The sequence below is a fragment of the Schistocerca gregaria genome, chromosome 1, assembly GCF_023897955.1.
Source record: "Schistocerca gregaria isolate iqSchGreg1 chromosome 1, iqSchGreg1.2, whole genome shotgun sequence".
NCBI classification, from domain to species: domain Eukaryota; kingdom Metazoa; phylum Arthropoda; class Insecta; order Orthoptera; family Acrididae; genus Schistocerca; species Schistocerca gregaria.
Window position 1 is genome coordinate 1,034,447,426 of NC_064920.1, and position 553,350 is coordinate 1,035,000,775.

General features: G+C 41.6%; 3 protein-coding genes and 1 non-coding gene across 7 annotated transcripts; 2 read left to right on the plus strand and 2 right to left on the minus strand.

Annotated features, from left to right (window-relative positions):
* Positions 1-706: 706 nt before the first annotated feature.
* Positions 707-278,375, plus strand: LOC126279406 (SEC14-like protein 2). Its single transcript, XM_049979675.1, has 10 exons — positions 707-863; positions 153,172-153,241; positions 220,143-220,186; positions 240,305-240,422; positions 250,074-250,283; positions 253,407-253,487; positions 259,316-259,515; positions 262,794-262,942; positions 276,192-276,343; positions 278,126-278,375. The coding sequence occupies exons 1-10, from the start codon at positions 810-812 to the stop codon at positions 278,236-278,238; spliced, it is 1,191 nt and encodes a 396-aa protein (XP_049835632.1). The 5' UTR covers positions 707-809; the 3' UTR covers positions 278,239-278,375.
* Positions 25,756-25,859, plus strand: LOC126286542 (U6 spliceosomal RNA). The gene has a single exon (XR_007551705.1). It is a non-coding gene; the product is annotated as a U6 spliceosomal RNA (small nuclear RNA).
* A 32,363-nt stretch (positions 278,376-310,738) lies between the features above and the next one.
* On the minus strand, positions 310,739-315,181 carry LOC126279422 (thioredoxin domain-containing protein 17-like). The gene is made up of 3 exons (XM_049979676.1): positions 314,897-315,181; positions 313,900-313,981; positions 310,739-311,138 (listed from the first exon to the last, which is right to left on the minus strand). The coding sequence occupies exons 1-3, from the start codon at positions 315,039-315,041 to the stop codon at positions 310,994-310,996; spliced, it is 372 nt and encodes a 123-aa protein (XP_049835633.1). The 5' UTR covers positions 315,042-315,181; the 3' UTR covers positions 310,739-310,993.
* A 52,762-nt stretch (positions 315,182-367,943) lies between these two features.
* Positions 367,944-466,397, minus strand: LOC126279438 (trafficking protein particle complex subunit 11). Of its 4 annotated transcripts, none has more exons than XM_049979679.1 (20): positions 466,360-466,397; positions 463,422-463,631; positions 444,728-444,897; positions 442,238-442,423; positions 439,093-439,266; positions 438,741-438,971; positions 438,346-438,487; positions 433,401-433,574; positions 428,869-428,947; positions 428,743-428,797; positions 425,861-426,068; positions 425,565-425,767; positions 413,198-413,491; positions 404,558-404,793; positions 393,785-393,927; positions 393,356-393,589; positions 382,930-383,087; positions 379,579-379,798; positions 369,525-369,710; positions 367,944-368,122 (listed from the first exon to the last, which is right to left on the minus strand). In XM_049979679.1, the coding sequence occupies exons 1-20, from the start codon at positions 466,366-466,368 to the stop codon at positions 368,078-368,080; spliced, it is 3,357 nt and encodes a 1,118-aa protein (XP_049835636.1). In that variant the 5' UTR covers positions 466,369-466,397; the 3' UTR covers positions 367,944-368,077. The 4 variants fall into 4 exon arrangements, with proteins under 4 accessions (XP_049835636.1, XP_049835635.1, XP_049835634.1 ...); XM_049979678.1 differs by lacking the exon at positions 466,360-466,397 and adding an exon at positions 465,713-466,059; XM_049979677.1 differs by lacking the exon at positions 466,360-466,397 and adding an exon at positions 465,713-465,969 and having other exon boundaries at positions 463,422-463,634.
* Positions 466,398-553,350: the final 86,953 nt, after the last annotated feature.

Here is a 553,350-nt window from a genome sequence, read left to right on the forward strand (position 1 = left end):
TTGAAGGTGTGTGGCTGCAGCTATACCTCGTATTTTACATCAAGGTGCACAATTTTCCATTGCGGCAACTGTTATTTGGGCAAGCGTTTGAAAGCATGGAGAGCTACTCACAACAATACATTATGAGGAACGGAACTGCAATGAGAATTCCACTGTCGGCGCCTACAAAGAACCGTTACTCTAAAACATGTTGTGTGGCACGTGGTTAAAAGTCCAGATACGTTTGCTCTCGATGCACCTGGAGAAGACGACTAACGAAGCCATCGCAATAATACGTAAAATAACAGAAACTAGAAAATCGAGAGAGTAATTTTGTATACATTCACACTGACATTCCTTGTGTGCTTTCGAGACCACCTTTTAGTTAAACCGCGTCGTACAATTTAGCAGTATTTTAGTGTAGCACATAAAACCGTTATAGGATCAACGTTTTGCATGCACCAGTTGCAGTTTTCCCACTTACTATGGTTTCGAAGACTTGCCTTCCTGTTCCCTACAACATGGTGTATACGATCTTTCGCATCAGCTGATCTCGAGTTTGACTATTCTGCTCCTGCAACCTGTTACCTTTGTTTCATTACGATCGTGTCTGCAGTGCGCATTGAATGGAAACGGACGGGAGCCTGGGAAGTCGCAGGCGCTTTCTGCGCATGCGCGTCGATCATACTTTCGCACGCCGCAACGCGGCGCTGCCGTCTCCCACGGCATGTGGATGGCTGAGCCCCGCCGCTTCGCCAGTCAGCTTACGGCTGTGACAGAACACGGCCGTAGACTCTCTCTGAATTCGACGTCCTGCTGACCGCGGCATCATGGCACCCGACGCGCTCGACCTCACTGACGACCAGCGCTTCTCTCTGATGAAGGTACGTATTTGCAATGAATACTGTTTGCATCTGCATGGTCCTAATTTCGATTTATCTCACTAACTGTTGGAAAGGCAGTCCTTCACTGACAAGCGTGTCTCAGGCATGCTTCTTTACGTATTTTGTGCTTCGGCGAATAACACGGAGCTGCATCCTCAGTATAGAAGAAAAGATACTCAAACTTTACATCGTATATCAGTGTTTTGTTTGATGTCCTAACAACTGTTGTACTTGCGGACTGAATTATGGGAATTCATATCTGCCTATTATGCAAACAGAGCACCTGTTTATAGTCTAAATTTGTTCATTCATTAAAAAATATTACCCATGTCTAATTTTATTGGGACTGTCAAGTTTTGTACGACCTTCTTTACATTATTACGTAGCTTCCTACTCTTCTCTTAGTACGTGTCCTCTTTTGGATGCTAATCTGTCCTAACTCGGCAGTATTCGTACTAAAAACATGTACCGCTCCTGTGTGTATATTTCAGCGACAGATGAGCATCCAGATGTTGACAGGCCCCAAGGAAAGAGCTATGGAAAATTAGATAATAATGTAAAGAAAATCCTACAGAACCTAGCATTCTAAAGAATAAAACTTGAATAAAAGTACCCACTTATGACGATCCAAAGGCGCCTACACGTCTTTGCGGTCTATAAAGATGTACTGTCTACGTAGTCATGGACCTGAATTTTCATGATAAATCAGATCTTTACCAAATTGTGGACTGGCTGAGTATGTAGTTTTCTTTGCCTATAATATTTATGTCCAACAGTTGGAGTAGGTTGCTCCATACAAATAGCTGCTGCCATTGACGAATCATGTAAGTATGAAACTGAACAGTTATATAGACTGATGGTAACTCAGGTGCTAGGCTACAGCCCGTTAGTAGAATACTGAGGAACCGTTAAAAGCGTAGAGATCCAACTCAAAAAGTTTGCTCAGCTTTAAACTGGATTACTGTTCCATTGAGTGGGGAGCATGTCTGGTTTGACCTGACAGAGGACGCTGAGCAATTAAGAGAAGCCTTATACAGAGAACGTCATATCGAAACGTTACGAGTCTGCATTATTCGCGGGAGCGTGTTACTAACGGACGAGAGTTGGAGAAAGAATGCAACTTGAAGGTGCTGGAAAATGTAGAGTATATATTTTTTTTAATCTACGAATATAGATTTCTAAGTGTAAGGAAGTCCTCTCTGAAAGTATCTGTATGCAGCGCAGCCATGTATGGGAGAAAAACATGAACGATAAACAGTTTAGACAAGAAGAGAACAGAAGCTTTTCAAATGTGGTGCTATAAAGAAGAATAATGGAGACTGAATGCTTAGATCAATACTCGTCCAATCTGTTACTTTATCAAGCGGCAAAGATTTCTTTGGCCAAATATACGTTACAAAACGATATGAGTTTTGACCAGTATACCTCCTCCACGGAACCCTGGTTGAAACAAAACCTTAACAACTAAAACGCCCTAGTTTGTTACTAACACACAATTTAACCTTCCGCATATTACCTTGTTCCTCAAAAGACTTTTTGTTTGCACTGTTATCAAATGTTAGCCTCTTAACCCTGACATTTATGCGATACACATATGTCTTCACCTTGTTAATAATTAGCTGGTAATGAACAGAACTGGGGGGAAGTGAAATTTGTGGTACAACCTGACTAGAAGAAGAGATCGGTTGGTAGGACATATTCTGAGGCGTCAAGAGATCAACAATTCAGTAGGGAGGGAATCGTAAAGGGAAACCAAGAGATGAATACAGTAAGCAGATGCAGAAGGATGTAGGCTGCAGTAGTTACTCGGAGATGAAGAGGCTTCCACAGGATAGACCAGAATGGAGAGCTGGAGCAAACCAGTCTTTAGACTGAAAATTACAACAACAACTAAGTGTCCTGCCAATAAAACGCAGTCTTTGGTTAGCTTTCTCCACAACATTTTCTGTGTTTCATCCAATGTAAGTTGTTCGTAATTGTAATACCTAGGCATTGAGTTGAGTCACGAACCGAGTGACCGCTACGTTCGCAGGTTCGAATCCTGCCTCGGGCATGGATGTGTGTGATGTCCTTAGGTTAGTTAGGTTTAATTAGCTCTCAGTTCTAGGCGACTAATGACCTCAGAAGTTAAGTCGCATAGTGCTCAGAGCCATTTGAGCCATTGAGTTGAATTTACTGCTTTTAGATTAGACTGATTTATCGTGTAACCGAAGTTTTACGAATTCCTTTTAGCGCTCGTGTGGATGACTTCACACTTTTCGTTATTTAGGATCAACTGCCAATTTTTGCACCATTCAGCTATCTTTTCTAAATCGTTTTGTAATTTGTTTTGATCTTCTGATGACTTTATTAGTCGATAAACGGCAGCGTCATCTGCAAACAGCCTAAGACGGCTGCTCAGACTGTCTCCTTGATCTGGCACTGGGACGGAATTCACGTCCGAGCTGATCTCACATGTGCTCTGAGACGGACTTGGGGATCTTGCTCGCCATACCATCGAGCAGACAGCTCATAGAGACACCTTCCTTACGCGAACGAGCATTGTCGTGTCGAAAAATGTCGCATAAGAGGTAACACAAGAAGACGTAGGATGTCCGTGACATACCGTTGTGCCCACAGAGTTTCCTCAGTCGCTGTCAGCCGTGACTTGAATGCGTGCCCGAAGTCTCCCCACACCATGACACAAGAAATAACACCGCCATGCCCCTCTAAAACACGGGATCGATGGCACCTTTCCCCAGCTCGCCACCATAATAAGCCATTATGGTCATCCGGGGTAGCGCAGACGTGCGATATGCCGCTGAACACTATTGTATTATCGCGACATATGTGAGAGAGTGTCACAGAAATAATACAGGATTTGGGATGGACATCATTAAAAGAAAGGCGTCTTTCGTTGCGATTGAATCTTCTCACGAAATTCCAATCACCAACTTTCTCCTCCGAATGCGAAAATATTTTGTTGACACCGACTTACATAGGGAGGAACGATCACCAAGATAAAATAAGGGAAATCGGAGCTCGAACGCAAAGATATAGATGCTCACTCTTTCCGCGCGCTATACGAGATTGGAATGATAGAGAACTGTGAAGGTGGTTCGATGAACCCTCTGCCAGGCACTTAAATATGATTTTCAGAGTATCAATGTAGATGTAGTTGCAGATGCAACCCCGTTCATCAGCAGTCCATGCTTCCCACTAACGACTCCACTCCAAACGCAGCCGTTTGTCTTGTGGTGCTATCAGTAGCCTACGCATGGGACGCTAATTCTCGAGCCCGGTTGCTGCTAGTCTCCGACCAATTGGCTCAAACGACACTCCACGTTGCAGAGAGTCCACTACGTGTTCTCGGAAGGGAAGCCCAGATGTGAAGGGGTTACGATGCGCTTGGTGCAGACTACGGCAATCCTTCCTTGCGGTGGTCGACCGCATACTTGACAAGTATGCCTGTGCTCACGTTCCCATGCAGTCCAACGTCGGGACACAAATCTGGGTACTGCACGATTCGACCGGCCAGCCAAATTGAGACCCACAGTGAGTCCTCTCTCAAAGTCTATTAGCTACTGATAAGGTTGTCTCATTCGAGCACGCGGCGTCTCCGTCTCCTCCATAGTGATCACTCAATTTCTAAAGCAGTTCAGGTCCCTGATGTACCCTTCCACGCCTGAAATAAGAAAAATATTAATGTGGTCTGGTGGCCATTCTACTTGTCACAGATGATAGATGCTCTTACCACTTACCAGTTCATATGATTTGCCAAAGAACTGGTGATTTCTCAAACTGGGGAACAATCAAGAATGGCGTGGCGCATGGTTCGGTCTTGGGTCCCCTGCTGTTCTTAATATGTATTAATGACTTGCCATTCTATATTCACGAAGATGCAAAGCTGGTACTTTTTGCCGATGATACAAGTGTAGCTATCCCACACAACAGACATGAATTAACTGATGAAATTGTAAACGATGTTTTTCAGAAAATCATTAAATGGCTCTCTGCAAATGGGCTCTGATTAAACTTTGACAAAATACAGTATATAGAATTCCACACAGTAAATGCAATGACACCATTAATAAATATAGACTTCGATCAGAAATCGGTAGCTAAGGTAGAATGTTCAAAATTTCTAGGTGTATGCACTGAAGAGGGGTTGAAATGGAAAAAACACACTGAACATCTGCTGAAACGTTTTAGTTCAGCTACTTGTGCTATTAGGGTTATTGCAAATTTTGGCGATATACGTTTCAGTAAATTAGCTTACCACGCCTATTTTCATTGTCTGCTTTCGTATGGCATCATATCCTGCGGTAACTCATAATTGAGTAAAAACCATGTAATCAAAATAATTGCTGGAGCTGATCCAAGATCACCTTGCACACACTTATTTAAAGAGCTAGGGATCTTCACTGTAGCCTCACAATATAGATATCCACTTATGAAATTTGTTATTAACAATCCGAACGAATTCAAAAGTAATAGCAGTGTACATGGCTACAACACTAGGAGAAAGGATGATCTTCACTACTCAAGGTTAAATCTAACTTTGGCTCAGAAGGGGGTAAATTATGCTGCCACAAAAGTCTTTGGTTCAAATGGCTCTGAGCACTATGGGACTTAACATCTGTGGTCATCAGTCCCCTAGACATAGAACTACTTAAACCTAACTAACCTAAGGACATCACACACATCCATGCCCGAGGCAGGATTCGAACCTGCGACCGTAGTCGTCACGCGGTTCCAGACTGAAGAGCCTAGAACCGCACGGCAAAGTCTTTGGTCACTTAAGCAATAGCATCCAAAGTCTGACAGATAGCCATATAGCATTTAAAAGGAAATTTAAAGAATTTCTGAATGGCAACTCTTTCTACTCATTAGATGAATTTTTGGATATAATAAGTGGGTAATTTCCCCACCCCCCACCCAAAAAAGTAAGTGTCATGTAATATACAGCTTTTATTAACCTGACACGTTCCACATCATTACGAAGTGTCGTATTCATGATCTATGGTACAAGAACTAATCTAATTTAATCTAATCTAATCTTTACATACTTATCAATGATGTGCACGTGCACAAAGTTACATTCGACTATGTCTTCTAGGTGTTACGCGTTTTCTTGTCAGTCTCTGTACATCCACAATCATCCTGATTATAAAAAAATGAGACGTGAATAAAAGTACTCATTGATGGCGCTACAAAGGAGACGAAAATATTTTTGGGCAATAAAAATGTGTTGCTTGCGTAACAGGTGGACCTGAATTAAATTAGATCTTTACGAGACTCACGACCGGCTCAGAATGTAGTTCTTTCAGTTTCTCGCGGCGTAGCTGATAGTAAATTAACTGGAGGCAAATGTCGGGTAGCGTGCTCGACAACCGCTGCTATTTCGAAAACAGAAGCTAAAATTTCATCCAGTTAACGACTGTAGTATCGGATCTCAGAGCCCAATGTGCAGAAATTTCAGTTATTAATGATTATGTCAAGAGTAGGCGTACACCAGTGAACCAATTTGTTTAATAAACTTTTGCTATTTTCTTGGACCATTTAAGTCGAATGCCAGATTGATTTATTTCAACAAAGACTATTACATCCTTTCCTACTGAAATAGCGCACCGTCTTCACTCACTGTTTTTCCTCCCGATTATTAGCGACTGAAATAGTCACTCATTGTAGAAACAACTCTAATAGATATAAAGTAAGAGATGAAATTATATAGGTTGAATCACCTAAAACTTGCACCGCAAATATCGCGGAAATGGAAAGTGCTATTGATGTACGCTTTTTAGAGAACGGGTTGGTAGTCAGGGGCTGGCATTGTTCGACAATCAACCGACTTAATAGCCCTTAGTGTTTTTTTTCTGCAAATGCACACTTTTTGAAATGGAACAATGCCTATTGACATCGACAAACTATCGTTTACGAGATATCGTGTTTTGAAAAGCTTTCACACCGACACTTGTTTGCACCATTCAGCCTGCATAGTTGCTACGTACGATGTTGCTATGTTTGCTTACAATGTGCTTGCGTATTTGTTGAGTGCATTGCGACTTGTCAGTTGGTTACTGTGCCACAGTCCAGACAGTAGATAGTGAGTAGACAATGAGATTTACCAATACAGAAAAACTCGAGTTGCTCATGATGTATGTGGGGAATAGGAAGAATGCAGTTCATTCTGGTACAGTATATGCGGCAAAATATCCCAATAGACGTCAACCATCTCAGCAGTTGTCTACCAACCTCTACAACCAGTTACGTGAAAGTGGTAGTGTAAAACCTGGAAAACGTAACAGAACGAAACAAGGGACGACAGAAACAGTTGTTGCAGTTGATGCGCACGTTACCTCCAGCGCAATCGCACGAGGAAGTGGCGTGAGTCAGCCAAGTGTCCTACGCATTACCCTTCGCAATAGGTTCCACCCTTATCACATCTCTCTCGAACAAGAGCTGTGTGGAAACGATTACGAAAATCGTGTTGACGTCTATACGTGGACATCAAGACTGGATACTCCTGATGTCTCATACATTTTATTTAGTGATGAAGCCACATTTACCAATCATGGCTAGATAAACCGCCGAAACATGCACTATTGACCTGTTGACAATCCCCGTTGCCTTCGTCAGCTGAAACGTCGGTGCCTATCGAGTGTACACAAATGATGTTTGACAGTGAACCATCAGTTCATAGACCCGTTTTTCATAGCTGGAATACAGAATGCGGACAAGTATCGCAGCCTCCTAACAGACCATCTTCCACGGATGCTAGAAGATGTTCCTCTTCAGACTAGGAGAAACCTGTGGTACCAACGTGATGGGTGTCCAGTCCATAGCACACGAAGTACTAAAACATGTCTTAACAAACTGTTTCCCAGTCGCTGGATTGGACGCAGAGGACGTGTGCCACAGCTGACCCGTTCCTCTGTACGGCTGTAGACTCTTTTCTGTGGGGAGAGCTGAAAGACGCTGTCTACAAGGACATATCAACAGAACCCGATGATACGCAGCGACATAGTACTGCATCCTGCTTGGACATTTCCCCTGAAATGCTAGCACTTGAGCAGTCGTTCCATACCAGACTGGAAGCGTATTGCCGTTGCCGATAGTTAGTTTGAACACAACCTGTGATGGTCAGCTGTCTCGTTACTGGTCAGAACCCTCACATCTAGTGTATCTACCTGCTGTTCTTTAGTGTGCTGACATAGGTATTTCACATGTGTCGGTGTTGGAACTTTACAAAATACGATATCTCGCAAACGACTCGCATTAGAATCCTGCAACAAACACCACTTACATTTCGATTTACCCTACTTTTAGTTTCTTAATGTCAATAGGCTCTACTCCAACTTAAAAGTGTACGTTTGCACAAAAATACAATTTCTTTGTATTACACACATCAAAAAACGTTTACATCACTCAGGTTCCCGGATTTTCTGATGACAGACGTTGACTGTGGATTTTGTATCACAGACACAGTCCCTTTGACTGTTCAGAGATGTCACTAAACACGCCCAAAGATGTAAACAACCATGCTTGAGCAGCGCCTATTAGACGGAGGGGGTCGACAGCCGATTAGTTCCAGTCATTCCACCAAGAAGGAGGTACCCGGCTCGTGTTGTCTGTAGTTCAACCATGCCTAGACGGTAAATACCGTACTTCGATCACATCCACATTGTTACTTTGTCCCAGGAAGGGCTCTCGACAAGGGAAGTCTCCAGGCGTCTCGGAGTGGACCAAAGCGATGTTGGTTCGACATGGAGGAGATACAGAGAGACATGCCTCGCTCAGGCCGCTCAAGGGCCACTACTGCAATGGATGACCGCTACCTAAGGATTATATAGTTCGGAGGAACCCTGACAGCAACGCCACCATGTTGAATAACGCTTTTCGTGCAGCCACAGGACGTCATGTTAGTGGACCGCTCCGGATTGGCATCACGTTGTCTTCACCGATGACTGTCTTATATGCCTTCAACCAGACAATTGTCGGAGACGTGTTTGGAGGCAACCCAGTCTGGTTGAACGCCTTAGACACACTGTCCAGCGAGTGCAGCAAGGTGGAGGTTCCCTGCTATTTTGGGGTGGTCATGGGAGGCGCCGTAACGGCTGTACATACGTGAATGCCATCCTCCGAGCGATAGTACAACCATATCGGCAGCATATTGGTGAGGCATTCGTCTTCATGGACGACAATTCATGCCCCCATCGAGCACATCTTATGAATAACTTCCTTCAGGATAACGACATCGCTCGACTAGAGTGGCCAGCACGTTCTCCACACATGAACCCTACCGAACATGCCTCAGGTAGACTGAAAAGGACTGTTTATGGACGACGTGACCCACTAACCACTCTGAGTGATCTACGCCGAATCGCCGTTGAGGAGTGGGTCAATCTGGACCAACAGTGCCTTGATGAACTTGTGGATAGTATGCCACAACGAGCACAGGAATGCATCAGTGCAAGAGGACATACTACTCGATATTAGAGGTACCGGTGTGTACGGCAATCTGGATCACCACCTCGGAAGGTCGCGCTGTATGGTGGTACAACATGCAATGTTTGGTTCTCATGAGCAATAAAAAGAGCGGAAATAATGTTTATGTTGATCTCTATTCCAATTTTCTGTACAGGTTCCGGAACTCTCAGAACTGAGGTGCTGCAAAACGTTTTTTGGTGTGTGTATTATCATCTATTGACCTTCTAACAGTACGAGACCCTGACAACCAACCCTAGGAGCCGCTGTCAATCATCCCATTCTGTGAAAATCGTACATCAATAGCATTTTCCATTTCCGCAATATTTGCAGCGCAAGTTTTAGGTGATTCACCCTGTACAATCATCCGTAGCATCGTACACTAGAGACGAATGAGGTCACAAAACACTTTTGCATCATGTGAAAATTTCTCATAAAAAACAAAAGTCAGTGTTTTTCACATGTGATTGAATCTAGACCAGATCACCAGCCATAGAGAAATTGTATCTGGTTTAGAGAATCATTATACTCATGGTACATTTCCCTTATCTCGGTAACTCCAGAACTTAAAAGATCGGGATTTCCTCCCAAGTAGTTCCTGATTACGCCCGTTGACTGGCTGTCTCTTCTCGTTTGTAGAGACGTCAGTTTACGCCGATAGAAGTGACACTGTGATTACGGCGCTGGACGTGCATTTGGAAGGAGCAGGAATCAAATACTCGTCGTGCATTCTGATTCAGATTCGTCTGAAGTATTTGCCCGAGCGGTTCAAGGCACTACAGTCTGGAACCGCGTGATCGGTACGGTTGCAGGTTCGAATCCTGCCTCGGGCATGGATGTGTGTGATGTCCTTAGGTTAGTTAGGTTTACGTAGTTCTAAGTTCTGGGGGACTGATGACCTCAGAAGTTAAGTCCCTTAGTGCTCAGAGCCATTTGAACCATTTTTTGTCTGCAGTATTGCCGGGATTGTTGTCTCAACAAGGCGATGCCTGACTGCATACCACGTCCTTGTCCAACTGAACTAATGTTCAGACTAAGCGTTTTTGTCTCATAGAAAAACCAAACGGCTTTCCTTGTCATCATTACCAATAAACAGCAAAGGACAAAGAAACTTGACGTCAGTACCTACGTCTCCTACACTAGTAGTAAAGCAACCCTAAGGTCGAAGGTCTACAGTGTTGACAAAACATGGCCATAAGACTGACGTTACGTTCCTATATTCGTACACATAAGAACCAGTCTTCAAGTCTTTTACGAGCAGACTCAACAACACACCGCGGTGTCTACACGTCGATGACGCTAACCCATTTTTCAAATATACAAATTTATTTGATGTATAACGATCGCGTTTATTTGCAAACAAAAACTGTAACGTTTGTACATTTTATTTTTAATCTATCTTTTATGTGCGCCAAGACAAGAAAAGACGCCCGAGTAGAAGGCGGTGTTCATCTTCTACTTTAGTGGTTGAAGACCACCCGCATGACTTTGTAATAAAACTAGCTGACAAACCCGGTAATCCAGTGCCTGGGTATTCGTTTTGGCTATTTTCTATTAAAAACTAAAGTAAAACATGAACTGTGTTTGTAGTGGAATATAAAAAAAAAGTTCATTTGCATGTACTCGTAAAAACATCTGTGAAATTATGAAACACAGTACGAAGAAAGATCCATAACGTACAAATAAGTAAATCATCCAAATCACGAACCATTGTATGCAAAATACAAATTCTCTGTAATGTTTATTTAACTCAGAACTTGATTATAAATAGTGTTTCTAGTTCAATGACCAGTAAGCTGGACGCAGCTGCTTCGCGAGTCTACAACACGATTTCGTAAACGTGTTTATGGCAACGCCTCTTCATAGCTACATCTACGTAGATACTCCGCAGATCGCCCTTAAGTGCCTGGCAGAGCATTCATCGAACCACCATCACAATAATTCTCTATTATTCAAATCTCTAACAGCGCGCGAAAAAACGAATATCTATATCTTTCAGTGCAGGCTCTGATTTCCCTTATTATATTATGATGATCGTTTCTCCCTACGTAGGTCGGCGTCAACAAAATATTTTCGCATTCGGTGGAGAAAACTGGTGATTGAAATTTCAGAGAAGATACCGCCGCAACGAAAAAGCATTTGTTTTAATGATGTCCACCCCAAATCCTGTATCATGTCAGAGATACTCTCTTCCTTACTTCTCGATAAAACAAAACCTGCTGGTCTTCTCTGAGCTTACTCGATGTACTCTATTAAAACTATCTGGTAAGGATCCCACACTGCGTAGTAGTACTCCGAAAGAGGACGGACAAGAGTGCTGTAGGCAGTCTCTCTACAAGATCCGTTGCGTCTTCTGAAGTGTTCTGCCAACAAATCGGTCTTTGGTTCGCCTTCTCCACAACATTTTCTAGGTGTTCTTTTCAATTTAAGTTGTTTGTAATTGTAATTGTAATTCCGTGGCAATTAAGGCCTTTAGATTGGGTTGATTCATTGTGTAACCGAAGTTCAATGGATTCCTTTTAGCAGTTATGTGGATGACCTTGCAATTTTCGTTATTTGCGGCCAATTGCTTATAGGAATGCTATTGTTTTCGTCTACAGGTGTTTGCGTTTCGCAGTAGACCTTGCACTTTTCATTATTTGCGGCCAATAGCTTATAGGAGGCTATTATTTTCGTCTACAGGTGTTTGCGTTTCGTAGTTGACAGCTGTCAGAAACGCTGCCAGGTGTCAGGCATTTCCTTAAGTTGAGTCCACTGGAGGAGTGTATTACTAGTAGAGAATGAAGTACTGAAATCTCATGCATGATGCGGCATTTTGTCACACATCTCAGAGTTTGACTTCATATCTCTTGAACAATGTGACATACAACGATATAATTTTGCATGCATATTCAGTGGCATATTTTAATACTGTCTGCGAAATATTTTGCGAATAGAGTGAGTAGCAAAGGAATAATAAAGTTAAATGTCATTCACAATGCGGTAGTTTTTCACACATCTCAGTGCTTATGTCGTCATATCTCTTGAATTATGTGTGCTACCATGATATACTTTTGTTGGTGTATTTAGCCGCCGCGTATGTGGATACTGCCAGCGAAATCTATTTGGAATAAAATCGGAAACACAGAAGTAAGAGGTTAAATTTAAACATCATGCGGGATGCAGCAGTTTTTCACGCTCTTTATTGTTTACGGAGTCATATCTCCTGAACTATGATAAGTAGATTGTTCTTACTCCCCAGTAAGGGGCAGGTGTCCCAAGTTTAATTGAAATCGGTCCAATGGTTTAGGAGGAGATGTGGAACATACGCGCACACACACAAATACATACTTCGATTTTTATAATACATGGATTATTCCTTCAAGAAGAGAACACTCATTTACAAATGGTAAGAATGAAAATAATTCATATAAAACAAAGTACAGTACAGCGAATTATTACGTACCTGTTACCTCTACATATAAAGTTAACAGTTCTCCCTAGGTTTCGCCATTAAGATACACAGATTATAATCGATACTGAATTATCACGGCAAAAAAATATTTCATATAACGAGCAAATTTATTGGGTGTTAAGGTACAACCGGAAGCTGAAAGGTTCTTTTGTGAAACGTCTCCACCTGTCGAATTTATTCAGAAGAAAATTAGTGGGCCAATGACGGGGGGGGGGGGGGGGGGGGGGGAGAATCTGTGGTGTGCAGCGGGGATGGGAGGGGTTGTAACAGGATCCTGATCGTATGAGCTTCGGAGCCGTACATTGTATAGTACACACGTACCTGTCGGAACGGTTGTAGTGTCCTGAAATCTTGCACTAATCTCGCACGCCGAGAGGACACTCGGCGTTGGCCATCGCGAGACAGTGTGGGAGTTTGGACCGATATTGACTCTTTTCGGCTTGCTAGCGATCTTAGCCAAGAATGCAGTGCAGTGTACACTGGCACTGTCATCGTTCTGTTATGTCTTTGCTGGACTGTATTGAGATTAGTTTCGGGCGTAGTTATCTCAGCGAGTAACGTCTCCTTCGTATGCAAAAGTAGACGATATGCTAAGCTCAGTGCTGCCTGACAACGACCTGGGGCTAGTTTGGCAGCTGCCAGTGCCTGACGAGTACATTCGATGTGTGACGTCTCCCCAAAAGTAGATCGCTTCCAATGTCTGCAACATTGGGACGTACACGCAAGTGATTTCTAAATCCGAAATGCTTGCTGAGTATTATGTGATGGATCTCATGATAGGATTTTAACCATCTACTTGTTTCTCCTTCAACTGGAGCCAATGAGCACGAACACAATCAATCTGAAAAATTAGGAATTTTACGTCGCCGAATTCTAAGGAAAGTCTTGAGTGACCTTGCTGTAACACGATCGAGTGCTTACACGCTTTTTCTATCGTGCTTGTCAAATGACAGTTGATGTTACTGGCAGGAGGGGAGAATAATACTGGAAAGAGGAGATGTAAGTGACAGTCAAATGAAGAAGAGACAAATGGAAAAAATAAGTGTAGTTGTTTATTATTTCAAAATTTATCGCCAAAACTGTTAATACTTTTGTCTCACTGTGAGACAGGTCGGTAAGTGCCTTCTTGGAAAAATGTGTGCGGTTGGCTACGGAAACAAACAGGCATGACAGCTCCACGAAAGTTACGATGACGCTTTTCCTTGACTGCAAGGGCCCACTGCGCATTGGCTTTTTGGAACACGGCGCCACAATTAACACACAGCAGTACGGTGACATATTGCGAAAACTGAAGAGCGCCATCAACTCTAAAAACTCAGGAATGTAGACAGACGGCATCATTCTGTTGCAGGCTAATGGCCGCCCACTTGTTGCCAAGGTTGTTTTGAGTATGCTGCAGAAGTTTCGCTGAGAGACCCTTGTACATCTTCTGTAATGTCACGATGTCTCCCCACGCCGTGTTTCTATATCTGCAACCCTGGAAAAAGACGTACGTGGCCGTCGATTTGCTTCGGATGAAGAGGCGTACGTCTGGGAACAATCTCTATTCCATAGCCAACCGAAAATATTTTTCAATGAAGGCACTTGTCTCACAGTCGAATAAATGTATTAACAGTTACGGCGATTTCTTTTGATGTTAACAGTTGTTGCGACTACTTTTGAAACAATTAACAGTTTACTTACTTTTTCCCATTAGTCTCGTTTTCATTTGGCCGTCCCTTACACATCATGACAATACTTATGATTGATGTACTGAACCTTGAGAGAAAAGAGAGCTGGGAAATGGAAGAAGTATACAGAATTAGACCCAAATCGCTTGCGTCCCTCTGTTGCAGAGTCTTACAGCTTATTATGAACTTAAACAACATGTTGTTCTTGTATAAAAAGTAGTTCCTCAGGAAAGCATCACTCATAAGAAACAGCTCCTTTACACACGTGATACCCTGCAAAAGCAGATTCCGTGTTGCTCTGTATCAAAAATAAGTTCGACACCTGTCACACACTGTCTTTTGTTGCAGAATATTTTCAGACACGTTACTGGTTCGAAGAAATTTTTGTTATAGCTTGGCCCTTTGAGATAATCTCAAAACACTAAATCTCACAAAACGTAATTACACTGATGAAAACATCGCTACACCAGAAAGTAATTAGAGTAACGAAATTTTAGGAATACAGTACGTTAGGTAACATATTTAAGCAATTAATATTGCAAGATCAAAAGTAAACGTACGTGCTAGATAAGCCATTGAAAATATGAAATACTGATACACTAATAACCAGTGCAACCGCCAGTTTGTCGAATGCAAACTTGCGAACATGGATACATTGTTTTGTACAGGTGCCGGATTTCAGTTTTGTGGGATGGAGTTCCCTGTCTCAAATGTGCTCGATTTGTAGGCAGACCTGGTGATTGTGCAGGCCAAGGCAGCGTGTCGACACTCGTAGAGCGGTATGTGGCCGAGCGTAATCCTATTGGAAAACATCCCCTCGAAGGTTTTTCAGGAATGGTAGCACAACAGGCCGAATCACCAGACTGACGTACGATTTTGCTGTCAGGGTGCGTGGGATAAACTCGAAAGTGCTCCTGATATACGAAATTGCACCCCGGACCATAACTCCGGCTGTAGTTCTAGGGTGTCTAGCAAGCAGATAGTTGAAAATGGTTCAAATGGCTCTGAGCACTATGGGACTCAATTTCTGAGGTCATCAGTCCCCTAGAACTTAGAACTTCTTGAACCTAACTAACCTAAGGACATCACATACATCAATGCCCGAGGCAGGATTCGAATCTGCGACCGTAGCGGTCGCACGGTTCCAGACTGTAGCGCCTAGAACCGCTCGGCCACTCCGGCCTGTGTTATGCATAGCTTGGGGGTAAGTATTTCTAGAAAGGAAAAAAAGAAGGCAAAGACCAAAGTGAAGGTGTCATGTGGAATGTTGAATGTTTTATTATCATTATTATTATTTATTTGTATAGCATTTTTTATCACACCCCTACTCTGTGTTATTTAAGTAATCCTTCAATGTATAAAATGTATTGCATGACAGGTACTTTTTAGGTCCCTATTAAAATAAGGGTTTTTTCAATTTCTTTAATCTCTTTTGGTAATTTATTGTACAGTTTTATTCCTTGGTCGGAAATGCTGTTCTGACTTTTATGTTTATTTTTTCTTGGTAAATGTAAGTTGAGTCTATCTCTTGTTGCATGGTCATGGAGAGCTGTTTGTGCAGTAATTACCAATGTTATTTTTGTTGTGTACAAATAACTGTTAAATGTATTCTCATGGAGCAGTTAAAATCCCGAGTGTTTTGAACAGATCTTTACAATGAGCTGGTCTAGTATTTTTGGTTATTATTCTTATGGCTCTTTTCTGGAGTTTGAGAACTGTGTTCGTATTTTGTGCGTTTGTTCCCCAATAAGGAATGCCATAGCCAAGAAGTGAGTGTACATATGAATAATATGTAACTAAAAGACATTGCATTTTACGCGTTGATGATGGGATTCTAAGGGCATAACATGCTGATGACATTCAGTTTGCAAGTACCTTTGTGTGTTCACACCACTTCAACTGAGAATCAATATTCAGTCTATAGAGGCGCCATCTACATTCAATTTAACTTCTCATTTTCCTCTTCAAACTGAAATTCATGGTATTAGTTTTCTTTATGTTCAAAGTCACTTTATTGCTTATTGACCAGTCATAAACATCCTTGAGAGTTACATTTGCTTTCTTGGCAAGGAGTTCTCTTGTTTTCTCAGTGACTATAATATTGCTGTCAGCAGCGAAGAGAATTTTTTCACCACGAGTAACAATACTCGGAATCTCATTGATGGAGATAAGGAATAGTAATGGTCCTAATATCCTACCTTGCGGAACCCCTATATTGGTTGTAAGCCCCCAACCGGCTTCCTTCTGATCAACACAAGGCCATCACTGAAACCGAGGCAAAATCAGCTTTCATCAAAAAACAAAACAAACCCCACCCTGCCCTCCAGTGAGCTCGCTTGACACCACAGAAGTCGCAAATGGCAGTGATTTTGGGACAGTAGAATGCGCGCCACAGGGCATCTGGCTCGGAGCTGCCGTTGAAGTGAACGTTTTGTAACAGTTCGTTGTGTTACTGTGGGGCCAACCGCTGCTCAGACTGCTGCTGCAGATGCAGTGCGATGCGCCAGAACCATAAGCCGACCACGATGGCCTTCCCCCTCGGTAGTGCCACGTGGCCGTCTGGAGTCCGGTCTTCTTGCGAACGTACATTCTCGTTGACTCCACTGCCAGCAGTCATGTATAGTAGCTACACTACTGCCTAGTCTTCCTGCATTAACACAGGACATCCATCTTCTCGTTGCACTATTACACGACCTCGTCCAAACTCGGTTAGGTGTTGATAACGGCGTCTTTTTCGCCTTAAAGGCATTCTTAACTAATATCAACTCATCCCGTCCAGTCTCAAAGCTAACTAACGCTCACGACCGTTACAGCGTGTATTCAAAGCAAACCCGATTCGCGTCCTAATAGTGGCACTAATAGCGCCACCCTTTAGCGACTGCCGCAAGACTTGAATAGACATCATCATTCAGATATAGAAACACGCCTACCAATTTTCGTTTATATCGCACAACTCCTTCTTGATATTGCGATTTTTTTCCTCAGTGAGGAGACCCCGTCTGGGGTAGTTCGGCGATCTAGTACAAACCTTTCCACTTGACGCCAATTCGGCACTTGCGCGTCGATGAAAATGAGACGAATTGAAGAGTACAGTACGAGGGGGTCGCAAATGAAACCGGACTCCGAGGGCGCTGCCACTCGTAATACGTAGTGCAGGGTTCTCACGCTAGATGGTGATAGTAGAGACCTTCCTGAAACAGCTGTGCAGACGGCGTCAGTGTAGAGCTGAACGTGCAAGTATGGTATTGTGTTTCTCTGACTGTTGGCGGGTTACCTCTACGAAGTCGTTATGGCAACTTTAAAAGAACAAAGAGTGTGTGTGAAATTTTGTTTCCTGCTTTAAAAAAAACTGCAACGGAGACACACCAAATGCTTCAGGAAGCTTTCCGGGAGGACGCTATGAGCCGCAGAAATGTTTTCGAGTCGTTTGGACGCTTTAAACTTGGTGAGATGTGTGTTGAAGACCAAGCTCGTTCTGGACGCCTTTCAACATCGCGAAATGAGGAGAACATTGAAAATGTCTGCCAAAAGATCAACGAGGATCGTCGCCAAACGATCGACCGAATTTCAGCAGAGGCAGGAATCAGTTGGAGCTTGTGCCAGCGGATTTTGAGTGAGGATTTGCACATGAGACGTGTTGCTGCTAAATTTGTTCCGCGCCTTCTCACACAGGAGCAAAAAACCATCCGCATGAATGTGTGTCAGGACTTGAAAACACAGATTGCACGTGATCCAAACTTCTTTAACAAAGTCATTACAGGGGATGAGAGTTGGTGTTACGGGTATGATCGAGAAACCAAGCAAGCGTCAAGCCCGTGGAGGACTCCCAACTCTCCCAGACCAAAAAAAGCAAGGCAAGTGACGTCAAATGTGAAGACAATGAGCATTATCTTTTTTGATGTTCGTGGAATTGTGCATCGGGAATTCGTACGCCCTGGCCAGACTGTTAACCAGCACTTTTACTTGGATGTTTTAAGACGTCTGCGAGAGGATGTGAGGAGGAAACGCCCGGAACTTTGGCGATCAGGTGACTGGTTTCTGCATCGCGACAACGCTCCAGCACACACGGCCTTACGAGTGACCCAGTATTTGGCATCTCAGAGGTGGTCTGTCGTCCCCCACGCTCCGTATTCGCCGGACCTAGCCCCGTGCGACTTTTTCCTATTTCCACAAATGAAATAAACGCTAAAAGGGGAGCGTTATGACGATGCGGAGGCGGTAAAAACAGCTTCGCAAAGGGCACTGGGCACTATAAAACTTGACGAGTTCCAAACATGCTTCCAGCAGTGGGAAAAGAGACTTGACAAGTCCATCGCATGTAATGGAGAGTATTTTGAAGGTGACTGAAGTAATTTTGTAAAAAGGTTCACCAGTAAATGTTTTATGACAACAATCCGGTTTCTTTTGGGTCCCCCCCTCGTATACTAATCTAGTCCCCGAGCAAAGAAAATCTCCCACCTGGCTGGGAATCGAAACGGAGACCCCCAGGAGCTAGAGGCAGCAACGCTACCACTACACCACGAGCTATTGCCGCAAGATATTGAAATCTTCTGATATGCGGGACGAAAACAGTGAGCCAAAATGAGCTGCATTCTTCGGAGACGGTAACTCGAGGTCAGTCACTACAAAAAAAAAGGAGAAAAAGAACGCAATCTTCCTGAGAGTAAAGTGTTCCTCTCCAAGTCACAGCCTTGAACTGCAAACAGAACAGCAAGTAGATAATTTGCTGTCGTTACACTTGAAGTGTCCCGACCTTGATTACAGACAGAAGATGACAAAGAGGAGTGACCGCCGCCTATAAGTTTCCGTCGAGAGGTGAAAAAGAAAGCAACAAGTATTGGAACCCTCACGGAAAAACCTTTCAGCTTCTCGACAGGCAGCTTCACTCGAAACAGAAAAAAACAGCCCTGCTATTACTCAACGTAAGTACTCGTCAAGCAATGTGCAAAAAATATTGCGGGAGTTTTACAGTCCGTGCTGCTGATTACCATTAGACTTGCATCGATAATTTGAAAACCACTGTGAAGTTCGGGGAAGAGGGTACTTTCCTACGTGGTTTCTTCCCGTTCTATTCGTTTATGGCGAGCGGGAATAATGAGTAATGTGCGCTGTTGAATATACACAGGGTTAGTTTGATTCTTGTCTTCCATATCCCTACGGAAGAGACACGTAAGGGATTTGTCGGTTACTAAATTCTTTAATAATGGTTCTTGAAAAATTCGTATGTAAGCTTTCACGAGATAGTTGGCGAATTTCTTCAAGAGTCCGCCAGTTCAAATTCTTCAAAATTTATGTAACGCTCTCCAGTGAGTCAAATAAACTCACGACCTTTCGTGCTGCCCTAATAAGTATATGTTCAGCCCAATAAGGTGAGAAATCCAGCTTATGGACCACTGCGGGGCAGATTGCACAACTGTATTACTGAGTAGCAATGGAGCAAACGCGCCGGTTGAACTGTTATTTTAAATGCCTCGGCTGGTCTTCGTGTCACGACGATAGGCAGGTAGCCACTGGAGAAGTGGCCTTGAGGGCCGAAACCGGTCGTGCCATTTCAAGGAAATATAAAACTGCAACAGGTGGGTTCGTTCACATGCAAACTCTAGGACGGGTCACACGGGAGTTTTGTAAGAAATCGCTTTTGTTCACTGATCCCATTTCCCCAGTATTCCACCAATGAGTCGGTGTGCCACCTGCTTTATCAGTTCTAAAAAAATGTGTGTGAAATCTTATGTGACTTAACTGCTTAGGTCATCAGTCCCTAAGCTTACACACTGCTTAACCTAAATTATTCTAAGGAAACTCACACACCCATGCTCGAGGGAGGACTCGAACCTCCGCCGGGACCAGCCGTTACCAGCTCTACATTCCTAAACATTTAAGTAAGGTTCCACTCTTTCCACCACTTTAAAGTCAAGATATGATTTGACATTTGTGCAGTTTCCTTCAGATAGTGCTTCATCACGGTTAAGTCATCTGCAAAACTTAAACAGTAAGAGTCTTAACACTCTTCCATGGGGCACACCCGAAACGACAAACACCGCCTTTCGAGCATCAACTTCATCTTTTTAATTGGTTCGAGGTAAATTCACAATTATGTATACTCGGAAAAAGTACGAAATTCTACACAAAGCTATGCCTCGCCTATCAACGTTGGGGGCGTGTGTGTTGCGAGATATCGCGCATCCTCGAAGCACTGCAGAGGTTTCTGCTAGCGGGCGCACCAGCTTAGAGCTTGCGTTTCCCATATTTCCCCGAAATCCCGAAGTTCAAACATTGCCAATAGTGCCAGAAATTCACAAATACTTAATTCCTTTTTAAAAAGCAAAACGTATGTTGCAAGCATAATATCCTCTTCCAAATTGTATTTTCACTCTGGAATAGTGTGCGCCGGTATGAAACTTCGTGGCAAACAGTAGTGCTACACTTTTCACAGGCTGATCACGTAGTACCGCTTGTGGAAATGGTGGTGGACCTTGGTTACTCTATACTTGCTGGATACTAATGATTAAGCATCAACCTGAAAATCGGACTGGATAACTACAGGTGAATCAGTGTCAAAAATATGTGAAAAATATGTAACTGCCTATAACATCGGAATATAAGACCGGCACCAGCTGTTTGAATATCTAATATTTCTCAAAACTGATTCAACATTAAGAAAGAGTGAACGTTTATTTCTCAAAGAAATTCGTGTTCAAAACACAGATTCCAGTATTTCCACCACTTTGAAAACTGTTAAACTGAAATAGATTATTTCACTAGCCATTCATGATTGCTCCGGCACAGTAATGCTAAAAATCATGACTCCTGTGCTTGAGTATGATAATGTCTGATAGAAACTGGTATCAACGCCAAACGATTTCAAAAATTGTTCCAATGGCTCTGAACACTATGGGACTTAACATCAGGGGTCATCAGTCCCCTAGAACGTAGCTAACTAACCTAAGGACACCACACACATCCATGCCCCAGGCAGGATTCGAACCTGCGATCATAGAGGTCGCGCATTTCGAGATTGAAGCGCCTAGAATCGCTCGGCCACGCCGACCAGCCAAAACGATTTACGTCGGCAGCTGTAGGTCTTTTCAATGTGACTATCTTCAAGTTTGCAACAGCTGTGGAAAACCGCTTGTCAAAATTAATTTGTTTCTTATATTTCGGTAAGCGCCTGGCTAACTGAAAGACAAGAAGAACTCGAGCTAATACCTGTTAATCACAGACTTAGCTAAATGGTTGCATATCTTGGGACTTGTTTACACGTAAAAGCGGTAGATCTGTGTTCAAAACGTGGTAGAAAACGAAAACAGTTGTGTCACATCCAACCAGTTTTTCCGAGGGTGCTTTATTGCATAGAAAAAAATTACAAGTCATGGTTTCCTTTCCTACGACCACTTTAATTAAAATATGGAACATTGCTTGCAGAGCAGTAAAACATAGTGAGCTCAGAGTCAAAAACACTGTAGCTATAATGCTACCAATTCTGCTTTGGAACGGAAGTAAATATCTCGTTTTACAGGATCGGTTATTGGTGCATAGAAAACAACTTCGACAAGTACTTCGTAAGTAGTCTCTAGTTCTTTAGCAGTATTTGGCATTGAACAGTTTAACCTTAGTTATCCGTAGTAAAAGTGCTTGTCTAATGAAAGAGTGTTGCCCATTCATCATTATACCGCCTTTTGGTTGCAGACCAGCGTAATCACCCCGACTGCCTCAAGACGAGGCATCACTTGCCCTTATTTTAGCCATATGAGCTGAATATCGTCACAATTATATATTCGACTAGCATGTAATCAGAAGCAATACATATGCTGTTAAGAAAGTACTTCTGCTCTTGCATTTCATGTTAACTGAACTTATTATCTCTCAATTAGATTTAGATGCCGGCCGGAGTGGCCGAGCGGTTCTAGGCGCTACAGTCTGGAACCGCGAGACCGCTACGGTCGCAGGTTCGAATCCTGCCTCGGGCACGGATGTGTGTGATGTCCTTAGGTTAGTTAGGTTTAAGTAGTTCTAGGTTCTAGGGGACTGATAACCTCAGCAATTAAGTCCCATAGTGCTCGGAGCCATCTGAACCATTTTTTTTTTAAATTTAGAATGCGATCTAATACGTATTGTCCAGCACAGAACGGTACCTCCGAATAACACATCTAAAAAAAAGTACCTGCATATACGCAAAATTGTCTGCGACATTTTCACCAAGCAGTTAAATAATGTTAGCTGTACGTGGTCAGAAGCATGCATTATAAAATGTTAACAACAAATTCCCGTTATAATTAAAACAACATTCTTAATATTAACAAAATCAACCAACTGAAGCTCTTGTAATTACTATCAGGGAGGACAGTATTATTATAAAAGAGGACAATAAACGACATTGTGGAGCGGAACTTCCGAACTGAAATATTGTGTCAAGGGCATTGGAATGCATATTTTCATTCTGGTGCAAATTAAACCAATTACAAATTTTCGAAAGTGTTTCTTCCCATTGGCGATGAGGCTCATCGTAGAGCGATGGCCGGCCGCGGTGGCCGAGTGGTTCTAGGCGCTTCAGTCTGGAACCGCGCGACTGCTACGGACGCAGGTTCGAATCCTGCCTCGGGCATGGGTGTGTGTGATGTCCTTAGGTTAGTTAGGTTTAAGTAGTTGTAAGGTCTAAGGGACTGATGACCTCAGATGTTAAGTCCTTTAGTGCTCAGAGCCATTTGAACCAATTTTTTGAAGAGCGATGCAGAACACCATCGAGAAGAGCCAATTACTTTTGGATTCACTGAAAGTAGTGACGGTCTTAACATGCTGCTTGTTACTTTCATGCCTCCGCGGTCGGGATAAGTAAATCGTGATGAATCCTTACGCTCATGCTCCCAGGTTCCTGGTTGCAGCTTCGTTTGCGGTTGACCTACTAATCTACGAAGTCGTGTGGCAAGAGGCAACGTGGCCACGGCGAAGCAGCTCTGCCTACCAGATAGTTTCAAAGCCCTTGTATGCCATCCTGGAGGAACGTATGTGTCAGTGAAATTTTTGTTGTTTTTCTAGAATCCGCAATATACAGAACGCTGTGAGGGGTTATCTATACATCCTACGGATATCCAAACACTCTACATAATCACCCATTCGTCACATTCACTAATTTGGTGTCACAGTCTATATAAACCGTACTGTCAACCGTAGGTAGCTAGATGTTTCACCTTCTTCCAAGCGCGGATTCACTTATGTGTTTGTTACTGCACTGTTTGTACGTACATATGGTGTAGACATTTACATTTTCTCTCTTCCAACACTTGTTGGCAATGGACGCCTACTACTCGACAAGTGAAATGGCGGATATGATATTCTGCTATGGTTTAGCAAATGGACGTAGCTTGCGAGCCCGTGGGACATGTGTGTCACTCCGAAATAGGCTGTTTACAACGTCTATACCGTACGTTCACATACAAATAGAACATACTCTCATCACTGAAGAGACAGACCGCCACTCCATCCTCCAATTAACCCTTTCACAACGCCAGACTAGCCACGCTTGGTGGTGTCGTGATGTTGGTGGTTGCCAGACCATAGGAACCCGTGATTTTAGCCTTACTGCAAGCATACGGTTTCCAATAGTTCTCGGTGACACAGAAAATGCAACATGTGCTCTAATTTCCCTCATGGATGATGGTCGGCAGGCCCCGGTGATCTAACGCTGCATCGATCTTGACCTGCGCCTATACAACGGAGACGTTCAGAGCCTGGACTACTGCTGAAAGCACCGATACACCACCCATACGTTGTGCCCATCATTTGCAGCAATCCATCAATGCTTCCATTCACCTTCCCACAGACTCATAATGCTACCCCGTTGAAACGGCTGCAATTGTTCCCCAGGAGTACAATCTTGTTGGTGGAGCATGGTTGTACTCTAGAATGAATGTTGCAAACACTGTTCACCTCTAAACTCAGAACAGTTGCTGCGTGCAGAGAAAAAACGGAGAGCGCTCTGAAAAGCCTTCTGATCGCCGACAGCCGTGGCAAATGAATCACGACCATTACGACCCCTCAGTGTGAACAAATTACACCTCAACCTGGTGCCACTGAGCACAACCCTTGAGAGTGCAGCATTTTTTTTTCCTGCAGTGAACACAAATAATCTAGAGGACAACGTCGCTGTTATCTATGTGAAGTTTGCAGCGCCAGATGACTGTAGGGAAATGCAGGAAGACCTTCGGACAGCTCGTAATTGGTACACTAATGGGTCTGTAAAAATGTGAGATTCGTTGGAAGAATATTAAGTATATGTAATTCATCCACGAAAGAAGTTATATACAAAAGGCTTGTAAGACCAATTCGTGAGTTTTCCTCATCAGTCTGGGGCCCTTATCAAGTAGATTTAACGAGAGATAGAGAAGGTGTAACGAAGAGCGGCATATTTCATCATGGGACTGAAAATTAAGCGCCGGCCGCGGTGGTCGTGCGGCTCTAGGCGCTTCAGTCCCGAACCGCGGGACTGCTACAGTCGCAGGTTCGAATCCTGCCTCGGGCATGGATGTGTGTGATGTCCTTAGGTTAGTTAGGTTTAATTAGTTCTAATTTCTAAGGGACTGATGACCTAAGATGTTAAGTCCCATAGTAGTCAGAGCCACTTGAATCTTTTTTTTTTTTTTAATTAAGAGCAAGACTCTTACGGAAATGCTCGATTAACTCCACTGGCAGACGCTACTATAAAGATAATGCGTATCACGGAGAAATTATTTGGTAAGATTCCGAGAGCGTACGTTCCAAGAAGAGACAGAAAGGCAGTACATCATTCCACGAAAAATACACATGAAAATCAGAGATATTAAACCTGATACGGAGCTTTAACCACAATCATTCCGCCCTCGCGCCATTCGCGAAAGGTATAGGGAAGAGGGGAAAAGATCAGGAGTGCGTTCTCCACAACCGTAAGGTGCGTCGCTGGGCACGGATACAGACGTAGATATACCTGACAAGCTAAAATTTCTCGCTAGTCATACACATGCTTGTAACCCTTAACAGGAGAATTATTTTGCAACTTAAGCCACCACCCGTCCGTTTTTTCAGCAATCGCCACTACACCGTGAAGAGTAGAGAGCGTTCGCACGAGTACGAATATACGTTTTCTGTCCAGCAGAGATCCGACAAGTCGGAATTTTCCACAAATGCCGCTCTCACAGACCGTGGGACTGGCTCACCCACTTAGGTTGATTTCTCAAGGCCCCTGCTGCACCTGCTAAGCCTTGAATACTTACTGCAGCATGGCTAATCGTATTTCGAATTTTATTCATACGTGTACAATTCGCGCGCGGCTGTACTCAGTTCGGCGGTACATATACTTAAATTGGAACGATACAGAGAAAATTAGAATGGCCGCTGCGCAAGTATGACAAGCAAAAGAGAGAGTGCGACATTCTTCCATTACCAAAAGGGGACGGACGACAGGACCTTAACGTGGACGACAGAGCCGAGGGGCTGGCACGTGGAATAACAAGGGCGACTAAGGCGGCCGTACCAACCAGGAGGAGGGCCGTGGCGGCCACACCGGCACTGTGGTCAGCCGAGCTACAAGGTCTGCGTCAGTCTGTCAGGAGGCTGAGAAAGCACTACCAGCGCAGTGTCGTCTGGTGGGAAAAGCAAAGATGGCTGCAGTTATACCGGGAGGCAAAAGATAACTTTCAAAAAGAGCTACAGAAGACCAGAATAAAAAGTTGCGAAAATTTTGTAACCAATCAGCTGGCCCTTGACCCTTGGGTGTGCCATATACACTCCTGGAAATTGAAATAAGAACACCGTGAATTCATTGTCCCAGGAAGGGGAAACTTTATTGACACATTCCTGGGGTCAGATACATCACATGATCACACTGACAGAACCACAGGCACATAGACACAGGCAACAGAGCATGCACAATGTCGGCACTAGTACAGTGTATATCCACCTTTCGCAGCAATGCAGGCTGCTATTCTCCCATGGAGATGATCGTAGAGATGCTGGATGTAGTCCTATGGAACGGCTTGCCATGCCATTTCCACTTGGCGCCTCAGTTGGACCAGCGTTCGTGCTGGACGTACAGACCGCGTGAGACGACGCTTCATCCAGTCCCAAACATGCTCAATGGGGGACAGATCCGGAGATCTTGCTGGCCAGGGTAGTTGACTTACACCTTCTAGAGCACGTTGGGTGGCACGGGATACATGCGGACGTGCATTGTCCTGTTGGAACAGCAAGTTCCCTTGCCGGTCTAGGAATGGTAGAACGATGGGTTCGATGACGGTTTGGATGTACCGTGCACTATTCAGTGTCCCCTCGACGATCACCAGAGGTGTACGGCCAGTGTAGGAGATCGCTCCCCACACCATGATGCCGGTTGTTGGCCCTGTGTGCCTCGGTCGTATGCAGTCCTGATTGTGGCGCTCACCTGCACGGCGCCAAACACGCATACGACCATCATTGGCACTAAGGCAGAAGCGACTCTCATCGCTGAAGACGACACGTCTCCATTCGTCCCTCCATTCACGCCCTGTCGCGACACCACTGGAGGCGGGCTGCACGATATTGGGGCGTGAGCGGAAGACGGCCTAACGGTGTGCGGGACCGTAGCCCAGCTTCATGGAGACGGTTGCGAATGGTCTTCGCCGATACCCCAGGAGCAACAGTGTCCCTAATTTGCTGTGAAGTGGCGGTGCGGTCCCCTACGGCACTGCGTAGGATCCTACGGTCTTGGCGTGCATCCGTGCGTCGCTGCGGTCCGGTCCCAGGTCGACGGGCACGTGCACCTTCCGCCGACCACTGGCGACAACATCGATGTACTGTGGAGACCTCAAGCCCCATGTGTTGAGCAATTCGGCGGTACGTCCACCCGGCCTCCCGCATGCCCACTATACGCCGTCGCTCAAAGTCCGTCAACTGCACATACGGTTCACGTCCACGCTGTCGCGGCATGCTACCAGTGTTAAAGACTGCGATGGAGCTCCGTATGCCACGGAAAACTGGCTGACACTGACGGCGGCGGTGCACAAATGCTGCGCAGCTAGCGCCATTCGACGGCCAACACCGCGGTTCCTGGTGTGTCCGCTGTGCCGTGCGTTTGATCATTGCTTGTACAGCCCTCTCGCAGTGTCCGGAGCAAGTATGGTGGGTCTGACACACCGGTGTCAATGTGTTCTTTTTTCCATTTCCAGGAGTGTAGATTGGTGAGGGAGAAGATCCGCTCCCCAACGATGATATCAACGCTCAGGCACGGGGACAGGTTCTTCGGAGACGAGAAACGCTCTACTTGGGGATCATCATCGATGAAAGGTGGAACTTTGCAAGGCACATTGAAACCGTAACCCAGAAAGCGCTGCAACTACTAAGTAACCTGATTTCCATAGGACATAAGAGATTCCACCTTCCGCCTCATCTAATTAAGCTCTATCATAATAGTAACTGACATCAATAGTGGGTTACGGCTCGGGAGTCTGGGCACACAGGCTCACGAGGGTGGTGCCTGCCGTGACGGTGAGTAGAGTACAAAGGAACATGGTACTAAGGTCCGTGGGAGCATATAGAACATCTTCGTGGGGTGCCCTGTTAATTATAATGGGGCTCTGTCCCCTGGATATAAAGATAAGGGAACAGGCTGCATGCTACTGCGCCAAAAAAGGTAACTACACCAAAGTAGAGGAAATTATGGGGGCACAAGTCAGGGAAAAAGGGGAGATACGGGGAAGGGGTGAAGACCTATGGCAGGAGATATGGGACTCAGATGAAACTGGTAGAAGTACCTTTCAGCTCCTACCAGATGTTAAGGAAAGATTGAAAATGAAATACTTTGAGCCAACTCGGGGATTGTTCCACTTTCTCACAGGTCACGGCCCCTATCCGAATCATCTATGTCGGTTTGGCAAAAGGGCGACGCCTGCGTGCGACTGTGGCGCACCGGAGGGTACTCTTGACCATGTGGTTTACGAGTGTCCCCTTTTCGATGATGTAGCCGAGACATTGAGACGAACATTACCAAGTACAAACACCTATGACCTTCTAAGACAAGAGGAGCCCTTTCAGATACTGAACACGCTAGCCAACGAGGTATCTCAAAAAGTATTAAAAACCTTTTTGAGAGACCTTCATGACTAGGTAAATAAAAATCACCGATAGCGACCACCACCCCAATCCCGTACCGGCTGTTCGTGGATAGGTCGACTTTACAGTTGGAATCCGCCACGTGCAGGACCAGGGGGATTGGGGTGATCCTGAAATGAGACAAAGCTCCTATTATGACGTAGAATAGGAAGTAGATTTTAGGCAATTAGAATAGGATAGTAAGTTAGGAACCTGCAGCGATAGATACTTTTTACCTGCCCTGTGCCAGGGGCATGCTCATAGGAATTAGCTCTATGAGCAAGGCACCCAAGTAGGTTTATATTGACACTGGCACAACTGTAACGCTGCAGGCAGTTAATACTAACCTTTCGTAGAAACTAGAAATAATTCTAACACTAATTAAATTAGAAGTAGTCTGCCTAGTAATAAATAGCACTGTCTGTAGTCAAGTAGAATGTAGAAGCTGCAAATATAAAACTAGAAACATAGGACCCACTAATCATTAAGGTGGTGGGTCATTTTGTATAATTATTATTATTATGTTATGAAATAAAGAATTTAAAAAAAAGCCAAATGGTTAAACATAGTATAGATGTAGTCTTTGACTAGCGGTCAAAATGCCCTGGGTTTCGGGTTCGACCAAGCCACTGCTTAAATTTTTGCTAAAAATCACCAGCAGTGGCGGCCGAAGATTCTACGAAACGCTTTGTCAAAAAGGGCGCAGGACCGGGCAGAGTTCAGGCCAACCTCTGGCCCTTGGTGTGCGAAACTGCCCCCAAAAGGCGGAACAATCAGCTGTGATCAACGGCATGACGATGTAAAAGTCAATGGAAGCCATTGCATCAAAGATGGACAATATGTATCCACAGGACATGTGGCCTGTACTGCAAAGAAAGTGTCATGATGATCACTACTTTGGAGAGAGATTCCAGATTAGTCTCCATTTGGATCTCCGGAAAGTGACTATCAAGGGGAAGGCAATCATGAGAAAAAGACTCAATAACCAACGAAAGGATAACATATTACGAATCAGAGCAGGGGATGTCAGAATTTTTAACGTGGCAGTGAAGCTAGAAAATGTGAAAAGGGAAATGCAGAGGTTCGGTGTAGATGTACTGGGGGTCGGTGAAGCGAAATGGGAAGAACATAACGGTTTTTGTTCAGGCGAATATAAGATAATGTTAATACAGCAGAAAGCTGTATAGTGAGAGTAGGAAAGTAGGACAGATCGAACACTTCAGTGATAGCGTTATATTCCTCAGAATCGACAGCAAACCATCACCAACATTAATAGTTCATATAAACATATCGACGCCACAAACAGAATTTGAAGAGATAGAGAAAGCTTATGAGGACAGTGGACGGGTAACATAGTATGTAAGTAGAAATGAAAATGTAATTTAGCAATAATAAATACACTGTACAAAAAGCCGGCCGGAGTGGCCGAGCGGTTCTAGGCGCTCCAGTCTGGAGCCGCGCGACCGCTACGGTCGCAGGTTCGAATCCTGCCTCGGGCACGGATGTGTGTGATGCCCTTAGGTTAGCTCGGTTTAAGTAGTTCTAAGTTCTAGGGGACTGATGACCTCAGCAGTTAAGTCCCATAGTGCTCAGAGACAGTTTTGAACACTGTACAAAAATCACAAAAGGAGCTGGTATATTTGGAAAAGGCGCGGAAATACGTGAAGATTCCTACTGGACTACATCACGTTCAGACAGATATTCCGGAAACAGATATTGTATTATGAGGCGTGCTCAGGAGCTGAATGTAATTTCCGATCAAACTTTAGTAATGACGAAGATTGTGCTGGATCTTAAGATTCGTCTGCAAGAATCAGTGTTCGAAGAAATGGGACACTAAGGTACTGAGAAATGAGGAGATGCCTTTCATGTCATCTGAGGCTAGATATACTGCCGTAACGAGTACAATAATAGGCAGTTCAGATGAAGAGGAATGGACATCTCTAAAAATGGCAGCCATAGAAGCTGGACGGACAAACATACACTCCTGGAAATTGAAATAAGAACACCGTGAATTCATTGTCCCAGGAAAGGGAAACTTTATTGACACATTCCTGGGGTCAGATACATCACATGATCACACTGACAGAACTATAGACACATAGACACAGGCAACAGAGCATGCACAATGTCGGCACTAGTACAGTGTATATCCACCTTTCGCAGCAATGCAGGCTGCTATTCTCCCATGGAGACGATCGTAGAGATGCTGGATGTAGTCCTGTGGAACGGCTTGCCATGCTATTTCCACCTGGCGCCTTAGTTGGACCAGCGTTCGTGCTGGACGTGCAGACCGCGTGAGACGACGCTTCATCCAGTCCCAAACATGCTCAATGGGGGACAGATCCGGAGATCTTGCTGGCCAGGGTAGTTGACTTACACCTTCTAGAGCATGTTGGGTGGCACGGGATACATGCGGACGTGCATTGTCCTGTTGGAACAGCAAGTTCCCTTGCCGGTCTAGGAATGGTAGAACGATGGGTTCGATGACGGTTTGGATGTACCGTGCACTATTCAGTGTCCCCTCGACGATCACCAGAGGTGTACGGCCAGTGTAGGAGATCGCTCCCCACACTATGATGCCTGGTGTTGGCCCTGTGTGCCTCGGTCGTATGCAGTCCTGATTGTGGCGCTCACCTGCACGGCGCCAAACACGCATACGACCATCATTGGCACCAAGGCAGAAGCGACTCTCATCGCTGAAGACGACACGTCTCCATTCGTCCCTCCATTCACGCCTGTCGCGACACCTCTGGAGGCGGGCTGCACGATGTTTTGGCGTGAGCGGAAGACGGCCTAACAGTGTGCGGGACCGTAGCCCAGCTTCATGGAGACTGTTGCGAATGGTCCTCGCCGATACCCCAGGAACAACAGTGTCCCTAATTTGCTGTGAAGTGGCGGTGCGGTCCCCTACGCAACTTCGTAGGATCCTACGGTCTTGGTGTGCATCCGTGCGTCGCTGCGGTCCGGTCCCAGGTCGACGGGCACATGCACCTTCCGCCGACCACTGGCGACAACATCGATGTACTGTGGAGACCTCACGCCCCACGTGTTGAGCAATTCGGCGGTACGTCCACCCGGCCTCCCGCATGCGCACTATACGCCCTCGCTCAAAGTCCGCCAACTGCACATACGGTTCACGTCCACGCTGTCGCGGCATGCTACCAGTGTTAAAGACTGCGATGGAGCTCCGTATGCCACGGGAAACTGGCTGACACTGACGGCGGCGGTACACAAATGCTGCGCAGCTAGCGCCATTCGACGGCCAACACCGCGGTTCCTGGTGTGTCCGCTGAGCCGTGCGTGTGATCATTGCTTGTACAGCCCTCTCGCAGTGTCCGGAGCAAGTATGGTGGGTCTGACACACCGGTGTCAATGTGTTCTTTTTTCCATTTCCAAGAGTGTAGATACATGGAAGGTAACTGCGCGGTAACCTTGGTGACAGATGAAATATTTCAATTGATCGACGAAAGGTGGTACAAAAACGTTCAGGGACATTCTGCAATAGAGAAATATTTCACATAAGAATATAATAAGTACCAAGTGTAGGGAAGGTAAGGGAGAATGGCTTTAGCAAAAATGTGAAAAAATCTAAAAATAAATGATTCGGCTTATAGTCAAAACCAATTGCAGTAATGCAGTTTATATGTGCCAACTAGTTGCAAAAATAAAGAGATTCATAGAATTTATGGTGAGGTAAAGGCAATTATTTAGATGGCTAAGGGAACGGTAAATTTAAATGTGATGTGTGACTGGGATTCGGTAGTAGTAAAATGAAGAGTAAGAAACATATTTGGAGAATATGGCCGTGGAGAAGAGAAGTAAAAGAGGAAGACACCTGGCAGAATTGCTAACTCTTGGTTAAGAATCACGAAAGTAGTTCATATATAGTTAGAAGAGAACTGGGGATACTGGATGGTTTCAGACTGATTACACGATAAGGGAGAGCTTTCGATACCACATTTTTAACCGTAAGACATTTCCAGAGGCAGATGTGGATTCTGAAGTAATTTATTGTTTATGAACTGTAAATAATAAGGGCACAAATTTCAAAAAAGAAGGAAATCAAAGGGATGTGCTCTGGATAATGCGACTTAGTCGCATCTTCGTTCGTGCTTCCTTCAGATAGATTTAACGTAGTTGCTACTGAATGAGCTGGACTCTTGCTGCGTTATTTGCAATGAGTCTTCGTACGCTTGGGGAAATACAAGTTAAGTAAATCTTTTATTTGCTGTGTTAACTTGTTCACTAATCATTTCTGATCCACTCCAGCCTTCGTACAACAGTTGTTGCACCACTCTGTAGCCCAGCTCCCCTTACCATTGCGTACAAAGTCGTACACAACAGAAGAAATTATGGAGGGGGGAATGGGGGGGTAAAAGCTATAGGAGAAGACCTAGGCTTGATTACAGTAAGCAGGTACAAACAGATGTAGAATGCAGAGCTGAAGAGGCTTGCACAGTATACACCAGTCTTTGGTTCCAAGACCACATCTGCATTACAAACCAGGTTCCACAAACCATCCGCTTTGGTCTTCTTACATAATTGCGACTGTTACTTGCAGCTCTTATCACATCATCTTATTCCCAAAGCTTTATTATAAATTGACTAAAAGGATTTTAACGATTTTTAGTAGATTGTGACAGGTGTAGGAGAACGACAGAAACTAGGAACGAACAAAGACATTGAACAAAAAGGTTGGAGTGTATATCGTCTCGTCGACATTGAGGCTATTAGAAACTGTGATGAAAGGGGAAGCAATCTACTATGGCTTTATAATGGGATCGTCCCAACATTAGTCTTACATGATGAGAAACCACACAAAACTGAAATCTGAGGGATTACTTCACTTCTTCACCTGTCTCTCTACTCGTGACACCAATCTCCAGATTTTTTTTTAATAGATTGGCTGGAGATGTCCTAAATCTTTTGTATTGAAGCTTCTATACCATCTGCATAATGTAGGTACCAATGGTTCCCAGACTGGTTTAGCTTTCTCTCTCTTTTTTCCTGACTTTGGCGGTTTACAGCAAACGCTGATAGATACATGACGTCTAATTCCACTTCCATGTAAAATCGTATACGTATCCACACAGATATTTCTCGTAACTGATGCTCATTTCTGACAAGTGAAACTAACAATAGTAAGGTTTTCCAAAGCTCTGATGGCGGCATGTGATTTTCGACAATTATTTGCAAACAGAAATAAGATCAGTGACAAATTTAACGTCAGAATTGGTGATCTCGAGGTATACGAAGCTGACGAATTCTGCTAGCTAGGAAGTAAAATAACGCATGACCAACGAAGCAACGACAACGTAAAGAGCAGAGTAACACAGGAAAAGTAGATATTCCTGGCCAAAAGAAATGTACCAGTATCAAACATAGGTCGTAATTTGAGGAAAACTGGAAGAGAAGAGAAAAGAGAATCCGCAAGGCGTTTAATACAGTTCCCCATAGTCGTTTAATGAACAAAGTAAGAGCATATGGACTATCAGACCAATTGTGTGATTGGACTGAAGAGTTCCTAGGTAACAGAACACAGCATGTCATTCTCAATGGAGAGAAGTCTTCCGAAGTAAGAACGATTTCAGGTGTGCCGCCGGGGAGTGTCGTAGCACCGTTAATATTCACAATATATATAAATGACCTTGTGGATTACATCGGAAGTTCACTGAGGCTTTGCGGATGATGCTGTAGTATATCGAGAGGTTGTAATAATGGAAAATTGTGAAATGCAGGAGGATCTGCAACGAATTGACGCATGGTGCAGGGAATGGCAATTGAATCTCAATGTAGACAAGTGTAAGTTGCTGCGAATACGTAGAAAGAAAGATCCTTCATCATTTAGCTACAGTATAGCAGGTCAGCAACTGGAAGCAGTTAATTCCATAAATTATCTGGGAGTAGGTATTACGAGTGATTTAAAATGGAATGACCATATAAAATTACTGGTCGGTAAAGCTGATGCCAGACTGAGATTCATTGGAAGAATTCTAAAAGAATGCAGTCTGAAAACAAAGGAAGTAGGCTACAGTACACTTGTTCGCCCACTGCTTGAGTACTGCTCACTGGTGTGGGATCCGTACCAGATAGGGTTGATAGAAGAGATAGAGAAGATCCAACGGAGAGCAGCGCGCTTCGTTACAGGATCATTTAGTAATCGCGAAAGCGTTAGGGAGATGATAGATAAACTCCAGTGGAAGACTCTGCAAGAGAGACGCTCAGTAGCTCGGTGTGGGCTTTTGTTGAAGTTTCGAGAACATACCTTCACTGAGGAGTCAAGCAGTATATTGCTCCCTCCTACATATATCTCGCGAAAAGACCATGAGGATAAAATCAGAGAGAGTAGAGCTCACACAGAGGCATAACGACAGTCTTTCGATCTGTGTTACCCTGTAGTAACGTAGAGGGCAACCCATCTCGGCCCTTGCTTGGTGGAGAGAGAAAAATCCACGCTCATATACACCCGCGCACACAGTAACGGCCGTTAATCCAGAGTTGGATATCGATTCCTGTCTGGCTCTTCTCGTGCCTCAGAATTAGCAGGTCAACTGTTCTCATGGGGTTAAGTTATCGATTTCCGTCGCGGCCTTTCTCACTTCTGAGCGAGAGAATAAATATCAGTAACATTAACGAGGACACAACGTTCCCAGACACGAAGTCCAACAGTAGCGTAGCTTCTTTATTATGCGATAAAGGCCGAACGATCTCGATTGGAGTAGCTCGCAGCCGTTGAAGCGGTGATAAAAAATTGCTGACAAGCGCCTAAACAAAGAGACACCGTCAAAGAAAATACGTTGCGTACTCGTGATATTTCAAAACCTAGTATGTAATTGTGAGCAGTATAATAACAGTTCTATTTTGTCAATGTTGTTCAGTAGACTTAAGCCGATCACGCTTCCACAAAGCCGTACATTCGCAAACTGCTGCCACGCAGCTGAACTCTGACCCTATGCAGTACATCATTCATTTCAACTTTGAGAGCCGATTACTGCAATAATAAGTCTGCTCCAGAAAGAGCTGTGTTATACAAACAGATAAGACTAAAGAGGAGCAGAAATTTAAAATGATGAAGCTTCGTTCTGCATATACACATACATCGCAGAAGTCGCCATATACAGGGTGTTACAAAAAGGTACGGCCAAACATTCAGGAAACATTCCTCACACACAAATAAAGAAAAGATGTTATGTGGACATGTGTCCGGAAACGCTTAATTTCCATGTTAGAGCTCATTTTAGTTTCGTCAGTATGTACTGTACTTCCTCGATTCACCGCCAGTTGCCCCAATTGAAGGAAGGTAATGTTGACTTCAGTACTTGTGTTCACATGCGACTCATTGTTTGGGCAGGCATTGTTGGTGATGTCTTGATTGGGCCCCAAGTTCTTCCACCTACGCTCAATGGAGCATGTTATCATGATTTCATACGGGATACTCTACCTGTGCTGCTAGAACATGTGCCTTTACAAGTACGACACAACATGTGGTTCATGCACGATGGAGCTCCTGCATATTTCAGTCGAAGTGTTCGTACGCTTCTCAACAACAGATTCGGTGACCGATGGATTGGTAGAGGCGAACCAATTCCATGGCCTCCACGCTCTCCTGACCTCAACCCTCTTGACTTACATTAATGGGGGCGTTTGAAAGCTTTTGTCTACGCAACCCCGGTACCAAATGTAGAGACTCTTCGTGCTCGTATTGTGGACGGCTGTGATACAATACGCCATTCTCCAGAGCTGCATCGGCGCATCAGGGATTCCACGCGACGGAGGGAGGATGCATGTATCCTCGCTAACTGAGGACATTTTGAACATTACCTGTAACAAAGTGTTTGAAGTCACGCGGGTATGTTCTGTTGCAGTGTGTTTCCATTCCATGATTGATGTGATCTGAAGAGAAGTAATAATATGAGCTCTAACATGGAAAGTAAGCATTTCCGGACACATGTCCACATAACATATTTTCTTCCTTTGTGTGTGAGGAATGTTTCCTGAAAGTTTGGCCGTACCTTTTTGTAACACCCTGTAGTGCATGGCGCAAAAACTTCCAACCAATATTACAGATACCAGTTTTATGGATTTTCTGTCCTATTCCTTTCACATATTGAGTGACAGATCACGTATTTGAACGGCTTTGTCCACGAGTAACCCACAACATTGCTACAGTACTAGTGGTGTTAATACAAAGCAGAGCAGAGGCAACGATAAAAAAAGCAAACATTGCGCATTATATCTACAACAACAGTTCCCGTGGCTGGCAGTTCCTCAGGAAGGGACCCAAGGAACTTCGTAGAGTGAGAAAGAAGCGGGAGATGAAATCTTAGCGTATCTGTTAGATGTTCGACGGAATGTGTGGCGTCGTATACGCTCGAATGTGCAGTCAATGTACATGAGTACAATGATAGTGATATGTGCTTGACGAGTGAACGTGATTGAAACAGGCGAGGAGCAATTTAGTTCATCACCCCTGTCGGACAGTGAGCCACAAATCCCATCACCTATGAAATTTGGTAAAGAACAATCGTTGACCAAGAAGAGGGTAGTAGACATAATTAAGTTCATGGAAAATCATCCCCAGCATACTAAAAAAAAATTATGAATAGATTTTGAACAAATCCGCAACAGTATAACCCTGTAGGGCATAGTGAGTAAGAAAAACTACGGACATTCAAGGGAGGACAAAGCGAAGTTGTTACAAAACTGGTGTTCGCCCGTTTCAAGGATGCTCGATACAATTTACAGGATGTGCATGATACTGACTTACTACGTTATGCACATCAAATTGCACGCAACATAGATTACAGTGATTTCAAGGGAAGCAGCGGATGTTTGCATAACTTCAAACAGTGCTACTGAATTGGAAGACGTAAGATAAGGAAACTGCAATCAAAGCGTCAACTCGACGACGCGCAGCAAACTGCGGAACGGCCCGAAAATTTGTTGATGAGATAAACAGATTATATCCTATTGTTCAGTTGAATCGGGACTTGAGGAAGAATTGCATCTGAAAGGAACTCTGGAAATTAGAGGTACGAAGAGAGTTGTATCAAGACCAAGTAACATCCATGCCTTAACGCATTCGTATACAATTACTTCGACCATCAATCTACAGCCGGCCGGTGTGGCCGAGCGGTTCTAGGCGCTACAGTCTGGAACCGCGTGACCGCTACGGTCGCAGGTTATAACATTTCAGCTTCTCAACACCAAATTAAAACGTTGCATTAGGAGATGTCTGCTTCGTGCAAAAGGTCTTGAGTTCATATTGACGACAACAAGTAATTCTTCATTACAGACGTTTATTTACAAACAGAACTGACAGACTTCACAGACTCAACAACTGACTCTCCGAGCTAACCGCACTGCATATCCGAACTGGCAACTGACAACTCCTAGGTGTATTAATATCTTTCCAAACAATGAGAGTCTTTGACAATGTTTTGTTTACAATACGATAGCAATTCACGACTTTAAACTAAATTAGACATTACAGAATTTTAGTACAGATTAAAGTAAGTAAAAGGATCAGTGCTTATAAATTCTTACAAGCATAATTTCCAAATAGATTTTATAACATTTTTCTACCAGCTTCTAGATAACCTTCACCAGATTTGTACCGATGTTTCCAGAAATATCTTGACATTTGATTCTGGATATTTCTTGAGTGATTTAGAACAACTATTTATATGTAAAATGATTTAAACCGTGTTTCGAAACGTAAATAAATTTTTTTAGCAATATTTCTTGATACAAATCGTCTTTCGAAATTAGGTTATGAAACAGTTTTCACAAGTTTTCGTATTTTTGCGATCATAATATAGAATTTCTCCATAGAAAGTTCCAGAAGTGTGCATTAAACGTTCATTTACAGACTTTCTCTTTAGCTGGTGAGTTTTTAAAAGTATCTTGTCCATATTATACGAAATAATTTAGCTCAAAACTGATAATTTATACAATTAATCAGAGCTACAGCAAACAGTGAGTCTTTCTTTTACAAAATGAAATATAATTACAAAATTGAATGAAAATAGGTTACTAACACTAATATATATTTACATTAATTCTATTTTTGTTCTTTCTGTGCAAAATGTCCTAATATTGACACAGTACAATATTTAAACATCACCAAAGTTTCCCTTTACATTTTGCATATCTGTATCGACATCCCCTAAAAGTCTACAGTATCGAATACTTCAATATGTCCCAATATGTCCTGTAATGTTACACAACCCCCCCATCGGCACTTCCACGTGAAACACGGAAGGGTTGATGTCCTTACATTACAAAACAGAAAAGTTTTACACATATCTTTGGTGTCTTCTTTCTTGAAGACCAGTGATCTTCTTTCTTGAAGGTTGGTGATCTTCTTCCTTAAAGGTCGGTATACCTCAATGCCACACACTGTATTTCAGTCTCATCTTCACAGTCCGTATGGTTTCCATATACAGTGCAGGCTATCACAGGCTGCAATAGCACAGTCCGCTATGAATATACAGCATACAGTGGTCAAACCCAGTTAAACATTAGCAAAAGCATTTAATAGTCGGTGGACCGGTTTTTAAGGACACAGAAATTTGAATTCTCTAAAGTCTAATTACTCAAGAAAATTTACTCTAAATAATTTCTTAAAGCTAGGAGAGGATAGACTGACAGATGGAGAAAATTGGTTATACAGGATCACAAAATAAGTGTAAGATGCAATCCCAGAATACGAAAATGAAATATGACAATTGCATAGCTAGGGGACCTAGTGCTCGCCAAACACTTAGCACACAAAGAATGTATGCTCCCCTGAGGAATCAGATAAATACAACATAACAAAGTATACAAAAATATCCTGGTAAGATTAGATATAAAAGTCTATAAACATCTATTATCTAAAATACTTTTTTACATTTTTTATACAATTTCAGTTCGGTCACGTTTCGTAGGCCAAACAGTCTGCCAGAATTTGGGTAGACTAGACGGTAAGCATTCGGATGAGGATTGTCCTGAATCTTGAAAGGTCCAATGTATATGTCAAAAAATTTTTTTAATTCACCACTGATGGCTTTAGACTTCTCTTGTGTTTTAACAAGGACCAAGTCTTCAATTTTAAATTGAGTAGGCTTCAATATTTTGTCATGTCTACGTTTCCTCTTATCACCTTGAGATTTCATGGTCTTTCTCACTATTTCCTCTCTCTCTTGAGTACTTAATGGTTTGCAGACCGGAAAATCAATGAAATCACTAATTGGATGTGGTGGTTTGCTATTATACTGTATTTCATAAGGCGAAAACCCTGTTGAGGAATGCTGTAGGCTGTTCACAACATCTTCGAATTTCTCAACATAGTCAATCCAACTAGCATGATCAGTATTGCAGTAGGTTCTAAAGAATCGCCCAATTTCCCTCATGTATCTCTCCGAAGGGTTTCCTGACGGATGATAAGCTGAAATAAGAATGTGACTTATATTTTCATCTTCAACAAAAGCTTTCCATACTCCAGAAGTAAATTGAGTCCCATTGTCTGATAAGATTTTCTGAGGTTTTCCATCCCTGCCAAAATAGTCTCCTCTGATTTTTGAAATAATGCTCTTACTGTTTGCCTTGCGAAGAGGGTATAATTTAATGAATTTTGAAAAAACATCAACCATAACAAAAATGTAGCAATAGCCTCCTCTGGTCTTCGGTAATGGTCCATATAAGTCGACAGCGACTAACTCGTGTTGTTCTTTTGGTAAGATGTTTTGCATCAATCCTCGACAAGTTTGGTTGGATACTTTTACTCTTTGGCACCTGTCACAACCCGTCAAAATTTTTCTAACCCTCCTGGCTATGTTGTTAAAGTACACATTTTCTTGGATTTTCTGGATACACTTTTGAATCCCACAATGACCAAAACTTTCATGAATGTACTTGATGAGTACATTGATGTACTGTTCAGGCCAACATAATTTCCATACATCGCTATCTACACTGTTTCTCTTGAATAAAATCCCCTTGTAGATTTTGTAATAATCTCCCACTTTTTCATGTCCCTTTTTCCCTAAATAACTTTTGACCAGTTTACAGTTCTCATCGTGGTTCTGATTCCATCGGATGTCATTACAAATGTCTCTGATTTCTTGTTCATTGTCCACCCCTCTTAAATACATAATATTGAATTCTTTTTCACATTCCCCACTGTCATCTTCAAAGTCACCCCCCACAGGTAGTCTAGATAAAGCATCAGCAACTACATTATCGGGTCCTCTAAGATATTTTATTGAGTAATTAAATTGTTGTAACAAGAGTGCCCACCTGGTAATCCTTCCATGATGCAACCTACATTCTTGAATATAAATTAATGCCTTATGGTCTGTGTAGACAACTACCTGGTTTCCCAATAAATAATTTCTGAATTTAGAAAATGCCCAGTAAATGGCCAAAAGCTCTTTCTCGGTAACAGTGTATTGCCTCTCATGTTTTTTCAAGGTTCGACTAGCAAAAGCAATAGACCTGTGTTCTATTTTCCCATTTATATTTACTTCTTGGAAAAGGTGAGCACCTAGGCCATAATCACTACTATCTGCCATAATGCAAAAAGGTAATCTTAAATCAGGACGGTACAAAATTTGACTGTTACATAACTGTGTTTTTATTTCTTCAAAAGCAGCTTCACATTCCTGATCCCAAACCCACATTGCGTTTTTCTTCAGCAATCTGTTAAGACTTGGAGCATTTAGAGCTTGGGTACTAATGAACTTTCTGTAGTAACCGCACATCCCGAAAAATGACTTTAGTTGTTTCTTGGTTTTTGGAATTGGGAATTTTGCAATTGCCTCGAGTTTTTCAGGATCTGGCAAAATACCTTCCTCAGAAATACTGTGCCCCAAAAACTTCAATTTTTTCATACCAAACTTACATTTAGATAATTTAAGTGACATTCCCCCTTTCCTTAATCTATTGCAAACCTCCCTCAAAGTATTAACATGTTCTTCCCAAGTTTCTCCAGTGATCAAAATGTCATCTACATACACAGTTAATTTTGATAGAAGATCTTTTCCCAAAACAAAGTCAAGTGCTCTAATGAATTCGGCTACTGAGACATTCAGCCCAAATGGTACCACACAATACTGGTAACATCTTCCCCCATACAAAAAGGCAGTATACTTTCTGGAATCATTTTCTAATTCTACTTAGTGAAATCCTGATGTGAGATCTAAACTGGTCATGTATTTCATTCTTTCAAATTTATGAAGTAATTCGTCTATATTCTCGGGATGATCGGTCTCTCTTTCCAGATACTTATTTAGGTGTCTTGAATCTAGTACAAGCCTGACACTGCCATCACATTTTGCAACCACTACCAAAGGATTATTGTATTGGCTCTTACTTCTCTCAATGATGCCCCACTCTTCCATCTTTTGAAGTTCCTTTTCTACATCTTTTCTCATTGCAATGGGTACACTAAAGGTTTTATAAAGAATGGCTCATGTGGTTTTAATCTGAGTTTACATTGATAATTCTTTACTCTGACAGGTCTATCATCAGAAACTTCACAGTAATTCCACAATAATCTTTCTAACTCTACCTTCTGTTCTTGGTTCAAATTATCTGATTCCCGTAATTTTTCTTGAACTATATCCCCATATTCTCCATCATCATAATCCTCAGTAATTTCCTCTACACAATAACCACTGTCTTTAGAGAATGTAACGTCCCTAATTTCAATTCCCTTATCAGCACAGTTTTGAACCGACATGTCAGTACTGGAACATACTCTCGTCTTAGGATCAATAAAGGTAAACAAACTCTTTTCCCAATCAAATGCTGCATTAGCTTTTAATATCCAGTCCATACCCAACAGTACATTCTCATTTAGGTCACTTATTACAAGACATCCTTGAGTAAACTGTACATCATTTATACTGAAGGACAACAACACCTGTCTATTAACAATTTTGCTCAGTTTGCCGGTAATGCCTCTAATTTTTATTCCAACAACTGGTAATTCAACAAAGTCAGGATCATGCTTAATTATATCTCTTAATTTGCTTGAAATGACACTAACTGGACTCCCTGTGTCAATCAAACAATACCCTTCCCAACCTGCAGCTTTAATTTTTATGTATGGACTACCAGTAGTGGTGTTTTCCATTTCTTCCTGTTCTTCATACAAAAGATCTTCTGCTATCTCATCATACCTCTGTTCCATATTTAGGTTTTCTTTATTAGGCAATACTTTCTTCAAACTTCTAGGTCTACTGGAATTTACTGGAATGTCTGGATTACTATTTACCTCACACACATCCTGACTAGTACCCTGTTTGATGATTTCATTAGGCTTAAAAGCAGAAACTGGTTCACAAATTTCCCTTAATTTGATCTTAACATCATTGTCATCACTGTAATCTTTAAATTTGTCCCAAACAGATTTCAAAATAATCTCAGATGCATCAGCACAATCAACCCCCCTGTCTCCTGATGTATTACTAAGCTGAACTGGCACAATCTGATTCTCATGTGGAAAGTAGTTAGAGTTCCTGGCACAACTATTCTCAACACTATTGCTTATAACATCCTCCTTAACTTCAACATAAACTATTCCATCCAATTCACCATCAAAATCTTCTAGTACATAATCACCATTAGCCTTAACATCAACATTATCATCATCATTGCCTGAGCTTACACTACAAACACTACTAGTATCACCAACATTACTCACAACACCATCTTCACCAACCACATCCACATGAATATCAGACTTTCCAGAAACTTCAGTACGAACATCATTATGACAACTTACATCTAAAACATCACCACACATAAGTTTGTACAATCCAAAATTATCCAAGTTATCCTTACCTTTCATTTCAGCATTAGGTGCTTCTTCTTGATCATATAAATTTGCAATTATGTCATCTTCTAAGCCTACTTCATCAAAGGTAGCCTGGTTCCTATTACAGTTGTTTCTAGTTTTTCTCTGATGACATTCCAAAATTTCCTGTCAAATTTAATTTTTTCATTACCTCTATCTACAGATCGATCATAAGCATACTGTCTATACTGGTTAGGTCTCTGATTATAGTGCTGTCTGTTCCGGGTGAAATTAGCCTGATTTTGAAAATTCCTTGCCCCAAACTGACAGACTCCCAGTGGAGCATTTAGTCGTTTAAAGGCCTATGTCTGTCGTTTCCCTGCCTCGGGTTACCTTCTCTCATGTCATTACCCCAGGACCTGTTTCGATTTTCCCATTCTCTGTTTGAATTAAAGTGCTGATCATCCCTACCAAAATTTCTTCTGTCATTGCTATTATAATTATCCCTGTTGTTGTTAAAGTTTCTTCGTTCACTATTATTGTTATTATTTCCACGGTTCGGTTCCCACCCTCTGTGTGATGAACCTACAAAGTCATTAAATCTATTGTTTTGTTCAAAGGCTCTATCAAGTTTGTCCACATATTTCAAGAATTGTTCTATGGACTCATCTGGACCATATACTAAACCCCATTGTACTCTTTTCGGAAGTCTCCGTTTTAGTGCATCAATTTGAGTTAGCTCATCAAATAGCTTATCCAGATGCACTAATTTTTGCAACTGTTTCTCACAATAGGCTTTCATTGACCCATCAGATTCTCTGTAACTAGGACCATTCAAGAATTCACTTTTGATTCGAGCTTGCTCAGTTTCAGACCAAAATTTGGTTAGAAAACATTTTTCGAAATCTTCAAAGGACATTTCCGCGGAACAATTCTGATTGGCCCACGAAAGCGCCTCACCATCAAGTAATTTCTTTACAAGTTTTATCTTAACACTATCTGTCATTATGAACGTGAACTGCTCCTTGCTGAATTGCATGAAGTCTTTTGGGTGTATATTCTTGTCACCGGGATAAGTTTTAATGGGAAAATTTCCCCATACCCCATTACAACTATTACTAAAACCTTTTTGCAACATAGTTTCTTGTATTTCTACAAATTTTCTGTCTACAGTTTTTTCGACATTACCTACTCTACTACAAATTTCTGACCTTTTTGTCAGAATCAGATTTGAAAGATTCAATTTCACTTTCAAAAAATCGTTTTGTCTGGTCAAATTCATTTCTCAATTGAGAATTTTCCTCATTTACAAAATCAACAACTTTTTTAAGTTTTGACTGGTTATTTGAAATTTCGTTACTTAAATCAGTTTCAAGGACAGAAATTTTGCTCTCAACCGTGTCCACACGACAACTAAGTTCTTTTTGGTTTGACTCAAAAGTAATTCGCCATTCTTCGAGAACCTGATTAGTGTGAGCAATCTGTTCTGTATTTGAATTTATTTCTGATTTTAAATCACACACAGCCTTCGAAATCGACCTGTCCATCTGTTGTTGTGTCTGTTCAATTTGTTGACGTAATTCGGCACGAGAATCGTCCATCTTCGAGTTTGTGTTATCCAACTTCGAGTTTAACTCTGAAAACATTTGTTTTAACATTTCCAACATTCCTACACTGTCAGAAGCACTTTCCCTAATAGGTGTACTCGCTACACCGCTGTCAATACTGAAATCTGCGTCTTTTTCCATTATTTTAGGAAGCAGGTACTTATCTTAGTGTCCGTCGGCGGTCGTTGGTGTCCGTGTTTTGCGAAATTTCTTCAATTCCAGGATGGTTTCGCTCGGTTAATTCACTCCTCTTCTTGTGACCCCAAAATCGACGTATTTACTTCTGAATAATGACTGGTCCGTCGTATATCCTCTTCTTGTGGTCCCAAAACAGACGTATTTTCTTCTTGTCATCCCAGAAGAGACGTATTTTATTTTGAAGAATCACTGGGTGGTCGTCATATCCTCTGCTTCCTCCACCAAATTATAACATTTCAGCTCCTCAACACCAAATTAAAACGTTGCATTAGGAGATGTCTGCTTCGTGCAAAAGGTCTTGAGTTCATATTGACGACAACAAGTAATTCTTCATTACAGACGTTTATTTACAAACAGAACTGATAGACTTCACAGACTCAACAACTGACTCTCCGAGCTAACCGCACTGCATATCCGAACTGGCAACTGACAACTCCTGGGTGTATTAATATCTTTCCAAACAATGAGAGTCTTTGACAATGTTTTGTTTACAATACGATAGCAATTCACGACTTTAAACTAAATAAGACATTACAGAATTTTAGTACAGATTAAAGTAAGTAAAAGGATCAGTACATATAAATTCTTACAAGCATAATTTCCAAATAGATTTTATAACATTTTTCTACCAGCTTCTAGATAACCTTCACCAGATTTGTACCGATGTTTCCAGAAATATCTTGACATTTGATTCTGGATATTTCTTGAGTGATTTAGAACAACTATTTATATGTAAAATGATGTAAATCGTGTTTCAAAACGTAAATAAATTTTTTTTAGCAATATTTCTTGATACAAATCGTCTTTCGAAATTAGGTTATGAAACAGTTTTCACAAGTTTTCGTATTTTTGCGATCATAATATAGAATTTCTCCATAGAAAGTTCCAGAAGTGTGCATTAAACGTTCATTTACAGACTTTCTCTTTAGCTGGTGAGTTTTTAAAAGTATCTTGTCCACATTATACGAAATAATTTAGCTCAAAACTGATAATTTATACAATTAATCAGAGCTACAGCAAACAGTGAGTCTTTCTTTTACAAAATGAAATATAATTACAAAATTGAATGAAAATAGGTTACTAACACTAATATATATTTACATTAATTCTATTTTTGTTCTTTCTGTGCAAAATGTCCTAATATTGACACAGTACAATATTTAAACATCACCAAAGTTTCCCTTTACATTTTGCATATCTGTATCGACATCCCCTAAAAGTCTACAGTATCGAATACTTCAATATGTCCCAATATGTCCTGTAATGTTACAAGGTTCAAATCCTGCCTCGAGCATGGATGAGTGTGATGTCCTTAGGTTAGTTAGGTTTAAGTAGTTCTAAGTGTAGAGGACTGATGACCTCAGATGTTAAGTCCCATAGTGCTCAGAGCCATTTGAACCATCAATCTACATGGTAAATTGGTTCCAAAGTTATTTATTGTGCTGCGAGAAGTTAGAGGTACTCTGCCCCCTACGATATTTTCTCGTGTGCGTGATTTTTCAAGGTCAGTAGAGAATATTTGTCATAGCAACCAAGAGTGGGAAAAAGGGCGCAAGAGAACAACTATAACCATGGCATGAGCAGTGCTTTTGGCCCATAGCTGGTGAAAATCACTTGCTCTTGCTTGACTCCTGATCTGCGTACAAAAATCACAATCCTCCTGGTAAGTACGTGGCATTGCAGTTCATACCACCTGGAACCAATGGACAAATTGAGGCTATGGATGTTTGTTTTTTCCGTGCATATAAAACATATTATCACACCATCTGGAGCCACACCTTAAAGGATAGCCAGTTCCACGGTAATCTCCACGACAGACTATTTCCCATTCGGTTGCATGCCATCACATTCCATCAGTTCTCATCGCCCCGATACACCAAAATGAGTCTATGTACATTCTTTAAGTGTGGATCCTGGCTGAACGTCCTGTACTGTCTATAACTCCGGAGTTCGCCTTAGATCTTGATGGTGCGAACCATTGTGTTCACTGTGGTGTGCCATATATCATTCTATGTTCATGGTGCAAGTTAACGGTTTGTTTCGAACATTTTTAATGTCGACCATGTCCATTTTGTGACATGTAATACATACATCCCATAGAACCTAAATCTCTGCATTTCCCGGGCACTCATTTTCTGTCGTCCTCCTGATGCACATGTTGAGTGATTAGCAGCAAATATTTTTCCTGTCAAAATTGTCAACACAACACTTTCAAATAAACCGTACAACAGACCTCGCACTCATGGTTCCCTGTCAGTGAAAGCACCTAATCCTGGGTTACCGAGAGTCCGGCCAGCCACCGCGATTGATGAACTTGTCAAATTCAAATTGCTCTGAGCACTATGGGACTTAACTGCCTAGGTCATCAGTCCCCTATAACTTACAACTACTTAAACCCAACTAACCTAAGGACATCACACACATCCATGCCCGAGGCAGGATTCGAGCCTGCGACCGTAGCGGTCTCGCGATTCCAGACTGTAGCGCCTAGAACCGCTCGGCCACAAGGCGCGGCTGAACCTGCCATCCAATCTCAATTCAACGATAGCGTAATGTAACAGTGGCGATACCTTGTCTGTGAGAGCGGCGCTTCAAAGGGCCAGTAAGTGAAACTGTTGAGATCGGCAGCATCTTGGAAAATCTAAAGCGAATTGCAATTCCTTATATTGGTTTGAGGAATACTTTTTACAAACGGGTGCGCCTGTAACGCAAAACATTGCAGCAACTATAAGGAGAAGACACATCTGTCTTTCTCTGGGTTTCCTAAGTCCCCTGACAAGTATATAACCTCGTATAAGTAAACTGCATCATCCGGATACGATTCGACCCTAGAGCATATGTGTATTAAAGAATAACCTTCTTTTCTATGAGTAGAAAGTGGTTAGTGAATAGCAGAACAGAAGACGTGATGAAGAACGACTCTGTTTTCCTGTAGAATGCAATGAGCTGACAAGTCATGGGACAGTGATATACACATATATAGAGGCGGAAGTATCGCACACACGAAGTATAAAAGGGCAATTCAATGGCCAAGCTGTCATTTGTACGCAGGTGACTCATGTGAAAAGATTTCTGTCGTTTATGGCCTCACGACGGGAACTAACAAACTCTGAATGCAGAATGTTAGTTGGAGCTAGAAGCAATGGTCATTCCATTTCGGGAATCTTTGAGGAATAGAGTATTCCAAGGTCCACAGTGTCGTTAGTGTGCCGAGAATACCACATTTCCGGCATTACCTCTCACTACGGACGTCGCAGTGGCCAACGGCCTTCACTTAACGACCGACAGCAGCGGCGTTGGGGTAGAATTATCAGTGCTGAGACGAAGAACACTGCTTGGACCAACCGCACAAATCAATGTGGGACGTACGACGAACGTATCTGTTAGGACAGTGCGGCGAAATTTGGCGTCAATATGCTATGGCAACAGACGACCCATGCGAGTACCTTTGCTAACAGCACGACATCGCCTGCAGCGCATGTCCTGCGCTCACGACCACATCAGTACCCTAGACGACTGGAAGACCATGGCCTGGTCAGATGACTCTCAGTTTCAGTTGGTAAGGGCTGATGGTAGGGTTCGAGTGAAGTGCAGGCCACACTAAGCCATGGACCCAAGTTGTCAACAAGGCATTGTCCAATATGGTGGTGCGTGGCTCCATAATGGTGTAGGCTGTGTTTTTACGTTGCATGAACTGGGTCTTCTGGTCCAGCTGAACCGATCATTGACTGGAAATGGTTGTGTTCGATTACTTGGAGACCATTTTCAGCCATTCATGGACTTATATTTCCATACAACGACGGAATTTTAATGGATGGTAATCCCCAATGTCACTGGGGCACGGTTGTAGGCGACTTATTTGAAGAACATTCTGCACAATTCGAGCGAATGATTTGGCCACATAGATCGCCCAACGTGAATCCCATTGAACAATTATGAGACACAGTGCACAAAATTGTGCACCGACAGCACTTTCGCAATTATGGACGGCTATGGAGGCAGCATGGCTCAGTAATTCTGCAGGAGACTTTCAACAACTTGTTGCTCAACTGAGCCAGGCAAAATTAGGTCCGACACGATATTAGGATGTATCCAGTGACTTTTGTCACCTCAGTGTAATGGGAAATTTAGTTCGCTATACTTCGAAGCAAACCAGTTTATGAATACAGAAAATAATAAACTCGTATGGATTGCAGTATTCTCATTATTTGACATTCCAAATAAGTCATCCCTGTTGTCGATAATGTTTTAATCTGTCAACAGCAGTAAAATTGTCCAGGACACAGACGCAGTCACAGCCTCAATTCTCCATGTATCGGAATTTGCAAAACAGACCTGCTCTGAAGATGAAGTGGTTAATTTAAGTGAAATTATTCGTATAAGAATGTACCAATCATTAGACCTCGTGCAAAATTATTATGTGACAAAGAACGTGCGTATCGTTATAAGAACAGATAGCAAAGGAAAATATACCAGAAGGACCAAATGAAGAACATTATTCTAATATTTCCTTTAAACTGCATCTACATCGACATGGATAATCTGCAAATCACATTTAAGTGCCTGAAAGAGGGTCCATCGAATCACCTTCACAATTCTCTATTATTCCAATCTCGGATAGCCCGCGGAAAGAACGAACACCTATATCTTTCCGTACGAGCTCTGATTTCCCTTATTTTATCGTGGTGATCGTTTCTCCCTATGTAGGTCGATGTCAACAAAATATTTTCGCATTCGTAGGAGAATGTTCGTGATTCGAATTTCGTGAGAAGATTCCGTCGCAACGAAAAACGCCTTTCTTTTAATGATGCTCAGCCAAAATCCTGTATATTTCTGTGACACTCTCTCCCATATTTCGCGATAATACAAAACGTGCTGCCTTTCTTTGAACTTTTTCGATGTACTCCTTCAGTCCTCTCTGGTAAGGATCCCAGACCGCGGAGCAGTATTCTAAAAGAGGACGGACAAGCATAGTGTAGGCAGTCTCCTTAGTAGGCCTGTTACGTTTTCCAAGTGCCCTGCCAATAAAACGCAGTCTTTGGTTAGCCTTCCCCACAACATTTTCTGTTTTTATATTAGACTGATTTATCGTGTAACCGAAGTTTAACGAATTCCTTTTAGCACTCATGTGGATTATCTCACACTTTTCGTTATTTACGGTCAACTGCCAATTTTCGCAATATTCAGATATCTTGTCTAAATCGTTTTCCAATTTGTTTTAATCTTTTGATGACTTTATTAGTCGATAAACAACATCGTCATGTGATAAACTGAACTGTAATCTGATAAATTACTTATATTTTCAAAATATTTCTACCAATATTTGGCAGTCGCTCGTCCATCACAGAATAACATAAAGATGAAGATCGTACTTGTAGCAATAGACGCCAATGACTAAAAGACATAAATGGGGCATCGATCCCCTTTGCATGCGGAGCTACATACCCCTGCTTCTTATGTGTGGCTTTATACAGGTAAGCTTTTCGTATCAACGAGGTGGGCTGAATTTCTGTCCAACGTCACATGTATTTCTTAGCGAATAGTAGTTGCTTGTCACTAGGTTCGTGTGGTTTTAGTTCTACCAGCGCTTATTATAGAAGGGCACGGCCCATTTCCTTCCTTATCCTTCCCTAATACTGTGCGACCATTGACCTCGCTGTTTGATCCCCTCCCCAGATCAACCAATCAACCATTCATGTCCTGGAATATTACACAAACGCTTGAAGGCAAAAAATCTAAGTATTTCGTAAATCACGTACAAAAGCGGTGATAAACAAACGTTATGCTATGTAAATTGGAGGTGGGGGGGGGGAGAGGTGGGGGGAAGGGAAGGGATTACTGATGTCAGCTGCATCGGGACATTACGTGGAATCAGAAGCGACGAATGAAAATGTGTACAGGTCCGGGATTCGAGCGCGGGATCTCCTGCTTATCAGGCAGGTGCGTTATCAATTGCGTCATCCGGGATACACCTGCGTGGACTATCTAGGCACGCCTCACTCCTACCGAGTGCCACCTATCCGTAGTCCCTGTCCATTTCCTCTATGCTCGCTACTCTGGATTTCCCGCAAGAGGTTGGACTATTGGTGCATCTGCACTGAAGAAGGTGAATCCATTGCCCTAAAAAGAATTTGGACATGTCCAAAAGGAGAGACACCACGCATTCATATACACACAATGTTGACAACGCACGTACCTGCTTTCTCAGCACTTGGAACGCTAGTGTAGCTCAAGCTGCCATACTGTGACAATGTTTGCAGCAGAAAGTGTCGCTATTGGGGTTCGTCTTCTTGTCCAGCGGAGTCTGAGTCATTCTTCCTGGCAGAAGCATATTACATTCCACACAACAGATACCCATATCATCTACAAATAAACTCTATACATATCTATGATAATGAATACGTATTTGGAACAAATAATTTATGTGGTCGATGTATACCATACGTAAAATTCTATTTGTTATCATTCCTAGTATTGCAGTTTTAATACCCAATGCTGTAGCTTAATAGTACTTCCCCAAATATTCAAATGACGAGAGGTGCTGCAGAAATTAAGGTACTAATCTCACACCTGTGTGCTACAGTATTCCTTCTTTTCGCTGTTGGTACATGATGGTGTGGTACGAGTGCACAGAAAAGTATGTTATGTGATACACCCCGTTTGCCAATAGAGTACCGTGGAGAAAACAGGTGGCTTTGAGGTATCCTCCTGTATTTGTGAGCCATACTCTTTGACCAGCATCGTTCACGTAGCAGATGGGTCTGCTTAGTCGTTTGTGCCTGGCGTAACAAACAAAAAGAAATTTACAAATTACAAGTTAAATTATAGTCGGTAAATTGTTTCTCAATTCTCGACGTAATTACCTTCACATGATTGATGTTTACGGTAGCAGCGCCGCAAACTTCTCACGTACCCAACTACACAGACGATAATAACATGCTGTAGAAAGAATGACAGTCTGATGCTGAATAAAAACTGGAATCACGACATATCAGCGTAATAAATTTTTATGGCCTAAACTGTTTTTGTGCATTTGTTTTACACTACTGGCCATCAAAATTGCTGCACCACCAAGATGACGTGCTATAGACGCGAAATTTAATCGACAGGAAGAAGATGCTGTGATATGCAAATGATTAGCTTTTCAGAGCATTCACACACACAATGTTGGCGCCGGTAGCGACACCTACATCGTGCTGACATGAGGAAAGTCTCCAACCAATTTCTCATACACAAACAGCAGTTGACGGGCGTTGCCTGGTCAAACGTTGTTGTGATGCCTCGTGTAAGGAGGAGAAATGGGTTCGATCGCGGTTCCGACTTTGGCAAAGGTCGGATTGTAGCCTATCGCGATTGCGGTATATCGTATCGCGACATTGCTGCTCGCGTTGGTCGAGATCCAATGACTGTTAGCAGAATGTGGAATCAGTGGGTTCAGGATCCCAACGGCCTCGTACCACTAGCAGTCGAGATGACAGGCATCTTATCCGCATGCCTGTAGCGGATCGTGCAGCCACGTCTCGATCCCTGAGTCAACAGATGGGAACGTTAGCAAGACAACAACCATCTGCACGAACAGTTCGACGACGTTTGCAGCACCATGGACTATCAGCTCGGACACCATGGCTGCGGTTACCCTCGATGCTGCATCACAGACAGGAGCGCCTGCATTGGTGTACTCAACGACGAACCTGGGTGAACGAATGGCAAAACGTCGTTTTTTCGGATGAATCCAGGTTCCGTTTATAGCATCATGATGGTCGTATCCGTGTTTGGCGACATCGCGGTGAACGCACATTGGAAGCGTGCATTCGTCATCGCCATACTGGCTTATCATCCGGCGTCATGGTATGGGGTGTCATTAGTTACACGTCTCGGTCACCTCTTGTTCTCATTGACGGCACTTTGAACAGCGGACGTTACATTTCAGATGTGTTACGACCCGTGTCTCTACACTTCAGTCGATCCCTGCGTAACTCTACATTTCAGCAGGATAATGCACGACCGCATGTTACAGGTCCTGCACGAGCCTTTCTGGATCTGCTGTTCGACTGCTGCCCTGGCCAGCACATTCTCCAAATCTTTCACCAACTGAAAACGTCTGGTCGATGGTGGCCGAGCAACTGGCTCGTCACAATACGCCAGTCACTGCTCTTGATGAACTGTGGTATCGTGTTGAAGCTACATGGGGAGCTGTAACTGTACGCGCCATCCAAGCTCTGTTTGACTCAATGCCCAGGCGCATGAAGGCCGTTATTACGGCTAGAGGCGGTTGTTCTGGGTACTGATTTCTCAGGATCTATGCACCCAAATTGCGTGAAAACGTAATCACATGTCAGTTCTAGCATAATATATTTGTCCAATGAATACCCGTTTATCATCTGCATTTCTTCTTGGTGTAGCAATTTTAATGGCCAGTAGTGTATGACTAAAACAGGATAGTACAGCTGTAAGAGCCGTTTTGCAGTTATTTCTGTTGAAAAAGTATTTGTAAGTAAGTTCAACTTTGTTTTTGGAAAGTTCTACTTTTATCTAAAATATTTGTTTGACCTGCTCTTAATTTACCTTCCTTTCAACAATCAGTTATTACCAGATGATGACCTAAGGTATGACCCAAGGAAAGTATTGTTGAACTTCAGGGAAAGTTTTCCGGTTATTTCCAAGTTCCGGCAAGTAATAACATAAAACTGTATTAAAGTTAAAATGGTTGCATTTGAATGCAGCTGCACAAGAAATATGCAGTCGTGTGGCTCATTCATACTGCTCATCCAAAACTTCGTATCGTCTGCAACATTCATTTCTAACCTTCGGTCCGCTATCGCAAAACCCTGTGTCATCTGTATAATTTTGACCCTAATAGTTTCAGATATTTTGTATATAGAGCACTTGCCTGCGAAAGTCAAAGGTCGCGAGTTCGAGTCTCGTCCGGCACACAGTTTTAATCTTCCAGGAAATTTCATCTTGTATGAATAAATGTTCCGTAAATTATTCCAATTGCATTTCACGGGAGGGTGAGGCATTTTTAGTGTTGTTATTGTGTTTAGTAGGAACTGCATATTATTATGGCAATTAAGTTCAATAGAATGTTATCTGTAAATGATACTTCAAGAACGATGTTGGATAGATGCAAATGAGAACGGTACTAGCTTGCTTATTATCGAAAGAACGATACTATGCAGTGTTGAACATAATTTGTGTATGGACTGAGGATTTCTTGGTAAGAAGGAAGCAGACGTATTTTGAATGGAGAATCATCGACAGAAGTAGAAGTAACTTCACGCGTGTCCTAGGGAGGTGCCATTGGCCATACCATGTTAGCCGGCCGCGGTGGTCTCGCGGTTCTAGGCGCGCAGTCCGCAACCGTGCGACTGCTACGGTCGCAGGTTCGAATCCTGCCTCGGGCATGGATGTGTGTGATGTCCTTAGGTTAGTTAGGTTTAAGTAGTTCTAAGTTCTAGGGGACTGATGACGACAGCAGTTGAGTCCCATAGTACTCAGAGCCATTTGAACCATTTTTTTCCTAGGGAGGCGTGTTGGGACCCTCGCTGTTCGTTTTGTATGTAAGGACTTGGCAGATGAAGCTGTTACCTGTGATGTGGTATTATCTAAAAAAAAGTTGCACAAACATTGTCAGATATTCATAAGATGCGAAGATTGGCCACTTGCTTTAAATGTTCAGAAATTTAAAATTGTGCTCTTCACAAAACACAAAGCCAGAGTATCTTATGATTACAATATCAGTCACAATTGGAATTAGACAATTTATAAGGGCCAACAAAAAAAATGGTTCAAATATGTTGTGTACATAGTTCCGCGTAGTCAGCGCCCCGCTAAGCACGTATTAATATGTAACGCAGCCAATGAGATTGCTGCTAACGTTGAACCTTTTCTCCTCGCGGATCACACTGGCGCAGTGATACCTGAACGCGCGAGGTATTATAACGAGTGTACAGACCTCCGATTAGTCAGTCTGCATTTATCTGCACCAGTCTGTACCAGTCTGCATTAGTCTGTAGTCAAGTTTCAGTCTGCGCCCAATAACATTATTATATTCCTGTATATAGCCATGAAGAGAAATGTATAGACACTTTGTCAAGCATCAGAGATATGTGAGAATAATATTAACGTACCAAGACCAAAGGAACTTCAGATTGTCAATTGTAAACAGCATCCAGAATCAAGTTAAGTAAGGTTTATAATTGTTATTATTGTAATAAATGTGTGTGAAAATTAATCAAGTTCTCTTTAAAGTTGGTCGCCGTCAATCTGTTACTCTAAGCGTGCAAGTGGCATTTCTATCGTCTGACCTAACGGCAGAAGATAAACACGCCACGATAAGACCACGAGACATATTGCTGACACTCGCCTACTTCGTTAGAGCGACAAGTCAAATAATCTGATGGTGTGTGTACCGAAGGTCTTACACTATGCACACCACAAAATGGCTCTGAGCACTATCGGACTTAACTGCTGAGGTCATCAGTCCCCTAGAACTTAGAACTACTTAAACCTGACTAACCTAAGGACATCACACATATCCATGCCCCGAGGCAGGATTCGAACCTGCGACCGTAACGGTCGCGCGATTCCAGACTGTAGCGCCTAGAACCGCTCGGCCAAAAGGACCGGCCAGGGTCAACATTAACAAAACCGACAAACTGCAGGGACGGGTTGCTCACTGGAAATGGAGAAACATAAGATCCCATGAAAATGTGTTCGGAGTGCATCCTTGTCAAGGTGGATGGTATTGACGAATGTCCGCCCCGGTAGCTGAATGGTTATCGTGACGGACTGCCGTCCTAAGGGGCCGGGGTTCGATTCCCGGCTGGGTCGGGGATTTTCTCCGCACAGGGACTGGGTGTTATGTTGTCTCCATCATCATTTCATCCCCATCCGGCCCGCAGGTCGCCCATTGTGGCGTCGAATGTAATAAGAGCTGCGCCAAGGCGGCCTGACCTGCCCCATAAGGAGCCTCTCGGCCAATGACGCCAAACGCTCATTTCCATTCCACTGACGAATGTAAGTTCCTCGGACCACGTGACCTGTATTCCTTGTGTGTTGCAAGCTGTGTGATTCACGCAGCGCACTGTAAGCGGCAAGATGGTACGGTAAATATATCGGGAACAAGCCAAGATTGTGTTTGTGTACGGCCAAGCAGATGGAAACGACCGAGAGTCAGCACGGCTGTACCAAAACAAGTTCACTCACAGTCACGTCACACAACATTTCAAGCCCTTTCTGTGCGTTCATGGGTCCTACCAGAATGACTATGCGTACACCAGATTTGGAGGATCAAGTTCTACAGGATGCTGAGAAACTGAGATGCACTCTAGTACAAGCTGCAGGCAAGTGGACCACCAACATGGTGTAAGTCAAAGTGCGACAGTGCCAACCGACGTGTGAAAGTGTGCATTTCATCCCATGGAGGGCGCTCTGAATATCTATTGTGACGTGTTCCGGGACGGTTTGTTGTCGATGCACGTACAAGTACATCTTCCATTTCCGGACACATTTTCATAGTACTTTTTTTCCTCTATTTCCAACCAGGAATCAGTCCCTGCAGCTTGTCGGTTTTATTAATGTTCACACTATATAAATTCATGGGTGTAACAATCTGACAGGTATGAAATGGAATGATCACATAGGATCAGTCGCAGGCAAGGCAAGTAGCAAGCAGCATCATTGGTAGGATACTGAGAAAACAGTCTACAACTGAATTGCTTAAATAATACTTGTTCGGCCCACATTAGAATATTGCTCAAGTGTGTGGAATCTGTACCATATAGCACTAATTGAGAGTATTTAAGGTGTACTAAGAACGGCAGCATGAATGATCCAAGTTTGTATGACTCGCGAGAGATCGACACGAATGTTATGAAAAACCAGAAGTGTCGGACGCTTGAAAATAGACGCCACCTACTCCGAAAAAGCATACTTCCGAAAAAGCATACTTCCAGTATCTCAAAGTACAGTATTGAGGACTATGAAAATATTACACAGTCTCCAGTGCGTCGTTCTCTCAGGCACCTCGAAGGGAAGATTATACTATGTACTGTGGCGCGCAGAGCAGTTAAAGCGTTCATTTCCTCCTACGCTGGCCGGCCGATGTGGCAGAGCGGCTCTAGGCGCTTCAGTCTGGAACCGCGCGACCGCTACGGTCGCAGGTTCGAATCCTGCCTCGGGCATGGATGTGTGTGATGTCTTTAGGTTAGTTAGGTTTAAGTAGTTCTAAGTTCTAGGGGACTGATTACCTCAATTCCCATAGTGCTCAGAGCCATTTGAGCCAACCTCCTACTATCCATATGCGTTTGGATTGGGTGATTCCATGGGAAGTCTCTCTCCTGTGTACTTCAACCTGCAGATGTAGACGCTCTGGGAAACTACATTTCCTTATCCCTACAATACCGTTGATATCCTAGCTAGTGTATTCGTACTAACATGCTGACTTGGTGCACGAATTTCAGCAATAGTTTCCGTGAGCAGCATAATATGTCAGTGTTACTGGGACATTTGTAGGAAATAAACATATTCCTTTCTCGTCAAGGGCTAACATGTTTCATTTGTGACTTTTAAAATTCTCAGTGTTTCCCTCGAATTCGTCGCTGTCTTTTGTTGCGTGTTTGATTGAGCAGCTTAAGAGTATTGTAATCACTTTCCGCAATTTTTAAAATCACCAGGCCAGTTTATGACTGCATGATTGAGTATGTCCAGTAATAGCCTACCAGTTTTCTGCTTACAGATTAGAAAGGTTTGCTGTCGCAAATTCCATTCTGTAATTGAGTCTGAGGGCGCTAGCAACTCGCTTTCCTTCCCTAATATTTGTTGCTCTTACTGCTAGCAGGGAGTGCGTTGGCCGGTCATTCCACAGCTTTCGCCTTCCTGCACGTCGGCGCGCCATTTGCTGTGAGGTTGGCTGAGAATGTCGCAGCAAGCTCTACGTGGTAGCTAGCATCCACAACTAGCTGAGGCGCTCCACGTTAAACATTCGTTAACTAAGTTTTAGATGTAAATGCAATCAGTATAAAGCGCCAATTTTATGTTTCTGAAAATGAAACGGTAACAAGGTTTAATAATGGTGCCAGATGTCGAATATTAACAAAAATATTAATTAACTCTTAAACTGTTCCTATGAAATATCTAAATTTGAACAAAAAATAGTTACGGCGAAGTGTAGGTTGCAGAGGTCTCATTTCTTCAAGAAGTTTATAATTTCCCTGAACACATCCAAGAAAACTACAGGCTGGCATGATACCAGTACAGTTTCGACAAGGATATATGCTGTGCCGAAAAGAAATGTAAAGGTAACTATTGGCCACTAAACGGTGAGAATGAAGCCTGTCCTAACACTTTTGAAGGTTTCAAGCAATAAGTAAGCACAAAACTGATAAATAAAACTAATGTAAAATTTGTTATTCAATCAAAATTAATAAGTATAGGTCACGAGACTTCAAAAACAGAAAATTAAAAATTAAAATGAGTTGAGGATTATATCGGTAATTCAGAATAAAAACTGGCGTAGGATAGAAAATTGACCTTTTTTGTTTCACTAAACAAGTTAGGAATCGAAATTCGGAATTTAGAAAGAACGATTTCAAATCTACGATAGTTAAGCGATTCGAATTAAGGTAAATTTCAGGTAGTTGCAGATGATATACCGCTATAACAGCAGCGGTTAACCAAATAAAATTCGTAACCGACGTAAAAAGTCATCGAAAGGCATGAGAGAGGAAAAAATATATATTAAAAAAGTTACACATTAAATGTACTGTAGTAACAATATTACAAAACATATTAGAATGATTTTTTAAACAAATGGAATTAATGTAGCCTGAGAAAATGCTTCCGGCTGTGGTTGTCTCTACTGTACACAGCATGCCACTTCGAATGCACGTAACTTCTCTCCATGCTTCCGACAAGCGGTCGGCAAAATATGTATATGATCATTTCCAGGTTTTGCCTCTTGCGCTCCATAAGTCAATTATACCTCTTCAGTCATGATAGTGACTCTGCTCGGAAACCTAGGGATGCTTTAATGAACAAAACAATAAATGTTTATCAATACAGCTGTAGTAGTTCTCATTAATATTCTTTGTAGATGTAATCTGATTTTGCCTAGTGATGCAGTTTCTCGGCTACTTAGGGCAGCCTAGTATACCATCATGGAAAACCCTTGCACTTACCTAATGTCAGACTACCGCCGAAAGCCAAGGGGCGTGCAGCAGTTCACAACAGCTGAAATTACCCCAAACGCACACGCAGAAATACTTGCTTAAACACTGACAAAAAAAATCGCAACACCAAGAAAGAGTTGTGCGATATAAACGAAAGTGGTAGGCGTGTTTCTACACCAGAAAAATGATGTACGAGACTGAGTCAAATGAAAACCTTAAATATTATTTATTGTGCAGAAGTGGTACAAAGCTGTTTCACGTTTCAACATAATCTCCCACAAGCTCAATGCAAGTCCTCCAGCGCTTGCAAAGTGCATAAATTCCTTCAGAAAAAAATTCTTTTGGTAGTGCGCGCAACCACTCATGCACCGCGTGGCGCACCTCTTCATCAGAACGGAACTTCTTTCCTCCCATTGCGTCTTTGAGTGGTCCAGACATATGGAAATCACTTGGGGCAAGGTCTCGTGAGTATGGTGGATGAGGAAGACACTCAAAATGCAGGTCTGTGGTTGTCGCAACTGTTGTACGGACAGTGTGGGGCCTTGCATTGTCATGTTGCAAAAGGACACCTGCTGACAGCAATCCACGTCGCTTTGGTTTGATTGCAGGTCGCAGATGATTTTTTAGGAGATCTGTGTATGATGCACTGGTGACAGTGGTCCCTCTAGGCATGTAATGCTTCAAAATGGCGCCTTTTTCGTCCCAAAAGAGAGTCAGCATAACCTTCCCTGCTGATGGTTCTGTTAGAAACTTCTTCGGTTTTGGTCATGAGGAATGACTCCATTCCTTGCTCGCTCTCTTCTTTTTCGGTTGGTGGAAGTGAACCCTGGTTTCGTCCCCAGTAACGATTCTTGCAAGGAAGCCATCACCTTCTCGTTCAGAGCACCGAAGAAGTTCTTCACAAGCATCAACACGTCATTCTATCATTTCACGAGTCAGCTGCCGTGGCACTCAACTTGCAGACACTTTGTTAACCTGGACCTCATCATGCATAGTGTGGTAAGCTGACCCAAGACTAATCTGTAAACATGCTGCAATGTCATTCAGTGTCACTCGGTGGTTTTCCTTCACTATGGCTGCAACTGCTGCAATGTTCTGTGGAGTCACAACTCGTTGTGCCTCACCTGGACGAGGAGTATCTTCCACTGAAGTCACGCCATTTGCGAACTTCCTACTCCATTCGTAGACTTACTGCTGTGACAAACATGTATCACCGCACTGAACCTTCATTCTTCGATGAATTTCAATGGGTTTCACACCTTCACTACGCAAAAACCGAGTAACAGAACGCTGTTCTTCCCTGGCGCAAGTCGCAAGTGGGGCGGCCATCTTTATACTGTTACTGCGACGGTATGTGTCCATCTGCACTATGCTGCCACCTACAGGCCATTCTGCACACTGTTTGTAGCACACTTGCCAACTTACAGGATAACGGCGTGAAATTTCGATTTGTTATTACAAATTTAAGGTTTTCACTTGACTCACCCTCATATATTCAAATTTCATACCAGTCAGATAAGAGTGGCACTAGTAGCGCCATTATGTGTGTGAAAACCAGGTTTGGTTGAAATACACGCCGTAACGGCCGTGAGTATTGGTTACCTTTGAGACTGGACCTGTAGTTGATGTTACTCAAGAATTCCTTGAAGTTGGGAAAGACGCCATTGTCAACGCCTCACTAAGTTTGAACGCGGTTGTGTAATAGGACTACAAGACTTCTGCGATATTCCAGGAAGTCTTGGCTGGAATACAGCCACTGTACAGGTCCTCTGGCAGCGGCGGTCACGAGAATGCACGGTCTCAAGAAGACAGAGCTTCGGACGGCCATGTACCACTGCCGAGATGGAAGACCGTTGTGTTCGGCGTACGCTCTGGAGCATCGTATTGCAACTGTAGCAGCAATTTGTTGTCACCACAGTGACGCAACGAGCTGTTACAAATCGGTTACTTCAACGACAGTTCAGAGCCAGACGCCCTATAGCGTGCATTCCGCTGTGACTTCAGTGGTGTCAAGCGAGAGCTCATTGGAGGGCAGGGTGGTGGTCTGTTATGTTTTCTGATGTCAGCTGGTTCTGACTCGGTGCCAGCGATGGCCATATGTTGGTTAGGAGGAGGCTACTTGAGGGCCTGCAATCAGCCAGTCTGCGTGCTAGACACACTGTACCTACACTTACACCTGCAGCTGTGGTCTGGGTTGCGATTTCGTATGACAGCAGGAGCACTCCCGTGGTTATCCCACGCACCCCGAATGCAAATTTGTACTTCATTTTGGTTATTCGACGCGCTGTGGTGCGAATTATGAACAGCGTTCCAGAGTCTGTTTTCCAACAAGATAACGCTCGCCCACATCTTGCTGTTGTAGCCCAACATGCTCCACAGAGTGTCGACATGTTGCCTTGGTCTGCACAATCACCAGGGTTCCTATTCTGTATTTTCCCGCCATTGTGCCGATCGTTTCGGTACTCAAGAGCACCGAACGGTCTAGTAGTCCCTGTATTATTCAGTATGGATTTCGGTAGCGATACCGTTCGGGTCTAGAGAACCGAAGCGCTGCTGTCGGTTCGCAACGAGCAAGCCAATCAAAAGCAAGCGGCAGCAGATCCGCGCATGCGCACTGCAGCGCGCACAGCGCCACGAACACAAAGCGGCTAGAAGAAGACACAGGCGCGCTACTCTTCCAAGTACCGAAAATTGCGTTTACGTTGCCATAACGCATGACGCCGCATTCCATCAAGCTGACGTGCCCGCCTTCATTGTCCTTGCCTCCTCCTTAACAGCAGCAGGCGTAGTATATCCATTTCCATGATAATCAGCTGAAATGCATAAAACTTTTTACAGTTTCTCTGACGGCATTTTTCCATGCATGCATAATAACGATAGCGTATTTGACTGTGTTCTGCAGATTGTCGTAAATGCCGCATTATGTCTTCTTATTCTCATTCACACTGACAACGTGCTTTGGATTTTACGTTTTGGAAAACGAGTCAGGAATAGTGTGTAGTACCACATTGTACTAATACATCAATGAAAACACCCGAAAAATTTATTCTGAGAGTTTCGAAGAATAAGAAGATAAACAGAATACGGTTATAACCCGCTCCTAGAGATCCAAATGATTAAGTAGCCCACTTCCCTATACGATACGTCAACGATTTGGGTCTTAAAAACAAAATTGAAAAAAAGAAAACGCATTTTCGAGAGCTCCTGCAGTTCGTCGAAGTTTATAACATGCATCTCATGAATGAAAATGTTTCGTATATGGTGCTACAGTCTATAAAAATATTACGCCAGAGATCTTTCATCTCGGTCTACTGTGGTTGAGGATTCGATCGCAAATAAATACTTGTGGCAAGCAAGATTATGAAGATGACTGCCGCTACTTACATTCACAGTAATTTAAGTTGTGCTCTTAGATGCCTGTCTAACTGCGTACTCAGAAATCACTACATATTCGGAAAAAATGGTAAATTATTTCTGACAAGAAAAAATATAAAGGTCACTGTCGGTTGTTTCACTTACAGCAATTTCATCTCCAACAATTTCATATTTCGTATTTCAAACAACAGAAATCACGAAATCATTACTGGGGAAGTGCGCTCTTACATGTAAGTAATAACGAATATTGCAGAAAAATCTTAACTTACACGAATAACAATGTCCCAGCAAGTGTTGCATATATGAAGAGGAAAAACTTTTTTTGCATTCACCCATGCACGAACCCGCGTCTTTTCGTATCGCATACCCGCGCGCTTACCACTTGGCCCGCGCCAGACAACAGACACACACACTCCTCAATTCTTGTAGTATTGTGTAGAGGAACATTGGCCGACTTTGTTGCCAAACGGTGCTGTGCAAGTCATAAATGCGTGATAGTTTGGAAGGTTTCCAATATCAGGCTTCACATAATTGCTTTCCATTGTCACTTGAAAGTTTCGATAGTTACTACTAACTCATTTGTGAGAAAAAGTACACAAAAGCACTAGTAACGTCAGTTCACACTCATGTAATATATGTAAGCAGAGCCGATGTCTTGATATTTAATGATCTTTAAACTCTTATTTGCATAAAAATAACATGTATTTTGAGAGAATATTGACCCAAAACTTTTTTTTGTGTAGCCATTTACAGTAACAACCTAACCTAACCATTATTCTAACAAAGGAAAATAGTCTACTATGAACTCACTTTCCAACCGGATGCGTCCTCTGGTGATTCTTTAGTAACACAATCACTAAATCCAGTGCTATAACCGCTAAATATGTTTAAAATAAGAAATTATAAGTGTACATAAGCCACAGCTTACCGATCGACAGGGCCAGACCGAAATCCAAAACCTCTCGGTGCAATTGTCGTAAAATCGGTGGGAGGACCGTTCGGAAACACGTCTCAGAAGCTTACTGAATAAGATATTTCGATAAAAAAACAGAAAATGACGTCACTACCGAGACTAACCTACTACACCGATCGGTATGAGTGATACAGAATAGGGACCCAGGTCCATCACTGATCGAGCACATCTGAGACACCTTCGGACGACGACTCTAGTGTCTTTCACAAACAGTTCTACCATCCCTGTATTGACTGACCAAAGCGCAACAGGAATGGAATTCCATTCCACAAACTCACATTCATCACTTGTACAACACAATGCAGGCTCGTTTGCATGCTTGCATTCAACATTCTGATGGTTAAACCGATTATTAATGTACCAACATGTCATATTTGTACAGATTTATCTTGCGCTTAGGTTAACCTGTGATCTTGCAATGTTTATCACTTAAACATGTCACCTAGACAAATGTATTCCCGAAATTTCGTTACTCTACATTAATTATTTTTGACGCTGCGATTTTTTTCGTCAGTGTAGAACAATTAGGTAGTTAGAAACAAAAATATGTGAGAAACAGAAATATCTACAAAGCTACAGAATATATTGTAGCTGATAAAAATATCTGCTATCAGCTTGTCAAAGTGTGCACATATTCTTTCGGGTGCAAGAATAAGGTCATTGACTCTTTATGTTTGGCGAGAGGTTGTCTGGACAGTTGAGTGGTGTAGCATGTTGCTCGTGCTTCGAGAACAACGTAAAGCGTATAAGCCATATTACTTGCGTTGTACGGCCTATGTTGGTCAATCTTATAGGGAATGCGATTGTTGGACCTCAAGGGAGCATCTTGTCTTATAGACATGCTGCACAGAAACCCTTAGCAACATTAAACACCTCACGTAGTTTGGCTGCAGCATGCGCATTTGTTACCTTATTATTCAACTAGAAGCAGACGATCTTATCGCTTTCGCACCTCAGCGAAGCGATTAGGTGAACACTCCACGTGGCTGAGAGCTTTGTGGTCCCCCGGAGTTATCTGATGTCATTATCATTGTGCACTCCTGGGATGCTGTTGACAGGAATGTGCATGGCTACGTCCTGTCCCAAAAAAATGTGCTAGCTGTTAATCGATTGTGGTTTTCAAGTGGTCATGTTGTCTTACTGAGCCCAGATTTTGCATGATCGCGAGGTTGCAACGACGTGATACACCGTGCTATGGAGTTGTCTGAGTCAGCTGCTCGTTAGCGTACCCTACTGAACTCAAGGTGGTCTGGTCAGTGCCCTCCCCATTAAAAGCCTTTGCATTTTGAAGGATCACAGTCACACACTTTCTCTTCTGCTTAGCAACGTTTCACGGTCTAACAATCTCGTGTAAAAGTTAACTAATCCACGATGTATCATTGCATGTTATACCAACATTTCCATTCTTACAGTTCTTGAGTAATTCAATCTTAATTTAATGATTTTATATAATTTCCTATAATACCTGTCGAAATAGAGGATGGTTGTAAAGAAAGAACAGATATCAATTGTTTATAACAGAGAAACTATGAAAGATGGAAATACATTACAAATGTCACTGGATAGAAAGGTTCAAAGTTTCATGTTCGCACAGACACTACACCATACACTCAACGTGGGCACCATGCGCTGCTCGAGGAACTTCGGAACAGTAGTCCATTCATTCCAAACACGAATCAAGAGGTCTCTGCTTATTGAATCGATAGCTTCAACAATTCGATTTCTCAGCTCTTGAAGGGTAGCTGCCATAGATGTGACAAAGATTATCTCTTATGTACCCCACAGAAAAAAATCACAAGGTGTGACGCCTGGTGACCACAGCAAACAAAATTTTGCATTCAAGACCACGCCACACCTCAACGTGAAAGTAAGGTGGGGTACCGTCATGTACCGGGTGATCAAAAAGTCAGTATAAATTTGAAAACTTAATAAACCACGGAATAATGTAGATACAGAGGTAAAAATTGACACTTATGCTTGGAATGTAATGGGGTTTAATTAGGACAAAAAAAAGTATTGCTAGACGCGTGAAGATCCCTTGCGCGCGTCGTTTGGCGATGATCGTGTGCTCAGCCGCCACTTTCATCATGCTTGGCCTCCCAGGTCCGCAGACCTCAGTCCGTGCGATTATTGGCTTTGGGGTTACCTGAATTCGCAACTGTATCGGGATCGACCGACATCTCTAGGAATGCAGAAAGACAATATCCGACGCCAATGCCTCACCATAACTCGGACATGCTTTACAGTGTTGTTGACAACATTATTCCTCGACTACAGCTATTGTTGAGGAATGATGGTGGACATATTGAGCATTTCCTGTAAAGATCATCATCTTTGGTTTGTCTTACTTTGTTATGCTTATTATTGCTATTCTGATCAGTTGAAACGCCATCTGTCGGACATTTTTTGAACGTTTGTATTTTTTTAGTTCTAATAAAACCCCATGTCATTCCAAGCATGTGTGCCTCTCTGTCTACATTATTCCGTGATTTATTCAGTTTTCTTATTTATACTGACTTTTTGGTCACCCAGTATAAAAATGTAACCATTGGAATCTTCGTGAATTTAAGGAAACAACCAATTTTGCAGCGTGTTCATTTATGAAATACCTGTCAAATTTTCAGTCGCAAAAAAATAAAGTTCCATGAACTTTGTGAACAGAAACGGCATAAAACACGTTCAGTTTCGATGAATCTCTTCGACGATGACGGCAGGATTTTGTGACACCCAAATTCTTACACTATGTCGGTTTACTTTACCCTATGAAACGTAGGTTCGTCCTAGAAGATGAGTCTTCCGGAAATGGGGAACTGAAACGCAAAATTCGTATCCATGCCGGAATTCATATGAGGGTGTCATTTCAGAACACGCCACACCGTTGTCTAATGAAATTGAAGTCCCTGGTCTGGCTGTCTTTTGGATTTTCGAGGGCTCCGTGTGAACGCATCTCGGTTACGCTCGACATGTTCATCACACGTACGTGGCCGACCAGTGTTCTTCCCTTAGCACGTGAAACCAACTTCCAAGAATCTTGTATGCCAGTCGTAACTCTACTTGTGCAGAGAGAGCTTCTTGCTCAATCGACGGTGGAATGGATGTTGCACTTGAAACGTGGATTGACTTCCCGCAAATTCCAACACACAACATGATTTCTCTCGTGGCGTAGTCGCCGTGTTGCTACAAATAAACAACAGCGCAGCTCTGTCAAAAGTTTGAACCTTCCTCTGTCCAGTAACATGCGCGATGTCTTTTATAGTTTGTCTGTAGTAAACAACTGAAATCTGTTCATTAGCGAGTCTCCCGGTATATTTGTACTGAAGTTACCATATGTGCGCTGTCGAGAATACAGCGACCTTTGTATGCGAACAAGGTCGTCTCGATGGCCGCATCTACGTAACCTGTGCTGAGGCAAGCGGACCTTCTCAGAAGCCGTAATCAGCCACAATGGCCGCACGTGTCTTCGACAGCGTGCAGCTCTGTTGCTGTTTGTTGACACTTCCGTGCTCGACCATCGGACGTGTCTCAGTTAAGACAAGCGCAGTCTCGCCCCGTAAACATCGGTTCCTCCCACGGGAGACCGTGTACTTGTCTTGAGACGTTCCCTTCGTCCGTTCTACGGAGCTTCCGTGGCGTCGCGCGATTCACACTCGCGGCCACAGTCTTGAATCATTAAGCGACGTATTGTTCCGCGTACCTAATCGGAAACATTTATTGGCAGCCCCGAATCAATTATCTGCCCCATCAAATCAACGCATGGTGTTCCAAGAGGAATAGTCAATATTCTGGGACCTCAAAGGAATGCTCATTTGAAGCAAAAAACTTATGGACGCATGCTACATTCCGAATAGTTTCCGAGACAGAAAATATTTAAAGTACATTTATTTTTGGGCTAGTGACGTGCGTGTATGAGTCTTACCCACACAACCTATCTGACGTTTTATTTATTTGTTTATGCATTTATTTTACCTAACCAGGCATACTCAGATTGAACGAGTTACAGTTTCTACAGATCATTAAGGACATATAACGTATTATGCAGTATTGATGTTTAAGAAAAAATTACCACGTTTCTTTCAACATCTTTGCTCGGCATATCTTTCTCCCACTAAACAAGCCCGTTGAACGTACAGTTGTACATGGTGTGTTGTGAGTGAAGTAGTGCAAGGGATTGAGAGTGTACCAGAAAGAAGCATCGGTTTACTGTTTTTGTACCCGTGGCGAAAATGTCACATATCTACACTAACGAAGAATATACAGAGATCGTGTATGTTTACGGGTTCTGCGATGGTACTGCTCCCGCAGCTGACGGCGAATACCTTCAGTGCTTTGCGACACGTGGATTTTCTGGTCGTAGAGTGCCTACCAGAGTTTATAGCACATTACGTGAAACATGTATTCTTCCAAGTTACCATTTTTCTTCAGAACGTGATGCTGAACAACCTGTGCAGGAACAGTGGTGCTACGTAACTCTACTACCAGCACACGGCGAATTTCTGCATGCATCAATGGCCCACAAACAGGTGGATGGCAGAAAACTTGTATCCCTTTCAAATACAGCATGTCCACAATCTTCACATTGGCAACAATACCGCAGGATTTGAGTTCTGTCACTGGTTAAACGGTGATCGTCATCTGCTTCCATTAATATTATTCACTGATGAAGCCACGTTTACACGCAATGGAATCAACAACACAAGTAATAATCATCGATGGCTGCAAGAAAATCCACACGCATGCAGTGGAAAATAATTTCTTAGTTTTTCGATCAATGTTTGGTGCGGCATGATCGGTCACGATTTGACTGGTCCAGTTATTTTAAAAGAGCGAAAGGCGGAAAAGAATTACTTACATATTTTGGAAAATTTGTTGATTGATCACCTTGGGGGCGTTCCTTTGGTAACGCGGAAGTACACTAATGGTCATTAAAATTGCTACACCATGAAGATGACGTGCTACAAACGCGAAATTTAACCGACAGGAAGAAGATGCTGTGATATGCAAATGATTAGCTTTTCAGAGCGTTCACACACACAAGTTTGGCGCCGGTAGCGACACCTACATCGTGCTGACATGAGGAAAGTCTCCAACCAATTTCTCATACACAAACAGCAGTTGACGGGCGTTGCCTGGTCAAACGTTGTTGTGATGCCTCGTGTAACAAGGAGAAATGCGTACGATCGCGGTTCCAACTTTGGCAAAGGTCGGATTGTAGCCTATCGCGATTGCGGTATATCGTATCGCGACATTTCTGCTGGCGTTGGTCGAGATCCAATGACTGTTAGCAGAATATGGAATCAATGGGTTCAGGAGGGTAATACGGAACGCCGTGCTGGATCCCAACGGCCTCGTACCACTAGCAGTCGAGATGACAGGCATCTTATCCGCATGGCTGTAACGGATCGTGCAGCACCGTCTCGATCCCTGAGTCAGCAGATGAGAACGTTAGCAAGACAACAACCATCTGCACGAACAGTTCGACGACGTTTGCAGCACCATGGACTATCAGCTCGGACACCATGGCTGCGGTTACCCTTGACGCTGCATCACAGACAGGAGCGCCTGCGATGGTGTACTCAACGACGAACCTGGGTGCACGAATGGCAAAACGTCATTTATTCGGATGAATCTAGGTTCTGTTTACAGCATCATGATGGTCGCATCCGTGTTTGGCGACTTCGCGAAGAACGCACATTGGAATCGTGTATTCATCATCGCCATACTGGCGTATCGCCCGGTGTGATGGTATGGGGTGCCATTGGTTACACGTCTCGGCCACCTCTTGTTCGCATTGACGGCACTTTGAACACTGGACGTTACTTTTCAGATGTGTTACGACCCGTGGATCTACCCTTCATTCGATCCCATTCAGCAGTATAATGCACGACCGCATGTTGCATGTCATGTTTGGGCCTTTCTGTATACATAAAGTGTTCGACTGTTGCCCTGGCCAGCACATTCTCCAGATCTCTCACCAACTGAAAACGTCTGATCAATGGTGGTCGAGGAACTGGCTCGCCACAATACGCCAGTCACTACTCTTGATGAACTGTAGTATCGTGTTGCAGCTGCATGGGCAGTTGTACATGTACACGCCATCCAAACTCTGTTTGACTCAATGCCGAGGCGTATCAAGGCCGTTATTACGGCCAGAGGTGGTTGTTCGGGGTACTGATTTCTCAGGATCTTTGCACCCAAATTGCGTGAAAATGTAATCACATGTCATTTCTAGTATAATAGATTTGTCCAATGCATACCAGTTTATCATCTGCATTTCTTCTTGGTGTAGCCATTTTAAAGGCCAGTAGTGTAAATTGTTTATTTTATTTGCCTTTACGTTTACAGTTTGAAACTTCTGCATTCACTCGTATCGGAAAAAACATAGTGGTCTGTGCGTAGAACATCCTTTCTGACGTACCTAGTTTCATCACACTGTCTTCCATCCTTCTTTTTGAACAATTGGCATCACACATGGCATTAGCTAGTAATTAAAATCTGCTTTGCATTTAGTAATAAGAAGTAAGATACTAATTATGTTTTAATTGCTTATTTCTAACAATACTCTGCTTGCATTTCTTTAGTTTTCTACATAAATTCCATGTGTTTAGACAATGTTTTGTTAGTACGAGACATCGAAGCAGCTACATTCGCTCGATGTGGCGAGAACTGCGATGTTTGGACGCGGAAGCGTTTAAGACAAACGTACTGGAATGGCGCATTTAGAGACGGCCTTTGAAACTGTTTGTCACGATTCATACGGAAACAGCAAGGAGAGACAGATGATGTAGTATATGTAGGAATCGAGTAGCGACAGACGTACTGAAGAGCTTCTGTAACGGGGAAAGTGTTGTTTACCGATGATCAACTGCAGGTGCACTAAGGTGGAAAATGCGTGTGAATCCTAAGGGACCAAACTGTTGAGGGCATCTGTCCCTAGACTTTCACACTACTTCTCCGCCCGGCACTACGGTGGAAATTTTACCTTGAGTGGCAAGAGTTGACTATAAAAGAAAAACTGTGCTTCCAGTGCAATATCAACTCACTGATTTTGTACAGAGAAGTTTCTTAACAGTCGAGAACGAGAAAGAGCAATTATTTGTAACTAGAAAACGTTGCAAAAAGAGAGATGTTTGTGGTGAAACTTGTGGTTTCATCTTTACGGCGTGTTACGGAACTACCTCTCATGAAACTCTAAAGAATCGATAGATTCACTGTATGTTTAAAGAGTCACAATGTACGTGACGGAACGCGAGTTCTTCAAACGCATACCGTAGTGCGTTATTACGCGCTTTTTTTCACAGCTTGTACTTTCTTTAGCCATCTGTCTCTTGTTTACATTGTATACTTAATAGTACAAAGAAACAGGTATTGCGATCTCCTCCTTCTCCATTTTTTTCCTTTGATACTTGAGATTTTGTAAGGCAACTCTCCTCACTTACCGAATGCCGTATGTATGCAGTTCGAAAACGACCAGAGCCACCTTATGTTACCACTGAGCAGCTGACATCAGCCAACTGGGTCTGAAAGAAGATGGTACTGCTCAGCGTTGAGATTTTTTTACCCAATTCGATTGCTTAAAGCTCGTATTTGGCGTTGTTATTTCGAACTTAAAACCGCGTGATAGATTATCTGAACCAGGGGAAGCCTAAAGTATCTGGAGAAGAAATGCAAAGAAAAAACGAAAGATGAAACTTCCTGGCAGATTAAAACTGTGTCCGGACCGAGACTCGAGCTCGGGACCTTTGCTTTACCTTTCGCGGGCAAGTGCTCTACCAACTGAGCAACCCAAGCACGACTCACGCCCCGTCCTCACATGTTTACTTCTGCCAGTACCTTGTCTCCTACCTTCCAAACTTTACAGAAGCTCTCCTGCGAACCTTGCGGAACTCCTGAAAGAACGGATAGCCACAGCCTGGGGGATGTTTCCAGAATGAGATTTTTCACTCTTCATATCAGCGCACACTCCGCTGCAGAGTGAAAATCTCATTCTGGGAAAAAGAAAGATCGTTAGGGTTTAGTGCTCCGTCGACGACGGAGATCATTACCGTCTGAGCAAAAGCTCAGACTGAGGAAGGAATACGGCACTGTTCTTTGAGCTCTTTCCTATATAGTTCGTACAGATGACTTCTTTATATACTAGCGTAGGAAATGAAGCAACTCTGTTTTCTTTGAATGAAACCTTGTAATTTCTTTTAAAGACGTTGGATAGCTCTTAGAGCAAGAAGTACTTTGCCATACAAAGCAAAACTTCGTCGACATAGAGCTTGTAAACATAGGATAAAACAGTCAAACCTACTCTTACCTGCACACATAGATCTCACATATAACACATTCAGCGGATATTTCTGCGAAAAGTTTCAGTGGAAATGAAATTACAGCATATTACAGTAATACTCTTTTCAGTAACAGTTGAACACATCTCAAGGCAAGTTCGATGTTCCGCTGATAAAACACAAGACGGTTTGGAGACAAAAGGTTCAAAATGGTTCAAATGGTTCTGAGCACTATGGGACTTAACTTCTGAGGTCATCAGTCCCTTAGAACTTAGAACTACTTAAACCTAACTAACCTAAGGACATCACACACATCCATGCCCGAGGCAGGATTCGAGCCTGCGTCCGTAGCGGTCGTGCGGTTCCAGACTGTAGCGCCTAGAACCACTCGGCCACCCCGGCCGGCTGAGACAAAAGGATTCTACGTTTGCAAAAGTTAACATGTAAACTAATGATTCCTACTTTTTCGCGTCTTTTCGTTATAGAGCTATAGTAATTTACTTATACTACGTAATTGTTAAATTTGTAACCAGTTAATTAGTTTGATATTAATAGCCGCCGATAACTGCTCTTTTAGCACTGTGGATCATCAATAGTAGAATTATAATGTGAAATGTCAATAGGACTGCTATATATTTGGTGTTAAATGGTAATCACTAGAGTCACAGTAATCCTTCGACGAGAAGACGCAGTTTCATGTCTTAAAATAACATCACATGGTGTGCTAATCAGAATAAGTATTGTGTGAGTGGTTGAAGCAAAGAACACTGTGCCATTACTGATACCATTCCTACTTTTTCAATCTTTCCACAATTTCTTACAAAAAAGAAAACTGTTAAAGACTCACTCTGACCTTGTCTTTCGGCAGAGACGTATTACATGATTATAACCATTATCAGCCAAATGGCTCAAACTTAGTCGCTGTACTTGCACGCTTAATATTGACGTGCTGGTATCTACTATTGACTGAATATTATTACAATAAAAGGTAGTGATGTTTGTGCAAAACAATAGAAAACACTCTTCTGGGTGTACTCAGCTTTATTATGACAGCTCACCATTGTGGTTTGACTCTTAAAGCGGACAGCTTCCCGAATGCTGGAACTCCGTGATTGTCCATCTACTTTATGAAAATATAACCATTATAAACATGAATATGCGTCTACACTGAAGCGAAACCGTCACTTGCGAATACAGCACCTTCATATAGCTATGCGGCTTTTGGAAACAACTCATCGTTCTTCACTTTTTAATTGTTGCAATTTTTATGTTATTTAGTTGGTTATTGAGTGTTTTCTATTGTTAGTTATAACGTCCCTAAGCTGTGGTGGCCTCCCCAGTAAGTGGTGAGTTTTGTACCGCTTAATTTTTTTTAAGTTAATCAACCTGTATATTAGCCCCTTTCCCGTTAGCTGAGATGACTTGTGTAATGTGGTGTATTTACCGTCTAATGGAGCCGGCACGGTAGCTCAGCGTGTTCGGTCAGAGCGCTGGCTGCTCTGTGACGTCAGCTCGCACGAAATGCCTAGAACAATGACGAGCAAAAGGAAAAAGAAGTGGTGAAGCGAATTAAGGCCTGAAGCGTCGGAATGTTTTTTTTCTACTACTAAGAATGAAAAAAATTACTGCTAACCATTAGCTGTGCGACTGTATACCCACTGCAGCGAAGGTGATACTTCACCAGCCACCAAACAAAATAATAATGACTGACATTACTATCTTTTATTTAATTTGAAGTTGAGGGAGATAGCTTTGTTCTTTCAAAAAAAAAAAAAAAAAAAAAACAATTGGTCTGTGGTCTTGGGTTTCTGTTCAAATTACGTAACAAATGTAAACTATGGCGACATTTTTGGAAGGTTTCTCTTGATGAACATCTTACGATCGTCACTTGTCTTGAACACCAGCGCCGTGTGCGTTCGCTGCAGCGGATGTGTGTCAGATCACGTGCTTGGCCTCGATGAACTCGGTTCGTGCCTGTCATGAAAGCGAAACCGATCTCTCATCTGCGGCTGGTTCGCGTTGCAGCCACTATTCTCAGCGGCCTCTTTGTCAACTGTAGCATATTAAAGGCTGCATTTTCATTTTAGATTATCATACTGATTTTAATCTTAGTACAGTGAATAAATACAAAGAATAAGCAAGTGTAAAACGTGACAACTACTCGTCCACTGTGGTCTAAAGACGCGAAGATCACTCGACAGAGTGAATCATTAAGGCCACCGACAAAATTACAGCCGCTGTTCACGGGTATCTTTTGAGTAGTTTGATATAAGGGAACGTGGATTCCTGTGTTTCGTTACAGGGTAATGATGTAATAATAAATTAGACTGACAGAAAAAACCGGGACGCCAAAAAATAATAAATGTAGAGTAGTGAAATTTCGTGAATAGATTTGTCTCGGAAGGTAACATACTTAAGTGATAATCAGTGCAAGATCACAGGTTAACATAAGCGTGAGGTACGCCATTGCAAATGTGAAGTGCTGTTACATTAATAACCGGTGTAACCGCAACAATGTTGATGCAAGGTGGAACTTGCATGCATTGCGTTGTACAGAGGCTGGATATCAGCTTGTGGGATGGAGTTAGATGCCTGTTGCGCTTGCTCGGTCGCTACATTGACGGTTATTATTGGTTATGGATGACGCTGGAGCTGTCACCGGTGTCCCATAATTACTCGACAGGCCGAAGCAACTTGTCGATATTCAGCAAAATTTGGAAATTTGTGGTAAATTCTATGGGACTGTGGTCTTGCGATAGTGTTCTCGCTTCCCGCGCACGGAGTCTCGGGTTCGATTCGCGGCGGGGTCAGGGATTTTCCCTGCCTCCAGGTGACTGGGTGTTGTTGTGTTGTCTTCATCATCATTCATCCCCATTACGGTCGGAGGAAGGCAATGGCAAACCACCTCCGCTACGACCTTGCGTAGTCGGCTGTGCGGGTCTCCTGCATCGCTCCCTTCGCTCCTCGGAGTATGGGACCTCATCGTGATCATCATCATCATCATCTATGGGACCAAACCGCTGAGGTCATCGGTCCCTAGTCCTACATACTGCTTAATCTAACTTTAACTTACACTGAGGACAACACATAGACCCATGCCCGAGGGAGGACTCGAAGCTCCAACGGGGGCAGGCGCGCGAACCGTGTCAAGGCGCCCAAGACTGCACGGCTACCTCGCGCGGCAACACTCAGCGGAGTATGTCGGGTTACAACAGCGTTATGCGAGCAAGCGTTATCCTCTTGGAAAGGACGCCCTGGAATGCTTTTTATAAATGGCAGCACAACAGACTGACGTACAATTTTGCAGTCAGCGTGCGAGGGATAACCACGAGAGTACTCCTGCTCTCATACGAAATCGCGCCTGTGACAATAACTCCCGGTGCTGGTCTAGTGCATCTAGCTCACAGATATGTTGGTTGCAGACCCTCAACTGGCCTCCTTGTAACCAACACATGGCCATTTATGGCAACAGGGCAGAACCTGCTTCCATCAGAAAACACCCTGACATCTAATAACCTAACGCTTGACGCTACAGAAGTCGCAGACGGCGATGGTTTAGTATCAGTGGAACGCACGATATAGGCCGTCTGGCTCGGAGCTGTCCTTCACGCAAGTGATTTTTAATAGTTCGGTTTGTCACTGTGGGTGCCATTTTCTGCTCAGATAACTGCTGCAGATGCATTACGATGCGCCAGAGCCATACGCACATGGTCTTCCGAATCGGTAGTGCCACGTGGCCGTCCGGAGCGCGATCTCCTTGCGACCGTTTATCTTTGTGACCAACTCTGCCAGCGAACATAACTCACAACGTCCAGTTTCAAAGCTAACTAACATACACGACCGTTTCTAACAACCCTACCACAACAAAGGTCAAAATTTAATAATGATTGCGGTGTTGCTCACGCTGCTAAATACTGCATTTTCGGGCAACAACAACAGGTGTCATTAGAGCACAGTTAATAAAGTCATTTCATGTAATAATAAATAAACTAGGCACTCATCTTTTCGTGTTTCCCACGCTGGTCTCATTGTAAAATCATGGCTCAATCGTCAAAAATCTAGATGGTGATGATTCCAAGCTCCGATGCAAAGAAGCCTAGTTTTTATTCTGCTATATTCGAAAGTTTTATAGACGTGTTTCACAAACCATTCTTGAAGATTACACTTTTTCAGGACAATGGTGATATAAAAAAGTAATCAGCACTCTGAATTTAAGTTACACTTCTTTTTTATTACTTTTGCTGCAATATCACGTAACACACAAAACATCACTTCACAATACAAAACATAATTGAAAACATCTTCCTCACTGTTAAAAGTTCACATTTTATAAGCTGACTACAATATGCGTCTTTCCAACATAACGTCCAAGACTTGACTTTCTTAAGGTCCGACTCTCTAACAACTAACTAATAACCGCTTACGCGCCTAAAAATAAGAGTTACAAGAACGTCAAAGACCATAGTGACAAAGAAAGAAAACCCATAAGAATAATATCATTGCAACATAAACATATACATGTATCAAAGTACCTCTACATTAATGAAATCCAATCTGAATGTTGTCTCAGAAATATGTCAACTACTTTACAGAAACACAGTAGAATATTGCTGGTATCGAGAGGTTGAGTTGAGGTGCCGTAATGGTTACGCAATTCAAGTACCATTACACGTTGCAGCGTGTATTTAAAGCAAACCTAATTTTCATTCTGATAGAGGCACTACTAACGTCACTCTTACGCGACTAGCGCGAAATTTGAATAGACATCACCTTTCTGATGTAGAAACACGCCTACCAACTTTCGTTTACGTCGCACAACTCCTAACTGCGTTTTTTTTTCCGTCCGTGTACTTTATTTGTTACTCCAATTGCTTTTACTTCTGTGAAAATACATTCACAACAATGAAAAAGTCTGCAATATGCAATAGTACTACCTCCGAAGGATCTGGTCATTCGTAGGCGCCTCTAAATTGACGCTAAAGTACAGTGACGTGGTTGCCGTCGTCGCAGCATAGCGTCGTTGGGATGCTGCATCCAGCAAACCCATGCACGAGTTGTGTATCGGCCAACTCTTACTCCAGTAAACCTATACATACTGCTGTGTTTTACTGTTAGGGTACAACTGAAACTGCATAAAACCAACACGAGGCAAAACCTTCCAGTATTTAATGAAAGCTTGAGGGGAAAAACTAATCTGGGCAGAACTGTTGTCAACAGAAACTATCGTAACTGAGCGGAGTAAGTTAGTTGCCAAACAAGGTACTCAGCCCAGACTGCCAACTTTTACACTGTTCTGCAATTATTTTACTGTAGTACATATACAGAGATAACTGCAGGTAGGAAATTAAACGGACTGCAGTTAGGCTCTAACGAGCCACCGGGAACCACGCGCCCCGTAGCACACTCAGAAAATCCCCAAATTACCTCCAAAATTTTGTTGTGATTTAGGTTTACTCTGTTGCTGTGCAGTGCATGTAAGGAAAATTTCAGACATTATAGATAATTTATTCAGAGTTATGACTATCACTAATGACCATCACTAATCCCTGCCTAAAGAACTTAATTACTATTAGCCTCTAGCAGCAGTTTAACGTAGGTCGCTAAAGCGACGAAAGACACCATGCGATTGGTCACTGTTGAAGAAGACTTTCCGCACAGACGAACATGACTGTAGAGCTGCAAGACTTGGACAAAAATTTGGAGTAAGTATCCACTTACCATCTCACATCAGACCGTAATGATGAAGAACAGTGAAAGTAGTAATTTCCACTAAAACGTTTCTCTGTACTTGACTTACACATCCCTCTATCTCCTTAAACCAATATTTCACATCGGATTACAACATTTCGAAAAAAAATACTTTTATTACATGAAGGATATATTACTATTTTGTGGAAGCATAATACAAATGTTGCCGAGTTAATTTTTTTTGTTTTATTATTCGCTAACGAAACTTACTATTTGTAGGTGCTAACTGTAAAACATCTCGGATGAGAATCCATTGGATATTGACAAACTCCCTCTTATGGAGTTCAAATTGTGCGTGGTTTTCCTTTAGATAACAAGTACTTTGCAACAGTCAGGCCAATTTAAGCAGAGATTTTATAAAGATGATAGAAAATAAACGGCGAATGCTGACAGAAATTTGTGTAAACGTATCAGAGGTGATTGGCAAAAAAAGACAGTTTGTGTGTGATAAGAATTTCGATCGACGTTCCTTTGTAGAACAGTGGCTGTTTCCAAATTAGATCGATCCGGAATCAATCCGCTCATAAAAATCCACTGTCACTACAAGAGCACAAAGTAAGCCATATGCATAACATTTTCATTTGATGTAAAACTATATTTCCAACATGATCCGCTCAAAATTTTACGACCGAACTCGCTGTAAAAAGTAAACAAGTAAAAAAAAATGAATGTCCATTGGCAAAGCTACTTAAACGTTTTGACTGAAATGAGATCACTTTCTTTCTTAAAAACAAGAGAGAACTGATAGTTGAAAACTAATTGTGATGTTAGTGTTACTGTTCGCAACCACTTCTCGTCAGTTGCTACTTCAACTCTGTTTTATAATACAAACAAAAAATGCCATCGTTGTCAGCTGCATGTTTTATCTTATCCGTGTTTATTTATGTTACAAACATAATCGTTGTAATATTTCATAATTCATAGCTTTAACCATAAATGGTTTTCAGTTCAAACCTTATGGTGACATATCGATCCGTGACGGTTATAAATTAATAATATCTGTTCAGGCATTTAATACTGCAGTATAACTGCTGAAATCGAAGGAGGCATATTGTAAAGCACTGTACTTGACACCGCCTATGTATTACCATTACCTGATCGCAAAATTCTGACAATCAAAACTAATTTTACGAAGGTGATTTATTGCCAGATGTACGAGTAAATTGCTTTTATTAAGAGGGCGAAAAATAAGAAAAAAATCATTTAAATGCCCATCATATTTCTGGGCAGTAAACAACAGTTAGTTTGAAGGTGGCACTGTCAGATTTATTAGGCGCTCTTTTTCGATAAGCCAGGAGATGTCACTGGGCAATATCAGTCACAATACATTGTTATCGCAACACCGAAGGCCGTACACGAGATAGTATTCTTAGATTAGGAGAGCCTACAGACTATGTCAAAGTCCGCGCTTCTTGGTTTCTGCCCCCATTGTTTTATCTGTCATGATTTTATAGCAGAAAGTTCAAATCAGTGCTTAACAAAGATAACCTACAAGCTTGCCTGCTTCTTCAATTCTCTCGACATCAGTCTCAGACGGTGACTTATTACTTTTGTAAAGCACGTGGTAAAAAGTAATGCCTATGTATTCTAAATGCAAGAGATGGCTTTCTTAGATCTCACAACCGTCCTGCAAGACAGATACAAAGGGCGCACCACGTAGCAAGCACCATTTAACACTAGAATTGAAAGCGCACTGGTCCCAGTTGGTACACAGGCAGCTGAGTACAAGCTCATGCATTCAGAAAGAACCATAATTTCTGCATTCAGAAAAAGATTGTGGACTCGCACTTAATAGGACCTCCTTAACGTTACGCACGTTGACGACACGTTAATCGTAACTTTCATTCCATCTTTAGCTCAGCTCAATACATTCTCGTCGTTCAGCGACTGTGAAGTTTTCTGGCTGGACACTGAAAATGCTAAAATAGGCCTCTTGGCGCAGTATGCATATTCCCTGCTCGTTTCGTATTTTTTGGAATTGCTACGGAGAGGACAAGAGGAGTACGACATAACTTATTTTGTGTTGTATTCCTTCTTTATTTTTAGAGTGGAAATAGCTCAGACCGTTTCCTTCCAAAGCACAATATGACAGTTGTCCTAACACCAAACACACTCGCTTGGTCGAATTGTAACTGTTATTGAATAGAGAGCTAAAGGACTATTTAAAAAAAAAAAAACCATCGGCGGATTGTTCATGACAAGCCGGCCGGTGTGGCCAAGTGGTTCTAGCACTATGGGATTAACATCTGTGGTCATCAGTCCCCTATAACTTAGAACTACTTAAACCTAACTAACCTAAGGACATCACATCCATGCCCGAGGCAGGATGGGAACCTGCGACCGTAGCGGTCGCGCGGTTCCAGACTGAAGCGCCTAGAGCCGCTCGGCCACCCGGCCGGCGAACTTCGGTTACGGCGTACACAGGCTTTGTTGTTGGTTCTAGAACATCCTCTGCAAAACGCAAGACTCGATATTATCAGTTATTTCACAATACTTACTTGCATCAATGTCGCTTGCCCTTACAAATCTTTCTTTTTACTCAAAAGACAGTTTAAAAGATCAACATAATACTAGGACTAAAATCGGCCACTACAATGTACAGAAATGGGAGCACTTGCGTTCAGCAAGTTGCCAAAGCATGTATAAAATTTCTTGTGGATATCTGTTGGAGCTGAAGAATGAATTAAAGGACGTTCTGTTGGCAACTCCAATTTTCATTGAAGACCTCTCAAATATTTATACAATGTTAGCACGATAATAATATAACCTTCCGAAAAGACATTTAACTGAATTGCATATAAATAAAATACACTTTCATAACTTCATTCCACGGCGCAGGGACCGCTTCTGGGAGACCCATGTGATACGTTTAACCTAATGTCAACCACTATTATGCGAAACAGAATCAATGGAGCGTATTGAGAAAATGTTGGTATGCGCTATTAACGTTATCAGGAACTTCGGTTATGAAGAGGGGCAGCAGCCTTTTCAGTAGTTGCAGGGGCAACAGTCTGGATGATTGACTGATCTGGCCTTGCTGTGCTGGTACTGCGAACGGCTGAAAGCAAGGGGAAACTACAGCCGTAATTTTTCCCGAGGACATGCAGCTTTACTGTATGATTAAATGATGATGGCATCCTCTCGGGTAAAATATACCGGAGGTAAAATAGTCCCCCATTCGGATCTCCGGGCGGGGACTACTCAGGAGGATGTCGTTATCAGGAGAAAGAAAACTGGCGTTCTACGGATCGGAGCGTGGAATGTCAGATCCCTTAATCGGGCAGGTAGGTTAGAAAATTTAAAAAGGGAAATGGATAGGTTAAAGTTAGATATAGTGGGAATTAGTGAAGTTCGGTGGCAGGAGGAACAAGACTTCTGGTCAGGTGACTACAGGGTTATAAACACAAAATCAAATAGGGGTAATGCAGGAGTAGGTTTAATAATGAATAGGAAAATAGGAATGCGGGTAAGCTACTACAAACAGCATAGTGAACGCATTATTGTGGCCAAGATAGATACGAAGCCCACACCTACTACAGTAGTACAAGTTTATATGCCAACTAGCTCTGCAGATGATGAAGAAATTGAAGAAATGTACGATGAAATAAAAGAAATTATTCAGATAGTGAAGGGAGACGAAAATTTAACAGTAATGGGTGACTGGAATTCGAGTGTAGGAAAAGGGAGAGAAGGAAACATAGTAGGTGAATATGGATTGGGGCTAAGAAATGAAAGAGGAAGCCGCCTAGTAGAATTTTGCACAGAGCACAACTTAATCATAGCTAACACTTGGTTTAAGAATCATGAAAGAAGGTTGTATACGTGGAAGAACCCTGGAGATACTAAAAGGTATCAGATAGATTATATAATGGTAAGACAGAGATTTAGGAACCAGGTTTTAAGTTGTAAGACATTTCCAGGGGCAGATGTGGACTCTGACCACAATCTATTGGTTATGACCTGTAGATTAAAACTGAAGAAACTGCAAAAATGTGGGAAATTAAGGAGATGGAACCTGGATAAACTGAAAGAACCAGAGGTTGTACAGAGTTTCAGGGAGAGCATAAGGGAACAATTGACAGGAATAAGGGAAAAAAATAGAGTAGAAGAAGAATGGGTAGCTCTGAGGGAAGTAGTAGTGAAGGCAGCAGAGGATAAAGTAGGTACAAAGACGAGGGCTGCTAGAAATCCTTGGGTAACAGAAGAAATATTGAATTTAATTGATGAAAGGAGAAAATATAAAAATGCAGTAAATGAAGCAGGCAAAAAGGAATACAAACGTCTCAAAAATGAGATCGACAGGATGTGCAAAATGGCTAAACAGGGATGGCTAGAGGACAAATGTAAGGATGTAGAAGCTTATCTCACTAGGGGTAAGATAGATACTGCCTACAGGAAAATTAAAGAGACCTTTGGAGAGAAGAGAACCACGTGTATGAATATCAAGAGCTCAGATGGCAGCCCAGTTCTAAGCAAAGAAGGGAAGGCAGAAAGGTGGGAGGAGTATATAGAAGGTTTATACAAGGGCGATGTACTTGAGGACAATATTATGGAAATGGAAGAGGATGTAGATGAAGACGAAATGGGAGATACGATACTGCGTGAAGAGTTTGACAGAGGACTGAAAGATCTGAGTCGAAACAAGGCCCCCGGAGTAGACAACATTCCATTAGAACTACTGACGGCCTTGGGCCAACCAGTCCTGACAAAACTCTACCAGCTGGTGAGCAAGATGTATGAGACAGGCGAAATACCCTCATACTTCAAGAAGAATATAATAATTCCAATCCCAAAGAAAGCAGGTGCTGACAGATGTGAAAATTACCGAACTATCAGTTTAATAAGCCACGGCTGCAAAATACTAACGCGAATTCTTTACAGACGAATGGAAAAACTGGTAGATGCAAACCTCGGGGAGGATCAGTTTGGATTCCGTCGAAATGTTGGAACACGTGAGGCAATACTGACCTTACGACTTATCTTAGAAGAAAGATTAAGAAAAGGCAAACCTATGTTTCTAGCATTTGTAGACTTAGAGAAAGCTTTTGACAATGTTGACTGGAATACTCTTTTTCAGATTCTAAAGGTGGCAGGGGTAAAATACAGGGAGCGAAAGGCTATTTATAATTTGTACAGAAACCAGATGGCAGTCATAAGAGTCGAGGGGCATGAAAGGGAAGCAGTGGTTGGGAAAGGAGTGAGACAGGGTTTTAGCCTCTCCCCGATGTTATTCAATCTGTATATTGAGCAAGCAGTAAAGGAAACAAAAGAAAAATTTGGAGTAGGTATTAAAATTCATGGAGACGAAGTAAAAACTTTGGGCGCCGATGACATTGTAATTCTGTCAGAGACGGCAAAGGACTTGGAAGAGCAGTTGAACGGAATGGACAGTGTCTTGAAAGGAGGATATAAGATGAACATTAACAAAAGCAAAACGAGGATAATGGAATGTAGTCAAATTAAATCGGGTGATGCTGAGGGAATTAGATTAGGAAATGAGACACTTAAAGTAGTAAAGGAGTTTTGCTATTTATGAAGTAAAATAACTGATGATGGTCGAAGTAGAGAGGATATAAAATGTAGACTGGCAATGGCAAGGAAAGCGTTTCTGAAGAAGAGAAATTTGTTAACATCGAATATAGATTTATGTATCAGGAAGTCGTTTCTGAAAGTATTTGTTTGGAGTGTAGCCATGTATGGAAGTGAAACATGGACGATAACTAGTTTGGACAAGAAGAGAATAGAAGCTTTCGAAATGTGGTGCTACAGAAGAAGGTGGATAAAGCACGTAACTAATGAGGAGGTATTGAATAGGATTGGGGAGAAGAGAAGTTTGTGGCACAACTTGACTAGAAGAAGGGATCGGTTGGTAGGACATGTTTTGAGGCATCAAGGAATCACAAATTTAGCATTGGAGGGCAGCGTGGAGGGTAAAAATCGTAGAGGTAGACCGAGAGATGAGTACACTAAGCAGATTCAGAAGGATGTAGGTTGCAGTAGGTACTGGGAGATGAAGCAGCTTGCACAGGATAGAGTAGCATGGAGAGCTGCATCAAACCAGTCTCAGGACTGAAGACAACAACAACAACAACAAGAGAAATGTCGCAAGATTTCTATAGGCAACCAGGACGCAAATCATAAAATATTCAAGGAGAGAAATGGCATTCCGAAACAAAGATATCCACTTCGAGTAACGGAACGATCCGTTGTCGTTAAGTGGGCCTTCAATCATATCACAGTAATTAACCAGGGCTAGAAAGAGCGAGTCGCAAGTTTCCATCGCCTTGTGATATGCAAAGAAAATATTCCTGTGACAAACAGCTGTCAGCGGCCTTTAATTGCTTCCGTAAACACGCTATTACTGGCTATGACGATCGTAATACATATTTGAGAGAGCTATCGGTTTGCGTCTACTTTCATTACGCCAGTACGATAGGGATATATGCGGTTGAAGGAAAACAATGAGAATGGAGATTCCTGCTACGAAAGCATTAAGAAAATTTCTAATTCAGTGACTATTGTTGTTGTTGTTGTCTTCAGTCCTTGCTACTCTATCTTGTGCAAGCTTCTTCATCTCCCAGTACTTACTGCAACCTACATCCTTCTGAATCTGCTAAGATTATTCATCTCTTGGTCTCCCTCTACGATTTTTACCCTCCACGATGCCCTCCAATGCTAAATTTGTGATCCCTGGATGCCTCAGAACATGTCCTACCTTTCCTGCAAAAATCCGGCTTTCAAGAAAGGGAGAAATGAATTTGAAGCGGAATGTAAGATATGTGGATCTGGAACGTATTTCTCAGTGGCCAATAAAGGTAAGAAATAACTCGACAGATTGTCATCGTTTTATCTCATTGTTTCATAGTCATTGAATTTATTTGTATTCGGAAGGTTCAAGTGCACTTTACACGTTGTCAACTGATGCTTGAATTGTAGATGTTGGTAGCGGTGCGTCGAATGGAGGTGAATGGTCTTAACGTTTTTCGCTTTGTAAACAATTCCGTGTTGTGGACATAACAAAACAATTGACGCCACACTGTCACCACAATCAATGTTTTTAATTCTTTTTATATTGCTCAGTTAACCATCACCTGATCATCAGTAACAATCAACCACTAGTTTCACCGGTAATTTCCGGCAGTCACGTGACTTGTCCGAAGCTGACGAGTCGTATCCTCATCTGCAGTGAACCCGTTTGATGTGTCCTCTTTTTTCTTCCTTTGTCCTCCTTTTTAAACAATTGTATCTGGTCACCCTAGTTATAATAAGAAGCTGGTGCGGCTTACTGATAAGGTCTCGTAGAGCTACCAAAATGGTGAGCGGAGTGGGGAAGGAGAGGGGGGAGTGTTTATTGCTACTTTTCACCAGCTGTTCCAAATAGTTTCAGACAATGTGAGAGCAAGATAAAATAATTTAGAGGCCTACTCTAGGCATACGCCAGACCACAAAAGAGTTCGCGCAGCCCCGGGAATACGGCTGTTGTCATCCTGGAAGACGGGAGTGTACACAACCTACATCACGATTATCTGTAGCCCCATTACAATTGCTTGATAGCTGACGTCTGCCACTTGCCGCAGCGGTGTTGCCACATCGGCTGCCGGCTACCGCTCGGTTGTGCGTGACACACAAACACGGCGGGTCACTTCATAAGTACTGTTAATGTGTAACGCGCAGCAATGTTGGAAACGGCCCGCAGCGAAGTATGACTGAAATACTTGATGCTCTGTCGACAGCTGGTTTTAAGTGGCGAACTAGTGAATTGCGGCAGACGACGCGTTTTGTAGCCCTGAATTTAAACTCGGGTCCTAACCTAGCCACAGCTTCGTGATGTGCATTGTATGCGAGAAAACGGTGGTCAACAATAAGGGTCACAACTAAAATCACGATCACTTTTTTCGCGGAAATCAAGCCAAACTCTACGAGCAAACTCAAAAAAGAAAAATTTCTGCGCTAAAAAATGCTTTCACTTTCTTTCATTGCTTGGTCACCAATGAGCAATCCTGTATGGCGTTTGGTTGCAGATTACAGGCGATACAGGCAGAAAAAAAAGAACAAATGAAAAAGTCAATTCAGTTGTGAAATTGGCGTGGCAACGTACTAGAAAAAAAAATTACATTCAAATCAGTTTATTGAATAACAATAATAAATATACAGTAGAAGCAGCTAGAGAAGCAATAGAAAATTGTAGTTTACACAGACAAACGTGCAACAAAACACCTTTCGAGTTTCTAAACAAAACATAATCATTATGTTAAATGAGATAAACTGAGCGCCATGTATCACTATCGAAAATTAAAAAGTCAAAATGTGTTTTTACAAATGGGTTAGCCACACCACAAAATAATTTGAAAGTCAGAGAATTCGGGCATATCTCACTAGAGGGATAAAATGTAGTACCACTTCATTGTTCGGATAAAACAAATAGTAGTGACAGTATACATAAAGAGTGAATACTTCCAACACATATATGTAAAAGAGAATTGCATATAACTGCCTGTTGAGTGCGGTGCTTCAGTAACTGACCCGGAAATATTCAAGGTAGCCATTCTGACAACAGGAAACAGTTCAAGAGAGGAATAGTAACGTTTTTGTAATAAGGGATGGAAACCCATAATATGTGGTGATTTCAATATAATTTTCACCAGAAACAGTAGTGATAAACGATATCGAAAGTTACTAACTTTCCTCACAGTAGCGTTGCCAATAGGAACAGGTCATAGCGCAGTAGCTCTTAACAATTCACTAGTAACTATACCACCTGTTAAGAAATGTGCAGCAACCAGAAAACATGGTTGTATGTGAATGTAACTTCGAACATGTGCACCATCGGCGGGAATGTAAATGATTAGAGTTTCAGTTCACTCTGGCAGATATAACGGCCAGAGTGCGTAAGTGTTCTCCGTTTTTCGTATTGTTACCAAATCTGCTAGGGTATACAAGGGGGCGAGAATAGCGGCAGATGTTGAGTAACCACTGTGAAGAACACGGAGACGTCGCACATTCGTGTGAGGTAGCGTTACCAACATCTGGCAGAGATTGAAAGTGGCTTATAGTGGGCCTCCACTTGACTGGTTTGTCGGGCAGGGTGACGTCTAAATTTGTGGGACATTCGGATGTGACAGCGGCCCGATGTTCGAATGAGGTTAGGCCTGCTCGTCGTCAGGATTGTGATCGACCACGTCTGATCATCATAAAGGATGATTGCCGCACAAAGCACGTCATAGCCCCTTCACATTTGCGCCTGCCATCCGAGAACAAATGAGTCCCTGCAACGTTCTGTCATACCGCGGAGTTGGTCGGAGACAAGTTCCGTTCTTTTATCTTGGCGGTTCGCGCATGCCCGCACAGAGATTGCTGCGTTGCCAGTTGTACGCGCCAAGAGAAGCGTATACTTTCCGTATGGTCGATTTTAGTTGCCACTAGAAATTTCAAAAAATTACATTCAAACGAATAAAATTCATGAAGTAAGACACTGCGATATTGTTCTTAAATAAATGAAATGTTAAGCATCGATCAAGGTTTGAACTCAGAACCTTTCGCATAGTACCCAGTCACTTTAACCAATACGCTAACGCAGCTCATCGTTTAATGTATCTCCCGGAGGACTTTAAATATCACGCAAAATACTGACAAACACTGTTGGTTCAATTATGAATTACTCACGTTTCGTCGAAGTACAATAGGAAATAAACAATTTCCGCTGTTCTTTATTGCGAAAAAGCGGTTAGTGAGAATGATGCAAACACCTTTCGTTGCTATCGCCTGAATTAGGAGGCTTATTGCTTGTTTGGTTTAATTAATAAATAGAATATGAAGTAATTGGTATAAAGAATGTTTTTTTCCAAACTTTCTATAAAAGAAAGTCTGCTATCAAGACATTGATTTTGTTCAATTACTTTATTTATGACTGAACGTTTCTAAAACTGAAGATACTCGTCCGTGCTCTGCACTGCAGTCGAGCTCTGGCAACGTCGTTCTCTGTTCATTGGCTGACTGTATTTTGTGACGTCAGAACGAACCTAAACTGGGCCGCCGTCGTAAATGACGCGCACTTTAGTAGGAGCTGGACTAAAAATAGAGATGGGGTCCCCCCACGCCCGCACCAGCGTGGTGACCAAGCCAAAAGTTCTACTCTCACCTCCGTCAACATGTTAGTTGTCTAATAGGTGGATCACAGGATGCTGGGCTGTGATGTTATCCGTGCGTCTGGGTAAGACTACGCACTAACACGGTCCATCAGGTGACAGATAGTGGACGAAACGCGAATGAGAGTAGCGATTTGAAGAGCAGAGGGGAAAAAAGTGCCAAGGCTCGTGCCGAGGGAAAAAAAACCTCTGCGACAGTGGGATGCGGAGTAAGAGCAGTGTAGTGGCTTACTAGCTGCGATAGTTCATGCAAGGTTGGGTTTGTTAGTGTGGGTATCATTACCGTGGCAGGCGATGGCGATGTATCCCGGCTTGCTGCAGCCGCTGCATTCCTGGAACAATCAGGATCGTTGTATATTTGTGGGAGATCGGCCATAGATCATCTCACTGTGTGTGTGTGTGTGTGGGGGGGGGGGGGGGGTATAGCTTGTGTGCATGTAGTATACGGTACGGCTTCCCTGCGTGGTGCCAGTTTTTCGACAAGTGTGTTCCAACTACATATCCAGTAATGGTGGCTGATTAACAGGGATTCGCCTGTACCGTTGTGTTTGCGTGTACTTGACCATAGATGTTAGGTCCTTGCAAGCATGTTTTTTGGTCTGTTATGTTTCCATCTGTGGTTGTGGTCGTAGTTCCCCAGATTCAGAATAAACGGGTTCTCCGAATGTCTGGATTTTCTGTATAGTCTCGTGGTGAGTTTGAGGATTACCTCCATGAGAGTCTCAAGTCGGTGTTCCCGGTGAAGATCCGCGATGAGTGTGTATCGTGCAGCATTGCTTATGATTTTGAGTACTTGTTTTGTATGATCTACAGACGGCGCAGGCGTGTGGGCGCAGCGTATCCCCAGACAGGGGCTGCGTACGTCATCAGAGGTCGAATGAGTGTCATGTATGTGGTGTCACCGCCAGACACCACACTTGCTAGGTGGTAGCTTTTAAATCGGCCGCGGACCGGTAGTATACGTCGGACCCGCGTGTCGCCACTATCAGTGATTGCAGACCGAGCGCCGCCACACGGCAGGTCTAGAGAGACTTCCTAGCACTCGTCCCAGTTGTACAGCCGACTTTGCTAGCGATGGTTCACTGACTTCTACGCTCTCATTTGCCGAGACGATAGTTAGCATAGCCTTCAGCTACGTTATTTGCTACGACCTAGCAAGGCGCCAGTATCCGTACTATTGATATTGTGAATCATGTACCATAAAGAGCGACGTTCTCCATGAATGGATTAAAGTTAAGTATTCCACCAGCTACGTCCGTTTTTCTCAATTCTAATTCCCTTGTCATGTTCCAGACCTCACGCCAGCCTGCGTGAGCTAAAACGCGTGCATATCGGCCTCCTTTAATCATACGGTTGGCTCTCCTGCCAACCACAACAATGTACATGGACCTCGACACCCGTCTGTTGAGTGGGCTATGCCTGTTGAGCATAGGGTAGAGCTGTTTGAGCCTCGCGTTTGCTCTGTTGGTCATGTGTTGTCCCCCCAGAGTAATTTTCGGTCCAGCCAGACACCAAGATATTTGAATTTCTCGCGGAAACATATTGTACTACGGAAGCACCGTCCCATGCGTAGGCTGCTGTTAATACCGCAACACAAATGGCTGTGTTTGGAGTCGTTCCGTGGCAGGGAAGCAAAGACTGCCGCACCGTGTTCAGCGATGAATCGCTGTTCTGCGCTACCCCGCATGCTCGGCGTCCTGGGGAGAGATCCTATTCTCCCATTGCTTTGGAGAGGCACAGATGTCTTATTCCTGACGCCATGATGTGGGGGACCATGCTGTATGACTTCAAGTTATGTCTGGTTTTCACTGATTAAAGTCTGATAGCTCAAAGGTACGCCACGTACATTCCGCGTCCTCATGTATTACTTCTAAGGTGACAGCATCGCGGTGCCATTTTTCATCAGGACAATGCTCGCCCACACACGGCACGTGTGTGTATGAACTGTCCGCGTGATGTTGAGGTACACCGTGGCGAGCAAAATCCCCTGATCTGTCACCCTGCCACCGTTAGAACATTGGTGCTTTATGACACCCTGTAACACCCCTCCCCCTTCCTCTCCTGGTGGTAGACCAAAGAATTACCGTGTTGCTAATGGTTTGATTTTAATTTGGAAGAGGGCACCGAATCCGAAGTGAACATATTACCTCCAAATTGATCCTCATTGGGCTATATCGATCGGCAGAAATAAAAAATGCACAAAATAATACGGGAACTAGCTAGTGAAATTTTGGTCCGAAACGATGAATTAATTTTGACTGTTTGGAAATTACTGAAAATGAACTGTCGCCAGCTCACTTAGTGTGAGTGAGATCAATTAAAGCTCTTGACTTTGAAACTAAATCACATTACTACTGTAGCATGTTGGCAGGCGTGGACAGTCGAAAAGGCACTGATTCGCGCTAAGTATCAAAACATAATGATCTCCCGGAAAAAATTTCAGCCATGGACAAAAGCAAACTTGCAACAACTTCACGAAATTAATTAATAGTTCTTCACACTACCAGTTACGTAACAACTGAACTGCATTTCTCATTGTATTGCTAACTGCTGTGAAACTGTTTTGCAATAGGTAAACGTTTCGAAAAGAATAATTTTAGTATTTAAATTGACTGTTCTACAATAAGTGGTTTTTAAAATGATTACGGAGTTCGCTACTTTGACGTATTGTGACGAATATTTATTATTATTTGAGGTTTTTCTCATTACACAGGCTTATCTCCAACATAATAATTTACTCGGAAATTACAATACAAAGAATAAACGTTCTTAAACTATATTTTCAAAATATTCCTCCAGGTGTTTCGATCTTGTGTGTCCTCTTCCTCTGCGCCCATTCTCCTCATTGCGTGCTGTAAATTTTGGAGCCAGGTGGTCATAGGTCGTCCTCTTCTTCCTCTCCCCTCCGATTCCAGTATCAATTTTGGTATTCTGGCTTTCTCCATTCGTCGTACATGCCCGTACCACTGTAATTTCTTCCTATCCATTACGTCATATATTCCTTCTTTTATTTCTATTCTCCTTATTATTTCGGTGTTCCTTATCTTTTCTTTCCTGGAGATTCTTGCCGATCTTCTCCAGAAGTCCATCTCTAGAGCTTGTAATTTTTTAATGTGCTTCAGGTTGGTCTCCGTTCCATACAGAACCACAGTCTCCAATATGGATTTGTATATTGATTTTTTAGTTCTGTTCATTACATTCCTGCTCCATATGACTGAGTTAAACATCCCAATGACCTTCCATCCGCTACTAATTCATTTATTGATTTCTGAATCTGATTTTTCTACGTAAATTACATCTCATACAAAATTGTCTGAACATGACTTATTGTTAAACATAATGCTTTGTAAAAATTATTTATCAATAACCAGCACTTAATTAGCAAGACCAAATATGCTGACTTGTTGTTCACTTTCATTTAAATTATTAAGCAATTCGATAAACTTCACTCTCTTTATCATTTGCTTTCAGTTCATTAATGACACATTCGGTTGGTTATGAATACGGAGAGGGTCCTGGCAGGTGGTTGTTATTGAGGTTTACACCCTTTAACACACACACAAGTTGCTAAAGTATTTGTTATTGGACGATTCGTAACTAACATTGGCAAGCCTTTTACAATTCCTAAATGGTGAACTGGTCGGGTCCTACTTTATAGCGGTGCAGTCGGTGCGCCGAGGTCCGTGACACCACGATAACGTACGGCCACAGGCTCTTCACCACAATTAGCTTTGTGCCTCTTCTTAAGCACTGGTTAACCTTGATGCTTTGCGCTACATTATGCCTGGCCATACCCTATGTGGGATCTTTCAGCGAGACAAGTCTTGCGTCCTCTCGCAGCAGAATTCCTCCTCTGCGTCCGAACCACTCGCACGCTACTAAGCGACTCTCGTTGCTACCTGACAGACACTGCACCACGGCTCTTGCGCCCAGCTGCAGTTCGACAATAACGACAACCTCCTCGGCTTAGCGTGGAGTGGCCGCGTGGTTAGAGGCGCTATGTCACTGATCGTGTGGCCCCTCCTGCCGAAGGTTCGAGTCCTCCCTCGGGCATGGGTGTGTGTGTTGTCCTTAGCCATTAATTTGGCAAATAGTGAAAATAAAAACAAAAAAAATAGTTTCAGTGCTTATATTTATTTATTATGCTTAAAGAAATACAATAATTCAGTTAGTTTTAGAAATTTCTGACAAAAATTATGAAAATTATGAAATGTTGCTTACAAGCAACGTTGCCAGCAGTAGACCACATTTATACATATTATAGAAAAAAAGTGTTTGCCAATAACCTCAAGCAAAAGGTTTCCTGTACGTGAATAATTTAATTTATAAACACATTTATGCATTCCTGCTGTGTAATAGAACTGTTTCATTTTCCCTTCTTGTTCTTCTTGGAATTGAATTTTTGGAAACAGTTCCTCTTTGGAACGAAGCACAATACTAGATTGCATTTTGAACACATAACTGTAGAAAGTCCAGATGGGCAATAATGACAACGACCTTTGGGACCGTATACAGGCCAATGCTCCATATTACCAAATCGGACATTTTGCGTAACAGTCTTAGCTGTTGGCTTCCTCCTTTTGTGGTGGTGTTATGTCTATTGAGGGTCTTCCTACTTTCCTTTTCCCTGAGAACACCAAACCATTGGCAATATCTGCCCTGAATGACTTCAGTGAGGTCTTCTTGTCCAGAGGCTCTCTTCGAAATATCAGCCAGGCATTTACAACACTCAGATCTAGCACAAATCCAAACAATCTCATGTACCAACACCTAGTTTTCATTGGTACTCTGTAGAGCTCTATCAGCGTACCAGAAAGATCACTCCTCCCACATGCTTGTTGTACTGACACAATACTGGGACAGGGCACATTAATTCTTCTTTTTCCAACCGAGCGAGGTGGCGCAGTGGTTAGCACACTGGACTCGCATTCGGGAGGACGACGGTTCAATCCCGTCTCCGGCCATCCTGACTTAGGTTTTCCGTGATTTCCCTAAATCGTTTCAGGCAAATGCCGGGATGGTTACTTTGAAAGGGCACGGCCAATTTCCTTCCCAATCCTTCCCTAACCCGAGCTTGCGCTCCGTCTCTAATGACCTCGTTGTCGACGGGACGTTAAACACTAACTACCACCACTTCTTTTTCCATTGCTGTCCCACTATTTTACTGTTGAGAGTGGTTGGACACCACAAAATGAGCTTGCAAGTGTCACGATTTTATTGTTTTGAATATCCGCCGTAAGCATATGTAATATACTAATGGCACATGTCCCAACTATGGGCAATGTTGCTCACAGGCAACAGAAAAGTTTTATACTATTTACGTAATTCAAAACAATATTAGATTGAAATATTTCTGCTGTAAACTCACCACTGGGTATTTCTTGAAGAAAATCTGCTAAGATTACTGCCAATTTATTGAAATCCACTCTTTCAGAACCAAAATAAGACACCCCTGTTGCTCTTACGAAGAGATTTGTAACACCACTGCACAAACTGCCATTTCGTGTGGAAAACCTTGAAGTATCACAAGAACCTCGTCTCCTACCTTTCAGATCAGCGCACACTCCGTTGGAGACTGAAAATTTCATTCTTGAAACATCCTCCAGTCTGTGGCAAACTCATGTCTCCGCAATATCCTTTCTTCCAGGAGTGATAGTTCTGCGAGGTTCGGAGGAGAGCTTCTGTGAAGTTTGGAAGGTACGACACAAGGTACTGGCTGAATTAAAGCTCGAGGACGGCTGGTGAGTTGTGCTTGGGTAGCTCAGTTCGTACAGCACTTGCCCACGAAAGGCAAAGGTCCCGAGTTCGAGTCTCGGTCCGGCACACAGTTTTAATCTGCCAGGAAGTGTCATACCAGCGCACACTCCGCTGCCAGAGTGAAAATTTGATTCTGGAAACAGCAGTTGTTATTCAGTTAAGAATAGCTGATGGAGAACGAAAGTGCAGTAATACAAGTGCGGCCATCTGGAGATGGGCAAACGCCCGGAAACGATACAGTAAAAAGTAAACCATTGTAAAAGTACTTTACTTTGTCTTGGAATAACTGGGGATTTCGAATTGCCTGGCTGGCAACTTGTTATGCTGCATGCTTCTCTAGAATAGACTTTTTTTTACTTTAGCTGCAGTTAACTGAAATATTAGACTGAAAGTATGGAAGGTATGTTAGTGGTCCTCCCTGCGGCTGTAAAAAGTAGGGACTACAAGTGGTAAAACTAGTAAATATTAGACATACTGATTTTAAAATGCTTGTAACTGTAAAAGCATTTTCCTGTTTCTTAGAACATTATGATTTGCTACTTTACAGCAGACTGTGTGTGGAATGAGGTGCCGGTGTACGCTGTATGATTTATCGACTAATGATATGAGAGATTTTTTTATCGGTGTAAGATTCCAGCTGAGTGCAGTAGACGTTCAAGAGATCTAAAATACAGACAAAATCCTTCCGATGTCTACAGAGGCTGGTGTGTGAGAGCCAGAAAATCTTTGAAAGGGAAAGGGGGGAGGGGCAGTGGCAGAAGATAATTTCACGTATCCCTAGTTGTTAACTGTTTTGCAGATCTGTGAGACCAGTTTGTTTCGTGGTGTTCACATTTTCAACCTTCACAACCTGTTTCACAAGTACCAGTGTACAAAAAAAGTCTGTAGTGTGCAATTTACTGTTCGTACCTGCGTGTTTGTTGCCCCGCTCGTACATATCCGTCAGTACTATTAATTAGTAGTTGTTTGACCGTAACATTCGCATTTAGCTCTGTTTTTTATGGGTTTTTCATTAATTTAATGGAAAACACCATACTTTAAGAATGTGTTACGTCAAATAGTCATTTGCTAGAAATCTCATTCGACGAGGAAATCCGAAATTCATTATAGTAATAAACTATTATAATAATAAAAAACTGTATTCTTGTGTGATGAAATGTGTCAAAGTATCGTTATATTCCATACTGCAATAATATAAATTTGCTTACTATTGAAAAAGAATAATTTTGAAACTGCTACGGAAAATAAATATTATAACAAATGCTTTGCGACTAAATGATCATACACAGGCGACTGTGCTAGAGAGAAATACTCTACGATAAAAAGGGTCACATTACCAAAATAATAATTCAACAGTATTCAGATAAAAAATGCCAGTAAATCTGAAGAAAGCAGTATTTGATCAATGCATTCTTCCTCTGATGACGTATGGTTGCGAGACATGGACACTGAACTCATTTACAAAAGGGAAACTTAGGACAGCACAGAGAGCAATGCAGAGATCAATGCTGGACTATACAACAAAGGATAGGAAAAGGGCAGATGACATCCGGTCTGTAACGAAGGTTAATGACATCTTAGAGACAGTAGGTTCCTTGAAACGGCAGTGGGCTGGCCACGTCGCAAGAAGAAAAGACAACAGATGGACGAAGCTAGTACTGGAGTGGAGTCCGAGAGAGCACCGCAGGCCTAGAGGAAGACCACCAGACAGGTGGGACAAAGACATCAAGAAGATCGCTGGTAACACCTGGCAGAGAACTGCCCAAGACCGTCCCACTTGGAGAAGACTGCTGAAAGCCTACCTGAACCCACGGCTCGAAGAGGCCACATAATGTAATGATTGAATTGGCTGATGATGATGAATCAAATTTCGGGAATATATTTGTCTATGTAACATATTTAAGTGATTAACATTGCAAGATCACATTTTAGTGTAAGCGTGAGATAAGCCATTGCAAATGTGAAATACTGGTACATTAATAACAGGTGTAACCGCCACACTGTTGACTGCAAGCATGCAAACGTGCTTGCATTGTGGTGTACAGGTACCGGATGTCAGTTTGTGGGATGGAGTTCTACACCGGTTGCACTTGTCCTGTCAATACATGGGCGATTGATGCCATTTGTGGATGACGCTGAAGCTGTCGCACAATGATGTCCCATATATGTTCCATTGGAGACAGATCTTGTGATCGAACAGTCAAAGGCAATATGCCAGCTCATGTAGAGCATGTTGGGTTATCTGGGCTTGCGTTATCCCGTTGCGAAACACCCCCTAGGGTGCTGTTCATGAATGGCATCACAACAGCTGGAAACAGAAACACCGGACTAACGTACCGTTTTGCAGCCAGGGTGCGTGTGATAACAGGGAGAGTGCTCCTGCCGTCGTTAGAAATCGCAACCCAGATCATAACTCCAGATGTAGTGTTCAAATGGCTTTGAGCACTATGGGACTTAACATCTGAGGTCATCAGTCCCCTAGAACTTAGAACTACTTAAACCTAACGAACCTAAGGACATCACACACATCCTTGCCCGAGGCAGGATTCGAACCTGCGACCGTGGCGGTCGCGCGGTAATGGAAATTAGCGTTTGGCGTCATTGGCCGGGAGGCCCCTTGCAGATCAGGTCCGGCCGCCTTGGTGCAGGTTCGACGCCACATTGGGCGACCAGCGCGCCGTATGAGGATGAATTGATGATGAAGACAACACAACACCCAGTCCCTGGGCGGAGAAAATCCCCGACCCAGCCGGGATTCGAACCCGGGCTCGTAGGACGGCAAATCCGTCACGCTGACCACTCAACTATCGGGGCGGACCGAAACACTCCTACGAACTTTCGTTAATGTCGCACAACCCCTTCTTGGTGTTGCGATTTTTTTCCCGTCAGTGTATGTCGGTAGACCTTTAAGGAACGTAGGATTAAGAATACTTTTTTGCGATAAGTCCCTTTATCACTTAAATTATTGATACCTGGACCCTAATCTAAGACTTATTGTCTCATATGGGAAGCGTTAATACTACAGTATTGACGAGAGAATGCTGCGCACTGAAAACTTAGTCGCTGGTCTATAGACCGTAACTGAAATAACAGGAGATTGCTACAGTCTTGCAGCTGGCATAGGTCTGACCTAACGTTCCCACGGACCATTGATGTTCACGTGATAACCGATGACAGCGTACAGTCGGTAAATGGCTATTTTGAATACATCTCCAGCGCTCAATTAGAGGGGTATCCAACTGAAGCAGATAACTGAAAACCTATAAATGTTCTCGAAAAGAGCAGAGTTGAAATGCCTGTCTCAGGATCATTACTTAGGTTGTCCGTAATTTGCCGGCCGTTGTGGCCGAGCCGCTCTAGGCGCTTCAATCTGGACCCGCGCGACCGCTACGGTAACGGGTTCGAATCTTGCATCGGGAATGATGTGTGATGTCTTTAGGAAAGTTAGGTTTAAGTAGTTCTAAGTTCTAGGGGACTGATGACCTCAGATGTGGAACGTACGACGAACGTATCTGTTAGGACAGTGAGGCGAAATTTGGCGTTAATAGGCTATGGCAGCAGACGACCGATACGAGTACCTTTGCTAACAACACGACATCGCCTGCAGCGTCTTTCCTGGGCTCACGGCCACACCAGTTGGACCCTTGACGACTGGAAGACCATGGCCTGGTCAGATGAGTTCCAGTTTCAGCTGGTAAGGGCTGATGGTAGGGTTCCAGTGAGGCGCAGGCCACACGAAGCCATCTACCCAAGTTGTCAACAAGGCACTGTCCAATAGGTTGGTGCGCGGCTCCATAACGGTGTAGGCTGCGCTTTTAGGTTGCATGAACTGGGTCTTCGGGTCCAACTGAACCGATCATTGACTGGAACTGGTTGTGTTCGGTCACTTGGAGACCATTTGCAGCTATTCATGAACTTCATATTTCCAAACAACGACGGAATTTTAATGGATGACAATCTCCCATAGTGCTCAGAGCCATTTGAACCTTTTGGCCGTGATTTCCCTAAATCGTCTGAGGCAAGTTTAATGCTGATTACTTCGAAGAAGCCACAACATATTCTCTTTACTATTCTCCAACCTAGCTAGTGATACGTGCCTTAGATAACCTTGCTGTCGATAGGACGTCAAAGATTCTTCTTTCTTGCGATAAACTTTCTCTGCTCTTTAGTCAGTCTACGCTGCGATTAGCATGCGTCATAAGTTAAAAAAATGTGTGATCGACCGTGTTCCGCACTGCCAGTCATTGCGAATGGGAGTGGCCTCACGTACCTTGTAAAATGATCTCCCTAATGTGTCCATCTTTCACGATGGGCAAAACAGTCAGTCTTTGAAAACTGATTCCAGTTCAAGGAATTTTCAGATGGTTGTTCTCAGCTAGTGACCTACTCTGGCTTCCCGTGTGCAGCACTATTTTGGCCGCGCGACATGCCTCCTGAGTCAGTATGTCTATTAGTGAAAACCGTGTCAAAATCCCTAATCCCTGAGATTAGCCTTTACATACAGCCACAAAAACACAGTCAGAGATTTTAATTTACACTGGGGTGGCAAAAGGCATAGGATACCTCCTAGTATCGTGTCGGACTTCCTATCGCCCGAGGTAATGCAGCAACTCGGAAGTGACATGAGCTCAACAAATCTTTGTAAGTATCCTGCATAACTATAGAGTCACGTTTTCCCTATAGCCGTCCACAACAGTGAAAGTGTTGCCGGTGCAGAATTTTGTGCACCAACTGACCTCTGAATTGCCCCATAAATGTTTGATGGGTGCCCAAATCGGTCTCTCGAATTCTCCAGAATGTTCTTCAAACCAACCGCGAAAATTATCGCCCTTAGACATGGAGCATGGCCATCAATAAAAATACCATCGTTGTTTGACTGGAAACGGTCTCCAGGTTACCAGTCAATGATAGCTTCAGTTGGACCAGGAGACCGAGTCCTTTCCAAGTACTGTAAACACAGCCCATATCATTATGGAGCCACCATCAGCTTGCACAGTGCCTTCTTGATAACCTAGGTCCATGGCTTAGTCGGTGGTGGTGCGCCACACTCAGACCCTACTATCAGCTCTTGCCAACTGAAATCGGGACTAATTTGACCAGGCCACAATTTTCCAGTCGTCCGGGGCCCAACCGATATGGTCACGAGCCTAGTAGAGGCGCTGCAGGCGATGTCGTGCTGTTAGCAAAGGCACTCGCGTCGGTCGTTTGGTGCTATAGCCCATTGACACCAAATTTCGCCTCACTGTCCCAAGGGATACGTTCGTCGTACGTCCCACATTGATTGTTGCTGCTATTTCACGCATTGTAGCTTGTGAGTTATCACTGACAACCGTGCGCCAACGCTGCTGCCGTCAGTCGTTAAGTGAAGGCCGTCGGCCACTGCGTTGTCCGGCAATGCCCGAAATTTGGTATTCTCGGCACACTCTTGACACTGTGGATCTCGGAATACTGAATTCCCTAACGATCTCCGAAATGGAATGTCCGATGCGTCTAGCTCCAACTACCATTCCGCGTTCAAAGTCTGTTAATTAGTATTGTGCGGCCATAATCAGGTCGGAAACCTTGTCAAATGAATCACCTGAGTACAAATGACAGACCCGCCAAGGTAGCCGAGAGCGCTAATGCGCTGCTTCCTGGACCCGGGTAGGCGCGGATTAACGACGAGGGCCGGTATGCCGGCCAGCCTGGATATGTTTTTTAGGCGGTTTTCCACATCCCGCAAGGTGAATACCGGGTTGGTCCCCACGTTCCGCCTCTGTTACACGACTCGCAGACATTTGAAAAACGTTCGCACTATTTCAAGACTTACACTAGACACAGACAGCTGGGGGTGCACTACTTCCATCCCGAGGGTTTCGGGGTGGCGGCAGGAAGGGCATCCGGCTACCCTCTGCCACTAACATTGCCAAATCCGTCATAACACGGCCGACCCAGCGTTCCTGCGGAATAAAGGCCAACAGGAAAGACAGGCCTGAGTACAAATGACAGCTCCGCCAATGCGCTGCCCTCTTGTACCTTATGTATGTGCATATCGTTATCCTACGATTTTTGTCACCTCAGAATACAGTTTGTGTAGGTTCTGATTAAGCGTCACTGTTCTCTGGAGTTGAGGTGACTGTTCACTCTTTTCCCTGCCAGATACCGCCTCCCTTGTAGTTGACAATCTTGTAGCTTTCTTTCTCATCATTGCCACGAGATGTCACTTCCCAAACACCAGTTAAATATGGAACAGATAATACATATTTTACACACCGATCTTTACTATAATTATAAAATGTGTACATAAATCTTAGTCGTGAACCGCATCAAAATCCATACAGCAGTTTCTGAGATCAGCATTTTTATAGACAGAAGAACGAGGTGGGGGGCCTAAGTTAATAACATGGATAGATACTTATGTACTAGGGAGCATCGCTTTTGCTTCACTTTTCGCGTCAGATACAAATGAGGCCACTGCATACTCTCTTTTGCTTGAACCTTGTAATGACGTAACCAGCTTTACTGCTTCAAAAATAATGTGCTCCACTTCAGTATCTCCAATGAGGGCTCAAAGGAATGGTTTTCCCTTGAAATTTTTTATGTTCTGTAAGTAACTCACTGACTCAAACCGCATAAACTTTTAGAACGATGACCGTAAAATTATATCCAACGCTGCATTGTGTTCAGTTGACAGAAGTGCAACAAATCCTTTCACACTTAGTCACAATCACAATCTTCCATAAGGTTTGCCTTGTTTTTGTAAGTGAAGGCTACCCGAGAATTGTTGTTAAAGGTTTCCTGCTTTCCCGTCTTGGCAATGTCTCACCCGGTGACCTTGCATACAACTCCAACATGTCCGTCTTCAGTTTTAATAACGATGGCTCCTCTTTTAATAATGTATTCAGTGGTAGCTTTTTGACAAACAAAATAACTCCTGCAGGAAATTTGGTTTACGTTTTGAAAAAGATCAATTCTCACATAAAACAGAAAGAAATGAGAAACACTTATTGTTCATTAAGTGCTGTGTGCCGTCATAAAATGAACTTATATATCAATTCAAAACTGCCAGTCGTTCTTTGTGTGATACCTGATATTGGAAAAATGCTAATCTTGCAAATTACGTATCTTGCATGGTACCGACGTCGTTTATTGGTATAATTATCTACTTATCACACAACTTTCATCTCGAACAAGCTATCGGGTTTCTGTCTTTCAACCTTATGTAAGCTACATATGCTTGTTGAGTCTCTCGCATAAACACAACTTCTTATTTATTTTTGTCATGTATTTTAGTGAGGGAGAATTTCTTAGCTTTATGGATGAAAATTACCTGTCTCACATTCGTATTCTAATAAAAATGCAGTTAATGCAGTCCGGGTTTGCAGGCTACGCTCAAGGTGGACTTGGTCATAGGCGCCAGATGGTTCGTGGGTTCGCTAAAAGACCGTAGGTTCATTCATACGTCATGTTGTAGACGAACATAATTGAATGTCGATTTTCAAATTATCGTGAGGGTGACATCCGTACTCGATCTCGTAAAGTGCCGAATACTATTTTCTAGCAGCGAGATTGATTAAAGGAATAAATGAGTTTGGTCACATGTAAGAATTTCAAACCTTCGTTTTGTATTGACTTATATTTTTTTATATTATAATAAATTACCATTATCACAAAATATATATAATTATTGCTAACTCCACTTGAAATCAAAAACTATTTTCTCCCGTGTCTTTTCGACCGGGCAAGGTAACTGTTGTATTATGTTTTCTCTGAAAGGGACGGTAAGTATAAGCTTCGGGCAGTTCATTATTTTTAGATCAAGTAGGTATGTGAATTTCGATCAGGTCTACTAATAATACGCACTGAGGTTTCTCGATGTATCCTCATTCGTTTATGACCACAGTAAACAGGGAAAATAAACAGACACCTGTAATACTCGAGTATCATACTTGACGCACTGCGGATGTACCTCAGTAGTCATGCTAAAAGCATTTGAGCGCCACAGTGAAACTGTAAGCAGTTCATTTAAAGAACCAGATAAGCGATCAGTAAAAACTATGGATAATTTAAGAAAATTAGGGTTCCCGTTATATATTCGAAAGAACCAGGATTCAGTAACGAGACAGCTATCTTAAATGAGGTTTCCCAAGTTTTCTCTTAATCGCTTCTGTTGAATGCCGAGATGTTTCCCTCAACAAGACCGCATGTGGTTCCTTCTCCCATCCATATCTAATCCGAGCTAACGCTCTGCTCGAACGATCTCGATGTGCTGCGAATACATAGAAAGAAAGATCCCTTATCACTTAGATACAATATAGCACGTCAGCAACTGGAAGCAGTTAATTCCATAATTATCTGGGAGTACGCATTAGGAGTGATTGAAAATGGAATGATCATATAAAGTTAGTCGTCGGTAAAGCAGATGCCAGACTGAGATTCATTGGAAAAATCCTAAGGAAATGCAATCCGAAAACAAAGGAAGTAGGTTACAGTACAGTACACTTGTTCGCCCACTGCTTGAGTACTGCTCAGCAGTGTGGGATACGTACCAGATAGGGTTGATGGAAGAGATACAGAAGATCCAACGGAGAGCAGCGCGCTTCGTTACAGGATCATTAGGTAATCGCGAAAGCGTTACGGAGATGATAGATAAACTCCAGTGGAAAACTCTGCAGGAGAGACGCTCATTAGCTCGGTACGGGCTTTCGTTAAAGCTTCGAGAACATATCATCACCGAGGAGTCAAGCAGTATATTGGTCCCTCCTACGTATATCTCGCGAAGAGACCATGAGGATAAAATCAGAGAGATTAGAGCACACACATAGGCATACCGACAATCCTTCTTTCCACGAACAATACGAGACTGGAATAGAAGGGAGAACCGATAGAGGTACTCAAGGTAACCTCCGCCACACACCATCAGGTGGCTTGTGGAGTATGGATGTAGATGTAGATGCCGACGAAACGTTAAACTTTAACGTTTCCTTTTTCATTCCTTTCTTTCTTTTATGTATACTGGAAATTTGAACTACAGTAATTACGGCACTGTCCATCCCCGAGAGAGGAAAACCGGCCCCCCAGACCTTGTAGGGCTAATGCTCCAACTTATGTCGCGGTACACTTTAAAGCAGAGCAGGGAGTTTTTTGCTAAATTATAGCTCGACTAAGCACTTTGGACGTAACTGCTACTTTGCAACAAATAAATTAGCACATGATAGGAATTCGTTGCGGGCCCCATCAAACCATCGAGTTTTTAAAAAGTGAAAAAAAGCTATAGGACATCTTTCTACCTAGATTTATGCTTTACATGTCGCAGTATGGTGTATAGCTTGAAGGTATCTGGAATTGCTTTGATTTGTCCCATTCCTTATTTTCCATTCACAAGTGGCAGTATGGTGTATAGCTTGAAGGTATCTGGAATTGCTTTGATTTGTCCCATTCCTTATTTTCCATTCAGAGTGCAGCGCCGCTTCGCTCTGTAACAGAGTAAGAGACAATCGCAGTAAGATGGCAGATATAAGGCGGTACTCACGAACTTTGAAGATTACTGAGCCGAACAGTTTCTAGCTTGGCGGTTCTGGCATTTAAAGTAAACTACTCGGCCTAATGTCACCACTAACCTTCGCCGCCTAATAGATCCGTTATCACTGCATGCTCTTCCTACAGTTCTTAATATGAAAAGCAGGAGCACGGAAAAAAGAACAGAGCTAAACTGATCTGTAAATAGCCCAACACTCTCACAAATGTAGACATTGCACCTCATTAAGTAAAAATGTTTTACTTATAACACATATTTCGTATCAACAGCTTAGTTCGCAACATAAACGTAAACGACAATTATGACAATGTCTGCAGTTTCTCTTAATCACTTCAGTTAAATGCCGAGATGTTTCCCTCAACAAGACCGCAAGTGATTCCTTCTCCCGTCCATACCTAACCCGACCTTCCGTAGGCTCTTACTTTGTTTATCAGGCGACAGTGTGGAACTGTATAGAACGCCTTCCGGAAGTCAATGAAAATAGCGTCTACCTGGGAGCCTGTATCTATTATTTTCTGGGTCTCATGAACAAATAAAGCGAGTTGGGTATCACACGATCGCTGTTTCCGGAATCCATGTTGATTCCTACAGAGTCGATTCTGGGTTTCCAGAGACGACATGATACGTGAGCAAAAACATGATCTAAAATTCTATAACAGATCGACGTCAGAGATATAGGTCTATAGTTTTGCGCATCTGCTCGACGACTGAAGACTGGGACTACCTGTGCTCTTTTCCAATCATTTGGAACCTTCCGTTCCTCTAGAGACTTACGGTACACGGCTGTTAGAAGGGGGGCAAGTTCTTTCGCGTACTCTGTGTAGAATCAAACTGGTATCCCGTCAGGTCCAGTGGAATTCTTTTGTTGAGTGATTCCAGTTGCTTTTCTATTCCTTGGACACTTATTTCGATGTCGGCCTTTTTTTCGTTTGTGTAAGGATTTAGAGAAAGAACTGCAGTGCAGTCTTCCTCTGTGAAACAGCTTTTGGAAAACGGTGTTTAGTATTTCAGCTTTACGCGTGTCAACATCTGTTTCAATGCCATCATCGTGCCGGAGTGTCTGGATATGCTGTTTCGAGCCACTTACTGATTTAACGTAAGACCAGAACTTCCTAGGAATTTCTGTCAAGTTGGTACATAGAATTTTACTTCCGAATTCACTGGACGCTTCACGCATAGCCCTCCTTACGCTAACTTTGACATCGTTTAGCTTCTGTTTGTCTGAGAGGTTTTGGCTGCATTTAAACTTGCAGTGAAGCTCTCTTTGCTTTCGCAGTAGTTTCCTAACTTTGTAGTTGAACCACGGGGGTTTTTCCCGTCCCTCACAGTTTTACTTGGCACGTACCTGTCTAAAACTCGTTTTACGATTGCCTTGAACTTTTTCCATAAACAGTCAACATTGTCAGTGTCGGAACAGAAATTTTCGTTTTGATCTGTTAGGTAGTCTGAAATCTGCCTTCTATTACTCTTGCTAAACAGATAAACCTTCCTCCCTTTTTTATATTCCTATATACTTCCATATTCAGGGATGCTGCAACGGCCTTATGATCACTGCTTCCCTGTTCTGCGCTTACAGAGTCGAAAAGTTCGGATCTGTTTGTTATCAGTAGGTCCAAGATGTTATCTCCACGAGTCGGTTCTCTGTTTAATTGCTCGAGGTAATTTTCGGATAGTACACTCAGTATAATGTCACTCGATGCTCTTTCCCTACCATCCGTCGTAAACATCTGAGTGCCCCAGTCTATATCTGGTAAATTGAAATCTCTTACCTAAGACTATAACATGCTGGGAAAATTTATGTGAAATGTATTCCAGATTTTCTCTCAGTTGTTCTGCCACTAATGCTGCTGAGTCGGGAGGTCGGTAAAAGGAGCCAATTATTAACCTAGCTCCGTTGTTGGCTGTAACCTCCACCCATAACAATTCACATGAACAATCCACTTCTACTTCACTACAGGATAAATTACTAATAACAGCGACCAACACGCCACCACCGGTTGCATGCAATCTATCCTTTTAAAACACCGTTTGTGCCTTTGTAAAAATTTTGGCAGAATTTATCTCTGGCTTCAGCCAACTTTCCGTACCTATAATGATTTCATCTTCGGTGTTTTCTATCAGCGCTTGAAGTTCCGGTGCTTTACCGATGCAGCTTCGACAGTTTACAATTACAATACCGACTGCTGCTTGGTCCCCGCATGTCCTGAGTTTGCCCCGCACCCTTTGAGACTGTTGCCTTTCTGTACTTGTCCGAGGCCATCTAACCTAAAAAACCGCCCAGTCCACACCACACAACTCCTGCTAGCCGTGTAGCCGCCTGCTGCGTGTAGTGGACTCCTGACCTATCCAGCGGAACCCGAAACCCCACCACCCTATGGCGCAAGTCGATGAATCTGCAGCCCACACGGTCACAGAACCGTCTCAGCCTCTGATTCAGACCCTCCACTCGGCTCTGTACCAAAGGCCCGCAGTCAGTCCTGTCGACGATGCTGCAGATGGTGAGCTCTGCTTTCATCCCACTAGCGAGACAGGCAGTCTTCATCAAATCAGATAGCCGCCGGAAGCCGGAGAGGATTTCCTCCGATCCATAGCGACACACATCATTGGTGCCGACATGAGCGACCACCTGCAGATGGGTGCAACCTGTACCCTTCATGGCATCCGGAAGGACCCTTTCCACATCTGGAATGACTCCCCCCGATATGCACACGGAGTGCACATTGGTTTTCTTCTCCTCTCTTGCTACCATATCCCTAAGGGGCCCCATTACGTGCCTGACATTGGAGCTCCCAACTAGCAGTAAGCCCACCCTCTGCGACTGCCCGGATCTTGCAGACTGAGGGGCAACCTCTGGAACAGGACAAGCACCCATGTCCAGCCGAAGATCAGTATCAGCCGGAGACAGAGCCTGAAACCGGTTCGTCAGACAAACTGGAGAGGCCAGAGGCCTTCCGTTCAGCCCTCTGGAATGTCTTTCGCCCCCTGCCACACCTCGAGAAGACCTCCCACTCTACCACAGGTGGGGTGTCAGCCTCAATGTGAGCAGTATCCCGGGCAGCTACAGCCGTAGTCCGATCGGGGGATGCCTGGGACGAGCTGTCCGTCCCCGACAAAAGCCCATCTGGGCCCCACAACGACTACCGCAGTGCACTTCACCCCCCCCCCCCCCCCCCGCTCGCCAGCCCACACTGAACCCAGCGTTATTGTGCGGTTCGGCCCCCAGTGGATCCCCAGCGAACGTCTCACACCAGATGAGTGTAACCCCTATGTTCGCATGGTAGAGTAATGGTGGTGAAGAACTTGTTTGTGCAGCAATCGAAGACATAGTGTAACTGAGGCGGAATAAGGGGAACCAGCCCGCATTCGCCGAGGCAGATGGAAAACCGCCCAAGAACCATCCACAGACTGGCCGGTTCACCGGACATCGACACAAATCCGCCGGGCGGATTCGTGCCGGGGACCAGGCGCTCCTTCCCGCCCGGAAAGCCGTGCGTTAGACCTCACGGCCAACCGGGCGGGCTTGGTGACATGATAGTGAAGTGGAAACGCGAAGGAACAACCACGGCTAAACCAAGACCAGATATACCTCACGTACTGACGGACAGAGACCCTCGAGTATTGCGGAGAGCGGTTGTAAAAAATAGGAGGAAAGAATCCTTCGTGGGCTCCAAAAGTTTACCAGCTGTCCAGCTAGCACAACTAATGCGCCTACGATTTTAAAAAGAATGGGATACAATGGTCCAACAGCTCCTCAAAAACCACGTATTTGTGTAGCCAATGCTTAAGCACGCCTTGAGATGATGTACAGATCGACGCTAGTGGACAGTGAATGGCCGTAAACTATTCAGGGTGAAAAACGACGACTTCTCAGCCAAGATAGCAATTGTAAAATCTTTATTCAGGATGACCGGTTTCGGCAGACAGAGTAACCGTCATCTGGTCTCAGTACAGGTAAAGGGAGGAGCCCAGTTTGAGCTATAAATGTACTCCGTATCTCAGCTGGACAGTTTATGTAAGATACATTGACATGTCAAAGTTAAAATCCGTATATACAATACTAGGACTGGGTGTTGTGTGTTGTCCTTAGGTTAGTTAGGTTTAAGTAGTTCTAAGTTCTAGGGGACCGATGACCATAGATGTTAAGTCCCATAGTGCTCAGAGCCATTTATTTTACAATACTAGGGGCGTTTGAAAAGTCCGTGCAAAGTCCGAGAGATGGCACCATTGTCGCGTATCGAGGTCATGTTTAGTTAGTAGCATCTTTGCAAAGAACGCACATCAAGTTTCAGTCATATTGGTCTATTTCTTTATGTTTGGCATTCGTGTGAATCAAGGAAGTCGAGTGATTGCCAAAAAATGAACGAAGAAGAATTTCGTGTGGTGATTAAAAATTACTTTATGAAAGGCAAAATGCCTCAGGAGACTAAAGAGAAGTTTGATAAAGAATACGGTGACTCTGCGCCTTCGATTAGAACAGTTTATAAGTGGTTAAAGTTTCGGAGTGGCCATGTGGGCACAACTGATGCTGAACGTTCTGGATGCCCTGTGGAGGTTACGACTCCAAAACTCATTGATAAAATCCATGATATGGTTATGGATGAAAGAAGAGTTAAGGTGCGTGTGATTGCTAGTGCTGTAGGCATCTCGAACGAACGGGTACATAATATTTTGTATAAACATTTGGACATGAGAAAGCTATCCGCAAGATGGGTTCCGCGATTGCTCGCGCTTGACCAAAAACGGAATCGTGTGAAGTGTTGCAAGGATGGTTTGCAGCTGTTCAGGAAGAATCCGCAGGACTTTAAGCGTCGTTTCGTCACTGTGGATGAAACGTGGATACATTACTATACTCCTGAGACCAAACAACAATCTAAACAATGGATTACGAAGGCAGAATCTGCACCAAAAAAGGCGAAGACCATTCCTTCGGCCGGAAAGATTATGGCGACTGTCTTTTGGGATTCGCAAGGGATAATCCTCATCGACTATCTGGAAAACGGTAAAACTATTACAGGTGAATATTATTCATCGTTATTTGATCGTTTTTAAAACTGAGCTGCAAGAAAAACGTCGGCGATTGGTCGCAAAAAAGTCCTTTTCCATTACGACAACGCGCCAGCTCACACCTTAGCAGGAAATTAATGGAAATAGGATTGCAACTCGTTTCACATCCTCCCCCCCCCCCCCCTCCTATTCACCAGACTTGGCTCCCTCGGACTACTATTTGTTCCCCAATTTGAAGAAATGGCTGGCAGGACAAAGATTTTATTCAAATGAGGAGGTGATTGCAGCAACTAATAGCTATTTTCCAGACTTTGACAATTCCCATTATTCGGAAGGGATCAAGAAATTAGAACAGCGTCGGATGAAGTGTATAAGTCAAAAAGGAGACTATGTTGAAAAATAAGAAACGTTGACCCCAAACGCGTCTGTAGTTTTTATTTTTGCGCAGACTTTTCAAACGCCCCTCGTATGTTCAGAGTTTAAACCAGTATTTACAAAATGCGCTAGGAAAAAAAAACATTTTGTAAATCCTGACTAGAAGCTTAAATCATTTACACCACCAAGGGCATGGAGACACTAATATTTGACATAAATTTCCACTTTATGACACTATCCGATGTTGAGAAGAAAGGTCTGCTGATCGTGTAAGAGTTCCACTTTTACCGATTGACATTCGGAATCTTAAAAATATACCATTTCCACAATCACTGCGTTTAGATTTATTTTTAAAGGTCTACCAAGAGCGAAGGAAACGCAAAGGCGACGAGTGCGGCAGGGGTAAATACACTCCTGGAAATTGAAATAAGAACACCATGAATTCATTGTCCCAGGAAGGGGAACTTTATTGCCACATTCCTGGGGTCAGATACATCACATTATCACACTGACAGAACCACAGGCACATAGACACAGGCAACAGAGCATGCACAATGTCGGCACTAGTACAGTGTATATCCACCTTTCGCAGCAATGCAGGCTGCTATTCTCCCATGGAGACGATCGTAGAGATGCTGGATGTAGTCCTGTGGAACGGCTTGCCATGCCATTTCCATCTGGCGCCTCAGTTGGACCAGCGTTCGTGCTGGACTTGCAGACCGCGTCAGACGACGCTTCGTCCAGTCCCAAACATGCTCAATGGGGGACAGATCCGGAGATCTTGCTGGCCAGGGTAGTTGACTTACACCTTCTAGAACACGTTGGGTGGCACGGGATACATGGGGACGTGCATTGTCCTGTTGGAACAGCAAGTTCCCTTGCCGGTCTAGGAATGGTAGAACGATGGGTTCGATGACGGTTTGGATGTACCGTGCACTATTCAGTGTCCCCTCGACGATCACCAGAGGTGTACGGCCAGTGTAGGAGATCGCTCCCCACACCATGATGTCGGGTGTTGGCCCTGTGTGCCTCGGTCGTATGCAGTCCTGATTGTGGCGCTCACCTGCACGGCGCCAAACACGCATACGACCATCATTGGCACCAAGGCAGAAGCGACTCTCATCGCTGAAGACGACACGTCTCCATTCGTCCCTCCATTCACGCCTGTCGCGACACCACTGGAGGCGGGCTGCGCGATGTTGGGGTGTGAGCGGAAGACGGCCTAACGGTGTGCGGGACCGTAGCCCAGCTTCATGGAGACGGTTGCGAATGGTCCTCGCCGATACCCCAGGAGCAACAGTGTCCCTAATTTGCTGGGAAGTGGCGGTGCGGTCCCCTACGGCACTGCGTAGGATCCTACGGTCTTGGCGTGCATCCGTGCGTCGCTGCGGACCGGTCCCAGGTCGACGGGCACGTGCACCTTCCGCCGACCACTGGCGACAACATCGATGTACTGTGGAGACCTCACGCCCCACGTGTTGAGCAATTCGGCGGTACGTCCACCCGGCCTCCCGCATGCCCACTATACGCCATCGCTCAAAGTCCGTCAACTGCACATACGGTTCACGTCCACGCTGTCGCGGCATGCTACCAGTGTTAAAGACTGCGATGGAGCTCCGTATGCCACGGCAAACTGGCTGATACTGACGGCGGCGGTGCACAAATGCTGCGCAGCTAGCGCCATTCGACGGCCAACACCGCGGTTCCTGGTGTGTCCGCTGTGCCGTGCGTGTGATCATTGCTTGTAGAGCCCTCTCGCAGTGTCCGGAGCAAGTATGGTGGGTCGGACACACCGGCGTCAATGTGTTCTTTTTCCCATTTCCAGGAGTGTAGTATATAGCTTTTATTGAAAAAAAATTCTCGAACCAGCCCTGCAACGAAAACTCCCAGGCTCAACACTTTAGTATCTGGACTACGTGTTGGCTGAAAAGCTGTTAGCACGTCCGACTCATCTGGTACCCGCAAACTGACTCCTTTGTTACTACTGCGCAGGGCGGGTTTTTCTGTAACAATACTGACGCCCGCATTCGCACAATACCAACGCCCTACTCCCATCCCGCAATGCAACATACTAATAGCGTTTAGAATTTAATTCTACTGCTAATTAATGCTATTGTTCATAAAGTTGTGCACTGAATTTAAACTGAAACGTTTCATAACCAAATAACGTTTGTGTCGTCTTTATAAAATCGTCTTTCTACACCTGGCTTTCATCTTTCTCCACTCTGGCGTAAACCTTTTCACCGCCAGCCAGCTACTACAACGAACATCCACGGCAAGACGCTTAGCAGCCAGGTGTGGTATTAACATAAATTAATCTCCTCATGTAATCCTCGAAGGAAGTGTCCGTCAGCATGTCATCAAATTACGTAACGAGTCTTGCAACGGGACGATCTCCATAAAGCGCCTTTGGTTTTCGGGACTGGGCTCATCGGCAATTAGTCAAATGCTACCGTACAGCGTAAACACAAGCAAATTTGGCTCAGTTCGGAAAAAAAAATCCTTGTAATTGTGCAACGAAGTAGGTGACTCTTAATGAAAGTAAAGACGTTATTACTGCTGATGTTCATTCATCATACGCTAATGAATTTGTGGAATTTTACTATGAAGTCACAGCTCTCTGCGTGTGAAGTTCTCTCATTGTACTTTGATTTGCTACAACATGTTTCGTAATAATCTTCAACAGAAGCTGAGGGTAGCATCTAGGAGACACTTTTGTCTCACGAAGCCACTTTTAGGCAACAATTGGTGTTCAGTGCCGTACTAAAAAACATTAAAAAATTCTCAAAAAGATTTCGGGCTTGCAGCCGGTCGTCGTCAGTTTCCATCCACGATATTTCGACTGGACAACTGCCAGCCATCCTCAGGTGAGCCATCGAAGACTGACGAAGACGCCCTCCGTTCCGTAATATATAGCGTGCAACATCCTTTTGGAACTCCGTCATAAAAGAATCAGTCGACATTCGCATGACAGACAATCTTATCAACCGTGACAATGGCTACCAGCTAGATAATGAGTGGAACCCCGTCACCTCTAAGATCTGCTCCAGACGAAGACGTCAGAGTACTCCGAAGGCCGCGGCAATTGACAACGCCGAAAACAGCTGAGTTCTGCAGTTCCCCCAGCGAGGGCGCTGCCGGCGGGCGGTGTGGTTCGTCTGTCCATATGATTTTGACGCATGCGCGGAATACTCGCTGCACGCTATATATTACGGAACGGAGGGCGTCTTCGTCAGTCTTCGATGGCTCACCTGAGGATGGCTGGCAGGAGTATTTAGTTCGCCGGGAAAATTTTAAATTTCACATTAAAAAATTTGTTTGCTCTGCAAGTGTTCTATTGTGTAGAGGTCCTGCTGTCGCAACTTGTGCAATTGAAATTTACTGAACGCGTTCAGCTTTTCATATTTCCACCATAAAATCTCAATAAACCATGTGAAGCCCGATTTATATCTCAACAACGTTAAAAATTCGTAGTAACCTGCTTTTTGCAGAGGCAGCTAGAGGCCACACACTTGGGGCGAAGGTCAATTTACCTTTTGCCAGCGGCGATACCGGTTTGAATGAAGGTGACCCGCAAAGAACACGCTGACCAGACGCCTATGTTGTGTACGAACGATGGAAGTAGTGTTGATAGAAAATGTATCGATATTGCTAGAAAGATGGTATGTGGTTTGTGGGGCGCTCAACTGCGCGGTTATCAGTGCCCGTAAAAATTCCCAATCTTTTCACTGCTCAGTCTCGCCACTTTAACCGAATGAAGAGGACGACACAAACACGCCGTCCCCGGCCGGAGAAAATCCCCGACCCGGCTCGGAAGCAACCCTGGACTCCGTGGTCGAGAGGCGGAACGCTAGCCACTAGAACACGAGCGGCGAACTATACTGCGAGGAACTCCTACAGGGCAACTGTTTCTGATCTGGAAAGTTCTTCAAACAGTAGGAGAAGATACAGTCCTAGGCAAAACCAGCAGCTTTGAATCTTATCATCTGTGCTTGGTAATACTTACGAGGCGCCCTCAGATCTGACGCTGCTCTCTGCACTCGCGAGACCAAAGAACTGTAGGGTCTCATCGTTAGATGACTCTGTGTAGCGAAAACTTTACTGTAACCTGAAAGAGGGAATCGCAGTCATCCAACGAGGGAAATTAAAAGTATGGAGAATAACCGATCCCATAATGTACGAGGGTCGGTCAAAAAGTAATGCCTCCCATTTTTTTTCTACTTAAAAAAATTAAGTTAAGTGAAAAATTTGAATTTGGCGCCATTCCTCAAACCTTCTTCTGCAATCCACTGCAGTAGTAACTTTCAGTGTCAACAGGTGGCAGCACAGCAGAAGTTTGTAAGATGGCCGACATCGATGTTCGTCTGAGACAGCGTTGTGTGATTGAATTCTTGAATGCAGAAGGTGAAACGCCCATACGCATTCATGAAAGACTGAAGAAGGTGTATGGTGTTGTGACAGTGGATGTCAGCACTGTTAGACGATGGGTTCGTCGTTGTAAGGAAGCTGAAGGGCAAACACCGTTGACTGACGAAAAGCGGAGCGGCAGGCCGGTGAGTGCAGTGACTCCACACAACATTCAGCAAGTTGATGACATCATTCGTGGTGACCGTCGGGTGACTGCAGATGAAGTGTGTCGCATTATTTCTCTTAGTAAAGGCAGTGTGATCACGATTATTAAACAATTGGGGTACTCAAAAGTTTGTGCACGGTGGGTTCCAAGAATGTTAACCGATCAGAATAAAGAGGCAAGGAAAACAATAGCCTCCCAACACTTGCAGCGCTTCCGTTTGGAGGGAGATGAGTTTCTGAAAAAAATTGTGACCGGGGACGAAACATGGGTGCATTTTTTTGAACCCGAATCAAAGAGGCAGTCAATGGAGTGGCGTCACACAAGCTCGCCGAGGAAGAAAAAATTCAAAACTGTGCGATCGGCAGGGAAAGTTATGGCAACAGTTTTCTGGGATACAGAGGGTGTGATTCTGGTTGATTTTTTGGAGCAGGGATGCACAATAAATTCTGTTCAATACGTCACAACCCTCAAAAAACTGAAAGCACGTCTTCAGCGAGTTCGCCCAACAAAATCAATGGCAGATGTTCTTCTTTTGCATGACAATGCAAGACCACACACCAGTCGTCACACCTCTGACGAGATTGTCAAAATTGGACGGGAAGTTTTGCCTCATCCCCCGTACAGCCCTGACCTGGCACCATCAGACTTCCATCTGTTCGGGCCACTAAAAGAAGCTCATCGTGGGATTCATTTTGAAGATGAGGAGGCCGTCAAAACATCCGTGCGTCAATGGCTTAGGAAGCAGAGCTGTGATTTTTACCGTGCTGGGATACATGCCCTTTTTCAAAGATGGACCAAAACTGTAGAGATGGGCGGAGATTACATTGAAAAATGACAAAATGATCCTCAATGTTGTGGTTTTCAACCTATGTAATTGCATTTAAATTTCCTGACAATTAAATGTAGAAAAAAAAAGGAGGCATTACTTTTTGACTGACCCTCGTAGTATCTAACAATTTCTCATATCGTATTATGAATCTAATACGACATTAGTACTCGAATTTCTGAGTTTGTGATCAAGTTGCCCTATATATATAACAAGATCTTACTTTTCTTCTACCGTTACAATGGGTCTACATCAAGATATGAAAACGAAGGTGACAGAAGTCATGGAACAGCGATATGTACATATACAGATACTGTTAGTGTCGCGAACATAAGGTATATATTGAGGTGACAAAATAAAGAGGATACCTCATAACATCGTTCAAAGTGGTTCAAATGGCTCTGAGCACTATGGGACTTAACAGCGGAGGTCAAAAGTCCTCTAGAACTTAGAACTACTTAAACCTAACTAACCTAAGGACATCACACACATCCATGCCCGAGGCAGGATTCGAACCTCCAACAGCAGCAGTCTAACGGTACCAGACTGATGCGCCTAGAACTACTCGGCCACACCGGCCGGCTCCTAATATCGTGTCGGACCACCTTTAGCCCCATGTAAGGAATCAACTTGACGTGGCATCGACTCAACAAGTCGAAGTCTCCTGCAGGAATACCGAGCCACGCAGTCTCCATAGTCGTCGATTATTGCGAAAGTGTTGCCAGTGCAGGATGTTGTGCACGAACTGACCTCATGTCCCATAAATGTTCGAAGGAATTCAGGTCAGAAGGTCTTGATGGCCAAATTATTTGCTCAAATTATCCAGAATGTTCTTCAAACTAATCGCGAACGGTTGTTGCCCAGTGATATGTCATCGTTGTTTAGGAACATAAAGTCCATGAATGGCTTCAATTGCTCTCAAAGTGATCGAACATAACCATTTCCAGTCAACGGTCGGTTCAGTTGGACCAGACGACCCAGACCATTCCATGTAAACGCAGACCACACCATTGTGGAGTCACCACCAACCAGCACAGTGCCTTGTTGACAACTTGGGTCCATGGTTGAGGTCTGCGCCATACTCGAGCCCTACCATCAGTTCTTACCAATTGAAATCGGGACTCATTGGACTAGGCACGGTTTTCCAGTAGTCTATCGTCCAACCGATATGGTCACGAACCCAGTGAAACGTCCCCTTTGAAAAATTTTACATGACTGTGCTTAAACTGACACACAATAGTTTTTAGCGCAACGCAATCTGACTTTCAAAAATCCCTACAAGAGAATGGCCCTGACTAACATTAACCTATATGTTTGACAAATCACTTACCTCACAAAAATCTTCGTTACTCGAACTACTGCAATACAGCAAGCGCCACTACTGCCAGCTAACTAAAAGATTCAAACTACGGAAGTCAGTAACTACTGATAGGCACAGTTAGCAAATGAAAGATTTTAATAGAGAACAAACAATGTATTTACCTTTATAGTCATTATATATATATCAGTTCATGACACCAATTCTTACAAATTTCAAAACTCCGCCATCTCTCTATCCACGTCCACCACTGCTGGCGGCTCACCTCCAACTGCGCAACGCTACACGCTGTTAGCATCCAGCTGCCGCTGCCCAACACTACAATGGCAGACAACAATGCAAACTATACACAGACTGCGCACGGCACAGCCAGTGATTTTTATACAGAGCGCTACGTGGCGGCGGCGTTACCAATAAAAAAACCTAAACAGCTTACTTACATTTACTACTCAGACCTTGAGAAAAACACTGCAATTTTACTTTGATGAATGATCAGGACTGTCTTTATGGACTGTGAGAAAATTTTAGCTCTTGACCAACATTGTATCGATAAGTGTGTGCATTTCATTTCTTTGTTATTGTAATTATGAAAAAATTTTTCAAATCTGTATTGTCCACTGCCCAAAACAATTCGTAAATTTTTTTGTGGGGAGCATGGGGGCTATGTAAGTAAAATCTTTCATTTGCTAACTGTGCCTATCAGTAGTTAGTGACTTCCGTAGTTTGAATCTTTTAGTTAGCTGGCAGTAGTGGCGCTCGCTGTATTGCAGTAGTTCGAGTAACGAAGATTTTTGTGAGGTAAGTGATTTGTCAAACATATAGGTTAATGTTAGTCAGGGCCATTCTCTTGTAGGGATTTTTGAAAGTCAGATTGCGTTGCGCTAAAAACTATTGTGTGTCAGTTTAAGCACAGTCGTGTAAAATTTTTCATATGGGACGTTTCACCAGGAGAGGGGCTGCAGGCGATGTCGTGCTGTTAGCAAAGGCACTCGCGTCGGTCATCTGCGCCATTGTCCATTAACGCCGAATCCATCTACATCTACAACTACATCTACATGGACACTCTGAAAATCACATTTAAGTGCCTGGCAGAGGGTTCATCGACCCACCTTCACAATTCTCTATTATTCCAATCTCGTATAGCGCGCGGGAAGAATAAACACCTATATCTCTCCGTAAGAGCTCTGATTTCCCTTCCTTTATCTTTGTGATCGTTCCTCCCTATGTAAGTCGGTGTCAACAAATATTTTCGCATTCGGAGGAAAAAGTTGGTGATTGGAATTTAGTGAGAAGATTCCGTCGCAACGAAAACCGCCTTTCTTTTAATGATGTCCATCCCAAATCCTGTATCTTTTCTGTGACATTCTCTCCCATATTTCGCGATAATACAAAACGTGCTGCCTTTATTTTAACCGCCGGCCGCGGTGGTCTCGCGGTTCTAGGCGCGCAGTCCGGAACCTTGCGACTGCTCCGGTCGCAGGTTCGAATCCTGCCTCGGGCATGGATGTGTGTGATGTCCTTAGGTTAGTTAGGTTTAAGTAGTTCTAAGTTCTAGGGGACTAATGACCACCGCAGTTGAGTCCCATAGTGCTCAGAGCCATATGAACCATTTTATTTGAACTTTTTCAATGTACTCAGTCAGTCCTAACTGGTAAGGATCCCACACCGCGCAACAGTATTCTAAAAGAGGACGGACAAGCGTAGTGTAGGCAGCCTCCTTAGTAGGTCTGTTACATTTTCTAAGTGTCCAGCCAATGAAACGCAACCTTTGGTTAGCCTACCCCACAACATTTTCTATGTGTTCCTTCCAATTAAGTTGTTCGTAATTGTAATTCCTAGGTATTTAGTTAGACTGATTTATCGTGTAACCGAAGTTTAACGCGTTCTTTTTAGCACTCATGTGGATGACCTCACACTTTTCGTTATTGAAGGTCAACTGCCACTTACGCACCATTTCGATATTTCTTCTAAATCGTTTTGCAGTTTGTTTTGATCTTCTAATGACTTTATTAGTCGATAAACGACAGCGTCATCTGCAAACAACCGAAGACGGCTGCTCAGATTGTCTCCCAAATCGTTTATATAGATAAGGAACAGCAAAGAACCTATAACACTGCCTTGGGGAACGCCTAAAATCACTTCTGTTTTACTCGATGACGAACTGTGACTTGTCTGCCAAGAAATCACAGATCCAGTCGTATAACTGAGACGATATTCCATAAGCACGCAATTTCACTACGAGCCACTTGTGTGGTACAGTGTCAAAAGCCTTCCGGAAATCCAGAAATAAGGAATCGATCTGAAATCCCTTGTCAATAACACTCAGCACTTCATGTGAATAAAGAGCTACTTGTGTTTCGCAAGAACGATGTTTTCTAAACGCATGTTAACTGTGTGTCAATAGACCGTTTTCTTCGAGGTAATTCATAATGTTCGAACACAATATATGTTCTAAAATCCTGCTGCATATCGACGTTAACGATATGGGCCTGTAATTTAGTGGATTACTCCTACTACCTTTCTTGAAATTTCGCCATATTGTGTTAAAGGATACTTTCGCCGTGCGTCCCGCATTGATTTGTGCGGTTATTTCAGGCAGTGTTGCTTGTCTGTTAGCACTGACTTCTCTACGCAAACGCCGCTGCTCTCAGTCGTTAAGTGAAGATCGTCGACCATTACGCTGTCAGTGGTGAGAAGTTATGCCCGACATGTGGTATTCTCAGCACACTCTTCACACTGTAGATCTCGTAATATACGATTTCCGAACTGGAATGTCAGATGCGCCTAGCTCCAACTACTATTCCGCATTCATAGTCTGTTAATAACTGTTGTACGGCAATAAACACGTCGGAGACCTCTTCACATGAGTCACCTTAGTACAAATGACGGCTCTGCCAATACACTGTCCTTTTATACCTTGCGTATGCGACATTACCGCCATCTGTGTATGTGCATATTGCTATTCCATGACTTTTCTCACCTCAAATTGTCTTCTCCGTAGTCAAGAGGTCTCTAAACTTTCCCAAAAGGAGCTTCCACCCCTCCTTATTGTTTCCCTACTTCCGAAGGCAGCTGCTGTCCATGCAGAAGGACTGCTCCATGAGAAAATCACTCGATTATTCGTGTCGCTGTGAGGCATAGACGCATGGCTGCAACTGAAATCCGGGCAGAGATGACAGGAACTGTCAAATCAAACCATGGGCAGCAGGTGTCTAGAGGGTGGGTTGAGATCTCGAGTTCTCATGGGCAGAAATAAGGTATCTGCATAATATAGAGCCAGAATCGCCCGAGGCATTGAGTGTCACGCTGTGGTGTTCAGCAACGAATCATGCTTCTGTTTGTGGCAGTTAGACGGACGTCAACGTGTCTACAGACGATCAAGAGAAAGACCACAGGGAGCACCGGTTTCTGAGACCCAAACCTCTCCAAAAACTGGAGTCACGCTGGGATATGAAAACAGGACAGATTTGGTAATTGTTGAAGGGAGGCTGGCTGCTGATCAGTATGTGGCAAGAATGGTAAGTCCTGTTGTCATATCCTTCATGACCAGGATACCAAATGACATATACCAGTAGGAAATTCAAGATCCCACACTCCAGATCACACCACAAACGCCTTGAGGATTGTATGGGTTCTTGACTGGCCTGCCTACTTCTCTGATTTGCCACTCATACACTGAATTGCGATGAGAAGTGTTATACTTTCATACCAACCTCCAGCTAGTAATCTCCACGAACTGACACAGAATATGTTCCAGGCATAATAAGAAATACGTCAATTGCCATACGGAGGCAGTTTTCTCCCACACCACAATGAATTGTAGTATAGTGTCACATAAAGTGCCCTCCGCCACACACCGTTGGGTGGCTTGCGGAGTATAAATGTAGATGTAGATGTAGATATCTGTGCCCCTGCTGATGACAACTCATACAGATGCTGAAGACGGTCATCCGATCCGAATATAATTAAAGTTTATTCATTTAAGATCCGGTATGTATGTAGAGTATGAGACGACATAGCATCAGACTTTCGGGAATTCATCATCCACATAATTCCCGAAATTGCAAGAACGGAAAAGTGCGAGAATCATCGTACAATTGACTCAACAGTCTACGGAACCAAGTTTCTGACAAGAATACTATTCAGAAGAATGTAAAAGAAAGTTGGGGAGCTGTTAGAGTATCATTAGTTTGGGTTCAGGAAAGGTAAGGCACAGGAGATACAGTTCAGACGTTGCTATTGACAGTGGAAGGAAGGCGGAGCAAAAACCGAGACTCGTCCATAGGCTTTGTTGACCTGGAAACAGCGTTACACAACGTAAAATGGCGCAAGATGTTCTAAATTCTAAGAAAAATAGTGGTAAGCTATAGGGAAAGATGGGTAATATACAATATACATAAGGACAAAAAGTGAACAACAAGACCGGAAGACCAAAAACGAGGAGCTCGGATTCAAAAGGTTTTAAGGCAGGGGAGTATTCTTTTGCCCCTACTGTTCAATTTATACACTGAAGAACCAATGACGAGAACAAAAGAAATTTTCAAGAATGGGATTAAAATTCAGGGCGACAGGATATGAATGATAACATTCGCTGATGACACCACTATATTCAGTGATGGTGGAGACGAATTACAGGATGCGTTGACTGGAATGAACAGTCTAGTGGGTACAGAATATGGACTGAGAGTAAATGGAAGAAAGACGAAAGTAATGAGAAGTAGCAGAAACGAGAACAGCGCGAAACTTATCATAAGCAGGAATCACGAAGCAGATGAAGTGAAGGAATTCTGTTACCTAGGCAGCAAAATAACCCGTGACTGACGAAGCAAGGACATAAAAACCAGACCAGCAATGGCAAAAAGGGCATTCCTGACCAAGAGAAGTTTGGTAGTATCAAACATACGACTTAAGTTGAGGAAGAAATGTCTGAGACTGTACGTTTGGAGCACAGCATTGTGAGGTAGTGAGACACGGAATGTGGGAGAACCGGAACAGAAGAAACGCCTTTGAAATGTGATGCTACAGGAGAATGCTGAAAATTAGATGGACTGATAAGGTAAGGGATGAAGAGGATGTTTGTAGAATCGATGAAGAAAACACTGACAACAAGAAGGGATAGAATGATAGGTTACCTGTTACGACTTCAGGGAATAACTTCCACTGTATTGGACTGAAGAGTTCCTAAATAACAGAACGCAGCATGTCATTCTCAATGGAGAGAAGTCTTCCGAAGTAAAAGTGATTTCAGGTGTGCCGCAGGGGAGTGTCGTAGGACCGTTGCTATTCACAATATACAAAAATGACTGTTTGGATGACATCGGAAGTTCACTGAGGCTTTTTGCGGATGATGCTGTGGTATATCGAGAGGTTGTAACAATGGAAAATTGTACTGAAATGCAGGAGGATCTGCAGCGAATTCACACATGGTGAAGGGAATGGCAATTGAATCTCAATGTAGACAAGTGTAATGTGCTGCGAATACATAGAAAGAAAGATCCTTTATCATTTAGCTACAATATAACAGGTTAGCAACTGGAAGCAGTTAATTCCATAAATTATCTGGGAGTACGCATTAGGAGTGATTTAAAATGGAATGACCATATAAAGTTAGTCGTCGGTAAAGCAAATGCCAGACTGAGATTCATTGGAAGAATCCTAAGGAAACGCAATCCGAAAACAAAGGAAGTAGGTTACAGTACGCTTGTTCGCCCACTGCTTGAATACTGCTCAGCAGTGTAGGATCCGTACCAGATAGGGTTGATAGAAGAGATAGAGAAGATCCAACGGAGAGCAGCGCGCTTCGTTACAGGATCATTTAGTAATCGCGAAAGCGTTAGGGAGATAATAGATAAACTCCAGTGGAAGACTCTGCAGGAGAGACGCTCAGTACCTCGGTACGGGCTTTCGTTGAAGCTTCGAGAACATACCATCACCGAGGAGTCAAGCAGTATATTGCTCCCTCCTACATGTCAGCATTTGCCTTAAGCGATTTAGGGAAATGATTGGAAACCTAAATAGGGGTGACCTGAATGGTACCTGAAACCCGATTTTCACTAATGCGAATTTAGTGTCTTATCATTGTATCGTGTTTTGCCAGAGTAGATTATGCTTAAAAATAGAAAAAATCGTGGAATCAATTTCGTTGTATCACTCGCCTAATAGAACACACACACACATAATATTCTCCTCCTCCATACCGGGTTAGGGAAGAGGCGGCCAACACGTACCCCGTTCTGTGAAACACCTTTGGTGCTTGGTTTTCGTTCACCCCGTAAGCTGCAGGCACGTGGATACATGCGTGAGACACGTCCACGTGAACTTCCTCCTTGACAAGTTCATCGAGAACAGGCTTTTCTGGTCCTAAACGGGGTAAGGAGAACGAGTTCCGCAGACGTTAAGCAAGGCTATACAAGTTCGCAACTTTCGCTTTTATTATGGAAGGTGCAACGGAACTGTTGGCTTTAAGGGCGTCAGACGAGGGATTTTGTACTGCTGCTTCCAACGCAGTAACGGATTTGGAAGCACGTATTGAAGACATGACAAATAAAATTCTTATACTATCTCGATTAACGGCAGAAACGCCAGCTCTTACTGAAAAGCTTACTTTGAATTAAAAGCGAAAAGCACCGCAACTCCCCTAGGAAAACGAACTAAAATAATTCATATGCTGAGAACCATAACGCCCTGAAACTCGCCGTCATCATTTTTGAGTTTTGCTCCTGATATCTGTACATCTTATGGTGAACCACTTTTATCTATGTCTGACCAAACACGTTTCATCTGTCTAATTTCCAAACTGTTATTTTAGTGGGCTACCAGTTTCGGCGACTTACTATATCATTTTCAGTATTCCGGACAGTCGTTTGGGAAGATTCCAACCTCGGTTCTTGTCAAAATATGGGCCAGCATTCAAAGATCGGTATCTGTAGATTTCTGCTTCATACAGCGATCACTTCAAACATCATCTGCCGACTTTGCCTTGGTTGGCAGGTGATGTTTGAAGTGATCACTGCATCAAGTAGAAATCCACAGACACCAGTCCCTGTATGCGAGCGCCTGTTTTGGTCAGAACCTAGGTTGGAAACTCCCAAACGTCGGTCAGGGGGAGTGAAGATGGCGTAGTAAATCGCCGGAACTAGTAGCCCAATAAAATAACAGTTTGGAAATTAGACGGCTGAAGGTTTTTGATTTGACATTCCGTACTAAACAGCCGAGTCCCGCAACCATCTCTGAAGAGATATAAATACAGAGACTTTTATTTATATTATAGCCCCACACTATGAATATGAACGTTTACAAAAAGCTTTCACACTGAATCCTCGGATATTCCTCTCCATTTGGGCGTAAAGAGCAAGGCATAATTTTGTTGCTGTGCGCTGCTCATTTGTTACCTAGGGTTGACAACATAATTTAGTATCCACATCATACACATGGCAGTAACACTTCATAATCCTAGGTTTATCTTCAGTTTTACCAGAACCACAGAACGTGCCTTATGAAAATAATAACGTCGACCATTAGGTGTTTCAATAGGTCTTAAATGCGTGTGTGGTGCATTTAGTATCTGTTATTCATGTTCTTGTTCTAGTTTCATATTAATTCCAAACTTTATAGTTGCCCTGTTTTCACCATCCTATATGTGGAAATATTGTGAATTGACATTAATAATAAATAAAATCTTAAATATTAATAGGTATTTCATAAAAAAAGTGGATACATAATTTTTCACAGGAAGTATAGCACGTTGAGACTTGGTTGAAAAACAATTCAGGCATGGTATTTGTAGTCTGGCTATAAATTTGGTTTTTACAAACACGTCTTTTTCTCAAAACTTGGTTCCTGTGCTTTGGACCCTCATGATTCTCATTGTGTCAACTGTTGTCGTCGGATACGCTGACGATAGGTTTGACCTGCATCATTATGTGCGTGACCTGTCTTAAACTAACGTAAGCAACACATCGTAATTCAAACAATATAGAACGCGAACGAAATTCAGTACGCCATCTTTAGAGGTTGATGTACTGCAAAAAGAAAAATATGTGTACAAGTGCAGTAAACATAGATTGCTAAGACAGTGAAGCATGCAGTATACTGCATAATACGCCTGGTCAGATGTAAAACGTGACTTCAGTTCCACGATTCTCCTCTTGAGTAAGTACCTAACTTGACAACGTTCTAGGAGATGCCACGTACAGCCTACAGGAATTGTCCTTTTTTAGTGTTCCTTCAGTCGTTTTGTTTTTCGTGTGAGACTTGATGTATTGATCAATGAGCCATTTTCAGTCATCATCATCTCAAGCAGATTTTAGTAATGTTTTTTTCGGCGACTTCATAGCTGCTCTGTAGCCCACGCAGTCGTGTGATTCTGATGGAGATTTTTACTACGCATTTCAGTCACTGGACGGGTCCCTAGAAAGAAGCATAAAGAAGTCCGCAAATTCAAGCAAAGGTTTAACGACTACCAACAGACATGGAAGGTAAATTAAGAAAAAAGTACGGAATAACTAGCACTAAGTTGTTTGATTTTATCTATCTGCAATCTAAATGCACAGCAGATAGTTATAATGTGAAGACAATAATAAGGAAACATTGAACGATTGCTGAGACAAAAACGCCAGCACACCGCGCCTCTTCTCAGTTAATTGACATTGTGAGATTCATCAGGAGGTTACAATAATCGTCTCGTTCAGCATTTATACTCTTCGCCTCTGTTTCACTCCTCTAAAATAGCGTTATACGACAGTACAGTACAGTTCTTAAAGCGCATTATCTTGGTTTGGGAACTTGTCATTCGACTTTGTACCTTATTCGCAAAATTCCTTCAGTGTTCCAGTTGGTTGTTCCACAGATCTGAGTTGTCTTTTTCTATGATCCACCACTTCCTCCTACGTATTAGCAATCGTATATCAAAACGCTGACAAACTTTGGCCTAGTACCAAGACAAATGCTTTTTGGATGTGCAGAAATACTGCATCCACATGACTGGTTTGGTCCATGTTGTGCGAGAAAGGATACGTTGAGCTGCGATTAGCATTTGGAAGCGTGTCATTCGCCGAGAGGTGGTTACAACGGTGCAAAATATAGTAGTACTGAAGAATGTCATATGCACTGAAAATTCATATCTAGCGTTGTGATTGAGCTATGGACGTGTGTGTGCTTGGAGATTCTCAGCTGAGTGTTCCTCCCGTAGTACATTTTTATGAATTATGCAGTTCACAGTATGCATAAAAATAGTATCGTATGTCTACAATATCAGTGAGCTAGAACTCTAATCAGGCATCTCATATAAATATTTGGGTCTAATAATTTTTATAGATGTGAAATGGAATGATCACATAGAGCGTAAGTAATATTGGTGGACAACTTACTTTCTGAACGCAGGTTTCTAGGAAAATGCAATGCCAATAAAAAGGAAACTACTAACAAAACACATGTTCGTCACAACTGAGGATATTGCACAAGGGTATGGGTCTCATACCAAATAGGATTAACAGGGAACATTCGATGTAGACAAAGAAAGACAGCACGAATGGCCACAGACTTCTTTTAGTCACGACAGAGCATCATGGGAAGGCTCAAAAACCTACACTGGTAGACACTTTAAGATAGACGTCAATTATCCCACGAAAGCCTACTTAAAAAGTTTCAAGAACCAGTCCGAAATGAAGAATCCAGAAATATGTTACACTCCTCAACATATCGCTTCCGTAGGGAACGCGAAGATATGGTTACATTAATTAAGCATTCTTCCAGCGCTCCATACGCGACTGTAACCGGAAGAAGCCCTAACATATGGTACAATTCTAAGTACTCTATGCCATGCGCTTATCATTGATTTGCAAAATGTGTATGTAGAGGTGGATAAATGCCAGAAGCCAGTTTTTACCCAGCCTCGTCAGTTTGACTTCGTCGCACCTAGAATGGCTTATGGCCATTGCCCGTTAATATCTCTATATTACCACATAAAGGAACGGCCGTTTAGCTGCGTCTTCTTTCCGCCACTGCATAACTGCCATTTGAGAGCGCGCAACGTAAATTTGCCTGAAGCCTGAGGAACCGAGGGTCCGGATCAATGGACAGCATCAGTAATGGCACCTCCAAGGTTTCCCACAGTAATTGACGGGTGGTTTGTACATAAAAAACGTAATTGTCACTCAGGCTGGACCCTTCAAAGTACAGCATCGATAGCCATGCGTCTTTCGACGATACTGCAGACATCAAACATCATTCCGATTCCTGTAGCCAGTAAACATTTATAATGAGCACCCAACGCTTAGTTTCATGTAACGTGTATGGTCAATCTACTTTGCTCTCCGGAGCCAACCTTATCGTCAAAGGCAAACTAACAGAAAAGTATTAGTCCCCGCATCTATAGCAAAGATCGCCTGCGCTTGGTGCAGTGAACAAAAATAACCAGTTCAGCAACTGAAAGCAAATAATTCCATAAATTATCTGGGAGTACGCATTAGGAGTGATTTAAAATGGAATGGTCATATAAAGTTGATCGTCGGTAAAGCAGATGCCAGACTGAGATTCATTGGAAAAATCCTAAGGGAATGCAGTCCGAAAACAAAGGAAGTAGGTTACAGTACATTTGCTCACCCACTGCTTGAATATTGCTCACCAGTGTGGGATCCGTACCAGATAGGGTTGATAGAAGAGAGAGAGAAGATCCAACGGAGAGCAGCGCGCTTTGTTATAGGATCATTTAGTAATCCCTAAAGCGTTACGGAGATGGTAGATAAACTCCAGTGGAAGACACTGCAGGAGAGACGCTCAGTAGCTCGGTACGGGCTTTTGTTGAAGTTTCGAGAACATACCTTCACCGAAGAGTCAAGCAGTATATTGCTCCCTCCTACGTATATCTCGCGAAGAGACCATGAGGATAAAATCAGAGAGATTAGAGCCCACACAGAGGCATACCGACAATCTTTCTTTCCACGAACAATACGAGACTGGAATAGAAAGGAGAACCGATAGAGGTACTCAAAGTACCCTCCGGCACACACTGTCAGGTGGCTTGCGGAGTATGGATGTAGGTGTAGATGTAGATGTAGAATTCGTGATGTTAAAATCGATAATTTTCTACAGTATTCGGTCGCCAAGAGATGAAGTAGTAATGACATACATTTGACCGTACCGTACTGTGCGACAGTGACGTTTGTTAAACCCCATATGCCTGTGTCTTGTCGAAAAGACATGCTATAAATGTCTGCTTCAGTTAGTTGTGCTCCGACAGCAATTGGCTTCCAGCAGCAAATTCTTTGTTCGCTCCCACTGAATTGACAGTTTTTGATGAAAATTGTAACAATGCAAGAGTACCGTTCAAGTTCTAAAAATAATAATTCCTTAAAAATGCGAGAGTTCTCTTTAGTTTTGTGTCAATGGCCACTGCCCAGTTTTCATTATACAGGGCTACCCTAAATGATTCATCGGATTTCAAAGCACTGTCTATTTGTAAGTGTACGATGTGTAAAGACAGGTGTTACATGAAAGATACACTCACCAAGTTTCTGGGACATTTTGGAAGTGTCCAATATGTACGTCCTTGGTTACAGGCACACATCTAAACCGTAATCCAGTTCTGTGCATACGTTCACTAGCATGTTTCCATCAATGTCCGTCACAGCAGTAGTGCTGCACTGCTACGGTGCCTACAGGGTTGTTGGTATTGGAGGGTGACACAAGTTTGACCTTAACATAAACCTACAGGAAGAAATCACATGGCATGAGATCTGGCGACCTGTGGTCCATGGCAATATCCAGCGACGTCGCAGTTCTCAGCTGAAAAAGGCGAGGGCAATTGTGCTCGAGTGAGGTGGAGCCCTGTCCTGTTAAAAGATGAAAGTCGAGTAGTCAACAGTCAGTTGTGACAAGAACTACAGCTGCAACCTACCCCAGTACAATGTACTTATTCCCATCTGTTCGATGAAGAAAAAGAAACCCTGAACCTTTGTCTTGGAACTGCACAAAAGACATTCACCGTTACCAGAACCCTTTCCAACTCCACACAGACATGCAGCAATTCAGTAGCCCACACTCTCACACTGTGACGATTCACCTTTCCCGACATGTAGAAAGTCACCTTGTCGCTGAATATCAATGTCACTGCGAAGTCATCATCTTTTATAGATTGCTGCTTTCGGGTACTAAACCCCAGTCAGAGAGCTAATCATCTAGAGTCAGCTGTTGTAACAGCTGCAAACGGTAGGATTTGAAATGCAAACGCCGCCCCAAAATATTCCACACTGTTTCTGCGGAATGCGCAGTTCGCAGCTTGCACGAATCGTTGATTTTTGTGGGCTGCACACGAAGCTCTCCATCCCATACGCTCCACGATTTCCTCTGAGAAATGCTGTTACCCCATGCTTTTCCCTTTACACAGACAACCAGTATCAGTAAACTGACGAAAGCAATGAAAAACGCTTCGGTGACTAGGTGCAGCTTTTTCGTATTTGCGTCTGAATGCACAGAGAACGCTCGTAACCGAGGAACACTTCGCATATTTTAAGATACAAAAACTCGTCTCACGCATTGCCGCCATCTTGTACAGTGCCGCCACAGACCTGCTATCTAGCGTAGACGCAAGACACGAGGCAGGATTTTTAATCTTGCTGAGTGTATCTATGAGGGGCGTTCAGTAAGTAACGTAATATAATTATTTTCCTGAATGCAGGTCGATTTTTTTAGCATTCCAACAGAGTATATAATTCCCCACTTTCTTGGCTACAACACTCTATTTTTCAACATATTTCCGTTTAATGCGAAGACGTTACACCACCTTACTGGGAAGGTCTGTATGCCCACATGGTACCACTCTACAGGTCGACGTCAGAGCCGTCTTGCTGCAGCAGAACCTCCCAATCAACCACACAATGCTTCCTGCATTGGGCCCAAAAGTGGAAGTAGGAAGATGCGAGATCTGGGCCGAAGGGTCGATGAGGATGAACTGTCCAATGAAGTTTTGTGAGCTGCTCTGAGGCGCGTTGACGTGTATGAGGCCTTCCGTTGTTATGAAGGTCGTTCGCATTTTTGTGGCGGACACGCTGAAGTCGTTTCTGTGCGGCCGGCCGACATGGGTGATCTTGTTGCGATGACGACAGACGCCTCTCCCAACGACTCACCGTGCCTTTGTTCACTGCCAGGTCTTCGCAGACATTCTGCAAACGTCTATGAATGTCTGCAATGCTCTGGTTTTCCCCCAAAAGAAACTCAATGACAGCTCTCTGCTTGAACACAACTCCTTTAGGCCAGTATTACACTATCAAATTTCTTTGTCAAAGATTTGATCAAAGATGTGATCAAATATTTGTCAAATATATTTGTCAAATATATTTGACAGAGTGACGTGGCGCTAAAAAGGGGTATTACACTGTCATCATATTTTTCGTCAACGTTCAAGATGGTTAAAACAACAACTTGTTGTCAACAGGTGCAAGTACCACAATAGTACTGTGTGGACATGCAGAACAGAAGCACGGGAAGAAAAGGAAACGTACCTGGGTGAAGCCATGGGTTTTACGACGGCACGATAAAAGCATTCAACAAAACTTGTTATGTGAGCTTATCGTGGAAGACGTCAGGTCGTACATCAATTACTTAAGAATGGATGAGCATACATTTCTCTATGTGCTCAGTGAAGTTTATCCTCATATCACAAAGCACAATAGTCACTTAAGAACTGCTATATCTGCAGAAGACAGGCTCACTCTAATACTCCGATTCCTTGCTATAGGACAGAGGGTTAGGTTAGGTTAGGTCTCCAATCTTCTTAATCTATTTTTGTATTCAGGGTGCCTCAAGTTGTAAATCGCCTCATCAGCTTCATACATCTCTATTAATTTTGTAGTTGTCGGTACACACCAATTGTATTTACCGGCAACGTTTATAAAAACATTATCGATGACAGAACGCTGCAGCGATGCTAGCGCTCCAAATGGTAACACGTCACATTGCAGTGAACAGGAGACAGGCGACTTTTTGATCAAATCTACTTCGAGTCCCTAGATTTGATCAAATATTTGACGATATTTGACTAAGTTCCCTAATACACCACCTAATTTATTTGACAAAGATACTTGATAGTGTAATACTGGCCTTACAGACACCATTTTGAAGATTACGTATAGCGCTGCCTTCCATTGGAACTTCATGAATTTATAGTGACTGAAGCAGGAATATTCCGCGATGTCCCACAGCAAATTCTGCATTTTTCAGCCAAAATTTTGCGAGAAAAAATGTGGTACATTAATTATTGAACGCCCCTCGTATCTTTGAATGTATCTCCCGTCTTTGTACGTCTTATGCTTGTCACTAAGTAGTGCTTTGAAACCCGACGAATCGCTTACGCTAACCCTTTTGCCTCATGCAGAAGAGGCATCGGCTACATTGCCCTCCATGTTTAATAGCACAAGGTATTTACGATTGTGCTACTCTGTTGCTTTTCATTCCATTGTTTCTGCGACATCTATATCTACATGGTTACTCTGCAATTCGTACTTAAGTGCGTGGCAGAGGGTTCATCGACCCACTTTCATACTACTTCTCTACCATTCCACTCTCGAATGGCGCGTGGGAAAAAGGAACACCTAAATCTTCCCGTTCGAGCTCTGATTTCTCTTATTTATTTTCTCCCTAATTTTTCCCTACGTAGGTGGGTATTAACAAAACACTTTCGCACTCGGAAGAGAAAGATGGTGTTTTAAACTTCGTAAATAGATCTCACCACAAAGAAAACGGCCGTTGTTTCAGTGACTGCCACTCCAACTCACGTATCATATCAGTGACACTCTTACCGCTATTGCGCGATAACACGAAACGAGCTGTTGCACTTTTTCGATGTCGTCCGTCAGTCCTACCTGGTAAGGAGCCCATACCGCGCAGCAATATTCCAGCAGATGACGGCCAAGTGTAAAGTAGGCTGTCTCTTTAGTGGGTTTGTCGCATCATCTAAGTGTTCTGCCTTCTTTATCCAGTCTCAGTATGGAGCATTGATTTCTCTTTGCTGTATTGTGGCTCTTGCTTGAACGCTTGTCGTTTCTGCTCGATCGTTACTAGGCCTTTGCAGTTCATTTTTCTTGCACGCAATGAGTTTTTAGCTCCATACGATAATTTCCTCGTTCCTGGCGCAGAGCGACACGTTTACCCGATATCGGGCTGATATTAACGACTTCCTCCTGTGATCGCTCTCTCAGAGGACGCGGAAATCTGTGCCTTCACGTTGTGGCTTCGGCGGTTGTGACCGGTACAGACCGGAAGACGTCGCCGCGGCGCCTTGACTGGACTTGTTCTGCTCGGCACGCTTACGGAAACAGGCCGCGCCAGCTCTGCCAAGGTCGTCAGAAACCTGCAGTCGGAGCTGGAAACTCATTTCTTGTTCCAAGGGCGTGCTTTCATGATTCTGCAAGCGGTTGAGTGTACAAGCTCTTCACGAAAGAAAAGCACATGTTAGAATGAAAGCTATGAAATGCTCATATTTGACCTTCAAATGTTACCCCGAAAATTCAGTAACATTGTCAAGGTTAAAGTACTCCTCTCTCCTCCCCTACCCCGTCCACCCTCTGTGTAAAATTACTGTGCTATTCACAATTACAGTTAAATGTCTCCATTAATAACCGGTTTTCCCCCCCTTTAGGACATAATGTTCGGTCAGTACTGTGTCAGAAGCGAATTGCTGGCTTCTCCGATATCGTAAATCTACAGGGTTTTACAAAAACGTACGGCCAAACTTTCAGGAAACATTCCTCACATACAAATAAAGACAAGATTTTATGTGGACATGTGTCCGGAAACGCTTAATTTCCATGTTAGAGCTCATTTTAGTTTCGTTCTTCCACCTACGCTCAATGGAGCACGTTATAATGATTCCATACGGGATACTCTACCTGTGCTGCTAGAACATGTGCCAAGTACGACACAACATGTGGTTCGTGCACGAGGGAGCTCCTGCACATTTCAGTCGAAGTGTTCGTACGCTTCTCAACAACAGATTCGGTGAGCGATGGATTGGTAGAGACGGACCAATTCCATGGCCTCCACGCTCTCCTGACCTCAACCCTCTTGACTTTCATTTATGGGGGCATTTGAAAGCTCTTGTCTACGCAACCACGGTACCAAATGTAGAGACTCTTCGTCCTCGTATTGTGGACGGCTATGATACAATACGCCATTCTCCAGGGCTGCATCATCGCATCAGGGATTCCATGCGACGGAGGATGGATGCATGTATCCTCGCTAACGAAGGACATTGTGAACATTACCTGTAACAAAGTGTTTGAAGCCACGCTGGTACGTTCTGTTGCTGTGTGTTTCCATTCCATGATTAATGTGATTTGAAGAGAAGTAATAACATGAGCTCTAACATGGGAAGTAAGCGTTTCCAGACACATGTCCACAAAACATATTTTCTTTCTTTGTGTGTGAGGAACGTTTCCTGAAAGTTTGGCCGTACCTTTTCGTAACACCCTGTATACAACCCTCACCCTCATAGTATCGCACGTTTCCGACAGACGCCGATAGCGGTCTGCATCTACATCCAGACTCCGCCAAGCCACCTCACGGTGTGTGGCGGAGGGTACTTTGAGTACCTTTATCTTTTCTCCCTGCTATTCCAGCCTCGTATAGTTCGTGGAAACAAAGATTGTTGGTATGCCTCTGTGTGGGCTCTAATCTCTCTGATTTCACCCTCGTGGTCTCTTCGCGAGATATACGTAGGAGAGAGCAATATACTGCTTGACTACTCGGTGGGCCGGCCGTTGTGGCCGAGCGGTTCTAGGCGCTTCAGTCTGGAGCAGCGCGACCGCTACTGTCGCAGGTTCGAATCCTGCCGCGGGCATGGATGAGTGTGATGTCCATAGGTTAGTTAGGTTTAAATAGTTCTAAGTTCTAGGAGACTGATAACCTCAGATGTTAAGTCCCATAGTGCTCAGAGCCATTTGAACCATTTGACTACTCGGTATGTTCTCGAAACTTCAACGAAAGCACGTACTGAGGTGCTGAGCGTCTCTCTTGCAGAGTCTTCCATTGGAGTTTATCTATCATCTCCTTTACGCTTTCGCGATTACTGAATGATCCTGTAACGAAGCGCGGTGCTCTCCGTTAGATCTTCTCTATTTCTTCTATCGACCCTATCTGGTACGGATCCCACACTGCTGAGCAGTATTTAAGCAGTGGGCGAACAAGCGTACTGTAACCTATTTCCTTTGTTTCCGGATTACATTTCCTTAGGATTCTTCCAATGAATCTCAGTCTGGCATCTGCTTTACCGACGACTAACTTTATATGATCATTCCATTTTAAATCACTCCTAATGCGTACTCCCAGATAATTTATGGAATTAACTGCTTCCAGTTGCTGACCTGCTATATTGTAGCTAAATGATAAAGGATCTTTCTTTCTATGTATTCGCAGCACATTACACTTGTCTACAATGAGATTCATTTGCCATTCCTTGCACAATGCGTCAATTCGTAGCAGTTCCTCCTGCATTTCAGTACAATTTTCCATTGTTACAACCTCTCGATATACTACAGCATCATCCGCAAAAAGCCTCAGTGAACTTCCGATGTTATCCACAAGGTCATTTGTGTATATTGTGAATATCAACGGTCCTATGACTCTCCCCTGCGGCACACCTGAAATCACTCTTACTTCGAAGACTTCTCTCCATTGAGAATGACGTGCTGCGTTATGCGGGGACCCGACGGATCCAATGATGAGTTCCCACAGCGCCACTCTCACTACGAACGCCCTCTTCCGCTTCAATCTAAGACGGCCGGCGGCAGCTATATAGGCCAGTCTCAGTTGCAGTCTTCAGTGTTAGTCAGCCTTCGACAATTCGCTAGTGCGTTAGTAGCATGAGCCTGACTCTGCACGACAATCTTTACTTCTTGTAATAGCTGGACTTTATTGTTGTTCGTCCTTTCTTTGCAACCGCTTAGAGAAGGCTACAAGTTAAGTAAATCTTCTGCTTATTTTATTTACGTGTTCGCTAATCATTTCTGCTACGGCCCAGCTTCCCTAAGACGACAGCTGCAGCACCATTTTGTAGCCCATCTCTCTATACGGTCGTGTACGAAGTAGTACTAAACAGTTTCTCGCATTCGACAGCAAGATTCCGACGGTCGGTAAGAAATCGTTACGACACAAGCACACTTAAAAACTTTGATATTCGAATCGATAAAGGCAGATTCATCGAAACACATACCTATGTCCTGTCTCCCAAGCGACAGATCAGAAACAAAAAGACAGATGTGTGTCAAAGGAAAAGAATCACTACATGTATACCACGTTCAGATATATTCGAATAGGCAAAAGTGCGCGAATTCTCTTGTAGTGCAGTACTTGCAAATAGTGCACACATTACTTCTCTCGCCCTCTTCATAATAAACCACTGGCCATTAAAATTGCTAGACCACAAAGATCTCGTGCTACAGACGCGAAATTTAACCGACAGGAAGCAGATGCTGTGATATGCAAATGATTAGCTTTTCAGAGCATTTACACAAGGTTGGCGCCGGTGGCGACACCTACTACATGCTGACATGAGGAAAGTTTCCAACCGATTTCTCATACACAAACAGCAGTTGAACGGCGTTGCCTGGTGAAACATTGTTGTGATGCCTCATGTAAGGAGGAGAAATGCGTACCATTACGTTTCCGACTTTGATAAAGGTCAGATTGTAGCCTATCGCCATTGGGGTTTATCGTATCGCGACATTGCTGCTCGCGTTGGTCGAGATCCAATGACTGTTAGCAGAATGTGGAATCGGTGGGTTCAGAAGGGTAATACGGAACGCCGTGCTGGATCCCAAGCAGTCGAGATAACAGGCATCTTATCCGCATGGCTGTAACGGATCGTGTAGCCACGTCTCTATCCCTGAGTTAACAGATGGGGACGTTTGCAGGAACAGTTCGACGACGTTTGCAGCAGCATGAACTATCATTTCGGAGACCATGGCTGCGGTTACCCTTACCGCTGCACCACAGACAGGAGCGCCTGCGATGTTGTATTCAACGACGAACCTGGGTGCACGAATGGCAAAACGTCATTTTTTTCAGATGAATCTAGGTTCCGTTTACAGCATCACGATGGTCGCATACATGTTTGGCGACATCGCGGTGAACGGAGATTGGAAGCGCGCATTCGTCGCACATTGGAAGCGCGTATTCGTCATCGCCATAATGGCGTATCACCCGGCGTTATGGTATGGGGTGCCATCGGTTACACGTCTCGGCCACCTCTTGTTCGCATTGGCGGCACTTTGAACAGTGGACGTTACATTTTAGATGTGTTACAACCCGTGGCTCTACCAGGATAATGCACGACCGAATGTTGCAGGTCCTGTACGGGGCTTTCTGGATACAGAAAATGTTCGACTGCTGCCCTGGCCAGCACATTCTCCAGATCTTCCATCAATTGAAAACGTCTGGTCAATGGTGGCCGAGCAACTGGCTCGTCACAATACGCCAGTCACTACTCTTGATGAACTGTGGTATCGTGTTGAAGCTGCATGGGCAGCTGTACATGTACACGCCATCCAAGGTCTGTTTCACTCAATGACCAGGAGTATCAAGGCCGTTATTACGGCCAGAGGTAGTTGTTCTGGGTACTGATTTCTCAGGATCTATGCACCCAAATTGCGTGACAATGTAATCACATATCAGTTCTAGTATAATGTATTTGTCCAATGAATACCCGTTTATCATCTGCATTTCTTCTTGGTGTAGCATTTTTAATGGCCAGTACTGTAAATTAATATTGCAGCAGATAATGGTCTGCTTCACTTCGTAGCTGAAGGTGGCATATCCAACTGGTTCATTTTCCATTTTCTATTCTTTTCTGGAGTTTATCAATTTTCCAAAATTGGTGACTTTCTTCTACATTGACGTATAAGAGCGCTGTAGGACTGCTTTTTCAGACAGCAATTTGGCACAAGAAAACTACCATCCTGTGTGCGCTTGCAGTTTTCACCAGATGCTGTGGATTCAGCAAGCCTATAGAAAATCTCAGTACATATTATACGTTCATTCAGCTATGATAGCAACAAACCGATGCATCTTACTGGAATATTCAGTATCTGGGCTAGATAAAACAACCCAATATTTTCTCATGAAGTAGTGAACTAGAATCACCGTTCTTGGACCACGTAGCAATCCTTTTCCCTGAGGGGATGCCTCGTTGTATGGACTCCACGAGAGAATTATAGCTATAGAGAGCCAGTCTTGTCCATGACCATTTAACCACCGCCCCCACCTCAAGGAGACTGACGGGAATTGAGTCCAAAACGCGCAGTTCTCGCTCGACGATGTCAAAGATGTTCTCAATAGTATTGAGATCAGATGTCGTGGGTGTCAACACATGAACTCCTATTTCTAAACAATGCGTCCACAAACCGCTATAACATTGGCATTTCTGGAGCGATTGGGTGATGCACTGTCTTGCTGAAGGTCAACAAAGTGACACACGCCATCGGACTGTATGTACCTGTATCTCTGCCACTGAGAGGTTCAAAAATGGCTCTGAGCACTATGGGACTTAACATCTGGGGTCATCAGTCCCCTAGAACTTAGAAATACTTAAACCTAACTAACCTAAAGACATCACACACATCCATGCCCGAGGCAGGATTCGAACCTGCGACCGTAGTGGTTGCGCGGTTCCCGACTTAAGAGCCTAGAACCGCTCGGCCACACCTGCCAGCCATTGAGAGGGATTGGAAGGCTACCAGCGGCTCTATTTCATCCTATGACACAAAAGAACACCCTCACCATCTAAACAGTCCTCTGTTGGCAAGTGGAGTGCGTTAATGCGTTCGTCACCAGCATTCGGCATGAAGTAATAAGTACCGCGAATTATGGGGAGAGCTTTCTACACGCTTCGAGCGTTCAATGGCAATGTTCGTGCATCCATGCCAATCTTTGATCCTTGTGATATTCGGTTAACAGGGGCTTCTATAGCGTGATAGTGCCTCTGAAAGGCAAGACTCTTTGTCCTTAGTCGTTGGCTAACAGCAAACTGGCGAGTGATTTGCTGCTCTAGGGCTCGTCCATACCCTGTTACGACCCGTTATAAGAGGAGGAGGAGATTAGTGTTTAACGTCTCGTCGACAACGAGGTCATTAAAGACGGAACACAAGCACGGATTAGGGAAGGATGGGGAAGGAAATCGGCCGCGCCCTTTCGAAGGAACCATCCCGGCATTTGCCTGAAGTGAACTAGGGAAATCACGGAAAACCTAAATCAGGATGGCCGGACGCGGGATTGAACCGCCGTCCTCCCGAATGCGAGTCCAGTGTGCTAACCACTGCGCCACCTCGCTCGGTGACCCGTTATAGTTGGCGGGGCCCATATCATCAACTCTTTTTTGTCTCTGGTAATTCTCTTTGACGGAAGGGATCCTATACAAGCCGAGATACTCGCGCTATACTTTTAATATGCTTGCACTGAGGAAGTTCAGCGTCTGCACAATCTTAGAAATGAAGATTCCCTTGTGTTGCGCTCCCACGAGGTGGCCGTGATCAAAAGCGGTGATACGCGTCTTGTATCCTTCCTGCATCCGACGGCTACCCCACAGCCAACACGGCGCTTGACTAAGTCTGTGTTATGTGATTCCCCAAGCCCTTCCAGTCGTACCGAGTGCGATCGCGAACTGTGTAAGGTATTGGACTCGCTTTCGGGAGGAGCCGGCTTCAAATACCCACCTGGTCACTCATATTTAAATTTATCGTAGTATTCCTAAACCGATTTCAGCGGATGCCTGGATGGTCTCTTTGCAGAATAAAGGTCCGATTTTTCCCAGTACTTGTCCTATCCCAGCCTTTGCCGTGCCTGTAATGATATTGTCGCTCTCTGTACAATGTTAAACCTCAATCTTCCGTTTTTCCTTCGCTGTGGCGAATGTTTTCGTAACGTGCAGGCTTCATGTTTCATTAGTGCTACTCCTCCCTCCCTCCCCCCTTCTACTGTATAGTATATTTTCGAAATGCATTGCAAACTTAGCAACCGGTGGAACCTGCAAACAAGGACTATGGAAACTACGAGAATTTGACTTACGAGAACCTGCATTGCGCAAGTGGCTTCATACCTCTAGGACAGAACCTTTACGTTTGCAATGAAGACTCAGTAACTACAATCAGAGGAATCGAAGCCAGGATGCCGCAGTGTTCAGCTGTCAGGACGCACTGTAACTGATTTATGCATCAAGCCTCTGAAAACTCTAAGGGTCGAACGAACTATGTATGTACTTGCAACCGCCATCATCATGCGGAGCATACAAGATTACAGAAGGCATGTCAGGAATTTGAAACCTGATCATCCAAATGGAAAGTGGCTTTCTACGCCATGAAGAGCAAAGTAGTCATTTTCACCGGAAGAGGAGCACCGCATATCCGCCATTTGGTATTATTTGGCACAGCAATCAAGTAGAGAATCTACGCCATATATCTATGAATTACAGTGGACAGCAAATTGACGCAAAGGCAACCAACGATTGGATTCGCTGTATCCAATGATTAACAGAAATTCAGAATTCTCTCGCTCTTCCTCTGGGGTAACAATAGACGAAAAGCTAAACTGGGCTGAGTACATAGCTGCAGTGTGAAAGAAGGCATCAGCATATCTCCATGTCATACAAAAATATAAAAAGCTATTCCCTTTTAGCGTGAAAAAGAAACTTGAACAATCGCCTTTTACTTAGGACTGTTGATTACAGCAACTTTACGAGCAAGGTCGTTCTGAAGAACTCTCACGGAACTGTTGATCTCGCGTGTGTTCAATATATCTGCGCCATTCGACTCTTTGATCGTGTTTCAGCACGTTACTCACAGCTATTTTGGCTACGCGCAGACAAGCGCAGAGATTTCCACTCTCTGTATCCTCTGCCGTACTCTGTCCCTCGTATCTCCGTCTCTTCTGCTCTTGTCTGAAGAAAATAAGAGGGTGGTTTGACGAGTCTAGTAAAAAGCAATAAAAATGTTTGTTTCGCAAACAGCTAATCTTACCTCTCAACATGGTGAGATATACACTTGATCCAGTCATCCTCCAGCTTTTTCATCCCATGGGTAAAATAGGTTCTGTCAAACTCCGCAAAATACTCGTTGACTGCAGCTATGACTTCCTCATTTGATGATAGTTTCTTCCCAGCAAGCTAAAGCTTTAAGCTGGTGAACAGGAAGAAGTCACTGGGGGCTAAGTCTGGTGAGTAGGCTAGATGAGGAACCAGTACGAAGACCACTTTATGCACTTCCTCCATTGTTACGCTTACGTGTGGTGTATTATCTTTTTTTGGGACCAACTTTGGTCTTTTTTTTTTTTAGCCAAAGCAAGTTTCAAGCGATCCAGTAATGGAACATAATAGGAGCCATTTACGGTTCTGCTTTTTTCCAAATAATCTACGAAGGGCGGACGGTGTGGCCGAGCGGTTCTAGGCGCTACAGTCTGGAACCGCGTGACCGCTACGGTCGCAGGTTCGACTCCTGCCTCGGGCATGGATTGTGTGATGTCCTTAGGTTAATTAGGTTTAAGTAGTTCTAAGTTCTAGGGGACTGATGGCCTCAGAAGTTAAGTCCCATAGTGCTCAGAGCCAATCTACGAAAATTATTTCCATGGGAATCCCAAAAAACAATGGTCATCATCTTACCAGCTGACAAAACCGTCATTGCCTTTTTCGGTACATTTTGACCAGCCTTCGTCCATTGTTCTGACCTCTTGACTCTGGTGTGTAATGATAGATCAAGGTTTGATCAACAGTCACAGATCGGCGCAAAGTCTTTCGGATTGCTATAAAACATCGGCAGACATTGTGCTGAAATGTTGTGCCGGACGCGCTTTTGGTCGACTGTGAGTAGTCACGGCACCCAACTCGCGTATCGTTTCTTGAGAGCCAATTTTCCTTGCAGGATACTATGCACTCGTTCACTTGAGGTGTCTACAGTCTCAGCAGTTTGACGAATTTTTATTCGGCGATTTTGCATTGCCATATAGTAGGTTTTGTCAATGATTTCCTTTATGATGACCTCAATTGAATGGCTGGAGTGCGCTTCGTCTTCGATGCTTGTCCGACCATGTTTAAATTACGAAATCCAGAAGGAAATGGTCTTCAGTGATTGTGCAGAGTCAGTGCGAACTTCATACAATTGTTTTGATTTGTGCAGCATTCCAACCCTTCAAATGAAAATGTTCTTCATTTCCAGTTGCAGTGTACCCACTGACCAATTCAGACGGCTGTCAGCAATGAATTTTTAAGGAGTACTTTGTTGATATTCTTTACACGATCCCTTGAATAATCCATTTTATCAACCATGAAGGAGCAACAAAAATCTTCTGTACTTTCATGGAAATTTACCAGACTTATTAAACCACCCTCGTAGCAGAAACAATCGCTCTTATCAGAAACAAACTCTCCCTGACCCACTCCACCACTTAGCCGCATTCTCGTTGTCCCTTATCGACAACGGCAGTGCAGCGTGGTGCAGTGCAGCAGCGACGACGTACCTGCAGACTCTGACGAATATGACACTGAGAAGGCTCTTCCATGTACGGGCAAACTTCCCTGCGAAACACTTCCACAAGGCAATAGAGCAACAACAAATCATAAATAAATTCAAGGAGACAGTGGGAATGTTATATCGAAAAGAAGCAGCTTCATACAAACCCGCTTGTAAGGAATCTTGGATTGCTTCGCGACGACCGAGACTGCTGCAGGCGACCAGTAGCTTAACTCAGTATACATCACAGTTACGCGGAGGTAACTTCTGTTAAATGTTTCACTGCAATAAGTCACAAAACAACGCGCAGTCACAAATGCTCTTATATCAGATGAAGTAAATGCTTAACGGTAAACGCTACACAATAACTCATAGAATACGAAGAATGCAGCACGTTATGTTGCACTCACTGCGTTAGTCTTACTGGAATTTCAAGCGCATCACGAGTCTTTCGGACTTAAGGTGCGCTTCATACATTATGCGATACGACATGTTGCACTAAAGGTCGCGCGACGCGACGCTTGTCGGCGCGACACTCCTGTTCAATGGAATGCAGCATGCATTATGACAAACCACAAGACAGCACAAATCACGTTCCTGTCTCAGCCGCAATCATGAGATATTCTGAAGAGGAGTTATTTTGACACACCATTATTTAAAGCTGAAAGACTGAAAAAGGAAGTTCTGGGTACAACTGTACTATGCTGTTAATATGAAACACAGTTCGGCTGTGCTGTTTTGCCAGTTCTCTCAACGGGAACACAGATTCCACCAATTCTACAAAGTGAGTCCAGAGAGTTTCCAATTTTTCAAGCTAATGGTATCCATTATCCTGACTAGCAGGTCACAAATTTTCCAACTTGATGTTTCTCTTGTTGCGAAGGTAAGATGGTGAAAGAGAGCGAGTGACGTTAAAAACACCACCATCAAAAGTTTATTTTTAGTAAGACGACATACTGTGGCACTTTATTTACTGAAGTACATATACAAATAATGGTTCAAAGTTAAAAAGCTACAACTGTTCTGTATCGTAAGGTAGAACGTGATGCAGCCTCAGATGTAATCACAAGAAATGCCGCATCTGAAGTTAGATCAGTCGCCATTGTTGTTGTTGTTGTAGTGGCTGGTGAATTCTGTGTGCAAATAATATGGTTTATCGACTGTAGACAAACGTTATTCCAAGCTGCATGTTTAAATGTACTGAAACTGGGTTTTGCTCAATTTGTATGCCAGCAGTTGACGCTTTCCGAATCTCAGATAGGGGCTCCTCCCATGAGGTAATTAGTATAATACAGGGTGTTTCAAAAATGACCGGTATATATGAAACGGCAATAAAAACTAAACGAGCAGCGATAGAAATACACCGTTTGTTGCAATATGCTTGGGACAACAGTACATTTTCAGGCGGACAAACTTTCGAAATTACAGTAGTTACAATTTTCAACAACAGATGGCGCTGCAAGTGATGTGAAAGATATAGAAGACAACGCAGTCTGTGGGTGCGCCATTCTGTACGTCGTCTTTCTGCTGTAAGCGTGTGCTGTTCACAACGTGCAAGTGTGCTGTGGACAACATGGTTTATTCCTTGGAACAGAGGATTTTTCTGGTGTTGGAATTCCACCGCCTAGAACACAGTGTTGTTGCAACAAGACGAAGTTTTCAACAGAGGTTTAATGTAACCAAAGGACCTAAAAGCGACACAATAAAGGATCTGTTTGAAAAATTTCAACGTACTGGGAACGTGACGGATGAACGTGCTAGAAAGGTAGGGCGACCACGTACGGCAACCACAGAGGGCAACGCGCAGCTAGTGCAGCAGGTGATCCAACAGCGGCCTCGGGTTTCCGTTCGCTGTGTTGCAGCTGCGGTCCAAATCACGCCAACGTCCACGTATCGTCTCATGCGCCAGAGTTTACACCTCTATCCATACAAAATTCAAACGCGGCAACCCCTCAGCGCCGCTACCATTGCTGCACGAGAGACATTCGCTAACGATATAGTGCACAGGATTGATGACGGCGATATGCATGTGGGCAGCATTTGGTTTACTGACGAAGCTTATTTTTACCTGGACGTCTTCGTCAATAAACAGAACTGGCGCATATGGGGAACCGAAAAGACCCATGTTGCAGTCCCATCGTCCCTGCATCCTCAAAAAGTACTGGTCTGGGCCGCCATTTCTTCCAAAGGAATCATTGGCCCATTTTTCAAATTCGAAACGATTACTGCATCACGCTATCTGGACATTCTTCGTGAATTTGTGGCGGTACAAACTGCCTTAGACGACACTGCGAACACCTCGTGGTTTATGCAAGATGGTGCCCGGCCACATCGCACGGCCGACGTCTTTAATTTCCTGAATGAATATTTCGATGATCGTGTGATTGCTTTGGACTATCCGAAACATACAGGAGGCGGCGTGGATTGGCCTCCCTATTCGCCAGACATGAACCCCTGTGACTTCTTTCTGTGGGGACACTTGAAAGACCAGGTGTACCGCCAGAATCCAGAAACAATTGAACAGCTGAAGCAGTACATCTCATCTGCATGTGAGGCCATTCCGCCAGACATGTTGTCAAAGGTTTCGGGTAATTTCATTCAGAGACTACGCCATATTATTGCTACGCATGGTGGATATGCGGAAAATATCGTACTATAGAGTTTCCCAGACCGCAGCGCCATCTGTTGTTGACAATTGTAACTACTGTAATGATTCCATAGCAAGTCCTTGACTCGTTCTCTGATTTCCGTTACTATCTTCCTCCACGCCCAAGATGGTCTCATCTACCATTGACTACGATTTCATTGCGTAATCTCATAGATAAGGGCTTTTCCAACTATCTGTAGGAAAAAAATTATCTTCTAACAGTTCTCCCGTGTGAAGATATCTTTCAAACTTGAAAGCACGCGTACGAATGAATGCTTCGGCTTGTATCGGCAGCACAGGAAAAAGAGAAACGCAAGGCAGCCCCACACACTGCGACACGCGACCACGGCTTAGAGAGTGGCGTCATAACCCGTCTCGGCGAAACATCAAAACGTACTATCAGGCTGTGATATCAGACTACAAGATGGGAAAAGATAATTTTTTACCGAACAGGTACCTCAAAACCGAATGAGAGAGACTCACGCATGGAACCCAAAACAGTAAATTTTAATTTTTTACGCGGAAAGTAAAATTTTAGTGAGAAACTGACTACAGATATGGATGTAGTTCATTTTCATTTCTTTCACAAAACACTTTTAAGCACATCAGTTGGCTGGAAATTTCCCTTTCCGCACATCGGACAGTACGAGTTGCGTGGAGCGACCAGCACTCCGTGTTGCGCCGTGCGAAGCTGTGGAGATACGTATCGCTGTCGTCCCACTGTGAACCAGTTAAGTAGCTTCCACTGTTTTCTTGCGCTCTGTCGATGCGAGTTGCTTCTGCGTCTTACCGCTTGTTGGGTCGCATGTCGCATTGCCTAAGTGGGAGCCACGCCTAAGAGTAACCGCTCAGGGAGATAAAGCACACACTATGCACTAGAGAAGCAAAGCCAAACTCTTAGTAGGTCCTTTAAGAAAAAGTCAGCAGGTTGGAGGAAAGGAAGGAAGATTAGGATATAACGTTCCGACTATTATGAGATCATTAGAGACAGAGCACTTCATACTTTATGGACTATAAGACGCTACGGGCTATAAACGCCATTTAAGCATTTTTCTTTAATTTTTACCATTTTTATTATTACACTGCAATGCCAGACTAGAAAAAATTCTTAGTTTATAAAACTCAATTGACCTTTAAAATCCCTGAAACTCGTCATCTGAACTTTCTTCTTCTTCTTCTTCGTCGTCGTCGTCATCGTTGGCCATATATAAGATGGTCCTCACTGCCATCGAGAGCGTCACTTACACCGCTCTTTTTGGAAGATTTAACAATAATTTCTTCTCTCACTAACACCATGACTGTTTTATCCTCTGACTCGTTTGATTGTACGTCGTTTTAAAGCTCCATTCGGCGTAAATTCATGTTGGGTTTCTTCCATTGTCCATTTGTTCCATTCCTCTCTCATATACAATTTAAATTGTTTATTTATCTAGACGTCATGAGTTTACAGTTACGAAGACATGTCTTCCCAGAATAACAGCAAGCTCTGTACTTCCCTGACTCAGCGCCTTTTTCAAAAAAATTTCAAATGGTTGCTAAGTTGATATAGCACAAGAACAGAACTCTTCTTCAATAAACCACCTTTCCTTCTCTACCACACTCTGTTAATCCGTAATTTCATACCAGCCTCGTCCATTGAACCCTTGTGATGTACGTCAACACCACCTTCTGGTGATATTTTAGGAGGTTTTGGCATTATTTTGCACTTGAAAATTATCATTGCATTAAGTTTAGTACCGTCAGCTCTACATGAAAGGACAACAATGTAGCGCATTTCTTCATGTCCACTTGTTTTTATAGTAAGTTTTAGTATCTTTCATAGCAACAGCTCTGTTATTTTCGCCCATATTCGCTATTTGACTTAGTTCCACACTGGTTTTCTTTCGATGTTGAATAGCAAAACGATGAAAAAATGTTTTTCCTTCATACTGTTGCGGCATTTTCTGAGATATTTTGGTTTTGGTTCGCATGCTAAGTTCATGAACACGGAAATGTAGCGCCAGCAGCTAACATAGCGCTGCAGCGGATGATAATGGCCTCTCCTCAGGAGATAAAGCGAAGCGTTTACGGGGAGAAGCTTCCGCGGAGGAAATTTTGGGAAAACGAGTTCTTGGAGCTGGCTGATTATTAAGATTACTGCCACCTAAATGTTTTTGATGGCTTGTTGCTTTTATACTGCGGTATTACTTTTACTGTGTTACCTGGTTTTCGACTTACAAGACCATCTTCAGACATTTACTATTGTCGCCAAAGAAGTTACAATGTTTATAAATAACATTGGAAAAGAAGTTTCACATCTAGATTGAAGCAGAAACGTACAGTAAATAACATCTTTGATAGATGAATAGCAAAAAAATATAAAGGGAATAAACAGGGAGAACTTCAACACAAAACTGGAACAGCAAGCCTACATAACAGTTTGTTATTCAACAAAACCAATAAAATAAAATTTGTACTTTCAATGTTATTTCAGGAAGTATAAAACATGAAGAGTGACACGCAAACCAAATAATTATCAATGTAACTGTAGAATAGGCCTATATGACGAACTTAAACAATATCAATAAGATAAACAGAAGTGAACAAATGCAGGAAAATGGAGGAGTGTGGAGGAAACACAGAGCAAGTGCCATCTTTGAGAATGTGGTGGTACTGACTTTTGAAAATTCATTTTTATAAAAAAATAACCAGCAAAAAAAACAATTCGCGATTGGCGGACTAGTAAAGAACTGAAAAATGAGGAAGGCTAAATGTACAAATACAGGATTGAATGCAAAATAGTAAAAACTAGAAGGAAACCTATTGAAATGGATTCCAGGACACCGTCAAAATGGCATTGGAATTAATACAAAAATTATTCAAATAAACGCTCGTAAGCTATCGCTACAGTGGAACTTACCAGACTTTAAGTGTGCAGTTGGTTGATGCAACAGTTTTATGAGTTGAACAATATACAAGTGTACACGGAGCAAACAGGGAAAACAATAACATTATTCTCAAAATTGTGCCTATGTAACAATTTGCATCAAATAAATGATACAAGTAAAAGAAAAACAGTACTTGATGAGACAATTTCTAGACATTAAATATGGAAAGTAATAAAAGTATCCGTTAACGGAAGAGTTAACTATTGTAACTACAATCTATATGATTACACAGACAATTTCAATAAAATAAAAGAAGTCAATGAATACAGGAAAATGGAGGAATATGTAGGAATAGACAGTGTGCGAAGTGCCGCGCGGGATTAACCGAGCGGTCTAGGGCGCTGCAGTCATGGACTGTACGGCTGGCCCCGGCGGAGGTTCGAGTTCTCCCTCGGTCATCGATGTGTGTGTTTATCCTTAGGATAATTTAGGTTAAGTAGTGTGTAAGCTTAGGGACTGATGACCTACATGAGACGAATAGATTTGTAATAGTTACACAAAAGAAGAAACGAAAATCGGAGTAAAAAATTACGAAAAAGTATTATGATTTAACCCGTGCGAATATGGGATTCTTGAAATGTCTATCATCTTACGTTAGGGGATTTTCTTTTACATAAAGTTTCTTCGGTAGGTATTACACTACGCACAACACCGGAATTTAAAATAATAAGGCAAAAACCAAAAAACTCTACGTTTTATTTCTCTTTTGGATGTCTATTAACAAATTAAATTTAAAGTTTCTGTCACAGCTGAAGACATCTTAAAAGACATAAGAAATTTTATTTTTTCCATCATTCTGAGGAGACACTTATTTGTTTTATTATTTCTCTGTTAATTTCGATCCTTGTTTTACCATATATAAGGAGTAGACTACCGTTTGCAGTTTTATTCTGTCACAAGGTTCTCTTCAGATATACCCCGTCGTCGCAACAATAGGCGTTGCCGTTTATCTCTGCATAAATCGAGATGCTTCATGAACTACTCTCCTGCCTTGTTTCAGAGGAAACCTGTGACCCTGCGTATGCGAAAAGCTATATGAATGCTCTGACAGAAATACTAGTCTGTAAAAACGATATATCTTACTTGTCCTGTTACGGTCTATGGCAGGATAATGGCGACATACTGTCCCTACTGGTTCTAAGCAATGTCTAGATAATATCTGTGCTAAGCAACATTATTTTGGCTCTAAAACTGTATTGATTAAAATATAGCAGTTAATCAGGGAAGTGAAAAGTTGTCAGAAAGCTAGAAGACTCGTTCTTGTCATGAATGTTGTAGGCATGATTAATTATTGTACACGATGTTCCGTGTAAGGTCGGAACGTCTAACGACGAAGCGAGAATAGTTTCTAGCAAGCAGACGATAGCACTTCTTTCTCAACGAAGAGAAATCTTCAGACTTAAAAGTAACCTCAAGCATATCCCTAGGAATGTTGTAGGACCATTACTTTTCACAGTATGTATAAATTAACTAGTGAATAATGTCGAAAGTTCCATGAGGCTTTTCGCGGATGGTAGCGTTGTATGTAGAACAGTTTGTAGGGAAATGAAGGAAGACCTGGAGAGTCTCGGCGCTTGGTGAAGGATTGACAAAGTGTCTCTCATTATAAACAAAGGTAAAAACTGCTCATAAATAGGGGGAAATATCCATTATTGTATGGTTGCACGATTGCAGAATAAAACTGGAAGCATTTACATCCTCAAAATATCCAGGAACTTGCAGTACAGAGCAATTTGCAGAGGAGCGACCACGTAGAACTTAGCGCAGGCAAGGAAGATATCAGACAGATATTCATTGGAAGAATCCTCAGGAAATGCAGTCCACCCAAAAAGGAAGTGTCTTACAAAACCGTCGTTCGACCAATATTTTAGTATTGCTCGCCAGTATGGGATCCGTATCAAATAGGACTGATAAAAGAAATAGATGCGATCAAAAGAAGAGTGGCATGTTTTATTGCAGATTTACGTAGTAAGCACAAAAGCATCACGAACATGCTCAACCAACCCCATTGGCAGACAATGGAAGAGAGGCGTTCTGCACCAGGCTGTGGTTTACTGTTGAAGTTTAGAGGGCGCTCGTTCGTAGAAGGACCAGTCATTATAGCGCTCCCCCTGATTCCTGCTACTTAGCTCTCGGGAAGAGATTATGAAGATAAAATTAGGCAGATTCGAACTCACTCGGGGGCTTATGGAGAATCATTCTTCGTGCGAACCACTCGCGTCTGGGCCAGGAAAAGAGAGAAGTGATAGTATTACACAAAGACCCTTCGCCACACACCATAAAGACGCTTGCGAAGCAAAGATGTATATACAGGGTGATTCAAAAAGAATACCACAACTTTAAAAATGTGTATTTAATGAAAGAAACATAACATAACCTTCTGTTATACATCATTACAAAGAGTATTTAAAAAGGTTTTTTTTCACTCAGAAACAAGTTCAGAGATGTTCAATATGGCCCCCTCCAGACACTCGAGCAATATCAACCCGATACTCCAACTCGTTCCACACTCTCTGTAGCATATCAGGCGTAACAGTTTGGATAGCTGCTCTTATTTTTGTTTCAAATCATCAATGGTGGCTGGGAGAGGTGGCCGAAACACCATATCCTTAACATACCCCCATAAGAAAAAATCGCAGGGGGTAAGATCAGGGCTTCTTGGAGGCCAGTGATGAAGTGCTCTGTCACGGGCTGCCTGGCGGCCGATCCATCGCCTCGGGTAGTTGACGTTCACGTAGTTACAGACAGATAAGTGCCAATGTGGTGGCGCTCCATCCTGCTGAAATATGAATTGTTGTGCTTCTTGTTCGAGCTGAGGGAACAGCCAATTCTCTAACATCTCCAGATACTGTAGTCCAGTTACAGTAGCACCTTCGAAGAAAAAGGGACCAAAAACTTTATTGGTCAACAGTGCCTCAAGTGAACAAATGTACAACTAAATGAAACTTTATAGCTCCCTTAATTCGCCGACAGATAGTGCTTAACTCTGCCTTTTGTCGTTGCAGAAATTTAAATTCCTAAAGTTGTGAATCACCCTGTATAAAAGGCTATCGATCTGTGATAGTATATACACGGACGAGCATGTGTGATAATGGTTGTAACTTTTTTCCAACCGAGACGGTCTTTTAAAAAGTTGATTATTTTATTTACATTTGCGAATCTTGAAAAGAGGAATGCACTGAAATATAGCACTTGCGAAATTATATAGTCAAATTTTCCGAAAAGGTGGAAAAAGAGCGACATCTGAAATCAAAATCAGCCAGCACAGTGCAGTTACAGCCTCGTTATGCAATGTTGACGTATCAGTGGAAGTCAAACTACAGTGCCTTGGCACAGTTTGGCTTCGCATTTATCACTTTTTCCAGCTATTTTAAGCAAAGTTGCATTGCGCACATTGAGATTCCTTCTGTATGACATGTTTCACACAGAGTTTGAGAAAACTTCGTACTCAATTGCAAAAAAAGTATGTATTAACAGCTCTTGAGAAACAATGCATTTATTAGCTTTGTATTAATGTACTCAAGAATATACTCATTAATGTTGCAGCTTCCACCATACTTCTTCAGACTGATTGCAAATTCAGAATTGAAAGAATATTGAGACAACGAGGATCCATGGCACAAAGCTATTCAGTTCACCCTTAGAGAAAGTTTCCAGATTCCTGAACTGGTAAAAGGAAGTATACCTATACCTAAACTATCTTTGCTTTTCTGGTGAGGTTGTACGGCTTGCGTCTAGGGGTGAGAAGTTTTAATAATGAATGCAAGACTCTCAAGCAACAAACGGGTCTGAAAACCAATTACACTAGTATAAGGATAACATATATATCGAAACCACCGAAACTAAAATTTACAAATTAACAATGGAGTCACAGTCAACCAATTGATGAAGTTGCATAATTAGGGGGGCTGGGGACAATGAGGGGATGGACAGTAAAAAATAAGTAACAAGAACACCTAAAACAGCCAGGAGCGTTTTTGGTAAGGTAAATAGGCCTCAAAGGAAATCTTCCTCATCTTTCTGAAAATGAAAGTTTAAAATCAGTGTGTATTATCAGTGGATCAAAAATTGTTCAAATAGCTCTAAGCACTATCGGACTTAACATCAGAGGTCATCAGTCCTCTTGACTTAGAACTACTTAAACCTACCTAACGTAAGGACATCACACACATCCATGCCCGAGGCAGCATTCGAACCTGCTACCGTAGCAGCAGCGCCTAGAACCGCTCGGTTACAGCGGCCGGCTATCACTTGTTACTCACAGCAGCGAGACACGGTCATATGTGAGAAAGACGGGAAAACAAATCTATCAATTGGCACTCTGAAATGAAAAACGTAATTATCTACGTCTACATACATACCCCGCAAGCCTGCATAACGTAATGGATGAGAATATTTTGTACCAATGCTGCTCTTTCTCTATCCTGTTCCACCAGCAAATGGAGCAACAGAACAACGGCTATCTAAGCGGCTATCTACACGTCTTTAATACCCCTAATGTCTGTTATCTGCTCTTCGCTGCTCTTATGCCAAATGCACGTTGGTGGCAGTAGAATCGTTCTGCAGTCACCCTCAAATGACGGTTCCCTAAATTTTCTCAACAGCATTCTGCGAAAAGAGCGTAGATTTCTCTCCAGGCGTTCCTATCTGAGTTCACGAAGCATCTCAGTAACACTCGCGTGTCGTTCGAACCTACCGGTAATAAATCTGATTTCACGTTTTAGAATTTCTTCGGTACCTCCTTCTAATCCAACCTGGTGACGATCCCAAACACTCGAGTAATACTACAGAAAGGGTCGTATTTTTGTTCTACGAGAGGTCTCCTTCATACAGTATGTGATCACAAAAGTATCCGGACACCCTAAAATCATAAGTTTTTCACATTAGGTGCATTGTGCTCCCACCTACTGTCAGGTACTCCATATCAGCGACCTCAGTAGTCATTAGACATCGTGAGAGAGAAGAATGAGACACTCCGCGGAACTCACGGACTTCGAACGTGGTCAGGTGATTGGGTGTCACTTGTGTCGTACGTCTGTACGTGAGATTTCCACACACCTAAACATCCCTACGTCCACTGTTCCCGATGTAATAGTGAAATAGAAACGTGAAGGGACACGTACAGCACAAAAGCGTACAGGCCGAACTCGTCCGTTGACTGGCAGATGGCGCCGAGAGTTGAAGAGGGTCGTGATGTGTAGTAGGCAGATATCTACCCAGACCATCACACAGGAATTCCAAACTGCATCATAATCCACTGCAACTACTATGACGGTTAGGCGGGAGGTGAAAAAACTTGGATTTCATGGTTGAGTGGCTGCTCATAAGCCACCCATCACGTCGGTAAATGCCGAACGACGCCTCGCTTGGTGTAAGGAGCGTAAACATTGGACGATTGAACAGTGGAAAAATGTTGTATGGCGTGACGAATCACGGTACTCAATGTGGCGATCCAATGGCAGGGTGTGGGTATGGCGAATGCCCGGTAAACGTCATCTATCAGCGTGTGTAGTGCCAACAGTAAATTTCTGAGGCGGTGGTGTTATGGTGTGGTCGTGTTTTTCATGGAGGGGCTTGCACCCCCTGTTGTTTTGCGTGGCACTAACGCAACACAGGCCTACATTGGTGTTTTAAGCACCTTGTTGCTCTCCACTGTTGAAGAGCGATTCGGGGATGGCGATTGCATCTTTGAACACGATCGAGCACCTGTGCATAATGCACAGCCAGTGGCGGAGTGGTTACACGACGATAACATCCCTGTAATTGGACTGGCCTGCACAGTGTCCTGACCTGAATCCTATAGAACACCTTTGGGGTGTTTTGGAACGCCGACTTCGCGTCCGGCCTCACCGACCGACATCGATACCTCTCCTGAGTGCAGCACTCCGTGAAGAATGGGCTGTCATTCCCCAAAAAAACCTTTCGGCACCTGATTGAACGTATGCCTGCGAGAGAGGGAGCTGTCATCAAAGCTAAGGGTTGGCCAACACCATATTGAATTCCGGCATTAGCGATAGAGGGCGCCACGAAGTTGTAAGTCGTTTTCAGCCAGGTGTCCGGATACTTTTGATCACACAGTGTAGATGAGCTACACTTTCCTAAAATTATCCCAGAGAACATAGTCGACCAGTCGCCTTTCCATTTCATATCGCTTTGCAACGTTACGCCTAGACATCCAATCGATGTGACTATGTCAAGCAGCACACTATTAATACGGCATTCTAGCGTCACAGGATTGATTTTCCTTCTCATCTGCATTAACGTACATTTTTCTACATGTAGAACAAGCTGCCACTCATCACACTGAAGATAAATTCCGCCTAAGTCATTCTGTATCTTCCAACAGCCATTTAACGACGACACCAAAGCGACATCGGCTGCTCACGCCGTCAGATCGTCGATGTATATAGGTAGAGAATGTCCTGTTACACTTCCCTGGGGCATCCATGAAGACACCCTTGTCTCTGAGAATTCATCGTGAGGGGTTCTATTACTTAAGGATTACGAGCCATTGACAACCAATTCTGTAGGCTGGAAGCTTCGTTAATAGCCTGCACAGGCGCAGTGAGACTCCGCGTCCGGAAATTTAGTCCGCAGCTCGTGGTCGTGCGGTATCGTTCTCGCTTCCCGCTCCCGGGTTCCCGGGTTCGATTCCCGGCGGGGTCAGGGATCTTCTCTGCCCGTGATGACTGGGTGTTGTGTGATGTCCTTAGGCTAGTTAGGTTTAAGTAGTTCTGAGTTCTAGGGGACTGATGACCATAGATGTCCCATAGTGCTCAGAGCCATTTGAACCGGAAATTTAGGACTAGGGAGTGTCCTTGTAGCCCTTTATCCATGGCTGGCAGACTATCGTGCGAGAAAAGGGCAATATGCAATGAAAATGAGATGGGGTGAATAGGGTATGAAGCCAAGTGAAAGATGGTAGACGCAGCAAGGGAGAAACTCTTTGCAGTGTTCCAAGATATAAGGACAGAACGAGACGATGACCTAATAGAAGATGGGCCAGTGGGATTAGTAAACATTCGGGAGCAACATGTGTAAGTAGGCTGTTTAGGTTTTCTTATTGGTAACGCCACATAGCGCTCTGTATGAAAAATCACTGGCTGTGCTGTGCGCAGTCTGTGGCTAGTTTGCATTGTTGTCTGCCATTGTAGAGTTGGGCAGCGGCAGCTGGATGCTAACAGCGCGTAGCGTTGTGCAGTTGGAGGTGAGCCGCCAGCAGTGGTGGACGTGGGGAGAGAGATGGCGGAGTTTTGAAATTTGTAAGAATTGGTGTCATGAAGTGATATATATATATTATGACTACTAAGGTAAATACATTGTTTGTTCTCTATTAAAATCTTTCATTTGCTAACTATACCTATCAGTAGTTAGTGCCTTCCGTAGTTTGAATTTTTTATTTAGCTGGCAGTAGTGGCGCTCGCTGTATTGCAGTAGTTCGAGTAACGAAGATTTTTTTGTGAGGTAAGTGATTTGTGAAAGGTATAGGTTAATGTTAGTCAGGGCCATTCTTTTGTAGGGATTATTGAAAGTCAGATTGCGTTGCGCTAAAAATATTGTGTGTCAGTTTAAGCACAGTCGTGTATAATTGTTCAAAGGGGACGTTTCACATGGATCCGTAATGGATGGAAAATTGGAGAAGAGTTCTTTGTCTAACAGTGGGTGGCAGATCGCTGATAGTGATGATTGTGATGCAAAGTGTTCCTACTTGCACACAAACGGGTGAGTGCGAGTGTGTATGTGTGTGGTTGAGTGTGCGAGCGGGGATGAGGGGGGGGGGGGGGGGAGAGAGAGAGAGAGAGAGAGAGAGAGAGAGAGAGATGACAGGAAAGATTCCACGGAAAAGTGTTGAGAGTTGTCAGGCGAGGTACAGTTGCCTTGAACTGCCCAATTAACGCATTTTCTTGTTTCTCTTCGCAGCTGCGGCGTAACATCGCGGACGTCAGACAACCACATCACGATGACCATTACCTGCTAAGGTGGCTCAGAGGTAAGTCAGCGTACACTATCAGAATGGCAGTACAGAAGAAATTAAACTTTTGTCTTCATAACTAATAGCCTAAAATAGCGCGAGTACCTCGGACAGGATCAGCGACACACTATGCCATCAGTGCTCTGGGCAAGAAATACAAAAATAAGTTATCGAAGGAAAAGAAACTGCTCCCAAGGTGCTGAAATTTATCGGTACCTCAGCAATTTTGTACCAAATTATCAAATAGAATCAACTTAGGCAGTCTATGGCGTAATCAGACTGGAGCACAGTCGCCTCATATCCCTCACCATTACTAGCAGATCTATTCAACATCATGTCGTTTATAGCATGAAAAACTCGAACAGGAATTCGGCAGTATTTGTTTGGTATGCGATGCTGAACGATAGCTCCGCTACCCTTCCTCCCGTCCTACTCTCTCTCTCTCTCTCTCTCTCTCTCTCTCTCTCTCTGTATGTATCTATCTATCTGTCTTTTTACGCCTTGCTGATCACACACACAAACACACACACACACACACACACACACATACACACACCGGCGCGCGCCCGCGTGGAGTGTTTGGGCCGACTCGGCTGCTGACAGGTTTCCTGTGCGTAACTAACACACGGTGATGCATGGACGGCAGACGGAAACGTGTACGGGATGTTTGCGTGTTATCATATTTCTAGCAACACAGTGTTACAAACAGTTTCCAAGAAATATAGCTAGTCATTCTGAATCATACAGGAGGTATGAAGCGCGTACCTACCAACTGACAGACGGAACTGAGCATTTTCTGTTTTAGAACTGCTCTGAAATTTACTGTTGGGTACCGTCGACCAGATTTTTCAGTTATCTCGACAGACTGACTTTACATATTTTGAAAAACTGACCTGGCCTGTATGGATAAGTTCACTTGTTGCCATTCTCAGGAGGTTCTAAAATCACACTTCTCTTTGACAATCGTACCTTTTCTTTTGCTGTTCAACCGTTTGACCGACTACAACCACGGTAGCTGACGAAGCGCACAGGCTGATTTCTTGCCAGCCATCTGATTTGATCTCTCTGGTGCAGTATTTTTAAGTAATAAAATGTATTTAGTATCTGTAGGGCTTAAGTTGCTTAATTGTGTCATGGAGGTCAGTTAGTTCTACAAACGACGAATAAAAAAAAGTATTCTAATATTCAGAAGTTCGTAGCGGTGTATAATTAATAACCAGCTGAAATTATGTGGATGAAAAGGTAACACAGTATATCAGTACAAGGAAAAACGAGCCAAAGTTACAAATGCTGGAAGTTCGTAAACAGAGTATACTATTTGTATTGATAATCATCTAGAATCATTCCCGCGAACAAAATCAGCAACACTTCAATTAAAGTCATTAAAATTCAAACTGCATGATTTAAGGACAGGAAGAAACGGAAAGTGACATTGATAGTGTCAGTGATAGAGCAACTTTATGTTGAAACTGAAGCTTAAAATGAAATGTTTAGTTCTTCCAACACAATGGACGCACCTCCTGCTAATAGAGTTCCAGGAACTGGTAGGTGCAGAGGCGTAAACCACAAGTGGAAAATATTTCTCACTGAATTGAGTAATTTACTCTTGATCTATTTCAGGCAGCCAACAAGCCTTTGTAACAGTGTCTAGCTACTTCTGTTTGGCTACTGTGATGGTAATTTAGCTGTGATAATAATCGGGGAGAAAATATTACTGTATTCTGTGTGGGATGATTAAACATGAACTCCTTTCGACGGCAGCATCCGTTTTGTTATGTCTTTGAACTGCATCGGCGCGGGGTTGGCATGGTTATTAAGGGACGTGGCATAGTGATGGCGGTTCTCGCTGAACGACAGGTTTTCGGTTATATCGATTGTAATCCATGGCAGCGTACCCTGTTAAAACCGCTGAAAATAACCGTTTTCTGGAATAATCAGTTTTCGGTTTTTTCCTTTTATTTCCTGTAATCAACGTAGCAATTAAAAAAATCATTGAAAATTTTTAACTGTCTCAGTTTCAAGACAAATGAATTCAAAATAGGGAAAAAGAAAACTTAGTCCGTCCAGCTTTCGCTGCTTTTCTCGTAAAGTGATAATTGGCTGAATACTACAAAAAATCAGCAGTATTCTGCTGTGGGTTCTAATTTTTCGAAATGAGGTCTATAATTGATGTGATCGGGGGGGGGGGGGGGGGGGGGAATGATGTTACTATTTGGCCATTACTAATAGTCAGTGCTAAAGGGTGAAAACTGAGGTTGAAGAAATCTGCTTTTTGGGTTAATTTCTCCGTTTTCAAAGGCTGCAAGCAGATAAAGGCTTACTCTACAGAGACAGACAGCAGATCATCTACTTCCTGTTTCTATCGTATAGCCTACTGTGAATGAACTGTTGTTATATTCTTAAATTATTACTGTTACCATAAGTTCTTTTCTCTTTTAATGTTTCATAAATATGACAGACAAGTCTTTAATCTTTTAAAGCAAATGAAGTATTGTACTTCACTGCTACGTTCCTTCGTAAAAATATTTACAGACTAGTGTTGGTGCCACTCCGCAATACAACGGGTGGTCGGCGACGACAGCGAGAAACTACCGTACCGGTATACAGCAGGTGGGGTGGGGGCTGGCACACGCGGACCTTAAGCCACGACACACAGAATCATTATATCATTATTGTTTCAGCAGTACTGTACCATTTCTTATACCATGTATTCGTTGCTCGCTTCTCTCGGCTTTGTTGTTAAAATGGCACTGATAGCTTTCCCCATTTTACATATGAACGCAATATTTCAAACCAATGCTAATTTTACGAATAAAAATGACTCCTTTTTAGGAAAGGTTTATTTAAAAAGGAAAAGTTTTAGCACTGCTGCTATGGCTGATTGATATTTCGGTTTTTTACTCGGTTATTAGAGAAAAATAAAAAAATAACGCCTGTTATAACGGAGACCAACTACATACCGAAATGCCGGCTATCCAGAACTAGAATACCGGTATCGGTTTTAACCGATCTATTTTTTTCCATCCCAGATATGGCATGGATTGTTTAAGGAGTGGCAGGATGCACTTCGTGTCACCACCCCGTTACCCCATAGGACGGAATATATGTGCCCCCAACTGTCTGCGACTACTGTTATTCATGTCAAAGTGAGCGAAACTTTTCTACACTTTTATAAAATGTATTTTAACCAACAGCTGTTTATTTGTCCCAGATCTCTTCTCCGCGTACAGGTGAGAATAATGGGTAAAGTATGCATTCCTTATGTCTGTCTGCGTGACGTGACGGACGCGATCTTCTGTCGTCACCTCGTGGATCAATGTCCTGTGTCTGCGCTTTCTTTCCATTGCTATGTGGCATATGCAGGGCCGTTCGTCGACGATTCCGACCGTTTGACGTGCACGAATATTCCAGGTGTTGACGTGCCAAAGTTAAAATCTTCGCTTTTGCTCCGTTGTCAGTCATCTGGCCGTCCGTTGATGGGGGCATAACGGAACACACCCTGAGGGTGGCGTAGTAGAACTTTGTAGTGCTGAACCTCCATGCCGCAGCTTCCCTGCTAAACGTCTTCAAGGTACGTCGAAGGCTTGGCTGGGCACAGTCCAGCACCACCGTAAAGCAGAGAATACGCTCCACGTCGCCGTAGGCACAGTCTCCACATGTCTCCCACCGCCGCTTGACATTCCGGTGAGGTCACGTGAGCGGTGTTAAACTTCCACGGGCTGCGGCTGCGCCATACTTGATCGCGTCAAAGCATGATGGTACAGGTTGTAACGGGACATCCCTCTCCTGTATTACCTTTCGTCAACTGTAGTTGTCGATACCAGTATTTTTTTTCGAGTTTTTGGACGGGTCAATATTATCTCAGTTGCTTTTCTGAAAACTTTCATATAATTTTATACACAGTATGTTATATTTCAAGCTAAATTTTATGAAAAGGAATTACTTTATAAAATGTTTTAGTCTCGATGTTACAACCGATAATTATTAGTTCGTAATTTCAAATGTTTCTAAAAAATAATTTTAACTGTACATTCAGAACTGTTGGCAAACTTAAAACTTCTATTGTTAATTACGCAATCCTGCACTGTTTACTATGTTTATTTCTGGATTCATTTATGAAATAATAATCGAAATTAATAATGTAACACAAACTAGTAGGAATTCACTTGTTAAGAAAAATTGTAAACCCTTTGGAATATGGTTATTTCCCCAGAGTGTAGGTTCACTTGGCTCTGACCACTATGGGGCTTAACAGCTATGGTCATCAGTCCCCTAGAACTTAGAACTACTTAAACCTAACCAGCCTAAGGACATCACACAACACCCAGTCATCACGAGGCAGAGAAAATCCCTGACCCCGCCGGGAATCGAACCCAGGAACCCGGGCGTGGGAGATAGGTTACAAGATGTAAGTGTTTTGGTCAGTAAGTGCTGCTGCCCACAACTCGGCTGGCATATATCCTGTCAGTTCTGTTCGACGAATGTTGCGTAAAGTACGTGAAACCCTGTCTATCACCATAGATGACGTCCCAAGTGTCTATCAAACTGAGTTCGCGAATGACAGCGCCGAGTGCTGGGCATGGTGAATATTGAGGAATTTGGTCCGGGGAGCCTGTGTACAATTAAAATCGTCCCCTATCACCATATTATCTATTCTGCCTTGGCATAACTGTGTTAAATCCTCAGTAAAGAATAGCGAATATTCACGACTCTTGCTGGTACCGGACGGCGCGTAAACATTTATGAGGTTGGACCGTAAGCGCCATGCCCCTGGCATTCGGTAGGTAACGTACATTGGTAGCTATTAAACCTTTTTTGAGAAGTATTACAACGCCACTGCCCGTATCCGACGCGTGTGATATGCATCTCGCGTGTGCGGAGATGTTCTGGAAGCCAAGAACGTATACCTCCTGCAGTAAGGCCACGTCAATGTCGGCCGCATAAAGTGTGTCGCTTAATGGGGGTAGGACGTCAAACGGGCCGACTTGGAGCAGGAGAGGCTCCACAGGACATTTTAATTTCCACTGTCTATACTTTTACAAGTAAATTCATAAAACTTTGTCAGCACGACGAGGAAGGGTTCAGAATTTACACTCATAGCAGTGAAAGTTCTAAAACATAACGAAGTAATTTTTTTACGTGTGAAATTTCATCATTTTTTTCACTTATTAATGGCAGCATTTGTTGATATAGGTACAGATTTCTTCATAAGTAAGAGAGATCCTTGGATGAATTTTGCACAGCATACAAACCATAATGAAAGATGTACGAAACTCTAGAATTTTCGAAATATATTAAAAAGTGTGGTAAAAATTGAGCTAATTAACAATAAAATTTGTGTTGTTTCTAAACATGAAGTTTAAAATATAACAGTTCATTCTTTTTTCATAAATTAAATAAATTCTAGAGTTTCATACACCTGTGAGTATGGTATGTATGCTGTGCAAAATTCATCGAAGAATCTCTCTAACTTATGAAGAAAAGTGTACCTATAGCAACAAATGCAGCCATTAGTAAGTGAAAAAATGATTAAATTTCGCACGTAAAAAAATTAATTTTGTTATGTTTTCGAACTTCCTCTGCAATGAGTGTAAATCCTGAATCCTTCCTGGTGATGCTGACAAAGTTTTATGAATTTATTTGTAAAAGTATAGGCACTAGAAATTAAAATGTCCTGAGATGCCCCTTCTGCTCCAAGTCGGCCAGTTTGGAGCCTCCTTACAATGATAGCCTCTCGCACGATCGGATGGTATTGATGTCGATAGTCGCGAATCGATATGACTGACAGCCCTTGAAGGGAGCGGCAATCAGCTGTGCACGCACTGGCGACAGGTTTGGTCGCCTCAGCGCCACCCTGTCGTCTCTATTATCATGCTGTACGCAGGAGACGAGGATGATTGTGTAACTCCCCCTCATCTGCGAGTGATGTGCTCGCCCAAGAGTCACTGGAGAGAGGCTGTCGGTGTGGTACATCGGCTACCAAAAAGGTCCTTGTCATGCTTCCTCGCGGCTACGACGGTGTTTCATCGCCCCCTCCACCTCCGAACAGGTGTCCAGGAGATGAATAATCTATCGTCTCAGTTCCTAAAGAGGAAGCAGGGTCGGTCGACGCTTCCCAAGCAAGAGCGTTCTCGCCGGCCGGAATGGTCGAGCGGTTCTAGGCTATAGTCTGGAGCTGCGCGACCGCTACGGTCGCAGGTTCGATCCTGCCTCGGGCATGGAAGTGTGTGATGTCCTTAGGTTAGTTTGGTTTAAATAGTTCTAAGTTCTAGGGGACTGATGACCTCAGAAGTTAAGTCCCATAGTGCTCAGAGCCATTTGAACCAAGAGCGTTCTCGACACTATCGAAATCAGTACGGTCGTGTGTATCTGTCGGTAGCAAGATGTTTTGTGCTTGCGGGGCGAACGCTGCTTCCGGACGTGCGTGTCCTTGTCAGGACGTGCGTGTCCTTGTCAGGACGTGCGTTTCTGTGTCAGGATGTGAGTGTAGATCCGAGTCCTCTGCGGCTTCCGAGAGGAAAGCTTGGGTTGGCACGAGTCGTAGATCAACATCCATCTGTTCGTTGCGGTTCTGTTTTCTCTGGCGACTCCTTCTGCAGCGAGCGGGCGATATGTGACTATCAATGTCTGCGGTGGTAACCTATCGCGATCCCCACCTCCAGACGTCGTAGGTGTCGTCACTTGTGCTGCAGACGTCATAGGTGTCATCACTTATGCATAACAATTGGTAGACTCGAAGGAGGAACATGTTATACCGCTTCTCCTGATGCAATCTGGGTTGTTCGCCGCTGTAAACAGTCAGAGCGAAGGTGACCCTCCTGTCCACACACTGAGCAGGTGCGCGGTTGTCCATTGTACATGGCCGGCCGCTGTGGCCGAGAGGCTTTTTTAGGCGCTTCTGTCCGGAACCGCGCTGCTGCTACTGTCGCAGGTTCGAATCCTGCCTCGGGCATGGAAGTGTGTGATGTCCTTAGGTTAGTTAGGTTGAAGTAGTTCAAAGTCTAGGGGACTGATGACCTCAGAAGTTAAGTCACATAGTGCTTAGACCCATTTGAACCATTTGAACCATCTTACATGATAATTGCACAACAACGTCTACAGACGTTAAAGTAACCTCTGGCGTGCCATAGGGGAGTGTTATGGGACCATTGCTTTTCACAATATATATAGAAATGACCTAGTAGATATTGTCGGAAGTTCCATGCGGCTTTTCGCGGATGATGCTGTAGTATACAGAGAAGTTGCAGCATTAGAAAATTGCAGCGAAATGCAAGGAGATCTGCAGCGGATAGGCACTTCGTGCAGGGAGTGGCAACTGACTCTTAACATAGACAAATGTAATGTATTGCGAATACATAGAAAGAAGGATCCTTTATTGTATGATTATATGATAGCGCAACAAACACTGGTAGCAGTTACTTCTGTAAAATATCTGGGAGTATGCGTACGGAACGATTTGAAGTGGAATGACCATATAAAATTAATTGTTTGTAAGGAGGGGGCCAGGTTGGGATTCATTGGGAGAGTCCTTAGAAAATGTAGTCCATCAACAAAGGAGGTGGCTTAAAAAACACCTATACTTGAGGATTGCTCATCAGTGTGGGATCCGTACCAGGTCGGGTTGACAGAGGAGTAACAGGGGATCCAAAGAAGAGCGGCGCGTTTCTTCACAGGGTTATTTGGTAAGCGTGATATCGTTGCGGAGATGTTTAGCAAACTCAAGTGGCAGACTCTGCAAGAGAGGCGTTCTGCATCGCGGTGTAGCTTGCTGTCCAGGTTTCGAGAGGGTGCGGTTCTGGATGAGGTATCGAATATATTGCTTTCCGCTACTCATACCTCCCGAGGAGATCCCGAATGTAAAATTAGAGAGATTCGAGGGCGCACGGAGGCTTTCCGGCATTCGTTCGTGGAACAGGAAAGGGAGGCGATGACAGTGGCACGTAAAGTGCCCTCCGCCACACACCGTTGGGTGGCTTGCGGAGTGTAAATATAAATGTAGAACATGCAATGTTAAGTATGAAGCAACGTGCTTCATGAATTCGGTTTTGACCTGTCTTACTCCACTGAGTACGGAATACGTTGCAAAAGCCTGCCACTTCTCAGCCACGTGGCTAATGACAGTTCCGTACGGTTTCAGAGCGGAGATAACGGACTTGGCGGGTGCCTCAAGGAGTATCTCGGAATATCCGGAGGGTCCTTATGCCTAGTCCTGCGTGTTCAAGAGTAACAGCGCAGATATGTCCATCTGAGTACCTAAACTGGAGTTTTCCGGCAGCACCGGTAACCACCTTCGTACACGCTTCTTCGTTAATCGTCTTAACGTTGACTACACTGGCCATGATTGAAAAGTTAATACTAATGATGTCCTTTGGATCTACACGTAGTTCATCACGCAAGAAGTTTTCTACTTCATATGCTCGCGGTCGTGGGTACTCGGCTTGGAACGCGATCTTGTTAGTGATCTTCCTACAGGAGTTCGCCATGTTACCTCAATGCATTTGTAGTAAGCGACTCGTGTTCGCGAGAAGTAAACAAACACGCGTACGTCACTAGACCAGCTGGACGGTAAGCACACGTCCTCGCCGCTTCGTCATGAGGGGTCAACTGCCACTTGACCTCCAAGACTTCTTATGGCCGCAACCTTCACACACATACATCAGTTACGTAACAGACGCGTAAAACTCCTCTTGGGATTTTCTCGTAACTGCCAGGTAGTGCACCTTACTATTGGCACATTATGTTGTTTCACTGGTCTACGAAAGGTGTACAAAATTTGAAGTCAATCCGTAATCCCAACGTCGTGACCTCCCCTTGTAAGTTCAGTCGAATCGATTGACAGCCTTAAAAAATTCCTCTTCAAACAATATCATTTGAAGTCTAATATTATACAATTTCTGTGATTATAATAATTATAAATACGGCTGAATCGCGTCTTGTGCGGAAAGATCCACTAGTGTTTGGTTAATGCTGTGTAAGAAGCGTGTTTAATTCGTTGGTATCGTTGTGTGTGTGTGTTTTGTTTTCGGTGTGGTTATCGTGTGTGATAAAATACGAAATACCAGTGCGAGACCCAGAATTCAGGATCCAAACACATCAAGAAAGAAAGCCGGACAAGGAATTAGAAGTGAACTAACTCTTGTAGCAGTTTGGCAACGGTGAATGGTTCGGGCGTGACTTTGAGCGCTCTGATTGGAGGAAACCATCTACAACGCGTGAAGTGTCAACTATCAAGTAATTTCAATCCGATTATAGGATAATTCTGAAGGTGGCAGGGTTGAAATACAGGGAGCGAAAGGCTATTTACAATTTGTACAGAAACCAGATAGCAGTTATAGGAGTCGAGGGACATGAAAGGGAAGCCGTGATTGGGAAGGGAGGGTTGTAGCCTCTCCCCTATGTTATTCAATCTGTATATTGAGCAAGCAGTAAAGGAAAGAAAAGAAAAATTCGGAGTAGGTATTAAAATCCATGGAGAAGAAATAAAAACTTTGAGGTTCGCCGATGACATTGTAATTCTGTCAGAGACAGCAAAGGACTTGGAAGAGCAGTTGAACGGAATAGACAGTGTCTTGAAAGGAGCGTATAAGATGAACATCAACAAAAGGAAAACGAGGATAATGGAATGTAGTCGAATTAAATCGGGTGATGCTGAGGGAATTAGATTAGGAAGTGAGACACTTAAAGTAGTAAATGAGTTTTGCTGTTTGGAGAGCAAAATAATTGATGATGGTCGAAGTAGAGAGGATATAAAATGTAGACTGGAAATGGCAAGAAAAGCGTTTCTGAAGAAGAGAAATTTGTTAACATCGAGTATAGATTTAAATGTCAGGAAGTCTTTTCTGAAAGTATTTGTATGGTGTGTATGGAAGTGAAACATGGACGATAAATAGTTTGGACAAGAAGAGAATAGAAGCTTTCGAAATGTGGTGCTACAGAAGAATGCTGAAGATTAGATGGGTAGATCACATAACTAGTGAGGAAGTATTGAATAGAATTGGGGAGAAGAGGAGTTTGTGGCACAACTTGAGAAGAAGAAGAAGAAGGGACCGGTTGGTAGGACATGCTCTGAGGCATCAAGGGATCACAAATTTAGCATTGGAGGGCAGCGTGGATGGTAAAAATCGTAGAGGGAGACCAAGAGATGAATACACTAAGCAGATTCAGAAGAATGTAGGCTGCAGCACGTACTGGGAGATGAAGAATCTTGCACAGGATAGAGAAGTCATTTTTCTGATAACAGAAAAAATAAAGAAATTGAAGAAAACGGAACAACATTGCAAGTATTTTGAATGACGTTATTTGATGTAATGAAATCGATGTAGAAAAATTCTAATTCGATATTCAAGGACGAGGAAGTGTTTAAAGTCAAGGAGATGTTTACACGAGAAGTTCCGTTTTTACGAACTTAACGCAGCGATCTAAGCAATTCGGAAGAGAAAGGTGGGCGATCGAGGCGTGAAGCGAATTCGGTTTTTGCGGTCGGAGAGAAAGTCCCTGAAACAGCACCGCAACGTGGAATGTAATTGCCAGAAGATCTCTGCGCGCTGCTATTCCTACCTCCAGACACAACAGCGAGCAGAAGCCGTTCGTTGAGTTCCCAGAAGAGATAGTGTCCGGCGCGATCTTATACTGTGTGATTAGTCAGGTTTCCGCGTCATGTGTGTCTGCGTTATGTAGCACACACATACCTTATGTCAGTGAGTTGTTTTTGTCAGTTGAGCGTACTCCAAAGCCCTTTGCACATACACTCTTTACAGGGTGCGGCGATTAAATCCTGACAAATTATACTTCTTTTAAAAATAAATTGCAAGAGTAAGATTACTCGACATAATCCCCTCCAGCCTCAATGACCGCCTCCAATCTTTTCCTGAAGTGATCGCACGCACTTTCCAAAACAACGCTGCTTTGACAGCAGTGCGTAGAGATGCGACATTAGGGTGCCTCGTCTTATTGGTAACTCTTTCGACCACGCTCCAAGCTTAGTAGTCGAGGGGGTTCAAATACGGGCTATTCGGGGAACAGAACTCCTTTTACCAGACTATGCAACGTAACCCGAGAGCCAGTTTTGGACTAAATGGCTCGTATGAGGTTCTCTGCCACACGACGCATTGTTCGCTCGCTGGCATTCAATATTGACGCCAATTTCCTCCGTGATTGCCCCGGGTCCTCCGAAATCGGTGCTTGAGCCTTTTCGATGACTGTTGCAGTTCGTGACACCCTTTCGCTGGAACGAACTTTCCTTTCTGGGTTAGCGGAACCTTCCCCAGATTCATTATATTTGGCCGAAATATGATAGACAGATGATCTCGGGTACCCGAACGATCGAACTATTTCAGTGGGCGAACGCCCAGCGCGAAACTTTCGATAATAGCGGCTCTTCGGTTGTACTCCGCACTTGTCCGTAACATTTTGGCCATTTTGAGGTTGTGACTGTTTACTAGATACCTATGGCTTTCGAGAAAGCCAGTTGCGACCTCCGGTGGAACTACGACATGGAGAGAAATTCAAACTGAAATTTGTCCTGATTTAAGCGCAGCATCCTGTAGATACCGGATACGTATGCTTCTGATAGAATCTGAATGTTCTGGAAATTAGAATGACGGTTTACCAATGCTTCATATACTCCAATCTGTACAAGTTGTACTTTGACTTCAATATTTATTTTAAATTACTATTCATTAGCCATTTTTAAATACAGTCGTACATTAATGACAAGATTGCCTCCATATTTGCCGGTCGGGGTGGCCGAGCGGTTCTAGGTGCTACAGTCTGGAACCGCGCATCCGCTACGGTCGCAGGTTCGAGTCCTGCCTCGGGCATGGATGTGTGTGATGTCCATAGGTTAGTTAGGTTTAAGTAGTTCTAAGTTCTAGGGTACTGATGACCTTAGAAGTTAAGTGCCATTGTGCTGAGAGCCATTTGAACCAAGCCTCCATATTTAAAAACGAATATGTGTTGTGAGGGAGCTTGAATTTTATTTCCACGCCAAGTCAAATTTTCATCTATAAAAATACAGTAACAATCAGGTAACATCAGTCGATTTTTAATACACTGACGGAAAAAGATAGCAGCGCCAAGGAGGAGTCGTGCGACACAAAAACTGATAGGAGTGTTTCGACATCTGAAAGATGACGTCTACTCAAATTTCGCGCCTTTCGTATGAGAGTGATGCTAGTAGCGCCACTGTGAGGGTGTAAATCAAGTTTGCTTTAAATATAAGCTGTGACGGTTGTGAGCTTTAGTTATCTTTGGGACTGGGCGTCATGAGTTGATGTTAGTCAAGATTACCTCTAGGAGGACAAGGACACATTGTCACCACCTCGCTGCGTTTGAACAGGTCATGTCATAGGGCTACAGGAAGGAGGATGTTACTTTTGCGACACTGCAGGAAGACTTGGCAGGAATGTAGCCACTGTACATGACTGCTGGCAGCGGTGGTCACGAGAAAATACGGTCGCAAGAACACCGGACTCCGGACGGTTACGTGGCATTACCGAGAGAGAACACCTCCCTGTACGGCGTGTGGCTCTGGTGCGTCTTACTATATCTGCATCAGCAGTTTGAGTAAGAGTTGGCACCACAGTGACACAACAAACTGATACAAATCGATTATTTCAAGGACAGCTCTTAGCCACACGCCCTGAAGCACGCATTCCACTGACCCCAAACCACAACCATTTGAGACTTCAGTGGTGTTAAGCGAGAGCTCATTAGAGGGCGAGATGGAGGTCTGTTATGTTTTCTGATGAAAGTTTATTCTTCTTCGTTGCCACTTGTGGTAGGGTGTGGTTAGGAGGAGGCCTGCACCCCACCTGTCTACTTGCTAGACAAATTGGATCTAAGTCTTGAGTTAAAGTCTGGGGTGCGATTTCGTATGATAGCAGCAGCACTCTCGTGGTTATCCCATGAACCTTGACTGCCATTCCATGATTCGATCTATTGTGCTGCCATTCATGAAGAGCATTCCAAGGGGTGTTTTCCAACAGGATAACACTCGCCCATATAGCGCTGTTTAACGCAACATGCTCTACACAGTGTCGACTTGTTGTTTTGGCCTTTGGCCTGCTCGATTGTCAGATCTGTCTCCAATCGAACACATATGGGACATCACCGCACGACACCTCCAGCGTCATCCACAAACAGCTGTATTGACCAGCGAAATAAAACAGGGATGGAAATCCACCACACAAACTGTGCAACACAATGCTTGCACGTTTGCGTGCTTGCATTCAACATTATGATGGTTATACAGTTATTAATGTATCAGAATTTCACATTTGCAGTGGCTTATCTCTCGCTTACATTAACGCTTGATCTTGCAAGGTTAATCATTTAAATATGTTACCTACACAAATATAGTCCCGAAAATTCATAACTCTACAGTAATCTTTTTATTCTTTTATTTGGTGCTGCGGTTTTTTCCGTAAGTCTATGATGACATAATCGTCTTCCCTGTACACTGCATTTTAAAATAGCCACCGGCCGAAACTAGCCAATAATACATAATAAATGTTGAAGCACAAGTTACTCTTCTTCAAATGAATGAAACGTTCCCTCGCTGACAAATCTGTTTTGACCATCAGAAAATTCTCTCGCGGACCCAAATAAATTGAACAAATGAAAAAATTAATTGAACAGTTTTGTTCTCAAGCGCTTTCGCCCTGTAGTGGTACGTTATTTGATAACAACTGTTTTATACATACTTCTTGGTTTGGTTACTTTTGATGTCCACGGTTTTTCTAGAATTCAGCACTGTTTTGAAGAAATGCTTCATGCTCGCTTTGATAGGCTGTAGAGATTCTGATTAATATAGGTGCAAGAATATATAAAATTGCAAATTTGTGGTAAGATCTTATGGAACAAAACTGCTTAGGTCATCGGTCCCTAAGCTTACACACTACTTAATCTAACTTAAAAGTAGCTTACACTATGGACAACACACTAACCCATCCCCGAGGGAGGACTCGAACCTCAAACGGGGGCGTTAGGACCGTGACAAGACGCCTCAGACCACGAGGCTACCCGGCGGGGCAAAATATCTATACATGGCTACACTCCATACAAATACGTTCAGAAAGGACTTCCTAACGCTTAAATCTATACTCGATGTTAACAAATTTCTCTTCTTCGGAAAAGCTTTCCTTGCCATAGCCAATCTACATTTTATATCCTCTCTACTTCGACCATCATCAGTTATTTTGCTCCTCAAATAGCAAAATTCATTTACTACTTTAAGTGTCTCGTTTCCTAATCTAATTCCCTCAGCGTCACCTTATTTAATTATACTACATTCCATTATCCTCATTTTGCTTTTGTTGACGTTCATATTATATCCTCCTTTCAAGATACTGTCCATTCCGTTCAACTGCTCTTCCAGGTCCTTTGCCGTCTCTGCCAAAATTACAATGTCATCCGCAAACCTCAAAGTTTTCATTTCTTCTTCGTGGATTTTAATTTCTACTCCGAATTTTTTTTTGTTTCCTTTACTGCTTGCTCAATATACAGATTGAGTAACGTCGGGGATAGGCTACAACCGTGTCTCACTCTCTTCCCAACCACTGCTTTCCTTTCATGCCCCTCGACTCCTCAACTGCCATCTGGTTTCTGTACAAATTGTAAATAGCTTTTCGCTCCCTGTAGTTCACACCTGCAACCTTCAGAATTTGAAAGAGAGTATTGCAGTCTACATTGTCAAAAACTTACTCCAAGTCTGCAATTGCTGTAAATGTAGGTTTGCCTTTCCTTCATCTGTCTTCTAAGATATGTCGTAGAGTCAGTATTGCCTCACGTGTTCCAACTTTTCTACGGAATCCAAACTGATCTTCCCCGAGGTCGACTTTTTCCATTCGTTTGTAAAGAATTGGTGTTAGTGTTTTGCAGCTGTGACTTATTAAACCGATAGTTCGGTCATTTTCACACCTATCAACACCTGCTTTCTTTGGGATTTGAATTATTCTTCTTGAGGTCTGAGGACATTTCGCCTGTCTCATACATCTCGCTCACCAGTTTTTTCATGGCTGGTTCTCCTAAGGCTATCAGTAGTTCTAATTTTATCTTCATAACAGAAAACAGAGGCAGCATTGACAGACTGTCAGCCTCGTAATGCAGGTATAACATGTGGTGTCACACAAGGTTTGGTACTGTATGCACTCTTTCTAGACACGCTATTTGATCAGAAGTATCCGGACCCCATTAGTGGACATTTATGTGAACGCGTCCACCATTCGCCTTTATCATTGTTTGAATAGTGCAGAGGACTCTTTCATTGATGTCTGAGTAATGACAGCCGATTATTCCTCAAGAGGCGAAATCCGAGAAGATAGTGATGTTGGACTCTTGGGTTTGGGGTGCTGTCGCGTTCCATCTCATCTCAGTAGTGTTCCATTGGGTGCATGTCGGGACTCTGGGCAATGCAGTCCACTTCAAGAATGTTATTGTCCGCAAAGCACTGCCTCACATATGCTGCTTTATGACAGAGTGCAGCCGGCCGCGGTGGCCGAGCGGTTCAAGGCGCTTCAGTCCGGAACCGTGCTGCTGCTACGGTCGCAGGTTCGAATCTTGCCTCGGGCATGGATGTGTGTGATGTCCTTAGGTTAGTTAGGTTTAAGCAGTTCTGAGTTCTAGGGGACTGATGACCTTAGATGTCAAGTCCCATAGTGTTCAGAACCATTTTAACCATTCTGACAGAGTGCATTGTCTAGCTAACACAGTCATCGTCTCGGACTGTTCCTCTGCTGTACGCAATTCACCATCGTGTAATATGTGTTCATATCCTTCCGCATTTAGTGTTTTCTTAAGAGCAATAAAGGGACCATAGCGTGACAACGAAAACAGACTCTACCGTGACACGACTTCCTTCGTGCTCCGCTGTTGATGCCAGGTAATGTTCTCCTGGCAATCGCCAAACCCAAATCCTTTCATCGGATTGCTACAGGTACAGCGGGATTCATCACTCCATGTTACTCGTTTCCAGTCATCCGCTGTCCAGTGGCTTTGCTCTTTAAAACACCTGAAGTTTCGCTAAGCGTTGACTACAGAAATGTGTGGCTTACGAGAAGCCGTTCGACCATTGTACCCTATCCTTTTTAACTCTTTATGCACGGTCATTCTGCTAACTAGACTGCTGGCAGCACTTTTGGAACTCACGATTTATTTCTTCCCCGATTTCATGCAATGTCTTACAGCCACCCTCCGCAATGCTCGACTGTTCAAATGGCTCCAAGCACTATGGGACTTAACATCTGAGGTCATCAGTCCCCTATACTTAGAACTACTTAAACATAACTAACCTAAGGACATCACACACAACCATGACCGAGGCAGGATGCGAACCTTCGGCCGTAGCAGCCGCGTGGTTCCGGAATGAAGCGCCTAGAACCGCTCGATGCTCGAATGTCCTTGACTGTCAGTAGGTAAGCTTGGTTTAGCTGTGGTTGTTCCTTCGCATTTTCACTTCACAACCACATGACCAGCAGTCGACTTAGGTGGTTTTAGAAGAGATGTAATGTCTCTGATGGATTTTTTACTCCGGTGAAATCTAATGACTACTCTACCATCAAAGTCACTTTGCTTTCCTGTTCTAGCCATTCTGCTGTTACTGCTTCTCTGCCGACAACACAATACTTCTAGCGTCCTTTACAGTATCAAACCGGCATCTCGTGACACCTAGTCGTCAATTCGCATTACATACGACTGCCGGGGAACTTTTACCAGTGTACATATTCATTTCCGCCATTTCTTCATTATCTCGAAGTATTATGTTTAAGAAGCTCTGTCCCCTGTATAATTTTGACCCTAAAGGTTTGGAACACCCATAATTGTTTCACACCTGAGCACACGTGGTGACGTCGGGACTGCCATCGACAGGGCGGTGTAGTGCAGTCGAGCCAGCTCACGTTCGTTATATTATCAACTTTATCAGCAAACTTCGAGGGGCGTTTGAAAAGTCGGTGCAAAAATAAAAGCTACTTACGTGTTTGGGGTAAGCCTTTTTTATTTTTCGGCATAGTCTCTTTTTAGACTTATACACTTTGTCCAACGCTGCTCTAATTTGATTGATCCCTTCCGAATAATAGGAATTGTCCAAGTCTGCAAAATAGCTGTTAGTTGCCGCAATCACCTCCTCGTTTGAATAAAATCTTTGTCCTGCCAGCTATTTCTTCAAATTGGGGAACAAATAGTACTCTGAGGGACCCAAGTCTGCAGAATAGCGAGGATGTGAAATGAGTTGGAATCTTATTTCCATTAATTTTGCGACGACACCTGCTGAGGTGTGTGCTGGTGCATTGTTGTGATGGAAAAAAACTTTTTGCGGTCCAATCGCCGGCGTTTTTCTTGCAGCACGGTTTTCAAACGGTCCAATAACAATGAATAATATGCACCTGTAATAGTTTTACCCTTTTCCAGACAGTCGATGAGGATTATCCCTTGCGAATCCAAAAAGACAGTCGCCATAACCCTTCCGGCCGAAGGAATGGTCTTCGCCTTTTTAGGCGCAGATTCTCCCTTGGTAACCCATTGTTTAGATTCTTCTTCGGTCTCAGGAGTGTAGTAATGTATACATGTTTTATCCACAGTGACGCAACGACGCTTAAAGTCCTACGGATTATTCCTGAACAGGTGCAAACAATCCTTGGAACACTTCACATGATTCCGTTTTTTGTCAAGTGTGAGCAATCGCGGAACCCATCTTGCAGATAGCTTTCTCATGTTCAAATGTTTATGCAAAATTTTCTGTACCCGTTCATTCGAGATGCCCACAGCACTAGCAATCTCATGCACCTTAACTCTTCTGTCATCCATCACCATATCATAGATTTTATCAATGATTTCTGGAGTCATAACATCCACAGGGCGTCCAGAACGTTCAGCATCACTTGCGCCTATATGGCCACTCTGAAAATCCTTAAACCATTTATAAACTATTCTAATCGAATGTGCAGAGTCACCGTAATGTTTATCAAGCTTCACTTTAGTCTCCTGAGGCATATTGCCTTTCCTAAAGTAATGTTTAATCACCACACGAAATTCTTTTTCGGCCATTTTTTGACAATCACTCGATTTCCTTGATTCACACGAATGCCAAACACAAAGAAATAGACCAATATGGCTGAAACTTGGTGTGCGTTCTTTCCAACGATGCTACTAACTAAACATGACCTTGATACGCCCCGGTGTTGCCATCTCTCGGACTCCGCACGGACCTTTCAAACGGCCTTCGTACACCCATCTTCGATGAAAGCAGAGACAACAGTTACGATGCCCTGGTTTCATACTTGAGTTTATCGTGGTATTCGTTCTGACACCAGCCTGAAGTAATTTGGCAAATCGGAGGAAACTTTAATCAGCATGGTTGGACAGTGACTTCAGTTCACCAGCTCTAGAAGAGAAGAGTCCTCTGCCGTGTTTTGTTGTTTCACCCACATTCGCACAGAATGCAGTGGCGAACATATGCAAGGAGGCCACGCACGTGAAAGGAGCGACGCTTTCCCCGGCTTGCCTGCGCAATAATAGATAGACCCGCTTCCGCCTAAGTCGGGAGCTTTGTGGAGATGCTAGACTGTAGCGCCCGACAAGAGCACTGCTCGCGTTTGAAAATAACGTCATCTGTTATAGGCGATGGTGAAAAGTATGTGATGAATGATCACCGGGATTACTAAGTCTATCATGTATTCAGTTAGGTTCAGAAAGTGATAATTATTCTGAGGATGCCACGCATTTTATGTGTTGCGTTTGTCTCTTGTCCCGACTACATCAAAACCATTATTAAAGTTTTGCTGGCGGACACAGTATTCCATTATTTTTTGAGCATGCATATGACGAACAACCTCTTTGCGAAGTCGCAAGTACAGACTTTAATAAGGTTCATTTGAAAGTTTACAGGAAAAATATTAGCCGCTAATGACTCACCATGTGCACAAGGAGGGCGACAGCAAATGTATGTCCAGGATGTGCAGACATCAACCTTCTACGGGATGTATGTACACTCCTGGAAATTGAAATAAGAACACCGTGAATTCATTGTCCCAGGAAGGGGAAACTTTATTGACACATTCCTGGGGTCAGATACATCACATGATCACACTGACAGAACCACAGGCATATAGACACAGGCAACAGAGCATGTACAATGTCGGCACTAGTACAGTGTATATCCACCTTTCGCAGCAATGCAGGCTGCTATTCTCCCATGGAGACGATCATAGAGATGCTGGATGTAGTCCTGTGGAACGGCTTGCCATGCCATTTCCACCTGGCGCCTCAGTTGGACCAGCGTTCGTGCTGGGCTTGCAGACCGCGTGAGACGACGCTTTATCCAGTCCCAAACATGCTCAATGGGGGACAGATCCGGAGATCTTGCTGGCCAGGGTAGTTGACTTACACCTTCTAGAGCACGTTGGGTGGCACGGGATACATGCGGACGTGCATTGTCCTGTTGGAACAGCAAGTTCCCTTGCCGGTCTAGGAATGGTAGAACGATGGGTTCGATGACGGTTTGGATGTACCGTGCACTATTCAGTGTCCCCTCGACGATCACCAGAGGTGTACGGCCAGTGCAGGAGATCGCTCCCCACACCATGATGCCGGGTGTTGGCCCTGTGTGCCTCGGGTCGTATGCAGTCCTGATTGTGGCGCTCACCTGCACGGCGCCAAACACGCATACGACCATCATTGGCACCAAGGAAGAAGCGACTCTCATCGCTGATGACGACACGTCTCCATTCGTCCCTCCATTCACGCCTGTCGCGACACCACTGGAGGCGGGCTGCACGATGTTGGGGCGTGAGCGGAAGACGGCCTAACGGTGTGCGGGACCGTAGCCCAGCTTCATGGAGACGGTTGCGAAGGGTCGTCGCCGATACCCCAGGAGCAACAGCGTCCCTAATTTGCTGGGAAGTGGCGGTGCGGTCCCCTACGGCACTGCGTAGGATCCTACGGGTTTGGCGTGCATCCGTGCGTCGCTGCGGTCCGGTCCCAGGTCGACGGGCACGTGCACCTTCCGCCGACCACTGGCGACAACATCGATGTACTGTGGAGACCTCACGCTCCACGTGTTGAGCAATTCGGCGGTACGTCCACCCGGCCTCCCGCATGCCCACTATACGCCCTCGCTCAAAGTCCGTCAACTGCACATACGGTTCACCTCCACGCTGTCGCGGCATGCTACCAGTGTTAAAGACTGCGATGGAGCTCCGTATGACACGGCAAACTGGCTGACACTAACGGCGGCGGTGCACAAATGCTGCGCAGCTAGCGCCATTCGACGGCCAACATCGCGGTTCCTGGTGTGTCCGCTGTGCCGTGCGTGTGATCATTGCTTGTACAGCCCTCTCGCAGTGTCCGTTGCAAGTATGGTGGGTCTGACACACCAGTGTCAATGTGTTCTTTTTTCCATTTCCAGGAGTGTATTTCACAAAATGGACATCGTCGATATTCAATAAGCAGTAACTTGCACCATGAACACCAAATGAAAAATGGAGCGCAACAGTAATCACTGAAGTTCGCACCATCAAAATCGAAGGCGATCCCCTTGGGAGTTACAAACCATGCAGGACGTTCAGCTAGGTATCCACTCTTCAGCAATGCATATGGAATCATAGGCGTAACGGGATGATAATTGATGGAATATGATGCCATGCAAGCGAATCTGCAGTCTCATAAGATTTCACACACATTTGAACTTTTTTTTTGTTTCAACAGAATGCGAAACTGTCTGTCGTGGAGCTAATCGTGAAACTCGCTGTCCTTTAAGGCGTAGCCGCAGACAGTACGATAATATGTTTTATAGGCACGGAAAAAAACAACCATGCAGACGACGAGTTTGTGTAAACTGCAACGTCACACACTTTTCAGGAGGGACAGTTTGCCCTAAAGAAGTATGATTTCCACACGCAGAATAGGAATCGAGCAGAAACAAGTTACTTTGAAAATTTGTGGTAAGTTCTTATGGGACGAAACTGCTGAGGTCATCGGTCCCTGAGCTTACACAATAATTAATCTAACTTAAAGTGACTTGTGCTAAGCACGACACACACCCTTTCTCGAAGGAGGACCCGAACCTCCGATGAGTGGAGCCGCGCGGACCGCGGCAAGAGGCCTTTGACCGCGCGGTGCAAGTTGTTTTGGCCAGCTATTGGCCAAGAACAGTGCTCACACCGTACTTGTAGTTCTTTTACGCCCATTTTCCCATTCTTGCTTTCTGTGACATAAATATTCAATACTGCCCTTGTAAAATCACTCACACGAGACCGAATCGTAGGGGGGCAGAGCACCTTCAACTTCCCTCAGCACAATAAATAACTTTCCAGCCAATTTAGTATCCAGATTAGTAGTCGGCATAATGGTTTACGATTGCGTTAAGGCTTTGATGTTAGGTGATCTTGTTACAATTCTATCGGTACCTTTCATTTCCAGGATTTCTTTCATATGCATTACCTCTTCAAATTCCGATTGATCGGTGTTGAGAACAAATTCCTTACTGAGCGATGGGATAAGTTTGTTTATCTCATCTACAAATTTTCGTGCCGATCCCGCAGTTTCCTCTGCATCGTTAAGTTAACGCTTTGTTCGAAATGTTATTATCTTTCGTCTTCAAATTCTGTAGCACTGTTTGAAGTTATGCAACCATCAGCTGCTTCTATTGAAATCAGTGTAATCTATGTCACCTGCAGTTTGATGTGCATAACGTGGTAGGTCACTACACACCCTGTAAACTGTGTGAGCATCCTTGAAACGCAATAAGAACTGTTTTTGTAAAAAGTGCGCCTTGTCCTTCCTTGAAAAATCCGTTAGTTTTTCTTATGTTCTACTCGGTCATACTGCTGCAGATTTATTCTAAATCTGTTCATATTTTTTTTTTATACTACGCTGCGGATGGTCTTCCGCAGTACCCGTTCCATGGACAACGATTGTGCTTTACAAGGTTTAACTGGAGACAGGATTTGTGGCTTACTGTCCGAGAAGCTTGGTGGACAACATGGCTCGACGAATGTTTCAATATCAGTTGAAACGTCCCCTTAGAAAAATTAGTGAATAACTGTGCTGATAAACCTCTTACGTTATTTGATTTTCAAACAGCTGAGCAGAACTGAACGTACTCAGACATTTCGCCCTTTACTTATTCTGATCTAAACTGACACACAATATTTTTAGCGCAACGCAATCTCACTTTCAATAATCTATACAAAAGAATGGCCCTGACTAACAGTAATGTATACCTTTCATGAATTACTTACCTCACAAAAATCTTCGTTACACGAACTACTGCAATCAAGCGAGCGCCACTACTGCCAGCTAAATAAAAGATTCTAACTACTAAAGTCACTCACTACTGATAGGCATTGTTAGCAAATGAAAGATTTTGTTGGAAACAAACAATGTATTTACCTTAATAGTGTTCAAAAGTCATAACATATATATCAGTTCATGACATCCAGTCTTATAAATTTACTGTCTCTGATGGACACACGTCCAGATCACCCGCTCTCAAAACTCTGCCATCTCTCTCCCCACATCCACCACTGCCAGCCGGTCATCTCAAACTGCCCAACGCTACGCGCTGTTCACATCCAACTGCTTCACACTACAATAGCGAATATACCAACAATGCCAACCAGCCACAGACTGCACACAGCACAGCCAGTGATTTTCATACAGAGCCAGATTGAGACGGATACTGGCAGAAGTAAAGCTGTGAGTACCGGACGTGAGTTGTGCTTCGGTAGCTCAGTTGGTAGAGCACTTGCCCGCGAAAGGCAAAGGTCCCGAGTTCGAGTCTCGGTCGGGCACACAGTTTTAATCTGCCAGGAAGTTTCATTTCATACAGAGCGTTACCAGCATAAAAACCTAAACAGCCTACCTACACACTTTCACTTGTTAAACAAGCGTCGTCGTCATTGTACTCACTTTCATTGTCAGCACAGTCGAACGTATACGGCACCACACATTCCACTGACTCAACCTGCAGAAACGCTAATACTTCATCTGCCATTTCTTTCTCACTATGCGAAATTTCTTAGGTTCCTTTCTGATGAAATGTCAACTTCGGCAACTGTTGTTGCAGACATAATGCAATGTTTGCTTTCAGAAGGACATTTTCAATCTGAAGCACTCCTGGCAGGTAGAGACTGTGTGCCGGACCGAGACTCGAACACGGGACCTTTGCCTTTCGTGAGCAAGTGCTCTGCCAGCTGCGCACACTCCGCTGCAGGGTGAAAATCTCATTCTGGAAACATTCTCCAGGTTGTGCCTAAGCCATGTCTCCGCGGTATCCTTTCTTCCAGGGCTGCTACTTCTGCAGGGTTCGCAGGAGAACTTCTTTGAAGTTTGGAAGGAGGTGTCGAGATACTGGCGGAATTAAAGCTGCGAGGGCGGGGCGCGAGTCGTGCTTGGGTAGCTTAGTTGGTAGGGCACTTTCCCACGACGGGCAAAAGTTCCGAGTTCGAGTCTGGGTACGGCACACAGTTTTGTTCTGTCAGGAAGTTTCAATGTTTGCTTTGTTTACTGTTGCCACTGCTCTGCTTCATATCAACACCACAAGCACTGTAGTAGCACTGTTGTTACTCGTTGATTAGGCAGTTCAACTACACTCCGTAGCTTCATGCTGCGCTCACTATTGGATACCTCCAGGCCCACCGGTATTGCAATCAGTAGCCAAGCCAATATTGTGGTTGCATGGTAGACAATACGTGGTACGTCGAATGCCGTGAACACATTGGCCTTTTGCGACCTCGCACTGAAGGGCTTCCTTGTGAGACATTATTTTCTGCTCTATGATTTGGTTGTTGAATTTCCAACCGATGTCAAGTCCTGTTGGCTATATTTTTCTCATATTTCAATGACGATAGGTCGGGCCGTGATAAAACATTTTTGTTTTCAACCAAATCCCAGATAGCTTGCACTGCGCCAGAGGGTTACCCAGTTGGAAATATTTTGGAGGACATCATCAATTCCGGCACCTCCCAGAAACCTAGGTCGGAACTATATTTCATTAATTTCTGTTATCGTATTATCCATTCACCCAAACAAAAAATATATGCAGTTCTGCTGTACGGATTAATGAAACAGCAAGAAAAGCATTTCTGAAAAAAAGATTTTTTAACATACAATATAAACTTATTTCTCGGTAATTATTTTCTGAAGATCTTTGTCTGGTTGTGACGATAAAGGTGGGTGATAAAGATTTCATACAAGAAGAGAATAAAATCTACATAATGGAAATTCGTGGTAATGTCTTATGGGACCGAACTAAAAATGGTTCAAGTGGCTCTGAGCACTATCGGACTTCACTTCTGAGGTCATCAGCCCCCTAGAACTTAGAACTACTTAAACCTAACTGACCTAAGGACATCACACACATCCATCCCCGAGGCAGGATTCGAACCTGCGACCGTAGCGGTTGCGCGGTTCCAGAATGTAGCGCCTAGAACCGCTCCGCCACCCTGGCCGGCGGGACCGAACTGCTGAGGTCATCGGTCCCTAAGCTTACGCATTACTTAATATGTTGTGTTTTGTTGTGCTCTTCAGTCCTGAGACTGGTTTGATGCAGCTCTCCATGCTACTCTATCCTGTGCAAGCTTCATCATCTTCCAATACGTACTGCAGCCTACATCCTTCTGAATCTGTTTAGTGTATTCATCTCTTGGTCTCCCTCTACGATTTTTACCCTCCACGCTGCCCTCCAATACTAAATTGGTGATCCCTTGATGCATCAGAACATGTCCTATCTGCCGATCCCTTCTTCTTGTCAAGTTGTGCCAGAAACTCCTCTTCTCCCCAATCCTATTCAATCCTCATTAGTTACGTGATCCACCCATCTAATCTTCAGCATTCTCCTGTAGCACCACATTTCCCATAAGACATTCTCTTTTTGTCCAAACTATGTATCGTCCATGTTTCACTTCCATACATGGCTACACTCCATACAAATACTTTCAGAAACGACTTCCTGACATTTAAACCTATACTCGATGTTAACAAATTTCTTTTCTTCAGAAACGCTTTCCTTGCCATTGCCAGTCTACATTTTATATCCTCTCTACTTCGACCATCATCAGTTATTTTGGTCCCCAAATAGCAAAACTCCTTTACTACTTTGAGTGTCTCATTTCCTAATCTAATTCCCGCAGCATCACCCGACTTAATTCGACTACATTCCATTATCCTCGTTTTGCTTTTGTTGATGTTCCTCTTACATCCTCCTTTCAAGACACTGTCCATTCCGTTCAACTGCTCTTCTAAGTCCTTTGCTGTCTCTGCCAGAATTACAATGTCATCGGCGAACCTCAAAGTTTATATTTCTTCTCCATGGATTTTAATACCTACTCCGAATTTTTCTTTTGTTTCCTTTACTGCTTGCTCAATATACAAATCGAACAACATCGGGGAGAGGCTACAATCCTGTCTCACTCCCTTCCCAACCACTTCTTCCGTTTCATGTCCCTAGACTCTTGTAACTGCCATCTATTTTCTGTACAGATTGTAAATAGCCTTTCGCTCCCTGTATTTTACCCCTGCCACCTTCAGAATTAGAAAGAGATTATTCCAGTCAACAGTGTCAAAAGCTTCCTCCAAGTCTACAAATGCTAGAAACGTAGGTTTGCCTTTTCTTAATGTAGCTTCTAAGATAGGTCGTAGGGTCAGTATTGCCTCAGGTGTTCCCATATTTCTACGGAATCCAAATTGATCTTCCCCGAGGTCGGCATCTACCAGTTTTTCCATACGTCTGTACCGAATTCGCGTTAGTATTTTGCAGCCGTGACTTATTAAACTGATAGTTCGGTAATTTTCACATCTGTCAACGCCTGCTTTCTTTGGGATTGGAATTAGTATATTCTTCTTGAAGTCTGAGAGTATTTCGCCTGTCTCATACATTTTCTCACCAGATGGTAGAGTTTTGTCAGGACTGGCTCTCCCAAGGCCTTCAGTAGTTCTAATGGAATGTTGTCTACTCCCGGGGCCTTGTTTCGACTTAGGTCTTTCAGTGCTCTATCAAATTCTTCACGCAGTATCATATCTCCCATTTCATCTTCATCTACATCCTCTTCCATTTCCATAATATTGTCCTTAAGAACATCGCCCTTGTATAGTTCCTGTATATACTCCTTCCACCTTTCTGCTTTACCTTCTTTGCTTAGAACTGAGCCCTTTATATTCATACAAGTGGTTCTCTTTTCTCCAAAGGTCTCTTTAACTTTCCTGTAGGCAGTATCTATCTCACCCCTACTGAGGTAAGCCTCTACATCCTTTCATTTGTCCTCTAGCCATGCCTGCTTAGCCATTTTGCACTTCCTGTCGGTCTCATTTTTGAGACGTTTGTATTCATTTTTGACTGCTTCGTTTACTGCATTTTTATATTTTCTCCTTTCATCAATTATATTCAGTATTTCCTATGTCACCCAAGGATTTCTACTAGCCCTCGTCTTTTTACCTACTAGATCCTCTGCTGCCTTCACCACTTCATCGGCCGGCCGGAGTGGCCGTGCGGTTCTGCGTGCTACAGTCTGGAACCGAGCGACCGCTACGGTCGCAGGTTCGAATCCTGCCTCGGGCATGGACGTGTGTGATGTCCTTAGGTTAGTTAGGTTTAATTAGTTCTAAGTTCTAGGCGACTGATGACCTCAGAAGTTAAGTCGCATAGTGCTCAGAGCCATTTGAACCATTTGAACCACTTCATCCCTCAAAGCTAACCATTCTACCATTCTTCTTCTACTGTATTCTTTCCCCCATTCTTGTCAATTGTTCCTTTATGCTCTTCCTGAAACTCTCTACAACCTCTGGTTCTTTCAGTTTATCCAGGTCCCATCTCCTCAAATTCCCACCTTTTTGTAGTTTCTTCAGTTTTAATCTAATTTAAACTAACTTACGCTAAAGACAACAGACACACCCATGCCCGAGGGAGGACTCGAACCTCCGACGGGGCGAGTCTACATAATGATGATGACTAAATTGGTAGATCGTATATCTAACGAAGCACTGCGTCGTATTTGGGAGGAATTAAATTTATGGCACAGCTTGATTAAAAGAAGGGATCGGTTGGTAAGACACATACTCCTTAAACATAAACTAAACGTCATTTTAGCAATAGAGGAAAGTGCGTATGTTAGCAGGCAGGTGGTGGGGTAGAATAAATAGTTGAGACAGATCAAGACTTGAATACAATAAGCAGGTTCAAATGAATTTCTGGGCAGTAGTTATGTAGAGATTAATAAAATTGCACAGGACAGACTAGCGTCCAGAGCTACATCAAGGTATCCAGAATGAGATTTTCACTCTGCAGCGGAGTGTGCGCTGATATGAAACTTCCTGGCAGATTAAAACTGTGTGCCGGACCGAGACTCGAACTCAGGACCTTTGCCTTTCTCGGGCAAGTGCTCTACCACCTGTTTTTTATTTTTTATCTCATTTTCTTCGTTGTATCTGCTCTGGGCGGACGTCGAAAGACACCCGTTTCAGTTCGTTGGTGATCCATTAACTCAGTTCTTTTTATATACACAGGGCAGCTAGCCCTCTGACCGAACACGCTGAGCTACCGTGCCGGTGACCAGCTGAGCTACCCAAGCACGACTCACGCCCTGTCCTCACAGCTTTACTTCTGCCAGTACCTCGCCTCCTACCTTCCAATCTTTGCAGAAGCTCTCGGGCGAACCTCACATCAAGGTAGTCTTCAGACTTACGTCCGATTCGGCACGTCCTTGGTAGGTTTCCGCAGGTATGTGGCACTCGATGTCCACGCACAGGTCACTCACTTCGCCAATGTTTTGTTGACGTGGAGCTGGCTTCCCATAGCGTCCCAGATGTCTTCCATCAGCTTCAGATCTGTGCCCAATACATCAACATATCATGCTCCTCTAACCACCGTAGCACACAAAAAATCCTGTTGGAGGAACATCCGCAACTGAGCATTATCCCAGAGGTTGAAAATACCGCTACAGTTGTAAAGTTCTTTTATTATCACAAGACAGGTTTCAGGCTCTTATACGCCCATCTTCAGATGCCGTAACGTGGTGCTTTGGCCCCCGAACGCCTCGGACGTGTACGAGGCGCATTATGCTACCTGCGAGAGCAGAGCATCAATAATGCCTTCGATTACTACTACAGGTCCCCTGGAGGCTCCAATGAATGGCTACCATAGTACAGTATAATGCCGCCTCTCCCGCCTGTGTCCATGGCACAGAGCATGTTTGAGCACCCGTTCGCCTGGATGATGGTGTCGCTGTTAAAACAAGGAACGTAATTCACTGACCAAATGACACACTTCCTTTTATGATTTCGATTACCCTGTGCCCGCTGCCGTCGTAATTGTTGATGTCGTTTGGTCGACATGCAGCACATGGGCGTCGTCCATATGCACTGAATGGGGGACTCCGAAAGAATTGTACTTGCACCAGGAGTGTAATCTGTCGTCATATTTGCTACTGATCGCGGCCTATCCTGCTGTACAGAGCTGTATTTTTCCCATCTCCACTCTTGGCGATGAGAATTGGACGTCTATATCTACATCTACGAGGACTATTCGGAAAGTAGGTCCGATATCTCGCGAAATAGAAAACACAGTGAATATCAAAAATGTTTTATTTGCAACAGTTGGCGACACCTTTCAGGTTCCAGCTACTTCTCTACATCGTTGCCGCTCCGTCTTAGACATTTGTAGTAGCGTTGCACCAACTTTCCAATATCCTCGTCATACTGTAGAAGGCAGCCGCCTGTTCTTTTCGCCACTTCACTACGCTGGTTTTCAATTTGTTGTCTGTGCCAAAATGTTGTCTTCATAGTCAGCGGTTCATGTGAACAGAAATGAACATCAGAGGGAGCCAAATCCGGGCTGTATGGTGGGTGATCAAACACTTCCCATCGAAAGCGCTGCAGGAGCCTCCTCATTGCCCCTGCAGTGTGCACCCGAGAACTGTCTGAAGAAGGAAATGCGTGACAGTTCCGTTATGTGGGGTTGCATGGAATCAATCGAAACTTCTCAGCGGGCACCCACACTTGAAAGGAGGCACTGTTGTTCTGGACATTTTTATGTGCCCACTGTGTGCTGAGAACTGAAAAGAGCGACGCGACGCGAACGACAGGCATACTAGAAACACTGCCTAACACATCTGTACAAATCTTCAGCGGATTTTCACTGTGATTTCCATTTCGCGATGTATCGGGCCTTACCTTCCGAATAGCCCTCGTATACACATACGCCGCAAGCCACCTTACGGTGCATGGCGGAAAGTACTTTGTACCAATGCAAGTGCCGGCCACGGTGGCCGAGCGGTTCTAGGCGCTTCAGTCTGTAACCGCGCGACTGCTACGGTCGCACCTTCGAATCCTGCCTCGGGTATGGATGTGTGTGATGTCCTTAGGTTAGTTAGGTTTAAGTAGTTCTAAGTTCTAGGGGACTGATGGCCTCAGATGTTAAGTCCCACAGTGCTCAGAACCATTTGAACCATTTTGAACCAATGCAAGCAAGTTATTCCATTTAATGTTCTACTCGCAAACGGAGCGGGCGAAAGAACAGCTGTCTGTACGATTCCGAACGAGCTCAGATTTCTCTTCTCCTGTCTTCGCAGTCCTCACGCGAGATGTGTGTGGAAGCAGTGCACTCGTTCTGCAGTCAGCCGCAAATGCCGGTTTTCTCAACTTTCTCAACAGTACCGGGTGATCAAAAAGTCAGTATAAATTTGAAAGCTTAATAAACCACGGAATAATGTAGATAGAGAGGTAAAAATTGACACACATGCTTGGAGTGTCATGGGGTTTTATTAGAACCAAAATAAACCACCCCATATTGCTAGACGCGTGAAAGATCTCTTGCGCGCGTCGTTTGGAGATGATCGTGTGCTCAGCCGCCACTTTCGTCATGCTTGGCCTCCCAGGTCCCCAGACCTCAGTCCGTGCGAATATTGGCTTTGGGGTTACCTGAAGTCGCAACTGTATCGTGATCGACCGACGTCTCTAGGGATGCTGAAAGACAACATCCGACGCCAATGCCTCCGGACATGCTTTACAGTGCTATTCACAACATTATTCCTCGACTACAGCTATTGTTGAGGAATGATGGTGGACATATTGAGCATTTCCTGTAAAGAACATCATCTTCGCTTTGTCTTACTTTGTTATGCTAACTATTGCTATTCTGATCAGATGAAGCGCTATCTGTCGGACTTTTTTTGAACGTTTGTATTTTTTTGTTCTAATAAAACCCCATGTCATTCCAAGCATGTGTGTCAATTTGTACCTCTCTATCTACATTATTCCTTGATTTATTCAGTTTTCAAATTTATACTGACTTTTTGATCTCCCGGTATATCGCTAAAATGGCGTCTTCCACCTTCCCGCGGTCACATCCCAGTTGCGGAATACGGAGCAATTGCGTACAGCGTGTTCATCGGACCTGCCGGTAACAATATTAGCAGCACGCCTATGATTCACTTTTTCTGGTCCGACCTAGTAGGGATCCCAGACACTTGAGGGTAAGGCGACCGCTCGTGATAAGCGGGAAACCCGCAATACAGTCCCGGTCCGACACAAACTTTCACCATTGTCATTCCTTTTTTCTGCCGATGGTTGTCCCTAATCGCAAATGCGAATACATTTCACGTGTTTCATAACGGCTGTATTCGTCGCAGTGCCTGTTCCTTCGAACATGAGGGCATGTCTATAGGAAGTTTGCAACTGCTTCTGAACAACAAAGGCACTACAATATCGCACGATATTAAAACCCGATGGGTCTCTTCCAACCTTAATCCACTTACGCGGCACATAATTCAACACCTCTTCGCCTAAAAGTGGTCTCACCGACCTCCAACCACTTTCTATAGATGCTGACGACAGTTGCACTCGAACAGCCGACCAAGTTCGCCGTTTCCAAGGAGCTCGTTCCCAGTCACCGCCAATAATATTCTGCCGTTTATGAAAGTCTCTTATTTCAGTGGATTTCCACAATGGAGGCCCGTATTGTCGCTAGAATGATTTCTCATTCGTGGGGGATAGTTCTTTGAAAACGCCATCCACGAATCGTTGTTTCCATCTACACCTCTACTCCACAACTCACTTTACGGTGTTTGGCCGAAGAACTAGTATCATTATCATTTCCCTCAGCCCTGTACCAACAGCGGAAAGCACATGCGTAGAACGACTTTCGATATACGTCTGTATGAACTCTAATTTCTCTGATTTTCTCCTCATGGTCAGTTTGCGAAACAGGTGGGAGGAAGTAATGCGTTACCCAACTTTTTTCTAAGAACGTACGCTTTCGGAATTGCAAAAGTTAACTTCTACTTGGTGCAAAATGCCGCTCTTGTAGCGCCTGCTTCTTCCGCATACTTACACACACCAACGAAAGTTTTGCGTCACCCTTTTATTTCGATACTCATGTCACAGAAAACAAAAATTGGCCCTGAGGCATACGTACATTAATTTTCAATATGTCTACAAGGCCAAGAAAAGAATGCAACGCCGGCCGCGGTGGTCTAGCGGTTCTAGGCGCTCAGTCCGGAGCCTCGAGACTGCTACGGTCGCAGGTTAGAATCCTGCCTCGGGCATGGATGTGTGTGACGTCCTTAGGTTAGTTAGGTTTAAGTAGTTCTAAGTTCTAGGGGACTTATGGCCTCAGATGCTAAGTCCCATAGTGCTCAGAGCCATTTTTTTTGAAAGAATGCAACGACAAAATTTTGTTTCCCAAGTAGGGTTTTTCACAACACTCCTCAATACGTAGTGGAACGTCTTCTTCCACGGAGGCAGGCTTAAATCCGCCTTGGTATACCGTCGGTGAGACCATCGAACTGTATAACTCTTAAACGGCGATTCTGCGTAAGTAGCGCACAGTACGCGGTCGTAATCGACTTCCAAAAATAGATTCATTCGACTGGGTTCAAGTCTGAAGAGCAGGAAAGCGACTCCACTCTGGTGATGCTGAAGAAACGTATTCACGACCACAGCCGACGAGCAGACAACTTGCTGTCCATTACGACGACTATTGGCTGCATAATCTTGTCCGTGTACCGTAGAGCAGTGAGATTGCCATTAATAACTATGACTCGTGAACGATGGTACTAAGCAATACCACTCCAGAACATCACTCCTCCTCCACCACCACCAGCTTGTTGCCCATGTGGAACACAGTGTTGGGGGCGTTCGATTTTAATGAGTTTTCTCCAAACACGTCTGCGCTTATCAGGGTACAAAACAGATACGTGTATCGTCTATAAACAAACGACGCCAATTCTGGGGCTTCCATTCTGCATGATTACTTGCCCGTCTGTAACAGAGTCCATTGTGTTGTGTCGACCATGGCCATCGAGAATGGAGATTCGCATCATGCAATAGTCTCCTAACAATTTGAAGCGATACATGAGGCCCTGTAGCCTCTTCGAATGTAGAATTCAGTTCTGGAGCACTCAGCCCACGGTTCCTTTGACTCATAAGCGGTAGACATCGATCATTTTGGACGACCTTTACGGTGTTAAGTCCTCAACACTGTCTATTGGAACCCATTCTATGTCCGCACCACATCATTTCGAATCAGGAGCGCACGTCGAGCATATTCCCTGACTGACAAGCCTTCTGCACGTAACGTCATGAGGTGGATCCGATCATTCGCCGCGATTGTCCTTCGTGGTATGATGGACGTTCACTCTACTGTTCCACTGACGTCTCTAATGCGTCCTTACTTATACTTTGTTGTCAACTGAACTGCTGCAATCCATTCGAGTGTGGCGTTGTAACAGTAGGTAGCGCTCATGGTAACTGAGCGAATGTTTACAAACAACATCAGAAGTGACCTTCCGATCAGTACATCAACAGTCACAATAGCAACACACTTGCACGTCGTATCAGGCTGATGCAGAATTTTTGTTCATGTATGTTTTGTGATTAATACAGATTCTTCCAATGAACCTCAATCGGCATTTGTTACAGGCCCAGCCAGACGGTTCCTCCTGAGTATTTCCTGACGGTTACTGTTTGCAAAGATTTGTTGCTAGTGTTATCAAACAGCAATGTACGAGGGTCAGTCAAAAAGTAATGCCTCCTATTTTTTTTCTACGTTTAATTGTCAGGAAATTTAAACGCAATTACATAGGTTGAAAACCACAACATTGAGGATCATTTTGTCATTTTTCAATGTACTCTCCGCCCATCTCTACAGTTTTGGTCCATCTTTGAACAAGGGCATGTAACCCAGCACGGTAAAAATCACAGCTCTGCTTCCTAAGCCATTGACGCACGGATGTTTTGACGGCCTCCTCATCTTCAAAATGAATCCCACGATGAGCTTCTTTTAGTGGCCCGAACAGATGGAAGTCTGATGGTGCCAGGTCAGGGCTGTATGGGGGATGAGGCAAAACTTCCCATCCAATTTTGACAATCTCGTCAGAGGTGTGACGACTGGTGTGTGGTCTTGCATTGTCATGCAAAAGAAGAACATCTGCCATTGATTTTGTTGGGCGAACTCGCTGAAGACGTGCTTTAAGTTTTTTGAGGGTTGTGACGTATTGAACAGAATTTATTGTGCATCCCTGCTCCAAAAAATCAACCAGAATCACACCCTCTGTATCCCAGAAAACTGTTGCCATAACTTTCCCTGCCGATCGCACAGTTTTGAATTTTTTCTTCCTCGGCGAGCTTGTGTGACGCCACTCCATTGACTGCCTCTTTGATTCGGGTTCAAAAAAATGCACCCATGTTTCGTCCCCGGTCACAGTTTTTTTCAGAAACTCATCTCCCTCCAAACGGAAGCGCTGCAAGTGTTGGGAGGCTATTGTTTTCCTTGCCTCTTTATTCTGATCGGTTAACATTCTTGGAACCCACTGTGCACAAACTTTTGAGTACCCCAATTGTTTAATAATCGTGATCACACTGCCTTTACTAAGAGAAATAATGCGACACACTTCATCTGCAGTCACCCGACGGTCACCACGAATGATGTCATCAACTTGCTGAATGTTGTGTGGAGTCACTGCACTCACCGGCCTGCCGCTCCGCTTTTCGTCAGTCAACGGTGTTTGCCCTTCAGCTTCCTTACAACGACGAACCCATCGTCTAACAGTGCTGACATCCACTGTCACAACACCATACACCTTATTCAGTCTTTCATGAATGCGTATGGGCGTTTCACCTTCTGCATTCAAGAATTCAATCACACAACGCTGTCTCAAACGAACATCGATGTCGGCCATCTTACAAACTTCTGCTGTGCTGCCACCTGTTGACACAGAAAGTTACTACTGCAGTGGATTGCAGAAGAAGGTTTGAGGAATGGCGCCAAATTCAAATTTTTCACTTAACTTAATTTTTTTAAGTAGAAAAAAATGGGAGGCATTACTTTTTGACCGACCCTCGTATCTCCTGGACTACTTATATACAATACTTGACATTTACTTACATTCACATCAATTGCCAATATATACGCAAATCATCGATCCTCTGCAAGGTCTTCCAGGATTTCGTTACAGTCTTGTGGCGTTGCAGCCTTTCTACAAACAACACAATCTCCCACGGAGAGCCTCATGGAGCTCCCGAAGTCTGCTTGAGATCGGTAAACAGCACAACTGTAACATACTGTTGGCGCACTTCCGAAATTTCTTTTCCATTTGCCGATGTCGCACTGTTAAGAATGACGTTGTAAGTTCTCTCTGCTTAAAAGTCCTGAATTCAGTGGTACTTCTGATACTACCCTCAAAGTTCGTATTTTGTTCCGTGAACGCGGTGGTGGTGGTGGCAAGTTCCTATGGGACCAAACTGCTTAGGTCATTGGTCCCTAGCCTTAAACACTACTAACTTAAACTAACTTACGCTAAGGACACAAGGACACAGACCCATGCCCGAGGGAGGAACCGTGACAAGGCGCAGAGACCGTGCGGCTACACCGCACGGCTTCTGTGAACAACAGTGTTGAAGAGCATCGAATCCATTCCGAAAATCAAGGAACACAGAATCTGCCTGGACGTTGTTGCCTAAGGCGCTGTGGATTTCATGGACAGAGCGAATCGAGTTTTGTGCGATCTCTGTTTACGGAATCGATGTCGATTTTTATAGACAGGATTTTCGTTGTTGGTTAAGGTCATAATATGTGGGCGTAAAACACGTTCCATAACTCTACAATTGATCGGCGTTAGCAATACAGTTCTATAATTATGTGTGTCTGTTCAACGACCGTTCTTGGAAACGGGAAGGATGTGTGCAGACTTTCACGGCCACTTTTTGACGTATTTCCCAAAGGCGTCTGTTTCGGATATTTGCATGTAGCATCCGCGAGATCGACTTCATTTAGTCCTGAGCAATGAAGGATTTTTCTTTGAGAATGCTACTCGTGCAGGAGATACGTCGGATAGTTAATCAAAGAGCCGTCTACCAAAGATACCGAAACGGAGGCCTCATTTAATGTGTCATTGTGTAAATAATTTCGTAAGCTGCTTTTACATTAATAAATACGATCAGTCTTGGATCTGCACCAGATAGGTTTGATAGAAAAGATACAAAGAAGAGAAGCACTTTTCGTTACAGGTACATTCAACAAGCGCGAGCATTCGGGAGGACGACGGTTCAATCCCACGTCCGGCCATCCTGATTTAGGTTTTCCGCGATTTTCCTAAATCGTTTCCGGCAAATGCCGGGATGGTCCCTTTGAAAGGGCACGGCCGAGTTCCTTCCCCGTCCTTCCCTAATCCAATGAGACCGATGACCTTGCTGTTTGGTGTCTTCCCCCAAAAACAACCCCAGCAACAACAAGCGCGAAAATGTCACGTAGCTGCTCAGCCGCCGCGGGGAGTGGCCGCGCGATTAGGGGCGCCGTGTCACGGATTGCACGATTCGAGTCCTCCCTCGGGCATGGGTGTGTGTGTTGTTTTTGTTGTTGTTGCGGTGGTCTTCAATCCTGAGACTGGTTTGATGCAGCTCTCCATGCTACTCTATCCTGTGCAAGCTTCTTCATCTCCCAGTACCTACAGCAACCTACATCCTTCTGAATCTGTTTAGTGTATTCATCTCTTGGTCTCCCTCTACGATTTTTACCCTCCACGCTGCCCTCCAGTACTAAATTGGTGACCCCTTGATGCCTCAGAACATGTCCTACCAACCGATCCCTTCTTCTTGTCAAGTTGTGCCACAAAGTCAAAAAATGGTTCAAATGGCTCTGAGCACTATGGGACTTAACATCTGTGGTGGTCATCAGTCCCCTAGAACTTAGAACTACTTAAACCTAACTACGCTAAGGACATCACACACATCCATGCCCGAGGCAGGATTCGAACCTACGACCGTAGCAGTCGCGCGCTTCCGGACTAAGCGCCTAGAACCGCTAGACCACCGCGGCCGGCCCACAAACTCCTCCCCAATCCTATTCAATACCTCCTCATTACTTATGTGATCTACCCATCTAATCTTCAGCATTCTTCTGTAGAACCACATTTCGAAAGCTTCTATTCTCTTCTTGTATAAACTATTTATCGTCCATGTTTCACTTCAATACATGGCTACACTCCATACAAATACTTTCAGAAACGACTTCCTGACACTTAAATCAATACTCGTTGTTAACAAATTTCTCTTCTTCAGAAACGCTTTCCTTGCCATTGACAATCTACATTTTATATCCTTTGTACTTCGACCATCATGAGTTATTTTGCTCCCCAAATAGCAAAACTCCTTTACTGCTTTAAGCGTCTCATTTACTAATCTAATTCACGCAGCATCACCCGACTTAATTCGACTTCATTCCATTATCGTAGTTTTGCTTTTGTTGGTGTTCATCTTATACCCTCCTTTCAAGACACTGTCCATTCCTTTCAACTGTTGTTCTTAGCATAATTTAGTTCAAGTAGTGTGTAAGCCTAGGGACCAATGACCCCAGCAGTTTGAGCCCTTAGGAACTCAAACACATTTGAACATTTTTTATGCTCTGCCGACTCCAGTGCAGACGCAACAAGAGGGGCGTTGTGAATCACTGTGTGCTTTACTGTTGAAATTTCGAGAGTGTAATTTCCTAAAAGAGTCTATCAACGTAAGTTTTCGTACGTATATCTCGAGAAACGATCGTGAAGGTAAAATAAGACATAACATAGTTCACGCTGAGGCTTACGAACAATCATGCTTCCTGCGGAACATTGGGGACTGGAACAGGAAAAGTGGGAAGTGGCAGCAGTACACGAAGTTCCCTCCGCTACACACCACGTCTCGGACCAGGACACCTCTCCGTCAAAGCTCCAGGACCTGAAAGCCCCCAGTAAGAGGGCACGAATATGCTGGCATCGCTTTCGCAACTAAGAGGACCGTAGAGAGATGAAGAGTCTCTCCAAGAACTACATCGGCGAAGTGTTGAATATAGAGAGGATGGCCTTCTTGTATTCCATTTGCGATACCATTGGAATTTAGTCAGAAATTTGCGAAATCCAAAGTCACCTAAGGGAGAGATTCATGGTCCGGCGGGTTTGATTTATGACCTGCTGGGCAAGGCAGAAACTTTTGTGATCACCTCTGGCGTCCAAAATACGATCGAAGAATTGACAAACAACTTAGAGGCTGAACGAGTCCGCTGCAGGGCACAGAAAATTAGAGAATCGTGCTACATACCGAACTGGTACTGACTACACCAGCAGAGGTCAAGAAGGTAACCAGAAACGTGGGAACTCACTCTGCCGCTGATCCGCAGAGTATCACAAACGTGCAAATCAGACACATTCCTCGCAAAGCTCTTGTTCTCTCCCAATTATTTACAATAGTTGCCTGAGGCTAGACCATGGAAGGTCGCCAGCGTGATCCTCTTCCAAAACCTGGCAAAGACAAATGGTTCAAATGGCTCTGAGCACTATGGGACTTAACTTCTGAGGTCATCACTCCCCTAGAACTTAGAACTACTTAAACCTACCTAACTTAATGACATCACATACATCCATGCCCGAGGCAGGATTCGAACTTGCGACCGTAGTGGTCGCGCGGTTCCAGACTGTAGCGCCTAGAACCGTTCGGCCAATCCGGCCCGCCCTGGCAATGACAGGTCAACCAGTTAACTACAGACCAATCAGCCTTTTGCCAACACTGCAAAAATCCTGGAACGGAGTATCCTGCACCTATTACGACCTTTCGTCACTGATTGCGACATAATCGGACCTGATCCGCCTTCCAGTCTTCGCTGTCTGCAGAACAACTCTTGTGCGTAACGGAATACACCGCCTACAATCTCCGTGTGTCTAACTATACTGCAGCGTCATCTTTAGTCATCGGAAAGGCATACGACATGTTGTGGCGAGATAAGCTGCTTCTCAGACTCGATCTCCAGACCATTCCAGACTACTGCCTTGGACTGATTACCAGCGTTTGACAAAACCGATGGATCATGGTCAAGATTGATCGACAGCGCTCAATCTAAACACTACTCCAGGATGTCCTCCGATCGGTCTTACGGCCGAAACTCTTGGTCGTTTATGTAAACTATTTACGAGTGCTACCCCAAGCCGTCCTCGCCCAGTTTGTGGACGGCACCAGCCTACTAGCACACGAATTACTGCTGTCATAGGGCGATTACAACGTCGGCTCACCTTAACTGGAGAACAGGCAGCAACGAATCATATTACACTCAACGCTGAAAAAAGGCAGAGCGATCGTGTTCACTCGCTTACATCCCGGTCTGCGTGACATATTCTTCGCAACCGAGAAACCGCCTGGACCAATACATCTCCTACACCAACTGCTGGCCAGCGTGCAAATAAATGTAAAGTCACAGCTTAAACTATATGAGACAACAGTCCTACCTGCATTACTCTGTGGCTGCTCAACGTAAAAGATCTCAAGCCACTACAGGTGATCCGGAACAGATGTTTAACATTCGTCCTTGGTGCCCCGAGATGGGTCCGAATCAAAGACTTACACCAAGAACTCCACTTGCTACCGACCTGCAACCAAATCAGGATTAACGCCCAAACTCGACTGGACAACCACCAGACACATACAGGCTCTGTCGCCTCAGAATAATGGCATCGGGTAAAAATGCCTCTCGTAGTTTTGGAGATGCCCTAATAAAACTGCAAACTAATCGCAGAAACCACCACTGTAATATAGCCTACGGACCACGATGAAAACCTTTTCTCATGTTTAAATAAAGCCAAAATTGAATCATAAACTTCCCGCACCCAAGAAGTCCAGCAGGTAACGCTTTGGAAGCAACACACACACACACACACACACACAGGAGTGTAGATATAGAACAAGTTCTTATTACATCCACAAGCAAGCAGTTATCTCATTAATAAAATACGAGATTTAATAATATCCAGAAATGGAATAAATGCTATTTATTTTCGTATGCTTTACCGAGCGGCATATGGTGAGTGAATAGAAATAAGGTTTTTTGGTTGAGGAACAAGTTTGTCGAGGAACAAGTGAAACCCATAGATATAAATGAAAAGTCATTTGCGGCAGGAATTGAGTCCGTACAGTGCATCGTAAAGGGAACGTGAGGCTTGTGCCTTATGTTAACAGTGCAGGTGGAAAGCCAGACCGGCTGCTGGCGGCGCGGCGCGGTGGCAGAAGCGCGTCGCCACTTTCTCCGCGGCTCCTCGCGTGTCACGCCTCACTTGTCTAACACTGGATTCCAGCGGCACCTCGGGCGTGCCGCTTACGTCACTGTTTGTTGTCATCAGGTCGAGCGTTCCGCTAGCTGCATGGGAGGCTTGCTCACCGGCTGGGCATTGCCGCCGCTGTTGACCGAAGTGACGAAGATAGGACTTAATAAGACACATGCCGGCTGCATGCCATGACACACTTTGGTGCCTGCCCACCTACACCTGTATCACATTCCACAAGTCCCCTAACGGTGTGTTATGGAGGATACTTCTGGTACCGCTAACTGATCCGCCCACTCCTGGCGCGTGGGAAGATGACTATCGCTATGCCACTGTATTAGGTTTAATTTCTCGAATTTTGTCGTCATGATCATTTCCTGAGGTGGAAATGGAAATGAGCGATTGGCGTCATTGGCCGGGAGGTCCCTTGCCACATTCGACGCGACACTGGGCGACCTGCACGCCGGAGGGGGATGAAATGATGATGAAGACAGCACAACACCCAGTCCCTGAGCGGAGAAAATACCCGACCCAGCCGGGAATCTAACCCGGGCTTGTAGGACGGCAATCCGTCACGCTGACCACTCAGTTGTCGGGCCAGACATTTCCTTAGGTGTATATCCCTAAGCTACAATCCCTTGGAGACCAGAGCTTTCCACGCTAAGGCGAGGGGTAACATCAAGAAGAAAACTTACCAACGTGCTTTTAGGGCAGTCAGAACTCACTGTGAGGCCCCATGAATACAGAGCAGTTAAGATGCGCAGCAAAACATTGCTTCAGAAAACTAAAAGAATACACTGGGAGAAGTTTGTACGAAGGCAACTGCAATTTGACTTGTGGCGAAAGCTGTATAAGTCATTGACTGAAACCACCGTCATGTTCACAGTTTGTAAAGAGGATGGCTCAATGACGACGGGATGGAAGAAGTCAGCAGAATATCTACTAACTTCCCTACTTTCTGATGATAACAGTAAACATATACTCAAATACGCGCTTAACTTAGAGGTTAATTAGACAAAGAAGACGACAATCAGATGTTGGTGATACCTTCCGCTGAAGAAGAAGCTGCTATCGCAATTTCCAAGCTCAAAACTGGAAAGGCACCTGGTCCGGATGGCGTTAATCCTGAAGTCGTGCTGATAGTAGGTCCACTAATGGTGCCATATTTGAGAGAATTACTAAATGGGGCGTTGTGACGTGGAAGACAGAGAGAGCGGCATGACTGATAAAGGACAGCCTCAGGAACAGGCTCAAACTTCGTGATATTGCCCTTACTCGGGGTATGGCGTACCAATTAACAGGTCACGGTCCATATACCAAACATTTGCATCGATTGGATGTAATAACTATGAATGTGGAGGGGGAGGTGCCGCTGATCATACCGTTTTCAGTTGCCCTCTTTTTCAGGTAGAGAGAGGCTGCAGGCAATTTGACTGCGAGCTGCAAACAATTGTAAGTGACCAAAACTTGTCGACTACAGTTAATATGATTGCACATAAAACATGTAAAGGGCAACTTTCAGTCTATAAGATGACGCCGACAATTTGAACATCAAAATGTCATCAGATCACAAGAAGCATTTCCTCCACTATATACAACGACAGGCATATATAAATTTAATTTAAATAAGATAAATTTAAAAAAAGGAAAGAAACAATGCTATGCCCACTCACACAAGTATGCGTAGTGTCGAGGATTGCCGAGGCACATACCAGTGTCGACAATGTACAGCACTGTGTCTACAATAGAATTAGAAGTAAGTATAGCAGTATTTAAATCGGCAAACCTCTAGTTATTGCGAGGCTGCCCGTAACATATCAAGTAGTACGCCGAAGAGCCAAAGAAACTGGTACACCGGTCTAATATCGTGTAGGGGTCCCGTGAGCACGTAGAAGTGCTGCAACACGACGTGACGTGGACTCGACTAATATCTGAAGTAGTGCTGGAGGGAACTGACACCATGAATCCTGCAGGGCTCTGAACAGCACGTTGCTAGGCACCCCAGATATGCTCCAAAATATTCATGTCTGCTGCGTTTGGCGGCCAGCGGAAGTGTTTAAACTCGTAAGAGTGCTCCTGGAGCCACTCTGTAGCGATTCTGGACATGTGGGGTATCGCATTGTCCTACTGGAATGCACAATGGGCATGAATGGATGCAGGTGATTAGACAGGGTGCTTACGTACGAGTCACATCAGAGTCGTATCTATAAGTATCAGGGGTCCCATATCACTCCAACTACACACGCCTCCCACCATTACAGAGCCTCCACCAGCTTGAACAGTCCCCTGATGACATGCAGGGTCTATAGATTCATGAGGTTATCTCCATACCCGTACACTTCCATCCTACGATACAGTTTGAAACGAGACTCGTCCTACCAGGCACCATGTACCCAGTCATCAACAGTCCAATGTCGTTGCTGACGGTCCCAGGAGAGGAAAAAAGCTTAGTGTCGTGCAGGCATCAAGGGTACAAGAATGGGCCTTCGGATCCGAAAGCCCATATCGGTTATGTTTCGTTGAATTGTTTGCACGCTGACACTTGGTTTCCAGCACTGAAATCTACATCAATTTGCGGAAGAGTTGTGCTTCTGTCACCGTGAACGATTCTTTTCAGTCACCGTTGGTCCCATTCTTGCAGCATCCTTTTCCGGCCGCAGCGCGATGTCGGAGATTTGATGTTTTACCGGATTCCTGAGGTTCACGGTACACTCCTGGAATGGTCGTACGGGAAAATCCCCACTTCATCGCTACCTAGGACATCCTGTGACCCATCGCTCGTACGCTGACTATAAAACCACGTTCAAACTCACTTGATAAGCTGCCGTTGTAGCAGCAGTAATCGATCTAACAACTGCGCCATACTCTTGTCTTATATAGGCTTTGCCTACCGCAGCGCCGTATTCTGACTGTTTACATATCTATTTGAATGCGCATACCTGTACCAATTTCTTTCGCGCTTCAGTGGATAATTTGGAAGTTATTCACTTGGAACTTAAGATAATTCCTTTTTTTTTAAATTTGTCTAAGCCGTGCCAGTTTTCGTCCTATTGATTCTCCTCCGGTAATTGTACCCTTTCGGTGGCACGCACGACAGAGGTAATCGACCGTACGAACGTTCCGATTGAGGCGCAGCTAGTAACAGCTTGTGGTTGGCAGTGGACACGAGAGGTAACCTTGGCGGCGAATACTGTCGCGATTAAAACATCCGTTCGGGTCGACGCTGGCTGTGTTGGACGCGTTTTGGGATGGACTGCGTAGCAAATAAGTGTTCGGTGTTCCGATGCTGTTGGACACGGACTTCGACTGATGTAATAAGGTGATATCATTATGTTAATGTCATTAGTTGGAGACACATTTTCTGTCCTCCATGTCGCAAATGTGGTGATCTTGAGACATATTACTTCTCAATCACGAAATTCAGTGTACAATTTATGTTGTGATTCTCAAAACAATAGTTCAAATGGCTCTGGGCACTATGGGACTTAGCATCTGAGGTCATCAGTCCCCTAGAACTTAGAACTACTTAAACCTAACTAACCTAAGGACATCACACACATCCATGACCGAGGCAGGATTCGAACCTGCGACCGTAGCGGTCACGCGGTTCCAGACTGAAGCGCCTAGAACCGCTCGACCACAATGGCGGGCTTGTGATTCTCCACTGCGAAACTTGTTATACCATTCTGACTATAGTAATTTGTGTTGGCGTCTGATGGTGTTGATATTCTGGTTTACTATTTAAAACTTGGGGCTTACCGAGCATTATTTCTTAATCTTAATGTATAGTCTGTTTCAGAAAGCACTGTGTATCACTAAACAGATAGATGCACCAATGCATGCTCATTCCCACAGATCTTTTTGCTGAGTCTTGAATGTTTGGTTCCATCAAGGACATGTAATTATTGTGAGGCTAATTTATCATTTTATGACTTCCCTTGAGGTAATATTATGTTAGTGTAATTCGAATTAGTTGTTTTAAATACGTGGGTTTGAGTGTGATTCGGTAACTGTTTGGAGGCAGTGACAATTTTTAGCGTGTTTTGGTGCTAATTTGATGTTTTATCTAATATTTTCTAAGTGCACTGCCTTGAGTTCATTAGGGTAGGATTATTTATTTAAGGAGTTTAAGTTATGGCGTGTTCGTTAATTGAATCTCAATGTAGACAAGTGTAATGTGCTGCGAATACATAGAAAGATAGATCCCTTATCATTTAGCTACAAAATAGCAGGTCAGCAACTGGAAGCATTAATTCCATAAATTATCTGGGAGTACGCATTATGAGTGATTTAAAATGGAATGATCGTATAAAGTTGGTCGTCGGTAAAGCAGATGTCAGACTGAGATTCATTGGAAGAATCCTAAGGAAATGCAATCGGAAAACAAAGGAAGTAGGTTACAGTACGCTTGTTCGCCCACTGCTTGAATACTGGTCAGCAGTGTGGGATCCGTACCAGATAGGGTTGATAGAAGAGATAGAGAAGATCCAACGGAGAGCAGCGCGCTTCGTTACAGGATCATTTAGTAATCGCGAAAGCGTTACGGAGATGATAGATAAGCTCCAGTGGAAGACTCTGCAGGAGAGACGCTCAGTAGCTCGGTACGGGCTTTTGTTAAAGTTTCGAGAACATACCTTCACCGAAGAGTCAAGCAGTATATTGCTCCCTCCTACGTATATCTCGCGAAGAGACCATCAGAGAGTTTAGAGCCCACACAGAAGCATACCGACAATCCTTCTTTCCACGAACAATACGAGACTGGAATAGAAGGGAGAACAGATAGAGGTACTCCTTCCGCCACACACCGTCAGGTGGCTTGCGGAGTATGGATGTAGTAGATGTAGATGTAGATGTTGAGAAGCGCAATTTATTGGACCATTATTTCTTACGAGTTGTTGTATCTCTGAGCTTGGATTGTGGATTTGACCTACGCCTTAGGGCCCTTGCGTGTCTTTCTTATTTAGTAGATTCTAACGTTCCGTTTTTCCGTTTATGCTCCAGTGCACTCAGTAACAGTTACCTGTTTTGAAGTTTATACTGTTTTGGGGGAGTATATGTGAGATAAAGTCGGTCTGAGACTTGCACACCTTCCACTACATTTCGGGCCGAGAATTTGTGGTCGAGCAGGACGAATGGCCGTTGCCCACGCTGCCTGTTGGGTAGAGCGTTCGTGTCCGTACCTGGTTGGCGCCTGGAGCTCAGATAGGCCTATATTTATTAGATACGTATCGTCTACTGGTCCGAGGTTCACAAACTTAAAAGTTATTTCTGTATATGTAATTAGATACGTATCGTCTACTGGTCCGAGGTTCACAAACTTAAAAGTTATCTCTGTATATGTAATTAGATACGTATCGTCTACTGGTCCGAGGTTCACAAACTTAAAAGTTATTTCTGTATATGTAATTAGATACGTATCGTCTACTGGTCCGAGGTTCACAAACTTAAAAGTTATCTCTGTATATGTAATTAGAGACGTATCGTCTACTGGTCCGAGGTTCACAAACTTAAAAGTTATCTCTGTAAATGTAATTACTGCCCGGCCATTCCAGGCGTTACCTATGTTGTGTTTCAGATGAGAGACTTGCATGTTTAAAGTTGCTTATTCTAGTTATTCAGTTACGAATGCATTTGACAAATGTCATTTATTGTCTGTAAGTCAATTTTGTCACTGTTTAGTTTGTCTTCAGTTAGTTCTCGAGAAGCTTAACATCGAAAGTATTTTATTGTAATCGCATTACTATAATGCCATAAAAGTTGCATTAACGTAAATTGGGTTCTGGCGTTTGATCCGCAACGACTGATTCGCATCATTATATTGTTAATCGTGGTACAATAATCCAATGAAAGCTGCATTAGCGTAAATCGGCTTCTGCCGTCTTATGTGTAACTAGTAATCATTATAACGACGAGCTGTTCAGAGAGTTGTTATTTCATCCTAGTTTGTTGCTGTTACTGATGGTATCAGAGTTACAGTGTCAAGGGCAAACTTGTACCTGTTTAGATACCTGGTAACCACTCATTTGACAATTTTTTTATTATCATTGTCATTTGATTTAATTGTTAACATGATTAAAACTTTTTGTGTAATAAACGGTGAATGAAGTTCTCTCTCCCACCAAGATCCAGTCCTTCCACTTAGTCCTTTGTGGGTGTTTTATGAGGCGCCGATGTATCCGTTATCATGAGTCTTACTTTCAATTTTCTGTTTTATTTCCACAATAATGTTACCAATGGCTGCTGGTAAGGTAATTTATTACTATATACAAAATAATATTAATCATTGTATGTTACTTTGGTTATTGAATATGTAAGACCTGTTTAAGATTTCCAGATAACATGTCATATATTCGTGGCAATAAATCGAAACTGAAATTAAAATGTGGGACGAAGCAATATGTTATCCGACACTTCCCGGAAAATGCTCATAGTAAACCTCTCCGTGATGCACAACGCCTCTCTTGTAACGTGTGCTACTGGATTTTGTCGAGAATCTTTGTAATGCTCTCGCGTCGACTAAGCGAACCCGTGAGGAAATGTGCCGCAGCTCTTCGTTGGGTCTTCTCTAGCTCATCTATCAGTCCTACCTGGTAAGGGTACCACACTGATGAACAATACTGAAGAATCGGTAGAATAAGCGCCTTGTGTGTCACTTCCTTTGTGTATGAATTATATTTCCTTAAGATTCTTCCCCTGAATCTCTCTGGCGTCTGCTTGTCCTACCATTTGTTTCATGTGATCATTCCACTGAAGGTCGCTCTAGATAATTACTCCTATATATTTGACGGTAGACACTGTTTCCAGCAATTTGTCATCAATAATGTGGTTGTACAGTAGTCCATTTCTTTTCCTGTGTACGCACAATATGTAATATTTATTTACATGTTCATTATCAACCGCCGGAGCGTGCATCATTCAGCAATCTTCTGCAGGTCTTTCTGAAAATTGATACGGTCTTCTGACGTTGCTACTTTCTTATAGACAATTGCGTCATCTGCGACCAGTGTGAAAGAGCTTCCGACGCATACTATTAGAACATTCGTATACACGGTAAGCAGTAACGGTCCTATCACACTCCCTTTGGGTGCTAGGGAAATTACCTTTACATCTATTGATGTTGTTTCGTTAAGAGTGGCGTGCTGAGTTCTGTCTGCAAGGAAGTCTTGAATCCAGTCGCAGATCTGGTCTGATACTACTTGAGCTAGTTATTTTTCTTTTTTTTCACTAACCGGCAGTGCGGGATGGTGTCACATGCCTTTCTAAAGTCAAGGAAAACGGCGCCAACCTGAGCGACCTGAGTTTCGAAAGATCTCTCTTTGCTGAATACTGCTAATTTTTGTAGTGGAGATTTTTGTTCTCCAAAAACATAATTCTTGAGCATAAAACATATTCCATAACTCTACAACAGATTGACGTCAACGATATAGGCCTGTGTATCAGTCCTGTACCCATTCTTGAAAACGGGAATGTCCTGCGCGTTTTTCAAGTCGCCAGGTACCCTTCGTTCGTCCAGCGATCTAGGATAAACTGCTGCTAGAAGGGAGCAAGTTCTTTCCTGTAATCTTTGTAGGATCTTACAGTATCTCATCTGGTCCTCATGCCTTTTCACTAATAAGCTATTGTAGTTGTTTTTCTGTTTCTCGATCGGCTATCTCAGCATCTGCCATTTCGACGTTAGTACTACCATTGAAAGCGGGGACCGTATTAGGATATTCAGCGGTGAAACAATTTCGGAAGACCGAATTCAGTATTTGGGCCTTTGTTACCTTCCGTTTCGGTGCCATTACGGTCAATGGGTCAATGAATATGGCTCACTGGCTTTATATAAGATCAAAACATCTTAGGGTTTTTGGACAGGTCGTTTGACAAAATTTTACTTCCAAAGTCATTTAATGCTTCTCTCATTGCTCTTTGGACTCTCATTTTCGCTTCATTTTGCTTTCGTTTGTCAGCTAGCTTTTGACTCGTCTTGAATCTATGGTTCAAATGGCTCTGAGCACTATGGGACTTAACATCTATGGTCATCAGTCCCCTAGAACTTAAAACTACTTAAACCTAACTAACCTAAGGACATCACACGACACCCAGTCATCACGAGACAGAGAAAATCCTTGACCCCGCCGGGCGTCGAACCCGGGAACCCGGGCGCGGGAAGCGAGAGCGATACCGCACAACCACGAGCTGCGGACTTGAATCTATGATGAAGCTCTCTTTTTTTCACGTAGCAGTTTTCCAAACGTCTATTAAACGTCGGTGGGTCTTTCCCATCCCTTAAGACATTGCTTGGAACATACTTGTCTAAGATATATTGAACAACGCTTTTGAGTTTTTTTCCATTTTTGCTACACAGCTTGGTCCTCAGCACTGAATATTTGATGCCGACTGCTCAGATACTCTGAAATTAGTATCCTGCTAAACTTTCTAAGAAAAATATTTTCCTGTCTCTCTTAACATACCTTGTAATACCCGTAATCGTAGTTGCTATCACAGACTTTTGGTCGCCGCGTGGGGTAGCGGGATGGTCAGGGAAGCCTTGCCATAGTTCGCGCGTCACCCCCCCCCCTCCCTTCCTCCCCCCTTCGGAGGTTCGTATCCTCCCTCGGGTATATATATATATATATATGTGTGTGTGTGTGTGTGTGTGTGTGTGTGTGTGTGTTGTCCTTAGCATAAGTTAGTTTAAGTTAAATTAAATAGTGTGTAAGCCTAAGCACCGATGACCTCAGCAGTTTGGTCACATAGGAACTTACCACCACAGCCTTTTGATACCTTCAGTAGTTCGATCGAGAACCCTGTGACGCAATTACACGCAAGGCTTTTGTAAACAGTCACCCCAAGAGATGTCACACTAATAGAGTGTAACACCACCTATAGCTTCGATAATGCCTTCAGTTCAGAGAGAAAGAGTTGTTAGGGTACAGAAATAGATCCTCTTCCGGACATATCGAATTTACACTTACGCACATCTGCTCGAGCGAGTTAGCGTCGCTGATGGAGAAGCACTATTGTACTAGAAGCATGCCTTTTGGCGCCCGCAATTTGTTTTTGTGCAAAGTGAGCCAATACACCCCTCCCCCCCCCCCCCCCCCCCACATCCCACCCCACCTTCTCCTTCGTAACGAGAGCTCCGGGAGTTTAAGAGTTGTTTGCTATCGTGTACCAAAGCTATTAATTTCTACAACTGAGGTCATTTAGAAATGAGAATGGCTATTAAGTTAGAGGCGACTATAAAAAATGTACTAGCAATGACAAGCTCAATTCAAACATTGTTAAGTGAAGGAATGCGGTTGCAGAGCGAGTCTGTGACTAGGCTCGTGGAGACGACCTTGTTTTTGTTTAATTTATAGGATACTGAGGTGAGAAAAGTCGAGGGATAGCGATATGAAAATGTGCAGATGGCGTCAGTATCCCATACACAACGTTTAAATGGACAGTACTTTGGCGGACCTATCATTTGTACTCAAGTGATTCATATGATAAGATTTCTGACGTGGTTGTTGGCTAGCTACGGGAACTAACAGACTTTGAACACAGAATGACGGTTTGAATTAGGCGCATGAGACAATCCACTTTAAAATTCAATAGGGGAATCACTATTCAGAGAATACTGTCTTTTCTGGAGACTACAAATCTACTCTGTAGGAATCAGCATGGGTTTCGAAAAAGACGGTCGTGTGAAACCCAGCCGGCGCTATTCGTCCACGAGACTCAGAGGGCCTTAGACACGGGTTCACAGGTAGATGCCGTGTTTCTTGACTTCCGCAAGGCGTTTGACACAGTTCCCCACAGTCGTTTAATGAACAAAGTAAGAGCATACGGACTATCAGATCAATTGTGTGATTGGATTGAGGAGTTCCTAGATAACAGAACGCAGCATGTTATTCTCAATGGAGAGAAGTCTTCCGAAGTAAGAGTGATTTCAGGTGTGCCGCAGGGGAGTCTCATAGGACCGTTGCTATTCACAATATACATAAATGACCTTGTGGATGACATCGGAAGTTCACTGAGGCTTTTTGCAGATGATGCTGTGGTGTATCGAGAGGTTGCAACAATGGAAAATTGTACTGAAATGCAGGAGGATCTGCAGCGAATTGACGCATGGTGCACGGAATGGCAATTGAATCTCAATGTAGACAAGTGTAATGTGCTGCGAATACATAGAAAGATAGGTCCCTTATCATTTAGCTATAAAATAGCAGGTCAGCAACTGGAAGCAGTTAATTCCATAAATTATCTGGGAGTGCGCATTAGGAGTGATTTAAAATGGAATGATCATATAAAGTTGATCGTCGGTAAAGCAGATGCCAGACTGAGGTTCATTGGAAGAATCCTGGTGAAGTGCAATCCGACAACAAAGGAAGTAGGTTACAGTACGCTTGTTCGCCCACTGCTTGAATACTGCTCAGCAGTGTGGGATCCGCACGAGATAGGGTTGATAGAAGAGATAGAGAAGATCCAACGGAGAGCAGCGCGCTTCGTTACAGGATCATTTAGTAATCGCGAAAGCGTTACGGAGATGATAGATAAACTCCAGTGGAAGACTCTGCAGGAGAGACGCTCAGTAGCTCGGTACGGGCTTTTGTTAAAGCTCCGAGAACATACCTTCACCGAAGAGTCAAGCAGTATATTGCTCCCTCTTACGTATATCTCGCGAAGAGACCATGAGGATAAAATCAGAGAGATTAGAGCCCACACAGAAGCATACCGACAATCCTTCTTTCCACGAACAATACGAGACTGGAATAGAAGGGAGAACCGATAGAGGTACTCAGGGTACCCTCCGCCACACACCGTCAGGTGGCTTGCGGAGTATGGATGCAGATGTAGATAGAAGAGATTACCGACGGCCTTCACTTAACGACGGAGTGCAGCGACGTTTGCAAAATGTGTGTGAAACCTTATGGGACTTAACTGATAAGGTCATCAGTCCCTAAGCTTACACACTACTTAACCTAAATTGTCCTAAGGACAAACACACACACCCGTGCGCGAGGGAGGACTCGAACCTCTGCCCGGACCAGCCGCAGCGACGCTTGCGTAGAGTTGTCAGTGTTAACAGACAAGCAACAATGCGTGACATATCCGCAGAAATCAATGTGGGACGCATGACGAACGTATTCGTCAGGACAGCGCGGCAAAATCTGGCGTCAATAGCCTATGGCAGCAGACGACCGACGCGAGCGCCTGTGCTGACAGCACGACATCGCCTGCAGAGCCTCACCTTGGCTCGTGACCGTATCGGTTGGACGCTAGACTACTGGAAAACCGCAGCCTGGTCAGATGAGTTCCGATTGCAGTTGCTAATAGCTGATGGTAGGGTTGGAGCCGAGTGTGGCGCAAACACCCCCCGAAGCCATGGACGCAAGTTGTCAACAAGGCACTGTGAAAGCTGGTGGTGGCTCCATAAACGTGTCGGCTGCATTTACATGGAATGGACTAGGTCCTCTGGTCCAACTTAAACTATCATTGACTAGAAATTTTATGTTCGTCTACTTGGAGACCATTTGCAGCCATTCAGCCGTGGAATTTTTATGGATGACAATGCGCCACGTAACCAGTCCTCAGCTGTTCGCGTTTCGTTTGAAAAACATTCTGGACAATTCTAGCGGATGATTTGGCCCTCCAGATCCCCCGACATGATTCCCATCGAAGATTTACTGCAAATAATCGAGAGATCAGTTCGTTGCATAGCATCCTGCACCGGCATCAGTTTCGCAATTATGGGCGGCTGTAGAGGCAGCTCAGTATATCTGCAGATAACTTTCAAAGGATTGTTGAATCCATTCCACGTAGAGCTGCTGCACTATGGCCGGTAATAGGAGGTCTGACACGATATGAGGAGGTATCCCATGACTTTTACTACCTCAGGGTAAATCAGAGTGCTGTTAAACCAGTGTGAACTTCATTTAACCTCATCATATTAATGACAGCAGTTTGGTGGGAATTACATGATTGGAGTTACTGGAGTTGTAGATATGGCGGCATCTGTGGCCGAGCGGTCCTAGGCGCTTCAGTCCAGAACGGCGCTGATGCTACGGTCGCAAGTTCTAATCCTGCCTCGAGCATGGATGTGTGTGATGTCCTTAGGTTGGTAAGGTGTAAGTAGTTCTAAGTCTAGGGAACTGATGACCTCAGATGTTAAGCCCCATAGTGCTTAGACCCATTTGAACCCTTTGTAGATACGGCACGTGTCAGCGGGCACACGGTACGGAACTTCCTCGAACTGGAACATGTACCACGAATGTAATTTCGGCCTCCATGCTGTCGTAACCGTAAAGTCCGATAGCCAGCTAAAACTCAGACAGCCGAAAATATGTGAATTGGCTCAAAAGAAAGAAGAAGCGACTTATAAAGACTCCATGATTTCTTAAGTTTGCCATATCTAGATGAAGCTATTCGATGTTGGGCAGATCTCGTAGGACCAGCTAGTTATGGAGTTGTTGACTGTTACGTTTCAGCTGGTTACAACTCGGGCGACATGGCGGGTCAGGAACGTATACATTCAGCCCTGTGTATACGGCTACTGGCTTCTTGGAGTGTCCACAGTACACTCACCATGAAAATGTAGAACGAAGGACAATGCTTAATCCCCAGATTGTTGAGATAATCATCCTGGTTCATGTTCAGGCATACCTGAATCAACATGAAACTGCGAAATACACTGCAGAACGTCACAGATCCACCTCCGTCCTGAACTACAACCTCTACACACTGCAGATTAGACACCTATTGGGCCATCGCTGCACTCGACACCTTGAATCATTTGAAAAGAGACAAAATCGTGACTTGGGGGACCACACTACACGTCTCCAGTGAGCTACTGTCCAGTTTCTGCGTTGTTTGGACCCATTGTAGGCATACAGCTTTGTGTGCTACTGTGGACATCGACATTTTACAACGTACCCGACTGCAAATATCTACTACTTGCGGTTCACTTCGCAACTTTCCCCTCGGACACAGGTTGAGATAAACCTGTATTCACTGACGGCAGCAATTCCTGGCGGATTTAAAACTGGTCGGCCTTCAAAACTGTGAAGCTCATCTCCGGTTTCCGTCGGTTAGGATCTTTTTACGGCCCCAGTTCTTACACCGGTCAACGGCCTTCCGGCAGAGGTCACATCGGTTCCCGTCAGATCAGCGATGTCAAGCGCTGTTGGGCTTGCGTAGCACTTCAATAGGTCACCGTCCGGTTCTGTCCAGCGCTGTTGGCAGGGGGCGGGGGGGGGGGGGGGGGGGGGAGGATGGAGAAGGGCGCACTCAGCCTTTAACACTAACGTGCCGTGAGAGGATTTCGAAGTTCGACCGGGCGTGTGTCTGATGGAAAAGGGTATCGGACTATAATTTCGAATTTCGTTGACAGTAAAACCAAACGGGCCTTAACCTTGAGGGTTAACAGAAGCAGTAAAATTACAAGTAAATGGAAAAAATGAACGGTCGCCAGCCTAATTACGCACATTAATTTGGAAATATGTATATTTTAGAAAACTGAATATTACTTACTGAAGTTAATTTTGTCGAGATTTCCCTTTGAATAGCAAACGGGATACAAACTGACACAGTGCACTCTACGCTGTGTATAGTGGCAGTTACTAATAACACAAACACACACAGGTAAATTACGGGGATCGCCGGCCAGTGTGGCCGAGCAGTTCTAGGCGCTTCAGTCTAGAACCGCGTGATCGCTACGGTAGCAGGTTCGAATCCTGCCTCGGGCATGGCTGTGTGTGATGTCCTTAGGTTAGTTAGGTTTAAGTAGTTCTAAGTTCTAGGGGACTGATGACCTCAGATGTTAATTCCCATAGTGCTCAGAGCCATTTGAACCAAATAATGGGTAGCAAATCTGCACCGAGCTCATACTAATAACGTCTACAATCATTAGCATTACTTAATCAAAATACTGAATCAACACTACATGAAGTGCAGAACTAATTTTGGACATGAGGGGGTCCTATCTTGGCTGACATGAATAACACAAATAAAGATGATTAATATCTTATATTCACTGTTTAAGTTCCTCTGCATATAGCAGTTTTCCTTAGTAACAGTAAGAGTTCTTTTTTTTTCTTAATAGGAGGACGATATGATGGGAATCCATAAACTGGTGTAGTTTCACTAGTCAACGTTCTTTGATTTTCGCAAAAGTAAAAACTCTCTCTAAAAGCTAATCATTCACTTAAATTACTTTGCAAAGTAATAAGATGCAACACTGGGCTTATTTAGCTTAAAAAGGAACCATTCATGATGGGTACCAAAATACACTATCTAATAATACTACCTAATAGTACTACCGCAAATCGGTTCATCAAAGATTTATATGTACTTCTTCTTTAATCACCCGTGAAGCAGGTTTTCTTGGTAATAATATTTACACAATGTTGCACTGTAATCCTGCAAAACTATATTTTATAATAAACTAAGGATACCCTAGCAAAAGCCTATCCAACTTCGCTTTTATGGTTTTAACTTTTAAATAATTAAGGTTGAAATGAAACTGCTACGCAAAAACAAAAATTATTAATTAATTAACTAGCTTGCTCTCTGTCTTCTGTCTTTGACAAAGATAAGACAGGTACTGCATTAAAAACAACTCTCTTTTGAATTTTTTTGCCTAGATGCATACATTATAAAGTTTTTACCTGTCTAATACTAACAAAAAATTTGACTATAGATAAATGTGTTTTTTCGAAGCTGTTATAAAGAGAGAACGGGTTAGGTACAGGATGAGTTGGCGGTCGGAGGTTTCTGCTTCTCCGGTTCTCAGAGACAGTTCAATTAACTCCATCTGCACCGGGTTCAAATTCAACAGTAGAAACTACTTTATACACGGGTAAACTCTCTTTTGATTTTTTTTGCCTAGATTCATACATTATAAAGTTTTTACCTGTCTAATACTAACAAAAAATTTGACTATAGATAAATGTGTTTTTTCGAAGCTGTTATAAAGAGAGAACGGGTTAGGTACAGGATGAGTTGGCGGTCGGAGGTTTCTGCTTCTCCGGTTCTCAGAGGCAGTTCAATTAACTCCATCTGCATCGGGTTTAAATTCAACAGTAGAAACTGCTTTATACACGAGCCTAAGAGAGACGCTCGTTTACCCGTGTACAAAGCAGTTTCTACTGTTGAATTTAAACCCGGAGCAGATGGAGTTAATTGAACTGCCAAGCAGGATGTTCTACATGCTCCGATTACTTTTGTGGGGGCCAGATTTGATTTTAGTATCAAGACTACCGAAGTATTTGGTGGTTCTGGTTGGCTGACAGTTGCTTTTGTTCGTACTGTTGATGTCTCGTTGGGTGGCCTTGAAGCCTTTCCCGAGAGAGACTTTATTGCATACAGGACATGAAGTATTGGTGAGGTACCTAATAGAGATTATGGTACATTTTACCTCGTCAGTGATGCCCCACAACCAAAGATGACCACCGTCATAAGTTATTGTTAGTGAACGCCGTAAGGGACTGTCAAACAAAAACGAGACATGTCGAAAAAAGTAAGTCAAGTTGTTGTTGTTGTTGTGGTGGTCTTCAGTTCTGTGACTGGTTTGATGCAGGTCTCCATGCTACTCTATCCTGTTCAAGCTTCTTCATCTCCCAGTACCTACTGCAACCTACATCCTTCTGAATCTGCTTATTGTATTCATCTCTTGGTCTCCCTATATGATTTTTACCCTCCACGCTGCCCTCCAATACTAAATTGGTGATCCCTTGATGCTTCAGAACATGTCCTACCAACCGATCCCTTCTTCTACTCAAGTTGTGCCACGAACTCCTCTTCTCCCCAATCCTATTCAATACCTCCTCATTAGTTATGTGATCTACCCATCTAATCTTCAGCATTCTTCTGTAGCACCACATTTCGAAAGCTTCTATTCTCTTCTTGTCCAAACTATTTATCGTCCATGTTTCACTTCCATATATGGCTACACTCCATACAAATACTTTCAGAAACGACTTCCTGACACTTAAATCTATACTCGTTGTTAACGAATTTCTCTTCAGAAAAGCTTTCGTTGCCATTACCAGTCTTCATTTCATATCTTGTCTACTTCGACCATCATCAGTTATTTTGCTCCCCAAATAGCAAAACTCCTTTACTACTTTAAGTGTCTCATTTCCTAATCTAATTCCGTCAGCATCACCTGACTCAATTCAACTACATTCCATTATCCTCGTTTTGCTTTTGTTGATGTTCATCTTATATCCTCCTCTCAAGACACTGTCCATTCCGTTCAACTGCTCTTCCAAGTCCTTTGCTCTCTCTGACAGTAAAGTGGTTATTGTTTCAAAAGTAACCGCCATAACTGTTAATATGTTTATCCCACTGTGAGACTAGAAGATCACTGCTTTCATGGAAAACTTTTTGCAATTATCTACGGGCCCATGATTGTACACAGCCGTGCGCCTCTTCATCCGAAACCAAGACGGCCTCGTATGTTTTTCTTCAAGGCTCCAGAAATATGGAAATCGCAAGGGGAGTGATCGTGACTGTATAGAGGATGTACAAGGGCTTCCCTTGTACAACTCCTGTATTGTAGTCGAAACAACGTTATCAGTATGTGGGCGGGCATTATCCTGCAACAAAATGTTGCCCACCGTCAACATCCCTGGGCTTTTGGACTTGATGACGCGCTTCAGTTTTTCCAAAGTGTCCAGTTACTGCTGTGGCACCGTGTTCCAGAAAATGATTGAGCAGCGGGTCCTTGCACCCAAGGAAAAGGTCACGACTTTTCCGGAGCTAGTGTGCCTGTTGTTTCGACTACGCTGTGGAAATGTCGCTTGGAAGCCCTTACACATCCTCCATACAGTCCAGATCTCTCCCCATGCGAGGTCAATATTTTTGGAGCCCTAAAGACAGACATTCGTGACTGTCTATTTGTTTCTGACGAAGAGGCGCACACCTGTGTACAATCATCGTTCCGCACACAACCGCAAACATTTTCCATGAAGGCACTGACTGTCTTGTCTCACAGTGGGATAAATGAATTAAAAGATATAGTGATTACTTTTGAAATAATAAACACTTTACCCCCTTTTTAGTATCTGTCTCGCTTTCTTTCGATTGGCCCTTTTGATTACCAACGGATGAGCTATTAACATTAACTGTGCCTCTCTCTTGTTTGGCCAAGGAGAGAGCAGGATCCCAAGCATAATTTAGACCAACAACTCCGTCTCTATTTATACAGTATCTTGCTAATATCAACTGCTCCTTAAAAAAAACTGTCCCAGCAACTGGAGATGCACGCGAGAATCTCTGTTTTATTCCATTAAGATGACCAGTATTAAGGCAGTGTTCTGCACTATTAATTTGCTCGGCTCTTGTAATTACGTCTAATGCTCGTGTTCTGTACACCATTCCTTTATGGTCCTGATTGTCTGATCAATGTAAGACATCCCACGGCTGCAAGATATACGGTAGACACTCGCAGTATGCAAACCAAGATCATACTTTACAGAAATTTATTCTTCATAAATCAAATTTATGCGGCAAGCAATATAAAACAGAAATTAAATTTATAATATTCCTACTTAATCTCATAAAAAACACCATAACCGCCTAACGTTAGTAAAACACCAGGAAGCATCATTCTACCAGAAATGCCCTAACAGGGCTCTAATCTTCGATGATCGAAAAACATTTCACATCGTGTTTCCACAGAATACGACCAATACTACTGGAAACGCTACCTGCAGAAAGGTTGTAAATTTATATGTTAATTCCTTATTTCCACTCACCCGATTCAAAATTGGTTATTATCGTGACGCTCGTTTGATCTTTCTTCCACTATAACCATTCTCCGAGAAGGTGTCTTCGAGGTGGGCTAACTCAGCTGAAAAACTTTCAGAGTCTGAGAAGACGCGGTCTATATGAGTCAAGGTACAAGGTACAGCTTTCACGCTTAGCCCGATGATGGGAACTATCAGCCTGAAGATTCTAATCAGTGTGAGTAAGCTTCCTGTGAAGGGCATGTCCGAACGTAATATCCACTATCATTCTGACCGACACATCAGTTCAGAGAAGGTGGCCATCCTGTTCCACTCCATAGTGGAACAAATATTTGGGTGGATTGAACCCAGGTGTTCTAAAAAGATGGCTAAATTCTCACTGCCATGAGGCCAAACAACATAAGTATCATCTACATATCTAGAAAAAAAAAAAAGGATGCTGCTGTCGACCCCAGGACATGTTCTCGAAATCGCCCATAAACAGATTGTTAATAAAAGGCGAAAAACGGCTCCGAACCGCAACTTTCTCTGTCTGTTCATAGAGCGGATCACGAATAAAAAGTGGAAGTCAACACACGACGAAATAAGTTTTCTGCAACAACAAATCCTATTTTAATTAACCATAACGAATCAGACAGAGGAATGGAAGTGAAGAGAGAGACCACATTGAAACTTACTAAAATTCAAACGCAATCGTTCTAATCGATTTAAGAAATCCCCTGAGTTCTTAATGCAATGTACAACCAACACGTTAGTGGGTATCACAGAGAAGCAAGGTGGTTGGGCGCACCGTATCTCGGACCACCAGTATTACTGACAACAGGTCTCAGAGGAACCTCTTCTTGTGGTTCTTCGGAATACCATATGATCTAGGAGAGACAGCACACGAACACCCTTGATATTCTCTTCCAATAAGGAACTGTTCATCAAAAGAATTTTAGTCTTCCTCCCAACAATATTTGTCGGGTCAAGACTGTGTCAGCGAATATGCTGGATCAGATAACGTTCAGTACAGGGGCGGGGCTAGGGCACGCAGGAGGACTAATGTTTTTGAAAACTCTCGTCGCCAGTTTTGTAAAGGCCTCGTCGCTACTGCTGTGGAGGCCTAGTTGTTCCGGTAGGCCGAGTTCTTGAAACGGCTTCTGGTACAATACACCGCTAAGACAATTTCTCCCTGCCACTATGATACAGCTGTACCCCAACGTCAAGTAACAGGATAGAAGAACAAAGGTTCTACAACACTGCAACAAATTAATAACAAAGTCACACAAATGAGTTAAAAGGTTAACTTATCTTTGTGACTTGTTGAATAATGAAGTCTGCAACAACACTGCATGTAATACATAATACAGAAAAGTCCTTCAATGGCTAAGTGCAAATAATCGTAGATAAACTTCACAGCACATAGCAAACGCAATTTACAACAACTTTTAATGGGGGTAGGACGTCAAACGGGCCGACTTGGAGCAAGAGAGGCACCACAGGACATTTTAATTTCCACTGTCTATACTTTTACAAGTAAATTCATATAACTTTAACAGCATGACCAGGAAGGATTCAGGATTCATACTCATATCAGTAGAAGCTTAAAAGCGTAACAATATACTTTTTTTACATATGAAATTTCATCATATTTTCACTTACTACTGGCTGCATTTGTTGCTATAGGTACACTTTTCTTCCTAAGTAAGAGAGATTCTTCGATGACTTTTGCACAGTATACAAACCATAGTTACAGGTGTATGAAACTCTAGACGTTATTTAATTATAGAAAAAATGAATGAACTGTTACATTTTAAACTTCATGTTTAGAAAAAACTCAAGTTTTATAGTTAATTATCTCAATTTTTCCACAGTTTTTGATAGATTTGGGAAATTCTAGAGTTTCATACAGCTGTAACTATTGTTTGTACGCTATGAAAAATTCATCGAAGAATCTCTCTTACTTCGGAAGAAAAGTGTACCTATAGCAACAAATGCAGCCAGTAATAAGTGAAAAATGTAAAGAAAAGGTATTTTGCTAAGTTTGTGAACTTACACTGCGATAAGTGTGAGTCCTCAATCCTTCCTGGTCACGGTGACGAAGTTTTATGAATTTACTTGAAAAAGTATAGACAATAGAAATTAAAATGTCCTGTGGTGACTCTCCGGCTCCAAGTCGGCCCGTTTGACGTCCTACCCCCCTTAAGAGTTCGCTAAACGACGTTCCCTGTCTAAGTCAGCCCTGGGCGATGATCTATAACCAAGTGGGCGAAAGCTGCTCTCCTACCTTCAGAGTAGGCTTCTGTCCGTTGTCCGGTCATTGGCGGATTGTACTCGGCCGTCAACTGCCCGAGGCGAAGTCGATATCTTCATTCTGAGCGCCACCCATCTGGCTTGTGGAACTCCCTCAAGTGGCGAGTCTGTATGGCACTGGCACCATCTCGTTTCTTCGCGCCTGTGGTGCTTTTCCCCTAGCTGTGTCTTGTTTGGAACACACAGCAAATATAACTGGCTAGTATTTTCAGGCCAGTGAGATAAAAATGGCCGCCGCGCGGGGTTAGCCGAGAGGTCTCAGGCGCTGCAGTCATGCACTGTGCTGCTGGTCCCGGCAGAGGTTCTAGCCTTCCCTCGCGCATGGGTGTGTGTGTTTGTCCTTAGGATAATTTAGGTTAAGTAGTGTGTAAGCTTAGGGACTGATGACCTTAGCAGTTAAGTCCCATAATATTTCACACACTTTTGCACATTTTTGATAAAAATGGCCGAAAATAGTTTCAGAGTTCCTTTTCAGCAGCGCACTTCAGCTGACGTCATAATATTCGCCAATGCACAACGGAAGATCATTTTTGTCTATCCATATCTCGTGAGGCATTGCTGGGGAAAATATAACAATAAAGCAAAAAATTGTTCAAATGGCTCTGAGCACTATGGGACTTAACATCTGAGGTCATCAGTCCCCTAGAACTTGGAATTACTTAAACCTAACTAACCTAAGGACATCACACACATCCATGCCAAGGGCAGGATTCGAACCTGCGACCGTAGCTGTCGCGTGGTTCCGGACTGAAGCGCCTAGGACCGCTCGGCCACCGCGGCCGGCTAACAAAGCAAAGGCGAGTTCGAATCGTCCACGCACCTATTTTAATGTAAACAGCTGGTATTCTGATTCATCATGACTACAAATGAGATATTTTCATAATTTATTTCTTTTGGATTATTACAATTGTAGCAGCTGTTTTGGTTAGTCTCAACAGAAGCTCATCGCTGAACTCTTCCGCGCCATCTTGGTGAATGCGCCAAGGTTACACTCCAGGGTCTGGCAAGAATGTCAGCGCAAAGCCGTCATGCCAGCCCGTAATTACTCAGCTGTTTCAGAACTACTGGTTGCTGACGTCCTTCAACTTCCATCACGCAACGAACTTTCAACATCTCCGCTGCTAAGGCTCCGACCTTAGTTTGTAGATTATTGCTCCTCAATCTAACACTGATAGTATGTAATATAGGAGTAGTCGTCGCTATTCGTTCCATTGCCTTGATAACGATATTGCGTCTTCTTTTCTTGTTCCAACTTAGTTTTCAGTCTCATAATAAGTCAGTAGCCTTTCTACCTTTCTCTTAATTTCTTAATATATTGCACATCTTCACAGTTAGAGGCAACGCTGGAAAAATCTTCACGCAGGGAAACCATTTACCGAGAGTCTTCCTGCTTCTGCCAATTAAAATATGGAGAAGGCTAAAACAGGCAGATTAGGCCAGGCACGTTGATCGAGGTCTTATAAATGTGAACAGTGCCGGTCCATCAGTTTAACAGGTTATGCTCGCAAAATATGGACTTGAATCATTTGCGAAATAATGGAAGAACTTTGGAATACGTTCTAAGGGCAGAGCTGATTAAGTTCCGGATAATATTGTCGGGAAGGCGAGCCAAAGGTTGCGTTTCATTGGCAGGACACTTAGAAGATGCAACAAGTCCACTAAAGAGACAGCTTACACTACACTCGTTCGTCCTCTGTTAGAATATTGCTGCGCGGTGTGGGATCCTTACCAGGTGGGATTGACGGAGGCCATCGAAAGGGTGCAAAGAAGGGCAGCTCGTTTTGTATTATCGCGTTATAGGGGAGAGAGTGTGGCAGATATGATACACGAGTTGGGATGGAAGTCATTACAGCATAGACGTTTTTCGTCGCGGCGAGAGCTTTTTACGAAATTTCAGTCACCAACTTTCTCTTCCGAATGCGAAAATATTTTGTTGAGCCCAACCTACATAGGTAGGAATGATCATCAAAATAAAATAAGAGAAATCAGAGCTCGAACAGAAAGGTTTAGGTGTTCGTTTTTCCCGCTCGCTGTTCGGGAGTGGAATAGTAGAGAGATAGTATGATTGTGGTTCGATGAACACTCTGCCAAGCACTTAAATGTGAATTGCAGAGTAGTCATGTAGATAACAGTATAAACAGGCAAGGCAATACTGACCCTACGACTTACCTTAGAAGATAGGTTAAATAAAAGCTAATCCATGTTTATATGGTTTGCAGATTTAGAGAAATCTGACAATGTCGACTGGAATACACTCTTTGAATTCTGAAAGTAGCAAGGATAGATACAGGATGTGAAGGGCCATCTACAACTTGCAGGGAAATCAGGCTGCAGTTATAAGCATCGAAGGGCATGAAAGGGAAACAGTACTTGAGAAGGGAGTGAGACAGCGTTCTAGCCCATCCCCAATGCTATTGAATCTGCACACTGTGTAAGCAATAAAGGAATCGAGGGATAAATTAAAGGTCAAGAAGAAAAAATAAATACTTTGAGGTTTGCTGATGAAATTGTAAATGTGTCACAGACAGCAGAGGATCTGGAAGAGCAGTTTAATACAATTACTAGTGTCTTGGAAAGTGGTTGTAAGTTGAGTATCGACAAAATAAAACAAGGGTAATGGAATGTAGTCTAATTAAATAAGTGATGTTGACGAAATGAGATAAGTTAATGAGACGCTAAAAGAGTAGATAAGATTTTGGCATTTGGGAAGAAAAATAAGCGACCATGGCCGAAGCAGAGAGGGTCTACAACGGAGACTGGAAAAACCAAGAAAAGCGTTCCTGAAAAAGAGAAATTTCTTAACATCCAATACAAATTTAGAATAAGTAAGTCTTTTCTGAAGGTATTTCATCAGAGTGCACCCTTGTATGGAAGTGAAACGTGGAAGAGAAGCTGTTCAGAAAAAGAAAGAATAGAAACTTTCGAAATGTGATACTACACAGGAACGTTTGAAGATTAGACGAACAGATTACCTAACTAATGAAGACTGAGGAAAAATGAAATTTATGGCATATCTTGACTAGAAGAAGGAATCGATTGATAGGACTGATCTTGAGGCACGAAGGAAATGTCAATTTGGTAACTGAGGGAGATGTTAGGGATAAAAATTGTAGAGGGAGACCAAGAGATGAATGAACTAACAAAGGTCAAATGGATGTACGTTGCAGTAATTATTCGGAGATGAAAAGGCTTGCACAGGATGGACTAGCTTGAAGAGCTGCATCAAAACAGTCTTCGGACTTAGAACCATAATAACAGACAAACAAAAAATCATGACATGTTGATTCAATGGTTTCCGAAACTTTGTATTTATCCTCATTTCCCTGCTTATTGGACAAAAAACTGTTGTCACGTAATAAGGAAATTAAAAGTTCTATCCGTCTACATGCAGGTTAGCTTAAGTGATCCACATCTTCCTGCTAATCTTACTGACGTCCAGTTGTTGTAGAATATTATAACATATTCCACCGAGCGGTCTAACGCACGGGTTTCCGGAATGGGAAGAAGTGTCTGGTCCGTGGCACGAATCCACCCGGCGGACTTCTGTCGAGGTCCGGTGAGCTGTGGATGGTTTTTAGGCGGGTTTCCATCTGCCTCGGCGAATGCGGGCTGGTTCCCCTTATTCCGCCTCAGATACACTATGTCGGCGATTGCTGCGCAAACAAGTTCTCCACGTACGTGTACACCACCATTACTCTACCACGCAAACGTAGGGGTTACACTCGTCTGGTGTGAGATGTTCCCTGGGAGGGTCCACCGGGGGCTGAACCGCACGGTGATCCTAGATACGGTGTGGGGCGGCGGAGAGGTGAAGTGGACTGCGGTAGTCGTCGTGGGGTTGTGGACCACTGCGGCTGCAGCGGGGACAGAGCCTCTCCGTCGTTTCTAGGTCCCCAGTTAACATACAACATATTCAGACCACGAATATAATGATGTATCTCTAACAGAATGACCTCTTCTGCGTCATTCAGCGCGGATTCCGAAAATATCGGCCATGTGGAACACAACTCGCACTGTACTAACATGACACGTCATCAAAGGCACAGATAAAGGTAGCCTGGACGGGGGGAAGGGTACTCTATTCCATGCCTACTGGACTGACGATTTTTATGTAGAATTGACGCAGGAAGTTGTCTTGGGTTGAGAGCTACCGACAGATGAAGTAAATGAGGGGTGCAGGAGGGAAATGTACTGTGACCGTTGCTCCTAATTTTGTATGAATGACCTGACAAACAATGTTAGTAGTAAGCTAAGACTTTTTGCCGACGATGCAGTTATCTACACACTGAGGTGACAAAAATCATGGGATCAATATGCATGTAAATAGACGGCGGCAGTATCGCGTACATAATGTATGAAAGGGCAATGCTTTGGCGGAGCTGTCATCTGTACCGAGGCGATTGATGTGATGGTTTCCGACATGAATTTGGCTGAGCGACGGAGATTAAGACTCTAAACGCGGAAAGGTAGTTGTAGCTAGACGCATGGGAAAGTCCATTTCGAAAATCGTCAGGGAATTCAATATCCAGAGCTCCACAGTGTCAAGAGTGTGCCGAGAATATCACAATTCAGGCATAACCTCTCACCAAGGACCACGCAGTGTCTAGCGGTTCTAGGCGCTCAGTCCGGAACCGCGCGACTGCTACGGTCGCAGGTTCTAATCCTGCCTCGGGCATGGATGTGTGTGATGTCCTTAGGTTAGTTAGGTTTAAGTAGTTCTAAGTTCTAGGGGACTGATGACCACAGATGTTAAGTCCCATAGTGCTCAGAGCCATTTGAACCATTTTTTGAACCACGCAGTGGCCTAGAGCAGCGGCATATACGTAGAGTTGTCACTGCTAACAGAATGAGTGAAGAAGCGTAGAAGCCAATGAGGAACGACGAACGTAGCCGTTAGAACAGTGCGGCGAAATCTGGCATTAACAAACTATGGCAGCAAACGACCCATGTGCGTGCCTTTGCTAACTGCACGACATCGCCTGCAAAGCCTCTCCTGGGCTCGTGACCATATTGGTTGAACCCTAGACGACTGGTAAACCCTGGCCTGGACAGATGAGTCCCGGTTGCAGTTGGCAAGAGCTGATGGTAGGATTCGAGTGTGGTGCAGACCCCACCAAGCTAAGGACCCAAGTTGTCAACAAGGCACTGCACAAGCTGGCAGTGGCTCCAAAATGGGCTGGGCTATGTTTACGTAGAATGGACTGGGTCCTCTGGTCCAACTGAACTGATCATTGACTGGAAATGGTTATGTTCGGCTACTTGGAGACCATTTTCAGCCATTTACAGGCTTCATCTTCCCAAAAAACGATGGAATTTTTACGGATGACAATGCGCCATGTAACCAGGCCACAATTTTTCCGAATTGATTTGAATAACATTCTGGACAGTTCGAGCGAACGATTTTGCCGCCCAGATCGCCCATGTGATTCATATTGAACATTTATGTGACATAATCGAGAGGACTGTTGTGCACAAAACCCTGCTCCTAAAACACTTCCACGATCATGGATGGCTATAGAGGCAGCATGGGTTAATATTTCTGCAAGGGACTTCCAACGACATGTTGCGTCAATGCCACGTCGCGCTACCGCAGTACGCCGACTACGACGGACAAAAGGAGGTCCGACACCATATTAGGAGGCATCCAATGACTTGTCACCTCAATTTAATGACGTACTATCTGAAAAAAACGCTACACAAATGTCCACGCACGGCTTGGTAAGATTCCAAAGCGGTGCAATATTGGCTTTAAATTTTTCTAAAATGTAAAAGTGTACGCTTCACAAAACACAGAAATGTAATATCCCATGATTGCGTCACCTGCTTTAATTCGACTACTCTCCGTCACTCTTGTTTTGCTTTTTTTTATGTTCTCTCTTCAATGCCATACGGTTGGGGTGATCTTCCAAGGATTTGGTGTCCTCGATAAACGTGCCAAATGTCGTACCTGCGACGAGCGCCTTTCACCTAGTTGTGGTGCAGAGAACGTTTCTTCTGGCTCGGTTCCGAGATGACGGGTGCAGTATGCCATTGTTTGTGGTAGGCACTTTCGCAGCTGTTGCGAGCAACTTTCTCCAGAACCGTCAGACCAACCGTAGCTTCTAACACTACAGCATTAGTTAGCATTTACGCTGCATCGACAACAGACGCCAGCTACTTACTCCGGACAAACTGTTATCCCTCACTGCCACAATATACCTCTGAGACTGAATCACATCATGTTTATTCGGCAACCAATGTGGCTAGTGAGATAACTGACTTGTGTCCTTTTTCCGGAGTTGGAGAAGCGTCACGAAATGTCAAGTGAAACATTCCAGTCATCTTTGCAGTTCTCCCTGTCCCATGCTGTTGACCTGTTGAACTCATATATTTCTAGAATTATATAACATATCTGAACAAGATTTGCAACAAGTGATACTACGCCGAGGGTGCAGATTTCGCTGTAGCGGCAACTTATTTAGCACAGCTATAGCCACACCAAGTGTACATGTACTGTTTATGGCAACGAAGATCCTTTCAAAAAAGCATTTGTTGATACTACTGTTATGATTTATGGGTAATTCTTTCATCGGCAAAGATGCGCTTGGATGAGTTACACGTAAAAACCATAACTAAATTTAATAAAGCTTACTAAGTCGTATTAATTATGTTCTTCCGTGGGATTTCACTATGATCAATTTGCAGTACCCTGACGGAAAAATTCACATACAGTATCCAGAAGGAAATACACATTAATATAGTCAGCTGTAATAATACGTCATTCTACGTGGTACTTCTATCGCATATTACACGTCACTCCCGATTTCAACTACAAAAAGCAGCCTGGAATTGCCAAAGAGCTTTTACGTTCAAGTGGAATATTATCTTGAAAATTTCTCGGGTCCAGACACCAAGAACGCCTGAAGATGGCAAGAAGTCGGCTTGCTGAAATATCGCGCCTTTAGGACTATGCTAGCCGGCTGAATACCCGAGATATTTTCAAGATTTCTGTACGCCGGGAAAACTTCAGATCACACATGGAATATTATCTTTACAATGTCATGTTAATTATCAGATGAAAGAGTTAAACAAAGACAAAAATGAACAAATTCTACATAATTCAATGTGGTGGTAGTGTTCAATATTTATCTCCGTTAAGAGCCAGTGGAAGATATTAGTAATGACTTAGTGATAGAGAGATTCCTTAGGATAAAGCCGTGAAAGAGAACGAACAGAAAAGAATAGATTTCAATTTTCCCTTAACAACACACAACATTTAAAGTAGTCGTTCTGTTTTATTCTTTCTCGCTTTAGCAGCTACACTGTCAAATTTCGTAATAGTCAACTCTATTTGACGTCTCTTTCTTTCTTTTTTTTCAGCGCGAGATTTCGATGCTGATGCTGCGGAGAAAATGCTGCGAGATGTAAGTACGAAATGTTATTCTGCTAAAATGTATATCATAGGATGAAGAAATCATAAAAGTCTTAACTTATAATGTTTCACAGTCTGTTTTCAACACACTTTCCGGGACTTTAAGATCATGGTGGCGTAGATAATTATCGCTGCAGTAATTTGGCCGGACAGAGGAAAACAGGCGTACAGTTCCACTAAACCGATTATTCGTCAGTATCTTGAATCAAATTTCTAAGTTTTCCGCAGAGTCTCGTGGCGTGGGGGATAGAAGACGCTGCAGATGGTGATCAGATAATTGTATGGAAGAGTTAAGTAAACGATTCCCCTTAGAGCTGTCCGCTAGTCATGGTGGTGGTGGTGGTGTTATTGCTGGAAAAAATGGGCTCAATACTACATTACGATGAGCGTACCAATGCCCCATAGTAACTATTTGAATTGTAATTCGTACTTAGCTTATTTTCTTTACAGAATAAAGTACCATTTGCCATCTTGTATCTTGTTGCTATCGGCGGATCGTATGAATTCTACGGTGATAAAATTGCTCGTACTGAAGGTGCATCATTTTATATAGTTATCTAACTTGAAATACAAGAGAAGGAAATATACAAGGGCGTGCTGAAAAGTAAGGCTCCGAATTTTGTATGTGAAAATTCTTAGAGATTTTTAACTAAAATGAAATTATTAAGGTAATGTATTCTTAATGTCTACATATTTATTTCTCAACATAGTACCCCAGGCGCCGAACACGTTTTGCCCAATGAGAGACCAGCTTGTTGATACGTCACTGTAGAATGCTTCACTCTGTTGATGAAGCCACAACCTCACATGTCCTTGCACCGCTTCATCACTATCAGAGTGAAATCCCCAAAAGTATTTGGAAACAGATGAAAATCGAATGCGGCCAAGTCGTGAGTGAATGGAGGATGGCCGATGACAGTGAACCCAAGGTGTCGGATTATTGCTGATGTCGCAGCGCTCTTGTGTGGCATGGCACTGTCATACTAGAGAAGATGGTTCTCTGTGTGTTCATAAACTTTTCGAATTCGAAAATCGACTACAGCTCACTGTTTTTCACGCATCGATATAGTTACGTTGCACGCCATCTTGTTACATGCTAAAATTCAGAGCCCTCTAGCGGCAGAGGACTGCAAATATGTAGACATGGAGAATAAAGACGTAAAATGTTAATAACGTTAGTTCTATGTAAAGGTTTTTCACATACTGAATCGCAGGCATTAGTTTTCAGCTCGCCCTCGTACAAAGTACCGAAAGCTGAAGATCGACCGCCAGCTTGCACACTGCCTTGTTGCAACTTGAGTCCGTCGCATCATGGAGTCTGTGCCACACTGCGCCATGCCCTACCATCAGCTCTTGCCAACTGAAAACAAGGCCTCGGTTTTCCATTCCTTTAAAGTTCAACTCTGAAGAGGCGCTGCAGGTGATGTGTTGTTAGCAAAGGCCTCAGTCATCTGCGACACAGTCCATTAACTCCAAATTTCGCCGCTCTGTCCTGACGGATGCGTTCGTCGTACGTCCCATAATGATTTCCGCTAGTGCTTGAGATTTAGTATTCTCGGCACACTCTTGGTACTACGGATCTCGAAGTATTGAGTTCCCTGACGCTTTCCGAAATGGAATGTCCCATGCGTCTAATTCCAAATACCATTCCACATTCAAAGTTGTTCGTTCCTGTCGTGTGGCCATTACCTGTATAATTTACTATGCGATTTTTACAGTTGGCCCAGCGTGACTGATAGACAAAATGAAATCGTCTATGTGGGTGGATCCCTACAATTATTATTCTATACTCCACCAGTTCACAGCTGTAATTCGCCTGGCCAGGTTTACTTTCTACAACGAAATTGCATTTAGGATTCAACACAGGGCACAGCGCTTGTAATATAATCTGAATACTGTCTTTATATAACCAATAACAAGAATAAGAATTCTTGCAGGTTTTGCAAACTGAATTCTTTTTTGGACGCTGTTCTTGTCGTGGTATTCAGTTCGAAGACTGGTTTGATGAATCTCTCCATTCCCGTCTGTCCTGTGCTGGGCTCTTCATCTCCACTGTAACCAACATCCAAATGAACCGACTTACTGTACTCAAACCTTGGTCTACCTCTCTAATAATTACTGATACACTACCAGAAACAAAGTAATACATACCTTTGAAGGTTACCAATTCACTCAAAAGTTTTATTCTTATTCCTTTGTTAGTTACCCTTTTGTCCCCACCATGCCCACACCCCACTATAATAGCTTCTTATTCATTTCATTAGTCATTTTATAACCACCCCCATCCATCCATCCTTCTACACCCCCCCCCCTTACACTTACACTCCACATGTTTTTTACAGTCTTCAGTGAATGATTTAAGGTATTCTAGACCTTATGTTTCTTCTCAATTGTTTACTACCTCTCAATAATGCTACATTTATCTTTCTTGTTAAGAAATAGGAATTAACCCGCCTGGGGCTTTCATATGTGGTACCTGATTGAGTTGCTAACATTACTATGTCATTTTTACGACATGTAAATAAGGTGTCGCTACTATAACATGTAAATAAGATTTATAGCACCAAGATTACAGCCATATGTATCAATACCACGGTGCACTCACGTTTGTAATTGTATCTCATCAACCATTAACAAATACTAGGATATCCCTACCCTTTTTATTATGTTAAAATTAAATGTGTTGTTTAACACGAAATCTTTTGATTCTTTTATTTGCTTAAATGTTTTTATGTACATGACATGTTTCACATACCTGCGTTCTTTGCACTTATTCCTAAGTAATGTTCCACCACATACAACAGGATTTACACGCCTGATGACACGTACATCATAAATATCGCTACAAACCTCACTGGTTAATTAACGAGTGAGTAGAATAAGTAATTCCACTGTATTGTATTAATCCTAAATTGAGGCTAAATTACGCAACTTAAGAGTTGGCCATGTGTTAATTTCACGTACAATGCTGTGTATTTACCTACTAAAATGTACTTTAAACAACGTCAGCGACTAGCTGGAATGCTATATTTATAGATGCAGCGAATATTATTGCGAGGTTTGTTACTGTTTATGTTTATGCAGGCAACTTCATTGTATACCCAAGATAAACAGGTACTGCAAAGATGTAACAACTACCAAAGAAAATAAATTGCTCATAGCCTTTCCTATCCTACCGGACACTGCGTCCACAGACTAAAAAAAGGCCACCTGCTTGTAACAGAAATTTCTTTGACCATGACAATTTGACACTTAGCCAGCTGTCATTCAGTCAAGATGGTGTAGTCAGTAATGAAACAAAGCAGTAGGCTCTGCCAGAAATATCGACTCTTAGAGAATGTGTCTAATAGTGTATTTTAATACGACAGTATGCCGTCTTAGGAAATTTATAACACTTTAAGTAAGCATTACAAATATGTATTCTTATACTGTTATATCACATGTTATGTATTTCATTGTTATTGTCTAAACTGCTTTCAGAAAACACTTAATAATGGCACTTTCAAGCCGAAATCATGATTGAGTAAGTGTAAATGTGTTGTTGTTGTTGTTGTTGTTGTGGTCCTCAGTCCTGAGACTGGTTTGATGCAGCTCTCCATGCTACTCTATCCTGTGCAAGCTTCTTCATCTCCCAGTACCTACTGCAACCTACACCCTTCTTAATCTGTTTAGTGTATTCATCTCTTGGCCTCCCTCCAATACTAAATTGGTGATCCCTTGATGCCTCAGAACATGTCCTACCAACCGATCCCTTCTTCTAGTCAAGTTGTGCCACAAACTTCTCTTCTCCCCAATCCTATTCAATACCTCCTCATTAGTTATATGATCTATCCATCTGATCTTCAGTATTCTTCTGTAGCACCACATTTCGAAAGCTTCTATTCTCTTCTTGTCTGAACTATTTATCGTCCATGTTTCACTTCCATACATGGCTACGCTCCATACAAATACTTTCAGAAACGACTTCCTGACACTTAAATCTATACTCGATGTTAACAAATTTCTCTTCTTCAGAAACGCATTCCTTGCCATTGCCAGTCTACATTTTATATCCTCTCTACTTCGACCATCATCAGTTATTTTGCTCCCCAAATAGCAAAACTCCTTTACTACTTTAAGTGTCTCATTTCCTAATCTAATTCCCTCAACATCACCCAACTTAATTTGAGTACATTCCATTACCCTAGTTTTGCTTTTGTTGATGTTCATCTTGTACCCTCCTTTCATGACACTGTCCATTCCGTTCAACTGCTCTTCCTAGTCCTTTGCTATCTCCGACAGAATTACAATGTCATCGGTGAACCTCAAAGTTTTTATTTCTTCTCCATGGACTTTAATACCTACTCCGAATTTTTCTTTTGTTTCCTTTATTGCTTGCTCAATATACAGATTGAATAACATCGGGGATAGGCTACAACCCTGTCTCACTCCCTTCCCAACCACTGCTTCCCTTTCATACCCCTCGACTCTTGTAACTGCCATCTGCTTTCTGTACAAATTGTAAATAGCCTTTCGCTCTCTGTATTTTACCCCTGCCACCTTCAGAATTTGAAAAAGAGTATTCCAATCAACATTGTCAAAAAATACACACCATTGCAACAATAAATGTTGATTTCTTTAAAGTCGGTACCGCCATTAGACTGTTGTTTATTTACAGTGTTACATTTACACTCTTCCCCCCTTGAACTATGGACCTTGCCGTTGGTGTGGAGGCTTGCGTGCCTCAACGATACAGATAGCCGTACCGTAGGTGCAACCACAACGGAGGGGTATCTGTTGAGAGGCCAGACAAACGTGTGGTTCCTAAAGAGGGGCAGCAGCATTTTCAGTAGTTGCAGGTGCAACAGTCTGGATGATTGACTGATCTAGCCTTGTAACATTAACCAAAATGGGTTTGCTGTTCTGGTACTGCGAACGGCTGAAAGCAAGGGGAAACTACAGCCGTAATTTTTCCCGAGGGCATGCAGCTTTACTGTATGATTAAATGATGATGGCGTTCCGGAGGTAAAATAGTCCCCCATTCGGATCTCTGGGCGGGGACTACTCAAGAGGTCGTTGTTATCAGGAGAAAGAAAACTGGCGTTCTACGGATCGGAGCGTGGAATGTCGGATCCCTTAATCGGGGAGGTAGATTAGAAAATTTAAGAAGGGAAATGGATAGGTTAAATTAAGATATAGTGGGAATTAGTGAAGTTCGGTGACAGGTCTATATCACTATCGTCGATTTGCAGCAGTGTTTTAGAACATATACTGTATTCAAACGTTGTAAAGTGCCTCTAAGGCAACGATTTATTGACATATAGTCAGCACGGGTTCAGAAAATATCGCTCTTGTGAAACACAACTAGCTCTTTATACTCATGAAGTAATTAGTGATATCGACAGGGGATGCCAAATTGATTCCATATTTTTAGTTTTCCAGAAGGCTTTCGACACCGTCCCTCACAAGCGTCTTCTAACCAAACTGCGTGCCTACGGAGTATTGCCTCAGTTGTGCGACTGGATTCGTGGTTTCCTGTCAGAAAGGTCACAGTTCGTAGTAATAGAGGGAAAGTCATCGAGTAAAGCAGAAGGTATATCCGGTGTTCCCCAAGGAAGTGTTACAGGCCCTCTATTGTTCCTGATCTGTATTAACGACAGAGGAGACAATCTGAGTAGCCGTCTTATAATGTTTGCAGATGATGCTGTCGTTTACCGTCTTGTAATGTCATCAGATGATCAAAACAAATTGCAAAATGATTTTGATAAGATATCTGTATGGTTCGAAAAGTGTCAGTTGACCCTGATTAAGGAAAAATGTGAAGTTATTCACGTGAGCACTAAAAGAAATCAGCTAAATTTGGATTACGCGATAAATCACATAAATCTGAAGGCTGTAAATTCAACTAAATACTTATGGATTACATTTACAAATAACCTAAACTGGAACGATCACATAGATAATATTGTAGGTAGAGAAAACCAAAGACTGCGATTCGTTGGCAGAACACTTAGAAGGTGCAACAGGTCTACTAAAGACTCTGCTTACACCACGCTTGTCCGCCCTATTCTGGAATACTGCTGTGCGGTGTGGGATCCGCATCAGGTGGGACTGACGGATGACATCGAAAAAGTACAAAGAAGGGCAGCTCGTTTTGTATTATCGTGAAATAGGGGAGGTAGTGTCACATACATGATACGTGAATTGGAGTGGCAATGATTAAAACAAATGGGTTTTTTCTTTGCGACGGGATCTTCTCATCAAATTTCAATCACCAGTTTTCTCCTCCGATTGCGAAAACATTCTGTTGGTGCCCACCTACATAGAGAGAAATGATCATCACGATAAAATAAGAGAAATCAGAGCTCGCACAGAAAAATTGAAGTGCTCGTTTTTCCCGTGAGCCTTTCGTGAGTGGTACGTTAGAGAGACAGCTTGAAGGTGGTTCATTGAACCCTCTGCCAGGCACTGTATTGTGAATAGCAGAGTAATCACGTAGATGTGAGATGTGGTGTGGACTCATAAGCCCTCTTATCTATGCTGTTGTAGCTGTGTGATCTGCCATTGCTGCCCTCACAATACGATGATCGAGGTGGGCTTTTTTGCTGCGTGGTCGGCCAGAACCTCGTCTACGGGTGTGGGAATGTTCACGTGACCACTGACACCAGCGTCGTTCCAGTGCTGACGCAGCACGTCCAATTTGTGAGGCAATTCTCGGAAAGGACCATCCCGCCACTCACAAGGGTACAATTTGACCCCTTTCAAACTCCGCTCATTTGGCTGTTGGAAGCACGAATGCGTCACCGTAGCATAGTTTCCTGCCTGTTTCACGCGTTTGCGTCACAATGCGCCTTCTGGCTGTGGGCATTCTCTGTTGGGGGAGTAGGACGTCAAACAGGCCGACTTGGAGCAGAAGAGACGCCACAGGACATTTTCTTTTCCACTGTCTATATTTTTACAAATTAATTCATAAAACTTTGTCAGCATGACCGGGAAGGATTCAGCATTCACATTTGTAGCAGTGGAAGTTCATGTGAAATTTCATCATTTTTTCACTTATAGTTGGCTGCATTTGTTGCTATAGGCGCACTTTTCTTAATAAGTAAGACAGATTCTTCGATGAATTTTTGCACGCACAGCATACAAACCAAACTTACAGGTGTATGAAACTCTATAATTTATTTAGTTTATGAAAAAATGAATGAGCTGTTACATTTTAAACTTCATGTTTAGAAGAAACTCAAATTTAATAGTTAATTACCTGAATTTTGACCATAGTTTTTAATAGATTTGGAAAGTTCTAGAGTTTCATACACCTGTAAGTATGGTTTGTACACCGTGGAAAAGTCATCGAAGAATCTCTCTTACTTAGGAAGAAAAGTGTACCTATAGCAACAAAGGCAGCCAATAGTAAGTGAAAAAAATGATGAAATTTCACATGTAAAAAAAATTATTTTGTTATGTTTCCTAACTTCCACTGCCACGAATATGAATCCTGAATCCTTCCTGGTCATGCTGACAAAGCTTTATAAATTTATTTGTAAAAGAATAGACAGTGGAAATTAAAATGTCTTGTGGGGCCTGTCCTGTTCCAAGTCGGCCCGTTTGACGTCCTACCCTGTTAAAGGATAGCGGTAGACGCAGATGATCGGTACATCAACTATCCTATGCCGTCATCGGATCAACGTCGTCTTTCCATGTTTTCTTCGGCAGTGTATTTGCTTTAATGTGCGTAATGAATTAATCGAAGTACTCAGTTATAATCCCCGATTTTAAATACATTTTTACAATGAGTTCGAGTATTTATGGTCCTCAGTTACTGTTACGGATCTATTCCTTCGGATGAAAACTGTGTCAATATCGTGAGCAATCTGATACTCGAAAAAGATTCCAAGGCTAAGAAATGCCCGAACTTGCGCCATTTATTGCATTTAATCTCAGGATCTGGAAACTTTTTACTGACGGTGGCGGTGACACTGGGACATCCAAGTTCTGCTACATATAGCAGATAAAGGGTCGTATGTGTAACTGTATCGCGTGGCTGACTTTGATGAGCGCTTACGCAACGAATTTAGAATGAGACCAGGCGATAAACTGAAACGCGCTAACTGCACACCCTACTGCTATCTACACTTGTGTTCAAAGCGTACATACGGAAGTAGCTTGTATATGATGTGTCACTGCCAAGCGAAATAGCTCGATGAAACTATTATCATACGTAGAAAGGACTGCTACAGTATAGAACAGAAGGCAAACGAAAGAAACGCCATTGAGACTAACATAAATAGCACTCTTACTCAAAGACATTATAATTACACTTAAGTCACCGCTATTGATGATTGTTTCTTGAACATTACAAAAGGCCTTGGACTTGGTTTGTGATCGCCGCGGATGACACTGCATCCCTTGCAATGTGTTTCAATATTGGCCATACGTCTGGTAAAGTATTCCATCCCCCCCCCCCCCCCCCCCCAAGAACCTCGGTCGTGCTCGATGAGATTTAAGTCGGTGGAAGGGGAAGGCCACTCCATTCGTCGAATGTCCTTTTTTTCCAACGGCTCCTCCACCGGCGCTTCTCGATGCGTTCGCCCATTGCCATCCTTAAAAATGTAGTCAGGGCCGAATGCACCACAGAAAAAACTCGCATGAGGACGGAGTGAAGTGTCAGAACAACGTTGATTTAGACATCAGTACGTCGGAGAAACGTTACACCTCCCGACACCACAACGCCTGATCCACCAAAACCATCATGTTCCACAATACTGACTTGTCCTCATATAGCGAGAGATTCGGAACGCGAAATGTACCCATAAACATTGTCGAACATGATCGTTTTGGTTGTCCAGGTGCCATGCAGTGAAGAGAGACAATTTGAGTGGTAAACTGACCACCAGATTTTTGAACATGGTACACTCACCAGTCATCATTATTTTGACACTGTTCTCCTTCCCCAATGGTCTTTCCAGGAGTGGATTCAGTCCTGACTTCATTTTAAAGGATGGCAATGTGCGACCGTATCGAACTGCGCAGGGGGAGACGAGCTCTTGGAACGAGAGGACATTCGGGAATGGACTGGCCTTCCCGTTCCCCCGACTTAAATTTCACCGACCACGTCTATATGCACCAAAGACCATTCAGTAGTTGTCAAACGGGTCGGTGGAGAAAGAACTCTTTACCAACCTTGTGGCCAGTATGACAACATGTTGCAGAGCATGCGTTGCCAACCGTGGTTTAAATTTTTGTTTTTTTGTTTTGTTTTTACAAATCTAGATCCGTAACACCAAATTGAGGAGCAAATTTCCATGGCCGTGGAATGTATCAGTACAAGAAATTACCACAGAAAAGCAATAATAGATAAAATAAAGTGTAAAACTTCCTGACACATTAAAACTGTGTGCCGGACCGTGGCTCGAACTCGAGACATTCGTCTTTCGCAGGCAAGTGCTCTACCATCTGAGCTACCCAAACACGACTCACGACCCTTCCTCAAGGCTTCAATTCTGCCAGTACCTCGTCTCCTACCTTCCAAACTTCACAGAAGCTCTTCTGCGAACCTTGCAGAACTAGCACTCCTGGAATGAAGGATATTGCGGAGACATGGCTTAGCCACAGCCTGGGGGATGTTTCCAGAATGAGATTTTCATTCTTCTGTGAAGTTTGGATGGTAGGAGACGAGGTACTGGCAGAAATGACGCTGTGGGGACGGGTCGTGAGTCGTGCTTGGATAGCTCAGATGATAGAGCACTTGCCCGCGAAAGGCAAAGCTCCCGAGTTCGAGTCTCGGTCCGGCACACGGTTTTAATCTGTCAGGAAGTTTCATATCAGCGCACACTCCGCTGCAGAGTGAAAATCTCATTCTGGGAAATAAAATGTCTATGAATACTAAAAAACCATAAGTTTATATAATCGCAATGAACAATGTAACACAGTACTTGGCTTAATTTCTCATTAATTTCTCAAGAAATTCTTTGACAGGATAGGCGTGACCCAGAAGGAAATTCTTCAGTTTAGATTTGAAAGCGCGTGATTTTTGAAGTCTTGTTGTAGGTTATTGAAAACGAATGTAGCAGAATACTGCAGGCCTTTCTGCACAAGAGACAAAGAGATGCGACCTAAATGCACACTGGATTTATGCCTAATATTCACTGAGTAAAGGCTGCTAATTCATGGGAATAAGCTGATATTGTTAATAAGAAATGATGTTAAGGAATGTATCTATTGAGAGGCCAGTGTAGGAATACCCAGACTAATGAACAGGGGTCGACGAGAGGTACGCGAACTTATACCACTTTTATCCCGAAAAGCCCATTTATGAGCCAAAAATACCCTTTGGGCATGGGGAAAGTTACTTCGAATTATAATACCATACCTCATAAGTGAATGAAAATACGCTAAGTAGTTTACTTTTAGTGTCGAACTATCTCTTACTTTAAGTACTATTCCAGTAGTAAAAGTGGCAGCATTATGTCTTTGAAAAACATCCTCGACGTGGGCTTTCACGGCAGTTTACTATGTATCTGAACACCAAGAAGTTTGAATTGTTCAGTCTCACTAATCATATGTCCATTCTGTGTAATTATGAAGTCAGTTTTGTTGAACTGTGTGCTAGAAACTATAAAAACAGAGTCTTAATGTTATTTAGTGTAAGTTTATTCTCTACAAGCCAAGAGCTTATGTCTTGAACTGCACTACTGGAAACAGTGCCAAAGTTGCACACAACATCGTTAACTAGCAAGCTAGTGTTATAAGCAAACAGAAATATTTTAAAATCATCTGCAATACTAGAAGGTATAACATTTCTATAAATAAGGAACGGAAGTGCTGCCAGCACTGTCCCTGGGACATCCCCCCCCCCCCCCCCCCCCCTCTCCATTTAACCGTGCTCCACTCGGAACCTAAATCATAGCCATTCTCAGTAGTGTGGAGAATGGCCTGTCTGTTCTTAAATTAAGAGGTGAACCACTTGTGAGCTACCTACCATATTCCATAATGGTCCACCTTTGGGAACAATATTTTGTGATCAACACAAGCCAATGCCTTAGATATACAAAAAAGAGCCTAGCTTTCGAAACCCTTTGTTTAATCCATCCAGTGCCTAACAGAGAATAGAGAATATAGCATTTTCAGTTGTTAAATCACTTCTAAAACAAAACTGACATTTGACAGCAAATTACGTGCAATGAAATGATCAATTATCCTTACATAAACAGTCTTTTCAATAACTTTAAATTTTAACATACATTGAAGGCGTAGATGCCACAGATGTTATGGTGATCACTCACCCTACTAAAAACCACGTTCAGTCTACCATAATGTCCAGGCGACCATCTTAAATTTCCATGACTTCAGTGTAACTATTGCCTTTGAATAAAAGTGTGTGTTCGTCCGTCTCACTGCGTACTTGTTTTTCCTGCCTTCTGTATTATACTGTAGCAGTTCTTTCTATGTGTGGTCCACATTTAATCGAGATGTGTTACTTAGCAGCGACATTTCATGCAAAAGTTACTTTGGTCTTTATGTTTAGCATACCAGTGTACATTCTGGCCATTGAAACTGGAACTCCATGACTGCAGATGTCAAACTGCCGTGAACTGTACTACATACTTGGATACGCTAACAATTAGCATTTTTGCGCAACTGTGCAAAGTAAGTAGGATTACGCCATCTACGTACTGTGTATAAGAAAGACTACAATGATCGCATTTGAATGTTGGTTGTTTCTGTTCACATAATATGCAAAAAACTGGTGATTTCTCAAACTGGGGATCAATCAAGAATGGGGTGCCGCAAGGTTCGGTCTTGGGTCCTCTGCTGTTCTTAATATATATTAATGACTTGCCATTCTATATTCACGAAGATGCAAAGCTAGTACTTTTTGCCGATGATACAAGTATAGCTATCACAGTCAACAGACAAGAATTAACTGGTGAAATTGTAAACGATGTCATTAACTGGTTCTCTGCAAATGGGCTCTCATTAAACTTCGACAAAACACAGTATATACAGTTCCACACAGTAAATGGAATGACCCTATTAATAAATATAGACTTCGATCAGAAATCGGTAGCTAAGGTAGAAAATTCAAAATTTCTAGGTGTATGCATTGATGAGGGATTGAACTAGAAAAAACACATTTTCTTTCTCTGCTTTCGTATGGCATCATATTCTGGGGTAACTCATCATTGAGTAAAAGAGTGTTCATTGCACAAAAGCGTGTAATCAGAATAATTGCTGGAGCTCATCCAAGATCATCCTGCAGACACTTATTTAAAGGTCTAGAGATCTTCACTGTAGCCTCACAATATATATATATATATATATATATATATATATATATATATATATATATATATATTCACTTATGACATTTGTTATTAACTGTCTGAACGAATTCAAAAGTAATAGTAGTGTACATGTCTACAACACTAGGAGAAAGGATGATCTTCATTACTCAAGGTTAAATCTAACTTTGGCTCAGAAGGGGGTAAATTATGCTGCCACAAAAGTCTTTGGTCACTTATCGAATAGCATCAAACGTCTGACAGATAGCCACATAGCATTTAAAAGGAAATTAAAAGAATTTCTTAATGACAACTCCTTCTACTCATTAGATGAATTTTTTGATATAGTAAGTGCGTAATTTCCCCTACCCCCCACCAAAAAAAATTAAAAACATTAAGTGTCACGTAATATTTTGTGTAATTGAATACCTTGTATTGCCCCTTTTTTTAACCTGACATGTTCCACATCATTACGAAGTGCCGTATTCATGATCTATGGAACAAGTACTAATCTAATCTGAGAAAATCGTCTTATGCCTCGCCTAAGGCAAAAAAAGGTCTACCATCACGTGTTGGACTTAGACAACGGCAGGGTAGTCTGTAATGAGATTGCGGTTTTTCGCATAATTATTATGATCTCCCGACTGTCACACAGGAATGGAATCAATGAGTTCAGTATAGGGTTCCCCATTTCTACAACACTCCAAAGAACATTAATGAGTTTAGAGTAAAATACTGTATTAATAACTTTAAATGTAAAAAACTACGGAGTTTGCTTAAACGCTTGGAAAATATTGAAAACTGAACACTGACACATAGCTTTCCACCACGAGGATAATTTCCGACAAAATCGAATTTACCCTTTTATTTTACTTTAGGCAACTGCTCTCTGTCACTTGCCAAAAAAAAAGTCCTGAGAACTGTAACGAGGACTATCCAGAAAGCAGCAAACGTTTTCGTATTTCGCGGTGGTGGGTGGCGCTACAGCCGCCATCTTGGTGCCGTAACGTTCCTAAACTCAGCATGCATCCGGCGGTGGTAGAGTGTGGTCTATATCTCTGTTGCTTAGCTTTCTGTGACGTGTTAAAATGTGCGCTGCAATAGAAAATCCCGCCACTATTGAGGTGCGTTCTTTAATTTTTTTTTGGCAAAAAATCTGCAATCCACCTGAAATTTATCGCGACCTTTGTGATGTGTATGGAAAAGGAATAATGAGTGAAAGAGGAGTGAGGCAATGGCGCACTGTTTTCAAATGTTTATTATGAGAACCATAGTAGTTTGACAAACTGGTAATGAACATCAACGGCGAAATTCGTGAAAATCGTCGTTTCACAATTACGGAACTTTCGCAACATTTTTTTTCAAATTTTACGGAGTTTGGAGCTTGAAATTGTGGTGGAGGAGCATGGTTACCACATGTTTTGTGGTAGATGGGTTCCCAATATCCCAAAGCAAAGCCGCGCGGGGTAGCCGCCTGTGTCTGTGACGTCATTCCACGGTTCGCGCGGCTCCTCCCGTCGGAGGTTCGAGTCCTCCTTCGGGCATGGGTGTGTTTGTTGTCCTTGACGTAAGTTAGTTTAAGTAGTGTGTAAGCTTAGGGACCGATGACGCCAGCAGTTTGGTCCCATAAGACCTTACCAAAAATTTCCAATTTTTTTTCCCTAAAGCTAAATCACAAAAACAGGGACTGGATACACCACTGACTTTCCTCTAGGATTACGAGAAAAGTGTTAACAAAGTTGTCGATCGCATCGTAACTTGGGGGGAGACTTAGGTGAAGTATATCAGTTGTGAAACAAAAAGGATGTCGATGGAATGGGGATACACAAATTTTCTCAATAAAGTGTTTGCAAACGCTGTCAGGAAGAAAAATTGTGGCTACTGTGTTTTGGGACACCGAGAGAGTGCATCTCGTTGATTTTCTTGAACGTGGCACAGTTATTAAGTCAGAGAGGTATATGTTGAACAGTGACAAAATTAGGTAAGGCGCTACAAAACAAGCGTCGGGAAAAACTTAGCGCAAAATTTGTGTCTTTTCATGACAACGCACGTCCACACACGGTCAGTCGTACCCAAGAGTTCCTACGGTGTTTTGAATTGGAGGTGTCTGATCATTTATCATATAGCCCGGATATGGCGTCGAGCTACTGACATCTCCTCCTCCCAGCAATGAAAACATGGCTCGCTACACAACGACAAATTTCTACAGAGATGGTATTGAAAAATTTGTGATACGGAATGATAAGTACCTCATTTTCAATGGCGATTATCTAGAAAAACAGCTTAAGAGTACACCTTTAAAATGTGTATAATAAAATTTGTTTTTTTTCCATATTGTTAATTTTTTATTTCAAAACATCTGTTGCTTTCCGGATAGCCCTCTTATAAATTCAACGTTACATCAGCTTCTGATGACACGATCGTGTCTTTCATCACGTCATTTCTTTTCCATAGTTGAAAATATTCTCTCAGCAAAGGCGTTTTATACCGGTACAATTAGTACAAATGAAACGAACATATACATATTTGGTAGTTCTGACTTAGTAGACTTGCTGACAGGATAAACTCATTCACTTGCTATGCTTTTAAAATTGAGGTCACACGTTTCACTGAGAGTGAATTTACATTTACAGAATTCTTCATGAAAATGATAAAGATTGAAATTTTCAAAAATCCGAGAAGAGGTAAGAGACTTGCTGGTTTTCCATTCATGAGTAAGTTTCACTACATGCAAATGCTCAAGAATATTACCATAACTGAAATCAATTTATTTTTCCATATATTTCAAAACGCTTCATAAAAATAGCTAATTACTACTCATTCTTCTCTGTGTCCCACGTAAAAGTTTTTCAAGCAGCAGTTTTGTTTCCATACCTACTAAATTATCTATAACTCTGTTAAGAATTATTTCCCTTAAGTTACTCATAGTTTCAGATGTTTCGGCTGCTGTTGAGTGAGTTTCCTCTAATTACAGATTTGTTGCGTGAAACAACTGACACACATTACAGAAAACGTGGATCTTGAAATATCTCCTTCTGTTGAAAAATCAATTTAAAAAAATTTTAAGATAACCTGGATACTCTTCAATGTTTTGTAAATATCTTGAACATGTATGAAAATTTCTAAGTCTATCTACAGCTTTGCCCAAAGGCTGGAAGTACATGACGGTGTTGAACGACTTTGCATGCTATTCACCATCTGATCAAAAGTACTTGTAGACATTAATGTGGAGTGTTCCACTCTTGTTCCTCATGACGGCTTGACCTCTGCTTAGGTCAGTTTCAAGGTTCCTGTATGTCTAGAGGAATGGCAGCCCTTTCTTCCTCGAGAGCTGAAACCGGAGAAGATATAGTCCGATCCACGAACGATGGCAGTTCGCGCAGGCCGAGAAACGGACTGCAATTGCACTGTTGCCGGTTCCAAGCGACAGTTGCGGTACGCGCATACCTGTGCTTTGCATTTCATATAAACGCGTATCACGCAAATTACGTGTCTCACTTTCTTGTGTAGAATTTGTTGCTTACCACCATCATCAGCCACGACAGCCTGCAACAAATGGAATAAAAATTCACTAAATAACTCGCTACGATCGCGTATGATGCTTTCATTGGGTACGACATTGGCTGTCGGAGAGTGCAGAACAAGCCTAAACTCGCCCGCCATAGTTTGTGACTATAGCAAGTACATAGACAAAGAATGGGTTCGGGGGCGTCCAGACCACCTCACAGCATCCCCTCCCAATTACGTAACGAAGCTACACACGACCTAGCTGCCCTGTAGAAAGATATTTTGATTTGCAATCAGACGTCGAAAAATTGTTACGCACTATCGATAGTCAAGAAAGCTATCGATAAATTTAAACTAGCCAAGACCAGTTACTGTATATTCTTGGTCGTTCTTTAGCTCAGTTGTTGTTTTGTTACTTAGTTCCGTTCTTACTTGCAGTTGAATTTAATGTAAGTGCTGCCGTTTATTGCTTTTTTTTTTTGCTGTGGTGATAGTTTCTAATTATGGATAAGTTTGTAACAAGAAAAAAGATGAAAACCGCTTTTGAATAGTTCGCTAGCGTTTTGGTAAGTTAAAGTATGTGCACACAACTGTAATAGCCTAATTACCAATCTTCAGTAGTTTAATGTTAGCACTTGAGTCGTTATTTGTGCCTAGTCCACTTTCGAAATCACTGACCTACCCGTTCTGCTGTTACTGGTTCTGTATTGAAACATAGCACTCCCCGCGGTCTTGCATACTAGCGGGTCCGCCTCTCGTGACATCTAGTAGTCAGTTCTGCATTACTTAGGGGTGCGCTGATACTTTAGATCAGATTGTGTGCACTGAGGTGACAAAGTCATCGGGTAGCGATATGCACACTACAGATGGCGGTAGCATCACGTAACAAGATGGCCGTGCACCGGTGAAGTTGTCATTTGTGCTGAGGTAACTCTTGAGAAAAGGTTTCCGGTGTAGTTATGGCCGCACGATGGGAATTAAGACTTTGAACGTGGAATGCTAGTTTGAGCTAGTTGGAGCATCCCATTTCGGAAATCGTTAGGGAATTCAGTATTCCGAGATCCACCAGTGTCAAGAGTGCGCCGACAATACAATATTTCAGACATTGGCAGCAGCATTTGAATAGAGTTTTCAGTGCTAACAGAGAAGCAACGCTGCATGAAATAACTGCAGAAATCAATGTGAGACCTATGACGAACATATCTGGTAGGACAGTGCGCCGACATTTGGCGTTAATAAGCTATGGCAGCAGATGACCGACCAGAGTCGGAGCACAACATTGCATGCAGCCCCTCTTCTGTGGTCGTGTCCATATCATTTGGCCCCTAGACGACTGGAAACAGTGGCCTGGTCAGATGAGTACAGATTTCAGTTGGTAAGAGCTGATGGTAGGGTTAGAGTGTGGCGCAGCTCCAATGAAGCCATGGGCCCAAGTTGTCAATAAGGCCCTGTGCAAGGTGGTGTGGGCTATGTCTGCATGGAATTGACTGGGTCCTTCTAGTCCAAATGAACCGATCATTGACTAGAAATGGCTATGTAAAGATGGAATTTTTATAGATAACAATTCGTCATGTCACCAGGCCGCAGTTGTTCGTAACTGGTTTGAAGAACATTGCGTAGAATTCAAGCGAATGATTTGGTCTTCGATCACACACTTGTAGAACATCATCGAGAGGTCAGTTCGTGCACAAAATCCTGCACATGCAACACAGTTATGGCAGCATGGCTCAATATTTCAGTAGGGGACTTCCAGCGACTTGTTGGGTCAATGCCATGGTAAGCTGCTGAACTACGCAGGCCAAAAGGAGGTCCGACACGAGACTAGGAGGTATCCCATTACTTTTGTCACCTCAGGGCACGTCTTTTCTGGATAGTAGTCGCGAGGAGCCGTTCAGATATTGTATGAAGTTGAGTATGGCACTTCTGAATCCTTCGATTCCATATTCACGTGACAGTCACAGGATCCCGACCAACGCAAAGGAAAAATCGCAGAAGGATAAACCGCAGTCTGGGCGGGGCACGAGCATACCGCTGCCGAATTCTGACAAGTATTCCTGCTCCCTATACAGGGTGTTACAGAAAAATACGGCCATACTTTCAGGAAACATTCCTCACACACAAAGAAAGAAAATGTGTTATGTGGGCATGTGTCCGGAAACGCTTACTTTCCATGTTAGAGCTCATTTTATTACTTCTCTTCAAATCACATTAGTCATGGAATGGAAACACACAGCAACAGAACATACCCGCGTGACTTCAAACACTTTGTTACAGGAAATGTTCAAAATGTCCTCCGTTAGCGAGGATACATGCATCCTCCCTCCGTCGCATGGAATCCCTGATGCGCTGATGCAGCCCTGGAGAATGGCGTATTGTATCACAGCCGTCCACAATACGAGGACAGGAGCTTTCAAATGCCCCCATAGATGATAGTCAAGAGGGTTGAGGTCAGGAGAGCGTGGAGGCCATGGAATTGGCCCGCCTCTACCAATCCATCGGTCACCGAATCTGTTGTTGAGAAGAGTACGAAAACTTCGACTGAAATGTGCAGGAGCTCCATCGTGCATGAACCACATATTGTGTCGTACTTGTAAAGGCACATGTTCTAGCTACACAGGTAGAGTATCCCGTATGAAATCATGATAACGTGCTCCAATGAGCGTCGGTGGAAGAACATGGGGCCCAATCAAGACATCACCAACAATGCCTGCCCAAACGTTCACAGAAAATCTGTGTTGATGACGTGATTGCACAATCGCGTGAGGATTCTCGTCAAGCCCACACATGTTAATTGTGAAAATGTACAATTTGATCACGTTGGAATGAAGCCTCATCCGTAAAGAGGACATTTGCACTGAAATGAACATCGACACATTGTTGGATGAACCATTCGCAGAAGTGTACCCGTGGAGGCCAATCAGTTGCTGATAGTGCCTGCACACGCTGTACATGGTACGGAAACAACTGGTTCTCCCGTAGCACTCTCCATACAGTGACGTGGTCCACGTTACCTTGCACAGCAGCAACTTCTCTGACGCTGACATTAGGGTTATCGTCAACTGCACGAAGAATTGCCTCGTCCATTGCAGGTGTCCTCGTCGTTCTAGGTCTTCCCCAGTCGCGAGTCATAGGCTGGAATGTTCCGTGCTCCCTAAGACGCCGATCAATTGCTTCGAACGTCTTCCTGTCGGGACACCTTCGTTCTGGAAATCTGTCTCGATCAAACGTACCGCGTCACGGCTATTGCCCCGTGCTAATCCATACATCACAAGGGCATCTGCCAACTACGCGTTTGTAAACATTGCACTGACTGCAAAACCACGTTCGTGGTGAACACTAACCTGTTGATGCTACGTACTGATGTGCTTGATGCTAGTACTGTAGAGCAATGAGTCGCATGTCAACACAAGCACCGAAGTCAACATTAGCTTTCTGCAATTGGGACAACTGGCGGTGAATCGAGGAAGTACAAGACATACTGACGAAACTAAAATGAGCTCTAACATGGAAATTAAGCGTTTCTGGACCCATGTCCACTTAACATCTTTTCTTTATTTGTGTGTGAGGAAAGTTTCCTGAAAGTTTGGCCGTACCTTTTTTAACACCCTGTATAGACATAACACTATTTTGTCACAAACAACCAGTACTGAAACGTCATTTCTGAATAACCTGCTGAGCAGTTTTTCTTTATGTACAGAACGCATATGGCGTTACTACCGTCTGCTTTGTGTAGTTGTGCTAAACTGCTAATCCTTTGCACCACAAAACATTTGGTGCACTTCACGCCAGTTTGCTGTTTGTTGCATGTCACCATCATATTGTTGCAATTTCTATGTCCAGTAGTGTAACAGCACGAAGGAGACGTCAATATTAGTATCGCCATTCAAGGGATTCATTATCATCAGTGTTGCCATATTCCTTCTCTTCATGAGTGCAGAGACGTTAACGATTTAACCAGAATGCTGGCGAGCAATCTCGTATGCACAGTAGGCCCAACACTGGTAATGCACATTTCTTGCGTCTCTAGAATTCGAGCCAGTTAACTCCAGGTTCAGCATAACAACACCAACATGCAGTCGCTGTGGCCGAGCGGTTGTAGGCGCTTCAGGCCGGAACCGCGCGACTTCTATAGCCACAGGTACGAATCCTGCCTTGGGCATGAATGTGTGTGATGTCCTTAGGTTAGTTTGGTTTAAGTAGTTCTAAGTTCTAGGGAACTGATGACCTCAGCTGTTAAGTCCCATGGTGCTCAGAGCAGTAAACAACGTCTGCTACGTAGGCAGGCAGTTAGTTACATTATACTCGATGTATAGTGCTCTTACCTTCTTTACTGTTTGTTACAGTCGCTGCAATGGAGGCAACGCTGGGACGCGGATAACATTCAGTCGTGGGAGCCACCGGAGGTGCTGAAAAAATACTACCCGTCTGGGATATCGGGTTTCGACAAGGACGGAGCTCCAGGTGAGAACACATTCTCTTCCCTGTATTTGTCGAAACTGGCGAGGATTGAAATGCACAGATTCATGTAATAAGCTATCATGATTTTCTCTCATTTAGATATATATCGTAATATTTTAGTGTAACCTTTTACGACGCAAATACCTTCACATATCCCAACGAGGTCGTGAATCATTGTCAACGTCACTACGGTTTCGATTGACTTCCACTGTTTCCTGTTTATATTTCTTTTGTCATTTCGCTGACAAGGTACTATCACTTGATAATAGGATTATATACACTGCCAGAAAAAAGTTAGTACTCCCTTTTAGAGATTTCCAATTTACTCAAGATTTATTGTTGCAACAATGCAAATGGAGTACATGAAATGATTACAATTACAGATGAACAGCACAAGCGGTTCTGAGGAACCGGGTATCGACCCACGCTGAAACACCGACAGCAGTACGTGGTGTAGCCACCAGAGGCGGCAATGCAGGCGCTGACTGTGGCACCCAGTCGATCGCATAGATGGCGAATACTCTGCTGCTTGACCTGTTCGCGTAGTTCCGTAAAAATTTTAGTTGACAAGTTCCACTAGTCACTTATTGTCCCATCATACACTGCACTAGCTCAACTGGAGGCAAGTCCGGAGATCCCGCTGGCCAGGGAAGTTACTTCTAGTCTTGCAGAGCGTTGAGTTTCACGGGCAGTGTGTGGGCGAGCGTTATCCTGTTGGAACAACACATCACCTTCCTGTTGCAATAGCGGAAAAGAACTACTGTAACAACATTCTACAAGTATCTAGCGCTGGTTAGCGTCCCCTCCAAAAACAAACATGAAGGTCTGGGGTGGAACCAGTGTGTCTTAGGCGAAAGCACTCTTTGTCGTACGCACAAGCAACCATCGCTTGCGTGCAGACAGAATCTGCTTTCTTCGCTGAAGATCACGGCGGGCCGTTCCATCTTCATCTACTTCTACATCTACATACACATACATACTCCGCAATCCACCATACGGTACGTGACGGAGGGTACCTCGTACCACAACTAGCACCTTCTCTCCCTGTTCCACTCCCAAACAGAACGAGGGAAAAATGACTGCCAATATGCCTCTGTACGAGCCCTAATCTCTCTTATCTTATCTTTGTGGTCTTTCCGCGAAATGTAAGTTGGCGGCAGTAAAATTGTACTGCAGTCAGCCTCAAATGCTGGTTCTCTAAACTTCCTCAGTAGCGATTCACGAAAAGAACGCCTCCTTTCCTCTAGAGACTCCCACCCGAGTTCCTGAAGCATTTCCGTAACACTCGCGTGATGATCAAACCTACCAGTAACAAGTCTAGCAGCCCGCCTCTGAATTGCTTCTATGTCCTCCCTCAATCCGACCTGATAGGGATCCCAAACGCTCGAGAGTACTCAAGAATAGGTCGTATTAGTGTTTTATAAGCGCTCTCCTTTAGAGATGAACCACATCTTCCCAAAATTCTAGCAATGAACCGAAGACGACTATCCGCCTTCCCCACAACTGCCATTACATGCTTGTCCCACGTCACATCGCTCTGGAATGTTACGCCCAAATATTTAATCGACATGACTGTATCAAGCGCTACACTACTGATGGAGTATTCCAACACTAAAGGATTCTTTTTCCTATTCATCTGCATTAATTTACATTTATCCATATTTAGAGTTAGCTGCCATTCTTTACACCAATCACAAATCCTGTCCAAGTCATCTTGTATCCTCCTACAGTCACTCAACGACGACACCTTCCGGTACACCACAGCATCATCAGCAAACAACCGCACATTGCTATCCACCCCATCCAAAAGATCATCTAGGTAGATAGAAAACAACTGCGGACCTACCACACCTCCCTGGGGCACTCCTGATGATATCCTCACCTCCGATGAACAGCGTACTGGGTTCTATTACTTAAGAAGTCTTCGGGCCACTCACATATTTGGTAACCAATCGCATATGCTCGTACCTTAGTTAGGAGTTTGCAGTGGGGCACCGAGTCAAACGCTTTCCGGAAGTCAAGGAATATGGCATCCGTCTGATACCCTTCATCCATGGTTCGCAAGATATCATGTGAAAAAAGGGCGAGTTGCGTTTCGCAGGAGCGATGCTTTCTAAAGCCGTGCTGATGCACGGATAGCAACTTCTCTGTCTCAAGGAAATTCATTATATTCCAAATGAGAATATGTTAGAGAATTCTGCAACAAACCGATGTTAAGGATATTGGTCTTTAATTTTGAGGATCCGTCCTTCTACCCTTCTTACATACAGGCGTCACCTGCGCTTTTTTCCAGTCGCTCGGGACTTTACGTTGAGCAAGAGATTCGCGATAAATGCAAGCTAAGTAAGGAGCCAATGCAGTAGAGTACTCTCTGTGAAACCTAATTGGAATCCCATCAGGACCTGGCGATTTATTTATTTTCAACCCATTCAGCTGCTTCACAACCCCAGGGATGTCTATCACTATGCCCTCCATACGGGAATCTGTACGAGACTCAAACGGCGGTATGTTTGTACTATCCTCCTGCCTGAAAGATTTCTCAAATGCTAAATTTAAAATTTCAGCTTTCGTTTTGCTGTCTTCCGCTGCCAGGCCAGACTGATCAGTGAGTGACTGGATGGAAGCCTTCGACCCGCTTACCGATTTTACGTAAGACGAGAATTTCCTTGGGTTTTCAGTAAGATCTTTTGCTAAGGTATGACGGTGGTAGTGGTTGAATGCTTCGCGCATCGCTCTTTTTAGAGCAGCACGAATCTCTATTAACTTTTGCCTGTCCTCATTCTCCCGATCTTTCTTGTACCGCGAGTGCAACTGCCTTTGCTTCCTGAGCATTCTCCGAATTGCGCTGTTAAACCACGGTCTTTTCCGTCCGTAACCCGCTTTTTTGGCACATACTTGTCTAATGCATGATTTACAATGTGTTTCAAATTTGCCCATAATTCTTCCATGTCCATCGTACCGGAAGTAAATGAAGTCGCTTCATTTACTAAGTGGGACGCTAACAACTGCTTGTCTGCTCTTTCTAGTAAGAATACTCTCCCAGCCTTCTTGACCGACTTTTTGACTTTCGCAACCATAGTCGTAATGACAACCTCATGATCACTAATCCCTGTCTCAACACTGACGCCGTCGATGAGGTCTGGTCTGTTCGTGGCTACCAGATCTGAAATATTTCCATTACGCGTTGGCTGTCGATTTAGCTGCTCGAGACAGTTGATCCTCTGATGGCACCTGTCGCGCCGTGCATGACACAGCTGTGGCGTGAGTGGAAGACGGGTTAGAGGTGTGCTTGCCCGTAGTCCCACTGCTAATAACAAGTTCGCAGTAGTTTGTGTTGACGTGTGTGGGTTTACAGCCCTCTTAACTGAGCCATAGTAGCTGTATGATCTGCCACATCTGCCCTTACAGTACGACGATTCAGGTGGGTTTCTGTGCGGCATGGTGCCCAAAACCTCGTCACGTGACCAATGATACCAGCATCGTTGCACAACTGAAACAGTACGTCCAACCTGCGTGGCATTTATCGGAAAGAACCGTTCCACCACTCGGAAGGCCACAATTTGACAGCTTTCAAACTCGACTGTTGGCTGAAGGAAGCACGAGTGCATTGTTACGCACCACATTGACTCTTCTGGCTGTGAGCATTCCCTATTAAAGGGTAGACACATGTGAGGCCCTGGTAACTATGCCACTGCGCTGCCTGTTGGCAGAATATGCTGAAACTATTATCAGTACATCTTTCTTTCTTTCGTGTACACCAAGGTCTTGCAGCGATCGCAGGGTAAGTGTGGTTATAACAGATTTGGCAATGGTAATGTTAGGGACGCCAGGTGCCCTTCCTGCCGCCACTCCATACGTCGACCGTCGTTCCCGATTTTCATTCTTGAGAGTGGTGGTTTTACTTCTTAAAGTGTAGACTGAGAATTGTAGACCTGAAACTCGTTCTCTTAAATTTGTTATTTCGACGTTAGAATTCTAGCAAACTCCCTTTTTTAGCACATAACTGTAACTTTTTCTCGTATTAGAGTTACACACTTCTACACTCGCGGCCATCTTGTAATCTCCAGGTGACCTGTAATCTGAACACAGTTCAACACAGTCATCAGCTGGCTTGGGTGTCCTTCCAAAGTCTTAAAAAGATGACAGTGTCAATCGGACAGAAAAGACAAGACATCCATTTAAGGTGTCGAAGCAGATCGTCCATCATACATTCAAAGGTGGCTAGGAGCATTACACAGTCCAAATGGCATAACATTAAACTCTTTGAAATCATCAGGAGCTATGAAAACAGTCTTTTCTTGGACAGCCTTGCCAACACTGATTTGCCAGCAGCCTGTCTTGCATTCCATAGTTGAGAAACACTTTGCTCCTTTCAAGCAATCTGTGGTGTCAACCAATTTGTTGCAACAAAATTTCTTCATGAGTTTCTTTAGTCATTAGTGGTCAATGTGAAAATGTCATGTGCCATCCTTTATCTTAACAAGAACCACAGGAGGGGACCAAGGACTCTCTGAATGTTCAGTGATGGGATCTTGAAGCATCTTCTCCAGTTTCACTGGATTATCCACCATTCAAGAGGTGACACTCTGTACAAGTACTGGCTATTTGGTGGATGATCCCCGTAGTTGATATAGTGTTTTACTATGGACTACTTGGTCTGTCTTTTCTCCACTCCTCTTTTCAAAGCATCCAAAAATTGATGCAGAACAGCTCTCACTCACTGACATTGTTCTTCAGTCATACTAGATCCTATTGGAAGTTTGATAGTAGCTTTCTCCTAGCATTGGCTGCTGTGGTGGTAGAGCATGAATGTTCATTGGTGACATTAAGCTGCCCTTGTTCAGCTGTCCCTATACATGTACCTTTAAAGATGAGTTGTGGCTGCTCATGATAATTAGAAGGCCTAATCCAAAGTTCTCCTTGACCATCTACAACATTTATGATCATCATTGGCATGCATATTTACATTGTGAGCCTGAGTAGCTTTCTGCACTCTACATAAGCTTAACAGTTTCACAGAGTATCTTAACTAATGACTGGAGCTCATCTCATTGATGATGGCACCATAATAATGTCTTCAGTGGCAAACAGCCACGCAGAGTAGTCTTTGTTATGTGCGCTTGTTGGAATACCTTTGTTAATCTGGAGCTCTGATCTTCCACACCCTATGATCTACTGTAATGCAGCAAGAAGTTCCATCTGAGAATAATATCATGACTACATACTGTTAGAATGACAAATCTGAAGGGCTGTCTGTGTCCTGTCATTGATAGTTATTCTTGCAATATGTGTTCCTGTCAGGTGGTTGTATTTTCCATTTGCGACCTTCAGCACAGTCACTTTTGTATCATGGAACATAGTCTTCTTTTGCTGGCCATAAGCATTCAACATTACAGGAAAAGAAGCCCCTAAATTGACTAGTGCCTGGACAAGATGACCATTGATTATGATGTCTGTGGCATTTTTTGATATCTTGGTGGCTGACATCGATGGAGGATTTTCATCTATGGCAGCCTCACCTCCATAGATGATAAACTTGTTTAGTTTGCCTGAACTTGGTGGCTAGACGACTGGCTGGTACCTCTCTATAGTGAGGGTGAATGGCTACAGCATTTTGGGGAGCGACCTCTTACAGGATACGGCAATGGGTTTCATTCTGCAGGTTGACTATAACTGTCTGCAGTCAACTGACGAGAACAGGACTGTTGTGGTGGTTGACACCTTGTGGCTTAGCAGTCATTTTACTCTGTATTACCTCCTGATGCACAGGGTTGAATTCATGGCTGCTATCGTGTATGTACTTGGTCTGACAGTCCTAGCAGTCATAAAAAGCTGTCTCTGTTCTCTTATAACCTGACATATGAGAGAATCAAGGTCATCATGGTTTTCCACAACTTTCATAGGGACCACATTCAGGAGAAAATTATACCTCTTTCATCTGACTTTTTATGTAGCATTTCCTTGATGTGCTGGCACCACTTTACGAAGTCATCCTTTGTTGCGACATCATTTACCAGGAGACCCTGGTACACATATTCTGTGACTCCTTTCATCATGTGTGAAATTTTGTCTGCTTCTGTCACATTCAGGTTCACAGTGTTGCAAAGGGCCAGAATAGTCTGTATGTATGAGTGTTTGTTTCATCATGATGTTGGGCCCTACTCTCAATTGTCCTTCTGCAAAGTGTACTTGCTGTTCTTGAACTATTGTGGGCTGTGTCATTCAAGAAAAAGAATACATCTGCCACATATGTCATGCTATCCCACCTGTTGTATTTGGCAACTTGTTTGAAACCTTTCAGCCATTTGATTGATTCCTAACCAGCATCTCCTGATGACACTGATGGATGCATGATGTGCTGCTGACATACTACTGGCTTAGAATCCATAGTTCTCTTGAATATACAGACCTTTGGAACTGTGTACTGCTTGTATCCCCATTCCTGTCCATGTAGACAGTTGCGTAATTGGAGGCATGATGATGTAGTAGTTTTGAAATGCCCATTGATGCCACCAAATACTGTCACAACGAAACCACAGTCAAGTCCAGACCCAAAGGCAGGATCATCAGTGAAGCACAATACTTAGGGCTAAAAGTACATTTGTAGCTGACACTATTGTACAGGTGGAACATAACTTAACTCCAGGACGGAGAATGCAGCTATTTATACAATCAACGATTATTCCAGAATGCTTGTGTTTATGCAAACATCAAATAGTCCAGAATGCAGAAACTGTACAAATATCAGATATTTAAAGAACATTCTAGAATAGATAAATGCTAAATAACAAGTAACTGTGGATGGCAAGATTTGAACTGCAACCCACAGTGTGCTGACCAGCAGTGCTATCCCCTATGCTACCTCGTGAACACCACAGTTTGGTAATACATCACCATATTTGGACTCAGGGATGAAAATTCCAGGCAACATCAATATTGACATTAAAGTTTTCAACATTTCAGTACACAGATCACTGATAACAATGTTTGAAATAAATTAAAGTTGGGTTCATGTGCAGAGGATCTGGTTGGAATGAAATTGAAAAGTTACATTTGTCATCATCGTATGGGTCCAGCACTTGGCACCAAATGTTTTGTTCAGTTCAGCCTGGAATTTACCACAGCTACTCAGTGTCTCTTCATTGTTCTTGAACCATTGATGATATAGGATGTCATTGGGTACAGCACGCGATCACCTCTTATTGCACAGCCCTTAATTTGGGTAACAGCTGGTACATTTCTGACCACCAGTGACTGTGCCCTATATTCAGCATCTCTGTGATGTTACCATTCGGTAAAGTAACACAAAACCACATTTCCCTTGCTGTCCTAACCTACTTCTGTATTGACACCCTTCAACTGTTGCCTTGGATAGCATATTCTCCCAATTGCTCACCCACTGAAAACATCTGATCACAGTTGCCAAGAGAGTTGCGTGCCACCAATCACCAATCACTACAACTGGTGAGCCCTGACACACAGTTGAAGCCGATAGTTGTGCTGTCATTCAAGCTGTGTTCTGTTCAACACCCAGCAGGGTTAGAGCAGTTGTTGGTGCTAGAGAAGGCAGTTCTCTGACCTAAATTTCATACCCTTTATACCTGAAAGTTACCTACCAGTACAAATGTAATCATATATTCTTCTTACTGCACTGTACATGCATAGTCAATAAAATTTTATTATTTTCTATCCTTGCCAGAGTTGCAATTTTAATGGCCAGCACTGTAGCAGATAAAGACAACACAGAAGAGAAGTTGCTTTTCTTAAAATAGCTAACTTTATATTAATAATATAACTGTAATAGAGTAATCCAAAACTAACTCTCTCAGAAACACACTAACAATGTAAATATATTGGCACTAGGTGTATGTGGTTGTCAGTACACTTCATAAAAGTAACCTGCAGTTGCTGATTCTGCCCATGAATGTGTAATTTGATTTGTTCCATACCCATAAAAGCTCTGCTTCATTATGTTACTTACAGAGCATAATGTGCACATGAATGTACACTGTAACAGGAGACCATAATAGCAATCACTCCTCTGTAAGTTTCCCCAGACAATGAAGGTATCATCAAACTACAGGCCTTCAATTCAAATATGTCATGGCAATAACAGTGAGAATATTTATGCGATAATAATGGCATGTGACGAGGGTGTCCCATCGGATAGACCGCTCGCCTGGTGCAAGTCTCGATTTGACACCACTTCGGCAACTTGCGCATTGATGGGGATAAAATGATGATGATTACGACAACACAACACCCAGTCCCTGAGCAGAGAAAATCTCTGACCCAGCCAGGAATCAAACCCGGGCCCTTAGGATTGACAGTCTGTCGCGCTGACCACTCAGCTACCGGGGGCAATGGTGTCATAGGACATCTTTGCCTCTTATCTTCATTTGTTGATACCAGTACTTATTTTGACCATTCAAGTCAGTGACATGTTATTATTGAGGTTCCTCTGTAACAGTCTTTCAACATCTTTATTATATTGTAAGTCGAATCACCCTCCCACCCAAAAAATAAAAAAAAAAGAACAGAAAGCTTCTTTAGAATCAAAGTAGGCAATGTGACTTTAGTCTGGGGGTTCTGTGTTCAAAAAATTTGTTGTCCTGTTTGTTTACGGGCACTAATTCCTGGGTCACATTTCTTCTTCCAGCAAGTGATTCAGCTATTATGTAAGTTTTTAATTCTTGCATCTCACTGCTAGTGTGGGGATGCAGAATCACTGGCTCTAACCCCTCCCCCCCCCCCCTCAATAATATTGCTGCCCTAGTGGAACAAGAACAACTGTATCTTTGCCAGACCAGTTCTCCAAAGTCTGTGCTCTATGCTACACGCATTGTGTATATGCTGCGAGGATAAAAGCATTCTCAGTAAGTGAGGGGATTGGGAGTGATTATTTATCATTATAATTACCATGCCCACTCCCCACTACCAACAATAGTTTGTCACTTCCCATTACTCACTTTGTTCCAACCACAGATACGTAAAAGGAAGTAATCTCCCCTGTAATATCATTTTGCCATATATTTGATGTTATTCGTTGTTTTGCGATTTCATTTGCTTCAGCTTCTTGTGTAGCTGCTTTTCCACTCACTTGTCTGTACATACGTAAAGTAATGTACAAGTAATGAATATGTTGTAACAATTGAAAATGTTTCCTGAAAAGTAGAAAATCCAGGTTCACATCCCATTATGAGGCAAATTTTCAACTGTGACAACATATTAATTACATTGTATATTTAACAACTCTGACTGGTTTTCACTTGTATCGTTGCATACCTTTGCATCTTCATTGGTATCATCCCAATTCACTCCATATCCATTTTACTTCAGAGTTACTTCAGTTCATGACCTTATAGTTAGGAGAACAATTGTTTACATACTTTTAAGGGTTGCCTGCAGCGGCTGCTTCTCCCTGTTAATATGTAACCTGACTCATTTCACATGCCTGAAGACCCTCTTTCCTGATGGTATTTATGGAACACAATGTTTGAATGAATGAATAAATAAATAAATTAACGAATGGCAAAATAAGTAAGGATATTGCAGCTTACACAATATCAGCCGAGTTATAAGGCTAAAAATGACTGACTGTACTTGTATGACAATTCCATGAAATGTAATAAGCCTTCTTTTGATCTTTTTCAGTGGTTGTAGTTCCATTTGCTGGCCTCGACATATGGGGAATGCTGCACTCAGTCTCAAAGAGTGACTTTATTCGTAACACTATAAAATACATTGAAACGTTTACTGGGATAGCACGGAAGCAAGCAGCTGTACATGGCCAAGTAGCATCCCAAGTGACTGTTGTATTTGACATGGATAATTTTAACTTGCGCCAGTATGCTTGGAGACCAGGTAATAAGAAAAACAGCTGAAACTTCATAACTTTTGAAATCTTTTCTTTTATATTATAGTTACTATAAAGTGAAAGAATGTTTGTAACATGGAGAAACACATACGAGGGTAATCGTCATCAGAGCTGAATTGCTGGGATCACAATTAACACTGACAGGTACTGTGAGAAGCTGAAAAAGCTCACACGGGCAATTCAGAACCAGAGATGAGGAATATTGAGCAAGGGGGCACACATTCTCCATGTCAACACTCGCCCACACATCACTCGGCAAACCGTTGCTCTCTTGCAGCAGTTTCAGTGGAACAGAATCACCCACCCACCCTATAGTCCTGACTTGGCGCCAAGTGATTGTCACCTGTCCCCTAGGTTAAAATAACATTTGGTCGGAAAGCAATTCAGCTCTGACGACATGGTGAAAGAAGAGGTTCATAACTTTCTGAACAGCATAGCGGTGAGCTGGTATGACATGAGCATACACAAACTGCCACAGTGTCTACAAAAATGCATTGACAAAAATAGTGATATTGTCAAAAAATAGCTAAATGTTCAAGCTGTAACCTAATGTAAACCATTATAGAAATAAACAGGTCTACATACTTATAAAAAAACAGGAGACCTTACTTTTGGTATTACCCTTGTATATTGAGTTTTGTTGGTTGTTTGTCACCCATGTCACTTAAGGTGAAGGCTTGCATGGTTCCTTAAACAAGGGCAAAGGGCAGAGCAACTTCCCTTTTTTCATCTCATTCAACTGAGGTGGTATGCAGATCATTCTGAGTAGCACACAGGTGGAAAGAAAGACAGAGAGAGAACAGATGTTTGACAGGTACTGTGAAATGTTGTAAGTAAAGAAACGATGTCCAAAGTCACAAAATGACTTCATCCTTAAGAGACCTTCCACTTTTCTGTGATGAAAGAGGAAGCATGATGTAGCTTTATTCCGTGCACTTGTTCATGCTTCATGTAATGGTTTGAAATATCTAATAATGTCTTCTACATACATTCTCACTGTCTGTTGTTAAACAGTAACAGAGTAAATGTTTCTTGGATGCAAAAGATATCTCAGTTACTTAATAGACCGTTCACCTGGTGCAGGTCTTTTCAGTTAACGCCATTTCGGCGACCTGCACGTCGAAGTGACTTAATATTATAACCATATACTGAATATATTTTCCCCCATCAGCAGACTGTGTGTGTAATGTTTTGAAATTTTGTGGTAGATTAAAACTGTGTGCCTCATAAGGATTTTAATCTGGAACCTTCCCTTTCATAGGAAATGCTTTTATCAACACAACTATCCAAACATAGCTTTAATTCTTCCAGTATCTTCTCTTTATTTATAAAATGTTACAATACAACTGCACTGGGTCACATCATAAGTACTACACACAAACATTTCTAACTTTAAAATGATCTTTACATTTCCCTGAGAGATATTAAACCTTCTGAAACCACCTGAAACTTCATAAGTTTTGAAATCTTTTCTTTTATATTATGTTTGTAACATGGAGTAACACATAAGAGGGTAATCTTCATCGGAGCTGAATTGCTGGGACCACAATTTTGTTGCTAAAACCACATTTGACTCATGTTTGTAGTATCATTCCACTTTTTGAATGTGTCAGAATCCCAATCTTGAAATGAGCTGTTTATTTATTTATATGGTTTTCCAGAAGTCAGAAATGAAAGTCCTGTAATACTTACCCTATCAAAATATGTTTCACACAACAACTGTTGCATCTGACATCTATTTTACACATTTCCTTAACTGTAGGTTTTGTGAAGAAGTCTTTCAATAGCTTTACTGTGGTCTCCTTATTTATCATAACAGAGCCATCTGATTTCTCGACTAATGTTAATGAATGTCTGCCCTCTATTAAGTGGCTGTTTTTCTTTCTTGCTACTTTGGTAGTCTATGATTGTCTCCCCTATAATCTTCTCATTATATTTTCTGACATCTGCTCATAAATTTTCAAAATAGTTTCTTTAGTTCAGTTAATTTTGACTTCTGTAATTTTTTACAAAAATCTTTTATTTTCTTCATCAATTGTTTTATGTCTGCAGAAAAAGTTTTTTGTCTTCTTTATTCTTGCAAACATCTGCAGCAGTCTCCAGTACAATACTTATTAAAGCACAATTTCTCATATTTAAGTCCACATTTTCTTCATTCTCTAGAGCCTGAAAGCCATATGTTAATTTTAATTTGTAATCTTTCTCTTTGTATACAGCTATTCACTTGCTTGTCTCTAGTTCCTGAATCTGTATACTTAAGTTCTTAGTGTACAGTGTGAGAGGGCTCACTGCCCTCCTCATGTTTCTATTCAAGTGATAAAACAGAACACAAGTTCCAGAATGAGATTTTCACTCTGCAGCGGAGTGTGCGCTGATATGAAACTTCCTGGCAGATTAAAACTGTGTGCCGGGCCAAGACTCGAACACAGGACCTTTGCCTTTCGCGGGCATGTGCTCTACCAACTGAGCTACCAAAGCACGACTCACGCCCCGTCCTCACAGCTTTATTTCTGCCAGTACCTCGTCTCCTACCATCCAAACTTTACAGAAGTTCTCCTGCGAACCTTGCAGAACTAGCACTCCTGAAAGTAAGGAGAAACTATGAGTAAGCAACATCACATTGGACCTCCATGCCTCATCGCAGAACAAGGTCGGAGGCTTGCTCGTTCTTTAAAGCTTGACAGGTAGATGATCTAAGGCAGATGTGCCAATAGACTACCGTGCTGGTGCTGGCACAAGTGTTTCATAGCACACAGTTCAGTTCACATAGTTGAACATGGGGTTCTGATGGAACACATCTGGGATGCTAACAATGGCCAGATCTGCACCCACAACCCATCAGCCCAAAATTTACAGAAACCATGTGATGCCACTTGCCTCTGAAAACCTACCAGGTGATGTTGTACTATGATCCAAAGATGGACCAAAATGCTACCAGGTGTTCATCATATTTTGGTTATCAATGTATGTTCATTTGTAAAATTTAACAAAATTTGGTTACTTTTCCTTTTCTTCTTTTAGTAGTTTCTTAACCATATTTTGATAAAAGAAAGAGTCAACAAAATCAAACTTTTAATGTTAATCAAATGTATTTTTGGCTTTTCTTTCAGCGGGAGAAGTAGTGATTGCACTTATTCAGATGTACGAAGCAAATTACCCAGAAATATTGAAAATTTGTTATATCATCAATGGTAAGTGTAAATATAGCATTTAAAAATATTTCATTCATATGTTTACTGTTTGCCAATCATTTCAGTGTTAGTATGGTGACATAAGGAGAAACTAGCTAAAATTAGTAGCATGCACTGTGTCTGATGAAACTAATGTAGAATAAAAACTTTTATAAGAATAAGTGCTGCTATATTGCAGTTTACAGTTAATCTATAGAAATTATCTTCTTGTATATAAATGTTGATATTATGAAAGTAATCTTTTCTTGTAAATTACTTTCCACAATATTTACTCCACATGCAAGCTACATTATTTTGATCTTATGTTGGTATGCAAAATTAAATGTAGAACAAATGAAAACAAAGGAGTCAGTGACTCACTATCGCATTGTCATTGTTTGTTTGTTGCTGTTGCTTCATCTCTGCATAATTACTGCAACCTACATCAACTTGAAGCCACCTGCTGTAGTCCAGCCTCTAAAATTTTCCCCTACCCTAAACTGCATAAGCAAACTGACTACTCCTTGATGCCTCAGATTGTATCCTATCAACCGATTCCTTCTTTTAGTCAAATTTTGCCAGAAAGCTCTTTTTCCCCCCAATTCAAATTCAGTACTGTAATCAACCCCTCCTTCCTAGTTGTTGCTCTTGTTCACCAATGTGAAAGGATTTTTTTTTTTTTTTTTAAAAATTTGCCTCGAGTAAGATTACAATAAACTTTTTAGTGTACTTATCTTTTCTTGCAGAGTTGGCTCGAATTCTTCATGTCTAGGGTTCTGATTCTTGAAGCTAAAATTCTCACATTTTAGGTTCCCATGGCCCAATTGATCTTAATAATTTTGAAGAATGTCGTTACAGAATTTTTTGTGTTAGTTTATTTGTCACATTTTACTATATCACACAATCTTTTGAATTTTCACATTACCAAAGCTGAAATTACATTGTTTGTCCAAAATACAAAAATAAATCTTATCACATCAGAGGCATGCTTACTTCTCCTTCACTCTGCAGTAGTAACAATATTCCAAAGGGTTTTAAATAATTTTTTTTACAAATGAATTTCTATTAGGTTTGATTATTATGTTATAAATGAATTCTGAAAGAAACATAATAAACTGTACTAGATTATGTAAGTATAAGAGAAATTTTAAGTGTGCCAAATAATTCATAATTTCAAATGTTTCTAAAGCAAAAAAAAAAATTTAATTGTACATTCAGAGCTAGTAGATATCGATTGTAACAACGAAAATAAAGTAATTCCTTTTCATAAATTTTAGCTTGAAATATAATATATTGTGTATAAAATTACATGAAATTTTTCAGATAAAAACAGCTGAGATAATATTGACCTTTCTGAATTCCGAAAAATGTTACTGGTATCTACTACTACTCTTGAGGAAAAGCAACACTAGAGAAAGATGTTGCTTTAAAATATCCCCCTCACAAAATACAGAAACAATTTGTTTACAATATTTTGTGACTTTCTATAAGGTTTTCCAAACAGTGTACAAAATTATGCCAAAAGTTAGAGTACAGGTGTATAGAAGTATCTGTTGAATAACATATTACAGAAAACATCTACTGTACAAGTCCTAATCTAAACATATATGAGGACGTGGCATTCAGATTTTCAGATCTGTGGAACATTCTGTCACAAGACAAATGATAGGAAGTCAAAACCATGTTACAACATTAAACTATAGGAAGACAATGTAAATTACTGGAATTACAAATTTCAAGTTTACATCTATAAACACACTTTCAAAATTATCAAAAGAGAAGAAAAACAAGATTCAGAGCCTAAGGATACAACGAGTGAGCTGACTCAAAAAAAACAATGACGGGCACAGACCAGAAGAATATAATCAGTTACAAGTAGGAGTATAGCACAAAGTCAATCAGCCACATAAACCAGAGTATGTAAGGATATGTTCACTCATAGAAGGAGAAAATAATGAAAATGATGCGGGACTGACCCATGAATCCAAACCACACTGGGTATATATCAACAGAAATGTTTTGACACAATAAAATGAATAAACTTCATAACCATATATCAGTAAGTTCAATCATACGTAAATAATAATTATCAGAAGCACCTAGCCTCAATCAATAGATGCACACTCTCCTCAAGTACACACACACACACACACACACACACACACACACAGAGAGAGAGAGAGAGAGAGAGAGAGAGAGAGAGAGAGAGAGAGAGAGAGAGAGAGAGAGTTGTGATGACCAAGGATACCCAAAACAGAGTTAAGCATGAGTTTGCACACAACTCAAGTTCCAATGAGATACAATAATGCAGTACTCAGGATAAATACAGGTAATCAGAGTTGTAAATAGCTTTGAATGATAACGCACTCGACTAGCTTGAGGACCAAAATCAGTGTGTGAAATCAGAAATGTATAAATTCTGTTATACAGTCTATACTTGTAAATGTCTTCCACACTATTTGCTAATTGTTCATACAAACTAACCTATGTACATAGAAGCCTAGAAGATTCATCTACAATTGATAAAAAAATATATACATACTGAGTGTCAAGATAAGAAAATTCATTGAAATGTATGACTACTAACCTAACAGTGCTTAATTCTATTAGATTCTGATAATTATTTACAACATGGTTCATAGAATGCACTCAACCTACTTGAAAAAAAAAAAAAAACATACATTTATGTGGAGTAACATTGTTCATATCAGTGACTGCTTCTCCAAACAAATAGTTCCACAAATTCTTCATATAGAATAATTTCTTGGCTAACAATTTACAAATCTCAGTCACAGCAGTGATGTAGTTGATAAACACTTGACTACATTACACAGCATCTATGATCTCTTGTAAGTCAAGTGGACCAGCAAGGATGCAGTCATATAGGAGTGTAGGAGTGGATCCATCCATATCTTTGTTTCACCTTGATTTCTCATTGCTTGCTCCAATGGATAAGTAACTTCCCGTCTACCTTTCACATCAAACCCTGAAACACTGTTTTGTGTGCGAAGCATGCTGTTCAATCCTTCCCTCACATACCATGGCATATGTTTTGACTATTTACTTTAAAAAAATAAGTGTCAGAATGGATTAAAAAGTGTTCACATATGAAACTTTAAGATACTATCCCTAATATTTGTGGTACATGTGAATAAAATGAGTCTTCACTCAATTTACCAAAACATCAATGACTTTGCCCAAAAGAATTTGTGACAATTAAATTTATTTATTTTCTGCAGAGTGCATAGGAATAATAACAAATTTTAACACTAATAGCATTCTTAGACAAGAAATTTTTTGCTGGATATTTAATGGCATTGTCCCATTTCAAAACTGTAAAAAGATCTTCTCATTTAGTCACATAGTATATATGTAATAAATTCTAAAGCACAAATCTATTACAAAACAGAAGTATGTAGATGAATGAATTTGCAAAGACAGTGTGGCATAGATTTAAACTCAGTCAACAGATAAGACAGAACTTCAGAAATCACAAGATCTTACATACTACATTCCTGACATACAAAACAGAATTATCCAGTTGTATGAATCTGCAAATATAGTGTATATTTTCTTTCAGGCTAGGGATCACTAAGCATACATGTTCAAATATCTTGTCTTCTGCACTAAAAGTTAACAGTACCTGAGATTTTACCATTTTGCTTTGCTTACCTGTAGCTCCTCTTATCTTTACACCTACAGTGGACATTTCCATAAATTCTTACTTTACATGACCTTACCCCTAAATTGCTCAGATATACCAAAATTGGGCTACCTATATCAAAAATTACCTCCCACTGATCAATCTTAACTTTCATTTAACGACACACAAATTCTGAATCATCCCCCTATTGTCAGACACTTCATGCAAAAGATCACTTTCAATTTCATCAAATGCTAGATCCACACAAGGTTTTATCAACTTTACAGATATCATAACATTACTTCGGTTACTCATGTTGTGAGGTAAAGATTGAACACAATGAATAGATTCCATGGCACTACTAACGTCACTTATTACAGTAGGAACACACAACACAATACTGTCAAAATTACACTTTTTGCTTAGTTCCTCTTTCACTTCATTCCACCAATTGGGACTAACCACAGCTTACTTATTCCAGAATGCACCTTTATCTGTGTTATCATCAATCTTGTCCCAAATAATCTTCAAAATTTTTCACTTTTATTCTCCAGGCTCACGGTTACCTCACCTTCACTGTTAGGACCTTTACTGTGAATAACATTAATGAAAAACTGCTTTGATTGTACATGTATTCAATGACCCTCACTGACATCACTTACCTTACATGTGTCATTATCATCATTTACAAATGGCTCCAAACCTTCATCATTCTTAAACTTCACAAATACCTGATATCATCATCATCAGCAGCAGCAGCATATTCCCCCAAAAGTACTTCACCAATAACATCTCTAACAATACAAGTCTCATCTTCATCAAAGTCACTTACCTCATCTACATTCATTTGCAATAAGCCACCAGTCAAAGACTTACCAACCTCAGTTATTTCACAGCTCTCATTCACATCTACATCAAAAATACCACCTGGTTCAGGTCCAATACAGTCATCACCTCATTTAAATACATCAACAACAGTGTTTTCCACCCAAAAGAAGAAATCATTAGTATATACTACATGAAAATTCCCACTACTCTCACATTCTGGTTTGTGATTAGCACCTACATACCATAATTAAACATAGTATCCGAAAACTTTTGATCAAAATATAAATGAGAAATCTGATATTCCTTCTCTTCAATTTCAGATACTTGTGCCATATAATTAACACTGTTGTTATTGTCTAACTGCAAGTGCAACTTGGGGGTCCTGTGTGTTTCCTCGCCCCAAAACTGTGGACCTCCATTGAGGCAAACTGCTGTTTCTCAGGTTGCTACTTCTATGATTGTGTCTTCTATTAAAGTGCCCATAGTTATCCCCATTATTCCTATCCTGCTGATATCCAAAATTTTCTCTCTATTGACCCTTTGGTCCTGATAGAAGTTACAATTATCTCCGATTATGTGATTACTCCCATTGTGATTTCTATCATTCCAATTATTATGGTACATACATGGTGTGACTAAAAAGTTTGGTGAATGCTATCAGACAATAAAAAAAAACAAAATATACAAACAAATGTTCTTTATTGCCCTTCAAAATAGTTGCCATCTGCTACAAAACACTTTTGACAATGTTCGTATAGCTTCTTGAAACTATCAGCAAAGACCTTCTGTGAAATCAGTCACAGAACAGCTGCCATGTGATCTTTGATGGCATTGATGTCAGCACAACATTCACCTTTCATGGCCACCTTCAAGTGGGGAAATGCGAAGAAATCCGCATGAGCCATATCAGCGGAATATGGAAGGTGTTCAAGAACAGTTTCCATCTTCTGCACTGGGAATTGGCGCACACAAATCACGCTGCGTCAGGCGCATTGCCATGGGGCAGCATCCATTTTCCAGCCCTGTACAACTCTGGCCAAACCCACTGGATATGCTGTAGCAATTGGTTCAAAACAGATTGGTAAAAGGCAATGTTAATGGCATGACCTCCAGGAACAAATGTGGATGATACCATTGTTGTCAAAGAAGGCAATCAACAGTGTTTTCACCTTGGATTTTTTCAGACAGCCTTTTTTTTTTCTTTTTTTTGGGTCATGGGGAAGATGTTGAACACCATGACATTGTTTAAGCATAGGATATGTGGCAGACAGTGAGCAGCTGTGTTCGTAAAACATTGCCACTACAGTTAACATGTATTTACTGTTGCATTGTATTTCTTAAAAACAAAAGTAGTTCAAACAATCATTGTTTTTTTCAGCACCAAAGGTTTTTGCAATTGCTTTCTCAGTCGTAAAAAATTTTCTGAAGGAGTACACATTAAGTAAAATACAGATTATAAAAAATGATCCAGTTAAGTGGAAGGCTGCAATACTCAGTACAATACCAGCAGATCAGCTGCCAGCATATTATGGAGGAACTCTAACAGATCCTGATGGTGATCCAAAATGTCCATCCAAAGTAAGAGCTTAGCAATAATTTGTACATATTATTAGAAATATTTCTGTAACTGTGAAGAAAAGTGTAAAAGATTATACAAAAGAATATCACATTAGTCAACTTGAGAAAACATTTATGACTGAAAAGTTCCTTACTTTCATTGCCAGACGTATGGGACTGCAACTGGTAGTAACCAAAACACATACTTACGTAGTGCTCTATTAATCTCTGGTTCTTACTTGGAATTGGTCAGTTTGAAATTTTGACATGGTTTGTTGAAACAGACATCTGCAAAGTACATCCATAGGTGGCAGAAAACTGTGCCCTGCAAAAAAATTAAATAAATAAATAAAAAAAAGTAGCAAGTAGTAGTTTGAAATGGAAGTGTAGACAATATAAGCTGGAATAATTTCCTCTGGACAAGTTGTGTCATGAATGACTGTAAGAGATTTTTTTAATGTTAAAGGTTTTCTCAATTTTACAAAGTGATGGTTTCTTACACGATAATTAAATCTCACAATTTTTTATGAATTTAAGAAAATGCATAACTCTGTGAAATTAATATTAATATTATCAATAACGTGAGTAAGTGAAATCAATCAATGGAAAATCCTGCATGAAATAATGACAGTATTAGATTGCTCTTCACTAAATAGTGCACATGTTGAGACAGGCACAATAAAAGAAGCCAGATTGGCCTTGGCAGCTAGAGACAGTGGTCACCTGTGTATGAGCTGCATTTGTGTGAATGAATGTATGTATGTACGTATGTTGTCTAATACAGGAGAAGGCCTTTTGGCTGAAAACTTACTTGTTTAGGGTCTTTTTATTGTGCCTGTCTTTGACACAGCATCTCCAATATATGGTAAGTAGCAATCTATCCTTTTCGTGATATTGACATGAATAAGTGAAATGTAATTTTGTTTGTTTGTTTTGTTTTTGTGTGTGTGTGTGTGTGTGTGTGTGTGTGTGTGTGTGTGTGTGTGTGTGTGCGCACACACACACACATAATGCTGACTGAAGTTTAATAATGTTTCAGTTGACTACATGACAGTTTTCAGAGTTTATACATCCATGTGTCAAGGATGTCATGGAGCTGGGTATATGGTAAAAATATTGCTGGTCCACATCAGTAACACGTTCCACTTCTTAGATCTGGATGCATCAGTTCCTTGCAAAAATAAGTCATGCAGTTTTGTATGCTCACCTTAGGCAGGTTGCAACTGGTCCATAGCACATGCTGATCAACACTGGGTCAAACCCCTGAAGTCATTTATATCCTACAGGAGAGGTTTTTGTATGTCATCCTTGTGATCAATGGTCAGTGGGACTTTGGCTGTACAGTTATGTAATAAAATGAAACGCCCACATCCATTGTTTTGATGTTATTTTATTACATTGCAACCAGCTTCAGTAACTCAGTACACCATCTTCAGGCTGTAACTGGTAATGAGGGGGTGACCTCCCATCATATACATGATCCCATAATTGGTGTACATCTTTAAACTGGCTTCCGTAGAATAGTATAATAGCAATGTTGTATCTGCAACCATCAGCTACCAACTCACACACAACATCACTGTTACAGTATTCTACGGAAGCCAGTTCATAGATGTTCGCCACAGATGGAATAATGAATATGATTGGAGTTCATCTTCTCAGTGTCAGTTACGCCAGAAGATGGTATATTGAGTCACTGAAACTGGTTGCAATATAATAAAACAACATCGAAATGATGACTGCAGATGTTTCATTTTATTACATAAGTTATTAAAAACTTGTACTACCTGTTAGAATACCTTGATATGATGATGTCAGTTCATGCACATATGTTATGTGGCCCAGACCTATCTTGTTGAAAGGCAGAATGCTAACACAATCTCATGAGATGTAAAGACTGTAGATTCAGGTTATAAGTGGTACTTTTTTGTTGTTATTGTTCCACTAGAAGAACTCCGTTTCCCCTCTATTACTACTACAAGGAACTTGAGTCAATACCAAATGGATCTTCAAACCATAATGCTAGTTATGGTCAAGATCAGTTACTCCACAGGACTTGCAGAATTTGCCCCCTCTAGTTGATATTACTGTGCCACACATAATAGACATCCTTGACAATGCCAAATCAGAACTCATCAAGGAATATAAAGTAATGTTGTTTATCAGCTGTTAAAATCTCTCAGCTGACTTACAGTCTGAAAGTAGTCATATCTGCCCTAATGTTACTACAGACTATACATGATGTAATGAGGCTACTGTGAAACTGCTACCAGTTACTAGTAACTCACATTAAAATAAAGAAGCCACCACATGTGTTCATTTGGTAGCAGTTTGAGTCTTTTGGTTGTATACTGCACAGTGTGAAATAGAGTGTTCTGTTACTGGTGTGAGATGCACATGGCTGATTAGATGCACATTGTATCAAAAATTTCTAAGACATGTAATTCTGCCCAGATGTAACTCACTGATTTGAGTGGTTCTTTGTTACTGATGATTGAGCTCCAGTTAGACAAACAGTTTTATCACAAAGGCTTCAGCATATTATTGCAATAAAGACAGTGTTACTTCAAGTTCACTCTCATGTTCTTACAAACACTATGAAAAGTTTTATGTACTCACTGGCATTTGCATTATTGGTCCCGTTAATAAAGCACATTGGTAATTTAAATCTATTGTTGACAGGAAAACATTGTGTTCTTAAGTGTATAAACAATTATAAACTGGCTCATCAACTTTCATTCACTTATTGATCAACTGCCACCTTCTTATTACCTGACCTGAAAAAACGGAACTTCCGTAAGTGCACTGCTGAAATTTTACTGTAATGCTAAAACCAACTGTTTATCATCAGGAAGCGATTACAAATTGTGCTCATTAACTGCAGTCTATTTATTCATTTCATTGACCTCTCGCATCAGGCTCTATATTATGAGTTTTGTACCACCTGCGGCAGCAGTCAAGTGGTTGCCATTTCTCATATTTAAGTTTGACTACTCATTCCAAGAACACTGTATTATTCGCACTGTGGTATTAAAATTTCACACTAGATCAACATTAATTGTTGTCGTCCAGCTATGACAAAATTTAAGTTCAATGACAAAATTTAAGTTCAAACCATACAGAGGGAGAAAAATGAGGTAGTGTATACAAAGAATTAGGCAAAAAGTGGGTTTTGTCAATATAAGAAACATAATAATATATAAGATACCACATTTTTCATTGTCATACTATAAGAGTGATGATGAATACAATGATAAATTCATTGTGTTTAAATTGATTAGACATATTTTTGATTTCAGATCAACCAAGGAGGTAAAATTCCAAAATCATACTACTATAAAAACAGTGAAAAACTTGCAGAAAATGAAAATTACACTTCTGCTGTAGTAAAGAAGGGAGACAAATTAAAACTTCCATTTGTTGTTGCACAAGATGGCTCTTTCCTGAAGTGAGTAAACTTTTCTCAGATAATAATTTTATCAATGAGATTATCAAAATTCATTGGCCTTGTATCTTAAGTTTCTGTTCTGGCAATTACTCACATTACCATACTTACTAGCTGTATTAAAATCTTTTAATAAGTCTTTGCACTCTTCAGTTTATAGGCTTTACTCATCTTTATGGTAGATTAATTTCTTACTTACTTCCATCTAAATTCGTGACAAAAATCTTACATTTCGCACTACTGTGTCCATAAAGTGAGCTAATCCTTGAGTTTTCTTTTATATTACTATAAAATTGGTCAAAATTGTATACCATTGGAAAAATATTTGTGGCCTCAAAATATTTTTAAGACACTCAGAACAACTCACAGTATTAATTAAAAGCATACCCAACAAATGCCAACCATAAGCAGATAAACTTATAAAACCACCCAAAAATTAAGAGTTAATATATAACTGACCTGCCTACACTGTGAAGCTTTCTATGTGGGAATGGACGATGGTACAGTGCTGAATACTTCAGAAATGGCTATGTTATAATAACCTCTTAGCAACTTCAAAAGAAAAGCACTGTAACAATGTATAACATTGTATATAATCACGTGGGTCCTTTCACACGTGGCTCTGCCTTTGATCGTGCACACCTTCCGGGTTACAGGACTGGAGTAGGTGGTGGTGGTGGTACAGGTTTTACACCGGGGGCAGTTACAGGGTAGGAGCCAGAGGGTAGGGAAGGTGGTTTGGGGATTTCATAGGGATGAACTAGACACTCTTGGTGGAGTGGGGAGGATTTCATGAAGGATGGATCTCATTTCCACCGTCCACCTAACCTTCGTAACCTCTTAGTTCATCCCTATGAAATCCCCAAACCACCTTCCCTGCCCTCTGGCTCCTGCCCTTGTAACCGCCCCCGGTGTAAAACCTGTCCCACCACCACCACCTACTCCAGTCCTGTAACCCGGAAGGTGTGCACGATCAAAGGCAGAGCCACGTGTGAAAGCACCCACGTGATTTACCAACTGACCTGCCTACACTGTGAAGCTTTCTATGTGGGAATGACCAGCAACAAACTGTCCATTCACATGAATGGACACAGGCAGACAGTGTTTGTTGGTAATGAGGATCACCCTGTGGCTAAACATTACTTGGTGCACTGCCAGCACATTTTGGCACAGTGTTATACCGTCCGGGTTATCTGGATACTTCCCACTAACACCAACCTGTCAGAACTCTGGAGATGGGAACTTGCCCTTCAGTATATCCTCTCTTCTCGTTATCCGCCAGGCCTCAACCTCCACTAATTTCAAGTTGCCACCGCTCATACCTCACCTGTCTTTCAACAACATCTTTGCCTCTGTATTTCTGCCTCGACTGACATCTCTGCCCAAACTCTTTGCCTTTACAAATGTCTGCTTGTGTCTGTGTATGTGCGGATGGATATGAGTGTGCGTGCGAGTGTACACCTGTCCTTTTTTCCCCCTAAGGTAAGTCTTTCCGGTCCCGGGATTGGAATGACTCCTTACCCTCTCCCTTAAAACCCACATCCTTTTGTCTTTCCCTCTCCTTCTCTCTTTCCTGAAGAAGCAACCGCTGGTTGCGAAAGCTTGAATTCTTTGTGTATGTTTCTGTTTCTTTGTGTGTCTATCGACCTGCCAGCGCTTTTGTTTTGTAAGTCACATCATCTTTGTTTTTAGATATATGAATGTAATAATGTTTTCTGTGCTCCGCATTTATTGTATATATAAAATTGTATGATGCACCCTTTACTCTCAGCTGAAAATTATCAGCTGGAGTCCATGAGCAAAGGATAAGTAAGTAAATACATGTATATACAGATAGATAGATAAACAAACTATGATATCACAGAGTGCAATATCAGCATGAGAAGGAGTTCTGTGGTGTGCATACTGTAAGACCTTTGGTACACACACCATCAGATTATTTGACTTGTCGCTCTAACAAAGTAAACGAGTGTCAGCAATATGTCTTGTGGTCTTATTGTGGCGTGCTTATCTTCTGCCGTTAGGTCAGACAATAGAAATGCCACTTGCACGCTTAGAGTAGCAGATTGATGGTGACCAACTTTAAACAGAACTTGATTAATTTTCACACACATTTATTAAAATAACATTACGTAACTTGATTCTGGATGCCATTGACAATTGACAATCTGAAGTTCCTTTGGTCTTGGTATGTTAATCTTATTCTCACATATCTCTGATACTTTACAAAGTGTCTATGCATTTCTCTTCGTGACTATGTACAGGAATATGATAATCTTATTAGGTGCAAACTGAAACTTGACTATAGACTGGTACAGCCTAATGTAGACTGGTACAGACAGGTGCAGATACATGCAGACTGGTATAGACTAATGCAGACAAATGCAAACTGACTAATTGGAGGTCTGTACACTCATTATAACACCTCGCACGTTCAGGTATCACTGCGCGAGTGTGACCCGCGAGGAGAAAAGGTTCTACGTCAGCAGCAATCTCATTGGCTGAGTTACATATTAATACGCGGATTGGCAGAAGCAGAATTTGGTCTGTCTCAAAGGCAGCGCCATCTCGTAGTGCGGAGACGGACAAGCGCTGCACCTGTGCTGTTGTGCTTAGCAAGGCGTGCTCTAGTGGGAAAGTTGTGTATGCGCTGACTACGCGGAACTATGTACACAAGAAGTTCAAACAGGCAGAACGTCTGGTCTCTGGGAGGCAGGTCTGTCATCCCGTGACACTGTGGCTTATACAGGGCTTGCTGCTTAAATAGTGAGGGGAATGTGGAACCAGTGGAGAGGAGGAGGACATACACAGTGCCAACAGGGTATTGAATGAAACAATGTGGCCACAGTGGGAGAGGACCACTATTTTGTCTACTTTGCCGTAACGGACTGAAGAGCTTTGTCCACAGCGTTGGCATGATGCTGGAACACTGCAACAGGTGTGAACATATTTACAGCTCAGTGCCATCTTCTGCCGGCTGGACTGATGACACACATGCCATTGATTTGGTTTTCATTGGCCAGAACCCACCAATACTGCAGACTGCAATGCTTACATCAATGCCAACATTAGAAAGCTGAGTGACAATATGTAGTGTTTTCATACAAATCCGACTTCAGATGCCTGACAGTGATAGCCACATTAACATTTGACACTGCTGTAGAGAATGCAATTGTACAGACTGTATTGTTGAGTGGCATAGCAGACAAAAGCCAAGTATGACGGTTTTGAGTCCCTTTGCATGTAACACATGATTTTTCCTCCTTCATATTGAGAGCAATCTGAACAACTACTGCTACATCAGGGCAGTTTTACAGCCAGAGATACTGCCTCTCCTGCAGGCCATTCCACATGCCATATTTCGACAGGACAATTCCTAACCTCAAGTGGTGAGGAATGTGCAAGCTTTCTTTGAAGAATGATGGATATTACTGCTTCATTGGCCTGCCCGTTTGCCTGATGTCACCCATTAAATATGTCTGGTATGTGGTCAGTCAGCAACTTGTTTGTTCAGCTCCTCCTGCAGCCACAGTTGATGCTTTGTGGACTCACCTACAAACTGTGAGGTGGAGTATTCCCCAGGAGCATATTTAGGTGCTCTGCTATTCCATACCATGATGTCAACAGGTCTGATTGTAGCACATGGTTGTACTACTCTGTACTGAATCTGCACTGTCGCAGTGCATGTACAGACCAGTAATGCAAATCATTTGTGTAGATTCATGCCCATAATTGGTGGAAGAAATTTCATTGTGATCACATCTCTTGGTCTAGGTGCTTCACTTTTTCCAAACAACAGTGTACTTAAACAACATGTCTGTGTCAAGTGGGACACTAATAATGCTGAACCCACATTGCAGATTTGTTTCTCCTACCCATCCGCATTAACTTACATTTTTCTACCTTTTCTATATAGCTAGTTACCATTCATCACATCAACTAGCAAAATTTGTCTAAATCATCTTGTGTCCTCCTATAGTCACTCAAATTTAGTATCTTACCATGCACCAAAGCATCAACAGCATCTGCCCACCCTATCTGCCAGACCATTTATGTATATAGTAAATAATACCAGTCCTACCACACTTTCCTGGGGCACTCCTCACAATACTCTCGTCACTGATGAATAGCTGCCATAAACGACAAGATATTGGGTTCTCTTACTTAAGAAGTCTTCAGGCCAAGCAAATATCTGGGAATATATTCCATATGTTCATGGCTTCATTAACAGCCTACAGAGGGGCACTGTATCAAATGCTTTCCAGAAGTGTAGAGATATGGAATCTGCCTGTTATCCTTTTTTCCATAGTTCACAGCATATCATGTGAGAAAAGGGCAAGCTGAGTTTTGTATGAGCAATGCTTTCTGAAACCATGCTGATTAATGAACATAGCTTATTGGTTTCTAGGTCTCTACAAAATTTAGAATATGTTCAAAAACAGAGAATATGTGAAAGAATTCTGCAGCAAACCAGTGTTAAGGGTATTCGTCTTTAATTTTTCGGGGTCCATTCTTCTAACTTCTTGTATATAGGAGTCACATGCACTTTTTCCATTTGTTTGGGACTTTGCACTGGGCAAGAGATTTGCAATACATGAAAGTTAAGTAAGGGGCCAATGCCATAGAGTGCTCTTTGTAAAATTTAGTTGGTATTTCATCTGGACCTGGCATTTGCTTTCAGTTGTTTCTCTACACCAGGGGTATTTATTAGTATGTCATCCATACAGGACTTTGTGCATAGTCAAACAGTGGTACATTTGCATTCCGCTACCAGCTGCTAAAATTATTGTTTATTGAAACACAGCAGTTTCACAGCCTAAAGCCACACTATAAGATGCAACCTACATGGAAAAGAGCAATGTACAGTGTCACCACTTAGTGGACATTAAAATTAATAAAGGAATAAATATACTGACAATATTCAAATGTCATAGGTATTCCTATCACTCCTACTCAGAATTTTTCTATTCAGTGAATATTGCCAATACTACGTCAAAAGAGAGATAACAAAGGCATGCTCCATTCATTTAGGACAAATTGCTATTAGACGAAACTTGCAGTTACACAGTCATGTTTAAAATTTGCCTTCATTTAAAAAGAAAAGAGAGATATTTTATAGTCAGATGATCTTAATTTTTTTTTAGAGGGGCTAGATTTTCAATAAAAATTTATTGCTGCTGACAGTCACAACACCATGCAAATTACTGTGTGGAATGTATCAGGTGGCAGTGTCTTACCTGCCATCTTAAAAAAAAGAAGGGGGGGGGGGGAGAGAGAGAGAGAGAGAGAGAGAGAGAGAGAGAGAGAGAGAAGAGAACCAACTGTGCTACAGACTGAATGAATTTACACTTACACTTGCAAAATGTGAGACTGAACCTGTGAAATAGAAAAACATGCATAAAATTTAAGAAATATAGTACTGTGAAAACACAGGGAAAGCCTAGTACTTAACTTACCACACTGGAGATGTGTAGCAGGTAATAATATTAGCCGCTGTTTGTGGACTGCTTATGCAAAACAGTCTGACCCACAATGAATTGGACAAGAAAAAGATCGTAGATTTTTCTTTAATACAAGTAAATATGTGAGTACCTGAAGACAATGATAAAAAGTCTCAGACAGCAGACAAAACACTGAAATTTATGTGCAAAAGAAGATAAGAAATGCACAAGATCTGAATGGTGGAAGACAAATGTTAATATTAGGGACTTAGATACAAAATTGGAGAGACTGGTGTGAATTGACTGATGAGAGCAAGGCACATGCTGAGCTGCAATTAAAGTAAACCAGAAGAGCTAAGTACAGATTATAATTAATTGATTGGATAGATAAAAAATCTACTCAGAAAATACACACTTAAGACTGTTGTAATTGGCCAGCTTTTGGAGCCAGTGGCTCCTTCTTCAGGCAGAAGGGTTGAAGGGGAAGGAAGAAAGGTGAAGGAAGAGGACTGAAGATGTCTAGGAAAAGTGGTAAATTTTGGGAAAGTCACCTGTGACTGTGGCTCAGGGGAGAGATGAGAAAAAAAGACTGACGGGGGCTGCGTCAGACAAGATTTGAAAACCTGAGAGTTTGAAGGTGGAAGACAGGACATTATGAAAGACAGAGATTACTACTAAAACATCACGCATGAGTTAATAGGAGTGAGAAGCTAAGTACATTGTATGTAAAAGAGGTGGGAGGCAGTGGTGAAAGATAGACAGGAAAGACAATGAAAGATGTAGGAAATTAAAACAAAGTAAACCAAAGAGTAGTTACAGTGAAGAAAAGCTGAGACAGAAGAAATTAATTTAAATTAAAGCCAGGTCGGTGGGAGAAGCAAGGGCATGTTGTGGTGCAACACGCGATCTAGTGTATTCTGAGAAACTGGTGTCTAGGGGAAGAATCCAGATGGCACGTGTGGTGAAACAGGCACCGAGGTCACAAATGTCATGTTGTAGAACATGCTCTGAAACAGGATACTGCGAGTTGCCAGTATATACCCTCTGTCTATGCCCATTCATCCTAATTGATAATTTGGTGGTAGTCATGCTGATATAGAAGGCTGAACAGTGTTTACATAATAGCTGGTATATGACGTGTGTCATTTTGCAAGTGGCTCTCCCTTTGATAGTACATATTTTTCTGGTTACAGGGCTATTATAGGTGGTGGTAGGAGGGTGCGTAGGGCAAGTCTTGCAGCAGGGACGGTCACAGGTGTCGTCACAGGTGTAGGAGCCATAGGGTAGGGAGATGGTACAGAAGGACCATAGGGTCTGACAAGAATATTGCGGAGACTGGGAGGGTGACAGAAAGCTATTCTACGTGTGGTGGGCAAAATTTCATTCAGAATGGATCTCATTTCAGGGCATGATTTTAGGAAATTATGGCCCTGTTGAAGTAGCTGATTAACACATTCCAGGCCAGGATAATACTGAGTCACCCATGGTGTGTTCCAAAGCTGTTTTGTGGAGGGATCAGCAGTACCAGGATTGGATGTGATGGTGCAGGAAATCTGCTTTTTAACTAAGCTGGTGGGGTAATTACATGCAGTGAAGGGTGAGATGAGAATGGTGGTGTATTGCTGTAAAGAGTCTGCATTCGAACAAATACATTTCCCATGGATGCCAAGGCTGCATGGGAAGAAATGTTTGACATGGAAAGGATGGCAACTGTCAAGATGTAAGTACTGCTGTTTGTTGGTACGTTTAATGTGGACAGAAGTGTGTAGCTGGCCTTCAGTGAGGATGAGATCAGCATCAAGGAAAGTGGCATGGGATTCAGAATAGGACCATGTTGTAGGCGAGGAGTGATGGTTGATGGTGTAGCTGTTTAGGGAGCTGCATAAGAACAGGAAGGGAAATACTGCTGTTCAGGCAGTTTAGGACTAGATGGAATAGCTTTTTGAGGTGACGTCTGGCATGTTGTTGCAGTCTCAACTTGACTTGGTGGATGATACCATTCAAGGAAACATGAGGGGCAGATAACTGCAGGATTTTGTAGGAGGAGAGAAGTCTGGTAGAGTGAAAATTTGCTGATGAGGCATATAGGTCACAGATTAGCTGGGTAAGAGCAAGAGATTGCTGTATTTGAAACTGTAAAAGAGCCTGGTGTAGAGTATGATTGCGTCCAGAAATGGGGACTTACAGTGTTAGGCCTTTTGGAGTAACTCCAAGGGACTTAAATAATGTCAAACAGAGGCACCAAAAAGTAAATTCAGTTGCTGAAACAGAGTGATGGAGAAACACAGGAAACCCAGTGTTGGAAGCAACTTCAACACAAGAGCACAAGCAACAATGAAGTAATATGTACCTTACCCACGGGGAAGACCAGATGGCAATAGAAAATGAACAGCATTCCAATGCTCATATCAGCAACTATGCTTCTTCATGCAGGGTAAATTGGCTGTGTCAATCTTAGGTCCAAATATTTACTACCAAAGAGATAGAGGGGCTGGCCAGGCTTCCCTCTGACAACCATGCCTCCATCCTTGCTACCTTCCCTGTTTTCCTTTCCCTGTTGCTTCATAACCTGGGTTGGGAGTAACTAAATCCACTTTCCCTTCTTCCCTTTCTTTCCCCTCTCTCCTCCCTGATGAAGGAACATTTATTCCGAAAGCTAGGAACTTAAATTTTCGGTTGTTTTTTGTGTTTCTATCGGCTGTACTGAGCTGAGGTAAGTACTGGCCAGCCCCTCTATCTCTTTGGTAGTAATTGTTTCACATCTTTATATGAGATTTTCCATTAATTAGTTAGGTCCAAATATTGCTGACCAACATGATTTTAGTGACAACCAGCTGCTTAGACAACTGTGCACACATAATCTCTGTACACAGCCCACCATACATCAAATGTGCCTCTCTCTCTCTCTCTCTCTCTCTCTCTCTCTCTCTCTCTCTCTCTCTCTCTCTCTTTCTCTCTCTCTTTTTCCCTGACTGTGGCCGACTGACTGCCAAGATCATTGACAAGCTGCCGAAGGATACAACCAAAGACTCTACTAAGGGGGCCACCAAGGCACCAAGGTGCCACCTGGTGACTAGATGAAGGTGGACCATGCTAGTGGGCAAGGATGTAAAACATAGAACAAGCCAACACAGCTAAAGTGGAACAGGAAGGGCTAAGATATTGTGTAGGTTGGGTGTGCAGTGGAACGCCACTTTAGGAGGGATGGGAAGAACCTTTTGTAGGAAATCTCCCATTTCAGGGCATGATGAGAGATAATCAAAGTCCAGAGCAGCATATGGTTCAGTGTTCCAGTCCAAAGTGATATTGGGTAATGAGAGAGGGTCTTTCTTTGCAGTTGATTCTTGAGGGTGGTTTGTGGTTTGAGGATTGGAAGAGTGTGAGGATACGGCATATGAAATATGTTTGTTGACTAGGTCTATGGGAGGGGGGGGGGGGGGGGGCAGGGTGGGAGCATGAGGGAGGGTGTAGTGCCTGTATGTAAAGACTTCATGAGATCTTCAACATATGGGGCGAGGGAGTTCTTGTCACTGCAAATACGTCATTCATGGTTGGGTAGGCTGTATGGGACAGTGTTTGTGGTGTGAAATGGATGACAGATGGTTGATAGAGAGATGAAGGTCAACATCCAGGAAGGTGACATGTTGGGTAGAGGAGGACCAGATGAAGCAGATGGAAGAGGTGTCTTCATCCTGATTCCGTATCATGAATATGGCATCAATGAACCTGAACCAAACTAGAGGTTGGGAATTTTAGGAAGCTAGGAAGGCTTCCTCTAGATGATCCATAAACAGGTTGGCATAGGAGGATGCCTTGCAGATGCCCATGTCTATGGTAAGGATTTGTTTGTATACCTGTACCTTAAAGAAAAAGTAGTGAGTCATGATATAGTTGGTAAGGTGTATAAGGAATGAGGTGGTGGGTTTGGTATCTGAAGGATGCTCAGAGACATAGTGTTCAATAACAGCAAGACCACAGGCATGAGGGATGTTGGTTTACAGGCAGGTGGCATCAACAATACTGAGTAGGCAGTGTGTGTGTGTGTGTTTTACTCTTGTAAAAGGATTACTCCAAAAGTTAGGAAGTTTTCTTTCTTTTGAGTGTTGTGATTGATGACTCAATACTTCATCTTATCAGTGGGTAGTCTCCATTAACCCAAAAGTATTTAGATTCGATTGCAGCTTTTACATGGCGCTTTCTTTCCCTGTGAGATGTACTTCTTTTCTCAATCTCTAACTTTTCACTCATCATTCTCCTTGTCTGTAGCTGACACATCATTGTTTAAATTCCTCTTAGCCAGTCAGCTTTTACATGTTCCTATCAGTCTGTTACGACCTTGGTCATAATCCTTTCTTTCATTTACATCTAGTTGCAGTTTGGATTTTGATCTTTTCTTACTAGCCAGGCATTACAAATGCTGAAACTGTTCCACAGAAATATAAAGTCAATATATGGAGCTGCTGATTATCTTGCAGCAGTGAATAGAAAAATCACAAGTACACAGTGAAAGCCCATACGAGATGGAAGGGCTTTCTATTAGCATAGAAGTATGAGACTGACATCCAAAAATGTAAAAAATCCGATGGTTAAACTATATATATATTTTCTGAGTTGCTTAAATGAGTTGAAAATTTAAGAACCATAACGGTAATTATTTGTTGAATAGAACGTTAAGCAAAAGGGAAATGAAATAGAAAAGCAATTTTACTTTGTAGTGACAAACAACTTAAGTAAGGTTTGGTTGCTTTCATAGCACTTGTGATAAGAGAAAGTACAGTGGAGTAGGACATTTATAATTCTTAAAATAAATTTAAAACATGCAACAAAGAAAAATACAAAATATCCACTGTTATAAAGTAGTAACAAGTGGATAGAGACAAGCACAATGTAAAAGGAATATCAAAAAGGCTGTAGTTAATATTCTTATAGAGTAACTTACATGATTAAATGCCATTGTAGAAAATGAAAGAAAAGCTCAGAACTTGACATTGTCTGGGGAAATGAAAAAAAATAATAAGGATCATATGATTTTATTTATTTATTTACTTTCTGTCCATATAACAAAAAGTTTTCGGAAATTGTCAGGAAAATTTAGATTACATTACACATATACAGTATAATATTTACATTATTTCATAACAACATATGGATCAGAAACATATCTGTACACATTATTTTTCAAAAGGGCGCTACAAGTAGATTCCACAATTTAGCCAATTGAATGGGATGGACAAGCTAATTAGTGGAGAAAGTAGCTTCTTGTCAAAAGAAAGCAATAAGGTAAAGTAGGGAAAAAAGAGGAAAACACTATTATTTGAGCAAGAAACACACAAAAATTGGTACAAAATAATACAGATTTTCTTCAAAAAGATATATATCAGTCCCAAACACTGGTCACTAACTACAGAATAAAATTCTAACATTGCATATTGAATACATGTTACATAGTGTGCTTAAAAAGTTTTAAAATGAAGGGGAGATATTAATGTAATGTGTTTTAAGCAGGTTAAAATAGTTTTTGGGGAAGCCATTGTCAAATAAAGAATTTTTTTCTTTTTATCCTATTAGATGAGCGTTGCAGTGCCTGATTCTACAATCAAACTTGTAGGAGTTCCAAAATGATAATGTCTCTCAAGTTTTTGAATATTATTCCACCAATGCTTGAAAAAAAAAGTTTTAAAAAAATTCGTTAATCAGGCAATAATATCATGAAAAGGAAAGTTGCTACTCACCATATAGTGGAGATACTGAGTCGCAGATAGGGACAACAAAAGACTCTCACAATTAAAGCTTTTGTCCTTTAAGGCCAACAACATACATGCGCGCGCACACAAGCGCGCACACACACACACACACACACACACACACACACACACACACACACACACACACACACACACACACAGATATATATATAAAGGCCTTTAAATATGTCTGCTTGTGTCTGTGTATGTGCGGATGGATGTGTGTGTGTGTGTGTGTGTGTGTGTGTGTGTGTGTGTGTGTGTGTGTGTGTGTGTGTGTGTGTGTGCGCGAGTGTACACCTGTCCATTTTTTCCCCTAAGGGAAGTCTTTCCGCTCCCGGGATTGGAATGACTCCTTACCCTCTCCCTTAAAACCCACATCCTTTCGTCTTTCCCTCTCCTTTCTGAAGAAGCAACCATCGGTTGCGAAAGCTGACTTACCAAGCGGGAAAGCGCCGGCAGACAGGCACATGAACAAAACACACAAACACACACACAGAATTATGAGCTTTCGCAACTGGCAGTTGCATCGTCAGGAAAGAGGGAAGGAGAGGGAAAAATGAAAGGATGTGGGTTTTAAGGGAGAGGGTAAGGAGTCATTCCAATCCCGGGAGCGGAAAGACTTCCCTTAGGGGAAAAAAAGGACAGGTGTACACTCGCGCGCACACACACACACACACACACACACACACACACACACACACACACACACACACACACACACATATCCATCCGCACATACACAGACACAAGCAGACTGCCAGTTGCGAAAGCTCATAATTCTGTGTGTGTGTTTGTGTGTTTTGTTCATGTGCCTGTCTGCCGGCGCTTTCCCGCTTGGTAAGTCTTGGAATCTTTGTTTTTAATATATATATATATATATATATATATATATATATATATATATATATAGGGTAGGTTGATAGACACACAAACATACACACAAAATTCAAGCTTTTGCAACCAGTGGTTGCTTCATCAGGAAAGAGGGAAGGAGAGGGAAAGACGAAAGGATGTGGGTTTTAAGGGACAGGTATACACTCGCCCCCCCCCCCCCCCCACACACACACACACACACACACACACACACACACACACACACACACACACACACACACACACACACACACACACACACATACATATTTGTAAAGGCAAAGAGTTTGGACAGAGCCGTCAGTCGAGGTGGAAGTACAGAGGCAAAGATTTTGTTGAAAGACAGGTGAGGTACGAGCAGCGGCAACTTGAGATTAGCGGGGGTTGAGGCCTGGCGGATAACGAGAAGAGAGGATATACTGAAGGGCAAGTTCCCATCCCCGGAGTTCTGACAGATTGGTGTTAGTGGGAAGTATCCAGATAACCTGGATGGTGTAAAAGTGTGCCAAGATGTGCTTGCTGTGCACCAAGGCATGTTTAGCCACAGGGTGATCCTCATTACCAACAAACACTGTCTGCCTGTGTCCATTAATGCTATGAAATTACTGTCCTGTGTGTAGGCTGCCATTGAGACCACAACAACATATTTTTTCAAGTCACAGCTGGTGGTGATTGTGCTTCAATGGCATAACCTCCTGCATCCCCATGTTTTACCTCCAATGCAATGACATCATGGTGCCATTTTTCATGAGGACAATGCTAATCCACACACAGCACACCCTATGAACTATCTTTATACTGTTGAGGTACGCCCATTGTCATAGAGATCCCCAGATTTGTTCCTAATAGAAGATGTGTGGGACCAGCTCTGATGTCAGATCTGTGTGAGGATCCAGTATATCAAGAATCAATTACAACAGTTGTGGCCAATCTTACCTCAAGAGAGGATACAATGGCTTTATGATGCCCTTCCCAATCAAGTCAGTGCATTCACCCATATTGATAGGTGGGCTTAAACAACCAATTTTTTTGTAAGCCTGACAATCTCAACATTTGAGGTTTCATTTCATTTCCTCCTCCCCTTGTGGCACTCCACTTTTTTTGCCAGGCATTGCATTCCACTTTTGTTGCCAGGCATTGTATTTCTTAAAATTATCGGCACCATATTAAAATAGTGACATTATTTCATAGGTGGGGATTCAGAACTGAGAATCATGACATCAAATTTGGAATCATTTGTACAAATGAAGAAGGCATTGAGTCTGAAGCAATTCCTATACGAAAAGTCAACAGCCATCTATCAGAAGAAATGGGAGTCATAACGTGTTCTGCACCAGCAACTTGTAAGTATTTTATTTGTACAGCACATCATACTAACAATAATGTGCTTTATATACCGTATTTACTCGAAGCTAAGCCGCACTCGAATCTAAGCCGCACCTGAAAAATGAGACTCGAAATTCAAGGGGAGATAAAAGTTTTAGGCCGCACCTCCAAATCGAAACAAAGTTGGACCATTGTAATATGAGACACAATTTAGGTCTAATGAATGACGATACATCTACAGTAGTTTGATTCGAGTCGTAAGCTTAGCAGTTAAGCTTTACCAGGTAGCCATTGCTATGCGTCAGGTGCTCCGTCCGTATTTATACGGGTACCCTTCCTTTTTTGCGTACTTCGTCTGGTTTGGATTGATTGCTTATTTTTCTTTGATCTGATAAGTGCCGTTTTCTTTGTTATAGGTGCTTACGTTACTCTAAGCTGAAAATGCGTTACTGCACTGTGTCATGCATTGTTTGTCGTATTCTGATAATGAGTGTTTACGATCTGTCGCCGCTCGCGGCATGGCTTGCTTTTGTGCACGCTGCCGCCGCTTACAATTAAAAAAAAGAGAGAGCAATCGTCTCATTAGCGAAACAATGGCAAGAGACTGCTATTTGTTGTTACTTACACTGCTGCTTTCTTTGATAGTGATCACAAAGAACCAAATAATAGACAGTGTATGATAGATGTTCTGAACGAGAGTTAAGCGAAAATTTTTCTCCGTTTGAAAATCTTTGCAGACGCCCATTTAGTTCATTACATTCTACACTGAAACTAGAGTCACCTTAGATTTAAAAATCTAGTCAATTGCCGTGCTTCATTTCTGACTATCATCATTAGGCATAAGAATAATACGAATATAAACATGACATGGTATGTATATTCTTCCGCGTTTGCTGTTGTCTCACTCTAGTTTCGTAGTTTATTAGGGAGCAAGGATTTAAATGAGTTAGCAGCAAACACGAAAGAATACATAGCAAAATGTTTATATTCGTATTATTCTTATGGTGAAGAGAATACTGCATGCGATCCACAATTCATAAAAGTTCCTATAAGGAACCATCTCTTCTCACAGGTAGGAAAAAATTCAGAACGTAGGGTTGGCCTGCCATATTGACAAACATCCCAAACAGTCTTGCCACTCGGATTTTCGGTGTACATTGCTGCTACATTCGAAGATGGGCAATACGGAATTTGTATTTACTTCGTTGGATAATGTATGAATATGAAAATGCAGTGGTCGAAACTCGAGGCGGAGAAAAAAAATCATCTTCCACCTTTTTTTAAATTTATTTACTGACGCAGAGGGTTTGGCGCCAGTATTTATCGTTGTGCCTCCGAAGCATGCGCTACATATATTCGACGGCAGAAGTTAGTTGTGGCGGCACCTACCAACATTTTTCAGAACTTCCGCTTACTTTGCACTCGATTCTAAGCCGCAGGCGGTTTTTTTGGATTACCAAAACCGGAAAAAAAGTGCGGCTTAGATTCGAGTAAATGCGGTAATCACAAAACTAACAAAGATAATAGTACGCATACAAATGTTTTACATTAACAAAGTTGGAACACTGGAACTTTTTTCCAATCTTCAAATGAGTAAATCATAAGCAGCTAAGGTGGTGTTGAGAATGATAACCGTTTTCTGGCTGTTGGATGATGTAGATATCATCTCAGACACAGGACGCAGCAAATTGTCAAAGTTGCTGGTGTAACAGGAAATTGAGCAGTCATTTAAATACATTTTGCCCTCAACAGTTCCATTCATAATATCTGATTTAATGGGAAATTTTTATTTTTAACAGACACGATAATCTTCGATAACAGCTACAGTTACCTAAGGAGCAAGAAGATCAGTTACTCTGTTGGTGTTGAACCTCCAGTAGAAACAAAAGAAGAGGCACTCACTGAAGAATGAAACTCATGGCAACCTCAGTGAACACAACAAGTTGTCTTTGAAGTCATGACAACAATCCTTCAATAACCATCAGCATTGTATTTTTCAACAATGTATAAATTGTATATATAAACCATTAAATGTTTTATTTAAAAAAATACCTTTTACCATTTCATAATCACCTTTTGAAGCCCAGCCTCACATCTATGTAAAAATTAAGAACCTTAGGGGGGGATAGACTATCATCAGGGGAGGATGCGGAGAGGAGGAGCGTGCGGTCAGTACCACTCTACCGGTCTTAAGATGGTATTCTTGACCGAAGCCGCTACTATTCGGTCGAGTAGCTCCTCTATTGGCATCACGAGGCTGAGTGCACCCCGAAAAATGGCAACAGCGCATGGCAGCCTGGATTGTCACCCATCCAAGTGCCGACCACGCCCGACAGCACTTAACTTCGGTGTATCCACTGCAGCAAGGCTGTTGCCAATGTATAAGTAAAAATAACCTTTTTGCTTGACCACAATGGTCAAAAGTTAACAAACACACTCATCAAGTAAGTTCTAACCATGTACACTACTACTTTACAACAGCATCATGGTTGATGAACTATTAAGTGTTTATATATAACCTATAGAAAGAAAAGAGTGTAGAGAAATTTAAAAGCAAACACTTTAGATGGAAAGATTGGTTTCATAAAAATATTCCCCTAGCATTTGCGGCTAGTGTCCCAAATTAACAGAGTCTGAATTGCCCACTGGGAGTTGTAATGAGACACAACTTACAGTGTGGCACCATGCCCATGTCATATTTCAGTGGACTTTTGCAATCTGAACCAAATGCATACAACTGTATGCCACCCTTCATTGGACCACCTTAACTGTCTGCTCACAATTGCTGTGTTGACAATTATTGCTGTACTTTGCATTTTTTACAACAACACTTTTCTCCAATCTGGTTAGCCCTCTCTTTAAATTCTTTTATTGTTGCCTTAATTCTTCTCTGTTGTTACGCTGTCTATTCAGTTAACTCTTTTTGGCCACACTGGATTTTCAAAATTCACTGTTAATAGCAAACTGTGTGGATTGCTTATTTTAGTTACTCTGTGTTGTTAGATTTGCCCATGATTGTACTTTAATAAATTTCCCAGCAGGGACACGTTTTCCAAAAGTACACAAGGAAGTCAAATATGCTAAAATGCTCTAAGAAGCATCAGAAGCTACACCTACAGCAACTCCAAATGTTACAAGAACAAATAACAGACGTAGAGCCGAAAAGTAATTATAGTAGTAGCTCAGGTGATCTATCAGCTGTCATCATAATCAAACCATGAACAAGCACCACAGCTACAGCAGCCAAGTCCCTTTGCCTGTACCACAGCTTTCACAACACTTTGTTTAATGAAGCAAATGGTGAGTAAAATTACTCAGTCTGAATTTCCAAGCACAATTCCATAGTTTTCAAAGTTTTAGTCTGTCAGATCTTAAAACTGTGTCATTCCCAGATATTTGTGTATGGCATGAAGAGTTAACAAGATTTCAGATTCACTAATGTCACAAATGAGCAGGGTTGTCTTACCTGGAATAGGTGGCTGAATTGGGTGGACTTAGCCACATCCTAAGCACAAAAGTCTTATGTGAACTTATTAATTCAAAATCTGATGGTGAAGATTGCCCCATATGAATAAGTCTGAGACATCACTCTAGAATGTATAATAGCATGTTAGACCAAGCAAATTAAACCAGTGGAACAACAAATACAAAGAAACCAGAGACATTACTGCTCAAGGTACCAGCCCAACATCGTCAGTCATCTAGAGCCAACTGAATGTCTTGAAATACAGAATCATTAATACCACAATTTTCTTAAAGTGCTTAAAGTTACAATTGTGCTCAAGTCTGTTTCTGCAAACACAGCCAACCAAAGTAAGTACAGGGTGTTTCAAAAATGACCGGTATATTTGAAATGGCAATAAAAATTAAACGAGCAACGATAGAAATACACCGTTTGTTGCAATATGCTTGAGACAACAGTACATTTTCAGGCGGACAAACTTTCAAAATTACAGTAGTTACAATTCTCAACAACAGATGGTGCTGCAAGTGATGTGAAAGATATAGAAGACAACGCAGTCTGGGGTGCGCCATTCTGTACGTCGTCTTTCTACTGTAAGCGTGTGCTGTTCACAACGTGCAAGTGTGGTGTGGACAACATGGTTTATTCCTTAGAACAGAGGATTTTTCTGGTGTTGGAATTCCACCGCCTAGAACACAGTGTTGTTGCAACAAGACGAAGTTTTCAACGGAGTTTTAATGTAACCAAAGGACCGAAAAGCGATACAATAAAGGATCTGTTTGAAAAATTTCAACGGACTGGGAACGTGACGGATGAACGTGCTGGAAAGGTAGGGCGACTGCGTATGGCAACCACAGAGGGCAACGCGCAGCTACTGCAGCAGGTGATCCAACAGCAGCCTCGGGTTTCCGTTCGCCGTGTTGCAGCTGCGGTCCAAATGACGCCAACGTCCACGTATCGTCTCATGCGCCAGAGTTTACACCTCTATCCATACAAAATTCAAACGCGGCAACCTCTCAGCGCCGCTACCATTGCTGCACGAGAGACATTCGCTAACGACATAGTGCACAGGACTGATAACGGCGATATGCATGTGGGCAGCATTTGGTTTACTGACGAAGCTTATTTTTACCTGGACGGCTTCGTCAATAAACAGAACTGGCGCATATGGGGAACCGAAAAGCCCCATGTTGCAGTCCCATCGTCCCTGCATCCTCAAAAAGTAATGGTCTAGGCCGCCATTTCTTCCAAAGGAATCATTGGCCCATTTTTCAGATCTGAAACGATCACTGCATCACGCTATCTGAACATTCTTCGTGAATTTGTGGCGGTACAAACTGCCTTAGACGACACTGCGAACACCTCGTGGTTTATGCAAGATGGTGCCCGGACACATCGCACGGCCGACGTCTTTAATTTCCTGAATGAATATTTCGATGATCGTGTGATTGCTTTGGGCTATCTGAAACATACAGGAGGTGGCGTGGATTGGCCTCCCTATTCGCCAGACATGAACCCCTGTAACTTCTTTCTGTGGGGACACTTGAAAGACCAGGTGTACCGCCAGAATCCAGAAACAATTGAACAGCTGAAGCAGTCCATCTCATCTGCATGTGAAGCCATTCCGCCAGACATGTTGTCAAAGGTTTCGGGTAATTTCATTCAGAGACTATGCCATATTATTGCTACGCATGGTGGATATGTGGAAAATATCGTACTATAGAGTTTCCCAGACTGCAGCGCCATCTGTTGTAGACAATTGTAACTACTGTAATTTCGAAAGTTTGTCTGCCTGAAAATGTACTGTTGTCCCAAGCATATTGCAACAAACGGTGTATTTCTATCGCTGCTCGTTTAGTTTGTATTGCCGTTTCAAATATACTGGTCATTTTTGAAACACCCTGTACATCATCATTCAGCATCCGACAATAAAGTCCATATTGTCTTAGTTTGTTGTAACAATTAATGCAAACCCAAAAAAGCAGCAACAAACATACCACAACACTGCACATAGGGGTCCACCCTGCAGCAACTTCATGTTATGCAATTTGGAAATTAGTGAGCACAGAGGCATCAACATGTTGATTGATCCAGAAAATTACCATAATCTAGCAAATTAGCCAGCATCACAAAAACAATTGCACCTACTGGTAGTAGGTTATGAAAACAAACATTTTCAGCTTACAGTGCAATCACCTTTACATGCAATGCATGAAACACTCTTATCTTACAGACCACCAGAGGAAGCAAATTGTTATTTCTTAACATTATGGAAGCACATAAATCTTTTCCAAAGAAAATAAGGCATTGTGTGAAATTTCTCTGAAAGAAGTGGTAAACATGTTAAAAAACCTGTTTAGGATCATATCCACAAGGGGAAGCTTAATATTACTACCATATGCTTCTCAATATCCCATCAAAGACTTCCTACCATGTAAACTTCTGGAGGGCATAGAACATCCTGTTGCCTTTACTACCAAAACCTGTGCCAGCTCAGCAGAACTAAAACAAACAAAATACATGGACCATAATTTATGGAATAAAGAAGTTCCACACTTACTTATGCATAACATGATTTCACCTGATTAGTTATCAAAAACCCTCTAGAGATTTTTAGGTCATACTGCAAGCTTCTGGAAAAGACAGGCCAAAATCAAAATTGTTGGAGCTAATAGTTATGACATCAGTTTCAGATTGTCACTTAATGATACAAATGCTGATCTTCTACTATGACTACCCATAGGGCAGAACTGAAGATTTAATCAGCAGGAACACTTCTGGTTTTACAGTGACATTGTGAAAGACACAATGTTAGTGGATTTTTCAGTTTATGCTGCTAGTGTTGCACCATTTGCAAGATAGAATTCCACAGAATAGAGGTTCAACACTAACTTTGCAAAGGGCAGTCCACACACCTGTCAATGTCAGCAGTATGATCCTCTTAGCCAAGGAATGTTAAAATATTACAGTCTCATCTCAGGGTCTCTGGAATCAAATATTACATCTATTATGTGGGAGGCACTGGGAAATAATGTACACAGGTGAGAGACCAGAAAGACACCAAAAAATTGTCCAACCACATAAGTTGTGCAATGTGTACCACACTACACTCGCATCTCATCCCACACCAAAAGCACCTTGGGGGAGAGTTTTGACACCCCATTTCTCCACAACAGGGTGTAAGTGGCTGTGGGTGCACTCTCCAGCTGCCTTTATATTATTAACATGAATCCCATAACTACTGATGCCTGTCAGGGTGGCTAAATATCTGTCTGTAGTCACAGACACAGACAATGGTTCAAATTGCACATAAACAGGTTGGCATAATATGGTGGTGTGCAGGTGCTGTATAGTAATCAGTCCAATGATACATTAGGAATCATAAGATACCTGTGGGTGTTGATATTTTTGTTTACATATTATTTCACACCTAAATATTTATTTGAGGTATTTAAAATAATGTTGAAGCTTTAACATAAAAGTTTGTAAACTCACTTCTATTAATTTTGTCCACACTGTACTAATGAGTGTCTTCGACATAGGTGTAAACTCTTTGCTTTTATAGTATCTCTGTGCTTCTTCATTGTGTAGAAACTTGGCAGGAAGTGGGAATAAATGAAAATTGAGTCATTCTTGTAAGGCTGCAGAAAGCAGTTGTATTTCTTCTTTTGTTTGTGCAAATTGTACCACCATAGTACATGAAATGTTGCAGAATACAGGTGTTTAAAAATTGAGATACTTTATGTCATTTAGTATTTTGAGAATTACAATTTACCAATTTTGTCATTCCTTTCATCAGACAATTTTCTCTTTACTAGAAGTAAAATTGCTTACATTATCATACCTCCAAAGAAACTATACAAACAATGTCAAGGTAATCAGCTAGTTAAAACTTCATACTTTCATATGTAGTTATGCCCTTTGAAGCAACTCACTTCAAACTAATGATTAACACCTGGTCTGGGGACAAGCCATCAAATATGCAGTATTGAAGAGGCACATTACAGCCCTCATGGCCATGCTGTGAAATTTGTTTGTATATCTTCCTCTCAAAGGAATGGTTATGGGTAAGAATACAGTTCGTCACAGGTGTATAAGTAATGAGGTAGTTGGTGTGGAGTTGGTACGAAATTGAGAAAGAGGGTTTTCAATGGCAACAAAGCTTGAGCCATCTACAGGAAATATTCCTAGCAACCAACGATTCTATATCAACATTATGAAAAGTACAGAGAGAGAGAGAGAGAGAGAGAGAGAGAGAGAGAGAGAGAGAGAGAGAGAGAGGGGGGGGGGGGGCGCAATTCAGAAAAGCTGGTGTTGATGGGAAGGATCCAGATGCCACAGGTTGTGAAGCTGTCATTTAAGTGAGGAGTGTCATGTTGGGCATTGTGTTCATTGTTTCTTGGCCACAGTTTGTCATTGGCCATTCATGCAGATAGACAGCTTGTTTGTTGCCCTGCCCACCTAGAATCCAGCACAGTGGTTGCAGTAGGTTGTAGTTCACATGACTGGTTTCACAGGTAGCCCTGCCATGATGGAATAAGTGATGCTTGTGACAGGGCTGGAGTAGATGATGGTGGGTGGATGTATGGGATAGATCCTCATCTAGGTCTCTCACAGGTATATGAACAATTAGGCAAGGGGTTGGGAGCAGAGGTTGTGCAGGGAGGATATTGTATAGATTTGGTGGGTTGTGGAATACCACTGTGGGAAAGGTGGAAAGGATAGTGGGTAGGACATTCCTCATTTCAGTGCACAATGAATGATAGTTGAAACCCTGGCAGAGAATTTGATTCAGTTGCTCCAGTCCTGGGAATGCTCCTCTGTGGCTGGATGAGATTTTGGGATGTGGTAGGAGACTGGAAAGATAAAGCATGGAGATTTGTTTTTGTACAAGGTTGGGGGGATAATTATGGTCTGTGAAGGCTTCAGTGAGGCCTTTGGTAGATTTTGAGAGGGACTGCTCATCACTGCAGATGTGATTATCATGGGTGGCTAGGCTGTATGGAGGGGACTTCTTGGTATGGAATGGGTGGCAGCTGTCAAAGTGGAGATATTGCTGGAGGTTTGATGTGGACAGTGGTACCAATGTAGCCATCTTTGAGGTGGAGGCCAACATCTAGGAAGGTGTCTTGTTGGGTTGAGTAGGACCAGGTAAAGCAAATGGGGGAGAAGGTGTTGAGGTTCTGGAGGAATGTGGACAGGGTGTCCTCATGCTCCATGTAGATCATCATCAGTGGATCTGAACTGTCAAGGGATTTGAGGTGCTTGGTGATTTGAAAGGATTACACTAAATGACCTATGAATAGGTTGGCATAGGATGGTGGCATGTGGGTGTCCATGACCATACTCCAAATTTGTTTGTACATGATGACATCAAGGAAGAATCAATTGTGGGTGAGGAAATAGTTGGTCTTGGTGACTAGGAAGGAGGTTGTAGGTTTGGAATCTGTTGGGCATTGGGAAAGCTAGTGTTCAACAGCATAACAATCTACATCCTCACCCACAATGCTATTCCTTTGAAGGCATCAACTACAAACAAATCTGGGGTATGGCTATGGACACCCATATGCCACCATCCTCTGCCAACCTACTCATGAGCCATCTAGAGCAATCCTTTCTAACCACCCAGAATCTCAAACTCCTCACTGATGACATCTTCGTGATCTCGATCAAGGGTGAGGACCCCCCCCCCCCCCAAATCCGAATTCCTCCAGAACCTCAACACCTCCCCACTTGCTTCACCTGGTCCTCCTCAACCCAACAAGCCACCTTCCTTGATGTTGACCTTGACCTCAAAGATGGCTACATCAGAACTCCGTCCATATCAAATTTACCAACCCTCCAGCCAGCAATACCTCCACTTCAACACCTGTCATCCATTCCATGCCAAGAAGTCCCTTCCATACAACCTAGCCATCCACGGACACCCCATCTGTAGTGGCAAGCAGTCCCTCTTGAAGTATGCCAAGGATCTCACTGAGACTTTCACAGACTGTAATTTCCCTCCCAACCTTGTATAAAAACAGACCTCCCAAGCCTTATCTCTCCAGTTATGTGCCACCTTCCAAAATCCCACCATCTGGCCACAGAGAAGCATTGCCCTCATGACTCAGTACAATCCAGGACTGGAACAACAGATGAACATTCTCCGCCAGGGTTTTAATTATCTCTTGTTGTGTCCTAATTGTGTCCTACCCACTATCCTTCTAACCCCTCCCACAGTGATATTCTACCACCCACCAAGCCTACACAATATACCTGTCCATCCATACGCAATCCCTGCTCCCCATCCCCCTCCCCCCTTGCCTCATTGTTCCTATACCTGTAATGGACCTAGATGCATGACCGTCCCATACATCCTCCCACCACTAGCTACCCCATCAAAGGCAGAGCTACCTGTGAAACCAGTGATGTGATCTACAAGTCAAGCTGTAACAGCTATATTGCATTCTCACAGGGGCATGACAACCAACAAGCAACTTATTTGAAAGAAACCAATTACAAATTGTGGCCAAGAAATGGATGAAACACTCAGTTGCTGAACACACTGCCCAACACAATGCTGCTCATTTCAATGACTGCTTCACAACCTTTGCATTCGAATCCTATTACCAGATTTTCTGAATTGTGCAAGTGGGAAACCTCAGTACAATACATACAACATTCCTGTAACCCTCTTGACCTCAACATTCGTTAGTTGTTGTCCTTCAGCCATCAGTCTCTTTCCTTTTAACCATTCCAGCATTACCCTGCCCTTTGTTCCACCTACACACACAGTCTTTTTACCTCTCTCCTATTCCGCTTCCATGCCCTCCCCCTCTCCCCCCCCCCCCCCCTTTCTATCTCACATCCCAACTGCACCTAGCTGACCTACCCTCTCCCTCCCACATTTCTGTATGCTCCAACAAGCAGCATTAACCGTCCCCTTCTATCCTGCAATCCTTCCCCCTCCCCATCCCAGCCTCTTCCTAACCATACCACCCAGTTTGCTTCTCCCATCATGCACAGCTGCTCATACACAGAGACAGACAGACAGACAGACAGACAGACAGAGAGAGAGAGAGAGAGAGAGAGAGAGAGAGAGAGAGAGAGAGAGAGAGAGAGAGAGAGAGAGAGTGTTTTGTTTATGTGAATGTGTATTTGTATACTGTCTGTTCTGACGAAGGCCTGTTTGGCTGAAAGCTTTGTTTGACAGTCGTTTTGTTGTATCTACCTGCAACTTAGCCTCTTCACTGTGCAGTGGGTATCGACTATCCTTTTCATAATACTGTCATTATTCCATCTTGGATTTTCCATTGTTTAAAGATCCTAAATCTCTTGTCTGGTTCAAGTTTATTGATGACATCTTCATGAGCGGGTCTTAGAACCAAGACACCTAATTTTCATTCCTCTACATCCTCAATACTTTCTCTACCATTTGCATCACTATGCTGAAGGTCTTGCCGAGACCTTCACAGACAGACTTCACCCTCCAAACTTAGTCTGCAAACAGATCTCCTGTGCCATATCCACTCATGCCTCTAAATCCTCCATCCACCACCATGAACCAGCTGCAGAGAATTATCCCCATCATCATTCATCGTCAACATAGACTGGAATGACTTAATAATTTCCTTCACTTCAGCTTTGACTCTGACTATGTCTGGAAATGAGTCCATCCATAATCCTTCCCACACCTACAGCAATGATATTCTGCACCCACCGAAACCCTGTGGAAGACCTAAGTGGAAGGCCTGTTCTATGCCCCCAACCCAGGACAGCCCACTCTACTCCTGTCACAGACATATTCTATCCTACATGAGGCAGGACCACCTGTCATAACAGCTTCACTGTAACGTTTGCACAGCTTTCATGTGGGCAACATGACCAGCCTGCTGACCACCTGAATGAATCGCCATCCCCAAATTGTGGCCAAGAACATAGCTGATCATGGAGTGATAGCAAATGCTCCTGGGTACAACATTCTTGACTAAAGTGGAAGCTCCACAACCCATGTCATTTGGCAAGTAGTCATTGATTAAAAACATATTCTCAGCTGAATATGCAAATATTGATACCTATTAATAAAAACTTCATGTAAATAGTCCTTTCTTCATTATTTCCTTCAGACTTTTCAAAGTATTTTCAGGAAGAGACTTGCAATAGAATACTGCCTAAGGTTATGGTAGTAAGCAATATGTATCTTTGGACTCCTTTGGATCATGTTCAGAGTTGAGTTGAGGCTAGAATGCCGAGTGGAGTAATGTGACTGTTGAAAGATGGAACTGAAGCTGGAGTGCTAAGTATGTAAGAAGGAGAAAAGCATGTGTGTGTGTGTGTGTGTGTGTGTGTGTGTGTGTGTGTGTGTGTGTGTGTGTGTGTGTATTAATTGGTTTAGTGAAATAAAAAGTTTTGATTTATCTGTTTTCTGAAAGTTTATCTTCCCAATTATCTAAGTATAATGAATGACATAATACATGACAGTTCAGTTCCAGCTCTTTTGCATCTAACAAGTGACGTCTTCCGTAAAGATGAATGTAGGGGGTGAGGGAATAAATTGAAGTCATCATACTGAAATAAAAAGTGAGAGTGGCAAGACTGTTACACGCTGACAACAGATGGGAGAGTACACACTGTTGAGCATCAAGTAGGAAAGAAGTGTTCAACAAGCAGTGGAGCAAAAAAGGTCTGGCTGTTTCTGGAAACTAGAGAAAGCAATGTGGTGCTGGTGTGCAAGACTCACACGTCTCCTTCATCCTTGGACTTACTTGGAGGAGCTTTGCGGATCTTCTTCTCAGGGTAGCCGGCTGCAATGATCTGCCCATCTTCTTCTCCGAAGATATGATGCTGTTTGGAGAAATTTTCTCTACTCTTAAAATGATTGCATACACTCAGGACACTTTTAAATCAACCATACTATATTTCACTTCCACAAACAGAACACCACGTAACAGTTTCACATCAATGAATCATATTTCGTAAATCCAATGACTTCCAGTCCATCAAGAACTATTGATTACTTTACACTAAATACAGTTCCAAAAAATATCTCAAGGCTCTCACTAGTCCACCATCTGCAGCTCTAGAGAGTCAGTAAGTAAGTAAGTAAGTAAAAGTAAGTGTCTTTCCTTTTTTGCACAATTCAGTTGTTCACAATAATGACTGACATAGCATAAGGCGCGCTTGCTCATAGTGCTGGTCATGTAACTTCGGTGACGAGCGAGGCAACCACTTGCCCGTGCTGATCAAACATTCACCTTGTGGCATTCTCTTGACACATGTCCACCCTGCGCACACAGAAAACCAGCACAAGGTAGACACTCTCCCATTTCTAATGCATGTACCTAAAATATCGGATGTTCGAGATGATGGAAAGTGGAGTCTCTAGAATTTGCGTCGGAATTCTCGAGGCACTACATATCCCTCTCCCCTTAGCTCAAACACTTGATATTTTATACATATTCAATATGTACATTGACATCATACTTAATAACAATCCACATCTTTAAGAGTTTCATTTACTCGATAATTTCAGATATATATGTATTTCTCATAATTCTTGAACTTCACATGATAAGCTCCCTCTTTTAGTTCCACTCATAAATTCCAGATGTCATGGACCCTTAAACAATTTATCCTTTACCCTTAATCCTTTATGCTACTCCTTCCTTTGTTAGAATGGACTAGTACTCTCCTATACAGCTGTCTGTGGTCTGGAGGAGCTCTGGAGAAAATTTATGAGCCTGTTCTTTCCAACATCCATAAATCTTAATTACGCTAGAGGTATTAAGAATTCAAACTTACCAGGATAATTCCTACCAAATATGTGATTTCTATAACTATAGTGCCCTTTCCCCCTTAGGAACAGTACTTATCCATTACCTGTGGGTCGATCCTATGGGTAACCTTTCTCCCGCCATTCTGGTAGGTACGCCCCTTTCTTCTTCCTATATTCTATGGTACAGGTCAATCACCTTCTTGGTGGCCCTGCCCACTCAGTATAGGTCAGCCTCTCTTTGGTCTGCCTATCTGCTTTTTTTTTCATTCACTAAAAGCTGGGTGTGCCCTCCCTTTATCCTTTGTGAGTAGGCCCCATGGTTCATCACCTTAATATACATCTTCATGTCTACTATCACTAAATATTATCTGGTAAAATTAAAATCTACTTCAATCTCCAATCTTGCTCATTAATACTTCACTTTGTATCCTAGAGTCCTCCTTTACTTTTCAACCTCTCTACCATACCTTTGTATACCATTCGTTACTTATCATATATAGTTAGGTTATCATAGGGTATACTGTCTTTAATTAAGTTATCAGAGAGCCCCACTATTCAACAAGTTGTCAAATCATTCTTATTTATATACATATTAGAACTACTGACGGCCTTGGGACAACCAGTCCTGAGAAAACTCTACCAGCTGGTGAGCAAGATGTATGAGACAGGCGAAATACCCTCAGACTTCAAGAAGAATATAATAATTCCAATCCCAAAGAAAGCAGGTGCTGACAGATGTGAAAATTACCGAACTATCAGTTTAATAAGCCACGGCTGCAAAATACTAACGCGAATTCTTTACAGACGAATGGAAAAACTGGTTGATGCAGACCTCGGGGAGGATCAGTTTGGATTCCGTCGAAATGTTGGAACACGTGAGGCAATACTGACCTTACGACTTATCTTAGAAGAAAGATTAAGAAAAGGCAAACCTACGTTTCTAGCATTTGTAGACTTAGAGAAAGTCTTTGACAATGTTGACTGGAATACTCTTTTTCAAATTCTAAAGGTGGCAGGGGTAAAATACAGGGAGCGAAAGGCTATTTATAATTTGTACAGAAACCAGATGGCAGTCATAAGAGTCGAGGGGCATGAAAGGGAAGCAGTGGTTGGGAAAGGAGTGAGACAGGGTTGTAGCCTCTCCCCGATGTTATTCAATCTGTATATTGAGCAAGCAGTAAAGGAAACAAAAGAAAAATTTGGAGTAGGTATTAAAATTCAGGGAGACGAAGTAAAAACTTTGAGGTTCGCCGATGACATTGTAATTCTGTCAGAGACGGCAAAGGACTTGGAAGAGCAGTTGAACGGAATGGACAGTGTCTTGAAAGGAGGATATAAGATGAACATCAACAAAAGCAAAACGAGGATAATGGAATGTAGTCAAATTAAATCGGGTGATGCCGAGGGAATTAGATTAGGAAATGAGACACTTAAAGTTGTAAAGGAGTTTTGCTATTTAGGAAGTAAAATAACTGATGATGGTCGAAGTAGAGAGGATATAAAATGTAGACTGGCAATGGCAAGGAAAGCGTTTCTGAAGAAGAGAAATTTGTTAACATCGAATATAGATTTATGTATCAGGAAGTCGTTTCTGAAAGTATTTGTTTGGAGTGTAGCCATGTATGGAAGTGAAACATGGACGATAACTAGTTTGGACAAGAAGAGAATAGAAGCTTTCGAAATGTGGTGCTACAGAAGAATACTGAAGATAAGGTGGATAGATCACGTAACTAATGAGGAGGTATTGAATAGGATTGGGGAGAAGAGAAGTTTGTGGCACAACTTGACTAGAAGAAGGGATCGGTTGGTAGGACATGTTTTGAGGCATCAAGGGATCACAAATTTAGCATTGGAGGGCAGCGTGGAGGGTAAAAATCGTAGAGGGAGACCGAGAGATGAGTACACTAAGCAGATTCAGAAGGATGTAGGTTGCAGTAGGTACTGGGAGATGAAGCAGCTTGCACAGGATAGAGTAGCATGGAGAGCTGCATCAAACCAGTCTCAGGACTGAAGACAACAACAACAACAACAACAACATATGTTTTTAGAATTAGTCAATATAGAGCCATCACCTATAATACCATGTGCTCATGCTTTCCCATTCAAGTTGTCAAATCATTCTTGTTTATATAGATATATATATTTTTAGAATTAGTCAATATACAACCATCACATATAATACCATGAGCTCATGCTTTCCCATGTGCATGTACTTGCCCCTACAACACTTGATGGTTCTTGCAAGCTCTCAAATTGTAGTTTTCCTGTCTGTGTCTTTGTGTGTATGTGTATGGGTAGTCATATAGCCTGATTCTTTGGCCTACTTATGTAAAATAAGTTGAAGGTTATAAAAAACCACAGAAAATGAGAAGGACTTCAGTGATAGAAGTATATGCATATGGAAAGATAGACCAGTACTCAATGGAGAAGTGAGAAAGGAAGAAATAGAAATGGTTGCTAAGATCAAAGAAGCGAAAGAAGATAGCCCCAAAGACAGGAAACCCTTCCCACCCCTCTTCCCCAGAATCCCTATTTCACTGGTACTTGAGTGAGAAGCCGGAGGAGGTATGATGTTAAACATCTCCTACAGAATGGACATTCTCACCTTCACCTTTGTGGTCCCCGAAGAAAGAGCTTAGCAACTCCTACAGGACAGCAAATGGTGAAGAATCAGTTGCACTTGTCTGCGACAGTTGTCTGAAAGGTGTGGCATGTGTTTAGTGTTAGTCATGTTTGTATCTACACTACCCAACCCTTTCAAAATCAATATAAACCCTCCCTGTCTACATCACATCTCATCAAAAGGTATAAAATATTCTATATTCAGTATAAAATTATGTATCATATTATCACAAATATATCATTATTCATACTAGACTGAATCTTCCATCATCATAAAGAAACTGTAGAAGGGATTATTCTCCAAGAATAGCTTAGGCCAGCGTAAGGCCTAACTATGCGCTGGTTGGCTAGACAAAAATATGACCTAACTATACGTGGAAACCGCGTCGGCTGCTGTCAACATTACAATCGAGGCTGCAGGACAAGTCCTGAAACCTGGCAGGGTGCCCCTTGCATAACCGAGGAGGATGTTGTAACATATCCTAGCAGGCAAAATTCCCTACCATTTAACCACCAAAGATGATTTAAATACTTTCAAACACTTGGAGGGTCCCACTCTCCACTGTTTTTGTTAATTTCTTCTCTGCTGCCATTGCTCAATATGTCTACACGCAGGTTTGTGTGGACAACTGGTGAAGAGATTATGTACAAAACTAATTTAAGCAAAAATACAACCTAAATATACACGGATGCCACTTGTATTATATTATGTTATGTTATGTTTCCTCTATATCTTTATCTCTTGTTAAACTAGCATTTCTTAGTAGCACCCATACACAATATTAAAACCTTATTATTTTCGGATTTATTTGACATCATTGATGATGGAGCCTGCTGTCGCCTTAGATACTACCATATGCTTCAGTCCTGACTCGATATAAGAACTGGGAGTCACAGTGCCTGTAAAACTTGTAATACTTTGTATAATGATGAGATCACTGATCTGCTGCAAATCTTGCTTGTCCGCCACATCAAGATGAGTATGCGGAGTAACTAAACTATATGACAGTATAAAAATTTGAGAGTAGAATACAGGATAGTATAAGATTTGAAGAGAATTTGGTGTAGGAAAACGAATATGGAAGTAACACCGAACACAACACGAGATCCGACGGTCGTCACTGCGCCCCTTAACACTGAACATTAACATCCCTGGGGGTACAGATGTAACTCCACTCGGATCACATGGATCTGACATTAACGTCACTTTAGCAAATGCAAACTGGTACTTATCATTAAACTTTGTGTGAATGTCTCCCCACAGTAAAACAATCACCACTTTACTACATAACACAACATTAGGTAAAGTTATTCTATTTTCTATTTTGTCATGGACAAGTTTGAATTTTTTATCCGTAAACTTGTCAGTATCATTAGGTTTAAAAAAAAGCAACAGTTGCAATATTTCCGGGTATTATACTCTCGGTAACTTCTTGATCTATAGTTAGTTCAAAAGGTTCCGCCAGACTACTTACATTTATAATGTCAAAGTTGACTATTTTTCCGACATTCCATCCTTCATTATTTACTCACAAACTGACAGCTCGTCTAGCAACAGCTCGTATACTAACACCTGGAATTTTCGATATTACATCCTTAGGTCAATCTGTGTTCTCTTTCAAAATATGCATTTGCTGTCTTACAGATTTAAATATAACATTGCATATATTTTCACAAGATTCTAATTTTTCATTAAATTGAGACTATATTGTTACACTTATCTTCAATATCACATTCTAATTTGTGGGTCAACTTCTGAAACTGATCATCCTGCTTTTGCCTAAAATCCATAAATGTTTGATTCATTTGGACAGTTAAAGAATTGCTTAATTCATTCTTTAAATCTAATCATAAATTTTTCCAAGTTATCATTTAATACATCAAACTTATAATTTAGAGCTTCACCCTGTGCTTCTAACTTTTCACTTAAAGTGGCTGTATTGGCTTTCCAGTTATCCAACTTAGCGCTTTGGTCATCTGATCTCGCATTTAGTTCTTGTCCCTGGTTATCTTATTTAAGGCTTAGTGCTTTAATTAACTCCAGTCAGACATTTCCACTGTTACAATCATTGCCATGGCTGTTACTGAAGTTTCCCCAACTTTCTGAATATTATCCAACTCTCTACCTACCTTTGACCTCGTAATCATCTATCCTAAAATACAATATAAAATACAATATTGTGTACAATAACTACACTCACAGTTTATAGTCCCTCTTTCAACTTTATCAAACAGTTATTGGTTTTCGCTTAACCATCGTAAAGGTGTAGGTTGCGTTGGTGAGCAGTTGTAGAATCAGCACCAGCACGGGCACTGGCAACGTCGAACACGCGATTGCGGCGTCAGTGAGCGGATGCAAAGTCAGCAACAGTGAATGGCACTTGCATACAACGACAGTGGCTGGTTACTACATCTGCATCGGCTGGTTACTGCATTGGCATCGACTGGTTACTGCGTCATTTTCAGCTGGCTACTGGGTCAGCATCGGCTGGTTACTGCGTATATGTCGGCTGGGTCGACATACGTGTGAGGACTGCTTACTGCCCCACACCAGATCTTCTTTGTCAAACTATTCTCTGTGTCTTCCTTTGTTTGGTGCTTATTAACTTTTTCACTCCTATTTTCTTTTAGGCAGAATCCAATTCTGCATAACAGTTTCTATGTCTTTGTTACTCTCAATCGCTATGGTAACTCAATATCTTCTTATCTCGATTTCTATTGTAAAATTCCTCCTTTTTGAGTCCTGTCATGGTTGTCACGTTCTGGCAGTTTCCAGTGACTAGATGAAGCAATGTGGTGCTGGTGTGCAAGACTCACACATCTCCTTCATCCTTTGACTTACTTGGAGGAGCTTTGCAGATCATCTTCTCAGTATAGCCAGCTGCGATGATTTGCCCAACTTCTTCTCTGAAGATATGATGCTGTATTTTCTCTACTCTTAAAATGACAGTGTACACTCAGGGCACTTTTAAATCAGCCCTCCTATATTTCACTTCCACAAACAGAACACCACATAACAGTTTCACATCAATGAGTCATATTTCGTAAATCCAATTACTTCTGGTCCATCAAAAACTATGAATTACTTTTACAACAAATACAGTTCCAAAAAATCTCTCAAGGCTATCACCAGTCCACAATCTGCAACTCTAGAGAGTCAGTAAGTAAGTAAAAGTAAGTATCTTTTCTTTTATGTTTCACAATTCAACTGTTCACAATAATGACTAACGTAGTACTGTCACGGGTTAAGGCGCGATTGCTCTTAGAGCTGGTCATGTAAATTCTGTGATGAGCGAGGCAACCACTTGCCTGCGCCGAACAACTGTTCACCTTGTGGCATTCTCTTGACACATGTCCACCTGTGCACACAGAAAACCGGCTTGAGGTAGGCTCTCTCCCATTTCTCATCCTTGTACATAAAATATTGGGTTTTCAAGACGGTGGAAAGCAGAGGGTCTCTAGAATTTGCATCAAAATTATCGAGACACTACAATTGGAATACATTTACAATGTGTTGAACAACTATAGAAATTGTAAGAAGGTCCAGGAGCAGCTTTGAAAATTGAAGAGCACACAATTCTACACACCCTCAGCAGTTTAAGACAACAACACATTAAGTCTCACAAAAACATTTTGCATCTGATTCTGTAAAAAGTACGTATCCCGCATTAGTTTGTGAATTACATTTTCTGAAGAATTCTGCTAACTTAAAAAAAAAAAGAGGATACAATCTGCAAAACCTGAATTCTCTTGTTCTTTCCACACTCCCTTCCCATAGCTTGCATTCAACCATTTTGTGGCAATAGTGTGGCCCTATGTAAACACATCTGGCCCAGAAATTTATTGCCACAGGCATTGCTGGGCAAAAGTGGCTACCATTCCTGTGGCCGCATTTTTGCCGGACAGCATTGTCAAGTTATATTGTTGGCAATATGCTACTTTTGTTGTTGTTGTGCTCTTCAGTCCTGAGACTGGTTTGATGCAGCTCTCCGTGCTACTCTATCCTGTGCAAGCTTCTTCATCTCCCAGTATCTACTGCAACCTACATCCTTCTGAATCTGTTTAGCGTATTCATCTCTTGGTCTCTCACTACGATTTTTACCCTCCACGCTGCCCTCCAATACTAAATTGGTGATCCCTTGATGCCTCAGAACATGTCCTACCAACCTATCCCTTCTTCTAGTTAAGTTGTGCCACAAATTTCTCTTCTCCCCAATCCTATTCAATACCTCCTCATTAGGTATATGATCTACCCATCTAATCTTCAGCATTCTTCTGTAGCACCACATTTCGAAAGCTTCTATTCTCTTCTTGTCCAAACTAGTTATCGTCCATTTTTTACTTCCATACATGGCTAAGCTCCATACAAATACTTTCAGAAACTTCTTCCTGACACTTAAATCTACACTCGATGTTAAAAAATTTCTCTTCTTCAGAAACGGTTTCCTTGCCATTGCCAGTCTGCATTTTATATCCTCTCTACTTTGACCATCATCAGTTATTTTTCTCCCCAAATAGCAAAACTCCTTTACTACTTTAAGTGTCTCATTTCCTAATCTAATTCCCTCAGCATCACCCGACTTAATTTGACTACATTCCATTATCCTCGTTTTGCTTTTGTTGATTTCATCTTATACCCTCCTTTCATGACACTGTCCATTCCGTTCAACTGCTTTTCCAAGTCCTTTGCTGTCTCTGACAGAATTACAATGTCATCGGTGAACCTCAAAGTTTTTATTTCTTCTCCATGGATTTTAATACCTACTCCGAATTTTTCTTTTGTTTCCGTCACTGCTTGCTCAATATACAGATTGAATAATATCAGGGATAGGCTACAACACTGTCTCACTGCCTTCCAAACCACTGCTTCCCTTTCGTGCCCCTCGACTCTTATAACTGCCATCTGCTTTCTGTACAAATTGTAAATAGCCTTTTACTCCCTGTATTTTACCCCTGCCACCTTCAGAATTTGAAAGAGAGTATCCCAGTCAACATTGTCAAAAGCTTTCTCTAAGTCTACAAATGCTAGATACGTAGGTTTGCCTTTCCTTAATATAGCTTCAAAGATAAGTCGTAGGTTCAGTATTGCCTCATGTGTTACCAATATTTCTATGGAATCCAAACTGATCTTCCCCGAGGTCAGCTTCTACCAGTTTTTCCATTCGTCTGTAGAGAATACGCATTGGTATTTTGCATCCGTGACTTATTAAACTGATTGTTTGGTAATTTTCACATATGTCAACACCTCCTTTTTTTGGGATCGGAATTATTATATTCTTCTTGAAGTCTGAGGGTATTTCGCCTGTCTCATACATCTTGCTCACCAGATGGAAGAGTTTTGTCAGGACTGGCTCTCCCAAGGCCATCAGTAGTTCTAATGGAATGATGTCTACTCCGGGGGACTTGTTTCAACTCAGGTCTTTCAGTGCTCTGTCAAACTCTTCACGCAGTATTGTATCTCCCATTTCATTTTCATCTACATCCTCTTCCATTTCCATAATATTGTCCTCAAGCACATTGCCCTCTATATACTCCCTCCACCTTTCTGCTTTCCCTTCTTTGCTTAGGTTTCCATCTGAGCTCTTGATATTCATACAACTGGTTCTCTTTTCTCCAAAGGTTTCTTTAATTTTCCTGTAAGCAGTATCTATCTTACCCCTAGTGAGATAACCCTCTACATCCTTACATTTGTCATCTAGCCATCCCTGCTTAGCCATTTTGCACTTCCTGTCGGTCTCGTTTTTGAGACGTTTGTATTCCTTTTTGCATGCTTCATTTACCGCATTTTTATATTTTCTCCTTTCATCAATTAAATTCAGTATTTCTTCTGTCACCCAAGGATTTCTACTAGCCCTCGTCTTTTTACCTACTAGGTCCTCTGCTGCCTTCACTACTTCATCCCTCAAAGCTACCCATTCTTCTTCTACTATATTTCTTTTCCCCATTCCTGTCAATTGTTCCCTTATGCTCTCCCTGAAACTCTGTACAACCTCTGGCTCTTTCAGTTTACCCAGGTCCCATCTCCTTAAATTCCCACCTTTTTGCAGTTTCTTCAGATTTAATCTACAGTTCATAACCAATAGATTGTGATCGGGGCCCACATCTGCCCCTAGAAATGTCTTAAAATTTAAAACCTGGTTCCTAAATCTCTGTCTTACCATTATGTAATCTACCTGAAACCTGTCAGTATCTCCAGGCTTCTTCCATGTATACAACCCTCTTTTATGATTCTTGAACCAAGTGTTAGCTATGATTAAGTTGTGCTCTGTGCAAAATTCTATCAGGGGGCTTCCTCTTTCATTTCTTAGCCCCAATCCATATTCAACTAATATGTTTCCTTCTCTCCCTTTTCCTACTACCGAATTCCAGTTACCCATGACAATTAAATTTTTGTCTCCCTTCAGTATCTCAATAATTTCTTTTATCTCATCATACATTTCTTCAATTGCTTCGTCATCTGCAGAGCTAGTTGGCATATAAACTTGTACTACTGTAGTAGGCGTGGGCTTCATGTCTATCTTGGCGACAATAATGCGTTCACTATGCTGTTTGTAGTAGCTTACTCACACTCCTTTTTTTTTTTATTCATTATTAAACCAACTTCTGCATTACCCCTATTTTATTTTGTATTTATAACCCTGTATTCACCTGTCCAGAAGTCTTGTTCCTCCTGCCACCGAACTTCACTAATTCCCACTATATCTAACTTTCACCTATCCATTTCCCTTTTTAAATTTTCTAACATACCTGCCCGATTAAGGGATCTGACATTCCACTCTCCAATCCGTAGAACGCCAGTTTTCTTTCTCGTGATAACGACGTCCTCTTGAGTAGTCCCCGGCCAGAGATCCGAATGGGGGACTATTTTACCTCCGGAATATTTTACCCAAGAGGACACCATCATCATTTTATCATACAGTAAAGCTGCATGCCCTCGGGAAAAATTACGGCCGTAGTTTCCCCTTGCTTTCAGACATTCGCAGTACCAGCACAGCAAGGCTGTTTTGGTTAGTGTTACATGGCCAGATCAGTCAGTCATCCAGACTGTTGCCCCTGCAACTACTGAAAAGGCTGCTGCCCCTCTCCAGGAACCACACGTTTGTCTGGCCTCTCAACAGATACCCCTCCGTTGTGGTTGCCCCTACGGTACGGCTACCTGTATCGCTGAGGCACGCAAGCCTCCCCACCAACGGCAAGATCCATGGTCCTTGGGGGGAAGATGCTACTTTTATGACCCTTGTAAATGTACCTCAAAAGATATAAATGAATTTATTTTGTACACTACAAAAAAATTCTAAATTGCCACCAGTAATATGGTAGCTTTAACCTTTAAGTGTTACGTGCGACATGTGGAGGCGGGAGGGAGAGGGGGGACAGAATTAACAAAGATAGTAATTGTTGTGGGCCGCTCAACTTCATGGTCATCAGCACCCGTACAAAGTCCCAATTTTTCCACAGTCCAATTTTGGCACTGTTACGAATGACGACGACGACGACGACACTAACACCCAGTCCATGGGCAGAGAAAATCCCCTACCCGTCTGGTAATCGAGCCCAGGACTCCGTGATTCAGAGGCAGCAATGCTAGCCACTAGACTACAATCTGTGGGCATAGCAACTGTTAGCAATTAATTTTGTACAAAATATTATCCTGTTAATTGATTCTTCTCTCATGTCTTGTAAGAAAATCTTCATAATTACAAATGAAAAACACAAATTGTGGATGTTCTACCCTATTAGTTTCGTTAACCAGTTTACCTGACAATCGGCAACATTTGAGTGGGTGTTACGTATAGATAGTGAGGTTCAGACACAGAGTAAAAGTCATTTTTGAAAGTGAAGCAGTAAAGTAAGTGAAAATGTTTGTTCTGCATTTACATACATTCTCCACAAGCCAGGCTGTGCCACTACTAATAATTTCCTTTCATGTTCTACTCACAAATAGAGCAAGGGAAAACTGACTTTCTATATGCCTCTGCACAAGCCCTAATTTCTTTTATGTAATATTCGTCACACTTAAGTGAAATGTACATTGGTGGAGGTGGAATTGTTCTGCAGTCAGTTTCTAATACTGGTTCCTTAAATTTTATCAGATGTGCTCAAAAAGAATGTTGCTTTCCCTCCTGGGATTCCTACTTGTGTTCCTGAAGCATTTCTGTTGGGTTGGCAGCTGGTGAAACCTTGTAAGGGTGACCTACTTGGTACTTTGTACAGTGCACCATGAAATTAGAGAACATATATAACCAAAAAGTTACAAATATAATGGGCCTTCAAATGAAACCCAGTCACTAGTGTAAAGGAAAGGTAACAATTTTATTAACTCAAAAACGTAGTTATACACAGTACACATACTCAAAAAGAGTCACGAAAACTGTTGGCACGTTTATCCCATTGCGACACTAGCTAGTCGATTCCATCCTTTAAGAAGCTAGCAGGCTGCTGTCGGATCCAGGCCTGGACCCAATCACACACTTCATGCATTACAGTGTGGGTGGTGCCCACGCTAATACCCAGTAACCAATGGATCTCGTGCACGGTGATTCTGTGGTTGTCCAAGTCTAAAGCATTCACTTCCGCAATCATTTCCGGTACAATGAGACAATGAGCCTGTCCAGGAGAAGCATTGTCCTCCAATGACTCGCGCCCCTCAAGGAATTGTTTGAGCCATTCCACAACACTTGAACGACTCGGACTGTACTCACCGTACACAGCCTTCATCCGTCGATACATTTCACAGCCTCCAACTCCCTCTGCCACCAAAAATCGAATCACTCCTTGTTGTTCGTGCTTACTCGCCTGCATATTCGGTAGTGGACGATAACTTGTGTCACCACCTTCTCTTCGGTGTGAAACCACACTGGCGCTATGAAACATCAAACGGTGTGCAAACGTCGTCTCTCTATCGACACATGGCGCCACCATACCTGCAGCTATGTGGTGCCACCTTATGTGTAAGGCAAAGCTAAACACACTGACCATGTTTAATTTGAATGAACCTCATACACTGGACAGTACTAGCAGCTGCAGAAACATATCAACTCCTACTGTGGGGGTACATGTCGCTATTTAAGGTAGCAACACATCCCACCTCTGCTGATGAAAGGTGGTCCTGTAGAAACCATTTATGGTAGTAGTGGTAGAGGAAAGACCACACAGTAGCCACATTTTTTATTTATGTGCACAAGCAAAACACAATCTATAGCCACAAGGCATGATAGAGAGCGAGTATTGTAATGGTGGGAATGTGCCATTTTCACTTTGATGTCATGAGTTGGGGGGGGGGGGGGGGGGGTGCTTTGGACGCCAAGGACGAAGATGACACTGCTAACAGTAAATTCTAATTCTATGGGCGATAGTGTTGATCAGAATGAATTTCAAAAAGTATGGCAAGAGTTAAATAACACTAAACAGGAACTTAGGAATAAAATGTCTGCATCCAACACTGAGTTATCAACAGAGGTATTACAGGAATTATAACTAGGATATGAATTAAATTGGGCAAAACAACCCTCTAAATTTAAATCCAAAGGTGATGTACACACAACATATTGCATTTCATATACCAGGTGATCAAAAAGTCAGTATAAATTTGAAAACTGAATAAATCAAGGAATAATGTAGATAGAGAGGTACAAATTGACACACATGCTTGGAATGACATGGGGTTTTATTAGAACCAAAAAAATACAAAAGTTCAAAAAATGTCCGACAGATGGCGCTTCATCTGATCAGAATAGCAATAATTGGTATAACAAAGTAAGACAAAGGAAAGATGATGATCTTTACAGGAAATGCTCAATATGTTCACCATCATTCCTCAACAATATCTGTAGTTGAGGAATAAGGTTGTGAACAGCACTGTAAAGCATGCCCGGAGTTAAGGTGAGGCATTGGCATCGGATGTTGTCTTTTAGTATCCCTAGAGATGTCGGTCGATTACAATACACTTGCGACTTCAGGTAACCCCAAAGCCAATAATCACACAGACTGTCTGGGGACCTGGGAGGCCAAGCATGACAAAAGTGGTGGCTGAGCACACGACCATCACCAAACGACATGTGCAAGAGATCTTTCACGCATCTAGCAGGAATCATTGGCAGTAAAGGAGAACAAATTCAACAAGAGACACAGTAACCTATAGAAATAAATCATTTTATGTTTATGCAAACTTTGTTAGTGGTACCTAATATTACCTTATAGATGATATGTATTGATTGGCTAGTGAAGTATAACGTAAAAATGCACATCAACAATAAATTATTGTACTGGAATCACCATTGTCAGAGTTATGTTGCATCATTTAAGGTGAATCTCTTAGGAAATAATACTGACTTTTCATTAAATATTATGCAGTTAGTTGCTAAAAGTCAAGTTACACAGAACCAACACAAGACATTAAAGTGTCACTCAAACAAATAAGGTTCAAAGCTCATGAATCACTTCTAATAACAAAGGAGCAACAAAATGATTTACACAATATTTTATTTAAAAGAAGGTGCGTGTTTTCTGATAAGTCAGGAATGATCAGAGCTACATTTGTAGCTTTAAGATAAAATAACACTAACCGGTCCTTGAGCTGTACCCAGCTCTACTAAGTTTAAGACCAGCTATGAATGAAGAAATAAATAAGTTCATAGAAAATAAAGTAACAGAAATAAGACCAATATGTATTGATAATTTTTGAGCTAAGTTTGAGCAAAGAATAAACTTCAGCTCAGTGGATCTGATGGATGTATATTGGTAGGTAAAATTGCATAGTGACTCGAGAAAATATACTGCTTTCCCCTTTGATGAAAATTCTTATCAATTTAAAGTATTGTCTTCCAGATCAAACATATTGCTCTTCTTGGTGTGCATTTGAGCACTGTATGAAGCTCTGGGTACGAAATTATTAGAGGAATTAATTAAATGCATAGGTGATACATTTCTAGTAACCAAGACCTGGGCAGAACACTGCATATTATTTACTAAAACTTTAGATAAATTTTATGACAAGGCACCACAATTAAGCTCTCAAAATCACACTTTGGAGGGGAATAAGTCTTTGAGGCCTATCTTCTTTCTTTCTTTCTTCGATCTTAACATGCCTATTCTTTTTCTTTCTTCTTCAATACGAGTACTAACACTATCCTCCCTCTTTCCACATGCAGATGTTACTGTCACTGTAAACCTTCCTTATCTGTACCACATAGTGGTGATTACAACCTGTATTCACAGGAGTTGTATGGTATCACATACAGTGCATAGACATGAACAGATGATCATGTTAGAAACATCACCTTATTTTACTAGGGCAGGTGGGGGGGGTGGGGGGGGGGGGGGGGGGGGAGGCTGAGGAAGAGTAGTAAGCACGATTCCACCAAGGATATTTTGACGGCCTAACACATAAATACAGGAGGTAAGGTACATAGGGCAGAGGTATAAGGCAACTCTTGTTGATTGATAATACAAAGAATGTGCCACTATTATTTGTGAGGAAGGAATATTGCAGCGATCATGTGTTAGTGTAAAAAACTGGTGTGTTTTATGGCCTAGTACAGTCACTGTGCAAGAAATTTCAACAGTAGTGAAGAGGAAATGTCAGGAACTGTATATAATAAAATACGTTTCTAGGTGAATCCACTGTGTGTTAAGAAATAAAAGATAGGCAGATCCAACATAAGGGGATAGTCTAACGCGTGGTCAGGTGAGTCCGGAGAGTGAATGACCTGAACCAATTTTATAGGAAATAAATATATAAATATTCAAGGGACACTTGCATCACAGATATAATAAAGTATGTTCTCATTATCTGTCCAGATGATCAGGGGAGAATAAATCAATCATGAAAATACAAAATTGTAAAGCAAGAGTAAGGAAATTTACAGAAGTGTTCTCCAAAATAGTTAAAGCATGTGGACTTATCTGGTCAATGTTGGTTCTTTTGAATCTTCATTTTTCTGTGCTTGTTGTATTAAGGCAAATCTGAGATTTGAAGATGGGAGAAGTAGACTAAATGGTAACACAAACATGTAACTCCTTATGGTAACCAGAAGGTTGGAACGTTGTTTATCAAATAAATTGAGGAAATTGTGTTGTTGCAGAGCAATTACAGGCGATTATCCATAATCAATAGACATTTAATCTAAATAAAAAAAAAGACACACAACAATAACGGAAAATTGTTCAAATTGGTCTTTATGACAAGGAACATATTTTCAAGAAAAGGAATCAGCTGTCTCAAGAATTTTCTGTTACAGTCATTCATTAATTTGTGGCAATATTCTGTTTAAAACAATGTTCACTGACGTAGAGTGTGACATATGGTGAAAGAACAAAGATGTACCAAGGAGGGCGTACCTCTCGAGGCAGTGGCATAAATTATGAAATAATAATCATCATACATCAATATAAAGAGATTGACATTTGTATTCGATGAACCAGGGGATTACAAATGGAAAAATAGTTAACTGAAAATATCTGAAGGAGTGTAGTTTGTTTTGGAAAGAATGGGGACAATGTTTGTCTTAAGTGGCTCTTGATGTGGAAATAATAGTAATTTATGGGAAGTCAGAGCTATACAGTATTGTGATTAGTTATTGAAATTATTCTGCACATCTTTCATCTTAATCGAGGTATATTTGATGGTACATGTTCCTATTCAAGGCAGCAACATACATTACTTACTTTCTACAATGCTGATGAAAGATGGTCAAGTATAAACCTTAGTTTATGGCGGTAGTGGTGTTAATTTCGTAGCTACTGGGTATCAAACTATCTTCCATCATCACACTGCTTTCCTACAAAATCTGAATAAATTTGATATAGCTATGAGTTGCACTGTATAGCAGGACCACAACTTCTTGGACTGACAAGTGCAGACAGTGTAGTTTAAAGGTAAAGGTAATTATGAACATACGACTGACATATCACATTCACAGAATTGGTTCCCATCTTAAGAACTCTCCAGCAGCAAATATGAGTGGTAACATTCCACTACCTGCAGCATTTGCAATAGTGCAGAATTGTCATGCATTACAGCCACATTGCAATGAGGTTGACAGAGATGCTACTATGGCAAATATTGCCTTGAGATATACTCCATGTTAACAAACATTAGGGCCCATGACAGAAAAAAAAGTGGAAAAAATCATTTTGGTATTTTGAGAAAATCTTCTGAAGTTTCGTTACAAATTTGATGTATAATATTTTACTGGTACCCAGGACCTTTCATTATACTGCATTGTATTACACATTTATTTATAGACTTCTACAACTTATATATTCATATATACTGCTATGCTAGTTTGTGTTAGGGTTGTGACTGTTACACATGCAATACTTTAGCCGTAAGACAGTTAATTGCCACAGCGTGTAAATAATGATAAAACTATACCCAATAACACTTCAAAACAATACTTTTTCATTCCATTAATTTATCAGGAAACCCCATTAGGTGCCTACATTTCAGAAGAAGGTGTAGGTAGTTTTGTCCATAACTACACAATTAATTCATAAAAGCCAAAAATCAAAAAACAGACAATTATCAAATGTGTTGTTACCTGGAAAACCCAACAGCACAACTCAAATCACCCTTCCTGCCACATGTTACTTCAGGTAAAACAGACACTATGTTAGTATCATCAGCTACAACATATTCACCAAAAGACTATCTATCAAAAAATGAGCTTGCTTTCGGCCATTAAGGCTACACACACACACACACACACACACACACACCCACACACACACACACACACACACACACACACACACACACACACACACGGCGGTAAGGAGGTTAGACATAAAGCAGGGTAGAAGAGGGGGGTGGGGTAGTGGAAAGAAGAGAAGTAAAAAGATTTGGTGTGATGGTGGAATTAGGCTGTGTAGTGATGGAATGGGAACAGGGAAGGAGCTGGATGGGTGAAAACAATGACTAATGAAGGTTGAGGCCAGGAGGATTATGTGAACATTGGCTATATCGCATGGAAAGTTCTCACCTGCGCAATTCACAAAAGCTGGTTTGGTGGGAGGGCTCCATATGGCACAGGCTATGAAGCAGCCATTGAAATTAAGGGTGTCGTGTTTGACAGTGGGAAGGCAACAGAGTGGTCCACTTGTTTCTTGGCCGCAGTTTGTTGGTGGCACAGTGGTTGCAGCTTAGCTTTTAGATCACATGACTGGTTTCACAGGTAGCCCTGCCTTTGATGGAGTAGGCGATGTTTGTGACCAAACTGGAGTAGGTGGTGGTGGGAGGATGTATGGGACAGGTCTTGCATATAGGTCTATTACAGGGGTGTGAGCCATGAGGTGTAGGATTGGGAGCAGGGTTGTGTAGGGATGGACAAGCATATTGTGTAAGTTTGGTGGACAGTGAAATGTCACTGCGGGAGCGGTGGGAAGGACACTTCTCATTTCAGGGCACAATGCACAGGGTGTAACAAAGATTGAAACTCATGCTCACCAGGAAAAAGAGCAACATGCACAATTTCACCGCAAAAAGCTCTCCACCCTGCTCACTTCCTATCCCACCTTTCAAACCAGTCCACCACCTATACATCAACCTCCAAACCTCTCCCACATATTGCTGATAAACCCTGTCTCACAGACCTATTACACTACACTTGCCCCACCCTCCAAAACTCACTCCCACCACCACACAGAATCCAGAACCTAAACAGACCCAAAACAAGGCCATGAACCTTTCCTCCAAAAGACTTAGCCCCACATAAATATCAGTCCTTTCCAAAGGCCTCACTTTTTGCCCCACTCCCAAATTCAATCATGCCGGACTTGTTAAAGACCTTATCTCCTTCTCCCAGTCCCTACAGTGGAAACAATTTATTTTTCGCCACCAACACTACTAATCAGACTCAACCAAAGACCAATGTCGAACCCTGCCTAATTCAGTTCAATCCTACATCCAAGCATGATCCACCCTCACTGCCCCCAAATCACCCCCTGTTAACTTTCTGGAATTTCTCAACCTCAAACCTTGCCTCACCATTATTCCTCAAATCCCTCAACAACCATCCTTTATTTGCAGCAGTCTTTTTGTTGTGCCTATCTGCGACTCAGCATCTCCACTGTATGGTGAGTAGCAACTATCTTTTTCATAATATTGCAACACAATGTTCACAGTTTTGTTTTGTGAAGTAATGAAAAAGAACCCAGTTACTTCCTTTTCTCTCTCTCTCTTTTTCTTTGCAAAATTAGTCTCATCATCTACATCTGGCATAGTAACTGAGAAATCATGTAGGCTTGTATTAGACTCGTCACTGATGTATAACAAGTGAGTGGAAGGGCTAGGTTGGGATGGGTCTGATATCTCCCTTCAAAACACATTACAATTTTATTTCAAAATAACTTCCATTAAAAGAAATCCATATTCAAAATTCACATTCAATGAATTTAAGACAACGCATTTTAAACAGTAAGATGGACATGCTTCCACAACTTTCTCGGCAATTACAAAATGCAACTACAATAATTTATGAAACAACACCATAATAAAACCAATTTCTATATCCCCAATACTGATGTGACATAAATGGCATTAAGTTTCAGTAAAGTATAATTTTTTTACATACACAATAACACTCAACATTTATCAACATAGTTAGTAAAAATTATACTTATATAACTTGTCCCGTCACTGAGTTCTGATTAAATACAGCAAACCACAATTGGAACCACTGCAATCAAACTTAAGACAGTGAACTTGCATTCGGTCAGCCACACCGACAGCTTTCCAAGTCATGGCCTTTCTGAATAAGAAAATAAGGCCAGCCAGCACTTCCGCACATGCAACAAGGTATGCCAGGGTTCATAACCTCGAACACGTGACTATTAGTACATTGGATCACTCAATGGTACACACTGCCACTGAAGATAGAGCCAGAAAAACAGACATGTCCAGGACTCCAGTGAGGTGGACTGTCACTGGTTGCTGCAGGTTCAAAACTGGTAGTGGAAGAAAATTGTTGTTACCAATCCACAGCAGAAGGCAGGCAGCTTCATTTACGAGATGCAATGGTCACACTGCCACAGCACCACGCAACACCGCACCAGAGTTTGAATGCAATGTAGTGCAATAGTGGTGACTTGAGTCACCACACACACATTGTTACAGCTGCGGTGATGGCCCCTGGAAATGGTGAATATGAGCTAAAGCAGACATGGTGAGGCCTTCCATCATGCTTTACATAGTGCAAGCATAATGTTCCTGGCACTTTCTGCACACCTTTCCACTGTTCCTCAACATCACTAAAAGGACATACAAAATGCATGGGTTTTCTCACAGCCGTTGATGCAACTTTTGCAAATGTTGCTGCTCTAGAAAAATCTCTTCCCATGCAGTACACTCTGCCATGTCATCCTCTTGACAACACTTCCAATTCCATCAGCTTCGCCCATTCACTGAGCTGTTGCAAAGAAGTGCCAATCTGCTGAAACATCATGAGTCTCCTTCATGGTGCAGAAGGATTTCAAAAATTAATCTATTTTTGAACTGAGATGCCACTCCATCAGTTCAACACTGACAGATTGTACCTTTATGGCCACATTGTTGAAAATTGTTAATGAGTCCTTAGGAAAGGCAAAAGTAGCATACTTGTCACAATTTGCAGCATTAGATACAACACCATATAAAGCTGCCTTTAGTTTATTACTATCAGGACTACAACAGTTACCACAATTCACAACTGTGAATAATGTGACAATTTCAGAACCCCAGTGGACCTGCCTTATCTCCTTTCAAAATTTGTTGATCTAGCTCTGAGAAATCAAAATACAGAATTATTTCAACAACTTACAAATTTTTATTTAGTCCATGATGCTCTCTATGCTTTCAACAGCTGAACGTTGTATAAGTTGAGATAGAACTCCACACACACACACACACACACACACACACACACACACACACACACACCCCTTGCCAAGAGACATTTATTAGTAACAATTTTTACAGTAGCACTGCCTGCTTGTTGAGTGACATACAGTGGTTTCTTAGCTCTGAAAACTGCTCTTCCCTATGCTTGACGAGAGAGTTTATGAAGATTTGTCTTGTTGCTGCTTTTATGTTTTCCTTGTTCTCACTGACACTATTTCCTTTTATAGCCGTTTTGCATTGTTCTTCCTGTTCAGCCCATGTCACACTAAATTTATTCATTTTACAATACTATCTGCCTCTCTCTTGTTTCTTTGCTGTATGTTTTCCTTCACCTGCTACCTTCTTCCTCCACTTATGTCATCTTAGTTTCCCAAGTGTATGAGCCATGGGCACTAGATTTTAAAAAAAATACCATAGTGTGGAGTAAGAACAGTCATATCATGTGCCTAACAAAATGAAGCTTACAGAAATCTATTCCTCATATTTCAGAAATATGCAATTAGATGAGAATCAATTGTACAAGTAGAGATGCTTGATGATGAAATTAGAGCATGCAAGTTCAGTCCAGAAGGTATTGTTTCACAGCTTTAGGAGAGAAAAAACAGCTTAGGTTGTTACACGTGTAACTAGAATTGCAGATCCAAAAAATATTGCTGGCAGCCATTTTGAATAAAGGAACGTATAAATGAAGGATTGGTGAAAATTGTGATCAGCTAGAAAAAGAATGTGAAAACAAGGATGACAAAAGACAATAAGCTTCACTTCCTCTTCCACACCACTTGAAAGTACAATCTGATTTGCCAATTTGTCCTATCAGCTATGTTCTGTCTCCAAATAAGAATTTCATGTGGCTCAAGGATTCAGTTCCACAATGGTTTCCAGACGCACTCTACTGCTAGACCACCAAGCCTGACGAACTGTCTAATGATCTTGGGGGGAAAAAACTGCTTAGTGGCCTTACATTAGCAGTCACAGTTTAAACAAGTAACTTAATAAAGATACAAATAGATTAAGACTGCCAGTCTTCTTACCAGCTGTTATTTACTGAAGTAGTCCCATATTTCTTCTACAACTAGCATGCCTAGAAAGAGAGATACTGTAAAGATATGGTTTAGCTGTAACCTATGGATGGTATGCAGAATTAAAGCTGTGTCTGGATGGCTTAGCAAGAATATTAATGCCAAAGTTCCAGGTGCAAGTTCCCATCCAATCTGTTAGGAAGTTCAAACCAGAGTATACTCTACTGGAGAGTAAAAGACTAGATTTGAAAAAGCTTTGGTGGTCACAATATCTACCTAAAACTTATTTTATTGAAAAAAGTCTTTGAAGAAATAAGCACATAATCACAAGACGTAACCTGCCAACTAAAAAGAAATGCAAATTAAATGTGACTTCTCACTTTCAGTAAATGAATTATAAGTTATCAAGTACACTAATAAGCCTGTCCAGATCAATTTCTGTCAAACAAAATAAGAATAAATTCCATTATTTCTTAAACATAGCTGCAAATTGGCACTGGCTGCCAACGCCACCACATTTTCATTCTTATTACATTTTCTTAGTTGCTAGTTCTTCTGTTCTATTTTGTTTTCTTCACATAGTTTGCATGTACTTTAAGGTGTATTTTTTGACATTGTGTCACTAAAACAGATGCTTAAGTGAATAAAAATTAATTAATTAAAGGTTGAAAGGCAATGAAATATTTGAAATAAAGCATGAAAAATGTGGTCAAAACTTTGTACACAGTTCAACAGCAATTTCATGGGGTGAACTATGTTAAATAGAAAGAGCATCTTTTAACAAATTTCTTTTAATTTTAGATTAAAATAAGTATACAATTATTTATCTTTCCCACACCACAAATTTCTCCAAATGATGTACAATAGCAGCTTGCTCTATTGATTATTATCCAGATATGCTTTCATAAAAAATTGATTTCCATCTCTATCTTACTCCAAAATCATTTCAATTAATTGTTCATCAGCACATTCTGACTCCACCAGCCGTTGCCGTGCACCCCAACGCAGGAGAGTTGGGACACCCGTGAGCAGAAGTCTGGAGTCTTTCCGGAATGGACTGTTTGGATCCTTCCACCTGAAAGCAATTATACTGGTATTTATTCACAAGACTACATTCTTACACATTTAGAATTTGGAACACATTAAGCAATACTCATTGTCAGAGCTGAATTTACAAGTATGATCAAACATTAAGCAGAGACCTAGAAGATGGAAACTTGTACTTTTGGTTGATTTGGAAAAAAAAGTAATTAGGAAACACAGAAGTCAAGCCAGCAACACTGTCACTAGAACAGTGTTTGATTCTTTGTGGAGTTCAATTTGGGGAGAGGGATTGTTAATGTTCCTATTTGCAATTGCTGTATAGTTGTATTTCGCAGTGATTTACATAACTTGGGTCATTGCTTTGTTTGCCAATGTATGTTAGTAAAATACTTTTTAGTACTCTATCCAATAAATTTTGCAGTGTGAGGGAGCTAAATGGTGAACAAAACAAGAAATTACTGATCAAAAAAGGAAAGAGTCCTTTCCCAAGTGAAGGCTTTGCTGAATATAAGTACAGAATGAAATGTTTCTTTTAAGTAATTCCATTATTGATCACAAAAAAGAAACATTTTTGGGGTTTTTATAAGAATTATTACTGTAAGATTTACATGGACATGTAATAAGGATGTTGCAGAAGTAATGCAGAATTGGTTGAAATAAATTTTTGCTTTCACTCAATGAACTTAAAAAGTTAGTGAGAGTTTGGCTAGAATTTAATACCTATTCAAAATTGGTGTAACCATAGATGCTGCAACAGTTCAATTGAAGGGTAGAGGAAGAAATAATCATGGCTTACTTGAGGAACCATATCAGCATTCTGTTTTAAGTGAGTTAGGGAAACCACAGTAAATAAAATTTAGGACGCCTGTTTGGGATTACCTCATTCCTCTAAATTACAGTGGTACTAACTAGAAGTGTACTAAAATATACAGCACCAATTTATGGGCACAAACTCAAACATTATATAATCAGTATAAGCTTATTATTCTAAATATCAAAATGTCACATTTCACAATACAAATGTTTCTAAATCAATAGAACCTATGAAAAATAATTACTACCACAAAATAGTCATTTCCAATCTGTCTTTTCAAATAGTTTCTGCATCAAAGTTTGTCCAGGAAAGAGAGAACCAAGAAATGATCGAAAATTTCAAAAATAAACTACATGAAGTACATCAGTCATATTATATTAAAAAAGCTTTTACTTGGAGAAGGGACACACACACACACACACACACACACACACACACACACACACACGGGGTCAAATAGGACGGAGGCACTATTGACGTCTTCCCCTATTTTGTGCCATAAACCATCCTGACTGACATTTATGTTGAGCTAGTAGCATTCGTTATGACATATACTTCTTCAGTGGTTCATTGGGCTGAAGTGTTTGCAATCTGAAAGTGAGCTGCTCTGCAGTTGGTCTGACCTGAAAGGCCTCCAACTATGACACTTTGCTGCACTTAGGGACAGACTGCTTAAACTTTGCCCAAAAACTTTTAAATGGATGAATCAACAGCATGGTTTATCACACTTTTAATAAGCCTGGTTGTGAATATGTTCCTATGTTCAAAAAACAGCCAACTAAGTGTACAGTGCCCAGTTTTCTCTGTTCATGACCCATTTCAATGGCTGTATTTAGAGTACTGATCTGACTGGTAAAAGGATGCAGATAGCAAATTACTCACAGGAACAGAAATCAGTAACTTCCTACAGAGCACTAAACAGAATCTGCGAGGACTGGAGAGCAGGACAAGAGATTTGTAGCAGTGTATAAGTGTGTCGTCACCAATGTGGAGGACACACAACAGGCTCACAACAACTTGGCTCCTGGGGCACATCAATGTTGAGCCCGATAGCATGCTGTGCACATTTTTCTAAAAAATTAAGCTGCAGTTCAGAAAGTGATACCTCAGAATACTTTACAGATCTTTAAAGTGGAACCCCAGAAAGTTAAACTTAGTTTATCATTTTCTTTGTATAAGCTTACAGCAATTCACCAGGCCTTTAGTGTGACATAAGCATAAAAATATTCATGCCGATTATACTGAAGTTCCTGATGCAGGTACGCAACTTTGATGGGTAATATCACCATCAACACCAAACTATGGCTATGGTCACAGTCTGATCTCTAGTGCTGCCCAAGCCTAGATAAGGTTGGAAAGATGCAATCGGATTGCCAGCTAACAAAAGTCAATAAATGTATCATAAAAATTTTAAGTAAAAATACAAATTGTCAGTAGCATGGCTTTTCCGTTATGTGCTGGTGGTGATAACAGTTTGCATGATGAATGACAGGAACTCAATATGACGTATCACGAGTCAGATGTGGGTAGCCAATCACAGAAATCGTTTGTACCTTCCTACAATTTGTAAATTAAGTTAGTGGGTATTCCGTTTCAGTTACAGCAATTTAAACTGAACTATTTGGTCCCAACCCAGCCATACCTGTGACAACATAGGTTACTAAATTGAGTGATTTTCATTGGCTACGATATATTATCACCTGACTGGCTAAGAACAGTGATAGCAAATTACCAAAGCAGTGCAGAATTCAACAGCTGTGGTACACTGTAAATGCACTTTAGCCCTGTCTATATACATGTAGATTCTTTATGTTATGTAAACAGGCAAGATTCTGGGTTCGAGTCCATGTCTGGCATATAGTTTTAATCTAACAAGACATTTCTTACTTATAAGCATACTTGCAGAAAAGGCCTTGACTCAGACCAATATTTGTATTACATCAACAATAGATATAATTTAAATGAACGGACAACTCACTTTGCTCTTTCACCAACACCAACATGAATAAAGTGAAAGGCTAATGTTGACCTCTTGAGTACCTTATCGACAACAGGTTCAGCTGTAAAGAAAAACAAAGAAAGTTGCTGCAGCTTTCAACAGGCATAAAAATTAATCTAAGAGCGCTAAATGGTTTATTACAACAAAAATTTTGAAATGAACACATATTACACTAACATCAACAGGCTTTATTAGAAATTCAGTAGGCCTACTATAATACAGTGGAAGTAGAAAGAATCTCAAATTGTGGCAATATCTTCGTTGTGTAACATAAATTTCAAACAACAATTTTCACTAAGTTCTTTAATTTTTACTTCCTGTATTAACACAAATCTTTCCACTCATAAAACTTATTTTTAAATATGAGGAAGCGAATTAGTCCATACTGCATGTGACACCTGAATATCTAGCACATACGTAACATTTATTTCATAAATTCCTATTGATCAAAATTTATGTAACAACTGTTTGTCTCGAACTCGCAAATTTCCAAATCGCTGGCCCAAGTTAATCTGTAGCAATGAGCTCTTGTCGAATGCAATGGTAGAGGCCCATGTTCGTAAACAAATAAAAATGTCAGCCATGCGGCCAAACGCGTAAGTTGACAGTGCCTAACTGGGTGATGTAAACAAACATCAATAATTCAACAACCCATGGTTGCAGAATCATTTTACGCTTTTTAAAAATATTGCCGTATCTATGGACCCATGAATAACGACTTTAATGAAAGAACACTACTATTCATAATCTTCGTAAAAGCTCCAGAACTTTATAGTAAGTACCATATATTAAGCATGTAGATCAAAATTCGAGGAGAGGTTTATTTAAAGAATACGTTGCAAAACAAACGGCAATAAATGTTAAGGGTAGAAAGATCGAGCATTATCGTCGCATCCAGCAGACAACGTGACACTTCAAAACAATGTGTGCAAACAATATTAAAGGATGCCAAAGCGGAGAAACATTACTTACATACCTTCTACACAATCTGGACACCAGCTCTTTCCGTCAGAATCCTTTGAGCCGGAAAAGAGAACATATATCGGTTGTCCTGAGTCTTCCAATCGCTTAATCAACCCACAAAAATCGTCATAGCCTTCCGCACTATGATGAGTAACCATCCTTTCTGCCGAAAATGATGTTAGGAAGAGTGAACACGTTTCCTTTTAATGCTGTTCGTTATCTACCCTAAAATGTTTACACTTCACAGCCTCACATGATTACACCTGACAGCTGACAATCATCGTTGACCAACCGCGCTGAGGGCAGTCAAAGATTAAACACATACCCAACAATTTCTTAATATGCGAATGGCACACAACACGCCACAGAGTGCGGCAAAACTGGCATTCGACCGAAACCGAACATGAAAATTTGAAGCGAATTTAAACATTAAACTACATTAAATGTCAATTTGTTACCACATCCTTTATTTGGCATTCCCATAGTTCGATTTGACTGCGAAACATAGGAAGTAACGTAGTTCACAGTAGTTATCACATCCAGTTGAGGGTGAGTTGAAGGCGTTGTAGGTATTACCTTTAAAGGCGAAATTTTTAGCTGTTAAAAAGGTGTGTGTTTGTTGTTTTCGTCAATATTCCAGCATGCTGCACCGAACTGTAGTAGTAACTCAGTAAAACGCTTCAGGTTGTTCTGATTTCTAAGAAGCGAAAATCGGAAGGGGAAATGGTTACAAAATTGTTGGAGAGAGAATAGGAAATGTGCTATTTATCACGTTCTATGAGGAAAGTAAGTCGATCGGTCCACAATATTGCAGCTAGAATGTCGTATTTTTAGATAGACTATATATGTACATGATTTATTTAATATTGTGACGTATGTATTCAAGCTGCAAGTGCAGAGCTGTACTGATGAATGTTATAAATTGCAGATTTAGTTTCATAGCAGTGTGCAAGTGAGAGTACAAAGCCGTGCTGTATGTAACTTCATTCTATTGAACGTTTTCGACTTTCTTCTCGTGACAAGACTCAATTTTGTACCGATTTTTTAAAATATTTTTACGAGCTTTGCTCATGTAAATGCAGGTAGTTTAATTTATATCAACAAAAACTTGTTTATTGAAATGGTCGTCTCGCAGATGGCGTTGCATGTTGTGTATCCTCCATCGACGATGCGAGCCAAACTAATTAGACACTGTAAGGTAGGCCATTGCACATGTGTGTGCGGTCAGGTTTCCCCCAGTGCCTTCCGCGCTGTGACATCATCCACAGACAGCGGGTAGTGGGCGAGTAGTGCGTGTAAAATCAAGGCGGAACCCAAGATTAAATAATTATTACAACAACGTAGCGAGAGAGCGAAAGAGATGAGTAATTGTGTAGCTGCAAACTGTAACAATTATGGTCGTAACTCTAGTGATATACGGTAATATATCATCGATTGTATAAAAATGCAATACAAAATGAGTGGGTAGGTCGTTGCAAGCGAGCAGATAAAATCAATGTTAATAATGCACGAATCTGCTAAATTCATTTTCTTCCAGAAGATTACGAGTGTGATCAAAGAACTTGCTCCGCGGTTTTCCGATAGAAAGGTAGCTGAAAGCAAGTGCACTTCAATCACAGCATTTACCAAACTGGCACTGAGATCTACGTATTGGTGAAAACAACTGTGAAGCTGCCGACAAGGTAAGCAATCGAAATATAATGCCATTTATTGTTGTATTGATTAAACTAAATTATAGTGTTGTTTTCGTTAACTTAAATGTTCTCAACTGTCATGTATTTTATATGTGGATACATAGTTATTATTCCTCACATGTCATTAATAAAACAGACAACATGAAACAAACAATTAACCACTTTTTTGTTGTCCCTGAAAGCTGTTCTTGAGCGAGCTCTACGTTATGAAAATGGAGATATGCGAAAGAGAACAGTTGGAGCCTTGGAATCTCTATCCCTAAAGAAGAAGAAAATGGACCAAGTTACAAATACAGTGCTAATCTGCGAATTCTCTGGTTGAAGACTTAAGGACAAAGCAATCAAAAGACTGAATAAAGGAATAGAAGTTTTGAAGAACAAAAATGCAGTGTTAGAAATTACCCTAAACCAACGTGATGCAGCCCTGAAATGGCTCAAAGCTGTCAGGCTCATGCTGTTAAAAAAGAGTAAATTAACTACAACTGTGAAAGAAAGTGTGATAATGAGGAATTATCGAAATGTTTCACTCCAGCACAAATTAGCTGTTTGTTACAAGGCAACAGATGGGTTAAATGGAGTCCTCAGCATATTGCCAATGCACTAACTTTAAAAGCCATTTCTCAAAAAGCTTATATGTATTTGAGAAGACACAACATTCCTTTGCCCCAATGCTTGAAAATTGGACTACAAATTTTAAGTGCAATCCAGACGCTTCGCAAGATGTTTTGAGAGAAAAGGTTCATACATTTACTGTGCTAGAAAAGAAAACTGTGCTGTGTTTTGATGAAATGAACGTTGATGGCTGCATCTGCTATGATGCCACAGAAGACAAGATTTTAGGACCTTGCAGCAGTGTGCTAGTTGTGATGATTCGTGGTTTATGTAAATCTTGGAAGCAGCCAGTTTATTATGATTTTGAGGTGACAATGAACATTAACCTGCTCCAGGACATAGCAATGAAAGTTGAATGTTCAGGACTGCATGTTGTGGCTGCAACATGCGACATGGGAGGAAAAAATTCTAGAGTGTGGAATAAGCTTTGCGTCAACGCATCCAAAACATTTTTCGCAAATCTGGGGGACAAGGAAAGAAAGATCTGGGTTTTCTACAACGTGCCTCACACTGTAGCTTCTCAGAAACCACATTTTGTACAGAGTAGTTCTACCTATTGGAACTTCAGTAATGAGGAAACTAATTGAGAGCCTTTTAGACAGTCAGAAAGGTGACATGCATATAGTGCACCACTTCTCAGAAGTTCACATCAGTGTCACAGGTAGAGCATGACAAAATGTTAGGATGGCTGATTGTTTATTTCCACACAGCATGGCTAAAGCTCTGTTGTATGTTCTAGGAAAGGAATGTGAAAATATTTTCTTTGAATTAGTCAATGATGTGTTTGAAGTTCTGAATTCTAGAGTTTCCTTTGAGTATGGCACGCCTCTACATAGTGGGTTCGGTCTGAATCTTCCAACCCAAGAGAACAGTTTAAGTAGTTTCGAGATGTTTGTCATGAAATGCGCTTTGGGTACAGAAAGGGCTTGTTGCCGTTTCAAAAGGGGTTTATCATCTCCAATACATCACTACTAGGCCTGTTTGAAGAAGTAAGAAAAGATAAAGGAAGGTATAATCTAACATCTAGACTAAATCAAGATTGTCTGGAAATTTACTTTTCGAGAAATCAAGTCTTGCTGCTTTCTGCAACAATCCTTTAGCAGTCGAGGTCAAGCACAGAATTCAGCTTCTTTTTGTAACAGGAAATGCAAACCACATACTGTTATCAAGCAGTGCATCATTTGCTGATAAGATAATCAGTGGTACAGATACTGCAGACACCTAAACGCACGATGACGAATTCATGAAATTCATTACCAGTGAACTTTGTATTGACTTGACAGAGAACAACCAAGTGAATGTTCAATGTGCAAATAGTTGTGATATTGGACACAATATGGAAGAGGAAGAAGAATTCGTGAGAACAATCCACAAAAAAGAGGAAAAAAGAGTGACTTCGTGCACTACATGGCAGGCTATCTTACTTTTAAGCGGCGAGCCACTGTCAAATGCTTGGGATCATGAACTGAAATCAACTCAGTTCCTGGAACAAGTTCTGCTTCCTAGATGTCTACTATTCCGGAGGGGCCTTTTAAATCTGACAACAAAATGGGTGAACTGAATAAAACATTTTTAAATTATGTTTTCTGAGTTTCATGGACGTACCACTTCTAAATTTGGCAGAATAGTTAAAACTTCGACATCAATCATCAAAGCAATGTTTCTTCTGATGCACGAAGACATAATTAGCTTGTATGCAAGAACGAGAACATTTATCAGCATTAGGCATTTGAATCAACAGAAGCAGTTGCAAGCAAGGAAGAAGAACTCAACAAAGAAGAATTTGATGTGCACAGCATCTCGACCATGCATAGAACTGAAAATACTCAGCCCTTCACTCGCAACAGGCTATTAATACAGGATGCTGGTATTTTCGTTTACCAAATTGAATTATTGCATCTATAGCTCGCATTATGTTAGAAGGCGTCCCTATTTTCAGCCCTTTTGTCCATCCCCCACTATTATCTACTAGCAGCCAATAAAGGCTCCCACACACGCTGCTGCATGCTTGAAATAATCCTGTATGTCTTTACTTAATATTAACACTCGTTTTTCTTTTGCCACTGCTTGCAGTTACCAAGATCGATTACATGCAGGAAAAATAATGTTTTGAGACTGGGTTAAAGCTAATCAAAAGGACAATGCAACTTTCTAAAATTGTTAAAATTTAAATTTTACTCTAAAAGCTCAAATGAACTTGTATGCAATTAAAAATGGTATTTTATTTTAATTTTTTTATTACAAAATGAATAACATTACACATCAATTGTCACTGATATTACTGACAAATGATGCAAGTGACTGTGAACTGCTGCTTCTGCCCACTGTTGCCCAGTAATTGCTGTACAGCAAAGTTGAGTCTGCACTCACATAGCAAATTGTATGGATGGGCTTCAACTGGCCCATTTCAGCCATGAATAGCGTATCATTTATAGTTTTTTCTGCCACCAGTCTTTGATTGGGTCCAATATGACTTTCATTTTAGCAGCAATCGATTTCCCAAAAACTTCATAGTGGTCCTCATATTTCTTTTGTTTTGTCTTTGGAAAAGTTTGCTAATAACTCCCAGAACAGAGTCCATTTCAGTACCCCTTCTTCTACTATTTGGTCTACTCGCTTTACTTTTTGAAAGAAAAACTTCTGGTCACCTTCCATCACTAGTAGATGGGACAGTGGAAATTTCATATTGCTGTGAATGAGGTAGAGGCTCTACATCCACCTCCAACTATTCCTCCATATGCTGTGATATGGGGAGTGGTCCTGTGGTAATTTGATTCTGTAAATAATATTTAACACTCGTGAATATTGAACACTGAAAATGCAAAAAAGTAGCAAAATTATCACAAAATAATATTTTTATAAAACATTAAAGAACAATGCATGTAGCGTTGGAAATCAAACGAGATTACAATTATAATGTAAATATAGTAATAGGGGCAAATATTACCTTCAAGTAGATAAACATGTATCATGCAGGGCAGGGTGGTGGTGTGGGGAGAGGTCACATAGATGTGTTCATGGGCCCAAAAACATTTAATAGGTGTAAGAATACTATATATTACTTTTCATAATAATGTAATATTAAGCTAACATTTTTAAAATTGGGATTTTTCATTTTCAGGTTCCTAAAACAGCGCATGAATGGGCCAGCATTGCAAAGGATTTTGAAAGGAGGTGGAAGTATAGATGGAAAGCATGTAGAGATTGTACCTCCAGCTGGAAGTGGATCATTTTATTTGAATTGCAAACATACACACAGATGGTCCTACTTGCAATAGCTGATGCAAATTACAGATTTATTCTGTTCGATTTTGGCACAAACGGCAGAATATCTGATGGCGATGTTCTACAGAATGCTGAATTTTTTAGGATATTACAAAGTAACACCCTCAATATTCCAAAAGAGAGAAAAGTAGCAAACAGTTGACGAAAATTACCATATGTATGTATAGGGGATGATGCATTTCCTTTGAGAACTGATATGCTGAAACCATTTTGGCAGAGTGACTTGAAATGCATGGAAAAGGAAGTTTACAACTACAAATTGTGCAGAGCTCAGGGCATTGTTGAGACTGTATTTGGGATCTTGGCAGCATGCTGTAGGATTTTCTACACAGCTATTAATTTGAAAGTCGGCTGTATCGATAAGGTGGTAAAAGCAAAAGTTGCTTTACATAATTATTTAATGACTACTGTGAATCAAACTTATGCCCCACGTGATTCTCTTTATTTAGAGAACATAGAACATGGCTTGTTCCATATTTGCTTAACAACAGATGATTATAATATGCTACCATTGCAAAGGTTTACTGCAGGAACATTACATTTGATGCCAAACATGTGAGAGAGGAATTTATGAAGTACTTTGTGAATGGAGAACAAGTTCCTTGGCAACGTAATTTTGTGCATTAGCAGTAAAGAAACATGTAAAAGGAAACAATGTGTATTGCAGTATAGTATAAACAAATAAAAGCATAGGCATATATCTTAATTGTACCAGTGCTACTGAAACTAAATACCACTGCCAACCTATCTCACTTACCTCTATTCCTTATGAATTACTCAAAGAGCCTCTTGATGTCTCCTGTTCATTTAAAAAGCTGAAAAGATCAACGTACCACAGAACAGTTCTATAAACTTCGTCTACTGCAGCCCCTAATTTGTAAAGTGCTGTCACATTTCCTTTTTTCTCGTCTGTCATTCGTCCATAATGTATTATTTTTCTTAATAACAGTGTCATTAGTTGCTCTATTTCTTTGTACTTTGTGAGAAGCGTCTCTTTTAATTTTATCATGATATTCTTTACTTTTAATATTGTACAAATATGGGTGTCTTTTGTAGCACCTAATAAACTCCTCTTACACTTCCCGATCTGACATCAGAACGAAAAAGGAAACGACAGAAAATCTAAATAAATCCGTGCTCTCCACAGTATGTGTCCGAATGACAGATGTGTGCTTGTTCAAGCCTCCCACTCTAGATGCACACGAGCAAGCATGGACACGCTTGGAGGCTTGCACAAGCACGCATAATCGAAATTCGCTCAAGCGTCAAGCTGTTTGTGCAAGCCTAATGCTTGCGCTAATTTACCCTACACACGTTCAAGCAAGCTTGCACAAGCACACCTGCGCAAGCGTAATTGTCAAGCATGCAGTAGCGCGTGTGGAGGCCTTAAGATTCATCCTCTTTCCAAGCACTAGCCACGAATTACAAACTGGACTGTGAGAATCTCTCTCCCACATGCTGCGCTGTTGTCACCAGATGTTGATGTTACTTTCTTTTACTTATTTATTATTTATTTATTTATTAAGTCCTTTGATCATATGTAGTACAGTGTACAGGATGATATTGGACTTACTAAGTTCAAAGTGATACATATTTAAATAATCATTTTTCAACATGCTACCAATTTCAATAGTGTAGTTCTTACAATGTTACAAATTACAGTAGCTTTAGTTCTTAACAGTTATTCTGGTCCAGGTATTCCTTTACTGAGTAGAAACAGTGGTACTGTAGATATTCTCTGACAGATCTTTCAAAAGCTCTAATATTTTGTAAGCATTTTATACTATTTGATAGTTTGTTATAGAGTTTAATACCCAGATAGCATGTACCTTTCTGATACAAACTGGTACTGGCTGGGGGTACATGAAAGTTATATTTTATTCGGGTATTATAATCATTTATATCTTTGTTTTTTAAAGTATTATCATCATTTCCAATCATATACTTCTTTACGTACATTAGTGTGTCAACAATAAACATACACGGTAGAGGTAGGATATTCAGTGCTTTAAATATTGGTTTGCAGGACTGTCGAGCACCACTCCCTGTCATAATCCTAATGGCTCTTTTTTGTATTTTGAAAGTCCCTTGAGCTGCTGGGGAATTTCCCCAGAATATGAGTCCATACTTGAGATGGGCATTGAAGTCGCATAATAGGCACACAATAGTGCTTGTTCATTTATGCATTGTATGAGAACTCTAAGAAGATAGCAGCCCTTGCTCAGCTTGGCATTAATTTGTTCTATGTGTTTGTCCCATTTTAAGTCTGTTTGTATTCAGATGCCGAGAAATTTGGTAACCTCATCATTTGCAATAGGGTGTTGATTGATTGTTATTTCGGGATATGTCAATGTGGTGTTTTGGTGGTTATGGAAATTTAAGGCTACTGTTTTGTTGTAGTTTATTATCAACTGATTTTCTGCTGTCCAATTACTTAGATGTTTTGCAACTGTGTTTACTTCTTCTTGTATATCTTCATATTTTGCTGCTTTTACCAGTATTGTTGTGTCATCAGCAAACTGTATTACTTTGTGGGAAACAATATGTATATCCAAATCATTGATATATAACAAGAAAAGTAGGAGTCCCATTACCGACCCTTGCGGTACCCCGTAAGTGATTGGGCTTTATGATGATACATATTCTGTGATTATTCATGCTTTATCATCTATATGTCTGATGGATACTTTTGTTTACGGTCGCTGAGAAATGAACGAATCCAATCATTTGCCAACCCCCTAATTCCATAGTGCTCTAGCTTCTTCAATAGGGTTTTGTGGTTTACCATATCAAAGGCTTTGGTTAGGTCCAAAAATATACTTGTTGTTTGTTTTTCATCTATTGTTTTTAATACAGTAGATATGCATTCATAGATTGCTGTCTCCGTTGATTTCTTGCTTCTAAAGCCATGTTGAGTATTAGATAGTACACTATTTTTGTTTATAAACTTAAACAACTTACTACACATATTATTTTCTATTACTTTCGAGAAACAGGATGTTAATGTAATGGGACGATAGTTTATTACTTTATATTTGTCACCAGCTTTGAAAATAGGGATGACTTTTGATGTTTTTAGTTGATCTGGGAAGATGCCTGACTCTAGGGAACAGTTGCATAAGTGAGTGAGAGGGTCAACTATATTTTGGATACAGAGTTTTAGGATTCTGTTCGGTATACCATCAATTCCTGCTGAGTATGTTGTATTTAGTTCTCTGACAGCGTTCAATGTCTCCTCCCTGCTTACTTGGTCGACAAACATTGAAAATTTATTACTGCTGCACTTGTTTACCACTTGATGCTGAGTTGAACTAAAATTAGTTTTTATTAAATTTTCAGCTATCCCAGTGAAGTATTTATTGAACATGTTTGCTGTTTCTGTAGGCTGTAAAATCTTTTTATTGTTGTGTATCAAGACAATGTTCTCCTCAGTTCTATTATTTTTGCCAGTTTCTTTTTTAATGATGTCCCACATAGCTTTCACTTTATTTGTAGAATTATTTATGTAGTAATCATTGTACATTCTTGTTGCCTGTTTAATGACCTTTTGTAAGATTTTAATGTATGTTTTGTAGTGAGTATGCATTTTCTCTGTGGCATTATTTTCTTTGCAGATTCTGTGGAGCTCCCTTTTTTTCTGGCAAGAAGTTCTGATTCCCTTAGTAATCCAACCCTTTCCTCTTGTCTTCTCTCTTATATTTATCATTTTTTGAGGGAAGGCTGTATCAAAATGGTTTACCACTTTTTCTAGAAAAATATTGAATTTTGAATTCAGATTTTGCTTTTCATAGACATCAGACCAGTCTTCAGTATGCAATAGTGAGTTAAAGTGCTCAATGCTTTTCTGCCAGTAGATCCTTCTCTTGACCTTTAGTAAGTTATTCTTAACCGGTCTTCCTTCCTTTGTGGGGGTAAGTATTTGAGCTTTGTGGTCGCTGTATCCTACCACTCCAATTTCTCTTTATCAAGCTGGATTTGATCTAAAACTGTCTGACTGGTTGGTGTTATTCTCGTTGCAACTTTATCTGTGGCTGTAAGGTTATGTGTTTTAATGAGATTGCCAAAGGGCGGTTTTCTGTTTACATTTACTAAGAAAATTTATGGTAAAGTCACCACATACTACAACATCGCACCTTGTTTTATGCAGCTTATTTAAGAAAATTTTTCGTTTTTTCTAAAAATACCTCAAACTTTCCCGTTGGAGAGCGGTACACTGTAGCTATTATCAAACCTAATTTTTGAATTTTTATCACTGTCATCTCAAAGTCTTTTTCACAACTTAGGGAGGTGATATTATCTATTTCAGTAACCTCTATATTATCTTTTACATATATGGCTACACCTCCATAGTGACCACTAGGTCTACAAGAGTACTCAGCCAGAGTGAAATTGTGTAGGCAGACAGATTTAATTAAGTTCTCGTCAAGCCAGTGTTCTGAAAGATACATTACGGAAATATCCTCTAGTTCATGCATTAATAAAATATATAGTTCTTCTACTCTATTGCTTAGGGACTGAACATTTTGGTGAAAGATCTGTATTACAGAATTTGTTGGAAAATCTACAGAACCACCTACCTTCAGTTTAAATGTTTCTTGTTTATGCAATTTGTAGCTACTGCTTTTGGCAGTAAAAAACCATTCAGATGAGGAGGCTGCCTGATGTTTCTTCTAGTTGGGCGAGATGAGTCTTCCCTAGTGATCCATTTCTCCAAGGTACTCTGACCGGCAATTTTTTTGTGCTTCTTGCCACTCTTGTTTACAAGACGGGAGATTTCTTCAGCCAAGAACTGTTTACCATAGTAATTCAAATGTAGGCCGTGACTGGTATGCATGTCTCTGTTTAATGTACTGACATCTATTAGATCCACACAAGGATATTTTTTGCGCAGTTCATTTATCTCAATATTCACTCTTTCTATCAGTTTGTTTAGTCTGCCCCCGGTAGCTGAGTGGTCAGCGCGACAGACTGTTAATCCAAAGGGCTCGGGTTCAATTCCTGGCTGGGTCGGAGATTTTCTCCGCCCAGGGACTGGGTGTTGTGTTGTCCTAATCATCATCATTTTCATCCTCATCGACGCGCAAGTCGCCGAAGTGGCGTCAAATCAAAATACTTGCACCAGGCGAACGGTCTACCCGATGGGAGGCCCTCGTCACACGACATTTCGTTTCAGTTTGTTTACACATTACCAGGGCGGTAAGTCATACCTATGGGGTTGATTTACCAGAGTTACGTTTGTTTTGTTTAATTTGGGCAGCACACTGTCGAGAACTGTGATGAGAATTTTACCTTTGTCTCTGCCAACGTCGTTTGCGCCTGCGCAAATTACGACACAGTCATTAAAGTCAAGGTTTTCACATGATTTTGCAAGAGACTTCGTAACTTCTTCCATTCCTGCCCCTGGATTTGTAAAGGCTTGTACACTTAGGTTTGACTGTGTGTCTGTCACTTTATCCGCCTGTTGACGACTGCGACTATCGGCAAAAATTAGTACTTTTTTGTCTTTTTTCGTTGAAACACTAGTAGATTTCGCGGAACGTGACTCCTGCTGTTTTTTAATAGTTTCTGGACTCACTTGTTTTTCAGCTACACAATTTCCAGACTCGTTTGGAGTTTTGTTTGAAGCAGTTACTTTGATATGTCTAAGTTTTGTGCTTGTGGCTGCTGTACTTTTTTCGTTTTCTTCACTGGTGTCCGATGTTGTTTGGAGCTTGTGTTGATAATGTTCTTCTTGAATTAATACAGTCCCGATTTTCCAACTGTTTCTCTAGTTGGATTACAGTCCTTTTTAGTTCTTCTATTTCACTATTTCTTGCGGATATCACAATACGAAAGTCGTCACAATGTTTACACTTGTTGTTCACTGAAGTTGCTTCCGTCTTTTCACTTGCTTTCGATCTTGACATGGTTTCATGTGCGTTTTTTTTTTACTTTTAACTTACAGCAATAATATTTCCCTGGTTGGATTGCATAGAAACTCATTTTGTTTCATGATTTTCACGGAACTCGAATTTCGAGTACCTTTTTTTACCGCCATCTTGCTCTTGTAGCAGTATGTTAGACTGTGGTATAGCTGTGAATGTGTATCTGTAAATGTTTTTATGTGATTTCAAAATGAAAATGTAATGTGACGGCAATAAAAGTGAAGTTCTTCGCAAACAACTTCAGTTACAATTGTTTACCTTCAGGGTCTCGTCATACTGGTGTGACTGGTTTCGTGACTTCCTGTCAGAAAGTAATCAATGGAAAATCGTCGAGTAAAGCAGAAGTGATATCTGGCTTTTGCGAAGAAGTGTCATAGGCACTCCTCTGTTTCTGATCTAATAAGTGATTTAGGAGACAATCTGAGCAGCCCTCTTAAACTGTTTGTTGATGATACTGTCATTTTACCATATTATAAAGTCATCAGATATCAAAACAAATTAGAAAACGATTTCGACAAGATACCTGTATGGTGATAAAAGTCGCAATTTACTCTAACTAATGAAAGTCTGAAGTCATCCACATAAGTACTAAAAGGAATCTGCTTGCTTACAGTATAAAACACATGATTCTACAGGCTTTACATTCAACTAAATATTGTACTTAAGTATAACATTTACGAATAACTTAAAATGCAACTATCACATGGATAACACTGTGTCCAAAGCAAAGCAAAGACTGCAGTTTATTGGTAGAACACTTAGAAAATGTACCAAGTCTACTAGAGACTACTTACATTACGCTCTTCCTCCCTCTTCTGGAGTATTGCTGTCTGATGTGGGATCCACAGCAGATAGAATTAATCGAAACAGTGAAAAGAAGGCCAGTTCGTTTTGTATTTTCGCTAAATAGGGAAGAGACTGCCATGGATATGATACGCGAATTGCTGTGGCAGTCATCAAAACAAAGGCATTTTCCGCTGTGGTGGGATTTTGAGTCGCCAAATACTTTGTTGATGACCACCTATATAGGAAGGAATGCTCATCATAATAAAATAAGAGCACTTAGAGCTCTCAAGAAAAGATTAAAGTGTTCGTGTTACCTGTGTGCTGTATGAGAGGGGAATGGCAGAGAAATATCTTGAAGGTGACTATGAACGCTCTCCCAGGCACTTAATTGTAAATTGAAGAGTTAGCTTGTAGATGTAGATGCTTCAAAAGTAGCCTAGGAGGTTTATGTCCCGCATCTATAACTTCAAATTAAATCTGAAAGCAATACTTCTATTTTTGAGATTTTGTAGACACAAGAATGAACTGCAGAAGCACGTGTCGGCAAGAGAACTGTACAGAAAATAGTAAATAAAAGTGTCAGAGCTGTAGAAACCTCAGGAAAATTTGTTTTCGTGTCGCCTGAAAATCATTGAAATCGCAAGAAACTTGTAACACAAATAGATGGTTTTGACATCAATGTATTAAAGCGCTCCATGTTTCAAATGTATATAAGAAGAGAACTCCCAACATCACAAAAACTTGTAGCGATTATACCGAGCAAATTGGCTTCAAAGGTAGAGCTTCGTCAACTTAAAAAGTTTTAAAATGTTAAGAAGAGAATTTTTAATTGAAAGAAGTGACAAAAGAAGCAGCACGAAGTATGTCCATTTTAAAGATTCACGATACAAGAGGAGGAGGTAGTTCTACAGTGTATTGCCCAAACATGTATGAATCAGAATCATTCCATGCACACCTGCTGGAAAATGAGTTATGGTTCTGGCAGTTTTAAAGTTTCCTTAGGAAAAGGTTCTTGGATACTTATACTGTATGCTGTCTCTTCTCCTGATTTGATTTCTGAGATTAAATTTGTATTTAGGTGTAAGAAAAACAGCAGTGATTGCCATTCGGAAATGAAAGCTGTCACTTTCAGTAAGTGATTCACCAAACAGTTCTTGCCATACCTAGCTTCAAAGTCGGTCATGGTAATCACTATGTCAGTTATCATTCAGCTGTTACAACTGACCAAGTAAGAGTGCTCTAGCTGAAAAATAAAAATATTCTGGACAATATAAGCCAGACTCCTGCAGCTCATTCATTTATAAAAGTCATGTGACAGAAGGTACAAATTTGATTTTCTTGCATGTGAATGTTATCGCATTGGTTTGCCTTTACCCACATATTACTGTCAGTATAATCCGATATAATTAATTTGGTCACTGGTTACAAGCTATGTGGAGAAAAACACAAAAAATTCAAGATAAGACACTGAAAGGTTTGTGCATGAAGCAACAGACAGCATGCCACCCTCAGTGTGGGAATGCTGTGTGTGTCATACTGAAAATTTTTAAAAATAAGACTTTCACTGGGAGGTGAAGATGTATAAAAGCCTTGAACAGATCATTCTAAATATACAATCAGATGATTCAGAAATGTGCTCAGATAGCAGATAATATTACAATGTATACTTTCAAACAAAGTAAAGTAATGATATTTATTGGTTTTAAAGACTCATTGTTCAAAAACGTTTCTGTCAACATCAATTGCGTACACTATATACGAGAACTTCCTAGCCTTTATTGATTAGGAATATGTAGCCTGTGAAGTATTCAAAATATAATGTTCAACACATTTCCCAAGGAGAAGTCAAGCTTTTCCTAGCCTTTTGTATTACTTAGAGAATGCGGCTGGACAAAATTCGTCAAAAACTCCAGTACTTTGACACGTAAACCCCTGTCATTTTCACAGCACGAATTGGAAAATGCCTTAAAATTAAAGGGAGGATTACCTGTCGAGTTATCAGTGGTTTTTCGACTTTATTGGTCAGCGTTCCACCAAGTTATGCAGAGAAGATGGTTAACTGTTAGCTTGTTCAAGGAATCATAAATGCGTTTTCCCACTGTAATGTCGAACAAGGTAGTTTAAAGTCATAATGCCTGTTGACACCGAAAAATATGATAACATACTGGCAGTCTTTACAACAGTGATTTGCAGTAGTGTTTGCTACCAGTAATTCTTTTTTTACACATAGTGATTTAAATCGAACAGCAATAAAACACACCCACAAACGCACATTATACACATTTAAAAAAAATATTTTAATAGAAGCAGATGTCAATCGAATATAATGATTTATTAGTTGAAGCCTAAAATCTGTATATGAGTCCATGATCATGTTATATTTTGTACTTTTATTTTCACAAGTCCATCTTAATCACATAGATGTCTTTACACTTTATGACCGATTTCAGCTTATCACCATTGTCAGATCTGTTGTAAATATAAATATTATTTAAGCGACCAGGTTAAATTAATTAAGATTAAATCTATACAAGTCTTAGTGATGCATGAAATATAAAAATATTTATAGCCATGTACCATTAAAATATTCTGATATAAATCATCATCAAGTTAAACAAGTGCATGTTAATACTCAGATTGCGTCAGTATTTATACAAAAACCTAATGCCAGCAGAGGGTGCTTTAGCCACGGTAAAAAAAATTTTTCCCCCTTGGCTGAACGAGCGTCTATCATTAAAACATATACTAATATACTACATGTGAAATTAGACTCATAATTGAAATCCATTAAAAGTACAAATAATATACAATACAACCCCTAGCCTGGTTAGGTAACATACAACGTTTATGAATGCCAGTATAAAAAGTATAAAATAAAAAAATCACAAAATCTTCTATCCTAAGATCAGACAACAGTGAACAAAATCGTAATAAAATTAAGAAATTAGTGATGCTTAATTAAAAATAGACAATTGATAATCAATGTTATATTAGAGTGCAGTATCGATGGTGAATGTGTCATGGTTTTTCTGTGTGACTTTCTCGTTTCCCTATGGTTGATCTCACAGAGGACGGCCCAGTCGCCTCATCACTGGCAGCCAGCACACGACAATCTGCTGGGGCGCTCCACACTACTCAAACTAATAGGTCTCTGAATATATCAAAGTAAGCATTCAAGTTAAACTCGTTTTGTTCATTCAGCAGTAATTCCGGTATTTGTTTCCTGTGCACATAAATCTCCATTTCTTTGAGCAGGTTCATTAACTGCCCCTTTGGCGCCTTATGCAACACTTTCATATTACTATCTATCGGTCCTAGTGAATGTCTTTCCCTGTCCTTATGTGTACTGAATGGACTTTAGTTTTCTTTTATTGTTATTTTAAACCTTTACAAAAAGTAGGTCGGCAGCAAACTATCCATGCTGCTCTTCAGCCACAGAGAAAAACATACAAGAAGCATGAAAGACATAAAAACAGATGTACATGTAGGATAAAAATAGACAAATGTAAAAGAAATGTAGTCATTCATCGAAAGCACTGGTCGCACAGGAAAGTTCAACTTAGTGCACAAGCGTAGACAGACGTTTGAACATGTGAACATAGGGGCACTGATGAAGGAACACCTTTGCACTAAGACCAAGAGAAATACTAACACAATGACGGCGATCTTCAGCGCACTATAAACACACTGTTGCTCGAAAAAGAGGGGAGGCCTGCCACAGAGAAATATGGGAAGATAGGGGGGAGAAGGGGAAGAATGCCAGGTGGTGAGATCAGAGAGATAGGGGAGAGGGTGTGGGGGATGTGAAAGAATGGGGAGGGGGGAGGAGTGGGAGAGAGGAGGGAGGAAGTGAGGAGGGAGAGAAGGGAAAGAGGGTGTCCTGGAGGAAAAACACAGGAGGAGGAAGGGGAGGATTAAATCTGGTAGGAGGGGTAGATGGAGGGGACGATGGGATCATCCAGGAGGGGGAGTTGGTGGAAGCCACCTTGGGCAAGGGTATGGAGTGTGGTAAGATGGAGAGCAGGTGGGATGCAGGTGTACGGGCATGGCAGTGGACGGGGGTGGGAAAGGATGGGAGCGACAAACAAGTGAGGGGGATCAAGTTTACAGGAGGTATAAAGGATCTGTATCCATTCAAGTGAGAGGAGGAGGTTTGAGAAAGGAATTAAGTCATATAGGATCCGCATGGGGAATGGGAGACGGATGCTATAGGGGAGGCGGAGCATATGGCATTCCAGGGTTTGAAGGGACTTGTAGAAGGTAGGAGGGGCGGAGATCCAGGTGGGATGGGCATAATAGAGGATGGGGCAGATGAGGGATTTATAGGTGTGGAGGACTGTGGAGGGGTCCAGACCCCATGTGCGGTCAGAAAGGAGCTTGAGGAGGCAGAGTCAGGAGTGTGCCTTGGCTTGGATCATCCATAGATGGAGGGTCCAGGAGAGGCAACGGTCAAGGGTGACGCCAAGGTACTTGAGGGTGGGGGTTGAGGTTGATAGGATGGCCATAGACAGTGAGATAAAAATCTAGGAGACAGGAGGAAGGGGTGGTTTTACCTACAATGAAAGCCTGGGAATTTGAAGGATTGACTTTGAGCAGACACTGGTTACACTAAGTGGTGAACCGGTCAAGATGGGACTGGAGAAGGTGCTGGGAGTGTTGCAGGGTGGGGGCGAGGGCAAGAAACTTGGTGTCATCGGTGTATTGGAGAAGGTGTAAGGGGGGTGAAGGCGATGGCATGTCCGCCGTGTAAAGAAGGTAGAGAAGAGGGGAGAGGACAGAACCTCAGGCACACCGGTGGATGGTTGGAAGGTGTAGGAATCCGTGTTATGGGTGGTGTCATAGGAAGGACAGTGAGGAAGGAAGGAGGCAATCAGACGGACGTAATTAATGGGAAGGGCGAAGGTTTGGAGCTTGAAGAGGAGACCAGAATGCTGTACACAGTCGTGGGCATGCTCAACATAGAGAGAGAGGAAGATGGCGGAGCGACGGGAATTTAGTTGTTTGGGGAGGACATGAGTGAGGTGAAGGAGAGGGTCATCGGTAGAGAAGAACGGCCGAAGGCCACATTGGATAGAGGGAAGGAGGCAGTGCTGGGGGAGGTGCTGGTGGATGCTTTGGGTGAGGATGAATACCAAGACCTTGCTGAAGACCGAGGTGAGGCCGGTATTACATTATCAAATTTCTTTGTCAAAGATTTGATCAAATATTCGTAAAATATATTTGACAAAAATCTTTGACGTAGTGCTAAAAAGGGGTATTACACTGTCATCATATTTTTCGTCAAAGTTCAAGATGGGTGACAACAACAACTTGTTATTAACCGCAGCAGTTGCATGTACCACAACTGGACTGTGCACGTGCGGAAGAGATGTGGGGGAAAATAAGGAAACGTACCTAGGTAAAGCCATGGGTTTTGCGACGATACGATAAAAGCATTCAACAAAACTTGTTACGTGAGCTTATAGTGGAGGATGACAGGTCATACATGAATTACTTAAGAATGGATATGCATACATTTCTGCATGTGCTCAGAGAAGGGTATCATCATATCACAAAGCACAGTACTCACACGCTTACTGTGACACTCCAATTCCTTGCTACAGGCGAGAGTTAGGTTAGCTTTGGTTAGGTCTCAATCTTCGTAATCTATTTTTGTATTCATGGTACCTTTCATTGTAAAGCGCCTTATCAGCTTCATACATCTCTGTTAATTTTGTAACTGTCAGTAATTTTGTAACTGTCAGTAACACCAATTGTATTTACCGGCAATGTTTATAAAAACACTACAGACGACAGAACACTGCAGCGATACTAGCGCTGTACTTGGTAACATTTCACATTGCGGTGAACAGAAGACAAGCGACTTCTTTGATCAAATCTACAGTGAGGCCCTAAATTTGATCAAATATTTTATGAAATTTGACAAACTTCCCTATTACACCATCAAATTTCTTTTACAAAGATATTTGACAAAGATATTGGGCAAAGAAATCTGATATTGTAATATCGGCCTAACAATGATGGGATGGTAGGAGGAGACAGCGGATGGCAGTTTGTCAGGATCCGGGAAGTTTTCCACAAGTCGGGGTAGAAGCTGGTGGATATGACCACATTATATAGTCTGGCCAGGTGGGAGCTTCATCGCGGTGATGGTAGGTAACACAGCCGTGACTGGAGGTGGTGTTGCATTTCATGCTTAGTGTAGCTATGATATCTTGAGTGGTGATCAGGGTGTTGAGTTCAGTGTGTGTAATGTTGTCCAAGTAATGGGAGCCAGGAGCGAGTGGAGGGGCAGAGGTGTCAGTTCGATCACGGACATCAGAGAAGAGGGAGTAATCGAACTGGGGATCATCAGAGATGGTAAAGATACTGGAAAGGTAGGAAGCAAAATGTTTGGCCTTACTAAGGTTATCAGGAAAGGGGTGGTCATCATGAAGGAGAGGGTAGTGGGGGGAGGGTTTAGACCCGGTAAGGTGGCGGAAGTCTGACCAATACTTTGACAAGTTAATAGGCAGCATAGCATTAAGGCAGGTGCATGTCTGTCGCCAGTCCCACCGTTTCTTGGCCATGAGCAAGTTTCGTACATGTCGTCGGAGTTGCCAGTGGCATTGTAGTATGTCCCGATCCCGTGTGTGAAGCAGTGCATGGTATAGATGGTGGGATTCACGAAGCATGAGAATAGACTGTGGGGTAAGGTAAAGCAGTGTGGGTGGATGGCGACGGTAGGGATGTGTGCCTCCACGGCTTCAGACAAGGTCTGCTGGAGAAAGGAGGCAGCATGGGTAATGTCATCTGGATGGTGGCAGGCGAGCAGGTGGCTATCAATCCAGGTAGTGAGGGTATGCCGGTAGGCATTCCAGTTGGTGCGAGAATAGTCATGGACATATTTCCGGGGAGAGTCGATGCGAGGCTCTGGGCAGGGGCAACAACTGTCTGATACGGTGTGAAGGACAGGGAGACGGTCACTGCCAATGTGGCCAAGGAGCTTGGGGGAGGACGACATCGAGAGTGGTATTGGATTTGGGGCAGATGTGTTGGGGAATGGGAAGGATATCACCTTGTAGGGAGGTGAGGAACCAATGCCACCGCCGTAGTTGGGCAGCGGAACAACTATGGATGCTGATGTCGGCGGCAATCACGTAGGAGGAGAAGGTACAGTCAATGTGGGAAAGGAAGTCGAAGGGAACACGGGTAGAGGGGCAGGAGTAGATGGTGGTGGAGGTAATGGTAAGGCCGGGGAAGAACAGACTGAAAATCAGGTGTTCTGTGGGCTCGGAAAGGAGGGGTTGGAGCTGAACAGGGATCTGGCGATGGAGGCCAATGGCTACCCCACCATGTGCTACTGGGGGGGATCATCAGAGCGGTGAAAGAGGTATGGTTATTTGTGTATGGTATGTTCGGGCTGGAGAAAGGTTTCGTTCAGGAGGAAGGCATCCACGCATTGGGTCGTGAGAGTATGCTTGAGGAGGTTCTCGTTAACAGGAAGGGAGCAGATGTTGTTGAACAAGATATGGTGCTGTCGTGCCATGATGGGAAGTTAGATGAAGGTGTCTAGACAGGAGAAGGTGAAGTGGGCCTGATGATGGGAGTAGGTGGCCTAGGTATTTAGTGGAAAATGGAGCAGGCAGCGAGGGATATCTGTTGGAGAATGTGGGGGCACTGGAAGGGATGGACTTTTGAAGGATGATAGTAATGAGTTGGATGATGTCCTCGGCAGTGGGAAGGGGGGGAGGATGAACGGCGTTGCCAGGAAGGGTGGGGACATCCAGAGGTCAGACGGGGATCATGAGTTCAGGAGTGGAGGGGGGGGGGGGTCGGGCCTTGTACTTCTGGGAGTGGGTGGGGTGGGGTAAGTTGATAGTGTTACAGAGAGGGGGGACTGGAGGTTGAGACACTGCTGGAGGAAGTGCACTTGCTTACAGTGCAGGAAGACTGGGGTCTCATGGCAGTCAGATGTTTGATGTGCATTGAAGTGCAAACACTTCTGCTAGCAGACAGATTGGGGAGGGGAACAGGAAAGGTCAACTTTGTACCAGCAGTGGAACAGGAGGGCGCCCTCTCTTAGGAGAAGGTCAATGGAGGGAGTGTGCTTGGAGAAGACCCACATGAAGCAGGTGGGGCTGGCAGGATTATAGATCTGGTGGATGGCACGCACGTCCAGGTAGGGATAGGCCTTGAGCTTCACCAACACCTCCTCCTATGTGGTCGTCGGAGTAAGCCCAGTGATCATGGTGGTGAGGGTCGGTAGGCGATGTGGGGGTTGGGGTTGGTGGGAAGAGAAAGGTGAAGGAGCTGTGGCGAGGGAGGCATCTGGGCCAAAACGGGTAATAGGGAGTTTCGAAAGGATGTCAGTATGGAGGATGGGGCTAGGGGAGGTGATGAGGACTGAGTCCCTATGGGGGGGGAGAGGTAGATAGGGGCTCCTGGGAAGTGTTGGCAGAGGAGCATGGTGAAGTTCTGGGCCTCCAGGAGAGAAGGATCTGGATTGGACAGAAGGTATTTATGGGAAGGGGGTGTCACAGTGGAGAGGGGGAACAGAAGTGGGAGGCGTGAGGCACCCATGGCATCATGGAGGAGGGAGGAGGGAAAGGCTGGTATTTTTTAGGAGTTGAGGAGGCGGCGGTGCCACTGGGTTGATTAACTGCAGCGTAAAGGTGGGAGGATGCTTGGAGGATGGGAGCAACCGGGAGATTGCGGGAGGGGGCAGGTCCCAGCAACCACCCTGGCGGGGGCTTCAAGAGTGATCGTAACAGTGTGGGGGAGTGGAGGGAAGGGGCGCAGGAGTGGGAAGGGTGAGATGTGGAGGATGGATTGGGGGGGGGGGGGGGCGACTGCATGCACCACATGATTATGGTGGCGGCGGCAGAGGGAGAGGTGCAGACAATGACTGTGGTGGTTGTGGTGGGGTGGGGATAGTCATGCTAAGAGTTACAAAGGAAAACAGAACATGAGAAACGGAACAAAAATGGATGAAGACAGTGACGAATCACACACAATAATGAAGACAAAGATGAAGATGAGGACGCTGGCAGGGGCCAAAGCCGCACTCTGCTGCCACCAACGGGAGGGTGGCTGCAGGAGGAAGATCCACTGCTGGGAGCGGCAATGGGCTGGATCGCATCTGCTGCTGCTGCTGGAACCTGCGAGGGCTGCTGGAACCTGCGAGGACTGCTGGGACCTGCGAGGGTTCCTGGAACCTACTGGTGGTGTTGGAACCTGCTGGCAGTGCTGGAACCTGAGGCTGTGGCTAGAACCTGTCAGCATGGCCGGAACCTGCCGGCATGGCTGGAACTGGCTGACATTGCTGGAACCAGCCGGTGTTGCGGGAACTGGCTGGCTGTGCTGGAACTGCTGGTGCTGCTACGGTCATCGGGACTGGCGCTGGCGCTGCTGCTGCTGCGGGACAGGTGCCATCGACTTCTGCTGCTTCTGCTAAAAACCCTAGTGCTTCGACAATTGTGGCAATAATTCTCAATGGGCGGCACTCAACATGAGTTCCGCCGTAGATCACCGAATGCATGTTCTCTAAAACGAGTATGGAAATTTCTTCCTGTCTGACTGACGTAAAATTTACCACAGTCCTGGCAGCTAATCTTGTAACCAACAGACCCCATATATTTATTGCTGTCGTTACCAACTTAGTGCTGTAGCTCACAACCAACTGTAACTTTTGCTTGAAACTCAATTTTTATTTTCATTTTTCTGAAGGCCTGCACAACTCTGTCTGAAAACGCACCATTGTGTAACATAACCACAAACTTCTTGCCCTCTGGTTCTATTGGCTTCTTCCAGTCACATATTTTTGATTTTAGTTTATAATAAAGTTTCATTATGTCACAATCTTTATATCCATTTGCCAGGGCAAAACTGCACTCTAATATAACATTGATTATCTATTTTCAATTTTCAATTAAGGATCACTAATTTATTAATTGTATTATGATTTCGTTCACTGTTAACTGATCTTAGGAGAGAAGATTTTGTGATTTTTTATTTTATGCTTTTTATACGGGCATTCACAAAAAAGGTGTTATGTTACCAAACCAGGCTAAGGGGTGTATTGTATATTATTTGTACTTTTTATAGATTTCAAATATGAGTCTAATTTCACATATAGTATATGTTTTTAATGACAGACACTCGTTCAGCCAAAGGGGACAATTTTTTTAACTAAAGGCAATACATACCGCATTTTAATCTTTATATTGGCGACATTGTTTTACTCTGTACTCTGACTAAAGTGCCCTCTGCTGGCATTAAGTTTTTGTACAAATACTGACGCAATCTGAGTATTAGCATGCGCATGTTTAACTTGACGATGATTTATATAAGAATATTTGAATGGTATATATACATGGCTATAAATATTTTTATATTTTATATTTCATGCATCACTGAGACTTGTATAGATTTAATCTTAATTGACTGAACCTGGTCGCTTACACAATATTTATATTTACAACAGATCTGTAGATAACAATAAGCCGAAACCAGTCATAAAGTGTAAAGAAATCTATGTGATAAAGGCAGACTTGTAAAAATAAAAGTGCTAAATGTAATGATTTCGGTTTGAGTTCGAAATTTATTTTGTTATGTATTAAATTCTTACTTATAATACAGTTCAAATAGCAATAAATGGCACTATTGCAACTATTTTCGATGATCTTGTCGTTGGACAACCGTCGTTTTGAGAAAAATTGTTCTTGACATCTTCACAAATCTGTATCAGCTGTTCTCAATATTCCCTCATAGATTTGAACGTGTAATACGATGTACCGAAGGCAAATGAACCCGATTGTTGCCCGCAGTAACACAGTTCGGCAACACGGGATTTCATTTGCCTGCACTCTGCCGGCACACATGCGCAAACATCATCCCCTCCACGCCTCCCTATCGCTTCACCTCTATGCGCGGAAGCGCTGTCTGACGTGTAAAGCCCGGTCCACATGCAACGATCTGTCTGAGCAGACATCGGCGCAGATGTCTGTACATGCAAATATCGCTGCAAATGTGGTGTGTTCACACGACACAAACCCCAATCTACTACTCGCCTGCCATCTGTCGGTGTAGAAAAGAAATATCAGTGGCAAGCGACTACGCTCCCCGTAAACGACAAAAATTTAATTCAGTTATTTTGAAATACAGAAATGGAGGAACTTCTGTTGTGGTCTGTGTTCGCAACTTGTGTTGCAAAAAACATTCAGACCAACGGCAGGAAACAGAGAAAGTGGTCAAAATGGTGTAGACAGTGGCTGCTAAAGCGAAAGCAGTTTTCTCACGTAAATTTACTGCGAGAGTTGCAGGGCGAACCTAACGACTGGCGAAATTATTTGCGGATGGATGTCGAAACTTATAATTATCTCTTAAAGCTTGGAACCCCTTATATTATGAGAAAAAATACTTTTATGAGAAGGGCAATTTCTTATCGTGAACGGCTGGCGGTAACATTTACATTCCTAGCAACAGGAAGTAGCTACAAGGATTTGGAATTTTTAACCGCAATGTCGAAACAAGCGTTGATTGAAATAATACCCAACACATGTGAAGCTATTTACGCTGTCCTGAAGGATGAGTTATTTTTATAACAGCAGTTAATTTTCTATTATGTTTGCACACAAATTTATTCGTTTGAATGAACTTTTGATAAACGCATCTGAAATATATTGTTTTACATTACCTCGTGTTCCATTTCCTCGCACATTGACACTCCAATTTCATCTTCAATTGTACTCCTGCTTGGTCTTGGCGTTTCTTTATCACTAATAAAGCGAAGTAGATCAAAATACCATAACGTTGGCTGGTAAACTTGATCTACTCCTACACCAGATCATCTACATTTCTGAACTTTAGATAACTCTTTTTCGGTAAACAGTTCGCAACTTTTTTTTTTTTTTTTTAATTACTGTTTGTCTGTTTGCCGAGGCGTCAACTGCCCGCAGTTTTTCAATTAGAGCATTGTATGCTGCTGTCTTTTTGTCTCGGTCACTACATTCTCTACTTTTAGTCCTCCACAAACATTGGTGGTTTCTATATACACTCCTGGAAATGGAAAAAAGAACACATTGACACTGGTGTGTCAGACCCACCATACTTGCTCCGGACACTGCGAGAGGGCTGTACAAGCAATGATCACACGCACGGCACAGCGGACACACCAGGAACCGCGGTGTTTGCCGTCGAATGGCGCTAGCTGCGCAGCATTTGTGCACCGCCGCCGTCAGTGTCAGCCAGTTTGCCGTGGCATACGGAGCTCCATCGCAGTCTTTAACACTGGTAGCATGCCGCGACAGCGTGGACGTGAACCGTATGTGCAGTTGACGGACTTTGAGCGAGGGCGTATAGTGGGCATGCGGGAGGCCGGGTGGACGTACCGCCGAATTGCTCAACACGTGGGGCGTGAGGTCTCCACAGTACATCGATGTTGTCGCCAGTGGTCGGCGGAAGGTGCACGTGCCCGTCGAGCTGGGACCAGACCGCAGCGACGCACGGATGCACGCCAAGACCGTAGGATCCTACGCAGTGCCATAGGGGACCCCACCGCCACTTCCCAGCAAATTAGGGACACTGTTGCTCCTGGGGTATCGGCGAGCACCATTCGCAACCGTCTCCATGAAGCTGGGCTACGGTCCCGCACACCGTTAGGCTGTCTTCCGCTCACGCCCCAACATCGTGCAGCCGCCTCCAGTGGTGTCGCGAGAGGCGTGAATGGAGGGACGAATGGAGATGTGTTGTCTTCTGCCTTGGTGCCAATGATGGTCGTATGCATGTTTGGCGCCGTGCAGGTGAGCGCCACAATCAGGACTGCATACGACCGAGGCACACAGGGCCAACACCCGGCATCATGGTGTGGGGAGCGATCTCCTACACTGGCCGTACACCTCTGGTGATCGTCGAGGGGACACTGAATAGTGCACGGTACATCCAAACCGTCATCGAACCCATCGTCGTACCATTCCTAGACCGGCAAGGGAACTTGCTGTTCCAAAAGGACAATGCACGTCCGCATGTATCCCGTGCCATCCAACGTGCTCTAGAAGGTGTAAGTCAACTACCCTGGCCAGCAAGATCTCCGGATCTGTCCCCCATTGAGCATGTTTGGGACTGGATGAAGCGTCGTCTCACGCGGTCTGCACATCCAGCACGAACGCTGGTCCAACTGAGGCGCCAGGTGGAAATGGCATGGCAAGACGTTCCACAGGACTACATCCAGCATCTCTACGATCGTCTCCATGGGAGAATAGCAGCCTGCATTGCTGTGAAAGGTGGATATACACTGTACTAGTGCCGACATTGTGCATGGTCTGTTGCCTGTGTCTATGTGCCTGTGGTTCTGTCAGTGTGATCATGTGATGTACCTGACCCCAGGAATGTGTCAATAAAGTTTCCCCTTCCTGGGACAATGAATTCACGGTGTTCTTATTTCAATTTCCAGGAGTGTATTTTAATGAATTCATTTACAAACTCTCGAGAACACCGATGAGTATCTGCCATTTCAATGCAATGTGCACACAAATAAAAAAAAAAAAAAAACTGACCCAACAGCTGTTTGGGGCCAGATTTGTGGCGATCACCTGTCCACACGCTCCAACTTTTCTGCGCAGATGTGGTTTGAACCCACAGATTTGAGAGGTTTCGCTCAAACCTCCAACTTCAAGGTCTGCGCACACATCATGTTGGTGCAAATCCTCTGTCCACACGCAACGATCTGTCTGCACAGATGTTATGTGCGCAGACAGATCGTTGCGTGTGGACGGGCCTTAACGTGCTACAAGTGTGGAATTATTTTTAGTTATGTTATTATGTTTCTTTAACACACTTTTAAAAGTGTTTAAATCATTTGCAAAAGACACAAGTTATATAACCCTTCCTGCAGCATTGCTTTCATACAGTGAGCTGCCATACAAGGATAGTGGTTGTCCGCCTGCTGACATCATGCGAGAGCCGCGTCACTGTTTCTTTGTCGGACTGCCCCCCTCCTGGATGCGAGCACCTGCTTGATGTAGCGGCGTCATTCGAGAAAATCGAGGCCTCGAGAAAATACTAGACTTCTCCAATAGTACGGGGCTGGAACAATTTAGGCAGCGCATTGTGGAAGAATCGAGCAGATGCCATTTGAATTGAGATCTGATAAGATGATTCTTTCTAAACGTAATACGGACGAGTGCAGGTCAGTAGTGTTTGAATCGTTTACTACTGGTATATAGAGCGGAAAGTGTGTAGTGACGTTTACTTCGATGACTGAAGTGTTATTGTCGACTGTTTACCGCCTTATAAACTCAAGATAGCTTATGAAAAAAAAAAACTATGGACGAAAATAGAAAGTGTCACTTTCTGAATGATGACACAAAAGAGTGGTCTTTTGTTAGGAAAGGATGTACAGATCAGGAAGTGTTGTGTGAGATTTGTAGCTAGTTCATCTTAGTAACGCACAGAGGCAATGCAGGCATGAGGCATCATACAAATACATTCATCAAAGCCTATTTCTACATGCATGATTGAAGAAGAGATCCAGAACTGCTTGCTGCTGCAGAACTAACAACAGCTTATAAAGTTGTCAAGCACCATCAGTCATTCAGTTCTTTTGACTGCATTGTAAAACTGAATGTCACAATTTATCCCCACTCCAAAGTCATTGCAAGGCAGCCTACAGCCAGGACCAAAGCCCAGTGATTGTTCAAAATATTCTCGCATCACATTCCATGTCTGAATGCATAAAACAATTGCAAGAAGTTCCGTTTTATGCCATAGGCACCAACGCATCGAACCACAAGGCTGAAAAGATGTTTCCTTTAGTTGTTCGATGCTTCATTGAAACTGACGGAATCCATTTTGGTTCACTGAATTACGAAAGTTTTGTCTAAGATACTTTAAGACAATGGTAATTCCATTAGATAAATTAAACGCTTTTTTTGGAGACAATACCAACTCCACAGGGCTTCATCGATGCAGCCAGCAGAATTTGTTTCACCAGATTAAACAAGAACTAGGAAAAAGTATAGAAGGAATTGGGTGCCCTGAACATATTCTCCACAACACTATACCAAGTGCTCCTGGAGTCTTACCTGTCGACATTGTAATTATCGTCATGAAAATGTTTAATTATTTTTCAATATACACAGCAAGAACAGAGAAGCTGAAAAGAGTTCTGCTTATACATTGATGTCAATCGCCAGACTCTTCTATATTACTCAAAAATAAGATGGCTGCCGTTAACGCCCACAGTTGAGAGAATTTTTGAGCTTTGGATTCCATTAAAACAATTTTTCGACGCCAAAGGCAGGCCACCTAAAATAATTTCACAACTTTTTCAGTAGGTAGTCCAATCAGTGAAATGTACTTCACGTTTCTAAAAATATATAAAGTTTAGAGAAGAACAAAGTCTCGGTAATTGAAATAAGATATATATTAATTGACACTCAAAGATGTCTGAATGAAAGGAAGACTGCCAATTTTACTGCCATGCACACCAAGATGACTTTGAACAAATCAAAGAATGATTACCCTGACCAAACTCTACCACGCAAACATTGGTGTTACACTCGACTGGTGTGAGACGTCCCTAGGGGGTGGGGTCTGAACAGCACAATAACCCCAGGTTCAGTGTGGGGCAGCATTGGGGTGAGTGGACTGCTGTAGCCTGTTGTGGGGTTGTGTACTACTGCAGGCTACGGCGGGGACAACGCCTCTCTGTCGTTTGTAGGTCCCCAGTTCTATACAATACAATACCCTAACCTAGAAATAATGAATTTGATTTCGAAATTTGAGGAAGAAATAATGGCTTATTACACAATAGCATTTGATTATTTAGAGAAATGAGCTATTTCTTTTAGTAAGTAACAAGTATTTGATTGGATGATGCTGTATGAAACCACAGATTTGGGTTATGATTGAAAGACTATTATATACAAGACTAAAAATTGGTTGAAGATTTCAGGTGATAATTGTTTTCAGGAAAATATGTATTTGAAGAGCTTTTTAGGAACTGAGCATGACTCAGAAAAAAAGGTAGTCTAAACACTCCGTGAAAGGAAGGTGCATTTTCTTTCTTAAGGAAACAAAATCTTGAACACAAATGCCAACTGCTAAAATTATGTGAGTTTTTGTTTTCTGTTCCTGCACACAACACCACTGTGAAAAGAGTTTACCATTGCCAGGAACTGTATAATCAGTCTTACAGTGCCACTATAACTAAAAGCTGACTTGCATAGAGTTCTATTAAGACGCTAAAGGGAAAAACAAGCTTGCTGAAAAAGGTAAAATCGTGTGAAAAATTTTGTGTACCAACTACTTCTGCAGCAACAAGTTCCATGCAATTCTGCAATAAATAAACAGTAAGATTCAGAAAGATGTAGGTAGCAGTAGTTGTGTGTGCATTGTGTAATGAACTGGGGACCTAGAAATGACGGAGAGGCTTCGTCCCCACGGTAGCCCTCAGTGTTTCACAACAGGCTACAGCAGTCCACTCACCACATCGCTGCCCCACACTGAACCCAGGGTTATAGTGCGGTTCGACCCCCATTGGACCCCTTGAACCCCCACACCTCCTCCCCTAGCACGTCTCATACCAGACTAGTGTAACCCCAAATGTTTGCATGGTAGAATAATTATGTAATTGTGGTGTACGTGTACCTGGAGACAGTGCTTGTGCAGCAATCGCCGCCATAGTGTAACTGAAGCGGAATAAGGGGAACCAGCTTGCGTTCGCTAAGGCAGATGGGAAACCACCTTAAAAACCATCCACAGGCTGGCTGGCACACCAGACCTCGACACTAATCCACCAGGTGGATTCGTGCTTCAGACTGGCACGCCTTCCTGCTTGGGAAGCAGCATGTTAGACTGCGTGGCTAGCCGGGCGGGCCTTGCAGTAATTACTCAGAGATGAAGAGGCTTGCACAGGATAGAGTAGCATGGAGAGCTACATCAAATCAGTCTTTGAATCAAAGACCACCACATCATCAACAACATATTTGTGGACATTACATATGGTAGTGATGTAGTAGACTACACTAGTAATTGTCAACCACATAATGATTTGAGTATATTTATTCAACATGAGAACACAATACAACATGAAAGTTTACGCAGCATGGCTACAAAAAAAAAAAAAAAAAAGTCCAAGAATATACAGTCAAAGAAGTCAGTGTAGAGGAGAATACAACGCCAATTATGCTCTGTCGTGGCCAACAATCACCACAGAGCCCCCCCCCCCCCCTTTCCCTGCACCCCAGGTAGCGCACAGCAAGGGGTAGGTGCAGAGCTGAAAGTGTCAATGACAAAGCCTTGAAGCCATCCAGGAGAGTGCAGGTGGTTTCTCCTCTCAGAATAGAGCTGCCCTCTGGCAGATGGTGGTGGGGGAGAGGCATGTGGATTAAAAGGATGCCATTACCTGAAACAGATGCTGTTAGAGAATCAATGTTGGGGACATTGATTATGGCAATATGGGTGACGTCGAAGCGCAGCGATGTGTCCTGTAGTAGGGTTGAAGGAATGTTGAAGTCAAAGAAAGTGCCATTGCACACTCTGGCAGATAGGTCATCAATGTAAGACCATAGATATTGATGTGGAACACTGACTTGTGTGAAGGAACAGAATGACACGCAGGGGAAGGTACACTGCACTCGGAAGAGAAATGATAATCTCAGCCTGGAAACTGACCTCCGTAGAATGAGAGCTGCCATCCAGACTGGTAGGGGGGGGGGGGGTTGTCAGCTAAATACCAGATTAATTTGAACCTGTTAAAGGATACTGTTTGCTTCTTCCCATTAAAAATGTTGAAGGTGTTGTGTCCTCAGCTGAGCACTCTGTGTGGGCCAGAGTTGTAGGGCTGAACTGCGGCTCTGTTTGAGTCATCACACAGCATAACATAGTTGCAATGTTTGAGCTCCTTATGCACAAATATGTGAGGAATCGTGTGAGCCATTGGAGGGGGGAGGGGGGTATGTATTTTAGAAATGCATTCATTAACTTGTTTAACCAGTTCTGGAAGCTCATCCGTGGTTAGAATGGGCACTGGCTCAACAAATTGAGCGGGTAGGGCTTCACCACATAAGTCATCTGCTAATGATACACGGATGTCGTCTGTATATGCTGTGTGCAACCTGAGTAGAACTTATGGGTGTGTGGAGAATCAAGAGCCGCTGTAGCGTGTAAGTGCTGCTTTCAGAATACAATGCCATCTGTCCACTGAGCCATTGCTCTGAGGACCGTATGCTGTCATGTGGAATTTCTCCACCCTTCAGAACTCACACAGGCAGAACAATGCTAACTTAAATTGGCAGATCTGGTCCGTGATAATAGTGGGAGGGCAAGCGAACTAAGCAAATCAGGCATTAATGAAAGCAAGAGTTTCAGACTCAGCCATGATATCAGAGAGTGGGATGGTTGCTACCCACTGTACTGTATGATCAATAATAGACAGGATGGGGGTAGAGGACCGATGATGTAAATGTGGACGTGTGGTAACCTGCCCTTCTGTATTCTAAATGTTCCAGGGGTGGCTGGGCATGTCTACCAACTTTGCTCTTTTGGTACAGTATGCATGCATGTGTCCACTCCTTGCAGTTCTTTTCAATCCCCAGCCAGATGAAGCATTCCTTTATGATGGTAGTTGTAGCTTTAATCCCTAGATGAGTGGAGTCAAAAACTGCATGACGGAGGGAGGTGGGGGTGACTGAGCACAGTGTACCTGTGGCAGTGTCACAGATGATACGAGTCATGAAGCAAGAGAGGAGACGTTGCACAAGCATTAGAGCACAGTTCAAATCCTGAAGTATTTGCAAAAACTTTGGGTTGCTTGCTTGTAGATTGGCAAGCTTGTCCATAATGATGGGGGAGGTTGTAGAGATCACATGGGATAGAGTGTCTACAATGACATTGTCTGCATACGCACACATCAATACCGCTCATCAATAGAGTATTGACAGATGAGGGTCCATATGGTATAGTCATCATGCAGGTACATCCTTGCTCAAGTTTCGTATCGCATTTGCTAGCGGACAGTGATCTGTGTAGGTGGTGAACGGGTGGCCATAAATGTCATCTTGAAAATATTGTACTGCTTCGTGGACTGCCAGTAATTTGCAGTCAAATGTGGACTATGTGCACTGAGCTGCTGTCAGTTATTCAAAGGTTCTGTTGTATCGCTCATATGTTGCCATAACACTATACCTATTATCAAGTTACTTGCAGTGGTCGTAATGGAAATACGAGCATCTGGGACAGGATGGGCCAAAGTGACAGTGTGGGAAACAGCTGACTTTAGTGCATCAAAAGCATTCTGCATGTCTTCCATCCGGAGGACCTTCCTGGTGCCAGAAGTGTCTTTGCTTTTAAGGGCATCAGTTATGGGGGAGCCTGAAGAGTTGAAGCATGAGGAATGTGTCTGTAAAAGTTGATAATGCCGAGAAACTGGCGCAACTCATGGTAGTCACAAAGGAAAAAGAAAGTGCTTAATGAAATCATCCCGGTTGGAGGAATGACTGCATGGCCAAAGAAGGTGACATCTCCTTTGTGCAGTTGAGATTTCTAATGGTTTATCTTGACAGAATTCTTATGTGGTATGTTAAGAACATGTAATTCATACTCAGCTTCAGAAATTCTTGTGTCATCTAGGTAAGCATAAGCATATGATATGTTGAAAAGCAAAGAGTCAATAAAATGTTGCCAGGTAGGGGCAGTGTTGTTTAGGCCATATGACATACAACAGTATTCAAAGAGGCCAAAGGATGTAATCCTGGCAGTCTTCAGAATTTCCTCTGAGGACATCAGAACCTGTAGATAGGCTTTGCTGCAATCCGAAACTCTGAATAACCGTGCACCACTAAGTAGCTGTGCAAAGTCTTGTATGTGCAGGATTTGATAGTTGTCTATAATTATGCAAGGGTTGTGAGCCCTATAATTACTGTAGAGCCTGGCTGAATCGTCTCTGTTTTGCATGAGGTGTATGGGAGAAGGCCAGGTGCTATTTGATTGGCAAACAATGCTAGAACTAAGGAACTTACTAAACAATGGATCTGGCTTGGCAGAGATTTTGGATTGAACCGATGGGCTTTGTGGTGAACAGAAGGTCCCTTGGTGGTATTGATTTTATGATAAGCACCATTAGTAATGCCTGATAGGTGAGAGTCATCCAGCACTACGAGGGGAACTTTATGGTCAAGATGTGCAGGAGGAAAACAGTGCTGGTACCAAAAGGCTTGGTGTTACTGAACTGAGTAGTTAAGGCAACTGTTGTTGGGACCACTTTCTGTACTAGAGCAATGGAGTCGTGACATCATTGTGTAGATGACAGTTGTTGCAGCAGCCAACGTGCCTGTGCTAATTCTTCATAAGCCGTGTCTGTCCATTGCCAGAGGATGTTGTTGTGCGTGTGGGGAGCATTGGTTACAGAGCGGTTGGCAGTGAAGTGAGCGAGGAGTGTAGTATGGTGAGCCTTTAAAGATGAGCACTCGACAAAAAGAGTGCATGAGTGGAAACTTGACAGAGGGAAAGCCAGAGGAAGGGGCAAACAGGCCTGGAATTAAAGTTCCTCAAGCACGATGCAGCAAGGAAGCTTTGTGAATATTCGGCAGAAAGACAAAATGTTGTAGAAAATCCATGACCAGAATGAATTCTTCAATGTTCGCCACATGGAAAGTTTATGAGTCAAGGAGCAAGTTGTACCGGGATTTAATCTACTCTGAGGATGTTAATATTAGAGTTATTCACAACACATAATGTCGATTTAGTAGGCTTCATTTTTGCCAGAGGTAGTGCAGGGGTTATCACACGCGTCTCCGCACCTGTGTTGATTAACAACTTATACCTGGAGAAACTGTCCAAAACGTAGAGATGGCCGCTGATGGTTGTTGTGGCACACAGAGACTACTGCATTTGTAGGCATCAAGAGGAAGTCCGAGGTCCAGCGTGCCTAAACCAGACCACATAGTGAGTTAGACTATTCACAAGGCATGTAACAATTATGTGCAGCATCACCAAACATGGAATGAAACCAGCACGGCAGGTTCACTGGAGGGGTGGTGGTGGGGATATTGGCTGCTGTACATTCACTTTCTGTTGCTAGAGTGGTGGGAGTGCTGTCAGATGGTAGTTCAGCAGCTCTGAGAGAGGATTGTGTGTCAAGAACAAATCACTAATTAGGTCGAAGTGGCCATGGAGATGGGTGATTAGGCACACAAAGCGAGAATCGTGATCCAATATACCATGCAAATTGAATAAGGGAATGGTGCGAAAAGTGGCAGTTGAAAAGGAACACGTTAAACTTCGGTTACACGATAAATCAGTCTAATCTAAAAGCCATAAATTAAACTAAATACCTAGGTATTACAATTATGAACAACTTAAATTGGAAGGAACACATAGAAAATGTTGTGGGGAAGGCTAACCAAAGACTGTGTTTTATTGCCGGGACACTTAGAAAATGTAACAGACCTACTAAGGAGACTGCCTACACTATGCTTGTCCATCCTCTTTTAGAATACTGTTGCACAGTGTGGGATCCTTACCAGATAGAACCGACCGAGTACATCAAAAAAGTTCAAAGAAAGGCAGCACATTTTGTATTATCGCGAAATATGGGACAGGATTTGGGATGGACGTCATTAAAAGAAAGTTGTTTTTCGTTGCGACAGAATCTTCTCACGAAATTCCAATCACCAACTTTCTCCACCAAATGCGAAAATATTTTGTTGACACTGACTTACATAAGGAGGAACAATCACCAAGGTAAAATAAGGGAAATCAGAGCTTGTATGGAAAGATATAGGTGTTCATTCTTCCCGTATGCTATACGAGATTGGAATAATAGAGAATTGTGAAGGTGGTTCGATGAACCCTCTGCCAGACACTTAAATGTGATTATCAGAGTATCCATGCAGATGTAGATGTAGAAGTGTGTGGGTTGTCCATTGAAAGTGGAGGCAACTTCAGATAGTTTGCCCCTGAGCGTGTGGTGTGAGTAAGCAGGCCAATGTGGGAGGTAGCTGGGCTGGCATTGAGAGGTGAAATCTTGACTGAGAACAGGAGATTGTTCAATTGGGGACGTTGCCCTGGGCAGTCCTGCTGTAGTGCTCGCCAAGGGGAGTAGAGGGCACAGAGACAAGGTCAATTTGCATGGTAGAAGGTGGCACCATCCTCAGTTGCAGCAACACGTTGCAGGGTGCATCGCCCAATGTCTTGGTTTGGTACTAAAAGTGTGCCGGGCATGGAACAGGTGTGGTTGACCAGTGTTGCTGATGTGTTCAGTATCACAAATGGGGTGAAAGTGTGCGAGTGAAAGCCGTACATTGTACGATGCCTGAGGCTCCAGTACTGTGAAGGTTTGGAGGCCGGGGGGCGGGGAGGGGGGAGGGGGGGAAGGGGGAGGGTTGCTGGTGCAGGGTAATGCAGACACCCATTGTGGCAGGCACGGCTGTGGCTGCAGATGACAAAAATGGGATGGTAATAGAAAGCATGTGTAAGAGTACAGTATGTTATGTGTAAGAGCACAGTATGTTATGTGTAACAGTTTGTGGGACCCTCGCCACAAAATATCTAAATATCCGTTCTGGGGAGGATCACACACTGGTGCCTTACTGTGTAGTAAGATCGGGTCTGAAACAGACATGAGGTGGAAGTAGAGTAATCTGAGCAGGTAGGCATGAATCCAGTCCAGGCAGAGATTTGGAATGTGAGACACCAAAACCATGCTGTTGTGAAGTTGTATAGGTTAGGTCCTGTGGATAGGGCAAAATGGTGGCCCCATGTTCATGTACCATTTTCATGGTTGTTTGCACTGTATTTTGCACAGGGTTCTCACAGTCTTGATGTGAAATGCCTCATGGAAGCACTTGGAAGTTTATTGGTAATGGCAGAAGGTTCATTGTGGATTGTAAACAACACTGTTGATCGAAAAATGTTCACAGAGACAAATCGAATGACAAACACAGTCGGAGGTCACCAATGTGGTTATTACATATGGTAGTGATGTAGACTACACTAGTAATAGTCAACCATGTAATGATTTGAGTAGATATATTCAACATGAGGACACAATACAGCACAAAACTTTACAAAAGCATGGCACAAAAAGAGTCAGAAAAGATAAACAAGTCAAAGAAGTCAGTGTAGAGGAGAATGCAGAACCAGCAAATTTGCTTTACATGGTCGACATTCACCAGATACTAAATAAATTCTTCACATCACTTCTATTCCACACCCCACATCAAAGTGTCCAAACGAGGTCCCAGACAGGTATGGAAACTCTACTATTGGAAGGCTTTTTCAAAGTTAATTCTCTTTTAAACATTGTGAGTTGTTTAGTAATAGGGTTCTTCAACTTTATTTCCAGCCACTGAAGTAAAGGGGAACTTGCTATATACAAAAGGAGACATGAAGCGGAACTGAAGATACTATTGTAAATTTGCATTTTCAAAACAAAATGCCGACATAGAAGATAAGGGTTTATATGAATGTCTCTGCTGACATTAAGAAAATTCATAGAGCAAATCAGTGTCTATTAAATTCAGTCTTTTTTTGCTAACCATAAGTACTGTTACGGAGTAAATCTATTGGAATATAAGTGTAAGAACCTTTTTTTCCTGAGGAGGCTTCTGCAAGGCGTTCATTTATTAAATTTATACAGTATCCCCCCCCCATGAACCATGGACCTTGCCATTGGTGGGGAGGCTTGCGTGCCTCAGCGATACAGATGGCCATACCGTAGGTGCAACCACAACGGAGGGGTATCTGTTGAGAGGCCAGACAAACATGTGGTTCCTGAAGAGGGGCAGCAGCCTTTTCAGTAGTTGCAGGGGCAACAGTCTGGATGATTGACTGACCTGGCCTTGCAACATTAACCGAAACGGCCTTGCTGTTATGGTACTGCGAATGGCTGAAAGCAAGGGGAAACTACAGCCATAATTTTTCCCGAGGACATGCAGCTTTACTGTACGATTAAATGATGATGGCGTCCTCTTGGGTAAAATATTCCAGAGGTAAAATAGTCCCCCAATTGAATCTCCGGGCGGAGACTACTCAGGAGGACGTCGTTATCAGGAGAAAGAAAAGTGGCATTCTACGGATCGGAGCGTGGAATGTCAGATCCCTTAATCGGGCAGGTACGTTAGAAAATTTAAAAAGGGAAATGGATAGGTTAAAGTTAGATATAGTGGGAATTAGTGAAGTGCGGTGGCAGGAGGAACAAGACTTTTGGTCAAGTGAATACAGGGTTATAAATACAAAATCAAATAGGGGTAATGCCAGAGTAGGTTTAATAATGAATAAAAAAATAGTAGTGCGGGTAAGCTACTACAAACAGCATAGTGAACGCATTATTGTGGCCAAGATAGACACAAAGCCCATGCCTACTACAGTAGTACAAGTTTATATGCCAACTAGCTCTGCAGATGATGAAGAAATTGATGAAATGTATGATGAGATAAAAGGAATTATTAGGGTAGTGAAGGGAGATGAAAATTCAATAGTCATGTGTGACTGGAATTCGTCAGTAGGAAAAGGGAGAGAAGGAAACATAGTAGGTGATTATGGATTGGGGCTTAGAAATGAAAGAGGAAGCCGTCTGGTAGAATTTTGCACAGAGCATAACTTAATCATAGCTAACATTTGGTTCAAGAATCATAAAAGAAGGTTGTGTACATGGAAGAATCCTGGAGATACTAAAAGGTATCAAATAGATTATGTAATGGTAAGGCAGAGATTTAGGAATCAGGTTTTAAATTGTAGGACATTTCCAGGGGCAGATGTGGACTCTGACCACAATCTATTGGTTATGACCTGTAGGTTAAAACTGAAGAAACTGCAAAAAGGTGGGAATTTAAGGACATGGGATCTGGATAAGCTGAAAGAACCAGAGGTTGTACTAAGTTTCAAGGAGAGCATAAGGCAACAATTGACAGGAATGGGGGAAAGAAACACAGTAGAAGAAGAATGGGTAGCTCTGAGGGATGAAGTCGTGAAGGCAGCAGAGGATAAGTAGGTAAAAAGACGAGGGCTGCTAGAAATCCTTGGATCGACAGGAAGTGCAAAATGGCTAAGCAGGGATGGCTAGAGAATAAATGTAAGGATGTAGAAGCTTATCTCACTAGGGGTAAGATAGATACTGCCTACAGGAAAATTAAAGAGACCTTTGGAGAGAAGAGAACCATGTGTATGAATATCAAGAGCTCAGATGGCAACCCAGTTCTAAGCATAGAAGGGAAGGCAGAAAGGTGGAAAGAGTATATAGAAGGTTTATACAAGGGCGATGTACTTGAGGACAATATTATGGAAATGGAAGAGGATGTAGATGAAGACGAAATGGGAGATAAGATACTGCGTGAAGAGCTTGACAGAGCATTGAAAGACCTGAGTCGAAACAAGGCCCCCGGAGTAGACAACATTCCATTAGAACTACTGACAGCCTTGGAAGAGCCAGTCATGACAAAACTCTACCAGCTGGTGAGGAAGATGTATGAGTCAAGCGAAAGACCCTCAGACTTCAAGAAGAATATAATAATCCAATCCCAAAAAAAGCAGGTGCTGTCAGATGTGAAAATTACCAAACTATCAGTTTAATAAGCCACGGCTGCAAAATACTAACCCGAATTCTTTACAGATGAATGGACAAACTGGTAGATGCGGACCTCGGGGAGGATCAGTTTGGATTCCGTAGAAATGTTGGAAAACCTGAGGTGATACTGACCTTACAATTTATCTTAGAAGAAAGATTAAGAATAGGCAAACCTACGTTTCTAGCATTTGTAGACTTAGAGAAAGCTTTTGACAATGTTGACTGGAATACTCTCTTTCAAATTCTGAAGGTGGCAGGGGTAAAATACAGGGAGCGAAAGGCTATTTACAATTTGTACAGAAAGCAGATGGCAGTTATAAGAGTCGAGGTGCATGAAAGGGAAGCAGTGGTTGGGATGGGAGTGAGACAGGGTTGTAGCCTCTCCCCGATGTTATTCAATCTGTATATTGAGCAAGCAGTAAAGGAAACAAAAGAATAATTTGGAGTAGGTATTAAAATTCATGGAGAAGAAGTAAAAACTTTGAGGTTTGCCAATGACATTGTAATTCTGTCAGAGACTTCAAAGGACTTGGAAGAGCAGTTGAACGGAATAGACAGTGTCTTGAAAGGAGCGTATAAGATGAACATCAACAAAAGGAAAACGAGGATAATGGAATGCAATCAAATTAAATCGGGTGATGCTGAGCGAATTAGATTAGGAAATGAGACACTTAATGTAGTAAAGGAGTTTTGCTATTTGGGGAGCAAAATAACTGATGATGATGATGATCGAAGTAGAGAAGATATAAAATGTAGACTGGCAATGGCAAGGAAACCGTTTCTGAAGAAGAGAAATTTGTTAACATCGAGTATTGACTTAAGTGTCAGGAAGTCGTTTCTGAAAGTATTTGTTTGGAGTGTAGCCATGTATGGAAGTGAAACATGGACGATAACTAGTTTGGACAAGAAGAGAATAAAAGCTTTCGAAATGTGGTGCTACAGAAGAATGCTGACGTTAAGGTGGATAAATCACGTAACTAATGAGGAGGTATTGAATAGGATTAGGGAGAAGAGATGTTTGTGGCACAACTTGACTAGAAGAAGGGATCGGTTGGTAGGACATGTTTTGAGGCATCAAGGGACCACAAATTTAGCATTGGAGGGCAGCGTGGAGGGTAAAAATCGTAGAGGGAGACCAAGAGATGGCTACACTAAGCAGATTCAGAAGGATGTAGGTTGCAGTAGGTACTGGGAGATCAAGAAGCTTGCACAGGATAGAGTAGCATGTAGAGCTGCATCAAACCAGTCTCAGGACTGAAGACAACAACAACAACAACAACAACAACAACAACAACAACATACAGTATCCCAAAGCAAGCTTTTTTTAAATGAGTAATTTTTAGACCTTAGCTGCTTTGCTTAAAAAGATTATGCTGTAGGACAGATTAAATAAACATATGAAAACAATTCTGTTTGTAGGTAAAACACTGAAAAAAAATTACTAAGCACAAAGCAGCTTTTTGGGTAGTACCAAAAAACACACTCTGAACAAATTTTCCAACAGTAATTAAGCTTCAATTTAGATCATGAGTTCTGTGTGCTTGTCACATGACAATCATCCTCATGTAAGGTTACGCCCTCAGGATCTGGTGTTGATGTTGTTGGTTGTAGCAGTGTTTCTATTTTGGGTCATACTTTCGGCAGTGCTTGTATCTCAACAGCTACATGCCAGAAATGATGTGGCCAAAGAATCTGGTACATATTATTAATTCTAGAATGTTACTACTGTGTCCTGTCTTATTTTTGGTAGTGGTGTTCCTAGTACAACTATTTACCAGCTCCAGACTAACCAGAGTTTATACCTTTAAGCTCAACTGTAGATGCTACTGCTCATAGAGATTCTGCTACTGTGTGCAACAGCTTCTATCCAGTGCAAACATTTGCTTTAGAATTATTAGCTTCGTTAAGGATGAGTAGGAGGTGAATGTACCTGGATCAAGTGAAAGTTGTAATTACACCCATCTGCTTTGACCCATAACATAACTGTGGTGTGGTGTGTGCCATTGTGGTAGGGCTTGGTGTTTTTGAGTTGGTTTGTCTTTACAGATGGTGTGTTGTAGTATTTGGTGGCACTCTTGCATTGGATGTTTGTTAGTGAGTCGTTTGACATTGAGAGTTGAATGTTTCAGGTTGTTATGGGAAGAATTTGTGCTGGTGAGTTACTTTTATTTTGCATATTATGGCTAATGGATTCATATTTTTGTTTGGAACTATTGGTGCTATGTTTTCTTATGGTTGTAGATTTAATATTACGTTGCTTTTTTCTGCGGTTTCGAATAAGATACAGAAACTTATGAGTAGGTCATTGCTTGTTGCAGTGGGCAAAGATACATCATCCGTGATGAAGTTCCTAGAGTTATTTGGACTGATGGTAGATTTTTAGTTTATTTTCTTTTTCTTGTGTGTGTGTGTGTGTGTGTGTGTGTGTGTGTGTGTGTGTGTGTGTGTGTGTGTAGGGGCAGGGATGATGTTAAGTCCTTTTTGTGAGGTTTATTTGATGTTATTATATGTATGGTATGAGACGGTTTATAGTTGTTTGTGTATACTGAATTGGCACTGATGCAAGTTTTTGTGAATTTTGGGGTTTTCCTTGTTAGTGTTGTTTGCTAACTGTGATTGTGAATGGTATGTATCATGGGTATCGGTTTACCATAACTGTTAGGATACATTTTTGATATTAGTCATGTGAGCAAGGTTTGATTTATTGTACAGGGGACTTGGCTTTAGATAGAGTAAGTGAAGGCGTGGACAATAGATTTGAGAATTTGAGTGTGTTGGTTTTTGATACAGCAGGTATCGTTTTTTTGCTGCCATACAGGTCAAGTGAAATTTGTGGTATCAGGTTTTGGAGTTGTGTGCAAGTTCATATTATCTATGGATTCATTTGAACTATACAAGTGAAGCAAAACATGCTGTTTTAAAGTTGAATATTGGTTCAATGTATCAAGGGCTTTGTTGAAGCTATGTAGGTACAGTGAAAATGGCAGTGTACTGTTTGTGAAATGTGCATGGGTTACTGGTATTGTGGTATATAGGTCACACTAAATTTACAGTGCCAGTAGTTTTAGTTCTTACAATTTTTTGATGTTTTAAATGTGGAGAATTGTGTGCTCTTCATTTTTGGATTAACATTTGTTTTGCAGTGATGTATTTATTCTTACTGTCAGATATTTAGTTTGTCCCCACCTGAAACCTCCTTCTTCATGTGGTGGCTTTGTTAGTTTCATTCTGTTGCTGGAGTTAAATATTTCACTTGCACTTTGCAGGTGTAATGATATCATGGCCGCTATACTGTATATGCTTGAAGTAGGTGTGTACGCCATCTTGATGACATCGCTGGTCAAAGCAGGTGGGTGGAATCAAAACTTTCAGTTTTGGCAATCTACCTTTTGTAATAGTTTGAGCAGTAGATCCCTTTACAGAGACTGATTTTATTGTTTCGTTAGCATTTATGAGTGATTTGATTAGTTTAAACTAATGTCATGTTCCAAGGATAAGTGGGCCATTTCTATGAAAATTATGTACCTTGCACTAGTTTTCCACTCTCGTTATGTGTCCTCTTTGTGTTTATGGCTGTGTACTAGCCATTTACAGCTTACCTAGTGGCTCGCAGGCTTACAAGTAATAAAGATGAGCATACTAGTCTGCCGCAGCACATGTTACTGTTAAGGAATGTTTACATGTACTTCTTGATAACAGAAGCAATCATTTTAGTCTTCTATGCTGCAAGATTTTAGTTAAATATCTATCTACGGAGTAGGAGTTGTCCAGGAGAAGTAATTTCAGTTGAGTTACTTTTTGTTTTATTCTTCAGTTTTAATTTACCATGACTGGTTTCAAACTGCCTAATCATTATCATCAGATGGTACATTTTATAGGATGTATGCAGCATTGTTGGGGTCAGGCAGCAGTAGCAAGATGTAAAAACGAACTATGTCAGCACTTAATGTGGTCAGAATTACTTATATTTTATGTCTTGCTTCAGCTCTATGACCCGACAATGCAGCAAACATGCAATAAACATGTACCATCAAATGATGAATTGCTAGGCAATTCAAAAACAGTCATGGTAAATAAAAACTGAAGAATAAAACAAAAGGTGACTGGCTGTAGTAATTTCTGGAAACCTTTGTTCATCACTGTTACAGTGTTCCGCATTCATGATGTATAAGTCTAATAGTTTTAAAATTATGTCGGTACCTGTCAGATATGTTACATTAGTGGACAAATAATAAAAAAACTTCTGTGGCTGTTGTTGAACGCTTTCCTAAGTTGTTGGCAGATTTAGTGCTACGTGATTATTATGTATTCTAAATTTCAATCAAAATAACTTTGTAACTGACAAACAGCTAAGGTGGATGCAGCGTTGAAATATATACAACATTGAACATGCTCAAAGCAAGTAGTAGCTGTATATGTACTGCAAATGGAGCAAAACATACTTCCAGGCTGTTCTTGACATCAGTGGCAGTGGGAAGCGCATTAGAAGGGACTGGCAGCTAGGACAATGGTTAGCTCTCCCTTTCCTATGCATTCTGCTATGCCTGGGAAAGTTCTGTGGTTCCTAAAAATCAATCAGTATAGTGGCAACATAGGTGCCAATGAAGAATTACAATTGGCCACCACCACAATCACAAAGTTATTCTAATCAGAGAGTAATGTGGTTGTGAAAATTCTGTTCAAGCTGAACTGTGATCTGCACTATAAAGCCACAAATAATGTTTCAGTGTAAACTTTGCATCCTTATCTAGGATTTACAGTAAATTTACATACTGTGGTGTGAAGGTATTTGACAAACTCCCATCTAACATAAAGCAAGTAATTGGTTATCTCACCTAATTCAAGAGGAGATTAAAAGCATGCATCATTAGCAACTCCCTCCATTAATTGTTATAGTGCAAGATTACTATTTTCTAAGAAAAATACCAAGTTAATCAAGTAAATGTTAAGTTCGCAACAACAGGCAACCTGCAACTACCTAATATAACTGAGATATAGCAGCAGTTATTTTTCTAATTCACTTGAACACATTTAACTGGCATACACAGAACTAGTATTAAACACTACTGTGATAGTTTATTGTTAATATAGTGTTTGACTTAAGCTGTGTTTTCTTGTCTTTTATTAATATGTGTCTTGACTTGCTCTGTAGCCCTGGAGGTTCTACTTTGTGATGGGATCCACAGAATATGATAAATGGAAGACATCACTATCCTTTGGAAATTTTGATGATTTCATTTATGGCAAGTCTCATTAGTAAATGTGTTTGCTGTGAAGGTGCAGTTACGATGCCTGATACCTTGAAGATACACTTAATAAGTGACTGTTGGTACACACTAGCATCAATGTCTTCATTTGCCAGTTAGTGTGAATGGAATGCCTCATCAGATTAGTTGATTATACACTTCACCACATGACATTGTAATTTTTTCCTCAAGTGTGAATGCTTTTACTCCTAGGAGCATTGTTTGATATTACTTTGCACCTTACTTCTGACGGAGAAGTATATGCTACTTACGAAATTATTGTTACTAATCAATACATGTTTAAATCTTTTTTCTTTCTATTCTGCCAGGTTCGATAAAAAAAATATTCGTTCAGTATAATTTTGATTAATTTTCAGAAACGCACCACAAATCCAGGACCAAACCAGACCCACTACAGGACTGCACAACCAAATGGCCTCTGCCACCACCCTGTATACAGGGTGCTGATTTTAACTGAAGGTTAGACACATCAGCATGACAGTTGCCCAGCACATTACACAGTTGAAGCATGGGAGGTATGAGACCGTGTTTACACTGCTCACGGTGGATTGGCAGAGGTGGCGCTATTAATTGGCCTGCTGGGTCACTAGATTTCTTTCTGTAAGGATATTTAAAAGATAAGGTGTACCAGCAAGTACTAACACACCATGAAGACATGGCCAACCACATCAGAAACACCCATAGGATATACTTTTGAGAAAAAGTTTACTGGCCCAACCACTAATGTCTACAAGTCCAAGGATAATATTTTTTGATCGAGTTGCTTACATTTCTTCAGAAGTGAAGTTGTAAAAAGTACGAAATTAAAATAAACCTTTGAATATATATTAGAACAAATTATTCAAAATTTATTCGCTTAGTGCAAATTGTTAAGACACCAGCAGTAGTAGGTACAGATGTACTACCTATCAGTGATGTGAAAGTTTTTGCCAGGTTGGGACTTAAACCCAGATTTCCTGCTCATTGCAAGAAATGTTCCATGACATTTTGGGTTTGTAGTCAAATACGTCTGAACTACACTTCTGACTGCACAACTTTCAGCAATACTGAATATGGGTCAGATGTAGAAATACTGAATATTCATGTGTGTCCTAGAAACGTCATTGAAGATTCAGTACTTATATTTTAGAATAAGGTTTTAAAGAGCCACTTGTAACCCATGAATCATTTCAGACAATGATACGCAGCTTCATATTTGTCATGTGTTCAGTTCTTTTTTCCTTGATTCTTTCCTCACACCACTTCTCTACTTGTAACTTCAGATTGATCAGTCTCTGAGAATATACAATGGCCTGTTAGATGTGTTCAGTTTGGTTTGATCTTTTGTATGTGACAAAATCTTCAAGTAATAAAAATGAAACATGCAGAATCAGGTTCCTACCAGTAGACAGTACACACATTGGATATCTTGCATTGAGATGGAAATGGTATTGCTCAAGGTTTTTCGCATTGAATGAGTCACTAGTAAAGAAAATAAACTGAGAGGAAATTCATTCCTAAGAAACTTATATTAAACCGACAGATTCTTTGAGCGTAAGTTTGCCTATGCTACCCAAAATGCTTTCACAATACAGGTTTTTGTTCTCAATTGAAATTCATGCCAATTTTGGTTCGTCAGGGTGTTTGAGAATTATTCTCAAACTAAAAATTCAAATACTAAAAAAAAGTAATTATTTTTAGTGGCAGTTCAAATACAATCTCGTGAAACACTTCAGATTTCCATTGGCTGAAGTCCTAGCACAAGAAATGCTCTCTGCACCCTACACCGTAACAATGTCCTGTGCCTAACACACATTTGTCCAATGGTGCTCGACGTGTGGGTAAGTTGGTTCGAACCCTGGTGGTGGAAAAAATTTTAATTGCCAATATGTGGCTGGCAAAGGAGAAGAGGTGGTGACAAAGTTCCTGGTCACCAGATTTTGTGCCAAAGTCCATACTAAACCTCTTGGCACATTAAGCATTAAGTTTGGTGGCCCCACTTGGTGGTATTCATGAGGAGTAGCCTAGGTGCCAGTGTCCGATTTCCAGAACACTTAATCTGAGTGCCCTATACACTAAGCAAATACTTCACATGACACAGACGTTTTTCTGAAATAGCATAAATTTTAGATTCTTATTAAACAAAGGGTGAACTGTTATTTTATATACACTCAAATAGACTCAAATAAAAATTATTAATTTTATTATTTCTCAAATAATATAAGCATTTTCCACATTTTTGATTTATTTAAAAATTATAATTACACCTGAAATTATTGACACTGTTAGTTCTGTAATTTACTCCAGGTAATAATTTGGAAGCATCTGAATGGGAATTTGGATTGAGGAGGGGTACATGCTAGGATAGTCCATGCAGTTGTGCAAAGCCACTATGCCAGGGTGGCGTTATGATCAGCACATCTGCCTAGTGAGCAGGAGACCCACATTAAAATTCTGGTCTTTGTACAAATTTTTATTCGTCACTTCAGTCTGTATATATACACATTTGAAAAAGAAATTAATCACATATAAATTTCTCTGGGAGTGAAAATTGATGCTCTGTAAGATTGTTGCACTGTGAGTTTTTATATCTCTGGTCCTCTTGACCTAGCAAATTTCGGCAAATGTTGAACAGTTAACATATGTCGTTGGCAAGAGACAGATGTAGTGGTTGTTGGGACATATTGCTATGTTCAACAGGTGTAATTTCATCATTGTAGAAACATAAAAATATTACATGTGAAATGGCCAAAAACTAAAGGATGCATATAATCTAACCACATACTGAAATTTTCCTAGCAGATTAAAACTGTGTGCCGGACCGAGACTCGAACTCGGGACCTTTGCCTTTCGCGGGCAAGTGCTCTACCAACTGAGCTACCCAAACACAACTCACACCCTGACCTCACAGCTTTACTTCCGCCAGTACCTTGTCTCCTACCTTCCAAACTTTACAGGAGCTTCCTTTCTTTCAGAAGTACTAGTCCTGCAAAGTTAGCAGGAGAGCTTCTGTAAAGTTTGGAAGGTAGGAGACGAGGTAAAGGCAGAAGTAAAGCTGTAAGGATGGGGCGTGAGTCGTGCTTGGGTAGCTCAGTTGATAGAGCACTTGCCTGCGAAAGGCAAAGGTCCCGAGTTTGAGTCTCGGTCCGGCACACAGTTTTAATCTGCCAGGAAAGTTTCATATCAGCACCCACTCTGCTGCAGATTGAAAATCTCATTCTAGCCACATTCTGTTTTTATCTGAAAGGCAAAACCCTGGATCTTTCTTCCTAGATGCAAAATATTCTTGCAGTGTGCCTTGTTTTCCAGTGAGCCACGTTTTCGTCAGGCAGTCACAAGAGACAGTTAAGTATTATAATTTATTATTGCACAGTCTTCCTCCTCAGGCATTTATTAGCTGCACTATACTAGCCATTGACAATGCCAAAAATAAAGTGCACTTGATTTGACTCTTTCAAATTCAAGCATTTTTAATGATTTTTTTTCCTTAATAGAGGTAATGGTCACCATGTTTAGTGACAAGTTTGTTATTCCTTTTAAATGGGAATATGTTTCTGTTTTGTTTCAGATTTTTTTACTCAGTCTGCATCCATGAGGATCGTTTCATTTGGAATCTATAGCAGTAGCATTAGCATATCTCTTGTCATTTGGAAATATGAACTTCATAGCAGTTGAAGAACCAGGATTGCTTCAGTTGAAGAGGTGAAGAACCAGGATTGCTTATCTGTTATTGGTACAATCGTACATGACGAAATGACAATCTGTTCAAAATACGTATTCTGTGGCTCCTACCTTAGTGTAAATCTTTCAATTTAATGTCACTTCAATTATTGTGCAACCAATTTGCTGTTTATTTATGGAAAACTAAAACACATTACAGCACACAGATAGTTGATTCAGTAATGAGCAGAATTTCTCAATAGTTAATCTGAAATGTGGAAATACAGATAAAGTTTATTTATTTAAAAAACCCATAAGCAAGGAAACCTGTAACACAGTACAGTACCTACTACTTAATCCTTCAGGTATTTAGAGACAGAACCTCATCAGTAATACTGGAAATCATCTTACACAAAATACACCTGCTCTTAATTGTATACATTGAAAATTCCATTCAGAAAATTTTAATTCACACACACACGGAAAGAGAGAGAGAGAGAGAGAGAGAGAGAGAGAGAGAGAGAGAGAGAGAGAGACTGGAACACACAAAACTGATGACATAAAACTTTACAAAGGACCATCAACGGCCTTACCTTGAAGTGTATGTTGTTAACGCCTGCCATGAGCAATGATGGGAAGCTAAGATGGTGGAACTGATTGATTTATGTAGCCAATATCAACGATACTTTAGTTTTAATCACAGGAGAACTAATAATGCTTTTTAACATAACACGTGTCTTAGTGTGGTGGAACTCAAGTTTTGCACAAAAACACAGCAGCACATAGTAAATTTATAATTATTATTATTACTATTATTATATTGTAGCAGATGTGGTCTGTCTGCGCAACTAAATAAGACCATTTTTATGCTACAATGTTTTGCTACTTTGTATTTATGAAATGTCATGTTTTACAATCCACTAATGAAGCCTCACAAATAAAAGGAAGCAAAACTTGTATGACAATGACAAATGGCTTTTTTTTAGTTTCATAGATGGAGCACTTGATAATATTGAGTAGCACCTTCTCTGTACATCTGGGAATGACTTTGAAGAAACACTTGTGGGCTCCTCATTCAATTCCTCTGAGGACCTACCTTCCTATTTTTTCCTTCTTTTTTTTTTTTTGTTCTCTCTGCTCAATTTTCTACTTATAAACAGAGCCTTGTTGATTTCCTAAATAACTCCATCGCCACAAAGTTTCTCACTTTCTATGAAACACATCTCAATACAAATTTCTCTGCAGAAGCTTCTCCAATGGATAATTGTCTTCTCAGATAGTTACAGTTCATTTGCAATAAATAAGTTTGCACCTTTTCACCCGGAGGAAATTTAACTGGAGAATTTTTGTGAGACTTAACTTACTTCCCCCAACTCAAGAATTTTTACAAATGCTGCCACTAACTCTGATCAGTCTTTTTGCGGCTTCACTGCATCCCACCTGCAACTTTCATACAAGAAATGCGGCTCATATCCCCAGCACACTTTGGACATTTTCTACCACTGATAACAAAATTGTGAGATATAAACCAAATAACTACATCATATTTGTGTTCTATAAGGAAAAGGTTCCTGTCAACAAAGTCATTCAGAAGCCATGATTCAAAGCACAATGGAGTGAAATTGAATCTTCCACTCAAAAGAGAGCACTTTCTCAGGCAGAAGTCATCTGTTTCAGTATTTCTAATTGGGCACTTACAAAAACACCACAAACAGCCTTAACTTCTATGGTTGCTTTCTAAGGTAAGAAAAGACGGACACTAGCTCAGAAAATTTAAAGTTAATATCTGCAAAAATTTATATGCTGTTAGCAACATTTTTCTTTGGGTTGGCAGAATATAACCCCCATGATATAGCAGCACCCCCTTTCGATGTGCTCTGATTAGAAGAATTCATGCAGGAAATGAGAAAAATACAAATGGAATTTAAATTACTATCTGCTTATCACTGCCAATCCTGTTACAGGTTGAGAGAGATCACATTTTATAGACCTTGGGCTACATTACAGCTCATTATGCCACCTCAACTTACAGTTCATTTCACATTCATTGGCTTCGCAAACTCTCAACCAAACTCTTGCCTTCCAACCTAACCTGGACCCCGAGCCACGGCACATATCAGTCTTTCACCGCAACACATTTTTCTGCTTCCATATTTCACTCGCTTCCCTAACTCACAACCAAACATTTGCCTTGCAATTGAACCTACACCTCAGGCTACATTACAGATGAGTATCACCAATGTTTTTGCTTCTACATTCATGGGAATTGCAAACTCACACCAAATTGTTGTCTAATCTAGCCATTTGGCTAGGCTGCTAAAGGTCATAATAGAAACGCCAGGATTCTGGAACAGCAGAAAGAAAACAAACAGCCATCCACCTAATGGGAAGAGTTTGTGAAAGTCTGTCATCAATATCATAATTTCATATTTTATACAAATTACTTCATATTAGACTGTCGCAAAACAAAAATCTCTTAATAACTGCTTCAACATAAAAAGTGCCAAACTGATATATGCATTGAAAACAGAAATGTCAAGACATCCATAAAATGCAAATAATTCATAGTGGTCTGCCAACAACACATTCCACTTTTCAATATAAATCATTACTAATATTTCGCCATACAAATTGCTAGATACATCTATAGTAGTAAAGTCAATATGCTGCAACAGCAAAAACTGCATGCACAAAGGGCCATCTACACAATGCGGGTAATACTCATGTGCTTTCATCACCACACGTAAAATTAGGTATTTTCTGTGAATTAAACAGTCTCAGCCACACACCTCTACAAGTATTCGATAGGTTAGATGAATTCACTGATATCTATTTCAATACAAAATCATTAAAGACACATATATACCGTACAGGAATGCTGAGAAGGAATATCTACTTATATCATGAATGTCAATAACCAGCCAAATCAATATTTGCAGAAATAACACTACTTACAATACGTAATTTGTATTTCTGGCTAACAACTTGTCATTTGCTCAACAAAGCCCTGCTTTCGATTGACTGCCACCAACCAACAACACAGTCATTGCCAACATTTGCACTACACTGCAAATAAGAGTAGCATGTGGATGGTCCACAGTAAAGTTTAGCCTATAATCACATTCCTAAGTTTCAGAAAACATGTTCCTTTTTCTATGAAGAAAAGCGGCAATATTATGATAGTAGATTTTGTTTCATTATTTAGTATTAAGGTCTCTGTCGATAACTGAAACTAACAGTATTATGATAAAAAAAAAACTCATGGCCTATAAATGTAAGCTATGAACTGTTTTCAAATTAATAAGAAATCCATAATTTGAAGATTTATTTGTTACCATGATACACATTTGTGATCTTCGTTGATTGATTGATTGTTACTTTAACAAATAATGTGTGTCATCACTATTTTGTCAATGACAAATCATCTACTCATTGCACCAGAATGATAATTATGAGATTTTCTTTATAGGTGATCACAAGATAATATGAAATACTTCTGCACACTACAGAGAAGTGTGTTTCCGTGAATTAATCAGACAGACATTTTAAAATTGAAATTATTTACTTAACTTACTTCTTATTGCACAAAAAGAATCTTCACTCACAAAAGGATTTAGAGAAATTCTAAAATGTCACTGAGAAATCTATACCACTTAGTTTTCAAAGGTCTTCCTGGACCCTGAAATTTCCATGCAGTGGAACCTCCTTAATGAGCACCTCCTATCACATGCAATTTGCATAATGAGCAAAACAAATTGTGAAAAAATAACTCACTTAACGAACGATGTTTCACATAATGAGTGACAACAACTTAGTGTGATGTCAGCACAGCGGGGGAAATGTCCAACAATATGAACACCTTTGACGCTCGGCAGGGGCATATGAAGAATGCTTATGCATATGCGTGTACTGCAGTCTGGGTTTAGCGCTGTTCCTGCTACCATTTTAGTGCAGCTTGTGATCGCACATTTTGCTAAAATTGTGTTCACACGGTCCTTTTTCTCTGTGCAAATTTTTATAACCTTCAAAGAAATGTCCCCAAAGATAAAGCTGCAACAAAGCAACCATAACAGAAAGAAAATGACCTTCAAAATGTAACACAAAATCATGGAAAAACGCAAATGTGGTGTGGGTGTTGCTGATTTGCATGCACATAAAATCGGTCCGCATCAACTGTTTGCACTATCCTCAAAAACAAGGACAAGGTTAAGGAGATAGATGCTTCAAAGGGAGTGACAAGAGTATCTACACAATGGTTTTGTATTCCAGATGATGTCGAAAGGTTGCTCCTTATACGGATAAATGAAAAGCAATTGCAAGAAAACACTATTAACAAGAACATCATGTGTGTGAAGGTGAGAATGATTTTCACTGTCCTCATTAAAAAGACAGATGGATCATCAGTGGCCCAAAGAAGTCTTTATGCGAAGTCGTGGATGGTTTGAGAAGTTTAAGAGAAGAAGCGGCATTGATAAAAATGTGATGCACAGCGAAGCAACCAGCTCTGACACAAAGGCAGCAGAGAACTTTGTCAGCAACTATAAGATGCTCGTAGATTCTGAGGGTTATCTGCCGCAACAGGTTTTTAATTATGACAAGAGGGTCTATTCTGGAAAAAGATGCTGGAGCTCACCTTTATAACAGCAAAGGAGAATGCATTACCCTCTCACAAGCCAACAAGAGACTATCTCACAATGTATTTCTGTGCGAATGCAAGTGGCAATTTGAAAATTACGCTGCTTGTTTATTACTAAGGAGCTCCATGAGCCTTCAAAAAGTGTAAAGTCGAGAAGAGCAGGTTAAATGTGATTTGGAGGTCCAACAACAAGGCTTGGGTGACTTTTGATCTGTTTTGTGATTGCATCAATGAAGTGTTTGGTCCTTTGGTGAAATAATATTTGCTTTAAATGAATCTGCTATTCCATTTCTTACTTATTTTGCACAATGCTCCCACCCATTTCTCCAAGCCAACAGGGCCACCTCCTTGTAGAATTTCAAGTCTTCAAGATCCAATTTCTGCCCCCCCCCCCCCCCCCCCCCACCCCAACACCACTCTGTTACTCCACCCTATGGACCGGCAGATTATTTCTAACTTTAAGACGATCTATGGTAAAGCATTCTTCGAGCATTGCTTAGAACTGACTGAGGCTATCAATCTCACTCTCAGAGAGTTTTGGAAATATCGTTTCAACATTGCTGCCTGTGTCAAGATGCTCGAAGAGGCATGGTAAGGGGTTACCAAGAGAACTCTGCTTGGAAGAAGCTTTGGCCAGAGTACTTTGGCAGATGTGACTTGAGACATTTGAGTCAGTACCTGTGGAACCTGCACTCAACAAGACTGCATCTTTGGCCGAGAGCATGGGACCAGAAGTGGATAACAATGATATCTATGAGCTTGTGGAAGATCACAGCCAAGAAATGACAACTGGAAAGCTTATGGAGTTGCAGTGTGTTTCACAGCAGGAAGTAGGATTCTTCAGACGATGAGGTGGAGGAGGCAGTAACAGCAAAGCAGCAATATTCTGGCACAATAAAAGAAATGTTGAAAGCATGAAAATCAGTTGCATCATGGCATTAAAAATCATCACCCCAGTAAAGCAGTGCTAAGTGCACTACAAATTTATTTGACAATAACGCTGTGTCGAATTTTTGTCAAGTGTTGAAGTGTCAGCAGAAACAAATGACAGCTTCCTAGTAAAAGAAAAAAAAATAGTTATGTATCGTGAATAATAAAGGATGTACTACTACTGTAGGTACAATTTTCTTTGAATAAATGGCATTATTAAGATAAATCTTTTAGTAATTTATCTGCACAGAACACATTATCGTATTTTACATGAACTTATATGGGATAAATTGATTCTCTTAAGGAGTGTTTCACGCTATGAGTAAGATTCTGGAACAAATTACGCTCACTGTGCAAGGTTCCACTATTACGTTTCTAAAGAGCTTTTGTGATACAATAGTTAAATAATGTATCTGTCATAACATTCTCATTAAAAACATTGACCTGATGTTTCAAATCTTTTATGAGAATATTCATAAATCTCATCAAACAATTAATAATTAATACAGTTTTAGATTAAAATATTTTCAAGCTCTTTTCCTCAGCTATTTTCATAGCCAAGGAGGAGCCTGAAAACAAATTACATTCTAATACCATAAATGTTCATTTCTGCTTGGTGAAGTGGATGAAATATAATAATTAAGAATTTATTCAATGTCAGTTCATACACAAATATAATATCTACAGTTTTAAAAAGAAACACACACACATAGAGAAAGGCTAATAGGTCTTTTATACAAATACTGAATAGTTATCTTTATTTCAGCAATAAATATATTTACAAAATGGTAAATACTTTTATTTATCCGAAAAGATGACAGGGCATAGTTTCTTAGCAGGGTGTCACATAACACCCAAGCAACTTTTTATGGAAACTAAGATGCAACTGCGACAGATGTTGCAGCTTTCTTTGCCTGTGGCTGTAACATAGAAGATTTTTTATGAATGTACTTGGAAAAAAAGTTCACTAAAACTGAAGTAGTTATTAAATTTACAACTACAAAATTATTGTTAGTCAAAAAAATATTCTCATTTACAATAATTGTTAAAATGATTAATAATTAAAATACGATCTTTTGTGTAGTAAAAAATACAGATAATGTGGAAAAACTGAAGTAAAAAAGAATTCTTGGACTTAAGTTATGAAGATACATCTAAGACTAAATTAACTGATACTAATGATTTTAATGAGTATAAGATGTAGAGAAATGACAAACACACAGAGAGAAACGAGAAAGACATGAGGTAGCTTCTAAAGTATTACTGGGATTAACATTACGTAAAGGATAACTCTAAGTCCAATGATGACTGATTTAAATTCGCATCTTATGTTGCTATTTGTCCCAAGAATTTAAAATTTAGAAAGAACAAACGAGCGTTACATCTACGCAACTACTCTGCAATTAACAGCCTCAGACAGTTTCTTTACTGTTACACTCTCTTACAGCGCATGGGAAAGATGATAGCTGAATCTTTCTGTGCGAGCTCAGATTCCTCATATTTCATTATGATTATCATTCTTCCTTGTGAAGGTGGGTGTCAACAAAATATTTCGCATACAGAGGAAAAGTTGGTGACTGAAATTTCCTGAAGAGTCTTCATCCAATGAAAAATGCCTTTGTTTTAATGACTGCCAATAACTTTTTCAGTGTCCTCCATCAATCTTGTCTAGTAAGTATGCCTTACCACACAGCAATACTCCAGAAATGCAAAGACAAGCGTAGTGTTGCCAATATCTTTAGTATATCTGTTGCATCTTCTGTGTGTTCTGGAAATAGAGCACAGTCTTTGGTTTGCCTTCCCCACAACATTTTTCTATGTGATCATTTCGATTTAAATTGCAATTGTAGACCCTATGTAATTAGTTGAAATGACAGCCTATAGATTTGTTTGATTTTTTGTTACACAGAAATTTAATGGATTCCTTTTAGTATTATTGTGGATGACTGCACACTATTTATTGATTACAGTCAACTGCACTTTTTGCACCATACATATATCTTGTCTAAATCATTTTGCAATTGCTTTTGATTTTCTGACAACATTACTAGATGGTAAACTACAGCATCATCTGCTGAAAGATAATTTTTAAACTTGACAACACTCTTACTGAATCTTTAACCTTCATTTTATGTTTGTTCTCTAACCTTTCATATCTGCCATCTGAACTTATTTGTCCCTGGCAGCAATGATCCAATTAGTTTTTGTTTCTGCCTTATTTTCGCCCTTACCACAGTACATGAGTTTTGGTTTAAATTTGAAATTTAAAACTGGAAGTCTCTAAAAAAAACCTTAAATCTGAAAAAAAAAATGAAAAATTACCATGACATAAACGTGAGACGGCAAGGAACGTTCTAGTAGTTCAGAGAGAAGAGACTGATGTACAGGAGAGTCTGATCTTTCCACAGGTGTAAGCTTCAGTCTTGGCAGTGCAACAAGACCAGAGAGTAGAGGATATAAATTGTAGTCCAATGTACGAATACTGTCTGGAAGTATTCTTAACTGCAACTAAAGAAACAAACATAATAAGTATGTGCGCAATTAATGGGGAAGTCAATAAAAGTTTTAGCATCATCAATCAGTCAGTGATTAGAAACATATGTTGTATACAGAGCAGTATGTAATGTAAGGGTAGATAACTATGTCATGTAATTATTAACTAAGCTGCAACCACTATGCTGCTTTCTATGTGGGCATGACAACTAACAAGCTGGCTGCCTGCATGAATGCCCAGCGACAAACTGACCAAGAGATGGCTCGAGCTTCCAGTAGCTAAACTTGCTGCCCAACACAGTGTGCTTCACTTCAATAACTGCTTCGCAGCCTGCATCATCTGGATCTTTCTACCAACACCAACTTTTCTTAATTGAACAGGGAACCCTCTCTACAATACATCATATGTTCCCATAATCCCACTGACCTCAACTTACACTAGTCTCTGTCCTTCACCTGCCTATCCCACTCCCACTCCAGCACTACATAACTTCTGTTCCATCAAGGCACCCACTAGTCATTTTTTCCCCTTCTGTGCTTCTCTCTTTTTCCACTCATCTTCCCCGTCCTCCTCCTAAACTGCACCTTGCAGCCCTATCCTGTCCCCTTCACATCCCTGCATGCTCCCACAAGCAAGTCCATATGTTCCACCATCCCATTCTGTGAACTCCCCTCATCCCATGCTGCCTCCTTATCCCCCAACACTGGACTACTACTCCCATGAGGCACAGTTACAACTCATTCCAGCCACAGTTATCAGAGACAGTGGTCACATGTATGTGAGTTGTGCTTGTGTGTGTGCATGTTTTCTACTTCAGAAGAAGGCCTTGTGGCCAAAAGCCAAACCATATAATAGTCATGTCGTTGTGCCCGTCTGCAACTCAATGTCTCCTCTATATGGTGAGCGGCAACCTATCCTTTTCATAATACCGTTGTTATTTAATGCTATGCTTTCCATAGTTCATTATTTACAAAAATGAGCTAATATTTTTGGCACCAACAAATCAGCCATAAAATACAAAGAAAATTTAACTAATGTATATAAACCTCTGTTGGTACATAGAGCAACTGTAGTAACTGAAAATATGAAGAAATGCACTTTTACACTAGCATGTTTAAGTCTTAGTCCTGATGTGACTCCGAAAGGTCGGTCTGATGCCATTTCTCATTCCTCTTAATTGGCAGTTACCTTCTTCATTTCAGCATAACTGCTGCATTCCATAGTGTCAATGATCTGCCTTATGCACTAATACTTAGGTCTGCCTGCCACTGTAATCACCCCCCCCCCCCCCCTCTTTTCCCCTGCACCACCTCCCCGTCCATTATAAATTCCTGGAATCTCTAAATACATTCTTCCAATTAAATTTCACATGGTCCTATTCCAAATCCTATGCCACTTTCCTTGACATTGATCTCATCCTCACTGAAGGTCAACAACACACTTCTGTTCACATTGCACCCACTAACAAACAATGATGTTGATCTCATCCTCACTAAAGGTCAACTAAACACATCTGTTCACATTAGACCTACTAACAAACAAGAGTTCTTACATTTTGACAGCTGCCATTGTTTCCATGTCAAACATTCATTCTCATACAGCCTTGGCATTTGATGTAAACATATTTCTACAGATACACACTCTTTACAGCAATACACCACCATTCTCCCTTCAGCCTTCGCTGGATGTAAGTTCTCCTCTGGCCTAGCTCAAAAGCATGTTTCCTGGGCCACCACATCCAATCCTGGTACTGCTGATCCCTCCAAAAAACAACTTAGCAATACTCCTCATCACTCACTACTATCCTGGTCTTGAATGTATTAATCAGCTATTTCGACAAGGCAACGACTTCCACCGTGCCCCAAAATGAGGTTTTTTCTGTACGAGACTTTGTCTATCACACCTGGAATAGCTTTTTGTCACCCTCCCAATCTCTAAAATATCCTTGTTAGGCACTATGCTCATTTTGCAGCCATCTCCCTATCCTATGTCACTTACCCCTGTGACTGTCCCCAGAGCAGGACTTGCCTTATGCATTCTCATACCACCACCTACACCAGCCCTGTAACTGGCAAAACATACTATCAAAGGGAGAGCCATCTGTGAAATGACATGTCATATACCAGCTGTTATTTAAACACTGTTTGGCCCTTTACATCGGCATGACTACCACCAAGCTATCAATCCGGATGTGTGGGGATAAGCAGACGGTATACACTTGTAACACACAATCTCCTGTTGCAGAGCATGTCAGCCGTGACCTCAGTGCCATTTTGCCACACAAGCCATCTGGATTCTTCCTCCCCCAGACAACAGTTTCTTGAACTCCACAGTTGTGAAGGGGCACTACGACATAGCCTTGGTTCTTGCCACCCACCTGGCATTAATTTATGTAAATTTCTTCGGTCTCAGTATTTCTTCACAGCAATTATTGCTTTCTTCACTCCCTTTTAACTTTCTACGTCTTTCATTTTCTGTCCTGTCTATTTTTTGCTGTCCCTCTCCCACCTCTATCACATACAATTAACTTAGCTTTTCACTCTTATTAACTCATACATGATGTTTTAGCAGTAATCTCTGTATTGCATATACCCTATCTTCCACCTTTAAATTGGATTGGTTAGGGAAAGAGACCAAACAGCGAGGTCATCGGTCTCATTGGATTGGGAAGGACAGGGAAGGAAGTCGGCCATGCCCTTTCAAAGGAACCATCCCGGCATTTGCCTGGAGCGATTTAGGGAAATCACGGAAAACCTAAATCAGGATGGCCGGACGCGGGATTGAATCGTCGTCGTCCTGAATGCGAGTGCAGTGTGCTAACCCCTGCGCCACCTCGCTCGGTCCCACCTTTAAACTCTCAGGTTTTCAAATCTTGTCTGGTGCAGTCCCCAACAATCAGTCTTTCCTTGTAATCCCATATGGAAATGCTCTCATGACCTAGGGTTCTGGGCAACTTTCCCAAACCCGACCCCTTTTCCTAAACCTTGCCAGCCCTTTTCTTTCACCCCTCTTTCTTCCTCTTCAATCTTCCTGCCAAGAAGAGAAGCCACTGGCTCTGAAAGCTAGCAAACTGTAATACCTTTTACATGTGTGTTCTTCCACAGCTTGGTGAGTAGATATTTTTTTATGTACCAAGTTACTTATATTTTCAAGGTTATTTTTGCAGTATCATAACCATTATTTCTCAAGTCAACAACCTTTTTTCTCAACACATACTAATCACACAGGGATGAATGAAACATCATTAGAAAGCTTTTTTAACAGGCTTCCAATATGCATACCGATTTTGCACTAAACTAAATATTTTTAGAAAATTTCAACATACAAGTGACTTTACTACCGTAGGCAAAAGAGCATCATGGATGCCAGCTTCATACCTGTATTTTAAGAAGCTAATGTATTAATCATGAATAAGCAACTCCCTTTTCAACAGTATTGCGAAATGGGTAGATGCTGCTCACTATACAGTGGAGATGCTGAGTTACAGATAAGCACAAAAAAAAGACTGTCAGAAAGTGAGCAATGCCTTCAAGGAAAACAGACAATTAAAATACATACACACACACACACACACACACACACACACACACACACACACACACACACACACACACAGGTATTGTTAGTGCACACTGTAAAATCAAACATGATTTTCTGAAGGTTTAGAAACATGTTCTTTCCAGCTGTGACTGGTTTGAAATCATTTATGAAAAATAGATTTTCTGAAAGCAAACTAAATGTGATCTATTTCTGTAATTTTTACAAAAATCCAGATTGAAATGATTTTGTAGAAATTTTGACAGCAGTATGTGAATTACATTTTATATTGGAAAGCCTTATATCACTATGTTACTGGGTCCACAGTTTCATGTTTCTCGTGCTTTTAATCAACGAGATATAAGAAGGCAGAGTTAAAACTTTATTCACAGTGCAATTGTCCTTACTAGTATTCTTCAATTTATGTAGCACTGCTAGTCCATGTTGGAATGTTCCGTGTGTGTGTGTGTGTGTGTGTGTGTGTGGGTGTGTGTGTGTGTGTGTGTGTGTGTGTGTGTGTGTGTGTGTGTGTGTGTGTGTGTAAGGGGGGGAGGGGGGGGGGGCTTAAAACGTGTTGCTTCAAATTCAAATAAGACTAAGTTTTAATAACAAATCATCTTTTCACAAAAATTGTCATCTTTTCAACAACTGTGTGGAGCATTGGAAAATGGTAAGTGAATGAAATTTTATAGTCCACATTCTTGAGATACCAACCACCTGCATATTAAGTTTCATGTTATGCATCTGTTTACTCCATGAGATATAAGACTCCAAAAGTTTAAATTTTTTTCATGCTGCAATTTTTGGGCCCAACTTTGATTCAAATTATCTAGCATTGTTAGCCTGCACTGGATAACCAAATATACTTATTTTTTGCTGTTAGAACCTAACCAGGGTCTTTCTAATGGGCCCAGTTTTGAAAGTTTTATATAACAGTTTTTTGCAAAATCAGTTCGAAAATACCACATTTTTTTCAAAATCTTCAAGCTAGCACTTCATTTATTCAGTGCTGGAATGTATTACATATATGAAACTTTATATTTGAGAACTTCGTGTTGTTAGCCTACATTTAGGTTCATATTTATCATACCTTTAATCCCTGAGATACAGGAAGTGAAAATTCTTTTGATTATATTTAAGAGTACACAAAGTTGTCCAAGATGTCCAATTTTATTTCTTCTAATGAAATATAGCCTTAGATGTAATAGCTCAAAGTCACCAGAAACTCATGCTCGTCTTATGCGAATTGGAGTCAAACAAGTGACTATATCCCAGTCAGTATTGCTTCGATGAACATTAAACTTTACCAATGTTTGTTGGTGACATGCAAATGTTCACATAAAATTTCAATGAGTTCCATGAAGGAAGAGCAGGGCAGGCCTAGGTTAGCTGACATGGAATGACCCAGCAGATATTCAGAGCATTGGACACACGATCTTGTCAGCCAATAGCAACATCACTGGTAAGTAGCACGAACACACAAATATGAAAAATTATAGGTTTAAATTAAACAACAGAAATTATTGATTTAAATTAATACACACAGATGCAGTATAGCTACAACAAAAGCTAAGTTTTCACATATAATGCTGGCCCCCAAAAATTTGGCAGGATCCTAAGAACACAGCTGAAGCTGCAGCAACGGAATATTTCTGACAAGCATGATTATAAATTTCACTGCTGTCTATCAAACATTTTGTGGGTTAGCTGGCAGAATATATATTCCATTAAACACTTCGGCTTGCTGTTGATACTATTTCTTTAAATTCAAGCCACATCTGGTCTACACTTACATTATTAATTTGGAAGTAGTGGAGATTGTCTCTCGGGAAGGCATCAAGTCAATTTTTATTTGCCTTTTTAATAGGTATATTCTTAAAGGCATCAAGTCAATTTTTATTGAGGTCAAATGTGTTTTCACAACCATTTACTATTCACATGGTCTCATGAACTAACTACTCGAAATAATTTTCAGAGAAGGCTTTTAGCGCAATTTTGGATGATGTTTTATGCATACTTCCACAATAAAACATGTATTTTCGCCAACATGTTGAGGGTAAATTAAAGTCACTGCAAATTATAATTGTATGAGTCAGATATGTGTCTGAAATTAAACTCAAGGTATCTTTGAACATTTCCATAATTGGATCATCTGAGCTGGGAGGTCGCTAAAAGGATCAAGTTATTATTTTATTCCAGTTGCCAAGAATGACCTTTACCAACAATAGCTCACAGGAATTATCAACTTCAATTTTGTTACAAGATAAACTACTGCTAACAGCAACAAACACATCACTGCTAACTGTGTTCGGCCTATTCTTCCAGAACACCATTAGGTTCTTCACAAAAATATTTGCTGAATTTATCTCTGGCTTTAGTCAGCTTTCGGTGGCTATAATGAATTTAGCATCGGTGCTTTCTATTAGCACTTGGAGCCATGGTACTTTCCCAATACAGTAACAACAATTTACAAACTGTTATACCGATGGTTCCTATATCAATGATTGCACCTGGGTGGTGTCTGGTGTTGGTGCTATTCACTTCAGGACACACTCAATTTAATCAGCAAGAGATCTGATGGTGCTCTGCTGGCCTTTTTCAAGCATATTTTAATATCAATTTACTTCCTACTATGTAAAGATCAATTTTATGAACAGACTGAAGGACTGTCAACAGTTACTCTCTTATCTCCAGTAGTGGCAAATCTGTTTATGGAGAGATTTGAGGATGGGGCACTTAGAACTGTTGCCTAGCAGGTACGTTGACAACACATTCGTCATTTGGCCACATGGCCAGGAAAGACTGGACGAGTTCCTTGACCATCTGAACTCGAGACACCCCCACATTTAGTTCACAATGGAACTAGAGAATGATGGTCGGCTTCTATTCCTAGATGTCTTCGTGAAAAGGATGACAAACAGAACATTAGACCATAGTGTGTATAAGGAATCAACACACACTGACATATCTACACACTGACAGCTGCCATTATCCAGCACAGAAGAATGGGGTATTGAGGCGACTTTTACACTAAGCCAAGACACTGTCCAACTCAGACAGCTTGGCAGCAGAGTTAGAATACCTACAGAAAGCGTTTACAGACAATGGGTACTCAAACAGGGAGATCCACTAAGCGCTATGATCCGTCATATGATCTGATGTAATGGCAGGCGCAGGGAAAGGAGGAGGAGAAAAACAAACAGAAGAAAATACCAGGAGGGTAGCCTTTCTACCATATGCACAGTCTATATCTGTTGAGATCAGTAGGATCCTGAAAAACCACAAAATCACAAGTGCATTCTGCCCACCAAACAAGATCAGGGCACTCTGTGCAATGGACATAGATAATCTGGGGTTAAGAAAATCTGGTGTCTACCTTATACCATGTGAAGGTGGTATGTCGTACATTGGTCAGACCACCAAAAAAGTTAACATTATATGTAAAGAACACCAAAGACATACCAGGCTATGACAGGCCACTGAATCTGCAGTAGTAGAAAATTTCTTGGAACTTGAACATGCTATGAGTCATGATAAAACCACGACCCTGGCTCAGACACACAGATTTCGGGAGAGAGTGATTACTGAATCTATCGAAATCAAGATGACAGAGAACCTGATCAATTGGGATGCAGGATACCAGCTCAGAATGGCATGGAATCTGGCTTTGTAACTTCTAGAGAAACAATGGAATAAGGTTCCCTTCTCTTGTAATGAACCCCAGATGACCAGGGGTGTAATAACAGGATCAAATCTCTTATGGGGCCTTAGGCAGCAGCTACCTCCTCAGGAGACAACTGTTGTGCTCACAGACAAGAGAGGGAATAAGATCAACCACCCAATACCTCAGGCAGCATACAGCCTGAGAGCAGACACAGTACAGAACTACAGATGGCGGCCAACGACACCAGAGGTTACTGTGGCATGTACAGACAGAATATGAAACTTCCACATCAGCCTGATTTGCTCAGTTGCCAACAGCATGATGAATGTCCGCAGCATGTTGATAGTGCTAGGAACGTCCTGGTGGGTGTGGACCTAGCACAGAAACCCTTGGCACAGCTGCTAGCAGGCAAAACAGTGGAAACTGGCACAGGTGGAAAACAGAATGCATAGAGACAAATAGCACTGCTAGAAACTGTTGCAGCAGGCAAGGATGGTGTAGGGAACAACAGTCATAAGTATGGGACATGATCAGCTTGTTCGCCCGTTGCAGGAAACGTCTGATGAAGACGCCAAGTTATGATGTCGAAATATCGTGTTGGGAAGATGCAGGCTACTGGTAGTACATCCGACTCCAAGAGGTCCCACTGTATGGCTGTGGCAATATAAGAAATTACAAAATGAATAAAACTTAATTTTTTTTGCCCCCCCTCCATCCTCTTTCCTTAAAATTACGGTTTGCGGATTATTTGATGGTGTCAATTATTCGTATATATACTGTATGTAGATGGAAGTTACTCGTACCCTGTACCGTTTGACCCTGCAATTTTCCTGGTCTCAATTTCAGCTAGCCCCTGGTACCACCACCACCACCTCCTCCTCCTGTTCCCCACCCTTCTGTCTTCCACCCCCACTCTCTTCCTTACTCCACATGTATCAATTCCCTCACTTTAAACTCACACTGATGTGCAGAAACTGCATAAATTTATTGTAAACACAAATAAATATTACATTGTAAGACCTAACAATATTATTTATTTAACAGCTGGTGGAGCAGTAACACCTAACACAACCATGCCCCAAAAATAAATTGTTGTTGTTGTTGTGGTCTTCAGTCCTGAGACTGGTTTGATGCAGCTCTCCATGCTACTCTATCCTGTGCAAGCTTCTTCATCTCCCTGTATCTGCTGCAACCTACATCCTTCTGAATCTGCTTAGTGTATTCATCTCTTGGTCTCCCTCTACGATTTTTACACTCCATGCTGCCCTCCAATACTAAATTGGTGATCTCTTGATGCCTCAGAACATGTCCTACCAACCGATCCCTTCTCCTAGTCAAGTTGTGCCACAAACTTCTCTTCTCCCCAATCCTATTCAATACTTCCTCATTAGTTATGTGATCTACCCATCTAATCTTCAGCATTCTTCTGTAGCACCACATTTCAAAACCTTCTATTCTCTTTTTGTCCAAACAATTTATCGACCATGTTTCACTTCCATACATGGCTATACTCCATACAAATACTTTCAGAATTGACTTCCTGACACTTAAATCTATACTCGATGTTAACAAATTTCTCTTCTTCACAAATGGTTTCCTTGCCATTGCCAGTCTACATTTTATATCCTCTCTACTTCGACCATCATCAGTTATTTTGCTCCCCAAATAGCTAAACTCCTTTACTACTTTAAGTGTCTCATTTCCTAATCTAATTCCCTCAGCATCACCCGACTTAATTCGACTACATTCCATTATCCTCGTTTTGCTTTTGTTGATATTCATCTTATATCCTCATTTCAAGACACTGTCCATTCCATTCAACTGCTCTTCCAAGTCCTTTGCTGTCTCTAACAGAATTACAATGTCATCGGCGAACCTCAAAGTTTTTATTTCTTCTCCATGGATTTTAATATCCACTCCAAATTTTTCTTTTGTTTCCTTTACTGCTTGATCAATATACAGATTGAATAACATCGGGGAGAGACTGTCCCTAAGGGTATACTGGTCATTTGCCATGTCTCTGCTGCAGTCAAATTTCGTATTATCACTAGTGCTGGTGCCTCTTGGCACTTTTTGAAAGTGGCACAGTTCACAAACAGCAAAAAAATATAATGGATGGATGTGTGTGTGTGTGTGTGTGTGTGTGTGTGTGTGTGTGTGTGTGTGTGTGTGTTCGCGCGCGCGCGCCAGTGTACACCTGTCCTTTTTTCCACCCTAAGGTAAGTCTTTCCGCTCCCAGGATTGGAATGACTCCTTACCCCCTCCCTTAAAACCCACATCCTTTCGTAAAACAAAGATTCCAAGACTTACCAACCGGGAAAGCGCCGGCAGACAGGCCAATGAACAAAACACACAAACACACACACAGAATTACTAGCTTTCGCAACCGATGGTTGCTTCTTCAGGAAGCTTGGGTTAAAAAGGATTTTTTCTCCTTATTTAGCTGTACTTAACTCCTTTTTTAAATTCTGTTATATATGCACCAGTTTTTCAAAATGAAAGGACTTCTAAAGTTCTATGATAAAAAATCTACCATGTTTTCTAGTTTTTACAACTGGTATTTAGGCATTCTGTTTCTGTTTGAAAATTATTAAAATTAAAATTAATGTCCTTATTTTAAACACTTATTCATCTGTGTCTTTCTTTCTTCTCAAATATGACAGTTTGTGTTAATACCTTACCTGTTTATGTCCAGCAAACATAAATGCTTCACTGGCTTCCATGCTGAGATCCAGTTCTAGGAGCAGTTCAGTATGGTTGCGTATCAGGTATGACACAGCCATGGGAGTGCGCACCCAACCATGAGCAGGTAAACGCATTTCAACTGCAAGTGGTGATGCCTCAACCCGGATTGTAGGCATCATAATGCTACTGCTTGTAACCTGGCTGTTGCTGCCTTTCCTGTGGTGTTTTACACATATGAGAAACAGTTAAAAATTAAAAGTGTAGTAAGAGCTCACGTTTTGATAGCATTGCAATGTGTAATGTTCTAGCAGGTATGGTGCGAGGTGGTTGTGTCTTATTGACATAATATTTCAACATCATGTGATCCTTGACTACTAAAGTATCAGGAACTCTTCTAAGAAACTTCCACATGGGAAAAATATATTAAAAACAAAGATTCCAAGACTTAGCAAGCGGGAAAGCGCCAGCAGACAGGCACAATAAAATAACACACAAACACACACACAAAATTTCTAGCTTTTGCAACCAACGGTTGCTTCTTCAGGAAAGAGGGAAGAAGAGGGAAAGACGAAAGGATGTGGGTTTTAAGGGAGAGGGTAAGGAGTCATTCCAATCCCGGGAGCAGAAAGACTTACCTTAGGGGGAAAAAGGATAGGTATATACTCGCGCGCGCACACACACACACACACACACACACACACACACACACACACACACACACACACACACACATATATCCATCCATACATATACAGACAGAAGCAGACATATTTAAATGCAAAGAGTTTGGGCAGAGATTCCCCTAAGGTAAGTCTTTCCACTCCTGGGATTGGAATGACTCCTTACCCTCACCCTTAAAACCCACATCCTTTCGTCTTTCCCTGTCCTTCCCTCTTTCCTGAAGAAGCAACCGTTGGTTGCGAAAGCTAGAAATTTTGTGTGTGTGTTATTTTATTGTGCCTGTCTACCGGCGCTTTCCCGCTTGGTAATTCTTGGAATCTTTGTTTTTAATATATTTTTCCCAAACGCACCCTGCCCATCTGAAGCATCCAGTACATGTTCCACTCCCACTGGTAGTGAGTGGTGTCCAGGTGGCATGTCAGTGGCCAGTTACCCTGGGGATGAGATTCCCCCTTAAAATCAATAAAAGAGTGCCAGGGAGCTCAGTTCAGGCCACAAATAAGGAAATCAGGCACTGACACGGTAGCTGGATGCTGTTCACGGCCAGTGGAAACACACCAGATAAAGATCACCACGGATGGGTGAAGAGCACTTGGATGCAGATAGTGTGCAGCATTCCAAATTCAGGGCTGCAGAAAGGTGAAAGGAGGGGAGTAACGAGCACACACAAAAAGAAGAGCAGCCCCTTGATGCTTGAGTATGTCAGAGAGCAACTGGTGATGACAACAAGGTACGTTGTTGAAATAATGTGCCAAGAAGACATAATAACCTGGCAGAATACCTGCAATAACATTATACACTAAAAGTGATGGTTATTCTCAATTGCCAACACATAAATTTCAAGAGACTAAAAGTCTGTCAGTATCTGAAAAGGTTGTAAGTCCATCAAAATGGAGAAGGGTCCATGTTATGTTTTGTAAGACAGGTGGCCACTTTTAATGGGAAAAGGTAGGATGAATATTGCAGACAGCATGGCACATAATGGCAGGACAGTACCTATGAATAAAGAGAAATTGCTTAGGAACACAAGAGAGATGCATAGAAATCTGAGTGAGTGAAAATAAGGAAGGAGTATAACTTGGTTTCACAGTTGAAAATTATTAACTGACTAAATTTGGCAAAAATTAACAATGCCAAGGAGAACACATAACTGCAATGAACTTTACAGCACAGATTAAGTACACGACGGGACCCAATTACCTGTAATCAGAGCCTCTCAATGCCACAACATGGAATGAAAGAGGCTATCTACATGTTTCTGGGAAATTTCTATCCACTAGTCATCAGCCACAAAGCATCAATAATCACTTCTGGACGTCCATGGCAAACAAGTTTATGGAAATTTGTGGTAAGGGCTATGGGACCAAACTGCTATCCAGAAAGTAAAAGATGTTTTGAAATTAAAAAATTAACAAAAAGAAATTATTGTATACTTTTTAAAGGTACACTCTTAAGCCGTTTATCTACACATCTGGCATTCAAATTGAGGCACTTATTACATCATCACTCACATTATTCAATACCATCTCTGTAGAAATCTGCCACCAGCAATTGCAACCATTGGTTTATACTGGTGTGCCATTTGCCATCAGTGTCAAAGCATTGAGTAGCAAGCCATGTGTTCATTGCTAGGAAGAGGGGTTGTTGCTCATCACCAAATCCAGGTGACTCTACAGAAGCGAGCCATGGGTCTCTTACAAACAAGAAGAAAGTAAGAGCCACAGCACTGAAATGAGATTTCATAGGACTATGAAATACTGTACAGGAGCAGAAATGTTATGAAACAGCAATGTTAGCAAGTGACTAAACACATTTCATATAAGAAGCAAAAATGAAGACACCAAAGACACCAGAAGAAAATGGAGTGAGCATCTCAACAGAATGAGCTATGGCAAACTACCTTAAAAGTCAGAAATTATAATCTGGTAGGCTGAAGACGCCTGGAAAGGCAAAGGAAGAGATGGGCACTGTAACAGGCAAATACTTAGTACTTGAAGTGCATGGGGGAAAAGAAAACTTTGAATTATACCGACAATTTCTGTCGTTTAGCAAGTTGCATTTTTTTGCCTTCACATGCAATTAGTTTCATATTGAAAACCATTTCCTAGCACTCATTTCTCTTTTCTTAGTAACATCTCATCTGTCTCAATATGTATTTTTTCATTGCAGTTTTTGAAGAAATGTAGTTGACTACCATTAGAAGGTAGTTCACGCATTAATAAAAATGTTTTGATGCAACCCTTTTTTGAAAGTCACACTTTTCACAATAATTTTTTAATAAGCAACCCCCCCCCCCCCACCTGCTACCTGGAACATTAAAGTTAGACTAGACTAGAATAACAAATAACAATTAGCATGGAAATGAAACTAAACAACGAAATACCACAGCCCTTTTTCTGGGTGGGAGTTGAGGTAGACAGACAGTGTGAGAGAGAGAGAGAAAGTGAGAGTGAGAGAGAACAGGGGTGGGGGGAGGAAGGAAGGAAGGCTGTAAATATCTATACTACTCAACAGCTCTCCTACATTATTTTCAATACTGGTGTTGGGTCATACCATTGTTTATCTTCCAGGCAAGATTTTTATCATAATATTAGTAATCATTCAAATTTATTTACTGAAACTTTTAAAATTTGTCCAGAGTTATAAATGAGTTTTAAGTGCTTTACCTTTTCCATTGTAAAGTGTACACCCCAAGCGCAACTGGCTGCTCAGCTGCCTGGTTTATACACACACAATAGGCTTCAGCCCCAATTTCACCATCTTTAAGACACACAGAACGCAACTGTGATTGCATTGTGGCATCCACAGAGCTAGCCTGCTGGGACTAACAAGATAAAACCATTGGAACATTAACCAAATGCATTATCATGAAACTATAATCACATAACACTTTATACAACAATGTATAAAAATCAACTAAATGTAGTTAAGTAAACATTATGTACAGTGTGCCAGAAAATTAATTTACCAATGTTACAAAGGCACAAAAAATATAGCTTAAGACTAAAAGGATGCAGCATAGTTCCTATCTAGGTATCAGATCATATAAACTAGACACAAAAAGAGGAGAGCCCGAGATTAGACAGTTAAAAGTAATCACTGGATTTGTGTCGTATTACACTTCACAAAATGGACATCGTCGACATTCAAGAAATGTTCAAAACAAACCAGTAACTTGCACCATGAACAGAGAATGAAAAATGGTGCACTGCAGTGATCATGAAGGTTCACATCGTCAAGATCGAATGATGCAAACTCCTTGTGAGTTAAGAAACTGTGCACAATGTTCAGCTAGGTATGCACTCTTAAAGAATGCATACATAATCATATTGGTGAGAACTGATGGAATGTGATGTCATGCAATCAAATGAGAAATAGTCTGCTGTAGAGCTTATACAAAAGCCTGCTATCCTTTAACACACAGCTGTAGATACTGTGATAACACACACATCCAGAGGCTGAATTTGTCCAGCGGTTCCCAGTGGTATCAATTACAATCTCTCACATTTTTCAAAGGGATTGTTTGCTCTAAAGGTACGATTTTTATACAAAGACCAGGTGTAAAGCAATAGCAGGTTATTTTGCCCAGATACTGGCCAAAAACAGTGCTCACACCACAGCTGTAGTTCTCTAATGCCCAGTTTCCCACTCTTTCTTGCTGTGATGTAAATATTCCCTATTGACCTCGCAAGGTCACACACACAAGATCATAGGGACAGAGCACCTCCAACTTCTCCCAGCACAATAAATAACTTTCCAGCTAACTTACCATCCAGATTAACAGTTGGCATACTTGTATATGAATATTTTACAGCAATTATGTTAGTTGAACTGGTGTGTGTGTGAAATCTTATGGGACTTAACTGCCACGGTCATCGGTCCTTATAGTTGATCTTGATACAACTGTCTTTCTACCTCTATTTTCCTGGGTTCAAACCCCAATTGATCTGAGTTGACAACAAATTCCTTACTGAATTATGGGGTCCATTTATTTATCTCAGCTACAAATTCTTTGGCTGATTCAGCAGTTTGCTGTTTGAAATTTCGTTATCTTACATCTTCCAATTCTGTAAGACTGTTTGAAGTTATACAACCATTCACTGCTTCCCTTGAAATCATTGTAATCTATGTCACTTGCAATTTGATGTGCACGGTCATTATCACTCTCATCCTGTACACTGTTATCAAGCATCCCTGAAACGCACAAACATCAGTTTTTGTAACAAGTGTGTCTTGTCCTCCCTTGAATATTTGTAGTTTTTCTTATGCACTACATGGTCATATTGCTACAGACTTATTTGGAATCTGTTCATAACTGCTTTTTAGTAAGCTGTGGATGATTTTCCATGTTCATAATTATGTTTAGTACCCACTCCTTGGACAACAATTGCCCTTTACATGTCACTGGAGACAGGATTTGTGGCTCCCTGTTCAACAATGATAGCTCGACACAAGTTTCAATTTCACTTTAACTGGTTAAGCCAATATTGTCACCATTGTACTCTTCATGTACATTTGTCCATGCAGTCCACTGACTCACCTTGCAGAAATGCTAATATTTCATCTTCCACTTCTTTCCTTGGGTTCCTTTCTGACAAAAGCCAACTTTGGCAACTGCTTTTTAGACGTTAAGCATTGTTTGTTTTATTTATCATTGCCATTGCTCAGCTTCGTATCAACACCACTAGATCTGTAGCACTGTTGCAAATTACTCGTCGACTAAACAGTTCAACCACGCTCTGTAGCCCCACGCTGTGCTCACCACTGGATATCTCCAGTCTGCCCCCTGTTGCCGTTACCAGCCAATATTGTGGTAGCAAAATGTGGGGAAAAGGGGGGAGGGGGAGGGGGGGCTCAAGCATCAAATATCATTGGTCTTTTTCAACCTCATGCTTAAGGTGTTCCTTGTGAGTGACTGGGAATGTGGTAGATCTAGTAGGTACAACAACTCTAAAAGAGATAGTTGGTTTTCATTTGCCATCTGAAGACATAGGTTGTAAGCAATTTTAAGTGACACTCAATGATAACATAGTTGTTGCATGTAAAACATGGTATGTGGTGTGCTGCATTCATATTAGCTGATAGCTCCATGATAAACTGAGAAATGGCAGCTCTATCTCTAACCACTAATGGCAACTTTGCCATGCTGTGTGCTTGTAAACAGCAATAAGTGCAAAAATAGTTGCTAGTAGTAGTGACAAGTGCAATGTTTGTGCGAGAAAAATGCATTTCAGGGAAAATTTGTACAAATCTGAGGATGGTGTGGATAACTATGACTCTGACTAAGATCCTGAATATGTTCCTTAACGTAAAAGTGCTTCAAAAGTAGTTGCTAATCGGATACGTGAGAGTAATTGTTTATGCATGTAAACAATGTTAAGTTGTGCCCCTCAGCATTGTTTAAATGAATTTACATTGTGAGATTAAATATTTCAGCAGCATTTCACTGTAATATTGATACACATACAAAATAATACCTCACTCTCAAAGGAAATTGACACAGGCCCCTTGACATAAGGAAAATGGGTACCATAATTATTTCTTTGCCTAAACAACATAGCTGGTTAACATGGAAGACAGTTCATACACTGTTGGCATTTGTATATGTTGTCCTGACAATGGGATAAAAACTGACTACAGAAGAAATATAGTTTTTCCCAAAACGTAAGAACCATTTTAGTTTGCTCAGTTGGAATAGTTCCCACAACGTTATTCTGAACACAGATCAATCAAATATAAATCTCACACATGATCAAATGGAACTAAAAGTATTAAATACATTTTAAGACTGTTGACAATGGAAAGAGTGAAGGCAACAAATTTGAGATGTTGAGGCCTCAATATGTACATAAGCAAAACTCAGAAATTTCCTGAGTTTTTTGGACAAATAACTCTTCTGAGCTAACAGAAAAGAGAGTGCCTGAAAACATAGTGAAGCACCCAGAAGCGGAGGAGGAAACAAAGTGCAACATCACAGATTGAGAGATTATGTGATTTTATTTGAGTGATAACAATATTGAGTCAAATTTACAAGGAACAAGGGCAGTATGAGCCCACTTATCAGTAGGATGATGCATTCCCTCTGGCCCATATGCATGCAGTGATTCAGTTCAACATCATAAAACCAATTTATCCCCTACCAAGGCAAGCTAGTCAACATCTATTGCAATTTGTCTTTGACATCCTGGCTACTGGCACTGAGGTGGAGTTGACTCTGAACTGATCTAACATGTGTTCTATTGAGGACAGATGCGAGGTTCTTGCTGACCAAAGGAACACCTCCACATCATGCACACAGTCAATACACACGTACACTACATGTGTACGAGCATTATCCTGTTGAAAAAAAGAACATGATACTGTCAAATTATGACACACCGTTGTGCCATCAGAGTTCCCTCTATCACTACAGGTTGTGAGTCATACGCAATGGCTCCCCACACCATGACACCATGAGGAACATAACTATGGCTCTCCAAAACATTGGAAGAAAGTGAGATCTCCTCAGTCACCATAATATCCACCAATGATGCTATCGGGTAGTCCACAACTGTAATTCACCACTGAATACAATGTGACACCATTCACCACCAGTCTGGGTTTCCCAATCATGGTACCAATCCAAACATAGCTGTTTGTGTTGTAGTGTTATGGCAGCCTACACATGGGACAGTTATTCCCTAGACTGGTTGTTGCTAGTCTCCAACTAATGGTGTAGTATTATATTACACAAAATGTTGGCAGTAGTCCATTACATGTTCTCAGATGGCACTCGTGTGAAGGGGTTATGATGTGCTTGGTGCACAATACGGCAATCTTCCGTTGCTGTTGTCAGATGTGGTTGACCAGAAAATAGATGACGACCCTGGCACAAATTTTCATTTGTTGCCATTCAATTTATTTTGATGCCTAATTACAGCTAATATTGGAATTTCACATTTTTATGTAAATATACAGCTGTGGGGTCATAAATGGTGTCTGTTCTTTTAGACTTGTCTGAAAGGACAGACACCTTACCCATAAATCTTATTTACATGACCGCCTTCATGTTCCCATGTAATCCAATGTTGGGCCACTTATCCGAATGCTCCACAAATCTGGATACCGCACAATGGACACCGTCAATGAGACACTTTACAAGAAGTGTCAGGTGTTGATAATGCTATCATCATCTCTGTGTCCTTAGCAGTGACCACTTAATATCTATCATTGTGCCCACCCATTTTATATAACCCACAACATCCCGTAACAACACAAACATACTATGGTTGCCATTTTACCTGCCACAGAGAATTGCAACTATCATTTACACAACAAAATTGAAATTCCAACAGCAGCTACAATCGGGCATCAAAATAAATTGAATGGCGACAAGTGAAAATTAGTCCTGAATCAAGATTTCCCACTTTACTTACACGGTCGTCTTAATGACATCTGCTATCTGAGCGCACTTCCTGTCCAAACTCCCAACTTGTCACACACTACATATGTAACATTCCCTGTCCAATCTCATGCTGATCGCCGCAATACATCAAACAGAGACTGCATCTTTACTGAATGACTATTAATTGCCATCAAGGCACATATAAAGCACGGGATTTCAAGCAATGAGGGTAATGCACAGGTGAAGCTACATATATAGTGCGCAACAAGTTGGGAATCTGGGTTGGTAGGAAGCGTACTCGGATAGCCGAAGTGGTTAAAGCTACAGCTCTTGTAAAGCAGGAAAACTGGGTTTGAGCCCAGGTCTGCCACAAATCTTCACTTATAGCCACTGAATTAATTTTGATGCCTGATTGTGGCTAATGCCAGAGTTTCAATTTCGTCATACTGTATACGGCTGTGGGATCATGTAAGAACTTTCAGACATGCTCGAAAGACATATAAATATATGTGTCTTGACAGCAATTAATGACCACTCAGTGCAGATACACACTTCATCTGACCTCCTGCAGAATCAGCACGAGGCTGCAATCAATGAGGGCAATGGACAGGAGATGCTACGTACATAGTGTGCGACAACGTAGCCAAAGTAGTTAAGGTGACTGCTCACACAAATTGGGAAATCCAGATTCTTGGTCTGGTCTGGCATAAATTTTCATTTATCACCATTGAATTTATTTTGATGCCCAATTCGCGCATGCGCGTGCAGACACACACACACACACACACACACACACACACACACACACACACACACACACACACCTGCATGGCTTCATTATCCTGGCACTGTACGCTGGGTTGTGCCAGTGGAGTGGGTGAGAGGAGACAGCAGGTAAGAAATTGTAGGGAGTGCTGGGGAAGGTTGGCTGAAGCTGTGAAGGCCAGGCAGCAATAGCAAAGGATCTGAATGTGGTACTCCTGAATTCGCACTGATGCTGGCAGGGGAGATGTGCAAAGTGCACACTGACATGTCACATGTAGGAGAGGACTGGGAGGGAGAAATAGAAGCGAGGAAATGGATGACTGCAAAGAGGAGAATCTGAGGGCAGGATGAGTGAATGAGGGTTAAGGGAGCTGCGATGGAGATAGACATTGGACAGGTAACTAGCGAAAATTGAGGCCACGATAATTATGGGACCAGAGGATGTATTGTAAGGAGAATTCCCATCTGCTCATTCAGAGATGCTGATATTAGGAGACAGGATGGAGATCCCAAGTGTTGTGAAGCTGCCATTCAAGTTAAATATGGTACACTCAGTAGCATGTTCTGCCAATAGGTGTTCAACCCTGTTCTTGACTATTGTTTGTCAGTAGCCATTCATTTCAGAGGACAGTGTGTTGGTGGTCATGCTCTCATAAAATACTGTGCAGAACTTTTAATGCCGCTAATATATGACATCATTACTTTTGCATATGACTCTGACTCTGAGGTATAGAATATGCTGGCATCAGAATTGGCTTGGCTGAATTGTGTGGGAGCAATAGACAGAGCTTACAACTGTGACATCCGCAGGTGCCTAGCACAATGACATGGGGCTGGGAGTAGGTGTGGTGAAAGGATGAAATACGATATTTCACAGATTGTGTGTCGCAGTACTAGTCTGGGAGGGCTGAGAAGGATTAAGGGTAAGATGTTTCTCATTTCTGGCCGTATCAATAAGTGGCTGAAGCCCTATGGAAGATTATAGTTACGTTGTTCCAGTCCAGGATGCTATGAGAGGGATGCTCCTTTGCAGCTGATTTGTGTTGGTGGATGGAGGATTGGGGATATACTCATATGTAGAAGCAATGCAAGAGGTATTTAAATGTAGTAGGTTTGGATGCTAATGCCTGTTTGTAAAGGCCTAAGTAATACCATTAGCATACTGGGCAAGGGATTGGTCATTTTTGCAGATGTGCAGTCCTTGAGTGTTTAGACTGTACAACAGGGCCTCTTTAGTGTGAAAAGATTAGCAGGTATCACATTGCTGGTATTGTTGATGGTTAGTGGACTTGATATGGACAGAGGTTTTGATCGATGCATCAGAGATGTGGATGTCTACATCCATGAAAGTGGCATGATGGGCTGAGTAGGACCTAGTCCATTGGATGTGACAAGGTGTCGAGGCTGTGGAGGAATGAGGGTACAGTGTCTTTGCCATGGGTCCCAGCTCATGAAGGTATCATCACTGCTGGACAAGCAGTTTGGTGTCTAGGAATGGTTTCTGCTAGATATCTCGTGGCCAGGACACAAGATTTTTTTGTGCATTATCCCATCAAATGAGAAGTATTTATGGGTAATGATGCAGAGAGTCAGATGCGTAAGAAATGAAGTGACAAGTTAAGTGTTCGTTAAGTGTTGAGAATTATAGTTTTCGAGAGAGGTGAGGTCGTGAGCATGGGGATGCTGAAGTATTGTAAGGTGGTGTCAACAGTGATGAATAGGAATCCACGTGGTAATGGGAGGGGGGGGGGGGGGAGGGTTGGGTTGTTGAAAGACTTTGAAGTAGCTTACCACTTATAAGCACTTGTTTTACTCGCAGTAAACAAAAAAAATTAACATTTCTACAAATCTGCTGGACTTCTTTTCCATTCTTACACCAAATTTTGACACGAATTATCTGATCCATTTTTTATACAAAGAAAATAACTGCCTATACTACCAAAACACACACAAAGTTCTTGATAGATGACAAGAGACAAAGTATCTAATATGGCTCCAGACATGTTTACCAATACAGCAAAGAAAAAAATTATGTAAACCACACTAATACGACAAGTGAAATTACAATCTACATCTACATCCATACTCCGCAAGCCACCTGACGGTGTGTGGCGGAGGGTACCCTGAGTACATCTATCGGTTCTCCCTTCTATTCCAGTCTCGTATTGTACGTGGAAAGAAGGATTGTCGGTATGCTTCTGTGTGGGCTCTAATCTCTCTGATTTTATCCTCATGGTCTCTTCGCGAGATATACGTAGGAGGGAGCAATATACTGCTTGACTCTTCGGCGAAGGTGTGTTCTCGAAACTTTAACAAAAGCTCGTACCGAGATACTGAGCATCTCTCCTGCAGAGTCTTCCACCGGAGTTTATCTATCATCTCCGTAACGCTTTCGCAATTACTGAATGATCCTGTAACGAAGCGCGCTGCTCTCCGTTGGATCTTCTCTATCTTTTCTATCAACCCTACCTGGTGCGGATCCCACACTGCTGAGCAGTATTCAAGCATTGGGCGAACAAGCGTACTTTAACCTACTTCCTTTGTTGTCGGATTGCATTTCCTTAGGATTCTTCCAATGAATCTCAGTCTGGCATCTGCTTTACCGACGATCAACTTTACATGATCATTCCATTTTATATCACTCCTAAAGAGTACTCCCAGATAATTTATGGAATTAACTGCTTCCAGTTGCTGACCTGCTATTTTGTAGCTAAATGATAAGGGACCTATCTTTCTATGTATTCGCATCACATTACACTTCGCTACATTGAGATTCAATTGCCATTCCGTGCACCATGCGTCAATTCGCTGCAGATCCTCCTGCATTTCAGTACAATTTTCCATTGTTGCAACCTCTTGATACACCACAGCATCATCTGCAAAAAGCCTCAGTGAACTTCCGATGTCATCCACCAGGTCATTTATGTATATTGTGAATAGCAACGGTCCTATGACACTCCCCTGCGGCACACCTGAAATCACTCTCACTTCGGAAGACTTCTCTCCATTGAGAATGACATGCTGCGTTCTGTTATCTAGGAACTCCTCAATCCAATCACACAATTGATCTGATAGTCCGTATGCTCTTACTTTGTTCATTAAACGACTGTGGGGAACTGTGTCAAACGCCTTGCGGAAGTCAAGAAACACGGCATCTACCTGTGAACCCGTGTCTAAGGCCCTCTGAGTCTCGTGGACTAATAGCGCGAGCTGGGTTTCACACGACCGTCTTTTTCGAAACCCATGCTGATTCCTACAGAGTAGATTTCTAGTCTCCAGAAAAGACATTATACTCTAACATAATACGTGTTCCAAAATTCTACAACTGATCAACGTTAGAGATATAGGTCTATAGTTCTGCACATCTGTTCGACGTCCCTTCTTGAAAACGGGGATGACCTGTGCCCTTTTCCAATCCTTTGGAACGCTTCGCTCTTCTAGAGACCTACGGTACACCGCTGCAAGAAGGGGGGCAAGTTCCTTCGCGTACTCTGTGTAAAATCGGACTGGTATTCCATCAGGACCAGCGGCCTTTCCTCTTTTGAGCGATTTTAATTGTTTCTCTATCCCTCTGTCGTCTACTTCGATATCTACCATTTTGTCAACTGTGCAACAATCTAGAAAAGGAAGCACAGTGCAGTCTTCCTCTGTGAAACAGCTTTGGAAGAAGACATTTAGTAATTCGGCCTTTAGTCTGTCATCCTCTGTTTCAGTACCATTTTGATCACAGAATGTCTGGACATTTTGTTTTGATCCACCTACCGCTTTGACATAGGACCAAAATTTCTTAGGATTTTCTGCCAAGTCAGTACATAGAACTTTACTTTCGAATTCATTGAAAGCCTCTCGCATAGGCCTCCTCACACTGCATTTCGCTTCGCGTAATTTTGGTTTGTCTGCAAGGCTTTGGCTATGTTTATGTTTGCTGTGAAGTTCCCTTTGCTTCCGGAGCAGTTTTCTAACTCGGTTGTTGTACCACGGTGGCTCTTTCCCATCTCTTACGATCTTGCTTGGCACATACTCATCTAACGCATATTGTACCATGGTTTTGAACTTTGTCCACTGATCCTCAACACTGTCTGTACTTGAGACAAAACTTTTGTGTTGAGCCACCAAGTACTCTGAAATCTGCTTTTTGTCACTTTTGCTAAACAGAAAAATCTTCCTACCTTTTTTAATATTTCTATTTACGGCTGAAATCATCGATGCAGTAACCGCTTTATGATCGCTGATTCCCTGTTCTGCATTAACTGATTCAAATAGTTCGGGTCTGTTTGTCACCAGAAGGTCTAATATGTTATCGCCACGAGTCGGTTTTCTGTTTAACTGCTCAAGGTAGTTTTCAGATAAAGCACTTAAAAATATTTCACTGGATTCTTTGTCCCTGCCACCCATTATGAACGTTTGAGTCTCCCAGTCTATATCCGGCAAATTAAAATCTCCACCCAGAACTATAACATGGTGGGGAAATCTACTCGAAATATTTTCCAAATTATTCTTCAGGTGCTGAGCCACAACAGCTGCTGAGCCCGGGGGCCTATAGAGACATCCAATTACCAATATCCTATTACCTTCTGAACACAGCTCGTATAATTAGATTTCTTAAATGGAAGAACATAGTTAACTTGCAAACAGCGGAGCTATTTTTGTGTTATATTGATGAAAACTATAATTTTCAAATAGTAGCCAGTTCTAAAAAACAATTTCATATTAGAGTTACAGTGTTATGTGTGTGTGCTTGATTTTTCAAACAGTTGGCTAAGTGAAGTTTGACAATTTACACCCTATTTTCTTACAGCACATACCTATTCAATGAAACTTTACAAGTTATAAACTTTTGCAAATTATTACTGATCTGAAACTACACTTATGTTGCTGCTACTACTACATTTTTTTTCCAATGTACTGAACACAACTAAAGTCAAAATGGTTTTGTTACTTACCAATTCTAATGAAGAGTCAACTATCTCCAGAGGGCATGGTGAGCTACAATTAACATGAGGCATTATCAAGAAAGGCTCCTTCGCAAATGTTTTGGTAACTGGTTCAAATTTCATGGAAAAGAATTTAGCATTCACATCAAATGGTTTCACAATTGGCAAAGTTAATGATACTTCCTTCAGGCAGGAGTTTTCAACTGGCGTAGAGTCTCTGAATAAAGTTAATGAGTAGGAAGCCTGCAACAGAATACACGAAATAACAATTTTTCCATTCTTTTGGTGTCAGATACTAATTTTACTAGCTTATGTTTCTCTGTCAACAGAAGAATTATATACAAAAAACATATGAGAAATATTTTTAGCATGACACAACTCAGTCAAGACATTATGGCTTTTTTGAATAGCCATAAAAAGAGTAAATGATGATCATACATTTATAGTAAAATTGCGGTGTCCAGTTCGATGCCCTCTCATGTACAGAACTTTCTCTTCAGTTGCACCTTTTTCCATGTTTTGTAGTTCAAAATGAATGGGAAGTGACAGTAATTCGCCTGCGACATTGTCACACATTTGTGCTGCAACAAAAGTCAGTGAAATTGAGATAATACTACCACAGAAAATAGTCATTTCATTTCTGAAAAATTTGACACACTGTCTAAATATAAAAAATTAAAGATGTTTCACTAATGATCCAAAACCACAAATTTCTTTTAAAACTTCTGCAAATGAAAGAGCTGCCCAGAAAATTCTGAAAGGTAAAATGCAACTTCTTTTTTGTTTTTAACTTGCCAAGTTTACATTGATTATTCTCTTTTTTGCACTTGGTAAGTAGACTCCAGTGCAACACATACCATTTGACTACATAATTTAATGTTGTGTGTGTGTGTGTGTGTGTGTGTGTGTGTGTGTGTGTGTGTGTGTGTGTGTAAACTGGGGTTATATCCTCAGCTGTTCCTAACATTTTCCTGTCAATTATCACTTCTTTCAGCTCTAGAAATGATCTATGTATGAGAAAAATAGTGAGATGCAGTGCAGTTCAGAATCACTATTAAACTGTAGGTCTCTGATAAATGGTTGAGTCAGTCAGTCCAAGGCTCACAGGATGGCTAGGGCATAACAACTCCAATAGAACCAGGCCCAGCAAAGCAAACTGGCATTCAAACAAACCTTCTAATCAATGATAGATTTATTGTAAGCTTATGAATGCCACACCTTGGCTGAGGAACAATATTATTTTGCACAGTTTAATCCCTCAAATGCAGTGGAATATGCTACATCTCTCTTCACACAGCTTTTATAATTACTATGATCATATTTATTTTTTTACCGCTGTCCCTATCTGCTATCTGGGTTCTGTAATTCAGTATCTACTAGCCACTCTTCTTCTGACCATCATTTTATTTACTGTTTTTACATGAAATGTTTCTCTAAAATTCCAAATGAGAGATATTACCTTTTGTATATTATTTTGGCCAGCAGCATGCTATAGTGACTGATCCTTTTTTCTGACAAGATTTTCATCAGACTTCTGTTATGCAAAAAACTTACTTCAACCACTTCCTCGCTTAAAAGGGTATTTACCCACAGTGCACAATACCTGCTCTTAGATTTCTGACATTCATTTACTCTTGTTTATGTTTTCCCCTATGGCATTGCTATGCCAGTTTAGTCCTGACAGCTTTGTAAAAATGACAGTTTTTAAGTTTTCAGACAACTTTATCTTTATGTGTCTGAAGCTCGTGGTCTTGCGGAAGCGTTCTTGCTTCCCGCACCAGGGGTCTCGGGTTCGATTCCTGACGGGGTTAAGGAATTTTCCTGCCTCGAGATGACTGATTGTTGTTGTGTCGCCATCATCATCATTCATCCCCATTACGGTTGGAGGAAGGCAATGGCAAACCACCTCTGCTAGGACCTTGCCTAGTACGGTGGTGCGGGTCTCCCACATCGTCCCCTACACTCCTTGGAGTATGGGACCTCACCATTATCTTTATGTGGCTGTTCTGTACTTATTGGCAGGAACACTGTTTGTCTTTTCTGAAAGCTATTGACTAGAAGAATGAAGCATCATAAAATTCCTATAAATTTTTATTTGAATTTCAAAGCTAATGCAACAACTCTATGCTACACAAAAGAAAAAATTAAACTCCCAAGCTACAGAGAGGGGGAATATTATGAGATGAAAGACTGGGACCAGGATTACATACCACACATAATACTAAAAGAAAATAAATAAATTGTGTACAAGAGAAAAGGATTATATGACATCAGAGGATACGAAGATGAAAGTGACATAAGGGTATTTAGATCAATTCAGATTTTTAAATAAAAAAAGTTGAAACAGCAAAGAAAATTTCTGATGGAAGAAAAGCTTTTATTGTATAAAAACTTAGCCAGAAGAAAGGAGTTCTTTAATAGCAAAATTGTGATTCTGACACACAACATTAAGTTTCTTAGTGGCATTTATGATTCCTTCTGCCTATAACAACTTCACTGATATTTCGCAGTGCCTGCCCTAAAGTGGTTGTGCAAGTTTCTCTCTGTCACTTCTATCATCTTGAGCAATACTACCAATGGTACCAGCAGCATTACCCCAGTACATCTGGGCACAGACTTCAGGTATCTCTAAGTCACTCTTTTATGCATACAGGGTATTCTGTTGTCTCATCATTTAGCTTAGTACTTCAGTTATTGAGTCTTCTCACCTTAGCATGATTAATACCCACTACAGCCCATGTTGTTGTTGTTGTGGTCTTCAGTCCTGAGACTGGTTTGATGCTGCTCTCCATGCTACCCTATCCTGGGCAAGCTGCTTCATCTCCCAGTAGTCTGAATCTGCTTAGTGTAGCCATCTCTTGGTCTCCCTCTACGATTTTTACCCTCCACGCTGCCCTCCAATGCTACATTTGTGGTCCCTTGATGCCTCAGAACATGTCCTACTAACCGGTCCCTTCTTTTTGTCAAGTTTTGCCACATATTCCTCTTCTCCCCAATCCTATTCAATACTTCGTCATTAGTTATGTGATCTACCCATCTAATCTTCAGCATTCTTCTGGAGCACCACATTTCGAAAGCTTCTATTCTCTTCTTGTCCAAACTATTTATTGGCCATGTTTCACTTCCATACATGGTTACACTCCAAACAAATACTTTCAGAAATGACTTCCTGACACTTAAATCTAGACTCGATGTTAACAAATTTCTCTTCTTCAGAAACGCTTTCCTTGCCATTGGCAGTCTACATTTTATATCTTCTCTACTTCGATCATCATCATCATCATCAGTTATTTTGCTCCCCAAATAGCAAAACTCCTTTACTACTTTAAGTGTCTCATTTCCTAATCTAATTCCCTCAGCATCACACGATTTAATTTGACTACATTCCATTATCCTCGTTTTGCTTTTGTTGACGTTCATCTTATATCCTCCTTTCAAGACACTGTCCATTCCGTTCAACTGCTCTTCCAAGTCCTTTGCTGTCTCTGACAGAATTACAATGTCATCGGCGAACCTCAAAGCTTTTATTTCTTCTCCATGGATTTTAATACCTACTCCGAATTTTTCTTTTGTTTCCTTTACTGCTTGTTCAATATACAAATTGAATAACATCAGGGAGAGGCTACAACCCTGTTTCACTCCTTATCCTTTCATGCCCCTCGACTCTTATGACTGCCACCTGGTTTCTGTACAAATTGTAAATAGCCATTTGCTCCCTGTATTTTATCCCTGCCACCTTCAGAGTTTGAAACAGAGTATTCCAGTCAACATTGTCAAAAGCTTTCTCTAAGTCTACAAATGCTAGAAAGGTAGGTTTGCCTTTCCTTAATCTTTCTTTTAAGATAAGTCGTAAGGTCAATATCATGTGTTCCAATATTTCTACAGAATCCAAACTGATCTTCCTCGAGGTCGGCTTCTACTAGTTTTTCCATTCGTCTGTAAAGAATTCGCATTAGTATTTTGCAGCTGTGACTAATTAAACTGATAGTTTGGCTAATTTTCACATCTGTCAGCACCTGCTTTCTTTGGGATTGAAATTATTATATTCTTCTTGAAGTCAGAGGGTATTTCGCCTGTCTCATACATCTTACCAGCTGGTAAAGTTTTGTCATGACTGGCTCTCCTAAGGCCGTCAGTAGTTCTAATGGAATGTTGTCTACTCCGGGCGCCTTGTTTCGACTCAGGTCTTTCAGTGTTCTGTCAAACTCTTCACGCAGTATCTTATCTCCCATTTCATCTACATCTACATCCTCTTCCATTTCCACAATATTTTCCTCAAGTACATTGCCCTTGTATAAACCTTCTATATACTCCTTCCACCTTTCTGCCTTCCCTTCTTTGCTTAGAACTGGGTTGCCATCTGAGCTCTTGATGTTCATACAAGTGGTTCTCTTTTCTCCAAAGGTCTCTTTAATTTTCCTGTAGGCAGTATCTATCGTACCCCTAGTGAGATAAGCTTCTACATCCTTACATTTGTCCTCTAGCCATCCCTGCTTAGCCATTTTGCACTTCCTATCGATCTCATTTTTGAGACGTTTGTATTCCTTTTTGCCTGCTTCATTTACTGCATTTTTATATTTTCGCCTTTCGTCAATTAAATTCAATATTTCTTCTGTTACCCAAGGAGTTCTACTAGCCCTCGTCTATTTACCTACTTGATCCTCTGTTGCCATCACTAGTTCATCCCTCAGAGCTACCCCATTCTTCTTCTACTGTATTTCTTACCCCCATTCCTGTCAATTGTTCCCTTATGCTCTCCCTGAAACTCTGTACAACCTCTGGTTCTTTCAGTTTATCCAGGTCCCATCTCCTTAAATTCCCACATTTTTGAAGTTTCTTTAGTTTTAATCTACAGGTCATAACCAATAGATTGTGGTCAGAGTCCACATCTGCCCCTGGAAATCTCCTACAATTTAAAACCTGGTTCCTAAATCTCTGTCTTACCATTATATAATCTATCTGATACCTTCTAGTATCTCCAGGATTCTTCCATGTACACAACCTTCTTTCATAATTCTTGAACCAAATGTTAGCTATGATTAAGTTATGCTCTGTGCAAAACTCTAACAGGCAGCTGCCTCTATCATTTTTTAGCCCCAATCCATATTCACCTACTATGTTTCCTTCTCTCCCTTTTCCTACTCTCGAATTCCAGTCACCCATGACTATTAAATTTTCATATCCATTCACTACCTGAATAATTTCTTTTATCTCATCATACATTTCTTCATCATCTGCAGAGCTAGTTGGCATATAAACTTGTACTACTGTAGTAGGTGTGGGCTTCATGTCTATCTTGGCCACAATAATGCGTACACTGTACTGTTTGTAGTAGCTTACCCGCACACCTATTTTTTTATTCATTATTAAACCTACTCCTGCATTACCCATATTTGATTTTGTGGTTATAACCCTGTATTCACCTGACCAGAAGTCTTGTTCCTCCTGCCACCAAACTTCACTAATTCCTACTATATCTAACTTTAACCTATCCATTTCCCTTTTTAATTTTTCTAATCTGGTTAAGGGATCTGACATTCCTTGCTCTGATCCATAGAACGCCAGTTTTCTTTTTCCTGATAACGACGTCCTCTTGAGTAGTCCCCACCCGGACATCCAGATGGGGGACTATTTTACCTCCGGAATATTTTACTCAAGAGGACGCCATCATCATTTATCCACACAGTAAAGCTGCATGCCCTCGGGTAAAATTATGGCCGTAGTTTCCCCTTGCTTTCAGCCATTCGCAGTACCAGCACTGCAAGGCCGATTTGGTTAATGTTACAAGGCCAGGTCAGTCAATCATCCAGACTGTTTCCCCTGCAACTACTGAAAAGGCTGCTGCCCCTCTTCAGGAACCACATGTTTGTCTGGCCTCTCAACAGAAACCCCGCCGTTGTGGTTGCACCTACGGTACAGCCATCTGTATCGCTGAGGCACGCAAGCCTCCCCACCAACGGCAAGGTCCATGGTTCATGGAGAAGGTTACAGCCCACATTCTTGTGATTTGCTTCTTCTTGTATTAACAAAGCCTTTTGCTATTTCTTCTTTATAGATTCCAAGCGACATTCTATTGGTGGTTCAAGCATTAGTTATTATCCAATTCATGATGAATATTTATTTTGATAGCCTTCTAGTTCCTGTTTATGCAGTACATATGTATAAAGCTGCTTGGCAAGTTCTGAGGTGTTGTCTGATGGTGTTATGAGAAACACACAATCTTTCAATGAGGTAGTTGCTCACCATCTTCAGTTGTAACTCTGGGGAAGTGCAGTGGCACCACAAGAAGACCCTACAGGGTATTTTGACACCCACATGCTGTTCCAGTGAAATGTGCTGGGAACCCAGCATGCTTGGTGTGGAAAAATCCCAGCTGCAAGCTACAGATCACAGCATGACCTTTTGTTGAATACTTTTCAACTCAATGGAACTTATCAGGAAGAACCCATCACATCTCAAACATGTGCTCACCTTGACTAATTTTTATTCAATAACCAATATTTTGAATAAATTCGTAAGTTGATATGAATGGCCCTCTGTGTCTCATAGTATAGCTAACATTTTTATGGAAGACTTCAACCATAAAGCACTTCAAACAGCATGTTTTTGGAGAAATGTAGACAATCTCTTTGTGACGTGGCAAGATGGGTCCATAACACTACTTTCATCTTCAGAACGCCTACACGCTCTTCATCCTAGCACTTGTTTGAGTATGCAAAAGGGGAAAAATGGAGACCTCCATTTTCTGGATTCATGGTTTGTAGAAAACAAGATAGCTCCTTGAGTCCTAGTGCATACTGTGAACCAACATACACTGACTTGTATTTACAAGCTACTAGATGTCATAACATATCCTAATGCAGCAATGTTTTAGGGACACTCATTCACAGAGTTACATCTGATACTGAGAGCTTGTCAACAGAGCATAGCCATCTCTGCTCTGTGTTTGTTCAGAATGGGTACTCTGAGAAGCAGGTTTGCCAAGCATTTTGACCATCAAATACTATTAGCAGCCATAAGTTATGGAGAACTCAACTAGAATGGTTTCCCTGCCCTACATTGCCAGTGCATCCTTCAAGATTTTCAGGCTTTGCAAAAGCACCAGGCAATTGTCTCATAACCTCTGGCCTATGGACAAACAATGCCATGTTCTGCAAAAGATGACCTCAGTTGAGGAAGAATAGGAATATAAAAGATCCTGTGTCAGTGTATAAATTCTACATTGGTCAGATGTGCCCACCATTAAAGACAGACGCAATGAACATAGACATCACACAAGATTAAGTCATGCTGAAAAGACCCAGCTATTACTCACCACTTTCTAGATAAAGGACATGGCAAGAACTACACAGACACATAGATCCACTGCCCTGCAGAGTGAAAATTCAGTTGGAAAGATCATTTCATTCACCTCCATCTACAGGTATTCCATCATAGGAAATAGTCAAAATTATGTGTATCTATTGACTAACTCAACACACACACAGGATTTCGGCTTCGAAAAGGATGGGAACTCGCTTTGTTGGCACTAAAGTACCGGCAGCCACAGAGAAATGAATTCAATGAGACGAGACCACTCCAAAGAGGACGCAAAGCCAAGATAGACTGGTTGAGTACCAGTCATTGCCTGCATACATACACTGGTTGGATCCAAATGTCATTTCCCCAGCAAGACGCTCTGGATGTCAAAGTCCTTGTAATGATATTATAACCATCCACCCTGGCATCAACACCTTTCTAGCAAACTAATGTATAAACTGATAAGCCATTATATCCCCCCCCCCCCCCAAAGTCACAGCTGTAGATGACGAACAACTGAAATATTGCTTAAGTTTCCATGACACCATCTGACCAGCTGACACAATGCCTGAGGACCTCTCAAGCAGTTATTATATCAGGAAAGCCACGAACAGCACAATACGAAGAAAAAAAAACTACTGACTCAGGCTCTTGCTAAACTTACTTGCTCTTATTTTACCAAGCAATATTTTTCATTCATATGTAGACACACTTATTTCAGTTTGCTTTTAATATTTCACCATAGTTATGGAGCACAGAGTTACAAACTGTACGTCAGAATCCCAATGCAGCAATGACAGTACGATACCTCAAGCTCTGCAAGTAACATTTCGCTATTTTTTGATAGATCAGTGGTACTTTATCTGAGTTTTAACTTTCCACCAAAGTATCTTCTGCCACACCACCATGGCTATTTTGTTGGCTAGTATGCCACTAAGCAATGCTGATGTACAGCAATAACAATTTTGGACTCAGAAAAGAAAGCATGAAATATGCTTTTCAGTCACTGTAATGGGTATATGCACTCCTGGAAATGGAAAAAAGAACACATTGACACCGGTGTGTCAGACCCACCATACTTGCTCCGGACACAGTGAGAGGGCTGTACAAGCAATGATCACACGCACGGCACAGCGGACACACCAGGAACCGCGGTGTTGGACGTCGAATGGCGCTAGCTGCGCAGCATTTGTGCACCGCCACCGTAAGTGACAGCCAGTTTGCTGTGGCATACGGAGCTCCATCGCAGTCTTTAACACTGGTAGCATGCCATGACAGCGTGGACGTGAACCGTATGTGCAGTTAACGGACTTTGAGCGAGGGCGTATAGTGGGCATGCGGGAGGCCGGGCGGACGTACCGCCGAATTGCTCAACACGTGGGGCATGAGGTCTCCACAGTACATCGATGTTGTCGCCAGTGGTCGGCGGAAGGTGCACATGCCCATCAACCTGGGACCGGACCGCAGCGACGCACGGATTCACGCCAAGACCGTAGGATCCTACGCAGTGCCGTAGGGGACCGCACTGCCACTTCCCAGCAAATTAGGGACACTGTTGCTCCTGGGGTATCGGCGAGGACCATTCACAACCGTCTCCATGAAGCTGGGCTACGGTCCCGCACACCGTTAGGCCGTCTTCCGCTCACGCCCCAACATCGTGCAGCCCGCCTCCAGTGGTGTTGCGACAGGCGTGAATGGAGGGACGAATGGAGCCGTGTCGTCTTCAGCGATGAGAGTCGCTTCTGCCTTGGTGCCAATGATGGTCGTATGCGTGTTTGGCGCCGTGCAGGTGAGCGCCACAATCAGGACTGCATACGACCGAGGCACACAGGGCCAACACCCGGCATCATGGTGTGGGGAGCGATCTCCTACACTGGCCGTACACCTCTGGTGATCGTCGAGGGGACACTGAATAGTGTACATCCAAACCGTCATCGAACCCATCGTTCTACCATTCCTAGACCGGCAAGGGAACTTGCTGTTCCAACAGGACAATGCACGTCCGCATGTATCCCGTGCCACCCAACGTGCTCTAGAAGGTGTAAGTCAACTACCTGGCCAGCAAGATCTCCGGATCTGTCCCCCATTGAGCATGTTTGGGACTGGATGAAGCGTCGTCTCACATGGTCTGCACGTCCAGCACAAACGCTGGTCCAACTGAGGCGCCAGGTGGAAATGGCATGGCAAGCCGTTCCACAGGACTACATCTAGCATCTCTACGACCATCTCCATGGGAGAATAGCAGCCTGCATTGCTGTGAAAGGTGGATATACACTGTACTAGTGCCGACATTGTGCATGCTCTGTTGCCTGTGTCTATGTGCCTGTGGTTCTGTCAGTGTGATCATGTGATGTATCTGACCCCAGGAATGTGTCAATAAAGTTTCCCCTTCCTGGGACAATGAATTCACGGTGTTCTTATTTCAATTTCCAGGAGTGCATTTTCTGATGTATGTGGCATATGATGATTTGTGAAGTAGCAATGTAAGTGATAGAGTAACCAAGCAGTAATCAGAATGAATTTTGTCCCTACAAAGTTTAAAAAAATATATATATGAATCTATATTAGTGGCATGAACTTATAACAAAAATGATAAGCAGATGTTTACATTCAGAAAAGTCATTGAAAAGAGTTAACACACAAATGAATGTTGCATAGAGCCTTGCAACTGAGCCTCGTAAGTGCTACACCAGTCAACATTCATTTCACTGACATTAAACATGACACAGCACAACAAAGTGCTGGGAGAGAGATGCTTTTATATAATCTGTATATCATTTTAATGTGTGTAGCTATATGACTGTAGATTTGTAACTGAATCATTCTGCTTCCCTGGCAAATGCGATACCTCTCACTCTACAATCCTCTCATCAAAATCTGACATTTTTGTAACTTTCACCAACATATGGAAAATGCTGACTGTACCTAATAGAACATGTACAGGGGCGAAAATAAAAAATTTGAATTTTTCATTTTTATATGATTAAAATTCAGTGTTTTATTTCTAATGACCCACAGTGCTGTTCAAGTAATTGGAGTCTTCAGATAAGCACATATACCTTAAGCTATTGAAGCTAATGTGGGAATTATGATGCCATTTATTTTGTATAATACCATTCCAGTAGTTGCTCCCTAGAGAGAATGGAGATGTATTTAAGGCATTAAACTCATTTGCACAAGCCAGTTTCAGTTCCAATACCAGAATTTTGATTCAGAGTTTCTGTGGCAATGATATACCATTTAGGATGAATACTTCACTCTTATGCATGCCAACTACTTCAACAGTACACAGGATAGTGTATCATTCTTATTGATGCAGCAATGGAATAATTGTGATTAGTCACTGAAACAGGTTAATTTGCACTGGTTCCTTTAATGCAGTGGCAGTCAACCTAATCCCTATTGCCCACTAGTGGATGTTCCAGCTTCCACGGAGGGCAATAGGGGTTATCAAAACATTATCATTAGATTTTCATAAAATTTTGACATAAAGGATTTGGACAGTAATTATTATCATATGCTGTAACTTTCTGTAGCTCTGCTTTATAAAATTTGCAAAGTAAAGTTACTTCCCTACTTCATAAATCATATTTACTGAGGAATCAATGAGCGGTTAGAAAATTTTTTAACTAACAGAGATACAAGAGTGGGCAGCAGGTAAAAAAGGATGACTACCCCTGCTGTAATGCAGCAAAATGATGAATTGCTATCCTCTTTATCTGCCACTGAATAATTTAATGCTAGTTATAATTTGCATCTCACCTTCATAATGGAATCCTACAGTTTTTCTCCAAAACCACAAATGATATGCACTACATAAGATAACAGAGATATACAAAGATGCAAGTTATTGCATGTTACCGTTCCTGGGTGAACCTTAGTTTTACTCCTTTTTAACCCCACTTTACTTACTTGCTTGTTCAATGCTGGCATCATCGGTGCTTGTCTGGAGCATTACATCTATACCCACAACATTTAGCTTCTGCTCTTCGGTGTTGTTTATGACAATTTTAATTGGATACCATTCACCAAGAAGTGCTGGTTCATCATGGATAACAGTAACATCTAGTTTCGAGTCACGTGGCACAATTACTGCAGATGTCAATGACCTGATGTTATCAAAGTCAGGCATACTCACAGGTGACGGTCTGTAAGGAAAAAAGAACTGGAGATAGGGAAGTTCAAGCAGAGCTGAGATAAATGATCATTGCTCTCATCAATTTACCATCTTATTAAAATGAGCAAGCAGAGAAAAGTAAATACTAAACTTGCAATATACTGAGTCAAGCAGGGAGGTGTTAAACTTTTCAAAACATTCTAACATATTTAATATTTTTAAAAGATTTCAATTTCTGTTTTCCTCAAAGACTACAAATAGAATGCCATCATCCAAGTGGCAGCCATTGTGGTTCAGGAATTGTTTCAGGAGTGTGGAATAACTGCCTATACACATTTCAAGCATAGCAAGAAGTATTTCTCAAGTAATGACTTCTGAAGGAGTTTCAAGAGTATATGGTTAAACCATGTAAACCCAAGATTTCTGGTAGCCCCCTAAGAAATAATCACACTGAGAAAGAGCTGGAGACTGAGGAGACCACTCCACATCCCCATGCAATGAAATGAGGCGACTTGGAAAACGCTCCTTTAGAAAACCCATGGGTGGTCTCGAACTATGGGACGTAACCTCGTCCTGTTTAAACTAAAAAGGGTCAATCTGATATTTTCTCAATTCTGGCATAAAAAATTCTTGCATCATGACAACACTGTGAGTTGAAAGTATGTTAATTTTCTCACAAAAGTAGAGTCCAATGATGTCAAACTGGTCGAATCCACACCACACTGTTACTTTCTAACGGCCTCTCGTGGAGTCCCCATGGATTATTTTCTGACCAATACCAGCAATTTTGTTTGTTCACAGCACCCGATAAGTGGAAATTAACCTCATCACTTATTTCCAGAATACTGACATTTTCCAAGGTTTCTAGCATTCTTTCTGCAGACATATGTCAACCATGCATAGTCATTTTGCTTCAGTTGTTGAACAACCATGATTTTAAAAGGATGAAAGTGGATGTCAAAGCACAAAAGTGGCAAAATGGCCAGTCTGAAATGTGCAAAGGTCAAGCGTGTCATACAGGTGAATACCGAGAGCTGGCCTCTACGGCTTGTCCAATTTTCTTGACGTTTTCTGCTGTTATAACTGTCCAAACACCTCCATAAGCTGTTCCAGGTCTCACTGTGCCTCTCTCATTCTCAATTTGTTGAACCACTTGGCTTTTGTTGGATGAGAAAGGGCAGCACTGTGTCAACCAACACTGAGTCGATTGTGAACTCTTCGCTGTGTCTGCACTACCGAATGATCAGTCGCAACAAAGGTTTTGTAAACAAGAAACATTGTTCAACTGACCAAGGCTCAATAGTTACTGAAATGGCAACTAATAATGGATGTAAATCAACCACTGTGCATGTGATACTTCCCCCACCACTTAAGTTATGGTGGGCTCTAAAACAACACCTCTTGTGGCAAAACAAGTGCTGTATCATTTGAGAGGTACGGAGGTGAGTGACTGTGCCAGGACTTACCCCAGTTCACTGTTGGTAGCGCCGGGTCACCACAACGCACCCATGCATTGCACACAAGTATTGCACCATAATTTAAGAATGAAATTAAAAGTTAAAGTTGCTTTTCAAAACTTTGTCAGCATGTGCTTTAGTATATTAATGTTTAAATGGTCAAATCTCAGATTGATCAGATGAATATTTTTCCACAATACATTGTTTAAAAAATAGTGGCGCTAAAGAATAAAGCTAGGAACCCAAAAATTGGTCATAATGTGCAGATGTATGTGAAAATTAACTGGTACAAGTCTTAACATGATTAAAGCAATATTTTGATCAGAATCCACGTTTTTAACAAAAATTGAAGACACTAACTATTATAGAATTAGAAATATGAAAATTTGTATGAAGCTTCAGTGTAATATTAAAACATTAATTATATAACCCCACTGAGCTACCTCTAATATTTTTTAAGTGATTTACTAAAAACTAAATTTGGAACAAAAATGTCCTTATTTATAGTAGATTAAGTATCTGTTATAATAAAGCTAGAAAGTTTTGGCTATAGCACCTGATGAAACCTACTAAATAAAAGACTATAATAAGTTTCAAAGTCTGCATGTAAATGATAACAAATACAAGGTATCTTAAAGTTGTACTTCAGAGGTCATGTTCTTCTGTCAGTTCCATTTCAAAAATTCTAGAGGGCAAGTGTGTGTGTGTGTGTGTGTGTGTGTGTGTGTGTGTGTGTGTGTGTGTGTGTGTGTGTGTGTGCGTGTGTGTGTAAAAGTGAGCTAAAACTTTTTCTGTGACTTTATCCACCTTACCTACATTCATACAAAAATTATAAAATTATAAATTAATTCAGGACATTGTTATAAAATATTATGGGTCTGAGAAAGTGGCCATTTAGAGGCTCCTACCGTGGGCATAGAATGGATAACAGGAGGTGTTCCCTTGGCCGTCCACTGCGCCAGTATATAAATACAGCCCAAGAGGCACCTAGCCACAGTATGGTCCACATCTGTCAAACACAGGAGTATGCGATATCTTGGATGACGTCACAGCCAGACCGCAACTAAACTCTTTTTTGGCACAAATAATAAGTGAAATCGCGAAGACTGTACACCGTCCTGGATTGCTTAGATTTCGTAGAAGTAACTCCTCAATTGCTGTCAGTAAGCTTAACAAAACCACATGGCAAGTGGTGACAAATGTTCTCCACTTTTATGGCAAGTAATTATTTTGATTATCAGAAGTCAGGGTGAAAGACAATTTAATGGAAACTTACCACAGAGGTTGCCTCTGAACTGCTCATAGTGCTATTTAGCTTAGAGAGATTTTTTATTGGAATTAACATCATGAATATTACGATGTTCTGGGTGTGAAACTTTACCAAATACACTCCTGGAAATGGAAAAAATAACACACTGACACCGGTGTGTCAGACCCACCATACTTGCTCCGGACAATGAATTCACGGTGTTCTTATTTCAATTTCCAGGAGTGTATATCTATCAATTATAACTCAAAAATATTCATTTATAATCACAGTCCTGATCCTACTGAGCAGATAGAGAATAGAAATATTTCTTTCAGTGGGCTAGACAAGAACGTGCACTTTCACACAGGGAACTATGATACAGGATGTTCTCCCTCGCTTTCTGGCTGACCACAGAAGCAGTTTCCAGGTTCTCGTGAAAGATGGCGAGCAATATTTCCAATATTTCCAACTTATGATTTCCTACTACTTATGACTGATTATTATTAAACTGCCACACCACTCTCTCTCTTGGACCCTGCCCTGCTGCAATGTTTGCACAGAATGACCACCAACCAGATATCAACCCAAATGAACAGCTACTGCCAAACTGACCAAGAGCAGAGTTAACCACACAGTGATGGAACACACTGTTGAGCACAAAATTGTCTATTTCAATGGGTACTTTACAACCTCTGCATCTTTCCCCCAAAATGATCTTCTCTTATCTTTGTTTCCTTGTAACTCTGCCTTTGTTCTCCTAATCTCCCTAGCCTCGATCTCTGTTAGCCTTCTGTTCCAATTCCATCTCCACCATGCCTCAGGATCTTAACTTCACTCATCCTGCAACCACATCCTTTTCCCTGCAGTCTCTCCTTCCTCTGTCTTGGCACTCCCTCCCAATCCACTCTCACATGTCATCACCATTATGCACTGCATGACCTCAGCAGTGCAGGTACCAGTGTCACACTCATCTTGTACACCAGTTGCCTCTCCATCCTGTGTTCCTAAACCCTGCACCTGCTACCTCCCTCCCAGCCATCAGCCAACCCCTTCAACCTTCAAAATCTTACCTCCTCCCTCCTCTTCCCAATCTCCTTTCTCCCCTTACTCACTTCACTCAACACAACCCCCTAACTCTGTCAACTGCAGTGTCAGCACAGTGTAAACACAATGAGTGAGTGAGTGTGAGAGAGAGAGAGAGAGAGAGAGAGAGAGAGAGAGAGAGAGAGTGTGTGTGTGTGTGTGTGTGTGTGTGTGTGTGTGTGTGTGTGTGTCTACACTCACTCAATGACTCAACATCTCTACTACTTTGTGTGTTGTACCTTATTCCAAAACTTTTATAAAAATTTTATACCTCTTAGTTTTAGAAATATGGAGTGTCTTCATCATAAAATGCGAAATAATATGATACTTAATACAAAAGAAGAGGAGAAAAATGAACACAAGCTACTGTTCCATCCATCACAATGTAGTTTCACACAGTTCAGTACAACATTTCCTCTGCTCTTCTCAGTATCACTACTGGCTGCCACGTGTGCACCAGATGTACATACCATTTTATTTTTATTCCTTTCCAGTACATTCTATTACTCACATAAAATACCTGGTAACTGGTGGTTCACTAGTTGTATTATACAACTCCATTTGTTTACAACTTTCATCAAAGTGTCTCATTTATCGCAAGTGAGGAAATCATAAAATTTAAAAACCATAGGCAAATTTGTTAACATCGAGTATAGATTTAAGTGTCAGGAAGTAATTTCTGAAAGTATCTGTATGGAGTGTAGCCATGTATGGAAGTGAAACATGGACGATAAATAGTTTGGACAAGAAGAGAATAGAAGCTTTCGAAATGTGGTGTTACAGAAGAATGCTGAAGATTAGATGGGTAGATCACATAACTAATGACGAAGTATTGAATAGAATTGGGGAGAAGAGAAGTTTGTGGCACAACTTGACCAGAAGAAGGGATCAGTTGGTAGGACATGTTCTGAGGCATCAAGGGATCACCAATTTAGTATTGGAGGGCAGTGTGGAGGGTAAAAATCGTAGAGGGAGACCAAGATATGAATACACTAAGCAGATTCAGAAGGATGTAGGTTGCAGTAACTACTGGGAGATGAAGAAGCTTGCACAGGCTAGAGTAGCATGGAGAGCTGCATCAAACCAGTCTCAGGACTGAAGACCACAACAACAACAACAACAACAACAACAGGCAAATCATTCAGGACTCCAGATAAGAGAATAGGAAAACTGGATACTGAGAATTAACTATGAAATGCTTGATGTAAAGAGAATTACAAATAATAGATATGCCAAATGACAGGTAAGAAATGAGAAAAATAGAATGAAAAATTGGGCACAGATGAGGCAAAAAGAGCAGCACCAGCCAAGAAAAGTGCAACAGAAGTCATAAATACATTATAAAAGTTACTTGAAACAGAATGATAGATAAATATAATTTTTAATGCTACCACTTACATTTACATTTTCCTGTGGTTCTCAGGTAAGTATAAAAGTTGTTTTTAATTTTCATTTAATTGCACATTCATTTTGGAGATCCCTTTCCTTTTATTAGAAGTTTTTACTAGAAAATTTTCACATGCCACTCAGAGATATTGTGTTTGTACTCTGTTAAGAAAAATGGAAATTTATTTTGGGTCACTACTTGAGGCCAGATGTCTCACTCTCTTGGCCTGTGATCAGCAGATTATACACATGCCTACTTTGTGTCTTTAGCTCAATATTCAATTTGGTCTTTCTTTACTGTCCCCACAAACATTATAACAAATCATTCAAGAAGGCAAAGGAAATACATACATCTTGTCATATAGATACAATAGCCTAAATTCTAAAAGCAACGTGAGATGTAGATGAAGAGTCTGATTACAACATAAGAACACCTGACAGAGGGACCATTTGTCAATTTGGGAAGGTGAAAACTCAGTCAATCATCCCTCACTTGGCCCGGCCTTTACCATGGGGGAACTGCAAAACCTACCTCTTGACCCAGGGATGGGAATTAAGTGTTGTCCAGTCACCTGTTATGCACCAGACACGGGGGCTGGCCTTCAGTAGTGCACAAGGAGGAATGAGACAAAGAGGAACCTCAAACACCGAAGCGGAGGAGGAATAAGAAGAGGAATGAAGAAAGAAAAGAGGAATGGAAAACAGTGGAGAGACTGTTCTGATGTCAGGCTACTGAAAATGCAGAACACATTCCTAAAAACATCCAAGACATGTTCCCCAAGGGAGGAGAAAAAAGAAAAGCAAGTGGATGGATATGCAGCATGAAAGGAAAAAGATGCTGCAAAGGCTGGGGCCCTGTGGCAGCCAAGCACAAACCCACCAAAGAGTGGCGAGCCCCCTGGGGGGAATGCATGGTATTAATACTAGTTCATTTTCAGATTGCCATTTAATTGTGAACGTGCTTTGTCTCTGAATAAGGAAACGGAATGCTATTAAAGATTTGGCAGCACATATGGCTGTGATCAGAATTTGTTCATATTTGTTAAAGTGGCATCTACAGTGGACGTGCTGGTCCATGTCTGGCATATTTGGGATTATTGGAGGTCTTGCAAGAATTTGAGTTTTAAATATTTTAATGAGGACATTGGATAATATTTTATTTCATGCATCCTAGTTGCTTTAATATACAATTTTAGTTATGATTAATAACAAGGAGTGTGGTTTGAGAAAGGGCATGTCAGCTCGAAACCAGTAACCACTGCAGCAATAATTTTATATTAATGCCAGATAGATGAATAACAATAATCAAATTTCCTCAGTACTGAACAGTTGCGTGCCTACCATCTTATGGCAGCATGCCTCAAATCACAAAAAATGATTTTAATGATTGTATTTAGCTACATGTCCAAACTATTACGCACTATCTCAGTACCCACTGCTCCACTCACATAGACTGTATGGTTTTCACAGTTTTTTTGCTTGTTTTTTCTTTAATTGAATTTTTACATGGCTCAAAATTGCAACATATTCTAAACTTTTCATCTAATTACGACTGCAGAAGCATGGTCTTTCCTGCGTGTTCTTCAGAACAAACAGCAATTCTGGTAGGTGGAGCCAGACAGCATTGTTAATCCTGCCAGTTTAGTTCTTGTGGTAATATGTCCATAAAAACTTTCATTCCATAACACATATTTCCTTGGAAGTCAAACACCAATTTTTGAAGATTTAGCTTTCAATATAACAAAATATTTCCATAAAAACTTTCATCTTCTCTTTCAATTACCTTAGGGGTTGAATTTCCAAAAAACAATGAAACACTTATTTTTTTATTTGAAACTGTGAAGCCAAACACAAATTTTCAGAGATTAGTTTCAAGAATGCTTTAGTAGTATTTTCAAAAGAAAATGTTGTGCACTGTTTTACCCCATCAGTGGTTGAATTTCCAAAAATACTAAACCATGCATTTTTTTCATTTCTCACTGAAAAACCAGATACCAATTTTCATAGTTCTATCCTCAAAACTGCCTTAATAGCAACATAGTTTCAAATACCTTTGAGCCCTATTTCATCCTGTTAGGAGTGGTATTTTAAAAGATCATTTCTTAAACAATAACTACAAATAAGATTAACACTCTAAATTTCAAGTTTGTATCCTTAACAGTTTGGACTGGGCAATGATTAATCAGTCAGTCAGTCACTCACACATTATTGTTTGCAATTTTGCATTTTGGTGTCCTCAGTTTGATGTAATTTGTGCATTTCAAAATAAATGAGCAATGGAAAGCGAAACCTGTATGTAATTTAGTCCAGCCCACCACTACATTTATCCCTAGTAAGTTTTTGATATATTGATATTGTATTTCATTGTACACCTCAAGGGGAGAGGAGATAGGTAGGACGCAGGTCCTAGTCCAAGCCTGAAAGCATCATACTAGAGTATGGTTGACTGCTGAGTGACATCTAGATTACATTTTGTTTGTAAATCACACACATAGTTATGATTCATGTAAAGGAAGGGCTACTTAACAAATAATTCCAGTTTTGTTCTTAGTAATCCAATGTTCTTTATGAAGAATGTGATGTTCAACCAGCTGTCTTATGACACTAAGACAACAAATCTGTTAGTCATTCACCTAGACTTCCATCTTAATTCTGTCTGCTAAGTTACTTACCTCTTGCTAGATGCAAGATGAAAACTAACATGCACACCTTGCATACCAGTGCTTTAATTATATTTTCAGAAGAGACTCATGCACCAATTGTCTCAAAATCCTAATGATGTTCAACATCAAAACTAAATATCAGTATGTATTTACTACTGTAATATGGTTTGGAAATTTCTGGCAGAATCTAAATAATTTACAAGAAAATATAACAACTCACCAAATGGTAGAAGTGCTGTTTCATGCAAAACCTTACCAGAATGTGTGAATGTGTGTGTGTGTGTGTGTGTGTGTGTGTGTGTGTGTGTGTGAAAGAGAGAGAGAGAGAGAGAGAGAGAGAGAGAGAGAGAGAGAGAGAGAGAGAGAGAGAGAGAGAGGGGGGGGGGGATTCACTAGGAAACATCAAGATAATATTCATTTGCAGACATTCACACCCCTAGGATGAGATAGTTCTGTGTGCTGATGAGCCTACTACACTGAGGAATACAGTTGATAAATATTAAAAATTTTATTACCAGTAACACATAAATGCAAATATATTATTATTACTATTATTTATCAAAATGAGCTAATATCCAAATGTATAAGTTTACAAACCTGAAATGCTGTAGTTCAGGACAAACAGCATCACATGCTGTACCTCCATCATTACCACTTCCAGTGAAACGAAGAATGGTGCAACGTTCTGTCCCTAGCTGCAGCAGCAGAGAGCCAATCTGAAGATCTCTACCACCATCAGGTGGCAGGAACTTGCATGCAAATCTTTTCACTTCACCACATGTAAACAGCAGAGAAGGTCCCTCATCACACACAGCAAATTCTGAACTGTAACTAGGATTGTTCACAGTGACTGACAGCTTGCTGAACTGCAACGGTTGTGGGCAGCAGCTCCTAGAAGAGTACCTATAATTCACTCAACAGTATACAGAAACAGAGCAACAACATATTTTTTTGTAGAAATTTTGTGAATTAATGTAGTTATTTGCTTTTCTTCCCATATTGTCAAGAGAACAAAAACAATGAAATCTCTACTGTTATTTTTGATTATATGAGAAAAGTTAAGAAATTAGACAAATCTGTACCAGAAAAATTACAGGTTGTAAAAAGATTGTGGATTAAAAATTAGTTACTATATTGTATTACAGCCAAAGTAATCCACTAAAAGTTACATTATTCTGTTCATATTTGTATCAAAATGATACATTGTGCCTCACAATCTCTCCTGCAAAATGTGAGGCACGCTTCAATTCTCTGTCAATTATTGAACACTGTTTTTATGTAGTCACTACAGGAGTAACTGCAGCTTTGGTGACAGACAAAGGGACAGAAGAACTACCAACTGAAGTTCAAGATTACAGAAGTTCAATATAGTTCCATAGAAAAGGTCAGCAAAATAAAAAAGTGAAAAGAAGAATATACAATGAAAAATGAAAAAAAAAATCAGCTGGTTAGAAAAAGCAAAAGCAGTTTACATAAGGAAGCCAAAAGAATTGGCATAGCAGCTGAGATTCAAATTCGCTTTAGAGCGAGGTCTGTATTGTATGGTGGATGTGATGTGTTGTGTATGAAACTAAAACCTGCAATCAGATCCAAACGTCATGGAAAACTGTGAAGAGGCGTCATCTTGCAACAAGATAACACTCGCCCACATCCTGCCAAACGGACAGCCGACGCAATAAAGGAGTTGAGATTCGAGGTTCTGGAACATCCACCATACAGTCCAGACCTGGCTCCAAGCGACTGTCACATGTTTGGACCCTTAACGGAAGCACTACAGGGAAGAAGATTTGAAAGTGATGAAGACATCATTGCTGCGGTGCAAAATTGGTTACAGATGCAACCGATAAACGTATTTTCTGATGAAATAAAAAACCCCGTAAAACATCGGGAAAACTGTGTTGAAGTCCAGGGAGATTACGTAGAAAAATAACGCATGTTTCAGTTTTCTATCATCAGAAGAAGTACAGCTTTTCACAAATGTGCCTTTACTTTTTGAATTCCCCTCGTATACCCATATGTAGATAATTTTATAAATAAGCTTTACCTATAACATACTTTTAAAGATATAACAAGGAATGGCTTTGCTGATTGTGCATACGCGTGAATAGTGAGTTTCGGCATTAACATATATTTATAAATAACTGTTTAACCATGGGTAACACCAGGGTCCAAGCTAGTAACACATATAATTATATTAACCCCCTAAGACATCCCCCCCACTGGTAAAAGCACAAATCGCACACTGAGGTGAAGTCAACATGAACAAATTGATACAGGACCTTGTGGCCTATCAAGCTGGAAAACAACTTTGAACTGGCATATTAAAGCCACCTCAGCTACAGTGAGTATACATCATACAAGATTTTGGCCAAATACATCATTGAATATTAAAAACCTTTCGTTCTTTTATTTACAAAATGTACAAATTGGTGCAAAATTTTGTAAATTTTAATACCATAAAATTATTAACTATATCTTTCGTCTGACCTTTTCACAATGGAACTACTACACTTGTATGGGTTAAGCTTAAATTTAATTGTAAATGCAATTAATTTTTGCATAATGTTTACAGGTGTAATTTTTGAGAACATTTCTACTGTAGAACAGCTGCTTTTTTATTAGTTAAGAATGAACATAAACAGTTGCAACTGCAATAAACTTCTTTTTATGAGATTACCGGTTTCAGTCTGTTTTAGATCATCTTTACACTTCACACCATGATGGTAGGCAGTGTCTGAACGGAGAAGGTGTTATGACTCCACGAACGCTAACTGTTCAAGCATCCAGTTGGCATTCGTGGAGTCGTAGCACCCACTCCATTTACAGCCACAATCTACAATCGTGGTGTGAGGTCTGAAGATGGTCTAATACAGACTAAAACTGGTAACTTTATAAAAAAAGAAGTTTCTTGCAGTTGTGACTTTTTATGTTCATGTTTACATGTGTCTTTTTCCTTTCCTTACCCTCACATACAATTGTAATTTAATAATGTTAATAAAATAGCTGACTAAGCTGGTGGCATAACAGAGTGAGAGGATACTGAAAATCTCATGCACACACGAGCTGTAGCTCATGTGACTTCTGCAGGCCAATTTTAAGATGTTAGATTAAAGTGTGCTGTATCAAATTTCCTGCCTCAACTTCCCCTATGTCACTGTGGTATGTTGTAAGCATCTATCATTCATACACTGTTATATGAAGACATACTATACATTGTCAGTCATATATCGTAATATTTTTCACATTGCAACTATGTGCTATGCAGAGTGCTGAAAGTATCTCATCAATTAACCGTGGACTTGCTGGTCCATTCACTTCAGCATATTTCCCATTCACACTGTGCTTATGGTTTGTTTTAAGTTGCTTCACAATGATACTGCCTTCGAAACTGGCCACAAGTAAATGAATCTGAATGAAGTTTGCAGCTGTAGGCAGAAATTTCCCTCTGCTATATGGCTTGTACACTGTTGAACATTTCCTTTCCCAATGACCAGATTCTCACCTCATAATACACCTGCTAAATTTCATCTCATCTTTAAGGTCAAACAAACAGATTAAATAAGAGAATTCTTTTTGAAAATTGTAAAATTACAATTTACTCAAATAACTGCAAATGGTCTCAGTTCTTACAGTACGTGGGTCTCAGTGACCTGCCATGCTGCCTCAAGATGATGTGACTTACCAAACAAAAGCGCTGGCAGGTTGATAGACACATAAACATACATATAAAATTCAAGCTTTTGCAACCAACGGTTGCTTCATCAGGAAAGAGGGAAGGAGAGGGAAAGACAAAAGGATGTGGGTTTTAAGGGAGAGGGTAAGGAGTCATTCCAATCCCAGGAGCGGAAAGACTTATCTTAGGGGGAAAAAAAGGCAGGTATACACTGGCGTGCGCGCACACACACACACACACACACACACACACACACACACACACACACACACACACACACACATATCCATCCGCACATACACAGACACAAGCAGACATTTGTAAAGGCAAAGAGTTTGGGCAGAGATGTCAGTCGAGGCAGAAGTATAGAGGCAAAGATGTTGTTGGAAGACAGGTGAGGTATGAGCAGTGGGAACTTGAAATTAGCGGAGGTTGAGGCCTGGCAGATAACGAGAAGAGAGGATATACTGAAGGGCAAGTTCCCATCTCCGGAGTTCTAACAGGTTGGTGTTAGTGGGAAGTATCCAGATAACCCGGACAGTGTAACACTGTGCCAAGATGTGCTGGCTGAGCACCAAGGCATGTTTGGCCACAGGGTGATCCTATTTACCAACAAACACTGTCTGCCTGTGTCCATTCATGCGAATGGACAGTTTGTTGCTGGTCATTCCCAGGTCAGTTGGTAAATCACGTGGGTGCTTTCACACGTGGCTCTGCCTTTGATCGTGTACACCTTCCAGGTTACAGGACTGGAGTAGGTGGTGGTGGGAGGGTGCATGGGACAGGTTTTACACCGGGGCGGTTACGAGGGTAGGAGCCAGAGGGTAGGGAAGGTGGTTTGGGGATTTCATAGGGATGAACTAAGAGGTTACGAAGGTTAGGTGGACGGCGGAAAGACATTCTTGGTAGAGGGGCTAGGATTTCATGAATGATGGATCTCATTTCAGGGCAGGATTTGAGGAAGTAGTATCCCTGCTGGAGAGCCACATTCAGAGTCTGATCCAGTCCTGGAAAGTATCCTGTCACAAGTGGGGCACATTTGGGGTTCTTCTGTGGGAGGTTCTGCGTTTGAGGGGATGAGGAAGTGGCTCTGGTTATTTGCTTCTGTACCAGGTCAGGAGGGTAGTTGCGAGATGCGAAAGCTGTTTTCAGGTTGTTGGTGTAATGGTTCAGGGATTCCGGACTGGAGCAGATTCGTTTGCCACGAAGACCTAGGCTGTAGGGAAGGGCTCGTTTGATGTGGCATGGGTTGGTGCTGTCATAATGGAGGTACTGTTGCTTGTTGGTGAGTTTGATGTGGACGGACGTGTGAAGCTGGCCATTGGACAGATGGAGGTCAATGTCAAGGAAAGTGGCATGGGATTTGGAGTACGATCAGGTGAATCTGATGGAACCAAAGGAGTTGAGGTTGGAGAGGAAATTTGGAATTCTTTTTCACTGTGAGTCCAGATCATGAAGATGTCATCAATAAATCTGTACCAAACTTTGGGTTGGCAGGCCTGGGTAACAAAGAAGGCTTCCTCTAAGCAACCCATGAATCGGTTGGCATACGAGGGGGCCATCCTGGTACCCATGGCTGTTCCCTTTAATTGTTGGTATGTCTGGCCTTCGAAAGTGAAGAAGTTGTGGGTCAGAATGAAGCTGGCTAAGGTAATGAGGAAAGAGGTTTTAGGTAGGGTGGCAGGTGATCGGCAGGAGAGGAAGTGCTCCATCACAGCGAGGCCCTGGACGTGCGGAATAGTTGTGTATAAGGAAGTGGCATCAATGGTTACAAGGATGGTTTCCAGGGGTTTGTGAACGTGGTTGGTGTCTTTGATGAAGGATGAGAGACTGCATGTAATGGGTTGAAGGTGTTGATTACTTAGGCAGAGATACGTTCTGTGGGGGCTTGGTAACCAGCTACAATGGGGCGGCCAGGATGATCGGGTTTGTGAATTTTAGGAAGAATTTACAAGGTAAGGGTGCGGGGTGTCGGTGGGGTCAGGAGGTTGATGGAGTCAGGTGAAAGGTTTTGTAGGGGGCTTAAGGTTCTGAGGATTCCTTGAAGCTCCGCCTGGACATCAGGAATGGGATTACCTTGAGAAACTTTGTATGTAGTGTTGTCTGAAAGCTGACACAGTCCCTCAGCCACATACTCCCAAGGATCAAGTACCACAGTCGTAGAACCCTTGTCCGCCGGAAGAATGACAATGGATCGGTCAGCCTTCTGATCACGGATAGTCTGGGCTTCAGCAATGGTGATGTTGGGAGTAGGTCCATGAACCATGGACCTTGCCGTTGGTGGGGAGGCTTGCGTGCCTCAGCGATACAGATGGCAGTACTGTAGGTGCAACCACAACGGAGGGGTATCTGTTGAGAGGCCAGACAAACATGTGGTTCCTGAAGAGGGGCAGCAGCCTTTTCAGTAGTTGCAGGGGCAACAGTCTGGGTGATTGACTGATCTGGCCTTGTAACATTAACCAAAATGGCCTTGCTGTTCTGGTACTGCGAATGGCTGAAAGCAAGGGGAAACTACAGCCGTAATTTTTCCGGAGCGTGGAATGTCAGATCCCTTAATCGGGCAGGTAGGTTAGAAAATTTAAAAAGGGAAATGGATAAGTTAAAGTTAGATATAGTGGGAATTAGTGAAGTTCGGTGGCAGGAGCAACAAGACTTTTGGTCAGGTGAATACAGGGTTATAAATACAAAATCAAATAGGGGTAATGCAGGAGTAGGTTTAATAATGAATAAAAAAATAGGAGTGCGGGTAAGCTACTACAAACAGCACAGTGACATTATAGTGGCCAAGATAGACACGAAGCCCATGCCTACTACAGTAGTACAAGTTTATATGCCAACTAGCTCTGCAGATGATGATGAAATGTATGATGAGATAAAAGAAATTATTCAGGTAGTGAAGGGAGGCGAAAATTTAATAGTCATGGTTGACTGGAGTTAGTCAGTAGGAAAAGGGAGAGAAGGAAACATAGTAGGTGATTATGGATTGGGGCTAAGAAATGAAAGAGGAAGCCTCCTGGTAGAATTTTGCACAGAGCATAACTTAATCATAGCTAACACTTGGTTCAAGAATCATAAAAGAAGGTTGTATACATGGAAGAATCCTGGAGATACTAAAAGGTATCAGATAGATTATATAACGGTAAGACAAGAGATTTAGGAATCATGTTTTAAATTGTAGGAGATTTCCAGGGGCAGATGTGGACTCTGACCACAATCTATTGGTTATGACCTGTAGGTTAAAACTGAAGAAACTGCAAAAAGGTGGGAATTTAAGGACATGGGATCTGGATAAGCTGAAAGAACCAGAGGTTGTACAGAGTTTCAAGGAGAGAATAAGGGAACAATTCACAGGAATGGGGGTAAGAAATACAGTAGAAGAAGAATGGGGTAGTTCTGAGGGATGAACTAGTGATGGCAACAGAGGATCAAGTAGGTAAATAGACGAGGGCTAGTAGAACTCCTTGGGTAACAGAAGAAATATTGAATTTAATTGACGAAAGGCGAAAATATAAAAATGCAGTAAATGAAGCAGGCATAAAGGAATACAAACGTCTCAAAAATGAGATCGATAGGAAGTGCAAAATGGCTAAGCAGGGATGGCTAGAGGACAAGTGTAAGGATGTAGAAGCTTATCTCACTAGGGGTACGATAGATACTGCCTACAGGAAAATTAAAGAGACCTTTGGAGAAAAGAGAACCACTTGTATGAACATCAAGAGCTCAGATGGCAACCCAGTTCTAAGCAAAGAAGGGAAGGCAGAAAGGTGGAAGGAGTATATAGAAGGTTTATACAAGGGCAATGTACTTGAGGAAAATATTGTGGAAATGGAAGAGGATGTAGATGTAGATGAAATGGGAGATAAGATACTGCGTGAAGAGTTTGACAGAACACTGAAAGACCTGAGTCGAAACAAGGCGCCCGAAGTAGACAACATTCCATTAGAACTACTGACGGCCTTAGGAGAGCCAGTCATGACAAAACTTTACCAGCTGGTAAGATGTATGAGACAGGCGAAATACCCTCAGACTTCAAGAAGAATATAATAATTTCAATCCCAAAGAAAGCAGGTTTTGGCAGATGTGAAAATTACCAAACTATCAGTTTAATTAGTCACAGCTGCAAAATACTAATGCGAATTCTTTACAGACGAATGGAAAAACTAGTAGAAGCCGACCTCGAGGAAGATCAATTTGGATTCTGTAGAAATATTGGAACACATGATACTGACCTTACGACTTATCTTAAAAGAAAGATTAAGGAAAGGCAAACCTACCTTTCTAGCATTTGTAGACTTAGAGAAAGTCTTTGACAATGTTGACTGGAATACTCTCTTTCAAATTCTGAAAGTGGCAGGGGTAAAATACAGGGAGTGACAGGCTATTTACAATTTGTACAGAAACCAGATGGCAGTTATTAAGAGTCGAGGGGCATGAAAGGGAAGTAGTGGTTGGGAAATGAGTGAGACAGGCTTGTAGCCTCTCCCCGATGTTATTCAATCTGTATATTTAGCAAGCAGTAAAGGAAACAAAAGAAAAATTTGGAGTAGGTATTAAAATTCATGGAGACGAAGTAAAAACTTTGAGGTTCGCCGATGACATTGTAATTCTGTCAGAGACGGCAAAGGACTTGGAAGAGCAGTTGAACGGAATGGACAGTGTCTTGAAAGGAGGATATAAGATGAACATCAACAAAAGCAAAACGAGGATAATGGAATGTAGTCGAATTAAGTCGGGTGATGCTGAGGGAATTAGATTAGGAAATGAGACACTTAAAGTAGTAAAGGAGTTTTTCTATTTAGGAAGTAAAACAACTGATGATGGTCGAAGTAGAGAGGATATAAAATGTAGACTGGCAATGGCCAGGAAAGCGTTTCTGAAGAAGAGAAATTTATTAACATCGAATATAGATTTATTTATCAGGAAGTCGTTTCTGAAAGTATTTGTTTGGAGTGTAGCCATGTATGGATGTGAAACATGGATGATAACTAGTTTGGACAAGAAGAGAATAGAAGCTTTCGAAATGTGGTGCTACAGAAGAATGCTGAGGATAAGGTGGATATATCACGTAACTAATGAGGAGGTATTGAATAGAAGTGGGGAGAAGAGAAGTTTGTGGCAAAACTTGACTAGAAGAAGGGATCGGTTAGTGGGACATGTTTTGAGGCAACAAGGGATCAGAAATTTAGCACTGGAGGGCAGCGTGTAGGGTAAAAATCGTAGAGGGAGACCAAGAGATGAATACACTAAGCAGATTCAGAAGGATGTAGGTTGCAGTAGGTACTGGGAGATGAAGCAGCTTGCACAGGATATAGTAGCATGGAGAGCTGCATCAAACCAGTCTCAGGACTGAAGACAACAACAACAAAGAAGGATTGAGAGGCAAGGCTGGAAGTCAGAAATTCCTGGAAGCTTTGGAGAGGGTGATTTAGAGGAAGAGGAGGTGGGAGGACAGAACTGTTCCAAGCAGGGTTCAATTTGGACAGTGTCTTGGGGAGTTGGATCATTAGGAGTAGGAATAGGATCATTTTTCTTCGTGGCAAAGTGATATTTCCAGCAGAGAGTACGAGTGGATACTTCCCACTAACACCAACCTGTCAGAACTCCGGAGATGGTAACTTGCCCTAAATATATCCTCTCTTCTCATTACCCGCCAGGCCTCAATCTCTGCTAATTTCAACTTGCCGCCACTCATACCTCACCTGTCATTCAACAATATCTTTGCCTTTGTACTTCCACCTCAACTGACATCTCTGCCCAAACTCTTTGCCTTTAGAAATGTCTGCTTGTGTGTGTACGTGCGGATGTATATGTGTGTGTATGCGAGTGTATACCTGTCCTTTTTCCCCCCTAAGGTAAGTCTTTCCGCTCCCGGGATTGGAATGACTCCTTACCCTCTTCTTTAAAACCCACATCCTTTTGTCTTTCCCTCTCCTTCCCTCTTTCCTGATGAAGCAGCCGTTGGTTGCAAAAGCTTGAATTCTGTGTTTATGTTTGTGTGTCTATCAACCTGCCAGTGCTTTCGTTTGGTAAGTCACATCATCTTTGTTTAACGGTGTCTATTGGCAGCTTTGGAATTTTGATCCTGTAGGTTATTTCTGGCCTCTCATTCTAGTTCCTTATAATTCTGTACTAGCAGATTAAAACATACAACCATGGGAATAGGAATGTCTACAGCTTATGCTCTTTTTTAAATTAGTTTGATCAAGTCTCAGAATTATCAAGATATGATATGGTTCAAAATTATGACCCTTTGGACCCTGTACACTTTTAAATGTTAACATTCTGTAACAATTTAATCCCTTCACTGACATTAAATTTACATTCTTTGACTACATCCTACTCTACACCTATAACTCCATTTATTTTCCAAAAGCAATTTGAGGTGTTAAGCACATAATACAACTGTTTATCATTATAATTAATCTCACCCTTCATTTCTGTACCACTGAATGATGAGCAGGATGAACAACTGTTGGTAAGCCTCAGTAACTTTCAAATTTCTTTGGTCAGTGATATGCAAAGCCTTTCTTGCAGTTGTTCACATGCTGAATAAAACAAACATGTGGCAAAACACATACAAGTATTTCCACACTTTTCTCTACTATCTTTATTTGGCAAGGGTGTCTGTGACAAAATAATTAAGAATGATTTGACAAGGTTTTGGTCAGTTTCTTTCTTCATAGATAAATTACGTGTCTATAGTATCCTTCCACTTCCTTTCCATCTGGCTTCTGACCTTTCTGGAAATACTTCAGATGCTTATCCTCTTGGGATCTTACAATTATAGCTTCTTCAAGTGACTCATTGCCAATGGTGTGAAAAAAAATAACAGTACTTCTAACTGCTTAAGCACAATGTTACCTTTGTTTATGTTGAGGTTAAACAGCTTGTCATTATTTAAGTGTCAATTCATTAGTAGTCCTCAGTAATTTCCTACATTTTTCTGACATCGCAACTTCCTTGTACAGTGTATTTAAAAGGGTCACTGCTAAATAGCCTACCAAAGTCCTCACACTTATCAATCACATAAAAAACATGAAGAATAATGATCACATACATGGGGTACACCCAAATATACTCTTACACAAAGAGATTTCTGCATATTGAGAACAATGTACCAAATGTCTTTGTTGTGAAGTCTTAAATTCCATCACAAAGTATGTAACCTTTTCTTGTGTTCACTAGGTGGCACTACAGAACTATGCTGAGTGCCTTCTAAAAGTCAAGGAACGTTCCATCCACCTGAAGGCTGCTGTCTGCTGCCTTCTGCACCTCACGGACAAACAGAGCAGACTAAACCTCATGTGTCCACTGCTTGCAGAATCCATGTTTAATTCTACAGAAGGAAATTTTTGGACTCTGAGCATAAAAGTTTCTATTCTTGGGGTTACTGTTCACCTAACTGAGAGGAGGGAAAGAGGTAGTGCTCCACAATTCTGTCCACATTAAGCCCATCAAAAAATTTGTGGCAGTTTCATTTTAACAATTGTCACCCATCTTACATTCTATTACCTTCAATTCCACGCCATACAGATTTGTTTTGAAGAAGACCTTCACTAAGTGTATCGCTCATATCACACATCCTTTTTTGGTTATTATCTGTGTAAACGTAAGTGCAAACAAATCTCAACTCTGACCCTGTTTATTTGCAACCCTCTGCCAACACTTCCATCCATCTTTCCCTGCTCCTCTCCTTTCTTGCTCCTTTTTTCCCCACTTCCCTGCCCCACAATCTCCTGATGTTGTGACTGTTGGCAGTCTAGTCCCTGTACACCCCAACAGACAGCTTTCATCTCTCTACCCACACATACAATACCATCCCTTCCCCTTCCCCTTCCCTACCCCCTCCAATTTCCTGCTTTCATCCCATGTTATGTTGCACATTCTGGCCAAGATGCTGGAGTTTGTGGTCGTGTGTGTGTGTGTGTGTGTGTGTGTGTGTGTGTGTGTGTGTGTGTGTGTGTGTGTGTGGGCGCGCTCATTTTACTGATATAGGCTGAGGCCTAAAGTTGTGTGTGAGTGCCTTTTAATTGTCCTTTCTACTACTTGATGAGTCTTCTTTACGGTAAGTAGCAATCTGTCTTTTCTTACAATGCTGATATTGCTACCTGGAGTTTCTATTGTTTAATCTTTATTCATGACAGACCATTTCAGCATTTATGCCATTGTCAAGTACCTGCAAATACAGTTTGTGTGTGAATATGAATGTCATTTATATTAAAGTGTCTATATTATACTCACACCTAGAATGATATGACGTCCATATTATGTCATTGGTGAACTGTCTTACAACTGTCATTGTTTTGCTAACATAAGTGAATCAAGATTAGTTATTATAAACAGATATTCTGGTGCATCTCTCTAATAACTTACTCATTAATTTCTGTTATGTGTGCATATGGTGCATTTCCCTAGTACCTAAGGGTATACTGGTCATTTGCTATGTCTCTGCTGCAGTCAAATTTCATATTATCACTAGCACTGGTGCCTCTTGGCACTTTTTGAAAGTGGCACAGTTCACAAACAGCAAAAAAATATAATGGATGGATGTGTGTGTGTGTGTGTGTGTGTGTGTGTGTGTGTGTGTGTGTGTGTGTGTGTGTGTTTTACCCTCTCCCTTAAAACCCACATCCTTTCGTCTTTCCCTCTCCTTCCCTCTTTCCTGAAGAAGCAACCGTCGGTTGCGAAAGCTAGAAATTCTGTGTGTGTGTTTGTGTGTTTTATTTATTGTGCCTGTCTACCGGCGCTTTCCCGCTTGATAAGTCTTGGAATCTTTGTTTTTAATATAATATAACATTAAATTACACAAAACCTCAAGGCGTTTTGCAAAAACCTGTTTAGTTACCGTTTTGTGCTGAACAATATACACAAACAGTTTCATAAATGAAGATGACGTTATTCCCAAAATCAAATTTTCTATGATGCAATAAATTTTGTTTCTTTTTTTTTTCTTTTTCTTTTTTTACTTGAAAACACTATCCAACTTCTTCACATCAGATGTGTTGTAAATTTTTTAAGACTAAAGACTTCAATTACTATAAAAACAAGAAACTGCACACACACAAATGCAAAATAAGACATCTCTATCTAGTAAAGTAAGATTCCAGAAATAATTTGACTATTACATCCATTATCTTCAATGATTAAACGAAAATAAATGTATTTAGTGATATGGCACATTTTCTCACCAAATTAGATATTTATTTTCAATAAGGTAAAAACAAGTCAAAGTTCAGACTATAGGCTGTGACATCACACTGTTTATAAATGAAAGTACGAGATTTTGGTCACCTGATAAATACTTCAATAACAACATTTTCATCAGCTTGATACTTGGATTTTGTGAAGCGAGCTCTGCTTTCAATGCAGGATGTAATACTGTTCATTTCTACAGTGACGGTAAGAAGTTCTGCTCTCGATGCTTTGCTCCAAAGATCTTTTGCTCGAAGCCCCTCTTCAGGTGTTACGTTAGGCTCAGGATCAGGAGGTAACTTCTAAAAGAAAACAAACAGTAAATAGCCTGTGAAACAGAAAACAGACTTACTGGTCATTACACTGCAGTAACAAATCTATGGTTTGATGCAAACCTTCAGAAGCTTTTCTAGATTGTTGTGTATCCTTATTTTTTCTGGCAGGGGAAGCTGAGTTGTAGCAGCCAGTGCTTCAAGGGAAAGTGTGATGTAGTCCTGAACATTAGCCGAAAGATAGGCACAATTCAGTGCACGAGTAAGAATGTTTGTGAGCAAAAGCCACCATTTCTCACTCCGATAATCCCATAGCATGTGTGAGAGTAAGCTGTTAACAGAATTAAATCTTATGACACAGCACTGTTACATTTTAAATACACTTAAAGTTCAAGTCTACTTATACTATACTGCTGAACTACTCAGAGAAATTCATAGAGCTAGATTTAAGTTTGCAGCATCTATGTACCATATTTGTGACATCTGATAAAACAGTGCCACGTGGTTCACTCGCTTTCACATTTTATTTATACTATATCATCAAATTAAGCAAAAAACACAAATCAATATCATTAAATGTATACAGAGGGAGTTCACGGGAAAGTAGTGAGCATATTATATTTCAATTACAGGAAACTGAGTTTTATATCAATGTCTTGGGAATGAATACTAAGATAGTTTTGTAGTCAGGCAATTACACCCGTAATTCAAACTGTGAGGACAACAAACAGTGCAAATGAATTTTTGCAAATATCTGACCAATAATATTTAGCTGATGTAGAATATGATGGCAACTGGGGAAAACAAGGGGAGCACTAGATTACAATTTCATGCCAAGAAAAACAGCATTATCAAAACAGTTCGGTGACGAGAGAAACATATGGAGGTTGAAAGAGTGCCACACTAAAATTTGAAAAGAAACCACAAATAGAATGAAGATGCAAACATGACAATGTCTCTACTAGTTTTAGTTGCCATTTGTACTTTGGTGATCATTGTTGCTACAACTGCCAGATGGTCACTGATACCATTTTCAATGTGTACATACTCACTGAGTTCACATCTATTTGTTGCCATTAGATCTAATATATTTCATCACAAGTGGGGATCTGAACTGCCCATTCTAGGTAGTTTTCAATAAAGGCATTTAGTAATATTCCACAGGACATCTTGTAATGTCCAGCACTAACTAAACAGTAATTATCCCAATAGATTGTTGGATTATTACAGTCTCCTCTGATGATTATCGTACATAGGTTACCTTTTTTACAAGTAAACTGAGTTTTCCTCTAAAGTTTTTGGTTACATCATATGGTGAGTCTTGTGTCTAACAAAAGTTTGCAACTGCAGTTTTAGGCCCACTCCTGATACTGAGTCTTGCTCAAATTGTTTTGCTTGCAACTTCTTATTTCCATCTTGGTGGATTTGTCTTTCTTGTCTGCTGCAGCTACTCACTGTTGCCTAACATTTGACTGAAAATTCTTATTTTATCAACATCTGCTTACTTTTTATATATTTTGTTGTAATTTGACTACAGGTGACCATATCACGCAAAACTCGAGCAGCTATTCTCTCCCCTCACATAAAGGTGCATAAGTGGCAATTCTTGGGCATTGTTGAACAAGATATGGAACCAGTGTAGCTCAGGAGGTAAAGGCATGCTTATCTCCAAATTTTTCGAAGAACTGGCAACACATAGGTGTGCAACCAACTATGTCATTTCACTCTTGATCATAGAACTCCTTACAATACAGAACAGGAATCACGAGAAGTAGCACTGCTGAGCAAAATTTAATCTACATGAAGTGGCAGAGTCCGAAAAATGCAATCATTATAGTGAAGATGAAAAGAAGTAGCTGTGGGGATGATGCATGGCTCACATTGTTATAGAAGGATGGAAAATGAGAACAGGACAATTATTCAAATAAATGTGAATGATCAGAAACCACTAATATAATAGATTCTTGTTGCAAAGTTTATGTGGTATTGCATGTTACATGTGAAATAATTAAGAAAGGTGAAGTACTACGAAAATGTCCACCACAGGTAAACAAGGGTGATGGGTGTTGCAGGGAGGGTCAAACTAAAGCAATAAAAGAACACCAGGTTCTATATTTTACAGCAAAGAAAAAAATTATGCATCTGTACTCAGACTAGAGGAATATCTCAAGCTTAATTTTTTTTTAACTAAAAACAATGGTACTACTCACAGGAGTATCAACAACGCAGGAAAAGATAGATCACTACTTACTGTAAAGATAACACACTAAGTTGCAGACAAGCACAATTAAAAGACACACACACACACACACACACACACACACACACACACAAACACACACACACACACACACACACCTGTCAGCTCTGGAAGCTCAGGCCCAAAATGCTGAAAGCTTATGTGTAATTGTCATAATTGTGCCCGTCTGCAATGTAGCGTGTTATCTTTAAGATAAGCAGCAATCTATTTTTTCCTAAAATGTTGTTATTCTGAAAAGCTGATTTGTTAGTGACAACATAATTAATGGCTCTGAGCACTATGGGACTTAACATCTGAGGTCATCAGTCTCCCAGACTTAGAATTACTTAAACCTAACTAACCTAAGGACACACACACACACCCATGCCCGAGGCAGGATTCGAACCTGCGACCATTGTCAACATAATTAATTTTGAAGCTCGTACATTGTATGTACAGGCCGTTCAAGAAACAATTTATCAGCTTCACAAATTGTGCAAAGTTGTAGAGAAAAGAGGTTACAGTAAATCATGAGAAGCTTACAATACAAAGCAAAGTGTGGGCATCCCCCCTCCCATCCATCCCCCCCCCCCAAAAAAAAACTGTTGGTTTTGTTGATGTCATGATAGAAACACACTTTACTAGAGGCATAATGAAATTAATAATATGCTGAGTAAAAACACAATTTAGCATCATGAAACAGGAAAAAATGCATGAAAAATTAAATGTAATATACAATTAAGTAATTATTACTAAGTTGACTTACGTCAGAGCTTTTCCATAATCTTGTGAACTGTAGTATTCATCAGCCATCTGGACCACTGCAAATACCAGAAATGAGTTTCCAACTTCACACACATTTTTTACACAGGTAATATCTTCAGTTACTCACCCAGTTGTCTTCTCATTTTTGGGCATCTATATGTTTTAAACTGTGATATTGCACTGCTCAGAAGTCCAATAATTAGCATCTGAAAAAAATTAAACCTTAATGTAATCAAGAAAGACTGGTGTTACATAAGTCACAGATACAAGAGTTACACTTATCACTAAAGCTACACACAAGAGAGTGCTTTTAATTCAGAGTCATCTACTTAAAAAATCAGCGTAATAATATAAGCTTTGTGGTATTATTTGATCTTCTATACTAATACAGTGTCTACCTAGTTACCATTTGAAATGGTTCATTCACTGCAGTTCTTGTTTATGTTTCCTCGTTAACTTAGGATAATGTGATGTCTGATGTCATGGAAAGCTAGTCTGTCCGTCTTGTAAGCTAACTGGTAGCCGAGTACTACTTCATTTCAAACATCATCTTCATAATTAGTCACATTTGTGATAGAGTGCAAGGAAGTAGTCGGCCTCTAGAAGTATGCCACATCATGACTCTCACATGTATCCAACAAAAGGTCCCAAAGCTGGTTAGGTGTGCATGATGCCGGTGTCGGCCAGTGTAAATTTATATGATGCTTCACTTTGGCCCACAAACTGTCAGTGGGATTCAAGTCCAATGTTCCAACAGGCCAGTCAGTCAGATCAATGTCAGCTTTTTGCAAACTGCCATTGTGACACTATTCAACTTCTGTGAACTAGTGAGCGGTCCTGTTGAAACTGCATCACTCCACTGGGATAGCACATCTTTGCACTCAGAAACACAGTATGCTTTATGATCTGCACATACTGATCCAAGGCGAGATGATGATAAATTTGATGAAGTATCCATGCCTCAGTTGATGACATCCATGCCCAGCGCGAGACTGTGATACGGCCAACATGCGAATGTTGTGCCATGTGCTGTGGGTCATCATCATGCATTTGTCTTGGCCTGTAGACCATCATCAGACCCTTATTCACCAAATTAAATGTTGGCTCATTCTGATGTGGTACAATTGAAGTCTACTCTCAGTTCAGCAAAGGCAGGACTATAAAGTTTGTGATCACGGAAAAGCCAAATGGGCTCAAGACCAGCATCCTGTATGTGGTTAGAAACAATTTGCAAGCATCCAGGAAACTGGTCTCATTCTTAAGTTGGACAGCACTTAAAAATGGACTTTCCATAAGGATGACAACCAACACATTGTCTCACAGAGGGGGGTTGACAACTTTCCTATGCTCTACCCTTGAAGCCACTGCTTTATGCACTTCTAAGCACAATAATGTTGCACACTGTACCTGGTTCCACTTCACACGAGTTAAACACTCCCACTGGATGAGTGCCAGGAATGCTATCTCTCATGGCCTGCATATGCTGAAACATCCTGGTACTAAATGACTGTGCAACACACCCATCTGTGGTTTAATGTTTTATCATGTTGAGCACATGTCAGCAATGTTTGTATTATACTTGCAAAAAAATGGGGAGAAGGGTGGTAATTGAGGGGATGTGAACCATAACTACTTCAGTGGAATTCCAGAGTCTCAAACACTGCTATATGGCTACCATGTAACTGTATAGATCTGTATATATTTGCTGTTACTTGTTCATTCAGGGCATAAGCAACATGGTATTTCAAACATATAAAAGTGTTAAACATGCAGTAGTTGCATGCAGTCCCAGATCATCAAAGAGGTCTGTAAGTAAAATTGTTACAATAAGAATGCAACGAATACACTATTAAAAGTGTTACATTTGGTACTACTGCTGTTGTGTTTTTGTATTTTCACTGGTATGAATTGCACACAACGGAAGGTATCCCCAAGCTTACCAAGCCATGTGAACAGTCTTGTTTTGTTGCTTGTGCAGGACATGATCCAATGCTACCATCTGGCAGAAAAACGAAGGGACATGCTGAAAAATTCTGCCCTGTCAATGTTGTGAAGAATATGAAAAGCCAGGCAGTACAGCTGAGCTGTACTCTGTAAGGAAGACATTCCATTTTGACTTAGCATCAGCTCTACCGGGTCTCTCACTACAGGCTAATCACATATCTGATTAAGTTGCATGAACTTATAGGCAATTGCACATTAAGAAAACTTGAAACTTTGTTGACATAATTACCAGTCAGAAAAGAGCAGAGGAAATTTTGGCCAGCCTGGGTGTCGCCTTTAAACTTCTAACACTAAATATTAATGCAAATATCCAGTAAATCACCAGTACATTTACTGGGAAAATTACTAAAAACTGCTCATATATCAGTGTGCCTCTAGCATCTAATTTGTAGTTCATGCTGCTCCATTGTGGATCTAATAATAATCACTAGTTTTTGGTTGTTGTTGTTGTCTTCAGTCCTGAGACTGGTTTGATACAGGTCTCCATGCTACCCTATGCTGTGCAAGCTGCTTCATCTCCCAGTACCTACTGCAACCTACATCCTTCTGAATCTGCTAGTGTATTCACCTCTTTGTCTCCCTCTATTATTTTTACCCTCCACGCTGCCCTCCAATACTAAATTGGTGATCCCTTGATGCCTCAAAACATGTCCTACCAATCGATCCCTTCTTCTGGTCAAGTTGTGCCACAAACTTCTCTTCTCCCCAATCCTATTCAATACTTCCTCATTAGTTATGTGATCTACCCATCTAATCTTCAGCATTCTTCTGTAGCACCACATTTCGAAAGCTTCTATTCCCTTCTTGTCCAAACTATTTATCGTCCATGTTTCACTTCCATACATGGCTATACTCCATACAAATACTTTCAGAAATGACTTCCTGACACTTAAATCTATACTCTATGTTAATAAATTTCTCTTCTTCAGAAACGCTTTCCTGGCCATTGCCAGTCTACATTTTATATCCTCTCTACTTCGACCATCATCAGTTATTTTACTTCCTAAATAGCAAAATCCTTTACTACTTTAAGTGTCTCATTTCCTAATCTAATTCCCTCAGCATCACCCGATTTAATTTGACTACACTCCATTATCCTCGTTTTGCTTTTGTTGATGTTCATCTTATATCCTCCTTTCAAGACACTGTCCATTCCGTTCAACTGCTCTTCCAAGTCCTTTGCTGTCTCTGACAGAATTACAATGTCATCGGCAAACCTCAAAGTTTTTATTTCTTCTCCATGAATTTTAATACCTACTCCAAATTTTTCTTTTGTTTCCTTTACTGCTTGCTCAATACACAGATTGAATAACATCTGGGAGAGGCTGCAACCCTGTCTTACTCCCTTCCCAACCACTGCTTCCCTTTCATGTCCCTCAACTCTTATAACTGCCATCTGGTTTCTGTACAAATAGTAAATAGCATTTCACTCCCTGTATTTTACCCCTGCCACCTTTAGAATTCGAAAGAGTTTTCCACTCAACATTGTCAAAAGCTTTCTCAAAGTCTACAAATGCTAGAAACGTAGGTTTACCTTTTCTTAATCTTTCTTCTAAGATAAGTTGTAAGGTCAGTATTGCCTCACGTGTTCCAACATTTCTACGGAATCCAAACTGATCTTCCCCGAGGTCGGCTTCTACTAGTTTTCCCATTCGTCTGTAAAGAATTCGTGTTAGTATTTTGCAGCTGTGGCTTATTAAACTGATAGTTTGGTAATTTTCACATCTGTCAACACCTGCTTTCTTTGGGATTGGAATTATTATATTCTTCTTGAAGTCTGAGGGTATTTCACCTGTCTCATACATCTTGCTCACCAGATGGTAGAGTTTTGTCATGACTGGCTCTCCCAAGGCCGTCAGTAGTTCTAATGGAATGTTGTCTACTCCGGGGGCCTTGTTTCGACTCAGGTCTTTCAGTGCTCTTTCAAACTCTTCACGAAGTATCGTATCTCCCATTTCATCTTCATCTACATCCTCTTCAATTTCCATAATATTGTCCTCAAGTACATCGCCCTTGTATAGACCCTCTATATACTCCTTCCACCTTTCTGTTTTCCATTCTTTGCTTAGAACTGGGTTTTCATCTGAGCTCTTGATATTCATACAAGTGGTTCTCTTTTCTCCAAAGGTCTCTTTAATTTTCCTGTAGGCAGTATCTATCTTACCCCTAGTGAGATAAGCCTCCACATCCTTACATTTGTCCTCAAGCCATCCCTGCTTAGCCATTTTGCACTTCCTGTCGATCTCATTTTTGAGACGTTTGTATTCCTTTTTCCCTGCTTCATGTACTGCATTTTTATATTTTCTCCTTTAATCAATTAAATTAAATATTTCTTCTGTTACCCAAGGATTTCTACTAGCCCTCATCTTTTTACCTACTTGATCCTCTGCTGCCTTCACTACTTCATCCCTCAAAGCTACCCATTCTTCTTCTACTGTATTTCTTTCCCCTATTTCTGTCAATTGTTCCCTTATGCTCTCCCTGAAACTCTGTACAACCTCTGGTTCTTTCAGTTTATCCAGGTCCCATCTCCTGAAATCCCCAACTTTTTGCAGTTTCTTCAGTTTTAATCCACAGTTCATAATCAATAGATTGTGGTCAGAGTCCACATTTGCCCCTGGAAATGTCTTACAATTTAAAACCTTGTATTCTTACCGAATGATTGACAGTATTCTTTTCCCGATACTGCAGAGCTTGGACACCTTGTTTTTCTTTGGAAGGATCTGGAGGCTCCGCACTCAGCTTACCAGGCCTCCAGGGCCGCTGGCCATAAAATTCCAGAGAGCTCTCACCAGATAAAGGATCTGGCTCTGGATATGTTTTAACATGCTGAAAGACAAATAATTTTATGCACTTCTAGATAAAAGCATCACCACAAATGATGAAAGCTAAAATGTTTCATATTTACTCTGCAGTTAACTATGATACAACAATGCAAAAGTCTACAAAAGATCTATTTGACTTTGTGGCTACAAAGATTCTGAAATAAATAAATTTATTCAAAATAATTGGGTGATGGACGGAAAGAAACTGAAGTTACATCAGTAATAAATAGTGGAAGTAATGCAAACCAACAATAATGGGAACATTTACATTTGGGATATAAAAAGTAATGTTTTCTTCTGTGAAAGGCGAAAAAATAACGAAGGAAGGCAAACAAGCACACAAGAGGAAAAATTAGTTGGCATATAAAATGTCAAGTCTCCTGCTTTTCTTAACTTGCTTTCTGCCTACTATTAAGGAAGGAAATTCTGCTTTTCTGTGATAAGATTCATCAGTCACATTTTATTCATTTATTTTATACTGCTTTATGTAGTCAATGAGTTGCTTCTTTTTTGTGTTATTTCTCCAAAAATATAAAAATGTCTTGAAGTGTAAATATTACCAAATTCAAAGTTTCCAAATCAATATTTGCCTCATACTAATAACATACGCATCCAAAAAACATTAACACATGGTAATTAATATGCAGCACATGTTATGTCAGAGTACCATTATTCATTTGCCACATTAAGTCCTAAATAAACAAAGAAGAGAAAGCTGGAAGTTGGAAGGAATACGTATCTACATCAACATACAAACTCCACAAGCCACTGTATGATGCATGATCGAGGGTACCACATACCACTATAGTCATTTCCTTTCATGTCCCACTTGTAAACAGAGCGAGGGAAGAATGACTATTATAATATCCCTTGGCCCATACTAGCTGGTGGAAGAGGCTGATCAGTTCAACAACCTTTCTATTGTTATTGGCTTAAAGTGAAGATACCAGTTCAATGACCTTTCCATTGTTATTGGCTTAAAGTGGAAATAGATCGCAAGGCTGCGCGTTTCACCTGCGCGAGCAAAATATTTATTCTGTGACTTAGAGTTGCTCCATGGTGAGTGAAGAAAAGTAAGAAAATTGGAATGTGACTGGACTTTGTTACGAGACAATGTAACAAGAGGACATGTAGGAAGTGTGTTCAATGAAACAGTCATTGTTAGCCACCATATTGTATAATTTGTGCTTTTTGAGATTCACAAGTGATATGTAATGTTAATGTGGAGTTTAGTAACGGCCATAATACAGTCTGCTTAACCCTTTATGAATTTTTAAGTCACTAACACTCTAAATGGACTAAACTATATGAAGTAGATCTCCAGACTAAAAAGGTTGAGCAGCTTTGGTCTAAGGCATTGTTTTGTGCCTAACGTTTTGGGTCCTAATGCTGGAGACATCATCAGAGGCTATAAAGACTCAAATACACTATTAGTTTCATATTCAAACTAGCTCAGCGAGTCAAGTCTGTTTGTATCCATCTAAACAACGGTCAGGAATCACTACATCAGACTGTTTTCTACGATTATGTAGTTATCCTGTCATCTGATATGGAGCTTGCAGTGCTGAAGTTGGCACTATGAGCTTTTCTTAGTGCTAAGGTCAACAATGCATCTAACTGCAAAGTATCTTTTCTGTTTTCCATTCCCTTTAAGCAACCATATCATCTTAGCACTGATGTGCCTTTCCTGCTCTGCAAGGGTTCCCCTTTCACTATTTCTCTAACCCTTCCCTTATTCATACAATATCTCCTTGCTACTCCTATCCTCCTTCCAAAGAACATCATTTCACACGCCTGTAATATGCTCACATCTCTTTTTTTCATTATCTCTGTTTCAGATACATACAGGTATGTCAGAACAGGGATGTAGTAACTTCTATATATTACCTCCTTGCTTTTTTTTATGGTTCATCTTTGTTCCAAACCAGGCTCCTAACACTTCTTTTTGTCTTCCACATTCACTGATCTTTCTCATTTCTTCCATTTTCATCTATCACGCTTCCCAAGTACGTGACACTTTCCGCCTTCTTCAGTTGTTCAACTTTAATTCTTATTCCACTAGTTGGTCTATCTTTTTTTTTTTTTAATTGTAATTATGATCTCTCATTGTTTTACACAAAATTTCATTCCCATACCACCATACTGTGTCCTACCAAGCATCCAGCTGTTCCTATATCCACGAATGCCATTGCTTTCATCTTGTCTTCTCCAGTTTTTTCTGCCACTTGGTCACTCTCTCATCCATGAGCACAATGAAGAGGAAAGGTGACAACACTGATCTGTTTTACACAACTTGTTTGCTAAAATCAATCTGTCCTTTCATTTACCATTTTCACACAACTCATACTTCCATTGTGCATCTTCTCCATTCTGCTTCTAGTGTCTTTTTTCCACTCCCTCTTTTCTAGCATTTCCCAAACTTTTATTCTACAGATGTTATCAAATGCCTTTTCTATACTGAGAAAGCCCATCACAAAGTCTTCTCCAGATTCATAATGGTGCTCCTGGAGCTTCCTCACTGTAAACATGAGGTGAACAGTTGACCTCCCACGTCTTAATCCATGCTGTTCCTCCGTTTTACAGAGAATGGAAAACATGAGGATTCCCAAGAAGATACATGAAATGGAGATGTGAAGGAAATGACCAAGAGGAATACCAAGGGATTCAAGGCTGAAAGATGTAGAAGAGTGTCTCTTACGCACTAGGTCTAAAAGCTCTGTAAAATATGTTGGCATGACTCTGGAATCTTAGGAAACGATGTGATAATGTCACAGTCTCAGCATTGCATGGATATGCATAAACAGTTTGGCCTGCAGAGCTTGTTTGCATTTGAAATGAGTATGCGAGTCTTTATAGCTCCTGATGATCTCTCCAGCATTAGGACACAAAATGTTATGCACAGGAATTTGCCTTAGACCATGGCCTAATTACCATATAACCAAAATCATCTTAGAGAAAGCTTTGATAATGCTGACTGGAATATGTGTTTTCAAATTCTGAAGACATCATGGATAAAAAAAATAGGGAGCAAACGATTATCTACAGCTTGCACCAGAATGCACTTATAAGTGTCAAAGGACGTGAAAGGAAAGCAGCAGCTGATATGGGACTGATACAGAGTTGTAGCCTACCCCTAACATTATTCAATCTGTATGCAGAGCAAGTAGCGAAGGAACCCAAGGAGACATCTGAAAAGAGAACTAAAGTTCTGGGAGAAGAGATAAAAATTTTGAGGTTTTCAGAGGACACTGTAATTCTGTCAGTGGTGGCAAAAGACTTTTAAGATCATTTAAATGGAATACATAGTGTCTTGAAATTAAGTAACAAAATGAACATCAGCAAAAGCAAAGCAAATGGCATTTAGTCGAAGAAAACCAGATGGTGGTGTGGGAATTGGATCAAGAAATGGGACATTTAAAATAGGAGATTAGTTTTGTAATTTGGTCAACAAAATAACTGATGATACAGAAGTGCAGAATATATAAAATGCAGACTTTCAAAAGCAATAACAAATTTCCATCTTTTAGGAATGCTTAACATCAAATACAAATCTATGCACTAGGAAGTCTTTTCTCAGGTATTTGTCTGGTGTGTAGCCTTGTACAGAAGTGAAGCATGGACAACAAAATAGTACAGACAAGAAGAGAATAGAAGATTTTGAAATGGGGTGCTACTAAAGAATATGAAACAAAGGATTGGTGGAGTGAACAACAAAGAGGAATGAATTTTTCAATCTGCATCAGAGTGTGCACTGATATGAAATTTCCTGGCACATTACAACCGTGTGTCAGACCTGCACTCAAATTTGGGACCTTTGCCTTTCACTGGAAAGTGCTTAAGTACAGCAGTTGCCTGTGAAAGGTCCCAAGTTTGAGTCTGTCAGGCACACATATTTAATCTGCCAGTAAGTTTTAACTGAAAAGGAGGTTCTGAAATGAAATGGGGAAGAAATTTATAGCACAAGTCAACTGAATGAAGGGACTGGTTGATAGTACATATCCTGAAACATCAAGAAGTCATCAATTTTGTAGTGGAGGGAAATACAAAGGGTAAAAATTGTAGAGGTTGACCAAGTTCCCAACACAGTAACCACGTTGTAGGCTGCAGTAGTTATGCAGAGATGAAGAGCTTGCACAGGTCATATGCCCACAGAGAACACCATTCTGACTGAAGGCCACAACAACATCAAGAGTGCCTTATATTTTCTGAAACATATCATTCTTATAAACTTGTTCGTGATGTGGAGATTTATTTTCCATGTAACCTGATATTCAGAGTTGCAATATGCAGATGAAGGTTCGTCAGGAACAAGTTAAAATTTATGGGTAAAAAACACAAAACTCCCTGGTAATTAAGAGAGAGTGCAACTTTAGTACTATCATAATGTCTTCATCAAAATGTAAAGCATTACTAATACGATTTAATAGGAACCTAAATCTTCATCAAAACAGTGCTTTTACATTACATTACATTACATTTACTATTGTAAGAAGCTGATTTATATATCATTGCATACACTATGGATTTGCATGTCACATTTCTTACCACAATCTGAATTTCTCATCACTGTCACACTGGTTTCAATAGACTACTACCTCCTTCTACATAACTTTACATTTGAATTCTATATATGGTGAAATCTTTCCAAGAGAAGCACAGGACACAAGCAAAATTTTGAAATGTTGTGACAAATGTGAAGCATTGCTGCTTCAAAATTCTTCCTGAGGATATACACAATTAAAAAAAGCCCTGAACAAGGGGGGACATACACAAACCTTGCACAATTCTTCACAAGACACCTTTCTATCGGTAGCATGCTGTGCTGCCTGCTGGTAATAGAACCCTGGATGTTGTGTCTGTAATGCAGGGAGTCCAAGCCTTATAGCTTCTTCAAATATTTCACCAAAAGCACAAAATCTGAAATCATACAACTTTCAATAGAAATTATGGACATACTATTTACTTATTTTTCTAAAAATCAACTTTAAACAGTGTCAAAATAGAATGTAACACCAATATATACTTGGTAATATACTTTTTAAAATTAAATACTCTGCTGGAGCTAGTAACAAACTCTAATTAAGCACAGTATCCTTGATGTAGGAATGTTGTAACAAAAGCCACAGAGAGTATAAGAGTTTGAGACCGAAACACTGTGCTGACTACTTACTGCTTTGACATCCAAGCATGGTGTTCAAATGCTAAATCTTTTGCCCCAAGGCAGCTCCTAAAAAGTTCTGTGTGTTTTCGAAACTGATTGATGGCATCCCTTGGTAAATTCTGCTGGAACATTATTTTACAAAGTTTGTAATTTATGAAACCTGCCACTGTCTTGACTTCTAGGGCATTTGTGTCTACAACTCTCACTTCCAGCAGGTTGCTGTATGCTTGCGAGTAATGTCTGAAAGAGAGTACATAAATGGTGTTATGTCTCACTATTGTCAGATATGTAAGTTGCATTATATCATGTATCACACAGGTAACATTGTGAAAAATTCTCTGTTACTGGGGAAGTAACTCACTTTTGGGCAGTATGGTTGTCTTGCTTCAGTTCATTCAAAAAGCCAACCTTGAACTGGTGCCTCACAAAAAGATACTGATGAGTAGTCTTGTTCAGCTGTTCTCTATGACCCTTTACATTACGTGCTTCATGATGATAGTAAGCTTGTGCCAAATCATAGAATGCATTTTCAAGCCTAGAAAAAAAAGAATAGACAGACATAATTATCTATGGAACAAAAAGCATGTCTAAACTAATAATAATCAAAAATACAACCACGTATATTACAGTGTATAGTAATTTCTGCATTGCTTTTAAGTTTATCTTCTGTTCACATTTTGCAGCGATATTGATCAGTAGTTATAAATACTTTTGCAGTAGTATAAGTACACAATCACTCATTTTTTTAAAAAAAATCAGGTTCATCCACTTTTGTACTACATTATTAACACTCACAAAAGAAAGGAATGACAGAAAGCTAGGATTTTACTGTCCCACTGAGAGTGAGGTGATTAGAAATGGAGCACAAGTTCAGATTGGGAAGGACAAACAAGAAAATCAACTATATCATCCTGGTATTAACCTTAAGCAGTTTACAGAAAACAAGGGAAATCCATCAGTAAGACCAGACCAAAATCTGAACTGCTATTCTTCCAAATGAGAATCCAGTGTCTTAACCATTGCACCACCGAGCTCAGTACAGTTTTACTGAATCAGACACACCTATGCGACAGTGTGTGGCACGTCCTATTTTGCACTCATAAGAATGAAGGCACATCCTGCATGGACTTGCATGTAGCATTTTAAGAAAATGCATCACAATTCCATTTGTCCCCTATGCATAACAGCATATCTGTACAAAATCGTGGAAGCTCTGAAACACAAGAGTTTCATTTATAGGCAGCATGTGCTTACAAATGTGGAAATAGAACCATTGTCAATACTTGTATGCTATAAATGAAAACTCTTACTGGAACCAAGTCTAAAAGAAAGGCCTATGAATATAGTTACAACAGGAAGCAGAACAATAAGTTCAAAATGTTCAAATGTGTGTGAAATCTTATGGGACTTAACTGCTAAGGTCATCAGTTCCTAAGCTTACACACTACTTAACCTAAATTGTCGTAAGTACAAACACACACACACACACGCACACACACACACACACACACACGCACACACGCACACACGCCCAACGGAGGACTCAAACCTCCGCCGGGACCAGCTGCACAGCCCATGACTGCGGCACCTTAGACTGCTCGGCTGAACAATAAGTAAACCATTCAATGCAGTAGTGCATTATATATATAGATTCACATGAAATCATATGAGCCAGAGTTGCTACATGTCTGGATTGCAAAACTTCACATAGTCTCTCCCCCTCCCCCAAACACCAGTACAACTATTAAACATAAGACTCTATGCATCACATTTTAATAACTATTGAAATAACCTGACTCTACTTCAACATTGTTTTCAATTTAGAAGCCACCTTCCACTGTCTACAAATTTAATATGCACCCTGTTCAAACTGTGGGAAGTGGATGAAATATGCCCTATGGACTTTAAAACCCTTTTCATCTTTGGTAATTGTGCACAGTATCAAAAGCATGGTCTATGTATTCCAGGGTTTTGCAATGTAACTGCACCATCCCAAGTGGAGGAGCTACTCATAGATAGAAGTGGATTAGCATTCTGGCACAGTGAAATAGTTTTGTGATAAAACCAAGCAATCAGTACTGTTGCTGCACAGTGAGTGATTTCTTTCTTACATACAGGAATTCTCATTGGTCCAGCCAAAAATGCAGCTAACAATAACCCCCTATTAAGTGTTTCTATCTGTCAGAAACACTAGTATCCTAAATTTTCCAACTAATGACCAGCAAAGATTCTGCAACATCATGAGAAAAGTTCTGCATCCTGGTTAGTGATATTTTAATAAACTATTCACCATGCATTGAAAGGTTCTTCAAGTGGAAAAATACTTTCAGATTTGTGGAAAATCCTGCTGTCTCTCTAAAGCTGCCTACACCTCCCTTGTGTTTATGGATACCAAATGAAAATCTCACCGGTGCTGTGGGGAGGGGGTCACAGTTAAATATCTTTTATATAATGAAATGGTTTTAATATTGTTGATCAGAATGCAAATAACGAAGGAGGGCTACAATTTGAAACAGTTTATAATCAGTAAATGATATACTGTTGTATTAAAAGGCCAGTTCTTACTTGGAACAACCCAGTACACAGCTATTGAATTCCTAACATCTTGTCAGTGAAGAACGAAAGTTAATAAATGTTCATAAAGTGTTTACTTGCCCTAAACACTAATGACTGTAAGTGTCTAATATATGTTAATATTGTTAAACAATTTTCATAGCACAGAGCGGAATGTATACGAACCCATGTTCTGCATGCCACACATAAATCAGCTGATCAAAATTATTTAAAGTCCCAGCTAGATGTAACTGTAGAAAATTCCAAGTCCAGTGTAGTTGTGAAAGTTAAATTTATCAGCATAGTTCACACAGCAAAGTTACTCAGTGTCTGCACAGTGCCACTCCCTGAATCATAGAATTCAGTTTAAATAAAATATTCTTTAACAATAGTGGGCTCACGAGTAACTTCTTGCCGTGGCAACCAGCCATCTACAAAATGACCAAATGGACTTCAAACCCTCACAAGGCTTGCACCTGCCACAATTTCTACAGTGACACCTCACATAATTATTACTTAATGTTAAATTACTCTCCAGAATGAAATCTGGATTGAGGAATTATTTTCCAAACTATCCACTCCTATTAGTTTGCAAAAAAAAAAATGCGTTAATGGTGTTGTTCAAAATAAGCAAAATCACTGTGTGAATTTCTACTGCATCACTTCCAGAGTAAACGGTTATTATCCACTAAACTGCTCAGCCAATAACATGAGGAATTTCACTGGATAAAGTGACAGAATGGCTGCTACTGAAGATAAATTACTAAACATGTGACTTCACTCCCGGTAACAAAGCATTTGCCTATCTCTGCTGGGAACTCTGTGCGTAGTTTTAGCATTGAAACTGAACTTAATCCACGACAGCAGAATATTTATCAAATAATCGTACATCAGCATCTATGATAATCATTACCTTTGTTATCCTACATAGTTTCACAGTCTATTCAACTCACCGAATTGTGTAACCATGCAGGTGATCCTCATGAGGAAGAACAAACAATGATTTGGGATTCAGCTCACAACTTGTGCACAGAGCAGCTGCTCTTTCAGCTGCCAAAACATCTTCACCTGTTGGCAATGAAACTGTTTGCTGAATGAGCACCACAGCCAGGCGTGTGTTTCGTCCGTCTAGTGCCACCCTGCGACAACATAACACCACAGTACTTATATTAAAAATCCAGCTGTTGGATATACGCTGAATTACCTTACTCTATAACCAAACTAACTTCCTAGTTTGCAATAACACACTATTATTAAATGAAATAAGAAATGCCAATATGCTTTTCGGCACCTTCAAACATCATCCAATCTGTATGGATTCCATAACAATAAATGATGAAAGAACACAACAAGTCAAGGAAAGAAAATTTATCGTTGTGTAAAAAGACAATAACTTACAACGAAATACTCACAGAGAAAATCTGCTCAAAAGATTGAGCAGCTTTTCAAATCTTTGGTCCATCCTGTCATATTATTACAACAATGACGACCATTTATTTTGCATTAGTACTTTAAACTGCCACACAGGTTATTCCATTCTGAGGGTCGGTACATAGGAAAAATTTTCTATTGCAAAAGGTGTTCATAAAGATAACAAAACATATGTTTCCTTGACTATCGACTGACCCAATATTAATTAAAATTATTTTATGTTCCTTGCAAATTGAGAAGAATCTACATTTTTTGAGACCAATGTGTCTGTTCATAATTATAACACACAGTTCAGTGCAAACATGCATCTTAGGAGATAAAGTCTGAGCATGAATCTCGTTGGAGTAAGAAATATGGGCAGTGTACTCTACAACAAATTAGCCCTCTAAGTTCATAGAAAGAGTAAGTAATGTATTTTGGAATAAAGTTAAGATTATTTTACTTACACACTCTTCTTTAATCAGCTGGTGAATATTTAAAGTCCAATTTGAACTGACTCTTTTTGAAACTTTATTACAGTTCTTGATGTCATTCTCTGAATTGTTGTGAATAAATTTTACAGATAAGTTACAAATTTTTTGTTGAAGTGTGCTATAGATATTTACTATTATAGATTATTATTGTACTTTATCATATCATATTTCTCTACCATATTTTTGTATTTCTATGTACTACCACATTTTTGTATTTCTATGAACATTGCTTGCCCTATATCTTTTGCACTTCAAACAACATAAGATTCTTGGCAGCAAAACAAATAAATCAAATATATGCAAGCAAACATATAGGAGCTGAACAAAAATATGAAAACACCATGAGACATGCATGCTTGAACATAAACACAGATGCCAGCCCTGCAGGTTGTGTTGTTGTATTTGGCCAGCCTCAAAACAGCGCAAGTAGCGATCACAGTCAGAATTGTGTTCTGTGTAGCTGTGTGTGCATTATATTGGAGTGAAATGAATCCAAACTTGGGCAAATTATTGTTGCTCGTATAGCAGAAGCTTTTGTGTGTGTGCATTATGTTGGAGTGAAGCGAATTCAGACTTGGTAAAATTGTTGGTCATATAGCAGAAGCTATTGTAACTGAAGTGTTCAGTGTTTCAAAATGCACTATATCAAAGATTTATACATCATACATAGAGAGAGGAAAAATGTTATCCACTAAGCCATACATGGATGAAAGCATGTTGCGTGATTGTGACAGACGATCACTGAAGAGGACTGTAATGAAAAATAAGGGGGTGACAGCTGCAAAAGTCACTACAGAACTGAATGTCAAACTTGTGAATCCTATTAACACTAGAACAATATGAGAATGGAACTGGGGGATGAACAGGAATTCCAAAACCACGCATTACTGAGGCAAATGTTTCTAACAGGAAAACATGACGCCAAAGCCTTGAGACCTGTACTACGAAGCAATGGAACTAAGTCATTTGGTTGTACGAGCATTGTTTCTCATTTTTTCTGACTTCTAGCTGAGTTCCCACCACATGGTAGGGGTTTGGTGATGATCTGGACAGCAATATCATAGGGGAGGGGGGGGGGGGAGGGGGAGGGGGAGGGGGAGGGGGAGGTGGAGGGGGAGAGAGAGAGAGAGAGAGAGAGAGAGAGAGAGAGAGAGAGAGAGAGAGAGAGAGAGAGAGAGAGAGAGAGAGAGAGAGTGAGTGTAACGAGGGGTGGTGGGGGGGGGGGGGGGGGTGGATGGGGTCAGTGTGGAAAGGGCAGTGGAGCAGCAAGCTCTTGTGCACACACACTATTGCTCTGAAGAACAAGTTATCTGAAAGCTATCACTGTCCTCAGTCTTGTTTATGTCCCTATCGAAAACACAGTGCCTCGATTATACGTTGTGTTGTTACTTTAACTCCTTTCATTATTTGTATTGCACCAAGAACTTTCCATTACCATAATAAAGTCTCTAACTACTTCTTTTAACCTCAACTTAGTGGAAAGTTAAACTGTATTTTGTTAGCATCACTTTACTGTTATTATCAGTATAAGAGAATTACCTCATTGACTGTACACGTGATGAACATTCAATACGTTTTTCATTCCAATGAGGATCATCCCAATCCAGTTCATAAAAAACAACAACTACTGCAGGTAACTCGTTCAAATGTTTGTTCATCCAATTTCGTTTGAGAATTCCTTTAGGTATGTACCAGTCATACGAGTTTCTCTGCAAGAAATTTATATTTATATTTGTAAAAGGTTAGAAATGATTTCCAGCAGCCTTCTAATATACCAGAAATGTTTACAATACTACTTGCAAAATAACAAAAAACACTTTGTTGTTGTGCTGGACACTGTACTACTGTAGATGTACCATAAAACATACACTTGAAGTCATGGGTATTGTCACTTGGGAAAGGAGATGGAAGGGCAAGAAGGAAGAGAGGTTAAAGTGGTAGACAGACATCACACAGGACTGTGGGTCAAGAGCACTGAAACAACCAGTGGTGGCAAGTTATCATGTGCTAATGTGCTACAGGATACTGGAAACATTGTACTAAAATTATACCCTTTCTCTTCAAAAGCAATCTGGAAATTGCACTAAAATTGTGCCCCTTCTTTTTGAATGTGAGCTGGAAACTGCACTAAAATTATGCCATTTCTCACTGAATGTGTGCTGGTATGCAAATAAAATGAGCATAAACACGTTTTGTAGTGCTCTCTCTGTAATAACTAGAAACCAGTGTCAAGTGCTCAAATGATAGTCACACATGCTGTGATCAACCCAGAGAAAGGATGCAGCTGTCTGTTTTCAACTGTGTATGCTCTGATGTGATGTCATCCCTTCTGACTGTATAAGTGTTGTGTTGCTCACATCAACAGGTCAGTATTTTTCTGTGAAAGTGTGTGTGAAACACTGTCCAAGTGTAGAGTATGGGGGATTTTGAGGAGCAGTTGATGTAATTGCACTATGGCTGAGTAGCCAAGCACACTGACTGACAAATCGTCAGTTCCGGTCTAATTCTCACACCTAACATCCTTTTTTTCATTTTATTTTATTTCTTTCAATGTTCAACTCTTAATTATAAAATTTGAATATTTAAACAGTTCAATTTAGGTACATAAAATTAATATAGTCAATTAAGTTATGATTACTACCCTTCTCAGTCAACAGGCTATAGGCTACCAAATTGTAGCACACTGATAAAATTTTGCACAATTCACCACTGGAAACGATGATGAAAGACATGGCACAGTCAAGTTTTAAGCAATAGTTCCCTATAAGCACACGTACAAAGTCTTTCTTTCATGTGCAATATTTTAACAACAAACTGTGTTAACAATTGCTCTGTTGAACTACCTCACTTTATACCAGTGGGTGTCCTCAACACTCTTTCCACATGATGCACTTGTAAACCATGACTTCTGTTCTAGTCCCACAATTTGAGATGGAAGATGATCTGTTGACCATGAAATGATTAGTTGCAGGAGTTCCACATAATAGTTTTGAGCCATGCCATATGTTATATTTCTTTGAATGACTGTATAAGTTTCCAGTGAATTGTGCAGTGACTTGGCTCACACCAATCCACAAAATGTAATGAATCCAGCTGAGTCACCAGGAGGGAATGAAATTGGTCACATTCTTTTCAAAGGAACCATCCTGGCATGTTCAATAATACAATACCAATTGCCATTATTTAGGTTTTATTTTTAGGCTACCAGTTTCAACTTTACATTAAGTCATCTTCAGGCCTATGCAATGAAGGTTATAAACAAGCAATAGATACATATTGTCACATAGAAGAAGATGTAATTACATGAATGATGAACCCTAACTTCACTTAACGAAGGTTTATTCAGCACTTGCACATACAAGAGTGCGGAGCAAACTCCCTCTGGCCAGAACACATACAGTATATACACAGCTACAGAACAATCTAGTACAATTATTCTTGACATTTGTGGATACTTCTAGGATGTTCTCGAACCAAATATAGGAATTAAAATGGTACAGTACAGGTGAGCTTTGAACTCATGACCCTCCAGTTAACAGTTTAGTACCATAACCACTACACCATGGTACTAATCAGCTTCTTCTGCGACATTGCTCCCTCCTTAAGAGAACAGCGTTTTGCTGTCATGCCCTCCTAGTCTGGGAACAAATCATCGGTCCTGCATACTCCCTACACTACTTGTCACCTTTCCACTTACTGGCTGTTCCTAGAGCTTCGAATTTACCCTGGGTGGCAGGATCCTTGTATAGCTTCATTCGAAGGACGTGGACCGTATCTCTGATCTTTCATCGTCTTGCATCACGGTCAAAATCTTCAACTTCATAAGTAACATCAGACAACTGTCTTACAACCTCATAAGTCCCCAAGTAGCACCTGAGGAGCTTCTCAGAGAGACCAACCTCCCGAACAGAAGTGACGATCCAGACAAGGTCATCAGGCTGGTAGAGAACAGGGAGGTGGCTCGCGTCATACAGTGTCCATTTTCATAGTCGCCTCATGCCCATGCACCAGGAAAAATGGCGTAAATCCTATGGTGTCTTGTTTGGCAGTGTTTTAGGCAAACGTCACGAAAGGTAGCACATCATTCCAGTTGATCTGCTCAACACTGACAAACATTGATAGCATGTAGGCCAAGGTCTTATTAAGGCGTTCAGTAAGCCCGTTAGTTTGTGGATGGTAGGCAGGCATCATGTGATGAGTAATGTTGTACCGACAGTTTATCTCTGTCACAAGTTTCTATTGAAAAACTTTCCCTCGATCTGTAATTAACGACCTTGGGGCACCGTGTTTTAACACAATGTCTTCCACGATGAATTTGGCTACCTCGGATGTTTCAACTGTTTTCACGGCTTTTCTAATGGCATAGCATGTAAAATAATCAGTGCAAACAATAATCCATCTATTGCCACTAGCAGATATTGGAAATCATTTGAGGAGGTCAATCCCAACACAGTGGAAAGCCGTTTCGGCTGGTGGAATTGGAATGAGTCAGCCAGGCAGTTTCTGAGGAACTGCCTTTCTCCTCTGGCACTCTGGACAGTGCAACACATAGTGACAGACACTCCTAAATAAACCTGTTCGGAAAAATCTCTTGCGGATTCTATCTCACGTCTTAATAAATCCTAAATGTCCGGCCTCAGATGTGTCATGGAAGTTCTGTAGAATGTCTAAGTGTATGTGTTTAGCAATCACTGGTAGCCAACTCTTTCCAGATGGATCAAAGTTTTTCTTGCAAAATATCCATTAACTACCCGAAATTGTCCTTTCACATCCTCTAACTGATCATGGCAAGCATAGTTTGAGATATCTTGGCGTCCTTTTTCTGCTCAGCAGAGAGATCCTGGAGTGCAGCGAGACAGTCACTGTCTTCATCAAAGTCTTGATGGTCTTGCAAAGGGTTTCTTGAGAGACAGTCGGCATCTTGGTGTTTTCTTCCACTTTTGTACACTATGGTAATGTCATACTCTTGAAGACGCAGTGCCCATGTGGCGAGTCGTCCTGTTGGAACCTTAAGACCTGTCAACCAACAAAGTGAATGATGGTCTGTAACAACTGTGAATGGACTTCCATAGAGATTCTGTCAAAATCTGCACATGGCCCAGATCACAGCAAGATATTCTCTTTCTGTAGTTGAGTAGTTTCTCTCAGCTTTTGTAAGTGTCCTAGAAGCATAGGCTATAGCCTTCTCTTTTCCATCCGAAATTTGCACCAGAACAACACTGATCGATACCCGCTGGCATTTGTATGTAGTTCTGTAGGTGCTCTCTCATCATACAGCCGTCACAGCTTTTCACAGCACATCGAAAGAATCTTGTTGAGTACCACCCCAGATAAATTTAGCATCATCTTTTAACAACTCTTAATGTGGTCTGGCTTTGATATAAAAGGGTTTGATAAAACGACGGTAAAAAGAACATAATCCAAGGAAGCTTCTCACATCTCTAATACCCATTCTATTTTTCTCATTTCTTATCGGTCAGTTGGCATATCTATTATTTGTAATTCTCTTTACATCTAGCATTTCATAGTTAATTCTCAGTATCCAGTTGTCCTATTCTCTGATCTGGAATCCTGAATGATTTGCCTGTTGTTGTTGTTGTGGAACTCAGTCCTGAGACTGGTTTGATGCAGCTCTCCATGCTACTCTATCCTGTGCAACCTTCTTCATCTCCCAGTACCTGCTGCAACCTACATCCTTCTGAATCCGTTTAGTGTATTCATCTCTTGGTCTCCCTCTATGATTTTTACCCTCCACACTGCCCTCCAATACTAAATTGGTGATCCCTCGATGTCTCAGAACATGTCCTACCAACAGATCCCTTCTTCTAGTCAAGTTGTGCCACAAGCTCCTCTTCTTCCCAATTCTATTCAATACCTCCTCATTAGTAATGTGATCAACCCATCTAATCTTCAGCATTCTTCTGTAGCACCACATTCCAAAAGCTTCTATTCTCTTCTTGTCTAAGCTATTTATCACCCACGTTTCACTTCCATACATGGCTTCACTCCATACAAATACTTTCAGAAACGACTTCCTGACACTTAAATCAATACTCAATGTTAACAAATTTCTCTTCTTAAGAAACGCTTTCCTTGCCATTGCCAGTCTACATTTTTTATCCTCTCTACTTCGACCATCATCAGTTATTTTGCTCCCCAAATAGCTTTACTACTCTACTACTTTAAGTGTCTCATTTCCTAATCTAATTCCCTCAGCATCACCCGACTTAGTTCGACTACATTCCATTATCCTCGTTTTGCTTTTGTTGATGTTCATCTTATACCCTCCTTTCAAGACACTGTCCATTCCGTACAACTGCTCTTCCAAGTCCTTTGCCGTCTCTGACAGAATTACAATGTCATCAGCGAACCTCCAAGTTTTTACTTCTTCTCCATGAATTTTAATACCTACTCCAAATTTTTCTTTTGTTTCCTTTACTGCTTGCTCAATATACAGATTGAATAACATCGGGGAGAGGCTACAAGCCTGTCTCACTCCTTTCCCAACCACTACTTCCCTTTCATGCCCCCCGACTCTTAATAACTGCCATCTGGTTTCTGTACAAATTGTAAATAGCCTGTCACTCCCTGTATTTTACCCCTGCCACTTTCAGAATTTGAAAGAGAGTATTCCAGTCAACATTGTCAAAGACTTTCTCTAAGTCTACAAATGCTAGATACGTAGGTTTGCCTTTCCTTAATCTTTCTTCTAAGGTAAGTCGTAGGGTCAGTATTGCCTCACTTTTCTATGGAATCCAAACTGATCTTCCCCAAGGTCGGCTTCTATCAGTTTTTCCATTTGTCTGTAAATAATTTGCGTTAGTATTTAGCAGCTGTGACTTATTAAACTGATAGTTTGGTAATTTTCACATCTGTCAACACCTGCTTTTTTTGGGATTGGGATTATAATATTCTTCTTGGACTCTGAGGGTATTTCTCCTGTCTCATACATCTTGCTCACCAGATGGAAGAGTTTTGTCAGGACTGGCTCTCCCAAGGCCGTCAGTAGTTCCAATGGAATGTTGTCTACTCCGGGGGCCTTGTTTAGACTCAGGTCTTTCAGTGCTCTGTCAAACTCTTCACGAAATATCATATCTCCCATTTCAACTTCATCTACATCCTCTTTCATTTCCATAATTTGTCCTCAAGTACATCGCCCTTGTATAGGCCCTCTATATACTCCTTCCACCTTTCTGCTTTCCGTCTTTGCTTAGAACTGGGTTTTTCATCTGAGCTCTTGATATTCATGCAAGTGGTTCTGTTTTCTCCAAAGGTCTCTTTAATTTCCCTGTAGGCAGTATCTATCTTACCCCTAGTGAGATAAGCCTCCACATCCTTACATTTGTCCTCAAGCCATCCCTGCTTAGCCATTTTGCACTTCCTGTCGATCTCATTTTTGAGACGTTTGTATTCCATTTTGCCTGCTTCATTTACTGCATTTTTATATTTTCTCCTTTCATCAATTAAATTCAATATTTCTTTTGTTACCCAAGGGTTTCTACTAGCCCTCGTCTTTTGACCTATTTGATCCTCTGCTGCCTTCACTATTTCATCCCTCAAAGCTACCCATTCTTCTTCTTCTGTATTTCTTTCCCCCATTCCTGTCAATTGTTCCCTTATGCTCTCGCTGAAACTCTGTACAATATCTGGTTCTTTCAGTTTATCCAGGTCCCATCTCCTTCAATTCCCACTTTTTTGCAGTTTCTTCAGTTTTAATCTACAGTTCATAACCAATAGATTGTGGTCAGAGTCCACATCTGCCCCTGGAAATGTCCTACAATTTAAAATTTGGTTCCTAAATCTCTGTCTTACCATTATATAATCTATCTGATACCTTTTAAAATTTTCGTCTCCCTTCACTACCTGAATAATTTTTATATATTTCATCAATTTCTTTGTCATCTGCAGATCTAGTTGGCATATAAACTTGTACTACTGTAGTAGGTGTGGGCTTCGTATCTATCTTGGCCACAATAATGCGTTTAGTATGCTGTTTGTAGTAGTTTATCCCTACACTTATTTTTTATTCATTATTAAACCTACTCCTGCATTACCCCTATTTCATTTTGTATTTATAACCCTGTAGTCACCTGAGCAGAAGTCCTGTTCCTCCTGCCACCGAACTTCACTAATTCCCACTATATCTAACTTTAACCTATCCATTTCCCTTTTTAAAATTTTCTAACCTACCTGCCCGATTAAGGGATCTGACATTCCACACTCCGATCTGTAGAACGCCAGTTTTCTTTCTCCTGATAACAACGTCCTCTTGAGTAGTCCCTGCCCGGAGATCTGAATGGGGGACTATTTTACATCCGGAATATTTTACCCAAGCGGACACCATCATCATTTAATCATACAGTAAAGTTGCATGCCCTCGGGAAAAATTACGGCTGTAGTTTCCCCTTGCTTTCAGCCATTCGCAGTACCAGAACAGCAAGGCCATTTTGGTTAATGTTACAAGGCCAGATCAGTCAATCACCCAGACTGTTGCCCCTGCAACTACTGAAAAGGCTGCTGTCCCTCTTCAGGAACCACACGTTTGCTGGCCTCTCAACAGATACCTCTCCGTTGTGCTTGCACCTACGGTACAGCTATCTGTATCGTTGAGGCACGCAAGCCTCCCCACATAGTCTCCACACACTTGGGTGCACATCTTCCTGTCCACAGGATCTCATCTCGTCTAGCCTAGGTATTACAATTACGAACAACATAAATTGGAAGGAACACACAGAAAATATTATGGGGAAGGCTAAACAAAGACTGTGTTTTATTGGCAGGACACTTAAAAAATGTAACATACCTACTAAGGAGACTGCCTACACTATGCTTGTCTGTCCTCTTTTAGAATACTGCTGTGCAGTGTGGGATCCTTACCAGGTAGGACCGATGGAGCACATTGAAAAAGTTTAAAGAAAGGCAGCACATTTTGTATTATTGCAAAATATGGGGGAGAGTGTCACAGAAATGATACAGGATTTGGGCTGGAAGTCATTAAAAGAAAGGCGTTTTTCGTTGCGACGAAATGTTTTCATGAAATTCCAATCACCAACTTTCTCCTCCGAATGCGAAAATATTTTGTTGACACTGACCTATATAGGGAGGAATGATCACCACGATAAAATAAGGGAAATCAGAGATCGTGCAAAAAGATATAGGTGTTGATTCATTCCGCACCTATACAAGATTGGAATAATGGAGAATTGTGAAGGTGGTTCGATGAACCCTCTAACATGCGCTTAAATGTGATTTGCAGATTATCCATGTAGATGTAGCATAATCTTCGAGGGACCACAATCTATAATTGCCTGAGGAGCTTTCAAAAGTCCCATCTGACAATGACGTCATAACTACACTCTTGTAAGATGACAAATTCTATGGGCTGTGTATGGCCACTTATACCCACACAAATTTTACATCTTCCCGTAGGTTTTACACATGTCCCATTATCCTCCTTCAGCAGAGATTTTTTTGTTGTCGACGAATATATTTGCTGCAACTGGCAATGTACTTCTCCGAAATGACTGAATATGGTGTTCCAGAGTCCACAATAACTTGGGCTGGTCGGCCATCCATGAGGATATCAATGTAGTTTCCTATCATTTTCGTAGTGACCGATAGCAGAGGATTTTTCTCTTCAGCAGCCTCACCTACAGGGAAGGTCAAACCCTTTTGTTTTCCAGGTTGCGGTGGCTAGGTGATCGCCTGGAGCTTCTAAAGGGCGATGGAGACCTTGACTGGCATGTTGGGGAGCATCCTCTCCAATTTCTAGCTTGCACCGATGGTAACATATGTCGTCCTGCACCCATATCATCTTGCTCATCTTCGTCGGCCTGGAGTTGGCGTCGGCAAAGATCGGTCTGATGTCTTCTGGCGCAGGCATCACCAAATATCCACCGCCTTTCTCGACAATAGTGCACCACATGTCCCGGTCGTCCACAGTGGAAACATACTGGTTGGTGATACTGGGTCCTCCAGACGTCAGTCTTCCTTGGTGCCCGAACAGGTTCCTCATGCAGCATTGGAGGAACGTAACTCTGCCTGGGTCTCGACTTTTTCACTGTTTTAAAGGGAAATGAAGGACGAGAGATTGGGTTCAATGTCTGTTCCACTTATGACCTCTTGAAGTGTCTCAGTGTTTTGTTTGCCATGCACCTTCTGAACTTCCTGTCTCACTACCTGATGGAAGCCATTCAAACTTCTTGCATGTAATTCTTTTTCGATGCAGTGTCTCGATATACTGGCACCATTTTATGAAGTTGTCTGCTGTCGAAACCTCCTTCAGAAGTAGGGCTTGATACATGTCCTCAGCAAACACCCTTCATGGGATGTGCAACCTTATCTTCCCCGTCCATTCTAGGATCCACTATTTTACACAGCTCCAACATGTCGTGAATGTAGGATGCTGTAGTTTCGCCTGGACACTGTGCCCTGCACTTTATCTTCAGCCTTGCACTTCTGTAGTAGTGTGTTGTCAAAACACTTGTGCAGTTCTGCGTGGAATACTTCCCAGCTTGTGAACTTCTCCTCATTGTTCTCATACCATTGTTTGGCAGTGCCCTCTAAGTAGAAAAATACGTTAACCAAACACACGGTGTCATCCCATTTTTTGGCTATACGCTCATATACCTTCAGCCACTTTTTTGGATCTTGGCCATCATCACCAGCGAATGCAGAAGGATGTCTAAAGTGGTAGCACACAGCTGCTATCATCGTAACGTCCTCTTCTTCTTCTGTCTCCTGTAGATTGTGATCTGTTGAATATGGCTCAAACTCAGGTTTCTCACCACATAAACAGCGGCTCTCTCGTGGCCTGATGGGATCCACTGTGTCGTCAATAATGTATGCTATCACAAGTTCCAATACCCAGCAGCTCCACCAAAATAATGTCACGTAGAAGAAGGTGTAATTACATGAACGATGAACATTAACTTAACAAAGGTTTGTTCAGCACTTGCACATACAAGAGCGTGAAGCAAAAAAGGAATGATAGATTGAAAAGGAATTACATGTATTGAAATACCATAGCTGTACTCAATTGTTATTAGATAATACTCTATCAGGAGCAAACAAAAGAACACCGTAGGAGGATGACAGCAAAAAGTAAAAGTAAAAATAAAAAGTAGAAATGTATCCATCCATGTAATAAGACCTAGGATATTATAATCAAAAAGTGGGTACTGTGTATGTTAATTCTCCAAAAGCACACCTTTTTCACCAATACCTGCAAAGTCTCTAATTGTAAGAAAACTATTTGGAAGATAGGAAGCCAACATCAGTTATTTGGGCAGAAACTTCCTAACATCATACTTCTGGAGAGTGTCTATGGAAAGAAGATAATTAACAGTAGTCCCATTATAGGGAGTCGCGAAAATAAAAAATATACTACTAAACTATGTAATTACAGATTTTATATACTGAATAGTGCTCAACCAAACTGGACATTAACTGTTCCATATAAATATACATTCCATATAAATATATAATGCATATAAATATATATATATAAATCAGAGGGGAAATGCAAAAATCAAGAGGTAACCTCAAGTACTTACCACAAAATTTTAAATCGAACGAGAGTCCGTATTGGGTCCAAAATTGGCAAAATGAAAAGGAGAATGTACACTTCATCATATATATACAAATACATCACTGCTTAGTAAAGTAATCGCAGAAAAGTCACCAGAAAATAATCTCCACTCCCCAGACCATCATTAAATATCATGAAAAGATGAATAGATGAAATTGTAACAATCTGTCATTAGGGTAACATAAAACAGAATGGACTGAAACATCTACATAATTAAACCTAAACCTAAAGATTATTATCTAATAACAATTGAGTACAGCTATGGTGTTTCAATAGCTGTAATTCCTTTTCAATCTATCATTCCTTTTTGTATACTTACTATAAGAATTGCCATTGCTTATAGTGTATCCCCCTTTATTTTACCTGATATATGATCCTGCTATTTACTTTACATATAAGTCGGTCCTTCTGCCCGCGTCTTATTTTTAGACAAAAACCAGTAGCGTCTACCACATATAACCATACATATTTACAATGGATATACAGGACTGATGGTTGGATTACTTTGACACTTCTATTTTATGAATACTTCCATTAAGTTACTGATGGTTTCGTAGTATGCATGAATAACTGGTTACTTGCTGATAGTACATATAACTTTGTATTTTATAGATTTTAGTTAAGAGCAATTTCTTTTAATTATGTAAATTAATATGTAACATTGGCCTCATTTAGACAATACACTGTCTTTTTAATATGCACTTATTGCCAGTTTATAACCTTCATTGTATAGGCCTGAAGATGACTAAATGTAAAGTTGAAACTGGTAGCCTAAAAATAAAACCTAAATAACGGCTATTGGTATTGCATTATTGGAAATTGACCAGCCAAAGTCCCACACTCCAGACAGAGGAGGGAGTTGCAGTCATTCTGGCATGTGCCCTAATCAATGCAGGGAAAACAAAGAAACCTGGTCCTGCACCCTAACCACTGTGACACTACATTCAGATTCACAAATTGGTTTCACATTCAGCTTACTGTCAATGCCTCAAGCAGCCGCAGTGTTCCTGCGTCCACATTGTTGTTCAACTGTTACGTTATTGTATTAAGCTCCACTGTTCTTTAATCCTTAATTACTATAGACTGCCTCTCAGACTGCTACAAATGTATGTACCTCACTATTGGATGGCAAGATAAACATGGCAGAATGTTTGCACTGTTGCTGCACTTTCTTATTTTTGGGCCTTGAGAAGTCTTGCAGATATATCATAGTGTTTGTGTGTTGTATTCTTATTGAATATTACAGTTTCTCCATGGCAAGGAAAGTTGCATCTTCTACACAACTTGTTTTATGTAAGCCAGGTGTAGATGTCAATGAATTCTCAGATGAAAACGTGTATGACAACAATAACCCTGCTTTTGAGATACTTGGTGACCATGACACTAATTTGAAGCAGGAAACAAATTGATGATGATGTGACAGTTGATGACAATGGAGAGGCTTACTTCTTCAGTAAGAACAGATGTTTTAGACGGATAAAACAGGTGTCAGGTTACATAAGAAGAAGGTTAGATTGTCTTGCTACTCCCTGAACAGCGACATATGGCAAAAAGTCTCAGAGAAAACCCTGTTCTGAAGGTAGTTCAAGTCTCAAACACAGAAAGGACTGTTTGAAAAATGTATGCTTTTGCCCTCCTTGTGTGAAGAGTAAAACAAGGTAACTGTGTCTACAGTCCGGTGTTTCAATTTGTTTGATTTGCTCTCTGACAGTCTACGTGAAACACAAGCAGGGTGACACTTATTAAAAAATGATTCAGAGGCTCTTAAGAATATGAAATTATTTTCCATTTGATCTTTTAAATCTAAAATGTGGCAAAGTGTCTCTCTTCATAGATTTATCGAGTTCAATAGTTGGTCTACGCTGAAACTATAAGAAGTATACTCAAAGCTGATGTCATACACAATGTCTCACAAATGAAATGTGTTTTTCAATATCGTTATGTTGTGAATCTGTAATATTATGCCTCTGATGATAATCTGTAAGAGGGTAGAGATGTCAGTATCTACTGTTATTTAAGTAAAGCTTAAAATCAAAATATACTGCAAATTCTGCTCGGTTTCAGTTGTCTAAATGTTTTAAATCTTGAATTGTTTAAAAAAAATTATAATTTTCATGAAGTCTACTTCCAAGAAGTGTAATTAACAGCAGAAAGTCATGAAAACATATATCCACCACAACAATTGTTTTATGTGTGAAAAAATGAAAAGGCAGTCTGAGAAACACCTCCATAGCATTTGCAATTCTGTCAATGTCAAAAGCAATTTAAGTAAAGGTGATGGAGGGTGGTATCATTGGCCTTGCTGAGGTGATACCCTGTGCTACAGTTAATAGTGTTACGGATTTTAAAATTTTACCAGAAAACTGAATTGTCATTCAATACATTTTCCATGACATATCAACTGGCACCTGTCAGTTATTCTAAGGTGAGTCATCAATGGTTCACCTGAGGATGACTGGCACACGTTCAGTTGAAATGTCATGGACTGTATTGAACTACAATTGGCTCCAAGGTCAAAATTTGTCTGAGCAGTTAATAGTGTTGTCTGTAATTTTATTTTCAATGGATTCTTTCATGACCAAGTCCCAGACGTTAGCAGCCTGAGTATGTGTCTTCATTTGGTCAACAGTGACAAGGTGTGCAGTCATAAAGCTGTGTTCCAGTCATCAACTCATACATTAGTCTCAGACATGTGCCCCACTAGTGTTCAACACAGCATTCTCCCTCAATTATGATACTTTGGCCAACATCTGGTAGACCTCAGTGAGAAAGAATCTGATGATCTGTGCCTCCACAAGTCAGGAGTCCATCTTTTACAATGTCCAAATGCAGTCCAATTTGTGCAAGCAGATATGTGCTGTACCTCATATGCAACCAATTCTACCTAATATAGTGGCAGCATATGGGAGAAACACAACTGCTTGCTGCTTCTCTACCACTCCATGTGGAGTTGCCACAAGACAGGGAATAAATCTGATAGATCAAAGGAAAAATTATGGTTTACTATCCCATCAATGACAAAGTTGTTTAGAAATAGAGCTCTGACAGGTTGGGAAAGGAAACCAATGTCATTAACATTGTAACTACCACAGTATTTACCTTGAAGGATTTAGGGAAACCACAGGAAGATAAACTTCAGTGGCCAGATGTGGTACTGAACTACAGTCATTCCTAATGCGAGTCCAATGTGTTTATCACTGACTACTTGCCTAGTTGAACCTGGAAATTATTGAGAGAAGACGAAACAAAACCAAAAGTTTGTATCTTTGCAGACAGCCATGGACGAGATTTAGCCACTATCCTTATGAATACGCAATCTAAATTTTCCGTTACTGCCACAGTAAAACCTGGGGCCCCTTTCCAGCAAATAATTAAACACTTAAACCCGCAACCAAATGATGTTTGTGTAATTACTGCTGGAGCTAACAATATTTATAAAAATGAGTCAAAAAATGCAATCACAGCATTGCAAAATGCACTGGAAAGAATCTCGCCAAGAAAAACAATTGTTGTTAGCATCCGACACAGACACGACCTAATAAACAGTTCATGTGTAAATAATGAAATCAAATTCACAAACAGAATGTTTCAAAAGGTATGCAAAGCATTCAAGGACATGAAGTTTTTGGACAGTAATTCCGAAGAGAGACACCATTTTACTTGACATGGAACGCACAGGAACTGGCTAGCAAAACGTGTACTCGCTAAAGCATTATTAGCAGAAACATTCAAACTATTTGAAAACACCACTCCTCCAATCATTCTAAAAGTACCTGTGCCCCCTGAAACTGTATCATTGGAATAAATACAGACAGTGTCGTCAAAATACTCCTTCAAACCTAATGGAACAGCTGAAGGGAAGACTTCATATGCAACAGCACCTGTATGTGAATCAACACAAACAGGTCTTTCATACAAAAGCCAGACAGCACCAGTAGTTACAACTCAAGTGTGAAACGTTAGTCCACTACCAACTTGTGAAGCAGCAGCATCTAAGGAGGAAGAACAGTCATCAATAGCACAAACAGCAACCCCAACCCCCACAGGATCAAGTGTGCAAGCTGACAGTGTAGAAACCTCACCAACAAGAGATCCACCCTCTATGGCAAAAAAGGAGCACAGTAGTGCCTGCAGCTGCTCCACATAGGATGTGCCTGAGATCAAGAAAGTCCTCAGCTGCAAATGGGGATTTTTTATGGTACTGGGGCAGAAGGGGGAATGTTCCAATCAGAATGTAAGTAATGTAGTTAATAACAACACATGTGGGTGTTACCAGCACAACAGCTCCCCCTTCCCTGCAGAAAACTGTTCCTGTAATACTGGTATGTCAAAAGAAATAAAACCCAGTCCCAACAGTGGCAGCACCACAACCAATCATGTAATTAAAAATAAGCTCAAAATTTTTCATCAAAATATTCAAAGCCTGCTCTGTAAGTTAGACCAATTTTCTGTAAATATTGATGAACCAACAGGTGCAAATTGTGCTCATATTCTCTGTCTGACAGAACACCATGTCACTTTTGGCATCGAAATGCTCAATATTCCAAACTATGTTTTAGCTACCTCATTTTGTAGAAAGCATATGTACAAAGGTGGGGCAGTTATTTATGTGAAAAACAGCCTGTCCTTTAATACAACAGATGTAGAGAAATATTGTGTAGAGAAAGACTTTGAGGCATGTGTCACAGAAGTAGTAGAAGCTAACAAGAAACTGGTAATCGTAGCAGTATACAGGGCTCCACCTGGTAATCTTAAAGTATTCATGAAACAATTACATTCTGTGCTATTGTATCTCACAAGAAAAAATAGGGACATTATAATGACTGGAGATTTTAATATAGATTTCCTAGAAAGCTCATCTTCTAAGGCAGAGCCTGCAAATTTAATGCATACCTACAACCTTGTCTCCACTGTCAGTTTTCCCACAGGAACTACTGCCACTTCGCGCACTCTAATAGACAGTATCTTTGTAGATATGAGTAAAACTCATCACATCAAAGTTGAAAAAGTCATAAATGATCTCTCTGATCATGATGGGCAAATACTCACAATTGACAACTTTAATACAAATCAGAACAAAGCTAGTGCGCAGTGGAAAACCATTAGAAACATGAATGAGGAAAATATCTAAAAATTCAAATTATGCATTCGGGAGACTGTCTGGAGGTATGTTTACCTTGCAAATGATGTTAATACAGAATATAATTTATTTACTGATGAATTATCAGGTATATTTGAAAGTATCTTTCCAAAAAGGTCTGTAGACTACAGAACAGACAATCAAGCAAAAAACCATGGTCACCAAGGGCATAAAAATATCATGCCAGAGAAAAAGAGAACTGTATATAATATCCAGACAATCCAATAATCCCCTCCAGGTGAAATGTTATAGGACATACAGCAAAATCTTAACTAAAGTCACTAAAAAATTTAAAAGTATGTGCATACAATCTGAAATTAACTGTTCAAATAATAAAATCAGAACGATTTGGAATGCAATAAAGAGGGAAATAGGTTACTGCACCATCTGACAATGAAAAAACTGCTGTCACTTAAAAATTAACGATTTGGAAATAACTGATAGTAAACAGATAGCAGACACATTTAACAACCACTTTCTAAGTGTCAACTCTCAAATAGGTTGCAGTGGTGACCTAAGGGAAGCTGCAGATATTCTGAAACTTAACCTTCCACAATGTTTTAATGATATAAATGTAACACCCACAACTGTTAATGAAATTAAAAAAATAATTCACTCATTGAAAAGTAAAGGATCTTCAGGTACAGATAACATCTCCAACAAACTGTTGAAAGCCTGCAGTAATGATGTAAGTGTGGTACTTGCTCACATTTGCAACATGTCTCTTTATGAGGGAGTTGTTCCACAGAGAATGAAATATGCCATTGTGAGACCTCTTTTCAAGTCTGGCGATGCTACAGATGTCAAAAATTACCATCCTGTCTCTCTCTTAACAACATTTTCAAAGGTTCTTGAAAAGGCAGTGTATAACAGGATTGTGGCACATCTTGATAAACTTAATATTATTAACAACAGACAGTTTGGTTTTCAAAAAGGGGTTTCCACAGTGCGTGTCATATATTCACTCACAAATGATGTCTTGGAGTCTATTAATAGTAAGAAATCACCAGTTGGTGTCTTCTGTGATATTTCCAAGACCTTTGGTTGTGTAAACCATAAGACACTCTTGGAGAAGGCCTATTGTTACAGAATCAAAGGGCCTATAGGTAACTGGCTAAAATCATATCTTGAAGACAGGAAACAAAAGGTGGTTCTAAACGGCTGCAACAAAGTATCTTCTAATCTAGTGGATTCTGAATGGGGTAAAATTCGGCCTGGAGTTCCCCAGGGATCTGTCCTTGGACCATTGCTGTTTTCAATATATGTTAATGATTTACCCCTGTCCATTAGTAAAAACTGTGAATTCACAATGTTTGCTGATGATACAAGCAATGTCGTAGATGGTAAGTCTACTGCTGATCTGGAGACTGATGTTAATGATATACTCAGAGAAGTTACAGCTTGGTTTTCAATTAATTTTCTTTCAGTTAATATTAAAAACCTAATTTTATACAGTTCCACACAAAAAATAAAACTATAGAAAATATAGTAATTGATCATGACAACCAGGAACTAGAACAGGTACAATCCACTACATTCCTGGGGGTTCACATTGACAGTAGGCTCAACTGGGAACAGCATGTGTCCCTTACTCTAAAAAGGCTTTCATCAGCAACTTTTGCTCTAAGAATCATTACTCATTTAGGGGACATCAACATGCTAAAATCAGTTTACTTTGGGTATTTTTACTCATTATTGAGTTACGGAATAATATTCTGAGGTAATTCACCAGCCTAAAAAAAAAAAAAAAAAAAAAAAAAAAAAAAAAAAAAAAAAAAAAAAATCTTAACTGCTCAGAAGAGAGCAGTCAGAATCATGTGTGGGGGTCCTCCACAAACCTCATGTAGAAAACTTTTCACACTGTTAGGTATTCTGACCACATGTCAGTACATATACTCTCTGATGAATGTAGTTAATAAAGACTATGCTCAGTATGAAACAAATTGTTCATACCACGACTACAATACTAAAGGTGAAGATGATCTACATGTTGAACTAAAAAAATTGTCACTTGTACAGAAGGGAGTAAAGTATGCTGCTATAAAGACTTTTAATGCATTGCCTAATTATATTAAATCTACAAGAGAAAATGAAACACTGTTTAAAGTTATGTTAAAAAAACCTAAATGACAGCTTGTAAATGGGAAAAAGTTATACTTATTAATGTCTATATCATTGTATTATATTACTATTCTGTAGCATTAATTGTATTTGTACAGTTGTACTGACACGTTCCACATCCAGGCAAATCACTCCCATGTACGGATCTATGGAATATGCATACCAAATAAAAGAACAAAAAAATGACAATGAGCACACTTTGTAGTCCAATGTTCTGAGATTACTACTTGCTTACACAGATTGTGGTGACTACCTGCACGCAGAAAAAAATATTCATTAGCGAGTTGATGGTAAACACTTTGTTCCAATGTGCCATCCATTTACCTACGGATAATCACAAAAATTGTAGTTTTCTATAACCATTTCCACTATGGACACAGAGTTAAAAGGCACATTAAGAATTAGGGAATCTTCCAATTTGTCTCTCCCGTGCAAACAAGTCAAGGGTATGCTGGTTACATACACAGTCTTACAACCTGAGGAAACCAACTAAATTCATTGTTACCACCAACATATCACCTGCCCTCCAAGTTTGAGCGGCTAGACCTATCACAACGACTATTCTGTAGTCTCTCTTGGTAGAACTGTACCAGGAGTGTTCCACACTCTAACCTTGAAGTGTTTGTTGGTAATCGCTATTGCAAACAATCACAGGAATGACATCATGATGGTAGAACAATATATTTATATAGCCAGCCCCATAAAGATGTTTCTGTTTCAATCACTGGAGAAGAATCAAGTATTTACTTAACTTCCTAGGTTCTAGAATGCAATCAAATTGAATTTCTGAATAAAAGCATATTGTCTGCAGGGGTTAATGCACGTAACATTGCAACAAATAATTTAATAGGCCCCTATGCGGTTTTCACATTCCACTTTTTCCATTACTTAGCATTTCTTTTGTTGATAAACATACTGCAGGACCCAAGTACACAGAAAATAAATCTGCTTCCAGACTAATATACACTTCCAGCTACAGATCATGCACTCAACCAAGATTTCACTTTCACACTGGTTGACTTCAACTCCCAAACAGATTGTCACCTTCCAACCTACCTACACATCAGGCTACACAACAGAAAGGGCCATCTACACAAGATAAGAAATTCATAAATTTTTCTGTAACCTTAATTAATATTCATATATTCCAGCCAAAATCACTAACACCATTTCAAAACAATAGTCTAGTGAATTCATATGGCAAATCCCCAAGAATTCAATTATGGAATCAGTTTTGATGAAAATCAAAAGTTTTCTGAACACATTATGAGAGACTGAGTGGTTGCCACTTTGATACAGTGCTCCACAAGTAGAAACAATTAAACAGATAGATAAATACTAACTGAAAGAAATACAATTTCTGCAAGGAAGATTAAAAATACCTTTGGCTTCATTGGTGGAAATTCATGAGATGCACTCAATAACTTAAACTGTACAGGTGCTCTGTCTGGCCTGCGGTTGTTACTAAATGCATCCCATATTGCTCTGTGCACCGCATTGTTAAGAGCATCAAGCCCCGTCAAACCCACAAGTGCTAACGGTTTTGCGTACAGTTCAGGAGGGAAATCAGCCACATCTGGAGAAGATGCCATCTGCTGAAACACAAGACTTCATGTATTCAAGGAAGTACAGTCTCTCGTGAGTTTATATTACTGTTTATTTAACCCCTAATATGCTTAATATTAAACACACTATCTGCTCAAAAATATTCAGACACCCCAATTAGTGCAGAATTTACCATTAGATGCCACATGAGGTGAACCTGCTAGTATAGAAGGAGACAAAGTATCATGTTATCAATAGAAAAGCAGTGACAGCAAAATGGGTCAGTTAGGAGAGCTCACTAATTCTGAATGCGGGCTTATCATTGCATATAACTTGAGCAACAAATCTATCAGAGACATTTCAACTCTTCTAAGGCTGTCCAAGACGACTGTTGCTAACATCACTGTAAAGTAGAAATGTGATTGAACAACCACAGCTAAACTAAGACCAGGCAAACTCGCATAAAGATGGACACCCTTGTGCATTACGGAGGGTGGTTGCAAAAAGATCAATGGAATAAGCAAATTGAATCAATCATGAGTTCCACAGTGCTACCAACAGTCCAGCTAGTACAGTGACACATTTCTGCAATCAACTCTTGAGGTGGTGGAACGATACCACTGGAGAGTGAATGATTAGTAACACATAATACTGAGTGATAAATCAAGGTATACTCTACAGCAACATGATGGAAGGGTTTGGTTTGGTGAATGACTGGAGAACTTTACCTGCCATCATGTGTATGTTCAACAGTGAAGTATTGAGGAGTTGGTATCATTGTATGTGGTGTTTTTCATTGTTAGGGTGTGATCCTTTTCTTTCACTTAAGTAACTGGAAAATGTAGAATATAAACACATTTTACAGCATTGTTTACTGGATATAATTGAGGAACTAGCACGATTGTGCAGCCTGTCATAAAGCAGCACCTGTGAGGCAATTGTCTGTGGAAAGCAGCATTCTTGAAACAGACTGGCCTGAACAGAGTTTGAATGACGAGTTTGAACTTTTGAGTTCGCACTAGAGCCCGGCATCCAACATCATTAGTTTCTCTGCTTTGGCTCATGAGCGAGAATGGGCTGTCATTACTGTACAGACATTTAGACACACCACAAAAATTGTCCCCAGCAGTGTTCAAGCCATTGCAATGGCATCTGCATTTAAGGTTGACTAATATACGTCTGGTACTTTTGATCAGATAGTAATCAGATAGTGTATAGAAAGCACAGTAAATTACGTAATTTCTAATACATGGACATTGGATTAACTGCAATTAACTACTCACTAATCTAATATTGGAATCTTCCACATAGGCAAAAGTCTTGTGACCATAAAATACATCTTCTTGGCTTATTTTCTGTCTGGAAGGATATTCACCTTACTTTGAAGTGATACTACAGAATGTATTAGAGCAGCAGCTGATGAAAACATTTTACGGGGTACGACATGAAATTCGTTACACACAACAGAATAGAGATATGGCACAGGTGAAGGTGAAACTTATCACAATTTCTTAACAATAATGTATTTTCAATTGTCTTGTAACTTTGGCATAACTGACAATCACATAGTGTCTTGCCAATTGTGCAATCAAGGTGCTGTAACGCACATCTTTTATATTACATCCAACCCGTACACAATGGTGATAAATTGTGGTAACTGTTGTATTTCATACAACCACAGTTTGCTTTACCAGATGCAACACAACGAAACATCTGATCGAATATTTCATGTTACTATACAAAAAGAACGATCTGGGGCATTATTAAGACAGCTGATCTTTATAGGCCTGCATGCAAAGTTATAACAAACTAGCTCACGAACTTCTGTACAGAAAAAATTAATAAAAACAGCCTGCCACGACTCTCGTAGCTCTGCGACAGTCACAGTACATAAGCCATTTCGTACAGTGTGCTAAAATTAGTTACACACAACATTGGATGAACAGGAAAGTTGTACCGAAATGTCAATTTGCATTATACTAACAAAAAATTTCTGAATACGATCTGCCTGATTTTCACTGAACTGCCTATAATAGAAGTACGAGTACAGCTGAATCACATTCTAGCACAACCTTGGGAGAGTCATGTGCTTTCTCCGGTATTTCCTGGTTTTAAGTTTTACACTAACCTCTTTTTTCATGTAGGCTTCATTATCAGAATGAATTATCTACTGGTTGACAATATGTGCATATCACACACAACTCTATACTCGTATTTCGCATAGCCTCAGACAAAATTCATCTTTCTGGTAGTTTTCCCTTTCCGTATCAAACTTCACAAGACATGTTTTGATATTCACAACTGTCAACAACCACCTGCATCGTCGGCAAAGTTATACTTATTCAGTTAGTAATATCATCTTAGACTCGTAAAATTCTTTTTTTTTTTTTTTTTTCATTTAGAGCAGTAAAGTCAAGCTTGAAAATATATACAGTAGAGCGTCGATTATCCGAAGTAATTGGGGGACATGGGTGTTCGGAAAACTGGTTTGTTCGGATAATCGAACTGTACTTGTTTATTTGCCGAAAAGAAGTACTGTACCGTAAATTTATTCATAAAAACAGGCATCTCTTTTAGTACTACAAAGTAACATACAAAGGCAACTTCAGTAGGCATATATAGTATGTGGCACAGTTTATTAAACAAAATATATACATATTACATACGCATTTTGCATGAACTATACACACAGTATACAATATTAATGTTTAAAAAATCCTTTATTTTGGTCTGTCTAAGCAAGCCTACACGCTTACGAGCAACTAAGTCACGTACTTTGTTCATTACAGATATCTGAAACGGGGCACTTTCATCTTGGGCTTCAAACCATCGCAAGGCAGTATCTAAACAAGTGAACGCCTCAGAAGCTGTTGATATACTTTCATCTTCACTTTCTGGAGCACTGATTGATGAAATGCTGGCGGCGTCATCTTTATCAGTGACGACGATTACAATCTCGCTGTCCTGCATGATTTGGTGTCCTGGATCTGCATCATCGATATTCATCCATTCATGAACGTCTTCTTCATCACATTGGTGGCAATCTATTTCTTTTAGCATACCGACAATTTCGGGCATATCATTCTGTTCGTCATTTTCAATCATACCTTGTGAATTTCCTTCTGTGTCCAAAATTTTATTCCAGGCTTCTTCAAATTATCTTCCTTTACACCATTCCATGCTGTGCTGATCATGTAGGACGTGTCTTTCAAGTCAATATTTTTATGATTTCTTAAGAGACTTTCTTCTCCATCCTCTCCTCTTTCTAACAATAACTTACGCAACAGTTCTTTCCTGTAATATCGTTTGAAAGTCTCAATAACGCCTTGATCCATTTGCTGTAATAAGGAGGTTACGTTAGGTGGAAGAAATATTGCCTTTATGAACTCGTCTTTTTCGTTTAAAATATCACATGACGGATCAGTTGGTGCATTGTCAAGGAGAAGTTGTGTTTTCTCCCCCTTCCCATTCTTTAGCTGATGAGCTTTTACAGATTGTACGAAAACGTCCAGAAAGTACTTCATAAAAATCGTACTATCCATTCAGGCACTCTTTTGTGAGGTGTACACAACAGGCAAGGCTGACATATTAACGTGCTTGAAACAACGCGGTGTTTTACCAATGACTCCCAGTAGCATTAGCACAAGCCAAAGCTGTAATACGGTCCTTGCTTGTTTTAGGACCAGGTGCTGCTAATTCATGACGTGAAACAAGAGTTTTTCTCGGCAAAGCTATCCAGTAAGTCCAGTTTCGTCAGCACTGTAAACGTTTTCAAGAGCATAATCTTCTTCCCTTAATACGTCCCTTAGTTTGACTTCGAAAGAATCAGCTGCTGAAGAATCAGCCGACAGTTTTTCTCCCTGCGTTGTAAGCTCACGAATGCCGTGTCTTGACTTGAAGCGTTTTAATCAGCCCGTGCTCGCTTTAAAGTTCGAAGGCCCTCCAAGTTTTTCGTTGAACTGCATTGCATTCTCACACAGAATGGGACCTGAGATACGTTCTCCTTCCGATCTCTTTTGTGTAAACCGCTTGTAAACAGCATCATCTAGATCTGTGTTAGAGGCGAGCTTCATAGTTTTACGGCTTGTTGATCCATCAGTAGAATCAAGCATAGCTATAAAATTTGCTATGCTCGTCTTTTGTTTTTTTATATCCGCAATTGTCGACTTCCCCACCTTGTACTTTTTGGATAAAGTGGTTGCATATTCGCCTTCTTCTAACCTTTTAACAATCACGTACTTGTCCCTCATAGAAATTACAACACATTTACGTTTAAGCATTTTGTATAGTCAAGTTCACTTCTTCACGCAGAGGCACACAAGTGGTCGTAACAAAGAACAGAAGGTGACTGTTTGCACCGGGAGAAGCTCTTCTTGCGGGCGCGCAATCCTTAAAACTGCGTGGAGCGGCACGCCTCAACTCTAAGCTGGCGTAGCTGTTGCTGGGAACAGCTTTGATACTGCCGCTACTTCTACTGCTAGTACCGAGCCGATAGAAGTGTGCTGATTGTTGAAACACAGCGACTGGCGGCTTGGCCGGTCAGCAGCGCCTTGTGAAGGCCCCATTAGAAGCCATATTCCGCCGGCGGTGGCCCAGTGCGGCGACTACTGTGGAAAACTTGGTTTAGGAGTGAGGGGGATGATGGACGGTAGGGTGGGAGAGTAACAGGTGTGAGCGAGTACACAGTTCGATTAAGCGGTCGTTCGGTTGACCGACGTTCGGATAATCGACGCTTTACTTTCATATAAAATTAATCAAAATAACTGTTACTAGTAACGTGAGCACAGCAGCAATAATACTAATTGCTGTCTCTAGCCTAACAAAGTCTATCATTTTGATATATATGGTTTCCCTCCCTTTGTTCGGCGTCTTGCAGCCGTTTCCTATTTGTATAACAATTTAGAATTTACATTCCAGCCTTTCTCAGCTGAGCACCAGTACCGTAACGAAAACTGAATATCAGATCTATGGAAGTAACATAAGCAAATCTCTTCATTTGTAAATGTGTACTATACATTTTTGTTTATACAACACCTTCTACATCTTTGAGGATTTGCTTACTATGGGTTTGTGGATTTAAAAGTATACATGTTTATCAAATTATTTCTCGATTCACTCTATTCTTAGTAATGTTACAATCTTTATTGTGTTGTAGCTTTCCTCACTAGTAGTGCACTTATTTTCCATGTTCACACAACATTTCACGAAACGTTTGGTTGCTGTTTCGACAGCTTTGGTTGTTGTTTCGAAATAAAGACATGAATGATGGAGGTACAACCTAGTATGTATGGTCGAAGGGTACAACACACACAGTATTGCTCCAGAAATATATAACCTTTAATGAATATTGGCACAGAACTTAAATGTACCATTCATATACTCATATAGGGAAATGATCGACATCTATCAACCAGATTAGTGTTTATATGAAAGCCAATTTTGCGGCTGTGCCTGTAGTGTCAGTTTAATCACAGTCCATGTTAGACTGTGGTTTAATCCGTTCGAATGGTATGGAGGGTTCAGGTCACTTTTTTTTGTAGGATAGCACTTTTCGTTTTAGTGGATGACGAAAAATATGATGGTGGATAATGAAAATACTTTGTTTCTTCCACAAAACGAATAATTTAAACCAGATATGTTCTGATCAGTACAAGAATGCTTAGTTCATTAAGTGTTAAAGAAAAATTAATCTGGATATGTGAGACTGACTTGCTCAAAGTGCTGAAATGCATCCTACCAATCTATGCGACAGACTAGTGCAATGGTGTATTGCCAGATCTCTTCGCTTTATAATTCAGCTATAACTACTCATCATTCTTCAGAAACAATGAAAACAAATACTGATTCTGATGTATCACATGCATCTTCCAGGTTCTATTCTGCAAACATTGTTAGCTGCTACAGGTCGAAGACGTGCTTACTTGGTGCTACACATTTGCAATGAATTTAACTGAGGTAAACTGAGGTTGAGGTGTTCAACTTCGGCAAACCATTGTATAAGTTTTCACAGCCACCTGCATAAAAAATCTGTGTAATCCGCACGTTTATTTATAAGTAAAAGCCGACTTTCGGATTTTCCTTTTTGAGATACTTTGTGTGTCAGATTCGTGTGCCAATTTGTAATTATAGATTCCGTTATTTTACTATTCGCGTCGTTTTAACCATTCTCTAATTTCACTGTATAGCTACACGAGGGGTAAGCTGTTTTTGAGAATGTTGAGATGCTTACAAAACTACACTCCTGGAAATGGAAAAAAGAACACATTGACACCGGTGTGTCAGACCCACCATACTTGCTCCGGACACTGCGAGAGGGCTGTACAAGCAATGATCACACACGGCACAGCGGACACACCAGGAACCGCGGTGTTGGCCGTCGAATGGCGCTAGCTGCGCAGCATTTGTGCACCGCCGCCGTCAGTGTCAGCCAGTTTGCCGTGGCATACGGAGCTCCATCGCAGTCTTTAACACTGGTAGCATGCCGCGACAGCGTGGGCGTGAACCGTATGTGCAGTTGACGGACTTTGAGCGAGGGCGTATAGTGGGCATGCGGGAGGCCGGGTGGACGTACCGCCGAATTGCTCAACACGGGGGGGGGGGGGGGGGTCTCCACAGTACATCGATGTTGTCGCCAGTGGTCGGCGGAAGGTGCACGTGCCCGTCGAGCTGGGACCGGACCGCAGCGACGCACGGATGCACGCCAAGACCGTAGGATCCTACGCAGTGCCGTAGGGGACCGCACCGCCACTTCCCAGCAAATTAGGGACACTGTTGCTCCTGGGGTATCGGCGAGGAGCATTCGCAACCGTCTCCATGAAGCTGGGCTACGGTCCCGCACACCGTTAGGCCGTCTTCCGCTCACGCCCCAACATCGTGCAGCCCGCCTCCAGTGGTGTCGCGACAGGCGTGAATGGAGGGACGAATGGAGACGTGTCGTCTTCAGCGATGAGAGTCGCTTCTGCCTTGGTGCCAATGATGGTCGTATGCGTGTTTGGCGCCGGGCAGATGAGCGCCACAATCAGGACTGCATACGACCAAGGCACACAGGGCCAACATCCGGCATCATGGTGTGGGACCGATCTCCTACACTGGCCGTACACCTCTGGTGATCGTCGAGGGGACACTGAATAGTGCACGGTACATCCAAACCGTCATCGAACCCATCGTTCTACCATTCCTAGACCGGCAAGGGAACTTGCTGTTCCAACAGGACAACGCACGTCCGCATGTATCCCGTGCCACCCAACGTGCTCTAGAAGGTGTAAGTCAACTACCCTGGCCAGCAAGATCTCCGGATCTGTCCCCCATTGAGCATGTTTGGGACTGGATGAAGCGTCGTCTCACGCGGTCTGCACGTCCAGCACGAACGCTGGTCCAACTGAGGCGCCAGGTGGAAATGGCATGGCAAGCCGTTCCACAGGACTACATCCAGCATCTCTACGATCGTCTCCATGGGAGAATAGCAGCATGCATTGCTGCGAAAGGTGGATATACACTGTACTAGTGCCGACATTGTGAATGCTCTGTTGCCTGTGTCTATGTGCCTGTGGTTCTGTCAGTGTGATCATGTGATGTATCTGACCCCAGGAATGTGTCAATAAAGTTTCCCCTTCCTAGGACAATGAATTGAAGGTGTTCTTATTTCAATTTCCAGGAGTGTATTTTTGAAAAATTCTGTAAGCTGCGAGAGTTGCAGATAACTTGTTTCGTAGCAAATCAGTGTTAAATCCAGCATATATCGACGCAAATAAAAATTTACTTTTGAGGATTTTCGAAGGTTACAATTGTCCTGTGCTTGGTAACTAATAGTATTAAATCGGCGTTTGTGATGTAGCTACTGTAGCAGATATTGTAACTAACATACTATATCACATTTAGTTGCCTCTTTCAACAGGTGTATTGAAAGGTCTCTGTTGGATTCCTTTCATGTTAATTTCTTAAATCTGTTGCCATTTACGGCATAAATTCTTCTTCTAAATTTACTGTGGTGTTTCTATCTGGGAGGAGACTAAGCAGTGAACCGTGTTACTTTTACACATAAACAAGAACGATCTGTCCCACTATTACACTTTAAAACACAGTTTATATGTAATTCATGTCACACAGTCTCATACGGAACCTACATCCGCTTTCTTTTATATACTGTATATAATAAGATACTCTCATACCCTTTCCCATCTGTGTGAGAGGATGAATGAGCGAATGTATTTTTAGTTGCATGCTGGATGGTAGCAGACAAGCCTGTCTGCTAGAGAACAGTAGAACCAACAGGTAGCTACGCTTTCTAAAAGCAAAGAGATTTCTATCCTTAGTATGGTCTGTCCGTCCCTTGTCATGTTGGTATAGGGAGCTGCCTCTCTGGTCACTTCCGTTTGTATTTGGGAAGCACGCTCGGTAGGAGAGCAGGTCAGTCTGTCCGTGGAGAGCGTCTGAAGTGGTAAGATCTCCAGCTAAGCGCTTGTCTGCAAAGTCCGTAGGACAATGGATTTCTTAAGTTCAGCCTAACTGAAAATTTAATCACCTTTATTTCAGGTTTAGCTCTAAAAGATCTAATGTTATATATTCCGGTAGTTACTTTGTCACTACTTTGTGAGTAAAGTGGAACCATGTGTTGATCAGTAACTCTAAGATCATCAATCTCAAATGCGAATGTGCGTGAGATTATAATGTCTCGTCTTGACAATGTTTTTCAATATAGCAACTTTTCTTTATGTTCAACCCACGTGGAGTGTACTTTGTGATACCAGTACCATGTGCTTACACAGTTGTTTGACCCATCAGGTTAATGGTAAGACGATAGTAACCAGTTCAAGGTTTTTCTTTTGTAAATTGCTTTTCGATCTAATTTATTTTAATTATTGTGGAGTTTCACTCTTTGTGTAAGCCAAGTTGACCACATCAAGCATGTGGTGTAATCATCAAAGTAGCTATTCTTTTCGGGAAGATTTTACAGAGAGTTAGTATGAATTTACTATACCAGTGTGTGGTAATTACATGACGGACAGGATTGCGCTACGAACGTAACTTCTTTGGGTGAAAATTGAATCAGTTGGTTGTAGTTAATTTCCTCTTGCATATGTTTAACTTTCTTTGTGTGTTATTTTATGAATGCAATGTTGTATGGAGTCTCCCAATGTTGGCTCCATATTCGATGTGTTCTGTAAGATTACAATCTCACATTTTCACAATCCTAAATAAGGCACCAGTTTAGGTATGAATCAAGTATAATATGCTGAAATTTCAATGATCAAAGTTAAAATAAATTTCCAAATATAAACTGATTTATTTTTATTTAAATTCTCTTATATATATATATATATATATATATATATATATATATATATATATATATATATATATCACCAGTTGTCGTATGACTATTAAAAGATTATAATTAATGTTAGTCTGGTTGAGAATTTGGTAAGATAGACTGGATACCTGGTGAAATAGTTGCGCAGTAATGCAAGATTAACTAACTCCAGACAGCTCACAGCTTTTAACCCGCTTTTATTGTCTATCAGCACCGCTTTCACATCAAATTAATGCAACGATGTTACAGTATACATTGTCAACATTTATCGTAAATTGACTCTTATTTTTTAGTTTCCTAGTGACTGTAATTAACCTCAAAAAGTTTTTGGAAACTAGTAATTTTTGACACAGGTTTTTTCTGTTGGCTTCATAGAAATCCCATTTTGTGTACTTGCTTTAATTCCTATAGGCAATTAGCAATATTTTTAGCACAATAGATTAAAAATAGTCAATAGGTTTACTTTAAAGGTATTTGTTCAGTGCCCTGTAAAACATGCATCAGCTTCAATACAGCCCCACTGTGACTGCTATTCTCGAACATGGGATAAGGTAACTGACGTTCGTAAGCTGCTTGAAATTGACCTGACCACTATCAAACGGTTGGTAGTGCTGCGAATCAGTGCCTTGGGAAAGCTTCCAAGCATGTACCAGTGGTGCTGGTAAAGAGCTACCTTAAATATTAGCCCCTCCTGTGGATCCTGTCTCTTCTGCAGGAAGTACGGGATATGTCATTACTTATCCACATGACTGCAATTGATGCCTGTCATCTGGCCTCTAAGATCACAATTGGATCATTTCAACGACTGGCAGAGAAAGTAGAGAGAACCAATCTTGGACATCATTGTCTGCAGAACTGATGGAAGACCCCTGGCTCCAAGTCAAGTGGAAGAATTAAAGCAGAAACTTCGAGGGTTCTGTGAAAAGCTACACTGTGACTTGCTGGATTTGCGCCATAGGACTGAGAACTATAGGCCCCCTCTCCTCCCCCCCCCAAATGGTTCATGTGTGCAATACACACAAGAGGCTGCTACCCAGATAGCTTACTCTGTGTGGGGGTACACACAAGGTTTCATTATATTAAGCAAGTCTCCACCCAGTTCAGATAAAGACAACTGTAGGAGACCCAGAAGTATGACTGTAAGGTCCAAAAGAATTCCCCTTACTAATGGGATATTATATCTCTTAAAAAATGTATAACTATTTATTTTTAGAGAAAACACTCTCCTAGTAAATTTGTTTGTCCTTTGATTTATCGTGATCTGTTATTGATTTTTAGTGAAGTTAGTTTTTACGTTTAGCTTTCAAAAAAATACAAAAGAGATATAATAAGCAAAATAATGAATTTCGTAGGTTGCCAATTACGTATTATATCTGGTTTTATCGGTGCCAGGCTCCCTTCAAATTACTGTAAATGCAATAGCGTAGTATTACTCAGCTCCAGGTCACTGATCTGAAATTATTACAATCATAGAAAATAGACAAGTTTTAATATAATTATTTCACTGGATTCCTTCAATTAATCACACTGAATATTTTTACATAATTTCTTCCGCTTCGGCTATCAGACATTGCGCTGCCAAAAAAATATTTTTAAATGTACCGCGTAATGGCGGCTAATTGTTAACAGTCAGAGATCACTGTTACGCGCTCCGCAGCAGCTGTAAACATGCTAAATAATTTTCATTAAATATTCTTTTCATAAGATAAATGTGGCGTAGGTTCTTGGCATAACACACAGAGATCACTTTATACTAATATATTCTTACTAGGACACAATTTACACAATTAAATATTTGCAATTACCTTATGACAGAAACAAATGCTAGCGCAGCGCAATAGCTTGCTTACCTTATTTCAGCTAACACCAGAACGAATAGAACAAAACAGGCTAGATAGAAGAATGAGCATTGCATTGTGTTTTATACTCTTACAAAATAATAATACTTCTTCTAATTACTTACACATTATAATCTCATAGAGTAAAAAAATGTCTTTTCTGCATTTATCGATCTATATTGTATATTTTTACTGTTAGTGTTATTACCTTTCGCAGATAAATCGATGTTTGCAGTTCATTTTGAGTCACACACACTCATTTTTATTTATGTTTCACCTCGATAATGGTGAATATTGCAAAAGGGACACTACAGGGAGTATTAAAATCCTAGTAGTTAAGTGTTGAAGCATTCGCGATAAGAGCCAGAGTTTGCTCCTGAAAAGCAGTGAAGCTCTGTTAATACTAGATACAATAAGGTGGTTGAAATCTGAAATTGATTACCATGACGTTTTTGGGGCAAATTTAAGTGTTTATCGGAAGGATAGGCTCCTGGGAAATGGAGGTGGTGTATTTATCACAGTAGACAAGAAACTCAAGTCACCGAGACAGAAACTGAAACTGCATGTGAGATCGGTATCAGGAGTGGGCATAAAATGGTAATTGGATCCTTCTATCACCCACCAAAATCACCTCTTGATGTAATAAAACATGTTAGTGAGAACCTTAGTTCTCTTGCATGTAAGTTCTTCAGTCACACTATAATCATCAGTGGAGACTTAAAAAACTCAATGATCAATTGAGAAAATTACACTTTACTCAGTGGTGAGTATGACAAGACAACCTGTGAGACATTGCAGAATACCCTGCAACATATAGTATGCTGTATCCTCGTATGATGGTAATATATATCATCAAATGGTGACAAATAGACCTGACCTCTTTGATTATGTCCACAGTTCGTGATCTCATGGTAGCGTTCTCACTTCCCGAGCCCGGGGTCCTGAGTTCAAGTCTTGGAGCGGTCAGGCATTTTCACCTGCCTTGAGATGACTGGATGTTGTTGTGTCGTCTTCATCACCATTATTAATCCCCACTATGGGCGGAGGAAGGCAATGGCGAACCACCTCCACTAGGATCTTGTCTAGCACGGCGGTGTGGCTCTCCCACATCACTACCCTATGCTCTGCCAAGGAGTATGAGACTCCATCATCATCTTTGAGGATGTCCACACTGAAACTGGTATCAGTAAGCATGAGACGATTATTGCAACAGTAATTACCAAAGTACACAGGACAACTAAAAAAATTTTGCCCAGAACAATTTCTCTTTTTAGTTATGGAATGACCCTTATATATATATATATATATATATATATATATATATATATATATATATATATATATATATGTGTGTGTGTGTGTGTGTGTGTGTGTGTGTGTGTGTGTGTGTGTGTGTGTGTGTGTGTGTGTGTGTCTCACTTGAAAGTCGAACTGATCACATTATACGTGCCGACCACCATGTGACTGTAGAAATAACAGTTGATAAAGTTCAAGTTAGTACTGGTGCAGTTCATAACATTATCTGTAATAAGCTGAAGTACCGCAAAAATGTTCAAGATGGGTCCCAAAGGAGTTGACGCAGATACACAAAGAAACACGGTTGAGAGTATGCACAGAGCTAAAGGAGCGTTATGAAAGAGAAGGCGAGCACTTCCTCAGCAAAAGTTTAACTTGTGATGAAACTTTGGTTAGCTATTATGAGTCAGAATCAAAATGATAAAACATAGAGTGGAAGCACACCAATCCACCTGTCAATAAGATATTCAGAACTCAAGCATCAACAGGAAAAGTCATGTTGATTGTGTTTTGGGATGCTGAAGGTCCAGCGTACAGTGAACAGCCAATTCTACTCATATTTGCTTTTAAACAAGGTGAAGCCATCCACAAGAGAAAGACAACAAGGATCTCATTGGAGAGGTGTGATTCTCCAGCATATTGCTCAACTAACTGGTGAATCCATCGGCAAAATGGGCTGGGAAGTATTGCCTCATCCCCCTTACAGTCCTGATTTAGCACCTAGTGATTTCCATTTCATTGGTACACTGAAGGAGGCATTCATGGGAAGAGGTTCCAGGATAATGAGAACAAGAAAAAGTTTCCAGGAAATTGGTTAAAACATCAAGAGAAAGAGTTCTTTCCAGCCAGAATGAAGAAGCTTCTAGCCTGTTGGAAAACGTACATAAATTTTCAAGTGGATTATTTTGAAAAGTGGAAAAAGTATCGTTTTGTAAAAAACGTTTCTCCAAACCAATTTGTCTCTTTAATTATTGAATTTCTCTCATATATATATATATATATATATATATATATATATATATATATATATATATGTGTGTGTGTGTGTGTGTGTGTGTGTGTGTGTGTGTGTGTGTGTTTAGTAAACTAGATAAAAAAGCTGTAGTGTCATATCTCAATGACGAACTTACGAACTTGACACTTTCAGCACATGACATGAATGTGTAGAGGCAGTATGGCTCAAGTTTAAAACAATAGTTAACTATGTACTGGGTGTATATGTACTCAGTAGAACAGTTGATAATGGGAGGCTTCCTCCACAGTGTACAGTAACTGCAAGGAAACTTATAAAAAAACAGACACTATCGCATAATAGGTGTGAAACGAAGCATAGTGTTCTAAATTCAGGGATGCTGAATCAAACACATTTGGCTGTCAATAGAGCGATGCATGAAGCCTTCATTGACTAACATAGGAGATTACTGTCAAATGATATTTCACAAAACCCAAAGATATTCTCGTCAATGTAAAGGCTGTTTGGCGAAGTTAGTGCCCAGTCACTTGCAAATAGACAGGAACTGAAATTGAAGGTAGCAAAGCAAAAGCTGAAATATTTAGTTCCATTTCCAAATGTTCCCTTACAAAGGAAAATGCAGGACAGCTGGCCATATTTGATCCTCATTCTACTGAAAAAATGAGTGATAAAGGTGTTAGTGTCAGTGGTGTTGTGAAACAGCAGAAATTGTTAAAATTGAACAAAGCTTCAGGGCCCGATGGAGTCAGTATCAGAGTCTATATTCAGTTTGCGCCTGAGTTAGCCCCTTTTCCAACTATAAACTACAGTAGATCCTTCAAGCAGAAAACCATGCTCAGGAGTTGGAAGGAAGCATATGTCACACTTGTTTACAAGAAGGGTAGCAGGCGTTATCCATAAAACTACTGTGAAATATCTGTAACATCCATCTGTTGTAGGATTATAGAGGATTTTCTGAGATCAGACATAATGAGGTACCTCGAACAGAATGACCTCATCCACTCTACTTAGTATGGACTTGGAGAACATCGATCAAGCGAAATCTAACTCGCTCTTTTCTCATAAGACATACTGAAAGTTTTGGTTGAAGGCAGTCAGATAGATGCAGTATTTCATTATTTCAAAAAATCTTTTAACTCAGTACCACACCTATGCTTATTGTCAAAAGTACAGCCACATGGGGTATCAAGCGAAATTTGTGACTGAATTGAGGATTATTTGATAGGGAGGATGCAGTGTGTTATTTTGGAAGGAGAGTCATCCTCTGATGTGGGAGTAAATTCGGGTGTGCCCCAGGGAAGTGTGTTGGGACCCTTTCTGCTCATGTTGTATATTAATGGCATCGTGAACAAGGATAAGGGGAGACGGAAGGCACACAGACTCAAAAAATAGAATTGTAGATTATCGTGTATTTGAAGTGGACGCTATTTCCTGTGTAAAACAGTTTTTGTATCATATAAATACGATAATTTTTTCTTGAGATATGATGATTTTCCTGACACACTTTGCGTTCTGGCATTTAAATGCGATGCCTTCTTTTTTGCTCTATCCAGAGATAATGCTCGAGTTTCTTTTATTCCTTGTACATATTTCCTGCTTCTATTGTTTTATCGTGTCAAGGATTCCTATCCTGTATCTACTAGCTAGTGTTTGATATTGTTTTCGAGCGCTAATGGTTGCACTTAATGAAGTTTATTGTGAGCAAAGTAAGTGTTGCTTTACATTTTCTCTGGTTTCGCACGTTTTCATAAAAATGCCATGAATAATTAAATCACATCTAAATTAAAAGTCAGAGAAAATAAATATGTAAAGGTAAATGAGGTTAGTGGGTTAAACGAACCAAGAATGTTAGACGCAAAGATGCATAATCACCACCTGAAGAAAGAAACTTCAGTGTCTTTAAGCAGTTTCCTCCCAGTCAGCCTCGTTTGAAAATATTGTGGCGAAGATTAGCATGCTCTGTGATCTCATTTTCAAAAATACTGTTTGCAGAATATAGGCCAATTGACGCTGGCAGTCATGTCACAACACGTTCTGTCTCATCAAAACATCCTGCAATGTATTTCAGGTGCCAGTATCCACACTGGCCATCCTGTCACATCACGTCACATCAGAGCACCTTCAAGGTTTTTCTGCAGGGAAGTTTTGATAGTTGATGTCACATGTCTGTTGCTGATCACGTGACCCACAAGCTCATTTCCTCCTGATACATAGCCATGCGAAAACGTTCATGTTTTGTTTCGTCGTGGTTTTTGTGACTGATATCATTTTTGTTCGTTATTTGCTTTCGTTGTTTCTTTTGTTCAAGTTTATAATAAGTGAAGACAGATTAATTGAAGCAGTGAGACAGTCTGTCAAAGCTGTAGAACATGAGCATAGTAAATTACTTGCCCCCTACTATACTTATAAAGTGGATTTTTGTGGATACTGGTGCCATATTTAATAACTTACAATGAAATACCCTGCAACAAGTGAAAAGAGTAATATGGGTAGAATCAGACTGATTGATAGGTGCAATTCATTTGTATTTTGTCAGGCATTCTGAGTGTTACACAAAGAAATCAACTGTTACCTTCAGACACTGCAAGTTGTTTGTTTAAATATGTACTTGTGGCAGGACTGTTGATTGTTAAGCAGCTTTCTGAATTGTGTGTAAAACAGTTTTGCAAGGATCATATTTGCGTGGTTTCACTGCAAATAAGGCACTTGGACTATGAAAACCCAGATACTATGTGTAAAGAAAACCTATATAGCTTAAAGGGAAAGGTATTGAGGGAGATATGACTAATGCACAGAAATTTGTAATGGACTAGCAACTAAAGTGAACCTGTAACCAAATTTTCATGGGATGTGATGGCAGCTCATAGTACTGTGTTCTTTTTACTAGTTCTGGGAGCAATTCACGTAACAAACGAAAAACCTAATGCTTCCACTTTCCAGAATATAAAATGCAGATTCCTCCTCCTTAAGCTCCTTGTATAATACGTGAAATTCTCCTTCTGTACCACATACTGACATTTTTTCGGACCGGCGCACGTTTTTTGTGTTGTTTAGCACTTCTGTCTCCTTTCTCTAATATAAAAGCTATCGCAGCCAGCTGAAAACGGTTTGAGTACAATAAATGTCATTTTCATAGAAACGTGGGCAGTAGCACCCATGGATTTAAGCAACTGCATTGTGTATGTGCACTTCCTGTGTAAAAACAGTTGAAAATCATCTTGTGCAATTCCCTGCAAAAGAACAGATGAGGACAGCGGTGCGAGTTCAGATCACGTGACTTAAAATAAATAAACGTGTTATGCGATGATGGACATTGTGAATATACCTTGTGTGAATTGGCCATATGTCGTGGTGATGTGTCTTCGCGAAGGGATTGTGTCAAACCTGATGTTGAAGTGTACAAAATGTAGTGCATTTGCTACAAATATGACATCAGAAATGGCAAATAATAATTTGTATGAGAGTAACATAAGCATGTTTTATAGTCTCAGATCTGTTGGTAAAGGGATGGAAGCAGGCGAACGCTTGCATGCATTACCTGACATTCCAAATCCTTCTGTAAAATAAAATTACGAAGGTAGCAGCTGAAGAAGCACTCAAGGAACGTGGTGATAGTGAAAGTGGTGACATTTGTGCATGTTTTTGTGGCCGATGGCAGAAACATGGCCAAACTTCTTTAAATAGTGTCGTTACAGCTAATACATTTGATACAGTCGAGGTAATTGAGGTAGAGATTCTAAACAACTGAGAAAGAGGACAAACACAACTGTCAGATGAATTACGATTGTCCAAGTGGTGGGATGGAAGTAGCATGAGCTCTCTGGATTTTTAATCATTGTTGTGACAAACAGAGATGTCAGATACATTAAGTACTTCAGGGATGGTGACAACAAAGCTTATCGCCAAATAAGTGCAGAACAACCCAATGGTCTTAATGTCACAATTTCTAAATTAGACTGCACTGAGCGTGCACAGAAGAAAATAGGGTTCAGAATTATTAAAAGAAAAGTCAAAAATAGAACTGGAAAATGGTAAGAAAGTAGATGGTAAAGGTCGCCTGACAAATGTTGAAATAGATATATTACAGCATTATTATGGCTTTGCCATAAGAAGAAATGTTGGGAATTTAGAAAACATGAAAAAAGTTGTATGGGCTATCTTTTTCCATGCTTTCCACAAATGAAAATCCTTAGCACTGTCTTTGTCTGAATGATCCTGACACTTAGTGCAAGCACAGGAGAAGTGGAACATATGACCATAAACATTCGGTACTTGAAGAATTAATAGATGAAATTAAACTTATGTTTAGAGATCTTTGTAAAGATATTTTGTTGAAGAAACGCCTTCATGGGAAAACGCAAAATTTAAATAAATGTGTGACTTCTGTCATTTGTACCTGGTTACTGAAAACTGTATTTTTTCAATTACAACCCTCAAATTTGGTGTTTTACTATTATATGCTTCCGTGATGGTGTAACAAGCAAACTGGATTTTTGGAAGTATTGGAGATAAAATCCAGTGGAAATATTGGAAAATCCTTGGTACAAATAGACGAAGAGGGAATTTGCAAAGCAGAAATTGCTAATTTAAAGTGCACAAGAGAAGCTATATGGGGAACAAGAGGGACCAAGAGATGAACTGAACTATATGATTCAGATGATGCCCATGAAACTTTAAATTGATTTTTGTCAAAACTACATTTTTTTTACTTTTGGGTACCATTATTTTCTAAACTAATTGAGTTAGAAATATGAAATTTGGTCGATTTGTTCTCACAATGATATTAAGTTTTTACAAGTAAATTGAGAATCACCAACCCAACAGAAACTGTTTTATAATAAGTAATGTGTTTAAAAAAGTGAAATTTTATTAGTGAAAGAATAAATAAATTTTTCTTCAAATCTGTAAGAGGTATTTTGTTCATTTTACATGTAAACACAGGAATATATGTTACGTAAATTCTGTACAAAATCACAGTTCTAACACTTAAAGTACGTTTGCAAAGTGTACCTACTCGAAGAGTAAAAAAGCATTGGCAGAGTAGGGATAAAAATGCTTTAAAGAAGCTGGAAAATGGTGCAAAGATTGGCAACTTGCTTTAAATTTTCAGAAATGTAAGACTGTACACTTAACAAAACAAAAAAATGTAGTATCCTATGACTATAATATCAGTGAGGCACAGATGGGATTGGCTAGCTCATACAATTACCTGCGTGTAACACTTGTAGAGATATGAAATGGAATGATCATATAGACTCAGTTGTGGGTAAAGCAAATGGTAGACTTAGATTTATTGGTATAATAATAGGAAGATGCAATCAGTCTCTACAAAGGGGATTGTTTTCAAATCATTCATGTGACTCATTCTGGAAAATTGCGCAAGTGTATGGGACTCATGCCAGATAAAATGATAAAATTAACAGGGAAAATGGAACATAGAGAGAGAAGGGCAGCACGAATGGTTTTGGGTTTGTCTGACCCTTGGGAAAATGTCACTGAGACGCTGAAGAAACTGAACTGGCAGTCTCTCGGAGATAGATGTAAGCTATCCTGAGAAATCTTACCTACAAATTTTCAGGAAGCTGCTATAAATGATGATTCAAGTAACGTACTACAACCCCCCCCCCCCCCAAAATTAACGAATCTGGGTGGGGATCATTACGAAAAGATTAGACTAATTACAGCCCACACAGAGGCAAAGAAACCCTAATAACTGTTACAGTGGGACATGCCGTCTGTCATGCACTTCACACTGGCTTGTAGAGTATAAATGTAGATGTAACTCTTGCAAAAATAAGTTCTACATATGTAGCTGCATCTAAATTGTGCAAAACACTGTGAAGTGTGTGGTAGAGGGCACTTCCGACTGAATCCCTTATTTGTGTTTATTCCCGTTGTTACTGTAAAAGTTTTTCTGACTGTACTTCATTACAGATAACTGCATCACCTGCAAAAAGTCTGAAGCTGCTATTAATATAGTCAGCCAGCTCACAGATGTAAATCACACACATTGCATAAACAAATGTGCTACTCTGGATTTTATTGTGTACTGTGCTTTTTATGACATAACGATCATTTGTGTGCGCTGCATGTATGGACATGGCCATGTGTACAAAGTGCTTTTTAATGTGTCACTCACTTACAAGCCTGACCCACTGTCTATGCACATGTGCAAGACAAGGGAAGTTACTTGAATGCGCATCCGCATACGAATATGAGAAAGTTTATTTATGGCAAACCTTTGTATGTTTTGCTACGTTTTATCTGTATGACAACTTGATGTAAAATTTCAACTCAAAATGAACTCATTCATTAACAAAAATTTTTGAAGACCTGAAGATGACAGCAAAGTCTGTCAAAACTGGTTGTTTGTAAATAAAGCAATATTCAAGCGATCTTCGCTTTAGAAAGTTTTTACCTAGCAAAACAGATCGCTCCTTCTGATTTTTCGACATAAGAAAATTCAGTCACATTTCCCTGGAGCACTCCTTAAGGAGACAGATTGTCATATACTGGCACTCTGCCAGAAGATGGAAGGAGAGAATTGCCTTTCCAAACACTTGCACTCCGGGCAATATCATATGCAATAGGAAACCCATGTAGATTTTAGTGCAATGACACGCCACGAAAACCTTCATAGACATACACACCAGAGTTACATATTTGCTTATATTTGAAATGTTATGGCAGGTGTTTATGAGACCTCTTCTCCTGACTACAGGGTGGTGGTTTGTGGCGTTGTTACTTCATGACTATTTGATCAAGTTCCATTCTATTATGTCACTGAACTCCTTCTCAAAGTCTCTTTCCAGTACTACAGAAACAGTGTGTAGTTTAGGTTAAAATATGTTTGATATAACACAGCGAAAAATGCACTTCCATATACAGGGTGAGTAGCCTAAAACTTGTACCGCAAATACTGAGGAAATGGAATGTGCTATTGCTATGCGGTTTTCACAGAGTGGATTGGTAGTGAGGGGCCGTTATTGTTAGCCAATACACAGATTGTAATAATACTTAGAAAGTGTATTTGTTGTACAGACACAGCGTTTTTAAGTGGAACAGTGCCTAATGACATTAACTTATTGAAAGTAGGGTAAATTAAAATGTCAGTGGTGTTTGTTGCAGGATTCTAGTGCGAGTCGTTTACAAGATATCGTATTCTGAAAAGTTCCCACACCAACACTTGCTTGTGCCATTCAGCCTGCGTAGTTACTATGAAATGTGCTGTTATGTTTGCTTACAGTTTGCTTATGTGTTCCTTCCTGCTAGTCAGCCAGTGTGTGACAGTCCGAGCAGTAAGGAGTGAGTGAACAATGGGGTTTACCAGTGCAAAAAAGCGGGCATGCTCATTGTGTATGGAAAATATATGAATAATGCGGTTCGTTCTTGTGCGGTGTATGCGGAAAGATATAGCAATAGATGTCAACCATTTCTGCAATTATTTACCAACCTATTCAACCAATTACGTGCAAGTAGTAGTGTAACACTTAGACAATGTAACATTTACATATGCATCTACATCCATACTCCGCAAGCCACCTGACAGTGTGTGGCGGAGGGTACGTCGATACCTCTATCGATTCTCCCTTCTATTCCAGTCTCGTATTGTTCGTGGGAAGAAGGATTGTCGGGATGCCTCTGTGTGGGCTCTAATCTCTCTGATTTTATCCTCATGGTCTCTTCGCGAGATATAGGTAGGAGGGAGCAATATACTGCTTGACTCCACGGTGAAGGTGTGTTCTCGAAACTTCAACAAAAGCCCGTACCAACCTACTGAGCGTCTCTGCTACAGAGTCTTCCACTGGAGTTTATCTATCATATCCGTAACGCTTTCGCGATTACTAAATGATCCTGTAATGAAGCGCGTTGCTCTCCGTTGGACCTTCTCTATCTTTTCTATCAACCCTATCTGGTATGGATCCCACACTGCTGAGCAATATTCAAGCAGTGGGCGAACAAGTGTACTGTAACCTGCTTCCTTTGTTTTCGGATTGCATTTCCTTAGGATTCTTCCAATGAATCTCAGTCTGACATCTGCTTTACCGACAATCAACTTTATATGATCATTCAATTTTAAATCACTCCTAATACGTACTCCCATATAATTTGTGGAATTACCTGCTCCCTGTTGCTGACCTGCTATATTGTAGCTAAATGATAAGGGATCTTTCTTTCTATGTATTCGCAGCACGTTACACTTGTCTATATTGAGATTCAATTGCCATTCCCTGCACCATGTGTCAATTCGCAAGTGACGACAGAAAAGGAGGAAATTAATATTCTTGTTGTTGATGCAGCTGATCGACACAATAGCTCCCACACAATCTCACAAGGAAGTGCCATGAGTCAGGCAAGTTTGCTACACAAACCCATCGACAAAAGTTCCATACCTATCACATACACTCCTGGAAATTGAAATATGAACCCATTGAATTCATTGTCCCAGGAAGGGGAAACTTTATTGACACATTCCTGGGGTCATATACATCACATGATCACACTGACAGAACCACAGGCACGTAGACACAGGCAACAGAGCATGCACAATGTCGGCACTAGTACAGTGTATATCCACCTTTCAAAGCAATGCAGGCTGCTATTCTCCCATGGAGACGATCGTAGAGATGGTGGATGTAGTCCTGTGGAACGGCTTGCCATGCCATTTCCACCTGGCGCCTCAGTTGGACCAGCGTTCGTGCTGGACGTGCAGACCGCGTGAGACGACGCTTCATCCAGTCCCAAACATGCTCAATGGGGGACAGATCCGGAGATCTTGCTGGCCAGGGTAGTTGACTTACACCTTCTAGAGCACGTTGGGTGGCACGGGATACATGCGGATGTGCATTGTCCTGTTGGAACAGCAAGTTCCCTTGCTGGTCTAGGAATGGTAGAAGGATGAGTTCAATAACGGTTTGGATGTACCGTGCACTATTCAGTGTCCCCTCGACGATCACCAGAGGTGTATGGCCAGTGTAGGAGATCGTTCCCCACACCATGATGCCGGGTGTTGGCCCTGTGTGCCTCGGTCGTATGCAGTCCTGATTGTGGCGCTCACCTGCCCGGCGCCAAACACGCATACGACCATCATTGGCACCAAGGCAGAAGCGACTCTCATCGCTGAAGAGGACACGTCTCCATTCGTCCCTCCATTCACGCCTGTCACGACACCACTGGAGGGGGGCTGCACGATGTTGGGGCGTGAGCGGAAGACGGCCTAACGGTGTGCGGGACCGTAGCCCAGCTTCATGGAGATGGTTGCGAATGGTCCTCGCCGATACCCCAGGAGCAACAGTGTCCATAATTTGCTGGGAAGTGGCGGTGCGGTCCCCTACGGCACTGCGTGCATCCGTGCATCCGTGCATCGCTGCGGTCCAGTCCCAGCTCGACGGGCACGTACACCTTCCGGCGACCACTGGCGACAACATCGATGTACTGTGGAGACCTCACGCCCCACGTGTTGAGCAATTCGGCGGTACGTCCACCCGGCCTCCCGCATGCCCACTATACGCCCTCGCTCAAAGTCCGTCAACTGCACATACGGTTCACGCCCACGCTGTCGCGGCATGCTACCAGTGTTAAAGACTGCGATGGAGCTCCGTATGCCACGGCAAACTGGCTGACACTGACGGCGGCGGTGCACAAATGCTGCGCAGCTAGCGCCATTCGACGGCCAACACCGCGGTTCCTGGTGTGTCCGCTGTGCCGTGTGTGATCATTGCTTGTACAGCCCTCTCGCAGTGTCCGGAACAAGTATGGTGGGTCTGACACACCGGTGTCAATGTGTTCTTTTTTCCATTTCCAGGAGTGTATGTAAAAACTGTTTTAGTAAAATGTTGGATGGGGTTATGACTCCCGAGTCTGTTCTCCCCCAGCCCCTCCCCCCCCCCCCCCCCCCGTCTCTCCCGGTAGAAGAACGTCAGAACATTTATTGACATGTAACAAACCACGTGTACCTAGAACCATTTCGCACGAGTCAGAAATGACATCTTAAGTTTACGTTACTGAAAAACACGTGTGGACTATCACAATGTGCTTGAAAAATGTGATGGAAGTTACTGCCAACAATACTTCCTTGAAATCCAAAGGAAGTTTATACTATTTTAATATAAGTTTTATAGAATTGATTTAAGTCTGGTTTTTTTCATGTATCGCATTTTTTGAATCGTGTCACTTTTCTGGCGGGGAACGATTTTACGTTAAACCACGCCTCCCTCCCCCCCCCCTCCACCAGAACTCCTACTAAGAAATAGAAATTTTTTTGAAGGTTTCACGCCTTTACTTTGTTCTTCATACTTGTACATCTGATGATCTGGGGAGTATCACATGTACGTGCTATTTGGCGAGCGCGGTAGGTCAAGCTGTTCATCTTCTTTCTTTTTATCCTCGTTTTTCCTTTTACGATGAAGGTGATTTTCGCCCGTTGAACACCTAACGTTTTATCCCTATATCTTTATTACCATGACGTCTTGAGATTACGTCCCCTCAGCCGCCCCCCCCCCCCCCCCCTCTGGCTAACTATTGGCTTTAGGTATAGTTTTTAAGAGTTCCTCCTGTTTTCATAGGTAGCTTAATATACAAGTTTCTTTGCTAGCATAAGCAACCGTGTGTGGTTATTTTTAGGTTTCATCTCCTATTTAGCTCATCTCTTATTCTATCCATTTCATTTTTTGATATACATTGATCCACGGTTGGGAATATATGGGCTATTTAGCCCCAACCCATGTATAAACTTTCTCATATTCATATGCTCATGCGCATTCAAGTAACTTCCCTTGTCTTGTACATGTGCATAGACAGCGGGTCAGGCTTGTAAGTGAGCGACAGTTTGTAGCTGCAGTTTATGGTGGGTCATGGCCCATCGAACACAGGCCAGTGTGAGGTGGGGCATACACCATTAAGTTAAGTAGTGGTTTTGACTTTGTACATATGTACTGTTTGTGTTTTCCTTTTGTTTTTGGTTTATAGATTTATAGCTATGATGCTCTTTTAATCATTGACAAAGGTCTTCTTAGGCACTTGTGGGTGTTATTGTCGTTCTGAAGAAGGTGAAACCCTTGTTAACACTTAACACTAGGTGCTTTTTTCGCAATCGAGGCGTGTTTTTAGTTTTTTAATATTGTACAATTATCAGTGTGGTAACTTTTCAAAATACGATAGCTCGTAAATGACTTACTCTAGAATGTTGTAACAATCACCACTGACACTTTAATTTATCCTACTTTTAGTTTGTCAGTGTCATTAGGCATTGATGCATTTTAAAAACTGTATGTTTGCATAAAAAGTACTCTTTCTAAGTATTGTTCAATCTATTGATTGTCTAATGATATGAGCCCCTGACTCCTAATCCATTCTGTGATTTCCACAATATCTGCGGTGCAATTTTTAGAAAATTCTCCCTGAATACTCGTTCTGGGCATATTCGTGGTGGCTCATCATAGGCTGCATTCAAAGTGTCACTGACAACGGTCGCCAGAACTTTCCTGATGAGATCAGCCAACAGCTTCATCAGTGAATTCAGCCTCCTTCGTCAGTTTTTGGCCGGATCAAGGAGGATAGGTTAGGTTAGAATCTGCTCGGTCAAGCTATTCTAACCTCCCTAGGCCAGATGTCTGCCACAACGCCTGTGTGCTTGAAGATAAGTGCTACAGTGTAGCTTTTACTATTAAAAAGGCGCTGAATGGATGTGAATGGGCTATACCTGTCTCTGAAAGAATGTGCTGAGTACTGTGCACTCTTTCTATAGTTACTGAAAAACTAGACTAGCTTTAAGAATTTATGAGTCGAAAAGAGAAACCTTGTATTACATACAACATTGATTCATGGTTACATTGAAAAGCAATATTACGAACACATTTTACAACTTCAAATGCATTCATCAAAACAGGCACATGGCAATGAACTTCAACGACTGTCATTCAGCATATGTGTGAAACACTAACCTAATTTTAGAATAAGATGAAGCACTGAAAAGTGGAAACACATACACCACATTTGAAAACCTCACCTGTCAGAATCGCCACCCTGATGACAAAAACCACCAGTAAGCAGTAATAATATTTAGTAGACAGCTAATGGACACCACTACAAAACAAAACAAAAAAGATCCACTATAGTAACTGTAAGCATAAGGTAAACCACCATTCTCACTCGAACAAATCCTTTTTTGATTTTGTAATTTATGCCTAGAATTACCAGTAAAGATTTTTCCTACCTTTTCCCAATAAAGCTGCAGTTTCAATCCATAGATTCTCAGCTATGTGTGGTGTTGTAAGCACAACACGCACCACCACACAGAGCCACAGGCATTGATAGCCCGACAACCCACTCCACAGACGGCATAAGCCTAGTGATTGCCGCACCAAGAAGTCACAGCGGTGGCGCCACCAGAGAATTGATATGCGCCGACACCACAGCAGAACAAGCAATTCCAAATCAGCTCAACTACCGAAAAGACCGCCTTCTACTTGTATACTTGATGCCACGTAAGCTGCTTCTATTGAGTTCACACCTGCCCGTCTTCGGTGAACATTCTAGTGGGAAAAGAACTGTTTACTACCCAGCCTAAGCTTCTGAAATAGTAGTTGAACTTCAGTATCTGATGCCTAATCCGATTTGTACAAGTTGAGTCTTCGTCAATAAAAGTGTGTGATCTAGTCATCAGTGTTTCAGTATTCTTTTCTCATAGTGTTTCCCTCAGCACTAAAGTGTTGAGTAAAATCTCCTTTCGTGGTTGTATCAAAACTATGATACAGCAGCTGGCGCTGAGGAGGGATAGGATCTCCGCCAAGTTACAGGAGTAATTATTGTTTTTGCCCACTCAAAAACCCTTGTTACTTTTTTATTTCTATTTTTTAAAATGTATAGTACATTAGCGGGTGAATTTTTGACTCAGGACAGGCACTACTACTAAGACAAGCGTGTTATTTTGTGTCAATCCAAATTTCTTACAAGCGTGACTTCTGTAACAAAAGACGGTTCTCTAATGCATGTTACTCAGTTGCAGGGCGAGCAAATCCAGCAGTCGCAGCAAGCCATGACGCAGCTAACACAACAACAGAAGAATCTATAGTCAGCATAGCTGCCTCAGCTGCAGCCTCCATCAGCTGTTGCAACATTTCATGATTTCAACAAACAGAATGAGATCAAGTGCTGGGATGGTTCCTTTGAAAGGGAATGGCCAACTTCCTTCCCCATCCTTCCCTAATCCGATGGGACTAATGACCTTGCTGTTTTGTGCCCTGCCCCAAATTAACCAACCAACCAACAGCATGAGGACTGGTCGGAATACTTAGCTCAATTGATGAGTCATATGCAGGTGCACCAATTGCAAGATACGAAAAGCAAAGGGTTTTTTTCTTTCTGTAGTGGACATGTAAGTTTAGAGGTCCATAGTGAAGTTGTTTCCTGAGAACAACCAGAGCATTCAGAGTTTGAGTATTTAGTTGGCAAGTTAAACACTTACTTTGTGAACAAATACTCATGGCTGCTGCAAAGTTCACGTTTTTGCGCCTTCAACGGACAGCAAGTCAGACTCATAAACAAGGGATCACTGAATTAACTAGGCACTGCAAATTTTCGTGTCGTTGTGGATAACCGTACAGTGATGTCATGCTGTGTGACGCTATAATACAAAATATTTGTGACAATAGAATTCGTGCTGCTATTTTGAAACAACCTGATCCTTCTTTAGATAGTGTTACAGTTAAGTGAGGCTCACGACGCTTATGATTTAGCTGAGTTTGAGATACAAATGTCAAATATTAACTAATTGCGTAGTGATAGTTTTGGTAGCACTGTGGAACGTAAACAGTTCCGTGCCCGCCCACCCCATGTGACGTCACATACAGAGGAAAGCAGTGTCACGCTGCGCCAGCAGAACGCCGGTAGACAGGAAAACACAGCAATGTCTTACCCAAAGTGCTTTAGTCGCCATAAACCTGCTCAGTGCCCAAATCGCGACGTTATTTGTTTTCCTTGCAACACAGAAGGTCATATTCAGTCAGTCTGCTTGAAGAAGATATGTGGACCGCAAATTCCTAAGCTACACGCCACTAAATCAGTTCATAACACTAATGGTGATGAGCTGACGATAATGATATTTTCGTATGGTTTGGTAGGTGTTCCATAGATAGCCAGCCTTTTGCGCAGCTAACATTTGACCTAGTGAGACAAGAAAGGTCAGGTATGAAATGTTATTCAAGCACCGGGTGGCGCACGAGATGTGTTACCAATTGTTTCTTTCACAAATTACGACTCACATTAGATATCCCACTGGGATCTCTACAGCAGTACCAGCAGGGCTTGGAAAAGCAAATGAGTTACGAAATGACGTGTAATTCACGATACTGCCGCTGGGAGACTAGTAAGCACCAATGGCTCACAATGGAAGACACAGCAACGACCGGCAATTGTGTTACTTTTTCATGAAACGAAAAGCCTTGTTGTGACTCAGAGGCGTTTTCGACAACAGTTTAACACACGATGGGTCCCTTGCAAGAAGACCATCCACACGTTGTACGATAAATTTGTACAGGAAGGAACAGTATTGGAAGCGAAGCGACCTCGGGCTAAGCCTGTTTATTCGCCGGAGAATATTGAAGCTGTACGAGTTGCTGTACAGAGAAGTTCCGGGAAATCGTATAGAAAGGCAGCAATGCAACTGGGAATATCCAGGCGCTCCGTTCAACGCATTCTTAAAAGTGACCTCCATATGTACCCATACAAGATGACCTGTGCACAGAAGCTCACTGAAGAACACAAGCAGCAGAGACTACTGTTTGCTCAGTGCAGGGAGGATAGGGAAAAAACTCTCAACAACGTTTGGTTTTCAGACGAGGCGCATTTTCATTTAGGCTGTGTGGTTAGCAAACAAAATGTATGCTTTTGGACTACTGAAAACACACAAGTGCTTCATGAACGACAAAATTATCCTCTGAGCATTACAGTGTGGGCAGTAATTTCCAGTCACTGACTTATTGGACACTTTTTCTTTGAAGAAACTGTGAACAGCGTGCGTTATTTGAGCATGCTTCGCAATAGCTTCATTCCACAGCTTCTTACAACTGCCTTGCCCTTCAACATACAGTGGTTCATGCGAGATGGAGCAAGGCCACATACTGCAAACACTGTGCTGGAGTTTTTACACGAGCATTTCGACATACGGATCATTTCACTCAGGTTTCCAGGTCGCTTCAATGACGGACAAAATTGTCCCCCCCCCCCCCCAATAGTCCAGACCTCAATCGATGTGACTTATTTCTTTGGGGGTACCTAAAGGAAAAAATTTTCCCAAAACGTGCACGTGATTTAATGGAGCTCAGAAGACTTATTCTTCAAGCTTTCAATGAAATTACGGAAGACATGTGCCACATGGTAATCAATAACTTCAGTGTTCGTTTGAAGGAAGTTAGGAAACGAAATGGTGGACATATTGAACATGTGCTGAGTTAGAACAAATCTCCATGGACGGCTCTTCATTGTAGTATATGTTCCTTTCAAATTGTATTGACAATAAAGTGTATATTCAAAAACAAAATGGTAACACATTTAGTGCACCATCCTGTAAGTCAGTTTTCAGCGGATAGGCTGAGAATGGATAGGTTGGATAGAGAGATTAGCATGTTGGTGATAATTAGAGAGGTGGTGGCAGTTATGGCGGTGTGAGCTGTTGACAGATTGGTCCAGAAATGTCACATTGGATACAATCGATTAAAGGCCCTTGCCTCTGTAGCTCTGTGTGCTGTGCGCCACTATACTGTGCTTCCCTGTAATAGGGTCTCATACAAATGACGACCACTGGATTTGCCTCAGAAAACAGTTATGCAACTGTTTATGTCCAGCAATAGTTTTTATTCACCTTTCTGCATCTTTCTGTCAGAACATTGTTTTTGTAAACACCTCGCCTGTGAAATTTTGGTCCGCCGGACCACGGGTTAAATAGAGGCGTCATGTATAATTTTGGTATATGCATTTTTGGTATCTGAATCGATTGTGAGCGAGCAGCGATGTTGGAAGCCGTATCGCAGAAGTTACATGAGTAGCTTGGAGCTGCACAAGGACACAGTGGAGCAGATAATGTTTATTTAGCTTTGGTAGGGAGTGCTGTCGAAGTTCAGGTGTATTAGAGTTAGGCAAGTGAGGAAGCTATCACAATATAATGATTCAAATTTAATGTCTCAATTTATCATTTTGTTCAATCGACATGATTATGAAACTGATTTGAGAAGGAAGAAACCTAATCAAATGTCAGGTAAATACAATAATGATGTTACTTTGTTTCACTATTTTGATGCCATCGAACTAACTTGGTTATTGTACTTATAGATGTTAGATTTGAGAGATAGGAAAGCGTATTGTTTGGCTGTTGAGAAGTTCATTAAATTTAAAAATCTGCTTTGAGTACTTTTTCTCGATATACAAAAAAAAAACAGTGTTGTCATTTTTGCGCATATTTCATTTCCTTACCAACCTTTCTCTTACAATTCTTTTTAATGCATCATCCAACCAAGTATGTTCGATAAACAGCTCGATTTGCAATTAACAGAGAACTCATTGCACCTCTCGAGTGTCTCTGTGTAGTTACAGTAATTTGGAGCTATAGCATAGCAGCACACGAGACAGAGCAGTACTGCAACACGTTATCCAGATTTGCGCAGAACAGAGGTAAGTAGAAAAGATTATGTTTTTTTTTTTTTATTTATTCAGTCAGGACCAATTTACGTTTTTCAGAAACAGTTTTGTGACCAAATTTTGCAAAGCCAATTACTCTAGGTTTCATATCCAAGTTTATTATCCCGGCAGTTTATAGTGTTCAAAATTCTTGCTGTCAGATTGCTAACTTTTACAGTATGAAATACTTCCCTTTTTATTATGACAATTAATTGCTTTTACAGTGAAACTTGTCTTTCACATTATGACAGTATAAGTTTCATTACGACAGTTCCTTTATTATCACAGCTCAGGCATACAATCAAAGACGGACGGAATGGCCAAGCAGTTCTAGGCACTTCAGTCCGGAACCGAGCGACTGCTACGATCGCAGGTTCGAATCCTGACTCGGGCATGGATGTGTGTGATGTCCTTAGTTTAGTTAGGTTTAAGTAGTTCCAAGTTCTAGGGGACTGATGACCTCAAAAATGAAGCCTCATAGTGCCAAGAGCCATTTTAACCATACAATCAAAAACAGACTATTTCAGATATATTTTTATTTATTTAGATGACTATCTCTATATTTTTTATTATTCAGATAACTTTCGTAATTAACGTATCGTATTACATAATGCTGATGTTTTCCTTCCAGCCTAAGCACTAAGATTCTAATACCATTACAGCAGTGCAATTTTCACCTGAAAGTTTCTTCAATCTTGTACCTAAACAAAATGTCTCCTTTACACTCACTTAAAAGGTCTTTTCCTAAAAGAAACACCCTCTATGATTTGGTATCACTTAAAACATAAACACCACCACAACATATACAAACCACAAATCCCTCATAATTAACAGACAACACATAAAATTCAAACACATATTGCATCGCCAGTTAGCACGCAATTCCACTCATGATCTTAAGGTGTATGGCTAGATCGGGGTAATCATAGGTGTATCTTGTTTCACTTACCTCATCTTACCTTTCTTTTCCTTCATTCCAGGTACCCCCCTCCCCAACCTGGTATTCTCCTTTCCCCTGCTCGTAGCAATGGCCTCTGAGTATACTTTGGACAGGTGAACGCATCCTTTATGCACTATTGTGGTGTGAATTGCAGTTCTGATTTAACATTAACAAGAGATGTCATTTCTAATACTGGTTATGATCCTGGATTAAGCATTTTGGTCTTCCCCTTCATCACATATGGATTGATTAGCATTACCCATTGTCTGATGTGATACTTTGGTAATGTTGCTTTTTTTTATTGTATATATTTTCCACTCGTAAGAAGACCTTTGTGTTTATCGTTCTAAATTGGCGCCAAATCTTTTTGAAAAATTACTAGCTGGTGATATATCTTTCCCTGGATGGGGTTTACATACAAAGTAGATGCCATTCTTTGATCAAAAACAATTCACAAAGGGTAAGCCTGTACAGCCATCAACTTTAGAGCTATACATCATGACTACATGAGGGAGTTCGCCCCTGGTAGCTGAGTGGTCAGCACGACGGAATGTCATACTTAATGGGCCGGGTTCGATTCCCGACTGGGTCAGAGATTTTCTCCCCTCAGGAACTGGGTGTTGTGTTGTCCTTATCATCAACATTTCATCCCCATCAACACGTAAGTTGCTGAAGTGGCGTCAACTCGAAAGACTTGCACCCAGCAAACGGTCTACCCAATGGGAAGCCCTAACCACATGGCATTACATAAGGGAGTATGGTATATCAGTCATTATGGTGACTACTGGCGTGGTAACTCAATATTTTTACCATTGACTTGTGGACTCTCTCAGTTTGTGTATTGGCCTGTGGGTGTAACATACTAGTCCTGAGCTTCTTAATCTATAATTATCGACACAACTCCTTTATTAGGCCCAACATTAAATGTTCTGTCTTGATCGCATGTGTTCCAAATTACAGTAGCCACTGATTAACCAACGCCTGTGCCACTGTTTTTGCCTGGTGATCACAGACATGAAACACAAAACAATGATCAACTATAGTTAGTATATAACGATTCCTACCTGGTGTTAGAGCAAATGGTCCAAGTACGTCCAAGCCAATCACATGAAATGGTCTATCAGTCTCTGAGAATCTCTGTAATGTTACCTTTTATAGTTCAGTTCTGCACTTTGTCTGCATGGGATACAACTTTTTACGCAGTGTTCAAAACCTTTTTTGTCTCTCCCACCAGTAGTTTTGCATGACTATACATTCTGTGGTTCACTGGCCACTGTGTCTATGCAAAATTGAATCATGAGCATGCCTCAAAGCCATCTCATTTCATAATTTTTTGAAACCACAAGGAGCAAACTTAGCAAACCAAATCTTGTCTTTCTACACAACACACTATGTCCACTGCTGAAATGTGGTTGCTTCATGAAATACTAGCAACCAGGATCAGCATCTTGTGTTTCCTACCATTTTTCTGTGTCTACACAGTGCATTCAATGGTGCATATTTTCCTGCCTAGTTTGTCTGCATTCCTGTGTGACAAGGCTGATGTAAAACTTGAAAATTAAATGTGATTGGTCTTAATGCTCATCTAAAAACGACATGTTGGATCTTTTAGTCATACACTCCCAGAAATGGAAAAAAGAACACATTGACACCGGTGTGTCAGACCCACCATACTTGCTCCGGACACTGCGAGAGGGCTGTACAAGCAATGATCACATGCACGGCACAGCGGACACACCAGAAACCGATGTGTTGGCCGTCGAATGGCGCTAGCTGCGCAGCATTTGTGCACCGCCGCCGTCAGTGTCAGCCAGTTTGCCGTGGCATACGGAGCTCCATCGCAGTCTTTAACACTGGTAGCATGCCACGACAGCGTGGACGTGAACTGTATGTGCAGTTGACGGACTTTGAGCGAGGGCATATAGTGGGCATGCGGGAGGCCGGGTGGACGTACCGCCGAATTGCTCAACACGTGGGGCATGAGGTCTCCACCGTACATCGATGTTGTCGCCAGTGGTCGGCGGAAGGTGCATGTGCCCGTCGACCTGGGACCGGACCGCAGCGACGCACGGATGCACGCCAAGACCGTAGGATCCCACGCAGAGCCGTAGGGGACCGCACCGCCACTTCCCAGCAAATTAGGGACACTGTTGCTCCTGGGGTATCGGCGAGGACTATTCGCAACCGTCTCCATGAAGCTGGGCTACGGTCCCGCACACCGTTAGGCCGTCTTCCGCTCACGCCCCAACATCGTGCAGCCCGCCTCCAGTGGTGTCGCGACAGGCGTGAATGGAGGGATGAATGGAGACGTGTCGTCTTCAGCGATGAGAGTCGCTTCTGCCTTGGTGCCAATGATGGTCGTATGCGTGTTTGGCGCCGTGCAGGTGAGCGCCACAATCAGGACTGCATACGACCGAGGCACAATGGGCCAACACCCGGCATCATGGTGTGGGGAGCGATCTCCTACACTGGCCGTACACCTCTGGTAATCGTCGAGGGGACACTGAATAGTGCACGGTACATCCAAACCGTCATCGAACCCATCGTTCTACCATTCCTAGACCGGCAAGGGAACTTGCTGTTCCAACAGGACAATGCACGTCCACATGTATCCCGTGCCACCCAACGTGCTCTAGAAGGTGTAAGTCAACTACCCTGGCCAGCAAGATCTCCGGATCTGTCCCCCATTGAGCATGTTTGGGATTGGATGAAGTGTCGTCTCACGCGGTCTGCACGTCCAGCACGAACGCTGGTCCAACTGAGGCGCCAGGTGGAAATGGCATGGCAAGCTGTTCCACAGGACTACATCCAGCATCTCTACGATCGTCTCCATGGGAGAATAGCAGCCTGCATTGCTGCAAAAGGTGGATATACACTGTACTAGTGCCAACATTTTGCATGCTCTGTTGCCTGTGTCTATGTGCCTGTGGTTCTGTCAGTGTGATCATGTGATGTATTTGACCCCAGGAATGTGTCAATAAAGTTTCCCCTTCCTGGGACAATGAATTCACGGTGTTCTTATTTCAATTTCCAGGAGTGTATTAACCGTTGCAGTGCTCTATGATCAGATATTTCCTTGAAGCATTGTTCATGTAAACAACAGCACAAATAAGTGATTCTATAAATTAATACTAACATTTCAGCACACCTATTGTGAGTTGTTTAAAATTTTATTTCGATGCATGTCCAGGCGGTAGAGGCCAACCTGACCAATGTGCTAACCGAGTAAGCCACTGGATGGTATTGTAAACCTTATGACAAAAAAATTCAAGCCGGTAGGTGTTTATGACACCAGTCGACAGTCAAACGCATGGAACATCTATTGTGGTGTGACGATGAGTTAAGTAATATTTTGTAACTCAGGCACTTGCGCGCTACTGAGAAACTCACTTATTGTAAATTCAGCTTGCCTAGCAACCCATGCGCAGGCAGGGCGACCTAGGGAAAGCTGTCAGGACAAATACAATGAAGAAAGCTTACTTGACCCCCCCCCCCCCCCCAGTTGAACTATGTCAGAAGCTTTGCTATAAGGGTGTAAATAATAGAGCTTAGGAGCTCAAAGCATTTATTCATTCTACCATTCTGCCCATACCTTGAACTGGAGAGAATGACGGCCTTTTGGTTTTCTCAGAGATCGTGACCAACCCTTGGTAATGGAAATCGGTTGGCAGCCTATTTGCTAATTACCTCATCGAGTTCCGGCATGAGGGGTGCATCCCTGCAGCTTGGTGATTGTGGGACTTGGGGAAGTTTCACTTATGTGGGGAGCAAGGGTCCAGCCAGCCTCTGCCCTCTGAGAAACTTCAGACAGTGGACTGCAACCTGTCTACAATCTGGCTGGAGCAGGTGCACCCTTGTGGTCCACTAGCCAGCTAGACATCCTCAGCACCAACATGTAGAGATGGGTTGTTCGCGAACTAACGGGCCGAAAGTAACGGTTCATCAAGATGAACGGAACGAGCGATGAACAAATTCTAAGGAACGGTCTTTCATAGTTCACTTTGGTCGCAGCTTTCTACATATAGTTCTCAGGGATGGGAAACGGTCGGTCTCGTTCCAGGAATGGCAGGTCAGCCAGTCTCGTTCCAGCCTTGGTCCCATTTCCGTCGGTCTCGGTTGCGGCTTTCTACTTATAGTTCCCGTGAATGGGAAACGGTTGGTCTCGTTACCATAACGGCACGTCAGCCGCTCTCATTCCAGCCTCGGTCCTGTTCCCATCTGTTTCGGTCTCGCTCTGTCGGATTCGTCCTTCTTCATGTGGCCACTCGTCACAGTTCCACTGTCGACTGCTCATAGTTCAGTATAGAGTTGTTCGTTTTGTTTGCTGCGCACGCCCATTCTAGATCAGTTTCAAGTGTTTTTTGAACTTTGAACTTCTGCTTCTTTTCGTATTCTATTCAGCGTCCATGACCGGTAATTAAAATGTATTTTATAATTATTTAAATTAGATAAAATTACTTGGTATGTAATACATACATATCTTCTGGTAACAAAACGGCTTATCAGCTTACTTCACTATTTCGATAAACAGCAGAAGAAATATTTGTAAAAAGGCAAGATTTTTTGTTATTACACATGCAAAGGAAGTCGGCACGGCACGCAGGAGTGACCATTTTCCGTCTTTTTTTGATCCAAGGTAAAAGAGCATGCTCATTGTTATGGAAGGCAGACCGACTTACATCCGAATGAAGTCCGCATTCCATAATCGAGTGTACGGTGTCACATTTTGTAAAGATAATATGATAACTTCTACAATATTATTTCTGTTGTACAGGATGGTGCACGAAAAATAGGCCCCGAGTACTAGACTGCTCATTGTCTCCTACCAATCGTCATCTACTCCTTCAAAGTTGTTGTTTGCATTAGCTTGTTATTTCTTCACTGCCTAATTATTACATGTTTATCTATTCAGTTTGTAGCGATCAACAAATCCTGCGTAATTGGCGAGCAGTCTGTACTCGGGGCCGGTTTTTCGTATGCCACCTTATATTATTTCACTGTAATCAGCCACATAACACTACAGTTGGCGAAACGAGAGGTTTTGCAGAATCACGAAAATTACAAGTCTGTGAGAATTCTGTTATGAATAAAAACTCTGAACTCCAGGGCGGAGGCAAGTGCTCCCTCTTGGCGCCTTCCATCTTCAGTCACCTATGCTTCTAATTTTCAATTTTTCATAAGAACCGTATACCAAGCACAAATGAACGGTGAATTAGTAAAAATGAACGGTTCCCTAAAAAGAGCCACCACCAGTGGACTAGTTCCCAAGGATAAACGAGTTTGCCCATCTCTATCAACATGGTCTATTCTTGGGGGGAGGGGGGGGAGGGGGGAGGGTTGACGTATAGTGTTAGCTTATCCATCCAAGTGCATGCCATGCGAATAACGAGTATGAGTGGGGGTGCTTAGCTGATGCAATTCTGGAGAGCCTGTGCTCATTCTTGCAGCTGGAAGCCCATCTGCGCCGTTGTAGGAGCACTGCTACCCAGGATAACAGTCACCACCGGGCATTACAGGTGCATCAGCACATCCACATCCCGCAAGCGGCTGCATTTGCATGCATGCAGAGCGCTCCTGATGCAGACTGCTGTGCTATATAAGGCTGCTTGAATAAACATCTGTCAATGCTACCGCCATTTCATTGCATATCCCAGCATGAATCTGCCCATTCCCTCACTGCTGTTTTTCTAGCGCATCCTGACGCGTAACGACTCGAAACAGATCCGTCATTAAAACTGGTGTCAGCAATTGGTCATTGCACTTCACGACACAGGTTGTGTACGGAAGTGTTCGTTCAGTGTCCGAATGCTATGGTCTGGTTATTGTTGGGAAACACTTGACACCCAAGCACTGTGGTTTGGTGTCGAGCAGTAAGACTGGGTACTTCAGGAAATTACATACAAGCATTTGTACGTGGCATATCTCCATTTCGGCAGTATCTGCTCAGCACAATAGGGTGTGGTGAGTCTCAGTTTATGTTTAACCCAGTATTTGTTCTCAGTTATATTTTTATACTCTATCCAGTTATATTTTGTGAAGTACTAGAAAGAGTATGTTTTAGGTTATGTTTGTGAGGTCTCTTGAACCCGTGGGCTTATCATTGTTTAAGGGTAATGTTGCAAAGCCATGTGCACCAAAGAGCTTACCGTTGTATAAGGATAATGGTGGACCTCATAATCTAGCGCCAGTAAGGTGGTAGTTCTACAGTTTTTAGGGCTCTAAGTGCCATGTCCTCAGGCTGTAACAGCCACATGTTTTACTTGTAGACATGTTGGTCATTTGGCTCGTGATTGTTCATTGTGTTGATATGTGTCAATATTCAGGAAAAGGTTTTTTAGTGTATTAGAGAATTGTTTGTGTTTCCAGTATTAATTACAGTAGAGGTAAAGTACACAAAATGGTAGAAACATGTGCTGCTAATGCTAATGCTACAGCGTCAGTTACAAGTGTGGGTGTTAACAGTCGAAAACTTTCTCCAAAAGCAGGAGCATGTGGACCTCTTTTGTAGATTTGAGGATCTGGGAGCCGGTCATGTTCAGTCGCAGCTTGAGTCTGGGGAAAATAAAGCAGAGTTGGGTATTACTTCTACTTCTTCTTTTAATCCAGCAGTAACTACGCTTATCGACCCTTTTTCAGTAAAACAACGGAATATTCGTCGCATTTCGTAAATGATGTTACAGCTTCTGCTGCAATGAGCGGTCGGTCAGCAGAAGTAACCCTTCGACTGCCCATCTTGCGTTTAACAACGTAAACAAGATATATGTGGTCTATCTTGAGACCCTCAGTGAAGGAGAGTCGTTTCAGCAGATGGTAACTCGGCTACATCAGCGTTACCAAAAAGAAAATAACACCTCAATATTTTGACTTGGAAATGTAATGAGGCAGTGAATATACTTTCAGATAACATTTTTAAGGTCAGTGCCCAGACCTATATACCTATCTTGAATGTGGAGGCCAATAAAATTTTACTGCAGGCGACAGAAAACACGACACTAGAAGTTCTCTTGCCCGGAATTTCGGCATTAATGTCTCTAAGAGTTCGCCGTGAGAATTAGATTTAACAGCAGCTCTTAGAATTGTGACACAATTGGGGCAAACACATTTTGCCACGAAGCAATCGGTAGATAACTGTGTATCTGTTTCATACGTCAAATGCTATAGGTATGGACTTAAGGGCCACATGCAGAAACAGTGTAAGCAAGCGGTATGTTACTCATGTGGGGAAGAGGGCCACCGAGCATCTGATTATTGTAAGAGGAAAAACGGGAAGCTCTGTCAGGTGAAGTCGCCAGTAAACTCAAATGGAAATGCTTCGATCAACAGAAGGCACTCCCGATACACTGTAACACTGCACAAGTTAGTGCATAGACAGAATTTTGCTTAGTGGGCTTAGAGGATGGGTGGAACAGAGGTTTTTTGTAGACATGAGGGCACACACGTCTATTATCATTCTGGACCTGATGAGCAGGAGGGGAAAGGGCAACTAAAATATAAGTTACGTGGAGTTGGCGATAGTAGTGCTGAGTCGTTAGGTATAACTGTACAGTTGGGGCAACTAAGTTTGCAGAACATATGGAAGATTTGCCATGTGTGGGTGAAGGCTATTCAGTGATTCTCGGACAGGATTTTCTTGACAAACATTGTGTGTGGATTGATCTTTGGCAATGCATGGTTGAGCTCAGAGAAACTTTGTTTGACTTAAGTGATACATTTGCAAACGATGCCATGTCGTGAGGCTCATCCTGTGATTAAGGTGATGCCAACTAAACAACAGATGAGTTGATTAAATATTAATAAGAAAAGTAAAATACCGGCAGGTACAGGAGAGGTAGTGTGGGTTTCAGTGGGTACCGATGTGCCTGTGGGACTTTGTATATGATAGAGCCACTATCAAGTAATGAAGAGTTGGATGCTCATATTGTTTTGTCCACAGAAGCATAGCACACACGAGTAATGTTAATGGGGAGTATTTGTTTCCAGTTAGCATAGATAACACTGACAGAGGTGAAGTTATTCTGACGAAAGGTATAGTTATAGCTATTGTGGAAGTATTAGAGGAAGGAACTTTGATAGGTCATTTCGGAACGGGAGCCTAAGCAAACTGTCGACACGGCAGCGTTACAAGAGAAGCTGGGTCACTTGAAGAGCAGTGATCACAGAACTGTGGAAAAAGCATTGTTGAAATTTAGCTGCCTCTTTTGTACAGATGGGGGGGGGGGGGGGGGGGGGGAGCATACCAGTGACTCCAGGCACCACACACCAACAGCGGATACTGCACCGATCTATAGGAGGCAATGTCATATAATGGGACTTTTACAGCTGTTAATAGGCGAATTTATTGAACAGCAACAATGAGATGGGATCATAGAATCTAGTGACAGTTTCTGAGTGCAATTGTTGTTATCATTCCTAAAATATCATTGTATGAAACGAAGAAATGTAGGTTTTGCTGTGATTATAGATTCCTGAATGCACAAACTATTACAGATGTTTATCCTAATATTACGGAAATCTTGGAGCGTTTATCGCGCCTTCCAGACATTATTACTAAAAGTAGATGCTGTTCAGTTTAAAAAATGCACATTCTACTTTTCAGCGGTCATTAGAAGGAGTTTTTAGAGAATTAAAACCCAAGGCTTGTATGGTTTAGTTAGAGGACATAAAAGACTAATCAGAGGACATACCAGAACGTGTGAGATGATTGGAGAATGTTTTTAGTATGTTACGGTCAGCATATTTGACGCTGAGCATGGACAAGTGCCATTTTGCTCAAACTCGAATCAACCATCTGTGACACCTAATTAGTGAGCATGTTGTGTAGACCAATCTTTATCTTACAGAAGCAATTCAGAATTTTCCAGAACCACAGACGACCAGATACAGTCGTTTGTGGGTTTCTGCAACTACTACTCTAAATTCGTAAAAGATTTCGCAAAAGTACCTTTGAGTAACTCACTCAAAAAGTTTCATTGAACAGAGCGCCTTATTGATTTTTCCAGATTCTGAAAAAGAATTCATCATCTTGTAAGGTGGCTATAATTTCGCACCTTACAAGAACCCATCCACATACTTTGCCGTGATCTACAAACACAATTAGGTATCGTGTGATACGTTGTACATCGTATTTATGAATATATAAAGGAAACTGACATTATCATGTACACCTTGTAAATAACTGTCAACCCTTATTCAAAATGGTTCAAATGAGCACTATGGGACTTAACATCTGAGGGCACCAGTCCCCTAGAACGTAGAAGTACTTAAACCTAACGAACCTAAGGACATCACACACATCCACGCCCGAGGCAGGATTCGCACCTGCGGCCGTAGCGGTTGCGCAGTTCCAGACTGAAGCGCCTAGAACCGCTCGGTCACACCGGCCGGCTCAACGCTTATTGCATGAAAGCTGATGGAGTGTCTTTTTATCATACTAGTAGAGGTTGGAACGCCAGCGGAATTGAAATGGCAGACAGAACTCAAGCTCTGGGTGGAAGGCCCGCACAGGTGTTGGTCCTGCTTTGACACAGGAAGCAGCTAGACGGACGTCGTGGCACCTGAGCTCTGGAGCACAACAGGGTGACAGCCGGCCGCTATTGTAGTAGGTCCGGAAAGATAATCGGATAATACTTCTGAACTTTGCAAATCTTGGATGCAGGTGACAGGAACGAAGAAGTGGCACCTCAGAATCCATGCAGGCTGGGTTATTTCCAAGGATTTTTACTCAGAAGCGTACCATTGTATGAGTATAGGTTTTTTCCTCGCAAACTTTCCGCGCTGGACGACAAAATACTAAAATATGGTTGGTCGGCGTACGGAAGAATCTGTAGAGAGGGAGAATATTCCGTGGTTTCTGGAATATGATTCGTTTTGCGGAATTACGAGGGTGGGGAGCCGAGCCTTGCTGGGAGGCCAGCGGTGGAGAGACGAGGTATTCCGTTGTGAGCGCCCGTGTGTGGCGGTCGCTCGATATCAGTTTTGTTGGTACAGACGGACTTGTTCTCTTTGCTCTCAGGAGAGGTTATAAATAGAACAGTAGACATTGTACTGTTGCGACCCTATACGATTCTGGACTTCACCTTCGGGTTAGAAGTTGTTGAGTACGCAGCTAGCTTCAGTAATTGAGAGCACTTCCTCTGCCTATACTTCAGTTGAGACGTTATCAGAATTCCGTCCTTGTGGCTGGGAGTACGCGTTTCTCGTCTGTGAAACACAGAGAGGAGAATACAGTGTTACAGTATATTAGTCAGCTGACCGCCTTCTGCCGTCCTAGTGTTTCGAAGAGTTTATTTGTGGATGGAGTTCTTCCATCGACTCAGACGTGTACGCACCAGACGCAGTACATATGGTGATATCGCAGATTGCTTCGGCTTATTAGGGCTATAAAGCTAAACAGCTGGGATCACGGAAGTGTATTTCCACTGACTTTCCACACCACTGTAGATCATCTTTGAAAGTAGTGTCTTCTAGTGTTTGGTACATAGGTGATGTCAGTAATTTTGCATTATTGATATTAGATGGCGCAGTCATAATAAGGGGCAGAGTTGGGCAATTGATTGGTAATTTTACTTAGGAAATGTAAACTTTGTATTATAAAAGGTTTTTTTAATCTACGATAAATATATAAGCAGGACCAACGTTTATCATTTAGTAGTATTAGTTGCCTTAATCATTCATTTTTGTTTAGATTGTAATTTATAGAATAAAGAGATCCTAAGATCTGCTTCAGCCGGTTGTCAGACAGGGCCACATCATCATTTTAGCGTTTATTATTTTCCGTTGCACACATTCATTTTTACATCCGCCTGGAGTAGCATCTTAGAATCTCTCGTGACACTTCAACGAGGCAGCCTGCTGTATTTTGGGACAGATGATCGATGTAAAGGAGCATCAAGGAGCATATACTTTGAGGTAGTTAAATAAGACGGAACGTAACTACTGAACAACTGAAAACAAAATGTTAGCAGCCATATATGATATCACATATTTCCGGTGTAACTTGAGGGATGAAGTAGTGAAGGCAGCAGAGGATCAAGTAGGTAAAAAGATGAAGGCTAGTAGAAATCCTTGGGTAACAGAAGAAATATTGAATTTAATTGATTAAAGGAGAAAATATAAAAATGCAGTAAAAGAAGCAGGCAAAAAGGAATCCAGACGTCTCAAAAATGATATCGACAGGAAGTGCAAAATGACTAAGCAAGCATGGCTAGAGGACAAATGTAAGGATGTAGAGGCTTATCTAACTAGGGGTAAGATAGATACTGCCTACAGGAAAATGAAAGAGATCTTTGGAGATAAGAGAACCACTTGTATGAACATCAAGAGCTCAGATGGAAACCCAGTTCTAAGCAAAGAAGGGAAAGCAGAAAGGTGGAAGGAGTATATAGAGGGTCTATACAAGAGCGATGTACTTGAGGACAACATTATGGAAAAGAAAGAGGATGTAGATGAAGATGAAATGGGAGATAGGATACTGCGTGAAGAGTTTGACAGAGCACTGAAAGACCTGAGTCGAAACAAGGCCCCCGGAGTAGACAACATTCCATTGGAACTACTGACGGCCTTGGGGAAGCTAGTCCTGACAAAACTCTACCATCTGGTGAGCAAGATGTATGAGACAGGTGAAATACCCTCAGACTTCAAGAAGAATACAATAATACCAATCCCAAAGAAAGCAGGTGTTGACAGATGTGAAAATTACCGAACTATCAGTTTAATAAGTCACAGCTGCAAAAAACTAACGCGAATTCTTTACGGACGAATGGAAAAACTAGTAGAAGCCGACCTCGTGGAAGATCAGTTTGGATTCCGTAGAAATATTGGAACACGTGAGTCAATACTGTCCCTACGACATATCTTAGAAGCTAGATTAAGGAAGGGCAAACCTACGTTTCTAGCATTTGTAGACTTAGAGAAAGTTTTTGACAATGTTGATTGGAATACTCTCTTTCAAATTCTGAAGGTAGCAGGGGTAAAATACGGGGAGCGAAAGGCTATTTACAATTTGTACAGAAACCAGATGGCAGTTATAAGAGTCAAGGGACACGAAAGGGAAGCAGTGGTTGGGAAGTGAGTGAGACAGGGTTGCAGTCTCTCCCCGATGTTATTCAATCTGTATATTGAGCAAGCAGTGAAGGAAACAAAAGAAAAATTCGGAGTAGGTATTAAAATCCATGGAGAAGAAATAAAAATATTGAGGTTCGCCGATGACATCGTAATTCTGTCAGAGACAGCAAAGGATTTGGAAGAGCAGTCGAACGGAATGGATAGTGTCTTGAAAGGAGGATATAAGATGAACATCAACAAAAGCAAAACGAGGATAATGGAATGTAGTCGAATAAAGTCAGGTGATGCTGAGGGAATTAGGTTAGGAAATGAGACAATTAAAGTAGTAAAGCAGTTTTTCTATTTGGGGAGCAAAATAACTGATGATGGTCGAAGGAGAGAGGATATAAAATGTAGGCTGGCAATGGCAAGGAAAGCGTTTCTTAAGAAGAGAAATTTGTTAACATCGAGTATTGATTTAAGTGTCAGGAAGTCGTTTCTGAAAGTATTTGTATGGAGTGTAGCAATGTATGGAAGTGAAACATGGTCGATAAATAGTTTGGACAAGAAGAGAATAGAAGCTTTTGAAATGTGGTGCTACAGAAGAATGCTGAAGATTAGATGGGTAGATCACATAACTAATGAGGAAGTATTGAATAGGATTGGAGAGAAGAGAAGTTTGTGGCACAACTTGACCAGAAGAAGGGATCGGTTGGTAGGACATGTTCTAAGGCATCAAGGGATCACCAATTTAGTATAGGAGGGCAGCATGGAGGGTAAAAATCGTAGAGGGAGACCAAGAGATGACTACAATAAGCAGATTCAGAAGGATGTAGGTTGCAGTAGGTACTGGGAGATGAAGAGGCTTGCACGGGATAGAGTAGCATGGAGAGCTGCATCAAACCAGTCTCAGGACTGAAGACCACAACAACAACAACTTGTTTGGTAGAAGATTTAAAGTTGTGATTACTCATGCATCATCGAAATGGTTGCCTCTAGTTGTCTGACACGTTGGGCTCTCAAGCTAAGTGAGTTCGATTACGAGGTTGTCCATAAGCCGTATAGAAAACATACAATCGCTGGCACATTATCAGGCAAACCAGCCATGTCGAGTACGTTGGGAAAGAGTGTATTGTATTGACTGCAGTCACAGGCAGAGGATACAGATTGCCGAGCTTTTAAGTCACCGGGGCACTTTATTATGCGTAAGGATTTGTTGTCCAGGGTCAAGAAATACGGGCCACGATTCTGGTCCTGGCAGTTTTCAAAAGAAAATGTTATGATAGGCTCATGACATGCGTTGTCAGGTCATGGTGGGCAATGATCAACAGATAGTAGTGTTACGGAACAGTTTTCGTGGAGGAATAGGAATTGCGACATGGAGCAGTATGTCAGATAATTTGTACCGTACACGCAGAGAGCAGACATTTTGCAGCAGACACTCCCTTTGCAGAAGTTACCAGAGGCGTCGAAGCTATTCCAAATGCATGAGCTTGACATTTGCGAACCATATAACAGATCACCTGCAGGGAATAGGTATGTGCTTTCGATCATCGATCAAAATTTGGAAGTTACGAACGAGCCCACTCCATCCTCAAACTAATTAAAGGATGCTATCCTTCCATAGGACTATTTCGCAAATGCTAAGTTTTTACATGAATGTTAGATATGAGAACTGGGATACCTATCTTCCACATATGATTTCCACATATGACTCATAGGTTCATATGGGAACATGTATGTCACTATTCGAGGCAGCGAGAGGGACAAAAATGCCATCTGGCCGAGTAGACACTTGGTAAATAACCGCGTTATTGTATGGGGCAGTGCGTATTGGTCATTATCCCTATACACTGAAGGGAAAGACGAAGAATTTCTCGACCAAATATCATGTCGTAGAGATGACCCCACTTGTTAAGGTAACGGTACAGTTTCCTACTAAAATGTCTATTGCTCACGTCAGTTGGGCAAAACCGTTTAATGGTATGGTGGATGTGGTACCACAGTTACCTGAAACTGACCTGGTATGCAGAGATGCACCAGGCAGAAAGAAGGAACCTCTAGCAGTTGGACAGTGCAAGATAGAAGACTTGCCTTATGCTTTGAGGTCACATAATCAGTTTTGCTGCTAGATTTTTTGCAATGTTATATTCGTGTTAGTTTTATTCTTGATATCTGCGTTATGGGTGGTTATTCATTGTGTTGTGTTCGAAAGCATTTAGTGTTTTCATGTCTATGGCCCATATACACACATAAAAAACAGTTTTGCATCACCTCAGTTCCGAGAGTTCCGGAACCCATACAGAAAATTGGAATAAGGATCAACATAAACATCATTTCCGCCCTTTTTATTGCTCACGAAAACCGCACATTGCATGTTGTACCACCATACAGCGAGACCTTCAGAGGTGGTGGTCCAGATTGCTGAACACACTGGTACCTCTAATGCCCAGTAGCACGTCCTCATGCATTGATGCATTCCTGTATTCGTCCTGGCACATTATCCACAAGTGCATCAAGGCACTGTTGGTCCAGATTATCCCACTCCTCAACAGCGATCCGGCACAGATACCTCAGAGTGGTTGGTGGGTCATGTCGTCCATAAACATCCCTTCTGAATCTATCCCAGGCATGTTCGATAGGGTTCATGTCTGGATAAAATGCTAGCCACTCTAGTCGAGAGATGCCATTATCCTGAAGGAAGTCATTCATAAAATGTGCCAATGGGGGCGCGAATTATCGCCCATGAAGACGAATGCCTTGCCAATATGCTGCCGGTGGCACTATCGTTCGGAGGATGGCATTCACGTATTGTACAGCCGTTATGGCTCCTTCCATGACAACCAGCGGCGTACGTCGGCCCCACATAATGGCACCCCAAAACAGCAGGGAACCTCTACCATGTTGCACATGCTGGACAGTGAGTCTAAGGCATTCAGCCTGACGGGGCTGCCTCCAAACACGTCTCCAACGATTGTGTGTTTGAAGGCATATGAGGCACTTATTGGTGAAGAGAATGTGATGCCAATCTTGAGTGGCCCATTCGGCATGTTCACGGGCCCATCTGTACTGCACTGCATCATGTGGTGGTTGCTAAGATGGACCTCGCCATGGACGTCGGGAGTGAAGTTGCGCTTCATGCAGCCTATTGCGCACAGTTTGAGTCGTAATATGACGTTCTGTGGCTGCACGAAAAGCGTTATTCAACATGGTGGCATTGCTGTCAGGGTACCTCCGAGCCATAATCCGTAGGTAGCGGTCATCCATTGAAGTAGTAGCCCTTGGGCGGCCTCAGCGAGGCATGTCATCGACAGTTGCTGCCTCTCTGTATCTCCTCCATGTCCGAACAACATCGCTTCGGTTAACTCCGAGACGCCTGGGCACTTCCCTTGTTGAGAGCCCTTCCTGGCACAAGGCAACAATGCGGACGCAGATCGAAAACAATGGCTCTGACCACTATGGGACTTAACTTCTGAGGTCATCAGTCCCCTAGAATTTAGAACTACTTAAACCTAACTAACCTAAGGACCTAACTAACCTAAGGACCTCACACACACCCATGCCCGATCCTGCGACCGCAGCGGTCGCGCAGTTCCAGACTGTAGCACCACTCCGCCCGGCGACACGATCGAACCGCAGTACTGACCGTCTAGGCAGGGTTGGACTACAGGCAACACGAGGCGTGTACCCCCTTCCTGGTGGAGTGATTGGAACTGATCAACTGTCGTACACCCGCCATCTAATAGGCGCTGCTCATGTATGAGAGACAGAATGCGAAGCAAGTGAATGGTTAGACGATGGTAAGCATGCACTATCGCCAGTTTGTTGTGAGTATGAATAAATGACATGCTCCATTGAGGATAGTTTAGAACCAATAATACAACTTTGAATTTCCTGCTCTAGCAAGATGGCTTGCCATTGTGATAGCTGACGAAGCTAAGATGCAGCAAACTTCCCTAACAGGTCGTGGGGCTTCTCCTCAGCAATTTTATCAAAATTAATCGCTTCTGATATTTCAGAAGCGGATCTTTCGTAAGTTGCTCGCTTTTTCACCCCTTCCCTTGGTGTTCCTGATAGTCTCATTTTTTAAGGCGATTTGTTTTTGTATCGTTCTTCTGAGCAGCAGTTGTGGTAGTTGGACTCAAGAAATTCGCTGAAGTTTTCACTGTCCTCAGGTGCCACCGTTTCTTGACTGTTTTATGACAGACCCTAGGAGTGATACAGGGATAGTAGTGATTTTAATTTATTGAAAATATTACCTTAATTTATTATTTTTATCGTTTGTGGGTACCTAAATCATTTGATGAATGGAAAGAAATCGAAAAGAAATTCTTCTGCTGTTAGAACTTTCCTCGACACGAAACGTATCACATTAAAAGATCTTCGTGATCCTGTTCAGTCTACTTCAGTTACGAAACAAAACCTGTAGTATCACATTATTTGCTATGGTTGATGGCAATCACTGCTTCACTTACATCGGCGTAGGTGTAAGTGGCCGAGCAATGTTTGCAGATGGTACTCTAAACAATGCAATGGAAAGCAATACTCTTGGGATGCCTGAGTATGCCATTACTATTGGAGATGATGTTTTCCCTTTAAGAACAAATCTTCTAAAGCCTTAAAGTAAAACTGGTCTCAGTGACGTGGAAAAAAATAATTAATTTTCTTCTTTACCATACCGAACATGTTGTAGATAATGCTTTTGGCATACTTGTATGGTGATTTGAAATATTTCCGAGACCATCAGATTGAAACCCGAAACTACTGAAGAAGCCATTTGGGTTACTTGCAGTCTTCACAACTAGCTAAGAAAGACTACTCCAGACAGCTATTTACCATAACAAATAGTAGGATTTAAACACTGGGAATATAGCACTCGGGCAACAAATAAATGGTTCAATTGGCTCTGAGCACTATGGTATTTAACTTCTGAGGTCATCAGTCCCCTAGAACTTAGAACTACTTAAACCTAACTAACCTAAGGATATAACACACATCCATGCCCAAGGCAGGATTCGAAGCTGCAACCATTGCGGTCCCGCGGTTCCAGACTGTAGCGCCTAGAACCGCTCGGCCACTTCGGCCGGCTACTCGGGCAACATTCTGCAGTCTATTAATAACCTAGGAAGCAGTAATTGCAGACATGCTGCTGTGAAAATCAGACGAATATTTGTTACATGTTTTGCAGAAGAACATTTTCTGCCTTCGCAATGGGAGAAAGTTGGAACAGTGGTTGATTAATAATGCATTAAAATGAATAGATTTGGTTCTCTGCTTCTTATAGCCCAAATCTGTGTCAAATAATTCGATTCATTGAAGTATGCCAGATATGGCTATTAAACTCCCTCAGTACCACAGCCACTTATTTATTTTTATTTTTTCAATTTTGTGTATTCCTTGGCTGTAGACATCTTTCACAGATTTTATTTTAGCCTTCAATTGCTTCTCATTCATTTCCCCAGTTAACTACTTTCGATTAGGATCAAAGAAAAGGCGAAAAATTTCGTCTTTTAATTTTGTGTTGCAATAATCTTAGAGATATATTCCATAACACAGGGTACCACTGGCTTCAACTCGCTAGCTAGTTGGCTGTTGAGCGTGTGGAAAGTTTTGTGTGTCATCATTACTATCGCACTAGTCGGCTCGCCCACATTTAAAATCGCCAGCTAGTAGCTAGTAAACTCGCACAACGCCATAGAGGTTCAATGTGCTATGGGGACTGCAGCAACAATCTCTTGAGACATAATAAAGCTCTCCACTAAACGAGAATAATTCTATTTCTTTATGTTCTGCGTTAAATTTACTTTGATCACAGCAGTGTGGGCGTTAATAACAGAGTCGAGACGCAGTGAGCACTAATTAAATGAAGCTGAAGCTAAGTCGAGCTGAACAGTAGGAGTTTTGTAAACACTTCGTCCTCACGTACCGCAGATAAGTCAGCTACTGATCCACCTTAGTAGACACACGGCTGATAACGAAACTTGTTGAAAATAGGACGCAGACAGCTCATAGTAGTAGAGTTCCGATGACTAACAATCTGAAGAAAAGTTTGAAGAGTACGTGCATGGTTTACCTTCGCACTGGGAGGACGATAAGTTAACCAACTGTTTCATTTAGATCTATATCACTACTGTGCAATTCACAGTTATGTGACTGGCAGATAGTTCAGAGAACCCCTTTCAGGCTATTTCTCGACCTTTCCACCCTCGATCAGCAAGCGGGAAAAATTAACGGCTAAATCTTTCCGTACTAGCTCTAATTTCTCTCATTTTATTACGATAGCCATTTCTCCCCAACGCATTCGGTGGATAAGTTTGTGACAGATATTTTGTGAAAAAATTTCGACGCTACGTAAAACGTCTATGATTTAATGATTGGCATCGCAGCTCGTGTATCATATCCGTGACACTCTGTCCTCTATTTCACGAAGAGAAAAAACGATCTACCCTTCTTTGAACTCTTCCCATGTCCTCCATCAAACCCGTGTGGTAAGGATCCCATACTGCGCAGCAGTACTCTAGCAGAGGACAGACAAGCGTAGAGCAGGCACTCTCTTTAGAAGAGTGGCGCAGCTTTCTAAATGTTCTAGCAATAAAACGCTGTTGTAGCACCATCATTAGGTTTTGGCATTAAAGAATAAATTAACGACGCCGTCATTTATAAAGCAAGAGGCCATGGCAGCAGGTTGGACCAGAGCCGAACAGACATTGCTACACCAAGGGTACCCTTCTGATACAACAAGAACCCCCACTACGTCGCCGGGCAATTACCACATCGCCAGGCCAGGTGACGGACCAGTGTCATGATAACAACAACACAGCAGAAAGACAGGGCCACTGCAGCACGGTGGCCTAATTACTTCACACTTGAGTTGTAGATTAAGTGACAGGACTTTCAAAACAATAACACACCAAGCCCATAGAAATAACCCTTAGTTTTAGGTAGATGCATGCAGTGTGGCAGCCACAAGCTTCAAGGAGTGGTCTACACCAGGGAACGTGTCGACACGGATCTACAAGCTGCCACCACGAGACTTGACCACGACTAACTATAGGCCTACTGCTGGCAGTGATTCCGATGTTGTGGACTTTCTACCTTCCAACTGGTAAGCCGCCTCCTCGCTATCTTCCAGTCACTGCCAGCCTCCTAACCTGGAGGACCAGTGTTCGAGAGCTGAGCAGTGCAGCTCACCAATCATTTCACCTGTGCAGACAAACTATCGCTGTCCGCCCCCGCTTGGAAGGATGGGCACTGCTGCTGAGAGCTGTCTTTCTCTATGGGTGTCACATCGGGATTCAACGGTTTCTGGTGCGATCTGTCCTGAGTTGCGAAGCTGTGTCCAGGTGGTGCACAAGCATCTCGCATATGCATTGTCGCTGAGTCGCTGGCGTCACCGTTTCCCCAGGAGAGCGACACAACAGGCTGCTGGAGACCACAGGTAGCCTCCTTAGCTCAGCGCCTCCATACCTGCTGTCTCCAGCAGACAGGTTGGAGGTAGTCGCCACCGCATAGCATCGTTATGATTGATGCAGCGTGCTCGCTAATAAAACATATGATGTATTCATGTTGATACCAGGTTTCTATCCACTGCTCCTCTTCTACCCCATCCAGAGTGAACTGTTGGCTTCTGACACTAACAGTCCAGTTCCACCACCCACCATAGTAGTCATCCATCCCCCAACATTACAAGAGGCGTCAGGAGTGGAATTGATATCTGTGTCATTCAGAGGCAAAACTGGTTAACTCTAGAGTAACAGGAACTGGAAAACTGAGATTAGTCACGTTGTCAACTATAAAAGTTCGCTATTTATTTCACTTTTAACTTTCAATGTGTCCAATCACCACTATAAAAGATATCACAATACCCTGACACTAGACCATTGTGTTCCTCACTAACAGTCATTAGCTTGTTGTGGTAGTCATAGTTCACTGGATGAATATACTTTCGGAGGGACACGAGATCTGCCATCTTTCCCTTGTTGATGGGACGAGTAGTTGATTATAGAGCATTCTGGTTTAATTTAGCAAATTCAGGTTGATGTCTGCTCTAGATTTCTTCAAATTCACCACAAGGATAGAAGATCTTCGCAAAAAGTTGTATTGTACTCTACAGTGTAACATATCCATCGTATGTCAAGCCAGTTTACTGGTAGGCCACCGACTATCTTCTTGCTATTTCTTATGGGGTCTCGTGGCCCAAAATTACTATCATTTATTTCAGCTGCTACATAGGGGTTCTTTGTTTTGCAGTAAAGAATTACACTGTACCAGCCTTCTGGTGAGAAGGTATTTTGTGTCTTTCTACACTTAAATGGACATCTACATCATACTCCACAAGCCACCTAACGGTGTGTGGCAGAGGGTACTTCTGGTACCACTAGCTGATCCCCCTTGCCCGTTCCATCTGCGAATCATACATCGGAAGAATTAGTATAGGTAAACCTCTGGCCTAGCTCTAACCTCACAAAATCTGTCGATGTGGTTATTTCGCAAGATGTGTATGGGTCGAAGTAGCATGTTGTCCGACTCTTCCCAGGATGTACACTCTCAAAAATTCAAGTGAAAACCTCTTCATGATGCATAATGCCTCTCCTGTAACATCTGTCTCTGGAGTTCGTTGAGCTTCTTCGTAACTCTCTCATGTTGATTGAATGTCAGAACTTCTCCATCTCTTCTATCAGTCTAACCAGCTAACGATCCCAAATTGACGAACAATATTCTAGAATCCATCTAACAGGTACCTTGTAAGCCCCTTCCTTTGTGGATGAGTTACATTACCTTAAGTTTCTTCCTAAGAATCTGCCTGGCCTCTGTTTTGCTACTTTTTCTTGTATGTTGTCATTTCACTTACAAGACAACATTCTCAAGTGGAAAGTGTGAAGAGAGGGCAAAATAGTGCAATGCGTATCTTTTTGTTTGTGTCCAGCGTCACTTTGAGGGATAAAACCCGTCCTGAAAGGTAATTTGGAAATTTCGGTTTAGAAGGAATATCTTCGAAATGATGATATATGAAACAAATTGTCATACTGAAAACTGTGTAATTCATACTGAAAACTGAATAATTAACTTTTGTAATAATTTGAAATTCTACAAACAAAACAAAAACTTTTGTTACAACATAAATTAAAGAATCTTTCAAGCCACATACACCTCTGTGTAATATAGTTAATATCTGAAATACCATTTTTGGAAAATAAACTGTACTCGGTGAGCTGTCAGAGTATTTTCAACATACCTGGTTAAAATATCTAAACTCTTATTAGGATTCTAATTATTTATTTTACTTATATTTGCCTTATGTTTTAAATTGTTATTTTACATTTCAAATTGATCTTTTTTGTTTTGTAGTTTACTGTTTACTGTTCTTTGTGAGCAGACTTTCAGGTACAGTTCTATTGTTTGATTACCATGTCAGTCTCCATTTTAGAATCAATAAAATCAAGCTGCAGTCATTTGTAAGTAATAAGTTCTCTTCACAAAGGCTTACCAATGTACTGAAATACGCCTGATACAGATCAGAATATTTAGAGACAATTTCAAACCCTGCTGAATTTTGTTTTATATTCCCTTCTCCATCATGGGTATTATATGAAGAAATTTCATTCATTTTATGTGCATGGTGTAAAAACCGTTATGTTTCAAGCATTTACACATTACCATTATTATAATCACTTTCTATCATAGTAATGAGTTACTTATTGTTTTCTATTAACACAATACATGTCTCTGAAACAGTAAACTCAAAACAAAACAAAAACTGTGAATGCAAAACGTAAAATAACAATTTAAAACATAAGGCAAGTATAAGTAAAATAAATAATTAGAACAGTAATGAATATTTAGGCATTTTAATTAGGTATTTTGAGAATAAGCTGACAGCACATCATGCACTGCTTATTTTCCAAAAATGGCACTTCAAAAGCAGATTTATTACACAGGGATATATGTGCCTTGAAAGCTTCTTTAAGTTGTAACAAAAGTTTTCATTTTCAAAATTAATTAATAGTGGTGGAATATTTTGCAAAATTTCAAGAACATTGATTACATATCAACTTTTATATGAAAAATGCTTGTTATATATTTCAAAGACGTTGTTGTGGTTGTTGTTGTGGTCTTCAGTCCTGAGACTGGTTTGATGCAGGTCTCCATGCACTCTATCCTGTACGAGCCTCTTCATCTCCCGGTACCTACTGCAGCCTACATCCTTCTGAATCTTCTTAGTGTACCCATCTCTTGGTCTCCCTCTACGATTTTTACCCTCCACACTGCCCTCCTATACTAAATTGGTGATCCCTTGATGCCTCAGAATATGTACTACCAAATGATCCCTTCTTCTGGTCAAGTTGTGCCACAGACTCCTCTTCTCCCAAATTCTATTCAATACCTCCTCATTAGTTATGTGATCTACCCATCTAATCTTCAGCATTCTTCTGTAGCACCACATTCCACAAGCTTCTATTCTCTTCTTGTCCAAGCTATTTATCGTCCACGTTTCGCTTCTATACATGGCTACATTCCATACAAATACTTCCAGAAATGACTTCCTGACACTTTAATCTATATTCGATGTTAACAAATTTCTCTTCTTCAGAAACGCTTTCCTTGCCATTGCCAGTCTGCATTTTATATCCTCTCTACTTCGACCATCATCAGTTATTTTGCTCCCCAAACAGCAAAACTCCTTTACTACTTTAAGTGTCTCATTTCCTAATCTAATTCCCTCAGCATCACTCGACTTAATTCGACTGCATTCCATTATCCTCGTTTAGCTTTTGTTGATGTTCATCTTATATCCTCCTTTCAAGACACTACCCATTCCGTTCAATTGCTTTTCCAAGTCCTTTGCTGTCTCTGACACAATTACAATGTCATCGGCGAACCTCAAAGTTTTTATTTCTTCTCCATGGATTTTAATACCTACTACGAATTTTTCTTTGGTTCCTTCACTGCTTGCTCAATATACAGATTGAATAACATTGGGGATAGGCTACAACCCTGTCTCACTCACTTCCCAACCACTGTTACCCTTTCATGCTTCTCGATTCTTATAACTGCCATCTGGTTTCTGTACAAATTGTAAATAGCCTTTCACTCCCTGTATTTTACCACTGCCACCATCAGAATTTGAAAGAGAGTATTCCAGTCAACATTGTCAAAGGATTCCTCTAAGACTACAAATGCTAGAAACGTAGGTTTGCCTTTCCTTAATCTAGCTTCTAAGATGAGTCGTAGGGTCAGTATTGCCTCACGAGTTCCAACATTTCTACGGAATCCAAACTGATCTTCCCCGAGGTCGGCTTCTACTAGTTTCTCCATTCTTCTGTAATGAATTCGAGTTAGTATTTTGCAGCTGTGACTTATTAAACTGATAGTTCGGTAATTTTCACATCTGTCAACAGCTGCTTTCTTTGGGATGGGAATTATTATATTCTTCTTGAAGTCTGAGGGTATTTCTCCTGTCTCATACATCTTGCTCACCAGATGGTAGAGTTTTGTCAGGACTGGCTCTCCCAAGGTTGTCAGTAGTTCCAATGGAATGTTGTCTACTGCGGGGGCCTTGTTTCGACTCAGATCTTTCAGTGCTCTGTCAAACTCTTCACGCAGTATCGCATCTCCCATTTCATTTTCATCTACATCCTCTTCCATTTCCATAATATTGTCCTCAAGTACATCGCCCTTGTATAGACCTTCTCTATACTCCTTCCACCTTTCTGCTTTCCCTTCTTTGCTTAGAACTGGGTTTCTATCTGAGCTCTTGATATTCAAACAAGTGGTTCTCTTTTCTCCAAAGGTCTCTTTAATTTTCCTGTAGGTAGTATCTATCTTACCCCTAGTGAGATAAGCCTCTACATCCTTACATTTGTCCTCTAGCTACACCTGCTTAGCCATTTTGCACTTCGTGTCGATCTCATTTTTGAGGCGTTTGTATCCTTTTTGCCTGCTTCATTTACTGCATTTTTATATTTTCTCCTTTCATCAATTAAATTCAATATTTCTTGTGTTATCCAGGGATTTCTTCTAGCCCTCGTCTTTTTACCTACTTGATCCTCTGCTGCCTTCACTACTTCATCCCTCAAAGCTACCCATTCTTCTCCTACTGTATTTCTTTCCCCCATTCCTGTCAATTATTCCCTTATGCTCTCCCTGAAACTCCCGGCAACCTCTGGTTCTTTCAGTTTATCCAGGTCCCATCTCCTTAATTTCCCACCTTTTTGCAGTTTCTTCAGTTTTAATCTACAGGTCATAACCATCAGATTGTGGTCAGAGTCCACATCTGCCCCAGGAAATGTCTTACAATTAAAATCCTGGTTCCTAAATTTCTGTCTTACCATTAGATTAATGAATGGAGTTATTAAATATTAAACTGAGAAAATATATTTGTTTGTGAGGTTTTCGCAATCAAACGTGGAAAAATTATAAGAAGCGGAGTTAGCCAGTTTGGCTTCTGAATAACACATCTGCGGCTGGATCCAGGACCATGACTCCTGTCCCAATCTGCAGAATCAAAAATTAGTGCTGTGAGCGGGCGAACTGCGAATTTTTGTTTCCCCCTTGCAAGTTTAACGTCGAGTCGGTGCATCTCCGCATCTTCTACCAGCTTTAATTCTGTTTTCCTGTGTGAAAAATGGCACGTAAATTCAGAAATTTGAGGTGACATTTAATCTCATAAAAGGCATGCGAGCATTTTATACACATGAAGTGTTTTTTGTACACTGCTGATTTGGTCGCTGGAGAAAACTTAGTCATCTGATATTCAACAACTGAACTTTACTGACGCGTTTCGAGTAATCTCGTCTTCAGAATATCTCTAGAAAGGTTACAAAAGTCACGAGCAAGACACCTTTTTTTTAAGTAGAGTAATTATCAAGAAATAAAATTGACAAAGGTTTAGAACATAGATTAAAATGAACATACCAGAGGAGATAAGGAGTTTCATATAGCTTGGGAGGACGACGGTTCTGACCCGCGTCCGACCATCCACATTTAGGTTTTCCGTGATTTTCCTAAATCACTCGAGACAAATGCAAGGATGATTCCTTTGAAAGGGAACGGTCGATTTCCTTCCCCATCATTAACACAATCCGAACTTGCACACTGTCTCTGATCAACTCGATGGCGACGCGTCTACAGGGTGTTACAAAAAGCTACGGCCAGACTTTCAGGAAACATTCCTGACACACAAATAAAGAAAAGATGTTGCGTGGACATGTGTCCGGAAATACTTACTTTCCAGTTAGAGCTCATTTTATTACTTCTCTACAAATCACATTAATCATGGAATGGAAACATACAGCAACAGAACGTACCAGCGTGACTTCAAACACTTTGCTACAGGAAATGTTCAAAATGTCCTCCGTTAGCGAGGATACATGAATCCACCCTCCGTCGCATGGACTCCCTGATGCAGCCCTGGATAATGGCGTATTGTATCACAGCCTCCCACAATACGAGCACGAAGAGTCTCTCCATTTGGTACCGGGGTTGCGTAGACAATAGCTTTCAAATGCCCCCATAAATGAAAGTCATGAGGGTTGAGGTCAGGAGAGCGTGGAGGCCATGGAATTGGTCCGCCTCTACCAATCCATCGGTTACCGAATCTGTTGTTGAGAAGCGTACGAACACTTCGACTGAAATGTGTAGGAGCTCCATCGTGCATGAACCACTTGTTGGGTCGTACTTGTAGAGGCACATGTTCTAGCATCACAGGTAGAGTATCCCGTATGAAATCATGATAACGTGCTCCATTGAGCGTAGGTGGAAGAACATAGGGCCCAATCAAGACATCACCAACAATGCCTGCCCAAACGTTCACAGAAAATATGTGTTGATGACGTGATTGCACAACTGCGTGCGCATCCTCGTCAGCACACACATGTTGATTGTGAAAATTTACAATTTGATCACGTTGGAATGAAGCCTCATCCGTAAAGAGAACATTTGCACTGAAATGAGGATTGACACATTGTTGGATGAACCATTCTCAGAAGTGTATCCGTGGAGGCCAATCAGCTGCTGATAGTGCCTGCACACGCTGTACATGGTACGGGAACAACTAGTTCTCCCGTAGCACTCTCCATAGAGTGACGTGGTCAACGTCACCTTGTACAGCAGCAACTTCTCTGACGCTGACATAAGGGTTATCATCAACTGCAGGAAGAATTGCCTCGTCCATTGCAGGTGTCCTCGTCGTTTTAGGTCTTCCCCAGTCGCGAGTCATAGGCTGGAATGTTCCGTGCTCCCTAAGACGCCGATCAATTGCTTCGAACGTCTTCCTGTCGGGACACCTTCGTTCTGGAAATCTTTCTCGATACAAACGTACCGCGCCACGGCTATTACCCCGTGCTAATCCATACATCAAATGGGCATCTGCCAACTCCGCATTTGTAAACATTGCACTGACTGCAAAACCACGTTCATGATGAACACTAATCTGTTGATGCTACGTACTGATGTGCTTGGTGCTAGTACTGTACAGCAATTAGTCGCATGTCAACACAAGCACCGAAGTCAACATTACCTTCCTTCAATTGGGCCAACTGGCGGTGAATCGAGGAAGTACAGTACATACTGACGAAACTAAAATGAGCTATAACATGGAAATCAAGCGTTTCCGGACACATGTCCACATAACATCTTTTCTTTATTTGTGTGTGAGGAATGTTTCCTGAAAGTTTGGCCGTACCTTTTTGTAACACCCTGTATAAATCCAATCTTCCTTCCTTGCTTTCCTTTCCGTGTCGACCGGATCTTGTAAGTCTAGCACAACGCATGTACATGCGTACCGTAAGCCACGATAAGCGGCAACAGGGACATTTTTATCTCAGCAATGCTATACCAATTCTCACGCCATGTGTTTGTTTGCTGTTCGTTCCAGTCGCCATTGTTATTAAAATAGCAAAGATCGCTTTTCGCATTTTCTGTAACAACGTACTAGTTCATACCGATGCCAGTTTTACAAATAAAATTACTCCTTTTTTAAAAAAGCTTTTTTTTACAAACGAAAAAATTTAGCTCGACTGCTCTGCTTCATTGGAATTTCGGTTTCTTTACTCGGTTATTAGTAAAAAATAAATAAGAACATAGCCGAGACAAACAAATACCGAAAAAAATTATTCAGAACTAAACACCACTGTCGGCTTTAACCGGTCTGTAGTCCCCATTCCTACACTGCAAGCATTTTAGTTTATTATCAATAATAGCCATGAAGCTATATCGACTTTTTGCCATTGAAGTGTTAAAAATTTCTTATCGGCTTCATTTTTTATCTGTCATAAAGCAACAGAATGAGCTATGTCAAAAAGATACCCTATAATTTCCACAAAGATAGCTCTTTTTTTCTTTTTCTTTGCCTAAAATAGTAATTAAATTTTTCTGTAGAGCTTCCCATTCATTAAAGACTGAGCTACTTTTCAATGCAATAGTCTCTCCTTCTAGTAGGAATTGGTGCTTTTTGCCAAAAATGGAAGCTTCCTGAATCGTTAGTATAGTCATTTGCCTCATTGCAAGATTTACATATCTTAGACTGTAGAAAAAAACACTTACAACATTAACGTTTTGCTATAAATTTATAATATTTATTATATGTTACAATATTAGGATTGAAGTCTTAAAATATGGTCATTAAAAATAAGTGTCTATAATAATAAGATTTTATTTCATAATAACGACAACAACAATAATATTGAGAAATAGCATAACAAAATTAAGACAGCAAAATTCGAAACTTCATGTTGGATGAGGGTCGTCTCGTAGTTGTCTCATTGAGCTAAAATTTTGTGCATAAAGTTTTTTTATTGTGTGAAACAAAATAGGGACGGGTGGGGGGGGGGGGGGGGGGAGAGGTTGTCGCAACTAAACTTTTAGAAAGTTGTATAATAAGGGTCACCTTATGTGTATGCTATATTACCGCCATCTGTATGTATGCACATCACTATCCCACGACTTTTGTTAAAACAGGGTAGGCCTACATAAAAAACAAATGCATTGCAATAGAAACAGAGCCTAATTGAAGGTAAAGGATAGGGAGGAGGGAGGAAACCGATGCAAAGTAGGTGGCACTATGGTCATGTGACGTATTACATGAAAAAGGAAATACATAATCATTACACTTGACGAAAGACGTATTCTTATTAAACTATCCCGCTAAAATAAAATTCGTATGGCTATAATTAAGAATGGCAAGGTGAGGGGGACAGAGCTTTACTTCAGCTGTTATATAGCGCCAAAATTTGAATGAACGCAAATTATTGTCAAAGAGCTGGTTGAAATGTGTCATTGCAAAATGTGGGAACTTCGCATTTAACGGCAGATCGTTGTCGGGTGAACATGTCCTCAGACGAGCTTACAGTTTCAGTAAGTAGGAAGGGAAGGAAAATGTTGGTTTTGAAAGGAAACACCTTCGGTTTTCAACAACTGCTGAAAGGTGGCGAAAAATACAAACATTGGGGCTTGCACATGACTACTACGCAAAAAATGAAATTGGGAGGTCTCTGTCGTACATATTTGGTTTGCCCATGCTGGCTCCCGAAACGGTTGGCGACTGTTTTGTTAACGATTTCATGGCAGAGATATCTGCATCGGAAAAACTGCGAGCCTTTTGTGACTATTTAGTAGAAACTCACATAGAAGAGAATGCACTCTTTCCTCCATCCATGTGAGCAAAACTAAGTTGCAAGTGGCAAATTTCGAAGCTGGTAAAATTTCCAGATTTCAGTATGTAAAATCAGTTTCATACAAAATCAGACCAGGAGCTACACAATAAATAATTGCTATTTTTAGATGTACATAAACATATTAGGATAAAATTATTTTTGTTTGTAAATATCTTAAAAATGCAAAAAATAAAAAATTTAAAACGTAAATATTTTGGGGGTGTGAATCAGTTCGCCTCCTCGTGGAGCACCCTGGGTAATGCTAAACGAATTGATAGTTTCCACATGCGTTTTCTTTAAAGCGTATTTCCAAGAACTAGGAGCTTTCATCAAAGTAGGCCTACAGTATTCGGCCCTTTTCTGAGTCTAATTTATCATTTACGCTTTTTTCAATATCATGTTCAATACACAATAATTTTTTTCTGTGGCCATGTTGTATGTATAGATTTGCTTCAGATGTAACCATAATTCATAAAATGAACACTGAGATAGAATATGTGTTGCGAAATCATGATTTGCTATTTTAATAAAACAATTATGAAGAATTTAAGGCTATAAATGATTCCAGTTTCTAAAAATAAATATCTAAATAAGATAAAACTTTTAAACATACAATACACGCGAAAAACTTTTACATCTTCACTGTAACTTCATATGCTTTCCTTTGCCTAATTGGAGTATGCATAACGTTTAGAACTGCTACCTGCTTCAAACCGGAGGATTCGGTCCCATCGTTTTTCAGACCCTTGCGGGCTTAGGAGGATTCGGTACCATTTGTCTGACAGCGGGAGGATTCAGGGCTGCACCTCAAGAACCATGCGTAAAAGCATGATACTACAGAAGAAAAACAATAAGTAGGATGTGTACTGGAACCTGGAAATAATCTACTCAAGCAACAGGCAATCAAAATGATTCAAATGGCTCTGAGCACTATGGGACTTAACATCTGTGATCATCAGTCCCCTAGAACCTAGAAACTTAGAACTACTTAAACCTAAATAACCTAAGGACATCACACACATCCATGCTCGAGGCAGGATTCGAACCTGGGACCGTAGCGGTCAAGCGGTTCCAGACTGAAGCGCCTAGAACCACACGGCCACACCGGCCGGCAACAGCCAATCAAACACATTGAAAAGCTGTAGGCCAGCCGACCTTGTTTGTTCCTAAACCACTTTATAAGCTCTGTTAGGACGGTTAATAGAAATTTCAAGCTCCTCAAGAATTTCCAAATCCCTTCCTTTGGACTAAATATGTAAGATTTCCAAGTTTTCATTAATCAATAGCAGAACTTGGTCTTTATTTTTGAAGGGTATTGTTTTTATAAGTGCCTTCCCCAAAACGTGTGGCAAAGTCGTTCTCAGTCTGATCTATGTAAGCGCTATCACACGAGCCGCAATAAATTTTGCATGCCACAGATGTTTTAAATTTGTCTGGCCTGCCATCAAGGGAATGGTGTAGAAATAACCCAAGGGTTTTTTGGTACTTGCGCCTATTTCTACATTGGCTTTCTTGAGGATAAAACCTATTTTATCACAAACAGGGCCAAAGCAAGGCAAGGAAGCAAGTTTGGTTTTCTCAAAAAACGGCACAGCACATGGTTTTCCCCTGTTGAGAATTTTGTATCCTCTTGCACTAATAAATCTTTCAGCATATCCATTGGCCATTTCATCTTGAACGATAATATCAGTTTCTTTTCTGATAGCGTCATCCTTTAGTTGTAATTTGGCAAGCCTACTGAACAGAGAAAGTAGTTTGCCCAGTTATCGGTGATGGGATGATATGAGTCCATGTTAATAATTATTTCGGTGGCTTACGATAAATATTCGTTGGCATGTTAGGATCTTCCCTAGTTACTGTCAAATCCAAAAGTTTGAAGTACACTGGTCTTTCAGCTCTACAGCAAAATGGGTTTTAGCATGCATCTGACTGAAGGAAAGTGCAAAATTTTCTTAATGTTATCTTCTCTACAAAAACGTCATCTGTGTACCTGACAAAGAGTATTTTAATTCTGGCTATATTGGGATGGAGACTAAACAATTTATTTTCCAAACTATTTAAAAAAAATGCGCTAGAATACCTGAAAGGGAAATGCTCATAGCCATCCCATTGTTTTGGCGCCAGATCTTGCCATTAAAGGATATAGATAACCATAATAATTCCATAAGTTCTTAAACGTCACCGATATCAATTTTATTATGCCTGACGACGTTTTGTTTTATAATCTCAAGTGTCTTGTCAGTGGGGATGTTGGTGTATATGTTAGTGATATCGAGAGAAGCAAGAAGTGGCTCTCTGGGAATAACAATGTTCCTACTAGCAATTGCCATTTCGCAATTGGTTTTTACAGTACAGTTTTGAACAAATGTGAAAGCTTCCTTCACCTCAAGATTTGGAGCTTGGTGCCCTCTATCAATTGGTCTGACGGGAAAATTAGTCTTATGAAGTTTGATTTGGGGGCGGAGCATAGATAAATGTGTGGTCATAACCAGGTGCCTTTTTTCGCTAAGTGTGGACTCAGAAAGAAAGCTCGATGCATTGACACAGTTTCTCAGGCCTAGCACAGGAATCTTCGTTCGGGCTAATGATGTACTTCAATTCTATCAAATCTGTTACTTGTGATTTGGAATATTAGTAAATTACTATTTGATTGTTTTAAACCTCTCTTCGCTATTGGAAATGCCTAACCCTGTAATTATTAGAATATTTTGTTTCTATACACGTATTACAATCTGTATCTGCTGGTATCTATAAGTACTGTCGCATATAATTATGACTCGTTCCACATTCATACAGTTCTCTTATATACTGGACCAACGGAACGGGAACTAATAAATAAATAAGTGAAGTTGTTGCAAAATGTTCTTCTTCGCCTCAATAATGTCATTTGCCTCAAAAAATCGAGTTTTAGAAATGCAATCCTAATCATAAATAAGGTCCATTGAACTTCCCCTGTCCGCTTTTGTTACAAGAACATTATTTTCATGTGATTTAGTGTCAAGATTTTTCGCGATCACCTCAGGGAATGCTTAGAATATGGAACTTTTTTTTCAGAGATTTAAAAGTTTTTACATCGATGTCTGACTGAAAAAAGTTGGAAATTTCGGTTCGCTCACAAGCACTTCCTGACGTCAGTAATAGATTTTTTTTAATAACAGTGTTGTCAACTTTAACAGGAAGACTTAATCCTAAGCCTTTACTTAGCAATTTCACCCGATAGAGGAACGTTGCTAGAGTTATCCACATTTTCAGGAAACACATGTGTAATGGTATGAGGGCCTCTACAATCACACGTAGTTGACTCGCGACAAGGAAGGGCAGTTTGCGCAGGTATTTACCTTGAATGAAGGACTTTTTCCCAGCAAAGGAAGTCATTATTAAAAGCAGACATATTTGCAAATTGTAACGAAGTCTACCCGTATTGAAAATGATCCTGCTGAGATGAAGCTAAACGACTTACAACGTCTTTTGCCTTATAGGCTGTCCCGACTTCACTCTTCAGCCACAATAGTTAAAACTTACTTTCAATGCATTGTGAACTCACTGACTTACTACAAACCTTTGAAGTGGCATATTTTGGAATAACCTTGATGAGCAGGCATGACTAGTTGAACCTTATTTTTAATTGATTTGCCATAATCTTCCTGTTGGTTAAATAAAATTACTTTGCCTCTTCAGTGACGCAGATAGGCATTAATGAATTGGAGATGTGACATAGTCACGTAAAATGGGTGCGATCATTTTATAGTTGAGGAGCTTTCTTTATATACCGCTGTTACGATCTCTGGAATAAACTTAAAACACTTTGTGTTCATCAATTCAACTTCACTTATGCGCTTCGAGGAAACTCATCTACAGGATATCTGTTGAAGGTTACAAAAGTCGACGGCTTTTTTTTTTCTTTTTTTTTGAAGTACGATGTTACGTACAAAGTAACAAACGTGACCGCCAGTTGACGTCAATAAATATCAGAGCAGGATAGTGCTGAACACGCACGACAAGCCAAATACAGATGGAAAATAACTTACGGCAACGTGTGTGAAATAGGACGTTACGCAGCAAAAGCCAGAAGATACATCGTTACAATATATCAAAAACAAGGGAATTACAATAACAATAAAACATAACTATAGAAAAGGATAGGGGTGGAGGAGAAAACGCGTGAAAGATACGTGGCACAGCAGTCGCGTGTAGTATTACATAAAAAAGAAAAACATATACAAAACATTTTACAAAAAAAAACATAATCTTATTAAGCTGCTCTACTTCAATAAAATTGGTATGGCTAAACCCACGAACGGGAAGAGGAGGGGAACAGAGGGCGCATTGACAACCTTTATTTTTTTTACATATTTTCACAAACAGTGAATAACATAATAAAATATATATTTCAAATAAATTGAATTTTAAGAACAAATAACAATAAAAACGTAGATGAATGGGTATGCAACTATACTGCAGAGCTTAGAGAGAAAAATGGTTTACTTGAGCAATTATATAATGCCAAAATGTGAATGAGGGCAAATTATTGTGAAAGCGCTGGTTGAAATATGTCTTGCAAAATGCATGTATATTATCAAACTAATAACAAAATGTGGTCCAGACTGGATTTAGATAGGCTGAACTTGCGATTTGTAAATGCTAAGAATCTCAATAAAGAGTAAAGATAAAAAAATGGGGATGGGAAAGGGCAAAAACAAACAAGGATGGAGGGAGAAGTGAAGGGTTAAAATTCTTTTTTTAAACAAATCCATTGCTAATAGTGAAGTCACATCCAGTTCTACAGACACCATACTTCTGTCGATTTTCTTGCCTGTATTAAGTGAGGCATTTGTTTACTGTAGGTTATTTGATAAAAAAGAACATGGGTTTTGTTTTCTCTGAGGTGCTTAACAAATATTTTCTTATTTTATGAATAATATTAGTATGCATTTTGTTAAAAATTTTTCCCTTTATCTGATGCAAATTATTTCCTTTCATGGAGTGGCAATACATGTTCTGTACGTTGAAAACTGTTTTTGCAGTGTTTCCTCTTTCAACAATTCTGGAATTATAAATACTTAGTCTCAGTGTTTTGTAAGGTGATTTTGAGATTGTTGCTTACTTTCTTTTTTGTTGGTATTAGTAACCAGTATCGAGCGAGGTGGCTCAGTGCTTAACACAGTGGACTCGCATTCGGAAGGACGGCCGTTCAAATCCGCGTCTGGCCGTCCTAATTTAGGTTTTCCATGATTTCCCTAAATCACATCAGGCAAAATCCGGAATGGTTCCTTTGAAAGGGCACGGCTGATTTTCTACCCCATCCTTTCCTACTCCGATAAAACCAGATTTAGGAAGTTGTAACAGAAGCTGATCCTACTGCCACCACAGCACAGTAGACTGTTCATAACAAGCCTACCTCAGGCGGCACTCTACCAGCCAGTGTTTGTGGTTTATGGGAGATTGAAGTTGAAACTGCGTGTATTGGTCATCGCCATACTGGCGTCTCACCCAGCGTGATGGTATGGGGTGCCATTGGTTACACGTCTCGGTCACCTCTTGTTCGCATTGACGGCACTTTGAGCAGTGGACGTTACATTTTAGATGTGTTACGGCCCGTGGCTCTACCCTTCATTCGATCCCTGCGAAATCCTACATTTCAGCAGGATATTGCACGACCGCATGTTGCAGGTCCTGTACGGGCCTTTCTGGATACAGAAAATGTTCGACTGCTGCCCTGGCCAGCACATTCTCCAAATCTCTCACCAACTGAAAACGTCTGACAAATGGTGGCCAAGCAACTGGCTCGTCACATTACGCCAGACACTACTCTTGATGAACTGTGGTATCGTGTTGAAGCTGTATGGGCAGCTGTACCTATACACGCCATCCAAGTTCTGTTTGACTCAATGCCCAGGCGTATCAAGTCCGTTTTTACGGCCAGAGGTGATTGTTATGGGTACTGATTTCTTAGGATCTATGCACCCAAATTGCGTGAAAACGTAATCACATGTCATTTCTAGTATAATATATTTGTCCAATGAATACCCATTTATCATCTGCATTTCTTCTTGATGTATCAAATTTAATGGCCAGTAGTGTATTTCGTACAGGTGTAGATCGTCAAGTGTCTGTTCTTTCAGACACATATGTAAGCTAAGCATTTATACTTTCACGTTTCTGGCCTCTGGTATGAAGTTAATCATTTGCTAGATAGCCCGTGCAGTTATACTCAGCCATTGTGCCAGGGTGGCGTAGTGGTTGAACCTTTAATCCTTTCCGGCGTTGCAGTTTTATAGATAGCAGGATATTTCAAATTCCATTAAAAACGTGAACCCAATTTAATTCGCAACCAAAGTTTCGTGTCACATTAAAAATAAATAAATAAGGTAAATCTGTCATCAAACCAAAGGTTGATTTGTACATTAAGGTACTTTACTGGACATTGTAGCTCTATTTGTTACTGCCTCCCTTCCATATTTGAGAGTTTCTACCAAGCCAGTAATAGTGGAACCTACAGCTCAACGCGGACTACGAAAAGGGTGCAGTGTGTTCTTCTTCGCGTTAACATCAGCGGTGAAAAACGTGGTAAGTGAGAGATCAAAATTATAGGAATGAATGGGGGATCGAATCCCAGCCCTTTGAGAACGTAATCTATTCGTCAAAATAAAATGGATCTAGATAATTTTTCAAGTCCCAAACATCTATGACATATACACTACTGGCCATTAAAATTGCTGCACCAAGAAGAAATGCAGATTATAAACGGGTATTCATTGGACAAATATGTTATACTAGAACTGACATGTGATTACATTTTCACGCAATTTGGGTGCATAGATCCTGAGAAATCAGTACCCAGAACAACCACCTCTGGCCGTAAAAACAGCCTTGATACGCCTGGACATTGAGTCAAACAGAACTTGGATGGCGTGTACAGGTACAGCTGCCCATGCAGCTTCAACACGATACCACAGCTCATCATGAGTAGTGACTGGCGTATTGTGACGAGCCAGTTGCTCGGTCACCATTGGCCAGACGTGGTGAGAGATCTGGAGAATGTGCTGGCCAGAGCAGCAGTCGAACACATGCTGTATCCAGAAAGGCCCTATACAGGACCTGCAACATGCGGTCGTGCATTATCTTGCTGAAATGTAGGGTTTCGCAGGGAACGAATGAAGGGTAGAACCATGGGTCGTAAGGCATCTGAAATGCAACGTCCACTGTTCAAAGTGCCGTCAATGCGAACAAGAGGTGATCGAGACGTGTAACCAATGGCATCCCATACCATCACGCCGGGTGATACGCCAGTATGGCGATGACCAGTACACGATTCCCAATGTGCGTTAACCGCGATGTCGCCAAACACGGATGCGACCATCAGGATGCTGTAAACAGAACCTGGATTCATACGAAAAGATGACGTTTTGCGATTCGTGCACCCAGATTCGTCGTTGAGTACACCACCGCAGGTGCTCCTCTCTGTGCTGCAGCGTCAAGGGTAACCGCAGCCATGGCCTCCGAGCTGATAGTCCATGCTGCTGCAAACGTCGTTGAACTGTTCGTGCAGATGGTTGTTGTCTTGCAAACGTCCCCATCTGTTGACTCAGGGATCGGGGCGTGGCTGCACGATCCGTTGCAGCCATGCGGATAAGGTGCCTGTCATCTCGACTGCTAGTGATACGAGGCAGTTGGAATCCAGCACGGCGTTCCGTATTACCCTCCTTAGCTCACCGATTCCATATTCTGCTTACAGCCATTGGATCTCGACCAACGCGAGCAGCAATGTCGTGGTACGATAAACCGCAATCGCGAAAGGCTGCAATCCGACCTTTATCAAAGTCGGAAACTTGATGATACGCATTTCTCCTCTTTACACGAGGCATCACAACAGCGTTTCACCAGGCAACGCCGGTCAACTGCTGTTTGTGTATGAGAAATCGGTTGGAAACTTTCCTCGTGTCAGCACGTTGTAGGCGTCGCCATCGGCGTCAACCTTGTGTGAATACTCCGAAAAGCTAATCATTTGCATGCCACAGCATGTTCTTCCTGTCGGTTAAATTTCGCGTCTGTATCACGTCATCTTCGTGGTGTAGCAATATAAATGGCCAGTAGTATATATGCATACTGAAACGACGAATGCTGGGATCCGAGCTGCTCACTAGGCAGATGTGCTAACCACTACGCCACCCTGGCACAATGGCTGTGCATAACTGGAAGGGCTATCTAGCAATTTTCATTCGTCGCTTCAGTCTGCTTGCACAGGATGTCTCAAGCCATTTGTATCAAGTTGAAATAGTTGATACCGTGGCTACGGCCGGTTATATTGTGGCAGGGAACCAATGGTCGGAAATTCATATTTATTATTTTATGGACTTACACAGCATACAACACATAACAATAATGGAACTCATAATAGTTGTTCAAAGCGACAACAGCGTCTCAATTTATGCATGGCAACAGCGCATGAAGTTCTGCCACACTATCTCAAGATCCATGGCGTCTGTGTATCAAGAGGCAGGCAGTTTGGACCATAGTAATGCAGTTCTTTGTCCGTTTCTACAGAGGTTTCATACACAAACGACCTGACATAAAACCAGAGGAAAAAGTCCAGAGGTATGAGATCCGGTTATCATACTGGTCGTAGGAAGTAACCTCCCAACCAACGACGAGGATACGTGTTCTTCAGGGGGTCACAGAAATTAACATCGAAGTGACCTGGTGCACCATCATGTTGAAATCACAACCTTTCATGGGCAACAAGGGGTACAGTCTCCGAGAACTGTGGCAGCACATCTCGCAGAAATTCCAGGTACTGTGGGCCAGTCAAACGGAGACGCAGCAAATAAGGTCCTTTAGGTGATTTTTGACAATGTCTGCCCATCGTTACTGGTGGCCACTGACGTGAGTGGTTGCGGTTGTTGAAAATACGATCATGGGTGAATGGGGCTCATCTGTAAACAAAAGAAACTGTACAAAGATCAACTCTACAGCACTGTAGTGGATAATCCACTGACAGCAGTAAACGCAGGACTGAAAATCCGTTGGTCCCATTGCTTGCACACGTTCTTTATGATAGCACTACGTCTTCCGGCCACAGGTGGCCCATCGGGACCATCCGACCGTCGTGTCATCCTCAGTTGATGATGCGGATAGGAGGGGCGTGTGGTCAGCACACCACTCTCCCGGTGGTTTTCCTTGACCGGAGCCGCTACTATTCGGTCGAATAGCTCCTCAATTGGCATCACGAGGCTGAGTGCACCCCGAAAAATGGCAACAGCGCATGGTGGCTGGAGGGTCACCCATTGAAATGTCGGCTACGCCCAACAGCGCTTAACTTCGGTGATCTCACGGGAACCGGGGTATCCACTGTGGCAAGGCCGTTGCCGTTCTTTATGATAGGGGAGTAATATCTGTTCCACCAGTACCCTCCACATTGTATGTTTTGAAGTATGCATTTCATGGGCAAGTTGATGATTCATGGGTGCTTATTGCTAATCCAACACCATCTCCTCACAGTATGGTATTCAGACATATATTTGTCTGGAACCTTGGCTGGCTCTTTGTAGTGTGAATGACACCATCTCTTGTAAACTGGTAACCATGGAAACAAACTTCTTCCAGTTATGATGGGACCAGTTGGGAAAGCAATATCTGTGCAAATGAGCACTACGGGGCTTTACTTCTGAGGTCATCAGTCCCCTACAAGTTAGAACTACTTAAACCTAACTAACCTAAGGACATCACACACATCCATGCCCGAGGCAGGATTCGAACCTGCGACCGTAGCGATCACGCGGTTCCAGACTTTAGCACCTAGAACCGTTCGGCCACTACGGCCGGCAATCTCTGTACATTTTTGCTGCTTCATAAGCACCACATCCTCTTGTATCATGTATTAAGTGCTTGGCTGCCAACTCTGGTGCCAGTGACTGTCGTGTTTTGGTTAGAAGGAGTCCATTTGAGGGCCTGCAGCCAACTTATCTGTGTGCTAGACACACTGGACCTATACCTGAAATTATGGTCTGGGATGAGATTTCGTACGACACCAAGAGCACTCTCGTGGTTATCCCACACACCCTGACTGAAAATCTGTGTGTCAGTCTGGTGATTCGACCTGTTGTGCAGCCAATCATGAACAGCATTCAGGGGGTGTTTTCTGACAGGATAACGCTCGCCTACACAACGCTGTTGTAACCCCACAGGTTCTACAGGCGTCGACATGTTGCCTTAGCGACGGCCGCTGAGGTCGAGCGGTTCTAGGCACTTCAGTCGGGAACCACGCGGCTGCTACGGTCGCAGGTTCGAATCCTGTCTCGGGCATGGATGTGTGTGATGTCCTTAGGTTAGTTAGGTTTAAATAGTTCTAAGTCTAGGGGACTGATGACCTAAGATGTTAAGTCCTATAGTGCTAAGAGCCATTTGTTGCCTTGGCCTGCCCATCAGATCTGTCTTCAGTCGGGTACACATGGACATTATTGGACGACAACTCCAGCGTCATCCAAAAACAGCATTAACCGTCCCTGTACTGACTGACCAGATTCAAAAGGCATTGAACTCCATCCCACAGACTTACATCTGAAACCTGTACAGCACGAAGCATGCACGTTTGCATGCTTGCATTTTAGTTTCTGCCGGTTACACCGGTGATCAGTGTACCAGCATTTCACAAGTGCAATGGTTTATCTCGTTCTTACATTAATCTTGCACTGTTAATCATCAGTGGTATCGTATTCATCAGAAAACATAATAGACCTCCATGCTGCCCTGCAATGAGCTTTCGCTTGACATCACTTAAGTCACAAAACGGCAGTGATTTGGCTCAACGGAATGCACGCTACAGGGGGTCTCGTTCGGAGACGTCCTTGAAGTAACCAGTTTGTAACAGTTCGTTAACTGCGGTGCGGACTGCTGCTCAAGTTGCCGCTGCAGATGCAGTAGAATGCGCCAGAGCCATACTCCGAACACGATCTTCTTCCCTCGCAGTAGTGCCAAGTGGCCATCAGGAGCCAGGTCATCTTGCAACCGCACGTTTTCGTAACTACCGCAGCAAACATTCATGTACAGTGGCTACGTCCCTGCCAAGTCTTTTTGCAATATAGCAAAAGGAACATCCAGCTTTTCGTGGACCTACTACACAATATCGTTCAATCTCGCAAGGAACCTCTTGAGTGCGAGGTCACGAAAGGCCAATTATGTTTATGGCAATCGATACACCACATATTGTCTATCACGCAACCACAATATCGGCTGTTAATGGCAACAGGAGGCGGGACAGGAGGTATCCAATGGTGAGCACAGCATGTGGCTACGGATCGTAGTTGGACTGCCTAGCTCACGAGTAATTCTCAACAGTGCTACAGTGACAGTGGTGTTGATACAATGCAGAGCAATGGCAACGATAAACAAAGCAAACTTTGCATTATATCTACAACAACAGTTGTCGAAGTTGACATTTCGTCTGAAAGGAACCCAAGGAATTTCGTAGTGTGGGAAAGAAGTGGCAGATGATATATTAGCGTTTCTGCAAGATGAGTCAGTGGAATGTGTGGTGTCGTATACACTCGACTGTGCAAACAATGCACATGTGGAGTACAGTAGTGACGATACGTGCATAACAAGTGAAAATGATACTGAAACATCTGTCGAGCCACGTAGATCATGATGCTTGTCGGACAGAGAGCTACAAATCCCGTCTCCAGTGATACGTAGTAAAGAGCAATCGCTGTCCACGGAGTGGATACTAAACACAATTACGTACAAGGATGACCATCCGCAGCATAGAAGAAAAACCATGACCAAATTCCGAATAAGTCAGCCGCACTATGACCATGTAGTACATAAGAACAACTGTGGATACTCAAGGGAGGACGAGGCGCACTTGTTACAGAAATTGATGTTGCCGCTTTTCGTGGATGCTCGATACGATTTACTATATGTGCTTGATAGTGACCTGCTACGTTATGCACACCCAACTGCGTGCGGCATGGATTGCAGTGATTTCAAGGGAAGCAGCGAATTGTTCCACAACTTCAAACAGTGGTACGGAATTGGAAGACGTAAGCTCACAAAATTTCTGACACAGCGTTAACTTGATAATGTGCAGGAAACAGCGGAATCGGCCCGAAATTTTTTAAATGGAATAAACGAATTTATCCCATCTTTCGGTGGGGAATTTGTTTTCAATTCCAACCCATCGGGTCTTGAAGAGGCAATGCATATGAAAGGAACGTTCGCAATTAGATACCTAGAGAGTTTGAAACGTCCCCTTAGAAAAATTATACATGGCTGTGCTTAAACAGACTTTTTTTTTTTTTTTTTTTTTTTTTTTTTTTTTTTTTTTTTTTTAGCGCAACGCAATCTGACTTCCAATAGTCGCTACAAGAGAATGGTCCTGACTAAGATAACCTATACGTTTCACAAATCACTTACCTCACAAAAATCTTCGTTACTCGAACTACTGCAATACAGCGAGCGCCACTACTGCCAGCTAAATAAAAGATTCAAACTACTGAAGGCACTAACTACTGATAGGCATAGTTAGCAAATGAAAGATTTTGATAGAGAACAAACAATGTATTTACGTTAATAGTGTTCAAAAGTCATAATATATATAGTAGTTCATGACATCCAGTCTTACAAATGTACTGTTTCTGATGGACACACGTCCAGATCATCAGCTCCCAAAATTTCGCCATTTCTCTACCCACATCCACCACTGCTGGCGGCTCACCTCCAACTGCGCAACGCTACGCGCTGTTAACATCCAGCTGCCCAACACTACAACGGCAGACAACAATGCAAACTAGTCACAGACTGCACACAGCACAGCCAGTGATTTTCATACAGAGCGCTACGTGGCGTTACCAGTATAAAAACCTAAACAGCCTACTTACAAGTTGTATCAAGATCAACTAACATCAAAACATTAATGCGTTCGTACACAATTATGCCGACTCTTAATCTGGATGGTAAATAGGATTAGAAGTTATTTATTGTGCTGCAAGAAGTTGAAGGTGCACTGCCGCTTACGGTTCTTTCTGTCGCGTGTGATCTTGTAGGGGCAGTAGTGAATATTTATCTTACAGCAAGCGAGAGTGAGAAAATGGTCGTACGAGAACTACAGCTGTGTTATGAGCACTGCTTTCGGCCAATAGCTGGTCAAAATAACTTCAGTTTTCTTAATTCCCTGCGTATAAAAATCATAATCCTTTAGAGTAAACTATCTCTCCTGAAAAGCGTGTGACATTTATGTTCATACCACCTAGAACCACTGGACAATTTCAGCCTCTCGATGTATTGTATGTTTCTTCTATACCTACAAAACATTTTATTGCGCTATCTGTTGCTATTCCTTATAGGCTAGCCTGTTTCACTGGCTGCTTAGCATTCGGCTATCACATTTCATCAGCTCTCATCATTCTGTTACACAAACATGATTCCATATGCATTCTTTAAGAGTGGAAAACTAGATGGATGTCATGCACTGTTTGCATCTCCCGAGGAGTTGGGCTTCGATCTTGATTGTGCGAAACTTTGTGATCACTGTAGCGCGCCATTTTTCATTCTGTGTTCATGGTGCAACTTCGTAGCTTGTTTTGAACATGTCTTGAATCTCGACGATGTCCATTTTGTGAAGTGAGATGCATACATCCCGCAGAAGACTGTTGTCTGCACCTCCTGGGTACTCATTTTCTGTCGCCCTCCTGATGCACATCCTGAGTCATTAGCAGCTAATACGTTTCCTGTCATAATTGTTAACAAAACACATTCAAATTAGCCTTACTAAAGATTGAGCTTGCGACTTCGCACCCCAGGGGTTCCTTGTCTGTGAGCTGTTGACAATGGAGTTTTCGTCGCCTTACTGGCATTCTTGACTAACACCAACTCACCACGCCCAATCTCTAAGGTAACTAACGCTTACGACCGTTACAGCGTGTATACAGGGTGTTACAAAAAGATACGGCCATACTTTCAGGAAACATTCCTCACACACAAATAAAGAAAAGATGTTATGTGGACATGTGTCCGGAAACGCTTGATTTCCATGTTAGAGCTCATTTTAGTTTCGTCAGTATGTACTGTACTTCCACGATTCACCGCCAGTTGGCCCAATTGAAGGAAGGTAATGTTGACTTCGGTGCTTGTGTTGACATGCGACTGATTGCTCTACAGTACTAGCACCAAGCACATCAGTACGTAGCATCAACAGATTAGTGTTCATCATGAACGTGGTTTTGCAGTCAGTGCAATGTTTACAAATGCGGAGTTGGCAGATGCCCATTTCATGCATGGATTAGCATTTGGCATTAGCCGTGGCGCGGTACGTTTGTATCGAGACAGATTTCCAGAACGAAGCGGTCCCGACAGGAAGACGTTCGAAGCAATTGATCGGCGTCTTAGGGAGCACGGAACATTCCAGCCTATGACTCGCGACTGGGAAGACCTAGAACGACGAGGACACCTGCAATGCACGAGGCAATTCTTCGTGCAGTTGACGATAACCCTAATGTCAGCGTTAGAGAAGTTGCTACCGTACAAGGTAACGTTGACCACGTCACTGTATGGAGAGTGCTACGGGAGAACTAGTTGTTCCCGTACCATGTACAGCGTGTGCAGGCACTATCAGCAGCTGATTGGCCTCCACGGATACACTTCTGCGAATGGTTCATCCAACAATGTGTCAATCCTCATTTCAGTGCAAATGTTCTCTTTACGGATGAGGCTTCATTCCAACGTGATCAAATTGTAAATTTTCACAATCAACATGTGTGGGCTGACGAAAATCCGCACGCAATTGTGCAATCACGTCATCAACACATATTTTCTGTGAACGTTTGGGCAGGCATTGTTGGTGATGTCTTGATTGGGCCCCATGTTCTTCCACCTACGCTTAATGGAGCACGTTATCATGATTTCATACGGGAAACTCTACCTGTGCTGCTAGAACATGTGTCTTTACAAGTACGACACAAAATGTGGTTCATGCACGATGGAGCTCCTGCACATTTCAGTCGAAATGTTCGTACGCTTCTCAACAACAGATTCGGTGACCGATAGATTGGTAGAGGCGGACCAATTCCATGGCCTCCACGCTCTCCTGACCTCAACCCTCTTGACTTTCATTTATGGGGGCATTTGAAAGCTATTGTCTACGCAACCCCGGTACTAAATGTAGAGACTCTTCGTGCTCGTATTGTGGACGGCTGTGATGGAATACGCCATTCTCCAGGGCTACATAAGCGCATCAGGATTCCATGCGACGGAGGGTGGATGCATGTATCCTCGCTAACGGAGGACATTTTGAACATCTCCTGTAACAAAGTGTTTGAAGTCACGCTGGTACGTTCTGTTGCTATGTGTTTCCATCCCATGATTAATGTGATTTGAAGAGAAGTAATAAAATGAGCTCTAAGCGTTTCCGGGCACATGTCCACATAACATATTTTCTTTTTTTGTGTGTGTTTCCTGAAAGTTTGGACGTACCTTTTTGTAACACCCTGTATAAAGTAAACCTGATTTGCATCCTCATAGTGGCGCTATTAGCGCCAATCTTACACGCCTGGTGTGAAACTTGATAGACGTCATCTGTCAGATGTAAAAACTTCCGTTTATGTTGAACAACTCCTTCTTGGCGTTTCGATTTTTTCCCGTCAGTGTATATTGACGATCATAACGTTGACTCATTAATGTCACGGACAGGAAATACAGCACAGAACTTCGCGCTGGCGAAGATGTAAATCGTGTGTAGTATGAAAGTATTTTTAATAAAAAGGGGAAGGTATGAAGGTCAGTATTTAACATTCCGTCAACGGTTAGGCTGACGGATTTGAACCGCTGTTCTCCCAAATGTCCGATATCTTACACCGCTCTACTTCGCCCGATACCAAAAGTTGAGTCAACAGTGACGTTATCTTCGCTGTCAACAAGTCAACAAACAGACAAATGAGGTCGAGAGATAAGAAATCGTTTCTCGAGACACAATTCTCTCCAAATTGATCCACTTTTTCTAAAAATAATCCCAAGTGTAATAAATCGAAGGAATGTGTATAGCTGTCGAGTCAAGATCCAGAACATAGTTACCAGTCCGGTACATTAAGTTAATACTTTAAAGTCTGTGCAAACTGCAGTATGGGCTTTAATGATATCTTGTTTTGAAAACACAATATGGTGTGAAGCCCCCAAATGTTGTAGTCACATTCAATAAACGAATGTTATGTAGTCAGTGGGAGGAAAGATATCTAACATGTATCGATATCCATACTCTGCAAACTACAGTCCAGTGCATAGCAAATTGCGCAGGTCGCACCAGTGTTCAAGAAGGGTAGTAGGAGTAATCCATTTAACTACAGACCTATATCATTGACGTCGGTTTGCAGTAGGGTTTTGGAGCTTATACTGTATTCAAACATTATGAATCACCTCGAAGGGAACGATCTATTGACACGTAATCAGCATGGCTTCAGAAAACATCGCTCTTGTGCAACGCAGCTAGCTCTTTATTCGCACGAAGTAATGGCCGCTATCGACAGGGGATCTCAAATTGATTCCGTATTTCTAGATTTCCGGAAAGCTTTTGACACCGTTCCTCACAAGCGACTTCTAATCAAGCTGCGGAGCTATGGGGTATCATCTCAGTTGTGCGACTGGATTCGTGATTTCCTGTCAGGAAAGTCGCAGTCCGTAGTAGTAGACGGCAAATCATCGAGTAAAACTGAAGTGATATCAGGTGTTCCCCAGGGAAGCGTCCTGGGACCTCTACTGTTCCTGATCTATATAAATGACCTGGGTGACAATCTGAGCAGTTCTCTTCGACTGTTTGCAGATGATGCTGTAATTTACCGTCTAGTAAGGTCATCCGAAGACCAGTATCAGTTGCAAAGCGATTTAGCAAAGATTGCTGTATGGTGTGTCAGGTGGCAGTTGACGCTAAATAACGAAAAGTGTGAGATGATCCACATGAGTTCCAAAAGAAATCCGTTGGAATTCGATTACTCGATAAATAGTACAATTCTCAAGGCTGTAAATTCAACTAAGTACCTGGGTGTTAAAATTACGAACACCTTCAGTTGGAAGGACCACATAGATAATATTGTCGGGAAGGCGAGCCAAAGGTTGCGTTTCATTGGCAGGACACTTAGCAGATGCAACAAGTCCACTAAAGAGACAGCTTACACTACACTCGTTCGTCCTCTGTTAGAATATTGCTGCGCGGTGTGGGATGCTTACCAGGTGGGATTGACGGAGGACATCGAAAGGGTGCAAAAAAGGGCAGCTCGTTTTGTATTATCACGTTATAGGGGAGAGAGTGTGGCAGATATGATACACGAGTTGGGATGGAAGTCATTAAAGCATAGACGTTTTTCGTCGCGGCGAGACCTTTTTACGAAATTTCAGTCACCAACTTTCTCTTCCGAATGCGAAAATATTTTGTTGAGCCCAACCTACATAGGTAAGAATGATCATCAAAATAACATAAGAGAAATCAGAGCTCGAACAGAAAGGTTTAGGTGTTCGTTTTTCCCGCTCGCTCTTCGGGAGTGGAATAGTAGAGAGATAGTATGATTGTGGTTCGATGAACCCTCTGCCAAGCACTTAAATGTGAATTGCAGAGTAGTCATGTAGATGTAGATAGCAGAGGAGCATTTTCCACAGCACGACCTTTCTTCCTGCTCCATCCGCGTGTAGTGCATGGAAACAATAACTCCACAAATGCCTCTCCGTGCTCGCTGTCTTATCTTGTCTTCTCGGTCCATGTGAGGGCAATACGGAGGAGATTATAGCAAATACGAGGCGTGTTTTTTTAAGTATGTACCGTTTTGAAATTTAAAAAAAGACGTGCTAAGTATCTCAATAATTTTATTTATACGTGAAAGCCTGTATCTTAATCTACTTTTCTAAATAATTTCCGTCAGTATTGAGGAACTTGTCATAACGTTGTACCAGTTTTTGAATACGCTCCTCATAGAAGTCTGGCGCGTGACTTGTTAACCACTGCATCGCCACTGTTTTGACTTCGTCATCGTCTTGAAGACGCTGACCGCCCAGGTGTTTCTTCAAGTGCAGGAACAGATAGTAGTCACTCGGCGCGAGATCGGGACTGTACGGAGGATGATCTAGAGTTCCCCATCGAAAAGATGTGATGAGATCTTTGGTCTGATTCGCCACATGCGGACGGGCATTGTCTTGCAGCAAAACGATGCCCTTGCTCAACTTCCGAGACTGTTGCTTTGATTCTGGTGTGACGTAGGCCACCCATGTTTCATCGCCCGTAAGAATTTGGCTTAAGAAATCATCACCGTCGTTGTGCTACCGCTCAAGCAAAGTCACTGCACTGTCTAAAGGTTTGGTTTTGTGCACATCCGTCAACATTTTCGGTACCCAACGTGAGCACAATTTTCGGCAATTCAAGTGCCATACAGAACACTACGAGAAACATTAGGAAAGTCATCTTGCAAGGAGGAAATCGTAAAGCGTCTGTTTTCTCCCACCATATTGTTCACATCCTGCACCAAACTTTCATTAAAGACCAAAGGACACCCAATCAGTTGTTCATCATGCACATTTGTGCGGCCACATTTAAATGCTCTCACCCAATTTCTGACTATTCCATCACTCATAATGTTTTCTCCGTAATCTGCACCGATCTCACGATGAATATCGATCGCTTTTAGGCCTTTAGCTCAAAGAAATCTTAGAACAGCCCGTAGTTCACAGTCTGCGGGACTCACGATTATCGGAGGTATCTTAAACACTCAGTACACAACGTAAGCAAGGAAGAATCAGACTGTAATGGCGTCAGTGCGTAGTTTAAGGTACAGGATTTCATGTAAAAATAAAATTATTGAGACAGCACGTCTTTTTTTAATTTCAAAACGGTACTTACTTAAAAATCACGCCTCGTACATAGACTCCTCATTGCTGGTACTTGAAACTTTGTAAGTAGGCTCTCGTGAGATAATTGGCATCACTTCAAGTAGGGTGACCAACTCTCCCGTATTTCCCAGGATCTCCCGTATTACAGCAGTATTTTTTAATCCTACCGGCTCCATTACTGACCGCCTGCTTCAGTCGCATATTTCGTCAGTGATCACCGATATAGTTATTAATCCCGTGAGGTACTATTGATATTTCGGTAACAGCAGCAGTGATATTCAAAACGGGGCAGGTGAGCTAACAACAGCTTTTCGTACTGTCAAACATGGTACAGCTACAGCGGCATGGCTTGTGGGAATAAATTATGCAAGGGTGTTTTCCATAGCTCTACTTTGCAGATTTAAATAAGTACTTGCAGAATACACGTAATATACCGGCTGATCAAAAAGTCAGTATAAATTTGAAAACTTAATAAACCACGGAATAATGCAGATAGAGAGGTAAAAATTGACTCACATTCTTGGAATGACATGGCGTTTTATTAGAACAAAAAAATAAAAAAACAAAGTGTTGCTAGACGCGTGAAAGATCTCTTGCGCGAGTTGTTTGGTGGTGATCGTGTGCTCAGGCGCCACTTTCGTCATGCTTGGCCTCCCAGGTCCCCAGACCTCAGTCCGTGCGATTATTGGCTTTGAGGTTACCTTAAGTAGCAAGTGTATCGTGATCGACCGACATCTCTAGGGATGCTGAAAGACAACATCCGACTCCAATGCCTCACCATAACTCCGGACATGCTTTACAGTGCTGTTCACAACATTATTCCTCGACTACAGCTACTGTTGAGGAATGATGGTGGACATATTGAGCATTTCCTGTAAAGAACATCATCTTTGCTTTGTCTTACTTTGTTATGCTAATTATTGCTATTTTGATCAGATGAAGCGTCATCTGTCAGACATTTTTTGAACTTTTGTATTTTTTTGGTTCTGATAAAACCCCATGTCATTCCAAGCATGTGTGTCAATTTGTATCTCTCTATCCACATTATTCTGTGATTTATACGGAATTTTTGATCACCCAGTGTATGTGCTTACTAGTTAAATTTTATTATGCTTATGTCTGTGTATTATACACTCCTGGAAATTGAAATAAGAACACCGTGAATTCATTGTCCCAGGAAGGGGAAACTTTATTGACACATTCCTGGGGTCAGATACATCACATGATCACACTGACAGAACCACAGGCACATAGACACTGGCAACAGAGCATGCACAATGTCGGCACTAGTACAGTGTATATCCACCTTTCGCAGCAATGCAGGCTGCTATTCTCCCATGGAGATGATCGTAGAGATGCTGGATGTGGTCCTGTGGAATGGCTTGCCATGCCATTTCCACCTGGCGCCTCAGTTGTACCAGCGTTCATGCTGGACGTGCACACCGCGTGAGACGACGCTTCATCCAGTCCCAAACATGCTCAATGGGGGACAGATCTGGAGATCTTGCTGGCCAGGGTAGTTGACTTACACCTTCTAGAGCACGTCGGGTGGCACGGGATACATGCGGACGTGCATTGTCCTGTTGGAACAGCAAGTTCCCTTGCCGGTCTAGGAATGGTAGAACGATGGGTTCGATGACGGTTTGGATGTACCGTGCACTATTCAGTGTCCCCTCGACGATCACCAGAGGTGTACGGCCAGTGTAGGAGATCGCTCCCCACACCATGATGCCGGGTGTTGGCCCTGTGTGCCTCGGTCGTATGCAGTCCTGATTGTGGCGCTCACCTCCACGGCGCCAAACACGCATACGACCATCATTGGCACCAAGGCAGAAGCGACTCTCATCGCTGAAGACGACACGTCTCCATTCGTCCCTCCATTCACGCCTGTCGCGACACCACTGGAGGCGGGCTGCACGATGTTGGGGCGTGAGCAGAAGACGGCCTAACGGTGTGCGGGACCGTAGCCCAGCTTCATGGAGACGGTTGCGAATGGTCCTCGCCGATACCCCAGGAGCAACAGTGTCCCTAATTTGGTGGGAAGTGGCGGTGCGGTCCCCTACGGCACTGCGTAGGATCCTACGGTCTTGGCGTGCATCCGTGCGTCGCTGCGGTCCGGTCCCAGGTCGACGGGCACGTGCACCTTCCGTCGACCACTGGCGACAACATCGATGTACTGTGGAGACCTCACGCCCCACGTGTTGAGCAATTCGGCGGTACGTCCACCCGGCCTCCCGCATGCCCACTATACGCCCTCGCTCAAAGTCCGTCAACTGCACATACGGTTCACGCCCACGCTGTAGCGGCATGCTACCAGTGTTAAAGACTGCGATGGAGCTCCGTATGCCACGGCAAAGTGGCTGACACTGACGGCGGCGGTGCACAAATGCTGCGCAGCTAGCGCCATTCGACGGCGAACACCGCGGTTCCTGGTGTGTCCGCTGTGCCGTTCGTGTGATCATTGCTTGTACAGCCCTCTCGCAGTGTCCGGAGCAAGTATGGTGGGTCTGACACACCGGTGTCAATGTGTTCTTTTTTCCATTTCCAGGAGTGTATGATAAAAAATTATTTTGTTCGGAATAAATTAGATTCATTTTTCATTCCATAAATCCAAATATGAGGGGATCCTCGCAGGTATGGAACAAGTCAGAAAATATAAAACAGGATGTCACAGGAGGAATGGTTAATATTCAAGAATATGGCAGGAACGACCGCTCGAAGCTAAAATGGCTTGTAAATAAAGATTCTGAAATGGATACCTTATGAGCTTGATCTTCGCTGCTATGAAGCATATTTTTTCCAGTGAGCAGGTGATCATAGTTCTTAGTGTATGCATTTTGGAACCCTTGTTTACTGGACATTTTTTCTTGTTTTCGTCCATACTACTACCTCTCAAAATATGGAGAGCAAAGCACTTGCAGCAGATGAGATTTGTTTGACAGCACCGAAGCTCTTAGTTTTATGCATTTTAGAGCCCGTGTTTACTGTCCTTTTTCGCGTCGAATGATCGTTTGTGTCCTATTCTTGAAATTGATCATTCCTTGACAAACACCATGTATGATAAACGTATATAGAAACCTTGAGTGTAATACTCATTTCTGGGTTTACACCACAGTTGAGTTTTATTAGACGCTTTTGTACTCTAAAACGTTCTCTCGGTTTGTTGAGTTACCCCAAAATAAGATACCGTGACAATATTCACATTTGGTTTTATTAATGTATAGGTACTCCGATGTATCGATATATTACAGTGATAGGGTTCTTATGTGTATTCATTTCTGTGAAACTGTCATAATCTTTGACTTACTTGTAACCGTTCTGGCGCGAATGCGCACAGAGCGGTCTTTGTTTTACTTTGCAGAAGTTGTTCTTTCGCTTAGTAAAAGAACAGTCAAGTCTTGTGTTTGGTTAAAGCGGAAATTAAATATATTAAGATTGACTCAAAACTGTTTTCTTGATGATGTGACAAGTAAGAAGAAGTATATATGAATTTATAAGAAGTTTAATAAAAATGTGGATCGAGAACACCAAGTCAAAAATTATTTCTACCATACCATTGTTTTGATCTGGGTTTGTTTGCTCATTAAGAATTTCCTGAAAAACGCCTTTGTTAGGTCTTCAAATATTGCTAAAATACAGATCTGGACCTTCTAGCAGTCAATGTGGAATCACCCTAGAATCAACAAGATGAGTCATAATAACTTCGACGAAATCTACGTGGGAATCCATTCAAGATAAGTGCCAAAATTAATGACTTTTTTTACAGTGACTTGATTATTTCCATTCTGACGATACCATCCACAGTCAATACCTTTGTTGTTGCCCCTATAAAGCGTATATATGCTGCGTAAGCAACATTATTAATCTGATTTCTAACGTACTTTGCAAGCGGTGGTATTGTTAGACACTCTAAATTCAAATGTCTGGGAAATCAGGTTTTCAGCATTTGCATGATGCTCTCCTGTGAATCAAACAAACCTGTGACCATTCGTGCAATCCTTCTTTGAATGTATTCAGTGTCCCCTATCAGGGGTCCTGAGCACTTGTGCAGTATTTTGAGATGGCATCCAGAAGTATTTTGTAAACGCTCTTCTGAGTAGACTGATATTAACCAAAGTCTGCCACCTGCTTATCTATGACAGCCAGCGCCAGTTTAAGGACCAAGCGAGACAAGCAGGGGCCTAGGGCACCAAGTTGAGAGAGGCGCCGAAGCGCAAAATCTATACTCGAAGTGCATTACAATTAATAACGTAAACTGAAATGGGTGGAACACACGATGGTGCATGCAAAAATTTTCCAGTAAACATGAGTCCTCGAATGTGTGGTTACGAGTTGCCACTGAATTCAATAGGGTGTATTCTTTTAGTTAGTACTAATATATTTAAAATATAGACTTTTCGATCAAGTCCGCATGTAACTAACCTAAAGTACACTACTGGCCATTAAAATAGCTACACCAAAAAGAAACGCAGATGATAAACGGGTATTCATTGGACAGATATATTATACTAGAACTGACATATGATTACATTTTCACGCTATTTGGGTGCATAGATCCTGAGAAATCAGTACCCAGAACAACCACCTCTGGCCGTAATAACGGCCTTGGTACGCATGGGCATTGAGTCAAACAGAGCTTGGATGGCGTGTACAGGTACAGTTGACATTGCAGCTTCAACACGATACCACTGTTCATCAAGAGTAGTGACTGGCATATTGTGACGAGCCAGTTGCGCGTCCACCATTGACCAGACGTTTTCAACTGGTGAGAGATCTGGAGAATGTGCTGGCCAGGGCAGCAGTCGAACACTTTCTGTATCCAGAAAGGTCCGTACAGGACCTGCAACATGCGGTCGTGCATTATCCTGCTGAAATGTAGGGTTTCGCAGGGATCGAATGAAGGTTACAGCCACTGGTCGTAACAAAGCTGAAATGTAACGTCCACTGTTCAAAGTGTCGTCAATGCGAACAAGAGATGACCGAGATGTGTAACCAATGGCACCCCATACCATCACGCCGAGTGATATACCAGTATGGTGATGACGAATACATGCTTCCAATGTGCGTTCACCGCGATGTCGCCAAACACGGATGCGAGCATCATGATGCTGTAAACAGAACCTGGATTCATCCCAAAAAAATGACGTTATGCCATTCGTGCACCCAGATTCGTTGTTGAGTACACCATTGCAGGCGCTCCTGTCTGTGATGCAGCGTCAAGGGTAACCTCAGCCAAGGTCTCGGAGCTGATAGTCCATGCTGCTGCAAACGTCGTCTAACTGTTCGTGCAGATGGTTGTTGTCTTGCAAACGTCCCCATCTGTTGACTCAGGGATCGAGACGTGGCTGCACGGTCCGTTACAGCCATGAGGATAAGATGCCTGTCATCTCGACTGCTAGTGATACGAGGCAGTTGGGATCCAGCATGGCGTTCCGTATTACCCTCCTGAACCCACCGATTCCATATTCTGCTAACAGTCATTGGATCTCGACCAACGCGAGCAGCAATGTCGCGATACGATAAACCGCAACCGCGATAGGCTACAATCCGACCTTTATCAAAGATGGAAACGTGATGGTACGCATTTCTCTTTACACGAGGCATCACAACAACGTTTCACCAGGCAACGCCGGTCAGCTGCTGTTTGTGTATGAGAAATCGGTTGGAAACATTCCTCATGTCAGCAGGTTGTAGGTGTCGCCACCGGTGCCAACCTTGTGTGATTGCTCTGAAAAGCTAATCATTTGCATATCACAGCATATTCTTCCTGTCGGTTAAATTTCGCGTCTGTAGCACGTCATATTCGTGGTGTAGCAATTTTAATGGCCAGTAGTGTATCACCCATGTCCCGCCTTAAAATGAAATAGATAGTACTTACATACGATACAAGTCATCAGTGCTTTAGTTGGAATAAAACATTTACGGGAACTATCTCTAACGCAGTTGTTCCCATAGGGTAATCGTTACAGCGCTGAAGTGCTGCAATAAATGCACTGACGAAACAAAAATCGCAACACCAAGTAGGAGTTGTGCGACATAAACAAAAGTTGGTAGGCATGTTTCCACATCTGAAAGATGATGTCTCTTCAGATTTCGCGCCAATCGTGTACGAGTGACGCCAGTAGCGCTACTGTGGGGATGCAAATCAACTTTGCTTTAAATACACGCTGTAACTGTCGTGAGAGTTCGAGTGGACCTGGTGAGTCGATGTTGGTCAAAAATGCCTTCAAGGCGAGAAAGACTTAACTTGGTTTGAATGGTGTTGTTTAATGGGACCAAGAGGAGTTGGATGATCCTTCTGCGATACTGCAGATAGACTTGGTAAGAATGTAGCCACTGTACATGATTGCTGGCAGCGGTTGCCTCAAGAATGTACAGTCGCAAGAAGATGGGCGCCAGACGGCCATTTGGCACTACCTAGAGGGAAGACAGTAGCGTTCGGCTTATAGCTCTGGCCCATGGTACTGCACTTGCACTAGCAATTTGAGCGGCAGTTCGCACTATAGTAACACAGTGAACCGTTATAAATCGCTTACTTCAAGGATAGCTCCGAAGGAGACATCCTCTAGCGCACATTCCACTGACCCCAACTACCGCCATTTGCGACTTCAGTGGTGTCAAGTGTGAGTTCATTGGAGGGCAAGCTGGAGGTTTGTTGTGTTCTCTGATGAAAACTGGTTCTGCCTCGGTGCCAGTGATGACCATATGTTGGTTAGAAGAGAGTCAGCTGAGGGGCTGCAACCAATCTATCTGTGGGCTAGATACACTGGCCCTTCTAACGACACCACCACTTGCAAAGTAGGTTAGAAATCAGATTAATAATGTTGCTCACGCAGCATATGTTCGCTTTATCGGGCAACAACAAAGTTATTGACTGTGGATGGTATCGTCAGAATGGAAATAATCAAGTCAGTGTAAAAAAAAAGTCATTAATTTTGGCACTTATCTTGAATGGGATTTCGTCGAAGTATGGCTCATCTTGTTGATTCTAGGGTGATTCCACTTTGACTGCTAGAAGGTCCAGATCTGTATTTTCGCAATATTTGAAGACCTAACAAGTGCGTTTTTCAGGAAATTCTTAATGATCAAACAATGCCAGATCAGAACAATGGTATAGTAGAAATAATTTTTGACTTGGTGTTCACGATCCACATTTTTATTAAACTTCTTGTAAATTCACATATATTACTTCTTAATTGTCACGTAATCAAGAAAATAGTTTTGTATATATCTTCATATATTTATTTTCCACTTTAACCAAACACAAGACTTGACTGTTCTTTTACATAGCGAAATAACAACTTAACTTCTGCAAAGTGAAACAAAGACTGCTCTGTGCGCATTCGCGCCAAAACGGTTACAAGTAAGTCAAAGATTATGACAGTCTCACAGAAGAACCCTATCGCTGTAATATATCGATACATCGGAGTACCTATACATTTATAAAACCAAATGTGAATATTGCCACAAAAATATGTCTGTTACTTCGCAGAAAAGTAGTACGATATTACTAGTATCGAGAACTGGGGTTGGAGTGTCGTTCTGATCACGTAAATAAAGAACCATTATAATCTACACCTGGAGTTGTGGTCTGGATGTGATTAAATATGACAGCAAGAGCACTCTTGTGGTTATCCCACACACCCTGACTGCAAATTCCTACGTCAGTCTAGTGATTCGACATATTGGCTGCCATTCACGAACAGTATTTCAGGGTGTGTTTTCCAACAGGATACTGCTCGCCCACATATTGCTGTTGTAACGCAACACGCTCTACACAGTGTCGGCATGTTGCATTGCCTGATCGATCAACAGGTATGTCTCCAATCGAGCACGTATGGGACACCATCGGACGACAACTCCAGCCTGCCGAGACTGATGGTCCAGTTTTGGTCCACCAGTGTATCTTCTCTAAATGTTCTGGAAAACAACTGCAGATACACGTCTGGGACATGTTTTATTAGATTCACCAGATCAGTAACAACAAAATAAATGGTAATTGTGCTTTACTTTAACCTTCTACAGTTTTGTGATGGCTTCATATTAGCGAAGTTGCTAAATTTCAGGCAAATCTTTTATTACCCGTAACTTCATAACTAAACATTTGCGGACCTATGTTTATTTGAACTTTTTTCTTTAGTTTTACTTGTAAAATAACATATTAAAATATTTGCATATCTTCGTGAATCATCCTGCAGAAGTCGGATAATGTGGAAGCTATACAATATTTCTTCTTCAAGTGCTTTGCCGCAGTGGCTCGCGAAAATATGCGCTGGCTCGCTAGAAAATAGCAGGCGGCAAAGGGTGGAGCTATAATGTCGTAGTAGAAGAATCATAGAGTAAGAAGACATTGAAATATTGTGCAGCTTCCACAACATTATCCGACGCGACGCCCGTGAACCAATGAAGCAGTTATTACGTCGGGAAAGTCTCAAACAGTAATTTCTAAATGTTTAGCATTCATTTTGCCTACAGTGTGAAAGCTTTTGTTGTACATTCAGATTTCACTGAAAAGCTCTATGGAAAACCGAAATTTTCTGCATATGAACTTTTTCCGTCAAACAAAACTGTTCGTCATTTTGTTGTCAATTGCTGTTACCCATACATTTTACCCACTCCTCTGAAAATTTAATGACGGCGCCCCTTTGTATTTATATACTAAATGCAATGATTTCAGGGCAAACACGACATCCTGGAAATTTTTCACTTCAAATCATGAATTTTCAGAAGTGAACCATTTGTGTTGTTCTTCGTTCACAAGTCATCACATTTACATCACTTGCATCATCGTCAGCCACAGACATTGAACACTGATTTTCAGTATCAAGTACTCTGTTTAAGTTCTTAAAAAACTGCTTTTTATTTACTATTTCATCTGTTCTTCTGTGGCTGGTCTTCTCTTCAGCGAACTCATTAAACTCGTGATCGCAAAATAAGAACATGATATAAAAGTGAAGTTACTTATTCTTTTATCAGACTTGGGCCAATTCGCAAATGCAATGCTAATTCCGTTTCCGTTCTCTTACAAAAACTGAGTCAACTCTTGGGCCGGAAATTTTGCCTTAGTGTAGTTGTAGGCAGTAATCGTGGAAAAACAGACGTTTCCTTGCAAACTCAACAATTTTCATGATTATTGATTGCATTAAAATTTATGTAGACATAGTTTGGGATAAATAGTCCTGGAGCGCCGTTCCCACCCAACTGAAGCACTGTATGTTACAATATATGTTGCACGCGTCGTCCTCACATGACTATATTAATATAATATTTCTGTTTAGCATTACACAGAAATTTTTGTTTTCGTTTGGAAACACAAAGATGTTGACCATGCTTATCAATTTTCCAACTACTTTCATGGCAAATTTTATGAAATTTTATCACTTACTGGTACATTTTCATTGTAATTATGTAAATTACAACTTACATAGCTAAACAATGACTCATATTTAGCACATCAATGTAAAATTAAACGATTTTTTTGTATTTCCGATGGAAACTGAAATAATTTGTAGATTATAAATTTACGTTATTAAATCAAAAATAAGAGACATTTAATATTTTTATTCTTTTCACTAATTTAATAGATAGCTTGTTTTTATTGAAGCTAGAACCATATGATAGTCTAGTTCTTTTTGCTTTCACTGAGAACTTTTAAATATGTCAGGAATTACTTTAAATGGAAACGAATTATTTTTCAGTTAATATTTAGCACTGGAATAAGATTAAGACATTTATTTCTGTCACCGAGGGCCGGCCGTAGTGACCGAGCGGTTCTAGGCGCTATAGTCTGGAGCCGCGAGACCGCTACGGTCGCAGGTTCAAATCCAGCCTCGGGCACGGATGTGTGTGATGTCCTCAGGTGAGTTTGGTTTAAGTAGTTCTAAGTTCTAAGGAACTGATGACCTGAGAAGTTCCATAGTGCTCAGAGCCATCTGAACCATTTTTTCTGTCACCGAGTGTCGTCTGTATCGTACTTATTTTAAAAGATCACTAGCTTAGATTTATTCCAAAGGTCTCCCCAGGAACCCAAGGGAAAACCCAAAGCCAACTAATATCTATGTTACGTACGGAGGGTGGGAGAACTGAAGAAAGGTGCGCCAAATATGCCACTTGTGTGGGAAAATGTTCTTTAACCGGCTCTGGACTTTGATCATTATATTTCATATCCCACCAAATCGTTACACCCAGTATTCGTATGAGCTGACTCATTCCAAATGTGGCCTATTGATGGTCTATTGATTATAAGATACTATGGTTTTGCGTTCTGTAAAGTACTCAGCTATAAATTTCTTTGCGTTTAAATCAAGTCATTAATCTTTGCATCACTTTGAAATCTAACCAAGGTCTAACTTAATATCTGTGCAGCTATTTTCATATGGTGCTTCGTAGAAGATAATTGCATCATCCCCGAAAAGTCTGAGGTTACTATTCATACTGTCTACCAGCTAATTAATATACACCATGAAAAGCATGGATTCCAACACACGTCTCTGGCGCGCGTCTGGAGTTCTACATTTGTCGACCACAGCCAATTCAAGATTTCAAAATAATAAAGAAAACATGCTGCGTCCTATGTAGCAAGATATCCCCAGAATGAGATTTTCACTCTGCAGCGGAGTGTGCACTGATATGAAACATCCTGGCAGATTAAAACTGTGTGCCCGACCGAGACTCGAATTCGGGACCTTTGCCTTTCGCGGGCAAGTGCTCTACCATCTGAGCAACCGAAGCACGACTCACGCCCGGTACTCACAGCTTTACTTCTGCCAGTATCCGCCTTCTACCTTCCAAACTTTACAGAAGCTCTCCTGCAGGTAGGAGACGGATACTGGCAGAAGTAAAGCTGTGAGTACCGGGCGTAAGTCGTGCTTGGGTAGCTCAGATGGTAGAGCACTTGCCCGCGAAAGGCAAAGGTCCCGAGTTCGAGTCTCCGTCGGGCACACAGTTTTAATCTGCCAGGAAGTTTCAAGATATCCCCAGTCAGTGAAAAATTTCGTTCTGTACTCCATATGATTGTACTTACGGAATCAATGCTGGTTGGCATGGACGTAACGACTGCGTGTCATCTCACACAGCTTTAACGGGAATCGTCGCACGGAGTTACGAAATGAAAATAAAGCATGTGAGCTGTTGTCCTAATACTCGTGTTTCTTATTCCTCCGTCTGCCACCGAGCTTTTATAAAGGATG

Bases quoted from the DNA above. Each gene is read 5' to 3' on its own strand.
- LOC126279406 (XM_049979675.1), top strand. From the start codon at position 810: ATGGCACCCGACGCGCTCGACCTCACTGACGACCAGCGCTTCTCTCTG. The intron at 153,242-220,142 runs GTAAGTCAGCGT...CTTTTTTTTCAG, and splicing joins CCTGCTAAGGTGGCTCAGAG to CGCGAGATTTCGATGCTGAT. The intron at 259,516-262,793 runs GTAAGAGCTTAG...TTTTGATTTCAG, and splicing joins ATCCAAAATGTCCATCCAAA to ATCAACCAAGGAGGTAAAAT.
- LOC126279422 (XM_049979676.1), bottom strand. From the start codon at position 315,041: ATGGTTACTCATCATAGTGCGGAAGGCTATGACGATTTTTGTGGGTTG. The intron at 313,982-314,896 runs GTATGTAAGTAA...TTTTCTTTACAG, and splicing joins GTGTCCAGATTGTGTAGAAG to CTGAACCTGTTGTCGATAAG. The intron at 311,139-313,899 runs GTGAGTTGTCCG...AATTGCTTTCAG, and splicing joins GGTGTTGGTGAAAGAGCAAA to GTGGAAGGATCCAAACAGTC.
- LOC126279438 (XM_049979677.1), bottom strand. The intron at 404,794-413,197 runs GTTTGTAAACTT...TTTTCCTTACAG, and splicing joins CCTGAACTACAGCATTTCAG to ACCGTCACCTGTGAGTATGC. The intron at 393,928-404,557 runs GTAAGTAAAGTG...CTTTTGTTGCAG, and splicing joins TGCCAGCATTGAACAAGCAA to CACAAATGTGTGACAATGTC.